Raw genomic sequence first — 562,327 nt, forward strand, 5'->3', positions numbered from 1 at the left:
CGCACAGGGCGCCCCGGCATCCGCGGGGTCGGGTGCTCCGCGCCGCCTCCGGGGGGGGTGGGGGGTCCGGGGCCGCGCTCCCCCCGCCCGCCCGCCCGCGCGCGCCCGTTGCCCGCACCTCCCTCCCCGGGCCGCGGCTCGCAGGCAGCCCCGAGCGGGGGTGCGGGGCGCGGGAGGGGCCCGGAGGGGCGGGGCGGGGCGCGGTCTGCGGGGCGGGCTCGTCCGGGGCGGGGCGGGGCGGGGCGGGGGCGCGCGGCGGCGGCGGCGGCGGCGGCGGCGGCGGCGGCGGCGGCGGCGGCGGCGGTGGCGGCCGCGTGCCCGGAGCTGCGGGCGGACGCCGGGAGCTGAGCGCCGCCGCGGGGAGGCCGGGCCCGGAGCCGCCGCGAGCTCGGCCGCGGACGCGCAGGGGAAGATGGCGACGGCCGGCGCGAGCTGCGAGCCCGGCGTGTCCCGCGGCCCGGAGGACGCGGCGGGCGGCGCGGCGGAGGCGGCGGTACGCGGGGCGCGGGCGGGGGCGCGGGCGGGGGCGGGCGGGGGCGGGGGCCGGGGGCGCCCTGCGGCGGGTCGGGCGGTGCCGGCGGCGCAGGGTGGGCGGCCGCGGGGTGACGCCGCCTCGGGGCATCCGTGCGGCCCGGGCAGGTGGGCCATTGTGTGCGCCCCGAGCCGAGCCCGCCCGACCCCGACCCCGACCCCGACCCCGAGCCCGAGCCGCACGGCGGGGAGGCCTGCGCCGGAGTCCGGGGGCGGCGGGGGCGCGGGGGGCCGGGGGGGCCGGGGGGGGGGCCGGGACCCGCGGGGCCGCTCTTCCCCCGCGTCGGGGCGCGCAGCTTCCAGCGGGAGGCGGACCCCGGGGGAGCCCGCAGCCGGGGAGGGGAGGGGAGGGGAGGGGAGGGGGCGCGACCGGCCAGCGCCCCGGGGAGCGGGGCTGCCGGGTGCCGCTTGCAAAACTTGCAAGTCTTCATCGGAAACTTTCGGGAAAAATCGACTTTTCGTTCTTTGCACGGAAAACGTGAGCTGCAGGGTTCAGAGGAATCCGGCTCCCTTCGGTGACATACCCCGCGGAACAGGCTGTGTAGACGCCGCAGACCTCTGGGGGGTGGGAGCGAGCGGCGCCTTCCTCCCCGGGGCTGCGGGGGGCGACCTGGGGGCTGCAAAGTGGCTGCGGGGGGCGACCTGGGGGCTGCGGGGTGCTGCCTAGGGGCTACGGGGGACAACCTGGGAGCTGCAGGGGGCGACCTGGGGGCGACCTGGGGACTGCAGGGGGCGACCTGGGGGCTGCAAGGTGGCTGCGGGGGGCGACCTGGGGGCTGCGGGGGGCGACCTGGGAGCTGCAGAGGGCGACCTGGGGGCGACCTGGGGGCTGCGGGGGCGACCTGGGGGCTGCAGGGGACGACCTGGGGGCTGCAAGGTGGCTTCGAGGTGCGACCTGGGGCTGCGGGGTGCGACCTGGGGGCTGCGGGGTGCGACCTGGGGGCTGCGGGGGCGACCTGGGGGGGCTGGTCCCCGCGCCGGGACGGGTCTGAGCGGCGCCCCCAGCGGCCGGCCGCCGACCGCCGAGCACCTGCCCGCGGGGTGGGCCCGACCCGACCCGACCCGACCCGACCCGACCCGCCCAGCGCGGCGGCCGAGCTCGTTGGCGGCTCCACCGTCAGAGCCCTGGACTCCAGGCAGGTTTTTGTTAACAAGGTCAGTGCTCGCTTCCCGCTGCTGAAAACCTTCAGGAGTCTGACTTTTCGCTGCGGAGAGGCGGGGATTTTACCAATTGCCCTGGGTGACGATCATGGCCAAGGGGGGGGGGGGGGGATGTGACAGTGACACTTTTTATTTCTGTTCTGTAGAATCCTTGGAGGATGCAATAGGATGCTTGGTCTAATACCTTTTTTTTTTTTTTTAAGAAATGAATTTTTAGTAAAATTCTGATGATGGCTTATTATGCAGTAACCTGGGCCATTTTACTTTTCACTTAACAGAGGGTCCTCCCACCCATATCACTTTCCGTGATTTATAGACTGATTTTAAAATTGAAGCCAGGTTGGAGAATAGTTGTCTTCATAACTGCTGCTTATCTAATGATTAAAAATCAAAGACATTTTTATGCATTTTTGGATTCATGGCAACTGAGGACTTAGTTTTTTTCATTTTTAGTGAAAAATTTTTTTTGGGGGGGGCTTTTAGAGATTTATTTCCTTTCGAATTAGTTTACATCTTAGGCACTTTTATATGTACATTTGGCAGTCGCGAGCCAATGGAGACTCCAAAGCAGTAGGCTATTTTTGAAAGTGAGTGTTTTCACTAAGTTTTGACTATTTAGATTGTTGCTTAGAGACAAGTTTAATTTATAGTTTTCAGCTTAATGTGATTTTCAGTGGAGTGTTTTAAATTTAGTTTGTGATCCTTGTTCTTAGCTGTTTAAATCCTGAAAGCATCCCAAGTGTAAAGCTGGGTAACAGCTACATTATTCAATAGGATCATATTAATAGTCTTCGCTGTGAACCATGCTGAGGAGACCTGGGTTATTTTCAGTGCCTTAGCCAAATGTGATGACTTTTATAGGCTATATTGCTATTTCTACTCTGAAAATAACTCCTAATGGATAAGGCAGTATGGAAAACAGAAATCTTCCTGCTTTTTTATTGTCACCAAAGAATTTAAGAGTGAGAGGAAAATGGAGATCCCTTTAAGAGCCGTGGTTGGCAAGCTGACGGACATTCTTGTCATTCTGGACTTTTCTGGAGCAACTAATATGCAAAAAAGTAGACATAAAATTTTTGTTGTCATGGTGATAATACTAGAGAAACTTGGACAGTGCTTTCATCAAGCGCACAAAAGGAATATTAAACAAATTAGCAGCTGGTACCTTGGAAATTTTTGTTTCCAGGTGACAGTACTGAATGTAAATGTAAAGAAAAGCACTTTCTTGGCCAATTGTGCTAAGCTTTCTTGAAAATATAAACAAAAACCATAGTTATATGGCAGCTACAGAATACTGAAAGTTTCACAGCAGAATTAAGTAGGGAATAATTTAGATTTAACACATTATCCCCCACTTACCATAGATGATGGTGTTTCGAGTAACATCGTTGCTGCCATAAGAAGTAACACATTGCTTTCCAGCTGTAGAAACATAAATACCAAGGAATCTAACCAGACATGATGGTGCCATGAAAGGCACAAATACTTTGTATTAGGAATCTGGGGAGGAAGAGTCATGGAGGGGATCCCTAGTGGAAGGACCTGGAAACATTCCACAGACAGATGGCATCTGAGTTGGGCCTAGAGATGGAAGGAGGACCTGCAGTGGAGACTGCAGGAAGCTGTGTACGACGTGGCTGGTACTTTGGGTTTCTTGAAAGGTGGCCTGGGGCACATGTGAGTGGCTTTCCAAGATAAGCATAGAGGTTTCAGCTTCAATCTCAACTGTGTACGTTAGAAAAATAGGTTAGAAATTGAGGAAATAGACTGAAATGTTCCCCCACGATTAGAATATAACTGATGCTTTTCACTCTTTTTTTCTTCTTAAATGTATACTTCTTGCCGGTTTTTTTTTTTTTTTTGACTTTATTATTGTTGGTATGTTGCTATTCCATTTCTCATAGGAGCAATTTTGGGTAGAGAAAGGCATTTGTCTTCTCAGTGATTGAATCCATGCCTAGGCTAGATTGCCAGTTGGTTCTGTCCTCTTGTGTTTCATGTAACTTTATGAGATGAGAAAATGTTTCACAGTCTGAGCACTTATTCAGCCGTTTACAAATATCTGCTGCTGATCTCATGGACAGCAGGGCTGTAGCTGGAAGAGGCAGCCTCCTTCAAGAAACGCAGTGTGGGTTTTGTCTCTCAAAGAAAGCGAAGGTTAAGCCCTGTGCCTGGCAAATACATGGTAGGTGTTTCACATATATCGAATGAAGAAAACAAACACTCAGCAAGAAGCTGTATCATAATACTTAATGTTGTTTGGCTGATTGGGAAATTTACTTTGTGTGTTACTAGATTGTAATGAAATTAGTGGCTTATGATTTATAGTAATCAACATTATAGATGTTATAGAGTTTTTTCTTGTTTCTGGAAGATAACCCTGATTTTTCTGATTTTCTGGGTTCTTGTTTTTATTTGTATATTGTCTTTTTCCAAGCTGCTTTTCTCAGTGACCTTTCAGATTCACAGGTTTTAACAAAATATTAGTAATAATTTCTAACACTGTTAGTTTTCCCTGTAGATGATCTGTCTTCAGAATAATGACTGAGGCTGGGAATGTGTTGGTGGAACGGTAACTGCATCCTTTCCATCCTGAATTGTTCCTCTAATAGAGTCAAGGTCAGGTCACCCACTGAGGTATGAAGGGAGGGGATGATTGAGGGGAGGTCAAGGCAGAAATGGAAGGAAGCTTGGAAACAGGAAAAGGGAGTAAAAGGAAAGATTGGGCAGGAAGACAGACAAGGCTTCGGAATAATCTGCAAATGCCCAGCAATCTGGGGGCTAGAATTCAACTTTAAACGTGCCTAGGAAAAGAGAGCAGTTTGTCTCCCTTCTGCCCCCATAAACTTTGCCACCTAAGCAGATCTGAGTGTTGCTTTAGAAAAGATGATCTCAATGCGCTCAGTTGTATTCTTCTCTACTGGGGCTTCTTTGAAAGACTTGTATAAATAACATGGAAAAGGAAACTTGTCTTTTAGACATTAGGTTAAAAAATGGAGAACAGGTACAAGAAAGATGATGATGACATTGAAGTCAAAGGATTTTTAAAAATGTGTTACTCTTTTATAAATACCTTGTACAAAAATAATGAGATCATGTTATTAATGCTGCACACAGTATGATGCCATGCCCATAGAAATCTTGATTTTTTTTTTTAAGGGGAAAAAAAACTGCTCTTGAGATAAATTGTTAGTAAATAGCCAAGCAGATAAAGGATGGAGTTACAAGGTTGTTATAGTAAATGCAGTATAACCAAGTTAACAGCACTCTGCATGCTTGTTCGCAAATGATTGGCTTCTGACACGTTTATATTTCATTGAAAAGGCAAAAAGACGATTCCAAAGACCCGAGTGCTTCCACAGAAGGGCTCTGTAACTGTAAGAATATCACCTGGCACTCTCTGTCTCAGCTTCTTCATTTGAAAATCAGCATGCTGCCATTCGCCACCTACAGATTGTCAAGCTGACATTCTTCAATGCATGATAAGCTTCTTAAAGGGCAATTATTGGATCTGGATGCGAGTTTGCATGTGGAGCTGTCCCATGTAGGGCTGTTGGAACATGGGGAAAGCTGGATTAGAATGGAAATAGGCATTTGTTTTGTCCTGAGATGTGGTCTTTTTCTTTTCCCAAAGAGGTCATGCAGACAGACAGGAGCTCTGAAAGGAGAAGAAGGGATGTAGCCGCGCTTAATTATCAGAGCTTGTCATCCCTGCCCCAGCTACTTCTCTGCTTTTCATTCCGGTTTGCTTATACTCAAAATTAGTTCTCTCCATACCAGGTTTCCTTCCCGGCATTCTGTTTACTTGTGAGCTCTATCTCCCTTCCGTATCTTAGGTTGCTTGTCTTGCATGAAAGCCCTCAGGCGGTGGGGTTGATTTGAGGTGCGAAGCCATGAAGAGGTGACCCCCGTTCTCAGTATGGTCCTTCAAAGCCCCACACCAAGTGGCCCTAGATTAGATTACTCTAATTGATTTTTGAAACAACGAATGATGAATGAAGATGGAAGATGATTGACCAGTTACTTGGTTGGCCTTAGAGTGGGCCACAACCTTGTGTCTTAGTAAGACAGGGATATATATACACACACACACACACACACACACATACGCTAATTTTTTTATTTACTAATATAGAGTGGGCATGAGTGGGGAGAAGGGGCAGAGGGAGAGGGACAAGCAGACTCATCACTGAGCAGGAACACCGCTGCTCCCCACCCCCCCTGCAACGTGGGGCTCTATCCCAGGACCTGGAGATGATGACCTCAGCCCAAAGCAGACACTTAACAGACTAAGCCACCCAGGCGCCCCAGATGTGTCCTTTACATGATTTATATGCTTTTTGTGTTCCGACTGCATGAAATAGGCATTTTATACCAAAAGTGGGTGGGCATGCATGTTACGTAAAAAATCACATGAGGATGCAATACTCTGGCCTCACATTTCTAGTGTGGGTGGAAAATATAGAAATACACGAGGCGGGGATGTGATTAATTGCTGAACGAAGCAGTAGAGCAGTCTGTAGGGCTGAGCGTAGACGAGGAGAGATTTCTGGAGTCCATCAAGACCTCTGAGAGTGGGATTTGAGCTAGGATAGGATAGCTAGAAAGATAGGATTCCCACGGATTAGAGGAGAAAGCATTAGGAAGAATAAAATCGAAGGTATGCAAACCCTGTCAGTAACTCTCTTTCCTCCCAGTCGAGGAAATGGGGGGGAATAATCTCAAAGCAGGAGTTAATGTGAGAGATTTGAAATCATTTTAGAGCATGAAAATATGCTTTTCTTCATGAAAATCCACAGAAGTGTCTGAATTCATATGTTAATATTGTAAATATTCTGTGTACCTGGAAAGGTGGATTTTTTTTCCATGCTGATGATACAGTCTTCAGATTTTTATTTTCTCCTTGAAATTTTAAGGTGAATTTCATTGCCTTCCCCCTTCTTCACCGCCTCTTATTCATCCCCAAGCCATACATTTCGCTTACGTAGGAAGTTCTGAATGCATCTTATTAATTATTAGCATGCACTGTTAGACTGGAAAGAAAACACAGGTCTGTAACTTCAGAGCAAAGAGGCAAAAACCAATTTATCTCAACTATTTTTCAAAGGCTTCATAAAAGGACCTAAATTTCCTCAGCGCAGTAACCTAGGAACCCCGACAGCCCGTGAAATCCGGACATTTGGAGCTGGGGGAGATCTTAGAGATCACTTAGGACAACATTCTTATTTTACCGCCGAGAAACTTGAAGGCCCGAACAGATGAAATAATGTCCTCCTAGCCCATTGGCTTTTCTCACCTCGCCTCTTTGCCGTGTGGGAAACTCATTGATCCCACGCGGGGTAGCCCACGAGACTTGAAACCAGAGGACACGTTCTCGGGGTCTGCGGGAAGTGCCAGAGAACGAATCTGGCTCTCTGGTCACTAGATCTTTTACCATAAGTTCGGGCAAAGATCTGAGAGGTGCTCCTGCCACTGTGGGCCGTAGGCTCTCTTAAATGCTTTCTGGCAGCCACCAATGCTCTGACTCCTTAAATTCTTAAAGGATATGGTGAGGATCCTCTGGCCCTATTTGGCTGTGACTGTTGAAATTCCCTACATAAACTCCAATATTTTTAGATCCCCCCCCCCGCCCCAGGTGAGGGTGTGGAGTGGTGGTGGAGGGAACTGGTATTGGCCTACGTACATTGAGTTCTGGCAATTGAAGAAGACTTAACTCAGCCAGGTTCTATTTCGTCTTCTCCCTCCCTCTCTCTCTGAGCCTGTATAAGAAAATCTGGAAGAATACCCTCCCCACCCCCACCACCACCCGCACCCCCAAGTAATTTAGAGCTTGTTGAAGACTGCTGTGTTGAACACTAAGAGTTTGGGGTTGTGTCTCCTCCTTTGTATATGCGTTTATATCCCAAAGGAGGCTCGAGCTCTCTCTCTCCATTTGATGACCAGACTCTGGATTAGGTTAAGCTGCCTGTGTCAGATTTTTAAAACTAGGTGTTAAGCACTTTTCCTGGAGTACTTTTCCTGGCAAACATCAAACATGACAGGCAGGGGTGTGGCTTGTAGAGTTGAAATGTAGCTCCCCCTCCCCCTTCTTTTTTGACTGCCTTGCTGTCACTTAAAAATGAGATCTGGATTTTTCTTTATTTAAGAAAACAAGGACAGTAATAATAAAGCTTAGGGCGTGAACATGTCTGCTGTGATTTTGTTGTCATTGTTGGGGGTGTGGACGTGTCACGTTTCCATGGATGTCCTGTCGGAGATCCTAATTTTTATGGGAGTGGTGGCGTTTGCATCTATCCTATCTTCTTTTTTTGAAAATTAGGTTATCAAGTTAGTTTGCCATTTAAAATCTAAGATTTATGCCCTCCCCCCCCCCAAAAAAAAAAAAACGGGTAGGAGGAAACTTGGAAGTGATGGATTTATTCATGGCATGGATTCTGGTGATGGTTTCCTATATCTGCATATGCATCAAGTTGTATATATTAAACCTGTATGGTATTTTGTATGTCAGTCATACCTCAACATGGTTTAAAAATTAAGAAATTTAGAACCATTATTTTGTTCTTAGAGGAAAAACATTAATAATGTTTCTATACCTGAGTACCTCTGTACTATACATCTGCCAAGTCAGATAAATACCACTTCATATGAAACATACTTTTTTTTTTTAAAAAAAAAGATTTTACTTATTTATTCATGAGAGATAGAGAGAGGCAGAGACACAGGCAGAGGGAGAAGCAGGTTCCCTGCAGGGAGCCCGACGTGGGACTTGATCCCAGGACTTTAGGATCACGCCTTGGACTGAAGGCAGATGCTAAACCGCTGAGCCACCCAGGGATCCCCAAAACAAAGATACTTTTTTATTGGGATTTTTGCATTTGGGCTTTTTTATATTTTCAATACTAAAGCACTTCAAATTTATTTGTAAAATAAATGATATTTAGCATGGTTTCATATACTTACTGTTTGCCAGGATAGTGGACAGAAACATCAAGCATTGCAGAATGACAATTTGAAACTAGTATTATAATTATCTTATTCTTGAAGGCCAGGAAGTGGTAGTGTTTTTTAGTGAGGACCCAGGGATGAGAAGCCTAGGGGAAGGAGCGGCAGGCAGGCAAACCCTATATTTAAAATAGTGTTGGGGGATCCCTGGGTGGCTCAGCGGTTTAGCGCCTGCCTTCAGTCCAGGGTGTGATCTGGAGACCTGGGATCAAGTCCCACGTTAGGCTCCCTGCATGGAGCCTGCTTCTCCCTCTGCCTGTGTCTCAGTCTCTCTCTCTCTGTCTCTCATTAATAAATAAATAAATAAAATCCTTAAAAATAAAAAATAAATAAAAATAAATAGAATAGTGCATCACTTAATACACTGTTATGGGAAACATTTTTTTTTTTTTTTTTACCTTTCTGTGTGACCTAATCAGTGGTTTAGCAAGAACCTTTATAACTTTTTTATTTTAATGAATTTCCCTTTTTATTGATGGCGGTATATTAAAAAACAGAAGTGTTGGTTGCAGTTCACATGTAATGTTGATGATGATGGAACCAGAGCAAGCACTCTTGACTCTAATATGAATCAGAATCTTGGCAATGTCTTTCATAATTTATTAGTATTTAAAATAGAGTGCCTTGCTTATGAAGCTTCGGGGAAACAAGGACAATAAAATATACAATTAATTAAAATCTTTAGAACAACCAGCAGCAGCATTAATAAAACATTACCCTCCAAAGCACATAAGAATTGCAGCTTACTCTCCCATCTCAGTGGGAAGAAGCAGGATAAAAGAGTCTGTCTTTCATCATTGTCAATAAACTGAGTTTTTATTGGACTGAGGCTGGTAGATTTTCAAAGAAATAGGCTTATAGCCAATAGCTCACTCCTCCCTACATAAAACACCTGGGTGCTCTCGTGCAAATAACAACAATCACCACTTTTATTTAGCACTTACTTCCTTCATGTGTAAGAACTTTGCGGGTGAAACGTTAGGTTCAGATCAGATAAGATCCAGGAAATGCCTCTCCCAGGGTAATCCTGGACCAGCAGCAGCAACAGGAGCTCTTTACAAAGGCAGATTCAAGGCTCCACCCCAAACCTGTATCAGGAACCCCAGAGGTGCCCCCTCGCCTCCCCCAGTCTGTTAACAAGGTCTCCCCATGGTGCTTCTGCCCGCCCACCTTTGAGAACGATTGGGGTCATAAGACCCTGTGTGACAGCATTATGTAGTGGGAGCAGAATTTGAGCCCTAGTATATTAGATTTTGCAATTCACAAGGAATCTCTTTTTTTTTTTCTTAAAGATTTATTTATTTATTCCGGGGGGGAGGGGCAGAGGGAGAGAATCCTCAAGCAGACTCCACGCTGAGCGTGCAGCCCAACGTTGGGCTCAGTCTCATGACCCTGAGATCATGACCTGAACTGAAACCAAGAGCTCGCACTCAACCAGCTGAGCCACGTGGGCGCCCCAACAGGGAAGATCTCTTAACTTTCTGAGCAAGGGCATCCTAGAAATGACCCATCCTTTAGGTTTGGCTGTAGGTTTTTCTTTTCTCTTTCTCCATCCTGAGCCCCTGCCTTTCCAAATAACTGCTCTAATGTGTGTGGAAAATGCAACAATTTTAAGAGGAGGGCCCTTTTAAAATCTGTGGAGAACCTGCCAGCTCTGGTCTCTTTCCCCTTTGTGCTGTTATCTCCTCCTAGAAGGTTTCTTTGAAACTGAGAAATAGCCAGTTCTGGTTATGCCTGTTTGAAAGGCCCTGGAATCATTTATGGGTTTGCCAGTGTTTGCTTACGTGTCATCACGAGGATAATATACAGTCAGGTATCTGGGTGCTAAACGAGTTCTTATTGGCTGATTGATAGAATGGCACCATTTTCCATCTCTAGAATGCAGTCCCTGTGCTTGTAAAGTGTGCAGACAAGTCATAGCACTTGGTTGTCGTTTTGTCGTTTCCTGGTGGAACGACGTGGCTGTGTCATCCAACTTCTCTGGGTTGCGGCTCTCTTAACCGAAGATGGGCGATAATACCTTACATATTAGATTTGGTTCTTTGAGAATACTTTGGAAACCCTTGGGTGCCATGCAAATGTGAAATGATGTTCCAGAATGGCCCGAGGAATGGCTTCTGAGGGTTGGGCGTTCTGAGGCATTTGGGGGTGAACGTGTCCCTCTCCCTCCGATGGGAGTGGGTTTATCCAAGGAGTCTCTGCCCAGAAGGGCTCTCTGGATGGTGCGTGTAAAGGGAGCCCGGGCTGTGGATTCACCCCAAGCTGAGCTGTGAGGGCTCTAGTTGATCTTCTCTAATTTGGCTGCCAAAAGACCTGCTCATAAAGCTTGTCAGGAAAGAAGGGGGCAAAGTTGGAGACAATAGTTTTGGGCATCCGTGGTATATCTGGGATTTGAAGAGGTGAAACTGGAAGCAGTTACCAGAGCAGGAGTGGAGAGGAGACAGCAGGGCTGGAAGAGTGATGGATGAGGATTGCGATCCCTGGGCCACGGTGCTAATACCTCGAGGTGTAATTGAGTCTCTGGAAGTCTCGCTTGCTCTACTTGGCCTCCCTTTGGAACGGGAAGGAGCTACAGAGGCATTGCCCAAGCAAGCGTTTGATCACCACATGGCAGGTTCCAGACTCGCCTGAGCACGGACCCAGTTGACTAAATGCGAGTGGGGGGCCAGACCTCTTGAAAGTACACATGCCTGCGTGTGTGTGTGTGTGTGTGTGTGTGTGTGTGGTGGGGAGGGCAGGGCAGCCAAGTGAAGAGCATGCTCCTTCTAAAGGGACTGCCCCTACCTGCTTCTGCAGATTATTACTCTGTGGGAATGTGAATCCGGGGCTAACTGGTCACCTGAATTTTGAAGAGAAACCAGAGATCTGGATTTTTTGGTGACATCTTCAGGGTTTACAAAATTTTGTTTTTTTAAATGCTGGCTGAGTGAAAAAACAAAACACTTTGTTGCCCAAGTTACACACATCTGTAGGCCAGATTTGGCTGAAGGCTGCCAGCTGGTTACCTCTGCTGCAGAGCCTTCTATAAACATGACCTGTTATTATTGGATGTCCTGGAATTTATAATAACCTCCCAGGAGCCTCTATGTTGGTTGGGGCCCTTCTAGGAATACATTCTCGTGCTTTCTTTGCTACCCCTGCAACTTTTCCTGAACTTACACTAGGCCTGTTTTGATAGAAACTCCAGAGACTTTAAAATTTCTGCTCCAATTTGAACAGATTCTGAATCCAGGTGGGCAGGCAGGCTGGAGAAAATAGATCTCCTTAGTGAAGAGATTTGGGATTTAGGCCTTCTGGTTTCTACCCCCTCCTAGAAGGTCTGGGCATAGATTGTCTGCTGCTGAATAGGGCCCCTGCGCTGCTGGGATTTGCTGAGCCACTGAGATAAAAATGATCCATTGCATACCTGAAGATGTGTGTATTGTCTTATGAAGAGCTTTGTGATTGCTTCTTCAATATTTGTGTTACAGAAAAAAGAGTTTGATGTGGACACCCTCAGTAAATCAGAGCTCCGGATGCTCCTCAGCGTGATGGAAGGGGAGCTGGAGGCCAGAGACCTGGTCATCGAGGCCCTGCGGGTAAGAAGCTTCTGGGGCCAAGCCCCGTTGCTGTATCATTTTCTTTCTTCGGGGCCAATGGCAAAGCTGCTTTTCTTAATTTTTGAACCGTGTATATTTAAGATGTTACATCTGATTAAAATGTACCCCTCACCCCAAATGCCAACCCATAATCTTTATAAACCCCAAACACTGAAGTCAGATGGTCAGTCTAATGATGGGGATTGAGACTAAAGTATATAGCATGAGAAACTTGAGACTTAAGCTGTTTTGTTTCATGTGGTTATTTGGTTATAAGTTTTTAGAAAATTGGAAGTTTGGTATATGTGCCTGTGAGGTCAGGGAGGAAAAATTAAGAGAGTCATTTATAAAAGATGTTGCTGATAATGGAGCTTTTCCTTCCTGTGTAAATTATAAATGACTTCTTATTTTCTGAAACTCTGAAGAGTTAAAAACTAACATGTCTATCTTTTAAAAACTACATATACCTTCCCATTGTTGTATTATGTTTTCATCCGATCTTCTAGAAATTTTGAAATTTTCACAGCTTGTGAAGTATTCTATACATTATTTAAATATCTAAGCTTTTTATTGCTTTAAAAATAACATTAAGTTTTCTTAATGCACAGTTTTATCATTGGTGGTTGTTAGTCTTGTACTTGTTTTGGTATATTAGCCAAACCTAAGTGTTTCTGTTTTTTTTCTTTTATAGTAAATACTTTGTATGTAATCTTGGTCATTTGGCCAGGATGGCTATATTTATTATCTATGAAGTACGGGCTTGTTTCCTGAACACCCCCTCTCTCCCCCCAAGGTGGGGGGTCCTCAAACTTTGTCTTAGGAGGTCATCTAATATATGAACATCTATAGATGCTGAATTTTTGCCTCATATGGGAGCTAATAGAGTGGGGGAAAGAGGTATAATAACAACGGTGGATGGTCAGACATAATGAAGAAGGTGGGTGTGCTGAGAATCCAGTTGTGTAGGGAAGGGGTGGCTACAGTTAATTTTCACAGGCTGGAAATTGGTACCGTGGGGATAATTACTCCTCAGTCTGATGACAGAGAGTGATTGCCTCAGAAAAATAGGAGTAGAGTTATACCAGCTGCCAATAATGAGTTGAAGGTGGTGCTTTCTGAATGACAAGCTTTGCCAAGTAGACTTGTGCAGGAGGTTTGGTTGTGAGAGGTATTCACCTCATTCCACACTTGAAGCATTTGCATTGCTTGCCAGCGTATATTTTCTTGACAAATGAACTTTGTGGGAGAATTGCTAAGACAGTATATCACAGACAAAATTGCACTCAGCCCAAAGGAGGGACAGGGTCACCTGTGAGCCCAATAGTGTAGACTTTTGAGACCAAATGGATGTGGAGGCTCCAGTTCTACCTCTGGTATTTTTCTGTCTCTCTCTATTAACCTGAAAAAGGCATCAGCTACTGTGACATCTCCCACCACTTGTGCAAATGTTTGAAAGTTTAGCAGAGTCTGTGTTTTTACGTATCACCTGAGCAACCGTATTATTTCTCTCTCGCTCTCTTTTTTTAAAGATTTTATTTATTTATTCATGGGAGACCCAGAGAGAGAGAGGCAGAGGGAGAAGCAGGCTCCATGCAGGGAGCCCAATGCGGGACTTGATCCTGGGACCCCAGGATCACGCCCTGGGTCAAAGGCAGATGCTCAACCGCTGAGCTACCTAGGCGTCCCTATTTCTCTTTTTAACTTAATCGTTATGCTTTCAAATATAAGAGTAGAGTTAAAGGTTTGGTAATGATCAGGGCTTGCCAAAATGAAAGTTTTTCCGTAGAATCAAGAAATGTTGGAGTTGCAAGGAGCCTTACTACATAATCTAGGTCAGTGGTTTGCATCCCTCCAAATTTAGTGGGGGTTTTGGGGAGGGGGTTGGTTTCTTTTATAAAATGTTTTGCATTACTATTTAATTAATCCGCAATGAAGTGTATAGATAACTGTATATGTAAGTAGGTTATGTTAAAAATATCCAGTACATTGCCCTGATTGTGATAACAGGAAATAATTTATAACAAAATACGCATTTCAGTGTACAAATGCTCACACATGTCTAGTGGAAGACATGATAAAGAAGTAAGTGGCGGTTTGCACCTATTGGTAGCATTGCCATGAGTGCAGTCATTGCAAAAGATTCCTGATCCAGGCGTGCTTATCGGGAGTCCGATACAGTTGAGCGAATTTGCCATGCATGAGGTGATTTTTTTTTTTTTTCCCCTGAGATGGTGAATGAATCTTGGTAAAGTTCCAAACAAAAGTGCACATTTACATGGAAGTTGAGGCCCTGGAAAATTAATGTTTGTTAAAACTAAATTAAAACAACTTGTTTATGTGTAAAAGGAGTTGCTCTTTAGCTCAAGGGGTCATACCGAGAAGGTTCTATGAAAGGAATGAATAGAGGGACATTTGAAAGTTCAGGGATACTTGAGACAGTTCCTGGATGTTGGCACACCCCTCGCCCTGCCCTACGTGCCAGTCACCATGAAAACAAAGTGCTCTGCCTATTTCCAAATCACCTTCTAGGGGACTGGCCTGTGGAGAAGCACTGGCTGACACCAGCCTACTTTGTTTATAGATTAAAATCTAGACAAACAAAAAGGAAGCCCAGGGAGATGGTGACTTCATCTCCGGTAGAAAATGTAGCATCCATGAACTTGGTATGTTTGGAGATTCTTAAAGCTTTTTGTCATTTTTAAAATTTTGAGAATTGTGATTGATTTGTTTAGATAATTTTAAGAGTAGATGATACCATTTTCCTATATTTGTCATAGCCATCGTAGACTCACTGTGGTCACTCACTGTTCCCTTGAGTGCATTCACTGGAACTACTGAAACTAGGGTATTATTTACTTGGGTTCAGATGTGTCGTTTAATTGCCTTTTGCTTTACTAATGGGATATAAATTAGTGGCTGGCTAAAAAAAAATGGGAAGGAGAGAGAATGTGAAACTTTTATTTTTATTTCATATAATGCGATAAAGATATTCCTGAATTAAAATTCAAAATCTGCTCAATCAGCAATCAGTATATTGCTATTCAATTGGGAGAGAAATACATCTTGTTTTAAAAAAAATGTCAAAAGTAATATTTCTCTGAATGTAGGAAATATTTTTAAAATTAATATATAAATTGTGACTCCTTTAAAAATATAGCTAATTTATACCATGAACTATATGAAAATTTAGAAATGATTGTGTTATGAGGTATTCAAATCCTTTAGAATTTTAGAATCTTTAAAAAGATATTTTAGACCAAGCTTTACTTTTAAATCATGCTACCCTGATGTGTTTTTTTTTTTTTTTTTTTTTTAAGAGTGTGAGTGGCAGCAGGGGGTGGCGTATTGGGCAGAAGGGAGGGCGAAAATCCAAAGCAGGCTCGACACTCAGTGTGGAACCCAGTGCGGGGATTGATCTCATGACACTGACATCGTGACCTGAGCCAGAATCAAGAGCCAGATGCTTAACTGACTAAGCCACCCAGGTGGCCCTTGGGTTTTTTTGATTTTCAAGTTATCACAAACAATTACGTAGATTATTGGATTAATGGCAATAAACTTATCAGAACAATTCATAAATATGATTTGGAGGGGAAGATGTTATGAAATTATAATAGGTATCTTGGTACTTTTATTACTTTCGTGTTTAAGGTAAAAATATTTCCCAGTAGAAGTCCTTGACTTTATAACATATAATATTCAGGAGATTAATTTTTGTTGGGGAGATTATATTTTAATAAGTGTAGCATTATTGTAAAATATGAACTGCTTAACTGAAATATATTTTAATTGCATAAGAGATATTTTATCAGTGATTGCCCCTCATCCACAAAAATTAGGAATAAATCTTTGACTAAACAGATATGCCAAATGAAGTTTGGAAGAAAAAACTGAAGTTTAATTGAGAATGTGCTCTAGGAGAAGCAGCTACATTTTCTGAAAACCATGAGAGATACAGAGCCGTTTGAATTAAATTTAATTGCATATTCAGAATTTGAATATATAACCTGTTAAGAGATCATCTATTTGATACTGTTTAGTTTGTGGAATCTTCTGGCTTTCACTTCTTTTCCTTCTTGCTTCTAGAATTTTTATCAGTGCCTTAATCAAAGGGAAACAAGGACAAGAAGATGAAAATGCTATAATTACGGAATTTTAGGGTCAAAATTGTGTTTCAGCCTACATTTTACAGGGTCCAGCTGGCTGTCATTAGTGTGAGTTTACATAAATATTACATCACTGAAACTATGAATTCCTTGGGCAATCAGATCCAGATTTCTTGTATGCCTTCTTTTTCCTTTTAGATTGATAAATGAGAATTAACAGTATTATTGACATGGCATTTCTTCCTCATAACCTATAGTTACTGTAAAACACAGATTTTCAAGTATTATTTGCACTGAAACTTCTTTAAATTACCAGTTTAACAATTTTTCAGACAGAATGCATTTATAGTATTTGTGTCATAGGGGATATCAAATTATAGAATTGCCTTGTATAAGTGACTGAAACAAAGAGGCGCAAAGTATGATAGGTTAAATACGAAGTTTATTTCTCATGTACCCTTCTGGAAGTGAGCAATCTGTGCTGGAGAAGTAGTTCTAAGCCAAGTAGGTCATTCAGTAGCCCAAATTATATCTATCTTATGGCTCTCCTTAGGGTATTAGACTCTTTGGCATGGTTGAAACTGTGTCAGTGCCATGTCTGCATCCTAAACCTATGGTAAAGGGAGCAAGAGAGGGAATGAAGAAAAGCAACATCATGTGTGTCAGGGAGAACTTTTGTGGACACACCCAGTAGAGTTGGAGACTGGGTAATTATTCTGGCTGGCTGGCTTCCTTTCAGTAATATGGAGGAAGGGAGGACTTTGGAGGACACCTAATAACATAATGTAGTCCATTAATTTGGTTTAATGTTATAAAATATCCTGGGGTATGGTACAAGAAGATAGATCTTTCCTTTCCTCTTTGCCTCAAATATTTGGTGAATACCTACTGTGTACTAGGTCTAAAAATGAAAGTTCAAAATGAATATAAGTGGAGACAATTATGCCAAAATTCTGTCCACTTACAACGTTGTATATACCTTTTATTTTATTTTTTTTGTATATACCTTTTATATATATATATATTTTAAGATTTTACTTATTTATTCTTGAGAGACACAGAGAGAGGCAGAGACATAGGCAGAGGGAGAAGCAGGCTCCATACAGGGAGCCCAATGTGGGACTCAATTCTGGGACTCTGGGATCATGCTGTGAGTGACAGGCAGATGCTCAACCGCTGAGCCACCCAGGCGTCCCCCTTTTATATGTTTAAAATTGTTCCAAGTCATGTCATTTGGGGCCATGCTTTAGTTTTCTCAGATTGTGACTACTTCTGTTCAGATTTTGTCTAGAATGATCTTCCTTTTTAAAAAACATAAACAGTTCATTGGGTTCAAAACTCAATTTAAAACAATGCTTTGAATGGTTTTTGCTTTGAAGCAGGTTATCTCACTTCAGCACTATTGATACTTGGGACTGGTATTTGTTGTGGTTATTGTGAGAAGAGGGCTATGTTGTACATTGTGATATGCTTTGCCGAAGCCCTGGTCTATCTGTTTATTAGATGCTAGTAGTACCTCTGCAGGTATGACAGCCAAACGGGTCTTCCCTTGGGGTCCACAGTTGCCCCCATTTGGGAACCACTTCTATAAAGTGACATTGGTCAAGAAAATGCTGCTCAAATACATTTCATTATAAGTACAACATCCATTCATGATAAAAAAAATTTCAACAAAGTAGGTTTACAGGGAACATACCTCAACATACTCTATATGAAAAACTGACAGCTAACATCATACCCAATGGTAAAAAAAAATTAAGAGCTTTTCCCCTAAGATCATGAATAAGACAAAGATGTCTACTCTTATCACTTTTACTCAACAGAGAAGTCCTAGCCATAGCAATCAGACAAGAAAAATAAATAAAAGTATCCAAATTGATAAGAAGTAAAACTGTCCCTATTTGCAGATGGTATGTTACTATATGTAGAAAACCCTAAAGACTCTACTGAGAAACTATTAGAAGTAATAAATGAATTCAGTTAAGGTCAGAATACAAGATCAATATACAGAAATCTGTTGCATTTCTATACACTAATAATGAGTTGGCAGAGAAATTAAGAAAACTATCCTATTTACAATTGCACTAAAAATAATAAAATACCTAAGAATAAATTTAACCCAGGAGATGAAAGATTTGTAGTGTGAAAACTGTAAAATCTTGATGAAAGAAATTAAAGACAACACAAAGAAATGGAAAGAACTTTCATGCTCATGAATTGGAAGAACAAATATTGTTAAAATGTCCTTACTACCTAAAACAATATACATATTCAGTGCAGTCCCTATCAAAATACTAATAGCATTTGTCACAGAACTAGAAGAAATAATAACTAAAATTTCTGTGAAACCACAGAAGACCCTGAATAGCCAAAGCATTCTACTTTTTTTTTTTTTTTTTTTGCCAAAGCATTCTTAAAAAAAGAACTAAACTTGGTGGTATCACAATCCCAGATTTCAGTATATACTATAAAGCTGTAGTAATAAAACCAGTGTTATGGTACCGGGGGACCTGGCTGGCTCAGTTGGAAGAGCAGGTGACTCTTGAGCTCGGGGTTGTGAGTTTAAGCTCACATTGGGTGTAGAGACTACTAAAAAAATAAAGTTAAACCCAAAATAGTAATAGTGGCACAAAAATAGACACATAGATCAATGGAACAGAATAGAAAACCTAGAAATAAGCCTACAATTCTGTGGTCAATTAATCTTCAACAAAGGAGGCAATAATATGCAATGAGAAAAAAGTTTCTTCAATGAATGGTGTTGGGAAAGCTGGACAGCTGTATACAAAAGAATGAAACCAGACAACTCCCTCATACCATACACAGAAATAAACTCAAAGTGGACTAAAGATCTAAATGTGAGGCCTGAAATCATGAAAATCCCAGAACAGAGTATAGGCAGTAATTAATTTCTCTGACATTGGCCATAGCAACATCTTTCTAGATAGGTCTCCTGAGGCAAGGGTAACAAAAGCAAAAATAAACTATTAGGACTACATCAAAATACAAAGCTTCTGCACAGCAAAGGAAACAATGAACAAAACTGAAAGACAATCAATAGAGTGGGAGAAGATATTTTAAATGACTTATCCAACAAAGAGTATCCAAAATACATAAGGAACTTATACAACTCAACACCAAAAAAAAAAAAAAAAAAAAAACCTAATTAAAAATTGACAGAAGACAGGAACAGACATTTCTACAATGAAGACACCCAGATGGTAAACAAACTTATGAAAAAATGCTCAACATCACTAATCATCAGGGAAATACAATTCAAAACCACAGTTAGCTATCACCTACACTTGTAAGAATGGCTAAACTCAAAGACACAAGAAACAACAAGTGTTGAAGATGTGGAGAAAAAGGAACCCTCATCCAGTATTGGGGGAATGCAAACTGGTGCAGCCACTGTGGAAAACAGTATGGAAGTTCCTTAAAAAGTTAAAAATAGAGCTACCCTTTGATCCAGTAATTCCATTATTGGGTATTTACCCAAAGAATACACAAACACTAGTTTGAAAAGATATATGCAACCTGTATGTTTATTGCAGCATAATTTATAATAGCCAAGTTATGGAAGCAGCCCAAATGCCCATTGTTAGATGAATGGATAAAGAAGTGATGTGTGCATATATTTATGTACATATGTGTATGTATACACACACACGATGGAATATTAGAAAAAAGAATGAAATCCTGCCATTTGCAACAATGAATGAATCTAGAAGATATACTGCTAAGTGAAATAAGTCAATCAGAGAAAAACAAATATGTGATTTCAGTCATATGTGGAATTAAAAGATACATGAACAAAGAAAAAAGACAAAGAACAAACTTTTAAATAGAGACCAAACTGATGGTTACTAGAGGAGAGGTTGGTGGAGGGATGAGTGAAATAGGTTGTGTGATAAATGAGTGATAAATTCATTTATCATAATATTGTGTAATGTGTAGGATTGTTGAATCACCATATTGGAGACCTGAAACTAATACACACTATGTATTAACTATACTGGAATTAAAAATACATTTTATTATGGTAGTGATTTTTTAAATTTTATTTATATTTTATTTTTTTATTTTCCCTCAAAAATAAACATTTGAAAATGCCCATTAAACACATTTCAAAACATACCACATTTATTTAAAATTTATTATAGTTTTATACATAGAAATTAAATGCTTTATATATTAAAAAAACCTGTATAGTTCTATGGCTCAGGGTTGAGTCTTCAAAAGAACAAAGGCAATCTCTTCAAATAAATTAAAGTCACTAAACAGAATAATGCTTCCACTCTGGTTTTGAAAGCAGCCACTGCTATGCTACAGAGTATTGTGAGGTTTTCCTCCTATGACATGTCTGCTAAATCATGATAAAAGAGGAGCATTCTGATTTCAGCTAAGTAAAACATGGAGTCTTTTGTATTTCAGAATTCTCCTATGATTTCGGGCAATTGATTGACCAAAATATACCCTTTTTTTGTTCATTTTAATTAATGAATGAATTAATTTGCTGAGCAGAGCTGAATTCATGAAAACATAAATTGTTTCCTTTTCTGTCCGCTGAGATAACGCCTTTGTTCCATGTCTGGAGAAGCAGGAAGAGGAGTTGACCAGACGCTGTGTGTTGTTTCTGAATGCAAATCACTCTTCATAAAATACAAATAGCTGATGATTTGTAAATAGCGTTATATTTTGCCCAGTAAGACAGACATAGGAAACCTCAATTTTCATTCTTCTGAGAAATTTTATTTTCCCTCATGAACATTTAACTGTTAGTGAAAGGAAAGAAAAAATGGAACACCAGGCGAAATAGTGCTTTTTTATATATTAAGAAATGGAGGTTGATAGTGCTATGAAAGCAAAATGTTTATCACTATTATTTAGCAACAGAACTCACTCAAGCAGCATCTTCTTGCTGATGATTATTTGTGAATCATTAGGACATTTGTGAGGAAAATTAAAGCTTGTTTGTTTTACACTGGGCTCGGGATAGATTCAGAGTTACAAATGGCATGAAAACAGGAATACGTTTTGTGCAGTTTGAAGATTATCATAATTTGGGGGACTGTTCACTTAACAGTTCCTTTTAAGAATGACTTCCTTTGATCTGAGAATACCGAGTGCACCTTTGAGGCATCCTGATAACCTTTTAACCACCTCATTGTAACACTCAGTGGCTAAGCTACAGGCCACGTGTTCTCATGGGAATTTCATTTGCCATGTTCGTGACTAACTCTGTCTTGATTAGAAGAAGAAACAAGGATCCGAGGCGGTACTCAAAACTCTGCCTTCTCTTTGGTTGTGATTCTTTTGGAGAGAAATGTAAGAGATTTTAGCTTCTACCTTTCAGTTTTTGGAGTCAAAATGTAAATGGGTCTTGAACAAATAAGAAAGGAAAAGTCTGTATTGCATATTTGAAATGACATTTGAGCCTGGTGAGGATCTTCGAGAAGGCAGTCCATGTGTGCGTTCATTCAAAAGGACGTCCCGGGTTTCAGGAGTGGGAAACAGGGAGCGTGAGTTTTCTCTTCCGAGTCCAGTGGGAGAGTGACATTAAAACAATAAACCAAAACATCTAAGTTCAAATTATGATTGCCAAAGGAAAGAATGCCATGAGAAGGGAGATTACTTTAGATTGGGTCGGGAAAGTTCTCTTCGGAGAAAGTGACACACACACTCCCCCGCCCCGCCCACCCCTCGCCCGCCCCCAGCCCTGAGATGTGGAGGGGTAGCGTGAATCTAGTTGGAAGAAGAGTGTTCTTACAAAGGGAGCGGCACATTCAAAGGCCCTAAGAGAGGAAGGAGCTTGACAATTTATAGGACCTGCAGGAAATCAGAGACTGACTGAGCAAATGGCACAGGATCAGATGCAGAGCCAGGCAGAGGCCCGACCATGCTGGAGGGTGAAGGCCATGAGAAGGTTGGATTTCGTCTTCTATCAGGGCAGCCGTTGAAGTGTTTAAGCTTGAGAATGCCAGTGATGTGATACGATTTTCTAAAAGATCATCCTAAGAGCCCAGTTATATTGCGTTTAGGGTTTTTTTTTTTTTTTCTGCTTTAAAATTTTAATTTATTAAATGTAAATATTTAATGTCCATCTTTAAAATTGATCATCATTGTCAGGGGAAAAAAATTGCAAAGGTCACCCTAGCTACAAGGCAGACGGAAGTGTTTGCAGGAGAGCCAGAGTGAAGGCAGGATGTCACCGTGGTTGTCTAAGAAATGTGAGTATCTCAGATGCTTATAATTATTGCCCTTTAAGAAGGCATGGAAAACGTGCTTGTTCATCACTCTTGTCACTTAGCAGGTGAACAGTATCTTTCTTCAGACAGTTAAGACAAGCCGATGATGGTTTTTAGTTAAGGTGCTGTGCACCTAAAATAAGATTGATAAGGTAAGTTCTCCACGTGAAATTTTGTGAAAGGCAAGATCCTATCTTCAGTTTCACTTTTTCCCATCCAGTCTGTCCCAGTTTGGTTTAGAATTTCACGTTAAATGAATTTTATAGTCAAAAGCCCTCTTCTTTCAGACTTTAAGATTTATTATATATTTCTTTTTTTTTTTAAGATTTATTATATATTTCTAAAGGTGTATCTGTTCTAAAATAAAATTCCTTTTTAACTTTTTCACATAGGATTGGATAGAGGAGCGGGGGATTGCTTCATGTAGTACTGAAAGTGACCTAGGAACGATAAAAAAAAAATTGTTTCAACAGGGTCTGGATGTGTTCTGCTTGAATGTGTGCATGTTGACCTGCCTTTAGTGGACCATTGGGGTCCACATGCTTGCCCTCCGCTAAAATAAACTGCTAGAGGTGACAAGCCCTTAACACTTCTCTTGAAACTCCTCCATGGAAAGCAAACCATGGATCGAGTTCACTCTTGGTATCAAGCACCAACTAGGCACTCAGCCGTGCAGGTGAGGGGAGGGGGAGCTCCTACAGGTGTTAGGTTCTAATGGTTAGAATATTGCACAGACTAAACCCTGGGGAAGCTCTGAAATAATTCATAAGACGTGATTTTGTATATTCAAGCCTGAGCGGTAACTTTTATGCGTAGAGAAGTTGAGACTCCCCAGGTTAGGGGGAAAGGACTGTCTGTGTGCTGATGTCTGGGTATGACAGCCGTTTGGCCTTTAAATCAGCTTTTAAATTTCCAGGTAAATGGGGCTGGGTGGGTGCTTTGATATCACATCTCTCTGGTCTCGGCGTGTGGTCATGGACTTGGCTCCAAATTGGAAGAATTAAATGGGATGACAGGCTACAGCACCTAGCCGGGGGCCGGCACATAGAGGGTTCTTGAAAAAATTGTTTCCAGTCGAACCTCAATCTTAGTAGAAAGATCTTCCCCTTAAACCTTCCCCTTCTCTTCATGCTTTGAGGGTTACAGGCCATCCTCTGTGTCCTAAGATCAGTGGTGGCGGTCTTCCTACCTCAGAGAGTGCTGGTGCCTCTTCCTGCCCAGGGCCGAGCTCTCCCCAGGCTGGGGGCGGCCTGTTGGAAGCCAAGGCCCATCTGTTACGTCCTCGCCGGCTCGGCTGCAGGAGGGTGCGGGGGGTGCGGGGCTGCCGCGGTCCTGAGTGCTTGCCTGTGAGGGCACCTTGGACGGGGAGCGGTGGTGTGTCAGGTGCTGCCCTAAAGCAGAACCGCTCCACCCCCAGCAGGGCTTCACAATTCGGGAAGCTTCGAGGGTGTGCTGGGGGTCAGATCATATGTGTCCGTTGTGAAAGTGGCTTCCTAGGCGCGTGGCCCCGCCGGTGCAGCACAGGCCTGGGCGCCGCCAGCCCGAGCTCCAGCCTGCGGCCTGCGCCTTCTCCTCGCTGACGTCGTGTTCTGGGCCGTGTACAGGCTCCGGCTCGGCAGCACGGCCACCTGCTCGCAGTCGCGGGGGGCTGGAAGGAGGTGGCTCCGTCCTCCGGGACCCAGACGGGCGTCTTGGCCAACCTCCTGGCTCCCTGGGGGCCGCAGGGCCGCTTCTGGGGGGACGCTCAGGACTGCAGGCCCCTGTGGGAGCAGGACGCGACCAGGGCCTGGCACCGCAAGCTGTGTCCCCGCGGGTCCCCGCGCTGCCCTGACCCCGGGCGTGGCCGCCTCCCGCGGGGCCCCTGCCCTTGACAGTGGAAGCTCGAGGCGTCGGTGGGGGCTCTGCCTTAGACGCGGTGGGTGCCCAGGGCCTTCCCCACGCACCTGTCACCTGCTGGGCCGCCGAAGCCGCGCACGAGTCATTGGGCGGTCGCCGCCCTTCACCCCTCCATCTGCGCTTCGCTCCTGGTCCGTCGGCTCCAGGTGACGACAAACAAGTGCATCCTGCAGGACTCGGAGGGCCTGAATGGCAGCTAGGATGACGCCCAAGAGCATCCATGGGGTTCTTAAACGGTTCCTCTAATTATCATACCAAGTGCAAAAAAGTTGGCGTTTTTCTGTAATGAGGATCCTCTCATCTTCTGCATGAGAACACGTTGGGACATTTGCGTGCTGAACGATCCGAATTTACTGCAGGAAGGTAAAGACTCATAAAATGGACAAGGATCCAATCAATAGTCAAGGAACTGCCGTTTCCTTATCCTTCCCTTTGTAGTCATCATTAACTCTGTCTTTTGTACTCACATTTTTATTTAATTTCTTAATCATTTTTGATCCTGGATCATCTTTTCTCTTTTCATTTGCATCTTAAAAAATGGCAGGTGGTAAGTTGAGTCATTAAATAGAAATGGAGTGGTTTTCTTGAAAGGCTGTTTGTTGTATTGATTTCCTTGAATTATGTAATCCTTCAATTCTTTTTTTTTTTTTTTTCCAGTTAGAGTTACAGGGAATTTGTGAGGGTGGGTTATATAGTCAGGATAATAATGGATTCGCTGCCAGTAAGGAGTTCGATATTCTCAGTAATCAGCATGCTAAAATGCAGATGGATCATTGACTTTGTGAGAGAGTTCAGGTTCCCTCTCACAAAGGCTACATCAACAGAATCAAATAGTTTTTAAAGAGATCATTTTAGACAAGCGTCTAAGTAATCCCTAGAAATTAATTTGGAGTTGACAGTGATTTTCCCTCGATGAGCGACTGGAGAGAAGTCCTTCATGCACACTCTGGAAAGTCGTTGGACTTCCTCTCGTAGCGTCCTGACACAATAACGAGCCCTCACTGGTGTCTGGAGAAGAAACCTTCCATCCTCTCTGCTTGGCTGCATCAGGGCTTCCGTGCGTTTCTGTGCCCCTGTGAGGGATAATGATAAGATGGGAGTTTGGTCTGGAGGGATGATGGGTAGCACAATTAACGGGAGGACCTCAGAATCCTTTAATGGGAATCGTTAATATGTTAAATTCTTAATGATTTTAAATTTCAAACAGTGGAGGATTGAAATTCACCGTGGGCTCGGGTAGGAAAGGATATGACAAAAACAGTGTTTAAGGGAGATTATGTTAACCGCTTTTGAAAGCAGATTGACAGAAACAGGGAGAGAAGGGATCTGAGGAGGCAATTACAGTTGACATTTATTAAAGTACAGGTTCCGTGGAGCTCTGAATCCTGCGCGAGGGCTCTAGGCGCGAGGTGGTACCCTCCTGGGGGGTATTACGAGGCCTGAGTAGACGGGAGAGGAGGTTGTGAATAAAAATAACTCCTCCGGGAGAAGAGCACAGTATTTTTCTAACTCGTGACAGCAACCAGTAATTTCTAAAGCAATTTCAGTGCCAGGGAATAAACCCTTGTTATTTTTAAAGGATATTGTGTTTGTGCCCCCTGAGAATTCACACGAGTAATTGAGCATCGGCCGCGGTTCTCCCGGTGGCCTTCTCCGCGCTAGTCCTCCAGCATCTCACCGGCAGGTATTTATTGAGCACGTTCTGTCCTGGCAGGTGCTGGGCGCTCGGGAGACAGCAGGATCTAGACCATCCCTGCGCTCGTGGGACCTCCTGCCTCGGAAAGGAGGCTAAATCAGGACTAACACGTCCCATTTGTGATAAATGCAGCAGAGCACAAGTACTGGGCACTAAGCGCGGGTCCCGTGACTGGTGTGCTTCCCAGACTCACCGTGGAAGACCGTGTAAAAAAAAAAAAAATTGGAGTCAACGTAAGAATACTAATAACTAAACAAAATATTAACATTTTAATGTATTTAGGAAAGGAAAGTAACCACGCTTCTCTAGTTTGCTCCTTACCTACTGTGTGTCCTTAGGTTGTGCGCAGCTCTCACCCAAAGTTGCTTCTTTTTGGGTGTTTCCTGCTGTGCTTTGTCTCTAGCTCCTTCCTTAGATGCGTGCAGACGGTGGCCTCCTGTATGTCTTGCTTTTTCAAAGTGGGGGTTAGTTTCTCCTGTGTAGCATTATTGGGCTATTTGAGATTAAAAAGCAGTACAGCTATTTGTACTACTGACTTTAAAGAGCTTTTTTTTTTTTTTTAAAGCCCCATTTATTACTTACATATATCCTATTTATTGTCGATTCTGCAGGGTTCTGCCAAGGTTAGGCACAATGAAAACTGAGGTTGTGTTTTGCTTTAAAATGAATTCTTTCCCAGGAAGTTCTGTGTTTCCTCACAAAAAGGGATCCCCTGGGAGTTTATTCCTTGTAGAAAAGTTTGAGTCTTGTGATGATGCTTACCTACAATCCTCTCCTCTAGAGAGGAGAAAGGACGCAAAGGTAATAATAGGCGCCTGCTTTGTCACCTGTTGCTATGCTACAAACCCACTCTAAGACTTAAGGCTTTAAACGATGTCATTTATTTCGCTCACAAATCTGTAGTTTAGGCTTGGTGGGGACAGCTGACGATCTGCACCGCATGTGGCAGTGGTGGGTAGTGAGGGTGCTGGAGGACCGGCTTCCAAGAGGGCTCCCTGCGGCCCGGGGCTTGGGCTCCTCTTCTCCCGCTTGGGCTCCCCTGTCACAAAGTGGCTGGGGTCCATCAGCGAACATCCTAAGAGACAGGACACAGAATCTGCAATGGAATCTGGGTCACTAAGTTACTTTGCATTTTGTTGGATCCATGGAGCCGTCGCAGTGCTGAGATTCAAGAGGAAGAGACGCAGACCTGACCACCTGGAAGGAGGGTCAAAGAAATGTGGTAATGTTCTTATAAACCCAGAAAACTGCTTGTCATCTCCTGAGCCTTATCTGCCGGGACTGCTCTTTAGCACTTGGCACGGATGATCTCATTTAATCCCCACCAGTCTCCCTTGAAGGAGATGCTGTTGTTATCTCACAGTCAGACTCATGGTTAAGTAGCGTCGTCTCTCACACAGCTGACAAGTGGGGACAGAACTTGGACCCAGGCCTTGCTGACCCCAAGTGCATCTTCTTAACCACCGCCTCTTATAATCTAGTGGCAGAGAGCTGTGTCCTTGCTATGAACTCTAATGCAAGGCAGGCTTGTGTGTAAGAAGATCGCAGACGAAAACATTCTAGTGAAGTTGAGTTATGGATGCCTTCTGGGCAGAGGGGGCATTCTGGGAGCCTTCTGAAGAGTGAGGACATCAGTAACTAGACGGCGAGGCGCGGGGGGGAGTCAGGAACACAGAATCGGTGTACACTCTGGCCACAGGAGGTAGGTTGGGCTGGAGCACAGGCGTAGGGTGATGGAGCAGGAGGTAGGCCAGGCTTCACCTGGGAGGTCTTGAATGCCGAGCTGATACATTTGTGTACCTAACACGATGGGCAGGGCACAGCCCCTCAAGATTTTTAAGCAGAAGAATGGACTGAAGCCTTGGTTCTTTTTTTTTTTTTAAAGATTTTATTTATTTATTTATTCATGAGAGACAGAGACAGAGAGAGAGAGAGGCAGAGACACAGGCAGAGGGAGAAGCAGGCTCCATGCAGGGAGCCCGATGTGGGACTCAATCCCAGGACCCCAGGATCATGCCCCGGGCTGAAGGCAGGTACTAAACCACTGAGCCACCCAGGCGTCCCTGAGGCCTTGGTTCTTAAAGTGGTTTCCAGACCACCTGCATTAGCATCACAAAGGAACTTGCTAGAAGTGTTCATTCTCAGACTCCCCCACCCCCCAAACCCACCCAAGATGAACTGACTCAGAAACCCCGGGGGGAAGAGCAGAGTGTTCTGTGGTTTCACATACCCACCAAGTGATTCTAATCTTTGTTTGAGAACCACTGGTATGAGGGATGGTCACTTGTACAGCAGGTGTGTTCACGTAGCAGGACATCAGGGTGCACCGAGGATCCCTGGTGCTGATTACAGTCCCTGAGAGCTGGAAGGACTCTCTGCTCAGTAAGCAGGATGGCCAGCCAAATGGGTGGCTGATGCTGGTTGTAGATATAAAGGGACTCTGATGAGGAAGAAGGCCGCCAGCGGCCAGTCTCAGGACAGCTTCTCCAAAAGCCAACATCAGGAGGCTCAGAGCCACTCAGTCCAGCCCTGTTCTTAGAGGAGTCTGTGGCAATGGGGCTAAAGGAGCTTTCACGAAGTGTTGGATTCAAATAAAACCTCCATCATGAAGACACTAAGAACTGGGTGTAATAACCATGTTCTGTTACCGTTGTTGTAGTTTTCGTTGATGTCTTACACTCCTGTTTGCTCCGTGGGGGATTTGACACGCCCAACTGCCTGTGTCTCTGCCTCTCTCTGTGTCTCTCATGAATAAATAAAATCTCTCTCTCTAAAAAAGAAAAGACATTTCTGTAAGAATACAGCAGGGGAGGAGGGGCACAGGAAGAGGGAGAGAGAGAATCTCAAGCAGGCTCCACACCGAGCATGGGGCCACACGTGGCTCGATCTCAACCCTGAGATCATGACCTGAGCTGAAATCAAGAAATCAAGAGTCGGACGCTTAACCAACTAAGCCACCCAGGTGCCCCTAGGCCACCTGCTTTCGTGATACATTGTGAACATATTGCTAGATATTCTTCCACATTGTGGTTTTTTAAATCACTGCATACGTGGATTTAAGCTGAGACCTCAGTGGTCCAAAATTCGCCCACCCTGGTAGGTTACATGAGTTACTGCTGCAGTTCCTCCTTCAGACCCTCCGAATCCCTGTGGTCCTCTCACTTTGCCCAGTTCACTTGGCAAACACCTGATGCTTGCTGACTTCAACGCTCTGCCCCCTTCATGCCTGCGCGGGTTATACAGGCTGGAGAAAAGCCACCCAGTCTTGCCGAACGGCCTCCCTTTGAATTCACAACTGGATCCTCTTCCGGGCGCTTCATGCTGCTTGGCAGTTGCACCACGTATCTTAGCACTTGACTCACCTGTTCCCTTGGATTCTTTCGTGCTCTCCTCGGTCTTCTGAGACCTTCCTCCAGCACCTCCACCCTTTGCTTCATTCTCAGCTGCTTTGAAACTCTCTGAGAGCCAGAAGCAACCCGAACTCCCATATCCTGTCCCCGTCACCTCACTCCGGTCCCTGGCATCTGTACCACACACTCCCATCTCTGCTCACTGAGAACAGACCCTCTGTTCTGGGCTCTGCTTCGGCTGGCCATTGTGCACCGGCTTCTGCGCCTTCTCACATAGTGACTTCTTCAGCAGTTATGCCAGCCCTCTGTGTCAGCGAATTTCGTCCTTCATCTGACCTGCCTGCCTTCCCTCTGCTGCTGCGTGCTCCCTCCGGTTAGAGCAAAGCTCCTTGAGGTGGCTGTCTGTTAGTTGATGCCATTCCTCATCGCCCGTTCTCTCTTGGTCCTGTTCTAATCAGGCTTTTTCCAACATTAGCCCAACCAAAAGTCAACCCGTTCTTGTAGTTGCCAGGAGAAGACAAAATCAAAAACAATCTTGGAGGAAGACCTGGTTCCTCCCCTCCCCCCGCCCCCATCTAGCCTCTATAAATCCTCTGGGCTCTAACTGTAAGCCACAGCCTGACTGCTTCTCCCACCTCCGTGGACACCTCTCTCTGTGAGCTCCTGTTGTCTAGGTCCACTTGGGCAGCTCTAACAGAAGTGTCCTAGATTTGGGTGACTTTGACAACGAACATTTCTCACAGTAGTGAGGCTGGGAAGTCCACGACCGAGATTCAGTGTGTGGAGAGCCCGCCTCCTGGTTCATGTCCGCACAGGGTAGAAGGTGCAAGGGAACCCCCTTCCATTCATGCAGAACCTACCCTCTTGACCCAGTCACCTCCCAAAGGTTCCGGCTCCCAATGCCAATCATCTCGGGGATTAGGTTGCAACGTGTGAATTTGGGGGCGGGGGGAGGGCACGAACATTTAGTTTTTAGCACTGTGCAACAAATATCACAAACTTACTGATAATTAACTTAAAAACAACACAGATGATTAACTTATATTTCCAGAGGTCAGAAGTATACAGTGGGTGGTCGGGGGCTTGGTTCCTTCTGGAGGGTCTGTTGGAGAGTATTTCCTTGTCCTTCCCAGCTTCTAGAAGCCGCTCGCATTCCTTAGCTTCTGGTCCCTTCTCCCATCTTCAGAGCCAGCTGTGTAGTAAGTGATTTCTCCTCCCTCCTCTCCTTCCATAGTCACGTCTCCTTCAGACCCTTCTGCGTCTCTCTTTCAAGGACCCCTGTGACTGGAATCAGCTCACGCACATAATCTTGGATCAGCGTCTCATCTCAATATCCTTAATTTAATCCCATCTGCACAATCCCTTTTGCCAGGTGAGGTAATATAGTCACAGGTTCCAGAGGTTAGGACATCTTTCGGGGTAATTATCTTGCCCACTGACACCCTGGATTGTTTCAGTAGCCTCCTCAGTGGTCCCCCTGTCGTGCAGCCGCCCAGGCAGTCCATCTTCTCCAGAGAAGCCAGAGGGGTCCTCTTAAATCAGGAGGCTGAGCCTGTCGTCCTTCAGCTCACAGCCTTTCAGTGGTCACCATGCTGGGGCCACGGCCTTTCAGTGGCCTTGGGGCTCCAAGGTGTCCCTGACTTCTGTCTGCAGTGTCCCCCTCCTCGTTCCCCTGCAGCCCTGCTGGCTGCCTCGCCTGTTCCAGTCATGGGGCTCTTGCATCTATTTTCTCTGGCCAGGAAGCGCTTCGGAACAGACCCGTGGCTCTTTCCCCCACCTTTGTGGGTCTTTGCTCAACTGTCATCACCTTAGTGAAGCTTTCTCCGACCCTTCTCTTTTAAAATCTCACCCCTGTCCATATCACGTGCAGTTCCCATCCTCCTTTTTTGCTTTCTTTAGCTCCATTGCATTTATTGCCATTTAATATACTATATATGTTTATACGTTTAACATACTTACATTTGTCTTTATTTTCCCACTAGAATATAAGCTCTGTGAAGGCAGGGATTTTGTTTTGTTCACCACTCTAGTGCATCTGGCTCAATAAATATTTATTGAATGGATGGATTTAGGTGGACTCCAAATTTCCACTGTGAAATACAGATGCGCCTTTGTATCAAGGAGGTTAGATTGAGGACTATGGCATAGCCATAGACATATTGCACTCTGTTTCTATCTTTGTTCTGTTACACAGAAATACACATTTTCTGATTTTTTTTTTTCTGTGAATATCTTTTTCCCCCCTGCCTCTGTTTTCTTTTTCTGTAGAGGACAGTTTTTATGTACTACTTTGTGGTGTTGAGTCTACATTTCTAGAGTGCTCCAACTTTTCTATACTTCACTGTGGCTTTTTGTTTGTTCGCCTTATGACATATAGAGATTAGTTAGTGGTTAGAGTGGTGCCATGAAGCCTGGAAGAGCTTTTGGAGAATTGTGGCCCAACCAGGTGTCCCTTTTCCCCCCATGTTCTCCCTAAAGCCAGGGGAACTGTGGCTGCTGTGGTTTCCTCCCTGCATCTGCTGTTCTGGTTGTGGATTCTAATGGCGACTATTTGTAATTGTTACTGTTCTGTTTTTCCTCTTTTGTGCTTTGACTTTCTGTTTTCTTTCATACCCCATCATTTTTTAACCATCATGGGAAAAGAAAGTGGCTTTTTCAATCTGACTGCACCGGTTGATGTCTCTGACTTTCTGCATGTGGCACACAGCCATGTATTCATCATCCTCCCCTACCTTCTTTTGCATTTTATGCACATGACTTTTGGTGAGAAGAAGAAATTCTACCAAAAGGCCCTGGCTTTTTATTTGAGATTTACTTTACCCTTGGAGAGGTGTAGACCTTTTTAGGATCCTGAGGCTACCACCACTTTGATAGGTGAGGGTTGCTGTTCTCCTATTAACTTTCTGGCACAAGTGGGTATAGAGGGCTCTTCTTCGTTCTCTGTAGCAAAACCGATATGAGACAGAAATGTTCCAGAAGACTTAATGAAAGGGTGGAGATGAAAGTAAAATGAAAACGGTTGTAGAATCTAGACCAGCACCCCCCCCCCCCAATGTGTGGTTCAGTGTCCTCAGAATCCCCTTTAAGTCCGGGAGACCAAGACAATTTTTATTACAAGTGTAGACAGTATTTTCTTTTCCCACTTTAATCCTGTCATGAGTGTAGATGGAAGTATTCCAGAGGTTATGTGATGTATGATTAGGCAACAGATCAAATGGAGAAGCTGATACGATAATCTCGATATTTTCTATTATGCCAGACATTAGAGCAATTTGCAGAAATATAAAATAATGCCATTTTTTCCTCACTTTTGTTTGGAAACCGTAGTGATTTTTTTTTCCCATAAAACATGTTTATGTTAACATGCGATGGGTTTGTTGTTTTAAAATAAATTAATGAATAGATTTAAATTTTCTCAATTTTAATTTCCAGTAAGATAGATGACAACAGTTGTAGTCCACATAAACGAGTTATTTGGGTCTTTAATATTTTTAAAGAATCATCCTGAGATCAGAAAGTTACAGAAGCACTGGTCAGATAATTTGGCTTTTGAAATATAACTTGCTCATGTTCACCTGTGTCCCACCTACAGCCGTTGTTCCTTCGGATCCCACACTGAGCAGTCTCTCTTGATTAATTGGTTTTGCCCTCATCATTCCTGTTTCCTGCTGGAAAACATAGCTTTCCCCAATGACAATGGACATAAATACCCACAGGAAAAACCCAGACTGCTTTCAAAGAGCTAGAGCCATGTTCTGCTGAAGTGAGCTATAACCATAAAGATGACTGCAGGATCCTAGGCATGTGCTTGCAGGTTACGTACCTGGGTGATGATAATTTACCTGTGTGGGGAGGACGTTACTAGGGGGGAGGGAAAGGATTCATTTTTAACCTTGTGATGCGCCTGACCCCAACTTGATGCTGGGAGAAGCTGATAAGAATCAGAAATAATCCCTTCTCCCTTGATTCTTGGACAGAGGAGTTGGTGGTGACTGAGTATCCTAGTCTTCATAAAAAGCAGTTTTTTCCCCATCTAAGCTATTTCCGAAGCTAGAAATGTTTTGGAAGTCTATGGGTTTAAGCAACTTGTGCTACTTAGTTATAGTTTTGTACTTTTCAGTCCTTCAGAACCTTTAAAACATGCCTTAAGTGTTTATGGAATATGTGAACAGGTGTTTCTTGTATAGATACTCATATACATATATGAGCATGTGTATGTGTTTTTATACTCCACGTAAGTTAGGGAGAGTGAAACTTTCTGAGATGTAATGTTCGGAGTTCAGATTAATCAGATTTGGTTATTTGGTAATTATAATGTGTTATTATTAGAGTAGTTCATGGTCATAAATAAAATATGTGATAGGTAAAGCCTGTTTTTAAAACCATCTTAGGGTGATTTTGTAGAAGTAAAGATGCGTTACTATGTGGGACCTGAGCTGTTGGGCTGTCAGTGATAAACTGAAGGTAGTGGGGTGGGGCTGCGTGGCTCGACCCCGAAAGCTGGCAGGACTGGCGTGGGAGGTCGAACCAGAGCTGGGCCTCAGGTTCCTGCCTCTTTGCTGTGTGACTCCTGAAATCAGAGATTTGACCTAATTTCTTCTTTAGTTAGAAGTAGCATTTTTCTTTTCTTTTTTTTTTCTTTCTTTTTTTTTTTTTTATTAAATAACTGTGTGGCTAGAATGCTCATAAGAGAACATTGACGGGAGTAAAGTGTTTGGATCCCATTACAATGAATAGTGTGCTAGCATATTAAAAATAACGATTTGTCACATTTATAAGTGTGCTGAAGTTTTTCATTTATCGTGATCCCTTTAGCAGTTACTAGAGGATTTTTACTAACCAACAGATGCACTCTAAGGGCAGTTCTGTGATATTAATACAGGGCTTTGGGACTAAGTCCAGACTCTGCCTTTATTAGCTGTGAGACTTGAGGAAATGTATTCCCGTAACTTAAATCTCATTTACCACTTTGACAATAGAGTATAAATAGCTATCTTAATGTGGCAGGTTTTAATGAGGCTACAAATGTAAATTCTTATAGTAATATCTAACAGTTACCTTGCCTTCGTGATGTGGATAGGGAGAGGGGAAGGGGAACAAACTGCGTGAAAAAATTGCTAATGTGATGAGACTTTGTACTAAGAGTGTAATAGGTAGGTTCCTACTTAAGGTGGTTGGAGAAGGCCTTAAAATAAATTTTAACGTTTCTCTGGGATGTGACTATGAAACTATGGAAATTGCATTTTAGAGGATTTTTTTTTTAAGTTCCCATTTGGAACATTTCTATACATGATTAAACAAAAATGTGGAAAACTCTTCAAAGTAGTGAAAAAATTCTAAATAATAAAATGGTACAGTGCCTACCAGCTGCTGCATAAATGGTTATTATTGAAAAGATTTATAAGAAAAAGCCTAGAGAAATTGTAGTTAAGTCCTGAAATCTTCATCCTAGCGCAGGTTTCTTTCAGTATTTTATATGCTACTGTTTTCGTTAACATTTTTGTCAAGACAGAGTGAAAGGTGATATATAGTAGTCCAACCCCTGAAATGAAATAGTACATTTTTGGAGAATTTCTGCCTCAGATCCTTCAAGTTAGATCACTTGTTAAACAGCTTATCATTTGTTTGGGGGAAAAAAAAAAAAAAACCCACAACCCGGAATTCAGATCTATAAATGCTTTCAACAGCTTAGGAGGGTTTTCAAAGATTGCACCTGTGATTAATGCAGAGTTAATATATGTTAATGAATTTCTTAAATTCTTGTTTCTGTTCCTTCTGTAATGATTAAATAGCGTATGGAGAGAATTGCCTGTAGTCTAAGTTACGCCCTCCAACACGGCATCAGGTACCGTGTGAGGCTCGGTAATAATACTGTTAGCATCGCAGACCACGCTCTGTTGTGTGCTATGCATTCTTTAGAACATGCTCCATTTTACTAAATGGGAATCGAGCTCAGTGGGTTAACTCTCCAGTGGTCTTAGTGGCAAAACTCTGATCTTTGACTTCAGAGTCTGATTTTTTTCCCCCATTTCACTGTGATTGTTGCTAACCCCAACGGTGGGCTCTGAGGCTCTGAGGCTCGGAGGGTTTATAGAAAGCTTTAAATGGTTCAATGCTACTGAGCATCCTGTAAATGTAGCCCTTACTTCTAGGTGGAGTCTACATACCGCCCCTCAGGAGAGTGTAACGCTTGGGCAGATATTTCAGTTCTCTATTGCCACATCACAAACTACACCTGAATTTTCTGGCTTTAAGTAAGGATTTGTTTCTATCATGGTCTTTGTAGGGTGGTTGGCTTCAGTTGGGCTAGCGGTAGGATAGGGATAGGGCGGTAGGGTGAGGCTGAGAGGGCAAAGGTCAGATGCCAGAGGACCTTGTTGGCACTGGGGGGATGCCACTTTTCTGGGGCCTCTAGACCATCCTTTATATACAAGTGTTTGGTATTTCCTTAACCGGGAGAGATTGGTTAGGGCAAATGACGGGAAGAGTAGCGAGCAAAGAAGGTTGCCAGGATGTACCAGGAGAGGGGGAAGCAGAAATCGGAAAGAATCTAGAAGGGATACTGTCAGTGAGGGTTAGCGGTGGTGATAAATTCCATTAGGCTCACAGACGTTAACAAGTGACTGTTGTGTTGTGATTGGTGGTATTGTCCTTACAAAAGCGTGGAATTGAATGCCTTGTTATTGAGAAATTTTTTCGTTGCAAGTCACAGAAACCAAATATCTCCCAAGAAATATAACGGCTCATGTGTAAGTCCAGCTTTTAGGAATGGCTAGCTGGACCCAAGGACTCAAACGAGGCCAGTGTTCAGAGCTCAGTTTCCCACTCCCTGTTTCTCAACTCTGATTTCTTCAGGTTAACCCTCCTCAGGCACAGGACTGGGCCTGGTTGCTCTGAACAGTACAGTGCTGATAGAACTGGAAGGTTAAGGTATCTTTTATAAGAATTACATTTATTGACCCTCCCAATATCCTTAAAGAGCTCTCTCTTCAGTCTTATAAAGAGAAATATGTGAAGAAAAAAAAAAAACCCATGAAATGAAAAAAAATTAGCACTTTTTTTTTTTTTTTTTTTTTTTTGCAGGGTCTACAAATAATTTTATTGAAACTAAACAAATAACACAACAGCCTTCTTAGATTGGGGACCACCCTTCCCAAGCCATTTCCCATACTCTTAAAAGCACAGAGCTTGCGCAGTAAGGAATTAAAAAAAGTCATTTTGATGTAGAAATCAGACTCTGCCCCAACATCATGGACTAGACTATTTACAAACTTTCACATTTTAAGTATTCCTTTATGGTTGATCTCTCCTTTATGTCTCTATCCAGGGGCTCTAGTACCTTCCGTTGACTGATCCCGAGGGCTGGGTATACTGTAGGAAAAAGGGTGGTGGGCTCCTTACCGCTACTGCCACCAGCCCTAGCGTGCTGTCCCTCACCAAAGGGTGGCAGATGATCTCCTCCCAATAGCGGGTGTGTGTGTGTGTGTGTGTTGGGGGGGGGCTGGCACAGGGACCAGACCTATTCAAATGACCGAAGTCCAAACAATGACAACACACAGTGCGGGTGAAGACGTGGAGCGGTGGGAGCTCTCCACTGCTGCTGGGAATGCAAATGGTGCAGCCACTTGGGAAGGCAGCGTGGAGGTTTCTTATGAGACTGAAGACACTCTTACCATGCAGTCCCGCAGTCACATTTCTCGGCAGTGAGCCAAAGGAGCAGAAGACTTATGTCCACCCAGAAACTTGCACAGGGATTTATAGCAGCTTTCTGCATAACTGCCAACGCTCGGCAACCGAGGCGCCCCTCAGTAGGGGAGGGGCAAACTGTGGTACCTGCCACACCATGGCATATCACTCAGTGCTAAAAAGAAATGAGCTACCAAGCCACGAAAACACATGGAGAAACCTTAAATGCATGTAACTAAGTGAACAAAGCTAATCTGAAAGGGCTGCCTACTGCATGGTTCTAATTATATGACATTATAAAAAGAAGGAAAAACCAAGTCAGAAGGTCTGTGGTGTGGCAGGAGCGGGGTGGGGAGAGGATGATTCCGTGGAGCACAGGGTTTTTGAAGCAGCAGGACTACTCCGTATGATACTACACCGATGGACGTATATTCGACGTTTGTTCAAACCCAGAGGATGTCCGAGACCAAGAGAAACCCTAAGGTAAACTCGGACTCGCGGTGACGACGCGTCAGTGCAGCTCCATCGGTTGTGACAAATGCACCACTTGGGGGGGGGGTGTTGGCCATGTGGGAGGTGGTGGTGTGTAGGGGCGGAGGTGGACGGGAAATCTCTGTACCTGCCTCTCAATTTTGCTGTGAATCTGAACATACTTTTAAAAATAAGGTCTTTAAAAAAACTTTTTAGCAGCCGTTTGTAGCTTACTAATCCAAGGATGTGACTTGTGCGTGAAACTTGTAACAAGAGGGAGTAGGAACAGCAGTCTTGGTAATGAAGCCTCCTTTACCCACTGCTCCAGCCCAGACTTGGCCCAGGTAGCCTAGAAGAGGGGCGTCACCTCTCTTCTCCTGGGAGTGACAGGGCTGAACACTGGTCCTGGTGTCCCGTGACCTGCTGTGCACAGTGCGTCATCGCCTTAAGCAGTTCAGCACACCTGGGACCTCCGCATCATAGCCTCAGTGGTTAGCGACTTTGCAGAGGCCGCAGAACTAGGGGATTTTAGAGACCAAATTCGAATCCGGGCAGTTGGAAGCCAGAGTGTCCGTTCAGGACCGAATTATGTGGCTTTACGTCTCTAGCGTCTCGGGTCTCTTTCCAGATGCTTAACCAGACCCTTTAGCTTTGAGCAAGATGAGCCCGTGTGAGTTAGCGTGCCCGTCTCTCATGTGGACAGGACACATTGATGACCCGTCGTGCTGTCCCTGAGGCTCAGCTTGCTCCTGCAAACACTCCTCCGAGCACCTTCAGCCGCCTTCTGTGGGGAGCTTGGTGGGCCTGAGCACCCATCCGGGCCTGGCCGCCGGCCTGCTCAGGCTCAGGCTCCACCAGGGAAGTGAGCCCCGCCAGCGCTTGCCCCCTACTGCTGCTGCGGGTCATCTCCGAGAGTAGGACATTGGAAGGCGGTTGCCTGACGTGGAGCCGTGGAGCCGTGGCTAAGAGGCACCTCTGCAGAAACAAAGCCTGAACCTTTCTGCTTGTGTAGCTTTTGAAGGGCTAGAATTATTTTGTTTTGAGCTCATGAGTAAACCCAACCAAGCACCTTCCCTGTGGCCCGAGGAACTAGTCTGTGTATTCCTGTTCCCGTATTCCGAACTACAGAGAAGCTCGTCACTTCTTCAAAGCAATAGACTTGAATGGTCTAAATGAGATTTCTCCAAATGTTAAGATGGAAAAATTTATGCTTAACACTTGAAAAGGCAATGTTTGTTCATTTCTAAATGTTAATTTTATTATAGTTCTTTAATACTCTTTTCCTCAGACTATGCACTTACCTTGAATTCTAACCAAGCTAGCATTGAAATTTTAAATTGCCTTTCATGAGGAAGAAAAGAAAGATGGGTTTGTTTAGATCTGTGCTTTATATCATTTCCTAACTGGAGTGAATTATAAAAGAATCTTAAGTAGGGAGATAAAAAGGAAATTAGCATAGATTCCCAATTCAGAATCAGATTGGCTTTCTTGTTTTTTTTTGTTTTTTGAAAGGACTGTGTGGTTGATCCTAAGGTTATATCACAGACCCTAGCCAGACATATTTATGAAAATACATTCCAAAGTCAGCACATTTCATTGGGCCACCATTAAGATGTTATCTGTATTTGTTTTGGGGAGGGTATAGTTGAAATGACTAAGAATAAATTAAGTCTGGAGCTATTTATTACTGATTAACTTCTTTTCCTTCTAGCTGGAAAGTCTTAAATGGAAAGCTCTATTGCAAAGCAGCAAAGCTGGTCATTAGCACTATTTGATACGAGCACTATGAATGTACATTTATTTATTAATTTTTTAAAATTTTTATTTATTTATTCACGAGAGGCAGAGACACAGGCAAAGGGAAAAGCAGGCTGCCTGCAGGGAACCGATGTGGGACTCGATCCCAGGACCCTGGGGTCACAACCTGAGCTGAAGGCAGACGGTCAACCACTGAGTCACCCAGGCGTCCCATGAATGTACATTTAAATTCATAAAGAATTGGTTGTTTATTGCATACTAGGCTCAGTGCTCATAATAAACATGAGTATGGGCCAGTCTCATTATAGTTCATGTCCTGGCTTTGGATGGGGGAAGGGAGAGACTGAAGCAGTTAACTTGGTTGAGATGGAACCGAAGTGTTTGGGCACGAGCCACATACAGTGGAGGCACAAAGAGAAGGGCTTCAGCCCTGGGGTGGTCAGAAAAGGCTTTGCACAGAAAGACAAACTAGACATCGACTCCCTTAGGAAGAATACGACTTACCAGCGAGCTGAGTGCTCGGAGACCTAAGACAGCATGGTGAGCTCAGGGCCTTGTAAATAGTTTCGTAGATGAAACTGGTTTTAAGATTAACCCAGGATTTGTTTTAATCACATATGGTAAGACACACAATTGTGGAAATGACAGTCACGAAGGAAGAAGGTTTGTGTCGGAGAGGTTTTTGTACTCAGGTCCCTGGAAGTAGGCCCAGCATTGCCACCAGGACCACATGGGGAAGCCCTAGGGTCAGTCTGGAGGCGGAAAGAGTGAGGGAGAGCGTGTGGTTTACATGGGAAGGAATGGATAAGGCTACGTAAGCAGACTTAGAATTGGCCAGTTTGAATAATTTCCAGAGGCCCCAGGATGGAGAGACTGCCCCTTGCTGTTGGGTGCCTCGCCCTGGGGGAGATCAGGGTGCGGAATAGTGGGTGCAGGTGTGAGCGTCTGACAGGAGGTAGCAGAGGGGCCATGGACTCTGCACTGGTTGGCACATTCGCAGGGGAGTCGCTGGCTGTCTTTAAGGACAGGCTAATCTTGGGAGGGATCTCTCTCTCTCTCTCTCTTTTTCTCTCATCACTGAGACCTCAGATGCCAGACTGTGAAGAATGCAGAAAATAAGAAAATGCAGTTAATACAAAGCTTAGGGGGTAAAGAGAAGGAGGGGCAGGTGCTGGTATGTAAAAAAAAAATTAGAGTAGAGATAGAATAAGGGTTTAGATCATAGAAGACCTCGATGAAAGTTTGGGCTTTATTGTTAAGAAAGAGAGCCCTTGACAGACTTTGAGCAATGCCTTGATACCTTAGACCTGCATTTCAGCCTAATTCTTTTTAGCAGCAAAGAGTGAGATTGACTGGCGAGGGGGAGGTGTGGAGACCGAGCAGGAGACAGTTGCAAGTGGTAGTGTGAGGGGGACAAGGAGCTGGAGGAAGACAGCGGTGGCTGGGATAGAGAGGAGGGGAAACATCCGAGTAATTCCTACGAGGTCGCAATGATGAGCCTTGACTGGTTGGCTGTGGGTGCGAGACGGTGAAAGTGTCTCTCTGTTGACTGTCAGGTGAGTTGTAGGCTGGTGGTACCACAGCCCCAGACAGGGAATGAGTTCAGGTAAAGGTGTCCGGTGGAGAAGATGAAGAGTTCAGTTTGGTACTTGATGGATTTCTGGCCTTATTGGACACTTGGAGTAAGTTATTTAGCAGCAGTTGAATTCAACGTTCTGGAAGAGGTAGGTTTGGTTGTAGAGGGCCATTTTTAGCAGCTTAGGGATGAAAGGAAGGAGAGAGGGAAGACAAGGCATGGATGGGATTAACAACCCTAGGGAGAGAGGCAAAGAAACTTTCCTTTGAGAAAAGTGGTAGTGGGTAGTTTTGAGAGTACTGGGGGGAAAGATCACCCGCAGGAAGGAGAAAGCAAGGAGGCCACGAGGAGGAGGAGGAGGAGGAGGAGCCTAGAGGAGGAGGTTTGGACCATCCACCGTGGAACCAGGGGCACATTGGGAGGATAGGCCTCCTTCTCCCCAGTGTGATTCACTGAACCTGCGGTGTTCTCGGCTCCCTGAGACCAGGTGAGCGTGGAGACTAGGAATGTGTACTGGCTTCAGAGTAGGGTGTTAGTGTCCTTGAGCCCCACTGAGCATCCTGGGGGAGCACAGGTGGCAGATGCTGGATGGACCCACGCTTACCGCCGTGAGAAATAACTGAAGGAACAGAAGCATCTGGAGAAAGATGAGCTCCACACTGGATGGAGAAAAACAGTGTTTGGGGAGTGGGAGATGAACTAGGGGAAAAGGAGATCCACGTGTGGTGATGGAAGTCCGGGGATGTGAGGACGTTGACGGGGAGCTCAGATGATGGCTGGTGGAACCAAGGACGTTAAGAAATTGCGGGTCTGATCCCTTTGCTTACCCATATGATCCGCGTGCTCTGGGGTACGGGCAAAGCTCTGCGTGAATACAGGGGACTAGAGGCTGAAGGCACTTTTATGGTTTCTCTTTTTCTAAGTGTTTAAATTTAAAATGAAAATGTAATAAACAATAAATATTCCATTCACAGAATCATACCTTACAGTTTATTATTATTATTATTATTATTTTTAGAAGCTTATATGTGGAAACACCATTCGCCTCCTTCTAACCAGTAACATTCTTTGACCATTTGGTAATCTAGACCCTTCATCCCCAGGGGTGGTTCCAGTGTAAATCCCTGTTAATACCTGTGAAACAAAAACAATATTTCTTTTTCTCTTTTTTTTTTTTTGGAGTTGACTCAGCCTGGGGGATGTTGCTTCCTGTGAGGGCAGGCACTCGTGGGGCCGTGGGGCCATGGGGCCGTGGGCCTGGTGTTCAGCCCGAGAGGCGCCCGGCGCAGGAGGAGCAGGCCCTCGCTCGCCACCCTCCGGCCCTCCGGGGTCCCTTCTCCCTCCAGATGGGCCCATTCCGAGGGCAACGTTCCTGCCAGCGGAACGGGCTCCCAGCTCTCGGCGCTCGTTTCCAACCCAAGTTCTGGACCAAGCAGGGGAGGAGAGACCCTGGGCCTGGGCCTCGGTCGGGGAGGGGGGGGGCGAGGGCGCGGAGCCGGGCGCTGGGGAGGCCTCGCCGAGCGCTTGCTGTGGCCCCGCGGGATCCCGGCACGAGGGCTGTAGCCTCGGTCACCCCACAGGGGCACTTGTCCCATCGTCCTCCCTGGAAGAGACTCGGGCAGCGCGTGGTGTGCCCCGTGTATGTCGGGTGTGCGGGAGCTCTGGGAAAGTCCCTTCAGTGCTGGGGCCCGGTGACAGGGTCGGGGCGTTGCTACCACTGAGCCCGCCTCACGGAGGGACCTCGCCTCGCAGCGCGGCTCCGCTCCGGGACCCCGGGGCGCCTGTCGGCCTGTGCCCGTGACCTTGGGGTGCCTGTGACCTCGGGGTGCCCGTGACCTTGGGGCGCTTGTCGAAGGTGCCCATGACCTCGGGGCGCCTGTCGGCTGGTGCCCGTGACCTCAGGGCTGTCTGCCGGTCCGTGCCCGTGACCTTGGGGTGCCTGTTGGCCCATGCCCGTGACCTTGGGGCACCCGTCGACTGGTGCCCATGACCTTGGGGTGCCTGTCAGCCAGTGCCCATGATCTCGGGGTGCCCGTCGGCAGGTACCCGTGACCTCGGGACACCTGCTGGCCGGTGCCCATGACCTTGGGGCACCCGTGACCTCGGGGCCGCCTGTGGGCCTGTGCCTGTGACCTCGGGGTGCCCGTGACCTCGGGGCTCCTGTGACCTCGGGGTGCCCGTGACCTCGGGGCTCCTGTTGGCCCATGCCTGTGACCTCGGGGTGCCTGTGACCCTGGGGCGCCTGTTGGCCCATGCCCGTGACCTCGGGGTGCCCGTGACCCTGGGTCGCCTGTGACCTTGGGGTGGGGTGCCCATGGCCTCGGGGCACCTGTGACCTTAGGGCCCTTGTCGAAGGTGCTCATGACCTCGGGGTGCCTGTCGGCTGGTGCCTGTGACCTCAGGGCTGTCTGCCGGTCCATGCCCGTGACCTTGGGGTGCCCATCGATTGGTGCCGGCCCGTGCCCATGACCTTGCGGTGCCTGTCAGCCTGTGCCCATGACCTCGGGGTGCCCATCGGCTGGTACCCATGACCTCGGGGCACCTGCTGGCCGGTGCCCATGACCTCGGGGCCACCTGTGGGCCCGTGCCTGTGACCTCGGGGCGCCCGTGACCTCGGGGCGCCTGTGGGCCCGTGCCCGCCCGACGCAGCAGGCCCTCCTCCGTGAGCAAGGACGGCGTGTTTGCCCCCAAACGCTGCGGCAACGGCCCAGGCACCACATACCGATATTTAGAAACCGACACCCGGCCGAGGCGCCTGTGCGTCCAGGGCAGGTGTGCGATGCCCTCGGCTCATGGTGCCCGCCGGCGTGGGACGGTGGCCAGGGCTGCAGCTGTGACCCCCGGGCGGGGCGCCTCCCTGGTCCCCAAGGCCCGGCCTCAGGCCTGTCAGGTGGGCAGGCGGGTGGGGGCGCTGGCAGGGGTGCCCCACTCCTGGCCCCGTGCTCCTATGCGGGTGTGTGTCCCCTTGTATATAAAGCCACAGCATGCAGGTGACAAGGACACGATCACCTCTAACCGGGACGGCAGGTTGTCTACTGTGGCCGAGGGGCTGTGCCCACAGGCGTTGGGTCCGTCTAATCAGCGTTTCAGCCTGACTGGCCCCAGGGTTTCACGAACCGCGATGTTTGGGTGGAGGGTGAGCACCTCGGTTCCCATCCTGACGCTGTTTTTACCACCCGTGTTCTCCGGGAACCTTAACGGGAGACTGAGGATACGGAAGGACAGAAACGGCTGCCTTGGGGAGCTGGTCCAGGTGGAGGGGGTGGGAATGGCAGGGCCCCTGGCTCCCTCCTGCAGCAAATGCCAGTGAGCGCTGTAATGGGCCACCTACACAGATGGGTGCTGTCATCTGCTCCGAGGCCACGGAGGCTTGCAGACTCGTGCGTGGGCGGCGTAGCTGGAGAAGAGAAAATGGGTTCTTACAAGAATAGACCTTCACCCCGCCGCTCGGGTCTCCTCCTCTCAGCGATTGATCACGGCCCGTCATAAACTGTTGGGGACTCAGGAAATGTTGGCCATTCATCTCGGTCTCAACTCTTTCGGAGGAGATGCCACAGGTCACTGTTTCATAATGCAGAGCCTAAGTCTCCAGCGCCCTATAATTTATTCTCTACTGCAGACCATCAAGATACACCCCCCCCCGCCCCCCCCCCCCTGCTGTGGAGGAAGACCAGGGAAGCTGCTTGGAGAGAAGCGGCCCATGCCCAGACGCAGGCTTGAGCTCTCACTGAGTAAATGACGCGAACGGGAAAGTGTAGCAGAAACATAGAGGCGAGCATTCCCACCGGTGTGACCCGAGGCGGGTGGGCTTGTGAGGAGTGTGACCTGTTTGATTTTATGTTAATACCAATCCACATACGCACCACGGCTGATGGTTGCTAAAGCATCCTCCCCCTGTTCCTGCAAGTGACGCTGGGCCTGCTGAGATCCGCTGTTCCTTGAACAAGACCAGGTCTTCCCCTCACCTTTGCCTCGGTCCCCGCACCTCTGACTTGACGGTGGCTGGGAGTATCGGGCCTGCGGTTGGCGTCGGCCACCTGCCTGACAGGCCCCCATCTCGACGGCAGGCATGTGATGACGTTACCCTCCAGGGGTTCCGCTTCCTGCGGGGTTGCCCCGGGATCTGCGTGCTGATCCCTTGCTGGTGGCAGCAGGGGTTTCTGGTTTGCCGTGGGGACCGCGTAGCAGTAGGCATGCACTCTTGCAAGGACTGGGGAGTGTCTAATGGTGCTAAAATTATTAGCAGGGTTTGAGTGACGACTGCTTTCAAACCCTTGACATTCCTTTCCCTTGCTCGTTGTTTGTACGGAATGAGTCATCTTCAGCTGGTGGAAGGTGAGGATGTGAAGCGCCTTCTGTTTCAGTTTTCCAGATGCTCAGCAGGTTCTTGCTTTTGGTGAGTTATTCCTCAGTGTCCACGGCTAGTTCCGTCGGAGGGGGCGTGACAGTAAGAGTAAAGCCATCGCCACCAGCCCCTCGCTGGCCTGGGGAACTCTTTAACCAGGCCAACTTATGTTTCCTTAAGTTATGAAAAGGACTGTGTTTAAAATTTTTAATCACAACCTCAGCCCACAGACATTCTGTTATATTAGCCCCAGCAGACCAGACACGGCCTTTATTTCTTTGTTTTTCGCTGTAAAGTTTTGCGGCTGGGGATGCTTTGTTGACAGCGTTCCCACAGCCACCCACTGCTGCTTCCACATTTCTTTTCCCTTGTTGCAAATAAATAGGCACTTCCGGAGCTATACTGTTGGCGAACCGCATTATTTTCCCACAATACTGAAACATTTCAGGGAGGCTACCTTCGATCCTCTTGAGATGGGTCGGTTTGTTTGGGTAATTGTCTGTGTTCATTTTAGGCAAGATGTTTAATGCCAGTTTTTTGTTTTTTTGTTTGTTTATGAGTCAAAAGCCCTAGATGATTAAAGCCTACTAAGAAAATGCTTCTGTGCAGTCATGACAATGTGAATAATACAAAAGTCGGGGGAGGGAGAGAAAATCTGTTGGGAAATTTTCAGAAACAGGAATGTGATCCAGCAAGTGTGAAGCGGGGTGGACAGTACCTGCGGAGTTCCTGCCCGTGCCCTTGGCACAGGAATATTCCGTCTCCGCAGGTGGTTATTTGCTTCTCTGGACCATGCCAGGCTACTCTGCGGAAGCCTTATTTTTCAAACACTTATTCTAAGATCGCTGGTCAAATGCAGTTTTACTCTTTGTAATCATTGGAAACATTTCCTTACAGATGTTCTCAGTCGACTCTTTACCAGATGACCATTTTGTCAAAAACGTGGCAAAATTTTTTGATGCAGTTATTTATTGTTGGAAGACTCTGCTGGTTTACTCCGTACCTACAAGCTTTAGAGAACGTACCATAAAGAATATGATTTAGAGCATCAGCAAATGAATGGTTCGTGTAGATTGGTCGTTTTAGGGCTGCATGTTGATATCTAAATGTCCTCTGAAACCTGAAAAACACTTCCATGAATGAGGGCAGAGCTTATAACGATAATGACATAACCACATCTCCATTCTCTAAATGTGGTGCTCGAGGACACATCATCTGACTTACATTAAACCTGATTTTACGTTAAAGAGTGTTATTGAAATAGGATTCCACTGTATTTTGTTTTGAGCCTTTGCTTTTTGCTCTGTAATCCTTTAAAACAAATCTCTTAAAAGAATTTATTATTAATATTTTTCTCTGCCGGTGGAGTATTGTGTTCGTGTGTGTTTTTGAACGTGTTGGGCGATGATGAGTTCATTTCCATCCAGGAGCATGTTGGCCCCGTTTTACCTCATGTGCCTTTATCTCATGAGTTGTGCCCTCAGTCGTTGGCCTTCCACATGCATGACGGGGGCTCAAGAATCACGGACAATTAGGAGCCCAGGGCTTTTTCCTTGAGAGTGTGATGCAGTAGAGGAGATGGAATAGTTGTGAATGTGTAGACGCACACGTGAAAGCAACTGCCCAGCTGCTGGGAGCTCTAGAATGGAAACTTTAGCACTTTGGCATCTGACTTAGAACTTCCCCTTTCTCTAATGAGATAGCCTAAATGATGTAAAAACAGGCAAAAACAAGAAAGAAATAATGTCATCATTATTAAAATGATACCTGATAATGATGACGTGTTTTACTGTTGTTCAGCTAAGCGCCTTCCATGCATTATTTCATTAATCCTTCAAAACGACAACTACAAACCCTGGATTGGGTACTTGGTTATCCTCCCATTGCTGGTAAAGACCCGGAGGGGTGGAGGGTGGGTAAAGTAACTAGCCCAAGTGTATATAACTACCAAGTAGCAGAGAATGTCAGACCCATTTTGTATGATCTCTGAGGCCACCCTCTCCACTGCTGTTCTACCCGTGGCCTATGAAGGAAGGAACACCTGCTAGATGCAACATCCGAATGGCCAGACCGAGGCATAAATGGGCCTGGACTCCTTTCCTGAGACCCCTGTGATGCTCTCTCAGGAGGCGGAACTGTAACTTGGAGAGAGCCAGTCATCTCCTACCTTCCTGCTTTGGGAAAGGCAAGGGCAGACTGGGCGGAGTAGGGAGTTGCTCTGCTTAACACACCTTTTGTGAGTGTGAAGGAGAAGCACCAGAAGGCAGCATTGTTGCCACCACCGGAAAAGTATCTGGGCACCAGGGCCACGGGATGGCACAGACATGCTCTCGTCCCTAGGGGCAAGGTGCAAGGGAGAGATTCCTTGTCCTCCACAGGCAGGGCAGCAGGGAAAATCCCACCAGAGGAGCCTGTTTCTCTCATGGGGCTTGGCTCTGACTTGGCCTTCTCCCCCCTGAGCTGAACGGAGCTCTGCTGTAAACTAGCATCGGTCTGCTCAGGTCTGCTCACTGGCTCCCCGTATCAGAGAAGCACTTTAATGGCAACCAGCGGGAGGCTGAGGGTACTTGGTCTTCCTGCCCTGCTTGTGGATGAACGCCATACTGGGTTGACTCCTCCTGGTCCAAAGATGGAGTAAACAGAAAAAAGAAAGAACATAAGGCTTATGAAAGATTTTGTAGCAAATAAAAGGGAAGATAACCTAACACTTAAAATGCAGAGGAACGACCTACATCTGACAACATTGTTATGAGAAACAAGTAAATTTTAGAAAGTAATTTTTAGGCACCATCTGCTTTGTGTCTTAAAATTCAAAGAAACATAGACTTTGAAGTGAGACTGAATGGTGGATGAGCCAGACTATGATGAAGAGTGAACTGGCTGCAGAGCTGGGGAGCCGAAAGCACAGATGTTGGGGACAGATTGCTGGAGTGAGTCCTGGCTCCACTGCTTCTAGCCCTACGACCTGGAGCAAGCCCTTTTGGGTTTTTCGTCTGTAAAGTGAGGATAATGATACCAACCTGATTCACTCGTGATAATTTAAAGTGCACCAGGAGAATTGAAGCATATATTAGAAGCAATCCTGAAAAGTCAACATTGGATCCATATTGAACATTGAATGTTCAGTGTTCAATCAACATTGAATCCAATTCCAAAATTGAATCCATAACGAATTTAACAAGAGGTTTTCCCAGAACCCAGAGGAAAAAATTAAAGTGATAATGTAGAGACAAAGACACATGTATGTGGAGGACAGGGAGTGCAGACCCACCAGGAGAAAATTGATGTTCCTGAAAAAGACCAGGACAAGCAGAATGGATGCTACCAATGAGATGTAGCAGAATCCTTAGGTTAAAAAGGCTGTGGGGCAGGAAAATACCAGCCTATGCTAGGAATGATCTTAAGTGTTAGAAAAGGAACTGATTTAATTAGGCAGAAGAAAAGTAGAAGGTTTCCCTTAAAGGGAGAAAACCTACCTAGCCTCAGACTTGCTCCTGTGCCCAAGTAAATGCAGGAGGTGATGGGATAGTATCTAGTGTTGAGGGAGACGACCCAAGAACATTGTCACCCGAACAAGGTGGTATTCGTGTAAGAAGCAAATGGAAGTCCTAGATTGGCAGAGAAATAAAACGTTCTCATCCAGAAGCTGCTTTGAAAAATTAATGCCCTAAAGACTTACCTAGTTGGAAATAAGCATAAAGATATTAAGTGTGGAAATGATGGTATTAAAGTGTAAAGAAAAACAAGAAATTGGTTCTTATGCTTGGCTAGGGCATTAAAGTACTTATGGGAATCTTCATAGACTCATCATTGAACATTGGGCTGAAGCTGAGTGTTTGCAGAGTTACACGTGATTCTGATGAGCGGCCTGGATTGAGAACTGCTCTAGCCATTTAATCAAGATAAAGTATGTACAGAGATAATTAGCAAAGTGGGGATATTGCCCAAAACAATGGAAAAGAATGTCCTTATTCTCAAATTAATGCTAATTGATTTAAAAATAGACAACTTTTGTAAGATACAACAGCAAATTTTAATAAAGGGGATTATTTTCTAGCAGCAAGACTTGATTTTATGAGAAAATCTGTCTTCAAATGTATATCTAACTTATACATGATAGCAATAAAATTATAGCTGCTTTTCTTTGAGATTTATTTTATCAATTTCTGAATTTCATTTAGAAGAATAAGCTGGGAGCATAACAAAGAAAGTTTTAGAAATTGTTATTGTGAAGGAGGCTTGTCTTACTGCTTGATAGGATTTAATAATACAAATTAAAATATTTGTACTGGCAAATTCTGAATGGAAAGATAAAGGAAACAATAGAAGTTTCAAAACAGACCCAGTATTGTAGAGATGATACTGTTCGATAATCATAAAGGGGATAATTCCTCACAAAGACATAAATGTTTATGTGACTAGTAACGGAGCCTCAGAATATGAGAAACAAAAGTCAACAGATTCAAAGGGAAAAACAGTTTTGTAATTACAGGTTTCAATACGTCTTTCAATAATTGATAGAACAGCTAGTAGTTGTTAGGGGAGAAAAAAACAGTAAAAACAGCAAATATGAATAACACTATCAACCATCTTAATCAGTTAGCATTTGTAGATTGTATTCAGTAACCTCACAGCACTAAATGAGAAACCAATAAGGATAAGCTATTTAGGAAAACTCCAAATATCTGGAAACTTGTGAAAAAAAATCTATAATTTACATGTCAAAGACCAAACAATGAAATTAGACAATAATTTGATCTGAATGACAGCAAAAAATACATCAAAATACTTGAGATATAGCCCAAACTGTACTCAGAGGAAAGTTTAGTGCTTTAAATGCTTTTATTTAGAAGGTGAAAGATCTAAAAATGACCTAAGATTCTACTTTAAGAATAAGGAAGGGAGATTAAAATAAACACAAAGTAAGTAGAAGGAAGAAAAGTTTTTCTTAAAGGGCAGCAATCCGTGAAATACAAAATAGACAACATAGAATATTAATGAAGCCAAAATCTGGCTCATGAAAAAAATCATCAAAAATGACATATTCCTGAAGTGCCCAGCTGGTTCAGACAGTAAAGCATGGGATCCTTGATCTCAAGGTTGTGAGCTCAAGGTGCATGTTGGGCCTAGAGTTTAAAGAAAAAGAAAAGGAAAGAAAATTGACATATCCTTAGCTAAAATGAGTAAGAACACAAAAGAAGACAAATCACCATATTGGGAATGAGAAAAAAGGGATCATCACTACAGATCCTATCGACATCACAGAGATACTAAGTGAATACTATGAACAACTTGAACATCCTGGATGAAGTGGGCAAATATCCTGAAAAATACAACGTATAAAATTGCTATGAGGAAGGGAAAATCCAAAGAGCTTCATAGCTATTTTAAAAATTCATTGGAAAAACCTTCCCCAAAGGAATGTTCCAGACCCAGATGATTTCACTGGTAAATGCAATCAAACACTAAAAAAAAAAAAAAAAAAAAAAAAAAGAAAAAAAAATTGCTAATAAACACAAACCTTTCCAAAAATACATGAGGAGGCATCGTGGCCCATTTCATTTTATGAGGTTAACGGACTCCAATCCCCAAACTGACAAAGATATTTAAAAAGTAAAGAAGGAAATTCTGGACCGATGCCTGTCATAACAACAGATTAAAAAAAAAAAAAAACTAGGTGGGACTATAAATTGGCACACTCTCTCTGAAGAGGAATTTGATAGTTTCAGAAGTCTTTAAAATATTTATGGATTTACTCTAATAAATGTTCCTACAGGTTTACCTCCAGGTAGGTTAGAACAATCAAATGCAAACCCAGAAACCATGAGATTGTCATTTATGCAGTACTATTCCAAATATTGATTTGCCGCCTGGGTTCCTCATTCGGTTAGGCTCCCATGCTTGGTTTTGGCTCAGATCACCATCTCAGGATCATGGAGATCATGCATCGGTTTCTAGGCTCAACCCAGAGTCTGCTTGAGACTCTTTCTTTCTGCCTCACCCCACCCCACCCCACCCCCACTCATGGGCTCAAGCATGCTCTTTCAAATAAATAAAATCTTAAAAAATATATTGCTGTAGATCATTGAAATGGGAAATAGCAAATTAAGTGGGAAAGGATACTTAAATATATTCCCTTAAGTCCTTGGATAACTATTTTTTGGTACATGTTTGGAGGGGCGCCTGGGGGATTTAGTCTGTTAAGCATCTGCTTCGGCATGGGTCATGACCCCAGGGTCCTGGGATCGAGTCCCTCATCAGGCTCCCTCCTCGGAGGGGAGCCTGCTTCTTCCTCTCCCTCTGATGCTCCCCCTGCTTGTGTGCACACCCGTGATCTCTGTCTCTCTCTCAAATAAATAAAGTAAAAAAAAATGCATGTTTGGAAAAAATACAAGGCAAATTTAATGGTTCCTTCTATTAAGTGATTGAATTATGTATGTATGGTAGTTTTTCTCCCCCTTCTAACAGTATTTTCCTGTGTTGTTTAGTGAACATGTATTATTTTAAAGAAAAATATGAAATAGTAAAAATATGCTTATAGATTTCGATAAATACACTTAGTTTTTTTACTAATGTTGAAAAAAAACAGTGCCTCTCATGAAATTTAAAAGTCTTGTGTTTTTTTTTTAATATTTTTATTTTATTTATTCATGAGATACACAGAGAGAGAGAGAGAGGCAGAGACAAAGGCAGAGGGAGAAGCAGGCTCCATGCAGGGAGCCTGACGTGGGACTCGATCCCAGAACTCCGGAATCACGCCCTGAGCCAAAGATGCTCAACTGCTCAACTGCTGAGCTACTCAGGAGTCCCAAGTCTTTTTTTTTTTTTTTTTGATATGAAAAGTTCACTTATAATTAACTGTCCTAGGAATGACTAATCCCAGTAACAGAAACCATTACTTCTCTTAACCTTAAATAACTAACTGGTATGAGTGGGGTACATTGCTAGTTGTTCTTTAAATCACACAGAGATGTGAAAAGGCATGGTTTTAGCTGTCGAGTATAGGTAAAGAAAGATAGAGCTAATCGTAGCAATTAATGTCTAGGGCAGCATTGGCAGGCAGGTTCATCTGTGTCCCAGTTCTGATTGATGGGCGGTGGCTGCCTGGAGAGATGAATTAGGACAAATTGAGAGGCCTTTCCCGGATTCTGCTTCAAGTGTGCCGATAACTTAATAACGTGTACTCTGAGCAAGAGCACAGAACGCTGCAGCCCTGTGTGCCATTCTTGACCTAGTTAGGGAATAAAGGTAATCTTATCTTTACAGATGTGCATGGGCCGCACGTCTGGCTGAGATGGATGTGTGCAAGGTGGTAAGTGGTGTCCGAGTTCCAAATAAAGGTTGGAAGATTACTTCCCGCTCCGATTTCCGTGGAACCAGACCATTTCATGGCTTTTGTTATGATGGTCTGTGTTTTTGAGAGAATGTTAGTGGTTTATTGAAGTGCGACCTCTAGATATTTGCCTTAGGAACCAAATAAACCCAAGTCTATCTTGATACACGATTCATAATATGTGTTATGGATATTCCTGCTGTGACAGTTTCCACATATGCAGGTTATCAGGTCTATGAGCAGCTGTGACACTGAAGGTGGCAGGAGGCTGGGGAATGAGGGAGGAGAGAGAGAGCAGGGAAAATGGGCCTCTTCTCTGGCTTACTGTTCCAGTATGGCTTGGCAGGGCCTGTATCGCCGTGACCCCCTTCATTTCTGTGGGCCTTGTGGCTCCTGCCACACATAAACAGCCTCTGAAATGTATTCGCTGAAATGGACTTTTCAAACTTTTTGGGATTTAATTTATAATCCAAGAAGTGATATTCCGTTCCTGGCTAGTGAATTTCTAAGACTTAACAATCGTTGAACATCAGTGACTGTGCCCCCAAAAGACTGTAATTTTTATATTGTGGTTTTACCCTCCGTCGTCTGTTTACCCCCTCCTGACATGTGTCTGTGTCTGCAGGCATGTGTGTGTGTGTGTATAGGAATATGTAAACACGTTCTTCTACATTATTCCACCCGTCTTAGGGTGAGAATGAGCTCTGAGGACCATGGCTTGTCTCTAGTTTCCCATTCCCAAGTAGACCCTTCTTTCTCCTACATTATTCTACTCGTCTTAGAGTAAGAATGAGCTCTAAGGACCATGGCTTATCTCTAGTTCCCAAGTAGAATTTTCACAAGTAGAATTTCCTCCCCCTTTCTTCTCAAAAGAGCTCTTAATTATAGTTTTGGGGGGTTTTTTATTGGGGAGGAGGTTGTTATTTGGATCTTGGTCTATTTGAACTCTTCCACTAAGACAAAATTTAAGGTGAGATAAGTACATTTTTATGTTGACTGTTGGGGAAAAAAAAAAAATCTCTACCTATTTTCCATCCCTCTTGATTTTGAATAATAGTATTTCAGGGTTTGAGAGGGGTGTAACAGTTTAGAAGCCACTGACCTTCCTGATTTCTGAGATTCCTGTACCCGTTTCTACCACATGTTTTTTCAGCCTATATTTGCAGCAGAGCCCGAGACACAGATTTCACTTCAGGCCAGGGCAACTTATTGTATCTCTAGAATAGCTTTGGCCCTCAAATTTTTATTGTCATGGCTACAATTCAGTTGTTTGGGAGTCATGTAAAAAGTCCAATACCTCTTTAAACCCAAGATGCCTTCAAATACTGAAGAAAAAAAAAAAAAAGAATATGTGGACTTAAGTGACTCTGTAAGTGTTTCTGTTTCCTTCTACTCTTAAAATTCAGTTCTGTTCTCAGGCCCTTTCTCTGTTGATCATTATCTAAATATTTTACCCAGAAGTGAGCCCAGTAGTCCGGGAATTGTCTAGTTCTGATGTCTTCTTCTGTTAATTAATGAACCTTGGAATTGAGTTGCTGGTTTGAGGTGTGGGGGAGGGACAGTTTCCATTTCATTGTTGGCTCCTTGAATATGGTGTTGATTGCAACCCCTAGGTTTTTCATGGTTTGCTTCTGTACTTGTGCTCAAGAACTGACTTATATTTATTCCTGAGAAAATCTGTCTTGTCAGATTGGGCTCATCATTTCAACCATCCCTTGTGGTTTTATGTCATTGGCATCCGAGACAGTGGAAGCTGTGTTGAGGAGGCCAGAGCCGAGGACAGAATTTTTTAGTCTTGCAGTTAGATCTGTATCAATGCTTCCCATATTTTTTAAGTTCATCAGTGCTTTTCGATAGTATGCTTTTTGAAGGAGCACATTTAGAAACCATTTTTTTCTGTTAAATTGTTTGTTACATTTAATGACATTCTCTGAAGAATCTCAGAAAAAGAAAAAAGACTCTTAACTTTGACTAAATTTTATTAGCCATATGGTCAGTAACAAGTACATGTAGAACATTGAGAATATGCTTAACTTCTTGAGATATGAAGTCATATTTGCGTCTTTGGTTTGGATAGTGTTGTAAACATTACTTATTTTTGAACCTTTTTTAGTATTTCAAAATAATCATAATAATTCAAAGTGTGGACTTTGGAGTAAGACTGCCTGGGTTGAACACCAGCTCTATCTGAAGTAACCTTGGGAGAGTAAAGTTCATCTTTCTGAGCCTCAGTCTGCTTGTCTGTAAAATGTGAATTAAAATAATGACCATCTGTTGGATTTATTTTTAGGAGAAAATGAATATAAGACACCTAGCAATAAATAATAAGTTCTCAATAAAAGTTATCTTTCATTAGTCTTATTTTTTTAAATACTACAAAGTCATTTTTGGCCTTTCATAAAATAATTTAGCTATAAGCTTTAAATGTGTCTAAAAATTAATTGGTGATATGTTTTAATTGTGACCCACAATGCAAGTTTTAGATTTTTTTTTTAGACCATTACATGCTCTAGGAAAAGTTGAATATTTAAGTATTTTTTCTTTTATTATTACTAATCAGGTCCAACCTACTTCAGTTGATCTGGTTGTACAATTAAAGCCCAAAGCAGAAACTCTATGTTGTCAAATCCTCTCCTAATAATGGCCATGTTTTTCTTTCTTTCTCAACAAGATCTCATAAAACTTCAGATTCTGATTGAAATTATGTTTCTAGCTAGCTTTAAGGGTTCCTTTAAAAGTCTGTTTTCATAATTATAGTCTATGTCTTTATAATGACTCATTTCCCTGCAATGCATTTCATTCTCAAGTAATTCTGATGCATAAACCAAGAAGTTATCTGCACATTCAGCTCTTCCTTTTTTTAGGGAAAGGCCTCTTCAAACCCAGTATGATAAACGTCAGTCTTTTTCTTTTTTTCTTGTTACATGATCTCCTTCAGTATTAAAACTTGTCTGTATTGTTGATCTGCCCTTACCAAAAGTGACATAGCATGTAAAGAATCAAATACTCTGTTACAAAATAAGATGTCCTGAGAAAGGTAAACATTCTTTCAAGAATGTTGAAAGGAATAAACATTAATAGTTGAAAAGTGGGTAAAATTAAGGGGTTTCCGTTGGCTTGGGCATGTGCTCATGCTTGCTTAACTCCAAATTAGGTTAAACTCTGAATCTTTTGAGATGAGCAGAAGAGGAGGAGATGGCAGTGAGGGTTAGTGGTCAGTGGGAAGTTACCCAGGCGAAGGCCGGGAGGGTGTCCGTGGGAGGGTGTCCGTGGACGGAGGCCTGGGGCGGGGGAGGGTGCTTGATGAATATGGAAGCCTTGAAGGGCGTTAAGCAGAAAAGTGAGGTTTCCTTGGAAAGATACTCTGACAACTCTGGCAAGCAGGGTGCCTCTGTTACACACACTCTAGGTTTGGGGTGTAAGTAGTACAAAGAATCATGAACCATGGAAAACCAACTGCTACCCCCTGTGCTTTTCCTGAAAATGCTCTAGCCTTGTTTTAGATTGGTGAGTTAATCCAGTCCTTCCCGGGACCCCCTAGTTCTGCCTCAGGTAGTGCGTCAACTAATGCTTGGTCGTCATTTTCTCAGGAATTAGTTCGGCAAGTAGGAGGCGTCTGACAGGGGTCTGACTTCCTCTGCAGGTTCCTGGTGAGATTGTCCGTTTGTGAGAAAATTTGAGGTCCTCTAATGGGGGAGAATGGCCTGAGCTCTTGCCTTAGGGGGCTCTGGGTTACACATTATGTCTCCCTAGGTCTGTTAGAGGCTACATTTATCTGTGCAGCAAGAATACAAGACATACTCATACTCATTGTGCGTTCTTTGGTGGGTTGGCGTGATGTCAGCTGAGAAAAGTGCCCCTCCTTGAAAGGAGCTCAAAGCAGATGTTAAGAAGACAGCCCCGCCAGGCCCACAGTGACTGGACTCTTCCTGTAATAGAGGTTATAAACTGGGTGCCCCGTCATCTTGTACTCCCAGATTTTGTTTAGATGAAGTCTCATGAGCGTTTCCCATAGACTAGGTTGGGCCATGAGCACCAAAGAGTGGGAATGAGATTGATTCAGGTCCTGTTCAATAGAGAAGTCTGGAGCACTTGACAAAAACTAGATTCTAGATGCTGCATAAGGAATGTATGCAATGCTAGCTTCATGGGTGTGCAACCTGGGCAGATGCAAAGGGCCACGCACTTAGGAAGGTCCCTTGCTTGGTTAAGTGGTATGCTGGCACCATCTTGGAATTCTTAATTTTTGAGTTAAGAGCTCTATGTTTTCATTTTTTACTGGGCCTTACAGATTATGTAGTCTGTCCTAAATTTATGAGCTACATTAAGGGAAACTATAGATGAAGAGACCCCAGCAGTGGGACGATGGGGTGGTGGCCCTCTAAAGTCACCAGGCACTTCATAGGGAAGCAGTAGGCTTTAAATATTTACTGCACTAAGTTGGTAAGGATAGCGATCGAACTGAACCAGTCGGATAGAGTCATCTGCTCCTCTCACCTCCATCTTCATCATCTACCTCCAGGCCCTTCTCACCTAGAGAGAACTAACACCACCTAGAAAGGGAGACTAGTGTCCCCCCCTTAGACACTTGCCTAAAGGGAGAAAGGTTTTCATAGACCCTCTTTTCCCAGGTGGTACACATTACCCTGCAGCCAGTCCTTGCTGCGGAAAGGAAGTTGTCCTACCACTCAAGTTGGATGTTTTAATAAAATCGAAATGGGTTTATGCCCTACAATGACTGTAGGACTTGTATTGGAGAAAAGTAAGAGGAAAAAAAAAAAAGTAAGAGAAAAACCATCGGAGTATCTCAAGTTTTTATCCAGGGTAGGGGACGAACTAGTACATTGAATAAAAAGTAAGAGAAAAGTGAAGGAAGGCAAAGTGGAATCGCTTTTGAAATCGCATCTTGGAAGTGATACTTCATGTACTGATCACTTCATTGAATTTGAAGAATCGAGAAATAGCAAATGCTTTTTGACTCGTAAGTCGGATTGACTTGTAAGTTTAAAACAATCCTCTGAAAGCTAGCTGAAATTTAACGGTGGAACTGGGCTTTCTGCAAACTGTATTTCTTAATCTAGTTTGGTAATAGGAAAAGAAATGTTAGATTTTCCCATTTGTCATTTGCCCTTGTGTTTATCTAGTTGTTGGCTTGCCCACAGTGGTCTAAAAATGGAAAAATCTAGTTGTTTAATGCAGCTACTTTTAAAGTGAGGAAGTTTATGTAATATTTCATTAGAAAACACATTTAACATTTTGGACAATTAGCTTGATTTATTGTAAAGTCATTTAGTTTTTCCGCTGGCAGTGACACAGAATAATTTTTTTCTGGTGGCTATTCCACATGACCTGAGTTTGGAAAATGTTGCTCGTTTCAGTATGTTTCTAGTATTTTCCATCTTATGCAAAGACTGTTGTAGGCTAATTATAGAAAATTGCATTTAGTGCCATGTGGATGTGAAATTAACTTTGACGCTGAAGGACTGACACTGAGAGTGAAATGAGGTTACATTCTTTTCTGGGACTCTGGGAACTCGATTGTAATGCCCTTCAACAATGAGGAGATATTTGCATCTTAAATCTTCTAGAGGTTTTTGTTGTTGTTGTTGCTTTGTCAGACTTCACAAAATATGAATGTTGTGACTCTTTGACGTAAAAATCTCATGAAGTATTTTCTTCTTTAGCAAAGATCCTTATAAATTCTGACTACACAAAACTTGTAGATTTATATTTGGTGACTTAGCTTGATAAGTATTAGGAGAAATAGAAGTTCTATCAGGATATAGAGATAATTTCACTTTTGAACTTTTGCTAAAAGTTATTTTAATTGTTGGTACTTCTGACTTGACCTTAAATGAAAAAAGACTGTACCTAAAACACAGATCCTTGAAGAAATGTGCGTCGTGGGAAAAAAACTGTATTTGCATCATTCGTAACTTAAAAGACATTCTTAAAGGAAGGAAATTCGAATGTCCACTGAGTGGCACGCCAGGCTAGTCAGGGATTGGGGTCACATTCCCTCACTTCTCGCTCAACTGCCCGAAATCCTATGTAAGCCGTTACTCAAAACAGTTGTGAATACCATTTGGAAAAGTAATCATGAAACCTTCTTATAAATATCTTTCTGTATATTTTTATTTCTTTCTTCAATACATTCCTCTGATTTCGTTCTAGGCTCGCAGGAAGGAGGTATTTATCCAGGAACGGTATGGGAGATTTAATCTGAATGACCCATTCTTGGCACTGCAGAGAGACTATGAGGCAGGTGCCGGCGAGAAAGAGAAGAAGCCAGTTTGTACCAACCCCCTCTCCATCCTTGAAGCGGTCATGGCCCACTGCAGAAAGATGCAGGAGAGGATGTCCACGCAGCTGGCTGCTGCTGAAAGCCGACAAAAGAAGGTATTGAGTCTCTCACACAGTCATTTTTTTCCTCCAGCACCGCGTCGAATGAAGAAACCATCTCCAGGCTTGTTGCCTGTTCTTTAATCTGGTCATTTTCAAGAAGGGTGAGGATAAATGCCTCAAAATGCAAAATGCGGAGAGATTCTGGTGGCCTCTTTCAAATATAATTCAGGAATAACACTGAGCTATAAAATAAATATTACAAAGAAATTATGTTTCCTATAAAGGTTACTTTGGTGCTGTCTTTAAAATATGCAGGTGGTCTTTTTTTTTTTTTTTTTTTTTTTGATTTCCCTTTTCTAGTGCCATAAGATGTGCTCAGCGGCTGGGTGGGGGATCCAGTTATTTGAACCAAGATTCTTTTTTTTTTTTTTAGTAGTTTTTTTGGCTTTTTTTTTTTTAAAGATTTTATTTATTCATTCATGAGAGACACAGAGAGAGTGAGAGAGAGAGAGAGAGAGAGAGGCAGAGTCATAGGCAGAGAGAGAAGCAGGCCCCATGCAGGGAGCCCCATGCAAGACCCGATCCTGGGACCCCAGGATCATGCCCTGAGCTGAAGGCAGACGCTTAACTGCTGAGCCACCCAGGACTCCCCTAGAACCAAGATTCTGATCAGATAGTGGCACCCCCAACTTCTTTATCCAGCTTCTGTCTCAACTATTTCTTTGCAACTAGAAATTACTTTTTTTTTTTTTCAGTGATGTCTTTGGAAAATGAAATTAGCATGAGGAGAATAGAATGAAATTTGTGTGGTATATGCAGTCTCACAACGTGTCATTTGAAGTCCTGGTTAGTCTCAGACTCGCCTCTGGGGGCTGGTGGCGGTGTCTGCTGCAGACCTCCAGGCTCCTGCTCACATGTGTTTCATTTAAACCAACCTCCTCGCCCCTTCTCACCTCCCCCACCAACACACACACACGTATTTACTGTACTTGAGTACACGCTTCAGAGTCCTAAGTGATAAAAAACTTATTGACTTACTGCCATCAGCCGTAAGGAAATGGAGGTTTAAATGTTGTCCTTCTGATAGGCTGCCAAGACTACTGATTGCGTTTATTAGAAGAGGATAAGGAAGTCAGAGAGGCTAATATCATCCAGAGTGATGAGAATTTAAAGTGATCTGTTCTTCCATCCATCGTTAAAGCATAGGTTTAAATGTTTCCTCTATTTGTCCTTTTCAGAGAACTAGTTATAGTTCACACGTAACACCTGGTGTATGATTAACCTGAGTGCAGTATACTGTAAATATTTATGATGCTGTCATTTCATGTGTGTGTTTGTCCCTATAATCATAGCCTTGCATTGACATATGTGTGCCCGTGCTCCGGGATAGGTGTGGACGGAAAGCAAACTTCATCTTCAGTATGTCAGGAGGTAGAAAGCTAAAGCACTGGGTAATTAGTACAGAGGGATAGAAGGCCTTCCCCGGACGTGCGGCAAAACCAAACAGTTTTACTCTGGACTTTGCAAACCCTTTGCGAAGCCCTGCAGACGACCACTGAGGTGACTGGAGATTTTCGGAAATCCCCAGGAACCGCACAAGCAAGAACCAGTATATTTCAGCTGATGTCACTGAAGCTCGTTTGTGTTTCTTGGATGAGGCACGTTTCAATTATATTCTTAACGTGTCAAATGAGCTATTTCATAATAAAGTGTGCCTTCTGGGTTTTATGCTGCGTGATCAAAAATCAAGAAAATATTTTGTTTTCATTGTAATTTGCGTTCCATGTATGAAAATGCATGCTTTTCCTAAATTTTACTTCAGTTTTGCATTCATATCTACCATTTCTCTTGTCGGAGAAAAAGGAAGGAACTCATTTCAAGTCGAATCAAAGATTTTATTATCTGGCTGATTTTTTTTTTTTTTAATCAACTTACATCCTGTTTGTTTCTGAATGACTGGGTCATTTCCAACCTGGCTGGGAGTGAAAGGAAATTGTTTCTGTCCTATGGGTCCTGAGAGGCTAATACGAAATGAGCCAGTGATCTGTCTCCCATGTATAAGGGGGAGACAGGAGTCCTTTATGGTCAAATTCATTGGCCTGCATAGTCTCAGTGAAAGGTTGCTCTGATAGGCAGTGCTGCTCTTTATCCATAAAGAATATTCTCTCCTGGTAGATCATAGCATGTGAGAAGTTACACTTTGTACTGTTATCCTGACTCTTTACTTATAAAGAAAACATCACATCAGCTGATAAGAGCAGAAACACCAAAGTTATCTTTTTAACACCAAAACTACCTGTCACGCTGTTCATCTTGAAAGTAAATATTTTATCCAAACATCTTCACTTCTCTTGCATATAGAATAAATTGAAGCTTTAGGAATCTAAAAGCGGCAAGACAAAAAAAATCCATTATTTTAAATGAGTCCAGTTCTTTAAATTACTGCCAGAACAGAAGTTGGGGAAAGCAAAGGTCCCATTATCTACAATTCAAGTATTTATTATCTGACACTGGCCATAGCTCTTTGGTAATTCTAAGACATTTGGCCTGAACACTGCTCTGGTTGGCCTTTCAAGGCGGGAGAAGAGGCTCCATGCTCATTCATGCATTGATTCCTGCTGAGACTACTAATAGGAGGGTTAACTGTTTGGTAATTTGTGTGCCAGGAAAATTTGGGCAAGAGTCAATTTGGCAAATGCACTAAAGCCTGTAAAGCCACTTTGAATAAGCTAATGAGTAATCATCGTGGGGAACTTTGCCTCCAGTAATCTACTTTCTGTTTAGAGCCAATAACCTAGGGTGAAATGATATTTGGGTTTTTATTATTTATCATGTGCATCATATGCTAATGGAATTTCCATGCTAATTTATTTTCAATCATTTATTCATACTTATAAAGTACAATTTCTAGCCCTGGAATAGGAAAGACCTTTTAATTTGAACAGAGCCTTTCAAAGTCAGAAGCCAAAATAATAACTAGGAAATTCAAAAGGGAGCATTTTTTTTTTTTTTAACCAGTGAAAAAAACGTAACAGACGCTCTGTGTAGTAGCTATGGCTTCTAGGTAGCAGCTTAGTATAATGAGGTACGCTGAAAGGCACTAGATGTGCCAGGTAGGATTTTTAGTTGTGAGCTAGTGAAGCTGGTGTTCATGGGGTTAAGCAGGAAAGCGTTTTGGTTGGTTTAATGGTAGAGCATGTCTGGAAAAGCTAGGGGACCAGGTCTTAATGAGCTAGCATCACTGACAGGTGACCACTGTCAAGCGAGTCTGCAGTGGGTAAGGCTTCTGCTGATGAGAGGTGAGGACTGTAGCTTGCTGACACCAGACAGCATGACTACATCATGCTCTCGGTCTTGAGTGGGGCCTCCCCCAGCCCTGCTCTTTGCATCACTCACTTCCAAGTTGAAGCCTAAGAGCAGATGCATTTGGTTTTCCAAGCTTAGGCCCGACACCCTCTCCCTGGCTACAGGGAAGTCCAGGAAAGCAGCTATTGGGCATGTTTAGCTTCTAACAGGGGAGAATCATAAGGTAGAGAATTCTTCTAAACATAGGAAGGAGTTACAGGTGCTAGACAACCACAGAAATGACAAATGGGCCAGAAAAGAACAGTCGAATTGTTTTTAGTTTATTTCATATGCCTTTTTCTTCCTGTGATGAATAATTGTACTTGGTTCTGCCTTTTGTTATTCAGCACTCTCTACTTCATTATAGCGGTTGCCTCGTAACATAGAAATACAATTTAACTTTAAGTTGCTTTTTAGACTTTCAAGAATAAAATGATAGAGAATCATCTAAAATAATATTTTTTAGAAAGAGTATTTAGGATACCTTGTACAAGAATAGTTTTTTTTTTTTTTTTTAGCTCATTCATGAATATTTTTTATAAACAGTAATTCACTATGACTTCCCAGGAGCGTCGCGGAGTGATTAGTAAAGGGGGAGCTGGAGACTAAGGTCTGTGGCTCTGAGCAGAGATTTCGAAGAGAGGGTAGTTGGCTGGATCCATGTCTTGTCCTCCCTCTCTTGAAACTCTAGATCAAGAGGAAGAGCTAGAGGAGAACTGCAGAGCCTGGATGATAGCTATAACCCCTGTAAAGAAAAAAAATCTTTCCAGGTATCTTATTGTTATATATTTGTTGACTAAGATTAGGCAGATAGGTGGGGGTGACCAGGTGGAGAAGGGAACAAGGATGCAATGAGTACTGAATGATTTGGGGGAGCAATGCGGGATGTGGTTTAATGTCATAGGAGTACTTTGTGGTTCGGACGCGTGCGCTCTGCTTTCTCGCTTTACGATTGACCGTAATTGCTTTCCTCTCTTTTCCGCTTTGAATTAGAACTAATTGCCTTTACATTGCTGCTCTGCTCCCACCTACATAGTTTTCCCTTTCATTCTGTAAAAAACAGTTGTTTGGTGTTTCTTCATTCATGGCTTCCAGTCTGGGTGCTATTCTTGGAGCAACCGCCCACTTTCTCACCACCAATGAAGCTGTCTTAGTTCTTCTAAGCTCTTCCACACAATCCACTGCTTTTTTTGCAAAAGGGTTTGGCGATACTGCTCATGCAAAAATTCCCCTTCAGGGAATTGGGCCACTACTTGAAAATGGTTATAAGTAGATACAAATTGGACAGTAATATAACAAAGTCAACTGGGACTCCATAACCTATGTATATAGGAGGTGAGGACTCCTATATAATTATAATAATATGTATTTGAGTTGGGGGCTATCTCTACCCGCCTCATTAGGGTCCACAGCCCCTGGATCACTGCTCAGAACCATCCCAGATTGAGCCACTGAGAGCTCCTTTAAGCTGGCTCCTTTTGATGCGTTTTCATCATTCTTTGAGTACTTCCTTATTTTCTTGAAGCAAGATATTCCAGGCTCATATTTTTCCTATCCCATTTTTCTGGAATTAGCTATTAGTCCCAGGACCACTAGTTTCCTTTTTAATGGAAAATAGTATTTAGAAACAAGCCTAGAGTTAGGAAATTAGGTATCCTTATCATAATCCTATCTATTTTTATAAACCCACATATTTATATTTATATGTCTCTTTATTATCAAACCATGAATTCACACTAATATTGACGCCCCTGATTCTAAACCAAAGCCACAGAGTATGTTCTTGTCCTTTCTCTATTTCAAACTAACTTCTCCAAGAGCGAGAAACCTGGCTTCCATTATACTTCAATTCATTTTCTCATTTATGCAAGCTGTGAACACGGAGTCGTTTCAGAATTAGTGGGCTAATCCGTAGCCCACTAAAGAGCAAATACACAAGCCTGGAATTCACCGTTGTTTACAGATCTCTAAGGAAACATTCACACAGAGTGGAATTTAGAGGAGTATACAAATTGATGAGTTTCAAAAATGCATACACTGGTGGAATCTGTACCCCTTATAAGATAGAACATATTTACATCACCAGAGAAAGTTTCCTGGGATACTTAACTCATAAATTGCTTCCCCAATCCAAGCAACCACTGAACCATCTTCTAAATTTTTCATCATGAATTGATCTTAGCTTTATACTAGAAATTCAGGTAAATGATGACCGTAGTTAAATATTAAGCTTTAGATGCAGGAACAGTCTCTCAATTTTATTTCTCTTTTAAAAATTTTTAGTATTGAAGTATAGTTGACTACAATGTTAGTTTCAGATGGACAATGTAGTGATGAGACAGTTCTGTCCATTATGCAGCGTTCACCACAATAAATGTAAGCAGCATCTGTCACCATGCAGTATAATGACAGTTTTATTGACTGCATTCCCTCTGCTGTACGTTTCATTTCTGTGACGTGTTTGACTGGAAGTTTGTCCCCCTTAATCCCCTTCACCCATTTCACTCGTCCCTTCACCATCCCCACCTCGGGCAACCATCAGTTTTTTCTTTGTATTTAAGCATTTGTTTCTTTTGTTTGTTTGTTTGTTCATTTATTTTTTGTTTTTGTTTGTTTTAGATAACCATGTAAGTGAAATCACATGGTAGGATCTAGAGGGTATTAGTCTAAGTGAAATAAATAAGGTAGAGAAAGATCAACTTTTTCTTCATCAAAATTGTTTTGCCTATTTTCATACAAATTTGAGGGACGCCTGGGTGGCTCAGCGATTGAGCATCTTCCTTCAGCCCAGGTGTGACCCCGGGGTCCTGGGATCGAGTCCCACATCAGGATCCCCACAGGGAGCCTGCTTCTCCCTCTGACTCTCTGTGTGTCTCATGAATAAATAAATAAAATCTTAAAAAAAAAAAAGACTAAACAAAAACCAAATCTGAAATCAGCTTGTTGGTTTTGCCAAAAGTTTGCAGGGATTGAAATTTTATTGACTCCATAGACTAATTTCTTAAGAATGGACATGAATGAGATTGAGTCTTCCAACTCGTTATCATAGCATATTTGTCCCTTTTTTTTTTTTTTTAGTTTTTTATAATTTCTTTGGACAAATTTTGTTGTCTTCAGTGTAGTGGTCTTAAATGCCTTCTCCTGGGTTTATTCATAAGTATTTCATGATTTTGTTGCTATTGTAAATCACACAGCTTGAAAACTTTTCTCCAGATATTTATTGCTCGTATACAGGTATTGAAGTTATTTTTGTAGGTTGACATGGTATCCAGTGATCTTGCTAAACTTGATTTTAGTTTTAGCAGTTGTTTTGTATATTGTGTATAATTTTGTAGGCAAATAAGCATATCATCTATGAATAGAGCCCGTTTTACCACTTCTTTCTAATCGCCTATCTGCCTGCCTGCCTTGTTTTCCCCACAGCCCCTCATCATTGCACTGATTAGAACCTATTGTTGAACAGAAGTAGTGACAGAAGGACTTCAGGGCCTTCTCCTTTTCCCAGGGAGGAAAGAGTGTTTCACCATTAAGTATGATGTTAGCTGTGCTTCTTTATAGATGCTCGTAATGTCACTGAGGTTTTATTCTATGAGAGGTTTTTATCATGAGTAGGTTTTGCGTTTTGTGAAATGGTTTATCTGCATCTATTGATGTGGTCATGGTTTTTCTCTCTAGTCTTTTAAGGTGATGAATTACACTTACTTTCAAATACTGAAACAACTTGCATTCCTGAAGTTAACTTCAGAGGGTCACCTTTTATTAACCTTTTTGTGTGTTGCTGGATTTAGTTTGCCTATATTTTTCTAGGGAGTTCGTGTCTATATTCGTGAGTGATCATTTTTCTGTAAATTAAAAAAAATACTTGACTGGTTTTGATTTGAACGTAATTCTGGGATCGTAAAGTGAGTTGGAACATTTCCTTCACTATTTTCTGGAAGGGTATGTATACGTTTGGCACGATTTCTTTCTTAAATGTGTGGTGGATGTCATTAGTAAAGCCATATGAGCTAGAAATTTTCTTTGGGGGAAAGTTTTTATTTGTGGATTCAATTTCCTTAAAAGATATGAAGCCATTCCAATTTATGTCAATCTTAAAAGTTGTGTGTTTAAGAGGAATTTGATTTGTTGAATTTATTGACACAAAGTTAATCCTTATTCTTTAAAATTCCTTCTGTACTTATATTCCCTTATAAAAGCCTAATTTTTATGATTTGTGTTTTCTATGTTGCTCAGTCTTCTTATGCTAACTGCTTAATAATATTATTTTTTAGATGAAAAATGTTTGGCTTTGTTAATTTCTCTAGTATTTTGTCTCCTATTTCATTGATTTATCACCTATGTTATTGTTTCCTTTTACTTTATATTTAATTTGCTTTTTTTGAGCTTCCTAAGGTGAAACTTAGATTGATTTGAGACAACTCCTCTAATATATGCAGTTAGAGATAGAAATTTCTCTCTATTCTCTGCTTTAGATGCTTTAAATTATCTTCCTTCACTGCATCCCACAGATTTTCATGTTGTGTTTTTATTTTCATTCAGCACAAAATATATTCTAATTTTCATTCAGCACAAAATATATTCTATATTCCTTTGTGATTCCTCATTAGAAATATGTTGTTTTGTTTTTGAAGTTTGGCCTGTTCCTGATATCTTACTGTGATTTATTTACAATTTGATTCTGTTGTCAGAGAACATAATCTGTAAGACTTTAGTCTTCTGTAAATTGTTGGTGGTTTTTAATAGCTCAGCAAGTGCATCTGGAAAGACTGTAGCTTCTCGAGTCTTGGAGTATTCTGTTCCAAATAGAGATAATAATTTATATTATTATCATTTATATTATAGTTTCTGTGTTTATAATGTGTCTTTTTTTCTTTGGCTGCTTTCAAGATCATTTCTTATCCCTGTTATCAGTGTTTATACTATGATGTGCTTAGGTATGATTTTATATATATATATATAATATATAAATATATATAATACATATATATGAGTTCAGGACTACTGAGCTTTCTAGATTTGTTTTTTTTTTTTTTACCAAATTTGTGAATTTTTTGGCCATTTTTTCTTTCATTTTTCTTCCCCATTCTCTCTTCATTTTGGACCCCAGTTATGTAGAATTTAAAACACTTTGTATTGTCCCTGTAACCCTTTATATTACAGGTCCCTGAGGTGCTGTTCACTTTTTCAATCATTTTTTTTTATATTCCTTAAATAGGATACTTTCTTTTGTTCTATTTTCAAACTCGTTGTCTCTCAAATCTACTCTCTCAAATCTATTAAGCCTATCCAGTTAGGTTTTTTTTTTTTTTTCATTTTATATTAATACCTTTAAATAGCACAAATAATTATTATATTATGAATTGAAAACATAACATTTTTCAATGCCAGGCACAATGATACATGCTTTACATGCATTGCCTCATTTGATCTTATAAAGTAATAAGTATTGCTCTATGGTGCAGATAAGGGAACCAAATAGAACCGATCTTTAGAGAGAATTTACCAAGGTCACACAGCTAAGAAGTTTGGGACAGACCTTGGTACTACATCTCTTACCTCTTGCAAGCACAAAAACTTTGTCCCTGGGCCAGAATGGCCATGGAATTTTTTTTAATATAAAAAATATTTTTAAGTATGGAATATATTTATAAACCAGTTGGAAGCAGCTGGTACAGAGGGGGATGTTTATTATTTATAAAGAGCCGTGTAATAACTGATGGAGCAAGTCTCAGGTGACAGATTAATTGTCGAAACATCTGACCTTGAACAGATGGAAATTTTTCTCCCTTAGAGTAAAGGGAGGGAAATAGAACTTGGTGTGGGTATTTAAAAAAAATACCCTTCAGGGAGAGAGAGGATGTACAGGGAGTGAATTTTCTTGGTAAAAGACTATTACGGTAGACTGAGAGTTAGTTGAGTGGTCGTCGAGTGATGTTCTACGGAGAATGGCAGAAGCCTAAGTATTCCCCAAAGTGAAAACGGTAGAGGAGGCTAAACCAGGGTAGAGCGATTGATGACGGGCTCGGAACTCCATTGAGGCTGGAGCCCTGTGTGTGTAGGTGGATTGACTGTGTGGCTTCCTCTGTGCTCCACTATCTATGGTAAGATTTTAGAAGACTTGTGTTCATCTGAGATAAGACTTGTAAGATCTGAGTGATGCGAGAACATAGATACAAAAGAATTATGAGTGCTTTTATAGGAGTATAATTTTTTGTATGAATATGTGAGATTTGTTGAGTCGATCTCCTGTTAGAAGTCTCTCTTAAATTTGATTCTCAAGTGTGAAGTGTAAGTCTTCAAAATAAATTTTTCAAAAAACTTATGACCCCTAGTGAAGAAATAATGTGAGCAAGATCTATGATGTGGTGAGAGAAGCTGGAGAGAAGTGGAAATCTGAGTTCCAGGAGTCTGACACTGGTTAACTCGATGACATCAGAGAGAGCACTAATTTGCCTTCTAGTTAGTTGTTGTGTAAAATGAAGGTAGCCCTTAAAGTTCTGCAAAGCATCTTTCTTTTTTCCAGCTTCCAAGGTAAATTATGGAACTCCTCTTTTTTTAAAAAAGCTGAAAATTGACCTAGTTTGGCTTTTTTCCCAACATTGCTGTAAAAAAATTGGGGCAGTGGTTAATACAAAATTTAAAATTTTCTTCACAGTTCTGACTCTGTGTATGCCATGCCTTCATCAGAAACTATTTGCTGCAGTTAGAAGAGTTGAATGTGTTTCTGACTATTGAAAGTCAAATTTTCTGTGAGGCACCTACATAATAAAATATGCATATAAACATATGACAGCGCCCTTGTTCCCCACATCTTACCTAATGTATTTATGAAGATACCCCTAAAATCACGTATAGGAGTCGAGTGTATGTGTATAAACAGTTGTCACTGATTATTCTCGGGGAATTACCTGTATTCCTGACCACCTGTTAACGGGACCCATGCAATGCCATTCATCTTTTTCAAGGCAGGAAGCATCCTAAAGTCAATGAATAATATCGCTGACTCTAATGAGCCATTCTCTCCTTTTGGTTCCATGACTGATTGGGAAAGTAATGGATTTTCTCAACAGGGTGAGGAACAGGAGCACGTTCTCACAACCAGTGGGTCGGTCATGTGAGCTTCTCCTTCCTCTGTTACTGATGACTAAAAACTGACTAAAATAATTACTGGATCTCCGAGAGCATGTTTATATGTAACATCTGGGGTGGTGGTCCGTGGGATGGAGGGAGTCCCTTCTGCGTCCTTATCAGGTAGATCTACTTTAACCTTTGTGAGTCAGAAATCCCTTTCCTGGATTACCAAAGGGATGCTTTTGTAGTTGGGAAGGTGAGGCCTCCTAACCTTCCTGACTGCTGCCACCCAGCTCAGGGATTTGTCCTTGTGAGCCCCTCATGGCAGCAGGCAGTCCCCTGGAAAGAAGTGAGACACCTGTGCAAACCTGTTACAGTCGTGCATCTCTGAGGCTGTGAGGCCCGTGCTCCCAGAAGGGCCATCAGTGTGCAGAAGTTTGTGGTTTCTCTGAACTAGATTGATTTCATTCCTGCACTCACCGATGTGCTGACCGCCACCGCGTGCCTGATACTGTTCTGGGTCTTGGGAGCGCAGCACAAAGGAGACAGAGTCCCTGCCCTTGTGGAGCCACGTGCGGGGGGGGGGGGGGGGGGGGTGCAGGTAGGCGCTAAAAACAAAGGGCGATGAGGGACAGGGATGGGAGGGACCACTGTTTTCAGCTGGGCACTGAGAAGGAGCCCTCGCAGCGAAGCGGACAGGTGCTGCACAGAGGCCTGGAGGAATCAGGACGTCAGACTTCTGTGTGTTGGGTGCTTTTATGCATATTGGACCCCCACCCCCACCCCGGAAATACAGAGGTTTTTTGAAAGCTCCTCCCTTACGCTGATCTACTAGAAAAGTGTTCCTTTGGAAAGCGTGGATCCTAGTGGCCTGTGGCGTGGTGAGCAGACAGGGTCTCTTCGTGAAGGGAAAGGTGCCCTCCTCTCCAGGCAGGTGCCATCCCGCGCCCGGGCAGACGATGGGGGAGTGGACAGGGCTGGAGTTTGGCTCCCACTCACCTCGCCAGCTGGCCGTCCCTGTGCGGGCCAGAAACTGCTTAGCCCGGGAGCCCAGAATGACCGTGCGTGGTGGGATTCTGGGCCTAGAGACAGGAAAGTGGAAGACCCCGAGGCCGGGCGAGAACCAGGGAGGCGGGTGGAGCGGGAGCTAAGCAAACAGATAGGATTGGAGGACATGGAGCTGGACTCAGGGTTTCCTGACGTTGATTATAGTCCTAGTAAAATATTCCTTTAGTTCTTACAGTTTTCAAAGAATGTTCATGTGTGATGTTGTAGGATTTGCACGGCAACCTATCATAAGCTTGAAGCTAAAAAATCAGCTACGCCATACAAGAAGCAAATATAGAAGCTTAGAATTTAACTCAAGTCATCCGTTTTCAGTACTTTTCTTTATATTGTGCCTCCAGGATTTGTTAATAATCCTAAGACATTCAACCTTAAAATAAATAAATAAAAAAAAAGAACAGTTCCCTTGCAGAGTTGTATTTTTACCAAAACAGAACTTTCCGAACTCTGTGTTGTGATTGGAAGTATCAGATTACGGTTCTTTTTCTACAGTTAGTAGATGTTTAAAAACCCTCTGCAGCCGTGACTTAGGCGGTGGTCCTTAGCCACTGAGCCCCGTTTGCTCGCTGCAGGAGTGCCCGCCTCCGCCTCGCAGGGTGGCCCCTTCCCCCCCCACCGTGGTCACAGGGTTCATAAGAATAGTGCCCGAGAGGCGCCCCTCCGGCCGGGAGAGTTGGTTGTGCGCGTGCTAACCCGGGCTGCCCTGTGCCCTCTTCCAGCTGGAGATGGAGAAGCTGCAGCTGCAGGCGCTGGAGCAGGAGCACAAGAAGCTGGCGGCCCGCCTGGAGGAGGAGCGCGGCAAGAACAAGCACGTGGTGCTGATGCTGGTCAAGGAGTGCAAGCAGCTGTCGGGCAAGGTCATCGAGGAGGCGCGCAAGCTGGACGCCGCCGTGTCCCAGCTGGAGGAGGAGCGGGCGCGCGGCCGGGCCCTGCAGGAGGAGCTGGGCGCCGAGCGGCGGAGGGGCGCAGACCTGGAGGCGCACCTGGAGAAGCAGCTGTCGGACTCGGACACGGAGCGCGAGCAGCTGCGCGCCCGGCTGCACCGCGAGGAGGCGCTGGCCGCGGGGCTGCGGGACGAGCTGGAGCGGCTGCGCCGGGCGCTGGAGCAGCTGCGCAGGCCGGGCCTCGCGCCCCCGCGGAAGGCCAGGGACCAGGCCAGGGACCAGGCCAGGGACCAGGCCAAGGACCAGACCAAGGACCCGGCCAAGGACCGCCGCTCGCCCCCGCCCGCCCCCGCCCCCGCCCCCTGCCACGCCGCCTGCCAGACCGACGCGCCGCCCGACGACCCCGCCCGCCGCCCGCCGCTGCCCCTGCCCGCCCGCCCGTGCCCCGGGGGCGCCAGGGGGGCCGCGGGCCCGGGTGCCCCTCCCGGCCGGCCGCCCCCCGAGCGCCAGGCGGCCCCCCCCGGGGACCTGGCGGCCGCGCCCCCGCCGCCCCCCGCCGCCCGCAGGCCCGAGGAGAACGGGCCCCCGCCCCCCGCAGGCGCCGCCGGCCCCCAGGGCCCCGTGACCCCCGCCGCCGCCGCTCCCCCCGCAGGTGCCATCGGCCCCCAGGGCCCTGCGCCCCCGCCCCCCGCAGGTGCCATCAGCCCCCAGGGTCCCGTGACCCCCGCAGGTGCCGTCGGCCCCCAGGGCTCTGCGCCCCCCGCAGGTGCCACCGCCCCCCAGAGCCCCGCGCCCCCTGCAGGTGCCGCCGCCCCCCAGGGCCCTGCGCTCCCGCCCCCCGCAGGTGCCATCAGCCCCCAGGGCCCTGCGCCCCCGCCCCCCGCAGGTGCCATCAGCCCCCAGGGCCCTGCGCCCCCGCCCCCCGCAGGTGCCATCGCCCCCCAGGGCCCCGCGCCCCCCGCGCCCCCCGCAGGTGCCGCCGCCCCCCAGGGCCCCGCGCCGCCGCCGCCCGCGCCCGCCTCCCACCCGCCGGGCACCAGCGCCGCCTTCCCCCCGGGGCCCAACCCGCGCGTCCAGGCCGCCAGATTCCGATTCCAGGCCAGCGCCAACGACCCGGACCAGAACGGGAACACCACGCAGAGCCCCCCGTCCAGGGACGTGTCTCCCACGAGTCGTGACAACCTCGTGGCCAAACAGCTGGCCCGGAACACGGTGACCCAGGCGCTGTCGAGGTTCACGGGCCCCCAGGCAGGGCCGCCCCCCAGGCCCGCGGGGGGCCCCGGCGGCGACGTGGGCATCGGCACCGGCACCGGCACCTGCCCTCCCGTCGGTCGGACCAGCCTAAAGACTCCCGGGGTAGCCCGAGTCGACAGAGGAAACCCTCCTCCCATCCCTCCAAAAAAGCCAGGGCTCTCCCAGACTCCTTCTCCGCCACACCCCCAGCTCAAGGTCCTCCTGGATAGCAGGGCCCCCAGCGCAGGGGCCAAAGTTGATAACAAAACTCTGGCTTCGCCTCCTTCCAGTGGGCCACAAGGGAACAGGGTAATAAGTGAGGAGACTCTCCCTAAGTCATCTTCCCCTCAGCTGCCACCAAAACCGTCCATAGATTTAACTGTGGCACCGGCAGGCTGTGCCGTTGCGGCCCTGGCCACGTCTCAGGTGGGTGCCCGGCCTGCTGAAACCCCTGGACCGAACCAACCTGCATGTTCAGAGCGTTCCCTTGTCATTCCCACCACCATTGCCTCTTGCTCTTCCATAAACCCTGTTAGTGCCTCATCCTGTAGAGCAGGTGCCTCAGACAGCCTCCTGGTAACAGCATCAGGTAAAGGGATTGAAATGTTATACCCTTCCTTAAAAATGCGGCCTGTCTTTTCACTTGCCTTCATTTCCTTCACATTGCCTTGAAACTTGTTTTTTTAGCTTGACACTTTTTTTTATTTTCCTATTTCTTTCCCCTCTCTTTTTTTTCTTTTTCTTTTCCTTTTTCTTTCTTTCTTTCTTTCTTTTTTTTTTTTTGTATTTTTCTTTAAAGGCTCCGGGGTATAGTGATTCATCTTGCTTTATGAATTGTGGTTTCTTTATGCTAAGTACTTTCTTAAAATAACCTGAAAGTAGCAGTTTGGGAGCCCATGGAGACCATTGATGTAGAGACACTGAAGCATTTCCATGGGAAGAAAGACTTTTTAAATATTTATCTCACAGGCCTTCAGTATTAGGGGGTCATCACCAGACAATCTGCGTTCAATTCTGTCCCTTCTGAGAGAAAGTTAAAAAAATCTTTTCAAGTGGCCATTGACACGACAGTCTGCCTGGGATTATCAGGTTGATTCTATTTGCTCTGTCATTGGTATGTTCCAAGTTTTAATATTGTTATGGCATTCTTTTTGACCTCAAAAACAGAGTATTTTAAGTCTCTGTTCTTAGTTTGTTTCAAAAGCCGTTTATTCTGTTCCAGGCTGTTGTCTTCCAACACTTGAGCACAGATGGATAACCTGGCATGTGGGCTCCATTAGAAGAGGTCCTCATGGCAGATGTGGTTTATGAAGTCCCCGAATGGGGGACTCTTAAACAAGGGAGTTGATAAAAAAAAAATAGACTTTTCTCCTTTTTGTTACACAGTGTAGAGGAAGCAATGCTTGACATGACTGGATCAGTTCTTCACTGAGTAAAGGTGGCTCTAAAATAATGCTAGAGTGTCGAAGTTCTGTTGAAACTTGACGGAAGTCTCTCTATCGTGGGATCTTAGTGGCTACCAGAGACCGCTGGTCCTAATGAGAGAGAACTTTAAGAATTAAAGGAAAGTTTGAGTGGTGTTATATTTAAAACTCAGGGTGTGGGGAATGGAAATGAGAAACATAGGTAGCACTGTTCTTGCTGACTGTCAGGGAATGAGAGCAATATTCCAGGCCTTACTTATCTAATTACAAGCAGTCTCCATGAAATTATGCTCCCTGAGAGGCTGCTGTTCCTGTGTTGGTGCGTAATTGGGAACTGGAGACGGCACGGGCTTTGATGGCAGTCAGAGCTGCACTGGAATCTAGGATCCGCAATTTATGGCTGTGCATTTTGGTGATGTTCTTGGACTGAGCAAGTTTTCTCATCCTTAATATGGAGCTTAATGCTACTCATATGGGGCAGGGTGGCTATTAGGATTAACTCTCCTCACGTGCAAAGAGCTTGGTATTGCACTTAGAGCAGCATGAGTGATGAATAAATAGAGGTGATGTTATTGCTTCATCGATATTGTTGCTTAAAAAATCTTGGAGAATTTGCTTTAAAGTTGACCTATGCTATTATTACTTTGTACTAGCTTCACAGGCATTCGGCATTCCATATTTTTTATTCAAAATGGTATTACTGAGCTGGACAGCCCTTCCCATGGCCTAAAAGGATGTTAGGTATTGTCCAGAGCTAAATCCATGCTCAAAGGAGGAATTTTTGCTATCATTCAGGAGAATCCAAGAATGTACCATAAGCTCTTAAGGCAGCCTCAAAGCACAAGTTCCAAAAATGTTTGGGGGCAGTGGCATTGCTGTTGATGTAAATGCACAAACTAAAACAGAAAACACTTCCTGTAGTTTTTAAAAGCTACAAAACCATCTTTGCTTTGTACCTTGATGCTTTACCAGTTATTGCCTCGGTCCTTACTGTGTCCCAGGTTCAGCTTCAGTGTCTGGTTTCAGTGGAAAAGCTTTAAAATCAGCATCTATTACCGAGGAACATTTCAGCAGGATCTGAAATTTTTAAGACCAGAGAATTCCTAGTCTATAATGTACTCACCAGAATGACCTGTCTGGGATAGAGTGGAATTTCGGATACAGGAGCAATAATCCCTGGGGATAAAGCCCTTGGCTTGTGTCCAGAGAGCAAAGGAGAATGAATAATGGAACCGAAGAAGTAGCAGCCACTAAAGATAGGTGAAACCGGTTCCTCGTTTTCTGTTTTCTGATTTTGCAGTTTGGCCAAAATAATCCAGAATTCCAGGATTACCTTGGTGGGATGATAAATCTCCACACTGCTTGATTATAAGGAGGAGTAGTCATGCAGCAAGCTTTTCCTGACCATCTTGTCTGGGGAATAAAAAAGTTGTTATAGTTACACAGGAAGGGTGATTAAATCAACCATGGGTGTAGGTAGGTCAGCCTCAATTTTCCAAATGAGATACAGGATTTCAACTGGTTTTCATTCACAGTGTCCCTATTTTTGCTGCCATGCTCCTTGCAACCAGGAAGCACCAGAGCTCTTTCCATCCTATTTTTTTTTGAAGATTTTATTTATTTATTCATGAGAGACACAGAGAGAGGGGCAGAGACACAGGCAGAGGGAGAAGCAGGCTCCCTATGGGTAGCCCGTTGTGGAACTCGATCCCAGGACCCCGGGGTCACCCCCTGAGCCAAAGGTGGACGCTCAACCACTGAGCCACCCAGGTGCCCCTCCATCCTACTTCTGAATCTCTCTGTGCCTGGGTGAGCTTGTGCCTCCCTAGATCATAAGCTCATTGGAGGTTATCAATCTTCTAAATAGCCGCTCCTGCCATGTGGTTGGTACGAGCCGGGCATGAGGACAGAGCACGTCTGCCAAATCCTTGGTAGATAGATGTCTGTTCCAAATTCAGTGAGGAAAAGAGCTCTGGAGAGTCTGAGAAGGCAGGGTTAGGTCATTTCTGCCTCTTTCTCAGATCACCCTAAAGAGCACATTTGCTCTGAGCCATTAGTTTTTTTCATCCAAAAATGAAATCATCGAACCAAAAAAATAATAATAATAGTTCCAGACCAGAAAGATTTCTTAAACTTGCCTGTTGAATTTTTCAAACAGCAGTACGTTACCTCTCCCTTCTCGGAGAACCACTGGATCCCACATATTTTTAAAAACTCTAAAACTCTGAGTTTCCGTATCAGCTTGGATCTGCGACAATGTGTAAGCTAAAGCACCCCTGAGGAGATCTGCAATGGTAGAAGAGCCCGTTCTCATGAATTAGGTTGTAAATTACTCTATTAGCAGTTGGGATGGCCAAATGTTACATTTTAAATAGCATCTTAAATTCTAAATGAATTAGAATTTTTTTTGTTTTTTTTGTTCCCCCGAACTTGTCCAGTGAACACATTTTAACTGTTAGATGAACAGAAGCCTAAACCAGAAATCACCCCAGGCAACTGAGTTTTCATACCCTTGGAAATTTGTTTCTGGTTTGTTTCATTTGGGGAATTTTTTTGGGGGGAGGTGCAACGGGTGGGTTCGTACATCTTATTTAATTTGATTCAGACATTTTTTGCCTTAAAACATATTTTTTAAAAAATTATCCTCCATGTATGATTGGCTTAAAGTTGAAATCTGAAAATGAGATTGACCTGAGCTATGACATTAACCTTCTCCACACTCTGAAGCTGATGCCAGAAGCTGTTCTCAACTTTTCTTCCCTCTTGCATTGCATGTCCTGCCTGTTTCCTTACTCGCCCAGCGCATGTTCTGCAAGATGCTCACCTTTACTAATGTTTGCACATGACACCACAAAGCCGAGTGACCTTTTTCTAACATCATTAAAGTAGCTGTATGACGCAGGCCTGTTCTAGCATCACCTAACCCGTCAATAAATATCACCATTTTCATCATTGTTGGGAATTTTCAAATGAACCATAAAGTCTTTATTTTATTAAAATAGCTCAAGCAATTGGAAACGATATGGGGATAAAAAAATGTATTTAAACTTTAAGAATATGGGTATTTATAAAGCATTGTTCTTTTGTCAAAGATTTCAAAAATCTGTTGCCCGTCTCTTAGAAAGTTTTTTTAAAAAAATTAATCTATATTCCTCTGTTGTTTTGTATGACAGGAAACAGAGTCTTGAGTGGTGGAAAGATTGAGAAAATTTTTGAATGAATATTTTCTCTTTCAGATAGCTTAGCATTAAAAAGAGGGTTTCCCAGGATGCTGTATCCCAAGTTTCCATAGAAGGCAGTTAAAAATGTATCTGTATTTAAATTGTCCCCCAAAGCCTAGAAGCGCATTGAAAAAGGAAGAATGAAAACAAAGCCCAAAAGAAGAGCAAACCATTTGATTTATTTATACCTGTTGATGTTCTTTAGAGGCTGTCAATAACCAGGACTCTTTGGATGAGCTAGAGGAGGTGGGGGTAGAGGGAAGGACAGTGAGAGGACAGAGAGAGAGAGAGGAAGGGGGGGAGGAGGGAGGGGAGGAGGGAGGGGTGGGGAGAGACCGCCTCTGGAGCTCAAGGAGAGGACTCACTGCGTTGTGAGCCACACTCCCTTCTGTTCCACGGAGGACCACCGTGCAATGCCTTCATGTTACCTTTGTGTTTGCTTTGCAGTCAAGCTCTCATACCTTGGTGTTTATAATTTCTCTGTTTATCATCCATTTCTAATAAGTACTGATTTAATTTTTGTGGGCTTGTTTTTTTGTTTGTTTTTAAGAAAATACAAAAGGTAAAATGTACCAGAGAGGAGCCTTCTTGTAAGTATGAAGTAAAAATACTACTTTTGTAAGAAGAGCTAGTGAATATCGATGGGAAAGATATCATAAAGTTTAGATGAATATTTAATGAGCATTTGAATTTTATATGTCACTGCAGTCTAACAGGGTTAAAAACAATAAATTATTCATGGACCCAAATAATTAATTATGAAGATGTAATATCCAGCTTCTAATGGAGAGTCGAGTTTTATTTGTATAAACTTTTTTCGCAAAGAATTTTTAAAATACCAGGAAATCCTTTGATTTCAATATTGATTAAAATAACTTAAATCTCAGTTATGCAAATTTATTACTTATTAATGTAATACCCATATACCTAAAATATTATCCTAATACCAAGGTGGAGGAAACCTAATAAAAGATCTATCTATTGTGCCCTCCTCACAGAGAATGTTACTGGATTTATGTAGAGCGTTTTCCCTGAGGAGTGGCTGTGTGCACATGGGCCCCTCTATATAGGCTGACATTACCCTGAGGTATTTGGGGCTTCATAAGGAAGAAAGTAAAACGACTTCTTTTGAAAGTTAATTGTATCTAAAACACATAAAATACCTATATGACACATTAAATAAACATTTTTTTACTTTACTGTTTTTACAGCCTTTTGACCAAGGAAGAATTCAGAAAATTTTCCATGCTATATGCAGCCGACTTCACACACTTAACAGATTCTCTTCTAAAGCTGCTAAATACTGATGAGAGAAATATCTAACTATGATAACTCTTATGATTCTTGTTAAAACTATATGGTAGAGTGTCCTGTTTCGTTGGCTGGTTAAAAGTTTCTGGTACACAAGTTATAAAGATGGCCAGATGATAAAGTCTGCAGAATCGCATATTGCATATTTGGGCTGGAATACAGTATTCTAGACTCAATTATATACGTTGTGCTTCTGTTAGCTCTTGATACTGAATAGCACTTGGCCCCCTCCGTTATTTTTATCCCCAACTAAGGGAATTCAAGGAATATAAATAGATTTCTTGGCAATATTTGGCCCATCCTAATTGTCTGTGTAAAATTTTTAGTTACATGCCTTTGGAAACATTGTTGAAAAAGGAGAAAATCTCCATTTCTTACAATTCTTTCCATCCTATACCTAGAGATGTCAGTTCACTTTTTTCAGATTGATACTGAAATTGAGGGAATCCGTATATAATTTTAAAATTCAAATTGTTTTGAAATCCTACAATGAAATTTGAACTCTTAAAATGAGACAGCCACCTTAGTTTCCTAAAACCAACCACCACTTTAACATTTATCAGTGTAAGACTGACAACTAAAAATCATGTCACTGTGTATGTTAATTTAATTAGCAGGTATGAGACTGGAATAACAGTACAGATTTGTGCTAAGTAAATATTAACAGATTGATAATGTTAGAAACTGCATAATCCTCTAAGGATATGTATTCATACATCTCTGTGTGTGTGTGTGTGTGTATAATTCAGAATTAAGTGGGTAATATCTGTCTCTTGTCCTTGCTCCTACTCTAACTAGGGTCACTTTAACCCACAGGCTGGTCACCCTCCCTAACCCCTTTGCTAATGAGTGGTGGTCCTGCCCCCCTGGCTGGCAGGCCCACCCTTCTTCAGCAAGCTGCTGCCCAGGGAAATGTCACTTTATTATCAATGCTGCTTAATGAAGAAGGACTGGACATTAATTACTCCTGTGAAGATGGCCATTCTGCCTTGTATTCTGCTGCTAAGAATGGACATACAGGTAAAGATGGCATGATCTTACCTCACTGTACCACCCTCTTGCAAAAGGATGGAGAGCCAAAAGCACTGGTAACCATTGTTAGGAGCAAAAGGTTCTTCTGGCTTTGATTTTCTTCTACAGGTAGTAGTGGACACATTTTTTCTTACGTGATTTAAAGATTTTGCAAATATTGAAAAAATTTGGAAATTGTAGTTCCATAAAAATGTGAGATTTTAGGGACGCCCGGGGGGCTCAGTCATTTGAGCAACCGACTCTTGATTTCGGCTCAGGTCATGATCTCAGGGTAGAGAGATCGAGCTGTGTTGGGCTCTGCACTCAGTGGGGAGTCTGCTCCAGGTTCTCTCTTTCCTCCTTCCTCTATTCCTCTTCCACCATGCATGCTCTCTCTCTTAAATAAATAAATAAATAAATAAATAAATAAACAAACAAACAAACAAACTTTTTTTAAGTTAGATTTTATTGCAGCTAGCAAAAAGTATTTTTAGTCTTATGCACGATGAAATAGATTGTGTATGTTAAAATTGGAGGTCTAGCACTAAGCACATTTTAGAATAAAGCCTTCTGTCTGTGATCACTTGAGTTAGGACAAAATAGCTCTAATTTGTCTATTAGCAATATCTGTGTATGAAAGTCGAAGTGACGGGTTCAACACATGCTACGGTGAGGGCAAGATCTAGCAGTTAGAGGTCACGGGTCTGAAACGGTTCTATCGTCAGAACAATTTATAGTTATTTGGATTTTTTTTAAGAGAACTGAGAAGTTGTACAGCTATAAGCGACATATTGATGAAGTCAGAATTATTCTATCTTAAAATGCGAATCTTGTGGTCAGATTTACTAAAACATGGTAGTGCAGAAAAAGATGATTTGACTGCAAATCCGAAATCAGATAGCATGGTGCACATAAGCTGCATGATTGTAGAGTAATTCAGAGAAGCTTCAGAGCTTCACTGTGTTCAAGTGGACTAAATGGAAGGATCTAGTGAGCTAAGAAGATAAGATAGCTCGTGATTTTAAAAATACTTTGGGATTCTTCTTTACTTCAAAAGTCCTGTGGGAATTTTCCTTCATGTGGAGAAATTAAAGCTAGTGAATACCATGCGGAACACAAGGCCTAGATGATATTTATGCCAGAGTCAGGTGACTTTGTATGGTTTCACCTCACCCATGGAATCAAGTGTGTGATGACCATTACATGGAAGTGTTTTAAGTGTTTTAAATCTCAAAATGAGAATTAAACTCTTTAAATACAAAGAATGGTACTTCAATTTGATAAGTAGATTTAGTTCTCTATCCAATAACATTATTTTCCTGGGATAGAGTGATGGGAAAATCTGGTGAAATGTTTTCTGACACCTAATAATCCTTTCACTCATTAGCAACTCTTCCCGAAGCATTTACATATTCAGGAAAAGAGTCTCCTTTCTCTGTAAAATAGTCTGTGGAGTCTCCTATCGACCATACTAAAATTGTCAGGTGGACTGTGCACGGGAGAGGTCCTTTGGGTTTAACATTTACATAGAGCTTGTTTAGAACTTGGCTCACCGTAACTCTAAATGGGGAATTTAAATGGCTTTCTATTAAAATCCGTAGACTGTGTGAGATTGCTGCTGAATGCAGAAGCCCAAGTCAATGCTGCTGATAAAAATGGCTTCACACCCTTGTGTGCTGCAGCTGCTCAGGGACATTTCAAGTAAGTGATGCTCTGAATTCTTCTTTCTCCCCCCACTATAAAAAGAGTCTCTCTATAATTTGCACACATATTTCAGTTCTGGCTGAATGTGTAAACGCTAGTGCTTAAAATCCATTGGCAAATAAATTCACTAAATATATTTGAAGATTCAGATGCAAAGTAGGATACTAAATTCTCTCTTCTTCTTTAAGGGTGAATAGTTGTATATGAGGGAAATAAAGAAGAGAAACGTGTGTCAACCTCACATGAATGAATTTGCTTCTGATGAAGATAATCAATTTATAGTCAACAGCTATGTGGTGACACATCCACTGTTAGAGACTGTCATTCACTGTTTTCTGCCCTGCCCCCACGCACACAAAAGCTTTTTTACTTATGATGGCATTAAAAATAAATCCTAGAATTTTTTTAATATAATTGTTTTTATTTTTTTTAATTTTTTTAAATTTTTATTTATTTATGATAGGCACACAGTGAGAGAGAGAGAGAGGCAGAGACACAGGCAGAGGGAGAAGCAGGCTCCGTGCACCGGGAGCCCAACGTGGGATTTGATCCTGGGTCTCCAGGATCGCGCCCTGGGCCAAAGGCAGGCGCTAAACCACTGCGCCACCCAGGGATCCCAAATCCTAGAATTATATTAATTACAAGAATTTTAACTTCCTAGTGGCACTTTATTCAATATTAAATCCCAATATATTCACCTTGTCATACCATTTTTAAAAAATTAAAGCAGAAACATCTCATACTGAAAGTGCTTAGAGCACAAACCCAAAAGAACCTACCAACTGAAACATATGTCAGTTTAGCAGTGATTTCTTCAGGAGCCTACCAAGTCTGTTGAACATAGACATGGGTTTTTAAAATTAAGAGTTACAATTTAATAAAATAGAAAGTCACTAAGCTGCTTCCTCTGCCTGTTCTGAAAGATCCTGTAGGGAACGCGGACTGTTTCACTTGATCTTAGCCAAAAGGCCGAGAAGCAATAAATGTGGACTGTTTCAAACTGATAGAAATACCCTTTAACGTATTTCGTAATTCCTATAATATGGGTTCTAAGTTTCACATTAAGGTTATTAATCATAAATGTAAGTTTTAAATATTCAGAATGTATCTTTAGAATATACATTCTTTTTTCTGCATGTCTGATGTATACCTCATGAGCTTATTGTTGAGAACCGCAGATATTGGTTTTGCTGTTACTTGGTGCATGTATCCTGAGTCCTCCAGAAGGGATTTCTTCTTCAGCTGTGCTTTTACATTTACTGTCACCCCATAGTCTGTAGTGCCACTTACTTGGAAGATATAAGAGTCCTAGGAATCCATGCATGAGTAGCTTTGCCAAAAAGAAGAACCCTGGGGTTGATCAGTTTAAATGTGTATGAGATATAAACACATGTCAGTACGTAACTTATTTTTAAAAATATATATAAACCAATTGTTTTCAAGAAAAGCCCCAGGGTGGGGGTGGGGGGAGAAAGCATATATCTGAAAAAAAGGAGGTGATGTAAATTTCTTCTTCATTTGATTATGATTTTAGTCCACTTTTCTCCATTTATTCTTATCTAATTTCATAAAGACTTGGCACAAATGTCACAACGTCTCAAATTTACCTCATTTCTTTCCTCCCTGATTCTCAGAGCAATGAGTTTCTGCTTAGCTGTCTTTTTCCTTGTAACTAGCCCCCCTTCAGGAGACAGGCTAGCCTCTGCTGTTCTCCCCAAGGCAGCCCCTAGCTCTGCCTCCCTGCTGCCTTTTATAGTGGAGGCACATGGTGCCCTGCTGTCTGAGCTATTTATAATTATTTTCTCAAGTGAAAGTCTCAAAATGACTCAGCAGTATGACTTTTCTCAAGGTTTAAACTATTTTGAACCACAAATAATGTATATATGTCAACCACAGTTCAGCCATTCATCCCAATTAAACATGTTACAAGGACTCCACTTTCACAAGTTGGCTACAGAAAAGTGTCAAAACCAAGTTTTAGCACCAGATCAGTGCCGCCATTTTAAATTTTCATGGGAGTAATTAAATTTGTGATTGAAAATATATCTTCCATCCTTGCTACAAAATGGTATCCATATTTTAAGACCTACTGTAATTGATATATGTAAAAACAATTGATGTAGAAAGATACAGACCTCCTCTAGCATTATAGTATCTGGGTCAGGTGCTTCAGAACGCAAACCGGTTTTATTGTGATTAATCATGATCTTATGTTTAGGTGTGTAGAATTATTAATTGCATATGATGCCAACATTAATCATGCTGCTGATGAAGGACAGACACCTCTATACCTGGCCTGTAAAAATGGAAATAAGGAGTGTATTAAATACCTACTGGAAGCCGGAACTGACCGAAGTGTGGAAACCAGAGTGAGTACCAATTTTGGGCGGGGGCTTGTCTTAAAATTTACCCTATCTGCCAACTCTATAGCCAGAAAATCAAAATATATTAAGATAGAGGTTGCTTTGTTTTGCTTTGCTTTTTGGATATAAAACATGGACAGTGTCTGACCTTTGACTTGTGTTTGGGTGTCTGCTAATGAGAAGCCTTGTCTATTCGTCTAACCAGTCCTTTATCCTCTGAACCTCAAATTATTCATCTGCAAAATGGGAAAATGAATACCTGTGTCCTGGCTGTTTTCAGGATCAGGGGAGATCATGGAAGTCTAAGTTTTTAATCATTCGACAATGATTTCCTGAGTACCCGCTGTCCTAGGGACAGAAGGGACAGCAGCAAATAAACTAGTCCTGCCCTCCTATGCCTTGTATCCTCGTGGGACAGAAGGGGTGATAATCAACAAGTGAGTAGATAGATAGGTGCTGGGTGTTTAGAAGATCAGAGTGCCTGGGGTGGTGGGTGACTTCAGAGGAGTGGGAGAAGTCCTTACTGAAAGTGTGACAGTTGAGCCAAGACCTGAAAGAAGCAAGAATGTGGGCCATGGAGAGACCTGGAGAGCAGTGTGCCAGGCTGGAGGTGGGACAGTGGGGGTACCCGCAGGGCACTTCGGTTAGGCCAGGTGGCCAGTGGCTCGCCACAAAAGGCCTTGCGGGCCATGGTGAGCATTTGGAATAAGGCCTCTGGATGGACAGTTTTGAAGGGAACAAGGGCATGAACTGACTCCCTTTGATAAAGAGTCACTTTGGCTGAAGGTTTGAGAATCACCTTAGGTGGGGCAGAGAAGCTGCAAGGGAGGCGTGTAGGAACCTGTGGTTTTAAGTCAGGGAAGAAGTAATGGTGGTTTGTATCAAGGTTGAGGTGTAGAAATGGTGGGAAACGGTCCGATTCTGGATATGTTTTCAAAATGTACATTTTACAAAGAGCTGCAGAAGTATCACCTGCTGCCATAGTGGCAGTAATGATGATACAAAATTATTGCATAATGGCTGCGAGATCAGGCTCTGATATATCAAGCCTTTGGGGCTCAAGCCATGCCTTCACAAAGCTGTGTGAGCTTAGGCAAGTGGTCTTACTTCTCTGTGCCCTGGTTGACCCTTCTATGGAATGAGTCTAATAACAGTAGCCATTGTTAGGGGAATTAAAGTGAAATGAGGTTATCTACGTAAGGTAGTTTGGTATAGTAAGCCTGGGAATTGTAAGCAATGAACAGATGTTAGCTGTCACCATGGTCACCACCATCCCCGGTTAACACGGGACTCTGTTGTAACACATGTAAACACGTACACAAAAGGGAGTTTTGTGACAAGATAGTGCCCGTTGCCAGCCCTGAGAGAGGAGGGTTGTTTGTGCTCGCCCTCACTCCTGTGACTGATGGTCTGTTATTGCTGAGATGTGTAGCGCCTCACAGAGGTCAGGGTCATTCAGGAAGCGCTATCTGCAGAAATCCGCTATGCGCCCCGGGTCGCTCTTGACTCCATCCCACACAGGTCTGATGTCTCCCATGCAAGGTGCACAGATGGTCAGCAGTTTAGAAACTGAAGACATTGAGAGTTGGATGCGTGGGAAGAGTCCTTGGATAACACTTCTGGCTCAGCCACACAGAAGTGCATTTGAAACCTCCCAAATCTCCATCAGCCCGCCGAGACTGAGGAATCAGCCCTGTGTTTACCGACAGGCATTTTTCTGGTGGCACCCTCTCTGCGCTGGAGGAGTTGAGGAGCTTCCATCGTGATCTGCTCTTCATTGTGCTCAGGAATCACTTTATTTTGGTCTTTGCAGCTTCCCAGAATGTGGACTGTGTAACAGTCACCACCCCTATCATATATTCCTAATGGAAGACGAGGGTAGATACTTAATTTCCAAAGGTTATCTGAATTTTGGATTTCTTCTGATAGAAAATTGGCTGTGCTGTGCATTCCTGTCATAGGAAACATCCTTAAGATTTCCCAGGATAAGAAGGAACAGTATCTACGTTACAGGTCACCCTTAGATCCTAGGTGATTAGTTGTTTTTATGTTTTCTTTTGTTTGTTTTTCGTGACAAGTGCATTCCCTAATCACCATTAACTATTTAACCCATCTCCCCCTCATTCCCCTACTTCCCCGCTGGTAACCAGCAGTTTGTTCTCTTTTATTAAGATCCTTTCTTGATTTGTCTGTCTTTCTCTCTTTTTTTCACCCTTTGCTTATTTGTTCTGTTTCTTCAATTCCACATATGAGTGAAATCATATGGAATTTCTCTCTCTCTGACTCACTAAGCATTATACTCTCAAGCTCTATCTGTGTTGTTGCAAATGGCAAGATTTCATTCTTTTTTATGGCTGAATAATATTCCATAAGATATATATATTAATATATATTATTTCTGACACACACATGCATCTACATAATATATATCTCACCTATTCTTTATCCATTCATCAATCAGTGGATACTTGGGCAGCTTCCATATCTTGGCTATTGTGAATAATGCTGCTACAAACATAGGGGTACATGTATCCCTTTGAATTAGTGTTTTTGTATTCTTTGGGCAAATATCCAGTAATGTAACTGCTGGGTCATAAGTTAGTTCTATTTTTAACTTTTTGAGGAACCTCCATGCTTTTTACCGTAGTGGCTGCACCAGATCCTGAGTTTTCCTAAATAATTTACCAAAAGAGAACCAACAATTAATGTTATAACCAGGGGTATAAGCCAGGATAAATATTTTCCATTGAGTTCTATTGCTAGAGCTTTTTTTTTAAATAAAAAAACAAAAAAAGTAAAAGCTTTTTCTCATTTTTTGAAAACCTGAGAAAATAGCCCAGTGGTACATTTATTCATATTATTTTATATAGTTGATCTAAGAAATCTGTGGTATTACACATATTTAATATAAAATTCTACCTTATATGTGAAAAATGAGTAAATTTTACATAACCAAACTGAATAAAAAAAATAAGTAGTGCAGCATAAAAATAAAAATTTAAGTCACATCCTGTAAGTTAGAGAACACAGAAGTCCATGCTCTCAAGCTACCTGTTGATGGACTGAACAAAATCATGAGGAGTAGAGAGTCTCCCAAGTACAGAGATAAACAGTATAATTGATAGAGAAACTTAAGGGAATAATTATTTCTTAAGTCTTTTAATAAGAAATCAAAGGGGGAATGGGAAATTGAAAGTTTTTCAGAAATGATTAGATCGTCTTTGTAACATAAGAATTAGGAAACAAGTTAAGAGATTTGACTAGAGAAGGCCAGGAGCGCTTACACTCTGTGCCAAATTAAGGCTTGCCCAAGTAAGGGCATCCACAGCCCAACGAAGAGTAAGCCATGAAATGCTTTACTAGCTGGAGTACGCCCAAGGACTATAAGGTATTCCATTTACCGCGCAGCCACAGCCTTGTCTTAGCCAAGTTGACTTCATTGGAATGAAGTATAGAACCAGAGAAAAATCCTCCTCAAGAGATGGCTTTAGCAAATAATCAGATAACTCACTAAGTGTACATTGTTACCACTTACTGTCTTTCTCCTTTATCCTCTACCCTATTGTTAAAAAAAAAAAAAAGTGTTCTCTAGCTCACTGAGAGATATTTAATAGAGCAATATGAAATACCACATGAAAAAAATAGGCCAAAAAGAAAATAAAGGTAAGGGCAACAAGTCAAAATCACAAATCACCAAAATAATTCTGTTCTTTTATGAAAGTCTTAAAAATGTAGCAAAGACTGGTGCCTGCGTGGAAGGAAGACCCTTGAAAGATGGAAATGGGACCAAGATTTTCCCTGGAAAAGTGCTTGTCAGACTTCGGTTGTGTCCGAATCACCCAGAAGGCTGGTTAAAGCACAGATTGCTGGGTCTCCCTCCAGAGTTTCTCATTCAGTAGGTCTGGGTGGAGGCTCAACGACCTTCGTTTCTAACGAGTTCCCAGGTGACGCTGCGGCTGCTGGCCTGGTGACCACACCTGAGAACCACTGAGTTTACTCTAGCAGCCAGCAAAGTGAATGAGGAAGGCCTCACAGGAATATATTCTAGAGAATGGGCCTAATAATTTTAGTTGGGACATTTTCTGAGCTTACACAGAACCCTCAATAGAGGCCCACAGACATCTCACGAAGTTATTTGGCCTTGCTTTTCCTGTATGTCTACCTTTTCCCTATTATTTAAATTTTTTCCTTTGGGAATCACTGGCACAAAATTTTAAGATCACCAGTTAAGACTCTGCCCTATAACCAAAACTAGCTTATAGTAGCATTCATGTAGTACATTACTAGTAATACTGTAATTGGATGTAAATTTTGAAAAATCTGTATGCTAACGTTCATTCTCTTTTGTATTGTTAAATTAAACTCCAAGTGGTTGACTGTTGAGTGGAAATTCCTACAAAACAGCAAACATGAGTCATAGCAATGGGAAATATGGTAATTGGCAGAGGTCAGAGAACTTGACTCAGCTCATCAGTGATATTCAGGATTGGAATGCCTGCTTTTCCGAGCTCAGTGGTTCATGCCCAAGAACGTTTAGAGGTGAACTTTAAATAACACTGTTCTCAACATTAATGTTGTAATCAACCCTTTCCTCCTGGTCATTTTATCTTCAGGATGGCTGGACACCGGTTCATGCAGCTGTGGACACTGGTAATGTGGACAGCCTCAAGCTTCTCATGTACCATAGAACACCAGCTAGCGGGAACTCTTTGCATGAGGAAGAACCCGAGTCCGGTGTCTTTGGCTTGGATGAAGGAGAAGAGAGTCCTGAAGGCACACCCAAGCCTGTGGTTCCTGCAGACCTCGTTAACCACGCTGACAGAGAAGGCTGGACCGCTGCCCATATTGCTGCTTCGAAAGGTTTTAAGGTGTGTCTGGTAGCAGCTAGGGCCACTACACAGCTGTAATTTGATGGTGACAAAATTGTGTGCTATTGGCTGAGTAGATTTCAACAGAATGGCTCGAGACTGAGGGATACCATTGCAGGAGACGATCAGCTACCAATATGAACTGACTTTTTTCCTGTCCGGTAGTGTTTACAGTTAACCATATATGAGACTTCCTTGTTGATGTTGTTGTTGTTATTGTTGTTTAAGATTTATTTGAGAGAGAAAGAGGGTAAGAGAATGTGCACAAGCCAGGGGAGGGAAACGTGGACTTTCCGTGCAATTCCGTCCCAGGCCCCCCGAGATCATGACCCCAGCTGAAGTCAGATGCTTAACTGACTGAGCCACCCAGGCGCCCTGAGACTTCTTATAACAATCATACTTGGAGTTTGTTAACAAATGTGGGTGTAATTTCAGACATTTTTTTAAAATCCCATGTAAAATCAGGAGAAAGAGTTTGGTTTTGACTTAGTCTACTGGATTGTTTGATTCAAGGACCAAGGCCATGCTACTGGTTAGAGGGAGAGCCAGGATTCTTCAAAAGCTCTCACCTCTGAACTGCCTCACTTACACCCTTCCTGTGTATTTTACTGGTAGGTAAGAGGGAGCTCAAGATTTCACTCACCAGTTAGAGTAGAAAATGATTCTGATTATTAGAGAAACAGTAGGCCATTCACTCACACTTTTTTTTTCTGTTTTGATTGGTTTAGCAATAAAAAGCTATTAGGATGCTTCTGAGCACAAGACACTAAAAGCTCACATTCTCAGGAATCGTTTATGCCATCAGCTAACTCCTAGTTTCGTGGCAAGAGTACAAGATACAAGACAAGAGTAGGATAAGAGAACCCAACAAATTAAAACAAGGGTAACAGATTTGTGGTTGGAACAGTATAAAAATGCAAATTTTAAGATTTTTTTTTTTTAATGCATGTATTTCAGGGAGCAGAGTCATAGGGATATTAGGCTTAGAAGTGGCTATTTCTGGAGTCAGTGGAAGTGATCTTGGCCTTGCAAGGTGGATTAAATTTGCTGCTCATCACTGGGATTGGAAAGTAGTTCAGATTGGAGAGCAGCAGAAACAGAGACTGGAAATAGGGAGGTGGCCTTCAGCATCGGCTGCGCTGATGAGGGGTGGTGAGAAATAAGAAGAGTCTGGGGGTCTCAGAATATGACATGAGCTTTAGTGACATTTTAAAGAGTTGGGACTTTATTTTCTGGTCAGAGTAAAGCCACCAAAAGGTTTTGTACAAGGGAACAAAATAATCAGCCCTATAGTTTGAATGATTAATTTAGAAGTAGCAAACAGAAGGTTGGGGGTTATGAAAAAAATATTGGCCGGGAGAGAGACTAGGTGAAAGATGAAGAGAGTGGGAGAAATAATGAGAAACGTTACAGACCAGAAGTATCCATAGGTTGAAGACAGATTAGATGCAGGAAAAGAGGGAGCTGACAGGAAGGGGAACAGGGATGTTTCCAGAAAGAGAATAGAAGAGGCGTCATTGTGATCAAGAAGATAGAACGTGGGTTTAGACCTGCTGGATTTAAGTGCTGAGATGTTCATCCAGATGGAGATATCTGGGAATAGCTAGAAATTGCATTTGGAGCTCCTGCTTGGGTAACTTCTTGTTATTATGATCTAGAACAAAAGCTGCTCATTTTGAACTTTTTTTTTTAAAATTTTTTATTCATTTATGATAGTCACAGAGAGAGAGAGAGAGAGAGAGAGAGAGAGAGGCAGAGACACAGGCAGAGGGAGAAGCAGGCTCCATGCACCGGGAGCCTGACGTGGGATTCGATCCCGGGTCTCCAGGATCGCGCCCTGGGCCAAAGGCAGGCGCCAAACCACTGTGCCACCCAGGGATCCCTTTTTTTTTTTTTTTTTTAATGAGACCAAGGCATGATTTAGTTCAGTGTGGAGCTATTACTTGTTAGTAGTTTGCTCCCGTTTTACCCTTTAACAAAAAGGTACAAAAATCTTGGGAACCTGATACACACGTCTTGATTTGAATGGGATGCAACACGTGTGACATACAGGTTTTTAGGAGACAGAGATGTGAACTGTGAAAAGTTTGCGTTTAAAAATGCACAGTTAATCTAAGACTGTGAATTTTAATTTGATGGTAGAAAGGTGCATTGAAGGGGTTGTTTTCAACCTACTTCTCCCCCGTCAAGAAAAATCTCTGAGTATAGTGCAAGATGTTACTGATGGGAGTGGGTTGTATACATACTCAACCTGGAGCCAAACGATAGTAACAACAACAAAAGAAAACCTGAGCATCACTGATCTAGAATGTTCAGCTGCCGAATCTCTTCTGCAAAGCAGAGCGAGAAACCACTCCCCGGGTGAGTCACCCTACAGTGTGGGGCACTTGTGTTGTTGCTTGGCTCCTTAATTATGAGCTCCTTATTAGTCCTGGAGCTCTTTGTAATCAAGGATGCCGTCTTCATGGATCCTCAGGCCCCGGGAACAAGTAGATGCTCTGTCATTGCTGAATAAAGGGAAGTATGACCACTTTCCCTCATAGAATGTGACTCTCCCTGTATTGTTTTTTTAAGGGCATAAGATACATCTTGAACGAGAAAAGAGAGATTTTTAAAAAGTGATCATGACTGACAACATTGGCACCCTGCTGAGTAAAATCATAGATTAAAATAATAGATTTTTTTTTTTTAAGCCCCGGAATGGATACTTCATCTTCCAGTCTAGCTTCTTCATTTTATGATTAGGACATTTAAACCCTGGAGGGAGTAATAGAGAGAAGTTGGGAATGAAGCCCAGATTGCCTGATTTCGTTATCTTCACACTGTACCACGCCGCCTTCCTTCCTAGTCAGAGGCATTGGAAGGTTCTTCTGCACCATTTGCCTAATGCAGCGTTCGTATCCTGGTTGAGATACTTCTCCAGAGAGGCGATCCATTTTACAACTGAGGCCCGAAGACCAATTTCCTGAAAAAACTAATTGCAATTCTGAATTAATCATTGTGAAAGATTCTATTCTACTCTGACCACAAGCTGAGCTTAAGAAATGAATGTTTCCTCTCTGCCCAGCAGCATGTATGTGTCCAGTCTATGTAAGGTAGCAGGTACATCATTACTCCAGTGTCCCCATATTTTTCAATAAAGAATTGTGGGATTTCAGGGCTCGAGGGGATATATAGCTCATCCGGACCAACCTCCTCATTAGTAGATGCAAAAAAATCGAGTCTCAGAAAATAGTGTAATTAATTCCCCAAGGTCCGTTCACGGAAGATCAGGTTCCCAAACCAGTGCTTTTCCCACTTCAGGCCCTGGTCTTTCTCCCAGTGGTTAAGCCATTTACGCAGGTGACCACTGCGTGTTTGGTGATGGAGTGCGTCTCTAAAGCAGGCCTGTGACTAATCATTGAGCATAAACCTTTGTTTTCATCGCAGTGTCAATAGAAGAGTTCCTTCATGAAACCCTGTTGTGTCACGAGACCTTTGACATGTCGGGTTTGTGCGGCAGAAACACTAGGGCGATTATCTGAATTTGATATCTCTGTTGTTGAAGCTCTCGTACAAAGGGACTCTTTATTTTGGAGGAGTGTGTGTGTGTCTGGCTGCAGGGCTCGCTTATGGTTCTAGCTTATGCGTGTGACCGAAGCTGGTGGCCCGTCGCTCAGGCTCTGGGTTAACGGGTGGGCTACTTCACGCAGACGCCTTCCTCCGCTTTCAGACCCCTGCCTCACCCTCACTTCCCCTCCAAATATAATGACCAGGCTTTCTCTTGGTTTTACTGGTTTTTTCTCTTTTGTTTAACCACGAGCAACTCCCATGCTCCACTTACAGTTGGCCGGTCCTGTTTTTTAAGAGCTTATCCGGTCTTTCAGCTTTACCTGTGGTTTCTGCAGTAATCCGTCCCAAACCCAGATCTGCACAGCTGGCTTTTTACCTGTCTCCCAGACATTTATTTCCAGCATCCTAGAGGTCATCCTCCCTGGGCAGGCCCCCTGCCCTCTGATGAGGCATGGCCCTCTCCGCACCATCTTTAGGCCATTCTGCATTGTGCTAGGACCAGGGTATGCCCATACGTTTTGTCTTTTATCCAGGGGGTATCAGGCACTTCCCCTCACGCAGCAGCATCCACCCTGACTGGATGGTCCGGAGAAGGGAGTGTGTCTAAGTATGGAGGCCCACGCGGGGCCCCGAGATTTAGATTTCCTTTCCCTGGGTCATGGCTGCAAAGAATAAGGTGATTGGGAGTCACTAAATTTCTTCCTTGTCACGCGGAGTTGGGTAACTGGCTGGGAGAGGACAAAGATAAGATACCTAGCAGTCGGCCCAACTCTTTGGAACTGGATGTTAATCATGATAAATAGAAATCTGCTCTTTGGAATCTGTTTTTGTGCTGTGGGTTCTCCACAATTATTCCCTTTCTTTCCCCCCTTAACGTTTATTTATAAAATTATCTTTGAAAAGGCCAGACTGACGTCAGCTGTTAGCAAACAAAGGGAAGGCTATTTTTTTTTAACACTTATTCCAGAATATTCAGTGAAGAGTATTATTGCATCCTTGCCTAATTTGAGCAGCAGTGATTAACAGGATTCTGAAGGATTCTAATCTAGACTTAGCCAACCAGAGTCCCGCTCCACTCCTCACCCAAGACACGGACTCTCCTTGTTTCCCACTAACAGCTTTCATGGATCTGGGTTTTGATCCTTTCCCTCCTTGCACTCTGTACTTTTTCCCTTGAGTGACCATACTGATCCCCAGTTTATAATCTATAGAGGTTCCAGTATGTTACCTCTAGCCCTACCTAACCATCTCCTGAGTCTGTCCAGGAAGGTGCTACTCGGGAGGGCCACCGTTTACACGGCGTCTCCTTGAAGACCCTGGCAGCAGAGTTCCTCTGCCCACTACGGTCATCCTCGATGCCTGTCATCCCAGTGGAATTACTAAGAGCCCCCCCTTGTCACCCTTCAAAGTGTACCAGTTTGGGCCGTTCTCTGGTAAGCCCACTGGTGGTCAGACAGCTCCACGCGGCTGTACCCTCGGCCTCCTGTGTTGGTGCTCCTCAGCCAGCCTGCTGCAATCCCTCGGCCTCTCTTCATCCAGTACCAGCACCTGGCAGTTGCGTTTATTTGCTCCTCTTCCCCACTTACCAAATTCAGATGACTGGCCCAACTCTAGATTTTATTCCTTTGCGTGTGAATTATGAATATGTTGCCCCCTCCATGTCTCGTGGGCACTGCCCTTGGGGGGTCGTCCTCGTCTGCTGCCCGGATCTGTGCGGGGTCAGCAAGTCTCCTCATCTGCAGACCCTCTGCTCGCGTAGCCCACTCCGAGAGGGGCCTTTCAGGCGGGGGAACTTGGTCATGTAATTTCCCTGCTTAGCATTTTTTCCAGGGGCCTGTCACTTCGAGGATAAGTGCCAGACCTGTATGGTGACAGACAAGTCCCTTCTTGATCTGGACTCAGTTTACCTCCACAAGCACACTTCCTGTCTCCGCCCCCAATGCGCTCTGTGCTGTAAGCAGGCACTGCTGGCTGCTGTGCGAACATCCTTTGCTCTCCCTTCTCTCCCTGTCATTGCGTCTGTGTTCCCGTTACCTCAGACGGTCTCTCCTCCCGTCCTGACCCTTCTTCCTTGCCTGGAAAACATCTCAACTTAAGTCTTGGCTTCCAGAAGTAAGATGTTCCCAGGGCCCTCTCCACACTTCACTTAGAGCGCCTGTGCTTTCACTGTTTGCATGCCTGTCTCTCTTTCCATCTCCTCCAAAAAAAATCACTTTTCCATCTTCGTATGTCCTGTGTCCAGCAGAGTCTCTGGCCGGCGCGTACTGTTGGCTGAACTGACGAGTGAATGGACGGCTGCGGCTCCTTCCTATCACCCTCCTTTCCAGCATACCTTCCGAACGCACCGGTTGGTCCTCAGAATCAGGCACTTTGCTACCTGAACATATCCTCACGCCTGCACAAAACATACCTTCGTGCCAACCCTAGAGCTCAGCCCTTCACAGCTAACTCCAGCTCTCTCTGTCTTCGGCCCCTCACCCCTAAATCTACCTTGTTGCTTATGCCATTATTTCTCACCTTAACAGCCTCCCTCTGTCTGGCCTGCAAAACAGCAGGCCACCCCCCCAGCCCCCGCGGCGTGCCCTGCACCGGTGCTGGCCCGTCCTGCATGTTTGCAGACTGCTTTCACCCTACCCCCCTCCTCCCAGTGTTGGACTCTCTGCTCCCTGCTCCCTGTCCTGACTTTGCCCTTGTATGTAGCTCTCTGGACTCGGGGTTTCTCCTTCGTCTTCCTGGCACTTCTACCTTGCTTCTCTGCTCTCCTTAAAGGACCATGGCGGAGGTGGGTCACTGACCCTCCACATCGCTCCTCCCCTTTCTCTGTAATAATGGATTCTGCTGAGTTCTGTGAAGACCACATTCTCCAGCCTCTTTGCAGGTGGTGAGATCACCTACCTAAGCTCTGGTGAGTGGGATGGGAACGGAAGTGAAAGCTTAAACCACTGTCTGTTGCAGTCTCTGTTACAATAGAGGTGTGTCTATCATAATTAATAGGACTGGTTTAAACCCAGTCGTCCAGGTCTCTTGCTCTACATCACTTGGGTAGGACACTCTGCCTGGTTCAGGACCCCTGGGAACCAGTTCCAGAAGCTGTGACAGGCATCACAGCATTTATCCTCTTCACAAACCCCTCCCATTGAGGAGAGAGCTTTGATTGCTCTCTCTACCTTTCCCTCCTCTTCCAACCTCGCACAACCTTGGACCTCACTTCAGCTCCATTTTGCCCATGTCTCTACTACACTTTGTGTTCCTCCCTAAGAAGTAACAACTGTTACCTTACTCATCATCACAACCCTCAGTTCTAACAGAGGACCTGGCAGACGGCTTAGTCCTTCTTTCTTAAAGTTGTGGGGATTGATGGGCACTAAATGCTTGCAAAGTGTCAGAACTATAGCCTGGCACTCAGTATGCGCTCCAGTAGCTGTGCTTGTTGAGTGTCAGTTGGGTGGAGGTTTTGAACTTCACCATGTTCCGCAGAGAGTCCAGCATGGCGTAGAATTCACACCTGTAGTGGGTTTGGATTTGTGTTGTCATGCTAGCCTCTGGGGGACCGACATTGCTTGCTTCCTTATAGAGAAAGTCACTGCTTATATTAGTCCCCGCTGACCTAGCTGAGTATAATAAAGATTATTATCAACCCACTTTGAAGGTCAAAGGTAAAAGAATCTTGCAGATTTGGGTTTCATCTTTTATCATTTCTGTTGGTAACTTTGAAGTAACATCACCTAGAATTACGTTGAGATCTCTGACATTTGTTGACGTGCTGTAATTCCTCACCACTTAATTGAATATCTGGGCTATTTTCCAGTTGGCGATTTTGTTGATTTTAATGATAACAACTAATTCTCGGTATATGCTGAGAATATGAACGTTTTTATGCATCTTTTCATTTAACAACTCTATAAATACAGATATTTAAACAAAGATAAGGAAACCGAAACAAAAACGTTAAAGGATTTACCAAAAGTCATCAATAAAATCATTTATATTGGCATTGGCAGAATGAGGATCCAGGTCTGCTTTGGCTCTTACCTGCTTTTGCTGCAAGTACTAACTTGCATAAAAATGTATTATTTTTATCTCTTCTCTGGGAATTCACAAAGTTTACTGCTCCAATTGCATTCTATTCGATTTCCCATTAAAGTTCATTTCTAAATCAGCATTTCTGAATTTCTCATTTACTACCTAATGCATTTATTGGTATTATACAAATTCGTCATAACAATTTGATAAGGACTGTCCTTTATATTTTGGCTTTGTTTTCAGTTCACTTTTGGCTTTGGGCATTTTTAAATTTGAACCCCTATAGACTGTGATTACACGTGTTAGAGACATCCCTCCAACCTGAGAAGGCACAGCGAGAAACCAAAGTTCTAATCAGTTCCCTCTAAACCTCTGGTCCAGCTGCTCCATTTTGGGGTCTCCAAAGACCTAGCCTCCCATCCCCCCAGCATCTGAAAAGATTCCCTACATCAGCTTTGCCCTCACACCAGTGCTGGCTTCCTGTTCGGATTTCACTTAACGGGAGGTTTTAGCTTTCTTTCTTTCTTTTTGACCATTAGAGATTTCCTTCACTTCCTTATGAACTCATGTATAAAGTCTGTTTTGGGGGCAATAGGAAGCAACTGGAACTCACATATACTCCTGGTGGGGGTGGAAATTGGTACAACTACTTCTGAAAGCTCTTTGCAGTATATACTGACCTGAAACATACTCATAGCTCGTGACCCAGCAGGCCAGCCAGCTCTGTACATAACACCCAATAGAAATGTGCACACGTGTCCATCAAAGGACGCATACTAGAATGTCCGTAGTAGAACCCAATGTGCATTAACAAGAGAACGGATAAGGAAATTACGATGTATTCATATATACCACACATGGAATACCACACAGTGCCTTTTATTTTTTGAAGATTTTATTTTTTTATTTATTCATGAGAGACACAGAGAGGCAGAGAGAGAGAGAGAAGCTGGTTCCATGCAGGGAGCCCAACGCAGGACTCGATCCCCGGTCTTCAGGATCACTCCCTGGGCCAAAGGCAGGCGCCAAACCACTGAGCCACCCAGGCGTCCCACAGTGCCTTTTTTTTTTTTTAAAGAAGATAAATCATGATTAGTCCTAACATATAGATGAATTTTATAGACATTCTGTTGAATGAAAAGCCAAATATAAACATGAAACTGCAATATGATTGCATTTATACTAAGGCAATAAACGGGTTAAACCAAACTGGTCTTAGAAATCATCACAGTAATTATCTGTGGGGGGAAAGGAAGGGGCTAGTGACGGGGACAAAATGTACAGGAGGCTTCCAGAGGGTTCCTTACATGGTTGTGTTCACTTTGTGAGACTTTTTCAAGCTTATTTGTGAGCTTTTCTATGAGGATAGTGTATGACGATAAAAATATCTACATAAAAAAGGGGGAAAAGTACGTTTCTGTGTTTTACAAAACAGAAAAAGAGGATGTTTTCTGGCAAGATTAGAGGAAGATTTTCAGACTACCTGGTTTACTGTTATTAGAAGTGAAGTCAACCCAAAGCCTGTGTGTCTGTGTGTGTGTGTGTAGGGCAGAGATGGGAAGGACGTTGCTTGTCTGCTTGTTAGTTCCTTTAATGGTTTCTGGTCTCTTCAGTTTTGTGCTTATTCTGGTGAGAAGTCGGGACATAAATCATGAAGTAGTAAAAGTTGATCTAGCGCAGGTCCTTGGCGAATATCCTGATGTTCTATCCTGCCATGCAGTTACTTGAAAATGTTTATACATATGTTGTCTTCTACTAATTTTTTATGAAAAAATTTGGAGAACTTAGAGTTTTCAGTTCATAGGTTACTGATAACTTTTTTGATGGGGATTTCCTGAAGCAACATAGAAGAAGAAAAGGCTTAAAAAAAAAGAGAGAGGACATAGAACTTCAATATCAACTGGGAATATTTTTCTAAAAACTCAGTCAACATGGCGTTCATATTGTTCAAATAAAAAAAAAAATAGGACAGTAGATGATCCCAAAGATCCCAAATATAAATGTGATCGTGGGGACTCTGAGACAGAATTGTTAAAACTGGAGCCCTGCGCTTACGTGAGCAGGAAAACAGTTCATCGTCCAGAGGACAGCAAGGAGCAGCGGGTGTAGCAGAAGTCCTTTTGCTTTATATTGCCAGGTTGCCGTAAAAGGATACTCTGCTGAAGTCAGTTTCTTTCTTACTTTCACTCTGTAACATATTGATTAGTGATTAGTGATCGATTAGTTGCTAATTAATGATTAGTAAGCTGGGGTTTTTTGGTGGTTGTTTTTTGTTTTTTTTTCTCTCTGGAAACCTAAGAAGCTGTTCCATGGAGCCATGTGATGCTGCGATTCACATTCGAATGAAGCACTCTTTGCTCCCCATTTTGAGCCAATGTTTAGATTGATGTGTGTATTTGGGTTGCTGGAATTGAAATACGATTTCCAGCTGAGAATTTCTGATTTGCTTGTTAGAGGCAAATGACTTTCCCCTTGGATTTTTCATTTGAGTTTATAGATTTTCCAGGTTGTTTGAGTTGATTTTTCATTTGAGTTTTCATTTGGACGTGAGGTAATAGAGCCCTTGCCTTTGCAGAACTGCCTGGAAATCTTGTGTAAGCACGGAGGGCTTGAGCCAGAAAGGAGAGATAAGTGCAATAGGACCGCGCATGATGTCGCCACCGATGACTGCAAGCATCTGCTGGAGAACCTGAGTGAGTGCCGTTCACAGCTTTGCTCATCCTTCCTCCGCGCTGCTGGGGCCTCTGCCACAATGGGGAGATACTCATGCAGCTCCAGTTTTCTCCTTCTCCTCTTAGCCTTCTTTGAACCCTCGAACTCCAAAACATTTTATTGATTATAAATGTGGTAATTATTTTTTTTCCGTGTAGAATTGGCTTTTTACAGAATGAGTTGCTAGTCAAATAATGCTTGATCTCCTTTGTATTTTAACGACCTTAGACAATATTTAAATAATTATTGCTCTTCTGACTTAGATGGTCTCCCTAAGACATGAGACTCCTAGGGTATGAAGAATCATGCCGGGATACTTTGCCATCAGCTGATCATATGAATGTGGGAAATTTAGTTCTCTCTCGATGCCTAGTTGCCTACCTGCCTGTGAAAATAATTGATCTTTTGGGTCTCTTCCGGCTCCCACAATATACACTCCTCAACGCATGTTCTAAAAGGTCCACATGTTCTAAAGGTTGTGGGTTTATGGAATATGGAGTTTCAGATCCTACAAAATATTAAACTTCTGATATCAAGATTCTCAGCCCCATCCAGTCATCCAGCTATATTATTAGTATTTCGACTTTAACTTCTACTCTAACATTGAGACAGAAAATGAACAATAAACATAAAATATAATTTATTACATGGTATGTGAGGTGGTAATACATGCGGTGGAAACGACTTGGGAGGATTGGGAGTGTGAGGATGGGCTTCAGTTTTTAAAATGGTGGTCAGGGTAGCCTCCCTGGTGAGACAGGAAGCAACCACTTGAGGGAGGTGAGCAGCGCGGCTCTGTGGACACCTCGGCCCAGAGCTTCCCAGGCCAACCGTCATCAAGTGGGCAGAGACCCTCAAGTAGGAGCATGCTGCTGTGTCCGAGAAGCCCTAGAGGGGGCCGAGTGTTAAGTTAGAATGAGCAAGGGGAGAGCGGTTATAAGATGGATGGGATGGCAGCCTAATCCGGTAGGAATTCATGGATAACCATTTCAGTGTTCAAGCTCCAGAGTAACAGGATCCACTGTACATTTTCATGGTAGCTGTGGCTGCTTCGTTGAGAATGATTGTAGGAAGTCACAGGAGAAGTCAGGGAAACTTGTTAGGCCCTTGATGTCTTCTAGTGAGAGACAACAGCTCAATCTAGGATTGTCAGAGGGGAGGTGGTGAGAAGTGATGGGGTTCTTGACACAACTGAAGGTATAGCCAGCAGAACTTGCTGATGGATTGAATCTGATGAATGGGGGGGGCGGGGAGGGGGCAGAATTCGTTCATCCGCCCCAGGTAGTAGACTCAATGATTGGCAGGATGGAGTGGCCATCACCTGTCAAGGTGAAGCAGATTTTGCTAATGAGGATCAGGAGCTCCGTTTTTGAAGTATGAATTTGAGATGTCTGTTAGGGTATCTGTGTGGAGATGCCAAGTCAGCAGGAATCCCGGAGATGAGTATGAGCTGGTTGCATAAACCTGAGAGTCAGCAGTTTATAGACGATATTTAAAGTCATGGGACTGGATGAGATCACTAAGGAAGCAAACACAGAAAAAGTAAGAGAAAGGAGCCTTGCAACACTCCACCGTTAAGAAATCTGGAAAGTGTGGAGGGACCAGCAAAGAACCATTGAAGAGTGACCAGTGAGGCATGAGGGAATCCTGTAGGGGTGTATCAGAGAACAGAGAGAGATCAGTTGTATCAAATGCTATTGACAAGATGAGAGCTGAGAATGAATGATAATTGGAAAATAAACTAACCTAGGGCCACCTGGGTGGCTCAGTCAGTTAAGCGTCTGCCTTCAGCTCAGGTCGTGATCCCGAGGTCCTGGGGTCAAGGCCCACATTGGGCTCCCTGCTTGGTGGGGAGTCTACTCCCTCCCTTCTCTTCCTCTGCTCCTCCCCCCTGCTCAGCCTCACTCTCTCTCAAATAAATAAAACGTTTAAATTTAAAAAAAAAAAAAAAAAAAAGGAAAAGAAACTAATCTAGTAGTTGGTTCATAGAAAAAGCCAGTTTAAAAAGGGAATCGTTTTTAACATTTTATTTTAATTTTAATCATACAAATATTTGTTTCATCAACTTTCAAGTGAAGGTCTTTATTTTAGTATGGTTTGGCTGAGTGAAATTCCATATATTCTTATTTGAAAACCATGCCTCTTATGCTTCATCTATGATTTCTGGTGTTTGAGGACTTACAGATATTGATAAAGCGAACTAAAGGCAGCATCTGTCCAAAGTTTTTTTTTTTTTCCAATTTTATGTAATTGTCTCATCTATACCTCATTAGATGATTTCTTTAATACCGCCTTTGTTCAGAGTTTCTAAAATGTTCAACTTCATTTTTATAGGAATAGTACATTTCATCAGTATATGGAATATTTAATATGCTGATTATAGTCATGAGTTCAGTAGATATAAAAGATTCAAGAATAAGCACAAGTGACTCTTGGGGAGCACATAATTCAGTTCATGAGAATGGAAGTGCATGGTGCACCGCCCACCTTGGGGAGCTTCAGTCAGCTGGTGTCACAAGAGAGATTGGAAAGATTATTTTAAAAGCCTCCACTGCACCATTTGCTATTTATTGAACACTCACTCGTATTTACCATGTAACCAATAGTGTGTTAAATTCATTTCCAATATGAGTTCCTTTAGTCTTCATAACAATTTACTATTACTAGCACATCCCTAACATTTTGTAGAAGGAACTGGGGTCTACAGAGATCAAGACAATTTACCAAGTATGCGTAGCTGCTGGGAGGCTGGCCCTGAGGCTCAGACCAACGTGTGTAGGAGTCTGAAGCCACTATCCTCTACAGCTGTAACCTGCCTTTTTTCATGATGTTGCCGTTGAAGGTGAAGAGAAAGGGATGCTTAGAGAATCGGGGATCAAGAGAGCGCTCTCGTTTTCCCCAATTTTTTATTTTTTATTTTTTTTAAAGAACTTGAGAGTCTGGCTGAAGGGAAGTGCCAGTGAACAACAGCAGGCCAAAGATACAAGGGAAGATAAACAGTTCGAGCAACGGTTCCAAAGAAACTGTGAAGAGTTTGAGAGACCAAGGTTTACGTGGTAGAAGAGCATTCAGTGAATTGCAGCTAAAGAAATTTGATAGCTACCCTTTGTTTTTAAAATGTTTGTATCTGCCTATTGTATATAAGAGCTTTGCTGATTTTTCCTATCAAGGTTCTTTTTCCTAATTCTTTCATTCTTCCCACAGACGCTCTTAAAATACCTTTAAGGATTTCAGTGGGTGAGATACCCCCAGGCACCTATGGTTCAGATGACTTTGAATGTGAAAACACAATATGCGCTTTAAATATCCGCAAACAGACATCATGGGATGATTTTTCAAAAGCAGTGAGTCAAGCTCTGACAAATCATTTCCAAGCAATCTCATCTGATGGATGGCGGAGTCTGGAGGATGTGACGTTTAATAACACGACCGACTCCAGCATTGGCCTCAGTACAAGCAGCGTGCGATCCGTCATGCTAGGTATCAATAATCCTGTGATAAGGAGAAAGTTAAATTTCTGGGTTTATTTATGTTTATGGGCTCCATAACCTGGCACTTAGTTCATTGATTAAATACATTCAGAGCTCACTTGTGACAGCTGCTAGCGCTGAAAAACTTGAGTATTCACAATGCATAATTTTTCCTGTTAGTATAAAAAATGCTTTTATGTGTCAGATAATACTTGGTAGAGAACAAGAAAGCCCTTGATGAGGCTTTGTGATTGCACTTGCTCTTCTGATAAATGCAAGAAACTAACCACGTTGCAGCTGCTTACTGAGGCACAAGTTCCGAACATAGCTCCAGACTTGTACTGGGGCTGTGCCAGGGATGCTTGTAGTACATTAACACCTTCTCTCCAGGACAGGAATCCTAATGAAGTCTAGAGTTGGAAGAAGCACTCTTCATTGAAGATAAAAATCAGAGCTCCCACGTGGGATGAGTCAGGGTGGTTCTTTCTGTTTGATAGGCACATGAAACAGACTCCAAAGAACTTATAAGATTTGTTGGGGCATCTGGGTAGCTCAGTCAGTTAAGTGACCGACTCTTGGTTTTGGCTCAGTTCATGATCTCAGGGTGGTGAGATCGAGCCACACCTCAGGCTCTGTGCTCGGCTCAGCGTGGAGTCTGCTTGGGATTCTTTCTCGCTCCCTATTCCCTCCCCTTCTGCTCCTCCCCCTGCGTACTTGCTCACTCCCTCTCTTGCTCACTCCCTCTCGCACGTGCTCACTCTTTCAAATAAAATCTTAAAAAGAAAAAAAATAAGATTTGTTTCTTGTAAGCATAGCTAGGTGCTCTCTAAATGTCCCTGGTTAGTTTCCTCTTATACCAGGAGAACTAGCATCTCCTGGGAAGCTGCTGTTATTTCAGAACTGTGTTGGGAGCTTTATACGCAGCACTTCAACAAATCCTTAAAACAGGTTCATTTTACAAATAACTAGTTACAAGATGACTTGCCTGAGATCACAGAGCTAAGAAGTAAAACAGGATTCAAATCCCAGTCCGTCAACAGCACTATGTTGCAAAAGAATAGTCAAGGTTGAGGAGAGAGGGTGAGTTTCACCATGCTTTTAATAGGTCAGCTTATTCTATCAGAAAGTGTTCTATTCTATTAACTAATATATGCTAAGTCACTTACAAAACGTATATTTTATTAGTTTTTAAGGCAGATTAATCCTGACAACTTAATTTTATGAATCTTCAGCAAGAACATTGAAATACTTACAATTACTAAAGAGGAATTATTATATGGTTAAACCATTGCATTAAGACAGTGTCATAAATTATTCTCAGGAACACATTCTGCCCACACAATGGACTATTACTCAAGGTGTGGTTGTGACCAAGGGGTCTAATAAATGCAATCAGCACAGACTTGTTTCGAAGAAAATGGCCCTTCATCACCAGCCCTCACCCAGCTAAACTGGAAGCAGGCGTAAGCAAGTAGATATCTACCACCATCAGAGAGATCTACCTGTGTGAGCCACGGATGCTGAGGCCCGATGCTTCCAGTGTTCATGCTTATCACCGAGGTGTGGGGCTCCGTAGCAGCATTTCAGACACAGACATCACTGAGTTTTGTGGTTAAAAGGCTTAGCTTAGTGTCTGTCTGTAGCTGCTTGACAATGAGCAACTATGACGTTAGTTACTAATACATGTATGTAAGTGACTATACTACGTTGATAACCTATCTAGATTAAAGGGGCCCAAGCCAACAGATAACCGATGAGTTATAGGTAGGGCAGGCATGCGTGGTCAGAGTATTTATGGATTTAAGATCTGTGGAAGAGGAGGAATGTGACAAGGGCTTACTATGAATCCCTCCCTGGAGTAGACACCTGTGGAGTGGGACCTTTTCTGAGCAAGAGTGAGTGGAGGGCCCAGACTCTGAGAAGGCTTGGCTTTATTCTGAGCTCCTGAAGTTACCTGGGCTTTTTTTTTTTTTTTTTTTTTCTGGAATCTAAAAATTTGTTGAAAAGGGAACAGACCTGTTACCTCATCTAAAGTACTTGGACTTTGCAAAGCAGGCACAGCAAGAACCATGTAAAGTGATTACCCGGGGCCGCTGGTGGCTCAGTGGGTTGAGCATCTCAGCTCAGGTCATGATTGCCGGGTCCTGGGATCCAGCCTGCATTGGGCTCCCTGCTCAGCGAGGAGTCTGCTTTGCACTCTCCCTCTGCCGCTCCCCCACTTGTGTGTACTCTCGCTCTCTCTCGCGCTCTCTCTCCTTTTCTCCCCCCTTCCCTGTCAAATAAATAAAAATCTTAAAAAAAAAAAAAAAGCTATCAGCTTTGTTCCTAAAAACTTAACCCTAGAAATATTGAGTAGTGGTTTTGCTCTCCAGATTTCTATCTTACTCCTTAAAAGCTGCTCTGGAGAAGCCTGAAGTTGGAGGGCCTTCCTTCTGACCTTCGATAGACAGTGTGTTGGGGAGTTAACATAGCTTTTCACATACTCTGCGTGTGCCCTTGGCAGTTTAAGCTCTGGATTCCTTACAGTTCGCACGTAGGAGATTGCACGTTGCCCCTTATAAGAAAAAAATTACTTTTAAGCTTCTTTGACATCTTATTTTCTTTCTTTCTTTCTTTCTTTCTTTCTTTCTTTCTTTCTTTCTTTCTTTCTTTCTTTCTTTTTCTTTCTTTCTTTTTTTTAACTAGGAAATGTGCCATGGTCAGCAGGTCAGAGCTTTTCCCAGTCCCCGTGGGACTTTATGAAGAAGAATAAAGCCGAGCAAGTCACTGTGCTTTTATCAGGTAAGGATGGTCCAGACTGAGGTGATCTGAACAGTGTTGGCTTCGTGATTGGCTCGCAGTGCCCGTTCTTAAATCTGCGTCTCTGTCCTGCGTTCTCTAGCACTGCGCGTACGACTCCCTCGACTAAGTAATCAGATGGTGGGTTTTTTCTTTTTTTCCAACATTTGATTAAGGAGAAAAAAACTCAAAGGCCGTATTTCTGAACCTGTGGTATCCATCCTGATTATTGATTGCTGTGACTGTGTTTTTTCCTTCTTAAGATTTTTATTTGTTTGTTTGTTTGTGGGGGTGGGGGGAGCTGAAGAAGAAGGAGGAGCAGGTGGTGACAGGGGAGCCTTCTGCGGGGCTCAGTCTCACAGCTCTGAGATCATGACCGGAGCTGAAATCGGGAGTTGGATGCTTAACCAGCTGAGCTACCTAGGCCACTACCGCTGAGCTTCTGATCGCCTCTCTTCTTAGGAGCGAACCAGAGGCTAAACTTGACATGCTGAGAGAGTGACAAGAGACCGTGTTATTTTATTTTTTAAAGATTTTATTTATTTACTCATGAGAGACACACAGAGAGAGAGGCAGAGACACAGGCAGAGGGAGAAGCAGGCTCCATGCAGGGAGCCCGACGTGGGACTTGATCCCAGGTCTCCAGGATCACGCCTTGGGCTGAAGGCGGCGCTAAACCGCTGAGCCACCCGGGCTGCCCGAGACCGCCTTCTGTTGCTGTCGAGTCTAGTGTATGGTTATCATAACGGTACAAGGTGATGTTTCGTGAGCACCTGCTTTGTGCCAGGCCCTGTCATTTATAGCACGAGTATAAAAATTCACTGACTCCTCGTAACAACCCAGTGAGATACGTATTTGTTTACCCTCCCTTTACATACGAAGAAACAAAGGCTCAGGTTAATTTTCTGTTCTCTGTCTCTATAGCTGGTAAGCGTTACAGGCGTACGCAGTTTCTCAGCCCTTCGCCCTGAAAGGGATTTCCTCATGTATTTCTCACATCTGGGAATGGAGTCTTGAAAAGTTCAACTAAGAAAGTTATATTCTATTGTTTGAACCACTTAATGAAGTCATAAAAAGGGGGAGGAGACTATCCCAGGAAATTCCTGCAGGCTTGAGCACTGTATTGAGAGAGTAGCAGAACTTGGAAGGGGAGTGAGGGGGATAGAGTTTGGGAAAGGACGTAAAGGGTAACCCCCAGAGCCGCAGTAATGCTCCCCAGGCCAGAACTTCCGAAGGGCTGGGATTGCCTCTGAGACCGCTTGCTTATGAACAGTAAAGCAGTGACTCCAGGGATTGGAGCAGACACTAGCTACAGTACTTGAGCGAGGATCTGGAGGCCCTGGCTATGATAGACAGGAGGTGGATGGGCTTCCGGGGGGAAGGAAGGGCAGCTGGGGAGCCCCGGGGAGGCCAGGAGCAGTGGCCGTGGACCAGCCAGTGCAAAGCGGTGAAGACACCAAGGTACCTCTTGGCCAGATGTCCGCTCTGCAGATGTAAGTCAACAGACATTGCTGTATCTGTTATGACAGGTTTTGTTGTATTTTGATCATTTGTATTTAATAAGGAAGAACCAGGGCGCCAGGCTGGCTCTGTTGGTTGAACGTCTGGCTCTTGATTTTGACTCTGGTCATGATCTCAGGGTGGTGATGTTGAGCAGCATGTCAGGGGCTGCACGGGCTTGGAACCTGCTTGAGATTCTCTCTCTCTCTCTCTGTCTCTCCTCCCTCTCTCTCTCTCTCTCTCAAAAAAAAAAAGTACATATATATGGAAGAACCAATTTCCTTCTGTGTATTGCTTTCTCATAGGTCCTCAAGAAGGCTGCCTCAGTAGTGTGACTTACGCGTCAATGATCCCTCTTCAGATGCTACAGAACTACCTCAGGCTGGTAGGTGGTGGCTGCCAAGAGTCTCTGATGCTGGAATACACTGGGTGGCCCGTTTTCGTGTTTGAGTGTGAGCTCCACTCCCCCTGTGACCTTTCCCAGCAGCCCCTTCCCGGGAAGGTGGCTGGTCACTTAGTTCTGGATTCTGGATTGCTGTCACAGCCATCTGGGTGTTCACCTGTGACCTGTGAAGTGTTACGATTGGAGCAGGAGGAGATGGTCTTTCTCAGCACAGACTTGACATCAAGGAACTGATCGTCAATATGGAGGAGAAAGGCTATAAATCTCAAGATGCTTTCCTTTAAACTTTTATACTTTAAAACTAAGTTAAACAGGCTAATATTAGTTAAAGTATTGATTTGGCCACTTCAACAGAAACCAAACAGTTAGAGCTTCAACAGTCTAGACGTTTGTCTTTCTCAAACAGGAATCCCAATGGGCGAGAGAGCCAGCCAGGGGATGTGAGGCAGGGTGATCCCTGCAGGGTGTCAGCACCTTCTCTCCCAGTGGGCCACTGTGACCCTGGGGAATTGCTTATGTGGGTTTGGTGGAAGAGAGTCACCAGGTTCTGCCCGGAGGGAGGAGAGCCTGGAGGGGAGGCCCTTCCTTTCTGGGGAGCTGCACACCGTTCCTACCCCCAACCCACTGACCAGAATTGAGACGTGTTCACGCCTGCCTGGGACATGTGATCTTTTGCTGGGCAACCACGCACCCAGCAAAAACTAGTTCTGTTGTTAAGGGAAGAAGCATATGATTATGGAGAGAAAGATAGCAAATCCTAGACAGTGAGTGAATGTAACGCTTTGCATTTGTCCAGTACTTTCTACATGCCAGACAGTGTGCCCGATGCTCCTACGTGTCTCAATTTATTTCTCAAAACATCCCTACGAGGTAGATAGCATCATCCATCTTATAGATAAGGAAATCGAGGCCAAGGTGACGTCATAATGTACCCAAGGCCACGAGGCCAGTGAGCGATTCAGCTAGGACTGTGCAGTCCCTGCGACATGCAAGGGGCTCTCTGCGAGATCTGTCCAACTAAAACTACTATTGAAGGTATGACACTTGAAAGCAAACATTCATTTTGCTCGCTGCCTTAATTTGGAAAGGGAGCAAGCATTTTCTTTATAAAAAAAAAATGAATGGGTTTACCTGTGGCCCTTTACAAAAATTGTTTCTATTAACTCTAAATGGATATCTTTGTTCCCCATGAAAAGACGTGTTCAAATCATTTTATTGATGTTCTTGCTACACTCAGTGTTTGGAGGGGGTGACCTTCGTAAGAGTAGCTACAGTAGCAGGGGAACCTGCAGAGGCTTTACAATTTCGAAGAGATGATGTCTTGTCAGTGGGAGACTTTCACTAGTTTTCTTTGTTATGTATTCCTCTTCAGAGTAAGCCTGAGGGTTGCATACAAGTGGGGGGTGGGGGCTGCCTTCCACCTGGGCCTTAGTGACACTTGAAGCTGCCTGACCAGTTGGTTTTCAGGAATGAGAGCCTAGGCTCCCTGTACAATGAGCTGGTCTTCTCCCCCTTGTCCCAGCTTCTCTGTACCAGGCAAGGTTCTGGCTCAGGGCTTCTCGTTTACTCGGATGATAAAATGCACGGAACAGTGATCCAGAAGCTTACACCTGCACATTAGGCTTGAGTGAGCACATCTGCTAAATGCAATGCCAGTAGTACATTATACCCCGAATATTCCAAGTGCATTTATATGTGTGCCTCGTCATGCATAAGGCATGGTTAACTACCAGTGACCAACAAACCAGAGACTAACTAGTCGTCAGTCCTATTCTCAGTGAGTGTACACGAACGGCTTTTTAAAATTCAACAATTAACCCCTGGATGAAGATAGCAAAAATTCATCATGCATTTTAGCAATCACTTCAAGATTCAAAGTGACTCGGGCAATAATACAAGTATCATGGTTGTGAATGTTTCATCTTCCATAGGAGATGATAACCGCCCCCTCCCCCCGACGATGCGTTGACACATTTCTGTATCCTGCTGAATTCAGTTGTTTGATGACTGTTTATCGCGAGCCTTCTAAATGCAGACAGTGTTTTGGAAATGGAGGATATACCTGTATGTAAGGTGCATTCCCTGACCTCAGGGAGCTTACATTCTAGTGGGGGGGAGACAAATAAGAAGCAAATGAGTAAATGCGTCTGTAATGACATGACCGGTCAAGTATACAAGTATATGGAAAAGTGCGCAAGTATAAAGAAGAATAAAGCAGGTAGGGAGATAAAGATCTAGTGGAGGCGGTGGCAGAAAGAATTTTTGGGTGGAGACCTTTCTGTGGTGACCTGTGGACAAAGCTAAATGAAGTGAAGGTGGTAGCCTTGTGAAGTGTATTTGGAGCACCTGGAACCACAGGTACAGAAGGGTCTGTCCCGGGAATGAGGTCTGAGACATGACCAGAAGCTAGATCACATGGGATCAGGGCAAGGACTTTGAATTTTATTCCGAGTGTGAGAAGCCGCCACCAGTAGGGCTTGAGCTGGAGAGTGACCTGTCCACCCAGTGCCGTAATCACCGTAGGCCCATTGAGAGCTCTTTGAATTGTTGAAAATGTGTATCACGTGCAAACCTAGTAATATCTGGCTTCATTGAGGATGACACGTCAAGTTCTGTGGTCAGATACGTAGATTGTTTCATTTAATCACTCCATTGGGGTAGGTATTTATAGCCGTTGCTCCCATTTTACAGGTCAGTAAGCCAAGATTCAAAGTAATTTGTCCAAGGTTCTCCGCAAACGAGTGGTTGAACCTAAGGAGTTGAACCTCGTCTGTCTTCCAGCCTCATTCATGTAATAATAGTTTATCCTGGTTATTAACCTTCCGGTTAAGAAGGAATTATAGTAAACAGTTTTAACTGTGTGTGTAATTGTATTACCTAAAATGCACGTATTAAAGCCTTTATGCAGAAAACCACATGGAGTGTGGTTTTTAAATCAGATTTTTTTTAAATGGTATTATTTTTTTAAAAGGCTTTCATTATATAACTACAATAATACAGATCTTAAATCTCCATTCTGACACCTAATAAAGAAACCTCTCTAACTCGAGTTTTGAATCGCTGATAACTTATTATAATAGTTGAACTTTGCATATTAACTCAGACTTTTCCTAGCCAGTTGCACTGTTTATTGGCTTATTTGCAACCTTTTTCTTAATACTTCAGTAACTATGAATAATTGTTATATTAGAAAAATATTTGAATAGATCATCATAATCCAAGCAGTACTTTAAAATGTAGGCCTCTGAACCCCCTGGGACGTAATTGTTGAGATTCCACGGCCTGTTAGCCATCCACCCCAATACGTGCCATGCCAACCGTCCAGAATCACAACTAGGAATTTCTACCTTGATAGATTCTCAGAACAAATCTGCGATGTTCCCGCAAAGACCATGTTGTAAATGATGATGGTTAGGTATCTAAGGCTACAAATCTCCATCAGCTCTGTTAGCAGGTGGCAGGCCAGTTCAGGGCATGGAGGAGTAAATGTGGGTAAGGTCTTAACAGAAGGAGGAAGCCAGTTTCCTGGTGTGAGGAAGGGTGGCCCCGACCCCAGGGAATCTTTTGGCCCCTGTGACAACTGCAGAAGAAGATCCTGAGCAGCAAGGCAAGCATCCGGCCAGAGGAGGTCTGCCCCAGGAAGAGTTTATGAGTGCGAGAGGCTGGGTGATAAGGGAGCAGTTCGATCCAAAGGTACATCTTAGGGCTGTTTGGGTTTTTGTGGGGTTTTTGGATTTTTTTTTTTAATAACTACAATACCTAAACTATGATGTCTGTGTGTTACTAAATGAGGGCCTATCTTTATTTGTAGTTAGTAACCAAGTTCGATCTCGGCTCTTAAAGTTTCAGGAAGCTAATTTTTAAAAACCTATGTTGTGTCTCTCTCCGTAAATCGTAATTTCTCTTGAATTCCCATTATTCTTGTATGCCTGTTCTAGAACGAGGGACCTCAGCATGTGGCTACAACCCTCCCTCTCTACCCTGAAGGACTCCAGCTTTTCTGTAGACCAGATGCTGGATGTGCCAGTATTGTTTGGGAGGATTGTATATGAATACATTAACAGTAACCATGTTGTTTGTGGCTCTAAAGTCATATATAAATTCGTTAAAATCAGTGTCAGAAGAGGTAAGAATGTAAGTCCTGACTCTAAAGCCATGACACTTTAAGCTAAAGCCATCTCAGCTTTATTGGCTCAGTAAAACCTTTTATTTTTTATTCTTTCCTGACTTCATCTTTTCACAACCAGGCCTGAAACCATCTCTCAACAGTAGAAAGTTTCCCTTGGACTCTACAAGTGCTTTAAAATAGTGCCGCCATCAGAAAACACATCACAGGTGCCCCCTTGACCATAGAGGAGAGGGCACCTCCTCTGGGACACTCCATCCCACAGAGAAACGCTGTGGAGGGGAAAAACAATCAAGGGATGGATGGGCTGTTGTTGAGCTCACTGTTTCCATTTAATCCAGAATCATTTGCGTCACAAAGCGCTAATTGAGATGTGATAAGAGCTTCCTGAATAAGCTGTGGAGACCCAAGAATAAAAGGGCTTGGTACTGATTGTGATAAAAAGGCCAGTGTCCCTTTACTAATAAGCAAAAATACGCCACTGCAAACACGCACTTAGGAGTCGTGGTGGTGACTCTAATTCACCTTCGGGAAGTGGAGTCTGATTTCCTCAAACAGCAGGCCTCCCTTCAAAACAATTAAAATATTTACCTTCCGCCTCCCAAAATCTCGTCTGTCTGCCTGTCTTCCTATCTATCTTTAGAGCCCTCTGCTGGAAGCATGAAGCCTGTGTATTTATAATACCTCAGATCTTGCTGTTTGGAGAAATGTAATTTTTAGCTAGAGCAGCTAAATGTGTTTTCTTTGCGTAGCTTCGCATGTTTGCATCAGTCTCAGTAGAGCCGTAGGCTCTTGGTGATTATTTTGGTGCGGTGGTTTAGATCTTAAATGGTAACCAGCACAACTACATCCTTTGATGAGTTAGAACAAAATACCAACAACAAAAAATTGATAATATCCGAAATGAGGAAAAACCTAGTGGAATGCATGCATTAGAATGTATGCAGGGCCTGGGAGTCTGTCTGTACGCCTGTTTTTTCCCTTTATTTCCTGATTTCGATTTTACCTTATTACAGGAAGGGTATTAGACTATGTGAGGACCAAATGCTTACTGCTAGTGAATGGCCTTTTCAATGCAATTTTAAATAGAATGTTTCCTGTCTGTGTTTTGTAAGAATCTACAATCTGAGAACAAATGAGGTGTTGAAATTGAAGACAGCTTATCTATGAAATCGGGTCTCTTGCCTGTTACGGGATTTCAAAATCAATCTTAAGACAGTGAAGGCAGTTTGACAGGATGGCTGTAATGAATAGAGCGCTCTTGTTTTCAGAAGTGAGACAAGATTAAATAGCAATCCTGGTTGAAAATCTCAGGGGTAGCATATTCAGTAAATCTTGAAAATCTGTATCCTGTTTCACTGGTATGAAACAATCCATTCCTTGTGAGAGAATTTCTACCCAATAAGTCATGGCAGTTTGGGATTAATTTGGAGAGTGGAAGACTTCTGGTTTAAAATTGCGCTTGGCTTGCAATACCCAACACAATTTCCCACTAAAGTGCTTTTGAAAAGTGACAAAACTTCACAATAGCAGAGGAGAATAGAACTGCGGTCTCCTTTTGGCAAGAATCTGGAAAAAAGAAATCATTTTTTTTCCAGCCCCCTTCAGGAGCAAGAGAGTATTTAAACCCACTTATTTGAGGCCTACCTGAAATGAGGCAGGAAAACACTTTTATTATTTTTCTATTACCATCTTACGAATGATTCAGAAAAGCAAGGTTGATACCAGTTAGAAAAATCGGATGTGTGTCCTTACTGCATAGTCTGTGCTTTGGGGGGCAGGATGACATTCTCCTCCATCTACATTCATTCAGAGATTAAAGCTAGAAATACCTGAGCAGGAAGTTGGTGGGTGGGTGTTGGCAAGGGTGCTCATCTGGGGAGTGTATTATTTAAGCATCTTGAGCAGGATGGGTGCTGGAGCACCCCGCTTCCCGGGGCTGCAGTCTACCTCGGGCATCGTCCCCCACGGTGGACAGCCCAGGTTCGGCCCGCGGCACCCAGGGCCCTGTCCTGGAGTGTGACCGGCAGGTGTAGACAGCCGCCCACCGTCCAGCTGATGACCCAAGGCCAGAACCAGCTTAAAAATTAGTGGAAAGTGAGTGAAGCCTACGACGGCCCATCCATCCTGCTTTACTGCAGGTTCTCCCTGCAGTAAAGGTTTCACAATGTAAACACCGGTAACAACCTCCTACCCACGGAGGAACACCGCAGAACAGAATGGAGCCGTCATTCGGAAAACAGCATGTGTTATAAAACACGTTATCTTATAAAAGATCTTCTAAAAGATCTCCTCCTTATAAAAGCAGGAGATAAAATGGAGAAGAATTTGGAAAATCATATTCTTTCCCTAGACAATGCCAGATCAACCGCAGAAGCAAGGCGAGAAAGCCATGGAAGAGAGCAGGCTAAGATGAAAGCAAAAGTGTTGCCAGGGAGGTGGCTGGGGTAAGGCAGTCTAAGAACTAAACATGCAGTGACGTCGCGAAACGTGTACTTGAGACGACGGTAAAGAGCGTCAGTGCTGGGAAAGACCCACGGAAGGAGCTCTCCCCAAAGTAGAAGCAGAGGACCAGAGAGTTATGATGGTGGTGGTGGTGGTGGTGGTGAGGGGACGGATACACTCTCCGAGGACAGAGAGGGAACTTCAGCATTATTGGTCTTCCTTCAACATAAAGAGAATTAGAAGAGAAATTACCAAAAACAGAAGAAAAATTTTCTAAGCCAAAAAAAAAAGGGGTGTGTGTGTGTGTGTGACTGTGGATTGAAAGAATTGAGCATGTTACGTTTGAGATTGGGAGAAAGAGGTCACAACCAGACAACTGGGTGACTTTTTAAAATATAAGTACAATGTGTCCATCCTCTCAGCCTCCCCGTCTCTTAGGTACCAATGAGAACAGATTATTCTTTAATGATAATTCCTTAAGAATCATCCATACCCTCACTGCCTGGAAACAGAACCTTGTCTGAACCTTCTAGGATATTCCCTTTCTCATGTCTAGGGTAATCCCTGTGCCAGTCTTGGTCCTTGCTGGCACTACTGCCATTGCTTGTCTCATCCCAAACCATAGAAGACAGCCCAGGCCAGCCACTGTGGGGCTCATCCCGTGGCTTCAGGGCACTGATGTTCCTTGGGCAGCTGTAGCCACTGTCCTCTTTCTTTCAGGTACATCATTCTCCTTGATGCTGCCCTAGCCTGAGCATAGTGGAATAATGCTTGTATTCAGGGAAGATCTCTGGTGGCTACCAGGCATGTTGTCTTTCAGAGCCTAAGATTCGGTCCCAAGTCCCACATTTGTGGTCCCCTCAAAGAACCATTTGCCTTATTAGCTCATGGTCTGACACCCAGCAGTCAAGCCTGGTTTTCCTCCATGTTCCAGGAGTTGCTCGAAGCCTCTTTCCTGTAATGATGGGCCAGTGGCATGTTCTTCACCAAATCTACCCCAGCCACCCTCAAGGATGTGGCCTTCCCCGGGACCTCAAAGAGGCCCATCATTACAGGAAAGAGGCTTAGAGCAATGTGAAAAGGGTCTGTTCACGTTTGACATCTATATTGCTCTTTTGTGCTTGTGTGCTTGTCTGGACACATGAGCAGAATCACCTCTACTGGTTAGGTTGTTACTTCACCCTACAGATCTTTCGTGTAAGATCTTTCCAGGAAGAAAGCTGCTCCCAGGCATGTAGGCTGGGAGTGGGAGCTCAGCCCTGGCAGACAGTGATTCCCCTCCACATCTCACTCCAGACATCACCCTTTGCCCCCTGTAGATGGCCACTGGCTTTCTGTTCCAGGGCATCCTGTATCTCTATATGTTCTCAGGCAAGGCCTCCCTACATGTGAGGGGAAAAAGGCTTAAAAAAAAATTCCTGTAAGCATCCAGGCAGATTTTCTTTTCTACGGTGTAAAAGTGATCACTCTCTACACAGATTTCTTTGAAATACTGAATTCCAGAGTGGAACAATATAGAGAGTTGATCCAGTAATCTCAGTCATGAAGACGTCTTTTATGAAAGAAGCCAAAGATAATTCTCTGATATGCAACAGCTGTAAAAAGATCACACTCCTATATCCCTCTTTAAAAATACACAAATATACATACACATACACATATCTGCTATACAAAGGAAAAAGCTAAAAGAAGCATAAAAATATACTTTTTTCCTCCCAAGATTTTTTTTTTCCTCCCAAGATTTTATTTAAATTCCAGATACTTAACATATAGTATAGTGTTGGTTTCAGGAGTAGAATTTAGTGATTCATCACTTACCTATAACACCCAGTGCTCATCCTAATACTACTCTCCTTAATGCCCCTTGCCCATTTCATCCATCCCCCCTGCCCCCTCCCCTCCAGCAACCCCCAGTTTGTTCCCTATAGTTACGAGTCTCTTATGGTTTGCCTCCCTCTCTGTTTCTATCTTATTTTTCTTTCCCTTCCCCTACGTTCATCTCTTTTGTTTCTTCAGTTCCACATAGGAGTGAAATCATATGGTATTTGTCTTTTCTTGCAACTTATTTTGCTTAGCATAAGCAAAATGGAACCCTCTAGTTCCATCCATGTTGTTGCAAATGGCAAGATTTCATTCTTTTTAATGGCTGGGTAATATTCCAGTGTGTGTGTGTGTGTGTGTGTGTGTGTGTGTGTGTGTGTGTAAGCTGCTGTACGTATGGGGTGGACCTAGTTTCCCCTTCTCCATGTGCTGGGGTCTGCACAATAATTAACACTTGAAATCCCACTTACGGAAAGTAAGTATATGTATGTACTTATACGCGTGTGTGTGTGCGTGTGTGTGTGTGTATGTGTGTATATATAAATCTCCCACATATTCTTTATCTATTCATCCGTTGATGGACATTTGGGCTCTTTCCATAATTTGACAATTCTAGATAATGCTGCTATAAACATCGAGGTGAATGTGCCCCTTCCAATCAGTATTCTTGTATCCTTTGGTCAAACACCCAGTAGTGCAATTGCTGGGTCACAGGGTAGTTTTGTTTTTAACTCTGAGGAACCTCCGTACCGTTTTCCAGAGTGGCTGCCCCAGTTTGCGTTCCCACCAGCAGTGCACGAGGGCTCCCCTTCTCCACATCCTCGCCAACATCTTTTGTTTCCTGAGTTGTTCATTCTAACCATTCTGATAGGTGTGAGGTGGTATCTCATCATGGTTTTGATTTGTATTTCCCTACTGATGAGTGATGTTGGGCATTTTTTCATGCGTCTGTTAGCCATGTGGATGTCTTCTTTGGAGAAAGGTCTGTTCTTCTGCCCATTTCTTAACTGGATTATTTATTTCGGGGGTGATGAGTTTGATAGATTGTTTATAGATTTTGGATACTAGCCCTTTGTCCCATATGCAATTTGCAAATATCTCCTCCCATTCCGTAGGTTGCTTTTTAGTTTTATTGATTGTGTCCTTTGCTGTGCAGAAGCTTATTATCCTAGAGAAGTCCCAGTAGTTCATTTTTGCTTTTGTTTCCCTTGCTTCCAGCAACATGTCTAGTAAGAAGATGCTATGGGCCGGGTCAGAGAGGTTGCTGCCTGTGTTCTTCTCAAGGATTTTGATGCTTTCTTGCCTCACATTTCGGTCTTTCATCCATTTGAATCTATTTTTGTGTCTGGTGTAAGAAGGTAGACTGGTTTCATTGTTCTGCGTGTGGCCATGCAGTTTTTCCAGCACCATTTATTAAAGAAACTGTCTATTTTCTATTGGAAATTCTTTCCTGCTTTGTCAAAGATTAGTCGACCATGTAGTTGAGGGACCATTTCTGGGTTCTCTATTCCGTTCCATTGATCTGTGTGTCTGTTTTTGTGCCAGTACCGTGACCACAGCTTGATGTTCACAGCTCTGTAATAGAGCTTGAAATCTGGCATTATGATGCCCCCAGCATTGGTTTTCTTTTTCAAAATTACTTTGGCTATTCAGGGTCTTTTCGGGTTCCACACAGATTTTAGAATTGTTTGTTCTGGCTCTGTGATAAATATCGGTGTTCTTTGATAAAGATAAAGATTGCATCGAATGTGTAGATTCCTTTGGGTAGTATAGACATTTTAACAATATTTGTTCTTCCAATCCATGAGCATGGAATGTTTTCCATTTCTTTGGGTCATCTTCAATTTCCTTCAAAAGTATTTTCTAGTTTTCAGAGTACAGATTTTTTGCCTTTCTGGTTAGGTTTATTCTTAGGTATCTCACGGTTTAGGGGGCAATTGAAATGAGATTGATTCCTTGATTTTTCTTTCTGCTGCTTTGTTATTGGCATAGAGAAATGCCGAAGATTTTTGTATGTTGATTTTATATCCTGTGACTTGGCCAAGTTCATGTTCTAGCAATTTTTTGGTGGAGTCTTTCAGGTTTTCTATATAGAGTATCATGTCATCTGTGAAGAGTGAAATGTTGACTTCTTGCTTGCTGATTTGAATACCTTTTATTTATTTTTATCGTCTAATTGCTGAGGCTGGGAAGGGAAGCATAGAGATATTTACAGTGGTTGCTTCTCGGTGCTGACACTATCCGTGGTTTGTATTCTACTTTATTTTTCCTTGTATTTTCCAGAATTTCCTTAATGAAATTCATTGCTATTTTAAATATCACTCAAAAGCAAAATAAACATTGGGAAAATTCAAACTACAGAGCATCTACAAGAGGTAATAAAAACATTTGCAAGGGACGAAATACACTTAAGAACCATGTTCCCAGCCTGTGTGCCGAACCTCGCTATGGAAGATACAGGGAAGAAAGAGTATGCTTCTTAATACAGTGTCAGCTCTTCCTATAAGTAAATACTGCATAAAATACTATATAAATATATAAATACTATATTTGCCAGTATTTCACATTAAATTGAAAGACTTCAAGTACCCAATGAACAAAATGAATCCTGAAATTATTATTTTTAATATTTTCAAAGGACAATCAGAAAGGAAATTTCCTGCTTGGGTACTGCTTTTTTTTTTTTTTTTTTTTTCCCTCTCCTTCACATTTTCACCTAAGATTTCCTCTTGGTTTATTAATAGGTCGAGCAATACCATAATGTCATTTTCCATGGTCCAGAAGGAAGCTTGCAAGACTACATAGCACATCAGCTTGCACTCTGCATGAAGGTACCCATTGCTTGAGTATCCTCTCCTTTTCTCTGAGAATGTGAAAGCATTTAGAGAACTAATCACTGATTCTTATCACAGCACAGACAAATGGCTGCGGGATTCACCTGTGAAATAGTGAGAGCCAAAGTGGATGCTGGTTTCTCCAAGGAACAGCTCGTAGACCTGTTCATCAGTAGTGGTAAGACCATTCCAGCAAACTGAATTGTCGTAACTGAAAGGGCATGATCTTCAGTGATACTGTTGAAAGGAAATAAACTTTCTCTCTTGGCGGGGGTGGGGTGGGTAGATTTAGGATGACTTTTCAATTATTCAACAGTGTTGGGATGAAAATGGGGAATCCAGATGAACACACAAAAAAATTATTTTCATGTATCTGTCATTGCATTTGTTGCTCATCCTACGTTCTCTTCTTTTTTTTCCCCATCTTTTGTGTACAAATCATCATCTGTTGTGAACATACTATTTAACGGGCACCAGAGGTATACTAAGGGAGGAGGGGGTGTTGGGAGCCACCCACCCTTGCAGGACTAAGTATTCTATCAATGACGCTGTTCAGAATTGCATGGTGATAATAAGAAGTAGATAGGTTTTTAGTAAATGATATTATTCATAGATTTTCTACCATCAAAGCACCCCTCATTGAAGCACCTGAATTAAACTTTCTCCAGCTAACCATTGGCATGTCGCTGACTGGCGCTTTGCTAAACACACTGCGTGCATTCATTAACTCGTTTAATCTCCACAGCAGCCCAGTGCACGTAGGTGTCATTTCTGTCTCAAACATGAGGAAAGTGGCACAGAGGGGTTCGGTATCTCGCCACAGCTACGGGGGGGCAGAACCAGGATTAAATACGCTTATTAATACGACTTTTTCATGCATTTTCTATCTTTCTTAGGCTCCAGAGTCCACCAAGTTTCACCCCAGGTGGAATTAGCATACCCTGCATAGCACAGCAGGACTAGCAGCTCTGACACAAAACTCACATGGACTGGACTCCAGTCTCCAAGAGCTCAAAGCTGCAGGGACCCCTGGGGAGGGGGTGCAGTTGCAAGATCAGTGATAGAAGAACTGAAATGCACATTTAAATCTTTTAGGTGTTTCTCATCTTTGGAGCCACTGATCAAGGGAGATAACCTCGTGGCTAGGTCAGCGTTGGGAAGGAGGAAGTGCCAGCAGCTAGTAAGTCAAGAAATAGAGTTAAGAGGCAGGCTTGGGGAGGGACTGAGGGTTCCAGAGACCTAGGCCCACATTTTAAGGACAGGAAAATCCCACCAGAATCGGCATAGGATGATGGTGCTTGAGTTAGTCTTTGTTCAGAAAGTAGTGAAAGCTGCAGAAGGCTGTTTTCCCTGCTGCTGTTACTAATAATCACTAACATTTATTAAGCTCTGACTCTGGTAGGCCCCGTTCTAAACACCCTGATTTATAAACATGAAAAAATCTGAACCAGGAGGTTAGAGTACCCTGACCAAAGAACCCTCTGCAAGGACACAGCCAAGCAGGACTCAGACTGCTGCTGAGCCTGTCCTCCATCACTGCCAGCCACTACTCCGCAGGAACTCACCTGTGCCGAAATTTCTATCCGCCCCCCACACCTTGGTCTTCCAACAAAAGCCCACTACATTTTTTTCCCCAACGTTCAGTATTGTTTTACCTCAAAGTAAGAAGCTGACATATTTTGTTCTCACCCTGTCGCAGCAGATAGCAGTTACAGATTGAATTCTTCTCTCTGCTCTGAGCTTAGAGAGCTAAGAAAATTAGCAGTGAATGAGGTCGTAAAGGATGGAGACAGCACAGCACTGCTAAACCTGGGGGAGTGTCTGAAGCATTCCTCCTCCTCCTCCTCAGCCTCTCCCACTTGAAACTCGGGCTTGTCAGCAGACTCGACAACCTGAATGTCCACAGGGGCCAAGCGACCTCACCGAAGGGGAAAGGCGGTGGGCGGCGGGCGCCTTGTCTCCACGTGCAGGAGGGCAGCAGCTCTGAGCTGCAGCAGCTGGTTGCAGTCGGACCCTTAGGTAAAAGCTGTCTGTGATTCCAGCCCTGCACACGCTTCTGTCGCCCACTGAACTAAGCGGTTCATTGGGGCCATTCAAGACCTTCCATTCAAGGACACTGATCCACCTCATTGGCTTATCTGACCCTTTATTATATTTTTTTAATTAAGATATTATCGAGACATGCCATCGTGTGAGCTAAAGGTGTACAGCATGTTGATTTGATACACGTCCATAATAGAGTAATTACTATACCATTAGCTTGTACCTCTCCTACCTCACACAATTACAATTTTCTTTTTGTGGTGAGAACATTGAAGGTCTGATTTCTTCGTGACTTTCAAGTATGTAATACAAGACTGCTAACTGTGGTCGCCATGCAGTACATGAGCGCCCCAGAACTTACTCATCTTATGTAACTGGAATGTTGTGTCTTTTGATACCTCCCCCTTCCCCTCGCCCTGGCCCCAAGCCCCTGCTCTGTTTGCATAGGTTTGGCTTTTTTTAGATTCCACATAGACCTGACATCATGCAGTGTATTTCTTTCTCTGTCTGACTTAACTCTTAATGCCCTCAAGGTCCACCACGTTGTTCAAGATGGCAAGATTTTCCTCCTTCTCCTCGAGTAAAAAATATCCCGTTCTATGTATAGACCACATTTTCTTTATCCATTTATCTGTTGACACTTAGGTTCCTTCCATATCTTGAGTATTTGTGAATAATGATGCCGTGACAGTGCGGGTGCAGATTACCCTTTGAGATCCTGATTTTGTTTCCTCTGGCTGTATACCCAGAAGTGAGATTGCTGGACAATGTGGTATTTTGAATTTTTTGAGGAACCTCCATACTCTTTCCCATAGCATGGAAATGCACCGACTTACATTCCCACCATCCCTGCTCAAGGGTTCCCTTTGCTCCACGCTCTTGCCAGAACGTGTCATCTCTTGCCTTTCCGATGATATCCATTCTGACTGGTGTGACGTGATATCTCGTTGTGGTTTTGCTTTGCAGTTCCCTGATCATTAGTGATGTAATGTATCTTTTTTTTTTTTTTTTTGTAATGTATCTTTTCACGGACACGTTGGCTATTTGTATGCCGTCTTCAGAATCGGACCCTTTTAAAATAGATTTCTCCACTCCAATAGAATATGATGTTTCTTCTTTACATGTCCTCTGTTTTTCTACTGTCCAGTCTCTGTTCACGCTGCAGCTGTCATCTAATGATAAACAAGCATACCCCACACGCATTGTGCCTACCAACATGGCAGGTGCCATGCAAAATGTTAGTCCAGTACTGATCAAAACAGACATGGTTTCTGCCGTTTTGGATCTACAGAAAAAGCCCCTGTTAAAATTCTCTAAGAACCCCTCAAATGCAGGCTTCTCTCATCCCTCCAGATACGATTTGTCCCTCTAATGGGCATCAGTAGACTGCTTATGTGTCCACCTGACTATAGGTCAAGGCGGTGCGGGGAGTATTTGAGCTTTGGCCGAGGCCCACGCACACAGGGTGAGCTCCTTGTTGGCTAGTGCTGTACCTTATTCTTCTAGTTTGCCTTGTACACTGATAGCTAATAAGTATTGGCTGACGTGTGGGTGAATCTCCTGTTAGAGGAAATCGCGCAGGCAAAGGCAGAGGGAATGCCCGTCATGTGTCCTCTTCGGGTGTCCACAAGTAGAAGAAGCTCTTAGAGTGAATGTAGAAGGAGGTAAGATGAGAGAGTGCAAAAGTTGATGGTGGAGAAGGTGACGATAGGGCATACAGATAGAGTGGTTCAGAGTTTTAAAAAATGAAGGTTTTGGACAGACTGAGCCTAAAAAAAGAAAATCCCCATTGTAACTATCCTCTTGTGTAGGAAGTGGTATATCCACCTTGAGTGGGAACAGAATTTTATTCTCTATTCAGCTCAGTAATTTATAATTATCAAATACCTTTTTTCTTTTTAATAATAAAAGTAAGACGCAAATGCAGATTCATCTGCTAAGATCTTTTTTTAAGATCTTATTTACTTATTTAGAGAGAGAGAGCACACGAACGAGGGGGAGGGGTCTGGGGAGGGGGGAATCAGGTTCCCCGCTGAGCAAGGAGGTCCATCCCAGGACCCTAGGATCATAACCTGAGCCGGACGCAGATGCATAACGGACTGAGCCCCCAGGCGCCCCCCATCTCTAAGACCTTAAATGCAGCAGCCCCAGGAGGGCACCTGAGCATTGCTGCGCGTTCCTCAGTGTGCCTAGTTCTCCGTGCCCAGTCAGCCCTGAGTTCTGCTGAATCTGGTCCCTGTCTCTCATCTCCACCTCCCCTGCTCTTCCCCCTCCACCTGTCATTTCTTGCTCAAGGGACTATGCAGACCTCATCCCTAACCATTCTGATCTCCTCCAGTCCCTCCCTTACTAGGGTCTGCAGCTCCCACTGGGTTCCTTGTGCAATGCAGAGCTGCTCCTGTCATTTCCCTGCCGTTACACACAGGTGGCTGCAGGACAAACAGTACAGTTCTCTGCGCGGATGTCATGAAGCTTGTAATCTGGCCCCGGAGCTTCCCTTGCAGCTGTCTGTCCTCATCTCCTCGAACTCTGTCCATCATGCCCATCGTGTTCTCCCTAGGACCTGCTGCTATTAACTGGTGACTGGTGGAGAGCTCGTGGAGAGAACGCCCTGCCTGTTGAGTAGAGCAGATGGGGCCACGCGGCTTCCGGGTAGGGCAGGATAATCTCACGGGAGCCAAAGGGAAGAGTCGTCGATGGCTGTCGGGTCACTTCTGCAGGAAGCACATAACAGGGAATGTTCTTTTGGCCAAGAAGTGATGAGAAAGGGCAGGGAGTAGAGGAGTCAGAGGTCGAGATGAGGCAAAAGGTGTTCTGAGGCTCTTCTGCTGCAGTTTTTAGAATACTGAGGAAATAGGAATCATCTTGCATTTTTATCAAGTAATCAAGTTGATCAAATCCTATTACTATAAGTGAAGGATATACCAATTTGTAAGGAATACATTTATTCCTGGCTTTTAACCTACATTCTCTACAAAAAGAGATGAAACTACTTGAATGAGGCTGGGCAAGGATGCTGAACTTTGACCTTCACTATGCACAGAACACATATTTGCTCGTCTGTGTGACGGCAGAAGAAAGCAAGCGGAGAGAGTCATGAGAATGAATAAAAGAAATACACGAGCAAAATATATAAAAAGGAAGAGTAATAGATGTGTTTTAAATAATTAGCTTTAAGGGGAGGCCTGGGTGGTGCATTCAGTTAAGCATCTGCCTCTTGATTTGGCTCAGGTCACGACCTCAAGGTTGTGAGCTGGAGCCCCGCATCGGGGGCTCCGTGCTGGCCATGGAAACTGCTGAAGATTCTTTCTCCCCCTCGTTCTGCTCCTCCCCCTGTGCTTTCACTCTCTATTGCTCACTCTCTCAAAAAAGAAGAAGAAAAAAAAGAACCTAAAACTTATATAGAGATTAAAATGGTTCCCACGAAGAAAGGAATATGGAACAGAAAAGCACATTTAAAATAAAACACCTAGCACTGACGTAACCACCGGTTATTTTGTGCTTATTTTAAAATAACATCGTCCTAAAAAAAAAAAAAAAAAAAAAAAAAAAAAAAAAAAAAAAATAACATCGTCCTAAAAAAAAAAAATTAAGAAAAATAACATCTTCCTTTTCGTCTTGCCTTTTGTGAGAGGTCGTCACAGCCCATGGGCCCTGTTGTTTGCTAAAGAGGGTGTGAATGTGTATTAGAATTGGGTCGAATTTTTGCCTCCGTGTAAAGTACGGAGTTCGGTCAGCAAGACGGATACTTTTAAAAATTACATGTGACAGTAAGTAGTAAAAAAAAAAAAAAAAGTGATTTTGAGCACGAGATTGGTATGTTAAGGTAACACTTTGAATTCTTGAGAGGACTTTCCTTTTGGGAAGTAATAGAGGTAGAATGACCGAAATAACAGTAGGGGAGTGTGGTCATTAGAGTGCACATAACTGAGTTAGCCCCTTGGGCCCTGCATGTCCTGAAGCTCTTCGAAGGCTTGCCCCCTCCTCATCTGGGCTCGGAACCTCCGCCTCGGAGAGCCTCGGGGTAAGTGGACTGTGGGAGACAGGCAGGCTGCTTTCCACCCAAGGCGGGAGGCGGTGGACTTGTGGGCACTTTAGACACAGGCAAGTTTGGATTTAGCTGTGAATGTGATAGCTTAATTATTTTTAAACCAACGAATGTTGCCCTGGAACGGACTCCCCAGAATCTTTAAGACCAGGGTGTCCAGCACTGGGCTGTGGCCCCGAGCCTAGCCCAGGAAGTGTGTGATCACGATCACCAGTGTGCAGCAGAGGAGCCAAGCTGATAAAGCCGGTGAAACTGGAAGGAAAAAAAAAAGACAAAAAGAGTAGCTTCATTTCCAAAATAGAGCTGTGAAGTAGCTTAAGGTAAGCGAATGGCGCTGGCCGGCTTTCTGGCAACAGGTTAAAAGAAATCTCCGGCCACAGCTGGGGCGTGGGTCCCGCCGGGCTGTCCCTGGGCCCAGAAGGCCTTCCCCTTCCCCTTCCCCTTCCCCCTCCCCTTCCCCTTCCCCTTCCCCTTCCCCGCCGGCGAGGAGGCTGCGCCCGGGAGGCAGGTGCATGTCACAGGCGCCGGGGCATGGCCTGGGGGGCCGCACCTGCTCCCTGCCCGCTCCCCAGCAGGTAGAAGGGGTCGGTGGGTTCATCGGGTCGTTCAGGGAACTCTCGACCTCCCCTCCTTCCGCCACGAGTGTTTCTGAAGGGACGCCGCGGGCCGCGGGGCTGCGTGGAAGGGGCGGCGCCCGCAGGTGCTGCAGGCCGAGGGGATGCAGGAGGTGCCCACACGGGCGAGGGACCCTCGGAAAGCGCGGCTGCATCGCGTGCAGCCAACCAGGCGCCCGAGTGGAGTCTGTTACTTACCCTGAGTATCTGTGGGAAGCGGAATACTTGGCAAAATGACTCTCGCGTATTCTAAATTGATCTCTTTTTCTCAAGGTTGATCTGGCTGGGACTGAGGGATCTTGGAACCTTAAAAATCAGGAGCGATTTTAACTTGTGATCGATTTACTGGTGTGTAGGCCGTAGTATAAGCGTCGTAACTGCAGTCCGGACGTGTGAGTGCTTAGTGGGTGCTCGGCACTGTTTCAAGTACATTCTGTCCACAGACTTCACGGTCTCCTATGTATACCCGTAATCTTCCATTTTCTTTCCATCTCTCATTTTGGGTCAATATGCAATTTAGTGCCGCCTTCTTCAGGAGGAGGTCCACTAAGGCAAGATTAGAAGTCCCGGGGCACCTGGGTGGCTCGGTCTGTTAAGTATCTGAGTCCTGATTTCAGCCCAGGTCCTGATCTCAGGGTCCCAGCGCGGAGGCCTGTCTCTCACCCACTCACACGGGCACGCACATACCCACCCTGTCTCTTTCAAGTAAATAAATAAATCTTAAAAAAAAGAAAGGAAGGAAGGAAGGAAGGAAGGAAGGAAGGAAGGAAGGAAGGAAGGAAGGAAGGATGGATCAAGTTCTAGTCCTTCCTGACAACTGCTGTGAAACCCTAGCCCAACCACCTTAACCTTTCTGAGGTCTGTAAAATGAAAGGCTGGATCTGCTTATCTCTCTGAGGTCCTACAATTTTATTAATTATTTCACATAGGTGTCATTTAAAGATCATTTAAGGGAATTCCTGGGTGGCTCAGTGGTTTAGCACCTGCCTTCAGCCCAGGGTGCGATCCTGGAGTCCCAGGATCGAGTCCCACGTCGGGCTCCCAGCATGGAGCCTGCTTCTCCCTCCTGTGTCTCAGCCTCTCTCTCTCTCTATGTCTATCATAAATAAATAAATCTTAAAAAAAAAAAATAAAGGTCATTTAAGGGTTTTTGACCTTTTGTATGAGGAAGTATACATCCGTAAAATACATACTACCTATATTTATAGGTCAATGAATTTTATTTGTAGGTCGTATGTATTTGAGACAGAGGGCACACGGAAGAGCACAAGGGGGGGAGAGGGAGAAGCAGACTCCCCGCTGAGCAGGGAGCCCAAGGCGGAGGCTTGATCGAGGACCCCAGGACCGTGATGACCTGAGCTGAAGGCAGACGCTTAACCCAATGAGCCACCCAGGCGCCCCCTCCCCACCCCCCAGAGGGAATAATTTTAAATAACCACTTAGGCACCAGCCAGGCCAAGAGAGGGCTTGTTCCTGGCTTCCAGGATGTGGCGATGTGCCCCGTTCCAGTTCACAAACCCTTCTAGAGGTAAACCATTAGTCCATCTTTGGTGAGAATCATTATTTTGCTTCTCTCTATCATTTTACTACCGTTCAATCCCTTTCCTCCCTTGTGGATCTCTATATACTTCGTAGTGCCCGTATTTGAACTTCACGTGGCGAGATCCTGGACGCTTCTGTGATTTGCTTCTTACTCTGTTGTTTGGGACAGCCTTCCGTGTGGTCACTGTCCTGCCCATCCTATGAATATGCTCCTGTTTATTCTGTTGATGGGAATCGGGGTTGGTCCTAATTGGGATCTGCTGTGCCACCAGCATTGGATCACTGTATGTGTGTACTTTCGACTGTATCAAACAACGCCAGACTCTTTTCCGGAGTCCTCACACTCTGCCAGCAAGTTAAGAGCATTCTGATCATGTCACAACTTTGCCAACACATTGTATCTTCGGACTTCGATTTTTAACCAGCTCATAAAGGCTTTTTTTTTTTTCCCCGTAAAAACTGTGATCCCTAAATTTTGTTTCTGACCACAGCTTGTCTGATCCCAGTGAAACAGTCCCCTGTTAACAAGAAAGTCATCGTCATCTTAGAGAATTTGGAAAAATCTTCGTTGTCGGAGTTACTGGGAGACTTCCTGGCACCTCTGGAAAATCGCAGCACTGAAAGCCCCTGGACCTTTCAAAAAGGTAAAGATAGTGCCAAGACCGTGTCCCCGAAGCCAGCTTCTGTGGGATTATCCTAATCCTCCTGTTGCCCAGAGGAGGAGTTGTGCTTCGTATTCTTCTTTCTTAGGCTTCTTTTACTTTGTGTTTGTGTCTTCACATGGCTGGCTGAGGTCGGGCCGTGGCTTTTGGTTTGTTTTAGGAAATGGAACGTCTGAATGCTACTACTTTCATGAAAACTGCTTTCTCATGGGAACCATTGCCAAGGCCTGTCTCCAGGGCTCTGACTTGCCGGTGCAGCAGCATTTCCGCTGGGTTCAGCTGCGGTGGGACGGCGAGCCCATGCAGGGACTGCTACAGAGGTTCCTACGAAGGAAAGTAGTGAATAAGGTAACAAACTGCAGCCGCAGCCTCTGCCAGGAGAAAGGGGCATCAGTGTCAGGGGGCCGGGCTGGGGTTCTGCTACTTAGTGACCGCATGGCCTTGGGCAGGGAATATTCTTAGATAGCCAAGGGTTAAGTAAGATAATACATATAAAACCCAGAACAGTTTCTGGACTATGTTAACTATAAAGGAGAAAAAGAGAAAAGCAAATAGGTTTTACTAGTGTCGTTATTAGCCGTCCTCAAGGAGTCTCTCCAAGTTCTGAATGCTATAGGAGGCTCTCTTAGAAAACGAACCACTTGTTTTAAGAATAGCTGCTGCTTCCTTGGAGCCTTCGAAACATTCTCCATCCACTCAAGCCAGTTTCAATGTAGGACTCTTACACTGTGCTAGAGCAAGTATTTAAAGGGCACGTGGAAGATTAAAATGCTCTCGTTTTTGACACGCTTTGAAGAGTAATTATGACTTCTGGCGATTTTTCTGGAATAAAGTATTCTGTAGTCTCCCCCCAAAAAATACCAGAATTAATGTCGACCAAATCTCGTGCATTGCTATTTAATTTTCTTGAGTCGAGCTAGTATCTGAGTGTCAAGATGGATTGGAAACACTAGAGCTTGAGTTAGTAAGACTTTGTCCCTTTATCCAGCACAACCGGCCACAGTTGGAGGGCGGCATCTATCACGATATTTTAAGCTATAAATAATAACACAACACCCACGGTGCTGCCTACTTCACAAAGAGAGGCGTTTTTTCCCCCCTCACATACCGATGTCTTGTGGTAGGTGTTGCTGACATCTGTTCACTGCCATGATGTCAGGTCCCAGTTCTGGGGGAGTCTCTGGAGCTCCCCTCAGGATGGCAGGATGTGTGCAGGGCTTCAGGCGCCACACCCTGACTCAAGCATGTTCAAAGGCGGGAACCTGGATGCTATTACAGGGGGAAAGAGGGCTGTGGCCGTCTCTGTCTGAGAGTCCATTGGTCATAAATACACGCTTTAGGCCAAAGCTAGGCCATCGTATGACACCAACCAGTGGGAAGAAAGGTGAGGTAATGACAGTCACGGGTGTGTAGCTTTGCAAATTACTGATGTCTCCATTAATTTTATCATTAATATTTAAATCTCTTTGCCAAAAAAATTCACATAAATATCACAAAAGAACTTTATTTTTTTTTAAAGAGCAGTTTTAGGTTACATTAAAATCAAGAGGAAGGTACCCAGATTTTCCCAACACCTCTTGCTTCCATACATGCATAGTCTCCCATGTTATCAACATCACACACCAGAATGGTCCTTTTATTTTGTTTTATATTTAAATATATTTTATATTTTATTTTATATTTATTTTATATTTTACCAAGGATGAACCTACATTGATAAATCGTAATCAGCCAAAGTCCATAGTTTAAGGGAAAAATATGGACTGCCTCATGAATTTGCATGTCATCCTTGCACAGGGGCCGTGCTGATCTCTGCAAAGTCCCAGTTTTATTCTGTAGATGTGGCACTATTGCAGGTAAAATGCACCTCCCCCCACACACACCCCGCTCACTGGCACACGTACACGTACTTTATAATGGATTTATTTTACTTTTTTTTAAAAAAAGGAGCTCCAAGCTTCAAATTGTGCTCTTTTCTCCACTGTGTTTGAGAATGGGAATGTGGGGTGTGCTGTGAAGAATAGGACGGGGGGAGGGATGGTGCCTTTCACTTACCAAGAGCCCCTTCAACTAGGTTAATAAAACAGATTCCTTGGGCACGTGTGCAATGGAATGAATGACTCCTGCAAAACCTCCAACGTCTTACAGCTGCAGAGCAGGCCCAGATCTTAGGGGGCACTTAGACCTGTGCTGGCACTTGATCACAATTTCTTCCTCCAGTTCCTGAAAGGAGTGCAAGTCAAGAGGCCTTTCAGGACAACACCAGGCCTCCTACTAGTATTTAAAAAAACAGTGATTATAATTGTATGAATAAGCAAATATTCAACTATCGTTAATTATAGTACATGATCTCATTCTTACCGGGAGAGTATCAGAGAGAGAAATACAGTCCGTCCTCTTTCGAACGGCAGGGAACTTGTAAGAGATCCCAGAGCCTCACATAACCCAGGAATATTGTTTCAGCAGAGCTGCTGGGATCGCTGAACCACTCTTTTATTTTGATTTGGCCAAATTATATCCATTCAAGTAGGACATACCCATAGAAACGATCTATGGGTAGCACCCATAGTGCTAATCTCATAATTACTTGGTAAAACAAAGACTTCTATGAATCCCTTTCTTGTAAGACACTGAGTTAGCTGCTGTGTCTGTCTTCTGAATAATTGAAGGATGTTTGTCCTGATACTAAAGAAATCTTTGTCCTTTTGTGAACCCTCTGTACTAGAAAAAAAAAAGACTTGATTTTGTAGAGTATAATTCTAAAAGGAATTGCTGCCATCAAACCATGTACGTTACGTACTATCTTGAAAATTTTCAATTTCTTTATGCCATCGGAGCTCTGTACATTTCGATAGAGTTAGGGTGTTAGCTGAGACCTTCCTTCTAGGGCAATTAAAATTAATACAAGGTGAACCTGCCACAGAGGCAGGCCCCGTGAGGTACTCTGTGTGCACGTGGATCATAATTTCTTCCAGAACTGATACTTAATAATTTGTGTAAGGTTTCTTAGTCTTCTTACTGCTCTTAATATTTCATTTTGCATAGTAGCCTGCAGATCTGTAGCTCACGGAACGCACATAATAGTGTATATTAGCTTTCCCTCCCTGAGCCACAAGTAGATCAGATCCAGCTTCCATTTTTGTTGTACCGTTTCCAATGTCTATATTTTTTTATTTTCGAACTATTAAAAACAAAGGGAAAAAGCAGCAGCACTGTTCTAAGCCAAACCCCACGTTGGGCCTCTCTGTCTCTGTAGTTCAGGGGTCAGGTGCCCTCGGCCTGTGATCCCGTGTGCAAGACCGTCGACTGGGCCCTGGCCGTCTGGCGCCAGCTGAACTCCTGCCTGGCCCGCCTGGGCACACCTGAAGCACTTCTTGGACCAAAGTATTTCCTGTCTTGTCCTGTAGTCCCAGGACATGCCCAAGCAACAGTGAAGTAAGTGTCATCTCTCCTTATTTACCTATTTAAAATAGAGCCAATTTGGAATGTGTGAGAGCAAGGGGCGCCTCATGTCCTATCAGGGGACGACCATGACTTGTCTGTTGTGTAGCTCCTAAGGAAGCTTTTTTTAACTGAGAAATAGTAAGTAGCAGTTTCCTTCTGGTACGAAAGTCTCTTCGGGGCACCTGGGTGGCTCAGTGGTTGAGCGTCTGCCTTGGGCTCAGGTCGTGATCCTTGGGTCCTGGGATCGAGTCCTGCATCGGGCCCCCTGCATGGAGCCTGCTTCTCCCTCTATATCTCTGCCCCTCTCTGTGTGTCTTTCATGAATAAATATAAAAATATTTTATAAAAGTATTTTTATAAAATATAAAATTGTTAAGAAAGTCCCCTCGGGGTCCTGTTGAACATGCAGTGCAGTGTCTCCTGGGAGAGGCCTACATGAGCCATTCATCAAGGATCCCGTAACCGAAAATAAAAGCTTCCTCCTTGGGACCCCTGGGTGGCTCAGTCGGTTAAGCACCCGACTCTTGATTTCAGCTCAGGTCATGATCTCAGGGTCTTGGGATTGAGCCCCACATGCTGGGCATGGAGCCTACTTAAGATTCTCTCCCTGTGCCCTTTCCCCCTGTGCTTGCTCTCCCCCTAACTCTCAAAAAAAAAAAAAATTCTTCCTTTATTAACGAGACTCAAATACTCACTGTTTTCCTTTGTTACAGCTTATGAGAATAGACATATTAACAATAAAGTTAACGCAATAGAAAATCGAGAGGAAAAATTGTGTCGCAACCCAGCTTAGTAAGGTTCTGTGATTAGCTGTTCGCGTGGATCCTGTACTTTGTGGCATCCGGGGCAGAAATGAATTTTGGAAAGCAGGGGATGCAAATAACCTGTCTTCGCTATTGTCACTGTCCATTTCATAACCGCTGATTGCGGAAAAAGAGGAATTCTGGTCTAACACATTTATTCATACGATCACCTCTTTCTTCATCGGTATTATAACTAAACGTAAGCCTTTTTCGCAGCTGGAGTCTCGAGATTCTTAGGAGCTAATTTGGGCCTTTCCTAACTGGAGCAGAGCCCCGGGCAACAGCTGGCGAGGCTCTGCCCCGAGCCGTTTACCCTCCTTGCAAGCTAAGCAGTTGGGCTGCAGAGGGGCGCAACCCTGGGTGAGAGGCCCAGGGCTTCATCACTCCGTGTGCAGCCCCGGCCTGTGCCCCACCTGTGCACAGGTTGGCCTGGCGTCCCCGTCCCAGGTCCCTGGGGGTGATGCACAGTGGCCCCTGGATGCCAAGCTCCTGGAGGAGGCTGCCAGCAAGTGTGCCCACCCTTTGCCCTGGAAGGTAACAACACTTTTATTATCCCAGTAAGGAAACAGATCTGCCTCCTGCTCCAGAAGGAGACGCTGGCTCTCATTCTCTTCCAAGGCTGTTTGCCATACGCACGCTCACCTTGAAAAGACAATCTGGAACGGAAGTGGACGCTAGATGTGTGCAAGCGCCGAGGGAGATTATCTCCCAACAGCCACGTTAAGGAAGCACCGTTTTGTTTTGTTTTTAAACCAAAGCTTATCATCTTCACCCCTTTAGCACCTTTAGGAGGACCTGTGCAAGTCCGACTCCTGGTACAGAACACCAGGTTGTTGTCTGTAATCTCCTATGATAGAGTTTTTTTCTCTTGAATTATGTATCATTAGACATTAACAGAGAAGCTTACGAAAGACCCATGCCTGATACCTGGGTAAAAGCTTTAAGAGTCTCGAAAGGCTCATGCCGACATCTAAGAACTTTGGAAACTGTCATACCCACAGATGGGGTTTAGGTTTCTACAGCCTTGAATCAAGTGGTGGTTTTTTTTGTTTTTTGGGGGTTTGTTTTTTTTTTTTTAATGTCTCAACAAAGTGTAATCTTTTTTGAAAGAGGTTTAATTGCTATCGGATGCCCCAAACTTGGGTAGTCTCAGTGCCACAGCTGTCACTGCAAAGGGGCACATGAGGAGACGGCTGGTGACCGGTCCCCGCTCTGCAGAGCTGAGCCCACCCACGTGCAGACACCGAGCCTTAGCCGTGGGGTGGATGGACAGGTCAAGTTTGCCAGCGATTATAAGATCCATCCCAATCTCAGAAATATTCAAATATGTGTATCTTATTAAGGTCCTATGGCAGATAAGTTTAAGCTATTTAGATATAGATCCCCAGGAAATCATTTTTCTGGACTTTTGCCTGTAACTTCACTTTCCTTTCCATGTATTTCATGTATGGCGTTGATACATAAAAAAGCATTGATTAAGCATTGATTAAGTGTTTAAAAAAAAAAAAAGCATTAAGTGTTGATTCCTGCTCCCGATGATCTTACAAGGTGAAAGAGCTACAGAAATCGTTTTCATTTGCAAAACATTGTATTTTTGAGGCAAAGCCAAACATCTTTGACATGGGATGATTCCATGTGTCTCAAAACGACCTAGGAGTGTAGAGACACGAACGCTTTCTCCACGATCTCCAGATCCACCCGGTGTGGTGTGTGTGGTGTGGTGTGATTTGTGTCCTAACCGCGAACCGCCCTTCTCTTTGCAAGGTGGATGGCTAAGCTGTGGAACGCCATCATCGCGCCCAGGGTTCAAGAAGCAATATTGTCAAGAGCCTCTGTGAAAAGACCTCCCGGCCTGGGGGTGACAGCTGCTAAGAGCCACCCCAGCCAAGGACAGCAGGCCGTGGTCAAAGCTGCGCTCAGCATCTTGCTCAATAAAGCCGTGCTGCACGGCTGTCCCCTGCAGACCCCAGGTAGGCGGGCTGCTGCCGGGCCGCGTGGGGCTCCGCATCCGAAGGGGGCGCCTCTTTGTCTCTTCGTGAGCAAAGAAATAGTCTCCGCCCTAACGTACAGGTCACACCGTTGCCCCGGAGCACCCTCGTATTAGCCATCGGCTCGGTAATCCCGGATCTCCACGTACAGCTCGCTGGGTCACAGCACCCCTGCTGGGGAACTCGGCGCAGCCGTGACTTTCGGAGAGTGTTTCTTGGAGAATTGCAATGCTTGCATTTTGTTTGACGATGAAACTGCACGATCGCTGCCCCCCCCCCTTATTTTTTTTTTTTTTTGGCAAACCACGATTTGTGTTGTTTCAGAGCTGGACCAGCATACAGCTGATTTCAAAGGAGGAGGTTTCCCTTTATCTATAGTCTCAAGTTACAACAGTTGTAGCAGAAAGAAAGAGAGTGGTGCCTGGAGAAGAGTGAGCACCAGTCCTCGCAAGAAGTCCGGCCGCTACTCTCCACCCTCCTGGAATAGGCCGGGCCTGAGCGAAGGAGGTAAGTGAGGCCGCCGTGCCGGCTGGAGGACCGCGGGCGCTCCTCGTCTGCTTGCCGAAGGCAAATGTGTTTTGTTTTTTTCCACTGTGCATTCGACAAAATTGAGTCTTTCAATTCATATTTTAATGGAATGACAGGGTGTAGTAGGTACATTTCCAAAAATATTTGGGAGCGCCCCGTACGTGGGAAATCACTTATTTGTGGCAGCCACAATTAAGTCTATGTAATGCAACAGTTGTGCTTTGGCATAGTTTCCTCCTTTTAATTTTTTTGAAGTATGTATAGAGATCTATTTGATACCCAGTTTAAGGCCTTTGTGAGTCAATCGTTTTTACACATTTTTTTCATATGTTGTACCATGTGTCAGGTTCTATTTCACACCTTGCCAACTAGAGCAGAAAAGAAAAATCCCTGCCCTCTTAGGGTTTACATTCTCATAAATTATTAAACAGATTCGTGGACCATCCTCTATAAAAAAAAAATATGTAAGTTTTCATTCTAACAAGAATAAACACATTTATCTCTGGTGTTAGACATACACCGTTTGGCTTTGATAATAGGGTAATCAGTAATTATGCAAATTGTCTTACCTAAAGGAAATCCATGTTTGAGTAATTTTGAAAAGATGTTCCAACCTCATAGGCGCATTGTGGTTTTCTCATACATGTAATTAATTTTGGGTCTTCAGGAGCCCCTCCCACCCCCAACAAATTCTGTTATGTAGAATTTCAGGCCAACTTTATAGCAGTAGAGTTGCTATAGAAAGAGACTGTGCCTAAAATCTTGAAAATTTTTTGTTCATTAGTGTGATCTCCTATGTAAAAATCAACAAAATACAGGCTTAATATTAATACATGCTAGAGTTTTATAATTACCCCAAGTGTGTGTCCATAAACTGTGATTTTTTTTTTAATGATTGAATGGAAAGTCACTGAAAAAAAAAATGAGTTTTTACACCGTTTTAAGGTGATTGCTATGTATTTATAATATGACATTTCCTAAGAGCTTGCCATTACTTCCCAGAGGTAGAGTGTTTGATTCAGGGAGTAAAGTTATTAGACGTCAGCCCCCTACTGTGGTGTAGAGACTCCCGAAGTGACCTCAGCAGCGAGGGTTATACCTTCCACCTGTTTATCCCTATATGTAATGCCAGGGAACTCTAAGAGGAAGATTATCCTCTCCATTTCCAGGGAACAAAACAGGGTCAGAAACTCTTGGCTGGCTGTCCCTGTCACCTCTCTTAGAAACATGGGGAGCTGCAGTCCATCGTTTTGTCCCTTGCGAGGCCAGCGGTGTCTTCCTCTCTCCGTGCTATTCTAATCCCATGGGCAGGGAGTAATACCTAAGCCCTCAGATAGCAAGCACCCACCCAGGCTCCCCACTATCATTTCCAAGTTTATTACAATTTCTGTAGGGTTTAAGACGAGCCTCTTGCTTGAGCCAAGTAATTAACGTCAACAATAAGCATCGTCAGTGCCTACTTGAGAGTTGACGAACAAAAATCAATCAAATGAATGTGACTTTAAAGCAACATTAAGTCAAACCCAGAATATTATGTAAAATGGTAAAAGAATCAAATATAAAGTCATTTATAATTTTATAGTTTTAGAACTACTTGGTATATCAGATACACCCTTTGAAACATGAAGTCCTGTTTGAAAGATTAATAAAATTTTGTGCAACCCAAGATATTTCATTTTTTATAGGTAAGTTTTTTTTCCCCAAAAAAATTCGATTTGATATTACAATGTTTGCATAGATGTTGGGGTTTTTGTTTTGTTTTGTTTTGACACCACTGTTTATCAAAATAGAAACCACTTTGCATTCTACACAGAGAATCACAGGGTGATCATAAATTTTGGTAAAGACACAGCCTCTTTTTCTCCCAACCTGAAACAGAAAAGCCATGATGTCAAGTCAGGCTTCAGGAGTCAGGGACCAAGCCCAGGCACCCGTATTGTAATTAGGGAAATCCGCTAGTCACCCTTTCTGATAATGACGACAGAAATATGGGCAAAGAAACTATATAGAGATTGTCTATGAGGATGTATGAAATTCAATTTACTTGTCATTTTTTATTCTATTTTTATTTTCAACTTTTCAAAGTCATTTTTTAGAGGTAATCTGTGCTAGCGATGTTCATTGATAAAAGCAGCGCCTGTGCAGGAAGCTACATCCACAGCCGCTGTCCTGAGGAGAAACACTCCTCAAGAGATGGATTCGGTCCAAAAACAAGATCAAAGTACAGAGTTCAGGATGCACAGGGACCATGATTCATTCTATTGAAAGTGATTACGCTTTTCTTTACACAGGTATCAAAATTAAAGCTCTGTCTCAGCTGAATTATAACAGGAATGCTTCTCTGTCGAAACAAAAGTAAGTTTCCCTTAAGGCTATCAATATATAGATTTTAAAAATAAAGGTCATTCACATGCTGGCTTTAAACTGAAATCCAGTGAATGTGTAAGGGTAGGACAATTTCCTCTTGTACATTCTTTGGTTGGTCTAATGATCAAATTGACATAAGACAGATGACCAGGGGGACGCCTGGGTGGCTCAGGTCGGGGTCCCGGGATCGAGTCCCGCATCCGGCTCCCCTCAGAGAGCCTGCTTCTCCCTCTGCCTGTGTCTCTGCCTCTCTCATGAATAAATAAAATATTTAAGAAAAAAAATTACAAGAAAAATGAATGTCAGTTCATAGGTCTGGGAGCCCCAAAGATAGGAGACTCGAGGGCAAGTCGGGCAGTCGAGGCGTATAGTGCCCTCCTGAGCGAAGGACCTGGTGCTCCAAGGGGGAGGGGGCGAGTCACAGGACGGTAGCTCTTTCATAAATTCTAAATTCTTTTAGGTACTTAAGGGAGAGGTAAAGGTTTTCCTTGAGTCGGCTGGGGCTTGGTCTTGATGGACGTCAGATCAAAATAATGCATGTGCCAAAGTGACACGTTGGGGAGGCATATTCTCTCCTTCATGTGAAATCTAAAGCTTAATCTAACTTCACATCAAGCCTTTTTTTGCTTTTAGTTTTTGAAAAGGTTAGAAATACTAGCTTCGTTTTTTTGTATACAAACTTGATCATTAATGCATTCGACATAAAGAGATAAAATTCTATATCCGTGGACTTTTAAACGGGCTTTGGATGCCTGGTGTTTTACACTGAAACTTGCTTTTAGGTGCTGTTTTAAATGCTCATTTTGTCATGTTGCTTCTAAGGGAATTGTGTCCACTTACGGATTTTGAGGCACAAGGAGGATTTGGTTAATCGTGGAATAGAAACGTTTGGGCCGTGTATATAAATAACAGCTCCCCACTGTATCCCGATAAATCGTGGGCCCTGTCACTTGACAAGCAGCATTTAGAACCAGGTTCGCCGAGTTGTAAAGAGAGCAGATCCATGAAGGAAGCCTAACGCAGGCTGCTTTCCGCCAGGCGCACCTCTAAACCCATTATATACGCCAGCCTGTGTCATTCCCCCAGGAACGCTGTAAATGCAGATAACCCAGAAAATAAAATATGACCCATGGCCACGTTGCTAGTGAGGAGAAGAGCCCACTTTAAAGTTCCTGTTTGTTCCAGGGTAGCAAGCACACGGCCCCACTCCCCCACAGTGTTTCGTGGCGTGGTTTCATCTAGGCTTGGAGAAGGGGGAAGAGACGGGGACAGCAAGGGGCCTGGATGGTGTAAGGCAGGTAGATTTCTCCATAGGATAAAATCCTGAGTGGGAAGTTAACCAAAATCCTGGAAGAGTGAGCTGTGCCGTGAAATGACATTTCAAACTCTTTTAAAGGGTATTTTTTTTTTTAAGATTTTATTTATTCATGAGAGACACACAGGCAGAGACACGGGCAGAGGGAGGAGAAGCAGGCTCCCTGCGGGGACCCGATGTGGGACTCGATCCCAGGACCCCGGGGTCACGCCCTGAGCCGAAGGCAGACGCTCCACCACTGAGCCACCCAGGCATCCCTTAAAGGGTATTTAAAAGCCCTTTTCCTTCCCCACACCAAATCCCCCTGCAAAACTAGAGTCTCGCTCCCACCTTAAAAAAAAAAAAAAAAACCCTTTTCTGAACTTTGCATTAGGTCTCTCGAGAATGATCTGTCATTGACCTTGAATTTGGAACAAAGGCTCTCTCTGGGTTCGGACGACGAAGCCGACCTCGTCCAGGAGCTTCAGAGTATGTGCTCCAGCAAATCTGAATCTGACATAAGCAAGGTAAGCGGGACGAAGGGGGAGGTCGTGGATGGGCAGCCCCAACCGAGGAGAGATTTCTTCGGGCCACATCATGACACACCTTCCCTGGGAGAAAACTTCCTGATTGAAGAGGGTGGGTGATGCTCCAACTCACCCCCTCCTTACTGGCCTAGGAGCGCTCTGTTCCACAGCATCTTTCATATACTGAAGGAGTCCTAGTAAGTACGGCCTTTGCTGACTCCTCAGGGACCTCAGGTTAGAATCGCGTGTTGATGGCATTCGCACCAATCACACCAGCACTGTGTCTCCCTTTTTGTTTTCCTAACGTTGCCGGACAAGCGCCCTATCAGTGAGTGCGCTTCACGGCAGGCCTGGGGTACAGACAGAGGGACGGCCACAGCTGTCCTCCGAGGGAGTGTGGCCTACGCAATGCATATAGTTAAGCTGTGAAAATAAACGGAGACCCACGTCCAGAAATCAGTGACCCACAAGCTCAGTGGCAGGGTCCGTAGGCTCGAGCTCAGCCTCTTTGGGCTCTGCTAGCTGCAGCGAATTTGCCCCGACTTCCTTGATAAGTGCCCTTTACTTGAAAGGGAAGATAAGACGGTAGTTATAACGTGCGGTTTCCACCGAAAGACTCAGCTCTGACATCTGAACAGTCCTAATCTCTGGGACAAGAGCGAATCGACAGTCTTATCTAATCTCGCTGGAAATGAGCTGAAAGACTTACTGGAAAAATAAGGTAATACTTAAAATCTTACAATTTTGCCAGGATGGATTTTTTTTTTCCTCCCTTAGGGCTCATCTGATCATCTTTGGAGTGTTTTCAATAGATCCTCCCCCCTTAGAGATTATTTCTCATGCATTTTTCTGGTAGTTTCACGTAAAGGCTTCGAGTCTTTGTTGGGAACAGTACAGGGCTCGAGGGTGTGCTCGTAGAGCTCCCGAGGGTCAGAGGAGACGAGCAACACTTCTGCCGATTTTCTCTAGTGACCTTAAATTGTGTCTTCCAGATCGCTGACTCCAGGGATGATTTAAGGAGGTTTGATAGTTCAGGAAACAGCCCTGCCTTTTCAGCAACTGTTAACCCAAGAATGCCAGTGTCACCAAAGGTAAGCGCCCATTTTCCCTGCAAAAATGAGACCAAAAAAAAAAAAAAAAAAAAAAAAAAAAAGATCGCTGTGGAATTCACTTTCCAGATCTTTCGGTATGAATCACAAAATTATTTTTCAACCACAGCTGTAAGAAGAGGAGTGTGTTCAGTAGTTAACGAGGGTTAGAAAGATCACCGTTTAGATAACAGCTTGGAAGAGTGACTTAGAAACGCGCGTTGTGTGCCAAAACTAGATCAGATGTAACTTCCGTCTCGGTTGTTCTATTTTAAAAAGTATTCACTTGAGAACCTTTAAGATTTCCTGCATTTTAGAATTCCAACAGGCTGAATAATGTAAAGATGTATCATGGCAGGGGAAAAAAAAAAAAAAAAAGTCCTTTTTAGTCGTTTCTTAACTTGCCCCAACACGCAGTGGTTTCCGGGAGATGCTTTCCTTCTAAAACAAGTGAAAATGGCAAGTACAGGAGCCAGGATTCCAATAGACTCCGTTAACCTCTCAAAATAACTTCTATGATCGGTTAATAAATGCCGAGAGATGGCCCCGCGTGGTACCCCTGGCTGAGCAGAAACAGTAAAGCTCTTCCCCACCCCGTGGCTGTGCTGTGAGGAGGCAGGTTTTTATGGTGAGAGGGGGCTTGCTCACCAAGTCCCGCGGAGTGTGGTGCACGGCCGGTTCTCACCCACTCCCGTGGTGGCTGATGAGGACCCGGCGATGGGGGCGGCTTTGCAGAGGGGAGGATCCTAAAGTGAGCACCGTGAGGCTATTAAATATTCGTCATCCGCTCCCCGCAGCCTCTGCTCTCCCACCGCTTCCGCACGTCTCCGTCCTGGTTCGTGTTACGTGAGCTCTTGGTCTCGGGGGGAGGCGGTGGGACGCATCGGCCGGGCTGAGGTCCCAAATAAAGGTCTGCACCCAGGACGATCCGGGAAGAAGAGCGTGAGCCTTCTGGCTCCTGCTCATGCTGATGTCTGCCTCCCGACCCCTTCCGCAGGCGGGAACTGTGTAGACCTAGGGAGGTAACCGGCGAATTCTGCCTGGAATATATTTTCTGGTTGGGCGCTGTCCCTTCCTCCCGAGCTGATTTCTGGAGCCTCCAGGACCGCTCTTTAGGGTTCCTCGTGGAACGGGCAGGCCCCGAAGTGCGGGAAGAACCACGAGCCACTGTTTCTCCACGGGGCCGAGTCTCTCTCCTACATAAAAAAAGTTGACTGGTTGGTAGTGACCAGCTGCCGTTGTTGAGGTGTCAAGGTTGCGCACCCGTTCCTGGGTCACGAGACCTTCCTGGTTGCCACACCAAGGCTCTGCCCAGAGCCACCGAGGACACTTGGTTGTGGGAGACCTTTCAGCACGTGCATCCTCTTACACCCCCTGGGCTCTTACAGAGACTCATGGGCTTGTCTGAATGTGCACTTGGAGGGGCATCAGGACAGCTGCCTCCGCAGGCTCTCGCAGCCCTGAACCCCCCCCCCCCCCCCCCCCCCCCCCGCAGCAAGGGCTAGCAGGAGCTGATCTCAGAACCTACCAGCAGAGGGCAAAGCAGCACACCTGACGGCCTTCTGGAAGCTTGGCAGGGTCGCTTGTTTTCGATCCTGATAACGTCGGCTAGCATTTCTTGGTTAGATGCCCAGGGTCCTCCGATATCAGGAAGTAATTCTTTTTAAAGTAAGAGCTCTCTGGGTTCGTGGACATCGCTTTTGGACAACGCTTTGTCCCGACGGCACCCCTTAGCGCTGCAGCAGTAAGGGAAGGGAGTGGCGGGTTGGCCTTCTAAATTAAAAGCAAGTACCCCTCTTTAAATCTGATGGGTTTGCCCAGTGGCTCCCCCGAAAGCAAAAAGTCTCATCTTTGCATCATGAAATCCACTGGAGGATTGTGTTGTTCAGCGCCAGTGCCCACATCGTGCTCCCCCTCTGCCTCCCCCACCCCCGAGGTGCTGATATAATTGCTCTGGGGTGCAGCCTGGACCTCCTGGTGACCGGGTGTGCAGCCCATGCTGAGACCCGGTGCTCCGGGGCGGCGTTGGTCCGCAGTGCCCTCCCCCGCCCGCCTCTATTTCTAAACATACCTTAGGAGCGGCTGATACACCTTCTGTAACTTATTTGTACATGTGACCCACTGTCCTCCCCTGTGCTCCCCTCTAGTGTCTTCCTTTGCACCCCCCCCGCCCCCCGGGTTCCCCAGCTGGACAGCAGGGGCTGCTGTACCCTCCTAGCAGTGAGGCCCATACTGAATGAATGAATCGCCCTCACGTAACAGCATCACCTTAAGAACTTAAAACTCGCTTTTGACGTGCGCCACCCTTCTGCACCAACTAGTGGTTTCCTCTGAGCTTAATACGCGCAGCATCCGTGAGTCGCCCTATTATGTCTAATAGAAGCCCTGGGGTGTAGCCCCGAAAGCACTGAGCACCCTGATTAAACACCCGCGGGCCCGCTGCCTCGGCCCATCCGTGCTGCGCAGGTGGCAGGAACGTCCCTCCGCGGCCCCTGCACCCCAAGCTGCTTGTCCCCTCGTCTCCGCCCCTGGGGATGCACCCCTGCCCTCGCCTCGGGAGGCCGCCACATGCCCCCTTTCCTCCCTCTGGGCCCCGACACTAACCAAGGCAAACCCTGTGTCTGGATCCCCGCCCCCGGCTCATGGGTGCCGGGCACCACGCAGCTGTCGCCTTCGTGGCAGCAGGCGGTTTCCTGTGAAGGTGATGCGTGTGGGTTTCCCGATGTTTTAGACCAAAGTACAAGTCGGGACTGGTCTTACCGGGCGTCCCATTTTGATTCCCCCAGAAAATTCCATGGCCAGCCGAGTCCACACTGTTCCTTGCCTGTTAAATCGTTTTTTCGAGCTGTTTCCTTGGTTACGGGCCTGCTTGGCTGCACTCAGCGAGAGGAGGAGCGAACAGCACCTGCTTGGCAGGGAGGCGGGTGGCGCACCCCTGCTGTTGGGGCTACGGACAGCGCGAGCGAACCGCGTGGGGGGCCCTGTGGTCCCCGCTCAGCTCTTCCACGGTTCCTGCGCGGGTTTGGAGCATTCAGTGTTCAGTTTCTAGGAAAGCAGAAAAGTTAGGGGACACCCAGGCAGAAAAGTTAGGACACCCTAACCCAAGTTAGGGGACAGTGGATTTGGGGAGGAGCTGCCTACAGAGACGGCAGCTTTGCCTAATCCAACGTGGGGGTTTCTCCGGGGCTCGAACCCCAAGAAGGTCCCAGACTCTCGCCCTTGAGTCACGGAGTCTCGTGACACCACGCGGGGCCCCAGTGAAAGTCAGGCGGCAGGTCTGCCGACCGTCACCCGTCACCCGTCCTCTCCGCCGCCTGCTGTTTGCTCTTGCGGGAGAAGCCGGCGCTGCCTGGGTTCCTGGGTTGGGGCTGCCGCCGCGGCCCAGACCCACTTGTCGCCCCTTCTCTTGCAGGAGCCCAGTCCTCTCAGCAGCCACCAAGCGGCCGAATGCAGCAACAGGCAATCCAAGACGGAGTTGGGTGTTTCGAGAGTTAAATCTTTTCTTCCTGTTCCTAGAAGTAAAGCCACCCAGTGTTCCCCGAACACCAAAAGAAGCAGCAGCAGCAGTAATACAAGGCAAACCGAAATCAACAACAACTCAAAAGAAGAGATTTGAAACTTCCACCAAAAAAACGAACAAGTCGCAAAACCAAACCAACAGGCCTGCCTACAACAGTCTCACGCTTACCTTGTGTAGATTCCACACAGAAACCAAGGACAACAAGCTGTAAATACCTTTAAACGAAGAAACTGTTCTCACTGTAACATAAAGTATGAGTGCGGGACCACTATTCAACTTTTTTTGTAAAGAATGTATTTATAACCGACATTTTGTTGCCTTTTTTTTTTTTTCCTTTCTTTCCGATTCTGTAGGATTGAACTTCAACAGCCAAGAAGTGATGCCAACTTTTCAAGTAGTTTTATAATAGAAATACTGTAATAGTTTTAATCCACACGTTCAGGGGTATTAGAACGTCGGCGTACTGTACATCTGTACATGTGTATATATGTATATTTAAGAAAGCCCACGAACCATATCCCCGTACACGTTGTCAAATGTACAACATTGGCTTTTAAATAGAGACCATGACTTCATGTTCACTTGAATGACTAGAATGGGGCAATAACCAATCATTTCTAAACAGTTACTTTCCATTAAAAGCCATATTAAGTATTTTGCCTGTTAAATTCTAGTTTTACATCTTAAATCTCTTACTGGTTACATTGCTGATTGGTTGCATCATGTATATTTATGCTTATGAGTTTGCATTATGACTCCTGCAAAATATGAGATTATATAATGCAATAAAAGTGTTATCTTTCTTACAAAAAGTTTTGTACCTAAGTGGATATAACTGCAAATGCTTCAATAAATTAATTTAGAGCTAACTCCCTCTTCTATTTAATTCTAGCAGCACAACTGATAAAAGTGGATAATATTTTCTGGAAGTGTTTCTTCGAAAATGACTAATGAAATTACATATGCAAATTCAAAGTTAAAATGCTTTGACGCCAATAAAATATTGAATTAGTGAAATAATTTGCTGTAGTTTCTCTCTGTAGCTCTTGATACTCTATCCCCGCAACACATTTGTGTTTGATTATAGAAGGTGTTCGCCTCCTGTTCACAGAAGGGCCCACCCTGTCGGCAAGTGTTAAACGTCTCATTTTTATTTAAGTGGAGCTTGAAGAATTAGGTGTTCAGCAAACAAAGCATCTTTTTCTGTCATAAATACCCCCAAAAAGGTAGGATTTTTATACCAGGAATTATCGACGCCTCTGAGAACATCAGAAGCCCTCCCTTGGCCGGAACGCTCTTTTACATGGACGTGCACACATGCGCGCGAATACTATAGTAAACTTTGCTGCTTGTACAGTGCGGTTAAGGTCGTGCCACCAAGGATGAATCAGAGACGTTTCTAGCAGGGAAGAGCTCGACTCCCACACGCATCCGCCTCCTGCCTGGGCTTCATCTTGGCGCGTCCTGGGGGTGTCCAGCTCTGAGCTCTGCACAGGTAGGTGTGCGGGGGGGGGGGTGCGCAGATCTACAGCAAGGGACAGAGCTGGGGGGAAGAGGCCAGGGGAACTAGTCTTAGGCCGCAACACAGGACTCCTTAGTGCCCTGGTGGCAATGGGTTCTACTCTCAAGTGTTTCCACAAAGACACTGAAGAATGCTCTCAAAAACTCAGACCAGCACACCCAGATTTAGGTGGATGTGATGGGTCTCCTCCGGCTTACGTACACCTGCTTGGATTATATCCATTTGGAACTCGTAGGCGTTGGGTTTTCTATTAGCTGCTTTTCTGAAGCTCAAGATCCCGTTAGCCTGTCAAGCATTAGAGAAATCCAGATTCAAACCACATCATCCAGATGGCTCATGGGTCTTATCCGTGCAGCTTCGATTCATCACTGACGTTCAGCGTGTTCACTCTTTATAACAGGACGGCAGACGGCAAGGTGTCTAGAGGGCATTTTTTTCTATCAGCAGCTTTCAAGATACAGACAGATCTGATGGCTCATTCTATCAACTTAGTCACAACTAACAATTTTTTTAAAAGTGGAATGGGAAGGGTCACAGTACGTCATGGTGTCAGTCAACGAAAGTAAAAACACTTTGCGGGCTTGTGGACCGGGCTGGGCTGTGAGGCACGGCTTTCTGAGGGTCGTGGCCAAAAATCTTCCAAAGTCAATACAATATAAGGGAGCCCAGGGGGGTGGCTTGGGGTAAAGAGGTCTTTTTTTTTTTTTTTTTAAGATTTTATTTATTCATGAGAAACAGGCAGAGGGAGAACAAGACTCCCTGCGGGGAGCCCAACACGGGACTCGATCCCAGGACCCTGGGGTCACAGCCTGAGCCCAAGACCAAGGCTCAACCACTGAGCCCCCAGGCGCCCCGGGGTACAAAGGTCTGCCGGGAAGCCGCCCTGGGGCTGACCAGCCCCGCTGCCAGCACATGTTCGAGGTAGTGGGAGGCCTGTGGGGCCTGCAGCCTACCTGCTCACCTTCACCTCAAAGGGACTCCCCTCAGAAGACCTCTGTGAAGGTTAATGAGCTTCCACTCTCCTCGGTTCCTGAGGCTCACTCTAAACGCAGGACGAGCCAAGGACCCAGCTTGGAGAAAGATCTCGCACCCCCGACGTCGCTGCGAGCCACACAAGTGGGTGCAGGGAAGTACCCACAAACGAGCCCCAGGTGCACGGCTCGCTTGGGTGGGGCTTAGACGGCGAGGACTCTCCAAAACGCACCCCCTGGAGTCTCTCCAAGACTTGCTGCCCCCCTGGTGCGGGCATTGTTGGGCTTCCTTTGGCTGGAGGTTCAGAGCTAAAGAAGCTGATGCATCCTCCTGGGTTCCCGGGCCTCGCTGCCTCTCTATTATGCACAACAAGCCATCGTATTTGTCCAGTCAGTGGGGAGAAAGCAGAGGACTGGGGTTTACGAGGGTCCATAGTCATAGAAGATTTGTGGAAGGAGAACTTCCAAAAGCCAGGCAATGTGAAGAAGTCACCTGGAAGGAAATAGAATGCTCCGCGCTCTGCCCCTTTTAATCAGTTGTAGGTAAACAGTGGAAACTCCATGCAAATGGCACAGAAGTCTGTACTGAATGCAGGAAATCGGCTTTCTTCTTCAGGAAAAACTATACTAGGCTTCTTTGTTATCCTGCGTGACGGCACACTACAAGGGGACTAATCGGAAACCCTTCACCTACAGGTAACGTCCAGCATTAGAACTCCTCCTTCTCCTGTCGCTGTTTATGTACTTAATTAAAATTCCAAATTAAAAAAAAAAAAACTGCCCTGGGGCTGAATTAAGCACTGCTATTTATTACCTGTCTGGTCTAAGACAAGTTACTTAATTTCTTTAATGCAGTTTTCTCAGCAGTAAAGTAGGGTCATGACAACCCTGGCAAGTAGTTCATGAGCATTAAATAAGGTAACACAATCAGGTGTTCCTAGTTACCTCTTCCCTAAAATAAGTCCTGAATCTTACAACCCTTGTGGCATTCCGACATCTTTTCAAAGTATAGTTAATTCACAAATAAATACCGGCAGCTCTATTACGAGCATCAGATTTTTAACTAAGTGTATGAAATGAGCGATAGACACGTAATTGGAAGTTTATAAACTACATTAGCAATTTGCATTTTCCTTCTATGTTAACTTGAAGGTGAGGGCCTCCAAAATAGACTATTTGCAGCTGCTTATGTAAAAGAAAACAAATAGGAACTCCACAAAATCTGATTAACTAGGAAAAGTAGCCAGTTTTGAGAGACAAGGTTGAATTTTCAAAAACACCATATTTCTTTGTGCAGCTAATACTTAACTGAAAATCAAGTTCAGTTGGCTAGCCCTCGCCATCCCGAGTTAGCCACCGCTTACGAACAGTCATGGCCCACGGTCGGAAAGCCGATCTCTGAAGTCACGAGATACTTCCTGAATTCTATGCCACCCCTTTTGCAAGATCATTTTTCTCGAGAACATCCCACAAGTATTAAAGGAGCAAATTAAATGAACAAATATCCTCTGTTAGTTTGGTTTTTACTATAAAGAAATATGTTTAGTTGCAGAGTAGGAGGTCTGGTGAGTGTTAGGACCATGGAAATACATTGGGAAGAGAGATGCAGTTACCCATTGTTCTGTCTTAAATAGTGAAGATAACACTTGAATGTCACGAGCCATGACCTCAAATTCTGGCCACAAAGTTAAGAGGACCTTTTATTTTCTCTAGGCTATAGTATCCTTAAAAAAAAAAAAAAAAAAAAAGCTTTTTCTTATTCTCAAGAAGAAAGCACAACAGAAAATCAGAAATCCTGCTAGTCGTTCCCATGTATTGTGATACCTTGGTATTAGCTAACCATACCATAAAAATCATTTGGCTTATATTTTAAGAAAATCAAGAGTACATTTCTCCTTAGTGAACTGAAAAGTTTACATTTGTTCAGAGCAGCCTCAGACTTTATTCATCGGTTAAAGTAATATTACGTGCTAGGGACACAGTGTTAGGATGTGCGAGATGCTTCTCAGCCTGGAGCCTCCAGCCTATTGGGGTGAGACTGTGAGTAAATAAACAAAACAAAACAACTTTGTATTCTGAATGTTTTGTAAAGGAAATCAGTGGAATGGTGGGATAGAGCACAGCTGGGCAAGGTCCTGTAGGAAGGGTAACGTTAGGGCAGACTCGTGCGAGGCAAGGTCTTCAAGGACCTAATATTGACTCTGACACCTGAAGGATGAAAGGGGTGAAGGGACGTGGAGCCAGGGGTTACAGAATTGGCGACTGTCCTAAGGAGGTAACAGGAAGGAGCCCGAGGCTTGAAACACATTGAGCCAAGAGAAGAACTAACAGAGATGAAGGTGGAGGCTGCCTGTGGCACAGGCTGGATTCCGCTGTAGCCTCTGGAATGAGAAGCCTCTGAGACAATGAGAAGTCACTGGAGTTTTTAGCAACTGTCAGGCATTTATATTTTTAAAAGACTGTTTATAGAGAGATCAGTGCTGTCCAAGAAAAAAATGTATTATTAGCCAAAAACGTGAGCCACAAACATATTTTCAAGCTTTCCAATAGCTACACTTTAAAGGTGAGAATATAACAATGCCTATGTAACCCCTACATCCCAAACATGATTTCAAAAAGTACTCAATATCGAAAGCATTGAGATGGCTCACATTTTTTCATTCTAAGTCTCTGGCCTACGCTAAATTTTATAGCAAAAAAAAAAAAAAGAAAACGAAGTATTTTTAGATGAAAAAAAAAAAAATCTTGCTGTCATCAGCTCTCTAAGAAATAACCAAAGTAGTTCTTCAAATGAGCAATTGATTCCTGATCAAAATGTGTACCTTACTCCCCAAAATGAGCAATACTAGAAATGACATATATGATATGTAGGAAATAAGACTTTTTATTTTTAAATTCTCTGAAAGATAATTGTTTAATGGGAATAAAAGCAATCAACGAATGGAACTTATGACATAAAAAGAAGTAAATGTTTGACAAAAGTACAAGGAATGGGACAGTATGAGAGAAATGGAAGTAACTGTGGTAAGGTTCTTACATTGTACCTGAAGTAGTACAATATTATTTGAAGGTACAAGGTAATAAGTTAAATATGCACATTGCCAACTAGAAAAACTAAATTAAAAAATTAAAACTAAAATGTATAACTAGTCAAAAGTGGAGATAAAATTGGAATAAAAAATAACTAATCAAAAACAGGAACCAAACACATTCTAAGAAAACAAACAAGAAAAGCCCCCTAGGGTCACCTGAGTGACTCAGCAGTTGAGCACCTGCCTTTGGCTCAGGGTGTGAACATGGAGTTCTAGGATCGAGTCCCACATCAGGCTCCCTGCAGGGATCCTGCTTCTCCCTCTGCCTGTGTCTCTGCCCCCCCACCCCCGTGTGTGTGTGTGTGTGTGTGTGTGTGTGTCTCATGAATAAATAAATAAAATCTTTAAAAAAAATTTTAAAGCCCCCTTTAGACCAATAATCCTTATGCACAGAGATGCAAAAATCTTTAACAAACTAATAGCAAATAGAATCCAGCAATATATGAAAAAGATACATTATATCCAAGGGAGATTTGTACTAGAAACACAAAGTTTGGTAAACTTTGAAGAACATCAATCACATTAAAAGAATCATATACCATGATCACGTGGGATTCATTCCTGGAATGCAAGGATGGTACAACATATGAAATCAATATATGTGATACCTCACGTTAGTAGAAGATAAAAATTATATGATCCTTTCAATAGATGCAGAAAAAGCATCTGACAAAATTTAGTATCTATTCATGATAAAAACTCAAACTGACTGTAAAAGCAATGTATCTCAACATAATAAAAGCCAATGGTGGGAGGCTAAAAGCTTTTCCTTTAAGATCAGGAACAAGACAAGGTTGCCAACTCTCACTACTCCCACTCAACACACTACTGTACATCCTCACCAGAGCAATCAGGCAAAAAATGGTAAAGAAGGCATCAAAATCAAGAAAGAAGTAAAATTGTCTCTGTTTGCAGATGACATAATCTAACATATAGGAAACCCTAATGACTCCACCAAAAAATCTAATCAGTGACTTCAGTAAAGTTATAGAATACAAAAATCAACATGCACAAATCAATAGCATTTCTAGACGCTAACAACAAATTAACTGAAAAAGACATGAAATAATCCTATTAACAATAGCATCAAAAACAGTGATGCACTTAGGAATAGATTTAACCAAAAAGGTAAAAGATCTGTACGGTGATAACTATTAGACACTGATGAAAGAAACTGAAGAAATTACAAATAAATGGAAAGCTATCCTGTGGTTCATGGATTGGAAGAACTATTGTTGCAATGTCTATATTATTAAAAAGCCATCCACAGATTCAGTACAATCCATAGCGAGGTTCCAATGGCATCTTCTACAGAAATATTTTTTAAATCCTAGAATTTGCATGGTACCGCAAAAGACCCTGAAAAGCCAAAGCAATCTGGAGGAAGAAAAAAACTGGGGCATCATACTGATTTCAGACTCCATTCCAAAGCTATAATGATCAAAACAGTACGGTAGTCTGGTTCAAGATGGTGATAGAGGGAGACCCTGAACTCACTTCCGAATTACGTGGACACAGAATCTACAACTATATATGGAACAATTTCTCCTTAAAAACAAAACAAAACAAAACAAAACAAAAAAAAAACTGGTGGCGCAGTCCCTTCACATCGAGCAAACCCTTTCACATTGAGCAAACATCAGAGAAGGTAGGAAAGTCTGAGGCACAATCTCACCATAAACTCTACCCCTGGCATCATGAACCAAAATGAAAAGGGAACTCAAAACCCCAGCGCGTCTCCCTGAGGAGTGAAGGGAACAGAAGAGGCTGGTTGATGCTGGCTCTGTGCTCTCCTCTGCCTAGCTCCAGCTTGCTGGTGTCGTACAGAAAGGAGCTTATACCTTTTTTGCTTCCCTGATTTTTATAGCTGCTGCCAAGGAACACCTTTACATTGGCTGGCCCTGTGGGCCCAGTGGAGCTTATGCTCATGGTTCAACAGGACTGGAACTAATAGAGAAAGGGCCCTTAAACAGCAACCACCCCAGGCACAGCAAGAGGAAATGGACCTAGGAAATTTTTCCAGAAAGAGGCCTATTACTTTAACATCACAGCTACAGCCTTATGGGCAGGCTTCCACCTGAAAACACATCCAAGAGCTGACGGTAAACCTTTCCTGATACCTTGGAGGGTAGGTGCTATATCTCTCCACGCTCTCCCTCCACTGCACTCCAGAACACCATCACCACACAACTGGCATCTGGTGCACTCATGTTTGTGGCTGCAGGAAAGGAGACACTCCTTGATCACCAGGATCTGGTGGCCAGGGGTCTGGTATTCCTGGGCTCCCCAGGACTGTAACAAGTGGAGAGAGCATTCGGGGCAGGTTACTATGCCCAAGGCGCAGCATGGAGAGCAGAGTGAAACACATCCCCAGCCTTTCTGAGAAGTCTACTTGCTAGACTAGAGCTTTGGCCTTAGAGGAAGGTTTCAAGTTTGACACACATCTAGAGACCATATAGGTGCTCTCGGGGAGTGCAGGTTAGGACACTGTCTTTGTGTTCTTCTTCTGTCACTCTCCAGCTTGCTGGTTCCTCACAGAAAGAAGCTTGCACACTTATCTGAAGCCCAACTTTCAGCAACTGCTTCCCAGGGACTCTTCTGGATCATCTGGCTCTGAGAACCGGCAGGGCTTATGTTTGTGGTCCCACGGGACTGCATACATTTGCATATTTTTAACAGCTGTTGCCAAAGGTCTGGCCTCCAGTCAGCCTAAATATAGGTGCTGACTGAAATCCCCCTCCTTTGGGACACTGACTGGTCTTATTATATTTAGTATAATTTCAACTACTGGGAGCTATTAAAAATTAAATAGGCTACTTGTATAACTACAAAGGTTTGAGAGTCAACCAAGAGCTAGGGCAGAGGGTTGAACAATAAGGTTTGTCTTCTACATAAGACCAACCCCTCAAGACTGGAAGATGTGGCTATTTCATCTAACACGTACAAAACCAGTACAGATAGTAAAGCACAATAAAGAAAGAGAGGAATATGTTTTAAACAAAAGAATAAGACAACACCTCAGAAAGGTGGACTCCAGCACCATCATACCAGACTTACAAGAAACGTTGAAGGGTCTTCTTTAAGCTGAAACAAGGATACTAATTAATAACAGGAAAACACATAAAAATATAAATATCACTGGCAAAGGAAAATATATGATAAAGGTGGTGCATTAATCACTTATAAAATTAATATGAGGATAAAAGTAATAAAAATAACTGTAGATATAATAACTAAGATACACAAGATAAAAAAGGTGTAAAATGTAACATCAGAAACAAAGTGTGAGTGAAAGAGTAAAAATATAGAGTATAGAATATGTTCAAACTTAAGTTTTTATCAACTTAAAATAGACGGTCACAAAAATAACCCATATAAGTTTCATGGTAATTACCAAGCAAAAAAAAAAAAAAAAAACTATAGTAGGTGTGCAAAAGATAATAAGAAATGAATTTAAGCATATCACTAAACAAAGTCATTACATAACAGAGGAAAAGAACAGAGGAAGAAAAAAAAGAAGGACGCTGGAAAAGAATCAACAAAATGGCCATTGGTACATCTATCAATAATTAAATATAGATGGACTAAATTCCCAACTCAAAAGACACAGAATGAATGGATTAAAAAAAAGAGAGAGAGAGACCCATCTATAAGCTGCCCACAAGAAACTCAATTTAGACATAAGGCCACACAGAGACTGAAAGTGAAGGAATAGAAAAAGATATTCCATGAAAATGGAAGCCAAAAGAAAGCTGAGGTAGCTATATTTATATCAGGTAAAATACTTTAAAATAAAGACCAATAATAAAATAAAAACCAATAAAGACCAATAATAAAGGCATCATGTATCAATAAAGGGATCAACCCAACAAGAGGATACAACATTTGCAAGTAATTATGTACCCAACATAGGAGCCCCTAAATATATAAAGGAAATATTATTATACCTAGAGGGAGAAATAGAAGAGCGATGCAATAATAGTAGAGGACTTTAATATACTACTTACATTCGTAGATAAATCATCCAGACAGAAAATCAATAAAGAAACATCGGTTTTAAACAACACTTTAAACTACGTGAACTTAACGAGTACATAAAATTCTACCCAAAAGCACCAGAACACATATTCTTCTCTAAAGTGCACATGAACAATCTCCAGGGTAGATCGTATATTATTAGTCCACCAAATAAATCTTAACAAATTTAAGAAGACTGAAATCATATCAAACATCTTTTCCAACACAATAATATGAAACTAGAAATCAATCACTAGAAGAAAACTGGAGAAATTCACAAATATGTGGAGACTAAACAACATGCTACTGAACAACCAGTGGGTCAATGAAGACCTCAAAAGCAAAACAAAAAAGTACCTTGAGGCAAACAAGAAGAGGAATAGAGTACACCAAAATGTACGGGATGCAGCAAAAGCAGTTCTAAGGGGGAGATCCAGAGCAATAAATGCCTACCTCTAGAAAATGAAAAAGAACAAAGCCCAAAGCTAGTAGGAGGAAGAGAATAACAAAGAGAAGAGCAGAAATAAATGCAAAAGAGACTAAAAAGACAACAGTAAAGATTAAGCCAAGAGTTTTTGAAAAGATAAAACTGACAAAACTTCAGCTAGATTCACTAAGAAAAAAAAGGGGAGGAGGCTTAAATAAAATTAGAAATGCAAGAGGAGACATTGCAGCTAATACCACAGAAATATAAAGAATCAGAAGAAATTACTATGAATAATTATATGCCGACAAGTTGAATAACAAAGAAGAAATCGTTAAATTCCTGGAACCATACCTTCCAAGACTGAATCATTAAGAAAATAGAAAATCTAAACAGGTCAATTACTGCTAAGGAGATTGAATCAATAATTTTAAAACTCCCTACTTATAAAACTCTAGGACCAGACGGCTTCACTGGTGAATTCTACCAAAAAAAAAGAATTAATACCAATCCTTCTCAAACTTTTCCAAAAAAAACAGAATAGTGAACACTTCCAAACTCATTTCACATAGTCAGCATTACCCTGATACCAAAACCACACAAGGATACCACAAGGAAAGAAAATACAGGCCAATATCTGATAGATATAAATGCAAAAATCCTTAACAAAAAGCAGCAAACCAAATTCAACAATACATTAAAAACATCATATACCGTGATGGTGTGGAATTTATTCCCGAGATGCAAGGATGTTTCAACATCTGCAAATCAATAAATGTGATACACCACATTGACAAAATCCAGGACCAAAATCATATAATCTCAATAGACACAGAAGAGCATTTGACAAGATTCAACATCCATTTAGGATAAAAACTCTCAATAATCTGAGTATAGAGGGAACATACCTCAACATAACAAAGGCCATCACCGACAAGTCCAGAGCTGATGTCCTACTCAATGGTTAAAAGCTTTTCCTCTAAGATCAGAAGCAAAACAAAGATGCCCACTTTCTCCACTTTTATTCAACACACTATCAGAAGTCCTAGTCAGAGCAATTAGGCAAGGAAAAAAAATTAAAAGTACGCAAGTTGGCAAGGAAATAAAACTCACTATTTAGATGACATGGTACCATATAAAAACCCCTGAAGACTCCACCGAAAACCATTAGGACCAATCAGCAAATTCAGTAAAGTTGAAGTGTACAAAATAAATCTATAAAAATCAGTTGTGTCTCTATATACAAATAGCAAACTATTTGAAAAAGCAATTATGAAACAAGGATAATTTATAATTGCATCAAAAAAGAACAAAACACCTAGGAATAAATTTAACCAAGGAGACAAAAAACCTGCACATGGAGGCACAGTTATGTACAGTTGTATGTACTTGTAAGACTTTGATGAAAGAAATTAAAGATGACACAAATGAATGAGAAGACATTCTATGCTCATGGACTGGAGGAACTAGTATTGTTAAAATGTCCATACTACCCAAAGCAGTCCAGGTTCAGTGTAATTCCTTTCAAAATTCCTGTGGCAGTTTTTACAGAAATAGAACAAACAACTCTAAAGGTTTTATATGGAGTCACAGAAGGTAGCCAGAGCAATCTTGAGGAAGAAGAACAAAGCTGGAGGCATCATGTTCATTCATTTCAAACTAGATTAAAAGCTATAGTAATCAAAATAGTATGATTTTGTCATAGAAACAGACACACAGAACAATGGAACAGAGGCTAGAAATAAACTGACACTAGCCAATTTATGACAAGGGCACCAGGAATATACAATGGGAAAAAGATAGACTTCAATAGATGGGGTGGGAAAACTGGGCAGCCACATGCAAAAGAATGAAACTGGACAGCGATCTTATACCATATACAAAAAAATTAACCCAAATGGATTAAGCCCTTAAAAGTAAGACTTGAAACCATAAAACTCCTAGGAAAAAAAAACAGGTGGTAAATTCCTTGGCATTGGTCTTGATGATTTTTTGGATTTGACACCAAAAGCAACAAAGGCAAAAATAAACAGGTGGAGGCCACCTGGGTGGCTCAATCAGTTGGGCGTCCAACTCTTGATTTCAGCTGAGGTCATGATCTCAGGGTCATGGAGCCCTGCATTGGTCTCTATGCTCAGCAGGGAGTTTGCTTCCCTGCCCCTGCATGGGAGCATGTGGCCTCTCTTTCTAAAATAAATCTCTAAATAAAATAAAACGAACAAGTAGGCCTGCATCAAACTAAAAAGCTTCTGCACAGCAAAGGTAACCATCAACAAATGAAAAGGCAACCTGTGGAGTGGGAAAAAAATATTTACAAAGTCTGTATCTAAGGGCATTCATATCCAAAATATATAAAGGATTCATAATGTTTTTTAAAACAATCCGATTCAAAAATACATCAGAAAATCTGAATAGACGTTTTTCTAAAGAAGACCTATGGACGGCCGACAGGTACGTGAACAGGTAGGTACTCGACATCACTGATCAACAAGGAAATCCAAACTGAGACCACGGTGAAGTACGTCCTCACACTGGTTAGAATGACTATCATCAAAAAGACAAGAAATAAAAAGCACTGGCAAAGATGTAGAGAAAAGATATCCCTTGTGTTGTATTGGTAAAAATGTGAACTGGTCCGGCCACTAGAAAAAACAGTATGGAGGTTCTTTAAAAAAAAAAAAAAATTCCAAATAAAATAACCGTACACCCTAGCAGTCTCACTTCCAGTGACCTAGCCAAAGAAAATAAAAACATAAGCTCTAAAAGATATCTGCACCTCCTTGGTCATTGCAGCATTGTTTACAATACATGGATGCGTCACCTCCATCTTATGGGCACCGGGATCCCACATTCCATCGTTGGGAGGCTCCTGTGGTGCAGGAGGCCATGACGTCAGGCTCCAGTGGGGACTCAGGCATGCCAGGGGGAGACAGCCCGTGAAGGTGAGAACGTCAGCTTCAGGGAAGCAGAATACGCTGCCATCAACTCCATGTTGGGCCAAATCAACTCCTGTCTAGACCATCTGGAGGAGAAGAATGGCCACATCCACACCCGCCTCCGGGAGCTACTTGAGTACAACCAGTAGACACATGTTGAGTTCTAGCAGTGGCTCGGGGAGGCCCCTAGTGATGCCAGTCCCTAGACTCTGAGAGCTCTCAACCAGCCCCACCCCTGCCTTCTGGGCTGGGCTCTGGCCTGGGTACTCACCCCTTGGCTTAGATACCTTCTCCAGGGCTGGCCTCCAGGCCCCCTGGTGGGTCTGCCTGCCTGGGCCACCCTTCTGGTCCTACCCTTGGGCATGCCTGGGCCAGCTTCAACTACCTGACATCCCTTCCCGGGGTCAAGTGTGGGCCTATGACCCACCTACTTTGCCTGCCTGACCAATCCTGGGACACCCCCAACTGCCCAGGCCTGGAGCGTCCATCCACATTAAATGGGTCTCCAACAATAACCAACAACAACTAAGATCTGGAAATGACTTAAGTGTTCATCAGTGGATGAATGGATAAGGAGAGCGTGGTATACATGTACAATGGACTCTTATTAAGTCCTAACAAAGAAGGAAATACTGCTATCCGTGACAAGGAGGAAGAAACTTGAGGGCATTAGGCTAAGTGAAGTAAGTCAGACGGGGAAAGACAACTACTATGTGATCTCCCGTATATGTGGAATCTAAAAACAACAAAAAAATAAACAGCAAACTCATGTAAACAGAACAGATTTTGGGTTGCCAGAGGCAGGAGTTAGGGGCCGGGGGAAATGGGTGAAGGTAGTTAAAAGGTACAAACTGCCAGTAAGATAAATAAGTTCTGGGGATGTAAGCACAGCATGGTGACCAGTTAACAATACTTACTGTATACTTCAAAGTTGCTGAGAGTAGATATTACAAGTTCTTACCACACACACGAAAATTGTAATGACATGAGGTGATGGATGTGTTCGTTAATCTGATTCTCATAATCATTTTGCAATACGCGGGTGCTGAGTCATCGTGCTGCATACCTTAAAGTTTCACAATGTTATAGGTCAATTACATCTCAATAAAGCCGGGGGGAGGGGGGGGTCAATCAATACAATTCAGCATATTTACCTCATACAGGGTCAACTCACGATGCAGAAAGGGCATTGACAAAATACAACACTCATTCATGACAAATACTCTCAGCAAACTAGGAGTAGAGGGGAACTACCTCAGCCTGATAAAGGACATCTAGGAAAAAACCTATAAGCAACATCATAGTATTAATGGGGAAAGACGTATGCATTCCCCTAAAATCAAGAAAAGGCAAGGACACATACTCTCACCACTTTTTTATTAAAAACAGGCCTATGCAAGAAAATAAAGGTCTGCATACGGGGATAAAGTTAAACTGTCATTATTTTCAGATCACATACACAGAGAATCCCCAGGAATCTACAAATGAGTTACTAGAACTAAGTGAATTTAGTAAGGTCCAGGATAGGAGATCGGTGTACAAAAATCCATTGTATTTTTATATTCTAAGCAATTAGAAAACAATTCATTTGCCATAGTATCAAGTACATGAAATATTTAGGAATATACATAACACATGTAATACCTGAATAATATGGATATTGTTGACAGATTAAGCAAGACCTAAGTAGAGATACAGCCTGTTAGTGGTGGTAAGATTTAATATTGATGAGAGTCAATTTTTGCTAAATCTACAGATTTAAAGCAACCCTAACAAAAATTCCAGTAGGAATTTTATTTTATTTTTTTATTTTTTATTTTTTTTAGGAATTTTATTTTTAAAGAAACTGACATACTCTTTTAACCACATAGCTTCCCTTTCAATCCAGAAAGTTCTGGTGTATCTACTTGGCTCAGAACTGGAAATGGTCCATAGATACTAAAGTAACTCTCGCTTACAGCTGAATTCTTTCTACGATGAATACCCAGTGATTTGGAACATTTTTTTCTCTTTAGGAGGAGAAAACAAACTGATCAAATTCATTTGATATCTGGGCCTCTGTGTCTTCAAGGGGCCTAAACAATCAATGTTCTGTTTTCTTCCAGACAATCCTTCAAAGGATATTTGGGTCCAAATATACTAATATTGTCACTAAAACATTTTTTTATAGCAAAAGCAGCACAAGTTGGTTTGGTCAAACCAGTTTGTGGTTCACACATTTCTGACAATTTACCTTGGAATTTTTAAGACTGTCCTTGTTAGTAATGAAATAGGAACTAGTGAACTATGCGGCACCTGTGGGGTAATTTGAGAGGCGAAGCAGGATGTTCCTGCCCCTTTCTTCCTTGTTTCTGAACAGTCTTATTAAATGTGATATATTGTGCTACAGTAAATAGAGCACAGAAACTGAAATAAAACTCCCTGTTCTGCCCTTGAGTGACCTGTGTCACTTTTCTGGGCCTAGGGTGTTTGTGTTTTTAAAACTTAAAATGGAAGTACCTCCTAACTTCAGAAATCTTTCCTTCTATAATCATCAAGTACCTCAAAATTGTCTCAGAATAGCTTTTATGTTCCTTTTGGCTGAACACTGAGGGATGGAATCAGAATCCCTGCAGTTAGTTAGAAGGAAGTCATCAGATTCGATAAAGGCAATGGGGTCCTTCACATCAAGTGATGCCCTGGGTGCGTGGAGTGAGGTAGGGAGCAGTGGAAAACACCACGCTGGAGCAGAAAGTGAATACGGTGCAACAAAGCTGAGGAAAAGAGACCAAAAGCTACAAAACTGGGCAAGACAACTAAGTAACACAAGCTGAAGAGATGTTTCATCCTAGCTGAGTCCAGAACTTTGAGAAGAAAAAAAAAAGTGTTGTTCCAAATATTTAACATCAAAGAAACAGAAGCTACTGTTAGCTACTTGAGGGCAAGGGCCATTCATACTTTACTAATTTCTTTTTACCTCTACTACCTAATACTACTACGTAGTCGTTGCTAAAATCAAGGACAGAGACCAGTCTTGACAGAGACCAGTCCTTGAGCAGATAAAACTAGTTTAGTCATGTAGGCAAATCTTAATTTAGCTTATTTTGCAAGTCTAACTTGACCTGGATCACCTCTTGCTTATGCCTCTGGAAATGCTAAGTAAAACTTGAACTGTTCCCAAGGATGATATGAGGTAACAACTGAACACTTTCATATTGTGAGCAATCACTGTGAAGAATAAACAGTCACTGCTTTCTCCCTATATAAGCTGATTTATAACAAAATACCACAAAGCCTCAACCCATGTTCTGGTTTGAGCACTTGTGGCTTGCAAATTGTCTTTTTGGTGTGTGCATAATAAATTTCTACTAATTCTTACTTCAGTGATTCATTGGTTTTTACTTTGGTTATTTTGGACCTTTGACAGCACTATAACAGGTATAAAGATGTTTGGCGAGAATTTGATAAAAATATGACGAGGAGGTCCTTGTTTAACCAGAAACCTCAGTTCAAGTTTCTCTCACCTAGAGCGGTAAAAGGTTCCCATGTTCACGACCACCACCACTACAATAGGTATCTAGATTTTTTTTTTCATTTAGGATTTTAGAATTCCTGGAGTCAATGAATGGAATGAATTAATAATATCAGTACAAAAAAAAAAAAAAAACAAAGAAACAGAATGGCGCTATGGAAGTGTAGACAATCAGCTTGTACATTCACTGTCCATTCAGGTTCCTGAACACCCAAATGGCAGGAATGTCTTGCAATGGCCTTTCCCTCTGGTTACTGGCTAGCACCCACATATTTTCTCTCTTGAACCATGTTTCCCAATGATCTTCTAGTTTTTTGGATTTTGGAGTTCCTCAAGCCCTTTCTTGTCTTTCTTTCCTACTTTTATCATTTCCTGCCCACCAAAGTCTTTTTCCCTTGTAGAAGAGAAGTTTCTAGTTTATTTCACAGGAGCTTCTTGGCCAATTAGTTAAGACTTCAAAAATTTAAAGTATCTATCAAACCAGAGGAAAAAAAGGAGAAAAAATTGGTTGTCTACTAAATTAGATAATGTTTATCAATTCAAAATATTTTCATGCTAGATCCTGTACTATTTCTTGAATTATCCCACTCAATATATTGATTAAACATATCATACAGCATTAAGAGTTTGGGCTCTGTAACCAGACTTGGGTTTGAGTAATGGCCACTCCATTTACTAGCTGACAACGACCTTGGGGAAATTCCTTAAGTCTCTGACTCCAGGTCTCTTATCTGTGATATCTGTGATAATATTAGAATCTACTTCATTGGGTTGTTACAAAGATCAAATAGATTAATGAAACATAAGTACCACTGAGAACCTATTATATGGTCAACACATGAGAAAGTGTAATCTCTAAAATCTAGAGAAATGTAGATGAGCCAACAAAATCTGGTAGTCAAACAGATAACATTTTAGTTAAATGAATAAAATTTTAAGTTCTTAAACTTTAAAGCTCAATAGAGAGAATAAGGGATTCATGAGAACCTGAGAGAGTTTCCATGGAGGACCTTGATTAATCCTTTGAACAATTAATTGAGTCTTTAGGAAAGGTACTGAAAAATTAAAAGCCTATACTAGATGATTTTTTAAAATTTTATTTATTTATTCATGAGAGACCCAGAGAGAGAGGCAGAGACACAGGCAGAGGGAGAAGCAGGCTCCATGCAGGGAGCCTGACATGGGACTCAATCCCGGGACTCCAGGATCACTCCCTGGGCTGAAGGCAGGAACTAAACTGCTGAGCCACCCAGGGATCCCTATACTAGACGATTTTGAAGTTTTTTCCCATTTGGATCTACTTGGTTCTGTGGCTCAAGGTTGTGATTTAAGTTTTTGGTGTACTTGAGGATGGATATTGGAGGACAGAAAAAAAAAAAAAAAACTCCTGTGGTGACTTCATAATTTTTAATCTTCTTTTCTATTTACATATCCAGTACATTTTAATAGACATTTTTATAAGGACCTTTAAACTAATTTAGGGCCTATTATAAATCAGTCATGCATAACTCTTAGGTTCTTTTTGGTAAATAATGAGAGCCATCAATGATTAGAATGGGTGAGGGATAACTGTTTTCCCTCAATCTCACTACTGGGCTATTATAAAAGATGACTCATAGGTCAAATTTTATCTCACATTCAAATTTGTTTTAAAAAGCATTCATTAGAAAGCAGACACCAAGTAGTTCATATCACTGTTTTAGGAATTTGATGAAGTCTCAGCTTCCTATTAGATGATATAACATCTTGCATGAAAAGTTCACTTAAGCCTGACTTAAGGTAGATCATTTACTTTATCATCAGAAATTAGTCAACCCAAAATCTTTCTAACCAAGACTGGATTAGAGGCCACTTAGGAGATCAAGCACCATCCTTGAGGTGCTTGGGTTCTCAAGATGTTTACACTTTATTCTCCATCAAAAATGTCTCCAAAGGGTGTTTGGGAGGCTCAGCCAGTTAAGCATCCAACTCTTGATTTTGGCTTAGGTCATGATCTTACAGAACTGGGATCAAGCCCCACATCAGGCTCCACACTCAGTGGGGAGCGTGCTTGAGGATTCTCTCTTCCTCTCCCTCTGCGCCTCCCCCCACTTATGTGCTCGCACATGCTCTCTCTCTCAAATGAATCTTTTTAAAAATTGTCTCCAAAACAGTTTAGCCAGATGATAAAAAGATATTTCTAACATTCATTAAGCCAACTAACAAGTCACTAATTTCACCCAAGAAAATTCATTTCTGACATTACTAATCAAGGCTCTATTGATGATCAATAATAAAATTAGACAAATGCTTATAGCAGATGCCTCTATTGCCTAATCTACCTCTTTAGAATTCAAGCTGAGTACCTCTAAGGCATGGATTTTAGAGTATGTTAACTGCCTGGACTACAGAGTACTAAGTGATTAAAAAAAAAAAAAAAGAATCTTAAAAGCAGCCAGAGCAAAAGACACATTGCAAAGATAAGGACTTCACATAATTTACCAGAAAGGATACATGCCAGAGAAAAATCAAAGTAGATTTCTAAAGTGGTAAAAGGAAAAACATGGCCAACCTAAGATTTCTGTATCTGGTGAAAAATATATTCTAAAAATAGAAAAAAAGAAAAAGAAAAAACAGAATCATTTAATACAGACAGAAAAATCTTAGGCAAAATTCAACATTAACTCATGCTAAAAACTTTGAGTTGATTGGGAAGACACTTAAGAAAGGACATCTACAAAAACAAAACAAAAAACCCACAAAACCACAAAGGAAGTCTTCAAAGATGGCGATACAAGAGACTACTGAATTTCCCTCCTCCCATGACACATGGTATGAAGAGCTCTACAAGGATCAGGTTCCCTTGAAAGAAAACCAGAAACTAACTGAGCAACTTCTACACATCCAGTGACTAAGGAAAACACAAACAAACAAGTCCACACTGAAACAGACAGCAAAGGCTGAGACACTCTTGTCATAAACCCTACTCCAACACAGTGCCAGACAATCAGAGGAGAACTCCTAAATCCCAGCTTCTCCCTGAGAAGCAAAGGGTTTGGACCCAACATCTAGCACCTCAACTTTTAAGATTCTCCCTGAGGAATGGGCTATGAAAACACCTCTGTCTGAAGCCCAACAGGGCTTGTGTCCATGAGACCCACAACAAAGGAGCAGTGTATAGCCAACAAAGGAGCAGTTATTAACGGGCCTGAGCATGGACACTCACTACAGCTATCATCCCAGGTTTCAGCTCGGAGGACGCAAGCAACACATGTCCAGCTCTCAGATTTTCCCTAAAAGGAGTCTATTTGCATACTTAAAAAGCTGTTGTCTGAGGGTCAAGCTTCTAATTTAGCACACATGTAAGGGGTCACTTCAGTGTGGACACCTCCTTGCCATCTCCTTCCCGCCTGCCCCAAATGACCAGTATCTCCCTGGAAAGAGCTCGTACATGTGTCTGCACTTCAGCTTCTATGGATGCTGCCCAAAGGATAAATCTGACTCTGACAGCCAATGGAGCCTTCATTCAGGAGTCCCACGGGACTATAGAAATCAAAGAATAAGTTCTTACTGGTTCAGGAGCATCCCATCTCCAAGTACCGGCTACACATCCAGGCCCACTACGGAGAAAGTAGGCAAAAACACTCGCCTCTCAGTTTCTCCCTGGAAGCAGCCTAATTATATACTTTCTGAAACACTGCCTGAGAGTCTGGTTTCCAACTAACCTGCAGGGACTGACTACAATTTTTCCTTTTGGGACTCTGGTCTTGACACACCTTCAACTATGAGGAGCCACTAAAGAACAAAGGGGTCAACCTGAACAATCACAAAGATTTGAGAAACAACCAGGAGCACAGGCCAGGATGGTTGATAAGTTTTATCTCCCATAAGACCACTCTATCAAGACTAAAGAGAAAGGACTGTAAGCATACCACTACAGAAAATTCATCAGATTACAAAGGAAAGCAGCAAAAGAAGAAAATAAAGGATTTACACAAAAGAAATGGCAGGAAGTCCATACCTATCAATAATTACTTTCAATGTAAATGAACTAAATTCTCTAATCAAAAGACAGAGTGACTGGATGGATAAAAATAAAAAAGAAAGAAAGAAAGAAAGAAAAAAAAAAAAGACCTAACTATATGCTGCCAGTAAGACTCACTTTAGCTTTAAGAACACACACAGAAAGTGAAACAATGGAAAAAGATATTCCGTACAAATGGAAATTAAAAGAAAGTAGTAGCTATATTTATATCAAACAAAATAGACACTAAGGCAAAGACTGTAATAAGAAACAAAGGTCATTATATAACGATAAAGGGGTCAATCCAACAAGAGGATATACCATTTGTAAATAATTATTTCCCCAATATAGGAGCATCTAAACATACAAAGCAAATACTAACAGATCCAGAAGAAAAAACGGCAAAATAAAAATAGTAGACTTTAATACCCCACTATCATCAACAGATAGATAATCCAGATAGAAAATCAACAAGGAAACATTGGACTTCAGTGACCCATTAGACCAGATGAACTTAAACATTTATAGCACATTTTATCCAAACACAGGAGAATACATAATCTTCTCAATCACACATGGAACATTCTCCAAGATAGATCATATATCTCTGATCTACAAAGTCTGAATTAAAGTCTTAAAAAATTAAAGACTTAACAAAAAAACAAGTCTTAATAAATTTGAAAAGACTTAAATCATATCAAGCATCTTTTTTGACCAAAATGGTATGAAACTGAAATCAAAATCAAGAAAATTAGAAAATCCACAAATATTTGGATTAATAGATTAAACATAGTACTGAAAAACAGTGGGTTAAAGAAAATAACAAAAGAGAAACTAAAAAGATCCTGAGACAAATTAAAATGGAAATACAACATACCAAACTGTATGGGATGCAGCAAAAGCAGTGCTAAGAGGGAAGTTCATCACGATAAGTGCCTACACTAAGAAACAAGAAAGATCACAAATAAAGCATCTGCTTTTATAATTCAAGGAACTAGAAAAAGAACAAAGAAAGAAAGAAGGAAAATAGCAAAGATCAGAGAGGAAATTAATGAAGTAGAGACTAAAAAGATAATAGAAAAGATCTAAAAAATGAAGAGCTGTTTTTTTTTAAAGATAAATGAAACAAACTCTTAGCTAGACTCACCAAAATCAAAAGAGGACTCCAACAAATATAATCAGATATTAAAAAAGAGAGAGAGAGAGAGAGAGAGGCGGGGGGGGAATCCCTGGGTGGCTCAGCAGTTTAGTGCCTGCCTTTGGCCCAGGGCGTGATCCTGGAGACCCGGGATCGAGTCCCACATCGGGCTCTCTGCATGGAGCCTGCTTCTCCCTCTGCCTGTGTCTCCGCCTCTCTCTCTCTTTCTCTTTCTTATGAATAAATAAATAAAATCTTTTAAAAAATAAATATACTTTCTCTTAAAAAAAGAGACATAATTGATACCACAAATATACAAAAAAATCATGATACTCTTATGAATAATTACGCACCAATAAATAAGAAAATATAGAAGAAAAGAATAAATTTTTAGAAACATAAGCCTGCTGAGATTGAATCATTCAGGAAGAGACTCTAAACAGATACTAGTAAGGAGATTGAATCAGTGACTACAAACCTCTCAACACAAAGTCCATGACCAGACAGCTTCATTGGCAAATTCTATCACAAGTTAAGGAATACCAATCCTTCCCAAAGCCTTCCAAAAAACAGAAAAGGAAGGCACACTTCCAAACTTTTTTTTAACAAGGCCAGCATGACTCTGATACCAAAAACAGATGGATACTACAAGAAAAGAAAAATATAGGCCAATATTGCTCATAAACACAGATGCAAAATCCTCAAAAAAACATCAACAAATCAAATCCAACAATATATTAAAAAGATTACATACCATGATCAAGTTAGATTTATTCCAAGGATTCCAGGATGGCTCAAAATGTGATAAATCAATGTCATACACCACACTAACAAAGTAAGGGAAAAAAGGTATAATCTTCCAGTTATAAAATAAATAAAGAGTAGTGACATAATGTAAGACATGTTGAGTAGAGCAGGCCTTGCTGTATGATATATAAGAAAGGTTTCAAGAGGATAAGTCTGGAGAGTTCTCATCATAAAAATGTTTCCCTGTTTTCTTTCTTTTCTGTTAACTGTATCTATATAAGATATTAACTGCACCTATGGTAATCATTTCATAATACATATAAATCAAACCATGTTGTATGCTTTAAACTTGTACAGTGATGTATGTCAATTATTTCTCAATAAAACTAGAAAAAATCATGATGATCTCCGTACATGTAGAAAAAGCATTTGATAAAATTTAACATTCATTCATGAAAAAACCTCACAACAATCTGTGTATAGAGGGAAAATACCTCCACATTAATAAAGGCCACAAACAACAAGTCCAAAGCCAGCATCTCAAGGTGAAAAGCTGAAAGATTTCATCTAAGGCCAGAAACAAGAAAAAGATGCCCATTTTCTCCACTTTATTTAACATAGTATCAGAAGTCCTAGCCAGGGCAATTAGGCAAGAAAAAGAAATAAAAAGCATCTAAATTGGAAAGGAAAAAAGTAAAACTGTCACTACTTAGATGACATGACGACATGACACTATTTAGTCCCAATAATGGGTTAATATCTAAAATATATGAAGAATTCACACAAAAAAATCAATCTGACTTTAAAAATGAGCAGAGGGCTGTGTGAATGCATCTTTCTCAAAGACAACCTACAGGTACATGAAAAGGATATTCAACATCACTAATCATCAGGGAAACGTAAATAAATGACCAATAGAATGGCTATTATCAAAAAGATGAATAATGAGTATTAGCAAGGATATGGGGGAAAGGAACCCTTGAGGACTGTTGGTGGGAATATAAATTAGCCCAGACACTATGGAAAAACATACGGAGTTCCCTCAAAAAAATTCAAAATAGAATTATATGATCCAGCAATCCCACTTCTGGGTATTTATCCAAAGAAGAGAAATCACCACCTCAAAAAGATATCTGCACCCCTATTTTCACTGCAGCATTATTCACAATAATCAAGACATTGAAACAGCCTGAGTTCACTAATCGATGAATGGATGAAGAAAATGTGGTGGACACATCCAATGGAATATGACACGAAGAATTAGTATTTTTCTCTCCAAAAGGACCCATAGATCCAGGGCAATAGTCACCCAAATATCTGTAGGGTTTTGGTTTTTTGTTTTTAGAAGTTGAGAACCCGATTCTAAAATTATCTGGAAATATAAAGAACATGAAATAGCCAAATTCATTTGAAAAGAATAATAAAGTTGTAAGATTTCCAATAACAGAATCCGAGCCTTACTAAAGCTACAGTAATTGAGAATAAATAGTAGTGGTATGGGGTTGGTATAAGTACTACAGCATATAGATCCTGGAAACAGCGAGTCCAGAATTGACCTGCCCACCACAGGGAAACGGGGAAAGGTTAATCTTTACAACAAATGGCACGGAAACAATTACATACTCAGAAGTAAAAGTACAGAAAAGAAAAATCTCAACCTTTACATGATATATAAAAATCAACTCTAATTAAAGACCTAAATATAAGAGCTAAAAGTATACAGTTTCTAAAAGAAATCATGGAGGGCGGGATTTACTTTAGATTAGGCGCAGGTTTCTTAGGATATAAAAAGCATTAACCGTTGAATTTGACTACTGGAAGCTTCCAACCCGCGTAACTTCCCTGTCCCCTTACTCACATCTGGACAAGCTGTTAAGAAACCTTCTATGCTCTTTTTTTCACTGGTGAGAAGTTCCAGTCACCCAAGCCACACTCACACAAAGGAACCCTCACCCCAGCCCTACTACCTAGCCATCATGAAATCCCAAATCTCCCCTACTTCCAACCCGCTTTTAGACTTGCTTTCCCCAGAAAAACTTCTGTATGAGTAATCAACTTTTTCATACCTTCTTGGGGGGGGGGGGCAGTGTCAGATCATCAGTTTTGAGATCTGAACCAAATTTTGAGTGAAGGTTACAATTTCTTCTGTGGAGTCATGACAGCACCATCTTTCGCTTCTTCTGAGGTGCTAACTACGAACCTACACCTCACTTAATTCTGTAAACACTTATACATGAAATACCTTTGCCTCTACACCTAATACCTACCCCACGTACTTAGAGAGGAACACACTACCAACTAACCTTTCGTACAGTGTCCACAACTGGGCAGTCATGTCAATCATGGTGGTCTCGTAGTAGGTACGTATGTGCGTCTGTATTTCAGTTTAAGGGTTTAAGCCTATACCCTGTTGAGCAAACATCTGCCTTATCCATTAGAGCATTGCATGGCCAAGACAGATTATTATTATGTTCTTTCTCATGCCTTCTAAACCACTTTCAGACTTTGCAAAGATGAGGTCCAGATTCACGGAAGCATATAGTACTTTCGGGTAGGTCTGAGACCAAGTGCTTGCTTTTTTATTTCAAATCAAGCCATGGTCTCCCCTGCGAGTAGGCCGGCAACCTGTATAGTGTAGGGTCTAACCATGGGAGTGTCTTTAAGGAGATACAGACTCCTGCTTCAGAGGACACTGCTTATATTGAGTTTTACGTGAACGGTACCTCCTTTGGATTCTGAAAAATGTCCACCTTCCACAGAACCTGCCATTCTTGCCTAACCTGATAAAGAATCTACTGTAAATTAAAGAGGCACTGTTTTGAAACTCCAGATGAGTGATTCATCCGTACCAAAGTCAGAAGCCAACATATACACTGCCAATATCACTACCAAGCAGATGAAGCATACAAGTTTTTTCATGGAACTTCTAAAAACAGTCATAATTTATTTTTTTCAGTCCTGATTTTTAATTTACATTTTAAGTCTCAACAATCTGTGGGGCACTCACATATTTGCATTTGGATCGAAAACTCATAAAAATAAAAGGCTTTCAACACCCAAAGCAAGAATCTCTAGTTGAGATTCATGTGCCATACTCAAAAAATTTCTCTCTTCCCCTCCAAGGGCTTCCCCAGCTTCTCTTAATCATTCCATGAGCTAGGCCAGCTGGCTCTAGACTGAATACCAGTCATGGTGTCAATCAAATATCTTAAGACTTTTCTTTTGGGTTCACTCTTTTCTCCAGCTCCATTCTATAATCCTTGACTTATGATGATAACCCCTTTCCCTCTCTTTTAAGGAGCATATTAGAAGGGTCAGTTATGCTAGCAACCTGATTCTCTCATATTTTTTCTAATTGATTCCTAGTACTTCCAAGACTTCATTGGTTCTCTAAGTAAAACCCCAAGAGTAGATATAAAAATAAAAAAAATACTGGAAGCAACTTAATATCCATCAAGGCTGCTTCTAAAAAATAAGGGTATGAATATCTCTAGACAGACTGGAGAGTTCAGTAATGAGTTTGAAACCTTGCACACTTCCAGCCAACGCTCATTTTCAAAGACAGCATACAACCTCATGACTCCAGACAGAACTGCATTTGCTGTAAGATATATTGCTATCCCAGGAAAGTCATTGTATTGATTTTAATCAAAGAAAATCAGATTGAGTCGTGCTTTTTTGCTACCGAACTATCAAGCAAATTCATCACTGAGTTAGAACTTCAGCTTCACAGAGAACTGTGAGGACTTTTTATGCAAGTCTGTAATTTTACAGAACTGGGAACCCAGGCCTGCAAAGATTAAATGATTGTTTAAGGTAATAAAACTACTTAGTAGCCAATTAGACTATGGCCCAGATTTTATGACTCATGCTGCAGCACCATTTAATCACGATCCTTTGTTTTTACCTGCCCCCAAACCATCACCGTAACCACGTCTTCTGGCAATGCAGCCTGGTTTTCCTTGGGAAGCAACTCCTTTTCTTCTCAGACAAGTGGACCAGGTACAGCTGACACCCTCCCGAGCTTCAAGAGCTGGCCTGTGATTGAGTTCAGGCCAAGCAGAACCAAGCACACTCGATTCTAGGACTATGTTTCAGATTCAAGTGGTCATTCGTGCCACTACCAAGGTTGTTGAGAGAGAAGATTATAAGCCTGGAGCTGCTGGCAGCTCCTTGCTACCTCAAGGAGCAAGCTTGCCTTAGAATGGAGCCAATCCAAGGAACAGCATAGAGAGAGGACAAGACTAAGACTTAATGATAGGGTTTGAGCACTTAGATTTGGCAGTACCTAAGGAAGCCTGACCTCAAAATAAATTCTCTTTTGGGCTTCAGCTGCGGGGAGCAAAATTTCTGTCTCTTGTGATTGGAAATCCCAACTAATAGATGCCATGCATGATCAAATTTTGTAAAAAGGGAAGAAATCCTATATAAAACCTGTCAAAGACATACTCTAATTTAATACAGTTATCTTTTCTTCTCCAGGGTGTGCTTTGATATATTTATATAAAGTCTTAGAAAATTGTACTTTGTTCTGCCTTAATTTTGAAGGAAATAATGTGATTAGTTATGGGTGCTAGGCCAATTGGAGCACAGAGAACAGGACCCAGTGTGTGTTTAATCCACACCAAGGAATTGAAACGGGGAAATCCAAGCCAGAGAATATTTTAAGAAAACTTGACAAATCTTCCCACAGAACATTCTAAGTTTCTAAGAAAGCTAAGAAAAAGGTACAATCTAAGGATTGCACAGTCTTTCATAGATTACACAGGTTTCCTTTTTATATGGCATGATATTGTGAAATTTTTTATAGAAAAAATGGACAATCTAGTCTTTATTCTAGCAGAGCCATTCAAAATTTCTTCTAATTATTGACAGTATAGATGAAAATTTTTAGCTCTATCAGTAATGCTATGGTACTATTTCCGGCTATGGGTAGGATGAGCCAAATGGCTACATAGACTAAGTCATCATGGTCTGGATTGGAGAGCAAAGCAGTGACTCATTCAGGTTCTTCTCCTTGGAGCAAAAGATAGGATTCGATACTGGTTGAGGTCTACCAGGGTCAAGTTTTAGAGGCATAAGGGTAGGACTGGTCTGGGACCATCAAGCTTTCAAGTAAAGTGTCCTGTGTTTCTACCATGCTTGGCTACTATATTATCCTGCAACTTCCCAGAATATTTGGAGGCTTAGAAAGGGTCAGTACAAATGAAGGTCCACACACTGAAGCTTCATTAACTTTACATGATTTCCTTTGGGAGATTCCTAAGCCCAGGCCTGAGAACTGGTCATTTATCTAAATTATGAGGGTCTCTACGAGTAAGTCAGAGAAGAAAGGGAGAGGAAGATCCAGCGATTGAGACTTGTACTGTGAGGAAGTTAAAGGCTGAACATGGACATGAAGCAGCCAATATATTTTGGTGGCCTATAGACAAGTCCTTTTACCTAGGATTACCTGTTCAGACACTGACATTTTATAGGTGAAAACAAGGAAGCCTAAAGGTAGGCTGCCAGCCCAATGTCACAGGTGACCTAGCAGTCACAAGCAAGCTTGAGAGATGGCTGAAAATTATGCAAACTTATAGCCACCATGGGTCAATGAATTATCCATGTCTTACATGTTTCCTTGCCAAGGAAGCATGGAAAGTGTTTGGCCATGTTTGTCCACCTGGCACTTACCTAATGAAAATGATGTGTAAGCACTGTGTGGAAAGCAGATTTTGAGGATTGCCAAATTCTGGTTCTAGAGGATTAATGGATCAAGGATGCAATCGCTTCTTGAAATGGAGCTCTGAATGGCCTCTGTGTACAGACCCAGTGAGTTGTACATGAAAAATGTGAGAACTTTAAATCAAAGGAGAGGCAGCTTGCCTCCCCAGCCCCCAGAGAATAAAATAAAATGCAAAGAAAAAGCTTCAAATTAAATATATGGAGAATTTAAAGAAAGGTTTTCATACGGGCTAAAGAATGATCTCACATGGAAGTTTCCACTGTATCTGGGAGAGAAGAGTAAACTTCCCTCAGAGCTCATTCATTATCTGCCCTAAGGTACTTACATCTTCCCTTCCTGTAGGATATTACATTTCCAGCCTCTTCTCTAACACCAACACAACCACCCCACAACCCTCTCCCCTTATTTTTCCCAAAGAGCAACAACCCAGCTTGCTTTCTGGGAGGAAAAATATTTCTCAATAATCCTGAAAGTAAATACTGTTGATACAAAAGGATTATAAAATAAAATTCATTCTTTGTTACGTTGACCTTGACAAAGTTTCCTAAGAGAGAGCTTTTCCTCTGAAGAAAAGGAGCCTTGATAGGCCAATGGTAGCAACATAACAGGCAGGAATTGGAGCTGAAATCTTTGTTCTCAGTGCTTACCCCCTAAATGGAAAATAAAATATTAACCTTCAGAAAGTATGTAAAATCCCTAATTAGGAAACATCAAAACACTGGTTATGTGAGTAAACATCTGAAAAGCCTCTTGGAGGGGTTATGTTGGACCAAGCTTCCGTGATTTTTATTTCATCCACAACTATTTATTGAATGACACTGTGGAGTCTGGAGTGAAACAGTCAAGTGTGAAGAGTCTTAAAGGAGTTCTCTTGACCAGAGTCCAACGTGTAGCTCCCACAATGAAGATAATGAGTCTAGGCATGGCTAGTTGATGGAGCGCGTTGTCATCCGAAGAACTTAGCAATAACATGGAATAACCTCCACACCGTACGGTAAGTACATTTCCCAGAAAGAGTGGGAAATGTTTAAATGTTTATGTCTGTTTCATATGATGGAGGCCCTCACTATACAATGTTATTACACTTCTTGTATTTTCTAGTAATTTTTATCCCAAGGTGTTCAAAAGGCAAAAGAGAAATTCATAATAGGTGTATCACAGAGAGGTGAAAAATTCCTTCAGATCTATCATGAAGAGTAGGAGTCTCAACCTACCGGAAACCATGAAAAGGATCCAAGTGAAGAAATATAGAATGAAAGTTTGTGTCTCCCTAAAATTCACATGTTGAGACGGAATCCCCACTGTGATGATATTAGGAGGTAGGGCCTTTGGGAGATGAGGGAGATGATTAGATCAGGAGGGTAGAGCTCTCATGAATGGGGGTGGGATCCCAATAAGAGACCCCAGAGTACTCCTTTGCCCCTCCTGCCACGGAAGAACACAGGAAAAGACAGTTGCCAATGAACCAGGAAGCAGCCACTCACCAGACACCAATCCTGCTGGTGCCTTGACCTTGAACTTCCCAGCCTCCAGAACCATAAGAAATACATTTCTATCGTTTCGGAACCACCCAGCCTATGGTATTTTTGATAGAGCATCCTGAACAAACGGAGACAAGAACGAGCATTGAGGATTAGCCCATTTACTAGTTAAGGTAGATGAGATAACACAGCGGGACTGCCGCCCTCCCTCTCCAAAGCCAGACCTGGACTATAATTCGCAGCCTCACTGGCGGATGAGCAGGCTGAGACCTTGTACCAACACTACTACGTACCAAGCATGTGTGACTTCCTGCCCACAGGTAGGCTGTCACAGTCTTGCAGAGGGATGAACTCTAGCCCAGTAAGACTGCAAATGTGCAAACCCAGCAAATGTACAAAGAGTGCCAAATGCAGTCACATCAGTTACACTTGAAAAAAGGGGGAGAAAAAATTTAAAAAAAAAAAGAAAAATAGGGGAGAGGTCCCCCCCAAACTTCTGGAGTATATGAACAACATAATTTATCCAGGTGTGTTTGAAATGGAGTCTATGAGACCGTAGATTTAAGGAGGGACTCCGCGGCTGATTAGCAAGCTAGGCACGGGGCGGTCACCACCCAGCCCAGATCAAGGCCCAGAACAGGAAGGTTAAGAAGAAGGGAGAAAAAAGGTCGGTGCCCAGTATTACTTTAGACACTGAAGATGACAAACCTGTCACAGTTACACCCACTCCATGAGTCCCAACCTACAGCCACTTCTACGAAGCCACCTCCACCCCCACCCCATCACCCACTCAGGTGCTCCATACCTGTTCCGAAGTCCCACAGACACTATCTGGCCTCTCTCACACTGCCTACCATAGTCTGCGTGTGTCCCATATTGTTGATATTAAGTTACACATTCCTTGAGGGCAGAAACCCATATTTATATCTCCCTCTGTGCTTTATACATAGTAAGTGATCAATAAATCCACATATATTTTTATTTAATTAAGTGAAGAATAACTAATAACTTAATTACAAAACTGGGATGCCTGGGGGGCTTAGCCATTGGGCGTGACCCTAGGGTCCTGGGATCAACGTCCACATTGGGCTCCCTGCAGGGAGCCTGCTTCTCCCTCTGCCTGGGTCTCTGTCTCTCTCTCTTTCTCTCACGAATAAATAAAATCTTAAAAAAAAAGAATTATAAAACTTGGAAGCAGGGGTGCCTGTAAGAGTAAAGGGGGCAGTTGTACAATCTACTGTCTTTATTCTTATTACATCTCTCTGGAGAAAAAAACGAATAACTCTGCTTGTTAGTGTCACTGCAGCTCACAGTCCAGTCCAGTGTCTCATCTCCATGAGACCTCAAGGGGCACAAAATCTTTTTATTTCCTCGCATTTTCTGTTCTTCAAAACTTCACCCTGCAAGTACCTTCCCCATTACTGTTCTCTCCTCTTTTCTCATTCTAGCCAGACTAATTATGCTTTAAAAAAAAAAAAAAGATTTGTTTATTCATGAGAGACCCACAGAGAGAGGCAGAGACACAGGCAGAGGGAGAAGCAGGCTCCCTGTGGGGACCCTGACGTGGGACTCGATCCCAGGATCCCGGGGTCACACCCTGGGCCGAAGGCAGATGCTCAACCACTGAGCCACCAAGATGCCCCAACTATTATCTTCTTACTCCAAAGATAATGAGGCCACCAGGTGGGAATTCCTTATCCTATTCTCATCTCGTGACATCCACATACAGCCACCACGATAGCCATGCTTTCCCGTGAAAACGCACCACCCGATCTCCTGAAGTACAAGCATAAGTGCAGATGACTCCAGCTGCTGCGCCTCCAGGTCTACCCCTGCATTTGCTTTGAGACCAGGCTGCCCTCAAGCTACCCCCAGCAAGGGACTGAGCATGGGAGGGATGCTGACAGGCCTAGTCCTTGAGACATGGGACTGCTTCAGCTGTAGACCTTGGCCTTCCAGGGGCCTAGCTAGAACTTCCTTGGAACGGACTCATACCTGAGACGCTTCCTGCCTAAGCCCCCCTTTGTCCCTTTCCTTCGTGCTGTAGACATCCACTGAGGTCTGGAGGGTCTCCCCACTTTCTCTCGCTCTGTCTTCCTCATCTTACACATCTGACCACACCTTAGTATCTGTTCCTGGAGAACCCAAACTAAGATACTTCTATCACAGATGAGGCTTTGTCCTTCACCTGCCCAACTATCCCAGGACGTAGCTCCTCCAGAGACCTACTAGGTACCCTTTATCTTCCCTCACTGTAGTTCTTTCCCTGAAGTCTACATGTGAGCTCAAAAGGCCCCCATTAAAAAAACAAAAAAGATCACCTTCTAACAAATGACATCTCTTTCCGTGTCTTCTCATCCAGCCTTCTCTTCCCTCCCTTATTCTTAAATCAACTAAAGTGTGCTTGACTCATGAAACTTATTCCTAAAGTCATCAGTGACTGTCTAATTCCCAGAACAATAGACAGTTTTTAAGCTTGGAATTAATACATTTCTACTCTGTATTTGGAACCATCGATCTTACCTCCTCCACCCCTCCTTCGCTATGAAGACTTTCTTCTTCCATGGCCCTCATGACATCAAGTTTAGTCTTCTTTCCACTCTCTGGTGGACACTTCTCAGCCTCCTTCCCCGGACCCTCTATCTGTTCACCTCCAAAGTCCCAGCACAATCGGCCTCTGCACTTGCTCTTCTGCTCAATGCATTTTCTCCTCAGAGATTCTCCTTCACTTCTAAGATTCTAACAACGTATATGCTGATGTTGCCAAAAATACGTAACTGCATGGCAGGCTGTAGATACCTAGACCTAGCCAACTGTGAAATGGAGGTCAGATAATTGCCTCAAATTTGACATGTCCACATCACAAGCTATTTCTTCTTTCCCTTCATGAGCTCTTTTCTTTAGTTCCTTATATCAGTTGTCAGAAGCATAAAGACAAAACTTGCCAACCATCCTTATTTCTTCTCTCCAGGTAGAACTGCATGGATGGTGGTTTCTACCTTAAAATGTTGAGCTTAGGTCTCTACATCTCCATTTTGGGTGATAGTCTAGAGTGTCTCGGGTAGGAAAACCCGAAAGAAGAGGACAAAAGACAAGCAGAAAAATAAAGTAGGGCATAATAAGACTTAAAAATAAGAAGGACCATCTGTTCACTTCTCTGCCTTTAGACAGATATGGAAATAGCATTCCCATCCGCAATATACAGATGGATAGCTTTGACCCAGAGTGATTAACTCAAGATCAGCTAGAAAGTCTGCGGCAAAAGGGAAACTAAGACCCAGGATTCTGGCTTTCTAGTGCAGTGCGTCTCGTGCTGCATGATGATGGCTCAACCGTGACAGAGAGTAAACATAAGGGAGTCCAGGTCTTTCAGCCAAGGCTACCCCCACCACACTGGGACACAGAGACATCTTTCACAGAAAGCTTCCTCTCCTCACTCCTGTGTCTCTGAGCACATGGCTTAATCTCAAACCCCATCTGGCAGATAGTGAAGCATCTGTATAAAGAGGTCAAAGGGCAACTTACTCTCCTCCACTTGCCACCTGAAAGAAATAAGTGTTATCTCCCTGAATGAATGACAACCCCCCCCTACTACCACCAAGTCTGAGTAGTCATTTGGGGCAGTCACTCTCCTAAAATCCGTGAACATCTGTGGATATCATTTCACCAGAGCAATATCACTGGCTGCAAGAAATCCTAGTCCTGGGAGGGAGCTCTGGGTGCCCTAAACCTGACACAACAAATCTCACAGAATTACATGCTATCTGACCAAACATTATAATGATTTCACTGAGGCATCAGAGAGCATGCTGAAGTTATTACAGATTTAGTTTTTAAAAGTCTACCAAATCACAATATTGAAGTGTGAGCTTTTAGCAGAGTCCAGAATTAGGACTCTTTAAAGAATAACATTTTGGTCAGCCATACAGTAAAGCAGACTAAATTCACCGATCCTTAGCAAAAGAACTTTCCAGCCTTTTCTAAAAATAAATAAATAATAGTAATAATAAATTTTAAAAATATGTTTGATTGATTTTTGAGAGACTGTGAGAGGGCAAGAGGGGGGAGGCTTGATCTCAGGACCCTGGGATCATGACCTGAGCCAAAGGTAGATGTTCAACCAACAGAGCCACCCAACCTTTTCTTTACAGTGGACAAGATCATGTTCTGACATTCTACAACACAGAAGGCCCTGTGAACATTTCATCTGACTTAGTCATCACCATAACCCTAGGGGGTACTGCTTTCTTGCATTTGAGAAAAATGAAGACCACGTAAATTAGTGCTCAGTTTAACAGCAGTTGACATGAACAAGGATACATTGCTACTACTTGTACTGACAGAAAGCCAAGAACATAGGGTTAGTTGATTCATATGAATACATCCTGAGACAGCCTCTCGGAAAGCCAAAATTTATGTATGCATACCATGTAACCAGCCTAGACAGGAAAAACACTCTTTAGAGCACAGCATCATGTGAGGAATGATGCTTCCTTGGCCTACACTTTTTGGGGAACACAATCCTAACTGAAATGATCAGTTGAGGTTGTAGGTATATATTACTAACAATACCTAAAGGAGATCCTTAACCCAAGAAATTTGACAATGACAAGAACTGAGAATTAAACCTACCCCAAGGAAAAATGATTTTATACACGTAGAGAAAAACACTCCTTCCCCCTGCCCACATCCTCCCTCTGATCCTCCCCTCTCCCCCAACGTGTGAGGCTGGATTAATTGGAATGAAGGAGGCTGGGTCTCAGGAAAAAGCAGGAATAATGTTGAGGTCTCACAGGATACTCCAATATATTTTGTGATACTGCAGAAGGAGGAGAGGAAAAAAAAAAAAAACACAACTATTCCTTGTGTATTCTAGGGGCAGAGCGAATGTTATGCCTTCCTGGGGATTTCTACTCAAGCATGGGAGGGTGGACAAAGTGGAAAAGGCCAAGACAGCCTACCTTATGGAAGGAGGTGCTGATTCTCTTGTACTGCATGACATGAAATTACTCTTTTGTTGGGCAAAGGTGGTCAGTATCAGCAATTTCATAGGATTCAACTTCATGCAGTCTGCCTAGACTTTGTAGGGAGAGGACTTTCTTCTCTGCTTCTTTTGGTTAGAGGAGTAACTTTCACACTGAGTCCAAAGTGAGGATTTTCCCAGGGTCTATAACACTAGTAAATAAGTCCCCTGATGCAGAGTGGCAGAGGTTTCACTTTGTACCTTTCCATGCCAAATTAGCAAAGCTCAATGATCCTTAATTTTAGAAATGAAAATGTTTAAATCAAATCTAACTTACAATTGTACCAAAGAGAATAAAACATCTCGGTGTAAACTTAACTAAGGAGGTGAAAGACCCAAACACTGAAAACTGTAAAACATTGATGAAAGAAACTGAAAATGACACAAATACATGGAAAGTTATTCCATGCACACAGGTTGGAAGAAAATTGTTAAAATTCCCATACTACCCAAAACTATCTACAGGTTCAATACCATGCCTATCAAAATACCAACAGCATTTTTCACAGAACTAGAATAATACTAAAATTTCTATGGAACCACAAGACCCTGAATAGCCAAAGTAATCTTCAGAAAAAAGGACAAAGCTGGTGGTATCATAATCCCAGATTTCAAGATATACTATAAAGCTGTAATAATCCAAACAGTATGGTTCTGGCACAAAAACAGACACACTGAGGGATGGAAGTGAGCCCAGAAATGAACCTATGCTTATTTGGTCTATTAGATTATTTTAGTCAATTAACCTACAACAAAGGAGGCAAGAATATACAATGAGGAAAAGACAGTCTCTTCGTAAACAGTGCTGGAAAAACTGGACAGGTACATGCAAAAGGAACGAAGCTGGACTACTTTCTTACAACATACACAAAAAATAAACTCAAAATAAAGACCTAAATGTGAGACTCAAAACCACAAAACTCCAGAAGAAAACATAGGCAGTAATTCCTTTGACATTAGCCTTCACAACGCATTTCTAGATATGTCTCCTTGACCAAGGGAAATGAGCAAAATTAAACTACTGGGACTACACCAAAATGAAAACCTTTTGTACAGTGAAGGGAATCATCCATAAAACAAAAAGGCAATTCACTAAATGGGAAAAGATAATTGAAAATGATAGGTCTGAGAAGCAGTTAAAATTTATACAGCACAACACCAACAATCCAATTTAAAATAGGCAGAGGATCTGAATACACATTTCTCTAAATAAGACACAGAAATGAACCAAGGGACATTTGGAGTGATGCTTATCGCTAGTGATCAGGGAAATGCAAATCGAAACGACAATGAGATATCACCTCACACCGGTCAGAATGGCTAGGATCCAAAAGACAAAAAATAACAAGTGTTGGTAAAGAAGTGGAGAAAAAAGAACCTTCGTGCACCGTTGGTGGGAATGTAAACTGCTACAGCCAATGTGGGAAACAGGATGGAGTTTCCACAAAAAATTAAAAATAGAACTACCATAGGATCTGGTAATCCCACCACCGGGTATTTACCCAAAGGAAACAAAAACACTAATTTCAAAAGCTATGCATCCCGGTGTTTAATGCAGCATTGTTCACAATACGCAGGATACAGAGATAAGAGGCAACCCAAGGGTCCACTGAAAGATGAATGGAGATAAAAACATGTATAGACATATACACGCACACACACATGGTAGACTATATGCATGTATATATACTCACACTTACATGAATAACCACATATATATATTTATATGTATACATATATGTATATAATCTCCAACACCTAAGCCTGATGTATGCCATTGACCCTCTGGCGGGATCACACTGCTCACAGACAAGACCCCACACACTCCTGGGCCCAAACGCTAACCCTAGATTTGTTTCTGGTACTACTAAGCCCTAAGCCCTGGTCTGAAAACCGAGGGACTTGGGACACGACCAACCCTAGAAGACTCAGCAAAACAGAAGGAAACTGTGCCATCTGGAAGACTGGGATGGGGCGAGTGCAGGAGGAATCTGAATGGAAACCTATGCCAACCCACATATTCAACCCAAAGCCTAAGCCTGACCTTCACCCTCCCCATCCCCCTCAACTCAGCCCTACATGGAGATGACTATATTGTCGGCAGATAGGGCACCCCAGGCTCCTGGGCACTACCCCAGCTGGAGAATTGGTTCTGGCATCCCCATGGCCCAAACATCACTCTAAAAACCAAGGAACAGGGGACCCCTGACCCACACCAGAAGACTGAGCCAGGAAAAAAGAAGGACATTGTGCCATTTTGAAGACGTGAATGCGTCTAACTGTAGGCAGTTAGGAACCTCGATGCTCCTGGGCCCTAACCCTACACTAGTTGTGGCTCTACCACAGTTCTGGCTCTAGGTCTGAAAAATAAGGGATTTGGGACACCTGACCAACACTAGAAGAGGCAGCCAGCCACACAGATGGAAATCGTGCTGTTTGGAAGATAGAAATGTGGTTAGCGCGGGAGGAATTTGAATGAAAGTTTAATCCAACCCACCCATTTGCCCCCGCCCCACTGCCAACACAAAACCTAAACCTGAGGCTTGCCCTCAACCGGGCCCTTAGGGGATGTCTCCACACTGCAGGCAGATAGGACCCTCCATGCTCCTGAGCCCTAACCCTAACCCCCACCTACACTCCGCTCTAGCTCTACCAATCCCAAAGCCTAGGTTTGGAAAAAAAAAAAAAAAAATTTGGGACACCTGAAGGTGAATATTTTTCAACCATAAAAGAGAATGAGATGTTATCATTTGAGGGCATTAAGCTAATACCCTAGAGGGTATCATGTCAAGTGAAAGGAGTCAGACAGAGAAAAGCAAATACCATCTGATTTCACTTCTATGTGGAATCTAAGAAACAAAACCAACAAAGTAACTGAAAGTAGAAACAGACCCATAGATACAGAGAACTGATGGTTGCTAGAGGGGAGGGAATGAGCACAGTGGGTGAAGGGGAGCGGGACACACGGGTGTCAAGTCGTGGAACGAGAAAGTCACAGCCATGAAAGGTACGACCGAGGGAATATAGTCAATGGTATTGTGATCGTGCTGCGAAGTGACAGGTGGCAGCTACCCTCATGGTAAGAATAGCATAACGTCCGGAGTCGTTGAGACGCTATGTTGTACCCCTGAAACTAATGGAACAATGTATTAATTGTGGTACATTTTTTATTAATTATGGTACAATTATATAATAGTAATATAAGTAAATCAAGTATAATTCAATTAAAAATAAAAATAAATCAAACCTATAAGATGATCCGTCTTTATATCTTTAAAATCTAACTTGTATATCATTTTGTTTTAAATTATCTGTTTACTGTATTATTTTTACTTATTTAAATTCAATTAGTTGACAGATGGTATATCATTAGCTTCACATGGAGAGTTCAGCAATTCACCAGCTACATAATTCCCAGTGCTCATTACATCACCTCCTTAACGCCCGCCACCCAGTTACCCCATCCCCCCCACCAGCCCTCAGTTTGTTCCTATATTTAAGAGTCTCTCATGGTTTGTCTCCCTCCCATTTCATCTTATTTTTCCCCTCCCTTGCCCTATGATCCTCTCTTTGGTTTCTATGACCCTTTGGTTTTAAAAGCACAAGAAAATATAGATTATTTTATCTCTTTTCCAACCTAAAGTAAGCCGGAAGAGGTGTCACTGCCTACCAATGCCTACCGCATTCCAAAGACAGCAGCCTGCCTGGGGACAGCTGATTATCTCCTTGGTGCTCTTGGCCAGGCCAACCTAATGCAGTCACACTGACCATACCTGTTCATTAGGGGAAATAAAACTGGTCACTGAAGTAAAATATGGCTGGCGTAGCTGTTTTTATTATCTTTGTCTCATAGCAAAAATCTTGAAAGTAATAACTCATATTTGAGGGAGAAAGGAGGCAACTTTCTGGATTCTAGGAGAATGTACTCAACAGCAGTAGATGGAAATCATCCAAGAAATACCTACAGGAGAGCTGTTTATTTCACATTTATTAGTAACATCCGACCAACCCTTCAGCTCGGTATCAGTCTGTGCCTGAGGCACCACGACTTCATACAGCTGCTCTTAACAAAAATCCCTTCCTTTAGGAGAGATTTAACCAGGCCAACCTACCTTCTCCTCGCTACCGTCCCAGAGGCAAAGATCTCACAGGATCCCAAGCAATAACGTTTCCAGAAGATCCAACACACATTCCTTTGGGGCCTCTTGTGTTTGCCATGGGTTTTTATAACCTAGACAGCAGAAGTAATGAAAAGAAAGTTTGGTGGGAGCTGACAAGATAATTTAATGGAACTTCTTCCAACAAAACAGGATGTCTGTTCAGATGAAAAGAACCAAGCCCTCTGAAAACAAAATGAACAATAGTGTAAAAGGCAAGGTTAGAAGACAGCCAAAAACATTTAAAAAAAAAATCCTGAGAAGATAAACATAATGCCAGCCAGTTGTGTGGACCTGTCTTCTTTCATAAGGGCACTGTCTCTACTTGTTCCAATTTAAATATTGTTCCAGCCCCTTCCAACCCTAAAGAGCAAAGTAAAATGTAATCAGCATGCTTTATATGCCTTTCCTGGAGGCTATTGCATATTTATATGGGAACTGTATTCAAGATTTGTATAGAGCATGTTGATGAAATAATAGCCTTTTTCTTTTTTTTTCCACCCTACAGGATATTGTAATAAAAGACTTGGTATTTATAAACAATCCTCCAAAACAAATGCAGAAAACACAAAGGAAAGTCCTTAAAGGCCCTTTTAACTGCAATGAGTTCTCATTCCCTTTTTAAAAAGAGTTTAGCTTTCCCAAAGGATAAATGTATTTCTTATAAATCACATCGATCTTCACATGAGAAAGGTTCCAAAAGAATGAGAAATAGCCCTTGATGCTGATGGAATTTAATAGAAGAGTAACCATGCCTGTTCTCCACAGATTTGTCTTTAAAAATTTTTAAGATGCTTATGATATATTCACATTATCAAGTCTCTAAGCCATTTTGCTGTCAGTGAACTGAAAACTCTTGAAATAAATTTTATTTCCTAGCTTTGGTAGGTGCTACCGATTAATTCATTTACAGAGCTAATGACATCAGGTTGAATTTCAACCACGTGTTGCATCGCTCCAAAGTCAAAGAACATTCAAATCTTTCCATGTTCTCGAACTCATCAGTCTGAAGCTCAGCCAGACCATGAAAGTGATTGATTACATGGAGAGCGAGGTGGATTGGACTTAGAATAACTGACTAAAAAGAACAACACACGTTCATGTCACCCTTCCACCTGTGTGACTGAAGAACACCATTTAGACTGGCTTCTTAGACTTGCTGGTTTTGGGTTTTTGTTTTTTTTTTAATACTGTTGTCAACTAGGTCTGAGTCAACACTGGAAATACTGAAAACCCTGTTGGAGGTAGTTAAAAATTTACCTCTGCACAAAGGAGTGAGCCAGAAAAACCTTTGGGGTTGCCTGGATTTCTTTTGTATACCCAGATGTAGAATCCTTGCTACTAAAGGGTGGGAGGCTGATATTTAAATGGTCTACATCCTAAGAAGCAAAAATCCTGGAATACCTTTCACTTACTCACCTTCCATCAGGAGAAAAACAGAACCAAGGGGAGCTACGGATCCCAGTGTTAAGGTCGTAAAGCAGAGTCTATTTGAACAGCCTGAAAGGAGTTTATTGGGCCCGAGAGGCACATGGCAAACACTTTGTGCATTCTGTTACTAAGTCAGGGGTAGTCTATGAGCACTTGTAGACAGATGGCGAAATCTCTGGGACCAATGGAAGGACCAGAAGGAGGTATCAGAAATCAGTTTAACGAATTGAGAAAGTTGCCTCACATACTATTTTAATATGTGACCAGTTATGCAGGCGTCTCTGAAGCCTCCGGTTGCTGCCAGGACAGGGACCAGCCCCCCACCCCCTGAGGGTAGTGATTTGAACAAACTCATTCCTGCCTACTCTGTCGTGGGCCATGAGTAAAATCCAAATCTGTTATACTAGTCATAGTTAATTGAAGGACTAAGGCCCCTTTGAAAATGGAATCCATATACTATCATATCCTCTAAGAAAATAGACATATGGACAGATCCACATGCAGGCATAGAATTCCAGGGGGTAGGGAGATGCATGGATCCCTAAAGCCAGAGATTAAAAAAAAAATCCCTGATGCTAGAGAAGCTGACCATCAAAGAGGTGAAATGTTGGGACCCATTTCTGGTTGGGTAGCCCCACAGTCAGAACCTAAAAGTGGACTCAATCACTCTGTTTTGTGGGGGTGAGAAACAGAGAGAAAACCCATTACCTCTTGCCCCTCGATGGTAGGTAAGAACCATGTTGTGTATCATCATCATCATCCCAGTCCTGAGACCAAGAGAAATTGTAAAGCTGATGAGAAACTTCCCATCCTACCTCATGTTCTCACGTACACTGACAAGAAAACCCCATCACTAAGGTGATGTGTACGGAACTTCTTGTGACCTTGAAGAGCCAAACTAACACAACTGCCAAGATAGGAGATGGGATGTCCCAGTGGGGTGTCTCAGCTGCCTGCCGGAGGGCGGGCTTCTCTCCTCCCCTCTTCCCTGGAAGTTCACAAACAAAGACGGGATCACCCCCCGCCTTGCCAGCTCTTATCCTGGATACTGATTGGCTTTATTGCAGACATCTGTTGTTGCCTCTTATTGTGGCCATGGAAGCACGTAGTTTCTGGGTACTTGAACTCTGAAGTGAGTAATCTGGTAACTTGGAAAACAAGTGCTCATAAATGTTGCCTAATAAAAGGCTGTGAGGGTGGGGAATTGAATCTCAATTAGGACTTGGACAGACTCCTAGAATTTTCTAGCTGTCCTGTAGTACACAGTGTTTTTGAAAAGAGTATTAGCCAAGATGAGTCACAAAGCTCCAGAGGTCACAGGAAACAGAAACACCACGGAGATTCATAAAGATCAGGTCTACAGAGCACCGGATGCTACCATTTCCACGCCGACGCCACACATATGTATTCACACACGCCCTCGAGTCCATAGCAAAGGCTCGTGTCTGGATATGTAAGATTAAGATGGAACCAGGTTTATTTGAGGTTTAGATCAATGTTCAAATAAAAAAGGAGACTCAAAGAGTCTTTTTTTTTTTAAGATTTTATTTATTCATGACACACAGACACACACACACACACACACAGAAAGAGAGACACAGGCAGAGGGAGAAGCAGGCTCCATGCAGGGAGCCTGATGTGGGACTCGATGCCAGGACCCCGGGGTCACGCCCTGAGCTGAAGGCAGGCGCTAAACCACTGAGCCACCCGGGGATCCCCTCAAAGAGTCTTTAAAGAGAAAGTCTTGGAGAAAATGGATAATCACTTCTCTAGAATGAATTATTTGAAGGCAAGAGATTAGACAAGATTCTCTCATTTCTCATTTCTGGAATTGATCATTTTGGAGAAAATTTCAAGAAAGAGTTAAGAAAAGGCCAATCCGTTTTCTTAGCTAGACTACGAAAAATATTTTCTATTCTTTTTTAAAATAGGTTCTCTGAAAAGTGATGTTAGATCGTGTATAGCTGCACAGCTAGGAACTCTCTGGGGTTGTTGCTCACCAGTAACCACAAAAGCAGCAGGAACAGGAACAGGCGCACCCCTTCGTCATCTGAGCTCTCATCCCCTGGACTCCACACACCACCACCCCCGCCCCCAATGTGATCCCACATCTCAGATCTCCCAAACTCCCTCAAATACTCCCATTGTTACCCTTTGGGATCTCAGCCCTCTCATTTTGGCCAACTGTTCTTTTCATCACATTGTTTTAATGAAAACCTGGCTCCTTCTGACCACACTGTTTTTATCTGGGGCCCCTTCGAGTGGAATGTTTTCTTTTCCACGCATCTTGTACCCCAGACCTGGAAGTAGAGGATGCTGTCCTCTTTGACACTCACTGTCCCGTCCACACATTGTACCCCCCTCCACCGAAGTTCCGACACCCGACTCTACCACCGCGCTACACCAGCTCTTTCCCTGGTATATGTTTCTTTAGGGTTACTCTCCCTCATTTGTTGAAGAGTTTATCTCCAGGTTTACTGTTACCCTCATCTGGTATCATTTTTGGTGATTTTAATACTAAGGTCGATACCTGATACCCTGACGTCTCCGCTTGGCAACCTCCTTTCCTCCACCTTCCCTCAGCTACATGCCCACGCAGTACCTTCGCTTCATCATTACCGATCTCTGCATCCCACTCCTAACCTCAATTTCAAGCATTCTATTCTCCAATCATCCCCTCCTCTGTGGTATCCCAACTCCAAAAACATTGAGATCCCACAAAATTCACGGTCCTTTGAACCACTCACTTTTCCAATATACCTTGCCTGTTCAGTGTCTCAATTTCTCTCCTCACTTAGTTTAGAATACCTGATCCCAAAATATAATTTTCCCTTCAACTCGCTCACCTTTTCTCTCTTCCCATTGTAATTGCTTGGCACAACCCCAAACCTAGTTAAATCGAGTTCTCTACCTCTTGCATGATTATATATGTGTAGCTGAAGATAATTAAAAAACAATCATCTTCACTAGTCTCAAAATTCGTGACCTCCGTTGCAAATGGGTCCTTTTATCCATTACCTGGTTATCTTTTTTCTTTTCTCCAGTCCATTCATTCCCACATCTTACTCCGAAGCCAGGACAGAACCAGGATATTAGAAGGTGCTACTTTCTTTAGCATCTAGGCAGGACCTACAGCAATCAGAACCTCTGAGCCAGTGGCCTCCCACACCAAAAACCTTGTCCAGGGCTCCAAATACCTTTCTAATCATCCAAGTGTGCCACTCAAATATTCTTTTTATTTTATTATTTTATTTTTTAAAATATATTATTTATTTATTCATGAGAGACACACAGAGAGAGAGAGAGACAGACAGACAGACACAGGCAGGCTCCATGCAGGGAGCCCGATGTAGGACTCGATCCCGGGTCTCCAGGATTACATTCTGGGCTGAAAGTGGTGCTAAACTGCTGAGCCACCCGGGCTGCCCTGTTCTCTTTTTTTAAATGCATACCATGAAAAAATAATAATAATAAAAAATAAAATAATAAAATTAAATTAAATTAAAAAATAAATATATACATGTGTACCATGACTTTAAAAGATTGGGAAAACTGTCTTAGACAAATTATTCATACTTCCTTCTCCTTACATCCCCAATATTTGATTTCCTATCCTTATGCTCAACTTCTATCTTTTCTTCTATTTAATTGATACAAATTGAGTCCATCAAAAGAAAACTTTCATAATTTCTCACCCCCACATCTATCAACCTACTTTTTTCTCCTGTTCACTTGGATGTCTCAGACTTAACATGTTTAAAGAATGTCCTGGATCCTGCCCTCCCCCTCAACCAGTCTCTCCTTCAGTCTTCCTAATCTCAGTAAAGAACAATTTCACCCCTAAAGTTTCTTGGACCAAAAACCTTAGCACCATCCTTGAGTCTTCTTCTCATCCTACATCCAGTTTATTATCAAGTTTTGTTGCTTCTACCGCAAGATACATATGTGCAGAGTCCAACCACCTCTCAGCTACACTGTAGTTTCCAGTTTGGTCTGAGTGGTTGGTCTCTCACTAGGACTTTTTTTTTTTTTAATTTAAATTCAATTCGCCAACATACAGTACATCATTAGTTTCAGGTGTAGCGTTCAATAATTCATCAGTTGCGTATAACACCCAGTGCACACCATCACCCAATTTCCCCATCCTCCCACCCACCTCCCCTCCAGCAACCCTCAGTTTGTTTGCTATTAAGAGTCTCCCATAGCTGTTCTCCCTCTCTGATGACTTCCCATTCGGTTTTCCCTCCCTTCTCCTATGATCCTCTACGCTGTTCCTTATATTCCAGGCATAGGTGAAACCATAACTGTCCTTCTCTCATTGACTTCTTTTTTTTTTTTTCATTGACTTCTTTCATTCAGCATAATACTCTCCAGTTCTATCTAAATGGTAAGTGTCCATCCTTTCCGATGGCCGTCCTACTAGGACTGTTGCAGGAGATTCCTAACTGGTCTCTACATTTACACTCAAAGTATTTCGGCCTCGTCTCAACGCAGCAGCAATGACCCTGAAGAATATAAGGCCAATCGCTTCATTTCACACTCAAAACACTCCAGTGGTTTATGTTCCCTCTTACCACCGGGAGTTAAAGCCAGTGTTCCTATAGAAGCCCCTATCATCCTCCCCCAACCCTCTACCTTTCTTTGTCCTTAGGACTGTTTTCCTCTCCAGTCTGGACACGGCGCCTCTATCTTATACCTAATGACTGACTGTGATTCTTGGCTTTTGTTCTTCCGTCTGCCTCCAATATTCTTCTTCAGCACACCAGGTGACTTCTTCATTCAGGTCTCTGCTGAACTATCACCTTACTGACGAGGGCTTTTCTGACTATGTGATGTAAAATTCTCTCTAAATCTCTGCCTTATTTTTCTCCTTCATTATCATCTGTCATATTACAAAGTTTAACCCTGTATTTTCGGTCCCTGCCCACTGGAATGCAAGACCCATGAGACAGAGGTCTTTCCCTTTTTGTTTGCTGCTGTATCCCTATCACCTTGAACACATAGATGGTGCTCAATCTGTGGAGTTTCTGGTTAACAATTCTCACTTGATGTCACTACCAATGTTTTACTAAGTACCTTTAAAGTACCCTCAGGTGGGATACCTCGGTGGGTCAGTCAGTTAAGCACCTGACTTTTGATTTTGGCTCAGGTCATGATCTCAGGGTCATGAGATCGAGCCCCACATTGGGCTCCATGCTGGACATGGAGCTTAAGACTCTCACTCTGCCCTCCTCCCCTCCTACCTCTTCATTCATTCATTCATTCATTCATTCATTCATTCATTCATAAATAAGTAAATAAATACCCTCAGGTGCCAGGCACTGCTCTACTGTTCCTATCCTTGGTCGAAGCTTTAGTCTCTGGAGTCAATTTACTGCTGTGCTCCATTGGTTTCCTGAGCATCACAGCTCTTGTAGCCCACTTCAAAGCCCAATCTACATGGTCAATGGTTCTCAGCTGGCAGCACGTTAGAATTACCTGGAAAGCATTTTAAGCTATCAATAGCCTAACCTCATTCTCCTAAGATTCATCTTTAATTGGTTTGAGCTGGGGCCTTGTCTCTGCTTCCTCAAGTTCTCAAGGTTTTCACAAGGACTGCTCTCAGGGTTACCACCACCTTAGTTCAGGCTGTGTAACAAAAGACCAACTAAACAACAGAATTCTCTCTTACATTTCTGGAGGTTGGAAGTCTAAGGTCAAGGTTCTAGAGAACTGGCTTCCTGCTTCACACCAACCTTCTTCTCAATGCATCCTCATGGAAAAAGGGCCAGGGAGCATTCTGGGATCTCTTATAAAGTCCCCAATTTCATGGTGAAAGCTCTACCCTCATGACCTAATTTCCTCCTAAAGGTTCCACCTCTTGATAGCATCACCTTGGTATTAGGGCTTTAACATATGAATTTGGGGTGGGAGGAAAACACAAATGTTCAGTCCATAGGAATCACTTTCACTTCAAAAGGATACTCTAGGTCAGTGTTTTTTTTTTTTTAAACTTGAATGTGAATAGTAACCACTTGGAGGGTTTGTTAAAACAGTTTCCTGGCCAAATCCGAATGATTTTAATTCAGTAGGTTGAAGCGGGAGAGGGGGAGCATGAGTTTCTAAGCTCGTGGGGAATGTAACAGGCTGCAGGCCTCAGAACCACGCTCTCAGAACTACTAGTCTAGTTCTTTCAGGTTGATTAAGATCTCTGTGGAGTCATTTCAGTATCTTTCCAGGGACTGAGTTTAGGAGTTCTTTTTGGGACAGCATTTCCTGCAATCCTGGCCATACTCTCCATGCACCTCCTCCTAGAGATCCCACAGCTGAGGCTCTTTCACTCTCCCTTTCCTCAAAATAAGTCCCTCCCCCAGTAATGAGGATGCAGCTAGTTTTCCTTTTTTGAAAAGCCTGACTCTGAATCATGTGTTGATTTAGTATTTATTTAAAGTATTTTTACAAATATTTTATTAAACTCCTATGATGCCCCAGGCACCATGCTGGGCACTGGAGAATACAAGTTCTTGCCATAGCAAAATTAACCACCTGCTCAAAGTGTTTTTCTGAATTCCTTCCAAGGATCAACAGCCCATGGGATTGTTCCAGAGTTCTCCAGGTGGGAATGCAGATTAGGCTTCAGTGGGAAGCTGGGTGTGTCCTCACAGACCCTAGCAGCTAATAGCAATTTGTCCAAGAGCTCTACCTTAAAGAGACAAAAAGTGGGTATATCCTCCCTCAGCAGACCCTAAAGGATAGCAGATGGAAACGCTGCTGATATGCAAATATTTTCCAGCCAGTGGGAAGGATTTCCCATGTCCTTTCCTTGCTGAATAAATGTTCTAAGCCAACCTTCCCCCAAAACAGAGAGTGTAAGGGGCACATGGAAATAGGGTTGCATGCCCAAATACACTGGGAAATGTTGCAGATGTTGTTCCACTCTTACAGAGTAAAAAAACGCATCCATGCATATTATAGGCTCTGAGGTTACTACAAGTAGTAACCTATAACAGGCCACTAAACAGACTGAGAAACTACTGATACAGATGAATCCAAACCCTTTGTCATTACACCTTTATAGACTTTGGAATATGTTCAAAGGAAGCACTCAGACATTAGCAAAGACTATTAAAAATCAATGACAGAGACACAATCCCGAATCTTGGTAGTGCTGGAAAGCATGAGTTTGATTGTATGTGAGCTTTCTGTTTTTCAGAGATTTCTGCAGTTGAAGACCGTGGGAGTGTAGAGAAGAGCTGGTAGGCTCTCTAAAGATGAACACATAACCAGGAAGTAATGTGGCTTTTGTGGCTAACTCAGATCTTTTGTGGCTAATTCAGATCACTTTCCTCTGATTAGAAATGAGTCTAAATTTTCCAGTGGCTCAATATCCAGGAGTGAGATGTGATTTCTGGAAAGACCTGCAACCTCTCTAAGCCTCACAGTTCTTAGAACCTCCTTACATGGTGTGAGAAACAAAAGGAGAATTATATATATAATGCAACTGGCACATAGTTTAAAAAAAATAAAGAGCTGATTCAAAGAGTCACTCAGGAGGTGAAAGACAGAAAAAAATGGGAAACCACAGGGATTAGTACTAAGCTGGAGACAATTTCCAGAACACCAAAGCAAGGAGCTTTGTAGACCTGCTTCCCAGGGAGAGGTGGGGGGAGGAATTACTGGTAAAAATTATCAAACAACCATTTAAACTCCCTAGAAATTGTCCTAATGGCACACAGCAAAGAAAGAAACATTTATTCAAGTATATATATAAATCTTAGTAGAACAACAGAAGTCTATGGCACATAAGGCTAGGGAAGAAGGATTGTTCCTTCCCCTAGCTGTGACACAGTTCTGCTCCAGCTGTTGTGGCCAAGAAGATGGGGTTCCCTCTCCCCAGAGGTCACAGTCTAGGACCACAGCATCTCCCTCGGGCTTCAGGCCAGAACATTTCTCATTGTCCCATCCCACAGTCCTGTGTTGCATAAGACTAACTACAGATGAGTGCACCGGGGAGCTCAGGGGCTTCCTTCGTCCATGCGGTCCCCATGTAGGGCAGAGATCACCCCAGGTATGGCAGGCCAAGAATACTGCCCTCACTCCAGCTCATTCATAGCATAGAAATTCTATGCCAGGAGACGCAAGCTTAGAAGACCAGAGTCTACCCCCCTGCTACCCAACCCTTTGCTATACAGCTAGGGTGTAGCTCCAAGAGAAATGGAAACTATATTTGCCCCCAGTTCTGGAGCAGGGCTTCCATATTTTGCCAAGGTGAAAGCCACACCATAAGGACAGAGAACTTTTCCTCCTAAAACTGACTTTATCTGGGACAGACTAGGGGAGGCTCAAGCCTAAACACACTCAGAAACAATGGAGATTTAGATGGTAAACAGTTGGGAATAAGCTGGTAACTACATCAGAACAACAAGCACAAGAAGCCAAACCCCTGGGCCAGTTAATTTATCAGAGAGCATCAGGGGGAAAGAGCTAAGAAAAAATAAAATAAAACTAATAAATCTGCATATATCTCCAGTTGGTAGCATAATCACACAGAGAGGGATTCTTCCAAATGATTTTAAAGCATAGTAATTTTCCTGCATCTCTCTGGTGGAGTATACTCTAAAGATGAAAATAACTTGAGGGAAAATAAGAAAAAGGAAATTAAATATTCTTCAGTAATCATAGTGTCGGTGTTGTGTTGTACTGTTATTTTGAAACTGGAATGGGATAGGACAAGTGAAAAATTATATAAGATCCCAATTCTTATCATTGTGGGTATTGTTGAGAGCTGAGACTCTTGTCATGTAAGAAAGAAAATGCAGATATAAGATAGAAGAGAGTAAGCAAAACCACTGAAGTACAGGATTTGAATTGGAAGTAACAGTAAAAACTTATGACATATTTTCAGGATAGTAAATATAAAACTAAGTAAAGGCATAAATGTGAAAGTGGACACATACAGAGATGTATTTCTTTGCTCAGTTCAAATCTGTTATATTTGGTCAATCCAAATATTAATTCATGTCTTAGGTAAATCCATTGGAAAGACTAATCTAAAGACAAATTGAATAGAATAGTAATGAGCAACTCTAGTGAGCACATTTTGGTTTTTATTTTATATATATATATATATATTTAAGATTTTTATTTATTTATTAATGAGAGACACAGAGAAAGAGAGAGAGAGAGAGAGAGCGGCAGAGACACAGGCAGAGGGATAAGCAGACTCCATGCAGGGAGCCTGATGCGGGACTCGATCCCGAGTCTCCAGGATCAGGCCCTGGGCTGAAGGCAGCACTAAACCACTGAGCCACCCAGGCTGCCCCACATTTTGGGTTTTAAACACCATTTCCCACAGAAAGGAACAAGGGCTCCTTGAAGGAATCGTTAATTCCATGTATGCAAGTAAGCCTAGAATAGATGAGTCAGCTTGGAATATCTTCTCATACCAAAACTCAATGAAACTACCAAAACCTATTAGGGTGAATCAAAAAGACTCAGGAGACAAGAAGTCCTTGGATCTAACTGCCAGTTTATAGGAAACATGAAGGATAGCAACTTGTTACACAAGTCTACAGAGAAGAAAATAGCAAAATCCAGACTGTGGAAAACTGCAAAGGATAATCCCATTCTTCAACGAGTAAGTTGTAAGAAAAAAAAATGTAGGGACACGCTATAAAAGGACTTAGGAGATATATATGAACCAATCACAATATGTAAACCTAAACTGGATCTTGATTCAAACAAACCACAGGCAGTCTATGTTTTGTACTGTCAGTTCAAATTTCAGTTACCACAGTATTATCAGTATTATCACAGTGAATTACTGCATAAACTACAAACGTCACTACTAGCTTTTCAGGCCACAAATCACTATATAAATAACAGATTTGCACCATGCTCAGTGGCCAATCATATTTTTTCACAGTCTGTGGGTAATTGGTCACTGTGCAATTGTTACTCAGTACACTCAAAAAACAACAGTGTGTGGAGTGTGTGGTTATGTTGCCTCCTTGTCTCTCAGTGATAAACCTACACGGTACTTCACAAAAATGGAGAATCCAAAGAGACAATTGGCCAACAAAGCTGAAAATGCAACAGAGATAAAAAGTGATCATGCCGGGAATGAGATTCAATCGAGTTATAGAAGAGCCGGCCGAGCACATGTTGACAGTGCAGCCATTCAAGAGACTCCAGATACGCGGCCAGAAGAGCCTGGCGAAGGCAGACATAGGGACATGAGGAAAGTGGTTGTGACAAAAAGACAAAGATGTCCCAGAAAAAAGTGACACCAGCAAACAGCCTTACATTAAGCAAATCTTGGAGATACTTCATAAGGCTGGAGGCCCAAAGGATAAGATGTTGGAAGCTGATCCAAACTGAGGAAGGAGTTGCCAAGATGCAGAAGAGATGATGTCTTCATACTGCCAAGAAGGTTCTCGACCAGAAGAAGACAAGCACTGCTCAAACTCTTCTTGATAAGTATTTTACCAGAAACTAAAACACTTTAATTCTCAATGTGTCTAATGTTTTAAATTACAGTGCACTAAGTAAATAGTAGTTTTACTAGATTTTTCATTTTCTTACATATGTATAACCAAAAGTAACCAAAAGTATAAACTTTTAATGTTTAATTGTTTAATATATTTAAAGGTCATGGAACAATTTTAATTTTTCCCCTTAATTATTTATATTATCTTTGCATGGTCACTTTTATAGTTCCATATTACTGTGCAAAATAAGGACCATCTATGTTTAAAAAGAAATGAGACAATGACATGTGGATATTGAGTGGATATTTGAGGATATTAAGGACTTTTTTTAGTTGTGGCAGTGGCACTGTGGATATGTCACCAAAAAGTGAGGGAAAGAATAAGAGAGAAAATCCTTGTCTTTTAAAGATATATACAGCTAAAGTTATATAATGTCTGGGATTATATACCAGGCCCTAGTAACCACCATTTTACTCAATGTATTGATCTTTCTTTTTTAAAAAGAAAACAGAAGAAGCTTATTTCTATATATTAAAATTTTCAGTAAATTACAACTTTCATTTCATAGGAGTTAATTGAAAGGTAAATTTCTGTATTTTTTGAAGTATTTGTGCCAATACTTGCCAATCAAAATACAATTCAGTTTTAGTTCCATTTAGCAGCATATCTGTCATTCCTGATAATTAAAGATCATTGCTATTATTCCATCAATGTCCAGGTGAATGGAAGAGACTATCGCTAAAGAATTGTTTATACACCAAAACTTTTCACTTAATTTCCAATATTCACAATGGTTTAAGGAGAAAATGCCATAGAAGTTCATTTATGTTGCTGTGTGACTTCCTGTGCTCAGTATAGTAGTTGGCATATGTGTTTTTTGGGGGAAATCAGTTATCCTAAAAATAGAATGGAATATCCACAAGGGGGCAGTTCTTAAAGGTCAGTGTGTACCTTGACTTTGGAAGTTTGGATGATTCCAAATATTTGGAAGATTCTGTACTTTGATGAATGAAAGCTGTAAATTGTGTCTTAGCTTTTTATCCAAGTTACCATTCAGCATTATTGTTGCATTAATCCATTTTGCTACATGAAATTAAAGGCCAGTATTAGCATATTCATTTAACAAAAAATTTTTACCACCTTTACCAATGCACTATCTCATTTTCAGCTAGAGAAATTGAGTTATTAAAAAACAAGCGAGTGTTCTTACCATAATGGATTAAGAATAAACTTTAAAATTCTGCCAAGAATCTCCCTTCTCTGAGATATATAGATACTAATTCCCCTAATTCCCTCTCAACTGACAAATAATGACGTGGGTCTCTTTGGGTCTGCACACTAGAGATAGCTTATAGTTTCTAACCTATTGATTTGGAGTTCTCATGCCCTAATGTATTTGTCTTGCATTTACAAGGGTTTTTTTCATCGTATCTTTTAATAAGGAATTGATTGTCCACACCTGTTTTAACAGGTCAGACAGGTTTTTATATTGAGCCTTTTAAACCTCATTCTAAACTGTCTTCCACATAGTATTTGAGGTTCTTTATTTAGCAAACTACTAAAATATTTACATTGGGGGTTTTATTAGCCTTTCACTCTAATATGTAACAATTTCCCAGCCCTGGAAGGGCCCTGGTTACTGGAAGGAAATATATTTGTTTTAAGCTTTAGTGTTTTTTTTTTTTTCTCATAAAGAGGAAGAACAAAGTAAAAGGGCTAAGAAATAAATGAAAACAAATTGTGTGTCAAATGGGAGTGGGAATAGACTGGGACATGTAAAACCCAACTCACAACTTGAATATAGAAACAATTAGGTAAAAGTAAAAAGTCTGTGGCCAAAATAGTCTATCTTTTTAAATGTTAAAGAGAAAGGGAAAGAATCAGACATAAAGAGGAGCCAACAGCCAAGCTAAGCAATGTAGCTTGAGTGACCAAACATTGACTTTCCATCTTGTTTCAGTATTTTTCTTCTTCAAGTGGTCTTTCAAAACTAGGGATCCTTTTGTCACATTTTATTTGCATTTGACTCCTTATAACCTGAAAAGCTCTATTTTTTTAACTCATAATAAGCTACAAAGACTCCAGGCTTCAAATCTGGCATGTAAGAAGTTTAGAAGTCATGACTCCAACCAACCTAACAATAAGTAAAAAGTTGAGCAAATTGAAAAAACAATAACTCTTCTTAGATATGTCAGAAAGTAGGCGACAGGGCAAACTGCTGACCTCACAGTTGGAGAAACAGACAGGTGGATACAGAGAAACACAACTTACCTGGGTAGAAACCCCCAAGCAGAAACCTCTGGAACCTGTACTGGATTAGGAAAACTTGACCTATCACTAATGAATTGCTAGAGGCTCAGGATGGACAAGCCTGAGAGAGGAAGATTTAAGGAGAACCAGTCTTCAGAGGAGAGGGACACACTTCCATGAATTTTACCTCCAAGAACTTGAACAGGTACAGTAAAAATGGGTAAAAGTCCCCTTTTGCTTCCAGCAGAGTGAGGGGAAAACTTACTATTAAAAAACAAACAAACAAACAAAAAAAACCCCAGAGCATTCTGTTTTTCTTATTAAGGCCCACCTTCAGGAGAAAACTATTTTATCAGAGCCTAACCTACCTGGGGAAAAGAAATATCTTATTCCAGTCTATGTGAACCATCCTCCTCCACTTACCAGGAGAAAAAGCTAAGAAGCACTAGGGAAGTTCATAGCCCACAGACACAGGCTTAGCAAAAGACTGAGGCCTAATTATAAGACTGCAGAATGCTTACCTCCCGCCACACATTATTACTACATAACTAAAGATGCTTTTACCAAAGTCCCTTTTTCCTGCCACATCAGGTCTGACTTTGAACAAATGTTAGAAGGCATACTAAAAGGCAAAAAACCAGTCCTGAATAAGCATCAGGATGAGTCAGATATGACAGATATGTTGGAATTATCAGACCAGGCATGCAGAAAAACTATGATATTCTAAGCACTCTAATATGAAAGTAGACCAGATATAAAGACAGGTAGATAATATAAGCAGAGAGATGGAAATTCTAATAATAAAAAAGATGCCAAAGATCGGGGATCCCTGGGTGGCTCAGCAGTTTAGTGCCTGCCTTTGGCCCAGGGCGCGATCCTGGAGTCCCGGGATCAAGTCCCACATCGGGCTCTCGGCATAGAGCCTGCTTCTCCCTCCTCCTGTGTCTCTGCCTCTCTCTCTCTCTCTATCTATCTATCATGAATAAATAAATAAATATTTAAAAAAAAAAGATGCCAAAGATCAAAAACACTGTAACAGAAATGAAGAAGGCCTTCGATGGGCTCATGAGTACGTGGAACACGGCTGAAGCTCTGAGCTTGAGGCTATGACGATAGAAAGCTCCAAGCTGAAGAGCATAGAAAAAGTAGACTGGAAAAATATAACCCTGAATATCCAAGAACTGTGAACAATTACAAAAAGTATAATACATCTGTAACTGGAATGCCAGAAGAAGAAAGAGGGAGAGGAGACAAAAATATTTGGGGCAAAAATGACTGAGAACTTCCCCAACTTAATGTCAAAACCTAAACCACAGGTCCAGGAAGCTCAGTGAACAACACACAGGATAAATACCAAAAAAACCCCACCCCAAACATAGGCAGATTCAAAGTACAGAAAATCAATTTTAAAAAGGTTAAAAGAAGTCAGAGGAAAAAGCACTTTACATACAAGGGGGAAAAAAAATAAGAATTACATCTGACTACTCCTCCAAAACCATGCAGGTAAGAAAAGTGGAGTGAAATAGTTAAAGTATTTAGAGGGAAAAAAACCCTACCAACCTAGAATTCAGTAGTCTGCAAAATTATCCTACACAAATAAAGGAGAAATAAAGACAGTCACAAGCAAAAACTGGGGGAATTTGTAGCCAACAGACCTAACTTGAAAGAAATGTTAAAAGTTCTTTAGAGGGAAAGAAAATTATTTAGGCCAGAAACTCAGATCTACATTAAAAAAAGGAAGAACGTCAGAGAATGAATAAGTGAAGGTAAAATAAAAACGTTTACCTGTCTCATTCGTTTTTTCCAAATATAAGGTCTCACATATTTATTACTGAGTCAACATAACTGGTGCAGAAACAAACAGAAAAAATCATTTTCCTGATAAAACATGTCTATTGTTCAAGTATAGTGATATTTACAGAGTGATATGTTACAAACAAGTGACCTTCATGCAGCATCAATACTTATACACCTCATGTGCAATTCCTTATAAACCCAGGTTCTTGGTTCTTCTCCAATGTCTCTTATTGGAGTTGTACCTGATTTTGTTACTAGTTTTCATCAAGATCCACTAGGGATTGGAACAATTCTGCATTTTTTTCTTGGCCAGGAATCACTTGTTCCTGAAAATCCTGGGATTAGACATGGCAAGGAACAATCAACTGCACACACCACAGTGGTAGAGAAAAGAAGGGCTTATTTTCCTTGTTCTTAATTTTTTTTAAAGATTTTATTTATTTATGACAGACACAGAGAAAGAGGCAGAGACACAGGCAGGGGGAGAAGCAGGCTCTACACAAGGGTCCTGATGCAGGACTGGATCCTGGGACCCTGGGATCATGACCTGAGCTGAAGGCAGAGGCTCAACTGCTGAGCCACCCAGGGGTCCCTCTTGTTCTTAATTGATCAAAAAATTATAGGCTGAGGGTGCCTGGGTGGCTCTGGAAGTTAAGCATCCAACGTGATTTCAGTTCAGGTCATGACCTCAGGGTCCTGAGATTGAACCTCATGCCAGGCTCTGTGCTAGGCATGGAGCCTCCTTGGGATTCTTTCTCTTCCTCTTCCTCTGACTCTCCACCCTATTTGAGCTCTCTCTCTCTCTCTCTCTCTCTGTCTCTCTCTCTCTCTCCCCCTCCCTCCCTCTCTCTCAAAAAAAAAAAACTTGTATGCTGTTCAATAAGTAGTAACAACAATGTATTTGATTACCTATACTATGTATATAAATATGCTTATGTATAAATGAAATAATTAATGACAGCAATGATATAGGGAAAAGAGAGAGGAATTAGGAATATTTTGTTATTATGAGGTGCTTATACTCCCAATGCAGTGGTATAGTGTGATTAAAGGGGACTTGGATTAGATGTAAACATATATTGCAAATTTCAGGGTGACCACTAAAAAAAAAGAAGAAGAAGGAGAAGGAGAAAGAGAAGGAGAAGGAGAAGAAGGAGAAGGAGAAGGAGAAGGAGAAGGAGAAGGAAGGAGAAGAAGGAGAATTGATATGCTAAGAAAGGAGAGAAAATGAAATCATATAAAATCCTCAAAGCCACAAAAGGGAAAAACAGTGAGAAAATAAAAAATAGCCAATAGAAAATAGTAAGAAAAAAAAGAAAATAGTAAAAAGTATAGCAAATATTAATTGAACTATACCAATAATCATTGTACATTTCAATGGTCTAGAAACACCAGTTAAAAGAGGTTGTCAGAGGGAATGAAAAACTAAGACCCAATTATATGTTACCTACAAGAAACCTACTTTTAATATAAAGAAACATAGATTAAAAATAAAAGCATGAATAAAGTTATAGCACGGTAACATGATACTCATTAATGCATATGTGCTTAACAACAGCTGCACATAAAAGTAAATGAAGCAAAAACTGATGAACTTAAGGGAGAAAATGAAATAAATGAATCTACTATTACAGTTGGAGACTTTATTATCCTTCCAAAATAAATAACAGATTCAGCATAAGAAAACCAGCAGGGAAATAGAACTTAACAGTACCATTAACTGGGTTGACAGCCACAGCAACCAAAAAACAGCAAAATACACACTCTTTTCAACCTCATATGAAATATTCAGTGAGCTAGACCACATCCTGGGCCATAAAACACTAACAAATTTAAAAGAATAGAAAGTACATGTTGTCAGACCACAATGGAATTAAACTAGCAATCAACAAAAAAAAATTAGCTGGAAAAATCCCAGAATAGTTAGAGATTAAACATTACATTTCTAAATAACACATGAGTTAAAGAAGAAATCACAACATAGATGAAAAATATCTTGAACTATATAAACATAAAAAACAACTTATCAACTTGTGGCATGAAGCAAAAAGTAGTGCTTAGGTGGAAGTTTATAGCATTGAATGAATATATTAGAAAAGAAGAAAGATCTAAACTTAGTTATCTAAGCTTCCATCTTATAAAACTAAAAAAGAAGATCATATTAAACCTAAATTAGGCGGAAGAATGGAAATAATTAAAATTAAAACAGAAATTAATGAAACTGAAAATAGATCAATAAAGTAAATCAACAAAACAAAGAACTGGTTCTTTGTAAAGATCAATAAACTGGATAAGCCTCTAGCTAGGCTAAGAAAGTAACAGAGAGGACATAAATTACTAGTATCAGAAAGGAAAGAGGGGAACTCACTACTGATTCCACACACAGTAAAAGGATAATAAAATAATATTAGGGAAAACTTTATGCCCATACATTTGATAACCTAGATGAAATGGACCAATTCCTTGAAAGATACAATCTGCTAAAACGTAGAAAGAATAGTCAATCTGAATAGGCTTATTAAAGAAATTAAAATAATAACTTTCCTTTATTATGATTGAGAGAGAATCTGAGATTCTCTCTTTCCCTCTCCCTCTGCCCCTCCCCACTCCATGCTGGCTCACACACTCTCTCGTTCTTTCTCTCAAATAAATAAATCTAAGAAAATAAAAATTAAAGGAAGATATGCAGATCAAAAACGAAGAAATAAAACTGTCTTTTCTCACAGATGATATGATCATATACGTAGAAAATTCAAAAGAACTGAAAAAAAACTCTCTTGAAACTATTAAGTGAGGATAGCAAGGATTGCGGGATACAAAGTTAATATACAGAACTCAATCAATCACTCTCCTATTTCTAGCAATAAACAAGTGGAATTAGAAATTAAAAACACATTGCCTGTTACATTAGCAGCCCTCCAAAAATGAAATAGTTACAAATTTACCAAAATATACCTAAGATCCATATATGAGGAAAACCATAATGAACTTTGATGAAAAACTTGATGAATGAAATCTAAAAAGAACTCAGTGGGAAGAGATCTATGTTCATGGGTCAGAAGACTCCATATTGTCAAGATACTGTTCTTCCCAACTTGATTTATAGTTTTAACATAATCCCAGCAAGTTATCTTCTGGTTATCAACAAACTAATTCTAAAGTTTACACAGAGAAAATAAAGGCCTAGACTACCTGACTCAATAAAGAAGAGAATAAAGTCCAAGAACTTGGCACTACCCAACTTCAAGGTACTATAAAGCTATAGTAATCAAGAGTATAGTGTTGGCAAAAGAATACATAAGTAGTTCTACGGGACAGAGTAGAGAGCCCAGCACTAGACCCACATCAATATAATCAACTTACCTGTGATCATGAGGAAAGGCAATAATAGAGAAAAGATAGATTTTTTTCCCAACAAATGGTGTTGGAAGTCCTGGGCATTTTCATGCAAAAAAAGTGAATCTAGACCCAGATCTTATACTCTTCACAAAAATTAACTCAAAATGGATCACAGACCTAAATGTAAAATGCAGAACCACAACCTTGTAGAAGATAACATAGTAAAAAACCTAGATGACCCTGGAGATGATGATGACTTTTTAGATACAACACCAGAGGTACAATCAGTGAAAGAAAAATTGATAAGCTGGGCTTCATTTAAATTTAAAACTTGTGCTCTGCAAGAGACAACGTCAAGAGAATAAAAAGACAAGCCTGAGACTAGGAGAAAATATTTGCAAAAGACGTATCTGGAAAGGAACCGTTATCCAAAATACACAAAGGACTCTTCAAATTCACCAATAAGAAAACAAATAGCCTAATGAAAAGATTCCCAGAAGACCTGAAAAGACACCCCACCAAAGAAGATATAAAAAATGGAAAGTTACCATGTGAAAACACATTCAAAAGCATGTGTCGTGGGGAAATGCAAAATAAAGCAACAAAGAGATAGCACCACACAACTCCACTAGAATGGTCAAATTCCCAAACACTGAGGATGCAGAATGCCTGGGAGGTTGCAGAGCTCCTTCCCTGCTGGTGGAAATGCAAAACAGGACAGTCACTCTGGAAGACAGTGTGACAGTTTCTTCCAAAACTTAAATATACTCTTACCATAAGATCCCTGGTATTTACCCAAAGGAGTTGAAAATTAATGTCCACACGAAACCTGCACAAGGATGTTTACAGCAGCTTCACTCATAATTGCCAAAACCTAGAGGCAACCAAGATGTCCTTCAGTAGCTACACCCAGGTAATGGAATATTATTCTGCACTAAAGTGAGAGGAGATACCAGGCCACGAAAAGACATGGCTTCCATGTCCTAAAGAGGAAATTTAAATGCATATTACTACGTAGGAGCAGCCAATCTGAAGAGACGACAGACTGTATGATTCCAACTGTGTGCATTCTAGATAAAGCAAAACCATGGAAGCAGTGGAAAGATCGGTTGTTGCCTCGGAGTAGGGGAAGGAGCAGATGAATAAGGGCTTGCCCAAAGTAAAACTTAGTGTCAACCATGGAGTTTGGGTGATAATGATATGCTGATTGTAAGAAATGTACCACTCTGGTGTGGAATGTTGACAGTGGGGGAGGCTGGATGTGCGGGGTGCAAGGAGTTCATTGGACTCTGTACCTTCTGCTCAGTTTTGCTGTGAACTAAAAACTGCCCTAAAATATAACACATATTAATTTTTTAGAAAAAATTAGAATGATTAGAGTAGAGCATGCTCTGAGACTGCCCTCTTGGGGTCATGTGTGAAAACGAACCTCCTCAAATAAGGAAAGACCAGATTGGAGGGTTTAGTAGGGGTCTACTTTCTACCTACCACACCCTGGCACCTGCATCTTATATGAAGAAACTCTGCAAGGAACAACAGGTACCAAAGAAGCTTTGTCAACTAAAAACATGGATTGAAACAAAGAAAAACCACTCAGCTTTCAGAAATACTATTTTCCTTGATGAGATTTGCTTATCAAGAGCTATCAGATAACTGCCACGATTTGAAAAGGCTTTCAAATAAATAAATGGGCCCTTGCAGAAGATACTTTTTTTTTTTTATTCTATTAGCCTCGATTTTAAAACAAAAACAACCTCTGGGGCAGCCCAGGTGGCTCAGAGGTTTAGCGCTGCCTTCGGCCCTGGGCGTGATCCTGGAGACCCAGGATCGAGTCCCACGTCGGGCTCCCTGCATGGAGCCTGCTTCTCCCTCTGCCTGTGTCTCTGCCTCTCTCTCTGTGTGTGTCTCTTATGAATAAATAAATAAAATCTTTAAAAAACAAAAACAAAAAAAACCTCAAAAGTGTCCTAAGCCATAAAAGTGGGGACACAAAAAGACATTCGTATACTCCTGTTCAAAAAACCATTATTCAACCTAGTCAAAAGGTAGAAACAACCTAAGTTGACAAATGGAAGAGATGTATTTGCTTATCTGGAACAAATTTATTTGAAATAATTTATTTGGAATACTCAGCTCAAAAAACAGAGGACTCGGACATACGCTGTAAGATGACATACTACGAAGACGTGATACGTGAACTAAGCCCGTCACAAAAGAACAAATACTGCAGGTCACACGAGGAAATGTGTGAGGGAAATCCTGCATCGTAGTTGACTTAGAGTCTTCGCATTCATGGAGTCAAAAGGTGGAGACAAATGGTGATTGCCTGGGCCTGGGAGGGGGGAAGAATAGGACATTTTTGTCGAACGGCTACGGAGTTTCAGTTTTGCAAAATGAAAAAGTCGTGTGGAGGGGTGGTGATGACGACTGCAGCACACCGGGAAGGCACTGAAGGCCCCTGAATTGTACACTCACAAATGGTACATTGTAGGTTATGTATATTTTACCAAAATTTTTTAAGAAGAAATCATTTTTTTTTTTTTTTAGGAGCATTTCAACTCATGTGGGATTCTCAAGAAGCTTTATTTAAAGAAATGGTTCGTGTTTTGGGTTCCATGATCCTTAGAGACTGAAGAGATGAATGAGGCATGATTAATGAACACGTCTGAAAACAGCTAAGTTTCACACAAATATATGGATTTTATTGGCACATGATATTTTCTTACAGTAATAAATAGAATGCAATCTTAATAGTTTAGTCTGGAGTTGGGAAGGCATGTGTCCTTGAGAGAAGCAGTCGGATTTCGTGGTACCATTTGCTAAGAGGGAACCTGTGTGCTGGCAGGGAATCAAAGGAGCAAATCTTTGTGAACCCTAAGGCTTCTCTCTATGCCATCAAGGTAATTTGTAACCCCTGGTCGATATCCTCCCCCCCACCCCCCACCCCCATTTTTTCCCTTCATTTTTAACACATCATAAAAGTAGCTAGTGCCATAAAAAGCCAACATTTCAAATATAAAATTGTTTCAATACAAATATAATTCCTAATACAATCATCTTAAAATACAGCCATTTGTGAGTTCGAAGTAGTATTAAAATAAATATTTCCTAGAGAAAATTTTATTTGTATCACAAAAACTATAAAAACAGAAGCATATAAAGTGAACCGACGGTCCCCCGGGCGTCCCGTAATCCCTCCCAGCCAGGCTCCACAGTAGGACAGGCCTGGAGCTGGGCGGAAACTGCACGACATAACCCTACATGCACCTGCGTCCTCGGAGCTCCGTATTTCCACCCGCCTGCTTCCATGCCCTCCTCCCAGAGCTCCCGGGGGAGGAGGGTCTCCTGTGCCACTTCCCACTAAAGCATGTTTGTCTCCACGTCTTTCTGTCCCAAGCTCTTAAGAGCCTGTTACTTTCTGGAGGCTGGGGAACGTCAGGTCAACCTCTTCACCAAGGGAGTCACCCTGCCCCCTACCTGGGTGCCAGCTCCCTCTTCCCCGGGAAGGGGCGCATTCTCATGGGCTGGATTGCTTGCTTTGGGTGGAGCGGTGAGTGGTACAAACAGGGGGTTCCCTCGGACTCCTGACCGGTACCCCGTGTTGCACGTGGCCTCAGGCCAGCTGACTCGGGGCCTCTAGCACGTGCCCCGCAGTGGAACAGCCGGGATGCCTCCCAGGGGATGGAGTCATGTTGTGGGCCATGTCGGGGAGGGCAGGGGAAAGGGGCAGGAAGGTCTCCGCACCAGCCAGGCTCCCAGGGGCCTTCCTTTAATCGAGGCTCCCGGTAGTGGGCCGCGTCCCCCTCTGGGCCACAGGGCGCGTGTGTCCCCAAGCAGCAGGCCCAGCAGCTCAGCGGACTGACCCCCACAGCAGCCCTCCCATCACTTCCCAGAGGAAAGGCTTTCCTGGGAGCTCGGCCTCGTGCGCCCACACGGCAAATCTTCAAGGGTCTGAAGTCCCTGTCACACAATTTGACCACTGCCCAGAAGTCACTTATCCAGATCCAGCCGAGTGTCCTTAATTCCCCTTATCAAGATTTTTTTTTTCCTTTTAAAAATACACATGACTCGTCCTTGGTTTCCGAAGTCGAACCCACATCCTCCTCCACCTTGATGAGCGAAGCCCCCCGCAAAGATCTGGGGCGCCCTAAAGCCTTGTGTCCTGCACCTCGTCTTCCGTCTCCTCCTTCAGGGCCGCGATCCTGGAAGGGGACCTCTGCCGGCTGGAGAGCCGGTGCGGGAGGAGGCCGGGCCGCTCGGGGGGCCCGATGGCCTGCCGGAAGGCGCTCCTCTCGCTCAGCAGCCTCTGGATGGACTCGAACTGCCGCAGCCTGCTGTCCTCGATGACCTAGGGGGGGCAGCCGTTAGCGCGTCCCAGGGCCCAGGGTGCCCTCAGCCCGGTCCCCGGGGCCTCTGGCCTCCTGGGGCTCCTCTGTGTGTGAAAGGGGCTCTAGCCTTCTTTTTCTATTTTTTAAGATTTACTTATTTATTCATGAGAGACACACAGAGAGAGGCAGAGACCCAGGCAGAGGGAGAAGCAGGCTCCCTATGGGGACCCCGACGTGGGACTCAATCCCGGGCCCCCAGGATCATACCCGGGCCCAAGCCGGGCTTCAAACCACTGGGCCACCCAGGGGTCCTGGGCTCTAACTTTCTACTTGGCCTCTGGAAGACGGGAATTCCTTTCTTAATGGTAGAGGCGTGAGCCCTGTGGCTCCTCTGAGAGCCTTAAAGGAACCCCTGGGCCTGGCAGGTCAGCAGGGCCTCACCCACTGCCTCAAACCCGGTGTGAACACCGAGCGTGACACAAAGTCGAGCCTGTTCACAGCTCCCAACCGTTCCAAGCGAGGTGGCGGTCGGGAGGTGCCCGGGTGACGCCTCCTGGGAGGACCAGAGGGCCCCTCGGGAGCCCCAAGGCCTGGCCCCGGCAGGGCAAGAGATTGCGGGCCACCCCCCACCCCCACCCCATTTGTCACGTAAAGCTTCTAGGTAACAACAAGTCCTCAGTAAGAAAAGCGTGTCCCTCCAGGAGCCTTGAAGGCCTTAACAGGAATGACGTGACATGTCCTCCTCGGAACTTCCTTGTGACTAAACCCCAGGGAATTTGTAAACATGGCTCGAAAGGCTCTGTGACAGCTTTGCAAGCACAATGAGGAGGTGGACGGGAGAGGCGCTCACCCGAGCTCTAAGCTCTAATGAGCAGAAGAATGAAGTGAGTCTTTCAACCACCATTAAAACCACACGTCGATTGCACGGCGATCCAGGCCTGCCCTGGAGCCCATCCAAGGAGACTTAGCTGTTAAAAGCATCGGGACTTAGACTCTCTTATGACTTGATCCCCAAATAAAGGGTTCAAATGTACAGATGTGTCTGTTGATTAATGTAACTCAATAGCTGGCTGCTACGTTAGATTTCCTGGATCCCCGCCTCACCTCGGAGCCCAAAGGAGCGCGGCTACCCTGAGTAGAGCTGGACGGCTGCGGGGCGCCTATATGAAGGAAGCACTTGTACACTGTTGTGTTGTGATTTGCAGGAACCCCCATCTCAGCTATTGTTAACGAGAATTAAAGGAGAAGTAAGATCTTAAGCAAATTATAAGCTCACCAAGAATCGTTGACATTCCAACATTGCTTCTATCCTGTGTTCAGAGAGGATCACTGTGCAATCTGCAAACGCTTGCTTTAGGGTTCTTCGAATGATTTGGTATGTTCTAGAAAAGGAAAAAACTGGCACATGTAACATCACAGAGTGTCAATAATCTGCCTTTACCCTTGATGACACACCTCCTGTCCTGTCAGTTTAGTTCTTTAAATGACTTATCTTTCTTCAAATACTTTTGTTAACCCAGTGCTGATGCAGAGTCCGCCATCATCAGCTCTCCCACCACGGGGCAGATTCTAGGTTTCCATGAACGAATAGGACAGATGTTTTGAAGGAAGTTTTGCAAGTGAGTACATTTCATTATCATGTGGAATCATGAGTGTTTCTCTTGTGCTATGAAGATTTCTTCAGAGAGGCAGAGCATGAGTATAAGCAGGGGGGAGGAGGCAGAGGGAGAGGGAGACACAGATCCCCCACCCCCACTCCCACCGCCAAGTAGGGCGCCCGACACAGGGCTCGATCCCAGGATCCTGAGATCATGACATGAGCCGAGGGGAGACAGTCGATCGAGCCATCCAGGCGCCCCTAAAAAAATTTCTTACCATATAAATGGCATAGAAAGAAAAGTCATAAGAATCAGATTATGCCTAGGTAACTAAATATTTCATCATGTGTTGGCAAGGGGGAGAGTCTCTACAAAATTCCAAAATCACACTCAGAAGAGAACGTGGGACTCTTATCCCAGGAAATAAGCACTCGTGCTCACGTCAAACAGTGACTTTTCCACTGGGCAATCGTTTCACATCTGGGGGCTGGGGAGGCCTCCACTTGCGGACATGGCAGCCTACTGGGAATCGCTGTCAACATGAAGGAGGCGTCACAGATTCGCTCCCGTTGTGTCAATAAAGAGCAGGAACTCTGAAACTCACATCGGATCCAAATGAGCACTGGGTTCATCGAGCAGCAGGATTTTCGCCTTCCTGAGGACAGATCTGGCCAAGCACATCAACTGCTTGTGGCCATGGCTTAGGACGTAACCCCCATCCACCAGGACGAAATCGAGCTTCCCAGGAAACTGCTCTATCACAGATCTGAGTCCAACCTGCAGAAAAGAAGGAGGGAAATCACCGTGCTTGGAAGGGTAGTGTAGATCCCACAAGGTGAAAGACACTCGAGAAGTGACAATCTAAAAGCCTGAAAGTCCAGATTTCACATCAACAACCCACCACTCCCGCTATCTGGGTTTGATTGAACAAGAGTCTACATAGGCTCCTGGCAGCTCTAAAGGATGAGCCCACGACGTGGTTCAGCTCTGTACTTAATTCAGGACATTTTCGACGAGTGCTTATTCTGCGCCAAGGGCTCCGCGTGGGGATTGAAAAAATGATAAATGGCACATGGCCCCTGCAAGGCTCAGGATCTATAAAGATATACATAGATAATTGCAACACGATTGAACACATGCTGGAAAAGACAATATGTATAAAATGCAGGTCTTTGCCATATCTCAACAGCTTCTTTTATTCTACTTTCCATTCCCTTCTCTGTCCTAACAGCATGGACAGTAACAGGAAAGAATCAATTGGGGAGCTTCTTCACTTCATAAAAACTGATGATAAGAAATTGATGCCACAAAAAAAAAAAAGAATGGTGGTGTACAACTAGAAGATTTAAAGGTGCTTAGATATTGAGGTGGAATATGAGAGTTGTGTTAGGGCCAATGGCTTACGTTTTTAAGTTAGATGGAAAATAATCAGGTGAGGATGTGAACAAGATATAGAAACAAACTCTTCCAAAATAAGACACCAGTGATTGCAGTCTCGGCTCTTATCGCTTTTTTGGATGAGCGTGTGTTAACGTTTCTTGTTTGCCAAACGTTGCTGAGTGTTTGAGAGCCAAAGAGCTAGATGGATGATTGTCCCTACTCTTGGGAAGTCTGGGATTTAGTCCTGGGAAGGAGGATATAATACTCATTGTAATACAGGCAGAATGGGATGGATAATGGCTTTAGGAAACACTCCTGGGTTCAGTGATGAATTCACAGATGGCCCATATCACCATATTTGATCAGCAAATACTGATTGCCAATGATGCTCTTTTTCCTTGACTGGCTTCTTATTAAAGCAATCTCGCTTTGTGAGAATCCATTAATTTTGAAAAGAGTCTCTGAGATGGTAGGGAATGTAAACATATTAATTGGACGAGGGGGACTAGTCTGATGTGCCCTGGAAGACTCAAATGTAAAACTACTTTCAGATCCAAGGTTCTGAGATGTGAATAAAGATACCAGGTAGGAGCCAGAAGACCTGTGTTCTTTCTTTGCTTCTTCATCCTTTTGCTTTTCCTTGGCTTCAGCCTGTGAATCTGCTACGGTCTCTCCTATCACTTACCTCCGAGTTCTCCTTTAGCTCATATTCCATATCCACCTCCTTTGCACAAATCTCAAAAAAATTAGCATGCGTTTCTTGTCTCCACTGTCTCACAACACAGAACATTTTTTTTCCTTCTTTGAACACCTATTCCTTGGCTTATGAGAAGCCACAAACTCTATGGCCACTTATTATCACGTGTGGGCAGCTCTTCCTCTTCCTGTCCCTTGAATATGTCTTCCTCACCCCTAACTCTTCGAACTCTCCTTCTGAGAGCTCCTTTGTTCTTAGGGTGTCAACTACCACGGATAAGTGAAGGATTTTTTGAATCTTTATCTCTAACCCTGGCCATATTCCAAATACTTCTTAAATCCTCCTCCTTGCTCACCCCATTGTGGTGGCCATCATTATTCCTTAAGCTTCCCACTGCAAATCCCAAGTGATCAGTCTGTCACGTGACCATACAAACACCCCAGGGACGCTTCTCAAATTACAGGTTTGACCATCTCATTTCTCTCTTTGAAACTTCTTCCTTACAGAATAAAACTGAGCCTTCTCACATGACATAAAAGGCATCCAGGATGGCATCCCTGCCACCCTTGCTTCCAGCAGCACCAAACAGCTTGTAGTTCCCTATACACCTTGACGCACCCTTCTGAATGTCCCTGGTTATCCTTTAGGGCAGTTAGGCAGCTAGCCATGGTAGTATTTGTGGAAATTTAGCCATGGTAGTATTTGTGGAAGTTTCCCCTGTTAGACTGATTTTTGAGGGTAAAAACACACACCCGAGTGCCAATATTGGGTGCGCCGTCAGCTTTGACACATTCGTCCATTTGTTCAACAAATAAGTACTGAGACCCTAGAATGCTGGCCAGAAAAAACCCAAACATGGTTTTGAAGAATTCAAAAATAAACCAAACTTAAGAGTGACAAATGAGAAGTTAACAAGTGCTGACTCTGTCCTGCCGATATAGAGCGCAATCTAAGACAAGCATCTTTCCTATCTGGGTGTTTTTCTCATCTTTAAGACTCTATAAAATGCCTTAAACATAGAAGTATAAAATTAGAAGTTCTTTAACACCAATAAGGACTTTAAAAAAAATTTAAGTCAAATTAACCATCAGGAAAAGTACAGATTAGATGGATGTTAACAAAGCTTATTGCGGTGATCATTTCACATTGTATACAGTTATCCAATCATTACGTTGCACACTTGAAACTAATACAGCCAAATGTCAATTATACTTTAATTAAAAGTAAAAGTGCTGATTAAAGGTTGGAGTTCTGAAGTCAAACAAAAGGGGCTTCACCTCTGCACTTCTCCTCTCCTGGGCTCACGATATCAGATGTGTCACTGTAAGTCTCACTTACCTCACTTGAAAAAAATGGGGAAAATAATAGTATGGACTTCAAAGGACTATACTTGGGGATTAAGTGAGTTAATTTCTGGAAAGATGTTGCCACACAGAGAGGTGCATGGTAAGCACCTAATCCATCCTAACTACTAGTAGAACTTGGGAAATCCCAAGGACATGGGCCTGGTCACTGAGACACTACCCTGGTATGACAAGATTTGTAAGATTTTTGCCTTCACAAGTTGCCTTGCGGAGGACATTAGGAGGAAGTACTGCAACACTATTAATTTATATCACACCTCTAATAACGAGGTTGAGATATTGGTAAAATGTAATGGCACATACAGTGTTCTCCCTCTAGATCCACACCGATCACATGATTATTTCCCTAGCCACCATACTATATTATATTTTTTGTGTGTTTTTTCCCAGATGAAAACTATTTCTTAAGAAAATAATTAAGTACCTAAATATTTATCACTGTCCATATTTGGAGAACAAAATTATAAGAAATAAATGACAGTGAGAACAACCTAGGGTCTATTTTGCAACATTCCTATCTTACTGTTTTACTCACTATCTAGTAAAAAAAAAAAAATCACATTCACTAGAGAAAGATCAACATGAGTTAGCAAAGCTTTAAGTTTTGAAGTAAGTAAATATTTGACAAATTGATCAATTGCCTATTTTCTGCCAGATGTTGTGATAGGTTTTGGAGAGACAGTGGGAGGCCAGACAGACTAATGAATGTTTTTGGAAAGTTACAAAGTTATTACCATAACTCTATGTGTAACGAACTTTATATGCCGGTAAGAACGGCTTAAATTAACCTAATGATTATTTGAATGTAAATGACTGCTCAGTGCTCAGTCACACAGTCTTTAATAGATTCTTAATGAGGGTTTATTAAATTCTAGGTACTATGGCAGACTTGGGGATTCAAAGATGAATAACACTAGGCCCTGTCTTGAAGAAACTCATGGTCCAGGTGGGGAGAAAAATAATAAGTCAGAAATTACTGTTCATAGGGCTGTGAGAAAAGAAAAAAAAAAAAACAGATTGAAAAGGTAATTGCCACAGAGATAATCTAATTTAGTAGCTTAATAGCAGAATTCTTTATATATTAACATATACACATTTATATATATATGTGTGTATATATATATATATATATTCCTGATATAATGTTAGTTACATATATCACAAATTATTTTTCAGTAGTTTAAAATAAATATAAATTTTAGCTTACCTCTGTCCAAATTAAGGTAAATTAAAATCTACTAGAATCCAAACACTTATCATTTTTATTCCAACTTAGCATGAAAAACACATAAAAGTATCATCACCAGTTTGTGGATATAAACAACTTTACAGCAGAAGACTTTGCCAGCTTTATGCGGTTGAGCTGAAAAATGTATTTACAAGGAAAAAATTTTGTCTTGTGACATATCAGGTTAAACAAAATGTATTATGGTCTGTAAAGGACCAGATATTTTCTTCAAAATGTTGACTCTTGCTATTGCCACACTCTGGAATGTTATTATGGGGCAAGAGTTTGCTCTTGTGAGAAGAAAACATGGGGGGAAAAAACCAGAAAAGTGAATTGCGGTTGGACTGAATAGTCCATTAGCAGGTAGTTATAAAAATAGACACTCTCAACTCCTTTAAGCACTGCTTCTGCTACTCTGCAGGTTTTCCAGGGCAGATTTTCCACTTAAAAGGCCACTGTCTCCTATGTAGCTTGCTCTTTAAAATATCTAGCTATCAATGTGTTAGGAAGGGAACTATTTTATAAGTTATCTAAAAAGCAAACAGTTACCAAAAAGCCTTTGTTCTAAAACCAACAGATAGGCTGCTTCAGCCACAGACAACTAAGAAAGCTCATGGAGGTAAGAGCCAGTGAACCCGAAGTCTAAGGATGCGGCCGTGCAGCATCCACCAAGACCCTCAGACTTCTCAAGGCTCAGCGTGCTCGTTGCTAATGGCAACACCTGTTGTGTACCAATCACAAGGTTATCTTCGAGATGGATCACAGGCAAATCATCTGTTTATTCATCTAAACAAATGAATCTAATCCTTCATTTAAAAAACCCAATGAAGCCATTTATTTGTTCATTTGATCAACCAATATTTACTGACCACCATCCACATCCCGACACTACCGTAAACCCTGGAAATACTGCAGTGAATGAGACATCCCCCCTGCCCTCAAGGGATTTACAGTCTGGTGGGGAACGTGAACAAGGTCAGAGGTGAGTCTATCCAGGGAGAAGAATGCTATGAAAGGGCTGAGGGTATAGGACACACCTAGGAGGGGTTCCTCCCTCAGGATTGGAGCCTCAGGGAAGGTTGCTAGAAGTGATATGGGAAGAAAAGACCTGAATAATGAGCAGGGGCTGGTGGGATTTCCCAGGTACAGAGAACAGCATGATAAAAAAAAAAACCTCTGGACATCAGAGAGCACATGCTTTAGAAGCTGCTTTAGAGGCTGGACCGTGGTAAGCAAGGGGAGACTGGGGCATGAGTTTAGAAAAGCAAGCAAAGATCAAATCATGAAGGACCTTGGAAACCACCTTAACCAGGGTGGACTTTGTCTAAAGGATGACAAAGAAGCAGAAGGGGAGAAACAAGTGATCAGATACAGGGTTAAGAAAGATCACCAGAGCCACAAAGAGCAGAATGAACTGTAGGAAGCCAATGGGAGGGAAATCAGTAAGGAGTCTGTTTCAAATTCCCCCATGAGAGTTAAGAGTGGTGTCAGATGGGAATGGGAACATTCTAGATATTTGCAGGAAGTGGCATTAATAGGACTTGATAGGTGGGGAGAGGTGAAGAAGTCGGGAATCAAGAGTTAAGTCCCAGGTCTTGGCTTTGGGCACCTAGAAGGTGCTGGTGCCATTTGCTGAATTAGGAACACAGGACAGCTGTGCACACTGGGGCAGAAAAAGTCACTATGGAGACAAGGGGCTCGTCCGCGCAGAGGTGTCAGGCAGGGAGCCGACTGGCAGATTTGGGAGTCTCAGCATAGTGGCATTAGTTCGAGCTGAGAGGTAAATTTCCCAGGAAGAATAAGTAAAATAAGACTATTATAAAGGATTCTGTGAAACATCAACATTTGAAAGATGGCCAGGTGAAGATCAGATGGAAACAGGATCATACTAGTGAAGAGTCACTTAATACCTATTATTTGCCAGGCCCTGGGCTTGTCCGTAACGTGTATGCCTCAAAAGTCACAACAACCTTAGCAATCTATTGAGCCACAATGTTAGGGGTCTATTATTTTTTTTTCCAGTCTCTTGAAATTCTCTTGGTCTACACAACTGATAGAGTCAGTGCTCCCGGGGAAAAGCTATCCGGCTTGGAGTCATCTGGGGATGGGAAAATGAGACCATCTCAGTCCAAGATCTTAGATAGACACCCTCTTTCCCTACTTTGGGATGCACACGTGCTTTAACTTCACCCATAGAATGATGAGGCTCAGTGTGCGGAGATGAACGTGGGCTATTTACGCTCGCTCGGCTTCTAAGCCTTAGAACCAGTAACGAGGCACGATCCTCATGGCCTCACGAAACCTAGTCCACATCAACAAGAACAAAGTTTTGTGCTGGAGTGTGGGGACAATTGCGAGGTAGGAATGAAGTGTTTCTTGGCCTGGTGGCGTCATCGTGCGTACTTCTGATTTTCACTTGGGGGAAGGCGGAATTATGAAGGAGGCGCTGTTGAGATAAGAGTCAGGTGTTTGGCTAATCTGCTGTTACTCAGCTCATGTCTCTCTATTGACACAAGTCATACCGAGGTCACAGAGAGGACTGGATGAGATGCCATACGTCCCGGTTTGCCCTGGACAGTACCGGTTTATGCCCTTGGTCCCAGTATCCTGTCCAGTTTAGAAACTGACACACCCCAAAATGTTCCTGTTTGGATAAATTGTATGACCAACCACGTGGACAAAAGCCCAGGACTTGTAACTCTTTAAACCAATGATTTTCTGCCTCTCTGCTCCTCTGGACTGTTGCTTATGTGTGTGCTACCTTTGGGCCTCCTCAACAGAAAGTTATCATCACTACTCAAAGCACATGATGTGAACGTAAGGACAGCATCATCATCTTGGTTTATGAATGACAAAGCATTTCTTAAAGTAGGTAAAAAAAAAAAAAAGAGCCAAATATGAGTTTATCAAATGCATATCTAGACAGGTAATATGTATGCACTGTACTGGTGTTTAAAATTTTAACCGTGTCTTCTAAAATTTTAGGTTTTTATGATCTTGACTTCCTGTAAATTTGATTGTGACTTGGCAACAGTTGCTGATTTTATAAAGTCTAATGTCTTCCTCCCCAGGTCCTGCCCCACCACACCGTGTTCCTATAGCTCATTCTCTGAAGTCACATCAAAGATCTCCAAATGTGCCACTTGCAATTTAGTTAATGTTTTCTTTAAAACTTCTGTTTGTTGGGTAATAAGGAAACTTTGATAATAAAAATAGCTAATCTAAGTGTATTTTATGAGGGGCATATTAAGGTTGGGCACTCAGGGGGTAAGTGTTTCACCCTCACAAGCATGTCAAAGCTCCTGGCAAGATCCAGTCCACAGGGTGGGAAGAACGTTCGGGAAAAACAGAATTGGGCCAAACTATGGGAAATAGTGGAATAAAGTTGTTCTCTAAGAAGACCTTTGAATCTCAATGTTCTTAGGTCCCATAATTATAGTCTGCCCCTAACTAGGGCTTTGGATGTAAGCCTCAAATGTAATGAAATAGAACAGTTTATGTTCTCCTTTTCTTCCATATAATGCCTCCATGTCCAAGAACGATCACCTTACAGCTGGGGTATTCTGTTAAGGAAATCAAGAATTTTGCTCCCAGCACTCTAAATTCTTCCACTTGATGCCTTCAACTATAATGAACAACCCTAATGGCTAAATACAAGGTATTATTCGGTAATTTTGATTCCATTTTAATCCACATATTTCCTATATGGTCCTACCGACCTCAAGGAAGGGAGCATGCCATGGGACTCTCTGCCTAGAAAGGCTCACAGCCACATCCCCTGAAAGCAGCTGACTTCTGGTGACTTCCAGAGACAACTGCGGCCTTTTGCAGATGCTCTAAAGGGATCGTCATTTCTCTGAGCTAAACCCATGCTTCCTAGAGAAGTGTTCCATGTTATGCCAAAGCTTCTCCTAGGGCTGAGAATGCTTCAGGACCCAGACAGAGAGGGTGGGCGAGAAGGTGCGGAGAGATGGTCCTTGGAATCACAAACAATCCTGGAGCCCTGTAAAGTTCCTGGGTCTGCCCCTGACGGACACTGAGGAAGAAGGCTGACGCAGTGCTGCCTCTGGGGTCTAAGAGCTGAAGACTCAACACACAGAAAGGGTAGGTCTAGTCCAAAGTAGTGGGGGCTCCAAGTGTGTTAGTATTCTCCACTTCAAGGTTGTACACACACATATGTGCACAAAGGTAAGTGTGTAAGTGATCTCGGTTATGACAACCACTTGTGTGTGTGTGGTTGAGCTATCTTTTTCAAAATTACTTCAGTTGGCAACCTTACCTCATCCGCAACTTTCCATATTTCTTGATCATTCCACTGTCCATAGGGATCCAAGTTTTTTCTAAATGTTCCAGAGAATATAAATACTTTCTATAGCAATAAAGAAAAAGAGGAAAGTATGAATAACCTAAACACCTTCGTATGTTTCCATTATTGTATTACAAAATACTTGAAGCAGAAAAAAATACTTTAAAACAACAACAAATAGCCATGTACTTACCATCTAGTTTTCTTAAATTTTATTTTATTTTTTAGATTTATTTATTTTTTTTTACTTGCAAGAGAGAAAGAGAAAGAGAACATGCACAGGGGGCAAGGGGGAGGGACAGAGGGAGAGCAAGAGTCTTCAGGAGACTGCAGAGCCCAACGTGGGGCTCGATCTTAAGACCCTGGGATCATGACGTAAGCCGAAATGAAAAGTTGGATGCTTAACCCACTGTGCCACCCAGGAACCCCTGGTTTTCTTAAATTTTAAAAATTTACCATAGTTGTTTTGTGTCTTCTTTAAAGAAATAAAACATCCCAGCTACATTGGAAGCCCCCTGTGAACACTTATCTAGTCCCAATATCCTTAGGAGAAGGACACTAAGATCATTGTAAGTTGTGGGAAATTAAAATTTTGTTTTATTCCTAGCACTTTTCCTTACTTAGAGTAAATACAGCATAAAATCAAACAGTTAAACAGTGTATGCTTATGAGTTATAATTTACTTGTTAGAACAAATTCCTATTTTATTCATATATTTTCCTTGGATTCCTTTGATAAATCTAGCTTCCTAGAGGATTTTGCAATTGTTTGAATTTACGGACTCTTTATTTAAACATACATGTTCATCTGGTCTATAAACCAAGGCACATCTCTACTTGTACAACCAGGAGAAAGCCACAACTTAGAAATCAGTGAAAAAAAAATGGAAATCAAGTATTTGTTTAGGTGAGTGCACGTAACAGAGGAGGTGGATCCCACTGAGATGATGGGATGACCAGGTGATGCCCTGCAAGGAGCACTGCACAGCTGTCACCCTGAGACACCCTCCTTGCCATATCGCGGTTACTGAGGTCTGCTCGTGTGGCTATAAATATTTTTTAAAAGAAAACCACTCTCACTGCGAAGTGCTGATGACACAATAATACTAATTTTGCGTCCTCTCCTTGTACATATGAGCGAACTGCAAAGTACTTTTGATGTTAACATTCAGGATAATATTTTCTTTGCCTTTTTTCTTTTGCCTTTGATTATATCCACCGAAGAGAATTAAGCACTACATTTTTTGAAGTTCTTAGTTTCCACAAATTGCCTTAGCCAGAGAGAAAGCTCAACATCCATCTGATCCGTAAGGAACTGCACAAGACAGGAGGGCCCCAGATTAACCGTCTCTGTGGCTCTTGGGCAGAACCAGGGTATCCTCACTGTGGCGGCAAGATCCAAAAAGGGTCACATTAAAGACCTCAATCCCTAGGGAGTGTCTTACGGCTTAAATAATAAAGTTGCACCAAAAATCTCAGGAACACTCTAGAGAGGGCAACAGGAAGACTTATACTGGTATTTCTTAACCTGCATCAACATCATCTTCCTAGGGGCGCCTGGGTGGCTCAGTGGGTTAAGTGTCCGACTCTTGATTTCTGCTCAGGTCATGATCTCAGGGTCGTGAGGATCGAGCCCCACCTCAGCTCTGTGCTGGGCATGGAGCCTGCTTGGGATTCTCTCTCTCTGCCCCTCCCTGCTTCCCCCACTTTCTTGTGCTCCTGTGCTCCCTCTCACACTCTTAAAAAGAAAAAAACCATCTTCCTTAGGGGGAACTTATATTGCTTTACGGAGGCGGATATAAGGGATGAATATATGACTCCTAAGATAATGGATATATTTGTGCATCTTCCTCCAAGCTTCCCAGGAAATGAAAGTAATGTCCAAAGAAGCTAAAGAGAGCAGACAAAGAGAATTATCGGGGAATTCTGATAAACTAAGAATCAAATAAGAAGCGGCTCTGAAAACCTGAATCAATTCATTATTTAGCAATTGGGCTTATCTAGTACCTAAAGTTCAAAGGCTTACCAAAGCAATTTTGCTATTTGCTGTCTTTTACATTTTTTTTCCTTTAATATTGTGGTTCTTTGTATAAAAGGTTTCTTGCATTATAGAGAAAGACAGAAAATAACAACTGTGAGGGTTTATGAAATACCAGACAATACATTACATGCTTTGGAGACGTTGTCTCCACTGGGCATCAAGATCTGGAACACAGAGCTTCACTTTATGGCACGTTTACCATAGTCCAGGTACGGCCCTTTACACGCATTATCTCTTTTCAACTTCCAATCAGCCTAATGGAATAAATCCTATTATGGGATACAAGGATCTCACAGCTGATCCTGTGAGAGGTTAAGTGACTTTTCTAACAGCACTCAGCTGGCGGATAGCAGAGCTGGAATTCAAGCCCAGGGGTGTCTGTTCCAAGTACGTGCACTACGTCTCCAGTCCTGCGCAAGCTAGTTTTCACCTCTGATCTGGAGCTCAGGAATGAGTAAGGTTGTGTAGAAGCAGCTCAGTAGGCCTAGAAAGGGGCCGATCAGTGCTCAGAGTCACAGTCTTGGCGCGAGCATCGCTAGCCATACCCTGGCTACAGGCTCAGCTCCTACACCATGAAGGGAGCGGTTGGCTTCCTACCCCCAGGCAGCACCTGAGTGGAAGGGTTTTTATATGGGCTACAGTGTCTTTGTAACCTTCAAGGACATTTACCCAACCCCTGGAACGGAACAACAGGGAATTTTAATTTGACCCAATAGAATAATGTCATTATTCTGGAGGACGCTGGGGGGAAGCCAAAGGTATCAAAACAACAAAGCAGCCACAGAAGGGATTAAAGGTAATGGAGCTCACTGAGATGCTGTGACCATGCAGCTCTGGCCAGGAGGTCGACCTGCAAACAGGAGCCCAAGCTCCGGAGCCTCAGTGTTCTCATGGTAAAATGGGGAAATGGCGCCTTTCCTCTCAAACCTGCTCTACCTATAGGCCTTCCCATTTTGATAAGTGCATGGCAACTTCACTTCCTCAATCCAGAGGTCTTCTTTCTCCTCGATCCTCCCAGATGGAATCAATCATCAGTCCTGTGGATTTTGCCCTCAGATGTATCTCAAATCCAGTTATTTCTCCATCCCTACCACCACCACATAGTTCAAAACGCCAATGTGGCTCTCTGGAACAGTTAAGAACCTTTAATTGACATCCGTCTTCTCACTCTTGCCTCCCTTCCAGTCTATTTTTAGTTAGCAACCAACGCAACTGCTACACATATAAGTCGGATTGTCCTCAATCTTTAAAAACCTTTGGCTTTCCATAACACTCAAGGCAAAATGTAAAATCCTGAAGATGGCCTGCAGACCCTACGTGATTTAGCACCTTGTATCTCTTCTGGCTCATTTAGCACCTTGCTCTATTCCTTCCCCTTTTCCACCACAGCCACGTGGCTTTATTTCACTTCAGTTTTTTATACATTCTAAGAATTTCAGCCTGGACATTCTTCCCATGGCCAGTCTTTAAGGAAATAATACTAACTATCCATTAAAACTTTGATCTTAAAAAAATAAAACTTTGATCCTTTTACATCATCTTTGGGAAATGGTATGCCTCATTTTATCTCATTATAGTTTAATAATTTACATATAATACTTGTCAAGTGTATGGCAATATGTTATATGTTCATTTTATTTGAAATAGAAACATATTCAAAATTGTGAAGGAAGGAAGCCGTGGAAATTAGACATCCTGTAGCCTCAGATGTAGTGGATTTGATCCCACTCAGAAACTCTGTAGGCCTATTGTTTATACTTTATTTCTAGCATTAAAGTAATGCTTTAATTTTAATTATAGAAAATTGACTGAATGGACTGGTTCAGCTCGAATTAAATTTCACACAATTAACTAAACATTTCATTCCTGTCTTATAAATAGTATCTCTTCCTTTCAGAAATGCCAGCAGGTGTCTCGGTTCTGTTTTCTAAACTGAAGTTTCCACAAAGGCATCTCTAAAGCTGAAAGGTCCCTGCAGGTCACCTTCTCCCAGGTTTACAAATGAAACAGCCAAGGCCCCAAGAAGTTATGTGGCTTGGCCAAGGTGACACAGTCAGATGGATTATACAGCAAAAAATACACCTGAAACTAAAAATCACAATGATCCCCTAAGAAACTGGTCACCAATAGGAAAACGAGGATGTGCAAATATTTGATATTTATTTAATGTCATGGATGTATGGCATAAAGAGCAATTCTTGGGACTCCAGGAAGAATAAAGAGAGCACCATTGTTCACCAGCTGACTAATCTCTTTCCTGAAGCTGATTCCTCAACTTCTAAACTCAGTGAAGGTGGCCGAGCCTCTGTGGGGTGCTCAGAGCTGGTCACATACCACTGCAGCAGGCAGCGTGTGTTAGCCTTGGGTGTCAAACGAAACAAAAAAGCAATCTGGCTTCCATGGTGATTGAATATAGAATAAATTAAATAAGCGGGAGGAATGACTCCTTTCCTTATGCTTATAATGCTGTTTTGTTTTACAAGTTCACACACAGTTATGTTAAAATGTGGCCCCACTGCTTAGAAGCATCACAGTGGCTCTGATCCTACCTTCTGACAATGTCTGCAAAATTTTATTATAAATTGAATGTGTACAATAAAAATTTATCCAATTCCCACAAATCAAGATTCTAAGGTTGCATTATAGAATGTCTAAAAAATAAGTGTTGTTTGGCTCTGAAGAATATCCATTAAATGAGAGCAAGGTAAACAAAGTATTAGTCAAAAATGTTTAAGATTTAGAATAGAGGATAATCTTACCATGTTACATATAATTTACTTATGTGTAAATGAGTGCACGTAAGATATTCAGATATTTGTTTCCTGGAAAGTCATCTAATGTTTCTCAACCTTTTATACTACAACTTTCCAGTATACACTTGTTGAGAGAGAGCATATTTATTTATTTATTTATTTATTGAGAGAGAGCATTTTTAAAAATGATTTTCAGATCAGACAAAATTGTTAAAATTTTCAGCTCAGAAATAGTGGTTGTGTCATACTAATATCCACACTGGTTATTCTGCTCTTCTCCCTTTTTTTTCTCTTTTTTCCAAGCAAACTTTACACCCCGCCCTCCCCTCCCCCCCCTGCAATGTGGGGCTCAAACTCAGGAGCCTGAGGTCAAGAGCCACAGGATCTACCCAGTGAGCCAGGCAGGCATCCCTTCTCTTTTCCCTTGAGTTTGGCACCCTGCCCTCACTGTGGTCTTCATTATTGTCCTGGACTTTACCACGTGACATCTGGAGAGTTTCTCAGCCCTACTTCCTGCCTCTCCAGAGCCTTCTGGAAGTCCTCCACACACAGCAGGCGCTTCCAGTACCCTTTCACCATCCTCTTCCTGGCCCAGCAAGAGTGAACTCATTCCCCACTGGGGTGTATCAGTACTTACCAGGTCTTTTCCCCTTTCCCCTAATACTCCCTAACATGTGGCCTCCCCTGTCCTTTGCGCCCCAACTCTTTCTAATCCCCTTCTCTGTACTTGTTCATAATATCCCTTTCTGTCTGGGATCCTGGAATATGCTTTCCACAACACCCTGCCCCCAACCTTTCCAAAATCTACAAATGCTATGGCCCATTATGACCCACCTTAATTCCCACCTGCTCTGTGAAAGGGCCCGTACTCATCTGTTCATAGCGGTGGGAGGAGAAAAGAGGGAGGATACAGTGACAGTGACCTGCTAGAGCAGCTACAGCAGGGCTGACGGCTGTACTCACCCTCGTAATTACCCACAATGACCCCTGAGCAGACCCATGCCTCGACTCATGACTAGGTATAATTAACTATCCTTGGTAACCAAAACGGTAATTTTGGTTTCTTCTTCTACTCTCTGACATCAGTTTTGAACTTCTCATTGGAAGCTCATAGGTGGGATGGAGACCTCAATGCCTTTTACATAACTATAGAATCTAAAGCATATAGAATGATAGTATGCTCTAATTTTAAGCATATAGGAGTTTCATAACTAATTATGAAATCATTAATTATTATTACACTGAATGAGAACTGAGGCACTCCCAATACCATTGCTTGAATCTACAGACCAGTGTCTTGGCCCTATTGATGCCCTTCACAGCAAAAGTCATTCCAACCCTGTGGTGGAATCATATGCGGGCATGGGTTATTTCCAGGTCATAAGGTCTCATTCCAAGTATAGACCTAATCATTTACTTAAAACAGCTTGCAGCCTTTCAAAGTCATAATTGAAGTTCTACAAATATGCTTAAAAATTGTTTTTCTGGGGGCACCTGGGTGGCTCACTGCTTGAGCACCTGACTTTGGCTCAGGTCATGATCCCAGGGTCTTGGGATCGAATCCCACATTGGGCCCCCTGCAGGGAGCCTGTCTCTGCCTCTCTGTGTGTCTTTCATGAATAAATAAAATCCTAAAAAAAAAAATTGCTTTTTTGTCCTTCAATAATAAAGTGCTTAACAAAGTTCAAGGCTAATAAACAATGTCTAGTCTTAATGTCCGAATTGCCTAAGGCAATGGGAGTCTGACTATAGGCTGTCCTGCCTCCTCTCCCTGCCCCCAGACCGAGCTCACAGGTAAAGTGGGACAAGTTAAAGAAGGCTCCACCTTGAAATGTACATCGTACCCTTTTCTCCAGGCTGGTGCATTCTCCAAGATTGCTTTCCAGCTGTAGGAGAGAATGCATGCACGCACACGTGTGCGCACACACACAAACACAAACACGCGGAGCAAGAACTTGCCTAAACTAATGACATCTTGTGATGCCACAACTGATGCCTCAGGATCACTATGAGGGAGAGAAAAAGTGTTTTGATCAAAGTTCTGTTTGGTCTGTTCCTGTTTCGTGTGTCTAAAAACAAGGGACTAACTGACCCAGAGCTATCTCATGTTTCCATGTCAGAGATGCCCTTGCAAGGTCAGAAGGATGGAAGGAAGAGAGATGGAAAAGCAAACAAAATACAGTTCTTGGATTTTTAACCCTCTCTTCCTTCTTTCTTTCTTTCTTTCTTTCTTTCTTCTTTCTTTCTTTCTTTCTTTCTTTCTTTCTTTCTTTCTTTCTTTCTTTCTTTCTTTCTTTCTTCTTTCTTCTTTTTTTTTTTAGATCAAACTCCAGGCAAAGAAGAAAAAATTACTTAATTTGAACTTCTCAAGGAAAATTAGGAAAATAAAAGCATCTCCTACTTAGGATATTAAAAAGGCACAAGGAGTTTGCCCTCTCTTCCTCGGGCATTCACTTAATGTTCTTAAGATGTCACTGGAGAAAAAACCTTATATCCTATCTACAGATGTCCCTGTGATACGAGGAGACAGTCCCAGAAACCAGCGTCATAAAAACATATAATGAGATGTATCTATATTAGCATGATCACGCATTTTTGAAGGCACATATCAAAGTACATCTTGTTTAGTTTGTATAATTTTATGATGTTTGAAGCCACAGAAGAGGGAAAATGAAATAAAGGCAGGTTTGGAAGATTTACTTCAGCAAAAAGGCAAGACACAGAATTTCCATAACTGGTTCATTTGGTTTTTCTCCGGGTCTTGCATTTAGGTTCCTTAAATAGAACATCTAATTTCTAAAAAATCTATCACAGGCAGATAAACTCAAGGATTCCCAGTGAAATTATTTTTTAAAGCTGTACTTGTGATCATGCATAGATTGGTGTGAATAATACTAACAAAAAAACCCAAAAGCTTCACTACTTGCAGTTAAAAATGGGGCCGGGAGACTTAGAGTCAAATGAACAGCAACGCTTCTTGGACAACCAGACACCCAGATTCTATTCTGTGTTCGTCAACATTGTTATCTTGCCTAAGGCTATCACCTCGGGATACTTGTATTCTCAGTGTTTCTTTATCTTTAGACCATCTGACAATCTTTTTTTTTTTCTTTCTGAAAAACAAAACTGTTTTTCAAAAGTTCAACCAGGATTAAGCTTCTGGCAATATGGCAAAGTCTAGACTAGACAAAAAAAATTAAAAGCATCAATCTAGCAGTTACAATATTTAGTGCCTGTTTAGGTGAAAAAAAAAGCAAATGTTCCACTACGGTAATCTATCAAGAAATACAAGCTTTTTTTTTCAGGCTAGATTTATGGTCAATCTGGAGATGCTCCTGGCATTTTAATTTTGCGTTAAATGTAGAGAATTGTTAGAATGTGCTGGTGGAAATGGATTCAGCTCATTAGTACAAAGGGAGCAATGTGGTAGCTAAAGCAAGCCGTGAATGCGCCCACAGAGAAGAAAGCAAATGCCAGTAGAAATGCTACATGTGCCTTTCAGATTTGGCTCCAGTAAAGACATTCCTTGGTTTCCATTGAGATCATTTTAAACTGGATCTGCTATTTCTCTCATATATAAGAAATCTTCTTCTACAATGACACAGATAGAATGCTACTAAGCCAGTGAAGTAGAGACCCTTTGTGACCCAAATCGAAGAGTGACGACATTAAAAAAAAGAGGCTACAGATTAATCTGACATGATTCGTTTCATCCAAAGAACAAAAAACAGTCATTATACTTTCTATTTTCAATTCTACTACTTCATGCTTCCAAGTGTTTCTTATTTCAGCAGCATCATTTATATCTTGCAAAGCATTTCTCAACCTGCTGGGATTGCTAACTTGGAGCTCAGACCACTGAAGGGGGGGGTGAAAAAAAAACACTGATTAAAAATGAAAGTCCCATCCTCCCATGTGGATTGTGTCTTCTGGGAGAGATGATCATAACTATTAATAGTTCAATCACTGGATGGAGAGAGTTCCAAACTTTTATAGATAGTTTTCTTTTTCCCTGTGGAAATACTGCATTGCAGGAAAAAAGAAAGCAATAAATAATAAATATATTTTACAGGGAAATGTGATTTTCTGGAATTTAAGTGTCAAATAATGTAAAAAAATAGTTATTAATTTTTCTTTCTTTTTATTATTATTTTTTTTTACTAAGTCTTTCTGCCTTACCTGTGGGATCACCCCAAAGGCTCTCCTCCATTCTTGCAAAGGGATTGAGTCCCAAGACACGCCATCTATTTGGATTTCTCCCTCAGTGTTCACCAGTCTCAAAAGAGCAGATAACAAAGTACTTTTCCCTGATCCAGTTCTTCCCAAGAGGCCCACCTAGAAAACAAGAGAGACAGAATTACTCCAGTGACATACAGACACCATACCACAAATGTAATCTGGCGTTATACTTCACTAAAAAACACTGGAACTGTCTTGTTTTTTTATCGCCAGGGGGGAATTTCAACTTATTCTTTCAAACCTTTCTGTAATGCTCCCAACTCTGACCAATAGTGATCTGAAGCAAAACAATCCTGGAAAAAGAATATAGAAATTGGCCAGAGGGATCTGGACTCTTAATTCTAACCCTTCATTTATCACTGACCTTTACTAATGGCATATAGATGAAAGATCCCATTTTGCACCAAGGACAACAAAGATACAATGTCTTCATGTGTACCATTTCTAAGGGTGGCCTCAAGCCAAAAGCTGGGCTCTATAGAGCTTGATCTAGTTCCTAATGCGAAGATGAGATTGAAAATTAATGAATCTGAAACAGTTGTAACATTCAGATACCGTCCATAATAAATTAGGCACCAGTTTAGGCCTGGCAATAAACAAGAAAGAGTTCAGTGAGCTCTGTGTTCCCAGAGAAGCAGGCCAAGCCTTGCCACTCAGTGGATAAGCACCTGGATAGTTGTCAAATCAAGTTCTTACATCTACCCTGGCTGGCAGGAAGAGAACCTGGAGAAGCAAAACGGATATTAAGGAAAGAAAGAAAAAACAAAACCTATTCTTGTTACCAAAGAGCACAGAATGGAAGTGCCAATGCCATGTGTCACAAGGGGAGAGCGGGTGCTCAGGCAGCCCATGGGGGTCCCACCTCTGTGCTCCAGGGGGGCTGCCGAGCACCTGGAGGAAGATGCTCTGAGTGGGCAGACATTCCTGCAACCATAAGCTGATCACTGAAATATGGCCCAACACTTAGTAGCACTGAATAAATGTTTACTTCCTTCCCCTTACGTGACTCCTGTTTCTCTTTTATATTTAGCTTTTTTTTATAGGAGAGCTGAGCTACTGGTCTTTTAGAGCAATGCTTTTTACACCACCTGTGGCAAAGAATAGTTTTGTGTTGCCCTGTTTTGCTGTTGTTGTTGTTGTTTCGGCTTTTTTAGTTTCCGATCCACTGCAAATCAGTACTTCAAAAGAAAAGATAATAAAAACGAATTTCTACATACTTACTCTCAATTCTTATACTTATCAAAGACCACTAACTGCTCATAAGCCAGAACCAATTCATGGACCACAAAGAATGCTTTAGATAATAACTTATTTAGATAATAACTTATGCTTTATTCGGAATCTGGTAATAAACTAGGCCTTTGGGATAAGTTGGTAAGCAATAATGACACCATGTCTTTTGTTCATAAGAGCTCCGTAATGAGGCTTTCACAGATGCTTAGTTTCTGAGACAACTGATAAAATCAGATAAACCAAAAGTTATACACAACATGTTTTTGACATTCCTCATACTACTGATCAGAAGCAGTAAATATTGTATTTATTTTTTCTTGATTATTCCTGTGTTAACCCAAGAATTTAAGTTCAGGAAGAACAGGGTGGTCTATATTCTTTTCCACTGAATTCTCACCACCTGCCACAGGGGTGGGTATACATAAAGTGCTCAATAAATGGTTGTTCGGATTGACTGAGGGTCAGGCAGATGGAAGAATGAACGAATGGAAAAATGACATACAGATCAGATAGATGGAAGGATGGATGGATGGATGGTTGGATGGATGGATGGATGGATAGAAAGAAGGAAGGAAGGAAAAGAGGGAAAGGGAGGGGGAGTGGGAGAGAAGGAAGATGAATGAACAAACTTATTTAGTTGACCTAACAAACAAATGAATTTAGTTAATTTTGGTCAAATATCATATCAAGTTTCATTTAAAAATCTTGTGAAATGTAATACACACACCTCCATTTCTGACTCAGCCCATGCTGTACAAACATATTCATCATATGTCATGATTTTTCAACCACAACAATAAAGCTTTTATAAGCAATCTGAATATGCCTTGTGTAGGTGAGGTATGGGGGAAGGAAAGTTCAACAAGAGGAAGTGATTTACTTTAAAGTCATATCACAAATTTAATCAGACAACAAAAAGAAATAAAAGGCAACCAGATTGGTAGGAAGCAGGAAAACTTTCACTATTTGCAGATGACATAATACTCTATATAGAAAACCTAAGTGATCCCACCAAAAAAACTGCTAAAACTGATAAATTCAGTAAAGTCACAGGGTACAAAAGCATGTGCAGAAATTTGTTGCATTTCTATATACCAATAATGAAACAACAGAAAGAGAAATTCAGAAAACAATCTCATTTACAACTGTACCAAAAATAGTAAGATTTTGGTTAGGAAAAAACCTAACCAAAGAGGTGAAAGACTTGTACTCTGAAAACTAAAAAACACTGATGAAAGAAATAGAAGATGACACAAAGAAATCAAAAGACATTCCATGCTCATGGATTGGAAAAACAAATGTTGCTAAAATGTCTACTACCCAGAGCAATCTGCACTTTTAATGCAATCCCTATCAAAATACCAAGATTATTTTTCACAGAGCTGGAAGAAACAATCCTAAAATTTCTATGGAACCACAAAAGACCCCAAATAGCAAAAGCAACCTTGAAAACCAAAGCTGGAGGAATCACAATTCCAGATCTCAAGTTATATTACAAAGCTGTAGTGATCAAGACATTATTGTACTGGCACATAAACAGACACGTAGATCAATGGAACACAATAGAAAACTCAGAATTGGACCCACAGCTTAGTGGTTAGTAAACCTTTGACAAAGTAGGAAAGAGTATTCTCTTGGGAAAAAAAAAAAAAAAACCTGTCTCTTCAACAATTCGTGCTGAGAAAACAGACAGCCACATGCAGAAGAATGAAACTAGACCACTTTCTAACACCAGACACAAAAATAAATTCAAAATGGATTAAAGACCTAAATGTGAGACCTGAAACCATAAGAATCCTAGAAGAGAGCACAGGTAATCAACTCTTTGACATCAGCCATAGCAACTTCTTTCCAGATATGTCTCCTGAGGCAAGGGAAACAAAAGCAAAAATAAACTCTTGGGATTATATCAAAATGAAGGAAACAATCGATAAAACTAAAAGGCAACCTACAGAATGGGGGAAGGTATTTGCAAATGACAAATCTGATAAGGGGTTAATATCAAAAATCTGTAAAGAACTTATAAAACTCAACACTCAAAAGTGAATAATCCAATTTAAAAATGGACAGAAGAATAGACATTTCTCCAAAGAAGACACCCAGGTAGTCAACAGACATTTGAAAAGATGCTGATGCATCATCAGTCATCAGGGAAATACAAATCAAAACTACAAAGAGGTATCACCTCATACCTGTCAGAACGGCTGAAAGCAACAACAAAAGAAACAACAGGTGTTTGCAAGGATGCAGAGAAAACGAACCCTCATGCACTATCGGTGGGAATGTAAACTGGTGCAGCCACTGTGGAAACAGTCTGGAGGTTCCTCGAAAAGTTAAAAATAGAGCTACCCTACGATCCAGCAATTGCACTACTAGGTATTTGCCCAAAGAATACAAATATACTGTCTCAAAGGGATACATGCACCCTGATGTTTATAGCAGCACTATCTACAATAGTCAAATTATGGAAACAACCTAAGTGTCCAACAACTGATGGATAAAAATGTGATATATATATATAGAAATATTACTTAGCCATAAAAAAGAATGGAATCTTGCTATTTTCATCAACACGGATGGAGCTAGCAAGTATTTAATTCTATTTATTTATTTATTTGTTTGTTTGTTTGTTTTTTAGAGAGAAAGAGCGTGAGCAGGCAAGGAGCAGAGGGAAAGATGAAGAGAGAGAGTCTTAAGCAGGCTCCATAGTGTGGAGCCTGATGCAGGGTCAGTCTCACAACCCTGAGATCATGACCTGAACCAAAATCAAGAGTCAGATGCTTACTTGACTAAGCTACTCAGGTGCCCCTGGAGCTAGAGTATTATGCTAAGTGAACTAAGTCAGTCAGAGAAAGGGAAATACCACATGATTTCACTCATATGTGGAATTTAAGAAACAAAACAAATAAGCAAAGGGGGAAAAAAAGAAGAGGGAGGGGCAAACCAAGAAACAGACTCTCAACTACGGAGAACCAACTGCTGGTTACCAGAGGGGAGGTGGGTGGGGGATGGATGAAATAGGTGATGGGGATTAAGGAGCACACTTGCGATGAGCACCAGGTGTTGTATGGAAGTCTTGAATCACTATATGTGCAACTGAAACTAATATCACACTGTATGTTAAGTAACTGGAATTTAAATAAAAACTTTAAAAAATAGATAAAAAATAACAAAGCCGTATTAAAAATTTTTTATCAAAAGCATCTTGAGGACCAGACCTCTATATCATTAGCCAAGGTTCTAATAACTACGATAAATGACCATGTTCCCTTTCAAGAAGCAAATACTGAAAGTTCTAGAGAATTCAGTTTTTATGTTGATATAAGGCTTAATTGAGAGGCAAATTGTAAATCTTTTGTTTAGCTTTCCAGTTTTGTAGCTGTTCTCTGATCCTTCTGTATTATTGAACTGAGGATACTGCATCATGTCTGACATGTTTCTAGCTGCAAGGAATCTTATTGGTCCATATCTAACAAAGTTTTCTTGTTTATATAATTGGCACATAATAATTCTTTTCCGGGATTTGTTTTTCCAGGCTTCTCAGTGATCTATTGAATAAGGCCAGGATACTTCCCGCAAGTAAGCTTTTAAGGTATATCCTAATTGCAAGTCAGTGATTTCTAGTAACTTCAGTGAACTTCCTTTCTGAGAATTTTGGATCAAGATAAATCAAAATACTATGTGGACAGCTACACAATGTTGAATTCGGTGCTAGCTGTAATTGCTCCGTACCATGAATAGAACAGTCTCAGTACATTCTTTTCAAAGTGCTTGAGCCACTATTTTAGTATTGCAACAGATGGAAACCTACTATACTTATTTTTCATCTTCTGTGGTTTCCAGAAATCAAGATACCAAGTAAGATGAAATCTAGATCTCTAAAGTGGTAATTACTGTACCTTTTATATATTTACCATTAATGAACTATAATTCTTAACATAAGTTCTTGAGAATATGTTCCTCATAACTCTAAGGTTAATTACTGAATGATTCAGCTACTAAATACCAATTTCTATCACGACAGGATGCCATATGTGTTTCACAAATCAAACAGACATCATCTGAACCCTTGGCACTGTTTGTTTGTTCGTTTGTTTTACCCTTGACACTGTTTAAATTGCTTCTGGCATCTCAGGATTTTGAAGAGTCTACAAATAAAGAAATCAGGGAAGCTCACCCAAAAGAATAGACCTTGAAGTACTATTAAATACCTATTTAACTAGAAGACCATCCAGTACTGTGTTAGACACAATTTACCACCTAAGGCATTTTGATAAGTCTACGTTTATCATGAAGGACCTGGCTCCAAATTAGAATCCCAGTCTGCATTTTGAGAGGAAAAGAAAAGGGAAAAAGGAAGAGATATTCTATTGGGGAGAAGGTAATCTGGATATTAAAATTCCAGCAAAAAATCAAAAGCTTTTAAGAAAACAACTACTTGAAAGTAAAGTAAAAGTTGTAAAAATCTTGCTCTATTTCTCATGCATTGAAAATAAAATTTAAAGTACAGATTCTGTGAAGTAAAGGTCGAAATTAGGAGCAAAGAAGATAATAAGACACCTCTTCCCTAAGATAATTGTTACGGACAAAATGTTTTAACATAAAGACTGAATAACTTTTTTACATAAAATACTGATTTTAAAAATCTTTTGGGGATCCCTGGGTGGCGCAGTGGTTTGGCGCCTGCCTTTGGCCCAGGGCCCAATCCTGGAGACCCGGGATCGAATCCCACGTCAGGCTCCCGGTGCATGGAGCCTGCTTCTCCCTCTGCCTGTGTCTCTGCCTCTCTCTCTCTCTCTCTCTCTCTATCATAAATAAATAAAAATAAATTTTAAAAAAATCTTTCACCATGCTATGAGCTGAATATTTGTGTCTCCCCCAAATTCATATGTCAGCCTTTGGGAAGCGATTAGGTCATAAGGGTGGAACCTTCATGAATGAGATTAATGCCCTTATAAAGAAATCCCAGAAAGCTCTCTCACCTCTTTCACTGTATCAGGTTACAATGACAAGACAAACATCTATGAGGAAGTAGGTTCTTACCAGACAATGAATCTGCTGGCACCATGATCCTGGACTTCCCAGACAGAATTATGAGAAATAAATTTCTGTTGTTTATAAGCCACCTAGCCTATGATATCTTGTTACAGCAGCTCAAATGGACTCAGGCACACCATCCCAGCAAAAATGCTGAAATCCATTAAAAATTAAACAAGAGATGCCTATTTAAGTCCTTTTCAAATCTTTTCTTCTTTTTCTTTTTTCAAGAAGATGAATTAGACCACAGCTGATCTTGTAGGATTCTTGAATAATCAAGATAATATACTGAATTTTAGTATATTCTTGAGTCAGCATGCAAAAAGTATGTTTGGGACATCTTGTTATAGACGGCAAGATGCTCTTATATGTTCTAAGGGCAAGGCAGTAGAAATAACAATCTTAACAGACCTGCTCAAAATAATATTTTAACAATCAGTTCATACTCTAATCAATCATATCACGAGAAGTAGGTATAAGCTATTCATTCATGCATGCATTTAACATATAGTAAGCTAGGCAACGTGCTAGGCAAAGGGATTGAAAGATGGCAAATAGGACTTCTGATTTCTGGACCAAAATATAAGGAACTTGAATGTCATCACTTTGTCCTAACAAGTAAAAAGCTGAGCAAACTGAAAAATCAAAATTCTTCCATCTGTTAGAGAGTGAAGACACGGAACAAACCATAACCACCATAAATGGAAAGACACACAGATATAGAGAATCACAATTTATGAGAGAAGAAACCATGATCAGAAAGTTCACCATGACCAAGTAGGATTTATCCCCGGGACACAAGGCTGGTTCAACACCCGTAAAACAATCAATGTGATTCATCATATCAGCAAGAGAAAAACCAAGAACCATATGATCCTCTCATTAGATGCAGAGAAAGCATTTGACAAAATACAGCATCCATTTCTGATCAAAACTCTTCAGAGTGTAGGGATAGAGGGAACATTCCTCAACATCTTAAAAGCCATCTATGAAAAGCCCACAGCAAATATATTCTCAATGGGGAAGCACTGGGAGCCTTTCCCCTAAGATCAGGAACAAGACAGGGATGTCCACTCTCACCACTGCTGTTCAACATAGTACTGGAAGTCCTAGCCTCAGCAATCAGACAACAAAAAGACATTAAAGGCATTCAAATTGGCAAAGAAGAAGTCAAACTCTCCCTCTTTGCCGATGACATGATACTCTACATAGAAAACCCAAAAGCCTCCACCCCAAGATTGCTAGAGCTCATACAGCAATTTGGTAGCGTGGCAGGATACAGAATCAATGCCCAGAAATCAGTGGCATTTCTATACACTAACAATGAGACTGAAGAAAGAGAAATTAAGGAGTCAATCCCATTTACAATAGCACCCAAAAGCATAAGATACCTAGGAATAAACCCAACCAAAGAAGTAAAGGATCTATACCCTCAAAACTATAGAACACTTCTGAAAGAAATTGAGGAAGACACAAAGAGATGGAAAAATATTCCATGCTCATGGATTGGCAGAATTAATATTGTGAAAATGTCAATGTTACCCAGGGCAATTTACACGTTTAATGCAATCCCTATCAAAATACCATGGACTTTCTTCAGAGAGTTAGAACAAATTATTTTAAGATTTGTGTGGAATCAGAAAAGACCCTGAATAGCCAGGGGAATTTTAAAAAAGAAAACCATATCTGTGGGCATCACAATGCCAGATTTCAGGTTGTACTACAAAGCTGTGGTCATCAAGACAGTGTGGTACTGGCACAAAAACAGACACATAGATCAATGGAACAGAATAGAGAACCCAGAAGTGGACCCTCAACTTTATGGTCAACTAATATTTGATAAAGGAGGAAAGACTATCCATTGGAAGAAAGACAGTCTCTTCAATAAATGGTGCTGGGAAAATTGGACATCCACATGCAGAAGAATGAAACTAGACCACTCTCTTTCACCATACACAAAGATAAACTCAAAATGGATGAAAGATCTAAATGTGAGACAAGATTCCATCAAAATCCTAGAGGAAAACATGGGCAACACCCTTTTTGAACTTGGCCACAGTAACTTCTTGCAAGATACATCCACGAAGGCAAAAGAAACAAAAGCAAAAATGAACTATTGGGACTTCATCAAGATAAGAAGCTTTTGCACAGCAAAGGATACAGTCAACAAAACTAAAAGACAACCTACAGAATGGGAGAAGATATTTGCAAATGACATATCAGATAAAGGGCTAGTTTCCAAGATCTATAAAGAACTTATTAAACTCAACACCAAAGAAACAAACAATCCCATCATGAAATGGGCAAAAGACATGAAGAGAAATCTCACAGAGGAAGACATAGACATGGCCAACATGCACATGAGAAAATGCTCTGCATCACTTGCCATCAGGGAAATACAAATCAAAACCACAATGAGATACCACCTCACACCAGTGAGAATGGGGAACATTAACAAGGCAGGAAACCACAAATGTTGGAGAGGATGCGGAGAAAAGGGAACCCTCTTACACTGTTGGTGGGAATGTGAACTGGTGCAGCCACTCTGGAAAACTGTGTGGAGGTTCCTCAAACAGTTAAAAATATACCTGCCCTACGACCCAGCAATTGCACTGTTGGGGATTTACCCCAAAGATACAAATGCAATGAAACGCCGGGACACCTGCACCCCGATGTTTATAGCAGCAATGGCCACAATAGCCAAACTGTGGAAGGAGCCTCGGTGTCCATCGAAAGATGATGGATAAAGAAGCTTTGGTTTATGTATACAATGGAATATTCCTCAGCCATTAGAAATGACAAATACCCACCATTTGCTTCAGCGTGGATGGAACTGGAGGGTATTATGCTGAGTGAAGTAAGTCAATCGGAGAAGGACAAACATTATATGTTCTCATTCATTAGGGGAATATAAATAATAGTGAAAGGGAATATAAGGGAAGGGAGAAGAAATGTGTGGGAAATATCAGAAAGGGAGACAGAACATAAAGACTCCTAACTCTGGGAAACAAACTAGGGGTGGTAGAAGGGGAGGAGGGCGGGGGGGTGGGAGTGAATGGGTGACGGGCACTGGGGGTTATTCTGTATGTTGGTAAATTGAACACGAATAAAAAAAATAAATAAAAAAAAGAGAAAGTTCACAGAAACTAGAATCAGGGTAAAAATCTCTAAACTGTAACTGAAAAATTACTGGAGGATCAATGTGGACAAGTCTGAGGGCAAAAAAGTCAGGGGGAGGCCATTTGTAGAAGGGCCATTTTGTGAATATTACCTCCAGGAGCCCAATGATGTTTACCATTTCACAGTGAAAAACACAGAAAAATCCCTGATGCATCCAGTAGGAGGAGGGAGAAAGCAACAATTTTGTAATACTCCAGAGCATTAGAGAATTCAGTTCTTCATAAGACTGCCTTCAAGAGAAACTATTTTATGAGAGCTTAACCTATTGGGGTTTTTATTAGAACCCAATTGATCTAGGGAAGGAAAATACCCAACTCCAACTCACAGTTCATCCTGTGGCTGCAGTGAAAGCAGTACAGAGGGAAATTTATATCATTAAAGGCATATATTAGAAAAGAAGACAAATCTAAAATAGTCTAAGTTTCTATATAGTTTAAGTTTCTACTATGGGAAACTAGAAAAAGAAGAGTAAGTTACATTGAAAGAAAGCAGAAGAGAAATCGTAAAAATTAGTGCAGAATCATCTAGTTGAAAATAGGAAATAAGTAGAGAAAATCAGTGAAAGCTGGTTCTTAGAAAAAGATCAATAAAATTAATAAGCTTCTAGCCAGACTTAACTAAGAAAACAAGGGAATTAGTAATTAAACAAATTACTAATATTAGAATTGCAAGAGAGGACATCACTGCATATCCCATCATATGAGAATAATAAAGTAATACTATAAGCAACTATATGTCCAGCAATTTGAAAATCTACATGAAATGTACCAATTCCTCAAAAGATACAATCTTCCAACACTCACACAAGAATTAGACAATCTAAATAGGCATATATATCTTTTAAAGAAATGTTATCAATACTTAACAACCTTCCAATTCAGAAATCTCCAGGTCCAGATACATTCACTGGTGAATTCTATCAAATATTTAAAGTAGAAATTCTATCAATCCTCTACAAATTCTTCCAGGAGATGGAAGCAGAGGGAATACTTCCTAACTATTCTATGAGGCCTACATTAACAACCACCACCAACAACCAAAAGCAGGCAAAGACATTAGAGACCACTTCTCATGAACATAGTACCAAAAATCTTCAACAAAATATTAGCAAATCCAATCCAACAACGTACAAAGAGATTATATACCATGACCAAGTGTAATTTATTCCAGATACACAAGGTTGGTTCAAAATTCAAAATGAATATAATCTACTCTATCAATGGCCTAAACTAAGAAAAATCACAATTTGTATCAATAGATGCAGAATTCATTTGACAAGATCCAATGTTAATTCCTGAGAAAAACTCTGCAGAGTAGGAATAAAGGGGAACTTCCTTAACTTGAAAAAGACATCTATAATGACCCTCTAGTTAACATTGCACGTAAGGGTGAGAAACTCAAAAGACTTCCTGCTAAGATCAGGAACAAGGCAAGGATATCCTTTCTCATAACTCCTTTTCCACATTATACCATTATACTGGAAAGTCCAGCTAAGGCATTAAGACCAGAAAAGGAAATTAAAAGCATGCAGATTGGGGAGAAAGAAACAAAACTGTCTTTGTTCACAAATGACATCATATACATAGAAAATCTAGAAGATCAGCAATAAAATTCCTGGAACTAATAAGTGTTAACAGCAAAGTTGTAGGATACAAGGTTAATATGCAAAAATCAATTCCTTTGCTAAATACCAGCAACGAACAAGTGGAATTTGAAATTAAAGACATATTACCATTTACATTAGCACTCCCAAAACAAAATACTTAAGATATAAATATAAGAAAATATAATATACAAAATCTAGATGAGAAAAACCACAAAATTCTGATGAATGAACTCAAAGAAAAAGTAGGTAAATAGAGAAATGGTCCATGTTCGTGAAAAGAAAGATTCAGTATTGTCAAGATATCGATTCTTCCCAACTTGATCTATAGATTCAATGTGATCCCAGTCAAAATCTCAGCAAGTGGGATCCCTGGGTGGCACAGCGGTTTGGCGCCTGCCTTTGGCCCAGAGCGTGATCCTGGAGATCCGGGATCGAATCCCACGTCGGGCTCCCGGTGCATGGAGCCTGCTTCTCTCTCTGCCTGTGTCTCTGCCTCTCTCTGTGTGTGTGTGTGTGACTATCATAAATAAATAAAAAAGAAATTTAAAAAAATCTCAGCAAGTTATTTTGTGGAGCTGACAAGTTGATTCTAAAGTTTATATGGAGATGCAAAAGATCTTGAGTAACCAACACAATACTGAAGAAGAAAAAGAAAGTTACAGGACTGACATTACTCATTTCCCACGACTTTGCCTTATCATGGACTTAAAAGATCAAGGCTGTATAACATGAACACCTGCAGTTTCCCAACTCTTTTTTTTTTTTTTAAAGATCTTAATTGCCCAACTCTTTACTCATCTTTCTCTTTAACCCCAGTTATCTGCTTTCCTTCTGTCTCAAAAAACAAAACAAAACAACCAAAATCTCTATAGTGCAAAGGCAAAAGAGCCTCCCTATAGCCATCCTCTTAGGCAGGTGGTCTTGCTACCCCTTTCCCACACCAATGTCAGTGCTCTACAGAACTCTCCATTTCAGTACTCCCCCATTCCCTAACACTTTGCAGTTGGACTTCTACCTTCATTTCTCTGCACCCAATGACTGTCTTAAACTGGGCTCTCATTCTTGGAAGGGAATGTATCAGTGATACCGACTACTGTCCCTACACACCCAGAGTTCTTACTCAGTAGGGTTGAGTGAGGCCAAAGAATATGCATTTCTCACAAGTTCCTGAGTGATATAGATGATCCTGGTCCAGGGAACCACACTTTGAGAATCACTGCTCTCTTGAAGATGACCAAAGACTACTCAGGAGCAAAACTGAGTAAGATTTTCTGAGTCTTCAACTTCCTTTGTTACTTCAGCTCCCAAGATCAATAATTCTCATTATTTTGCTCTAGGTATGTCTTCCACTTTATCCTTTATGCATCCTCCAATCTGACCAAACTAGTCATTGTTTCCTGTACATGCCCCATGCCTTCGATTATTCCCTCTGCTTACCCTTTTTCACTCACCTTTGCTTGTTCAAATATACAGCTCAAGTCTCAAAGTCTCCTTCTAAATGCCACTTCCTGTGGAAAACTTTCCCTGAATAGCACAACTCCCAGCCAACTGATACTAACTGCTTCCTCCTTGCCTCTGCATTATACCTATGCATCTTTTATTCAAGGGTATAACAAGGGTTTTTGGAACCTGAGGCTTATACAACATGGAGGAGGAGTTATTTCCAAGAATAAAGATTTCATACTTAGAAATATAAAATTAAGTACATGGCCTTGGAAGGGGTTCAGGCAAGTAAACTCTGAAATTTAAGCTTTGTTAACTTCACAGTGATCTGCTTCAGTTCTTACTGGATCTTGCATTTCCCCTTAGAGGGGCATCTTCTGGGACAGATATCTCTTTTTTTCTCTTCCTTTCTCTCTCTCTCCTTTGGCTCCTTCTTTTTCTACTTTTAAGGGAAGCAAGTGAAAAAGAACTTTAAAGTCAGACAGATCTGAGTTTAAGATCCCTGCTAACTCACTCACTTAATTGAACTTCAGTTTCTTCCACTGCACAAAACGGGTAATAGTATCTACCTTTGGGATTATAATAAGATCAAATGTGATAGCAAATAAATGTCTTTAGACAGTGCTTAGAACATGATAAGCACTTGATAAACATTAGCTTCTCTCTTTGGATGGCAAGATCCATAGCCTTACGTAAGTAATTTTCAATTCCCTCAGAGCACCTACCGTTCCTTGCAAAGAATATTTAGTGAACACATATGGCCTATTTTCTATATAAAGTTTCTGAGAACATTAAATGCCTAAGCATACTGCTTCTTCCTCATTTTACAGCAGCTCTTATTATTACTCTCACATCAAGGAAACTACCTACAGAAATGAGGACTCTGCAAATTGTCACACTCGTAGGACTCGGTTGGATTTAATTTAGCAAGCAAGTTAGCATCAGTGAAGCAAAGGGTTGGGAAGATGTCAGGAGGAGAGAAAGGAAATAATTTACCAAGGCTTCTCACTCTGGTTTATGTCAACTTATTTGCTGCTATTGTTTGTAACTTGACATCACTTTTGGAATCTGTCCTGATGGTCCCAAGGACGTTTTCAGCTACTTGTGGCACTCACTGATGTGCAAAGCAAAAGAGAAAACTTAATTGTGTGTTTTCTCAACACAAGGGAGGGACAAAGGCAAATAATTTTACATAGTTCTAATGTACACAACCTCATTCTAATAGAAGGGACAAATTCAATCTAAAACCTACTCTTTCCATTTGTGCTGATTTAAAACTGTTTTCACTCTAAAATTACAAATGAAAGAGGAGAAATAACAACCAACACCACAGGAATACAAACAATCATAAGAGAATATCATCAAAAAGTATATGCCCCAAATTGGACAACCTAGAAGAAATAAGCAATTCCTACAAACATATAAATACCAAAACTGAAACAGGAAGAAATAGAAAATTTGAACAGAATTATAACCAGCAAAGAAATTGAATCAGTAATCAAAAAACTCCCAAAAAACAAAAGTCCAGGACCAACCATATGGCTTCACAGGTGAATTCTACCAACATTTAAAGAAGAGTTAATACATCTTCTCAAGAAGAGAAAATAGAAAAGGAAAAGCAAACAACAAAAAAACAAACCCATCCAAATTCATTCTATGAGGCCACCATTACCCTAATACCAAAACTAGATATGGACACCACAAAAAAAAAGAACTACAAGTCAATATCACTGATGAACATAAATGCAAAAATCTTCAACAAACTACTAGCAAACAAAATTCAACAATACATTCAAAAAAATTATTCACCATGACCAAGTGGGATTTATTCCTCGGTTGCAAGGATGGTTCAATATTCACATATCAGTCAACATTAATCAACGATGATACATCATGTCAATAAGAGAGAAGAACCATATGAACATTTCAATAGACACAGAAAAAGCATTTGATGAAGTACAACATCCATTCATGATACAAACCCTCTACAAAGTAGGTTTAGAGGTAACATACCAACATTATAAAGGCCATCTATGAAAAACCGATAGCCAATATCATACTTAATGGGGAAAAACAGGAGTATTTCCCTAAGGTCAGGAACGAGACAATGATGTCCACTCTCCCACTCTCACTACTTTTATTAAACACAGTACTGGAAGTCCTAGCTACAGCAATCAGACAACAAAAAGAAATAAAAGGCATCCGTTGGTAAAAAGCAGTAAAACTTTCGCTATTTGCAGATGACATAATACTCTATATAGAAAATCCACGTGATCCTATCCAAAAAAACTGCTAAAAAAATTCAGTAAAGTCGCAGGGTACAAAAGCTTGTACAGAAATCTGTTGCATTTCTATACACCAATAACGAAACAGCAGAAAGAGAAATTCAGAAAACAATCCCATTTACAACTGTACCAAAAATAGTAAAATACCTAGGAATAAATCTAACCAAAGAGGTGAAAGACTTGTACTCTGAAAACTAGAAAACACTGATGAAAGAAACAGAAGATGACACAACAAATCAAAAGACATTCCACGCTCATGGATTGGAAAAACAAATATTGCTAAAATGTCTCTACTACCCAGAGCAATCTGCACTTTTAATGCAATCCCTTATCAAAATACCAACAGCATTTTTCACAGAGCTAGAACAATCCTAAAATTTCTATGGAACCACAAAAGACCCTGAAGAGCCAACGCAACCTTGAAAAAGAAAGCAAAGCTGGAGGAATCACAATTCCAGATCTCAAGTTATATTACAATACAAAGCTGTAGTGATCAAGACATTATTTTACTGGCATAAAAATAGACATATAGATCAATGGAACACAATAGAAAACTCCGAATTGGACCCACAGCTATGTAGTCAGTTAATCTTTGACAAAGCAGGAAAGAATATCCAATGAAAAGAAATACCGTCTCTTCAACAAAGGATGCTGAGAAAACAGACAGCCACATGCAGAAGAATGAAACTGGACCACTTTCTTACAATAGACACAAAAATAAATTCAAAATGGATCAAAGACCTAAATGTGAGACCTGAAACCATAAGAATCCTAGAAGAGAGCACAGGCAGTCAACTCTTTGACATCGGCTATAGCAACTTCTTTCCAGATGTGTCTACATGAAAAAATAATGGCTTCATATTTAATAACTTGAAATATGTGTATTCAATATTGGCCTGGTCTGTAATAATAATAATGCTACCAATGGACTTTACCAAGACATTGCTTGAGGCTACCGAGATTTACTTACTAAACACAGGTCAAACAAAGCAAAGAATATTTAAATCTCACCCTCTGGCCAGGACTTATTGAGAAGGAAATGTTCTCTAATATGGCATTCCCACCATCTATATACTTTGCTGTGAGGTCTTTGACAGTCATTTGGCCCCCTGAGGGCCAGATATCATCTTCCCTCACATGCCGATTCTCAGTAATCGTAACTTTTGAGAGTTGGGCATCCTTGGATGGTTTGAATGACTTGGTAGGTGGTTTACTTTCTTCTGTAGGCATGTCAATAAACTTGAAGACTCGGCTCACCGATCGCATCTGAAATGAAATAACAATATTTTATTTTTGTTTGCTTAATACCTGCAGGCAATGTCATAATTAGTGTGATGTTTCCTTACAAAATAACATGTAAGATGTGACGCTGCTCGTCGTCACCTGGTTATTTGTCAGGAGGTTTTTCAATGAACTAAGAGGAAATAATTGGATATAATTAAAAGCTTAACCAAAGAGAATTAACTAGGATTTATATAAATGGGCTCTGTATAGACCTGTTTATTTTTGTGATCATTTAATTCTCAGTTATGCAAGCCACACATCAATAGACAAACTATACTCAAAGGAATAGATGATGTCAAGGGGAAATTTTTTTTTCAACTATGAGCAACACTGCACACTGTTGTACAACTGGTATATTATAATAAAACATTCCACACCTCAAAACCATTACTGAAGATTCTCACCTTTCAAACTGCCTTAAAAACTGTCTACAATTCTCTGGGTCAGTTGGGTGGCAAGTGGACCCTTGATGCTCAGTAAATTTTGAATGACCTCACAATAATCTTCAAACAAATTTAAGTCACTCTTCTATATCTGTGGTAAATAGTTACATTTTTAATACAAATTACTTACAGATCAATTTCCATTGTTGAGGAAAATGTCACTGTATATAAAAATTGTATATGAAATTAAATACACAATTGCTCTATAAATCTATTCATGTAACATTTAATAAAGTACACCTTTAATGTACACAGAAATAAAAGAGCTCATGTATTTCTTAAAGGTGCTTAAATTCTTCGAAAAGAACATATACCTCTGGATAGTTATGATTTATTGCAATTTGGAATTTAATTTTTAAAATAGCCTTGCAAATAATAGGCACTTAATAAATATTTGAAAAATTCATAAAGGAATGAATATGTGAATGATTACATATATGAATAAATAAATTAATAACAAGAGAGTTGAAGACTTTGAATTCACTCAATTTCTATTTTTAATAGATGTCCTTGATGACTTAGCCCTTCCCAGGAATTACTAGCTTCCTGCAAGGAAATTGATTGCTTTTTTTTTTTTTTGTCTGAAAAGTAATTACTGATTCTGGCTTTCCTCAGTCAAAATTCAACCCTCGCCTTTACAATGTTAAATGTTTATAGCCTTAGTTATAGTTAAGGCTTAGATTATTAAAAATGATATCTTTTGCAAAATAAAGGAAGGTGGAAAGAAATGTATTCAGGGCATTTGCTTCTATTATTACTATTTTTCATTATCAAAACATGGGACAGGAAATTGTTTTCATCTTTAATGTGGAATTATTGGTAAATAAATCAGAAGAATTTAAATATTGATCCTTGATTGAACATTAAAAATTCCATCTTATTGGGATCCCTGGGTGGCGCAGCGGTTTAGCGCCTGCCTTTGGCCCAGGGCACGATCCTGGAGACCCGGGATCGAATCCCACGTCAGGCTCCCGGTACATGGAGCCTGCTTCTCCCTCTGCCTGTGTCTCTGCCTCTCTCTCTCTCTATATATATCATAAAAAAAAAAAAAAAAAAAAAAAAATTTTAAATTAAAAAAAAAATTCCATCTTATTAGCAATGTAATTGTATTGCTGGTTTCACATGCTATTGATCAAGTTTGCTGTTTGTGAAGTTCTTCCATCTAGTAATTTTCTTGCTTTACTTTTTTTCATCTTGAAAAATCTTCATATCATCTTCAATAATTTTTCAAGATTCAAGAGGAGAATTTTTTTTAAATCAAACCCATTGTTAATGGAAAAGTATCCAAAGCCCACATCCATTATAAATAACTCTAGAGTGGCTCTCACACATAATGTTTTCAATTCCAAATTACAGGTGACTTTCAGAGGTTGTTAAATCCTGATTCAGTTTTTTTTTTTAATTAAAGCATACTTTTGCATTACATTGTCATTAATTTTCCTAGAAATTTGCTAGCCTATACAAGGTCTGAAAGATCAGTTAGAATTGTAACTACCATTCAGATGGAACTGCCAGAAAAAGAGCTCAAATGCATTTAAAATATTTTATTGTACTTATCCTGCAAAAGAATAATATTATGTACTTGAAATGATTGAAAGAAATGCAGAAATGAAACTTAATTTCATAAAATAAAGACATTTTTTGCATGTCGATGCTGTGAAGAATTCTAGACTAGTCTTTGTTAAATATATCAAGAAAGACACAATCTAACAAAAATCCTTCATATTTTAATACTTCCATATGGTAAGCAAAACACTTAAATATTGTTACCTAAATGACTCAAAATTATATGTAGTATTATTAGAAAATGACATTTAAATGTAGTAAATAGAATGTAAAACTAACTTTTCAGCTCAATCATCTTTCATATAGTCTAGTTTGCTTAAAGTGACCCTGAGACAGGCTATTATAGCTACTCACAGCATAGCCAAATGTCCCTGACCAAGAACAAGTTCACCTCAACCATGGGCACTCATCACAGCATCTGAGCAGAAACTCATTCAATTCAGCGGGTTAGAACATTTTCTGATGAAGAGAAAATGTGGCTAGTGCAGACACCTGAACTGTGGCCACTTTTGCAACCACTGAAATGCTATTACTGAAAAGATGATGCAGCCAGACAATATTATAAATTACTAACTTCTTGTACCTCACAGGCTCTCCAACTGGCACATTCTACTTCCACTGCTTTTTAACGGAGAAGCCACAACAGAACCAGAGTAGAGAAAATCAATTCTGGTCTTTCAAGTGTCAAAAATTAACTTTTGGAGCCAGAGATGGATAGTTTGAAAATTCTGAGCCACATGAATAGTATTACTTGAACCTGAACTTACTTACACTCTATCTGGTATTATTTTTTAAAAGCACATTACAGGCCATCACAGGAGCCTGACGTGGGATTCGATCCCGGGTCTCCAGGATCGCCCCCTGGGCCAAAGGCAGGAGCTAAACCACTGTGCCACCCAGGGATCCCCTCCATCAATTCCAAAGTAAATTCTATTCCATAGACCAGAGATCAGCAAAACTATGGCTCAATGGCCAAAACCAGTCACACCCAATTGTTTACATTAGCTTTGCCCTACAAAGGCTGAGTAGTTGCCATAGAGACCATAGAGCTCAAAAAGCTGAAAACAGTAAGTATCTGACCCTTTATAGAAAATATCTGCTGACCCCCTGCTACAATACACCAAAAAATCAGATGTAAAATGAATATTGGAGATCATCTAATCCAGTGATTCACAAGTCTAGGTGCACATTAGATTACCTGAAACACTTTTCAAAATATAGATAGACATCATGTCCGTCACCCTGCCCCTGATCAAAAGGACTGATATAATGGATCTTATAGGACCCTGAGGAATCTGTATTTTTCTAAAGGTTCCTCGTGTGCCATTGAGGTTGAGAACCTCTGATCTGATCTATTCATTCTTGGTACAAGTGAAAAAATCTAAACCCAGGAAGTTAAAGTCACATGCACAAAGCCAACAAAATTTCCAAACTTTCTAACACTCTAGCAATCCTTTATGGCTCTCATCAGCCTCTCCTACTAGTTCAAGACTCTAGAACATCTCAAGGGCACTTTCTCTCCCTTTGTTGGCTCTAGTAACACATGGGTTCAGTTCTTTGATCCGCTCTGACAAGTGCAGTGGTAGATGACTTAATCACTGGAGTTTAGCTGTCAGGGAGGGTGACAGGTCTGATTCCTGGGGGCATCAGGCCTACATGCATGCATGCCAATCAAGACTTGAAATCTTTCATATGAAAAGGATTCAGAAAAGAATGTCAGAGCTGACATGGACCTTAGAAAACTTCTACCCAAACTGTTACCTTTCACAAAGAGAAAAGTGAAGCCCTCAGGGGGCTCATGACTTGCCTAAGGCCAGCGTGGAATGCAGAGTAGAAAAGCCACTCTGCGGGACAGAAAGAACATCTTTGGATGAAAAGAAGTCTTGGGACAGATGTCATGAAGGTGAAGCATGTCGCAAAGCCTCGTGAGAACAGAAAAACAAAGAGAAATATCAAGAGACTATCGAAAGAAGGGGGAGAGAGAGGAGAACTGAATCCTCCCCTCAAATTCTTAGAGCAAAAACTGCTTTCAATACAAGAGAATTAGGCACCAAAAGCAACCAACGAAGAGAAGCCAGATTTCTTGGTGGCCACTGTACCATCAGTCACTTGATCTTTCCTGGAATCCAAAATAAACACAGGCAATAAAAGGATAAAGGAGAAACAGGGAGTTTCTATTGACAGAAAACTCTTTTCAGATTGCATCACTCTGGCAAGAACTTTCTGGAGCCTCCTTAACTGGAATCTAAATGTGAGCCCTGCAGATACACAGCCTCCCCAGCTCATCTTGGTGGCTTCCTTCTTCTTGTGCTATTAGGAACACACAGTGCCACAGGCCTGTCTTATCAGCTGCTGTAGTTAGAGAATTAGGGAAGCAGGACACTATTCCTATGCTCAGATGTCTAAGTTGTGCTCCCTAAGTGATAGTCCTGAAAATACATGAATTGTCAACTGCCTCATTCAAACAGACTTGGAGCATGGGTAATCTATTAGTCACCAGATGGCTTGGTATTGTTAAAGTTGAAACATCACCTCTGCACCCATTCTAACTCTGATTTATTTTATTTTCATTCTTTCACTGAGGCAGAAATATAGTTACACATTCCTGTTTAAGATACACAATGCTTGTGTAGTTAACAACAGGACAGAGAAAAGCTTTAGGGTTCTAAAAATGGCAGGTATCTCATGAATCCAAAGAATATAAATCAGTACACAGATTTGTTAAGAATACAAAAAAGTTAAAATAATAGCTTTAGCAATAACAACTGTAATTCATATAGTACTTGAGGTATGCAGTTAAAATGAATTAACACTTCTTTTTTCACCCCATCTATGAAATAGAATAAAATACACAAGTGAAATAGACAGACATATACACGATTCATGTTGAAATGAAGAGTGAATTTGAAATAACACGGTTTAAAACATCATGCTATCAACCGAAATAACTGGAAATTCCCTAAAATGGGGGTTTCCAGTGGGCATTATTAAATTTGACTCTCTGATAATTTTACTATTTTTAAAAAATTTCTGGGGTGATTCACAACCTATTAAACTATGTCATTCATAAGGTGACAATGTTCAGATGATTTTTTTTCACTACTATATAAAGCCAGACAAGTTAGTAGGTAGAATAGAAGATTTGTTCCCTTTTAATGGCCTCCTGATACCCCAGTGTGGTATTTTGAGGAGATTCCAAACAAGAACTTAGGCCCCCAAATGTCAAGCTTACTGGAAGACATTCTTATCACTGTGCTTTCTAACCATACAGAGGCATCAAGTTGGTCGTGTATCTTCAGAGAGGAGGGGGATGGTCTCAACCAGAGTTACAAATGAGTGATTGAGAGACGGTCGCTTACCTTTTTTTTTTTTTTTTAAATATTTTATTTATTCATCCATGAGAGACACAGAGAGGCAGAGGAAGAAGCAGGCTCCCTGTGGGGAGGCCAATGCGGGACTCAATCCTAGGACCCCAGGATCACGCCCTGGGCCCAAGGCAGATGCTCAACCACGGAGCCAACTGGGCGTCCTGAGAGATGGTTTCTAAAGCATGGAGTTGGATGGTAGCAGCTAGAGAACAGAGACAGAAGACGGCTGGAATACAGCTAATGTCCAGAGATCTGTAAGAGGAGGGCCCAGCAAGGAGAGCTAAGGAGGAACCAGAGAGGTAGCAGAGACAGGCCAGAGGAGCATGATGGTAGTGAGAGAAGAGGGATTTGTCCGTGGCATAAGGACTGCTGAGACGGTAAGCGAAACGAAGACATCAGCTCTGGCAAGACGTTGATCATGAGTCATGGGGCTGATGCAAACCAAGTGAAGTGGCTGTGGCAAGAATGGGAAGGAGGAAATGGAGCCGGGCCCTCTTACAAGCAGTTGAGCTATAAATAGATCAAAGAAAAGAGGTGTTAGTTAGACATCAAGGGGAGGTAGTTTTATGATGGGGAGAGAGGCCCCACAAAGAGCAGGTAATTGCATATTATTGGCCTTGAAATAGGAACAAGGACACAGAGGCAGAGCATACGAGTAGAGAGGTGCAGCAGGCTGGTACAATTGGTGGAGAGAAACAAGGAAATCCTTTCTGGTTGCATCTGGTTCTTTCTATGAAGTATGTAGCAAGGTCAAGGGCTGAGAGCACAGGGAGTGGAATTACTGGAGCTCCCGAGAAAAGATAAGGAGGTGGGAAAGAGCTATCTTAGGGACTATAATAAAGAATTTATTAGGAAAATGCAGTCGAAGGGCTTTTGGTCAGCTTGGAGAGCCGATAACCGAGATGAGTAGGCAGTTACAAATACAGAGGGACATGAAGTAACCGTGAGGAAGGGCTATCACCCAACTACTGCCCTTACTGGCCCAAGGCTAATAACAGCTGGGCACCTGGTGTAAGCACCTGATGGGCAGTGAAAGAAAAGTCATCCTGCTGTTTCTATTACTTCATAGTTCCGCTAATGTTTGATTCCGTGCCTCTGTCTAAACTAGGACAGATACGTAAATGAAATATTCTAAGTCTAAAGATACTTTTTCTTTTCCTAAGTAGCTCCATACTGGAAAACTGGAAGTGGAAATCAAATGAAACACCCTGTTTACTGCATTTAAACTCAGATCTAAATTCAGTTAAGACACTCTAATGTAACGTGAGAACACATCAGATTTCTCCCTCAGAGGTCACAAGAACCTTCAGGGTTAACATCACATAGAGGTGAAATCTGAGGGCACGGCTGTCTCCTCTCCTACCCTCAACACATGTCAGGTGAAAATGAAAAGATCACTATACCACTCTGGTAGGTGTGTCGGTAAAAGCAGTATGATGGGAATCAATAATTAGAAGAATGCCTACAAGGGAAGACTGCTTGTACCATTTGGCAGGGAAATGAAAATGAACATGATCACTTTGATACTCAAACAAAAGAACACGACTTTTTAAAATGAAATCAAATATAAATATTGATCCTTTCCATAGACTTTGTCATAATAAATAGTTCTTTGCAAAGATTCTTTTATGCCAAAAGATGAAAGACACAATGTCAAAACACAGGTTACAAAGCTCAGGATGCCCATGCACAAAACCAGAGAAGTAAAAATACCTTAAAGAAACTTTAGTGGGGAAAAAAAAAAGTGAAAGAAACTTTAGTGGAGATTGGATATGCAGAATAGAAATGGGCCAAAGGCTTCAACATCAAATGTATAGAGGCTCGATAAACCAAGAAAATTAATTCAGTAAAAGAACTGGGAATATACAAGGTGTAGAGATAGTTTTAGATAACGAAGTGAAGTATATGAGAATTTTAATTGTAAAGTCAACATAGTAGAAAGTTTGAACAAAAAAATAAATAAATGCAGGCACAATACTGATCCACTCTTCTCCTGCTATTTTCCAACAGAAACATTTCTAAGTACATCTATGAGATCCAAACCCAAAAGCGTTAAGAGTTAAGTGAAGAGAGATAAATGGAGTCACTGAAAAAACTGGCCAAATCCCCAAAAATAATGTTCCAGGAAAAGAGAGAGACCCTATTATGAATCATGTTAGGGTTGAATTACATGTCAATGAATTTTTAAAATGCTTTGCTTACATAAAATATTAAGACACATGGGGAGAAAGAGGGCATGAAGAGTTTTGTTTTTTCCCCTAGAGATATTTTTAAAGATGATATTTGTTCTTTTTTTTTTTTAAGATTTATTTACTTATTTATTTTAGAGAGAGAGAGCATGTGAACAGGGGGAAGGGGGAGGGGACAGAAGCAGACTCTTCCCTGAGGGTGGAACCCAACACAGGGCTCAATCTCAGGACCCCATGATCATGACCTGAGCCAAAGTCAAGGGTGTCCCTCCAACCACCTGAGCCACCCGGACGCCCTATGAGGATACTCATTCTGATAGGAATGGGTTAGAAAATTGTCACAGCTGAATGAACGAATGCATCCTGGGACCATGGGATCTACCTCAGAGAATGGAGAAGGAACTTAGGAGAAAGTGTGATGGCAGCGTTTTAGATACGGTCATTAACCTCTAGGCTCTCTGCAAACGCAGTAATGGATGATTGATTTTAAATACACTATTCCAGGCGGACTAATAAAAGTTAATGATAATGCGATTCATGAAAACCATGTATCTTTTTAACTCAAAGTGGGAAATCTGCCTTTCTTCCTTTTATCTCCCACTCTTGCTGCCATGGGGTGTGTGCCCCTGATGGTGTTCACTCAGTTATATGCTACTGCAGGCTGCGCATTCCAAGAAACCAAGACAAGAGACAGAACAAAACCAAAACACAGTCTTTGTACACTCTAACAGAGTACGTAAAGTGAGGGGGAGTATTAAACAAAAAGAGAGAAAGCAAAAAGAAACACTCTAGGAATGAGAAAGGAGCTATCGCTAAAGACTGGAAATTTAAAACATTAAAAAAAAAAAAAAACCCAAGAATACTATGAAAAATGCAATGCTGAGCAACTGGAAAACCCAAGACAGAAAAGGGTTTCTTAGACAAGACATCAAAACATAAAGGGAACGATTCATGAAATTAACTTCACTCAACTTAAAAGCTTCCTTTCGTCAAGACACTGGAAGCTGAGCCATTGACCAGAGGACTGTGTTTAAAAAAAGACAGGACTGACCGTTACCCCAGAATTCATAAACTCTTGTGAACCAATTAAGAAAAACACTCAGCAGTTGACAGAAATAAGCTAACGGAAGAGAAAGCCAATAGTGATCCTTAGTGATCACTTCCCATCTGCCAAAATTAAGAGGTCCAGCGACCTCAAGTGTTGCAGAAGCTACAGACCAATGAGAATCCTTACACGCTCTTGATGGGAGTAGGACCTGACACCAGATATCTGAGAACAATTCGGCCCCATGTGGTGAAGCTGAATGCGGGTGAATTCTGGGACCCAGTCATGCCACACCTGTCTATCTGTCCCAGAAAAATCGTTGCCCGGGATTTTTCACCGCAGCACAGGATCTTGAGAGTGGCTGTCTATGTGGAGGAAGGAAAGGATACGGGTCTAATGTGAGAGACACAGTAGCCTTCGATTTATCGGTGATGTTCTGTTCCTTAACTGGGGGTTGGGTAAGTAGTCGTCCCTTATGTCATTACCGATACTTTTTGGTTTGTCCAAACTTTTTCACAAAAGTTAAAAAATAATAATTACTTACCAAGCTGTCCACCTCTATGCTGGAGTTTACAGCCCACTGCAACGTACCCATGATATTCATGGCTAATGTTAGAATAATACCAACTGTTCCTTCTCCTTCACCTATAGGTGGGGAAAAACATATAAACAGGCTTTATAGTTATTTCTCTCTTCGGTGAGCCACTTTGTGCTGCTCCCAGGGCGTATGTCCTATTCAAGTTACATTCCAGTTTTGTGCTCATCTCAACCATCTTTCGTCTCAGTTCACCACAGCATGTACCACCGGTAATAAGGTTCTGCATGCAGTTAAGTATTCAACTAATGTTTCAAATTAAAGAGTGACAATTAGGGAAGAGTTGCCCTTTTTTGAAGAGGTTTCAGTTGTTGAGGGGATGCTGGTGTCGGGTCAATACCACGGTCATCTCTTCTACTACTCTGTAAGTAACCATACCTTCAACAACTATGATGGACGATGCAAAAAAACTTCTATATCCAGATGAGCTCCTCCACAAAGAAGTCAAAAGCAGAAGAAAGGTGTGTTTGAGCCGCACCCAGAAGATGTTTAGATACGTCTCCTGCCTTTGTGAGGAGGACTTTCTCTGCTAATCAGATGCTTTGGTGGCAGGGGGTGGGAGGAGCGGACTTCAGGTTTCATGGGGAAGTGAAAACTCATGGGTCTGCCATTGAGAAAGGGAGAAAGCTGACTTTTATGGGGTTTTTTTTTTGGTTTTTTTTGTTTGTTTTTTTGACTTTTATGTTTAAACAAAGAAACAAAAAAGTGACTAGTTCACCCAGGAAGAACAATACTTGAGTGTTTAATTAGAATAAATGGTTTTCAGGGCTGGAGGGGACCACTAATTCATGGTCCTAAAAATTTTCTAACAGGAAACGTCTTAAAACTTTAGGTTATCAAGTCTCGGTTGAGAGTCAGTCCTGGCAACTGGAATACAGGAGAAGATTATTGTCACTGGGTTCTAAAATTGGGAGAAGTAATTTGTCCTATTATTATCAATTGAGATTTTTTCTTCCACGTTTCCTCTGACAGAAGACAAACCACAGATAGAAGGCATGTGCTTTTAACACTAAATCACTTGTTCTAAGTAGGTAAGATTTATCAGGGCCCCAGTGTATTACTCATTCTGAAAGTTAAGATGGGAGTAAGATAAAATGTTAATAATAATAACAATAATAAATACTATAAGCTTTATGGGTGTCTACTAGGGACCAGGAACTCTACTAAGTGTTTTGCACAAACGATCACATTTAACACTAGAGACCACAAACCATAGGAGAGGTGCTCTTATTATGTGTGTTTACATATGAAGAAAATGAAGGCCTTAGCGAAGCTGATTAATGTGTACAAGTTACCGGAGCTGAAGGCCAGTAGAGGCAGGACTGGTATTAGACGTGTGGCTAACGTTGACCCTGGCTAAGAATCAGCTCTGACGGACAGGGCCTGAACTAAAGTCATCTTGCAACACTCTGTCTACGCCTACTCCGTTTCCCCTGCAGGCTCCTGGGCCTCCTGCCCTGGGCCTCGTGGGGCATCTCTGTGACCCCAGCACATGCGGCACTCCGCTGGAGCAGGATTCTACTCGGACAACCAAACTGTCCCTTAGATGTGGCAGGTGCTCTGAATCTGGGTCCGCTGTCACATACATAGCCTACTTCAACATGTCTAACTCAGTAATTCAACTTTTTTTTTTTTTTTTTAGTAATTCAACTTCTTTTTTTTTTTTTTTTTTTTTTTTTTTCAACTTCTTAAATTAGAGCTTATTTGTCCATATAGATTTTCATTTTACTCATGGTGAAAGGTATTGTGTTTGTTACCCAAAGACCCTAAAATTTAAGACTTTTTTTTTAAAAAAGATATTTTCCGTGTATTCATGAGAGACACACAGAGAGAGGCAGACACAGGCAGAGGGAGAAGCAGGCTCCACAGAGGGAGCCCGACGTGGGACTCGATCCCAAGTCTCCAGGATAAGGCCCTGGACTGAAGGCAGTGCTAAACCGCTGAGCCACCCTGGCTGCCCTAGGGTAGTTTTTCATTGTGTAAAATTCACATTAGGGTAATGAATTGCACCAAATGGTGGTTAAAAGAAACCAATTTACCAGGGAGGGGGATTTTTGTGTGTTTATGTGTATAAATGGGGATGTTTCTTTTCCCCTATTCAGCAAGCTCTTGAATAAAATGAGATCTATAATTTTTGAAGCCAGGATTCTTTACTAATATGAGTCAAAAGATGATTTTTTTTTCTCTCAATCACAGATTTGTTACTGTACACTCTGAGTCTACTTTTTGAACTATAATGCTGAAATCACACAGCTCTAATTCAAAGAAATCATTTGTCCCACCATAGATGAATTTTAAGATTAATAAACTCCTCTCCCCCCCAAAAAAAAATCTATTCAAAGATACCTAAAATGTTTAACCAGTAAGACTGTAGCAGTTTGGGGTTGACAAAGTTTGCAATTGAATGGTCAGTCACATAGTTAAAAAGTTCATGTCACCTGTTGTTAAAATGGAGATGAAGGTAACAGCAATGAAGAATATGACAAAAATAATTTCCATTCTCATTTGGAACCAGCGCAGCGTTGACAGGTACAAGAACCAGTTGGCAGTATGTAAGTTCAGAGCTTTGTGAAACAAAGTCTCAAAGTAAGGCTGGCGTCCAAAGGCCCGAAGTGTCCACAGTCCTTTTAAACTTGTAAGAAGATGAGTGAAAATTGGACTCCTGCCTGCAAAATATTCCCATAGAAAACAACACAAATCATGTAAGGATGTGATGCAAATTCTTACTACCAGGGACCTGAAAAAGATTAGCTTCAAAAAGGGTAATCGTACACTAAATGTCATTCGTTAGAGGGTTTTCGTACTGGGGCCATACATTGAATAGATGCAATTTGGTTTGTTGCTGTTGTTTTTAATGAATTAGCCTCCTTTTTTACTAGGCCATCATGGACGAGAACTTTTTATAGAATCAATGCCATATTTTATTCATATTTCTTGGCTTTCACTGCGTGCTTCCCCCTGCCCCCAGCAATCCTATATTAATCATTGCTGAGAGACCATGTTTTTCTTTTGGGACCATTTATTTAAGTTTATGTGACTTCATTTAGACAATAACCTTCAATAAAAACACATTGGAGATTTAACCCTGAAGGTGCACTGGCGCCAAAGCCATTACTGAGAGATGTGCTTCCCCAACAGCTCAGGCCGTGCTTGGGGAGCGGCGGGGGTCGGGGTAGGGGGGTGCACACAGAAAGAGAGACCCCAGGAGAGCAGGAAGGGTATGTGAAACATTGTGCCTGGTATTGTTTGAGAGCCCAGACAAAGCTTTAGTAGTAATAGTAGCCCTATCGTTTTAAAGTTGAATTTACGCAAGTTCATGATGAATGAGCATCGTACACTACAACCCTGATAACTTGCTTTAAAGCCAGAATGAAGTCTCACGGTCATTAGCAGAAACCATCTATGTGTGCTTTGGAATTGACTGTACGCTTTTGCATATACATGTGTTTTTAAAAGTCATTGTCACATTATGTAGGAGTTTAACAGCCGTTGGAGGTGGGGGTTGGGGGGAATGGGAAAAGTAGGCAGAGGGAAGCAGGTAGAGAATACAAACAGCCTTGTGGGTATCTCCCAGGGCAAGGGCTGCCCTTGCAGGGCCCTACCTTCAGATTCCAGTTGCTTGAGTTGCTGTGAGGTGTGGAGGAAGTAGGCCCGCAGGATAATAAAGGCCGCTATCACTGGCACTGTCGCTAGGAAGATGTAGGGCTGTAAAACTGACACCACCGCCACAGCTCCGATCACAATTAATAACAACTGCAAGATCAAAGACAACACTTTGGTGAGTGAATGTTTTCACGTTGGTAACGCGCAAGGTACGCCAGAGGTGTAGCTCCAAAGAAGCTCTTCGCGCTCTGCTCCGTTCTCAACGAGGGGCGGGCATCTTCCTGGCAAAGTAGCATTTTGCATAAATTCCATCAAAATTCAAGAAATTACTCAGGTTGCTTGGCACAACATCTTGAAGTTTTGAAAACATGGTGCCCTTGGGTCTCAGGATGGTCTCACTTCCCACATGCCTTAAAAGGGCTGTACGATAAACAATTGTAGATGAATATGATTTTTTTTCCCTAGCGTGGCCTTCTTTTAAAATAATTTTATTTAATTTTGAAATGATTTTGGTATAAACGTGAAATTTTAGCCTTTATTTTGTTTACATGATTCCTGAAAATCAGGCATTCATCTTGGAGCTTTTTGAGTCAGAAAGATCTGGTTTAAGTGAAGACTCGGTCATTTAGGCATGAAACAATTTTTTCAAGCATAGTTGACTCGTGTTTGAGATTTTTAAAAATTATATTTAATAAATGTAACTCCCCTCCCCAATTCTTCTGTTCCTATTCCTTAAAATAATTGGAGATGACCTTAAAGGCTCAAAAAAAAAAAAAAAGATTTTGGGATATGGCTAATTGATTTAATTTTATTTCCATCTCCTACGTTGTCAAAATGCACTTCGTGCTTCAGTCAAGCCCATCAGTTAGAGATATCTCTTCACATTATCCATCAAAACATCAAAGAAACAAGCTAACCATGCTGGTTTTTCTTCAGAATCAAGTTAAAAGCTTATATTCTATTATTCCCACATGATATCAAATCTATACATTTTAAAAAGAAAAAGAGTCTGCTAGCATTTGCTCCACCGTAATCCATTTGAATAAGTATAAATAATGTCACAACAAGGGTTAAAAAATAAACTTATTAGAACATCCAAATGATAATCAGTGAGCCAATTCTCTACCAATTTCCAGGGGTGACACATGCATTTTTGCAGCTGAATATGCAGTGAAATGCAGAATATTTTGGTAGATGGCAGTGGGGGTGGGGGTGTAGCTAAGAGCTGAATAAATCTTCTTCGAGTGTGTTGTTATTTCCATCTAAAACATTAGAGGATAATCTCTCAGTGACCTCTCTAGGGGAAATGCCTCCATGTCTCTAATTAATTCTGCCTTAAGAGCCCTCACTCATCAAGAAATACTCGGATAAATCTTTACTGGGCCAGGCACTGGACCAAGGACACATGATGCCTCAAAAATCTAAGGAAAGTCTTCCCTAGTCCATCTTTGTCCTACAAGAGCCACCAATACAATGAGAAAGCCCCAAAGGCCCTACTTACTCCCTGACAAGACTTCAATAGCAAACTAGTTTTTTAACTAAAGACATTTATTTCCTAGAAATAGGATCTTTGCCAGGGGTGGGGGAGTAGGGGGAGATAAGTTCCAAGCATGATTAGGGAATATGATTTAATCAAGCAGACTATCGTATTAAATACCAGGATGTCTGAAAGACAAATGTTGTTGCACTGGCATCGTGAAAACATTCAGCTACTCCATTAGGATCAGGGTCTTGTATTTGCTGCAGACAGTTGTAAAGAGCACTGTGTTCATTTGACTAGTGCTATTTTTACCATATAATTCCAATCTGGTGTGGCTGGATTATAACACTCGTTGCAGAAAGTGACCATTTTGTTTCCATGACTGCTGATATGCTAGAGATTCTTAGGAATGAAAATGCAACTTACAATAAAATGGGTATAATTGGACAGTTGGACTACCCAAGATATCACAGGAGGTTAGTGAAGAATGAGGAAGGTGGCTACAACTGGAAATTATGAAACACTCACAAGATAAATTTCCAGGAATTATAATCATCCAGAACATAGCTCAGACTGAAAAGGAGGTGAAAAAGGAGTCTAAGCATTGAGAAAAATAATTCCATTTGCTACATAAGAGGCCATCCTTTGGCACTGAGGTCAGAAGCTAATAATTTAGCTCTGTGTGCCAAACTAAAGGCACTAGTTTAATATATATGATATTCTCAGCACGAAAGAAACCTTAAATTCTGTCCTAGATTTTTTTGATTCACAGTGAGTACGAAACAAGTCACTTCAATCAGGTGTATTAGTGAGAGGACAACAAAATAAATAGAAGGAATTCAGGACAGGATGGAAACAGGAGCACAGATGTCTAATTGCCAATGACCTTTACCCAAATTCTAAACTTCCTCATTAAAAAAGAAAAAAAAATCAACAGGCCATAAAGCCTGCGAGGCACAACCCATTCATGGTCCTAGGAGGTAAGCAGCACATTTTCACCCACTGACAGCAGCTCAAAAGCATTCCTGCTGCTAAAGGGCACATAGCACTGCCTGTGAAACTAGAGCAGATGAGAAGAATGAAGGATCACTCTGAAATCGGGGATAAGTTAATGAATAGATAGATAGATAGATAGATAGATAGATAGATAGATACCTATTTAAAACTATGATATGAAGAGCAGATTTGGAATTTAAGTCACAAATGAATTTTTAAGTAAGGGATTAAGGGGATTAATAGAATGAATGTGGGGGGAGATGTGAAAGATACAGAAGAAATCGTAGTAGGACTCTGGGTATAATTAAATATTCAGATAAGAGAGAAGAAATAAAAGAGACTTAAGGGTTTTGTGGCTGAAAAGAGAAGATTTTGGTATTTTAAAATACACAGGCTTCTACTTAATAAAAAAAAAATCATTCACCCAAATATGGAGATAAACAGGATGCTAAGACAGTTTTTCTCTGTCTCACAAATATATCTGGTCTAAAATGACTTGTTTTTGTTTTTGTTTTAGATCATTCATTCATTCATTCATTCATTCATTCATAAGAGACAGAGAGAGAGGCAGAGACACAGGCAAAGGGAGAAGCAGGCTCCATGCAGGGAGCCCAACGTGGGACTCAATCCTGGGTCTCCAGGATCACTCCCTGGACTGAAGGCGGCGCTAAACTGCTGAGCCACCCGGGCTGCCCATAAAATGACGTGTTTCGTATCCCCTCTGAATTAAAAACTAGGACAGAATTTAAGGTTTCTATGTGTAATGAGAATTTCAAGTATATTAAACCGGTGCCTTAAGTTTGGCAGCCGGTGTTAAATTATTAGCTTCTGACCTCAGCAAATGTGTCATGGGTGGGCCACTGCTAGTATGCTGGTCTGAAGCACAGAACTTGAGTACCGAAAGACACCATCATCAGATTTATCTACTTCATTTTACAGGTTAGAAATAGAATCCAGATCTTCCATTTCCATTAGACAGTGTTCCAATCCAGAAAGCAAATTCTGCTAGAACGTTATTAAATGTTAGGACAAAGAGTAAATAGAAATTTATTTTTAAAGGAAATTTACAGGTATGCCTTATTTTGTGCAAAAATCTGTTCCTGTAATGTTGTAACTCGAAAACATTTCTTTAATGTGAACATAATTAAGTATAGCTAGAGAAGCTCACAATCTAGAGGATTTTTTTTTATAATAAAACTAGGATGAATGACTGATTTTTATTTTTTTTTAAGAATTTATTTATTTGAGAGAGAGAGAGCAAGAAAGACAGAACACAAGCTGAGGTGGGGAGGGGACAAAGGGAGAAGGAGAAACAGACTCCTCACTGAGCAGGGAACCTGAGGTGGGACTCGAACCCAGGACCCCAGGATCATGACCTGAGACAAAGGCAGATGCTCAACTACTGAGCCACCCAGGTGCCCCAATGACTGATTATTAAATAAAATCAAAACTAATCAGATTTTTACTGCCATTTGATTGTCAGATACTATGCTTCCTTAATATGAGGCCCTCTTATAAATAAAATAGGGAAATTAAATAAATAAAAGAGCCCTGCCTAATTACTTGTGAAAGCACAACTAATGAACTGCAACATTAGAAATTGAGCAGAAACTATTTGCATTGCCATAACAGAAAGGATTTCAGAGCCATCGCATGTGTCTAAAAAGTGTTAACTTATAAAATAAATACTTAAAAATATTTCTCCCACAGGATTTCTGAAGCGAGATTCACACTGAATCAGAAAATAGTAAACTACAAAAAAAATTTATATATATATATAATTATATATACAATTTTTATATATATGTACATCATCAAGGACCAACATTTGAGTCGTCGTTTTGCAATCATGTCAAAATATCCATGTTCCAGTTTTTACCTAATTTAATAATATTATATTTGATATCGGTCATTTACACTCCTGGAACAAGGAACAAATAAACCACATTTAAAGAAAGATACAGGACATGTCCCTTCAAATGTTTGAGCTCAAAACATCAGTGAAAGAATTCCAGCAGCTATTGCTGAGTTACAGCCCTAAACACAGCAATGGAAGGAAATCCAAAATGCTAAAGTTCACAAGGAACAGTTAATGCATTTTAATCGCTCCAGTCATTTCAGATGAGGCAAACTGACAATCTGGTTTTTCCGCACCTGCCAATGTCGGTTGCATGTACACACAAATGTGGTAACCTTTATTTTGTTTTAGAGGTCCTCTCAAATAAAGTATTATTATAGGGGATTGGGAAGGGGGGGGAGAATGACTCATGCTAAGATGGGCTGCAATGTTCCAGCTGTCTCTCCAAGGAGATCACTGAAACTGTGGCATTTGCTTGACCTAAGCCAGACAGGAGTTGTCTTCAAACTAGGTCCAACAGCAAGGTCATTAACTCACAGCCCTCCTTAAGTCCTGCCACTTGCAGAGTCCTAAGGTGCATCCCCTAGGTCACCTTCATCTCCATCTCCTCCTTTTCTTTTCATTCTAACTTCCACTAAATCACCACACTCCAGGGAGACATGCTCGGAGCCAGGCTGTCCTGGTGGCCCCTTCAGATGTGTCACCCAAGGACAGTCCTCACGAGTCCTGGATTTTTCTTTCCCTTCTCATCTGCTTGAAAATGTATCTGTACTACAGTCCCTGTATTATGGTCCCTACCCTGAGGCTGCTGGCTAGCTAACCTGGGCCAGTGTGTTCCTGGGTGGGATGGGTTGAAACTGTAGCCCATCAAGGATTAACAGGTCTTCATTTCTAACACGCGCCCTTTGGAGGTAGGTGACTTCCATCAAACAGTAATGCCAATGTCAAAAATGTCATACTTTGTGGACAGTTAGGGAAAGGCGGTCTACTATGTCTTTCAAAGCATTTCCAGGTACACAGCTATCACGTCTAAATGTGGAATTGCCCTAGGTTCGGGTCAGGTAAACTGCTCTGACTCACCACTGAATTTACTAAATTTATGCCGATTTTGAAGACTTTTGATATTGACAAAATTCCCACAATAGACAGGCCTTCAACTCCCAAAATGAAAAATAAGCATAACTTAATCTACTTCTTTTTCTAACTATTTTTAAAAGTATGACAAATGTAAAGACACTTAATAGTTCTTATTTTTACAAACCTGGATGAAGTCAAATATGGTAAGGGGCAGAAGATCATCCAAAATCGCTATATCTTTGGAGAATCTATTAAGAATCCCACCTATAATATAAAGAAAGAGAAATTCCTCAGAAAACAGTAATCTTAAAAAGACATATCAATATTTGTTCCATCTGGATCACAGCAGAAATATTCAAAACTCAAATAAGAATCAGCACGTAACATGATAAATAAAGACTTAGAAAACGCTCGTGTTGTACAGAGATTCTAAGCCCTGTGGTTGAGTCATGGTCTCCCACGTTTAAACCTTTATAAAATACGGATTGTGGTAAGATTCATCCTATTGCTACCACCTCACACGTGCGAGCTTGAACGTAATGATGATTTCCCGGATGTGCGATCATCATCGCTTTACATCTGTATTCCACGACGTGTGGCTCTACCTCTCCTCCGACTTCCAGGCCTTTCTGACATCTCTGCAGAACCCCTGGCTACTCTTAATTTCTGCCCCTTGTTGTATGGCCCCCCCTTTTCCATGTTCCCTCTTTCCACCCTCTCTACTAGCGACTTGAGCGTCAGCCTGTCTTCTGAATTCCAGACTTATGTTTATAAATCTGATGATGTTTTCCTTCAACGAAGAAAAGTTATAGATGGAATGTTGACGATGTGCCAGACGTAACGCTAGGCACTGAGATAACAGAGGTGAATAAGCCGGGCTCCTTGCCCTTAAGGAATTCATTGTCTAGGGATAAAGACACAATTAGATAAAACATACCATGGTACAAAAAAAGTGATATTGAATCTTATCATTCAACCCCCCCCATTAGCTACATAATGAAGTCCAAAATTCTTTTTTTTTTTTTTTGAAGTCCAAAATTCTTAATTTAATACTTAATGCAACACAAAGTTAAGATCTCCATAATCTCTCATATTTACCTTTTTTGGGGGGAGGGGGAACATTTAAGTTTTACTCTCTTAGTAAATTTCAATTACATAATATAGTGTTTTCAATTATGGTCACCAAGTCATACATTAGTTCCTCAGACCTTCTTTATCTTAAAGGGATGAATTTTTGCCCTTTTACCAACCTCTATAGTTGGGTCAAAAATACTTTAAAAATACATTTGGAATTTATTCCTCCTCTTCCACCAAAAAAAAAAAAAAAAATCCAAAAAGCAAAAAAACAAAACCTTAAAACGAATTTATTTGATCACCTTTGAGTAGTTACATGAAACTAAATTATTCTATACCATCCTATTCTACAGCCTTCATAGGTAAAAGAATTTTAGGTTTTCTTTGGTCATTTCAAATCTTCTCTTTTAAATGAGACTGTATATTGGCAACAAGATGCCTGAAAGGGGGCTAGACCAAATATTTGAACCGAGAAGGATGGCTAACCCAATGGCTTGTTTCTGTTGCTACACTCCCATCAGCAACACAGGATAACAAATTGGCTAATTAGCCAAGACAGAAACATGAGGAGCAGCCTCAAGGTCTGATAGCCTACAATATCTAAGAAATGTGCATGCCAGTCATTACGAATCTTCAACGGGGCAGATGCCTCCGTCAAAAGCCAACACTACTGCTAGAAAACCAACAAAATCCTAGGACCTTTTGACTATGGATCAGCAGCACCATTTTGTATACTTAGTCAAATACCTGCTTTCAGTGTGTTGAGGGTTGACATAGGTGCTTGAAGAACAGAATGTAACATTTTGTGGTGTAAAATTTTCGACACTGTGATTAGAGTATGCACCAGTGGTAAACCTCTGAAGAGTCCCAGAGCAAGCAAAGTATCAGCTACTCCCACATAAATGTAGAAAATATAATATGCGCTGGTACTGGTGAAGATCACTGCATAACTGCTGTTTACGCTCTGAGTGCTATTCCCTTTGTCTTGAGAAGACAAGCTGCAAAGCAAAAAGAAATCATTATTTGTCAACTAAACTTCCCTGCTGAATTTCCGATACATGTAGACAAAACTGAACTTGAGTCTGAGGAAACACAACATATTTCACTAGCAGAAGTAAGACCTTTGATCTCAAGGACCTAATATTGCAATGAAGTAGACTACATTTTTTCACCATTGAAACAGATGAAGTTGACCATCATTAAACAATCAGAGAAAGGACTAAATGTAAAATGCTGTTTCCAATATTTTTATTGTATTTTTTGGAAACAAAATACAGCTAAATTCTGTAGGAACTGGATAACAGTTGCAGAAACTGCACATGCTCACAATTTTAAACAAAGAATTTTCCATCTCTATAACAGTATGGGGAAATGAAGCATCCTGGATATTATAATATTTAATAAGACCCAAATAATCAATAGAAACAAAATATAATCTACAATAGGACAAGGAATACTCACTTTCTAAGTATCCACAATACAACCAATGAAACAGCCACCTGAAATAAAACAATACACACTTGATTTTCTTTTCCAACATCTCTACCTATTCCTCCATCAAAACACACACAATTTCATTTTCCTTTGCCTCACTTTCCTGGGTCCAGCAGCTGCAATGATTGTTCTCAAAACCATTATATTGTGGTTATAATATGTTAATAGAATTAAAATTCTACTATATTAAATACTTTGCCATTTTTCTCCCTCATTCAATAGAAACTATTCATGGAACCTCACAGAAGAGCTAGGATTGCAGTTAAATGTTTTAAAGAATAAATCTTGCTTCTTATAAAGAGACGAATAGCCTATTGGCAGATAATTCACTTAGCTGTTATAAATAATTTCATTTAGTATGCAGCACATGAGGGATTAATTCCTATGAAACCACTTAATTATTGGAAAAGATGTTCATATTTATGAAAATTAGATAAAAGTCTCAACAGTGCACCTGAAATATTTAAATAAGTTATAAAAACTCAACACCCCCAAAGCAAATAATCCAATATAACAATGGGCAGAAGACATGAACAGACATACAGATGGCCAACAGACACATGAAAAGGTGCTCATTATAACTTACCATAGGGAAATGTAAATCAAAACCACAATGAAGTATCACCTCACACCTGTCAGAATGGCTCAAATCAACAATACAAGAAACAACAGGTGTTGGCAAGGATGCAGAGAAAAAGGAACCCTCTTACACTGTTGGGTAGAATGCAAACTGGTGCAGCCACTGTGGGAAACCGTATGGAGGTTCCCGAAAAAGTTAAAAATAAAACTACCCTACTATTAGATCCAGCAATTGCACTAATTTACCCAAAGAATAAAATTTACTAATCCAAGGGGTACATGCACCCTGATGTTTATTGCAGCATTATATGTAATAGCCAAGATATGGAAGCAGCCCAATGTCTACTGATTGATGAATGTAGATGATAGATAGATGATAGATAGATAGATAGATAGATAGATAGATAGATAGATAGATAGTAGATAGATAGCCAGATAGATAGAGATAGAGATATCTACATAATGGAATATTATTTATCCATAAAGAAGACTGAAATCTTGCCATTTGCAATGACATGGATGGAGCTTAGAAAGTATAATGCTAAGTGAAGTAAGAGAAAGACAAATACCATATGATTTCACTCATTTGTGGAATTTAAGAAACAAAACAAATGAGCAAAGGGGGGGAAAAGGAGAGAAACAAACCAAGAAACAGACTCTTAACTATAGAGAACAAACTGTTGGTTGAGAGGGGAGGTCGGCGGGAGGGTGGGTGAAATAGGTGATAAGGATTAAGGAGTGCACTTTTGATGAGCACTGAGTGATTAAAATAAAAACTTAAAAATAAATTAATTAAAACTAGAAAAAGATTATTCATCCAAAAAACAATTCTCAAAGGTACAAAAATTTAGCTTGTTATAAATTCACTTTGTTATAAAGACAAAACACATACTTTAGGTTGAAACACACACTACTAGTACTATTCAGGCTTTCTCAAGGTAGAAGCTCTTGTCTGAGGGATAAGTATTATATATCATAACTGAAAAAATAAAAAATTTTAACCACTATGGTATTTTTAGTTCCTTCAATATTTAAGAGCCATGCACCCAGTTCCACTTCAATCTGGTATTCTATTCTCCTAAACCCTGTGGAGAGACAATCTGGTGTTTGTATATGTGCTGTCGAAGCGAGCACAACAATCCTGTGTTTGCCATCACAACTCTAATACTAGAAATGACTGTAATTATATGACTCTCCCAAAACTAACTTTATCAGAGAATCTAATAGGAAAAAAAAAACTGTGAATAAAATAATTTGAAAATTAATACAGCATAAAAATAGAGAAGAAATTTCTAGGTGTTCTTTCATATTCAATTTAAGTATCTAATAGTACTATATAAAAAATTTATAGGGACGCCTGCGTGGCTCAGCAGTTGAGCGTCTGCCTTCGGCTCAGGTCATGATCGAGTCCCACGTCGGGCTCCCTGCATGGAGCCTGCTTCCCCCTCTGCCTGTGTCCCTGCCTCTCTCTCTGTGTCTCTCATGAATAAATAAATAAAACCTTTAAAAAATGTTTTATAAAGAACAATTGGCATTAACTAAGAAATGACATGATGAAGTTCTATATTTTAAAGAGGTGTATAAGTTTTAGTTAAATTCACATATTAGGAATATAATAATGAAAAATCTAATGTCATCATTCTTTCTTTCCTACTTTTTTTTCATTGCACACATAGCGTCCATGCACTATATCAGTAAAAGTAAAGAAAAAAAGTTCCTGTTTCCTTGAAATTTAAGGAAATTCAAATTGACACAAAACAAGGCAACAATCTGGGGGAATCCCTGGGTGGCTCAGCAGTTTGGCACCTGCCTTCAGCCCAGGCATGATCCTGGAGTCCCGGGATTGAGTCCCACATCAGGCTCCCTGCGTGGCGCCTGCTTCTCCCTCTGCCTGTATCACTGCCTCCTCCCCTCCCCCCGTGTGTCTATCATGAATAAATAAAATCTTAAAAAAAAAACAAACAAACAAGGCAATAATCTGACTTTTTCAAAAGGCTTTGTCCCAGGACGAATGCTTTCCTATTTCCTGAGACTAATCAAATCATTCAAGAATCAAGATAAGGGTATCTTTCTGAGTCACTCTTTGGTTATTATAGTCCCCCTTTGTTCCAATCAAAGGAGTGTCAATATTGCTGGCATTGCCAACATTCTTGGTATAAGAATAAATCCCAGAAACAAATATTTTATAATATTTACTAATGAACAATAACCCAAGTAGTTTTCAAAGAACTGGTCTAGTCAGTGTAATATAAAGTTATTTCCTGGCTTTTGTGAAGAGACCACTAGTGGATGGAGACACAGAACTGCCAATCCAAACTATTTTTGTTGACTAGAACAAAAACAGTTCCAAAGACTTGATATAATGATATAAGTACAAATATTTGGGGGCATACAGAAACAATTGGTTAAGCAAATTCTATCATTTCATTCCAAAACGTTTTAAGTTGTAAAGTTTATGCAGTTTATGATAGAGTGAGAGTTCTGGGTCATTAAAAGGGAAAAGCAAAAGGTCTTTATTTTATTTTATTTTTCTGGGGCTTTAAACTTCAATCCATATCACATAAAAAACAGTACAGTCTAAGTCAGCACTGTCCAAGGGAAATATCTACGATAATAAAAATGTTCTATACCTGCCTTGTTCAATATTGTTGCCGCTTATCACATGGGACACTTGTCACAGGAAATGTGTGACTGAGGGACCGAATTTTAAATTTTATTTTATTTAATTTCATTTAATTTATATGTTCATATATTGCTGTCAGCTACTGCATTAGAGAGTGCATGCATAGGTTATAATAACTATTAGTGGGGATCCCTGGGTGGCGCAGCGGTTTAGCGCCTGCCTTTGGCCCAGGGCGCGATCCTGGAGACCCGGGATCGAATCCCACGTCGGGCTCCTGGTGCATGGAGCCTGCTTCTCCCTCTGCCTGTGTCTCTGCCTCTCTCTCTCTCTCTGTGACTATCATAAATAAATAAAAATTTAAAAAAATTAAAAAAAAAAACTATTAGTTCTATAGGGGTGTAGACAGAGTATTTATTACATATTCATGTTAAGTATCCAAAATCTGATGATGGCATTCTCTACAAACAACTCCATGAATGACCAGGATGATGATTCATGAACTGTGCAAATGTCCCCAAGATGAAACAGAAGTAGCCAGTATTGGGGTCCCCGGGTGGCTCAGCTGGTTGAGCATCGGGCTCTTGATTTGAGCATCTGGCTCTTGATTTCGGCTCAGGTCATGATCTCAGGGTCATCGGGTTAAGCCCTGTGTTGGGCTCTGGGATCAGCGGGAATCTGCCCCTCCCTGACACACTCTCTCTCTCTCTTTCTGAAATAAATTAATAAATCTTAAAACACACACAATTGAAAAAGCAGATAACCTGTCATGTAACATAGGGTAAAGTTAAAGAAGCCAAACCAATTTATTCTACAAGTTTTTTATATACAAAGAATTCAGAGCTACCTCCTGAGTCACACAACGGGATGTTTGTAAAGCAATACCTATTAAAAACACAATGGGTATTTTGAGTTTTTAACCAAAGGAACACAGTATCCTAAATGTTCTGTGAACAGTATAAACATAAGTGCGGTAGCGTATTCCACCCATTAGCTCTGTTTTGTTCACTACACACGCAACCACACTATACGCACAGAATTGTGCCTGACACATTGAAAGGACTTAAAAAATCTGTGTTGAATGTGTAAATGGCTGCATGAGCGAGCGGCAGGCCGTAATAGTAAAGTGCCACCTTGTCATGACTTCGTACACAGAATTCAATGCTTCACAAAATCATGCCCTGAAACGTAGACCCATGCTAAGTAGAACTGCCTTCAAAGGATTATTATTAATCAGTTACAGCAGAATATTAAGGGAATATATCACATGTCCATTTTACTAAAAATAAAAAGTTACCCAGAGCTTCCTTCTTAACAAAGAGAATAGGATAGAGCAGTACTCTTGACACATTCCTTAAAAATTACAGAATGAAAACACTAAAGGATCTTGACATACTCCAGTGAACAATACCCACCAGTTGTTGTAAGAAGCAGGAAACTGTCTCCTAGTCTTATTTGCATTTCTTCTCAGTGATGTACCATCAAGCAGAAGCACTAGAAAGCCCAACGTGATAGAAATTGTATAGCCTTGGGGCACCTGGGTGGCTCAGCCAGTTAAGCATCCACTTTCCTCTCAGGTCACGATCCCAGAGTCCTGGGATCAAGCCCCGAGTCGGGCTCCCTGTTCATCTCCCTCTGCCCCTTCCCATCCCCCTACTCATGCTCTCTCTCTCTCTCTCTAAAAAAAAAAAAAAATTTATAGCCTTTATCCTTGGCGCCAATATCGAAGAACTTACAGAAAATACTTCTCTGCATAGAAAAAAATGGTCCAGAGATATAAAGGCAGACTGACTCCCTAATTAAAATAACACATTAATGATATGTCGTAACAAACTGCATAAATCAAACTAATTTTTTTCAGTTTCACACTTTGAAGAAATAAGAAAGGGAAGCATATGGAACCTACTCTATAAAACCACAAAATCTAAATTGGAGTATGGTATCCATGAAAAACTAAAAATGGATAAATTACGTCATCAAGGGAGACACGTATCTTAACCTTTCTTCAAGTTTTCTGATCATGATGAGTATGAGGCTCTAGCAAAGGTTTAAAAGAACTAAACTATCTTCCCGGATTAGCACCTGCACCATGATACATGCTGATGAGATATGTCGATGTTACTGAGAAAGGGGCACACTGGTATTAAGAAAGAAGCTTGATCTAAAAGAAAAGCTGTGTAAATTTTGATTTGAAGAGGGTGACAGAACTGTGAAATCAGTGTTTAGCTATATAACCGTGCACATAATTAAAACAATTGCTATTCGTCTACTATCACCAAGTTTTTATTACCTAAAGTTTTGACAGCCAGCTCATCGGTGATGCCCCCAGGACATTGGCCAAAGTGCCACATCCTAGTATATAATGTCTTGTCTAGCAAATGGCATTATCAATGTGTTTTGCCCATTAAAAAGACATTTTTTTTGCAATAACTGTGAGGGCTCCACTAATAATTTACATCCTCTCTTGTAATTTAGTTTTAAGCTTAAAGACAAAGGACCACTGTCTTCTTGATTAAATGAGCCGGTAATACTGTACACACGCACAGCAGCTCAGTGCTCAATCACTAATTAGTTAATTAATTATACACCATTTTGAGAGGTACAGAAGTTCAGCTCTATGGAGCTGGATAGGACAAAGATCCTGTAAATTAACATAAATCATCACTACATTCAGATAAGACCTTTTTTTTTTTTCTTACGCAACTCTACAAATTGAAGACAATCAAGATATGTGACCTTTCAGTGCAGAGATTTAAATCATTAACAGTTATGAAAGGCTGGCTTGAGATTAAATGTGGCATGAAACTAGGTCTCATTCCCATTAATGTTAGTCATTTGGCATGACTAGCAGAGATTAATGAGGTAAATTTAAGATACATTTCAAAGCAATTTTTATTACTTATGTCAGAGTGTCAAATTACCCAACTGCATATTTTTGTTAAAGTATAAAAGGGATTATTGAAACTTTCATTATATTTCGGTTATGGACTTGCTCACCTCAAACTATCTTGAGCTTTATAATGGTATGACATTAAGGGTATCAATGAGAACAGCAACTAGCATTGTTCAGTATGTGCCAAACCCTACATTAAGGGCTTTATAACCTTGATGTGGTTTCACTCACAAACATGACCTGGGAAGTTGGTATTATAAACTCTCCATTTTGTAGATGAGGATATTGAGGCTCAGCATGATTAACTTACCTTGCTCAGCTTCATTGTGTTAACAAGATGGACCGAGGTCACAGCCAAGTCAGTGTGATGCCACCGTGGGGACTGTACTACACTGCAATTCCCATCAAACTTCCAGTTGGTGTATGAATTTACAATAATAGGGCAAAAGAAGGGATATCACCAGGACTCAAGAGCAAATGGAAACTGATGGTTTAGAGGTGAAACAGTATGTACGACTCTTTGGTATATACCTTTAGATATTGAACACTATCTTAGTTGGTCAGGGAAAAGGGATGCTATTTCATGTAGACCTCATCACTGAGGTTAGAAACAGCCCAACAACAGGAAACAACATGTAGCTCTAAGCCTGGGTTTCAGTTACGTATGCATTTGCACTTCTCAGGAGAGGCAGCTCTTCACCAGGGGAGAAACCCTGAAGGCAGTGGGGCCTTCATGTCAGATTTAGCTCATACCTTAGGGCCCATCCAGCGGTTGATGTCCCCTGGAATAAATATCTAGGGTAACCAGTCATCCCAGGCGGAACCCGATCCACCTGTGTGTTTTGTTGAACCCATCTAGTGTTCATTTGTTTGTTTTTATTTAATCAACTATCTACATTTCAAAAATGGGGAAGACTTTACAGAAAATATCTGGACTTCTATCTTATCTCAGTAGACAAAAAGATTTAGCAAAATTGATCCTAAATTCCCTCACGGCAAGTGTTTGGCTGGTGCCGCATCTCCGTTGGCCCCATTAGACAACTGGAGGACAAATACTCTCCAGCCTCAGAGCCACCTCACCCACAGGCATTCTGGCCAAGCCCCTTTTGGCAGTTAGGTGGCTGCTCCTCATCCAGAGAGAAGCCTCATCCATCATGCCACTTCGAGAACTTCTAACATCGTTGTGCCCTGCCCTTGTAGCCTAGCACGCTGCTTGCACTCCCCTCCCTTGTTGTTTTATCCTGGTGACATGAAGGACAGCAGAAGCATGACAAAGAGACCATGATGGTGGCACCAAAGACAGACAAAATCTGTAAGCAAGCGGGTGATGGGGATCTCTAAAAGGATTGTTTAAAAGGGTTATTAAGCCACTAATACATATTTATTTCATTTTGTGAAGACACAGTCATTTAAAGGTGGTGATTCATCACTTGCATATTCAATAATGCAATATCTATAATCAAATGAACCTAAAACTGAGTACAGAATAATTTTCACTGCTTAATTTCAATCCATATAAAAGTATTCTACTTACAAGTTTTGAACAACTCCACTAAAAGCTCTTCATATCTATTTTGTATGCTATATATGAAATATAGGAATATGAATATGGAAGTATACATATCATTATATAATATAAGGTTATAAATACACATATATTTGTATTTATATAATGGGAACACCTGGGTGGCTCAGCGGTTGTGATGATCCCAGGTCCCGGGATCGAGTCCCATATCGGGCTCCCTGCAGGGAGTCTGCTTCTCCCTCTGCCTCTCTCTCTGTGTCTCTCATGAATAAATAGATAACAATCTTTAAAAAAAAACACTATTCTTAATGTAACTTTAAACCATAGTAATATTTTACAACAGAAAGTTCTTACCTCAGCCAGAAAAATAACTAAGCACCAAATTAGCACAAAAATTAAGTTCTTGTGGACAGTAATATATCGAAGGTATGTGTTCCATGTAGTCACTGGTGGTATGCTCTCGACATCATCAAAAAAGCACTCCTAAAAAAAAAAGAATCATGGTTACTACGAGGAGACAGCACAGTTTCACACCACCATTGTGGTTTTATGTTGAATGTGGGAAATTAAAGGAATACTAGTATTTGAAGCTAAATGAATTTCAACAAATATAAACCATTGTGAATGACATAGATGATGTCGCACAATAGCCAGTATAATGTCCACTGGAGCAACACAGGTTTTCAAAAATGGGAAACACTGTAATTTTTCAAAATTCTGAAAGTAAAATCACTGATGATACGAGTGTATTGATTTTGGACAGTTTTATCATTTTAATGCTTAACAGAGTCACACCTTTTATCAAATAGTACCATTAAACTGAAGTTTCCTAGAACTCCCCTTGATTTAATTCATTTCTTCAGGGGTCTGTGGACAGATACAGTTTGGAGTTTTGCTGGCTATTTCACTCAGTTTGGAGTTTGCTGGCTAGAGGTCTGCCCAATAACGTGAAGGCCCGCTGATGTGTGTATGCTCCTCAGTAGTGAAGATCCTCTCTCTTTCCAGATATGACTTAAGTTATAAAATTCTAATCTTCTGTGTATTTCCCTAGAAGTCTATTTGTCCTTTGGTAGATGCATTTCAAAAATTTGAAAAAGAGCAAGTCCAGATATTCCTAAGGGAAAAGATATTTTTGTTTCTTACAAAGTCAACAAAATTCATAAAAGGGGCCCCAGAAACTCAAAGAAGGGGTTCTATGAAATGGGAATATAGCACACTGATTAGATAGAAAGATTTTTGGAAGCAAATGAACCTTTATTTGAATTGGAACTCCACCATTGACTTCCTAGAAGCTGCCTGAATTTAGGCAGCTGGACTTCTCTAAATTTCTGATTTTTTATCTGTAAATGAAGATATGGATATGCACCTTCTAGAATAGTGGTGGGCACTAATTATACACTGCCTGGCACTCAAAGTTATCAGTAAGTAATAACAATTATCAGTTAAAGAGATTATTCTTTTTTTTTTCTTTTTTTTTAAAGAGATCATTCTTTACAACTACATTTATCAGTTTGGGTTTGAGAAATTCATTCATATTGATATTAAAACCATACAGATAAACTGTTCCTTAGGAAACCTTTGCAAAATTATAGAAATACTGGAAGTGTACATTTTAGAGATCACCTGTTTTGTTTTCTCATTTTACAAGAGGAGGAAATTTGGGTCCAAAGACCTCACATGACTTGTGCCTTGCCAAAGGCCACACTACTCTTAAGTGATCTACGCTATCAAACATGTCAGTTCATTACATTGCTGCCTGATTCATCCAAGGCACATCGGGAATTTTCCTAGTGAAAAAAAAGCAAAACACAATAAACAAAAACGCTCCTCTTTTTATGTTGCTTCCTACTTGAAGAACAAAAGCATTTTATTCTTTAAAACTTAATGTAAAAAACTTTCTATCTGAAGGTTGGCACCAGCACACGTTGAGTTTCATATACCTTCTTTAAGAGAAACCTATCCTGATGGCCAACTTACAAAGCAAATTTAAAAGATAAAAAGAAGCCCACACAAATTCGGGTAAGACTGAGGTACCAACCGGAATACCGAGGTAGTTCTGTCAAGGGACTAGCAGCTTTTGTACCTCACAGGGGCTACCTCTATACAAAACCCTTCTTGGGCCTCTGACTGAAGCTGTTATTTGTTTGTATCTTTATTTATACCCCACTTCCTTCCACAGAGATTGGAAGGTGGTCACAAAGCAGATTTGTAATGATTCACAATTCCTCTCATTCATAATAACGATTATCACTGGCCTACTCAAGGACCCAACACTAGGCCTCACTATATCTTTCACGGGAAGAGGTATGTCCATCGCCAAAGGAAATAGGTTATTCTTGTACATTTTGAAGTTGCTTATGTAATTTATGGACTCTGGACCTTCCGAATCCTAAAATAATACTTACAAGTTTTATATCATGCTACGTATTGCCTTTCAGTTGCATTCTGTGACAACTAAAATTAAAAACAACACCACTGATGGTTTATACATACCTTTAAATCCTCTTCATTAATTTCTTCACTTATTTCCAAGCCACTGTCTTGAGATAACCGTCTGGAATATATATCCATTTCAGTTAGATTTGCCTGAGGGGCCAGTGACATTTTTCGCGTGGATGCTGTTGTCCTTCGGTGAATGCTCTGACCTTGGTTCACGGAGGAGCGTGTCATCAGGTTCAGAACAGACTGTCTTCGTTGTCTCCGGAGCGTGGGGCCAGTGTTGATCATGTTGCTCCGAGGCAGGATGGCCTCTCCTTGCTCACAGTCGGGAAATAAGGACAGCCTTCGCTCTACTGGCACCTCAGACTCTCCTTCGATGCCATTCATGGGTAACGGGGTCTTTTGTACAATTGAAAATTTTCTTATGGAGTTGATTTGATTAAGAATAGAGTTCTTCCTTTTTTCACCAAACTCTCCAGTCTGTTTAAAAGATTGCTTTTTTGTTTCATTCCAGGGCACGGCCGCATCTCCTTCTAAGGAGAAACGCCGTAAAGTCTCAGTGATGATGGAGTTTCTTCTTTCTGGACTGAACTGGTCAAAAGAATCATAGCCCATGAGCTTCGAGCTGAAGTCGGGCCGGAGACTTTGTAATTCAGAAAATGTCCCATAAAAATAACAGCTACCTTCATGTAAAATTAAGACTTTGTCAGCTTTCTTTAAATGTTCCATTTTAGAAGTGACCAAGATCCTAGTTTTGTTAGCCATCAATTTACAGACACAGCTTTAAGAATATTAAAAAAAAAGAATATAAAAACATATAAATAAGACATCAATATATAATCTCTTTTACAGTCTATGTATTGCATTTTAACATTTTATTAATGTATTCTTAGGTAAAATGTCTATCATCCAATGTCATTATTATACTTAAGTAATTCTAGAAGTAAATAAAAGCAGTTAATTTGGTGTCTTCTTGAATTAATATTGCATGAAATATATTACTGAATTATTAGAGTATGCTATATCATAAAGTTGAATGTTAACAAACCTAGAGCAAAATTAAGTATCTGATGTTAAATAAATGTTGGACGTTGAGCAAATTGGTTACCCTATGGGTCTTGGTTTGTTCATCTAAAAAATTAAAGAATTGCCAGATAACTTTTCAAGATCCCTGAGAATCTATATTTCTGTGTCCTCTAAAATATCAGAGCTTTCTTGTTCTTCACATTTTCTATCAATTTCCTTTTACATTTCGAGTTGGCCATGAATTTAGTTCTCAAGAGCTTATATATAAAACTAATCTGATCTTTAAAGCTGAGAATTGAATAATAAATTTGACTCTCCTCTAATAAAATTTCCTTTTAATTTAAAAATAAATCCTGACTAGCACCATCTAAGGAGATCAAATTCTTTTAGACATTAAGACATTATAAATTGTATGGAGAGAGGAGGCATCAATCTCAGGGCACCTGGGTGGCCCAGTCAGTTAAATGTCTGCCTTCGGCTCGGGTCATGACTTCGGGGTCCTGGGACTTCGGGGTCCTGGGATTGAGCCCCTGTTGGGATCCTTGCTCAGTGGGGAGCCTGCTTCTCCCTCTCCCTCTGCTCCTCCCCACATGTTCATGCTTGCTCTCTTTCTCAAATAAATAAAGTCTTAAGAAAGAGGCATCATTCTAGATTATACCTTAACATACTAACAGAGCTAACAAAGTTTATATTAGTAAGAAGTTACTTATCATACTTGTAGGATTGTAAAAATCTTAGGTATTAAATTTAAATCTAGGGGTAATGCAGCCATTTTATACACACACACACACACACACATACACACACACACATCCTTATTGCTTAAAATCCTTATTTTAGAAGAGTGTTGTCATAACTCTCCTGATAAACTACTTTATAGTTCAGGAAATCATTTTGAAACTGAAATCAAGTCATATAACAAACTGCTCCTCTTAGGAACTTTCCACACATTGAGCCCTAGTGAGAGCTCCCATGAAATGTATATCCCTAGTTTTGTGTGATGAAGAAAGACGTTCTATAGGAGGTATCAAGGTAGACCAATGGTCTGAGTAGTTGTCTGCATTAACACATTCACCTTATTTAGTTTCTTAAGAAAATCCAATTTAAGGAGAAGAAAGAATAAAATACTAACATACAAAAAAGTAAAAACATTAAGTGTAATAACCAATCAAAATAATATATGCCACAGGTAATAATAATGCAAAAGCTACATTGATAGTGATCGTTACAACAATCAAGGGAAGAAATTGGGCTCCTGTGAGGTGGTCAGAAAAGCTTTTAATGGACATGATCTTGAATCTTGACTGTGAAAGGAAGATCAGATTTGAGTGATGCTATGTCACATGCTGCCACCATGAGTCACAATGGTGGCCATAATTCTCACAGGTAAAATGCAGCCTATGAGGGGATAATTGTTCTTTCTCATCTTTTAGCATGAGCATTATAAACTATTCAAAGAACATACCTTTCAAATATTTCTTTTTCTGTTAAAACATCCAGGTATCCAAAAGGAGAGTCTAAGAGATATAAATCAGCATCTTTATATACTGCTCTGAAAAGAAAACAAATATGAAATCAGATTTTTAAAATATTCCCTGTCGGGGATCCCTGGGTGGCTCAGTGGTTTAGCACCTGCCTTTGGCCCAGGGCATGATCCTGGAATCCCAGGATCGAGTCCCGCATCAGGCTCCCGGCATGGAGCCTGCTTCTCCCTCTGCCTGTGTCTCTACCTCTCTCTCTCTCTCTCTCTCTCTCTCTCTATGTCTATCATGAATAAATAAATAAAATCTTAATAAAATAAAATAAAATAAGTAAAATAAAATAAAATAAAATAAAATAAAATAAAATAAAATAAAATAAAATAAAATATTTCCTGTCATTTAGTGTAGGCAATTCTAAAGGTGAATCAAAAAGGTAAGCCGTAAATGATTTAATGGTTTTCACAATATCCCAAGAACGACTGAAGCGGCTTTGCTAAATGTAAGTGGCATAAATAGCAGAAGTCAACAAACTGAATCACACCACACCACACCATTTAAAGTATCACCTTAAAAAAGAAAATTTTGAATAATAGTATCTGTTGAGAGCCAAGCACCATGCTAGGTGCTGGGAATACAATGGTAAAAATTACATAGTCCCTGATTCAAAGATCTTGCATGTTGGTGGGAAAGCAAAGAGGAAAATAGACTTTTTCAAAACTGTAAAATGTCCGAGACCACAACTAAATAGCAGCAATACATAAGAAAAACATTTCAGCAGTGTTGACCGCCACCAACAAATTGTGGCTGTAATAATACTTTGCATTTTGCTCCACAGAGTTTCAGTCTCTGAAGCATATTTCTAAGAATTTCAAACAAATGAAGGTTAAATAATTCACAACAAACATGTACACCCATCTGAGCTTTGCTTTTTCAGTTAAAAAACAAAAATTCTATAAGCAAGTAAAATCTTCATCAATTTGATCTTAGAAGGACACCTGGGTGGCTCAGCGGTGGAGGGTCTGCCTTTGGCTCAGGGTGTGATCCCGGGGTCTGGGATTGAGTCCCACAAGGAGCCTCTTCTCCCTCTGCCTGTGTCTCTGCCTCTCTCTCTCTCTGTCTCTCATGAATAAAGAAATAATATCTTTTTAAAACATTGGATCTTAGAACAGTAATACGATGAAGATATAGTCTCATATTAATAGAAATGAATAAATCTTCAAACATTTCGATTTTTCAGGTGCAGTGGTTAGTGACACTATCCTCTCCCACACATAAGATTCGGCCTTCATGTATAATTAATTCTTGGTAGTTTCTATTAAACTTTTATTCAATTAGTTTGTAACTAAAAGAAGTGGTTTTTAAAAACCAGAAATAGCAAAAAGGCAAAGGTGGAATCTAAAAGAACTTTTGCAGCGTAAATTATTCTTGAAGATACCATGCAAGAGCTAGATAAAAGACCCCTGTCATTGGGGCGCCTGGGTGGCTCAGTGGTTGGGCACCTGCTTTCAGCTCCGGGCTGGATCCTGGGATTCGGGATCCAGTGCCACATTGGGCTCCTTGCGAGGAGCCTGCTTCTCCCTCTGCCTGTGTCTCTGCCTCTCTCTCTCTCTCTCTCTCTCTCTCTCTCTCTCTGTGTGTGTGTGTGTTTCTCATGAATAAATAAATAAAATATTTAAAAAAAAGACCCCTGCCAAAATGGACCTTCAACATCTTTCCTCCCCCCACTCAGTTCTCACTTTTCCCTCTCCCTCACTTCTAGGACCAGTTTCTCAAGAATTGGAAATTCTCACCATCCCAAACCGGGCAACATATGACACATTCCAATCAGAATAAGAATAAATAATCACTTTCAGTAGTACTTCAAATTGTGTACACCTCACAATAAAACCAAATGTTAAACTTTCGTAAAGACAAACCCAATTCTGTGTTAAATGCCCAGAAGCCATGGAGCATACCATAAGTTCGAAACGGAATGCTTAAGTTACGTCTTACTGTGGCTCACAGATTAATCAATCAATTTCCAACTATTTAGAAGCCATGATTTTGTCTGTGAATTATCCATATCTAGTGATGTATTACATCACGAGTAATCCCAAAACCAAATCATGGTCTAATGTCAAAAGAGTCAAGAGGACCCGGCTGACTCAACAATTTCCTGGTATAGTTTTTGGCCAGTGAAGCTTGAACAGCCTTGATTATCTAATGATCTCTTCCATAAAGTGGGGAGAACAATTCTTTGTTTGCAGAGGGATATAAGGATTAAGTAAAATTACACTCGCACACACATACATACACACACACAGTCCACCTAGAATAATACCAGGCAATTGCAGGTGCTCAGTATGTTATTTATCATTCCAGCCTTTGAAAGTAGAAGAAAGTAAGGAAGGGAACCAAAATACCGATAAGTCCATGTGACTTCTTGTTAACAACCTTGGCGACACAGCGAGAAGAATTCTATTCAAATAAAACTAGAAGAGCGTTTTACGTCTCATATCACCAATATTTTTTAAAACTGAAAGTTACAGGTTAACCACAAACTTTTATTCTTGACACGAATTAACTTTATGTACTTCCCTTTGACAGCTCCAAATGCTTAGACTAAGAATGTCTCTACCAAGGGACATCCCCGTCCCCCACAATGTTAGACGCTGCTTATCCTGTTTATTTTTCCTTAAAGATTGCAGACTTGAAGCCAAGTGGCATCATTTGCCTCACTAGTTTTGTCATGAAAATTACTAATTATGTTGAAAATTTGAAAATGTATGTTTATCTAAACCAAGAGGTATCAATAGGTGAGTGAATTGTGGAATGGGAGTAAGCGAGGGGCCCTATGATAGATTTCACAAAAATACTTTTGTTTTTCCTTGTGCTGTGCAGCATCCCAGAGTTTTCCACTTTGTATTAAATCATACCGTAAGGCAAACTAATATACAGATAGCAAAATGAGAGCGTGCAATTTGAAAAATCCATTGCCTTCGTCAAATACGAATACAAAATCGTTATCTATAGTTCTTAAAGGTGATTCTCAACCCTCTGATCATAAAACCCCAGGCATTTTTCAATTCCAGAAGCAGAATATAAAAGAATAGAGAAATGTCTATAATTTTTACATGCATGATATCCACAACCAATGCTCGCCGAACCAATCATCGGATATTCACCTTGCTAGGGAAATTCTTGCTCTTTGCCCTCCGCTCAGCGTGACGCCACCTTCTCCAAGAACGATGTTGTCCTTCTCTGCAAACTTGGAAATGTCCTATTATCAAAAAGAGGAAGTGAGAGAGGAATTGTTAGTATGTGGCTGAACTGGAAAGGCACATTTTCCTTCAAATGTAATCGTAGGTCACACCGTTGCTCTAACCACAGCCGAACTTTAAAACCCCACATCTCAATGATTTCAAACCCACTTCGAATGGGCAAAACATGACTGAAGTTTCAGAAATAAATTTTTCTTTGACTTTTTAGACATCCTTCATGATCCGAAATAAGAAACAGAAAACTCAAAAGGTAAACTATAGGTACATGCATGGGGATGTACACATGTGTGTATTATCCAAAGGCCCAGCACACAAACCCAAGTCCATGCTACTGACATGCTAAAGTGCCATTCCCTTTCAATGTAAACTCACTCGTTTAAAAGGAAATCTCCAACAGGAATATACCTCCTAGCAAGAAAAACTAAAAGAATCCTATTCACATGTCCTATAGTACCGAAGCATATTCAGTAGGTGGCCAAGGATACAAGGCAATTCTTTTCCATATGTCTCTCACCCACCCATCACCGTCTTCCTCCCCATTCATCCTCAGCACCTCATGCCCCTGTCGTGCACGCTGCCTCTCCTGTCACCACTGTCCACAGGGGTCATAACGTCCTTATTCCCAGTTAGTGAACTTCTCCTTACAGCAACCATGCCGGGCATTGTAAAAGAAAATTAGAATTTATAAGAAGGAGTCCTTGACTCACAATTGTTAAGTCTCATTTGGAAGATAAGCCATCATCCTGGAGCATGCTAAAAAACATCCCAATGACTTAATTCTTTTAAGATAAGTTACCAAACAGTACACAATTAATTGGCAAATTAATTGTACAGACAACAGAAGTAGCCTATAATAGACAGAAAATGCCAGAAGGCCTTCTGGAAGAGATGACATTCACCTGACACATGAAGAATGAGTTAGACAGGTAGTGCTTTCCCTTTAATTTAAAAAAAGTTGCTCTCCCTCTGCTCTTCACATCCCCAAACATCTGCTCTTCTCTGCTGTTACCACCTTCTTCTCCTTCCCTCTACCAAAACAAACAAAAAACCCACTTCCATACTATTTCCCCTTTTTCTTTCACAATCCAGAAGCAATCCACCATCTGTCCTTGACCTACCACCACCATCATCAAAATTTAAGCTGTCAGAATGGTTACCTGTTATTCACTTGTGTCTGTTGTCTACCTTATGAAAGTTAACTAGAACTCAATATACAAAACTCTAAGCCCAGGTAAATTGCAGGTAAATTAAATGCAGGTAAATTAACAAATATTCATTTATATTAAAAACTATTTGGCAGCTCCTAGAACCATATGGGCCCCTGCCCCCAAAGAACTCTTAATGTCAGTACTCCTGACAAAGGGGGACCAAAGGCCTGAGATTTAAAAAAAAATAAAAAGCTGACATGTTGGAGGAGATGAGTAGGACTCAGCGGAGTCGGTCATGTGGAGAGGTCGCCGACAGCCAGCAGCCCTGCCCATGAGGAAGACCTTTGTCGTTGAGGCAGATGGAACCAAGTGCTTCATTTGCTTCTACTGAACTAAATGATGTTTTTCAACTCATGGGCCAAGCCACGTATCTAGGATTCTAACCAAATGCAAGGCCTACGGCTGAATTCCACACTCCAGAGTCCAAAATCTCTATCCTCACTGAAGAAGCACCTCCAGGAACACCTCAGTCCTTAGGCTTTGACTGAGCCTTTCGATGAAGCACATCCTCTGTCCTCACCTTAGGGCAACTAACGAGAACGCTTGCGGGTGTATTTCTCTCCTGCACATTTACTCCCCCCAAATCCTTTTCTCTTTTAAAAAAAAAATGAATCTTTTAGAGTAAAAAAAAAAAAAAAGTTTTCCTTATGTGAATGTATTGAGTACAAGCTTCTATAAAGGAGGAAAATTTTCTAACATGCTATGAAAAAGCCTGAGGTTGCTGGAATTATTAGAGTTTTCATTTCCCTAGATTTGAACTCAATACCATACTGGTTAAATCAGTGAAAAGCTTTTTGAATATTTTTAAAATTTAGGAATACCAGGATTCATGCTGATAGCATGTTATGACATAGTTACACTTAGAAAATAGGTTATGAATTTAGAGGATACAAAATCCTAGCCCAGCACTGATGTTTAATGAAGATTGGTGGAGTGAAGGAAGAGAGAGAGAGAGAGAATGGAGGGAGGGTGGGTAACCAAACACTAAGCAACAAAGAAAGGGGCGCATATAAGAAAAGCAAATGAAGAGAAGCGTACAGAGTCGAGGAAGAAAATGGGAAAGGAACAGTGTCAGATGTAGCTGTCTTTAGAAAAAGGCGAGAAGATATTGGCACAATAAAAGAGAAAAGAAAAGTGAAGGGGAAAAGAAGAAACCATAGAAGATCTTAAATGAACATTTCCACTTTCCCTAATGAATTTACGCGTCCAAAGAGCTCAATAATAATAATTTTGTTACGTTAACTTTCTGAAGACAATAAATAAGAGGCTCTTCCAGCCAAATTTCTCTCACTCATCTTTGTATGTTACAGGTATTAACAATATTTCCTGCTGGTTGTTTTCACTGTGTTCACACCACGTGATAGGCAAAGTTTTCATCTTCATGAAGTCAATATATCTATCCAGAATCCCTATATTGGTTAAAAAGCACCACTCCATTTTCAGGTTGTTCATGTAATATCCCAAATTATCTCTGAAAATGTTCATTATTCTTATAAAATTTAAAAAATACATTCAAGGTTCAATTTTTGTTTGTACAATGGTGTAAGAATCTAAACTTCTTTCCTCTTAGTTGGCTAGCAGACACGATTCATTGAATGATTTTCCTCTGAATGTGTATACCATCTACTACTATATATCAAATTCTTGGGGTGGCTCAGCGGTTGAGCATCTGCTTTTGGCTCAGAAGTCTGGGGTCCCGGAATGGAGTCCCACATCGGGCTCCCCTGCATTGAGCCTGCTTCTCCCTCTGCCTGTGTCTCTGCCTCTCTCTGTGTGTCTCTCATGAATAAATAAATAAATCTTTTAAAATAAATTCTCATATTTTTAAAGATCTATTTCCGGGCTCTCTGTCTGGTTCCTCTGATCCATTTTCTATTCCTATACTAATACTCTGCTGGGTTTTCTGGTTTTGGTCTTTTAATGGCATTAAGTACGATTTAATATCTGAAAAAGCACAATTATTATTCATAAATCATTTGGCTCTTTTTGTCCATTTAGTTTTCTATATAATAACAATACCACCAACAACAAAGTAATAATAATAATAATAGCTAATACATACCGAGCACTTAGTGCTCAGATACCATTTAAGCACTTTACATGTATATAGACTTTTAAAATATTCATCTCAGCCCTATCCTCATTTTAAACATGAAGAAATTGAAATTTAGAAAAGGTAAATATCATTGCAAAATAGCACAGCTTGTTTGGAGTCAGGATTCAAACCAAGGCAGATCTTGTTTTTAGCTCCTTCAGTAAGAGTTTATAATGTTCTTCATATATGTCCCATAAATTTCCTATTAGATTTATCCCTAATATATGTGTGTGTATATGTATGTATTTAATTTTTTTTAAGAGAGACAAAGAGCATGCACATGTGTGCACAGCAGGGAGGGGCAAAGGGAGAGCAAAAGAGAGAATCTTAAGCAGGCTCCACACCCAGCATGGAGCCAGATACAGGGTTCGATCTCACGACCCCGAGATCATGACCTGAACTGACACCAAGAGTCAAACCCTTAACCGATGGAGCCCCCCAGGTACCCCGTCCCTAATATTTTTAAATTGAGATATAATTGGTGTATAACATTGTTTTAGCTTCATGTGTACAACAAGATTTGATACATGTATATGTTGCAAAGTGATTCTCACAATGAGTTTACTTAACATCCATAACCACACACAATTACAAATTTATCTTTCTTGTGAAAGGAACTCACAAGATTTACTCTCTTCGTAATCTTCCAGTACATGCTATGGTACCATTAACTATGGTCACCTTGCTCTACACTACATCCCCAGGACGTATTTACCTTAAAACTGGGAGTCTCCACTTTTTGACCACCTTCATCCATTTCGTCCTCTCCCCCCCTTCCTGCCCCTGTTTCTGGCAACCACCAATCTGTTTGCCGTATCTAGGAGTCCAGGTTTTTTAAGATTCCATGTGTAATTGAGATGATATGGTACTTTTTTTTCTGTGTGATTTATTTCCCTTAGCATAATATCTTCTAGGTCCACTCATGTCACAAATCGAAAGATTTCATGTTTTTTTATGAATAAATAATATTGTTATATATATGTGTAGGTAGGTGGGTAGATTAGATAGATAGATAGATGATAGATAGATAGATGATAGATAAAACGTCTTCTTTATCCATTCATCTGTCGGTGAACACTTATGTTGCTTCCACATGTTGGCTATTCTAAGTAATACAGGAATGGACATGGGGGTACACAGATACCTTTTCAGGATAGTGCCTCTGCTTCTTTTGGTTGAATACCGAGGTGCAATGGTGAAGTCATATGGTAGTGTAATTTTTAATTTTTTTGAGGCCTCCACACCGTTTCCCACAGGCGCTGTATCAATTTGCATTCCCACCAGCACCCCTCAATATTTGCTTTTCTACTATTATGAATTGAATAGCTTTCCATTTTTATTTCTTGATGCTTGTTCCTAGCAAAAACAAAAACTAGCGACCAGCCTTCGCTCCCCCTTCCCTGTTTCCTTATACACCAGTATTTCCCTCAATAAAATCATTAAATGTTTAATTCTGTCTTAGCTTAAGAGAAGAGATCTTCAAATTTAAAGGGGAGGGAAGGCTGGGATATAGGTCAGATACGCAAGTCCAACCCCCAACTGAAAGGACAGAGAGACAAGAGGTTGGATGGAATGACCCTAGACCACTGTCTAAATCTAACCAACTTCTGGAAAGCCATCTGGGAGTCTCTGAACCGAAATCAGTTCATAAGTAAGTCCCACGTCCTCTAAACCCAAATCTGCTTTAGTATCCTGCCACACTCAAAGCTCCACAGGAAGCTGCCTGGATGAGGAGATGACTCAAGACAAACTCAATGAGTAAAGGATTTCAATGGATGGCAACTGGGGCCATTGTTCAGTTCTACTTCCCACAATGGTGGTCCCTAAGGCACATCTCACAACCACCACAATCCTGCACCCCCCAAACCTGTCAAACAAACATGAAAATGTATATACTCTCATCAGCAATCAGGAAACTACAAATGAGGAAAAAGAGAGAGAGAGAGAGAGAGAGGAGTTTTTACATATTGGAATGGCAAAAATGAAAGTCTCTGTCAATAACGAGGGCTTTTAAAGATGTGAATCAGTGGGAACACTCATAAATCACTAGTGGCAGTGTAAACCGGTCCAGCTACTGTAAAGAGCGGTGTCTTGTAAAACGAGAAATGCGCACAGGTACCTGAAAATATCACAATTCAATTGCTAGATTTATTCTCCAGAGAAATTCTTGCAGATGTACAAAAAGAAATACTCGGAGGTTCCCACTGCGGTAACGTGTAGAACCTTGGAACATTCTAAATGTTCATCAGTAGCAGAAGGAGAAAACAAATGTGACACAGGAGCAGAAGACTGACATAATCTGGGGATCCCTGGGTGGCTCAGTGGTTGGGCGCCTGCCTTTGGCCCAGGGCGTGATCCTGGAGACCCAGGATCGAGTTCCGCATCGGGCTCCCAGCGTGGAGCCCGCTTCTCCCTCCTCCTGTGTCTCTGCCTCTCTGAATCTCTGTGTCTATCATGAATGAATGAATGAATGAATGAATGAATGAATGAATAAATAAATCTATCTTTTAAAAAAATTAAAAAAAAAAAAAGACTGACATAATCTGGACGTGTAACTAGCATGGCTAGACCTCGACGAGATCATGGGGAGCATGGGGTTGAAGGATGATGTCTGGGAAGTCTACCACTTAGCTAGTCTCTAAAGCCACACAAACAAAACTGTTGAATATTGTTTGTTGATAAGTACGTGTATAAATAGGTGTAAGTTCAACTAAGTGGATCACAAAAGTACCTGTCGCGTTCATCATAGTGACTGCCTGAAGCTTGGGGTCTTGTGGGAAAGTAATGGTGGAAAGATCTGGTATATGGTTCTACTTAAAATTTGTCCAGGACTCTCGCCAGGAAGGTAGAAAACGGCCTTGTCTCCCATCCCGAGACACATAAGGTTGTCACGTGATGGTCTCCCATCTAGAATGGACACTAGTGATACAGACCACCTTTCAAAAGGCATGAGAATAAAAGATTCCCATATCTGACAAGATTTGAGCTACTGAGCCAGTATATTTGGCCTCCTTTTCTGGACAGAAGCCACTGATGAAGAGAAGTGTGTAAATGTGGAGACTCTAATAAGTTTCCCGGAGAGCGAAATTCATAGGAAACAGCTGAGATTGGCACCAAACAAAGCAGCGAGGCTACATTGAAGAGAATTGTGAATAGGCTCATTATTTTAAGATCAAATAAGTCAGTGATACCAATATCCTGTTGCTGATGTGAGGACTTGCTCTGATTGCCTAGTTTATTGTTCATTTGTAGATTTCTTTATTAGTGTTTGGCTATTTCTGTTTGATTAAACATAAAACACTTTGTTTTGTATACATTGTTAAATATTGATCTTTGCTGATTACGAAGGGCACCCAAATCTGGTAATATATTTATCTTAAGGGTGTTAGTTTTCAGCCTCCACAGCAGATTTTCCTTTATGTGAAAATTATAAACTAAAAAAAATAAAAAATAAGTGTCCCGCTTGGAACCATCATGAGTTTGACAAGCAGTGTAAGGACATGTGTTGCTGAGAGGAGGCTTGCACAGCGACAAATTCTCTTTCTCTTTACTGGCACACAACTTGAATTCCTCTGGAGCTATCCATAGGACTTGTTGGAGGAGGTCATTCAGTGCCATTACGATGCTGGGCACGACGTGATTTCTTAAATAAACTGACTCCTGGGCGCCTGGTGGCTCAGTGGGTTAAGCATCTGCCTTCTGCTCAGGTCATGCTCCCAGGGTCCTGGGAGTCAGCCCGTGTGGGGTTCCCTGCTCAGCAGGGAGCCTGCTTCTCCCTTCCCACTCCCCCTGCTTGTATTCTCTCTCCTGTCTCTCCAATAAACAAATAAAATCTTTAAAAAAAAAAAAAAACCTGACTACTAAATTTTTAAATAAAAAAACCTAAGTCTTAACATAAATCAAACATAAACTTCTAAACATTATGCTGCATTCTCTTGTTGAAGGCTACCAGCTACCCTAAAATATCTTTTTATGAAGGTTTTTCACCTCCTACACCACCATCTTTTTTTATTTTTTTTAATATTTTATTTATTTATTCATGAGAGACACACAGAGAGAGGCAGAGACACAGGCAGAGGGAGAAGCAGGTTCCCTGCAGGGAGCCCGATGCGGGACTCGATCCCGGGTCTCCAGGATCACACCCTGGGCCGATGGCAGGTGCTCAACTGCTCAGCCACCCAGACATCCCTCATTTTTTTTTTTTATAATTTTCCCAGCACAGTTTATCTACAGATAAAATCAAATACGTGGAGCACTGGTTCTCAAAGTGAAGTATGTGGACCAACTATTTCAGAATCACCTGGGGAGCTCATTCAAAATGCTGTACCCACTCATACTCAGAGGAATTAGAGACGAGCCCGGGAATTTGCATCTTGTAGTTATTACACTTGCTCAAACAGATCCTTACTACTCTCCAGGCTGACGTAAAGGCTAGCTTCCCTTACAACATAATAGTCAGAAAGATAAATGCCAACCTCAAAGGAGTCTGTGCGTATAGTAGGTCTGTTTGAGATCGTAAAGTACCTGAAAATACTTAGATAAAGAGTATGAGAGAAGGTCAAAGTAATGCTATAAGCGTGCAATAAAGATTAACTTATTATTAAGACATGTATAATATACCCAATCTGCTGTATTCCCTTTTCACACAGATGTTTGTCATTTTATCTTTTAAAAATGCAGCTAATCACAAGCCTAATATTATTCACCTGAGCCAGACAAAGCAGAAATTTTTAAAGAGGAATTGCTAACCTAAAGATCACTACCCGACGTGAACATCCAACAGAGGACTGATATAGGGTGTCCTTACGTTAAAGGGAGGGAGAGCTTTAAGGGTGGAGTGTTACATTTAATGTTCATTGCAATTTTGCAATATTTGCTGAGTACATTTGAGCTTCCTGTGGCTTTGTAGATAGGAAAATATCATAAACCTTGTTTTACAGCTATCTTATCACTCTTTAGAACAACCTTGACAATATAGCTGCTTGTGGTAAGGGAGAAGGGTGTGAAGCTTGGTTTGAGGGAACATGAACTTTAGAGGTAATAACATGCAATAAAGCAGGTTTGTAAGAGTAAATCATTGGACGCTTGGTGCCAGTGTTATTAATGTTTAATAATTACTAAGCACTTGTGCTGTATGCACAAGCAACATGAGCAAGGAAGGAGAAGAAGTGTTGGGGGAACAGAGAGAAGGGGTAGGGAGGACACAGGAAGGGAAGGAGAAAACGTTAAGAAAGTCAAGCTAATTCTAGAAAAAGACCCAAAGAATGAATTAACCATTTTTGCACGTAGCTTTTGTAAACACGGATGAATTATCTTGAGAGCACTGGGTAGCTCTGTGTGACACAGCAACAGAAGGTGACTTCTACAGCATTGAATACACATGAATGAATTCATAAACTAAAACCTGGTGTTCTGGGGATGCCTGGGTGGCTCAGCAGTTGAGCATCTGCCTTGGGCTCAGGGTGTGATCCCAAGGTCCTGGGATCGAGTCCCGCATCGGGCTCCCCACAGGAAGCCTGCTTCTCCCTCTGCCTGTGTCTCTGCCTCTCTCTCTCTCTCTCTCTCTCTGTGTGTGTCTCATGAATAAATAAATAAAATCTTTAAAAATAAATAAATAAAACCTGGAGTTCTGCTTATTAGGAAAGATAATTTGTTGACCCAAGTCAAACTTGATTACAAATAGCTGTCCATAGAAATACCAGCTAAAGATTAATCCTTGCCAGAAAGCACAGGAGGTGAGAACTGTTTATCAATGTGAAAAATAAATAAATAAATAAATAAATAAATAAATAAATAAATAAATAAATAAATAAAACCACTTCTTTCATTGAGGTTTGGTGCTGACCAAATTTATAGCAGAAAACTCCAATTCCAATAGAATTTTACTGCCAGCAACAAAAGTACAAAAGCTAGTTCTTTTATGTAATGGATGCTACAGTCTCGTCACCAATATTCAACGCCTATTTAACATTCAGATATGTACATCAATACATATGGTTTTATGTATGAGCTTGTGAGTGTATATGTAATTCTGCTAATATCTCTATGCCTCCTTAGTGTTAATTTCTGTATGTATGTAGGTCTAGACTTGTATTGGAAAATAACATAAGCCTTTTTAAAGGAAGAACTATAAAATGCAATGATTTAAGGTGTCCCTGGGTAAATGCTCCCAAGAAAGTAAAGTTAGAAAAGATACTCAAAACAAACAAAAAGAATCTTGTTTCTCTTATTCTCGCTCTACATTAGATTTATTCAACTTCTGGACTCCAGATTTCAGATTCTCTGAAATGAGATTTAAAAACCTGGATTTTAAGAGCTCCCTAAATGATTTTGATTCAGCTGGTCTAAGAATTGGCACTTAGGAAGCTTGTTAATTCCTTTACTATCTCCTCTACGTCTACCCACCCAAGATTCTGGGACAAATCCAATGCCTGATAAAGCACTTCTTTCCCAGTACTTAGCCGGCACATTACTCTGCTACCCTGCCATTGACCCTGCTCTGGACTTCCTAACTTGGCTCCCAGGTCCCTGGTACCTAGTGACTCAATTTCTTAGGAGATGGACTTTAATACTCACTCACCCATCCTCTGAAGTAACCCCACCATGATCCTTATTCTCTCAAGACCTGGCTTTGGAGCACCAGCTGCTCAATGTGGCCTGAGCAGGCTTCCTCTCCACCTCCTTGGACTTCCATAGGAGGCAAGAAGAAGAGATGCTGTCCCAAGAGGAAAGGAAAAGGAGAAGATAATTTGGAAGAGAACCTGGAAAGAAATTTCCTGACGTAGTTAAATATCAAGTGGGTAGTATATAGGCCATTCCCCCAAGATATGCTAATTTAGGACCAGGTAGCTTGACATATCATTTCTATGAAAACAAATAGTCTGCAAATAGTCTTCACAACTGTGTCATGGAATTCTATTAGGTCACAAGTCTTTGTTATCATAATCTTTCCCTTCACAAATGGCAGATTTACAATTTTAATGGTTTAATAATGCTGCTAACATCATAGTGAGATTAAGTGGCCTGAAGTTCTGACTTAAAGTCAGCAATGTTCAGTGGGTAAGTCATTAGAGCCTAAGAGTTTCTTTTCTAATGAGGAATAACCCTAATAAAGTAGAGGACAAAGATAAGGAATCAGAAGACTTGGATTCCCTTGCTGGTCCCATCCGTTATGGATCTTCAACAAGTCTCTTAAAACTTTTACTTCCTTTTTTCTTTAAAATTGGAAAAACAGTATTTCATAAACTTCTAACCACAACATCTCCACTCACCCCCTCCAATTTGCATATTATATTAGATGAATCTTCCTAAAATATTCTTTCTATTATGACACTTCCCCCAGTAGAGGAAAGCAACCACAGAGGATGCTGCAGACCTGTAGAGCCATTTGCTCCCCTCCCAGGGTACTCTCCTGGGCTCCCACTAATTACATTCCGCTGACTTCTCTGCAGCTAGAATGCCATATGAGAAGTGGATTCCACTGACTGGATTTACAAGAAACACAGAAGTGAAATGGATGACTTTGTCGTTCAGCCTTTTTTTTTTTTTTTTTTTTTTTTGTAATTGCTGGCAAATGGAAGGACAGAAATTCCTGAGAAACCGTGAGCTGACAATCCTCTCCCAATTCAGCCATCACCCCATACCCCTGTCATCCCAGACCCCAGTCTTGCTGCACTACCTGGAGCTCCTGCTCCAGGCCCATTTCATCATGCACTCTAGCCACAGAGGACCGACCATACCTCCTCAAATATACAGGGCTCCCTCTGGGCTGCAGGCCTTGTACATCCTGTCCTCTTTCTGGAATGTTCTCCCAGTTTTTCTTCACTCAAATGATTCCTGTATATCCATCATCTCTCACCTGCAATGTCACGTTCTCCAGGGACACCTTCCCTGAATATCTAACATCAGACTAATTGCTACTTCTCTGTGCTCATCTAAAGACCCTATACTAACCGATATCATAGAATTCATTAAACTACTCTTGTTTTTACTTGGTTATCTCCACGAGACTCAAAGCCCCTTAAGGAAGTCCAGTCCCTGGACTGTGTCTGATTCATTAATAATTCCCAGAGTTTGGCAGAGTGCTTAGTTCAATGTTTGCACTTACAAATATTTACTAAATGAGTGAATATCTTTACTAAAAGATGGATAGATAGATAGATAGATAGATAGATAGATAGATAGATCTCTCCCCTCAAATATCTGTAGGTCAGAAATTAATTGCAGACAGGACCCTTGTTATACTTGCAGGCAGCATCCAGAGTGCCTAACATACTACTGTGCCCACAGAAGGAACTAAAATATTTGTGGAAATCAACTTTTTAATCTGGTTAATCTGAATCAAGGCTAGCTAAATCTTCTGAATAAAGATTAGGTATTACTGACTTCTTTCTGAAAGACATTAATGGTAATACAATTGCCATTTCAAGAACACTTGTATTCAAAATTTTCAGAAAAACCAAGCCTCCCTTCCTACAAAGACCTTTATGAACATTACTGAGTTCTAAGGTTCTATGAAAATATAAGTGTAAAATCTTCTGTTGATCTTGTTTCATTAGCTGCTGCTGCAAAGAGGAAGGGGGAGTTTTCCAAGAGTGCAGGGCTTAGAATCCCAGTTCTTCAGGAGGGATGAAACCTTAGGCATAGACACATGATACATCATGGTTCTTACCTTTGGAAAACTTCATGGGTTCTTTGTTTTGTATTAATATGAAAACCTAGCTTAAATATCTTGATTTCATTATTTATTCATGAGAGAGCCTGATCCCAGACAATTATAATGACATTTTTTATAATACTGTTCCGTTGAGGCCCCTGGGTAGTTCAGTCGGTTAAGCATCTGCCTTTGGCTCAGGTCATGATCCCAGGGTCCTGGGATCGAGCCCCACATGGGGTTCCTTGCTCAGCAGGGAGCCTGCTTCTCCCTCTCCCTCTGCCTGTTGCTTCCCCTGCATGTGCTCTCTTTCTCTGTCAAATAAATAAATGAAAATTAAAAAAAAAAATACCGTTCTGTTGACTTGCCCAAATCTTACTGAGACAAGCAGTCCTAGTGCTATTTTGGTTTTATTAGAGATGTGAAACTCCCTTTTGTTAAGCTAACAATTAATTCCCGAATTTGCAATTTCAATTCCTAAAATCTAGTTCACGCTTTTAGGATTCAGCACAGTTTCTCTTTGACTGCAAACTCTAAGCAATGTTGTCACTAGATAACTAGAAAGTGAGAATTCAATGGACCAAAGAGCTTTAGCACAGCGGTCTGACATGATTAGCTCTCTCGACAGATGTTAGCTAGTGTTTATTTTTAAGTTCCAGGGCTCAAATGAAGTGAAATAACAATCCAGTTCAGGAAACCCTGTGGCATTCCTGTTGGTTCTGGTTCAATAGTTCTATAAAATAAATGTACTTGCTTCATATTACAGTAAATAAATGGCAATGCTCTCCAACTCAATTACCTATTAGGAGAAAATTACAGGTGGTTCAAGGTACAGTCATTAAGTGTGTTTTTTTTTCTGGTTTAGGGGACATAGTTCAATGTGTTTCAGGTATTGGTTTTATGTGTCCATTATGTCTTGGCTATTATTGAACGCAAATGTGAATTCCAATGGCCCCATTTTATTTACATTACAGATCTCCCGAATGAACATTCCTGAATTCTCCTGTAGTGATGGACTGACTATCCAAAGGTTAGGCCTCTGTTCATACAGGTTCGTTTTGGCCAGATCTGGAGATTCAGAGGTCAAAATCAAATTTAATTAGATTTGTGGTATCTGCATGATGGAATTTATTTTCCAGAACAGTCATTAACTCATTTCTTTGCTTACTTCCCTCCCAAGTTCTTCATACTTCTTGCCAATTTCCCTCCCAAGTTTTTTTTTTTCCCTTTAACAACTTCTTGCCAATTTTCCTCCTAATTTGTCTTCTTCTAGTGACTTAAAGATGAAACCTGCCAAGTAGTGGTAGAGGAAACACAAACCAAACTTTACTTCTGCAACTTACCTAGTAAATATTTTTATTGCAATGCATATGTAATGGCTGCCAAGACAGATACTTCATGAAGACCATTTTGCGGTTACAAAAGGATCTCAACAACTTTGTGGAAACCGATTATATATCCTAAGTCCCTAACCTCTTCTCATATCCCACACCCTACCTTCCACCATGCACTATCATAAAAGCCAAACCCAGGTGCTTTTACAAGAGAGTGAGTCACTGAAAATTGTCAGTCCAACTACTCATTACCAAAACACCGACCTGCCTAGAATTCTCTTGCTGTCAGCTGCGGGGCTCAATGGGAGGTGAAGTGCTTAAAAATAAATAAATAAATAAAATAAGAGAACAGCGAAGTCTATCCCTCTTTCAATAATGAAACAGGGTTACAATTTCCTTAAGGAATAAATAAGTCAACAAGGGCCTAGTTATACTGAGTCCTCTTTTGAGGCTAGCAAAATCTCCAGTGCCGGTTAGGGAAGCATACAAATATTTAGAAGGACCCTCAGGGTAGTCTGGTGACATGGAAAGAAAAGAATGCATTAATGGGCACAGGGATATAAAACAGCATTTAAAACAAAACAAAAAACAAAAACACCCTCTACGCTGGTCTAGGAATCCATTGTACTCTCATCTAGATCCTGAGTAGGAAATGTTGACACAGCAGGACACGGAGATGATCCTAAAGGAGAAGAAAGGAAGGCGAAGGATGCACCTGACTCGCTCCCCACCGGCCGTTCTCCGGCGCAGGGTGTCTCCACGCCCTACCCTGCGATAAAGGCTCCAAGCTACCCGCCGGCGGAGAGTTTTCAACAAACTGAAATCTGAAAACTATGTGAACTATGCTGTGCGTGCGCCACCCCCCCCCCCCAGCTTGCACCTGTCCGCCTGCCCCTGTGACAGTGAGCATCGCTGTGCACGCAAGCGCTCCGTCCACAGGAGAGCCAAACAAAAACACAAAAATGAGGAAGAAACTATTCCATTCTCATCTCCAGTTCCAAGTCGGCCCGGAGCACGTTGAGAAACAGATGGAGGCTGGCAGGCAAAGCGAAAACAGACCGACTCCCACTGTTTGCACTGGGGGCGAGGCCACCGGGAAGGGCTGGAGGCCCCTGGGCCGCCCCCCGGGGGGCTGCGCGTCCCTAAGGCTCCAAACCCTCCTTCCTGCCTGGGAAATAAGCACCCCCCCTTCGGAAGGCCCCCACTGGCTCTTCTTCAAAGGTGAGAGACGCTTGTTTAACAAGAACAACAAAAGATACCCAAATCGGAAAGCCCCGAGGGCTGAAAACAGAGGCACCCTTGGCCTTTGGCTGAAGTAGTCTAGCATCCCAGCCCCGCTGTTAGGGCCGCAGCCTGGGGCCCACTGAGCAGAATCGTCCTGCCCGGCGGGCTCACCGCAGCTGCGTGTGCAATAGTCACCTGCTAAGAACCTCCCCCCCACCCAAACGCATACACACACGGCCTCTGCACCTGCCCGGTGGACCCACGGTTCTCCAGCAGTTCGCCGGCGCTGGGTAAATGACAACAGGCAGGGGACATTCAACAGCCAGAGGACAAGCACGAGCCTGCATGCCCAGCGTGCGGACAGCAGGTGCCCGCGACAAGCACAGAGAGGCCAGGAGCTGGATGCTTTGGCCTATTACCGGGCGGCGGGAAAGCCCGGTGGCTAAAGGGGAAGGAGAGCCAAGTGTACCTCAGGCAAAGGGGAAGGAGAGCCAAGTGTACCACACAAAAGCAAAATGCACGCGATCACTGTCAGTAGCAGCTGCTTGCTCAAGCCACCCGCGGTGTCCTCCCCCGGGAAGTCTGTCCCGGACACGCAGAGCCTCCATCAGATATCTCCTTCTCTGTGCGTCCTTCCTAAACCCATCGCATCCTACCTGTCCCCCTTTCCAGTTCCTGTTGTTCTGGGAATCCTTAATCCTAAAGCAATCTCTCTCTCCTTCTAATTTCTTTAGGGAAAAAAAAAATCCCTCAGCCTTCCCCTGAAGGCCCCTTTTCCCTAAGGCCCTTCCCTATGGATGGAATAGGACAGAGATGCGGCCCTCCTGAGCTCCGCACAGCCCCTCCCCTTAACTCCTGTTTCTTCTTGTCCCTCACAACCCTTGTTCCTGGATCGCTGACCCTGCTCCTGTTCGCCTCCTGTCTGCTAGTCCGAGAGCAAATACTGCTGCTGCTACTGTCACTACCATTGCGGGCTGTTTCGCTCATCAAGTACTTTCTGTGCGCCAGAAAAATCTACAAAACTCTACAAAATAAGTCTATAATCTCCATATTAGAGAGGATAACACTCGGTGTATAATAGGACTATGCAACTTTCTTTAGTAGCCCAACTCTGTCAGATTTCAAAATATATGCTCCTTCTGCGAGCCCACAGACTTCCAAAATGCACCCGCCTTAATTCCGTTCCTCGTATCATAGCCAAAGTGATAGACCCACAGTGCAAAACTGACTGCATCCCTCCCCCGATTAAAGGTCTCCAAGGAGCAATTCCTGAGCCTGGGGTACAAAGTCCCGAGGACATGGTCCTCCAGGTCCATTCCTCCCTCTGCACTCAGTGTCCCCCTTGGTCCGATCAAGAGCTTGTGGTTCCCTGCACGAACCGAGTGGTTTCATGTCCTGTGTTTCTGCTCAGTTTCTTTGGTCCAGAATACCTTTCCCATTTTTACTCATTCTTCAAGCTGTCCACTTTTAGAGAAAGTCTTTCCTGAACCACTGAGGCAAGTCAAAAACCCTCAAGTGGGCTTCCGCAGTGCCCTCAGAACACCTTTATCCCGACACTTGCTATTATTTATTGAAAAGGTCTCTTTACAGATGTTTTCCCCCAACCAGCCTGAAAGTTATTTGAGGGAAGGGGGAATAACTTTTTCATTTTGTGCCCACCCTGACCCCACCACTGGGAACAGTGTCTGGTACAGGGTAATCACATAAGTCATGTTTTGGGGTCTGAAAGGCACATAGAAACTGGAATCATCACCCAAGCCCACTGCCGTTTCTGGAACATGGAACCAATGTGCCTGAACTCCAAACTGTCTGATGCCATCTGTTTTCTTCCACAGAATACTCCAACTTTTGTTGATTGGGTCATGAACAACAGCTACCATATTTCCAGATAACCACTTTTCTAATTTTTTCTTATAGCTACTTTTGTCATCATCAAAGTTCACATTGATGACTCTTCATGGTTCTCCATCGTGGTTCTCCCATCTTAATTACACCAAGTTCCACCTCATTTCCATTGTAGTCACTCACTAACAAGAACTGACTCTCAGAACATATTCATCTTATATCACGCTCTCTAGCAGTATTCTCCACCTCAAAAGGACGCAGAGGGGCACGTGGGTGGCTCAGCGGTTGAGCATCTGCCTGTGGCTCAGGTCGTGATCCTGAGGTCCTGGGATTGACCCGCAAGGGGCTTCCTGCATGGTGCCTGCTTCTCCTTCTGCCTATGTCTCTGTCTCTCTCTCTGTGTCTCTCATGAATAAATAAATAAAATCTTTTTTTAAAAAAGGAAGTAGAAATGAGCTAATATTTACTGAATGGCTAATTTACACCAGGTGCTATGTTATACACCTTATATTTGTCCCCTTTAATTTTCTCAATAATCCAGTAACCATTTATTCATCAATCTCCCAATTCTTCACACCAACCTAAACTTCTCTCTACTTTATTGTCAGCTCTAATGTTCTTAGTCAAAAAAATTACTCCAAGCCCATAAATTTCACTCCTGTCACCATTAGAATCCTTCAGTGAATCATTCCACTGTGGGAGGACATTAGCCCTGTACCTATTCCTTACATTGGGCAAACTCAGATCAATTCTTATGCTCCTACAGAACTGGCTCTTTCATTTTCTATTAGAACACCAACTACATTCTTTATTGATATGTTTCTTTCCCCCACTGGTCCATTAACCTCCCAAGTATAAGGATCTTATTCTATTCATATTTTTATAAAATACAGCAAGGCTCCAGTGTTTTCAAACTGAAGACTTTTTGGGCAGCCCAGGTGGCTCAGCCCTCTCTCTCTCTATGTGTGTGTGTGTGTGTGTCTCTCATGAATAAATTTTTAAAAAATCTAAAAAACAAAATGAAGACTTCTTAACTTTTTTTCTAGTTTAATCATTTATTTGGGCACAAAAGGCCATATATTGAATGTTTGCACTTGTGTAAAATATCCAGAACAGGAAAACTTTAGAGACAGAAGGTAGATTAGTGGTTGTTTACAGTCAGGTGTGTGTGTCAGGGGTGGGGGGGGGGGAGGTATGAAGAAATGGAAACTGATTGCTAATAGCACCTCTTTTAGAGGAGTTGAAGATGTGATGGGCATATGGCCCTGTAACTATACTAAAAAACACTGACTTATACACTTAAAAATAATTTTGAGGTTGGTCATAGAATCACAAAAAAGAAAAAAAGAATAAGCTCTTCTTCCTCTTAACCTCTTTTCTTTCATTATTTTTAGCAGCTTTATCGAGATATGATTCACTTACCATACAATAGTTCACTAAAACACAGATCCCTATGATGAGTACCATTTAGAAAATGGGGGCAGTCCGGGTGGCTCAGCGGTTTAGCACCGCCTTCACCCCAGGGCGTGATCCTGGAGACCCGGGATCGAGTCCCACGTCGGGCTCCCTGCATGGAACCTGCTTCTCCCTCTGCCTGTGTCTCTGCCTCTCTCTCCCTGTGTGTCTCAGGAATAAATAAATAAAATCTTAAAAAAATAAATAAATAAAGCCCTAACCTGACATGTCTCTCCCTGCTTAAAAAAAAGAAAAAAGAAAAGAAAATGGATTGTGTATTTTTCAGCTTGGTTTTCCCACACTTAGCACAGTATTCATGTTAATAAATGCTCATTTCATGAATGAGGGACCCACAGCTCTGAATTTATCATAAGTAATTTAACTATGCTCTATTTGGTTTAAATATACTTTTATTTGGTGGAATCAAATCACCATTTACAAAATCATTTCTATGAGAAAAGGTATATTCAAAGCAAAAAAATAAAGCCTACCAGAAACCTTCCACCACCTTTCAACTAATAAATAAACTCTATGATTTATCTTGCAAGACACTACCACTCCTACATCCCAGTCCCCACCTAGATAAGTATCTCTGGTCTCTAAAAACACTCAGATTTTTTTAAAATAACAAATCCCCTGAGAGTTTCACCCGCCAGGTTGTGAAATATTATTCTTGGAAGAAGGGCTTTTGAGGAATGAAGAGTATCTTCTTCAAGATAAATCCAATACTTTTTCAGGGTAGTTTTTATTATGTTTTCGTGTACACAAAATAAGAGAATGGAGCTCTAAAAAACTCCTTTGAATGGGTCAGTATCTACAGGAAGAGCCACTTGTACAAGCATGTATCCCTCTTTTGTAAGAACTGCAGCTACTTGACAATTAGACTTTTTCTATTTTTTATGTATACTGTATTTAAGTTTCATTTTATTCCCACGGCAATTTTTTTTTCATAAAAGATAACTTAAAGGAATTCACTAGAGTCAAATCCCACTTATCAAAGATAATGACTTTGTGTTTTGTTTGTTTGTTTTTTAGAGAGAGAGCATGAGCAGGGGTAAAGAGGGAGACGGAGAGGAAGAGAGGGGCTCAATCTTACAACCCTGAGACCATGATTACAGCCAAAATCAGGAGTAGGACACTTAACCAACTAAGCCACCCAGATGGCTAAATATAGTGACTTTGAATCAATTACTATTCAGGCAATACTGTTGATAAACCTCATAAGGATATATTCCCTGCCTTAACATTTACATCAATAATTATTGAAACCTCCACCATACAATTTATGTATTAAATAGCACAAGAATCCATATACTGGCTTCCCTTAGAATACTTCACATATTTTCAGATAATTAGCCCATTCCCCAATATTATTATAAAAAGAGTCAACAGTATCATCTTCTTTTTGGCTCTGTTTCAGAAAATGACAGTCACTAGAGGTCATGAGGTTATATGTTTAAGGCCAAAGGATAAAATATAATCACAATTTTACCTCTGATTCTCTACTAACAGGTCAATGCTCACACATTTAGGCTATGGTAATTATTAAAATTATTAAAATCCTCTCATGTAATTTTGAAGTATCTTTTTAAAAACGCATGCCATATAAATGTCCATTGAGGACATGTGTCACACTGATGAGTAAATAAAATTATCTCCATTTCATAGAGTTTTTATCGTAACCTTTCATTTTAAAAATAAATTGTACTTTCTCTATGTTTTGGTAAATGTCTTAAAGCAGGGGTCATATATTTTATTAGTTGATTTACTCAGGGTAGTTTGTCCATATTGGAAATTTGATTAATATATGTACGCTGACTGTTGAATAGGAGGCTAATTATATACCTTAAGTAGTTTGAAGATTTCATACACATCATCAGAAGTATGTCACATAGTCACTTACCTCCTCTAGTTGGCATGCTTTGATGACACTCCTATATCTATACTCATCATAGGAAACACCAAAGATGATGTTTTCTTTAATGGTGCCAGGCATAATCCAAGAAAACTGAGAGCAGAATGAAATTCTTCCACTGTGCTTAATTTTACCCTCTGAAGGCTCCAGTTCTCCCATAATCATCATTAGGAGTGAAGTCTGGAAATAAAGCCATGGTTATTAAGTTAAATCATTTGATCAAATCACTCTCAGAGTATACCCGCCTCCAACTATCATCCTAAGCAGAGGTATCTATTCTGATTTTAAAGGATTCTATATTAGGGATCCCTGGGTGGCGCAGAGGTTTGGCGCCTGCCTTTGGCCCAGGGCGTGATCCTGGAGACCCCGGATCGAATCCCACATCGGGCTCCCCGCATGGAGCCTGCTTCTCCCTCTGCCTATGTCTCTTCCTCTCTCTCTCTCTCTATAATAAATAAATAAAAAAAAAATTTTAAAAAAATAAATAAAGGATTCTATATTAATTTGATTCAAAATGTATTAAGCACTTCCTGTTCTGGATATGCTGCTAAGCACAAAAGACACAAAAAGGAATAAAAGAGACAATTACAGTGGATGTGATAAGTGCTATGGTAGAGGTTCACAGGGATGGAGCACCTGATTCAGATCAATGGGATGAGTTTGGAGGATGTCAGGGAAAGATTAGTCCCAGCTAACATCCACCGAGTACTTCGTCTATACTGGGTGCTGTTCTATGTGATTTAACTGCATTCATTTATTTAATCCTCACAGTAACCCAACAAGGCAGATTCAATATGATCTTCATCTAACAAGATATCAGTTAAAAAGAGAGATAATCAGATAATATTGTTCCCAGGAGCCCTTCTTGAAGAAATAAGGATAAAATCATCCAAGAGATGGAGCGCCTGGATGGCTCAGTGATTCAGCGTCTGCCTTCAGCTGAGGGGGGTGATCCTGGGGTCCTGGGATCGGACTCCCGACATGGAGCCTGCTTCTCCCTCTGCCTGTGTCTCTGCCTCTGTGTCTCTCATGAATAAATAAACAAAATCTTTTTTAAAAATCATCCAAGAGATGACTGAAGAAGCTTCACCAAAAAGACTATCAGTGAGCAAAGATTTTATATAAAGGACTGTGAACTAAAATTTAAACTAATGTGGCAATTAGAGTTGAAGAAAAGAATTTCAATACGTTATATGCCCGACAATAAGTAAAATACAAACAAAACAGAGGAAATGGGGTATAAAGGAAATATGCTGATTGCTTTATCAAGAAAAACTGGAAGTCAAAGGATATCATTTCAATGTAACACACTGGGTAATAGATGTGTAAACATATTTAACACTACAAAGATAAATCATTAAGAAAGATAATACTATTGACTAACATTAAGTAGAAGGAAAGGAGGCAGCAGAGAAAGAAAAAAAAGCATTGATTTTATCAGAGCTTACATTAGGGAAATATTAAAAATAAAGTTATTATAAATATAACCACTATAATAAAACACTTCCACAACCTCTAAAAAGTTGGAATGCCCTTAGGCTCACACCTTGGCCCCTTTCCTTTCCCTTCTTATCCATACTCCGTCCTTTGGAATCTCATCTAGCCTCAAGTTTTTCCACTGCCAGCCCCTACTTCCTTGAAATCAGAGCTGTGTATCCAACTAACATCTCAGCTTGGATGTCGAATATGCATTACAAACTTAATGTTTTACAATCTAGCTCTGCCCAAACCGGTTTCTCCCATAATCTTCTCAGGTAATGGTACCTTCATGCTTCCAATTACTCAGTCCTTGGACTCATCCTTGACTCCTCCATTTTTTTCATAGGCCACCTATGAAAAAATCTAATTCTGAGATATCTTTCTTAGAAACATGTTCTGAATCTGACTGCTACTTCCATCATCACTATCTGGATTAAACCAACATCATCTCCTGCCCAGTTAGCACAATAGCCTCCTAACTCCTCTCCTTGCTTCTATGCTTGTCTCTCTACAACCTATTTTCAAAGTGGCCCCATCAAAAAGTAAGTCGAGTCATGTTACTTTTATGCTTAAAACCCTCTAATGGCCTCCCATTTCCTAAAATAATACAAATATTAATATTATATAAAAATATTATATAAAATAATTCATTACATATTTTGGCATTTTGAGGGAGAGGACATTAAGTGGAACCATCACTGAATATATATGTTGATGAAACCTCACAGACATTTGTGTTTTATTCCAAAATTTTATTTGAAATGTAAACAAAAGCAGGAGCTAATAGTTTATTCTATATATCTGCTGCCAACTATTATAAGACCAAACTAAAATTTAGTACCAGGGTAAGGCCAGGATGGATGATAGAAACTATGTGGTGTCAGGGGTTGACAACACAAGGCCACAGAACTGCTTCAGCTGTGGTGGAACAACAGAAAAATGAAAGTCCCTCCACCCTGGGGGAGATGTCACAAAGCCAGCCTTCAGTCCAGAATACCCAGTGGTGCAGACCCTTAAACCTATTTTCTTTTTTTTTTTTTTTAAGATTTTATTTATCTATTCATGAAAAACACACACACAGACAGAGAGAGAGAGAGAGAGAGAGAGAGGCAGAGACAAGCAGTGGGAGAAGCAGGCTCCATGCAGGGAGCCCGACATGGGACTCGATCCTGGGATTCCAGGATCACACCCTGGGCTGAAGGCAGCACTAAACCGCTAGGCCACCAGGGCTGCCCTTAAACCAATTTTCTTTAATTAAAATGATTCACAGAAGTTTCATAAATGAAAGGCACTTAATGTAGATTAGAACAAAAAATGTATTTTTCCAAAGATGTTCAATTAAATAAATTTATGTCAAGCACTTATTACATGCTGGACACTAGGATAGTCCCTGGAATACAGTTTAAAGAAGATATGGCTCCCTTACCATCTAGACAATTATAACAGGAGTGATAAAATTAAACCTGCCTTAGTGTTTTAAGAAAATAATTGATATTAATACATATATAAATTGTTGTAGGGATCCCTGGGTGGCGCAGCGGTTTGGCGCCTGCCTTTGGCCCAGGGCGCGATCCTGGAGGCCCGGGATCGAATCCCACGTCGGGCTCCCGGTGCATGGAGCCTGCTTCTCCCTCTGCCTGTGTCTCTGCCTCTCTCTCTCTCTCTCTCTGTGACTATCATGAATAAATAAATAAATAAAATCTTAAAAAAAAAAATTGTTGTAACTTTGGAAAACCTAGAGATACAAAATATACCCAAAATCTCAGAGATAGCAACTTGATCCACAAATGTCCTTCCAGACACATGTATGCATATATGCGTGTTTTTATAAAACACAAATCATTATGTATGTAACATTCTATAACTTGTCCTTTCTTTACTTAACAGTGTATCATACATATCCTTCACAGTCATTTTCAACATCCTTTTTACTGACTGAAGAACATGCCATTCTATAGCTACACCAAACTTTATCTACTCAATCCCCTAGTAGTAGACATTTAGGGGTCACTCCAATCTTGGGTTATTGAAACAATGCTGTGATGAATGTCTTTACGTTATAAAATCTCTGCAAGCACACTAGGTTAAGTCATACACGTAGAAGAATTATTTAATTATCCTTAAGGCTTTCGATATACCAAATCAAGTGAGATGGGATTTGGATTAAAATGTTAATACTTTCAACTATTCAATCTTATATGTTAGCTAGATCTCTTGTCCAGATTATAAAATACTCCAATCCTAATACTATGAAAGGGCTCCCTCCTGGATTGACTTGCCAAACCCTCAGAAGAGTTTAATTATTCCTAAGGAATCACTGCCTTCATCTGACTCCATCTTCAGAGCTACTTCCCAGAAAATGCAATTGCAACTCCAGCCAGCAATTATCTGCTCATCAATTCTTAATAGAATTTCCTGAGATTTAATTGCTGGTAACTTGTTTAATTGCTTGTAATTTGTAATTCCAAAGCTATTTTTGTGCACCTTTCAAAGAAGTAATTCAAACATACAAACAGAATTTTAAGAATTATATGAAACATAATTACCTCTCACCAGCAAACATTCTTGTTTAGATCACCTATTAATTTGTTTATGAACACCTCCTCCTATGGTATCTTTCCCTTTCAATAATGAAAATTGCTACTAATATTAAATAATAGAAGGAAAAATAATACTTAAAGGAGGAACAAGTTTTCCTAAGAAGAAAATATACAACTACAGCTACTTTATTTAAAAGGCCGGTTTCACATGTAGAAAAACATAATTGGAGAGAGAAATGAGCAAATTGTATTACCACCATTGTGGACACCAACTCAATGACTAGACATTTTCTGCAGCATTTTATTTCCCAAGTTTCAAACTAAATCCAAAAATATGGTTCTTCCTATATTAGATATTAATGAATGTCTTTCAGGAATGTTTAATACCTACTTTTATTTACATTTTTTTCTTATTAACAGCAGTGCTTCTCCCTCTGTATCTTTCTTCCTTCCTTCCTTCCTCCCTCCCTTCCTCCTTTCCTTTCATCCTTGAGTTCGACCCTTTACCTGTCTTTGTTTTTTAATCTGTTAATTTTTTCAGGTGTATCTCTAAATATTCCTGGCTTATAATAAGTTGGGGGTAGGGAGTAGGAAGCTGACCAGCATTGAATAAATTAACATCATTACGTGTTTCTTTCAAAAACCTATCCCACTCAATAATTTTTCCTCATAATAAATCCTAAGCAAGCCTGAATCCATTCTCTAAAATTCCACAACAAAACAAAATTTAAATAAATAAATAAATACATACATACATAAATACATAAATACATAAATAAATAAATAAAATTCCAAATCAACAAAATAGGGACCTTTTGCCTATGTGGTTACTGAAGTAAAATCTAAGCCATGGTTTTCCTGGAGCAGCTCTGAAAAATGTCTGTGCCAAAGATTGTTAAAAATGAATGATTAACTTACTCAATAAAGTTTCTGAATTTCTACCATGTATAAAACACTGTCGGGCAGCCCAGGTGGCTCAGAGGTTTAGCGCCGCCTTCAGCCCAGGGCGTGATCCTGGAGACCTGGGATCGAGTCCCACATCAGGCTCCCTGCATGGAGCCTGCTTCTCCCTCTGCCTGTGTCTCTGCCTCTCTCTCTCTCTCTCTCTCTGTGTGCCTTTCGTGAATAAATAAATAAAAATCTTAAAGAAAAAAAAAGAAGAAAACACTGTGTTGACTTATATGTAAAACTTAAAAAACAAAAGGAAAGAATAAATAAATTAAAAAAGGCAAAAACAGACCCAAAAATACCTGCCAGAACTGATGCTTGCCAGAGGGAGAGGTTGTGGGGGGATGGACAAAATGGATAAAAGGGAGTTGGAGATGTAGACTTCCAGGTATGGAATGAACCATCAATGAAAGGTACAGCGCAGGGAATATAATCAATGGTCTTATAATAGAGTTGTATCATGACAGATGGTGGCTACATTTGTGAGCATAGCAGAAGTACAGAGGTGTTCAATTGTTATGTTGAACACCTGAAATTAACATAACATTGGGTGTCAACTATGCCCCAATTGAAGAAAAGAAAAAAAGAGAAAAAATTTTAATAAATGTAAAGATCAGCACATGGGGAAAGAAAGACACTGTGTTCTGTGCCATGTAACATATAAAGACGCAGAAGAAAAAGTCACTGGAAGTAATATGAAGAAAAAAAAGACTAGAAAATATTATCAATAGAACAATTTATATTCTAAGAGACACTATATCCAAGCGTTCTCCTACTACCAACATTGAAAATTTCTCCAACATACCTTCTTACACTACAGACAAACTAGCAAAAGAAAGAAATGCCTGCCAAATTAAGTTGTCAATGGTGAAGAACAGAAGAGATTACCTTGCCTGCTCCAGTAGATCCAGCAACCGCCAACAACTGTCCTCTTTCTATCTTGAAATTGATGTCTTTTAAGACAGGAGTACCAAGAAGTGAGAAGTTGCTGAAGAAGAGGCTGTTGTCCCCATTGGAAATTTTTCTGTCATTACTGTTTTCTTTTGCTTTCTCAAGTAATTCCCCAAATCCCTGAAAAAATAGATACAGAGAAAATAAAAAGGTAGGCTTTTCAGGTATTTTCAGTAACTATTTGTTATATATTATGAAAAGCACATGGCACATGATCTACAGCCTATGGTATTTAATTATATAGCATGTGGGTTCTAGAGTACATGATGTAAAACACGAAAATTTTAATAAAGCATTTAATGAAAACATAATTTCAATATCCTAGATCGTTGCTCACCATCAAATTTTTTACCTGAAGTAAAAAGCCAGGAATACTGAAGGAGGTAACATCTCATTTCCTCCAATTTCACACTAAAGGAAATCTATGTGTCTTGCCTCCCTTAGAATAAGATTGCAGAAATGAGTGGCAGTATAAGGCATTTTTATTGACTAATTACTTCATTATTTACTCAATTCTTAATAATTTAATAAATCTAGTTGATATACATTAATTATCTACATTTTAAGGTTGTTATACTTTTTCTGGCACAAAGCAAGTTGAATGGCTTGATAATGAGAACTGACAGAGTGAATTCACTTATCTTCCATAAACTGAATGCACTCCCATAACGCCAAGGTTCTGACAAAAACTCATTTAGCACACTAAGACAATATACAAAAAACAGGGATTAATCATCTTTTGCCACCACTTAAAACTACACAATTTATGTCAACTTAACGATGTGTCAGAGGTATGTGTCATAGTTTTTCAAAATTCTTTTAGGTCATACATAAGCAATTGTTTGAAGACCACTGCTTTGGGTTTTCATGATATGTATGGCTAACATCCCCCTCAGTCATCAAACAACTAAAAGCAAAGCTTTTAGACGATAAAAGGTCTTTATAAAATGGGACAAAAGCATTTGCTATTCTCTTATTCATTTTTTTAAAAGATTTATTTATTTATTTTAGATAGAGAGCACATGAGCAGGGGGCAGCATAAAGGGAAAAGAGGGGGACAGAATATTAAGCAGATTCCCCACTGAGCACAGAGCCTGACCAGGGTTCAAGCTCAGGACCCTGAGATCATGACCTGAGCCAAAACAAGAGTTGGATGTTCAACCTTCAACTGACTGAGCTACCCAGGTGCCCCTCTCTTACTCATTTATTTATCTCACAGATATTTACTGAGCATCACCTCTGTACTAAAGACCACTTCAAGAATCCCACATGGGACGCCTGGGTGGCTCAGTGGTTGAGCTTCTGCCTTCAGTTCAGGTCATGATCCTGAGGTCCTGGGATCGAGTCTCGCATTGGGTTCCCCAAGCAGAGCCTGCTTCTCCCTCTCCCTGTGCCTCTGCCTCTCTCTGTGTGTCTCTCATGAATGAATAAATAAAATCTTTTTTAAAAATCCCACATAGGAGAATAATGAATGAATAGATATTAATACTGAAACTGCTAGTGATAGAACTGAAAATCACACCAAATCTTATAGGAGGACATTACAAAGAATAAGCACAAGTAAATGACCAAGTAAATGAGCTTGGCCAAGTAAATGACCTGCAAGCTGAGCTATGAGGGCCAGAAGGGGGATTGCACAAGACCAGGAAATGGTATAGGTGATCCAGGAAGACAGATATGTATATACAATGACTTAGTCTTAAAAAACAAAATACATCTCAGAAACGGTAAACAGCCAATCAGATATATACGGCAAAATGACAAAAGGAGTCCTTGGTAAAGATGGGCAGTGTATGGGTAGCCTGGGTGGCTCAGCGGTTTAGCTCTGCCTTCGACCCAGGGCATGACCCTGGGGTCCCAGGATCGAGTCCCACACCGGGCTCCCTGCATGGAGCCTGCTTCTCCCTCTGCTTGTGTCTCTGCCTCTCTCTCTCTCTCTCTCTCTCTCTCTGTGTCTCATGAATAAATAAATAAAATCTTTAAAAAGAAAAAAAAAAGGGCAATGCAGGCTGTTGAAGAACTTGTACCATGCTTAGAAGCAGGACTTTGACCCATAAGCACTTGGACCAATGGAAGGCTGTTGTTGCTAATAATCTTCATTTCTGATTACAGAAGTAAGACACGTATTTCAAGAAATTTGGAAAATCCAGAAAAGCAGAACAAACAAATCACTTGTACTACCACTGAGAAGAAACCATACTCAACATTTCAACTGAAATCCCTCCACTTTCTCAGGGTGCTTGGGTGGCTCAGTCAGTTAAACACCTGCCTTCAGCTCAGGTCATGATCCTAGAATCCTGAGATCCAGCTGGAGTCCCCCCTCCTCCCAGCTCAGCAGGGAGCCTACTTTTCCCTCTCCCTCTCCTTCTGCCCCACTCATGCTCTCACTCGCTCTTTCTCTTTCAAATGAATAAATAAAAAGAACTTTTTAAAAAAATCCCTTCACTTTCTTACATATAAGTATAAACAAATATGATTTTTTATAAATATATACATATTACCAGGGATGAAGAGTACAGCAGCATAGGAAATAGAGTCAACATTATTGTAATAACTTTGTATGGTGACAGATGGTTACCACCCTCATCATGGTGAGCATTTGTAATGTATATACTTGTTGAATTGCTATGTTGTGCACTTGAAACTATATTTCAATAAAATATATATCATTTTTTTACAAAATTAAGAAAAAATAAAGTTGTGACCCACTTTTTTCTGACTTATAATAAAGCATCAATATTTTTAGATACCATTAGACATTATTTTTAATATAATTTCTAGTTGTAAGATAGTACCCGAGTATGAATAAACTGTATGCACATACTTTGCTATAAATTGGGCAGCACATTTTTTTTTGTTTAAATTCCCACAAATGGAGTTTCCAGAGCAAAAATTATGTGAAATTTCAAGTATTTTCAATAGTAATTCTAAATTTTCTTCCAACAAATATATGAGAATGCTGGTTTTCAAGAATCCTTATCAACACTGTTTTTTTGGTTTTGGATTTAACTTTGTTTTTATAATTTTACAGGTGAAAATGGAATCTCACTATTGATCTTATTTTTATTTATTTGCCCCCTAATAAGATTGAACATTTTCCATGTTTACGTGTCCCGTGTATTCATGCATGAAATGGTTATGATATGTTTTCTCTTTACCCCATTCTTAGGGCATCTTCTCAACTAGGTGGTTAATGGTTGACAAGTTGTTATAACATTCTGAGCTTCAGTCTCCTATATTGTTGAGGGTATTAAATGAGGTAATATATGTGAAAGCAATATATGGGAAAGCAGCAATCACTCTTTTTTGTTTTGTTTTGTTTAAATAAGGAGCAGTACGGTGAGTGGTAACGCATTTTGGAGTCAGAGAAACTTAGGTTGACCTTTTAGCTCTGTCCTAATTAGTTGTCTAACCTTGTTCTAATTGTTTAAACTCTCTAAGTTTCCTCTTCCTAATAAGTCAGTAGTAATTTGACCCACTTCCAGGTTTGGATGGAGGGCAGAGTCCTATATAATTCACCAGGGACTTGCCCCTTGGGTAACTGGGTGGATGATGATGCCAACAAAGGAAATAGCAAATTCACTGGAAGGAACGGGTTTGTGAAGCCTGATGAGTGATGAATGTGAAGTAATGTGAAGTCCTTGAGGACCATGGAAGATATTTTGAAATACATGTAAGAAGTTCAGGAAAGAAACGGGGGCCAGAAATTTGCATTTGAGACTCAGCAGCACATTGATGTCAGCTGGCCCTGAGCTTGAGGTCACCCACAGAGGGCATGAAATGATAGAAGAAGGCCTAAGTGGGGACCCGGTATCCATCACCATGGAAGTAGCAGGCAGGAAAGAGGTAGAAGTCATGGTCTGAGGATAAAATAATATGAAAAGAGTGGTTACCTTAAGGCTAAGTGATGGATTCAAGAAGAATGGAAGAGTTTTGGTGTGTTGGCAAAGGCAGACTCCAGACTACAGCAGGCAGGAGCCCATGAGAGATGAGAAAATGACAAAGGTGTGACAACAAAGGAGAGGACAGGGTTAGGTTGGGAGGACAAAGCTGGGTGGGCAAAAGCAAGAGAAGAATTTTTTTAACTTGAAAATATACACATGTGAAAAGGCGTCAGTTGAAAGGAAATGTTGAAGCTTCTAGAGAGAAGACTGCTGGCCGCCTGTTCCAAGATGATGAAGCAAGGTAGTAATAGCTCAGTCAAGGGCAGGAGGAAACATACATCTTTCTCTGAGACATAAAGGAAGGAATAAAGCATAATTCCAAGGGTGAACAGGGAAACCAGAAGCATTCGTAACTGATAATGGCTTCTCTTTTCTTTATGTTTTGTAGGAGGCAAGGCCATGAAGATCCTTAGAGAAGGAGGGGCTTTGGGGAAAGTGGTAAAAATCTGGCACAGCTCCTGGGGAAATGGTAAAGAACATTAACTAAAGACAAATGAAAAGATTTCCCAAGAAGGTTTACGGATCCCACTGAGGTTGAAACAAGAGCAGCGTAAAGCTTACAAATGACCTAAGTTTGTGATTTTCCCCAGATAGCACCTACTTCACCAAAGGCCACAAAGTAATGTTTTGCAGCAAAGAATTCAGTAGAAGGAAACAGGAATTGAGAGAGTTGTAGGAGAACTGAAACGACTGGTCTTGAGGTAAGCAGAGGTTGAACCAGGTAGAGTCCAAGGGAAGAGACCAGAAATCTTGAACCTGAAGGACTACAGTAAAGGTGGGATTTAGAGACAGATGGGGCTGGATGGTTAGGAAATTCTGGGCCAGGAAAGAGATTTCAGAGTGTAACATTTCCAAAGTGGAGGAAGCATACGTGCTCCCAAAGCTCAGGATGTGCTCGGACAGGAAGCTTCTGAAGAAGTCACCGTAGAGTACAGGTTCTTAGGACAGTACTGGAGGTACTGCTCGTGGATGTTGAAATTTCAGACATCACAGCAAAGGTTTAAGAAGCGCCACTATCCCGAGCAAATGTGATCAAGAAGAGTCCAGAGTTCGGCAGGTGATGGTCAAAGACTGGATGATGAGGATATAGCCAGATGGGAGGCAAGAGTTGGGTGAAGAGATTGTAGAAGATTTTTGCAGCAGAGCAGGGAAACAATTTTGTCTGAAATTAGGAAGGAAAATGTTAAACTTATTTTTGCCTAGAAGGGCCTTTGAAACTCCTCAAAACAAAGAAGTAAAATCGATCTGATCCCTTTCTGACCTGACACTTTCCCAAAAAACAATGTTGCTAGGCAGATAAAGAATTATTCTCAAAAAAAAAAAAAAAAAAAAAAAAGAATTATTCTCTAACCGGTACCTTCAAAAATGAAGTAAAGTGAAGCTCTGGCTGTCAAGTTGCTTATATAAATAAGAACCAGTTTCAGGTATTTTGAAAAATGTCAAAATAACTCTTCTCTTTACCCAGCAGATATAAGTGATAAGGTAATAGGGACTCAATAGGTGTTCCCAATAATCAAATATTGCTTCTTGAGAGGCTGAATATCATTGCTAATATTTTTCTGGCTTTGAGATATGACAATCTTTAAGAGTGAATGGAAATAAATAAAAATAGAAAATAACACACTGATGTAGCTCTCATATATCTTTTAGATATATCATATATCTCATATATCTTTAGGATGACCCATGTATGATAACACATTGGACTGGGACTTGAGGTCAGAGAAAGGAGGATCTATTGAAGAACTAGTCTGCGCTTGGTACTCTGCTGAGCACTTCATACTTCACAACAAATTTGCATGAAGCCAGGCACCGGTTGCAAGGTAAATATCAGTATTTTGCTTTATAGATGGAGAACCAAAAGTTCCACAAGTAATTCGATCTAGATTAACACAGAGAATAAATGGCAGAGTCAGAAGTCACACCCTGCCCTATCAGGCACCAAAACCTATGAGATTTGTATCCCTTCCTAATCTGTTGTGTCAAGCAAATCACATGACTTGGAAGAAAATGAAGAGGCTTCTGTGTATTTAACATTCCTGGGCCTTGAGTTCTTAATGTATAGATTAAGTGCAGTGGTTGGTTCCCCTTCCAGTACAACCAGTTCAATTATCATTCTTTCTTGTCTAGTAAGATGAAAACCAGATTCAACAAGGAGAAAATGCCATAGTATTTACAGCAAACAATTTAAAAAAAAAAATTCTGACCTCCTCCCAGAAGGCTGTTACATTCTCCATCATTACTTCCGTAGTTGTTAAGTTATATTCCAACGTCTTATACTCTTGCTTTTGTAAGAAATCCTGTTTATAAAAGAAGGGAAAAAAATTGTACTCGAAGAGCATCATGGCATTATTACATCTATTTTACACTCTAACAGTATTTGGATTTTATGAATATTTATGAATATATTTATGTACAGATTAGAAATCCCTTCTTAATAAAATAATCGTTCACAGTTTTGTAAAGTCAATTTGCCAAGCACTAGGATTTATCACATTTGAAATGCACTCTTAAAACATGTGCTATTTTATAAAACTCTCTTCCTACGTTAGATTTTTAACACACAATTGATTCTTCCCTCCACGCTCACATGCTAACCTGGGTGATGAACTTACGAGGCCTCCCTGGTTACCCTCCAGTGTGCCTGCCTCAATTCAACATTAGGACAGAGAGAAGGCTTCTGTCTTCACGTCTAGAGCACCCTCCTTATTAGAGGCATCGATAGCATCACTTCTCTGGTGTACGTACAGGTTTGAAGATCTGATATAACTGATTTTAAAGCATCAAACCCTGACTCTAAAGGAGGGCTCTACTCGACATTATTAGAGCTCTAGAGGGAAAGGTGGGAGCATTGGGAAGAATTAAGTACCTATATCCTGAAGTCCTCAGCACAGCAGGTATTGAGGACAGCCTGCTCCTTGCCTTGCTTTTGCTTTTCCTCCTCTACTCTTCTCTCACCCTCTATCTCTATTTTGGTTTCTCTCTTTTTCTCCCAGTTTAGTTTCTCTGTCTGTGTTCCTGTTTGGTGACTCTCCTGGTCTTTGTGACGTTCTCTCTTTGAGTCTGTATGTGTGTTCATTCTCTCTCTCTCTCTCTCTCTCAGTTGAGAAGGGTTAACAGAAGAAATAGGATTAGTCCCAGAGCTGCTATGGTTCTGAGTTACATTCCCCAGTTCGTCTACCTCACAGATCTCAAACTCACACATCTTCAAGATGATAAACTTAAGGAGGGTGGCTGAGGAAAGTGCACAGAACTGGAGAGGCCAGGCCCTCTTTGGGGGGGGGGGGGGGCTGCCGCAGCTCACAGGAGAAGAGGACCCAGTTACTACATATTCCGACTCTTCAAAAGAGGCTGAAGACATGATTTATTGTATATGTAACATCTCCCAACTTTTAAACGCTGAGAACTAATGCAAATGGTTTGTTTATTTGTTTGTTTTAAAATTTAAAGGTCAAGTGAAACAGGTCCAAGGCCAAACTTCGGTCCGTGGGTCACCACTGGCAAAGTCTGGCCAAGACCACATAAGGGCAGAACCACCTAAAAGTGGCTCACCCTTCAGCCTCATTGTTTATTTCTACCACAGTGATTTATTTTCTGGTTAAATATTTAAATGGACATCAAAAAAGTACAAGACAGTTTGATCTACATATGAATTATAAAAATTATAACCACACATAAATTCATGATGGTGATTCAATTAGCTAAATAAACACTGGGCATAATCACCCAAGGACTTTAGAACCTCTCTTCTAAGCTACAGCTACATCAGCTTTGCTAGGATGTGGCATAAAATGCCATTCTCATCTATCTTACTTTCTGGAAAGTATGTTGTAAAGTTTTGAAAAATTTAAGGTGAACATATTTAGTTTTCGCTGGAATGTTTTCTAACTTCCTGGTGAATCTGTTACCATCTTTTGCACATTTGCCAAGCTCATGAGAACCAATCTATTAGTTGATTTCTTAAATAAAATTCTCCAGAATACAGAAACAATATTTCCGTCAACTCCTTTGACTTAAGAGAATCTCAGGCCTTCGTTTTTATTTCACTAGGTTTTCATCACAAGGGCTTGTTAGACCACATGTAGACACCAAGAGAGGAAATCCTGAGCATCAAACGGGCCCAAGACCAACACTTCATCTCCAGAGAGGTTGCTCACTAGAAAAGTTCAAAACTGTTCTAAAATCATTGCATATGATGCCCTGTTGGGTACATTACCTGTATTTTGTTTATTGCTCCAAGAGAGTCATACCATGTTTGTACAGCCCAGGGAAATTGCCGAGTGACTGCCATGCGCAAAACGATGCAGAATGAGATGGTTGTGAATATTTTGCGAAGGATGATTGTTTTGATCAGTGCATAGGGAAGCACAGATAAAGACACCACAAAGAACCCTGAGAAGAAGAAGGCTGAGCTATTGAAGTATCTCACATGGGCTGCCTTCCGGGTCAGTTTCAGCTCTGTTCTATAAAAAAAAAATATATAAAATTTGGGATGCTTATCAACTTTTCAAATACCAGGCATCTTGGAATGTAAAACCTGAACAGAAGCTCTCAAGGCTTTCTGCCTGTGTTCTGATCCTAGCTCCATCCTATGTGAGCTGTGTGATCTCGGGCAAGACATGTAATCTCTCTGGGCCTCAGTTACCCTCTCTGAAAGGGGGGCAGTAATGAATATACCAGTGTCTTGGACATCTTACCTGTAAATATTATTTTTAAGTTATAATTTATAATCTTAATTATAATTACTATTGCTATTATGAGAGTATTTTAATATCTTGAGTCACTTCATCATTAACTTGGAAGATTAGTGAGACTTTGATTCAAATGCTTTGTTTGTTGGGTGGTGTTTTAAGTAATTAAGCGTGGAAATGAGGACAGCATTGCCAAATTTATGAAGGAAAAATACACTTTTGTGATTCCCTAGTGGATTCTTAACATTTTAGAAATGCTAGCTCGGCTTTGAAGAACACTAAAAATAACATAGAAGCCACAAAAGAATAGTTTCCCAAATCTTAGCATAGGAGAAAATCACCTGAGAAACTTATTAAAATGCAGTCTCAGGCCCACCCCTCAGAGATACTGAATAAGTCCGTAGGCTTCCAGCATCCATGCTTTAAACAAGAACCCAAGTGATTCTGTTGCAGGTAGTTCTTGAAAAATTACAAAAGAACAGCTACTATATCCTTTCTGTCTCTCACTTTATATAATTCTTTGCAAAAAAAAAAAAAAAATCATTTTTTAAAAGATTTTATTTCTAAGTAATCTCTACAACCAAAATGGGGCTCGAACCCACAATCTCAACATCAAGAGTCACACACTCCACAGACTGAGCCAGCCAAGTGCCCCTGCAACAATCATTTTTACTTCTGATCTTCTGGTCTGAACTGTAAATGTGAACTTTTTTTTTTTTTTTTTTTTTTTTTTAACACATGTAGAAGAAGTTTCAATGCTCCAGCAGGTAGAAAACGGGGAATGCAGATGCTGCTAATGAAAGAGAACAATGCTGCCTTCAACCTCCAGCCCACTCTTCCAGGACTAGAAAACTTAGAGTCAATTGAGATCCTCCTATTCAGCTCTTGCAAGAAAAAAAGCAGCAATGAACAGATGAGCAGAGGGTTCTGGAGGGAGAGAGCAACAGCAATAGCTGTGCCTGGCATTTAGGGTGCTAGTTCACACATTTGTAGAATTCAGAGAAGTTTTCATTCTCAAGTAGTAGAATTCAGGGGAAAAAAAAAATCTTTTATTTTTTTTTTAGTCTGAAAAAAAGTATAATCCTGAGCACTCTGATACAGAAAACAAAATTCAATGTGTCCATCCCAGACTGTGATTCACAATCTAATGTGGTCTAATGCTTACTTATTTCAATCACTTGGAGCTGAAGGCAGATTGTGATTTTAGAATCTCACTGGGGTTTGACCCCTGGCTCTGCCAGTTACAGCCAACCCATCTTTGGTAAACTGCTCTTCCCTTTGGTTCCTACAGAATCCGCCTGTGCGGAATGGAAACAATACCATCTCCCTGGAAGAGTCACTGCCAAGGTTAATGAGAGCTCAGCGGATGGCCTAGCACTTAGAATCCTTAATCTTCAACAGAAAAAAACAAAAGGAGAAACATTGGCTAGGTTGATGTTAATAAAATGCTAGAAAGAGTGTTTACAAAAATGTTCACAGGTTTGTGATAATTGTTGAAATGTATTAGAAACAGTTGAGGAAAATGGAAGAAGTGGTATGACAAGAAAAAAATAATGGACTCACGAACATTTATAAGGATCACGCAGAAAGCAGTACTCTCCATAATAAAATCACTTGTACTTTATGAGTCATAAAAATATTTTATTAGTTTCTTATAAAAAAAAAAACTTGAAAGTGACTTTATTACAGGAGAGCAATAAAGAAATATATTGGCAAGGAGTTTCACACAGTCTCTGCCCAGGACCATCTGGGCCCAGGCTGAGGTAATCACCCCTCGAAGCGCATCCTGCCAATCTCTTCCAAGACATTATATTTGCTCTTTTGAGTATCAGAAGCAATTCTTGCTTTCCCATATTTATGTCAGCACTTCCAAGCCTTTTCAGGTAACAATTTCATGCCAGGTTAAGGAACCAGATTATACAAGTTACAACCAACCGTTGGCTATTAGAATTGGTCAGACAGAAATACAAAATACAAAGGGCGAATTTCATCTTTTGAGGAAGAGGAAAAATAAAAATCAAAGTCAGGAAAAGTCAGCACCTAGAGTGTCCTGAACAGGAGTTTATCTTGACGCCCTAGACAAGCAGATGCTCTGATGAACATTTCATCCCATTCTTGGGATGCCTGTGCTCATAGGCATAGAAGTGACCAAGGGGACAAGTATGATGGAGAACTCACTTGTTAATAAGAAAAACAACTTCAACCAACTAAACAATTCCCCAAGATCTTTAAGGATGTTTCTGGAAAGAAAATACAATTCCTTTCCTGGATTTGCTTTGAAAAGCATAATAAAAACAGGTGACCAATAATGTTTGGGAAATATTTACTCTTTCACTCTTTCTATTTACATGGCAAAAGGACTTGATATTTCAGCATTTCTTTTGTTGTTCCAATCACACACCTGCAGCTCAGTTACCACCCTCTACCAGAATCAGCAACCCCAATTCCTCATAGCCATATTCACACTATCTAAAAGGGTACTCTGCTCTTTAGTATATTTTTCCCTGTGAAACTCTCGTGTGCCATAGGAGCTGAAATGATCTGGTCTTCAACAGTAGTATGTCTATTACTGAGTCTCCTAGAACGCTTTTTTTTTTTTTTTCTAGAACCCTTTTTGATTGCAGTTTGTAAAACATGGACCTTGACTAAAGAAAAATGGTCTCGTGGCTGCAGAAATACCCTAATTTATATTGTGCCCCAAATATGTCACAGTTACCATACCTCAGTCTGGGCTGTACTTTTTGGCTGGATATAATCTTTACCAATCAGCGAAAGAGAGGTTATCTGACCTGAAACAGGCTAGAGACAGGTGCCAAGCACTGATTCTATCTCAGGTGATGGCTTTTGTTGCTTGAGCTGACCTCTTAAATGCAGGGTTTCTAGAAACACAATTTATGGATATTACCCTGCATTATTATTAAGTTAAGGAAAAACAATGATATCTAAGCCAAAGAGAAGAATTTCTTTCTTTTTTTTATGAGCCATAACATAAGTGAAGTGGAATAACAAAAAATCACTTCATTGGTTCAGAATTATGACTCTGGTAGTTTCATTTAAGGTTTCAATCAGCTTCCAGCATTGTGATCATTATTTTTGTCAAATAAAGCATAATAAGCAGCTATAAACTCAGACAGGAAATTCTTTTATGAGGCATAAATATCCTTGGAATTAAAAATAACATATTGAACCAACTATATACAACTACAGCCCATGAAAAGGACTTTATGTCACTTGATATTGATGCATGAATATTGATATAACTTAAAACAATTGATTGTCAGAAACTTCAAATATGACCTGGGAGTAAGTCTGTTGTGACATACTTATTTTTAAAATATTAAACAGGGACACCCGGATAGCTCAGAGGTTGAGTGCCTGCCTTCGGCTCAGATCGTGACCCTGGGGTCCTGGGATCGAGTCCCACGTCGGGCTCCCTGCATGGGGCCTGCTTCTCCCTCTGCCTGTGTCTCTAACCTCTCTCTCTGTGTCTCTCATGAATAAATAAATAAAATCTTAAAAAATAAAATATTAAACATTAACAGGCTAATTATATTGAAATTATCAGAAAGACTTACTGTCTTATGTTTTCAATTATTTTTTCCATTGCTTCCTCCCAGCAGTATGCCTTAACAGATTGGATATTTTCAATCACTTCTGAGGTGATCACGAGTCTTTCATTGATCTTTCCAGCTCTCTGATCTCTGTAAATCAATCAATCAATCAAATACTTAGTAAAACCAAGTTAAACTGTCAGCAAGAACTATAAAAGCTTTAAAAAAAAAGAAAAAGCCACACTTCTTATTAAACAGATGGACATTTATGTTATTATCTGACAGATGACAACAAAAATAATACCTATCTTTTAGTAAATGCCCTCTATGTGCTATTTACTACTAGACACATTCCATAGACTGTCCAGTGTAGGACACTTCACGGTGGTGAAGTCCAAGAGAAATGGTTATCTCCACTTTAAAGATGAAAAATCAGAGATTCTGTGAGGCAAAGTAGCCTGAGTCAGGTCACATAACTAGTAAGAGTACAATCTGGGATTCAAGCCAAGTGCTAACAAAGACACTCCAAATTTTGTATATGTTTTATCATCTTCTAGCTGACAAATTCTAGAAGGCCTCTATCACAAGCTGGGACTGGTATCACTGATTCATTCTGCAATAAAAAAATAACTAAGGCCCCGGTATGATGATCTATGAACCAGAGTATGAAAAACCTAGAAGACTCTACCTAAAATATATGCATTCCCTCCAATGTACGTATATGCTTTATCCATTCTACCTGAACCTTATGATCTATAAAACTGAACTCAATCTTCACCTATTTAAAAAGAAATTCTATAGACTGATAAGCCAAAAAATGTCCTGTTGATATAGGGAGTATTATTCACACCTTAAAAACAATTCCTTTTTCAGTGACACCCAGTACGTAGATCCCGGTTCAGTAAATAGAGCAGGCCTGATTCTACTAGAGTTGACTCTTTGGAAATCTGATTTAAGACCCTTCCAAGCTATCAAGCTCCGTAACAAGAGTGCTACCTGTACTTCATTATCATTCTTCCCAAACCAGCTTGGACAAGGGCGAGGACTATGAGGAAAGCAAGACCACAGAAGGCAGAGGCTTGTAACAAATCCCAGAGCAGCCCCATCAGGAGCGTCACTTGTAGAGGAGCAATCCACACGAAATGCGCCAGTGCAAGTCCCTGGAAAATAAAATAACAGTGAAAACCAGTGACAAACAAATGAGCCTGAATGAGAAAAAGTGAGCACAGCAAGGTCATAAAATCAAACACATCATGGTTCCCAGCATGCTAAAATCAGAGTGTTTGCTATGTGCAGCACATAGCAATGTGCTTAAACATTCTGCAAATAGACTAGGATTTCCCAAGGAACAAATTTCAAGTCATTGCACTTTTAAGTATTTTTATTCAGTGGAATTAAGATTAAATAGCATAAGTATCATGTCAGGGGTTTATTTTAAATAACTTACTTCTATCTGGATAAAGCAAGAGCCATGGTGTAAACATGAAAGAGCAAAAGAGTCTCCAAAGGCTCAGTATAACAACTCTATCTCCTGACAAAATATTAAGAATAAATACATGCTTAATTCAATAGTAATTTGTTGAGCACCTGCTGTGGGTTTAACACTATGTTAAATACTAAGAATGCTAAAATAAATAAAACACACTGTCTGACCTCAAAGACCTTGTATTTATTTGTGTCATAAGACAGCACTGAACATGAAGTGCTCAGCATATCATATTCAGCCAAAGTAAATAACTGATTTAAAGTACTAAAAGGAGGGGCACCTGGGTGGCTTAGTCAGTTAAGTGTCTACCTTTGGCTCAGGTCACCATCCCAAGGTCCTGGGATCAAGTCCCATGTTGGGCTTCCGGCCTAGCAGGGAGTCTGCCTGTCCCTCTCCCTCTGTAGCTCCCCCTGCTTGTGCTCCCTATCTCTCTCTCTCTTTCTCTCTGTGTCAAATAAATAAAATCTTTAAAAAAAAAAGAATAAAGTATTAAAAGGACAGAGTAAAGTATTAAAAGGGATCTGATAAAAATTAAATTTCAAAAAACTTCATGAAATATTCAGCAAGCCGAGATGCCTTTGCATTGGGTGGTTCCATGAGACCCCAGAATGACACTCTGCTATACAACCATAGCTTGTAGAAATAGGGAAGGTAGGGATATATATTATAATATACATATATTATTATATATACTGTTAACTGACCCAGGAAAACCCTTGGGGTTGTAGGAGTTATAATAATAATGCATAAAACATTAAATCAGTAGGTACATACTTCATCGAATTTGTTCAGGTTGTTGGAAAGGAGACTAACAAGTTGTCCAATACTTATTTTATCCAGAACACGGCTTGACAGCTTTAAAGTCTAAAAGGAAAATGGGAAGTTAGGTGATGTGGACAAAGAGAAGACAAATATAGGAATAAGTAACATAGTACCACAGCTAAAGAATTAGGTATTTTTAAGTAAAGGTAATGAAAATTATTATTATTATTTTTTTTTTTTAGGTAATGAAAATTATTACTTTATGTTCATCTACCTTGGTATTTTCTCAGATTTATAAATACTTCTCTTCACAAAAAATACTATACTAGCATGCCTGTGATTATTTCGTTTTTCAGCATCTAGACAGCAATGACATGTTTTCTACTCCAAAACAGGAATGATACAGCCCATTTATATAGTATAGAGGTTTTGGTAGGGTTTTTTGTTTTGTTTTGTTTTTATAGGAAGCAAAGTTTGAGATTAAAACCTATAACTTTGGAACACTTGGGTGGCCCAGTGGGTTAAGGGCCTGCCTTCAGCTCAGGTCATAATCCAGGAGTCAGGAAATCAAGCCCTGACTCCCTGGTCAGCGGGAAGTGTGCTTCAGCCTCTCTCTCTGCCTCTTCCCCCTGCTTGTGTTCACACACTCTCTCTCCCTCACAAATAAATAAAATCTTTTAAAATAAAAAACTTAAAAACCATAACCTTAGAGTAACCCTACTGACCTATAACAGAGTTCTATAATAATTCTATTGAATGAAGTTACAGTTGAAGTCGACAAAAGTATATTATGAATCATTAAGGATTTTTTGTGAAAGACCGTATTAACGATACAAAATCCTTAAATAGTACAAAGAAAAATATACCCCTATACACAAATATAATTGTTAAGTAGATAAATCAAACACAATTATGAAAGATCACAGTTTTACTTAGGCTGTAAAATTCAGTAAGAATTGATTAGCCATTAGATGCCTTTGATTGGAGAGTACCCATCCAGCATTGTTTCAACTGAATGTATCTATATTGAGCACTTAAGTGATGCAAATCACTGGAGTCAAGGCTCAGGGATTATTATTAGGATTTACTAATGCATTGTTCTTTTTTTAAAGATTTTATTTATTTATTCATGAGAGACACAGAAAGAGGCAGAGACACAGGCAGAGGGAAAAGCAGGCTCCCTGAGGGGAGCCCGATGTGGGACTGGATCCCAGGACCCTGGGTTCACGCCCTGAGCTGAAGGCAGACGCTCCACTGCTGAGCCACCCAGGCGTCCCCACTAATACATAATTCTTGCCTCAGGGTGGAGCATACACAACCACATATGGTATGGTAAATGAGCTAAAGGGTGCAGAACATAATAGGGTAGGTAAGAGAAGGTTCACACATCTGGTTATAAAAATCTGCACTTTATTGAGGAGATAGAATTTAAGATGGGTGGAGAATAATGAACAGCAGTTAGATTAGCACAGATGAAGAAGGAATCAAAGCACTTCATTTCAAATCACTATTAGAACAGAAGGACAGGGAAAATTCTATCGAGCTGGTTAACACATGACTCAGTAAGAAACTGTCCGTCTCAGGGGATTTGAGTCCTCTCCAGAGGCCTTCACAGGAAGCTATGCACACAGGGAGCACTCAGTGAATATTTGTTCATTTTAATTACCTCCATCTTCTAGGAATTCAAAGGATAAATTTAATTTGTATTCATTATTTTCTTTCATTTTTAAAGTTTAATCGACATATAATTGACATACAATCCTGTCTTAATTTCAGGTGTACAACATAATGATTTGACATTTATAAATGTATTTAGATTTATCATCTAAAATATAATTTGGGGGTGCCTGGGTGGTTCAGGGGATGAGCATCTGCCTTTGCCTGGGGTCCTTGGATTGAATCGCCACATTGGGCTCCCCGCAGGGAGCCTGCTTCTCCCTCTGCCTGTGTCTGCCTATCTCTCTCTCTCTCTGTCTTCATGAATGAATGAATAAAATCTTTTAGAAAATAAATACAATATAATGTGAATGCATAATAGTCACAGATCTTAAAACAATGCAGAACAGCACTGTAGTACAAACATTGGGATATTGTAGGAAAGAGTTCGTGGCTGCCTGCCATGTGGATGGAGCTGGTCAGATATGGGACCAGTTAACTTTAGGCTCACTTTAGGGACCAAACCAAAGCCACGGTGAAGATACAATTGCATTCTCTGGTGATGATGCCAACGCAGGCCAATAAGTGTGCCTAGAGGGGTAAACCAACTGGGTAATAACACAGCTATTCAAAAATGAGAGGAGGAAGGAGAGATACAATAGCCTCTAACTTTTCCTGAATGTGTTCTGGATCTGTAAGTACATAGATTGCTGTATTTGTGCTAAATGTTATATAGGGACTTATTTACAAACTAACCCTCTCCTTCTTTGATCCCCCCTTCCCTTGAGCCCAGAGTACTTCATACCTCTCTCCTCCTGTATAACACAATTTGCCTTGCTCTATCACCCCAGTACTTCCCCGCTCTGATATCTAGATAATCCCCCATGTCAAGGACTATGATTTACCCATTTCAGAAATTTCGAAGTTTTTGCACAGTTCTCCATACTTTTTAGGTCTTAGTTTCTTAAAACATTTTAGGCATAAAACAGGGATAATAGTTCTTACCATAGAGAGTTTTGGAGAAGATCAAATGAAATAATATATCCAGTTCACCTAGAAGCTTGTCATGGACGTCCTTAGCTATTATCCATCATTATGATAATATGCACTTTTCATAAATATTTTTTAAATTGAATTGAACTTCCTTTGGTGTGCATGCTGTGCCACTCTATCTCCTAAGTGATATCTAATAATTTGTTCACTTACATAAAATTTCTGGATCAAAATAAAATTCTGTTGATTTATTGCCCATCTTTTCCTGGTACTTGTGAACTGATGAGATTGTAACTGAGGTGATCCGACTAAACTGTGGACTCCATTTTTTTTCTTATGCCTCCATAAAAGGCTGTTTTGAACAATAAAGTATGACTATCAAGGTTTTACAACACAACTGACCTTGCCTCTATGTTATGGAGTGTTATGGGTTATTTGCTTGAGGTGATTTCAGATCCATGTCCCTTGTAAGCCAAGTATATAAAGTTTTTACATTGGGGGAAGAAAAAGAGAAGAAAGGTAAAGCAATATCCCAATGATTCAGCCAAAAAGAGCTTTCTAAAATGAGATGGTAGATCCAAGCAGTCACACGTTGTCTAGAAAGCCATGCATGGAAATGACCTTACATTGTGTTTCTAAGGTAGGTAAGTCTTAATCTGCATTCCCCTAAATCATGCTTCAGAAACTTGGGCTCTTGTCTGGACAACGCACACAGAAAAGCAGAGGAGGTTCTGATGGCTCCCGTGCATGTGCTGTTGCAAAAATTCTTAATTTACAGGACTCACAGAATGACAAAAATCTAACTCAAAGCAGTGGATGAGCAGATGCCACCACTGTGTCTTAACTAATTAAAGCAGAAACTGTTAATGCTCGGATTAGCACTAACAATTACATACTATACTCTTGTTATTGAGACCTAAAGATAACCTGGCATTTTACCACAGGACGATATTATGCCAATGACTTTTATGTAGATAATAAGCATTGTTTTAATGGAAGCCATAGATTCTAAAAAATTATGACATGACTAGTTTTTTTAAAAATCCATAATACAGGCAGTTTATAGAAGATGTTCAATAATTATTAGCTGACATGAACTGTATTGATTACCAAGGAAAATTAGAAACATTAATTATTGTTGCCATTTACTTCGCAGGCATATAAAATTGATTTCAGCATTTACCCCTTATGTGTATCAACATGACATTTAAAACATGCTGCAAGAAAGCATTACCTTCTTATAAATCAAACTAAACATAGCTATTCTGATCTGCATTCCAATGTGATGAAGGCCAAAAATGGCTGGGTGCAGGAGCAGCGGCCTCATGATAAAGAGAAGGCATAAGCCAATGGCTAGGTAGATTGCAATGGAGCGTTCCTGCTTGTTATCTGGATCATAGGAAGCTATGATTCTTCCAAGTAAGAGAGGCTGGACCGCTTTGGTGACTTCCTAAAAAGAGGAAAAACAAAGAAATTAGATTTCATTTCCTTGTCATAAAATGGCCCCACAATTTCCACACAAAAATTTCCATCTTTAGAGAAGGATTTAAGATGGGCTCACATTGAGAGCCACGCCATATTGACATTATTATCAATATTTTTATACTTTGAAATAAGATTTGATTTGGGTTATAGCAAAAGTCATTTGGAGACAAGTTTATATATAAGGAAGGTATCTCTGAAAAGGGAAGAGTGACCATAAAGTAAAGGTATGGTTTCTGGAATAGTGTGTTCATTGGTAACATTGACATAGCACTGAACAGTTTATGAAATACTTTCATTTGATTTTCATGACAACTTTAGGAGTCAGAGTAGGCATTATTATTTTCACTTTGCAGAAGAAGAAACTAAGGCAGAAGACACCAAGTGACCTGATAAAGAACTAGAAGCATTCTGAGTAGTGGCATTTCTATAATAAAATAGCTTCTCAAGGCAACCACAAAAAGGGGAGCTGCATGCAGGCACCGGTGGCATTTAAATTTAGCCACTTCCACGTCCAGTGTCATGTCCTTCCTGGTCTGGAATAGGTATGGACTTCAGGGAAGGAGCATTATAACCAATTCCAACCTCACGCCCGTTTCCAGTGGTTTATCAACTCTTCAAAGACCTGTGAGTTAACACAGGAGGACTAAAGTTGTGTTTCCAAATGCATCTAATCAGGATCTTCAATTAACTACTAAATCAAAATAACCAATTCCAACCTCAGGCCCGTTTCCAGTGGTTTATCAACTCTTCAAAGACCTGTGAGTTAACACAGGAGGACGAAAGTTGTGTTTCCAAATGCATCTAATCAGGATCTTCAATTAACTACTAAATCAAACTGTCCATCAAATTCATTACCACCACTCCTGAATATATGGGAATAGATTTGAATTCAAATGGTGTCTCGGCCATCTTACTAAATTGCTTTCAAAAGGGAAAGACACATAATCTCCCCACCTTGTTCTAGGATGGCCCAGTGAAATGGGGATCTGAGGCTAAACCCTGCAGGGACGGGATGCAATGCTAACTGATTCCATTTCAAAGATATATTTTCCAGCCAGACTGGTAAGCCAGCATTGTTCAGTTTACTCTCCCCGACCCTTAATTTGCTTTGATTCGCCCATTTTCTACAACCTCTTTTCTAAACCTCAAGTGCCCAATACAACAAGCTTTCTTATTCCCAATAAATAAAAATGCTTTTCTCTACCAACAATCATCCCCATTAGGAATCCTAGCCTATACAGAGCCGTTATTGATTGACCACTAGCTATTCATACTATACCTTACATTCAATGTTTCATTTCAAATTAACTGTGTAGACCAAGGCTCTGAATATAAGGAAAGAGTCAAACCTTTTTTAAAAAGTTTCCAAACTGGGACAGCCCAGGTGACTCAGCGGTTTAGTGCCGCCTTCAGCCCAGGTGTGATCCTGGAGACCCGGGATCAAGTCCCACATCAGCCTCCCTGCATGGAGCCTGCTTCTCCCTCTGCCTGTGTCTCTGCCTCTCTCTCTCTCTCTCTCTCTCTCTCTCTCTCTCTCTGTGTCTCTCATGAATAAATAAAATCTTAAAAAAAAAAAAAAGAACTTATTGGGGGATCCCTGGGTGGCTCAGTGTGGTTTAGCACCTGCCTTTGGCCCAGGGCATGATCCTGGAATCCTGGGATCGAGTCCCACGTCGGGCTCCCTGCATGGAGCCTGCTTCTCCCTCTGCCTGTGTCTCTGCCTCTCTCTCTATGTCTATCATAAATAAATAAAATCTTTAAAAAAAAAAAAAGTTTCCAGACTAATCACAAGATGGGCTATAGTTTTCTCATCTCACATAGCCATATTCTCAAAATGTTTGAATTATAACTAAAAAATTAAAAATTAAAATTAAAAAACTTTGAATTATAGCAAACAGAAAAGTACTAAAAAGAAAAATCACTTACCTACCTGGATATACCATGTTTATAGTTGCCATATCTGCTAAAAAGCATTTATTTTTTAAAAAATTAAATAAGAAAAAAATTAAAAATAAAAAGTAAATAAGTGCAGAAATTATTGCTTGTTGGTGCATATCATTTTGTGTATGGTTTATGCTTTTATGGCTCATGTATCCATCTTTAGAATATACAGAAAAGAATTAGTTCTTAGGTTTTATATTTATATAAATGGTATCATAGTATGCTTTTTGCAACTACTCTGTATTTAACGGTTTTTAGCATTTATTTCCATTGATACTTGTATATCTACCACATTTACTCTAAGTGCTGCTCAATAGGGTATCCTCGAATAAATCAAGATTTGTCCAATTGCCTTACATTGGGGCAGATGGGTTGTTTCCATTCTTAAACTACTACAATCTGTGCAAGTGATGCCCTGGCTATTTCTTTTTAAGTTTCAGAGACCCATGCCAGACTTGTCTAAAATAGATAACTTTATTTCAAAATACCTCCTTAGACTAGGAAAATGAACTGTCAAAACAAATCTTAGATTTGAAAATATAGGTATAAATTTATCTGTACTATAAATATAATTTTCATGGTGTGTTTGGTAATATTTCATCCTCAAAATAACTTTTAGATCAATATTTCATTCTAGAGTTTTTCTGTATTATGTTATTCTTTGTAGACAAATGCCAATACCACATTTACTTTAATTTCCTTATCCTCAAATATTGGGTTTGCACTTGGCTAAAACGCTTTCTGGAGTTGAAGTTAAGAACACTGGATTCGTATGCACTACCCTTGTTAGAAGTACTGTGTCATCAACCAGTGGAGAGTAAGGATCCTTGGTGTTTACCACGTATACCAGATAAAACATCATTCCTTACTCATTTTAAGACAATCACTGGGGGGGACGCCTGGGTGGCTCAGTGGCTGAGTGTCTGCCTTTGGCTCAGGGTGTGATCCCGGGGTCCTGGGATCGAGTCCTACATCGGGCTTCCTGCAGGGAGCCTGCTTCTCCCTCTGCCTGTGTCTCTGCCTCTCTCTCTCTCTCTCTCTCTCTCTCTCTCTGTGTCTCTCATGAATAAATAAGTAAAATCTTTAAAAAAAAAAAAAAGGGCAACAATAACTGGGAAAGTAAGGATTCTGATTGCTACTCAGGAATCCATGCTTATATCATAATCTCCACAAATATCTTTCACCCTTTCCCAGGCCCATATGCCTACATAGGTATTCTCCTGATAATACATCAGAGAATACAGAACCACTGATCAACACCGCAGTATGTATTCCTAAGGAACAACATCTACCCATGGAATGTTAAAATGAGCATTCTGAGGAAAAAAGAAAAATACTTTGGCAGTTGAGCTATACACAGAATTTTTAGAATTGGAAATGTACAGGTAGAAATTTTTTTCCTACTGAGTAATTTGAACTACAGTCCCTACCACTGTCTAGCCAGTATATTTTTGCCATAACCGGCCATCTCTATCACAACAGACTTACTTGCTAAGGAGTTATTCAGTTGCAATTTTTTAACAAAATGAGTAAAATGTGTCTTAGTCTGATTCAGGGATCTATTTTACACATATTCATTGCTGAATTGGTCCTCATCTTGCCTGTATCGACAGATGACATGCTCATCCTTTGAACAATAATGGCAATTCCACAGACACCAGTAGTAGTACTCTGGGAGGGCACATGTTCATACAAAAAAAAATGCAATTTCTTTTTGGTAGAGAAAAATTCCAATAATAGCATCATCATCTGCAAACAGCAAACTGACATAAACCTCACCACAATATGGAACCGTCAACATTCAAGGACAAAATCACCACTCCAACCCCTCCCCAGCCCCCCCACCCCTGTTTTTCCCTAATCTGTTTGAAGCAGCGTGTTCTCTAATATTTATAATGGAACCACTTACAGATAGCACCTGATTTTTTTTTTTTTTTTTTTTTTTAGAAGGGAAAACAATGGTAACCAGCTTAGTCTATGAAGTAGAGTCCTTTACAGAAATCATCCCTGAAAATGACTGGGAAAAACAAAGTCCTCTCTTCTTAATATGTGAAAGTTTTGTATACCCATGGCTTGCACTATTCTGAAATACAAGAAATTTCCCAATTTGCCATCATATAAAATAATGTAAGCAGACTGACACTCGAATGTCACAAGGAGTAACATAAATTTATTTGAAAATTTGATTACATTTCATTACTTGATTATTACATGTTTATTATGTTTTATGAACAAATAAAGATGCAATTTACCTAATGTTTCATTTAGATAATATAAGAAGCCTGATATCTATTTTTAAGCTAGCGTGACAGTGAAATTCAGAAGTCATGAAACCCAAGGTCCTATCCACATTACCTATGCTATCTGTGTCACCTTAGTCTCTTCCTTTCTCTGATGTGTTCTTCATTGATAATCCAAGTGGGGGCAAGCTGATCTTGAAGGTCCCCTCCAGTGCTAACATCTCTGTTTATATGATCTGAGTCTGAGGAGTCTCTTGACAGAGACTGGGGATTCCTTTGGCAATTGTCCTGGCCCACATCCTGCCACGACTACTGGCATTTTCTACTCAAGGAGATACAGATCAGAACAGTGTGGGTTCAGAAGACAATCTGGGTAGAGAGTCAGGTTAGAGAACCACATTCCTGGTGGGAATAATCTTCAGTCCCAGTTTAGATCAGTCTCCCAGAGAAAACTTAAGTAGGCTGAAAAGACCTCCTGGGAGACATATCTTTCATAGGACCCTCCACAGCAAAACTCAACATCAGCTGTGGCTGAATGTAAATCCTTTCACCATTTCTGTCCTACCTGCATAACTAGGACGGGCCAGAAGCTTCTAGAGAAAGAGAAGTCTGTCTGATATTCAGACTACAAAATTGCAAGTTCAGGTGAAAACAAGAAACTTGGTTTAGGTTTGCAATTACACAATTGCCTTAAAAATTACACTTCTAAACCCAAAGTATAGTTGATTATTCTGATACAAGTACATGATTAGTTGAAGAACTTCTAAGATTACATGACTTTCTATGGTGTGTAGCCAGAAAAATCATCACCATCATTATGTCAACTTGTCTTGAACATATTTTATGTCTTTATTACCATGAATACTAGGACATTATTTGAGAAATATTGAGAAGTTAAGGTTTCAATTAAAATTAATGGAATACCAATATTGTTATCTCAATAACAACTATCAAGAAATCTGATGAAACTTCAATACCGGTTTCTGATACATGTTCTAAATATACTTGGATATAAAGATGTTTCGTTAACCTGAGAAAGAAATTCTCCCTCAAGACCACAATCAGCACCAAATTAATTAATACCAATAAACTAAGTAATAAAATTCTAGAAGTGTTACTTTTAGGGTTAGGCAAACGCAAGCAATAGGAATACTGGCTATTAGAACAATTTAACATTTTTCCAGAAATTTAAGTGAATCAAGAGTTTAATAGGTAGAGGTTTAAAAACTAACTATACTAAGAAAATAGATTCCTATATGCCAAGCATAATAATCAATTAATTAATTATCTCGATAATATAACAATTTAATACATGAAACATTATAAATACAAGTAATTAATATATGTACCTTAAATACATTTTACAAATGTTAGTAACACATAAAGTTTTAAATAAAAGTCTTAAGGTTTGAAAAATTCCCAATAAAGAAAAAAAACAGATATTGTGAAGATTACATTCCCCTCCAAGTTATTTTGTAAGACTAACACAATCCTCATCAGAATTTCAAGTAGATTCTTTGGAACTGAACTTTCAGCACCAAAGTAGTAGGGACCCTTCGCTTTAATTTCTAAAACAGGGATCCCTGGGTGGTGCAGCGGTTTGGCGCCTGCCTTTGGCCCAGGGCACGATCCTGGAGACCCGGGATCGAATCCCACGTCAGGCTCCCGGTGCATGGAGCCTGCTTCTCCCTCTGCCTGTGTCTCTGCCTCTCTCTCTCTCTCTCTGTGACTATCATAAATTAAAAAAAAAAAATTTCTAAAACAACCTCAACGTGATATATAATACCTACCACAGAAGATCCACCCAGCAAATATTTGTTGAGTCAATAAATGATTCTAAATTCCATATGAAAAAAATGAGAAACTAGTCAAAAACATTTGAGGAATAAGAAAAATGTCAGAGGGTTTACATTACTGGATATTAGGTCATATTATATAGCTATTATAATATGTGGCATGACAAAGAAATAGAGTGATTTATCTGTGAACAGAGAGTACCCATAATAATTTTATATATAATATGGCATTTTAATTCAGTGGAGAAAGGCTAAATAATGTAATAAATGATGAAGAAACTGAATATTCATTTTTAAAATTAGATTTCTATCCCAAACATCCACTAAAACAAATTCCAAATAGATTAGATATTTTCATGTAAAAACATAAATATTTGGGGTGGGGGGAAGGACTTTTAAAAATGTCTGATGACAAAAAGCAGAGAACACAGGAAAAGGTATATAGATTTGGCAACAAGTTTTTAAAAATTAAAACGGGTAAAAACTCACTAGAAACAAATTACACGCTGGGGAAAACATTCTCTCATATATCCACAAGAAAAAGACAAATGCTAAAAAGAAAAATGCAAAAAAGGCAGAAAGATATGTAAATGCTTAATTAATATATAAAAACTGTTTAAACTCACTGGAAACCAAAGGTAATGCAAGTAAAAGTAATAGAATACTTTTTCTCACTGAACAATTTGAAAATATGTTTTAAATGATAATACCTGTGATTGGTGAGGATTGAATTTACACAGTAGAGTAGCAAGAAAGGCAGTTAATACAATTGCTTTTTGAAAGCAATTTGAAAATCTGCTAAAATTAGCTTTTAAAGGGATGTGCATTGAAGGATTGTTTGTAATTACGAAAAATCAGAGGCAATATAAGTAAATATTTAACAATGGGGAACTGGTAAATTATGACACAGCCACGTGATTCATTAAACATTAAGGTGATTCAGTAGGCAAGTATATAATGATATGAAAAGGCATTCACAACACATTAAGAAGGGAAGTGGATTTATAACGTATTATATAAAGCAAGGATTCCTCTCCCTTTATTAAGTATATATTCCCATGGGGGGGCGGGCGGTGGGAAAGTGGATAGACCTAAATCTACCAGAAATTATCTGATTACTTTCATAATCTAAAAAAAATACTTAAAAGAATAAAATTTTGGATAGGAAGTTGCATATCACTTAGGATAATTAATAGATGGTAAAAAGAAAACGCGCGTACAAAAAAAAAATAAACACAGGTATGCTAGATAAGACAAAAAGAGTACTGTGCTTATATTACCAAAGCAAAGTCTTATGATTTGGCTTTTGACAGAGTGAACAAGGGTGTCAAATTTTTGTTTATCTTGATATACCAGAGTCTGGTGGTAATTCCTGGCTTTATACGAGTGCTAAAGGAAGAATTTTTCCATATTAAGCATAGAAAATAAGACCTATCCACCACCACAGTTGTTTAGTTTTTATTAAAATGTCTATACCTCATCAAGAATAGAATCTCAAAAAATACTATCATAACATCTGTCTACCTCCGAATCATGCTTTTAGATTCAAAGCCTAACTCAAAATGTTTTGCTTCGCTATTTTTCTTTTAGTGTTTATTGATACATTAACTTACCAGCGATGCTCTCACTAGAAATCTAACCTATAGTCTTCATGGTTTATAAGAAAAAGTTCTTGGATTTGTTGATATAGTGGAATAGTAGGATCAATCCAGAAAATGAAATAAGGGAAGGGAAGACGTGTTAAAATATCGCTTTTAATTTCTGAAGTAATGCTTAGAATCTTTTTTTTTCTTTTTTTTAGAATCTATCATTTTTAAACACTGGTGTAACATAGTCCTGTGCCCTATATATATTTTTTTTAATTCATTTATGATAGTCACAGAGAGAGAGAGAGAGAGGCAGAGACACAGGCAGAGGGAGAAGCAGGCTCCATGCACCGGGAGCCTGATGTGGGATTCGATCCCGGATCTCCAGGATCACGCCCTGGGCCAAAGGCAGGCGCCAAACCACTGCGCCACCCAGGGATCCCAGTCCTGTGCCCTATAAAAATCAAAAGGGCACTTTAAGATTACTTATAGCATTTAGAGGAAAATGCAAATAATTTGTGCAGGTAGGCCTATTTTCTATTTAAAGACAGAGGAATAGCTATCATTTATGAAGCACTTGCTACGTACCCAGATCTATTCAAGTTTAAATAACTTACCCAGTGTTCCAAGGCTATTAGGTGGCAAAGCTAGGCTTTGAACCAAACGTTTGGCTCTAAAGCCGTCATCTTATTCATAACCATAAATTGAAATGGAAAAGTTATTAACAGGCCAGTTTCTCTCTCAGTTAAACATAAGTGCAAGGATTATGATTAGTTCAACATCGACCTGGAAGATCAAGTTATAAGTTTAGATCATCATGATTTAGATAAATGCCACCTCTCTGGGACCTGTAGCATGGACATATAATTTAAAAGGCTGAAGAGGGACGCCTGGGTGGCTTAGCGGTTGAGCACCTGCCCCTGGCTCAGGGCATGATCCGCGGTCTCAGGATCGAGTCCCACGTTGGGCTCCCTGCCTGGAGCCTGCTTCTCCCTCTGCCTACATCTCTGCCTTTCTCTCTCTGTGTCTTTCATGAATAAATAAATAAAATATTTTTTTAAAAAAAGGCTGAAGAGATCATAGAGATGATACACTTTACTACAACCCCTTTTTATAATATACTCAAGGAAATGGAGATCCAGGCAAGTTCTTTGATTTGCCCCAAGATCATAAAACAAGCTTGTGGCAACAGGGTATGAGCATGCCCCATGGGAGTTAAGGAAAAACAACAACAAAAATGTTCTACCTTTGAAAAAAGATACATGCTTGAGTGCACCACATATATTTTACTTTATTTCACCATTTTTTTCATTAGTCACTACTGGATGCTGGTTAACTACAAGAGCTAAAAATGCACCATATTCTTACCAGGAATGGGAGGCCTGGATGTCCTCATATCCAGTTTAAGTTTAAAAACAAAACAAAACAAAACAAAAACAAACATGATTACAAACTTCCTAATTTACAAGTCAATTTTGTTCCAAAATTCCACATGAAAGAACAGGAGATGCATTTTGTCTTACATACAGGATTCTCCTGGACATGGTGTTGGATTCCTAGGTTAGCTTTCAAGGGGGAAGCGGGGCGGGGGGGGGGGGGGGGGGGTGGCTGGGTGGCACAGTTGGGTAAGCCTCAGACTCTATTGTGCGATCAATCCCCGTGTTGGCTCCGGGCTCAGTCTAGAGTCGGCTTGAAATTCTCTCTCCCTCTCCCTCTGCCCCTCCCACTCATGCTTGCTTGCTCTCGCTCTCTCTCTCATATATAAATAAACCTTAAAAAAAAAAAAAAGCACATATACAGCTAGGGACACCTGGGTGGCTCAGTAGGTTAAACGTTGGCTTGCCTTTGGCTCAGGTCACGGTCTCAAGGTTGTGGGATTGAGCCCTGAGACGGGCATTCTGCTCAGTGGCGACTCTGCTTGAGATTCTGAGAGTCTGTCTCTCCTTCTCCCTCTGCCTCTGCCCCTTCCCCACTTCCCCACTGCCCACACTTGTTCTCTCTCTCTGTCTCAAATAAATATTTTTTTAAAAGTACATATACTGCCGAATGTTCTTGGAGCATCACTCTGTCCAAAGAGTATTCAAATAATTTGGTACATAAAACCCAACGAGCTGTATAACAAAGTTTCTACAGAAAAAGATGTAACGTCTCCCCCTACTGCAATCTTGGAAGAGAAACAGAGTCCCTCTTAGCCATGTATCTTTGCCTTCTCCGTGCGCCCTGTCATCTGCTTCTCTCCAGTGCAGTCTGGGGGGGGGGGGGGGGGGGGCGGCGGCGCAGGAAGACACAGGAAGTTAACACTAGTCACTTTGGGACTTTCCAGTATACCTCCAGCTGCATTTTAGTGTCAGTGGATCCCCCCATCACTTTTATTCAGGGGCTCCTTGGTCCCAGTGAATCTATTTACTTCTCTTTCCATGACTATTTTTCTCCCACAGTCCTCCAAAGCCTTCACCTGAGAGCTTTTAGAATGTCAGGGTCTCTCCAGAATCCTCCCGAATCAGAATCTGCATCTTGGCTCCATCCCGAGTCACTGGTATGCATCTTAAAGTTTCAGAAACATAGCTCTTCTGTCATTAAAGAGTTAATATTCGTTTTTAAACTTTTCTATATTATCATTAAGAAAAAAAACCAAACTAGAAAGTTGCCTCAGTGCCACCCAACCGCTCCCCTGAGATTCTAGCAAAAGTCAGACGCATTCAGTGATAATGTTGGTGCTTATCTACCTGAATCAGAATCACGTGGGGACCTTAATGAGGCTACTATTATCCTAGGGTCCATCCCAAACCAATTAAATCACATTATCTGGGGTGGGGCTACTGGATACTTTAAAGAGTGATATAAAAATTCCTTATATTTCAAAGAACTCTAAACCCAGAACTTCAAACTCTTCTTGTCACCAGAACCGAAGAAAGGTGTAGATGGCTTATTCTGGTGGGTAGCACAAGGAAGTGTGTTTAGAGATGGGGGTTCTAGTAGGGAGTAGAGATAGTATATAGGGGGGAGTTTAGGAGATATAGCATGCAAGTCACTGGGAGGGCTAGAGAGGCTGCTACATATGGGGAGAGGTAGAGATGGGAAGGAAGATGAGAAAGAGGTCCTAGACTACAGGCATCTAGAAGGAGGAGATCTGCTGGAGATGGCTGTCTTTAGGTAGCTAATTATGTGAAAGGGACATACACAAGTCGAAGCCTAAACCAGGGACCGTGTGCAGAATTCCCCCAAAACACTCTCCTTAGCCGTGGGCTTGTGTTCGAGTCCCCACTCAACGTCTTTGTCAAAACATAAGGGACAAAGACCTTCTGCAGTACAGACCATGCATGGGACTTGAGGACTCTAGCAACATTAGTACTTGGACTCCTTTGTGTCCTTAACCTTCTTGGGGTTTAATGAATAAAAGGAGTTTGACCGAAGTTGCACTGATGCTCATCCCATGTTGATGATGGAAATACGCCCAGGGCTACCTAGGACCCAAGAAAGGACAGCCATGTGCTCGCCATAATCTGCTTACAGAACTCTCTCCACTTGGCTTGCCTCTCACTATCCTTAATTGACTCTAATAATCAGTTTTTCAACAGCCAGTGTCTCTTTGGTGCTAAGAGTCCTAAATGTGACGATCATGTTGTATCTGGCTGCTGAGTCAGATGGAGAAAAAACAAGTACATGAAGAGAGGCCATAGCTAATATGATTTAAAGTTACATCAACTGTTGCAGAGAGACAAGCTCCTTTATGATGGCATTTCCTTTTTTCCTTAACCTTTCACAGTCAAAAGCAAATTTCATAGTACTTTTTCTATCAGCCCTGAAACCAACCAAAACCTCTTTAACATCACAATTACCCTGATTCAGGGAGACCAAGAACGTACAGGATATTTTGAAAGCATGTCCACCTTTTACCAAGAGCAGTGGTATAGCAATCTCAAAGATCCTCACTCATTGAGGAAGACAAACCATGAGAGACTCCTAACTCTGGGAAACACACAGAGGGTTGTGGAGGGGAGGTGGGTGGGGGGGATGGGGTAACTGGGTGACAGGCACTGAGGAGCGCACTTGACAGGATGAGCACTGGGTGTGATACTATATGTTGGCAAATTGAATCTAAATAAAATGTTTAAAAAAAAAAAGGATCCTCACTTTAACAATTACCAAAGATTTTGACAATTTCATGGACCTTTTTTTTTTTTTAATTTCATGGACTTTAACAATTACCAAGCTGATACATGCAGAGGAAAAAAGGGATGCCCAAAAAGAATACCATCAATACTAAGGCATTGGTATAAAAGACAGCAGTCTTATAATGATGGCTACATTTTCTCCCCCTCTTTTCTTCTGGAAGTAACAAGAAGCATGGGGTCCCGAGACGAGGCACCCTGAAAAGCTGCACTTATTTTAATGACCACACAGTTATTAAGACTTAAGTATTCAACATTTTCACGACTTGGAACTTCACAACCTCAGGGAGGTTTTTTCTCCGTGACAAAGGTGAGAAAACTCCAGCCTCACAACACCTGTTCCACGACCAATGTAAATTTTCCTCTCCCACCACACGTATTTCAGCTGCTTTTCCCATCCCTCCTACTCTTCACCAATATCCCCTTGGTTACCAGTAGCAGGTGAGCTGGCAGGAATGAGCTCTGCCCTTCACACTTGGTGATGGCTCCAGACCTGCAGCTCAGGGCTCAGCCTAGCTGGAGAGCACCTCATCCCTCACTACCACCCATCCCTTTTGCTGGGACACGTTTAAGACTTGAGAAGTTTAAGAATAAGTCCTTCTCCACACCCACTCCATTTGTCTACCCCCTAATTTTGTTTGTAAGTTTGACCCTAGCACTACTGGCCCTTGGGTGGATTTCACACAGTTCCTTCTGGAGCATAATAAGTAAAGGACAAGATTCTCTTTGCTTTCTATCCTGCTTTCTACTGGGATCTTTCTTCATCTTTGCCCCAGAAGTGACCCTGGAAGAAGCCTCAATCTTTCAGCTTCTGTGAAACCTGTATCTCCTGGGATGATGCAAAGAAACTCAGCAGACTCAAGACTGGTTACTACAGACTCCATTCTGTGGATTGGTAAATACAATCATTACACATGTAATTATACGGCAATTATGATCTGATTTTGCAGAAGGGTCATAGGCTTTGGAGCTAAAAAGACCTCTCACTCAAATTTACCATATGTGTGACTCTGGGAACTTTCATAATTTCCCTGAGTTTCCATATCCTTTTCTGAATATTAGAGATAATAACATCTGCTCCGTGGAATTACTAGAAGAATTAAATAAAACAATCTGCAGAAAGGGCTTACTGCTGAATCTGGAATAGATTAGGTACAATAAACATTAAACTCAATAAGTATTAAACTATATTATGCTACTTTTTTGTTTTGTATACACGACCAAAAAAAATAGGTAAATATGTTCATTTATCATCTCAACTTTCACATTTAGGTGAGTGCTTTTGTTTGCATGAAACTTCAATGCTGCTGGATAAATTATTTCAGAAACCAGGGCACAAAAAGTGCTTGATCGTGAGGCCTCTCTTTCCAGTTCTACACAGTAGCACTTATGTTAATCAATGGAAGCAGCATGTGATGGAGACCATGACCAAGGAGAACTGTCAGTCCCCACCCTAGAGTCTTGGTCATGACATAGTTGTTTGAAGTGTCACTCGTTTCAATCCAACAATAACTTACTGAGAATGTCACATTCTTATAAATGACCAGAGTGAATTGTACTTCGGCACATTGACTCAAATGTATACAGTATAATCATTAAAACAACCAACAAAAGATTTTGATTAAGTCAAATAGAGCCAGATGCTATAGACGAAATTGTTTTCCAAAGTTCTGAGTGCTCTCACTGAGAAAAACCACCTCAAAGGCATCTTAATCTTGAGCTGCCTTACTCATAGTTATGAACAAAATATCGCCCTCCCCCCAAACCATTGCAGATTTCTATAGGAATAGACAGGTAGAAAGACAGGTGGGTTGGCGGGTAGGTAGGTAGATGTGGGTGGATGGATGGATGGATGGATGACAGATAATTTCCAAAGACAGAAGAATTTTTCCAGGTGACTATCAACAGCATTACAAAACATTCGGGATCTAAATGTGATCATCTTTGTCAAGATAAATTTCTAAATGCATTTTTCTTGGTATGTACAAACTACAAATGCTTAAAAACATGCAACTTGAAATGGCATCTTTTGGGGAGACATTATGGCACTAATTCTCCAATGCAAGACCAATATGAATACATGTGAATCTAGATGGTACTTATACCGAAGAAAATATCATGCACGGTTTTTACTTTGACTAAGTTTGCAACTCATCTTTGCCTTTTATAGGTTACAACCGAGAATTTGAGATGATGTAAAAAATAATAGATCTGAGTCACACTTAACAGCAGCTGGGAAACATCCCAGACTATACTTAAACACCGGAAAGCCTGAAGCTTTCAGACATGGAGCTCTCTTCTCACTGATGAAGTCATAGGAGGCTGAGAAAATCTACTGCAAGAGTACCTCACTGCCAAATTTAAAACTTTTGCTATTTTTCCCTGAAACTCAGTCTGCAGATAGGATTCCAAAATATTGGAGATGTTCAAATAGGTAATTGGTTAAACGACTTAATTCTCCTCTGACATTGTGTCATATGACATACTGTCAAATACAGAAAAATAAAAGTGCCAGCAATCTTATATACTAGTAAGAGAATGTGATTTGGGATCATAACAAAAAATAAATCTTTTCAAAGAAATTTATTTTACTGAACCTATTTATTTTTCTATTTATTTCAAACCCATTTCAATTTATAGACTGCCACCTGGATTCCAGGGCACCTTAGTGTATTTTTACTTGTCTTTATTATAGTGGTTTCTTTGTATTTGGAGTTGAATTAGTCCTTTTATCTGAACATGAGACTACCCTAGTCATAAGAATGAATATAATTACTTTAGATTAAGAAAATTGTAATAATGAATACACTTATTATCCATAATGAATTTACAAATCAGATCCTTACCCCTAAATATAATAAGATTCCATAGAACGCAAATCTCCAGAAAAAGCATCGCCGAAGGGCATTAATAAGTTTGGGGTTCTTCTTTGATGCCAGCTCTCTGTCCCATTCTCTGCAAAAGAATAAAAAGTAGGACCAATAAGTTGCATGTGCAAATATTTGAGCTATTCTATTTCCCTTCATATAGTTTTACTCTCCCAAAGACATCCAAGGAGATTAACCCAAGTGACTGAAGAGACAAACCTTGTGGAGATCTTCCAACACCAACACTCAGATATTTGGCAGAATTTGATGCTTTACCATAGATCAATTTTCAGGGAGTTGACTTGGTGACAAGGCCAGATTTATGTATTAAAGGAAGGTACTGGGCTTCTTAAAAGCAATGCAAGAGGTGGACAAATAGAGTATGACTCTTATGAACATATGTTAATGTGCTTGAGACAGTGAAAAATAAACAAAAATTCAACTCTCACCCCGCCCCTTCACCTTTTGATCTTTACTTGTTTAGATCTGTAGTGAATTTTACAAAATTTAACTGCCAAAAAAACCCAACATAAAAGTCAGGTGGATTTTTCTTTTATTTAACATTAGAAGAACTCGTCTAAATGACTGCTTTTGAATGTAGGGGTATAAAACAAATACTGCCAAACTTCATTTTCAGCTATTAAAGTCAGTTATTAGAGTAATAGTCTTTGGAAAACTAGAAGAGAATTAAATTCTATATTTTGGGGAAAAGAAGCCACATAGTCTGAAGGAATGGTGGTATCAAATAAGCTTTCTTTTAAAAACTGGAAATTCATCAGTGGATTATATTTACATTATAGGCACTTCTGTCTGTTAATGAAAGTCCTTTCTCTTCCCAGTGGTTAAAATACATCTCTAAATGTCACCCTGATCTGCATTACTAAACTGTACAGAGATGAAAAGTTTCACGGGCAAGAACTAGATAAGTATTTTGCATTTCATTAAGAGCTAGGTCCATTACTATTCATCTGTGATAATTAGAGGTGGTTTTAAGTTACCCCAAAGGAAGAACACACAACTGGCAGTCTCAGTGCAAAGGAAAACGGCTGCCCCAAGAAGCTCACTATCTACAACACCTAATTACCTATCCCGTCTACCCACCTCTCCACTCTTTCACACCTACACAGGGCTTGCTCCCGTCCATATCATCCAGTGGCTCACAACAGGTTAAGAAGCTAAAGATGGAGGCAGATTCAGCCTCTCTTTCAAAGGAAGAATGAGTCAGATGAGAAAGTCAGGAAAAAGAAGTGGTACATAGACCAAAGAAATGATTTCAAGGTGGGAGGAAGTGGTCAACCTGAAATCATGTAGGAAGAGGCCATTTTATTTGACATTAAGAGACCTCTGGTGACCCTGGTCAATGTTGTTTTGGCAACATGGTAGACACGGAAACTATATTTCAGGGAGCTGAGATGTAAAAGAAAGGTGAAGAAGTGGAGGGACCAGCAGAACAAAGGAATAATAGCTATAGAAGAAGAAGGAAAAGGAGAAGGAGGAGGAGGAGAAGGAGAAGGAAAGGAGGAGAAGAAGGAGAAGTAGAGGAAGAAGAGGAGGAGGTGGAGGAGGAGAAGCAGGAGGAGGAGGAGAAAGAATGGGAGAATAGAGCAGCAACCTGAGGGAAAGGCAAGGTGGGTGAAATTTATTTTAATGATCAGGATTTGAACCATTTATAGCCTGAGAGAAGGAGTTTGCAGGGAGAGGAGGTGGTAGCACCATAACAGACCCTGTAAGAATCCCAAACACTGAGAGTTAAATCACAAGGGAAGAAGCTCTATATTTACCAATTCTGTAGCTTTTCGTAAAAATGGATGTGCAGTCTGCACAGTCTGTACAGAGGGTTCAATGTTACAAACTGAACCAGATGGGCCAGTGTGCCTCAGCTACGTGGTTACCACCTACCGACCTTTGTCATCAGGCAATTATGAAATGTGGGGCCAGGGTCACTTTCCAAGAGCGCAGAGGTACTAAGTGCTATAAATGGCGTGTTACTCTTCCAAAATGTTTCAATAAATTCTAAATAACAATTTTATTTTTTACAAAAAGAAATGCATAGAGTGAAAAGAGATACAAAATAAAGACAAGGGTAAGAAAGACAGAATTTATGGACTTATACTGGCACAGAGTTGTTGAATTTACAAAATTTGGTATACTTTGAATTGATATGGGAGATGCAATAAAAACAGGAAAAAAAATCTTAGGCCAGATAATACCACCAATTCCAATGTCCTCTATTTGGCAATAAATAAAAATTTATCTGTAGTACACAGATTCTTATTAACCTAGTCCTACACTGATTAATCTTTCCCTTGGTATCCATTCAGAACTTAGGTATTCAACATATATTGTTTTATTGAGAACTTGCTGATATACCTACAATGTATTAAATTGATATATTTTTATCTTTGCAACAATATTAAAGGTTTTCACACAATGCTAGTCATTTCACATTCAATTATCATTCACTTAGCAAATTTTTATTGAGCATCTACTGTATGCCAGACCCTATTCTAAGCACTGAGGAATACATCATAAATAACCCAAACCAAACAGACCAAAATATCCTTGCTTTCTCGGCACTTGCACCTACTTAGGGCCTAATAATAGGAATTGGTCCTTGACATTGCAAAGAAGAATCTCTTATTCCCACTAGCCTAATTATTTGAATAAAATCAAGAAAAATAAGGCTGAACATCTTACTTTGCCTTGAAAATATTTTTTAAAGGGAAATGAGTTTAATGAAAATAAGGTAAACAAGTTACAAGTCCCAACATTTTTTTATTTGGGGGCAATAATTTAGTAGCTACTTTTTCTTTACCTTTTTCTTCTCTTTTCTTTTCTATTTTTTTTTCCTTTGGTATAAGGAGTGAGCATGTGACCCTAGAGTCTCTGGGATTTTTCACATTTGGCCAAGGAGAAAGGGCTCTTATCTTTGTGATTTGTAAGGAAATGAGCAGAGTTCTAAGGACCCACTGCATGGGGTAATCTGGTCTGAGAGAATAAAACCAGCACAAGCAAATACCAAATGGCACCAGAGTCTCTGGTTCCACTCAGTCGCTAAGGCCAGTCCTCTGCATAGACCCCTTCACACAGGTAGGCTACAGAAGCCAACAAATTCCCTTTTTCTATTAAGCTGGTTAATTGGGTTTCTGTCACTGGTAATCAAAAGGGTTCTAACCATTACTCGTAGAAAAGGGAACTCTGAGAACTAGTCTACAACGGGAAGCACTGATCCTGAGGAGGTGGCAAGTACAGATCTGCCCTAGAATCGTGGCTCTGTTGGTCATCAGCTGGAAAACTGCATCATCTCTCTGAGCTTCCTTTACTCTCTACAAGATGGAAGTGATGATGTGCTCCTCCAAGAGCTGAGAGGAGAAACTATACCCAGCATTCAATACGTACTCAAAGAAATTTTTACATTTCTTTGCTATCTAATGGCCATTACCTTAGGATGTCCAAGTAAGTACATTCATATTCACATATTAAGATTTTGAGGGCAAATATAAACAATTTGCTTCATAAAGATGTTACTTCAGTCTTCACAAAATCCACTTAATGTCCTTTTTTTTTTTTTTTTTTTTTTAATGTCCTTTAAAGACAGGTAACTTCTCACAATTATTTTTCAGAAAAAAAAAATAAAGTCATTTATCAGGAAAATAGCTAATCTTTCAAACTTTAATTGTTTAATTTTTAGTTGGTCAAGACTGCAACGAGAAAATAAGATGTTCCTATCTTAAATATGTCATTTTAGGAATTAAGCCATTAATAAGCTAGTTCTCTATCCTTTAAATAATTAGAGTATTATTAATAATAATTAATAGTATTAATTCCTCCCTCCAATAATGAATAATGTCCATGAACGTACCTTTCCAATTTTTCAGACAGATGATCAGCAGAATCAGTAGAAGGGACTTGGTATATGTCTGATAATTCCAGGCGTTGTCTATAGCCTTTTATCAAAATTGGTCTGGTCCAGCTGAAACAAAGAGAAGGGACAGATGTCAATATTCACTTGATTTGGTCTCCAGTATAGACTTGGAATCCGATACTATTTTAAATCTTCTGGCAGGTGAGAAGTGGTGGGTGCATAAATACTAGAATAAAATAAGTCAACTTATAGAAATAACAGTGCTTCATATTTTATAGGACACATCTGTATAAAACACCAATACCTCTGAACTAACATGCCTAAGAGAAAGGATCAGGAATGATAGTAGAATCCTTCCCAGCAGAAAAAAATAAGCCACTACACATTCTATATATAAGTATTCTTGATGGTTGAGTGTCTAGATGCCTCAGCTCAGGATCCGGGATTGAGCCCCATGTCGGGCTCCTTACGAGAGGCCTGCTTCTCCCTCTGCCTATGTCTGTGCCTCTCTCTCTCTCTGTGTCTCTCATAAATAAATAAATAAAATCTTTTAAAGAAATAAAATAAAGTATTCTTAAAATAACAAACTATTCCAGGGCACCTGAGTGGCTCAGGCAGTTAAACTTCTGACTCTTGGTTTTGGCTCAGGTCTGATCTCCTGGTCATGAGATTGAGCCCCACACTGGGCTCCACACTCAGCATGGAGTCTGCTTGAGTTTCCCTCTCCCTCTCCCTGTGCTCCTACTCTCCACCCTGCACTCTGTCTCTCTCAAATAAATAAATCTTAAACAAACAAACCAAAAAAGCTGCCCCCAAATAACAAGATACTAGGAGTTTAGAATCACTGAAGCCCCATCTCTACCACTTTAAATATAAAATTATCTATGAATGATAAAGAAGATGGACCCTCAACCAATATCCCCATACAATGTTGTTCTTATACATGGCTCTCAGCAACAAACTATTGTTGAATGAGTTGACTATAGCTAAAGGATTAATGAATACTTTGCATTAATTTATTGGCCTAATTATCACTTCTGAATCATTACTTGAGGGTGGGGATCATAACTTTACATTTTGTCTCCTTGCCCCACAGCATCCACCCCCTACACATCTAATAAAGAACAAGTTATGATGAAAACTAGTGAAGCTAGTATGGTCAATAATTAGGATATGCCAGTTCTTTCCTTTTCCTTTTCTTTTCTTTTCCTTCAGTTATTTTCAAGGATATTGTTTCTAACTAGTACAGATAAAACAAAATAATCTTCATAGAGATAAGCATCTAGATGCAGGAAGGCTAAAAGCTGGCAAACTGCAGGCCATAGGATGGTACCCTGGCAAATCTTTAACCACCCCTTCTCCAAGAAGAAAAAAGTGACTTCAGTCATTTGCCCATTTCTGTGGTGTAAATACTCCCACTATGACCAGTTTCAAGCTAGTAAATGTGAAGTCATTGAACACAGAGTTGGGAAGAGATACAGAGGTGCATGTTATAACATAGTATGTTTATCTTCCAGCTACAATGACAGTAAATAACCTAAACAGCAAAGATAATAGTGAAATGTCAAATTAGGTAGTGACAACTGTTGCATTTTTATTACCTTTAATATAATTTATCTAATTATAAGTGTATATCACTTAATTTTTAGTACTAGTGTACTTAACAACCAGCTCACAAATTTCCTGATAATTTAACAATCTGCTCAGCCAGAAAGGGCCATCCGCAGTAGGTCACTGAATGCCAAATGGTGGAAAGACTTGGAACAAGGGCAATGGCATTGAAGACAAAAAGGAAGGAGTCTAAAGAAGGTTTAGTAAAAAGGAAAATAGATTCCATCCATTAATAAACTATGTTCAGTATGTTTGAAATTATTAAAATATGATACCAAATTGACAAATAAACAGGATTTTACTTTCTGTAAATTCCAAATACCATAAGACATTTTACAGGAAATTAAAAAATAAATCTTTTTATCTTTTAAAAAATATATATGAACAAACATCCTTTGGTCCATATCTAAGATCTGATGATCATTCCCATGAATGAGTCTCACGCTCATTTTAAAGTAACACAATTTGTGGGCTGCCTGTATTAAAAGCTTTTGGTGCCTGTTTTCATATGTATATTGTACCTTGAAATCAAGGTTTGATTATCAAGAGTTCCAAAGCTCAGCATCATCAAACCAAAGTATTCGGTAGGATTAAAACTCAAGTTAGCTATTTTTAATTAGCAATAAAATTTAGTGTTTCCTGACAGGTTGTCACAATAAACCCATATTTGTATCCCGAAATAGAAACTTGGCTTAAAGTGAATTATGAGAACTAAAATTAGTTCGCCTTAGGCTGCCTAGAAATCACCAGAATCACCCTAGGGAAAAAAACGTATCCTGTTAGATTAAACTGATAACATTGAATGAAATTTCTGCTCCAATGAGTTCTCCATGCCTGCCTCAAGCCAATCTTAGAAATACAAAAACAAAGACAAAACAAAAAACTCCCCAGATACCTACACTTTATGAAATATCACTTATTGAAAGACTCCAGCCACCACTCCATTTGCATAATCCTGAGTAGGTTAAATGTACTCAGATAGAATTTAGGAAAGCCCAGTGAGGATTTCTACTTCCACATTTCCTCCATTGGAAATCAATAAGCATTAGGTGGTTCATGAAGCAAAGCAGATTATGACTGGAATAACTACAAGCAGTAAACCCTGTTCTTTCTCCTCTTCGAATTTGCTCCCACCATCTCTTCCTCTCATCTCTAATTAATTTTCTCCTTCATTCATAACCAGTCACTATATAGTGACAATGGCTTTTAAAAAAAGGTCTTAGAAATTGTGACCCTTTCCAAAGTTCTGGCCATTTCCAACAAACTAGCTAATTATTACTTATGGGGGTTAACAGAGGTCCCTAAGTTATACACTTCTTTAGAACTTAAAAGTTCCAGAGTGATTTTGAAAGAAAAGGTCTGGTACCCCAGATACACTGTTTTATTCACTTAACTGTAAGAGGCTTCAGATTTTATTGAGGAAAGATGCTATCACTTCACTGTTTAAAAATACACACACACAAGAAATTGTTTTTAATTAATTTCATTTCTTAGGACAACATTTCTAATTTTTTTACAGAACGACTTGTAATTTCTTATAATGAAAATAATTTTTCAATTATAGCCACTATGAAAGCCTTGATTTTCATAAACTCTATCCCTCTAAAACCACATAATTAAAGTTTATAATCATTTTTTCCATTTGACCTTTGGCTTTTATTAATCCAACAGAAACATCTGACATTTTCACGTGCTAAAATCTAAGATGAAAGTCAGGTGTTAGACCTTTTCAGTTCAAAATGATTTAGTCTGTATAAAACAATCACGTTTCCACAGTATTTAACTTTACATTTTCTTTAACAGGCCAAATGAAGTAAAAGAAAAAATTTGACAAGCACTTGTTGTATGACACTTCTCCCAAAGACTGACAAATTGATACACTCAAAGACTAGTAGCCTTTTTCCTTTTTGCACGAAACAATTAATACTCAAGGAACTAAGTGGAAATTGAACTATTTTGTGTAGACATATTTAAATACACCAGAGGTTTTCTCATCATTCAACTTATTTACCATGAGTTTGAACTAGCCCAACTAATCTGGATAGTCCCAACTGAAGGAAATGTTGAACTTTAACGCAAAGCAAAGATGGAGACTCACTTGAACATGTTGTGATAATAAATCTCAAATTTCTGCAGCAAAGCACTATCATTTTGCTTTAGATTCTTTTTTTGTGGGGGAGGATGTTGGGGTTTTTGCTTTTTGATCCACAAGTATGACAGGAAGGATTGATTTGAGACCAGAAGTCTCTCATCTTTATAAGGATGTAAAGAAAAAAGTCATAAAAATAATACTTCAAACATCACAGCTTTATCAACTTAGATTCAATGTTATCTCGTAGTCAGATGTATTTTTCTCAGTGAATTTTGGTGAAAATAATGCTTGAGACAGTAGTGGTATCTGGCTCTCAAAAAGTCTTGTGTAAAACTGGCATGCTTCAAGACTGCACCCCAATGTCATAGCTCTGGGGTAAGGGTCAGGCCAGGGAGTCCTTGCCCTCTGATTCCAGAAGTGTTTAAACAATGTTTGCTTCTTATTCATAAACTGGTGAATTTATAAGTAATAGCGACTTGAGTCAGCTCAAAAATCTTTAGGAAGAACATGCTTTGCTAAAGATCAGTCGTGTTTATGTTTAAGAGCTCACGAGGATCTAATTTTACCAGGAGAACTATAGAAGTTCTTTTTCTTCCTCTAGATGAGTGAACAGTAAAGTAAATGTAGTCAATGAATTTCAGATAATCTGGGAAGATAATTAATTGCTGCTTAACAAAAGACACCAAGCCAATTCTGAAAAATCTTCTGGATGTCCAGAATTTATAGCCATACAGGCATCCTAATATAAATTAGTTTAACTTCATGCCTAAAGAATCCAAACATTGAATAGAAAAATCAATCTGCCCATTTTATAAGATGCTTCTAAATATAAGTGTATTAGGAATGCATGCATATTAAGGAAATGTCTGAAAACATAGTTTCTTTTTTGCTTGTCTATCTTCTCCAATGTTTATGAGCATATATGTCTTTGGAAATAAGGAGGACTTTTTTTTTTTTTAATTTAAGAAGGAACATACAGTTATAATGCATTACTCATTATAGCTATCCACCATAAAATTTCTAGTCAATCTTTTTTAAAGATTTTTTATTTAATTTGAGAGAGAGAGAGAGAGCAAGCAAAAGCAAAGGGAGAGGCAGAGGGAGAAGCAGACTCCCCACTGAACCAGAAGCCCAACTCATGGCTCAATACCTATGACCCCTAGGATCATAACCTGAGCCCAAGGCAGACGCTTCATGGACTGAGCCATCCAGATGCCCCTCTGGTCAATTGTGTTCTAACTCCATGATTCACACAATGTTCACTATCAGTACTAATTTCCCATGAAATTACTTTTTCCTCTTTATATGGATGTCTGAGGCACTACTTCATCATAAAGACTACAAAACCAGTCACCTGACTCTTACTACAAATCTGTCACTGAAAAAACTGAAGGAGTGATTTTAAAAAGAAAAGACAACTCTAGGTGTCACCCTGTCTCTATCATTTCCCAGTCATGTGACCTTGGAAAAGGCTCTGGCTCTCTCAGCTGCAGCTCCTGATAGAACAATTACCATGACAACTTTACCTGGTTTTCATGGGAGCCAAATTCAATACAGTCTATAAAGTAGTACAAATGTCCCTTATTACATGCTTCCTCATCTAAGAAATTGCTTGGCTTCAGTTTAATTTTCAGAGCACTGGAGTTTATTATTACTGGGATTATAACAATAGTAACAGCTAACATCAATAGGGTTTTAGTGCAGCCCTGCAAAACGCTAGGGATTTCATATACATTATGTCATCTGAACCCCCACAACAATTCATAAGTCTTAGTATTATCTCCCACCTACAGATGAGTAACTGAGTCTGAGGAAGCTAAAAATAATTTTCCCACAGAAGATTGAATTAAAAAATAAGATATGACACCAAACCTACCCTCGTATCAAATGTGCCATATTAGCACCAACTGCATACACTTATATAGAACACCAAAAGAACAAGTAACAGTAGATAAAAGTTAACTGGACTTCATAAAAGTCCAACACTTTTTATGTCTCAAAGGACACTGTCAAGAAAGCAAAAAAATAGTCCAAAGAATTGGAGAAAATTTTTACAAATCATATATCTGATAAAAAGAGTTTTACCTGGAGTATTTAGGGACTCTCATAATTCAAAAAAAGACAACTCAATTTAGCCAGAAGCAAAGTATCTGAATAGATATTTCTCCAAAAAAAAAAAATATACAAAAGCAAATGAAAGGATTCTCAAGCTCATTAGCCATTGGGGAAATGTAAATCAAAGCCACAATGAGAATCCATGTCACACCTCCTAGAATGGTTATAATAAAAAAAAAGACAGGTAATAATAAGTGTTGAAAAAGATGTGGAAAAACTAGAACCTTCATTTTACATCCTATGGTGGGGATGTAAAATGAGGCAGGCACTTTGAAAAAGCCCTAAAGATCCTCAAAATATGAAATCTAAAGTCACCCTATGATCCAGCAATTCCACTTGCTGGTACATGCCCAAGAGAAATGAAAACATAGGTCTGTGCCAAAACTTGTACACAAATGTTCATGGCGGCATTTTTTACAACAGGCAAAAAAAAGAAATAATAATAATCCAAATATCAACTGCTGAACAGACAAATGGGTATTCCTCAACTAGAATATTACTCAGTGATAAAAAAAAATGATTTACTGGACACATGGATGAAGCCTGAGAACATCACATTAAGTGAACAAAGTCACAAAAACTACATTGTTCCACTTACAGAAATGCCCAGGCCAGGCAAATCTACAGACACACAAAGGAGATGAGCAGCTGTCTAGGGCGGGGAAGGACGGCTCACGGGTATGGAGTTTCTTTTCAGAGTGATGAAAGTATTCTCAAATTGATAGTGAGAGTTCCCCAACCTGCCCAAACCAGGGAATTGAATATTTTAAATGGGTAAATGGTTTGATATGTGAATTATAGCTACTAAAGCTGGTTTTAAGACAAATGACACACAGAAATTGACTGTCAGTGTCGATTTTGGAAAGTTCTCCCACATTTTATTTTATTTTATTCCTCGAACCGTGAAATGTAAGTTCTTATTACGGTGACTTTGACACTTTAAGCTCTTTCAAATGGGTTTGTGCTTGGGCGGCCCCTGCAAGTGATTAGCACCCCCTTCCCATGAGAGGATCATGCATGTGGATCGCTTATTTCCTGAACCCCCCTCCTCCAAGCAAGGCACTCAGAGCTGTAACCACCATAAATACAGATAAGAGTGATCATGGCATTAACAGTGTAAAGAAACTGAGGAATGGGTACCATGGGCGAAAAACCATTTGTACCATTTCTACCTAATTCGTCCATGTGACTTGGATTTCAGGGACTCGAGCAGTTGGGAGACAACAAGCAATGGATGGAGAATTCCCACCCATCTTGAAAGATAACAAAGAAGAAACAAAGCACTGTGATTTAGAGCCCATGCCCACGTACTTTTGAAAAAGCAGCCTCAGAGTGGTATTCCATGGTTTTTGTTTGCTTTTTATTCTATCTGGGCACGAAGCCACCAATAAAAGCCACAAATTTTATTGCAGCTGGAACAACCGGCTAGAAAGATAGGATGATTTAACTGCGCTATAAAATTGCTGTATCCTCTGTAAGTTCACTTTTAGGAGCTCTTTACTAAGAAAGACAAATGACACCATCACTCTCTAATTTCTGGGTTTTATTTCCATTGGCAGTAAGAAATAGATTTGGAACCAAGAAAATAAGGAAGCGGGGAAATGGATTGGCCTTAAGATTTTATGGTAGAAATGCCACTGGGTTACTGGCTGGCATTTGTAAAAGCTCACAGAGAGAAACTTGTGTGACTGTCAGAACCTCACAACTATTACTGTTATTTTAGACAACTGCACTCTGGAGAACAGAGCAGAGAAGCGGTTCCAAGGATGCCCAGTGGGAGCTGAGAGGCAAAGAAGGAAAACGAGTTCTGTGTCCTTCTCGCTAAGGTAGGAGCAACACATACTTCACAGGAATGACAGACGGGGGACATCACACACATGGTATAATGATTTAACTTTGCTGGTATTTGTTTTATAGTTATCGCATTTATCTAGTATGATTCCCCCTCTTTTTCTAGAACCCTGCATCCTTCAACATTGAAGCTCTTTGTTTGGACATCATGACTAGGACCCAAAGTAAACAGTCTCCAGAATGCTTCAAATATCCACATCCTTTCCGGGTCCTGGTTTTCATTCTAGAGTTAACTCAACATCTGGAATCAAAGGTACTTGACTTTTCCCATTCAAGAGTTTCTCATAATATGCAGATGACATGCCTCTCCTGGGGCCAGTAGTCCTCTGAGAAGCTCTGGGCTGTGGAGTCGGGGATCTATTTGGTCTAGGCCACCATAGGCAGAGCAGAAGCTAACTCTCATGACCTTCAACCTCCAAATCACTTGCTGGTCCCTCACTATGTGTCCACAAACATCACTACTTATTAAATCCTCTCTGAAATCCGCTCACTACTTACTGCCTTGATGAAACTTCTCCCAAAATTAAAAAAATAAAATACAGGGTGATTCCACCCAGTTGTTTATCCAAAGACGTTTATTTATTTGTTTATTTTGCTTGATAGATCGAATGGTAAAATGGAGGTTGGAGGCCGCCTTGGAAACGTTCTAAGATAAAGCCTATTAACAGCTAATACTCCCAGGGCCACACTGAAACACACGGCATAGGGAAACAAAGTTGATGATTTTTTTTAAAAAATTCAGTCATGATAAAAAATTTAAAAAAAAATTCAGTCATGATAAAGTTGGTCTCAAGGATCCGCTTGAAGTCATCTAACCAGATACATGGTCGGTAAAATTTTAGAATTTTTCTCATTTATCTTAACCCTCTCTTCACTTTATTTATGCTGTTTGCTTTCTTACAGTGCTACCCTACTGTTACTCATGATTACTTCTCAGGATGATGCACAGAGTAGCATAGCATTGGATTCAGACCTCCCAGCTTCAGATGATTTTTCCCATCTTCAAACTGTATGTGGAATTTGGTTCTTGGTGGCATTTTGACCCATTTTATTCTTCTATTGCCATTATTTCACCCTTAGAAAGCAAATTGCAAATTATAGCATTGAAAGGTAAATTCAGTATCCTATTTCTTCTCCCTTTGGTGACACATAGCATGACTCAAGATCGTAAGTTTCAGATCCTGTTTTGAAGGTTGTGGAGCAATGCTAATTCTATTTCTTATGTTCTTGGAGACTTGATGTTACTGGGAGGGACACTGACCATAAAACTCCTAGAGGTGCAGGGAGGAGGAGATAGAGGTGGCTGTATCCTCACCCTTTGCCACTGTGAATTCCAGAAAAAAAGAAGCATGACAGAGGCAGGTCATGGAGACAGCCAGCAGCTCAAGGTTGACCAAGGAAATAAAACTCTACTCTAAGCGCCTTACTTTAAATCCCCTTCACTTAATATTTACATCTTTAATCATATAAGTGACACCATGGGTAAATGAAAATCCATAAACACCCTAAGTAGCTTCTTTCCCCCCAACAGTAAAACACAACAATAATAGATGACTGAGTTATTAACTCATCCTAATAAGCAACTGAAGAGTTCCAAATGGTCACCTTTCCAATCGGGTCATTGAAAACAGAAATCCTAACACAAATCATGATATTTAGTGAAAGTCATTTTATAGGCATCTAAGAATTACTGCGATCTGAAAATGTCATGATCTCTTGGTTCCACAAACACTTTAGGAAAATGAACTTTAAAGGAAATATCAAGCCAGAGTCTCTTCCTTTTGAACTCTGCAGGAGTTCCCACTGGATGAAACCACTGGTAATAAGGGGGATCTTAATTTTTTAAAAAGATTCTCCTAGTCCCATCATCTAGCAGGGTATTCTTTGGTTTTGTACCAATACCAACTAGGTGCCAGGTTACCCTAGAGAAATATAGATGCCTTGAAATAAAATCTGACCTCTATTTCCAAGAAATCTCAAATGCACTGAAATAATTGCATATAAATTATGTATACGTGAGCCTCTCTTCAATCCGGGTATAATTTTCTTCCTGTGTGCTTCATTCTCATCTGTACTTCCTCCACCTGAGCCATAGCCACAAAGTGTCTATTTACTTGTCCAAAATCCCCCATGTTCTCCAAACATAGTGGACTGTAAGCTCCATTAGGGCAAATGCCTTATAGCTCTTTTATTTTACTGCTGTCTCCCCTGCACATATCACCCAGCATGGCACATCACTGTCACTCAATTATTTTCAAAATTGTTAAATTAATATCAGCACATTACAATCAGTTTGCTAGTTTACTTGTCTTATAAGATTATCTTCTTGAACAATGTAATATAAATATACATCTCCATTGTCTTCTCCAGTGCTCGGGACAACAGACAGAATAAGTTAATATGTTGACTACTCAAAGATGGCATGTTCATGGCTCATCTGAGGACACTGATATGATTGCAAATATGTGTTGTTCAGCCAGTACTCTTGTTCAAATGGATTAAAAGGCAAAAACGAAGTCAAAACATTTTTCAAGTCTATCGAGGTGTCTATACCCTCGTATGATAAACCCACAAGTGTTAGGGCTTACTCAGCGATCATCCTTGAATAACATTTCTGAGTCAAGAACTTCAATAATCTTGAAGTTTCTAGCCACGATTGTTTAATTCCCCCTCAACACAATATTTTTATATTTAACACCCTGCTTTCCCAAAACATTCTTCCAAATGTCTGACCTTCATTCTACTTATTCTTAATGGAGATGCACCAAAATTTTATAAATGAAAAGTAATTCTTCATTCTCCTCAAGAGCAAATGGTCTCATTTATTCTACACTCCTTGCCAATCCCCATATCATGGCGCCTGACATCTTCTGCATTGTATCCATGTCACTTCTGTACCGTAGAGACGTGATACGCATAGCTTTTTAAAAGGTTCATGAACATGCATAACTCCTTATATGTATTCTACTTTACAGTTTGAAATTGCTTCTATATTTCATTCTACTTCTGAACACTATTACTATTAGGAATTAAACTGTAAAAAAAAAAAAAAAAAAAAGGAATTAAATTGTACTCCCCCCACAAAAAGAGATGTTGGTATCCTAACTCTCAGCACCTCTGGACATGACCTTATTTGGTGATAGGATCTTTACAGAGGTGATTATGTTAAAAGGAGCTCATTTAGAGTAGGCTCTAACCCAATATGACCAGTACCCTTATTTAGAAAAGGGGATTTGGACACAGATGGAGACACCAAGAGAACACCATGTGAAGATGAGGGCACATATCAAAGTGAGGCCTCTACAAGTCAAAGAGTGCTGGCAAATCACCAGGAGAGAGGCATGGAACAGATTCTCCTTCCCGGCCTCAGAAGAAACCAAACTTGCAGACACCCTGATCTTGGACTTTGTGAATTCAGAACTGTAAGACAGTAAACATCTGCGGTTTAAGCCACTCAGTTTTTGGTGCTTTGTTACAGCAGCTCTAGCAAACTAATATGCTGAGCCCCCGCAACAGGAAAACTCTATATTAGGACAATGCATGCAGAGGGACAACTGAACAATGGTGATAACTCTAAATGATTTAAAATAAGGTTAAAAGTTGGAGATAAAAGCCAATGGCAAAGCACAGGCTGCAGATGTAAAATCAGACAGGGGCATTTGGGGGAATGTGATCTCCATAATTCAGAGAATTCACTGGGCTTAGTTCACAAAAGAGAAGGGTTAAATTTAGAGAAGAGAAGTGTTTTTTAAGAGCTTGGTAGTAAAGATGAAAAAGGATGAATTATAATAATCATGCTGATGATGGTATTTACCACTTATTACAGAACTGCTCTGTATCTGGCATTACTTGCTGTCATTTAATACATGGACAGTACTTAATTTAATGCGTTAACTTAGAGGATATTTTTGGATATGATCTATATATAAACCATGAACTTCTTCGGATAAAGCAGATTGCCCTTCATAACACTGGTGGGCCTCATACAGTCAGTTATCGGCCTGAATAGAACAAAAGGCTGACCTCCCGAAGCAAGAGAGAATCCTTCAGTGTACTGCCTTCGGAATAAAATGGGAACATGAGCTTTCCTGGGTCCCCAGCCTGCTGGCCCACTCTGCAGACCTTGTACTTACCAGCCTTTCTAATCATGTGAGCCAATTCGTAGAATAAATCATATGTATATAGATCCTATTGGTCTATTTCTCTGAGGACTTGCCTAATACACATAGTAAACGCTCAATGACTGTTGGATATCATTATAATGCTGAGCTGTGTTAAATGAGGATAACTGACTGTACTGAGGAGCATAATGCCATCACTGGAAGATAAGTAAATTGTCCCAGATCATACTGTTAATAAGTCACAAAGTAAGGATTCCAGCCAGGTTTGTCTAATTCCAAAGTACATCTTCCACTACAATATTGCCACCTAGGAGTTGACAATGAGGATTAGACACAAAGTGGAATGTGAGACTATTTTCTCAGAGTACAGAGTGGATGAACTAAGGAATTCAAGGAAAGGTCAAGAACAACCAATCTGGAGGGAAAACCAGCTCATGGTTCTCAAACTGTGGGCCCTACCACCTACTGTTCCCCAGAGGTACTTTAAGGAGCTTAGCAACTTTGGATCTGAGATGTCAATATTTTTAAGCATGTTTTACTGTTTTAAAAATAGGAATTGGGCAGCCCGGGTGGCTCAGCAGTTTAGCACCACTTTCAGCGCAGGACGTGAGCCTAGAGACCCGGGATCGAGTCCCACATCGGGCTCCCTGCATGGAGCCTGCTTCTCCCTCTGCCTGTGTCTCTACCTCTCTCTCTCTCTCTCCTCTCTGTGTTTCTCATGAATAAATAAATAAAATCTTTAAAAAAAATAGGAATTAAAAACATCACACCTTTTTACATGTATTGTATGAACATTTTAGCATACTGGATTCATCCAAACATTTTCCTGGACAGTCAGGCTAACTCATTGAGTGTCCACTGCATAGGAAAGGTTCCCCTGACATTTCTTCACACAGATTTATTTATTTTTCTATTTCTTCACACAGATTTAAAAACATTACAATGTGTCATTGGTTATTTCCACACTTTATGAGAGAGTGTGTCACTGCAGATACACATGGACCAAGCTCAGTTAACAACCCACCATATCTCTGGCATTCCTGCTCACACAAGATCTCATCCCTGCATAAAAGAATTGTGCAATCTCCAGAGAATGCTAACAAGCCACATCAGATATCATCATGGTTTTACAATACTTTATCATGTTTACACAACAGTACAGTGACACTGATTATAAAAGTCAGCATCAATTTAGTTCCAGCCTTTTCAAAAAAGAAACACTACCTTAAAAATGGAGGTATTTTTTTTAAAGAAATCTCCAATAACTACACACTTATTCACACCATTACCTACCACTTTCTCATTAGCATCATAATTAAAGTTTTCTTCTAAGCTTTCTTCATATTCAGATCAAAAATATTCTTGTGACTCACTCTTGGCTCTTCACAGCTATGAACAGGGTGACAGTAACAAGCTGCATCCATAACACATTCACTTACGGAACAGGCAGTATGAATTCAAGGCCCAGTGAAGTGCTGAGCTTGAGCAACTTCTACTTTTATTACAGAGTCTGGGCTGACAAACTTCAAACTAAATATTAACTGTTTCCTTCTTTCAAAACTAGATCACCGAGTAATCTTTCTCAAGAAATTTCAAGCAAGAAACTAAATTTAAGTTAAAAGTCAATCTTGGGAGGTGCACCTGGGTGCAAATAATTCAACTGAGGTCACAGGAATTGTACCTTCCTTGTACCTTCAATACATTGCCAAGTTTCCAGACTACAATTCATTCCTGGGCCTGGTGGCTGACAAGTTTCCTTTGACATCAGTTATAAGAGGCATCTCGATTTCAGAAACGTAACACTGTGGAAAAGGCAAACATATAGGACCAAGAAAACAGTGCATAAATGTTCGATAATCATTTCAGCCCTTACTTGGGAGCAAGACGTTACCTATATCTCTGTATTTATGGAAGACCTATTGTCTTACATCGTCATTTTTATTTGCATATATTGCAGTTCCATGGAAGATGTCATTTGAAAAAAAAAAAAGGAAGATGTCATTTGGAAATTGGGATTCACTGATGAAACTATTGTTATCAAAAAAAAAAAAAAAAAAGTTGTGAAAACCACTGCAACTAGGAAAACCTGAGATACATATACAAAATGTCAAATGTCACCATCCGACAGGTGACTCTGCCTCTTGCTTCAGTCCCAAGAAATAGAGTAAGAGTAAACATAAGAAACAGAAGACAAAAATGATGACCATCTAGGAATTGGTGATCACAGCAGTACCCCCACGAGGGCAAATGGGGGTGAGGGGTACACTGCAGTGACTGAATCTGGAACTCAGCTGAGGGCTGAAGTCGGTAATGGAAGGAGTGAATGCCAAACCTCCAACAAAAAGCCTAAGGCAGTAGCTTTGATGAAGTGGAAAATAACAGGAAGGTAGATTTGGGGGGAAAAATGAGGGGTGATGGCTAGTACCTAGATAGAACGAATCAGGATAAGATAAAAAGTGCCTGCTGGTTTGGTACAACCGAGCTATTCCCGTGTGACAATAGTTGGCTATTGGAGTGAGTTTCGGCTGACTGCATCTTTCATTCTTCAACAGGAAGACCTCATTAACCTAAGATAAGACAGTGCCCTTTCCCCCTCCCCCCTCCTCTCTTCCTCATCCCCCTACCCCCAACAACAAGCAGCTTGTCACATGGACCTAAGTGGGAGGGCTTGCTTCTGGCACTTCCAAGAACAGAGTCTGACCCCTTATTTAAATGATACTGTTTAAAATAAATAAATAAATAAATAAATAAATAAATAAATAAATAAATAAATAAATAAAAATAAATGATACTGTTTCTAATGCTTGTATCAAAAACAATACATTTCAGAGACAAGAATGTTAAGAAAATCTATATAAGAATCGAGTGAAATCATAAAATTCACCAACTCCATTCTAGGTTTTTGGATAGTGTGATATACTAGTTAAGAGCAGAGCTCTGGATTTAGACCAATATAAATACATATCTTGACTTCACAGAAACTAGCTGGGTGACTCTTCATAATCTTTCTAAACCACATAATTCTTAGATGTAGAATCTGTTTGGAATTGAAGAATTCACTGAGGTGATATAGACAATCCCTGGTACGTGGCAAACGTTAGGAGGTAGTGGGAGACCAAAGTACAGATTTCAAGAAGTACATAAGAGAAAATTTTGAATTCGGTGGCATATTAAACTATATCTATGTTTCTATTGTTAATTTACTGAAAAAAAAATGGTAAACTTTCAAAATCCTCTTCCCTGGACACACTAAGAAAGAAAAAGGAAATGAGGAATGTTGGGAGAGAGAAGGTTCCTGGAACTGGGAGATGGAATCACTTCCATCTCCCCCATTTTATGATTATGTGTTGGAATCCTGTCATTTGTCCTCAAATCTGTAGTTTTTCAATCTTTTACTACAGTTGAGAAGCAGTAGTTGGGCCCTTTTAACCCATTCTCCCAGATTTTAGTAGGCAAAAAGAATCACTTGGAATGTTGAAAAAAAAAAAATGTGGTTGTCCTCTCCCAGAGATTTTGACCTAGTAAGGATGGAGCAGGATCTAAGAATCTGCATTTTGATGTGATATATATATCGAATGCATATGATATATATATATAGCTTAAGTTTACTTAATAATTAATTCATAATTCATTAATAATTAATATATCAATATTTTTTAAAGCAGGTAGTTGGCAGACCAGTTTGAGAAGTGCTTCTCTAAAGCTATACAAATATTGTTAATTATGAAGAGGCTCCTAATTTTCAGAGCATATGTATTTACCTAAAGAATTTCTTTATCCTGTTTCTAGCTAGATTTCCCTTTAAACAGAATAACTAAATTTTAATCAAATTTCCAGAAGAGCAGATTTGGTGGCTCATTGTTTTTTTCACAGTAACTTACACAAATCCAGAATTTGACTCTATTCTGCAATAATAGCAGCCAGAGTAACAGAGTGTGTCTTGGGGAAGACGCAAGTTGTGTCGCTACCCTAACAGCAGCAAAAACAATTGAATCAGGGGCACCTAGGTGGCTCAGTCAGTTAAGCATCTTCTGACTCTTGGTTTCCACTCAGGTCATGATCTCGGGGTTCTGAGACTGAGCTCCAGAGCCTGCTTGGGATCCTCTCCCTCTCCCTCTCTCACCCCCTCTGCTCCTCCCACCCCTGCACATGCAGGTACGTGTGTGCTCACCCTCTCAAATAAATAAATAAAATCTTTTTAAAAAGCAACTGAATCAGCAAGTTTTTAATGAGTTCAAAAAGGCGGCGAAATTACCAAATTAGTATCTCAAGGGATCCAAAGACTGTTCAAGGATTAAATCTAATATACCCAGGGACACCTGGGTGGCTCAGTCGGTTAAGTATCTGCTTTGGGCTCAGGTGGTGATCCCAGGGTCCCTTTTAAGACAGAGAGCCCAAATGCTTCTCCCTCTCCCTCTGCCACTCCCCCTGCTTGTGCTCTCTTGCTCTGTCAAATAAATAAAATCTTTAAAGAAAATCTGATACATATTTCTAAATATAATCACCTTACATTTATATTTCATAGGAAAAATTTTTATTTTAAAAAATGCATCAAAAAATTTTTATTGTCAAGGAATTGTTGACTTCAAGTTAATTTTATTATATTAGATGATCTTCAGTCTATTTTATAAATCAATAAAAATAAGTGCCCTTCATTAAAATGGGCAAGGGAAAAATCTATAGGCATATAATGGCCTCTGTGCCCCAAAGGAAGAAAAAAAATTGCATCTTTAAAAATATTAACATAAAAATTCTAGTAAAAGAAGAATAATTAGAATGTATAATAAGTTTTGATATGTGGTCTAAGTTTTCAAAGTACTATATTCCTGGAACATACCAGACACTCAATATTTATGTTAAATAAATGCAAGTATGTGTTCATGAATGAATGACTGAAAATCACATATACATTTTAAAGTCATTACTTTTACATTAATGAGTTCATTTTGTAGTGATTCTAATAAAATTCCATTACATAGAACTTAGTTCTCTTGTTATTGGGATGGCTATTTTTGAGCTTTAATTTCATCAGTTCATAAACTCTTTAGTACATGAATAAAATTCTGCATCTCATCATAGATATATGTATATGTATATATTAAGTTTTTATTTAAATTCCAGTTAGTTAATACACTATGTCATATTCATTTCCACTGTACAATATAGTGATTCAACAATTCCATACATCACCCTGTGCTCATGCAAGTGCTCTTCTTAATCTCCATCACCTTTTTAAACCATCCCTCCACCCACCTCCTTTCTGGTAACCATCACTTTGTTCTCTATAGTAATGAGTCTGTTTCTTGGTTTGCACCTCTCTCTCTCTCTTTCTATATTTTATCCTCTGAATTACCTGATTTATGTAAATATCCTATGTCTGTTTAATGATGTTGGTCCCAATTGACTCCATAGTCAAATTAACCCATGGGGGATTTATCTGCATTGTGTACTTTCATTCATTCACAGTGCATATATACAAGTGATATGCTGACATTTCTGGAAAAAAAGAGAGTAACCCTATTATATTAGAAATGGGAAAAGATGCTAATGTGAGTTTATAGAAGTCAATTCTTTCAGTTGAAGAGAAGTATTTTTGATACTAAATATTTCATCAGCCTACTTATTATTTTATCGAAAAATGTACTCAGAGGTCCAAGACTAAAATGAAATTAAAGGTCCTCTTTTTTTAAAAGATGAAATATGGTACATACGTTTAGGAAACAATTTTGGAAATAATCATTTTGACAATCTGGTTTAAAATCAAACTATCAGGCATCCTGAATACTCACATGAGATCTGAAGAGAAAAATATTTCGGGGTGGAAAGTCTATCTATGGCAAAGTTGTTTATCATCGATCTTCCAAAGGAAAATGATAGCATGCTAAGCTGGAATTTCCCTATGACGTCCTGTACATTACACAAGAAAGCAAAAGAAACTTATTTTCCTATTTTATGTTATACTTTAGAACACATGGATTTGGTAAAACTGATTTTTTATTCAGAATTAAACATTTCCATCAAAAAATAAATTTTAGGAGTCCCTGGGTGGCGCAGCGGTTTAGTGCCTGCCTTTGGCCCAGGGCGTGATCCTGGAGTCCCAGAATCAAGTCCCACATCGGGCTCCCGGCATGGAGCCTGCTTCTCCCCCTGCCTGTGTCTCTGCTCCTCTCTCTCTCTTTCTCTCTCTCTCATGAATAAATAAATAAAGTCTTTAAAATATAAATAAATTTTAGAAGCATATCCATAAACCGAATTAGTCCAGTTTTATTCAATTCAACAAGTATATTTTATGGGCCTCCTCAGCCAAGGAGTCAGAGAGATGCTTGGTACAAAAAAAAAAAAAAAAAAAAGAATAAGAGCCTCTGCCTTGAAGGACACGTCAAAAGGTGCATATGCAAACAGGATGTCAAGAAGTCCCTATAGTCAATAGGTCCCTATGAGACAAAACTCTTCTGAGAAATTAACTAGCAGCTTTCAAGCTACTATTTTTCTCTTCGGAAAAGTCCATTTTGCACGTTTGTTTCACTTCCTTTTAAAATTACCCAAATACTGAATAACAATAGTGTGAATTACACATGAGCCTTGAAAATTTATCCTAGGTCTTTTTTTGTTTATTTTTTTCTTCTATAGGTCTTTAAGCAATTTTAAAGCTGCATATTTTGAAGCTTATTGCAATAGACTTTTTAAAAAAGAATATTTGTGGCTGATTTATGTAAACGCCTAATGTCTCACTGGTGAAAGCTGTATGTGAAAACTATCTGAAATTCCCATACAGTGCCCATAACTGCAGTTTTATTGGAACACAGCCATGCCCATTTGTTTGCATATTGTCTCTGGCTGCTTTCCCACAATGGCAGAAACCACATGGCCCACAGCGTTGAAAATATTTACTATCTGGCCCTTTACAGAAAAAGTTTGCGAAACTGATCTAAAGTATAGCAATGAACTTGGGGCACCTGGATGGCTCAGTTGGTTAGGTTTCAGACTCTTGATTTTGGCCCAGGTCTTGATCTCAGGGTTGTGAGTTCAAGCTCCCCAATGGGCCCTGCACTGGGCTCTGTGTTAGACATAGAGCCTACTTAAAAGGAAAAAATAATAAATGAAAACAATAGGGCATAGCAATGAACCTTTCTTAGTAGCTTTATTTTCCAAAGTTCACAGAGATGTTTAAAATAAACGTACAACGAGAACTTCTGAATAGTTTCTCCCATATGCTGCCTCTAGAAGTAGGACTGGCAACCCTCACTAGCAAGAGACTCGGTCTCTTGTTGCTCCCACAACCAACTGGGCTCCAGACTGGGCTTTGCATTCCTCTAAACACAGCTGTCAGACCTCCGGGCTTCTACCTTTTCAGCTTAATTTCCACCTACTGATCTGACTGGTACCAGATGAAATTTGTGGGTCTCTTTCAAATTAAGAACTTAAAGTTAAGGGGCACCCGGGTGGCTCAGCGGTTCAGCATCTGCCTTCGGCTCAGGTCATGATCCCAGGGTCCTGGGATCGAGTCCCACATTGGGCTCCTTGCAAGGAGCCTGCTTCTCCCTCTCCCTGTGTCTCTGCCTCTCTCTCTCTCTGTGTCCCTCATGAATAAATAAATAAAATCTTTAAAAAAAAAAAACCTTAAAGTTAAGAACATCACTAGGCATTTGCGGGGCGGGTGTGATGTCGGGTAGAAGCTCAGTAGGTAGTGCTAAGAAAAAGAACTCTTGTGTGTTTTAACTGACTCAAAGTTTTAACATGAAACAATGATACCTAATCTCTTCCAGAATGAGAATCTTTTGTTAGCGCGCGCGCACACACACACACACACACACACACACACACACACACAAAATATTTCAGGCTAGTAGGTGTGCTTTTATTTACTCAGTCACCGCAGACAGTACCTGCAGCCCCGAGATTTTCATGCCTCCTTGAATGTCTCTATCCTAGAACTCCGAGGTGTAAAACCCGCTGTGAGAGAAGTGAAGTTCTGAGGAGGTGGGGGCACTGCAGACCCCACCTGAGTTGGTGGGTTTGGAGGGCTGGGAGGTAGTCGGAGGGTGTCAAGTAGAATTTCAAAGTAGATCTTAACTTGTGCCATCCTTAGAATAGCAGCTGCTTATTCCTGACACTCTCAAGGTGACTCCATAGCACAATAAAGCCAAACAAGTAGCCACTTTAAATCCTTCCCTGAACACCACCCTGGACTTCACTGAACGGGGGAAGGCAGTATTTAGAATCCTGTCACTCAGACACCTTCATTTCACCTCTCACTTTAATATATTTTCAAACAACCGCATTACCTGGCCCTTGGGCCGTAAGCATCATTTCCTCTTTTACTTAAAGAGAAGTGCCAGGCCCCCACTCCCACCCCCAAGTCTCCTCCCAAACTCCTCACACAGCCAACGTCATCGTCACCCACCCTGTCACCCAAGTCAGCACATCTAGACCTTATCCTCGATGCTTCTCTCTCCTTCACCTTCCACATCTAATCAGCTGCCAATCCCACTCCCACTCCCAAATGTCTGTTTAAGATTTTTTTTTACTTTAAAGTAATCTCTACACACCCAACATGGGGCTAGAACTCATTACCTCGAAATCAAGAGTCACACAGTCTACTGCCTGAGCCAGCCAGGGGCCCCCCCAAACTGTCTTTCAAATCCATTTTTCTACCCCTACAGCTCACCGTTCCCTCGGCAAAACTACAACAGCTTTGAACTGGTCGTGTCACTCCTCGGCTCAAAATCCATGGCTTTTCACTTCCAATATGACAAAGTACAAATGAAGCTCACCGAGCTCCTTATAATTGGGCCCTGGCTAGAGTTTCAGACCCATCTCCCACAAATCTGTCATACACTACATGCTCCGGTCACAGGGAACATTTCTGAATTCTTTGAAGGTGTCATGCTCCCTCTTGCTGCCAGTCCTACACAAAATCTGCTGCTCCCATGTTTACATTTTTCCTAACCCATCCCAGGCCTCTATGGACAATCTCCTTTAGGTGTCCACTCAAGAGGCACTTCTCCGGCAGGCCTTCCTTAGCCAGCCTTTGACTAGATTCGATGGCCCATGGAGTGTTTCTAAAAGCCCCTGAGACTCTGGGTTTCAGAGAATTCATTCCACGAAGGCAGCACCAATTTCTTTCTTGCCCATCTCGGCTTTATTAATTGCCCTGCGTAGAATATAGAAGGTGGCAACTAAATGAATTAGGGAATTCCAAGCTGCCCTGAGTCATCACCTATGGAGGAAGTACCGCTCTGATTCAGCTCCTTGCAGCAACCTATGGGAGACTTCTCTGATTTTATCATAGTAAAGCCCCGTTCCAGGACTGAGAATTCTAAGAACTTAGCAGAAACCTTTAAATCATTTCTTTAGATCCCATGAGCAAGGAATTAGCAAATAAGCTTCCTCAGGAAGGATAAGACCTGGCCATAAGGGGACACAAGAAAAATTTGACAAAATAATTATTCTGAGAATTAAGTCTTATCAGAGGGCAGCCCCGGGTGGCTCAGCGGTTTAGCGCCGCCTTCAGCCCAGGGTGTGATCCTGGGGACCTGGGATCGAGTGCCGTGTCAGGCTCCCTGCCTGCTTCTCCCTCTAATTGTGTCTCTGCCTCTCTCTCTCTCTCTCTCCCCCTGTGTCTCTCATGAATGAATAAATAAATAAAAATCTAAAAAATAAAAAAATAAAAGTCTTATCAGAATGATGGCACACTGCAAAACAGCTGAATGTCATCGTTCTACAATACCTATAAGCCTCTTAGGTTGATCACCACAGAATAATGATCATCACAAAGAAATATTTATTAAACCAGCACATGCAGGAGTCTTGCTATGGTCTGAATACTGTATTAAACGAGCCCGAGAAGGCCCTGACATCCAGGGCTTTACAATTTGGGGAGTCACTGATGTCAAAAGACAGGAATAGGCCCATGGAGCTGCGACCTGGACAAGCCTTGCACCTGGGAAACAGCTGCCAAAGCCAGCTTGCTCAGAGCCCATAAGAAATCTATTCCTTCTCTACACCATGGCTCCTGATTGAATTTTTACAGGTTTCTTGCTGAAAGAAGCCTAAGCTCCTTGCCAACACAAAGCTCAATAGTTAAGCCACTTTGCAATGCTAATTTGCCTCTCAAACAACTAGCAGGTCAATTCTGGGGGAGCTGGTGAGGTGAGGAGCACCTGAGATGGCAATGTTGTGCTTTGCCATGAGGCACTGAACGTGGGTGATGCGTTAACCTTCAGTCAGGCCCCGCAGCCAGACCTCGTCATACTGTTTTCCCCTCTTGACCTCATGGCATCCCAGGGATTTTGTTCCAGGGATGTGCTCTACACGGATGCGTCAGGAATCAGTGGAATCAAAATTGCCAAAATTGCTGCTGAGTCAGAGGTGTTTTTAAAAGTTTGACAAACAACATATAGCTGCCTGCTAAACGGTTAACACCCTTCCCTGGTGGTTCTGCAATCCTATACTTACATGGCAGCTCTATGCCACCGAAATTACAGGTTCCTGTGAAACGACACGAACAATAATGATACATCTTATAGGGGTGCTCGTTGAAGGGCCTTTTAAACAAGTTTGAGCATTTATGCGTTGACAATTACCATACTAAGTCCTACTTCCTCCCACAAAACAGAACCGGAAAACTGGAAAACCATGATTTCCCTAGTGTACCAGTTGGCTCCACAGGGTATTTTGATTGTTGCATCAAACATAAAATATTGATGAAATGTCTAAGAAACATAGATTCCACTTCCTGTTTAACAAAGAATTGAGCATTAAAGCTAACCCATCTGTGCCATGTGTTTTTAAGTATATTAAGAATACCTCTGGACTGTCAAGTAAGTAGTAATTTGAACTATTGAAATAGTTCAAAACCAAGGAGGAAATTTTTTAAACTAGCCAAATTGACTAAAAAAATTAATTATATATACATATATTATATATATATCTACTAAAAGAAATTTAATTATATATACATATACTTTATATATTAAAATATACATAAATTCGATTTCAGCCATATCATGCCAAAGAGATCATCTTAGAACGGTGAAAGTAAAAGCCAATCAAGACTGACATGTTTCCAGGTTGGAAAATCTGAACTGTATTATTAAAACACGATCAGCAAAAAGTGGATGGATAGAAGGGAATAGCAAGGGACCGCGGTAGGAGTTAACATCTGTCAGTGCTCAGGCCATGCTGTCCAAGAGAAAGGGGTGTGTGTTCCACAGGTGGTCTCCTTCGGTTCTACAGGAGACAAAGCCATGGGAGAGGAGGAAAGCCTGCGCTGTCCTCACTGGATGACATCTGTTCACTGACTAAACGGACTCCTGGTACTCCGACCCCTTTGGCAGCGGGACATCTCAAGAGGAGTTGTGCATCTCCTACTGGCCTTTTGTTTCATGCATCTCTAGTTCTTTTGGTTTGGATAGGCCCAGCCTCGTCCGAGAGACACACCTGACACAGCGCCTGCTTACTGACCAGGACAGGACTAGACCCTTGTTTGAGTGGCCGAGTGGTCTTTCTCGGCAGCAATTCTATGAATGCCTGCCAACAAACTGCAGAGATATTTATGACTCTGCCATGATTTTAGATTTCCTCATGCCTTACAAACGAGTAGCACAATGTAAATACAAAATCACCGCCATGGATTTTTTTACAATGTGCCATAACTTGTATGATCAAACAAGGGTGGTCCTCTTCAAAACTGTGATCTTTATGGTTCTTTCATTATAAGCTTATTGTAATTATGCTTCTGTTGCTCAAAGCACTTAATGTTTAAAAAAAAAAAAGCACTTAATGTTTCTCTTCATTAGGAAATGTTTTTTAAGCTTGCAATACATGTTTTTGAATGATAATACCTAAACTTAAGTAGCACTAGGCTGTTAACAAAGCAAATTATGATGAAGAATCTACTCTACAGGGCAGATTTGATTTCAAGATACAGTCAAAAGTCATTTAGAAGTTCAAGTGATCAATCTGGGTAATAGGACTAATAACCTAATGCAAGTTCTGACTACAAGCAATGAAGCCACTAGCTCCCCATGAGAAGAAACTTCCATACCGTGTTTAAAGGTAATTTCAGAAAAAGAATCCAAAAATATTTTGATCAGAGGCAGGATTTTTAGAAGGAGTTTGGTTTTCATTGATAGCTATTTTGATTCACCACACCCATTCTAATACATAAATCTAGTTTGTGTAAAAACCTCTCATCACTTTGTGTTTAGTAGTTATAAAAATATCTTAAATGGTCTTATTAAGCAGAGATTTATGCAATTCTTGGCCTTAGATCCTAATAGTATTGTAGTGACTCTCTGATCTTATTTGAGACTTCTCTGCGGAGCTTATCAGGAACCCCATCCAGTTTTGTAAGAATCTGTGGCACTTAGATTCCGTGGGGTTCTGACAATTCTTGAAGCATTGATCTAGACTCCTGGTATGGATGCCATGACTAAAATCCAAGGTATTCAAGACTTCAGATGCCTTTCAAATTTTGAACTTGATGTGAAGCCCATGCAAAATTAGGAAAGTACTTAAAATTATCCCAAACTTTATTAGCTTTTCCAAGAGATTTAATATAACCTATAACCCAGGCCATAATAGTTTTACTTCGAAACTAAAGGGGTTATATCCAGAAAGTTAAATTCTAAAGTATTTAACAATTTGTGATATAAACATATGACTTTTCCCCCCTCATATATCTAGTAAGGCCATGATAGATGAGATTTTACCTGAATTAAATTCTCATCCAGGCCCATAATCTTACAGACTGATAGTCATAAAATTTTATTCAATAAAGATGAATTGAGGATCTTATGTAAACAGAGTACTTGGTATGGTAATGAATGTAAAAATATAATAATAATAATAGCTAAAATTTACTGGGCTAACCGCTTCACAAGCATTTTCTCAACAGATTAACTCCAATGACATAGGTCCTATTAGTCTCTAGTTATAAAGGTCAAGCCACGCAAACACAGATATGTTAAGGGACTTGCCTCAGGTCACACAGCTCAATCTAAACACTCTGAATCACAACAGTCTGAATCCAAAGCCTAACACCCTTGACCACGAAGCAGTAGTGGTCAATGCAGAAAATAAATTTCTTACCCCTTTAGAATTAAAACCAAGAAGAAAGTTTATAATCACTTCTATTTTAGGTGATTGTCATTCTCATAAATAGTAGAAACTTAACTTTTTAAAATACACCTCTTCTTAGAGCGATTATGAAATAGTTTGGAGAAGAGGAATGAGTATGTTCTTAACAAATGTAGTAGCCATTATAATACATTTTTTAAAGATTTATTTATTTATGAGAGAGAGAGAGAGAGAGAGAGAGAGAAAGGCAGAGACACAGGCAGAGGAAGAAGCAGGCTCCACGCTGGGATCCCGACGTGGGACTCGATCCCAGGACTCCAGGATTGCACCCTGGGCCAAAGGCAGGCATTAAACCACTGATCCACCCAGGGATCCCTATAATACATTTTTTTTTAAAACAAATCAACCTCAAAGCATTTTTTAAGCTATACTAAAACTTATAAGATGATCTATTGAAAAATAGATCAATAGTGATCTAATTTAAATCAACAATGTGCTAATTAAAAGTTCTTTAGCAATTAGAAGTAGGCCTAGGATATTCATTTTTCTGAAAACTGCATTTTTAGACTGATTGGCACTTATGTTCCTCAATACGCTCTACTAAAAAAGTCTACAATTTATGCCAATTAGCATTCTTTGTTACTAGGAAAATAAATGGACAGATCATCCAATTTTTATAGACAGAGTAACAAAAGGTGCTGAAAACGTAAGTACAAAAGGTAATTCCAAGGAGTGAAGCCCTTCTGTCTTATCCACAGGGACGAACTTTCCTTCAATGGCCAACGGCCATTCCTTACCACCTGAGTTCCACACTTACTGCACATGCAGAGAAGACATGGAAAAATATGAAAGTACCTTCCCCTCCTCACACACACACACACACACACACACACGTGGGCATTTTTATATTTGACTTTTCTGATACCTAAGTATGCTGATTCACTGGATAATTATGAGCCTAGTAACATTCCATGACAGAGCTGCACCTATTCATTCATCCACATAAGTATAACAGGAACAAAGTAGATACAGTATGCAAAGAACACTTCAAATTTAAAATGCTACATCTAATTACACTTTGCCTAAGACTCTGAACTTAGATTCCATTTTTAAAAACATCCTTAGATGAAGTTTGCAAGCTTTTATGGCTCATTACATGCAAAGTAGGATAAGAGTATAATGTATTACATGTCAGTTGTGTATAACTTCAGGATCTAGTCCTATGACTTCACATTTTCATGATAATTCTGATCCTCCTCTGCCCTTTAAAAATGTATGACTTGTAGGGGCGCCTCAGTGGCTCAGTTAGTTGAGCACTGGACTCTTGATTTTGGCTCAGGTCATGATCTCTGGGTCTGGGATCCAGCTCCAAGTTAGGTAGGTGCTGACTGGTGTTTCCCGTTTAAGATTTTTCTCTCCTTCACCCTCTGCCCCTCCCCTCCTTCTTAAAAAAAAAAAAAAAAAAAAAAAGCATAACTTGTAGAATTGGCTTTTTTTTTAAGACAGATATTTCAAAGGATTTGTTTTCATCCTTAAAAGAAAAATGGAATACTGGCAAATAAGTGTTAGATTTACTCAGTATCATAACAAGAAAAACTTTAAGCTCATATTACCCACTTCACCCGTCTCCCTTAAAGAAAAAGTGCAATATTCAATCAACAAATGTTTTCTGAGCACCTACTACATGCAAGCATGGCACTTGGAATAGGCAGGCCACAAGATATCCAAGTTTCAAGGCACGAAGTGGGCGAAACAAGGGACCAAACTTAAGTATTTGTTATCAACAGGTTGTTTTGTTTTGTTTTTGAGATTTATTTGTTCATGAGACACAGAGAGAGAGGCAGAGACACAGGCAGAGGGAGAGGCAGGCTCCCGCGACCCCGGGGTCACGCCCTGGGCCGAAGGCAGATGCTCAACCCTCAAACCACCCAGGTGCCCCTATCAACAAGTTTGTAATTCATTAATTTCTTAGAAAAACCTAAGAAAACACTTGCACAGTAGTACATCTGGGCCCTGAGAGTACAGTTTCCAGTTGCGAGTAGTTCAGCCTTCAAAGTGAAGGTGAAGCTCTCTATCCAAACGACTGGCTCCGGTGTGTCTTTAATCTCCTCCTCCCAACGCCTTCTATTTTGTTCCCAACATCCCCAGCCTCCTTCACAACAATGAATGACAGCGCATCTTACAAAAAAAATAAATAAATAAAAATAAAAAAAATAAAAAAAAGCTATTCCTCTTTCCCCAAAACCCAGCAACTACACACACACCCTCTTCTTTCGCGGGCACGTGTCCTTCCAAAACTCAGCAGGACGCCCCCTCACCTGAAGAAAAGTTTGGAGAGGACGCTGGCCTTTTCCAGGGGCGACCTCTGCATGGTCTCCGCGGGCGTCGGGCGCCGCCGGGCAGGCCGGGCGCGAGCTCCTGCTGCCAAGCGCCCTGCTCCCGCCCCGCCGCCGCGGGCTGCTCGCCCCTTTTTCTCTGACCTGCCGTGATGTCATTTGCCGCCAGCCTCCCCCCACCCCTGCCCCGCACACCTCCCCTTTGCTTTCGCTGCTTCCCCCGCCTCCAACGCCCAGGTTAAAAGCTGGGCGCCGCCCGGCCCGGCCCCCAACTTGCCCGAGCCGCTTCCTCCACCTGCGCGCGCGGCCGCTCCGGGTCGCTCCCTCCCGCCCCCCGCCCGCCTCCCTACCGTGCGCCCCCGCCGCTCCAGGTGTCTCCCGCCCCGCGTCCCTACCGCGCGCCCCGCTCCGGGTCTCTCCCTCCCGCCCCCCCGCCCGCGTCCCTACCGTGGCAGCCACTGTCCGGGGTCGGGTCCCCGTCGCTCCGCGGGAGCCCGTGCAGCTGGGGGCCGCCCCCCGCATCCCGGCAGCTTCGGGTCTCTCCCTCCCGACTCCCCCCCCAACCCCCACCCCTGTCCCGCGTCCCTACCCTGCGCCCCGGCCGCTCCAGGTGTCTCCCTCCCAACCCCACCCCCAGCCCCCACCCCTGTCCCGCGTCCCTACCGTGCGCCCCGGCCGCTCCGGGTCTCTCCCTCCCCACCCCCACCCCCCCGCATCCCTACCGCGGCGGCCGCAGTCCCCGGTCGGGTCCCCGTCGTTCCGCGGGAGCCCGTCCGGCCCGGGGCCGCCCCCCTGCGCCACGCGGCCGCCCACTCCCGAGCCCCCTCGCTCACCCTTCTTCCGAGAGCCTCGCCGGGTCCGTGCGACGCTAGCAAGGTGCATGCGGCAGCGGGGACAAAGTGCAGCGGTGGGGCCCGGGGGCTTCCGCGGCCGCCGGAGGGGACCGCGTCCCCAGGTGCGCGCCCAGGCCCCGGGCGCACGCGCTCCCGGGGGGACCCAGGAGGAGGGACGTCCCCGCTCGGTCCCGGCGCGCTCAGGACTTGCTTCATGGTCTCCTTTGCAGTCCCGCGTGCGTCCCGAAGGCAGGCTCCAGGTGCGCGTTAGGGACCGCGCGTACGAGCCCAGGTGTGTGAACTAGCCCGCGCCCCCGCCCCCCCCCCCCGCCCCGGGACTTCCTAGTCTCGGGCAGCAAGACGTCGTGCCTGAGACACCCGAGGGAACCCAGGCTTTGAGGGGAGGTTCACCCCCGACCCGGGCCGGAGACACCGGCTTGCACTCTGGGCCTGGGGGCAGCTAAGCCTCTGCAGGTGTGGGTGTGTGGACTGTGCACCTGCAGGATGATGGTTTTTAAAGAGCCCAGGCTTATTGAGTCCTGAATCCTGCTGTGTAGAAGCAAGGACACAGTGAATTTAAGTATCCAAAATGAGGGTAAAAATGTGGGTCTCTTGACTGCCTCCACAACTAAGGAAAGGGTGTCTACTTGTAAGTTACAAGACGGTTGATTTGTGGTCACCGAGTACAGTGCAAATAAAAGGTGCCTTTCACCCTAGTAGCAAGGTACACGCATTTAAATTAATGAATGCATTCAGCACGTTTTCATAGCTCCGCTTGAATTTCAATGTCACCTTTTTTCTATATTAATGTGAGTTGTACAAACATCTAAATTCTATTATCCTAAATTTTAACAGTATGAGAAAATAGGAGCAAAGATACAACCAAAATGCATGGAGTTAGATACCAGGAAAGAACTTCAGCATTTCTAACTCGTGATCCCTGCTTCAAATCCTGTACCCGTGTTTTCCTCTCTCCAGTATGACATACAAATTACGGCTCTGTCTGTCTTCATTATTGACTTTTCCCAGGTATGTGAATGAACTCACTGCATCCATTTCCCCACTCCCACTCTATTGTTTGCTAGTATGACCCATCAAATATAATACACACATTCTGAAATGAATTGGCAATCAGTTCCTCTTTGTTACCAAAGAGCAAGTGATAATAAAGGGATTAACAAGTCTCAAAGAACGCAGAAACTGACCAGGTGATATATGGTTTGAAAAGACCCCAAGTATTTGTCAATCCATCTCCTTCCTCTGGAAAGAATAAATGAAATTATTACTATTTCTTGAGTTCTTACTATTTGCCAGGCATCACCTCATGTAAACCTTATAACAATAAGGGTATTGTTAATAATTATAACAATTATAATTAATAATTGTTAATACCCAATTATTTAAATAATTGGGTATTATTTTCCCCAATTTTCAGGGAAGGAAATAGATAAAAAAAATTAGGTAAATGTCTGTAATGGTAGAGCTAAGATTCAAACTCAGATCTAATTCCAAACCATGACTCCTACCAGTGAGCAGTAACACTTCAAATCATCCCTCCTGGGGGATCCCTGGGTTGCGCAGCAGTTTGGCGCCTGCCTTTGGCCCAGGGCGCGATCCTGGAGACCTGGGATCAAGTCCCACATCGGGCTCCCGGTGCATGGAGCCTGCTTCTCCCTCTGCCTGTGTCTCTGCCTCTTTCTCTCTCTCTCTCTGTGACTATCATGAATAAATAAAAATTTAAAAAAATTTTTTTTAAAAATCATCCCTCCTGTATTGATATACTGTACTTACACATCAACCCAGTTTTTCTCTTCACATTGGCTTCGGGAAATCTTAACTGCTAGACCTCTTCAGGACTGAGATAAGAAAGCAAAAATCTACAAACCCAGTGGCTACTGGAGTTTTTTTTTTTTTTTTAGATTTTTATTTATGTATTCATGAGAGACAGACAGACACACACACACACACACACACACACACAGAGGCAGAGACACCGGCAGAGGGAGAAGCAGGCTCCATGCAGGGAGCCCCACGTGGGACTCGATCCCGGGTCTCCAGGATCACGCCCTGGGCTGAAGGTGGCGCTAAACCACTGAGCCACCCTGGCTGCCCAGAGTTTTTTATTTTTAATAAATGACATTTAATCATAATATCCCATTCGAAACATGTATACATGCACGTATATAGGAAGATCCCAGATTTTTATCATAAAAGATTATATTCCAAATTTGTTCTGGGCATAAGTAAGACTTCACTATTACTCAGAACATTAACATTTAGCAGATACAAACAAATGAAATGGGACAGGATACTCTAAATTTGCATCTAGGTACATACCTAATGAGGGAATGTAGACTTAGGCTCCAAGAAAGTGTTCAAATGTGGCTGAAGGTCATGCCTGAAACCTAAATGTGGCTTTGAGATGTCATGAATAGGAAAGAAATCAATGACCAGGATGAGAATGGAAAGAGGTAATCAGAAACCATGAAGCTCTTCTTGCCAAGCTGCTTAAATATCAACCCGGAAAATTATAACAGCTTGTATTTCTTGACCACTTACTTTGCCAAGCGCCGTGCCAAATACATGGCATGCTATGCCTTTTTTAATCCTTATAATGCTTTCATGGGACAGGTGTCTTCTTCATTATTTATACCTTATAGGTGAAGAAACTAAGGTACAAAAAGATTAGCAATTTTCCCAAGCAAGTTGCACGGCAAATAATAACAGAGAACACAGATTTGAACCTACACATTCTGTTGCCAGAGCCCAAGTGTTTTACCACTCCACATACTTCCCCTACAGAATTTCCTATTGTTTTAAGAAGAATTGACATTCAGTTTAGAAGATTAGGTGACCGGGTACGCCTGACTGGCTCAGTCAGTGGAGCATGCAACTCTTGATCTTGGGGGTTCTAAGTTCAAGCCTTATGTTGGGTATAGAGATTACCTACAAATACAAAATCTTAAAAAAATATATTAGGTGGCCATTTGATATGGCATTTGTTTATTGTGGTAAAATGCACATACACAATATCAAATTTATCATCCCAAGCCATTTTTAAAATGTACGGTTAGTTCAGTGGAAATACATTTACGTTGTTGTGCAATCATCACTACCATCCATCCCTACAACCCTTTTTATCTTGTAAAACTGAAACACTATACTCATTAGACGATAACTCCCCATTCTCTCCTCCTCCCAGCCCCTGGCAACCACATTATACTTTCTTATCTTTATGATTTTAACTCTTCTAAGTACCTGCATATAGGTAGGATCATACAGTAATTGGTCTTTTTGGTGACTGGCTTTTTTCACTTAGCATAATGTCCTCAAGATTTATCCAGGTTATAGCATACTGTAGAATTTCTTCCCTTGTTAGGGCGAAACAGTATTCCCTTGTATGTATGTATCACATCTTGTTTACTGATTCATCCATTGGTAGACACTTGGGTTTTAGCTATTGTGACTAATACTGCTGTACAAATATTGGTGTACAAATTGTGAGGCATCATTTTTTAAAAAACGATTTTATTTATTTATTCCTAAGAGACAGAGAGAGGAGCAGGCTCTCCTGCTTGATGTGGAGAGCCTGATGTGGGGCTCCATCCCAGTATCCCAGGATCCCAACCTGAGCTGAAGGCAGATGCTCAACACTGAGGCACCCGCGTGTCCCTGTGTGGCAACATTTTAAAGGTACGTTAAAAAGAAATAAGAAGAGGGGCGCCTGGCTGGCTCAGTTGGAAGAGCGTGTGACTCTTGATCTCAGGGTTGTGAGTTCAAGCCCCATGTTGGGAGTGGAAATTACCTTTTTTTTTTTTTTTTAATTAATTACTTTAAAAAAAAGATGAAGAGAAAAAATGGAAGCCAACATTTATTTAGCACCTACTATGTGTTCAGCATTGTGTCACATGCTTCCTACAAATGATCTCAATATATGAAAGCTTATAAGATAACCTTCCTGTCATATGTTAATTCACTCTGCCAGATGGTGGCCGAAGTCCCATCATTAGATATCAGCAGAGAGAAATTTCACTTTCACTATACTTTACTTAGCCATTATGTTCAGTTTCATTTGAGGGTGTTCCTCAGATTCTTTCCTGAGAATGGGCTTTAATAGCGATAGGTGGGTAGTGGCCCTGAGTGCACTAAAAAATGGCCAAGTAAAAGGAGGATGGAAAAAGTCGCCCCCCTCAGGAAGGAAAGCTCATCAAAACAGAGAAGGGCAGCCCGGGTGGCTCAGTGGTTTAGCGCCGCCTTCAGCCCAGGGCCTGATCCTGGAGACGTGGGATCGAGTCCCAGGTCCGGCTCCCTCCATGAAGCCTGCTTCTCCCTCCGCCTGGGTCTCTGCCTCTCTCTGTCTCCTATGAATAAATAAAAATCTTTAAAAAAGAAGAGAAAGGAAAGCCAAGCCAGGCCTTATTAGCCTCGCATGCACAGGCTGGTTCTGCTTGTAAACTTACCCCAGCTGGAAGGGCAAGAGCAGCCGAGGCCCTTCCACCATATGCTGGCGTGGTGAGCAAGCCTGTAAACACACATTACAGTCTCACAAAGGCTTTTCAGACCCAGCCGGAGGTGCCCTGGTCCCCGAGTAGGCCAGGCTACCCTTTACCATCTTCAACACTGCGTTTGACCTGCCAATGCCGTTTACACACACAACACATACTTTTTCTTTTTTTTTTTCTTTTTTTTTTTTTTTTTCCTTCATTAGCAGGCTCCATGCAGGGAGCCCGATGTGGGACTCGATCCTGGGTCTCCAGAATCACTTCCTGGGCTGAAGGCAGTGCTAAACCACTGAGCCACCCAGGCTGCCCCACAACACATACTTTTAACTACACACACATAACCCGTTTCTCGCCGCCACCCCCCCCTACCTCCTCAGGGACAGGAATTGTGTCTTCTGTTTTCCTTTTACTCATCTTTTGTTCAGTCATACAGGATATGCAATCAAGTAACAACTGTCTCTTGGACTTCCTAGCCTGATAGTTGGGATGTTGTCCTCTGTTAATCTTGCAGCGGCAAGAAGAGCTCCTGGCTGAGGCCAGTGCCCAGAATGAGGCGGGATCTGTGCTCTGCCCCAAAACTCAGACCCTACCGGTGATCATCAACATTCTCTGGAGACAGTAATGGAGAGCTAAATTTTCACTCCTGGCACCACGACTTACTCGGCTGTGGGATCACTTCTCTGTGACAGTTCTCTTTTCTGGAAATGAGGTTAATGATACCTACCTCTCGTACAGCACAGTGAATCTAGACAACGAGAGTGTACTGTAATCATCAGACTTGCTAAGAGACTGGAATTTAATCATTCCATGATTAGAAAGAATAATTAGGTGAGGTGATGAAGGTGCTAATTGTTGATCCAGTGGCAATCGTATTACAATGTGAGTGTGTCAAATTGACATTTTGTACTATTTAAATATATGCAATGTTACAGGCCAAATATATTGTAATGACAAAAAGTAATAAAAATACCCACCTCACAGGGTTGCTGAATGGATTAAGTCAAGTTCTTTCTACCTCAGTACTTTTGACATTTGGGGCTAAGGTGATCTCTGATGCAGGGGCCTGTCCCAGAATGTTTAGCAGCACCTCTAGCTTCTACCCACTGCATGCCGCTAGAGCTAGCCACCCCGCCACCACCCAAGTTGTGACAACCAAAACCGTCTCCAGAGATTGCCAAAACCCCTGGAGAGTGGGGAGGGCAAAACTGCCCCTGGTTGAGAAGCCCTGCTGAAATTACTTAAATATGATGTATGTAGCATACTTATATACAATGCATAAAGGATTTCAAACTGAGTAAGCCCTCAATGAACTTTAGAAATTATTGTTACATGTCACTGGTGATGCATCAGAAATCAGTATAGCATTGCAATAGAAAATACTGCAGAAAACTGAACTCCCTGAGATTATCTGAATTCTCAGGAACATTGCATTGCCTCATTCCCTCTCCTTTGCTGGTATTTAGATGAAATGAAAAGTGGGGTGGGGGAGGATTCAGGTACCCTCCCAACTATAAGATAATTTTGATCTTGAGCAGAACTAGAAATGACATTTAAAAGCTCTGTTTTTCAGTTCCTCCAATTTTCAGCTCATCACCCATGTTATATTCTTAACAACTGTGTCCAGATGGAAGTTGGCACCCTGATGGGTCTTCTGTAAATTGAAGGGACTTCCTCATAAAGGAAATCTTGAAGATCCTCAATCTGTATAAAATGAGCACTTATTAATGTTATTAATAAACTGGAACGATTATGAACAGTATTTTGAACAATTTTTCACGGATATAAAAGCGAATAAATTCTGGGGTTTTCTAAGACTGCTGTTCATGAAAAGTTTCATTATTTATAATATGAATAAATTATATTCACTTTTCATTTTCCCGCCGAAGCTTTTTTAGAAACAAGAGAATGTATCACATCAGATATCATGCTGAAAGCTAGATGCTATCTATAGAATTAAAACTATGGTCTTACATATATGGACTGTAAGAAGACAAGTGATGGCTTTTTTCTGCAGATGAATTCTACACTAACTTACATGTTACATGGAAGGGTTGCATTTGAAAAAGCAGTAGAGTACAGTAAGTAGTTACTTAAAGCTATTTTTTCCCAAACAGATAATTTATAATAACAACGTGTAAATAAAGAAGACTTGTGAAATGAAGAATAAGAGAGACTCAGTGGGAGACTGTCATTGCATCTATGGACTAAAAGAAACCGTGAATGTCTCAGCCCTCAGAGTCCAATAGGTTGCACTATTCCCACTGTCTGATATTGTTTTTAAAGATTTTATTTATTTATTCATAGAGACACAGAGAGAGAGAGAGAGGCAGAGACACAGGCAGAGGGAGAAGCAGGCTCCATGCAGGGAGCCCGATGTGGGACTCGATCCAGGGTCTCCAGGATCACGCCCCGGGCTGCAGGCGGCGCTAAACCGCTGCACCATCAGGGCTGCCCCCACTGTCTGATATTTGATAGAAGTTGATACATAGGTTCATCTGGAAATAAAAGCCACCCTCCCTTCACCCCAATCTTGGAAGAGTTTGCCATTGAAAGGCTTGTAGAATTGCCATTGACTGACAACCCAGGCAGTATTTTTAGATCTAATTTTTTTCAGAAATGTTTATTTTATGGTCATTTCTTATACTGATTCATGATTAACACTAAGGACACAACATGACGTCAATTATTCAAGGGAAGTTCTGTTCAGCCCGGGAAGCTAGGACTTGAAAATTCCCAAGTTCCGATTTGCTTTAACCAATCCTGCATAGACAGAGTCTATGAGATCTTATTCTCTTAGGACACTGTGCTGGTCATTTATTGATCTTCAAGCTCCATACGATGGGTGAAACTACAGTGATTGAACACCAATTCCTGGTTCAGTGACGATGGCAAACTAGCAAATGGCCAGCACAGCACCAGTTTCAAAAATAGAGCCAGAATTTGAATGAAGCTTTAGAGCTGAGCACTTCATCACCACATTGAGTGTGTAAACCGGACCATATAGGATTATTTTAAGAGGAGCTGCCTTTTACAGTTTGTCCATTTGCTTCTCTGTTTAGGTGAAAACAAGTACTTATCACAAAGGAGTTTTCGGTTTTGCTTTTTTTTCCTTTTTTTTTTCTTCATTTATTCAGAATTCATTGAAAGGACCATTCATGATAGGAATGTAAAGTTGGTGGGATGCCTGGGTGGCTCAGTCCGTTAAGCAGCTGTCTTCAGCTCAGGTCCTGATCTGGGGGTCCTGGGATCAGGGGCTTCCTGTTCAGCGGGGAGTCTACTCCTCCCTCTGCCCCTCCCCACACTCATGCACTGGCCCACACTCTTTCTCTCTCTCTCTAGTGAATAAATAAAATCTTTAAAAAAAATAAAAATTTTACAAAGGAATATAAAGTAGGTAGGTATCCATGGGGAGGGAAGGACCAAGGAAAATCTTTTCTTCTCCTTTTCTTTTGAGATCCAACAGAAACTTTCATGAATTGGGATGACCCTGACTGAAATGCTCAAATATGCATGCCAAGGAGCGTGCCCGAGGAGAACGTGACACACCATGAGAGAAAAAGGTTAATGCCAGCCAGGGCTTACTGCTTGGCGGGAGATGAGCCACTTTGCAGATGAAACTGGAAGGCTGACTTTATGCACCCAGTGTGGAATGCTGGGTAGGCTCTCAAAACTGAAGAAGGAACTTCAAAAGTCCAACTTATGAAAAAGCTCCTGGACTTCTTGTTAACTTCAACATTAAAAGTTAAAAAAGACATGTGACCTTATTTGCATCTCAAGAAGTAGGTGAAAAGAGACAGACAAGTTGCATATGTGTGTTTGCATGAGCATTGAATAAAAGCTTGGAGGGATATGTGTCATCATCAGTTTATGCCACAAATTTCTAAACATTTAAAGTATTTTTGCAGAACAAACAAAAGTAAAGTGAAGTAAAGTGGCTTTCTGACTCCATTCCACAAATGTTTTTGGAAAGCCTATAGTGTTCCAGCTCTTTGCCAGGAAAAGTGAACAAGACAGAATTCTGTTAGAACTTTCTAAGGGCTTCTTGGATCTTAAATTGCTACTCAGACTGACAAAGCAAAGCATTAGTTGCCTGAGCCCAGAGGAAATGACCAGCATCAATGTTTCTGTCATTTATTCTGGATTCTCTTTGGTCCTGAAAAATCTACAATAACTCCCTAAATCTCTTTCACCTCTCTTTCTTTTGCCCTCACCACAGGCCTGCATTCTTTCCCCATTCCTGGTTTTAAGACTGAAAAACAACATCTTCTCAGAGATCATTATGTCTAGTCACAAAGACACCCTGTGAGGAATAGAAAAAAAATACTTCCATCAAGTAATTTTAAGCGTTTGACTCACAATTGGCTCAGGCCACCAGTAGTTCATTAGAAGATACTATCCTGATAAATCTTTTTATCATCTTTTACACATCTCTTTACATCTCTTTTACACATCTCTTTACATGTCTAATGTAAGTGCCACAAGCACACTGCATTCTATTTTTTGCATGTTAAGAGCATTAATTTCCTTTTTTTTTTAAGAGCATTAATTTCTAAAACACAAACATATAAAATAAAACACAAATTTTAGGGCAACCCAGGTGGCTCAGGGGTTTAGCACCACCTTCAGCCCAGGGCGTGTTCCTGGAGACCCGGTTCGAGTCCCACATCAGGCTCCCTGAACAGAGCCTGCTTCTCCCTCTGCCTGTGTCTCTGCCTCTCTCTGTCTCTCATGAATAAATAAATAAACTCTTTTAAAAAACACACAATTTTTAAAACTCTTTCTTGGCAATTTTTTCCTTAAAAAAAAAATCAAATACTAAAAGCCTCCAAAATGGGAGTGTCCCAGTCCTCTATTTCTCCAGAAGACTGTGCAAATTCCTCACTCCTCTCAGAGTCCAGGGAGAGGCCCTGTGAGAAGCAGCAGGTTCTCAGATCTCTGTCAATGCAAATGTCAATCCCCCAAAGCAAAGCTCGAGCTCCACTCTTCATTCCCTCTGGGCCCACAGGGTACTCATCAGGTTTACTGTCAGACAACCTGCATGCTCTCCACACTACTGGGGAACAGAAACCTTGAACCTTGCTGCACCTGCTAGTGCTTGGCACTGTGAGAACCCAGTAACTGACAGCTCCCTGGAGGCCAGCCAGGCAGGGTGGAACACCCAGTCCCACACAGCAGGCTCATCGCCCGGCTCACAGCCAGCCACCGGCTGCAACCGTGCAGCTCTATTTTTCAAGACCCACTTTGGTCAGGATTCTACTTGTCTGTAGGAATTCCTTTTGTTAGACACCTATTAAATAATAAAGCTAATGAGTCTTGAAAATTATCTGTCTGGCCTAAAACAGGGCAGGGGAAAAACAGCCTATTTGATTATTAACATTTTATCTTGCTGGCTTTCAAAAAGTGAAGATTTTTTTTTTTTTAAGTTGCAAAATAGATTTAGATTTAAAGATCGGAGAAAAAGTGTAGACCTCACTTCAAGGGTAGATCTGAATGTATTCTCACACAAACCCAAACGAATTTGAGGCTTGTAACAATCTGTAATAATCTCAATCTGAAGAAAAATGGGCTATTTTCTGGAATCTATTTCTGTTCGCTCAGAGTTAATTTTAAGATAGTTTCATTTGGCTGTGTAAGAAAACAAACCCTAGATCATCTCATTTTCAAATTTATCTTCTATCAGATAGTATGGCACAGGGGGTTAGAACTCTTCCACTGGGAGGTGAGATTTCTTCATTTGTAAAATGGGGGAAACAAGAATTTCCATTACATAGGACTATTATGAAAATTAAATGAGTTCATATAAGGAATAAAATTAATGCATTGCCTGACAAAGAATAAATGCTCAATAAATATGTGTGTGCTTCAAATTTCACATCCTCACATTAGTGATTTACTGAAGGCTAAACTGGTCCTTCCATGTTGTTGTTGTTTACAAGAAAGAATGCAATGTGTATGGGATGATTTTTTATGACTTTTTAAATGCGCATCTCCTCAACCAGTTTTCATTTTTGTTTATGTAGTTCTTTCAAAAGAAGGGGAAACTAAAACTCAACAATAAGAAAACAAACAGCCCAATTTAAAAAATAAGCCAAACATCTGAACAGATACTACACCAAAGAAGATATACAGATGGCCAATAAGCATATGAAAAGATGCTCATCATCATTTGCCATTAGGGAATTGCAAATGAAAACAAGCGTTTAGATACCACTAATCACCCTTTGGAATGGCTAAAATCCAAAAAACTGACAATCCCAATCACTGGTGAGGATTGCTGGTAGGAATGCAAAATGGTATAGTTCCTGGGGAATGAAGTTGGCAGTGTCTTACAAAGCTATCTATATATAGTCTTACTATATAATCTAGCAATCATACTTTGAGGTATTTACCAAACTGATTGGAAAACTTCAGTCCACACAAAAATCTCCATGTGAATGTTTACGGTGATTTCATTCACAATTGCCAAAACCTGGAAGTAAACAAGGTATACTTCAATCAGTGAACGGATAAACAAATTGTGGTACATCTACAAAGTGGAATACTACTCAGTAAGGAATTAACTTTTTTTTTAAGGATTTATTTATTTCTTTTAGAGAGAGAGCATGCAGGAGCAGGGGGAGGGGCAGAGGGAGAGGTAAAGAATCTCCAGCAGACACCAGTGGGCACAGAGCCCCAGGTGGACCCAATCTCAGTGAGACCATGACCAGAGCCACACTCAAGAGTCAGATGCTCAACCTACTGAGTCACTCAGGACCCCCCAAAAGGAATGAACTGTTAAGCCATGAAAAGACATGAATGAATGTAAATGTGTATTGCTAGTGAAAGAAGCCAATGTGAAAAGCCTACATACTGTACGATTTCAATTACACATATTTTAGAAAAAAATACAACTACAGGGAGAGGTTAACAGATCAGTGATTGCCAGGAGTTTGGGATGAGGAGGGGGTTAAATCGTGTGAAAATTAATAAAATCACCTGGAACAGGGAGGTCAGAAGAGGGAGCTCTCATGCCCCTAACACTCCTCTTCAATTACAGACCCAAACAGGAAGAGGCTTACCTGGCATTCCTCACAGGAAGAAGTCGATACTTTACTACCCTATCCAGAAGAAGAAAGATTTTCTCCTTGTTCAGCAACAGCCCAGCCAATGAGAGACTATCAAAACATAGCCAATGAAAAGCCACTAAACTTGGAACTCCCAGTTTAGTCTAATGGACATTTTGTTTATTATAGGCCCTCCCAACTCCCCCGTCAACCTCTCTCACACCCCACCCCTGCCTTTCCTCTATAAAAGTGGACTCCAGGCTTGCCTATGGTTTTGCCATAGGCCAGAATGTTCTGAATTGCCATTCTTAATTATGCCCCCATAAACTATTTTACCGGTAAAATAACTGACAGTTTTATTTTTAAGGTTGACAATAGGTAAAGCACAAGGAATATTTTTAGGGGAGTAAAGCTATTCCAAACGTGAATTTTTTAAAAAATCATTTAGGAGATGGGGGATGCAGAGGAACTCCAGGATGGAATGCAGAATGTGACAAGAGAATCTAAATATATTACAAATATATGAAACAACCTCACTGGAAGGAGTGGGAGGAAAAGGCTCTGGACTAAGTAACTCTGGAAATGTGTGGAGTACATAAAACTGACAGTAGAAGAGCCAACATGAAGTGCACCTCTGGCTGATAAAATATCCCCTGGGTACCGATTAACAATTTTGAAAACACTATGCACGTATCATGGAAATGAAAAATTAAGCAAACAGACAGTGGAGGGTGGAAGTCAGGTTTCTTACTGTTGGAGTGGGAAGTTACAGATAAGCAAGGGGAAGAGGTTAGAATGATCCCTGTGGTCATGAATTAGAATTAGAGACAGCAGTACAAACTCACGCTCAGCTTAATAAAGATACAGATGCTTACGTGTGGAAATATTTATAGATGTGTGTAAACACAAAGTCAGTACACATGCATATATTTTCTTGCTCTGTCAGCTGAGACAGCCTAGAAGCAAGGACATCTCAGTGGCAAGCAATATACACCCTAGCACCCAGATTTTGGTTTGTAATACTATTCTCCTTAATAGTAGAAACCAGAATTACTTTTAGGACTGAGGCAGGAAAAGTACAAGATGAGCATGGAGCATCTTGTAGTGCCAGAAAGGAAGTGCTTAAAACAACAACAACAAAATACAATGATGGGGGGGTGTATTTCAAAAGGACATAAGAGTCATATATAAAAACCCCAATGGTCAAAGCCGGAACAATTTGTCAATAAAATAATTATAAATCAATTGGTATCATAAAATAATATCCACAAGTCCATGCTGACATTAACAAATAATTGAATAAACTAACAGGGGAAAACAAACAAATTTCTTACACAGAATTCAAATAATTTATGAAGATACTTCACTCTCAAGGAGGTGGAGCTCAACTCTTTACTCCTCTTAAGTGTGGACTATACATGATGACTTCCTTCCAGGGAGCACAGTACTGAGGGGAGAAAAGAGTAACTTTACTAAGAAGTAACCTGACCAATATAATCTCAGTCGAAAAAAACAAACAAATCCCAAACTCTCAGTCTTCCAAAATAAGGAAAAACTGAGAAGCTGTAACAGCCAAGCAGACATGAAAACTAAATATAGTGTGTTATCCTTGATGAGAACCTGGAGTGGAAAAGGATCATTAGGTAAAAACTTGGGAAATTTTAATAAAGTATAGACTTCAGTTAATCATAATTTATTAATATTTGTTCATGAATTGTGACAAATGTACCATACTAATGCAGGCTGCTCATAATAGTGGAAACTGAGTATGGGGTATACAGGACCTCTCTGTTGTATCTTCACAATTTTTCTGCAAATTTAAAACTGCTTTAATATAAAAATTTTAATTTGTATTTAAAAATTAAAGAAATATTTTTACTGATCTGTGGCACAGTTTCCATGTTACAACAAATTATTAACAACTTGAATAATATTTAATAAGGACACGTGGGTGGCTCAGTTCGTTAAGTATCCAACTTGGTTTCTGCTCAGGTCATGATCTCATAGGTCCTGAGCTTCACCAGCCCCCAAACTCAGTTGGGAGTCTGGAGTCTGTTTGAAGAGTCTCTCTCTCTCTCTCTCTCTCTCTCTCTCTTCCCCCGTCACACTCCCTTGCTCTCTCTCTAGATATTAAATAAATAAATAAATCTTTAAAAAATAACATTTAATAATAATGTCTCAAGCCAAGTCAGATCCCTTTATCTCATATTTAGCATTTTCAAAGTTAATACCCTTTACATTTATTATTCTCAATTAATTATTTCTTTTGCAAGGGTGACCATAGGATCCAGGTCTCAGAACACAAAACTTCACAAGTCTGGAAAAGTGGCTTCAAATTGGGTTACTCCATGACCTTAAAAAAAACTTCCTACCACCAGTGGGAGATAAATCATGTAAAAACCAAGGGCCAATGAATATTCCTTTAAAATAAATCAAAGCTAAAACAAACAACAAAAAAAAAAACCTCTACTAAATTTCTTCGATCTCACAAAAGTTCACAAGAAAAAAAAAAATCTTCATGTTCCTGTGTCAACTCAGGACCATCAAAATGGTCTGCAATTATTCAATAATCCTGTAGCTATACTAAGAAGATGGAATTCTTCAATCACCCCAAAGTTTCAAGATAATACTAGCTACTCACTATAAAAGTTGTAGGACTTAAAAATAAAAGTGAATTTGCCCACAGGGTAGTAACACACTTTTGCTCCCATTGTATTGTGTAAAAACCATTTGGATTTTTAAAAAAATTATTAGATTAAAACATGCAATTTTAAGGATCTATTCTCTCTCTCTTTTCTCTGGGAAAATATTTTAAATAATTCTATTCAATCCATGAAATTCCCTTCCCACTCTCTTATTCCTATACTGTGGTTACTGTTACTGATTTTCAGCTTTAAATGTTTCCATGGATTGCAGTGAACTGACAAAGAGCTGTCACATTTCACTCAAAAAAAGTATTCTGGAAATAGCTGCTCAGCCATAGCTTTTACAACCCTGTTGGAAAATGTATAGTAACACGTTTCAAAAATAATATTTTTCTTTGTGGATCCACTAATATTAGAAGACATTGAAGCACATGCATCTTTGTTCCTCACTTGGTTGTACCTGGCTTGTTTTCCAATCTGAATCAAATCCACCTGTATATCCAGGACAAACTAAATGCAAGGAATTAGTGTGGAGTCCCTAAAGTGCTTAAGCCTTTTATGTGTTTTTCTCTCGTTTAACTCTCTCAGTATACTTACGAGATCATTATTATTATGCCATTCTACTCTTAAGGAAAATCAGTTTCAAAAGAATCTTTAACATACTTATCTATAGCTTTACATCTAGTACAGGTAGTCCTGGATTAGATCGAGCCGATCTCAAGACCATGTCCCTTCACTACATTGTCATGGGATAAAATGTTATTCAGTGAACCAAAATCATTGAGAATAGGAAATTGTAGAATTAATTTCCTTTATATTTTTAACAAGAGATCCTAATGAAGAAGAGAAATTTTTTTAAGTTTTTACTGTGTGATACCTGTGAAATCATTTAAACTAGAAAATTCAACTGGGCTCTTAGCATCACAGATTTCTGGCATTTAGCAAAAAAGGATTCTGTGTGGTTGTTCCCTTGAGTCCCAAGAAGTCCATGCTATAGAACAAAGGGTAAGTAAAGAGAGGATTAAGGAAAAATATCCTCTTGTCACCTTTTCCGGTTGATGGGGCACCTCTCATCCAGAAATTCAGGCCAGAGCTCAAACCAATGTTGCAGGGCCTGTGAATGGCAGAAAGGGTAAAGGCTGAATGATGAGTATGGAGAGTAATGGAAGTTTCTTGCACTTGAGCATGGAATTCCATGTCTTCTGTATATAAGGACATGGACAGGGTTTTGTTTTGTAACACTGCACAGAAATATGTAAGTTTACAGCTTTTAAAAAAAAAGACAAAATTTAAATTCTTTTTATAATCCTTGCTAGGGTTGGGACTGCATTGCTTGTTTCACAGCTATATAATTTTTTTTTAATATTTTTTCCTTAATTTATGATAGTCACAGAGAGAGAGAGAGGCGCAGAGACACAGGCAGAGGGAGAAGCAGGCTCCATGCACCGGGAGCCCAACGTGGGATTTGATCCCGGGTCTCCAGGATCGCGCCCTGGGCCAAAGGCAGGCGCCAAACCGCTACGCCACCCAGGGATCCCCACAGCTATATAATTAACAGAGTTTTGCACACAAATACATATGTATTTTCAAATGCCTATTAGCCAAGTATATGTACTTCCTACTTAACTAGAAAGTGCTGGTCATTAAGTCATTCATTATGAGAACCACTCTTCAGGCATATTTATGCATATGCAAACTATTGTTTATATATATTTTTTAAGATTTTATTTATTTATTCACAAGAGACACACAGAGAGATGCAGAGACACAAGCAGAGGGAGAAGCAAGTTCCTCGGATGGAGCCCAGTGTAGGAATCAATCCCCAGTCCAGAATCACACCCTGAGCCAAAGGCAGACTCTCAACCACTGAGCACCCAGCACCCAGCCCTGTTGTTTGTCTTTAGGTTTTTTATAAAACCATCTTCATTTTTTTCTGTAAAATTCTATACTGATAACATTTGCATATTAATAGTTCAGTTATACTGGATCTTAAACATTTTCATGTGCTACAGTTAAATTGTAGGATGACAAAATGCTTTTAACTCTTGATACATTTAAAATTTTATAGGTGAAAAATGAGAATATGAAACATATATGGGTATGAGGTTATTCATTTAGCAATTTCCTTCCAGTTACTAAAAAAACTTTAGTGCTATTACAGATTTTTAAATGTTTTTAATGTATAGTAAAGTTTAGATAACTGTAAATAAATAATATACTTCAGATTATTGATAAATCTGACAAATAATCTAATGTTTTAAGTTTTCACGCATTTAATTATCTCTTAGGAATGATTTTTGTGAAGGGCATTTCAGAATCACCTATATCTTGTATAAATTAATTAATTCTACTTTACCACTCCTTGGTTCCTGACCCATCTCTATTCCTGCTTCTTGAACCACTGATATTGTGGGAATATGTCAAATCCCTCAGGTTTATGGGAATAGAAGAAAAGCTTGATATCTGATGTTTAAATAACCAAATTTTCTTTCTTTTTTTTTTTTTTAATTTTTATTTATTTATGATAGAGAGAGAGAGAGAGGCAGAGACCTAGGCAGAGGGAGAAGCAGGCTCCATGCACCGGGAACCCGACGTGGGATTCGATCCTGGGTCTCCAGGATCGCGCCCTGGGCCAAAGGCAGGCGCTAAACCACTGCGCCACCCAGGGATCCCCCAAATTTTCTTTCTTACTACTGAGTTGTCACAAGTAACTGAGTTCTCTTTATTTCTTCTTCTCCTTTTCATTATAAAATAGTTTTATAGAAAAGAATAGGTTTATATTAATATAGCAAGGAAGGGCCTGAAACACACCATTCTACTAACTAGTCTAAGAAAATGAGATTATATCAGAAACAAATACATACATACATTTCAAAAAGTAAACAGTAGTAATTCCAATAATGAGTCCACGCTTTTAGGCATGCCTGATTTCTATGCGCTGTATTAGGAGGAGGATCACAGAAATACCAATTCATGTATTTATGTAGCTCAGTGGGAGTACCTCTAAACCAGGCAAATTTAAGCTCTACTAATAGCAGAGAATTATTTAGTGTTGATACCAACTTTAAACCCTGCAGCCATGAATTCCAAATATTTTTGGAATCTTCATTATTTTTTAGCCCTAGCCTAGTTTCTAGAAATAAGTTATTCTGATTCTCATCAAGTGTTCATCCTTGTTACTCAATCAGAAGAGTCACAGAAAACACAGTTCTCATTATGCATCTCATACACAGTACAGGGAAATGGGCAGTCAGTCAGTGAGAATGAGTACTTCTTCTCCCCAGTGTCTAGTTCTTTGATCTGACAAGTGTAAAACAAGTAAAAGTTAAATTATAGACATTAAATTAGAAGTTAATATTAACTTTCAATTTTATTTTCTAATAATATTCTGACCACATTAAAATATTGGAATAAAGGCATTATATTTATATACAGTACCTTTGGGGCATATAATTAAATTTAACTCACTTCGGTAAATACATTTATCAGGTGTCGACCATCTGTGAGGGCCTCTCACATAGAAAGTCAGAGGGTCCTTGGGCCCAGGCCTTAAATGAGGCACAGTTCCACAGATATGCTGATAAGACAGAAAGAAGATAGTCACTGGTCAACGTTAAACCTGTGTCCTGTTACCAGACTACATCAACCTAAGTATACTATGAGTTCAGTTTTTTAGAAATCTTATGATCAACTTACTAACAACACAGTTCCTTTGGTGACTGTCGTGGGAATGTGTGTGTTTTAATTGATCTGCTTGCCTAATGCAACATTTAAAATACAACCATAATTTTGTCACCCTGCCATTTCTTCAGTTTTTAATATACTGAAGTCCTCAAAAAAAAATGCAAATGGCCTTGGCTTTTCTGAATATCTGACAAACTCTGCAGGGCATCAAACTAATCTCTGAGGACAAAACACAGTCTCTGCTTTCAAAGAGCTTATTGTCAGCAGAAAAAAAAAAGAAATAAAAATGAAAATACCTAGTATAGATGATAGGATAAGATAAGAGTCATTCTACAAATATAAATAGCCATGAGACTCAATGGCACCAAAGGTCATTTCCAGGTTAGAATTAGAATGTCTTCCAGAGGACATGTCATTGAAGACGGATCTTGAAAGACAAGGAGCCACTGACAGTAAGAAATGAGAAAGACATAAGCAAAGAGATGCTTATTTAGGAACGGCACTGTTGGGGTGGTGTGTGGAAAGTAGAGAAGGAAGTGAACATGGGAAATCAGATTGGAACCATGTAGTTTAGGGTCACAAATGGCAGTAGGTGACTCGTACTATCATCACTGGCAAAAAGGAGTCAGTATGGGGTTTTGACAATGGAAGAACATCAGTGCATTGTATTTTGAGAGGATTAAACTGGAATAAATATACACTGTGGCTCGACAGAGCAGGAAGAGATGATATGGGGACTGGTAAGGAGGAAGCCACAGCAACCCTCAGCCTGAGGGTTCTTCACTGTGCCAACCAGAAGAATTTCCTTTTTCCTGAGTCCTGAAGACCCTTTCCTTATATTCTCCCTCCACCTGCTTCCCAAGCTATAAGCTACCTCGGGGGGATAATCAAAAGCAACACTTTATTGTTCACCGTTTTAAAAAAACTCCTTATTGAGACCAGGGGGATCCTTCCTTCATCAAAGGTAAGATTTTTCTTCCTCATCCAGCTTAGTCCTTCTAGAACAACCAGATCTTATCCCATAACATATTCATCACACACCGTCAGGAAATTCAACACCAATTCACAATACCAGGAAGCATTTAGTCTGAGACAACTAAGTGACAAACATTATTGCTTCCATTTGCTCAATAGAGTTAGATGTGAAGAGTCACTCAAGTCAAGGTTTTTTTCCCCATTGAATGAATGAGGAACAGAATTAGGACTTCTGAGAAATGAGATTATTTTTCTAGTTCCTAGTTTTTCCTTTTACAGTTTTTTTCAACTTTTTTTCAATTTTCTACATGATCCCCTGGCTGATTCAGTAACTGGATTAAAGTTAAGATGAGTTGATACCTGTGTGATAACAGCTAAAGCTTATAAAGCACTCACTGTGTGCCAGCAGTGTTCCAAGCACTATGCAGAATTTTGTTTGACAGGTTAAAAATAAAAAAAGATTCTTACCAATGAGGTTCACAATGAGGAGAAGTAAGAAAGAATTCCCAGGACATGGAATAAGCAGTATGAAGATTTATCCTCCCCATGAGAGAACCTATTCATTTTCTCATCTGCTCCTACACCTTCAGAACAAAGGCGTTATTCAAGGAGGGAAGGCAAAATTCCAAGCTGCCGCTTGACTTCTGATTTAACAAAGGTTACATGCAAGCTGTCGTGAGCTGTTGAATTACATCGTTTATGATACCATCTAATGTTTTGAAAAGGATGTTTTACTATTGATTAAACAAATTTAAAGTTGCAAGAGAAAACATCTTAATATACCTACTAAAATTATATTTAGACATTGCTGGGGTGTACAGTTCTGCACTGGGATTTCCTTCAATTATATAGACTCATTATTTGATTAATACACTGTAAACTATGCTTAACAACTGTGCATATTGAAGTAATGTCCAAATGGCTGTATTAAGATACATATGCAAAATAAACACATAAACATATCCATAACTGAATTAGAAGACCAATATAAAATGAGTCTAATTAATCAGTATTACCCAAACTAAGAGAGGGCACTTTGGTCATATGGCCTCAAAATATAAAGAACATTCATATTTTCAATACAATCATTGATTCAAAAATGATTAAAAATTCAAATAATTTCACTTGAAAGTCATTTATTAGGCCAAATGTATCTATTAAAAATTATAACTTCTACTTAGATAAATTGCTTCAAAATAGAATAATTAAAGAAACAAAATAACCTGCTTTGTAAATATTTCAAAGAAGTGTTTAGTTTGAATCAACGTGAAGAAGAGATGCTTTCATTTTCTTCTCTCTTACTCACCTGCCCTCTGGTGGCAAAAGAGAAAAGTGAAAAGTAAGGAAGCTTCCCCTGTAGTGAAAAAAAGCACATTTTACGATGAGAAATGTGTATTGTTATAAAATTTTTCATAAAGCCACATTAATTTGCCATATTATCCTGCCACTCACATAGGAGTTAAAAAGCATAAAAAATAATGTTTTTAACTTGGGAAATATTTCACTATTTAACATAGTCCTGATGAACTGCATTAAAGTAAGTATACAAATATCTGAAAATGTCAGAATAGGGCGGGGTGGGGGGGGTGAATTGTGTCATGGACTGGCAGTTCCACCGGTGGTATTTATAACTGACTGAATGACCACATCCAAAAGGGTCTGATCACTAGTCACCATATAGAGGCCAGGATAATGGTGAATAAGGGTGGTCTGCTGGGTTTTAGCTCTAGTCCTTTCTAAGTAACAAGACCATTGATGCTGAGAATGAAGCTCAGTGAATTCCAGTTCATAAAGATCTCAATAGTCTGGAAGTTGAAATTTTTACCAAGACAAAATAAAACAGGAATTACTATGTAGGTCTGAAAGTTTGCAAGAGCCTCCTGAACACAGTAGTTCAGGTTCGAGGAAGAGACCTTGACATTTCCATCATTAGGAAACCCAAAGGAAGTTTACCATGTGATGCGGTGCCAAAAGGTTAACAATAAGTGCCTTCCCTGAGTGCTGAGTGTGGACCAGATCTCCCCTGAACACTTCACATATATTACAAAATCCCAAAATAATGCAAATTTACATTTGTGAACGGCTCATTTATTGCCCAGCTCTCTCGTTCTTTAAAAGGGATGAGCTACAATTCATTTTCTGGAAAAGGAGTTTTAAGGATTAAGAAATGACAGTCTCTCTGTACAACTTTATACAAACTTAAATTTTGTATAAGCGTTAAGTTTTGATGTCTTTACTATTGTGCTTACTATGAAAATATGGACTCTTTAATCACACAGTTAGCCCTGCATTTTGGGTAACTGGAATGTTTAGACCCATTTATTGTCCTTTTAAAAAGATTTAGTATACATATAGAAACATATGCAATTCAGCGTAATGACTTTTTACAAAGGGAATTCAAGTTCTACCACCAGATCAAGAAATAGGGTGTCCTGGCAAATCAGAAGCTTCCTTCCTGGCTCCTCTCAATCTTCATCTCCTCTCCAAAGAAACTGCTACTTTGATTCCTACCACCATAGGTTTATGTGGCCTGAATATCACATAAATGGAGCTCTACAGTGTGATCTCTTAGACGTGTGGCTTCTTTCACTCAAATTATGTTTGTGGGGTTCATCCATGTTGTTGTATGTAAAAGTAGTCTCTTCGTTTTCATTGCTTCATAGTATCCCACTGTATGTGTATATTAATAAAATCATCCATTCTATTCCCAACAAACATTGGGATTGTTTGCAGTTTTTGCATATCTTTTTAGAGTATCTGGGAGGACAAGTAGAAAATCTGGGTCATGGGTTTTGCATATGTTCAGCTTTAGGAGAAATTGGAATAGTTTTCCAAAGTGTTAGTACCAATTCACAATCTACATTCTACCAACAGCATATGGCAGCTCTAGTTGCTCCACATTCAACATAATACTTAGCATTACCAGGTTTGTTTGTTTGTTTTTTCTTTTTTAACATTAGTCATTTTGGTGAGTAAGTAGTAGTATTTAATTGTGGTGTTAAGTTGCATTTTCTGATGGTTAATGACTTTGAACACATTTTTATATTTACTGGCCAATTCAATATGGTCATTCATGAAATACTCAGTTCATCTGCTCAGTTTTCCACTAGATTATGTGTTCCCTCTCTCTGATTTTATTTATTTATTTTTTAAAAGATTTATTTATTCATGAGAGACAGAGGCAGAGATACAGGCAGAGGGAGAAGCAGGCTCCCTGCAGGGGGAACCCAATATGGGACTCGATCCCAGGACCCCAGGATCATGCTCTGAGCCAAAGGCAGACACTCAACCACTGAGCCACCCAGGTGCCTCTCTCTGACGGATTTTTAGGAGTTCTTTATATATTCTGGTAGAAGTCCTTCATCAGATATAATATATTGCAAATATCCTCTTCCCCTCAATAGGTTGACTTTTAACTCTCTTAATGGTATCATTTGGTGAAAGAAGTACTTAATGAAGTCCAACTTATTAATATTTTACTTTGTAGTTAAGAGCTTTTGTAACCTGTTAGATACATATAAGGATCTTAAGAGCAAAATCCAGGCTTATTTATTTAGCATCTTGGCTTCTCAAGTCCTGGCTGCTAATCATCTCAAGCTGGGGAAGATGTGTATAGGAGAGACATGATGCAGTCTTCAAATAGTTGAAAGGCTATCATAGGATGAAAACATTAGGCTGCTTCTGCAAAGTCTCATGGAAAAAAAAAAAAAAAAAGACCTCAGGCTGGAAAACCAAAGAAGGAAGATCTACTATCAACATAAAGTATGTCTGACCAGCCTAGTAATGAAATGAGATTATACTTTCTCCCTGTCACTGGAAGTGTTAAAATACAGATTGAGGGACAGTTTGCTACAAGTGGATGTTGTAATAGATAACCTTTAAGTCAATACATCTGGCTTTAAGAGTGTGGCTACAGCATGCAATATAGAATAGTATAGCTGCCCTCTGTACCACCAGCTTAAAGAAGTTAGAGAACTCCCATAGCATCTTTATTTTTCTCTTAATAGGTTACATAAACCCATGTAAATTCTTATTTATATTTTCAGTCTCTGTGACCTCCACTTTTTAAAATGGTACAGTTATTTTCTTTACCTTAAATTTTCACTTTGAAAGTTTTTAAGGGAAAATCTCTATTTCTAATATTCCACAATTTGTCAAATAAGATTCTTCTATTTGTCCTAAGGATAGCCTTCAGGGTTTTTTTTTTTTTTTTAATTTTTTTATTCATGAGAGACACAGAGAGAGAGAGAGAGAGGCAGAAACACAGGCAGAGGGAGAATCAGGGTCCATGCAGGGAGCCCGACATGGGACTCAATCCCGGGTCTCCAGGATCACACCCTGGGCTAAAGGCAGCACTAAACCGCTGAGCCACCCAGGCTGCCGGCCTTCAGGTTTTAACTCCAGTTCTTTCCCTTTCCACCTTCATCTACTCAGAAGAAAAATTCTCTATTTGTAAATTGCTGGGAGGGGCGACAGCAAATATTCTTCAATTCTTTGTTTATTCTAAAATGTCATTCTGTACATGTTCCTAAGCTCTACGTATTTCCTGAAATTCACTGATCAAATCCATGAGTGTTTCAAGAGAGAACATAACAAACAGTAAGAGAATAGTGTACTGTACTGCTAAATCAACTGAACCTGGAGACAGATGAGCCTAGCTCAAATTCCATCTTACCACTAACTAGAACATATCACTTAAACTTGCTAGGCCCCAGTGCTCTCATCTATAACTGGAGATAATAATACTACCTGTCTGCCAATTGTTGTGAGGATGATGTGAGATACTGTCCATCAAATATCTAACACAGTGCATGGCTGATAGCATACACTTTCTTTAAAAAAAAAAAAAAAAGCCAAATACAATGGAATACTATCCAGCCATTAAAAAGAATGAAGTTCTGATACACACTACACATCATGAAACGAACCTTGAAAACATTATGTTACATGAAAGAAGCCAGTCACAAAAGAAAAACTATTGTATGATTCCACTTACATGAGTTATCTAAAATAGGAAATTTGTAGACGCAGAAAGCAGAATAGAAGTTACCAGGCACCAAGGGGAGAGGGAAATAGGGATTTATTGTTTAATAGATGTAGACTTTCTGTTTGGGATGATGAAAGTTAGGGAAATGGAAAAAATTATGTGATGTTTACACAAACATGACGAAGTACTTAGCACTATTTAATTACACCATTAAGATGTTAAAGTGGTAAATATTGTGTTATATGTATTTTACAATAAAATAACTAAATAAAATTTCTAAATTTCTTAAATGAGCCATCATTATTACCTTCCCAAAATCTCTAAGGAAGGTCTATGCTGACTCTTATAAGATCATGTCCCTACAATGATAATTCGGATTATTTCTAAACATACACCTCATCTTAGCCATACAAGAGTTTAACTATCTTTTTTCTATCTTCTCTCCTAGCATTTCAGGCTTTAAAAAACATCTTTGTTAATTTCTATCACATCCATAAAGCATTTGATATGTGATTATGAACTTGGTGGTTTAATATAAATGCCTGATTTATAGATTTTTAACATTAACCTCAGTATCTCTTACTGAGAAAGCCAGCTACCAAACTTCATCATTATTTTTCTTTATTTTTTATTTAAATAATCTCTGTGCCCAATGTGGGGTTCATACTTACAACCTCAAGATCAACCGTTGCATGCTCTAGCAACTGAGCCAGCCAAGCGCCCCCAAACTTTTTTTTTTTTTTACAATTTTATTTATTTATTTGACGAGAGAGAGAGACAGTGTGTGCACAAGCAGGGGGAGCAGCAGAGGGAGAGGGAGAAGCAGGGTCCCTGCTGAGCAGGGAGCCCAATGTGGGGCTCCATCCCAGGACCCTGGGATCATAACCTGGGCCGAAGGCAGATGCTTAACTGACTGAGCCACCCCGGGGCCCCCCAAGCTTTCTTTTTAAACAAGTAACTGTACCAAATCTTTGTTACTGCCTTCTAAGTCAGTTCCTAAATAAAACAAAGCTTTTCCTCCAACCCTATAGTCTATTTTAAGAGTTAGTTCCAGGTATGGATGAGTAGTGTATGTGTTTTCGCATATGTGTGGGGAATGGTGGGACACACTAGGGAGGAGGAAGACTTTGTCAAAGGCATTTTTTTCTAATGTTAATAAGTTACATCTACTTGTTCCTCTTTTTTTCAGGTAACTATTTATCATTTCATTGAACTCACCGTGATTGGGTGGCATGATTTCCCCTTACGTAAATCATTGTGTTCATCCCCTGATAGATTATGTTTGCTTAAATGTTCAACAATTATACCATTCATAACAAATTCTACCAGCTTCCCTGACCTTGAAGTAAAAGCAAGCAACCTGTAATCAAAAAGGGCCTCCAATGGAATGCTTTGTGTGGATTGATTACACAGAAGTTATTTGTAATGATAAGATACACAGTTTAGTCAGCCATGGTAGTTACATTACTGTGTTCTTGAAAAAACAAAGTTCTTCATGAGCACCACTTGGCTAAACTTTTTCTTCATCTTCAATATTTCCAATTCTTAGACATTTTATAAAATATCCTTATCATTATATATACATTTTAAAATCCTGGATCTACATGCAACTTGTTTCTCAACAACTATTTATTACATCCAATACTTAAGAGGCACCTGAAGATCTAGATGCAAAAACCCACAACTCTTTGAATACAGAAAATACATTTTCTTCCACAGAACCTAGTTTTCTATTATCAGAAAGTATTCCAATTTTGTTTTTAGTGATTTAATTTCATCAACAGAAAAAATGCAAAATATTAAACCCAATTCTACCCAGAGGAATACATTCTGAAATTGCCACTGGACATCCTTGGGCCAGCAGTTCACATGCTTGATTACAAAAATGTATCAATATTGGGCTTTAAAGTACTCTCAGTATAAAGAACAGAATATAAGAGCAACTGAGCTTGATCACAAGATGTATTCACCACAGGCTTTCAATCTATTGTCTTACCATTTACATGAGTGCTCCAGGAAACTTCTGAGAGAGAATTTATTCTAAGGAAAGAGAGAACTGAGTAAATCCTCTTGGTCCAACAGGAAAAAAAAAAAAAGGCAGTGTATTATAGTGGTTAGAAAATGGGATTAGAAGGGGTGCCTGGGTGGCGCAGTCAGTTATGCATCTGGCTCTTCGTTTCTGCTCAGGTCTTGATCTCAGGGTCCTGCCATCAAGCCCTGTGCAGGGCTCTGAGCTCAGTATGAGTCTGCTTGTCCCTCCCCCTCCCCTTTTAGCTCCCAACCCCACTCACTCTTCTGTCTCTCTCTCTTTCAAATAAATAAATCTAAGAAAGAAGGGAAAAAAGAAAGAAAGAAAAGAAAAAGAAGAAAGAAAGAAAGAAAGAAAGAAAGAAAGAAAGAAAGAAAGAACGAACGAACGAAAGAAAGAACGAACGAACGAACAGGATTAGGAGTCTATCCTAGGTCAGGTTCCTTAGAGATAAGTTTCACCGGGGTGTCCTCTCAAAAGTGAAAGATGTGTCTGGGATAGAGACTAATTTCTGTTTGTTCTCACAGGAAGCTCTGGAGTGTAAATTGCACCACAGAATTAGCTTCCCTTTGAAACAAGGGGTTAGCCCTTTGTAACCCCATATGTAATTCAGTCATTGGTCAAGAGCTACTTGTAGGAAGAGGAATAATCATAGTCTCCGGGGAGACAGCAATTCACTGAGTCATATCTACTGGAGGATGGGATGGTCAGCAAAGTAGCTCCGGTGGCAGGATCAATTATCTACTCTAGGATCCAATTGATCCTGGCTTTGAATCCTACCGCAGAGCTACTAGCTACACAACATTTGGAAAGTATTTAGCTCTTTGACCTTGGGTTATTTATCTATAAAATTGGAAAATAACACTTGTCTCTCAAGGTTGTTTTGAGAATTAAAAAAAAATGCATACCTAGCACTTGGTCTAGTGCTAATCAAACATGTTTTTAAAAATGCTAAGGAACTAGAAAGCAGAAGTGATTGAAAGAATAGTATGGTTTCTTTCAATAGGACATGCTGCTTAGCAAAGTTCTACAAGTAAGGAAATATTCTGGAGTCCCCCTCCTGCAAAGCATTACACACATAAAGGTATCTTGCCTGTTTTTATAGACATCTGTGTAATCACCATGTCTCCAGTAAGCCAGTAGTAGTGCTCAATGAAAGAGTCGAGGTGGTGGGGTGAGTGCTGTGATTCTACTGGGAGCAATAATAGCATTAGCCAGAAGAGATGGAATAACCAGCAGACGTTGTAACACCCAGCAAAAGGGAACTAAAATGGGAAGAAAAGAGAAAATAGTTGAACCCATGCCAAACTGACCAAACTTACCTGTGAAGACATGTGAGACACATGCTGGGGGAGGAGGCTGCACCCAACACAAGACTCGGGTCCTACCATAGCAAGGGGATGGTGATGGAGATGGATAAAGAAAAATAGTCATAGATCCCTAGGGACTACTTCTCTCTCATTTTTATCAGTGTTTGGATATGTTTGCCTAACTTACATGTATAGTGTATAGGCTGACCGGTGACATTTGTGATTGCCATCAAGTTCGGTTGGCTTGCCTGGAGCAGTATTCTAGGGTCATAAGACACATTAGGAATAAAACACAAATGCCTGCTATAGCATATACCCTAGCAGGGGGTAAACATAAAAAATAAACATTAATACACTGCAGTATGTGAGAAGGTGGCAAATGCTATGGAATTTAAAACAGAGAGAGCAGAGTAAGGCACTACAGAGGATGAAGGAGCAGGTTGGAGTATTAATAAAGTGGGTAGGCAATGTACAGCATGATGACTATAGTTAACAATACTATATTATAAATTTGAAAGTTGGTAAAAGAGTAGACCTTTAAAGTTCTCATCAAAGAAAAAAATCTATAACTGTGTTGTGATGGATATTAACTAAGCTTATTGTGGTTATCATTTCTTAATAGAAACATATGTCAAGTCATTACCTAAAACTAATACAATGTTAATATGTCACACCCCCCCCCCACTTATATATAATATACATACAGGGTAAGATTTGAGCAAAGACATAAAGGAGGTGAAATGATTCATTTAGTGGTTTACTGGATGTCCTGTGGGGACCATTTTAGGTAGAAGGAACAGCCAGAGCAGAGCAAAGTCAGCAGGGAATCTAGTATATCTAAGGAAAAGCAGAGAGGAATATGCAATGGGAAGAGTGCTACAAAATGAGGTCACAAGAGTGACAAGAAGAAGCGACACGTGTAGCAGGGGACTGAAAGTGGAGGGGCACTGCAGGGTTGACTGCTCATCTTCTCTCTTCCGCAGTCTGGCTCCTGCTCTTCATTAGAAGACTAGAAGCCACAGCTGTTCCGTTATGTTGTTGAGTATTATCTTTTGCCTACAGTTGTCTTCTGTTGCGTTTTGCCTACCGGATTAAACTCAAAACTCTCTCCCCCATCCCCTGTGCTAACTCCTGCTCAGGTTCTTGACATTCCTGGGATTTTCCTACAACTAGCATATTTTTCTCCTTAGCCTTTCCACCTCCATGCTCCCCTTGTCTGAGTGCACTCCTCTATTGCATTCTTCACCATGATAGGTAGTGGTGCTACAGTCTGACTTTTCAGGCTACTCCCATAAAAACATAAATGCATTAAACAGTGTTTTTATGTGTACCTTTGCCCAGAAAATAATTGTTCACCTTTGCATCGTAAAAATCGAGAATTTGATGAACTCACTGTATTCTGGAAGATGATATATTATAGTAAATACATTTACAGTATAATACGAACTACCCCTTCTTTGTGTCTCTCAAAGTTTTTTTTTTTTTTAAGCTGTACACCCAACGTGGGGCTTGGACTGACAACCCCAAGATCCAGAGCCACATGCTCATTCCACTGAATCAGCCAGGTGCCCCTCTCAAAGCCTATCTTGGTGGTAGGCAATATTTGCACAATTGTGGAACAAATGAGACCCAGGTTCAAATCCAAGCCTCAGATGTAATGACTCTGGTCAAGGTAATTAAACTTTCTAAGCCTCAGTTTTCTCAAGCAAAATGGGGCTGACACATCATTCTCAGGGTGATTTCCTGACTTAAACAGAAAAGCATAAAAAAGGCCCCACACATTGGAGGTGCTTAGTAATAATTCCATTTCCACCTTAAATATGTTTTTTCCTCTTTATATTGTTGCTTTCCATATATCTTACTGATAACACTCAGCATAAAACCATGGACTTTCAGAAGATCTATTCTTTAGCTCATTACGTATTAATAAGTCTTCAGGCCCAGTCAACCTGGATACTCTAAAAACATAAGAAAAACAGTCATAAAGCCAGGTCAAAGCAAGGAGACAGCTGCTTCTCACTCCCAAAATATAATAAATGCCATTCAAATAGCCCCATTTGGAGATCTGTATCTATTCTCCAAATAACAAATTGTGAGAGGTACATTTCTGAAATTTTTCTTGGAGGCCAAAGAAATTCTATCTACACTACTGGTCTATGTTAATGTAACAATTCTGAACATAGCTTTAAGCCAAATACATGTAAGTTACAGTTTGTTTTAATTACTGTACACATATAAATACAAATTTTTAAAATAATGATATTGCCAGACGTCATTTTCTACAAGTTCATAGCAACTGTTTTATGTGCATTCTATGGCAGCCATGACGCATAAATCCATTTTCTAGAGTTAAATTGACATCTTCCACAAACTCTCAATACTGAAAGAGGAAAACTATTTGGCATGGTAGTACACAAACGAGAAGTCTAGTAAAGAGAAATAACAAATTTTGTTTATTTACAAAACTTTGTAGAAATGTAAAAAATCAATGTTGCCTATTAGAACAGGAAAAAATTAGTAAGGAAGAAAACTCATTTGATTTTAAGAAACAAAATAGGGGCACCTGCGTGGCTCAGTGGTTGAGCGTCTGCCTTTGGTCAGGTCTTGATGCTGGGGTCCTAGATCAAGTCCCACATCAGGCTCCCTGCAAGGAGCCTACTTTTCCTTCTGCCTGTGTCTCTGCCTCTCTCTTTCTGTGTCTTCGTGAATAAATAAAATCTTTTTTAAAAAAAAAGAAAAATAAAAGGTTAACTCCAACAGAAAAAATACTTAACATAAATGATATCAATGAGTTTTTAATTTCTTTCAAGCAATAACAACGAAGTGTATAATTCATTTCCTGCAGAGAATTTACAATTACTTGGGGGTATTAGATTATATAAAATAGAGCCATAAAAATGTGTCAAAATTTCAAGCAACCAATGGAACTAGCTCTTATAAAATATAGTACCTCAGAGACCATTTTTAAGAAAGAAATTAAGATATATTTAAGTGCTCAATTTTAAAGTTTTAAGCCTTTGCCTAGGTGGGACATTTTTTAATGTAACACTGGTTCCAATTTTTCTGTAAATTTAATTAAAATCTGTCCTAAAGTAAAAACATCTATACTTGCAGGTGTCTAATGAAAAATGGCCTGGCTCTATGTAGATCTGAATTTAAGTCTCTGATTTCTTTGACGAAACTTTGATCTAGTTTTCCCAATTATCAAATGCAAATGGCCATACCTACCTCTGTCTCTTCCTTACAGGATTTATGAAGAAATCACAGGTATGAAGATACGCATGAAAATGCCTAGAATTCGTTCAAAGAGAATCTTTACAAATTTAAGTTACCTGTGGTGTTTATTATTATTGGTCAGATAAGAAAATACAACAGCAATAGCAAACGTTTATTTAATTTTTAGGTAATACTTTGAGTATTATAAAACACAACATGCCATTCATGAGCAGATTAGGACATTATGAGAGATCATTCACACAAGAAGGCACAATGTAGTATCACGTGAGACTTTATTTCTTTTTCTTTTTTTTAAAGATTTATTTATTTATTTATGATAGACATAGAAAGAGAGAGAGAGAGGCAGAGACACAGGAGGAGAGAGAAGCAGGCTCCATGTCGGCAGCCCGACGTGGGACCCGATCCCGGGACTCCAGGATCGCACCCTGGGCCAAAGGCAGGCGCTAAACCACTGAGCCACCCAGGGATCCCCGAGGCTTTATTTCTATAATGTAGAAGAGTGGCTGAGAAAAGGATGAACTCTGGAGGCAGACCCTCTGTGTTGATTCTTGGTTCTATCATTTCTTAGTTATTTGACCTTGGCCAAGTTTCACAACTTCTCTACAGCTTGGTTCCCCATTTGTAAAATGGCAATAAGTAACAGTACCAATTTGATACGATTTTTATAAGGATGACACGGATTTGTGAGTCACCATTGGCTCCTTAAACCAACACCCTTCCTGAATCTTCTTTTCCCTTCTCCTGCTCCACTGCAAAGCCTGAAAAAAGTGCAATACTTGATTTCTCAGTCTCCTTTACAACTTGGGATGCTAGGTGACAGTGTCAGCAGAGGAAAAGCAGAAATCTGTTGGAGCCTCTGGAAGGCTTTGTCTTCCCTGATAAAAGAGGATGGATATGACTGGGACCATCTTTTTCTTGCATTCTCTGGCTTTTAACACAAATACACTGCTTGGAGCTGAGAGACATCTTACAGCAATGAGGATAAGGCCAAAAGAATGGGATAAATTCTACCAGAAATCACGGTAACTGAACCAACACCAGTTGCCAGACTCCTTTTAACATGAGAAAAGTGAACCGTGTGTTTTTAAGTAACTGCTATTGAATATTATCACTTGTAGCTAAAAGTATTCCCAACTGGAAAAAAACAAACAAACAGTATTCCCAACTGACATAGAGTTAATGCATGTAAAATGCTTGGCATAGTTCTTAGCTATGGTAAATATTCAATATTTTAGTTATAACTTTTATTTTGTAGTTAATCACATATTGTATGTCACCCACTGGATATTCATTAATCTATGATATGTATTTGTCTGGCCTGTGTATCTTGTCTCACAGTTTCAATATAGAACTGCAATATGATTTAAAATTTGTTGTATTTTAAGTACGTGATAAATTTGTTTCTTGTAGCAATTCATCTAAAAGCCTACTTTCTGCTGTCTATTTTAATTTAAGAGCCCATTATATTTGTTGAGCTCCTCTCACTATTAATATGTCATGAACTTAAAGGTCCTCTTGAGTTATGTTAGGTTTGGAGAAGATGCTCCAGAATTTCATAATTAGCTAGCTACCTTTTAATCACCTCTTAAAAAATAGTTTTTTTGCAGTGTTTCAAGGCAAAAAACATTCACGCATTTGTGACCTTCTACTATTTCCCAGAAGTCTACAACCATGTTCTGTTGGAAGTAAGGCTTACCATACTCATAAGATACTCTTTAAATGATGCCTATCTGCAGTGCAGTAGCTTTATGGGTATTCAATAAAAGTCCAGCAAGAAAAAGTAAAATAAATAAAATTGCCTGGAAAATTTTTTTAATGTACAAAGGCTGCCTTTATAAGTGAAGTAAATAATAGAGTAAATTTCCTAGTTAATAAAAATAATAGGTACAAAATTGAAGACAATTATTCTTGGAAACTGATAATTCAGTTGTGAACCTGCATCTAACTCTCTACATAACACTCCACTATACAGTTGATTAGCACTCTCTACATTATGAAGTTCAAATCAATATTCTTGATTTGAATAGCCACCCACACCTACAGACACACACACACACACACACACACACACAGTACTGCTCTTCCACCCATTTTCTCCCATTACAGTAAATTCAGTCACCACTCACTTTTTCAGGGCTAAATTTGGAGGGGATCCCTGACCCCATCTTTCCTTTTAATGTCACTTTACATCTCCCTGCGGTCTCCACAAAACATATACACCTTGAATCTGACACCTTACCACCTACAAAGACAAGTGCTCTAGATCTAGCTTCCCATATCCTTCTATAACCATTTTCAAACCTGGGATAACTGTCAGAATATTTGAGGAAATAAACATGACACAAACAAACATTTTCATTAACCATTACTTCTTGGTATCATATTGGTTAATGCTTGTTAAGCAATATCCATTTTCATCATTTGCTGATAATTATTTTCCTCTTTAAGGATGTATTTAGTTCCTTGATCTAACCATATTCCTTAAGGAAGAAAATAGTTCTAGATAAAGATCCATTCCTGTTTTAATAGCTTCAGTTAAACATTCTGGGTTTTTATATTTTCCTGCTGGATATAGATAACCGCTCTAGACCCAGCCCCTGACATCTTTTTTCCACAATGCTTTCCAACCCTGGCTGCATATTAAAATCACCAGAGGAGCCCTGAGAAGTATCAATTTCTGAACCCTATTCCCAGAGATTCTTACATAATTGGTTTAGATTGGGTCTAGTTAGAATCCTTTCCAGAGGATTCTAATAGGTAGGGTTGAGGACTTAGAATATTGTAACAGACTCCTAACTGGTATTCCTAATTCTATTTTTGTCCTCCTACTTACTTTTCTTCTTGTAGCCAGAATGACCTTTTAAAATGGAAAATTGGGGCACCTGGGTGGCTCAGTGGTTGAGTGTCTGCCTTTGGCTCAGGTTGTGATCCTGGAGTCCTGGGATGGAGTTCCACATCAGGCTCCCTCCAAGGAGCCTGCTTCTCCCTCTGCCTATGTCTCTGCCTCTCTGTCTCTCATGAATAAATAAATAAAATCTTTTAAAAAATAAAATAAAATGGAAAACCAAGAGGTGCCTGGGTGACTCAGTTAAGTGTCTGACTCTTGGTTTTGGCTCAGGTTATGATCTCATGGGTCATGGGATCAAGCCCCAAGTCAGTGCCAAGTTTGCTTGAAAGATTCTCTCCCTCCGCCCCTCCCCCTGCTTTCTCTCTCTCACTCTTTTTCAAAAATGAAAAATCAAATCCTTGTAACTTCCTATCCCACTGAGAATACTTCTTCAGAGAGGTCTTCCCTGAAATCCTGATTTTAAATTCCCACCTGCCTCCATTACTCTCCATCCCCTTCACCTGGTTAATTTTTCTTCAAAGAACTTATCACTACCTAATATTTACTTGGATATCTGTCTGTTTCTCTTACCACTCCAAACATTTGGAGATCAAGGATCTGGCCTGTCTTCCTTGCAATTTCATCCTCCATGCTTAGAAAATGTAATAGCACAGTAAGTATTTGTGGAATCGATTAATACTATGTAATAATTTTTAAATATTGCCTATCTCTCCCCCCTTGACTGTCTTGTGAATTTTAATAATGCAACATGAATTTTTATAATGCAAAAAAAATGTATTTACCATTTTTATGCCTCCAAAATTATCCCTAAAAGAAGCAGTTAACCCAAGTGGATCACAGACAGGATTAAGAGTTAAGGATCCCCAGAGAATATTTTCAAATAATTGAAAACGATACCACACACATCACCACAGAAAATAAACCAGTCATAAAAAAATGTGATAACATTAAATTTAAAACAAGTTCCTTACAAAATATAGCATCATCCTGTGTAATGGGAAAATGAGTCGTATTAGCTAATCATCCCTAATGTCTGAGTCAAAGCTTCACAGTTAAACAACAAACAAAAAAAGTGCCAGAACTAAGGAGAACCTAAATTTGAGGAACATTTATTTCTCAGATCCAGCTGGTTTTTGCCCTCTTTGTTTTCCCAGTCTCCTGTCATCAGTGAACCAAGCAGAACACTGTAGTCATTAACAATGTGGGTAGGTGGCTTTCTGACCCACTCCAGGAAGTCACCCTGGGGGAATTCCCAAATCACTTCAGACAAAACTCAATCACCGATTTCTTATCTGTCCAGGAATGAAGCCTGTGATTAACCTGTAAATGAATCAACATTTATTCCGAGTCTGATTTATTAGTCAGATGAAATCAGCTTGGGAAAGAAGCACCACAGTGTGAAAGTGAAAACCCACAGGCGAAATGTGTATCCCCCACTCCCCCAGGGAGATACCGCTTTTGTGGGCATCGCCTTCCCACTCTGGAGCCTAAGACCCTGCTGTGAATTCTGACCACCCCACTTAGCAGCTGCTTCTGTACTTCAGTTTCCTCATCTATAAAACAGACATATTATTGGATGTCTTTAAAACAGCACAACCTCAAAGTTACAGGGAGGATTATGGGAATTACTGGATATAGAATGCCTAGATGAGTGTCCGGGCACAGGAAAGTGCTACATCAGCGTTAGATAGTAATTAATCACTAAAAGCATGGACTACAGAGCTGCTTGCTGAGTTAGAATCCCAGCCCTGCCAGGTAGACGACCTTGAGAAGATGACTTTGCCTCCCTGTGCCTCCATTTCCCCTTCCGAAAAATTGAGATAGTATGAACCTCAATAGGCTGAGAGTATTAACTGATTTTGTATAGGCAAAGCCCTTAGAATGGTGACTGGCACATAGGAAGTACAATGAAATGAATTTATTATCATTATTGCTATTATTGTTATATCTTCAGGCTACAATTCAATGCAAGATTTTTCAGACACTGATTTCTTCCTAGTTTTCTGCTTTTAAGATGATCGTTTCTCATCGTTTCTCGTTCCCTTTGTTGCTTCCTTTTCTTTGGTGGCTTCCTAAAAGAATAGTCATTCCCAAAGCATGTATTCCTGGCCCTTTGGTCATTTCATCCTATCCCTTCTGTAACAATATCATTGCTCTAACATGTCCATTATTACCTCTCAGGAGATAATTTCTAGGCTGAATTGATATCTCAGGCCTCTCTGGGGAGCTGCCGACCTTATCTGGACATGGATATTCGTCAAGCATTTTAGACTGGCTTTGAGCAGAACAAAATTTATCTGTTTCCTCAAAACATTTTCTTCCTGTGTTCTTACTGGATCAGCTTTGACTCCTCTCTCCCCTTCACATATGGTCACTGAATTCTATTGATTTTAATTCGTGAACGCATTCTCTCCTCTCCATTTTTCCTGTCCTTCTCCAGTTCACTCACAATAACTTTTTTTTTTTTAAGATTTATTCACTTATTATTCACTTATTTTGAGAGAAAGCACATGGCTCTTTTTTAAAGATTTATTCACTTATTATTCACACATGGCTCTGGGCGGGGCGGGGGGGGGGGGGAGTAAAGGGTGGAGTATCTCATGCAGACTCTGCACTGAGCGCAGAACCTGAAACAGGACTCAATCTCACAACCCTGAGATCATGACCTGAGCCAAAGCCAGGAGTCAGATGCTTAACTGACTGAGCCGCCCAGGCGCCCCCACAATTACAGTAACCTTCTCATGGATCCTGCCACCTCCTGAAATCACCTTTGGCAAACAATATCACACATGATTAAACATAAAAAGGAAATGAAGTATAGAACATGCTACTGTGTAGATCTGAAAAACATTATGCTAAGTGACATGTATAGTGACTGGATTAAATAATGTCCCCCCCCCCCCCAATTTATGGCCACTTAGAACCTGTGCCTGTGATCTTATTGTAGTAATTATTATAGTTTTAGGAAACTAATATATATCATATGGATATCACATTTTCTCTACTCATCAGTTGATGGGGATTTGAGTTGTTTCCACTTTTCGGCTAGTAGGAATAATGCTGCTATGAACATTTATGTTTATGACCCATTTTGAGTTAATTTTTATAGAAGACATGAGGGTTAAGTAGATTCTTTTTTTTAACCTACGGATATTCAGTTGATTCAGCATCATTTGTTGAAGATGTTGAGGAAGTTCCACTCAATTGTTCTTGCACCTTTGTCAAAAAATTACTTGGCTTTACTTGTGTGGGTCTATTTCTAGCTTGCCTGTCCTGATAAGACTTAAAATACCGTATTCCTCTGGGAACTGTTTTAACTATCTAGCTCCTTTACCTTTCCATATAAATTCTAGAATAATCTTATCTATTGTCATAGTCTGTTTGAACTGTTGTAACAGAGTACCACAGATTGGATAACTTATAAATAGAAATTTATTTCTCACAGTTCTGGAGGCTGGGAAGTCCAAAATCGAGGTGCTGACAGATTCAGTGCCTGGTGACAGCTCACTTCCCAGTTCATAGAGCATCTGGTCGTGTCCTCGCATGGTGGGAGGGGCAAGGGAGCTCCTGGGTTCTCCTTTATAAGGGCACTAATCCTATTCATGAAATCACCTCCCAAAGGCCCCACCTCCAAATACCATCATTTTGGGGATTAAGTCTCAATATATGAACTTTAGGGGAAAGGAAACACAAACATTCAAACTATAGAATCTGAATTTACAAACAAACAAAAAACCTCGTTGTGTAAATCCCCAACTTTTAATAATCAATTATATGTGTAATGTGTGTATAACTCCCAAATTTATATTTCCAAGACCAGCCTTCCTCCTGAACTCCATACTCAAACATCCAACTACCCACCTGACAGCTACACTTCAGTGTTTCCTTTTGAATATGTTAATTTTGAGATGCTCATTTCATCTTTAGGTTTATCCTTTGTCTTGCCCCATCTTAGTAAATGGTACCACCAATCAGCCAAATGCTCAGACCAAAAAACCTTCTTTACAGAAGAGTTCGTCTTCAAATAAGACACACACCAGAATGTTTTTCATTAGTTGAAAAATATTTAATGTTCAATTTTTCTTACGGTAAAATCCAAACTACTTACGTAAGTCCCATAAGGTCTTCTCGTTATACACCCCTTCCTTCATGATAGTCCAGCCTCAGGCCTCCTTTTGGTCCAAGCAGGGCAGGGATGAAGATGGAATGAGGTGTCCAGGTACAAAATAAAAGAATTACAAGTGCTTCCTTAAATTTTGCTTGTGATGCAAAACAGGATGCCACCAGCTTAAAGTCTCACTTGCCTGCCTTAGTCTCAGGCCTAAGTGCAAGCTTTTTCCTGGCTTCAGGCTTTGGTACTAGCCATTTCCTCTGCCAGGAAAGCTCTGCTTCGACTTTTTTTATGGCTGGCTCCTCGTCATTCAGAATTCTCTACTCAGGTCTACCTACCTTATCTAAAATAACCATAATAGTAGTAGCTGAAATTTATTTACCTCTTACATTGAGACTAAGTCAACGCCAAGCTCATTACTTTATTTACTTTACTCAAAGAATGCTGCGTGTTGGGTACTATCACTATCTCCATTTCACAGATTAGGAGAGTGAAGCAGAAGAAAGAGGCTAAATTGCTGGAGGGCACACAGCTAAAGGCAATAAGTGGTGTGGCTGGGAAACCTAAATGGTTTGATTCCAGAAACCCAGGGCACTTACCTCCTTTGTGGTGACTCTAATTTGCAATAGCCTTAATTTGTTTACTTGCTTCTGGTCTTTCCCGGCTGAGAGGCTTGTGTTATCTCTGATGTCTCCCCAAAACCTAGTTGTGCCTGGTTGGATTCAAGAACCCGTAATACTTATCGAAGGAATGCATTTAGGAAACACAGGTGGGGACCCAAATAACCAAACTACTTAAAAATACTTACCTGTGAGAGTCTCTGAAGGAAATAATTTCAAAATCTCATATTGGAGATTTTTTTTTTTTTAAGATTTATTTATTCATGAGAGACACACAAAGAGAGAGAGAGAGGCAGAGACACAGGCAGAGGGAGAAGCAGGCCCCATGCAGGGAGCCCGATGCGGGCTCCATCCCGGGTCTCCGGGGTCACACCCTGGGCTGAAGGCAGATACTGAACCACTGAACCACCCAGGGGTCCCTTGGGAGATTTTTTTAAGGAAAAAAAAATGTATTACACAAACTTTTAAAGGGTGGTATATGGGGACGCCTGGGTGGCTCAGTGGTTGAGCATCTGCCTTTGACCCAGGGCGTATCTTGGGTCTCGGGATCGAGTCCCACCTCAGGCTCCCTGCATGGAGCTGCTTCTCTTTGTGTGTCTCTCATGAATAAATAAATAAAATCTTTAAAAAAAAAAAAAAAACGGTCTATGGCTATTTTCCTTTCAAATCGTCTCGAGGGACACAGACGGGCGTCATCCCTCGACGGATCTCCTCGGCGGCAGCGACAATCAACGTGTTGCCGTTTCCAGACTCCAGCGGCGGCGACCTGAGGTCACGTCAAACTCAGAGGAGGCCTCTTCCTTCGGGGACCGCGTTCTCTCCGTGTCGGGGGCTTTCTGAAGGGAAGGACCGTCTCCGCGGGCCCCGCGTGGCGGCGGCTTTGGCAGGGAGGGAGGAAGCCCCGTCCTACTTGCCGTCACAGTCCCCGTCACGGTCCGCCACGACCCGGCGCTCCTCAGAAGGCGGGAACTTCATCAAACGACTACTCTACACCTACCCCGAACGAAGAGCGAGTCCGTGCCTGAAAGGGAGCGTCAGCACGGAGCAGAAGCGCGACCGCCGGAGGCCGGGGCCGCCACCTCAAGCCCCCCGGGTCCTCAAGCCACCTCCGCCCACCACAGGTGCGACGACCGGGTCGAGCGAGGGCAAGTGAGCGCGACTGCGCATGCCCGCGCGACTGCGCATGCCCACGCGCCTGCGCAGGAGGGCCCAAGGCTTCCGCATGCGCGCCTTCCCTCTCACTGCCCTGCGTGCTCCCGCAGTGCGCAGGCGCGGAGGGGGACGTCTGCGGGCACGGCGGGCACGGCGGGCATGGCGGCCGGCGCGCTTCGCAGCCAGGCGGTGGCCGGTGGAGGCGAGAGTAGCGAGAGCGAGGATGACGGCTGGGAGATTGGGTATCTCGACCGGGCGGTTCAGGTAGCTCACGAGGCCTCGTTTTGGCCGCCCCTGGGTCAGCCCCCCACCCCGGGCCCTCGAGGGCTCCCTGGTGACGCTTCTTGCTTGCGTGTGTTTCCCGGTGGAAACGGGCTCGTAGACGCCCCGCGAGCCCTCGGGATTTCCCGGCCTCTGCTGCGTTGTCTTTCCATCGAATGTGCTTCTCTGGGTGGTCCACGGAGCTCTTTTGCCCCCCTGCCCTCCCCCCTCTCCCCCTCCCCCCTCTCCCCCCTCCCCCCTCCCCCTCCCCGTCCTGCCTCCCACCTCTCCCCTTTCCCACCTCGTCTCCCCTCCCCTCCTCCTCCCTCCCACCTCTCCTCCTCACCCTTTCCCATCCCCCGTCCCTCCTCTCCCCTCCCCTCCCCCCCCATTACCCATCCCTTCCAAGGTCATTCCGGACATGAATTCCTAACAAGCCTTGTATGCCGACCTGCCCTCCACTCCCCCCCCCCTCCGCCCCCAACGCCAATCCTGGCTTTCTGATGTACGAAAACACGGATAATTTAAAAAAAAATTTTTTTTTTACTTTCTCCTTTTTTGTTGTTGTGTTTTTTTGTTTTTAGAAATTAAAAGGGCCGTTACTCCCCGAAGAAAAGAATGAGACGTTTAAAAAAGCACTGACCTCAGGAGATACTTCATTGGTCAAGGAGCTCCTGGATTCCGGTGAGACGCCAGGGATGGTCTCGACCTCGTACACCTTGCACACGCTCGTCCGCAGCTGCAAACGCTCGTCTCCCTCCCCTTCTTGGAAAAGATTCGGAGTTGCTTTGTCTAGCGGAAGCCCGAGGAGCGTTCAGCGTATCGAGGGTTGTGTATAATCCTGCGTGACTGGGACGTCATTCTGCCTTCTTTTCTTCCTTGAATCTGAAGCGCCACCCTGTCGCTTCCATCAGTTCTACTTCCTTCAAGAAGCCTGTTCTACCCCCACTCCAGTAATCTTTTTTTTTTTTTTTTTAAGATTTTATTTATTTATTCATGAGAGACACAGAGAGAGGCAGAGACACAGGCAGGAGAAGGAGAAGTAGGCTCCATGCAGAAGTAGGATCGACGTGGGACTCGATCCCGGGACTCCGGGGTCACGCCCTGGGCCAAAGGTGCCGCTGAACCGCTGAGTCACCCGGGTGCCCTCACACCAGGGATTCTTACACGTTTTTCTCAGCGTTTCCTGTCTGTAATATTATACGTCTCCAGAATTGTTTCTAGTTAATATATATTTTAGTTCTGTTCTCTCTTCGTGCTAGTTGTGTATGTGTGTAATGGGGCCTGAGGCAGGAATCACAGGCTGTGGATATCTATTCCAGCTTTATTGCCTATTCATTGTGGTTCCTGGGAAAGTCATTTAAACTTTCAGAGCATCAGTTTCTTTATGCAAAGTATCATAATTCTGTCCAGGTTCCTGTAACATTTTTCTGTGATCAGATTAAATGTTCTGTTTTTAGTTACCTGTTGTTGGGGCCGCCTGGGTGGCTCAGTGGTTGAGCATCCATCTGCCTTTGGCCCAGGGCATGATCCTTGGCTCCCTGCATGGAGCCTACTTCTCCCTCTGCCTGTGTCTCTGCCTCTCTCTGTGTCTCTCATGAATAAATAAATAAAGATCTTTAAAAGAAAAAAAAAATACCCAAAATAGGAATATATGAGTTGTTGATAATCATGATTGAAATTATCCAAAGGAGTAACAGACATTTACTACGTACCTGTAAATCCAAAAGATTCACACAGGCCATAGGTAAATGATGTATATAGCAATATGATTTCCTTTTATGTTAGAGATGTTGCGTGGCTTAGTGAAAGAGCAATCATTTAGGAAACAGTACAGCTCCAGGTTTGATTACTAACCCTGCCACTGATGGCTCTATTATCTTGACCAAGTTACCAAACCTTAAGCTTTAATTTTCCCCTTTTTAAATTGGGGATGCATTATATTGAAGGGTTTTGGGGTGTATTAGAATGAAAGAATACATAAAACATACAGACGTTAAGTAAATATTAGCTGCTCTAACAAAAAAGAAGGATCTGTGTGACTTTGTGGATAATGGAGCTTGAGTTTGTAATTGAAGAATGAAACAATTAAATTTGAATAATTGAAACAGGCCTAATACCTAATATGAACACATGCGAGAGCGTGCATAGTGCTGGTTGGGATGGAATAGGCAGAAATTTGCTTTAGAAAAGAGAATTTACCATGGGGCTTGAGTTTGCAGTAAAACTAGGTGCAGTGAAATGATGGAGACTCTTGAAAGATTAGATTTTGAAAAGACTTACTGGTAAAGTAGATACTTAGTCAACCTTTAAAGATTTTTTTTAATTACAAAAAATTTTTAAATTAATTTTCAAAAGCCACTAATAAATATATAGGTATACATAGAAAGATACCTTTGTGCCCACTTTCTCCCTCAGTACCCTGAAGTCGTAACTTCCACAGGTAACTCTTAATTTAGCATTTCCTACCAGGTGTCATTATTTTACACTTCAAAAAATATTTTTAGGTTTTTGCCTTCCAAAGTCATTCTTGGTTTTGATACCTATTTCTGTACCAGTTGAGAAACTTAATAAAAAAAAAAATGAAGGTTCCCTTTGAGTCAGCTGCTTCTAATAGTTGGAAGATGGCTCTAGTTTTGTTATTCTGCTAATATCTTCGGTTCTCTTTAAATTACTAAATATTTCAGATATACTAAATGGTATAGCAGTTTGTCTCCTGACCCTGGAGATATCACTGTACTATAGTTGGTATTTATCATTTCTATGCATGTCTGTATATTTTTATTAAATATATGTGTATCCCCAACCATATAGTGTTATTTTGAATGTTTTTGAGCTACAGTCATTTACTGTGTGGATCCTTTTACACTTAAGCCATTATTACAAAGAAATTCCTTTCTGTTGTAAAGTACATGGTATATGTTACTGTGCACAGTACCTTTTTTATGAAGGTGGCTGTGATTTTTATTTTGGTGGGGAAGGCTGTTAAAGGGTTGCTTTTTATGTTGACAGGCATTAGTGTCGATTCCACCTTTCGGTATGGATGGACTCCGCTTATGTATGCTGCTAGTGTTTCCAATGTAGAACTGGTTCGGGTCCTTTTGGACAAAGGTGCTAATGCAAGCTTTGATAAGGGTAAGATGTTTTAAACATTTAAAATATGTATTTACTTTGTATCTCTGTTTAGAAGCCTAATTATAGTCTGTTTAGGGGTGGTGATACACACTTTCCACGCTCAGTTTTTATATGTTTACTTTAAAACAAACCTTTGCACCTGAAAAAAAAAAGGTAAGATGTTGAGATAACTCAACTGATTATGTTGTTTTCTGTGATTTTCTGGATTCCCAAGCAGCTGTTAGGCAAAGTGAAAAAAAGCAAAGCAATTTAAAAAACTTTCCAATCATATTCTGTGATTAAGATACAAAATCAAGTTAAAAACCATAGATTCTTTTTTTGGAGGGGGTGAGGGGAGCCTCTCTTTCCAAATGAGTTTCCATAGAACCTTTAACTTCTCTGCTGGAGGGCTTGGGTTATTTTTCAAAGGAAAAATGCATTGAAAGAAAACAAAAGCTGATAATTTTGTCAAAAATTACTTGAAAATCGCTCTTTAGAATTTAAAACTCAACTCTGAATTATGTTACCTAAGGTTGTTTCAAAGATAGCTTATTAAATCCACATGTTTTTCTGTTACTAGATAATTTCTACTCTGTATTGCTTTGAATGCTTTTGAAAAATAAGTATATGTGCACATCCAGTTTATTATATTGAATTATTGCTTATTTTTAACATGTTTCTAATAGGTATGTAAATTATTGAATTCATTCCATAATTTAAATATAGATTTCACTTTAGAATTAATTTTCACATTTACTTTGTATCTACATTAGATATTTGTAAAACCATTTCTACTCTGTTTTCTTCTCTATTTTATGTAATTTCGCATCTTATCAATAGTTTTGTATTTAACCTGCTGCTGTGATTGGTTTTTCTTTTTATTTTGTCATTTTAAAATATCACCCAATGAAAACTGGGCTTAGGAATGAGATTTCTGAACGTGTATAAAATATTCTGCTTTAAAAAAAAATAATAGTTTTCTTAACCATAGAGAACAAATTGATGGTTACCAGAGGAGAGATGGATGGGGGATGGGTTAACAGATGATGGGGAGTGCACTTGTGATGAGCACCAAGTGTTGTATGTAAGTGTTGAATCTGATTACACTGTATGTTAACTGGAATTTAAATAAAAACTAAAAAATAAACTAAAAAAATAATAGTTTTCTTTCTTTAGTTCTTGTAATCAGAGGAATATTTACAGTTATAAAACAGTTTATATTTTTCTTAGCATGTTCACATAAATTCTTTTATGTATTCAGCAGTAACCCCATCAGGTAAAGAGGGCAGCTTCCTATCTATAAACTAGGTCTACTGAGATATTAAGTAATCGCTATAGTCACAGTTTATCAGTGGCAGAACTGGGATTAGAATTTTTATACTTATCAGGATTATATCACTGATATAAACTGTAGCTGCCATGACCTATTTGAATTCCCCAACTCTTAGCTGAAAAGTGTTTTTATTTTTTTGGTCTGTGATCTCTGTGTGCCATAGGGGTCAAGAGAAGTTTTTAGGAAACAGGGAATTCAGAGAGATCCCAGTAGAAAAGGACCAAAAAGAAACCAATGGATATGGCAGTTAGGTCATTTGCAGTAGGATGGTTTGGATAAAAGCCAGATTTCATTGAGCTGTAAAATGAATGAGAAATAAAGAAGTGAAATCAGAGAATATCGGGTGTTGACTTTCAACTACAAGTTCAGCAATGCAAATTTTAATCAACCAAAAACTGTTCGATTCCAAGCAGTATCTTTATATAGCATCCATGTTCTTACCACTCTCCTGTTTTCTTAAAAGGAAAAAAGGAATAAGGAAGGGAAATTAAGAAATGTAGCTATATTTTGGAGATTAAGGCAGTTTATTCCTAAACTCATTTTTTGGTGAAAGAAAACAGTTATCTACTGAGAGTAAGAGCTTTGGGAATAGGTTATAAAATTTTAAAGAGTACAGTAAATATTTAGAATCTTTTGAATGATAAAAGAAGTCAGAGACATTTCTTGATGTGTGGGGGCATTTCCTCACTTTTCTTTTCACTACAGATAAGCAAACTATTTTGATAACTGCGTGTTCTGCATGTGGCTCAGAGGAACAGATCTTAAAGTGTGTAGAGCTACTACTTTCAAGAAATGCTGATCCAAATGTTCCTTGTAGGTAAGAGCCTTATCTATTAAAAACTATGGATATTTTTCGTTATCAGCCTGCTAAACATTTGATAGCATCATTTTTTAAAAATCATACACAGTGTGTGTTTACTTGGCCATAAAGTTGAGGAATGGTAATAAGTCACAAGGTCATGGTTCCAGTTTTATAAGATTATCAAAAGAAAGGGCATATCATGAAAGTAGTCTTTCAACTTTTAATTTTTAGGGAAATGTTTTAAGAATTTGAAATGAGGGGGAAAGGAAGGTAATAAACTATCATTTTTCATGAATCATACACTTAAAACCATGATTAAGCTATAATAGTAAAACCTCTTAGTGTTCTTTTTGTATAACACTTACCTGCTAAATAGTTCTATGCAAATATTAAGAATTCCAAAATGATATATTGAAATATTTTCATTTTCCTAAGACTTTTCCACTTATGTTATATCATGTAGGTGATAGCATCTAGATGTGTTGAAAACATGCAGTAACTGTATCTTGGATCTGTTGAAATGTCAGTAATTTAAAAAATGAATCAGCTTAAATTTTCTGAAGTCTTTCCTCATCTCCCTCTGTCTTCTGTTTTATTTAACCTCTGTTTCATTTGATTTTCAAAATGAATAGAGTAGGAAATAGACTATCCAACAGAAATATGTCTAGCATGAATAGAATTATTACGCATAATTCATTAAAATAATAATGATCTAGTGCCTGATATATAGAAATAACTATACTTGACTTTAGAAGGGTTTTTTTTTCTCCTAATTGAGTTTAATTTCTATGACACCTAGACAGCAGGTGTCTATCTTGTCTCCCAGTGGACACGTTGTAATGTCTGGAAATATTTTTGATTGTCACGTCCAGGAGATTCCCCTGGCTTAGAGTATGCTACTGGCATAATGGATGCTGCTAAACATCCACAGTAGGTAGGATAGCCTCTCAAAACAAAGAAGTACCCATCCCAAAATATCATAGTGCTCTGGTTGAGAAACTAGTGTGAGAAAAGGCAAGGCTTATAGAGTGGTTAATCAGTATTTAACAACCAGGTTTTTTTTTTAAAGATCTGGAAAACTACCTTCAGATTTTTAACAAATCAATTCACAGGAACTTTTATTCTGTCATATATGGTATAATCCCTAGTTAGGCTTTACTTTGGATTTGACTGTACTTAGGAATTGGGAACTCCAAGACACCTAGCTGAAGTAAGCCTTGATGAGTCCTACAATTTTAATTTTTACCCTCAGAAGTGGCTTATGAAATAATTTGCCATTCTGGGTTCAACGGGAACTTCTTTTTGCTGGTACTCTTCATTTTTTTTCTACTGCTTCTGCACTGTATCATAGAGAGCAAAATCTTTACCCTTCCAATGACTTATTATCTTGTAAACACACAAAGGAGAAGTCAAGCAAGTCATTGTCATGGGTTCTAGATTATTCTACTTCCATAAGAACTAGAAAGTACCTTTTGTATATACAAGGTATATTTGAGGGGAAAAAAAATCCATTTGCACTAAAATAACAATAGCTTAGCACCTCAAGCTAAAACTATGAGGCAGCCACAGTTTCAAAACTGAAAATCCCAGAAAAGCTGATGAATCTGAAAGAACATGAAATTTGAATTGAAATGCTCTCAACTAAAATAGAGAATTTTACAGCATGGTTGAAGAAAAGAACAATTTGCATCTAATTAACAAATGTGAGAAATACCTGAAAAATTATTCATTTTTAGATGTGATTTAATTTTTTTACTTTATTTTATTTTAAGCTCATAGCATAAAGTAGTGCAATAATTGAACTCTTTTCTTGCAGAAAATGAGGATCTTGATAGAGCTGAAAAGAATAAGTCATGGGAAATACTGCTTTTCAGCTGCAGATTTTATAAGAAGGAATAGCATTAGTGGACAGATGGGGATAGTGTGGTGGCAATGAAAAAAAATCTCAGGACACAGGAGAGTGCAGTTAAGACTTGGTGGGAATTTTATGGATAATTCATTAGTGATAAAAATCAAAACCTATTAAAATATTAGGAATTTAGTTTCAATCCTTATTCCCTCCCTTTTTTCCTTTTCGTTTTTGAAAAATTTTTTATGGTAGAAAAATGTAGTAAAGTATACATAACATAAAACTTGTCATTTTAACCATTTTCAGTGTATAATTTAGTATGTTTTTCTAATGTAAAGTTCTGCCCCAAGCATCTGAAGTTTCAGTCTTTTTGAGCATTGCTCACTTTACTAGCCTGAGATCCCAGGTAAGCTAGAGACCAGCAGCTTACATCTGTTCCTCAGTTACCTGTGGACTATCTGCTGCTTTGTTTTACCTACTGAATTGTTTTTTGAGAAATCACATTTGGTGTTTGTTGCTGTTTGTTTTGATAAAGCAAGCTGTTTGCATATGTGTGTTGAAGACCAATATCACTAAATGCTCTATATTATTTTTAATTTTTCTTCTACTTTAGCCATTTTAGTTCATTATTATGGTGAACATATATTAATATTCAAATGTATTAGATAAAGATTACTTGAAAGAGCAACTCTCATCTGCTTTGAAATTTTATGTTGCTTTCAAATAATGTATGTAAGTAGACTTTAAAATCTGCAAATACCATTTGATTCCTAGGTGTCTCTGAGAAATTTTCTTAGCTTCTTCCAACATTTCTGACATTTCTTATGCTTCATCTTGAAATTGGTTAATGAAAAAAAAATCCATCACTTTAACATGGAATCATTAAGGTGTCTTTATGTCCCACACCAAGCCCCAGTATGACCAGCATTTTTTAAAGTTTAGATTAATACCTCAGTTCTGGAAAAGTCTCATTCATTTTCAAATATTATCTCTACCCTGTTCTTTCCTCTTTCCTCTCTAATTGTATATCTGTTAGACCTCAGTTCTCTCTTTTTTCCCTCTTGTCTTTGTTTCACTGAGTCACATTCTGAATAAGAATTTTCAGTTCACCTTCTCCATCACTGAATCTCACTTCTAATTTATTGCTTCTAATTTATTGTTAAGCTCAACAGTTCAGATAATAATTTCAGTTACTTTCTTTCTAGAAATTCTGTTTGATTTTTTTTTTAACTGTCAGTGTCACTTTTTTTTTTTAAGATTTATTTATTTATTTGAGAGAGCAAACACTGTGTGGGCATGCAGGGGGAGGGGCAGAGAGAATCCCAAGCACACTCCACACTGGGTGTGGTGCTGGACATGGGGCTTGATCCCAGGACTCTGACATCTGTACCTGAACCAAAACCAAGAATAGAACAGTCAACTGACTGTGCCACCCAGGCACCCTGACAGTGTCACTTTTTTTACAGCTCTTTGTTCCCTGAAAACACTTTCAAGCTCTAAATTAGAACTTCTTTAATATGACAAATGTATGCAATTGACCCTTGAACAAATGCAGGGATTGGGAACACCAACCCCCTGTAAGGTGAAAATCTGCATGTAACTTTTGATTCCCCCAAAACTTTACTGCTAGCCTTCTGTTGAGCAGAAACCTTACCAATAACATGAACAGTCAACTAACTTGTGTGTTATATGTATTATATACTGTATTCTTACAATGATGTAAGCTAGAGAAAAGTTGAGAAAATCATAAGAGAAAATATATTTATAATACTGTACTGTATTTTTTTAAAAAATTTTGTTGACTTATATATTGAGAGAGAGAGAGTGAGGGGGGAACACAGAGAGAGGGAGAGAAAGAATCTCCAGCAGACTTCACACTGAGTGTTGAGCCCTATGTCCAGAGCTCAGTCCCACAACCTGACATCATGATGACCTGAGCCGAAATCAAGAGTTGGATGTTTAACCAACTGAGCCACCCAGACACCCCTGTATTTATTGAAAAAAAAATCTGTGCCTAAGTGGACCCATGCAATTCAAGTCCATGTTGTTGAAGGGTCAACTGTAGTCTACATGAAATAATTACAATATTTGAAGTCTTGGTATCCACCAAGACCCTTGATCCTTTCTGTTAGCAGTAGCTTTTCATGCTTCTGATTCATGACTAGGTGCTAGTCATTATATTCTAAAACTTGTAGGAACAATATGAGGCCACCAGGTAGGAATTTATGTGTTTCAAAAGGTGCCCTGGGCACCATCAGTCCAGGACTCATGTAACCTAACTAAAGTTCAGGGTTTGAAGTCCCCTGGATCATTTGGTGATGTATACTAAGGATACTAGTTTATTTCTGGCTCATCCTTACCTTGAAGGTGTAGCCCTTAGAGCCTCAGCTTAATGTGTGTCGGGTGTGGTTTAGTAAACTTTCTACTTCGTGTAGGCCCAGAACTTTGATTTTCTTCCTCTTCATGTTCACTACCTCCAACGCCACAGCTCATTTTCCGATTGGGTTCTTCTGGACTGGCAAATGCCCTGCAGACAAAAGCAACCACAAATGCTAAATTGATTTACCTCTGGGTTTTTGCCATCTAGATTTTGGCTTAGTAGTTCTTCAATATATTATTAGTCCTTCAGTTTTTAAGAAATTAAAATTTCATTTAGCTGTTTTGATGCCTTCACAGTTCTGGTACACATTAGCTTGGCATTAATTGGAAGTAGAAATCTGCATCTTCTAAATGTTTTGTTTTTTTACTTACAGGTTTTCTGTTAGCTCTTTAATTCCTTGTATTCCATGCAGACGCTTATCATGTTTAAAATAGAACTAATTTAATATTTAATGATCAACTTTCTATATTACTACGTATAGACCTATCTTGATTTTTTAAAATTACTTTTTCTTAATTTTTAAAATTCTTTAATTCCTTGTATTCCATGCAGACGCTTATCATGTTTAAAATAGAACTAATTTAATATTTAATGATCAACTTTCTATATTACTACGTATAGACCTATCTTGATTTTTTAAAATTACTTTTTCTTAATTTTTAAAATTCTATTTTTCCTCCTATGAGACAAATGGTCAAAAAAATGACAACTTGAAAGCCATTTCAAAGTTAATAACAAATCACATCTTATGTTTCTTTTGGACCTTGCTACTGACAAGTCTTAGCACAGTGTACTGTGTCTAGCAAAATATGGAAATTTAATACTGATTTGGGTTTTGTTTTTGGCTTTTTTTTTTTTTTTTTTTTGGCTTTAGAATTTGTTTTGGGTGTTAGTTCTTTAGCTTGTTTTTAAATGAAACTGTACCAGGCAGTGTGTTGATTGCTCTTAAATATATTCTCTAATATAATCCTTACAACTCTTTGGTAGATAATAGTTTTTACAGAACAGAAAAGTGGCTCCCAAGTATGTATGTTTGTATGTATGTATTTATTTTTTTATTTTTATTTTTTAAAGATTTTATTTGCTCATGAGAGACACACAGAGAGAGGCAGAGACACAGGCAGAGGGAGAAGCAGGCTCTCTACAAGGAGCCTGATGTGGGACTCGATCCCCAGACTCCGGGATCATGCCCTGAGCAGAAGGCAGATGCTCAACTGCTAAGCCACCCAGGCGTCCCCCAAGTATTTAAAACTTTGACTGTAGCACAGGTTTGATAAAGGAATTTACAACAGTTAATCCAAACAGAACCCACCATTGGAATGTATTTATGTTTCCCATCTTGTCTATCTATATTTAGAATTTTTCAACATGACCAGTTTAAACAACATGGTCTTTTCTAATTGTTGCAAAACATGTCTGTGTTAACTGCCTTATATCTTGGGATTTCTTTTTTCCTAAATTATTGTAGATAGTTGAATGTTTTGATTTTAAAAGTCTATAGATGTCAAAAGAGAGTATGTGAACACAAAAATATTATCACTTTAGTGTAGCTTAGTCATATTTAGCCCTGAAAAAAAAGGTGGCCTGCTGTCTAATTACTTGCAGCTTGGCAGTTGTGCCATGGTATAGACTTACCGTTCCTTACTTTTCTTTTTATATTGATAATGTAGTAACCAATGACATTATAAATTATTAAAGTCTAAAAGGTCTGTAATAGATGATTGGATATATAATAAAATTTGAAAACTTCTTCAATCTAGCCTTAAATTTGGAGTTGAGATTTTTATTGTTAGAGTAATAATAAGTTTCCAGAAAGTATATATAATTATAATTTCTGTTTTCGGGAATGGTATGGGTTCATCAAATTTTCTGAAACCATTTTTTGAAACATTTCTTATATTAAAAAATATATATATTTTTTTACATTTAGAAGGCAATTTTCCTGGCAGAGAAATTTATTGTATTCGGATTGCTCAGACATGAGATAAAGGTTTTATAAAATGATGTGGCATTTTAGTTTCAATAGATGTTTTTATTACTGTTGATAAGATAGCACATAGTAACTGATATCTAAGGTTTTGACGTAATCATTGTGTGACTGTTAACTTGTTGAATGTTATTGCCTGTTTTAATAGACAGAAAATACTCTGGGAAAAATGTTACTTACTTTCCCTGAGTATAAATTTAGTTGTAAATGTCACTGGAGCATTTGGTAAATTGAGGTGTAATTTTGGATTACAAGATTAACTTGTTTTCTAGTTGTAAGTAAATATGTGACATATCTTTGCTCTGAAAACAGACTGAAGTCACAATATTTTCAGAAATAATTTTAAAAACAGCTTATTTAGAAAACTAGAAATTGTTATTTTGTTGGGGGCTTTTTCCTATATATCTTTATAAATTGCCTATCGATATTCTTTGCCCATCTTTTTATTTACCTGTTCTTTCTTTATCTGAATACAGGAGCTGAAATTACCGTTGTTAGCAGTTTTACATGTATGTGAACATTGACAAATACCTTAGTGTTACCTTGCATACATAGGGCATGGCATTAATATTACTATTCATAAACCTGGAAATCTCTTTGGTCCTTTTGAAAGCATGAAATGGAGAGGGTAGAGGTGAAAAAAGCTACTTGATGAAAGCCCTTGACACTGATCTCTGAAAACACATGTACAGAAACCAAGACTTTAAAACAAATATATAAAAATAACTTCCAAATTCTGACTTGACTTTGTTTTATTGGGGTCTAAGACCAGTGGTAAGTTGTGTGTTAGTTACTACAGCTTCCACTTCGAAGAGACCTGTGCCATTTCTTTTATTTAATTGTGGTCACATGGTCATATCTAGCTTCAGAGGAGGGAGGAAGTATAATCTACTGTGGCACAGGAGAATCAGCAACATTGGGTGGACAGTCTGATGATTTACCATGTCACCTGAAATGTAAATGTATTTTCTTCAGGGCCACAATTGTATTTCCTTTTAACTGTATGCTTAAAGCAATTATTAATTTTGAATTTTGAGCATAAATTTGTAGCAAGAAAAATTGATACTTAGCTCAGACTTTTCATGCACTTTTATATATAATTTGTCCCTAATTTGTTCTTTATATTGTCTCTTAAATTCATTGCAGTTTTTTTTTTCTTTTTTTTAATTTTTTTTATTTATTTATGATAGTCACAGAGAGAGAGAGAGAGGCAGAGACACAGGCAGAGGGAGAAGCAGGCTCCATGCACCGGGAGCCTGATGTGGGATTCGATCCCGGGTCTCCAGGATCGCGCCCTGAGCCAAAGGCAGGCACCAAACCGCTGCGCCACCCAGGGATCCCTTCATTGCAGTTTTGATCTCTAATCCTACCTTAAGGGCTACTTTAATTGCCTCCTAATTGATATTTTTGACTACACTAAGTCTGTTCTTTATTCAGTCTTGTGTGCTGTTACTGTAGAACACACTTCCTTTTTGTCTATTAGATAAAGGCCAAACCCTCTGTAATTTGATCCCACCTTAATTACTTTTCACTACTCCTGAAAGTCTAACTTCTTTTTCATTTCATTTCAGCAGTGTTCCTCAGATACATAATCATTCCTGCCTCTATGTTTTTTGCTTTTGTTACTCTTCAATGTGGAATATCATCATCTTACCTCACTGCATTCAAATTGTGTCTTCAAGTGCCAGGTTAATAGTGTATGATGCTTTCTTTTGTTATTAAGCCCACAAGGGTACTTCTGTTCATAAGCTATGATTTTGGATGGGTGACTATCTTGTTCGCATTTTATACATCTCATATGTTGTCCTTTCATGTTCTCTTGATTTCCCTGTGAACCCTAACTACCCTAGGGCTACATATTTTTTTATTCCTTCACAGTTCTTTCATTTGGTATTAAGTTCTTACTGACTTTGATAGAATGATCATTTGTATTATTTGCAAAACTTAACTGAAACATTATTTGTGAAGTAATAATATGTCAATCCACTTATGCCATAGAAGACATGAAACATGACTTAGAGGCTGAAGGTCTAAGTCCGGATACTGTCTCACCAATTTGTCCAAGCTAATATAGTCATCAAGTATTTTTGAAATATTTAAGGCTAATTTTATTCAGTGATTTATAGATGTGATACCTAACTAGCTAGCAGGGTAGCTGTGAGAATTAAAACAAGATAATGAATATGAAAGTGTTTAACATGCTGCCATTTCGTAGTAAATGCTTACCAAATGTCACATTTACTTAAATTGATAATATTTCCTGTGCTTTATTATAAGAGCACAATTTCTGAAATGCGTATTTTTGACTGATCTATAAAGTTAAACTAATAAGTATATATACAATTTTTACTTAAACATTTTTATCACTTTAATAAAATGTACATAAATGTATAAGGATATTCTTTTAACTGAACTTTAAAAATTAGTTAAATATTTCAGTATGGCAAATATCTGGATTATTATTTTGGTGGATTCGGAGTAAATGAGAGTTGGGGACATGGAAAGAATGGATGTGAATCACCCTTTCTAGTAGCTTAGCAAAGAAAGCAATGATACAGGATGTTGGCTAAATGGAAAGTTAGATACACTCTGACTTCAGCGATTAGTCTTTAAACTGTTCTAACTGCTGAAGGAATGATTTTCTTTTTAAGTGAAGCTGTAGTTTGTCTAACACTCCTCAAAAGGATTACCCAATTTTTGAGTATAATTGTTCCAAATTTTTTGTAATTAGAAATTATAATCCCATCTTCTTAAGTCTCTTTCTGAGTTTTGATTAAGCTTAGGTCACCATATGCATTTTCACACACAAAAAAAAAAACTAATTTGAAATAAAAACCAATCATATTTCATGTATTCTGATACTTTTTTTCACATATCTCTGAAATTGGTGTGCCTCTTAAAATTGATGGTGTCATATATCAAATGAAATATGGTTTGTTACTTATTTCATAGTTGTCTTGGTTTATATGTTTTGTATTCAGGGTTGTCCGCCAATATTAGAAGTCCTGGAAGAAGTGAACAGTGTAAAAATAGCATTTTAAGCTTTCTCTCATGATTTCATAGCTTTCAAAAATGAAAGGGTTTTTTTTGTTACTTAAATACACTATTTTAGTGATTCCCACCAGAATAGGTTACTTCCTACATATTAATGGTCTGTGCTGAAGAAAAAGGATGAATTGATATAATGAAGCATAAGACTAAAAGAATTGATTTATTTCTCCATTATGCTTATCTTGTACACATACAGATGGTATTTTAGTCAATAAGAAGCATACTGCTACAATTATATTTCCTTTTGAAAATTTTTCTCACTTTCCAGTGTTATGGCAACTTCATGAATACCTATATACAAGTGGATCTATTTTTGTTGGGAAAGTTTAATATCTCCTGTTAGTATGTCTTTGTAGAACTGTACACTAATTAGGACCTTTACTTGGTCAAGAATTTACTGGATCTAGTCAAGATACTGATTTTTAATATTCATTGGCCCTTATTAAAGCCATTACGACTTACTAAAAATTAAGAAAAACATAAAACTTCTACATAACAAAGCTGTGATTCATATAGTCTTTGGAAAGCCATGTTTTGCCTCATGATTCTAATTTTGCTTTAAACATGTTTAAAATAATAAGCTATGATTAAAGGCTGCTGTGCATCCTCCCCAATCATATTCATTTCACTTCTTTCTTCCCCAGAGGTAACAAGTCTTATAATTTCTATGTATTTTTGTCCTGCCCAAGTTGGATTGATTGATTATCATCCACATGTACTTAGATATAGTAATCCATCCATATATCTATAAAACTCACATCATTTGGTCTATTTTTTATTCTACTTTTTCATTGAAATCTGATTTACAAAGTGAAATGTACAGATCTTAAGTGTACAATTTGGAGAATGACAAATAAATATACCCACACAGCTCACATCCCTTTCAAAATACAGAACATTTTTCCATTATTCTGGGGTGTTCCTTAGGTCCCTTCCAAGACAATCCTCTGAACCGTAGAGGCAACCACTGTTATTTTTTTTCTTCCCTGATTAGTGTTCTGTTTAGTGCATCATACAGTATATACTCTTAGTATCTGAATTCTTCACTCAGCATAAGATTTTTGAGGTATATCTATGTTTTATATATCAGTAGTTTACTTTTTATTGCTGATAAATAGTCCAGTGTTTGAATATATCACAGGTTTTTTTTAATCTCTTAGTTTTATTTTTGTTAATGATCTGTCTTAATTTCACTGTGGTCAGAGAACACAATTTTGTGTGATTTCATATCTTTACAGTTTGTTGATATTTTCTTTATGGCCCAGAGTGTGGTCAGTTTTTGATGTTCATGTTCACTTCTAATAATTTGGCAATATGTGGGTATAATGGTGCATGTATATTAATTAGGCAACATTTATTTGTTCTGTTACTCAAACCTACTCAATGACTACAGGTTTTTTGCTCACTTGTTCTGTCAGTTACTATGATTTCTATCTTGATCAGCTTTTGCTTATGTTTTAAGGTCACCGTATTCCTGATACATTAACCTTTTATGAAGTATATTCCTCTGCATGTTTAGTAATGCTCCTTTATTATAATATACTTTAGGTAAGATTATTAGTAGAGTGGTTTCAGCTTTCTTTTAGTGTTTGTATAGTATCTTTTTCCGTCATTTTACTTTCAGCCTTTGTGTGTGCTTTTATTTACAGTTAGCAACAGACAATTCTTTTTTTTAAATCCAGATTGAGGGATCCCTGGGTGGCGCAGCGGTTTGGCGCCTGCCTTTGGCCCAGGGCGCGGTCCTGGATATCCGGGATCGAATCCCACGTCAGGCTCTGAGCCTGCTTCTCCTTCTGCCTGTGTCTCTGCCTCTCTCTCTCTCTCTCTGTGACTATCATAAATAAATAAATCTTTTAATGTTTTAAAATAAATAAAAATCCAGATTGATTAACAATAGTTTCCTTTTAATAGGAATATTTAGTTCACTGGCATTTAGGGTACTTACTGATGTATGTTTCATTTCGTTGGTGTTCTTTTTCCTCAAGATTGCTTTTAGATTTTTATCTTTTCTTATTCAGTTTCCTATCTTGCTAGTTATTCATTCTTCTGTTGTTCTTTGAGTGGCTACTCCACAGACATTGTTAGCATGTACTTTTTACTTATGAGTCCATTATATACGAATACTTTTACCAATTCCTGGACAATGTCAGGAATCAGAATATTTTAACTCCATTTGCTCATCCCACTCCTACCTTTGTGGTGGTGGTGTCATATATTTTAAATCTCTATGTGTTTTAAGCCTCACAGCATATAATTATCATCATTTTATTATTGCCGTCAATTATGTTGTTATGAATTCTTATTTAGATCTAACGTATTATCTCTGGTATTCTAGATAGATAGATAGATTAGATAGATAGATAGATAGATAGATAGATAGATAGATAGATAGATAGATTTTACTTATCTATTCATAAGAGACACAGAGAGAGGCAGAGACATAGACAGAGGGAGAAGCAGGCTCCCTGTAGGGAGCCCGATGCAGGACTCGATCCCAAACCCCAGAATCACGCCCTGATGCCCAACCGCTGAGCCATCCCAGGTCAGGTGTCCCTCTCTCTGGTATTCTTTTTTTTTTTTTTTTACTCTCTCTGGTATTCTTAATTCCGTCCTATAGTTTCATGTTTCAATCAGGGATCATTTGTCTTCTGAAACCTTTCTTCACTGTATTTGCTGGTGACAAAGTCTGTTTTTGTTTGGAAACCTTTTTATTTTACTTTAATTTTGAAAGTCATTTTAATTGAGCACAGGCTTCTAGGTTAGATGTTATTTACTTTTGGTATTTTAAAGCTACATTTTGCTGTCTCCTGCTTCCTTCTATAGAAAAGCTGTTAGTCTTCTTGTTGAAGATACTGTATTTTATCCTTTGGTGGGTTTTATGATTTTCTGAGGTCTTTTTGTATTTTTTAAAGGATTTTATTTATTTGTTCATTCATGAGAGACAGAGAGAGAGGCAGAGACACAGGCAGAGGGAGAAGCAGGCTCCATGCAGGGAGCCTGACGTGGGACTCTATCCCGGGACTCCAAGATCACGCCCCGAGCCAATGTCAGGTGCTCAACCGCTAAGAACCGCTAAGCCACCCAGAGATCCCTGTTTGTTTTTTATTTTGAGCAACGTTGCTGTAATATTCCTAAGTATATCTTTCTTTGAATTTGTCCAGCTTGGGGTTTATAGAACTTTTCGATTCTGTTGTTTGATATATTTTGTGAGTCTGGGAAGTTTTTCAGCCAATATATCTTCAGATAATTGCTTTTGCCTCATTCATTCATGTTCTCTCTCTCCCCTCCCCGCCCCGCACCTGAGATTTAGACCTTTATATCCATATCACATATGTCTCTTAACCATCTTTTTTTATTTTCCATTGTTTTTCCTCTCCATATTTCACTCTGGGTATTTTCTCCTGGCCTCCTCCTAACCTTCAGGTTACTAAACTGCTGCTGCAGTTAATGTGCTATTAAAATAATCTATTAACTTAATTTCAGTAATCCTATTTTTCAGTTTTAGAATTTCTGCTTAACTCTTTTTTATTCCCTAAAATTCAGGTTTGTAATTAAATTTTTTCTTTGTCTTCTATTTTCTGAAGCGTATTAGTCACTTATTTTAAAGTATGTTTCTAGTAACATCTATAAGTCTTTTTTAAATTGTCTCTTTCTCTTATGGTCACTTGGTTTGTCTTCTAGAATGCCTAGTAATTTTTGATTGAATGTTAGATAGTATGTATAAACATTTATATAGGTCTGTTTGCTTCCAGTAAATATTTTCTTCGGACTGGAAGTTAAACCTTGATCTAATCAGTGATTATGATGGCTCAAGGTTGGGTTTCAGGATTCATCTGTATTTCCCTTATAGCCCTTCAGCGATCTCAACTCAAAGTTGGGATTTTACCTAAGCCACTTACCTTTTAAGGATCATGAATGATAAATTTTGTCTCCTCAGTTTTATGGGAATGCTAAAAGCTCTTCTTTTCAGTCTCTTAGCAGCTGTTTTATGGTCTTCCTTTTACCTCTCCATACATATTTTATGTATCTTAGGAATCTGTATATGCCCTGAAAATAAAAGACCAGATCACTTCTCTGCATGGTCCCTTTTACTTTCTGCTCCTCACTTTTTTCTGGACTCTTAATCCTTAAAGTGTTTGGTTGGTTCCCTTGAACTCCAATTTTTGTCTTTATCCTCCACAAGAAGGTCTAGAGGTACAACTTTCTGCTTATGCTACCCAGGAATTGGTAAATGCCTCAAGAGAAAAAGTGATAGGGCATTTAGTACTCAGTTCAACAAATGCCTTTCTCCCCAAGATACTGGCTTCTCATATTCTGGCAGCATTAGTTTTCTACAAGGCCTTCAAAAATATTTTGTATTGTGTTAGCTTTTACAGCCTTTGTTAGTGGGAAGGTTAATATAATAAAACTATTCTGATAGCTGGAAATGGATGTCCAATTCATAGAATTGTATCATTGTCAGAGTCTTCTTTTTCATAATTATTTCATTAATCTCACCAGCTAAAATTTGATTGTTTTTTAAAGCAGAGTAAAAACAGTAGATAATACTGAACTATATGATAAAAGTGTGACATGCAGACTCACCAGCCATTTTGCCCTTGGTCAGAGAAGTAATAAATTTATCATTATGAGGGTACATTTTTTTCCTCAGTCAGATTGAAAGTTTTGTTTCTACTTTTCCTTGTATGCCCTCTAGTGGAAGTTTTATTGAAATGAAATAATTAAAAGATAAAAGGCTTTGTACCATCCAGAAAAATAATTGTAATTATGGGGGATATAATAAAGGTAAATTTAATTTTTTGAGGAACTTTGGTAGATGAAGGAAAAAATAATCTAGTATATTCAACTGGGTTTAGTTAAACAGTATATGCTAAGCACTAGGAGATATAAGGTAACAGATTCGTTTCCTGCCTCAAGAATTTGACAAAATAGTAGAAGACATTATAAGACTATAGACATTTACAAGGTATTAGGGCCAGAGGTAGTAGAGGGTCTCTCTAGAAATAGAAATTAGGGGAGAATTTAACAGAGATGAAGGAAGATGTCAAGTGAAACATTCCTATAGTTTTATCTTTAGAATTGAGACTTGAAAAATAAGTAGTAATTAGTAAAATGAAGATGATAGAAGAGAATATTCAATATAGAGGGAGGTGCCTCTGCAGACAGAGGAGAGTAAGTGAGCATATTTTATTCAGGCAATGGTAAGTTATATAACCAGATCATATAGTATTAGAGTAGAAAATGAGTCATTTGTCCGTGGCTAGATAATAATCTGTATAATTCATGCTAGAAAATATGAATTTTATCTGAAAGCTATGAAACAATTTTAGGAACAAGGACTGTGTTAGTATTTTATGAAAGTTATTTTGATATTAGGTTGAGGATTGGTTGGAGTTAGGAAATCCAGTTAAAAGGCAGTTGCTTTTGCCAGAGCCATGGAGTATGTCCAGGATTGAAAATAGCAAGTAATTTTGCCTGAATTTGAAGAACATTAGTTCCATTGTACCTCAGGATAGTTACCAAAATGTATTTTTATTTAAAATTCTGATCATGGGGATCCCTGGGTGGCTCAGCGGTTTAGCGCCTGCATTTGGCCCAGGGCACGATCTAGAGTCCCGGGGTTGAGTCCCCGCGTCGGGCTCCCGGCATGGAGCCTGCTTCTCCCTCTGCCTGTGTCTCTGCCCCCCACCCCTCCCTCCCTCCCTCTCTCTCTCTCTCTCTCTCTCATAAATAAATCTTTACAAATAAAATAATAAAATAAAATTCTGATCATAGGGCAGCCCAGCTGGCTTAGTAGTTTAGTGCCACCTTTGGCCTAGGGCCTGATCCTGGAGACCTGGGATCAAGTCCCAAGTCAGGCTCCCTGCATGGAGCCTGCTACTCCCTCTGCCTGTGTCTCTGCCTCTCTCTGTGTGTCTCTCATGAATAAATAAATAAAATCTTTAAAAAAATAAAATTCTGATCACAGAAGGTTCCTGTTTTATTTTTTAATAGGTAATTTAGAAAGTGAAAAGTCTTTTTTTTCCTAATCCATAACAGGTTGTTATATATGCTATATATGTTATATATTCATGTTATATATGAATTTCTTCCATGTGTTAGCATTTTTCTTGTTTTCCTTTGTTTTTAAATGGGGTTAAATGCTATATACTGTATTGCAATTGCTTTTTTAACTGATCCGTGTTTTTCAGACACTACACTGCCAGTATGTATTATTATAGTTCTCTTTATAATGGATGCATAGTATTCCACTGTAATGGATGTGTTATCATTGCTTAACCTAATATTTTATTGAAAAACAGCTAGACTGTTTTCAGTTTTTTAGTATTACAAAAATGCTATGGTGAACATCTTTGGAAACATGAGTAGGTTTTCCATGGAACATATTCCTAAAGTAGAGTTGCTGACTCAGATATGTTTATTTAGAATTGAGATAGGTACTGCTAAACTGTCTTCTGAAAAATTTTGTTTTACCTGTTACTACCTCCCTCACTATTTGAGAAGACCTATGCTGTGATATCACTGGCTTTTTTTGATGTTCTAAATTCTCCAATCTGACGTGTAAACAGTGATACTTCATTTTAGTTTGCATGGTTTTTAATACTTAATTGATTAGCCTTCCACATTTTTGTTAGGTGTTTATATTTCTTTGTCTATTAATTGCCTGTGACCTTTGCCATTATTTTTACTTGGTGGCCCACATGTTTCTTAATGATTTATAAGACCTTTTTGTATATTGGACCTTTTAGCTTTTTATTGTTCTATGTGTTGAAGATGCTATTTCTAGTATGTTTTCCTTTGTGCTATTTTTTGTTATTTTTAATTTTTATGTTGTGATTTCTGTTTTAAGAAAAATTGTCAGAAAACTAATATCCAAAAAAAAAGTCCTAGGCTCAGAGAGTTGAACAGGTTACTACTTTTAAATTTCTAGGAAATAAATTACACTAATACAATTTAAATAGTTCAGAGTATATCAAAAAATGAGAAACCTTTCAGTTCTTCTTTATAAAGCAAACATAACTGATTCTGAAACCCAGTTAAAAGAAATTATCTAACAAACTTTATAAATCAATCTCAATTAGAAATATAAATTTAAAAAATCCCAGATCCTTAATGAAGTATCAGGGAAATGAATGTTATCAGCAAATTAAATAATATGTGGAGATTATATGGTATTCATGTCAACTACAAAAAACATGGTCAATATTAGGGAAGTGTATTTTATTTATTTATTTATTTATTTATTTATTTATTTATTTATTTATTTTAGGGAAGTGCATTTTATAAACAGATCAAGGAATTTTTTTAAAGGGGGTTTGCCATTATAATAGATGCCAAAATGGTGTTTTTGTAAAAGTTCAAATCAAATTCCAATTTTTATAGCCTTAGTATAATTTGATTAGATGAATAGTTCCTTAATTTCATAAACATATAACTGAAACCAAAACAAATCATGTATGCTTAACAGAGCAACAATAGAGGCATTTGCATTGATGCCAAGAAGATGGCAAAAGTGCTTATTATAAGCTCTCTTTTTGTCTTAACATTGTTTTAGGAAGGTAATTCAGTTATGCAAAAGGAGAAAACAAGAGATACAAATAATAATAAAAGTAGCTAATAATGACAGATCATTTATTTCATGCTTAGTACTATTTTGGTTATTGAAGATTATTATGTCATTACCACAGATTATGGTAGTATCACAAATAGGTGCCACAAATGTAGAAACTATTATCATGCCTCTACAAAGTTGTAGACATGCCTAAACTGAGGCAGCAAGAGTTTAAGAAACTTCCTGAGGTTAGACAACCAATAAATGCTGAACATTAGATTTGAACTTAGGCAGAATGACTACATTTATACTTATAAGTATACAACTTCGGCTCTAAACCAAGAGTTTGCAAACCTTTAAAATTGACTGGAGCAGGGCCATGCTCATTCACTTATGTATTGTCTGTGTCTGTTTTCATGCTACAACCGTGGATTTGAGTAGTTGTGACACAGATTTGTATGCCCTATAAACCTAAAATATTTACTCTTTGCTTGTGACAGAAAAATTTTGGCAAATCACGTTTTAAACCATTGAACTATACTACCTTTGATTAGGCCTTTTTTTTTTTTTTTCAATTCTTTTTTTTTTTTAGTAGAAACTTTTATTTTTTTTTAACTTTTATTTATTTATGATAGGCACACAGTGAGAGAGAGAGAGGCAAAGACACAGGCAGAAGGAGAAGCAGGCTCAGAGCCTGACGTGGGATTCGATCCCGGATATCCAGGACCGCGCCCTGGGCCAAAGGCAGGCGCCAAACCGCTGCGCCACCCAGGGATCCCTGATTAGGCCTTTTTTATTAGGAAAGAGGGGATAAAGTTCTAGTATTTTAGATTATATGAATATATGCTTGGTAAACCCCAAGATTATCAATCCAGAAACTGTTAGAAATAATGATCAGGGGGTCCCTGGGTGGCTCAGCAGTTTAGCGCCTGCCTTTGGCCCAGGACATGATGCTGGAGTCCTGGGATCGAGTCCCGCGTCGGGCTCCCAACATGGAGCCTGCTTCTCCCTCTGCCTGTCTCTGCCTCTCTCTCTCTCTCTCTCTCTGTGTGTGTGTGTGTCTCTCATGAATAAATAAATAAGATCTTTAAAAAAGAAATAGTAATCATAAAATGATGTATTTTTTTAAATACTAATAGGCAAATAAAATTGATTTCCAACTTACAAATAACAACCAGCTTGGGAATACAATGAGATAATAGATACCAGTGTCAAAAGCAAAGAACATAAATGTCTAAAAGTGAATGTACAAGAAATATGAAAGACCCAAATGAATAAAAGTTTAAAACTCTGCTGAGTGATACAAAAGGATATTGAATTAAATAGATGTGTCATGTTCTTGGCTGGGATGACTCAGCATTTAAAAACATTCATTTATTATCTGAATTAGTCTGTAAAATTAAACATCTCATTCAGATTGCCAAGGGGCTTGTTTTAACTTGATGAAACGATTCTACAAATTCTGAAAGAAAAACATGGCCAAAGAAAAGACCAGGAATTTTCTGAAAAATAGATTTATGACTTCAAGATGTTAAAGTAAACAAATGCTAAAGTCTTGCCTCTCCACAACAAATTTTAGATATCCATGAAGTTTTAGCAAAGTTCTTTTTGACACAGGAAAGGGAATTACCTCTGGAATGGGAAAGGAGTAACTTTTTTTTTTTTTTATGATTCTATTTATTAATGAGAGACAGAGGGGGAGAGAGGCAGAGACACAGGCAGAGGGAGAAGCAGGCCCCATGCAGGGAGCCCAACGCAGGACTCGATCCTGGGTCTCCAGGATCAGGTCCTGGCTGAAGGCAGCACTAAACTGCTAGCCACCCGGGCTGCCCAAAGGAGTAACTTTTTAAATAAAGAAACAGATGGGAACCCTCTCTGGCAATCCCTAAGAACTTTAGCACTGATAGGCAAGGCCAAGGTTGTTGGCTTGAGTCTTCATGCTTGAGAGGCGTTTTCAGGCCAGAAGATGGTGCACAATCACAAATCATCAAAATCTGGAGAATGTAAACATCATAAAACAGGGACAACAAATTCAACAAAAGAGTAACTTAGACTAGAGAAAGTGGAAAAAAATAGAAGAATTTAAAAAAGACTTTATTCTTTTGAGCAATAAAAGAAGGATTTGCCTCCACTAAAAAATTATCAAATACAATGAATTATAAAAAAGAAAACTTGTTGAATATTAAACTAAGTATATGTGAATAACAGCAGATGGGATTCAGCTGAATTGCTGATTAATGAACTGGAAGATGGATTTAAGGAAATGTCGTAGAATATGACACCATGGGTTATAAAGGAAAAAAGAAATGAGACATAGAGAACCTTGACGAAGCTCTAACATCTATCTAATAAGACTTCCAGAGGGAGAAAATTAAAGAGACTATATTTGAAGTGCTAGTAGCCAGAATAGAATGTTCTCAAACTGAAAACACAAAACCTTGGGATTGAAAGATCTTTGAAAGCAAGATTTATACATCTACACAAATAAATATTTATAACATTTTTAATTAAAAACTAAAATATATGGACACATCACAATGAACTTAAGAATATCAAGAATAGAGGCAAAAATCCTAAAATTTACCTGTAGAAAAGGCAATGATCATTCAGTATTAGGTTTCTTAATAACAACTATACGCAGAAGAAGATAAATGATCTGAGGAATAAACTTTGAACCTGTAATTCTTTTTTTTTAAGATATTTATTTATTTATTTATTTATTTATTTATTTATTTATTTATGAGAGACAGAGAGGGAGGGGGGCAGAGGGAGACACAGAGACACAGGCAGAAGTAGAAGCAGGCTCCATGCGGGGAGTCCAACATGGGACTCGATCCCGGGACTCTAGGATCACGCCCCTGGCCGAAGGCAGGCACTAAACCGCTGCTCCCCCCCAGGGATCCCCTGAACCTGTAATTCTAGATTTAGCTATTCTATCTTTCAAGAGTGAAAGAAAAATAAAGGCATTTTCATGCATATGAAAACTTAGTTATTTCAATACAGGCATAGTTGACATTTTGAGTGAGGTTTTACTGATTACTACAGAATATTTAGCATCCCTGGCCCTTGCCCATTGAATACCAATAACTCCCTCCAGTTATTTTGGTAAACTAAAATGCCTCCACATATATCATAGAAAACTGTTCCTGGCCAAGAACCACTATTCTTCTGACTCTTAAAAATAGCATCTAAAAAGTTATCACAATTACAAATATATCACAATTAACTAAGTATGGGGAAAAAAGAAAAGCCAGAAGAAATAATGCGATGCAAGAAATAATGTTGGACAAATAAATTAATAAACATGGTAAATCTAAATAACTACGAGCTATTTATTTTTTTTAAGATTTATTTATTTATTTATGAGAGAGAGAGAGAGAGAGGCAGAGACACAGAAGGAGGGAGAAGCAGGCTCCACGCCAGGAGCCTGGCATGGGACTCGATCCCGGGACTCTGGGATCATGCCCTGGGCCAAAGGCAGGCGCTGAACCGCTGAGGCAGCCAGGGTTCCCCTAAATAACTATGAGCTGTTTAAAAGAAAAGAGTATTTAGGGGATCCCTGGGTGGCTTAGCGATTTAGCGCCTGCCTTTGGTCCAGGGAGCGATCCCGGAGTCCCAGGATCAAATCCCACGTCGGGCTCCCGGTGTGGAGCCTGCTTTTCCCTCTGCCTGTGTCTCTGCCTCTCTCTCCTCTCTGTGACTATCATGAATAAATAAATATATAATCTTAAAAAAAAGAGCATTTATAATAAAATGACAGGTTACACTAAATTTCCATGCCAACAGTTTTGGAATTTGGGTGGCTGAGGGGAAAATGAAACAGAATAAAAGAAAACTTCTCTCTTCAGATGAGACCACAGTTATTGATTCACTTTTGTCTTTGTTAAATGGTAAGATGAAGAGTGTTGGGAAGAAGGTGAGAAGGAATTAAAAGTAAGTACTAAAGTAAGGATATTGTAAGCTTTCAGATCAAGGGGTGAGAGGTGGATAGAACAAATAGAATTTGATCAGTCCAATAAGACTGGAGAGGAGACATGGTAAATAAAAAGCATAATGTCAGAAATAAGTCTAACCTTATTGACAGAAAAAGAATATAATAGGTAAAACTCAGTGACTAAAATACAGTAACTCTCACATTGGCTGAAACCAAAATCCAGTGAGAATGACAAAATAATACCTAATGGTTGAAAATAAAATGGTCAAAAATACTCATTTAGCAAATATTTATACCTGGTAGATACCAAGACGAAAAAGACCTCTGGGGTAAAAAGCAAAAATTTAACAAGATAGTTTCAATGTGTGGCTTTAAAATTTGTAAAATGAAACTACTAGAATTTTTTAAAATAACAAAATCTGTAATCATATTTGAAGTTTTTAATAAACAGATTAGACAAAAAATAAAGATATAAGCAAAAAAGTTAGATATAGGAAATATAAAAAAACATGTTAGCATATATCTAATCGATACTTACCTAGAATTCTAACATAATTTATACATATGGATTCTTTCTAAATATATGTGGATTGCTTTTAAAATATGGTGATTTTCTAGGCCATAAAGGAAGCCTTAATAAATTCCTTTTAACAGAGTGATCTCTTGGGACGTCTGGGTGGCTCAGCTGTTGAGCATCTACCTTTGGCTCAGGACATGATCCCAGGGTCCTGGGATCAAGTCCTGTGTCAGTCTCCTGCGAGGAGTCTGCTTCTCCCTCTGCCTGTGTCTGTCTTTAATGAATAAACAAATAAAACCTTTTAGAAAAAAGGGTGATCTCTTGTAGAATACTTTCACTAACCACAGTGTAATGAATTTAGAATTTTACAACCAAAAGCCTCTTCAGTGCATAAAATTGGGTACTTAAAATTATACATTGTAATAATTCGTAGATTAAAAAAGAAATCAAAATAGATTTTCATTTTCAAAATCAGGTCTGAACAGTTGAAGCCTTGATATCAAAACTTGTATGATTGAGACAAAGCAATACTCAGGGGGAAAGTAAGAATCTTAAATTCATTTATTGGGAATTTAAAGCATTACATGAACTGCATGATATTTATGTTTAAAAATGCCATTTTTCTGCATATGTTCATACATGTAAAATTTATAATTTTTCTTTGCTAAGATCTGGGAAGATAGCCAACTCATATCAGTGATTATCTTAGTATTCTCAGGAAAAAGTGAATATGTATAAATTAAGTAAATTTTTTTTTTTTTTTTTGAGAAAGAGAGTAGGGAGAGGAACAGAGAGTGAGGGAAAGAGAATCTTAAGCAGGCTCCATCTCAACCCTGAAATCATGGCCTGAGCCAAAATCAAGAGTCAGGCACTTAACCAACTGAGCACCCCTGAATTCAGTAATTTTTGAAAATTTATACATCTTGTTAAAGAGTAATGGCATAGAATTAGCCTTATATTAAAAATAAGTCACAATTAACTAAGTGTGGAATTAATGGAAAGCTGTCTGTTGCCGATCCCTAGATGTAAAACAGAAAAGAAAATCTAAGTGAATTCAAGAGTATATGAAATTACCATATATGATTAATATGGCATTCCAAACTAGAGGAAGAAACTAGATCATCATTTTGGTGCTGGGGATTTGCATAGCTATTTGAAGGAATAAAAAGTACTGGGTTTGAACCTCACCAAAATCATTTCATATGCCTCAAGATATTTAGATATTAAAAAAATATAAAGCGACACCAATACTGAATAAAACATAACAAATGAAAATGTGGATGAGTATATTTTGGATTGGCAAAAGTCCTTATATACATGACACAAGGATATTTAGGAAATTGCCACAGAACATTCTCTTCCTCTTTGTTCTCAACTCTAAGCTACTTGCCTTTCTTTGAATTTCCGACTACTGAGACCTTAAGGCAGCTTGGTGCTGATGAGGTTTCAGGTTCTTGTTCCTATTGCTATAAAATGGTGGGAAAATCAGGGATAAGTCCAGATGGAGAACAGCTAATAGCATAAAAGCTTAACATTAGGAGATTTATGGACCTGAGATGAAGCTAATTCTGCACAAATATCTTAGGTTTCCAAACTCCTAAAGACTTGGAGCTAAACAAGTGAGCTGAATTGGCTCTGTTGGAGAGGTTGGGACAATTTGGGAAGATAAGAAAGCAGGAAGAATGCTCCAGGTACTTCTGGAAGGAGCCGATAGCCTGCTCTTAAAATATGGACCCACTGCACAAAAAAATTTTTCATTTTCAAAATCTGTAAGGATTTCTGCCATTAAGAATAGTCCCAATTGGTAAGGAAGAAATAAAACTCTTAACTATTTGCAGATTATATGGTATATATAAAAAACCCTAAAGACTCCACCAAAAAAACTATTAGAACTGATAAATTAGGGCAGCCCGGGTGGCTTAGTGGTTTAGCACCCACCTTTGGCCCAGGGCGTGATCTTGGAGACCTGGGATAGAGTCCCAGATGGAGCCTGCTTTTCCCTCTGCCTGTGTCTCTGCCTCTCTCTCTCTCTCTGTCTCTCTCTCTCTCATGAATAAATAAATAAAATCTTTTAAAAAAACTGATAAATGAATTCAGTAAAGCTGCAGAATACAAAATCAGAGTACAGAAATCCTGTATACACTAATAAGCAGCAGAAAGCAAAATTTTAAAAATCCCATTTACAGTTGCACAAAAGCAATAAAATATTTAGGAACAGACTTAAAAGAGGTGGCTCTAAAAAGTATAAAGCACTGATGAAATTCAAGACAATGCAAAGATATGGAAAGACATTCCATGCTCGTCTATTGCAAGAACAAATATTGTTAAAATGTCTATACTACCCAAAATAATCTACATATTTAATGCAATCCCTGTCAAAATACCAATAGCATTTTTCACAGAACTAGAACAAACAGTCCTAAAATTAGTATGGAACCACAAAAGATCCTAAATAGCCAAAGCAATCTTGAGAAAGAAAAACAAAACTCATAGCATCACAATTCTGTATTTCAGCTCTATTACAAAGCTGTAATTATCAAGATAGTATGATGCTGGCACAAAAGACTATAAGATCAATGGAACAGAATTGACAACCCAGAAATGGACCCCGATCTCTATGGTCAGCTAAACTTCAACAAAGCAGGAAAGAATAGTCCATGGAAAAAAGTCTCTTCGACAAATGGTACTGGGAGAATTGGACAGCCATGCAGAAGAATGAAACTGGACCATTTCCTTATACACAAAAATAGACTCAAAACGAATGAATGTCTCAAAATGTGAGATAAGAATCGATCAAAATCCTGGAAGAGAACACAGGCAGCAACTTCTACGACCTTGGTTGCAGCAACTTCTTGCTAGACGTGTCTCCAAAGGCAATGGAAACAAAGGCAAAAATTAATTACTGAGGCTTCATCAAGATAAAAAGCTTTTGCACAGCTAAAGAAACAGTTGACAAAACCAAAACACAACCAACAGGATAGGAGAAGATATTTGCAAATGACATATGAAATAAAGGGCTAGGATCCAAAATCTATAAAGACCTTATCAAACTCAACACCCAAAGAACAAATAATCCAATCAAGAAGTGGGCAAAAGACATGAACAGACATTTCTCCAAAGAAGATGTACAAATGGCCAACAGAAACATGAAAAAGTGTTTCACATCACTCGGCATCAGGGAACTAGAAATTAAAACACCTCACACCAGTCAGAATGGTGAAAATTAACAAGACAGGAAATGACTGATTTTGGCAAGGATGCAGAGAAAGGGGAACCTTCCTACATTGTTGGTGAGAATGCAAGCTAGTGCAGTCGGTCTGGAAAACAGCATATAGGTTCCTCATAAAATTGAAAATAGAGCTACCCTATAAGTTAGCAATTGTACTACTGAGTATTTACCCCAAAGATACAAATGTAGTGATCTGATGGGGCACCTGCACCCCAGTGTTTATAGCAGCAATGTCTACAATAGCCAAACTATGGAAAGAGCCCAGATGTCCATCAACAGATGAATGAATAAAGAAGTGGTATATATACACAATGGAACACTACTCAACCATCAAAAAAAAAAAAATCTTGCCATTTGCAACAACGTGGATGGAACTAGAAAGTATTATGCTAAGCGAAATAATCAGAAAAAGGGTAATTATCATATCTCATTTGTGGAATTTAAGAAACAGAACCCAGGATCATAGGGGAAGAGAGGAAAAAATAAACAAGATGAAATCAGAGAGGGAGACAAACCATAAGAGACCAAGTGCCCATGAGAATGTAAAAATAAATAATTTGTAAGAAAAGCAAGTGAATTCAGCGTGATGGTTAACTGGTGGGAGTGAAGAATGGCATTGAAAGAGGGCTAGTAAAGGAGTAGATAAGGAGCTTCTAGTGGCCATATGGGTTTATACATTTTACTATTTTAAAATTATACATGTGCATTTTCATTTACTTGTATAAATTATATATTTAAAAAATTATCCATCCCTAACAAATAAGGGAGTGGTAAGCAAGGGAATATAAGAATTAATTTTTTTTTTGGTTCTGTTTTGGGGTTTTTCTTGTTTGTTTGTTTTACAAAAAAGTGTTCCAAATTCGCTTTTTCTAGAATTGTAACTGGCCAACATTTATATGTCATCAAAGACACATATGGAGTGGGACTGGGGAACACATTTTATGTGACCTTCAAGATAATATTTATAAAGACATTAGAATTTTTAAAATTCATTTTAGAAAATGTTTTGTCACTTCAATTTTGTGGTAAAATATAATGTGTATTACCTATAAAAATTATAGAAGTACATATAAAAACTTGTGAAAAGTATTCTCTATTTTTAAAACATTCCAAATGAAGACTATCAGTAGTCTTTAAAAAAAAAAATCACTTAAACAGTGTGTTAAAACTGTTAAGGTAGTTCCTTTGTCAACTCCAAAATAATTTTCAAGATAAACCTATTGACAGCAAGGAAGATGGAAATTTAATAGTTAAGTTACAGGAAGAATTCTGAATCTATATACCATTGTGAGTTATCTTTGGAAGCTGAGAGCTTCAAAGCCAAGCTTGAAAAAAAAACCCTTGAAATCAAGAATGACCTTCAAATTGCTGTATCACATATTATTAAACACAGATTCTAAGAATGACAAAACAGTTCTTTTTTTTTTTTTAATTTTTATTTATTTATGATAGTCACAGAGAGAGAGAGAGAGAGAAAGAGAGAGAGGCAGAGACACAGGCAGAGGGAGAAGCAGGCTCCATGCACCGGGAGCCCGACGTGGGATTCGATCCTGGGTCTCCAGGATCGCACCCTGGGCCAAAGGCAGGCGCTAAACCACTGCACCACCCAGGGATCCCCTGACAAAACAGTTCTAATCACATGCTCACTGCAATAGTATTATTGAATAAAATAGTTTCTACCATTACTAGATAAAATAAGTTAAAAATGTATTATAATGTTATTTACTTCAAATGTACTTATTCCAGATTTATCAGTATATCAAAATCTTATCAATTGACCTCAGTTATCTTATTTTTAAGTGTATATTTTGCATGTTGATAATGTTTTTTCTCTAGTATTTCAGTGGTTTATATGTATCACTTACATAAATAAATATATATTGAAAAAAAAAAAAACAAAAAACTGGAGGTATCACAATTCCAGACTCCCAAGTTATAGAGTAGTAGTAATTAAACAACATGGTACTGGCATAAAAATAGACACAGAGACCAATAGAACAGGAAACTCAGAAATAAACCTCCAATTATATGGTCAATTAATCTTTGACAAAGAAGGTATGACTATCCATTGGGAAAAGGACAATCTCTTCAACAAATGGCGTTGGGAAAACTGGACCACTTTCTTTCACCATACACAAAAATAAACTCAAAATGTATTAAAAACTTAAATGTGAGACTCGAAACCATAAAAGGCCAAAAAATCAAAAAAATTTTTAAATTAAAAAAAAAAAAAAAGAAACCATAAAAATCCTAGAAGAGAGCCCAGACAGTAATTTCTCTGGCATTGGCCATAGCAACATTTTTCTATATACATCTTTTGAGACAAGACAAGGAAAATAAAACCAAAAATAAACTGTTGGGACTACATCAAAATAAAAAGGTTTTGCACAGTTAAGGAAACAACAAAACTAAAAGGCACCTAGAGAATGGGAGGAAATATGTGCAAATGACATATCTGATAAAGGATTATTATCCAGAATCAATAAAGAACTTACACAACTCAACACCCAAAACACAAATTTAAAAAATGGTAGAAGACATGAACAGACATTTCTTCAAAGAAGAATCCAGATGGCCAATAGACATTAAAAGATGCTCAACATTATTCATCAATGCAAATAAACTACAGTAACATATCACTTCACGCCTGCCAGAATTGCTAAAATAAAAAATCCAAGAAACAACAAATGTTGACGAGGATATGGAGAAAAAGGAACCCTCTTGCCCTGTTGGTGGGAATATAAACTGGTGCAGCCTCTGTGGAAAACAGTATGGAAGCTTCCTCAAAAAAGATCGTAGAACTACCTTACAATCCAGAAATCACAGTACTGCGTCTTTGCCCCCCAAAATACAAAATCACTAATTCAAAGGGATACATGCATCCCTATGTTTTTTTTAAATTTTTATCCCTATGTTTATTGAAGCATTATTTATAATAGCCAACCGTGGAAGCAGCCCAAGGGTCCATTGATAGATGAATGGATAAAGGAAGAGGTGGTGTATACACACACACACACAATGGAATGCTATTCACCCATAAAAAGGATGAAATCTTGCCATTTGCAGCAATATGGATGGAGCTAGAGAGTATAATGCTAAGCAAAATAAGAGAAAGAAAAAATAGCATATGATTTCACTCACATGGAATTTGGGAAACAAATGAGCCAAGGGGAAAAAACAAGAAAGAGACAAACCAACAGACTCTTAACTATAGAGAACGAACTAATGGTTACAAGAAGGGAGGTGGGGGAAGATGTGGTGAAAGGGACTAAAGAATATACTTATCATGATGAAAAAAATAAATAAAAAGAATATTCTAACAACTAAGATCTGAGTTTTGAAGAGGCAATGGAAAAAACTTCCCAGAAACTACAGAAAGGATTGGCAATTAAAATACTTGCCTAAGTACAGTAAAATTGCTGACAGAATAGTGAATACCCGAATTAAAAATTAAGAGCATATAAGGAGTTCTAAGTGCAGCATGAAAAAAGATCTCTTGGAACTTAAAAAAAATGGGATATTTGAATTCAAAATTCAGGGAAGAAAAGGGAACAAATGGAAGATTGATAATAAACACATTCTTAAAAAAAAAAAAAACACACACACATTCTAGAAAAAAAGAAATGGTTCCTGAGCTGACAACTCTGAAGACTGCATATTGAAAGAAAGACTACATATTGGAAAAGTTCCTGAGTTTTAGTTTGGATTGATAAGAAAAGGTACACTGAGACATACATTCTGGCTAAAATCTGTAAACTCTAAAAAACCAAGAGGAAATTTTTACAAGAATCCAGGCAGAAAGAATTAAGTTTTTAACAAGAGGAAGAAAAAAGGTCAGAGTAGCATCAGACTTCTCATGGGCACAGCTCAAGATAGAAAAAAATGGAAACACATATTCTCTTAGATAAAGGCCTGCAGCCTGAAAATCTTATTCTTAGCCAAGCTATCATATGCCTGATAGGGTGAAAGATGTTCAAGGATATGCAGGAACTCAGAAAGTACATTACCTGAGTGCCCCATCAGAGGGAGAATACTTGAGAAAAGACTAATCTCAAACAACCAGAACAGAGACCTCATGAAGGCAGAGGATGAAAACAAGGAGGAGGAGTAAAGAGAAATGAACTTGGATATATGTGCATTTAATGGATAATATTAGACTGTCTGGGAATGTGAAGTATGAGTGCTAAATAAAGATTCTGGAAACAGACAAGAGAAACTTTAAGTAAAAGTCTAATACGTACTAAATTATGCCAACAAAATCTAAGAGCTATGGTTCATAAAGAGTTGGGAACAACCTAAGAGTATTCAAAAGATCTTACCCCTTTGAGTAGAAGATGTGAGAATTATGGCATGGTGGAGGAAACCATAGTCTTATTAGGAGAAATAGATCTTATCTTGCTTACATATGAGAGTTCATATGTGTTTTAGTAAGAGCAGAAAAAGATGATAATATTTAATGACATTTTTTTAAAAAAGGAAAAGCAGAGTCCTCAGATTTTCAAGGAGAAAAATAAAGTGAATAGCAATTTTATTGAACCAACAAAAGAAATATTGTCAATGAAATTATCAGTCATATACTAAATGAGAATGGACTGAATTTATCAACTGAGATGTTGGCTTATAAAAACAAAAGATTGCTAACGGCTATTTGCAAGAAAAAGTTGAAGAGAAAGGAGTATGAAAGACCCTTTACAAGTGAAGGCAAACTCCTAGAAATCAGGATTGTCAGCATCACATATTCCTAATATTAAATACAGTACATAGAATAAGGAACTGTGTATGACAATAAAGGCAAAATCAATGAAAATACAAGCATAAACCTGTACACACTAGCCACTAAATCCATAAATTGAAACGTATTAAATTCAAGGAGATGTAGATCAAAATATAATTACAGCAGGAAATTTCAACAGATAATCTCTCATTAGGCAGATGTATCTAAAATGAGTAAGGACATAGATACATTAAAAAATATAGTCAATATACATGTAATGATGGACTAGATAAGGAGAAACTCCTGCCTGTATTAAATGTAAGCATGACACAAAACACATGATTATACCAGTTTCTGGGTGAATAGGGAGTGGATACAGAGACAGGTCAAGGTCATTATCCTCTTCTTACAGTTTAGTTGAAAAAAATAGATGAACAAATACATTTTGGCCTGATTGCTGAACTAATAAACTAAGCACAAAATGCTAAGAGAACAAAGAGGCGCAGACACAACAAAATGCAATGATTTAAAGAGAGAATTGGAAGTAAAGAATTCTTTACAGTAAATCTTAGGAAATAGATGGAAATTAATACTGAAAGTAAAGTTATCAGTAGCACAAATTGCTACCATGTCACCTGGGTAGACCAGTAATTATAAAGTTTATAATTTCCCTGAAGAGTTCTTAAGGTTGCTCATCAGAGTTTGTAAGATTGAATAATTCATGTAAATTTTGTTAATCAGTAGCAGGCAGGAAACTACAGATGTTACAAATTTCTGTAGATGTAAAACCACTGAAAGAATTGTTCCCTCCCCTCTCAAAATTGTCATGCAACATTATTGGTGGTATCAATAACTTTAATAAACTCTTTAGAAGCCGAATAATAAACCTTCTGGGTGTAATGTAGACTCTTTTACAGGAATTTGCCATTCCATTCGGTAAATTCACCTTTTCTTACAAGAAACCAGTGCAACATTTTTGTAACACATTTTTCATTAGTAATCTGAAGCTTCATAAGCAAACTATGCTGGTCCAGTACTTTTCTTATCTAGGAGGAAGTAAACATCTCTAAGAAGAAATTTATGTCCATGTGAACTGACCAAAAATTACAATCTCTGGTTTCCAAGATTCTAAGAGAAATTAATATTTCAGATGACTGCAGTTTTTTGTACAATTTCAGAACAAATTTCAATACAAAATCAGAAATTTCACTTAAGAGTTTTCAGTAATACAGTTCAAACAAACAGGACCTTCTCAGATACTCTGCCACAGAGTGTCACTTCCTTCAAATTTTTTAGGTTTCCAGTTTTGCCATTTGTGGATTGAGTTTATGAAATTTATCGCATATTTTATAAATACATAAAAATTTAGAGAAAGAGAACTTTAGATTTCTCTTTATCAGGATAGATTATAAAAAGTAACTTTCAGGAGATTTTAGAGGGGGAATAATATACAAATCGTACTTCAATAACACACCAACAGTGATCTTTCAGCAAAATTACTTATTTCCAAACCTATGTTTTCTCATATTTAAAGTGAAAATAATTTCTACTTCATAAGGTTGTCTTGAGCAGGAAATGAGGTAACTGCCTAGCCCTGCATAATGATTTCGTTTATCCAAATTAATGGTCAATGCTGAGGTTACAAAATTTTGAGGACTCTGTGTTTTAAAATTGGTGTTTACATATGAGTTGTTTTTTATAGGGGTTGAACTATATTAACTAGACTTTTAGAAATGAGAAAAAACTGACTCTGCCCTGTTGATTTTAATTCATACAGGGGTGGCTTATCATGAGTTCAGCAAGTTGAAATAATTATTGTAACTAATGTGTGCATTCCATTAGATCTTGTATCCTGCAACCTTGCTAATTCATTTATTAGTTCTAGTACCTTTTTTTGTAGATCCCATTGGGTTTTTCTACATAGACAGTGTTGTCTGTTAATAAAGACAATTTTACTTGTTTTTCTACCTAGATGTCTGTTTTTACTTGTTTTATTGCACTGGCTAGAACTTGAAATACAATGTTGAATAGAAGCAATGAGAGCAGACATCTTTGTCTTGTTTCTGATCTTAGGAGGAAAGTATTCACTGTTTCACCATTAAGTATGATGTTAGCTATAAAGTTTTCCAGTTGAGGGAGTTCTTTTCTACTTTTACATTGCTAAGAATTTTATTAGATGTTGGGTTTTGTAAAATATTCATTCTGTACTTATTGAGATAATCTTGTGCTTTTTCTTTTTTTTTTTATTCAAATGTCAAATGTCAAACTCATCTTGCATTCCCAGGATAATTGTACTTCGTTATGATGTATTATCCTTTTTATGTATTTTTAGATTCTGTTTGTCAAAATTTGTTGAGAATTTTTGCATCTATGTTCAGTGAAGATTATTGGTCTATTGTTTTCTTTCCCTACAGTGTTTCTCTCTTGTTTTTGTTACTAGAGTAATTCTTGCTAATAGAACAAATTGGGAAGGATGCTGTTTCAGTTTACTGAAAGTTTGAGTAGAAATTGGTATAGTTTTTTTTTTCATTAACTGTTTGGTGGAATTCACCAGTGAAGTCATCTGGGCCTACTGTTTTCTTTGTGGGAAGTTTTTATTTACTGATTTAATTTTTTATAAATATAGGACTATACAGGTTCTTTTTTTTGAGTATGCGTTGGTAGTTTGAATCTTTTGAGAAATTTGTCCATTTCATCTAAGTTGTCTATTGGCAGGAATGTTCATAATACTCTCTTATGCTTTTAAATTGGAGAATCTGTATTGATGTCACCTCTCTTATTCATGATACTGGTAATTTGTGTCTTTTTTTTTTTATCTTACTCAGTTTGGTTATATGCTTGTTAGTTTTATTGATTTTTCTCTTCTTAATGAAGATCTGAGTAAGGTGAAGGAGTATGCAATATGAAAGTCTAGGAAAGCGTAGAGGAAACAGCCCTTGCATAGTATCTGTAAGCGGAAGAACTTGGCATTTTCAAAGAGAATAAACTCTGAGTGGGCAAGAGGAGGAGCATGGAGAGCAGTTATGAGGCTATTGTAATACTAAAGGTCAGAGAAGGATGATGACTACTTACAGTGGCTAACAAGATGGTGTGAAGTGGTTAGATTCAGAACATATTGTGAAGAAAGAGCAAGTGGGCCCAGCTGATGACTTGTGTGTATGGCTCTATATACCAAGAGTCATAAATGGAGTCATGGAGAAGAGTCATAAATGATGCTTAGTCTTAGCCTGAGTTATGTGGTCAGTGGTATCTTTGTAAAATAGGGGAGGTTGAAAGGAGCAGATTTGGGCTTTTACAGGGAAGGTGGGATGAAGAAAAGGCATCAAGAGGTTTAATTTTGACTTAGTGGAGAATTTGAATAAGTAGTTGACCCAAATGATGTTCTATTGTATGTATTTTCCATGTTTGCTTAAGTTATCCAGGCAGTTCACTGTTTACTTTGTAAAGATTGTCTTTCTAAAGAAGCCACTATATAGGAGATATTCAAGATTAAAGAGGCAACTCTTGACAGCTACTTAGTGTATAATTTTCAGTAAAACATTGAAATTGTAATATACTAGGAAATAAAGAAGTGTGTGAATCTTTTTCTGCTAAAGACATTAGTGTGACGTGATTGGATTCAGTATATACCTGATGTTAACAAACCTTATAGAGAAATATTCTGTTTGCAGGTCATGTATGTGAGTAACCAAGGTGAACTTCCTTATTGAGATTAAAACAGAATTCAGAAGTTACTTAATTTGTACTTTTGTGAAGTTCTTTGCATATAAATCAGATATTTCAGGCAACTCAGGAAGATTGAGCCCAGAATCCCAGACCTCCTTTAAAACAGAACATGATACTAAGTTCAGCCAAAGGAGAACTGATAGAATCATTCTGATATCCTTTGTAATAGAACCAGAAGCTAACTTCCAGGAGGAGAGGGGTTGAGACTCTATTTCGAGAAATGATACATGGGAGGGAAGCCACAGTGGTCTCCCAGAAAATAGTCTCAGAGAGTGGCTAAACTATTAAAATAATTTTTCTTAATTAGACTAAGCCTTCATTCAGGCTAGTCAGGGTAAAATTCTTTCAGCCTTAAACTAAAGTAGAATCATAATAGACTACACTAAGAAATAATAGAAAGTGTTAAACTTTTATTTTTATTAAATGTAATAAACAAAATGTAACATGGACTTATTAAGTATCAGCAATGCTGAGCGGACAGGGACTTTGTGTTATTCATCACTGTATTCCCAGAATAAGCATAGTGGGCATTCTGCTGTTTTTCTACTTGAATATGTAAATTAATGAAACCTCATATTAGAAAGTATGGCTTATTATTTAGTGAATTTTTTTAAACACATGTCTTCACTAGGGGGTGCTGTGTAAGCATCCAATACTTTGAAAGTGTCATCTTCACATTTATTTGCTGAGAAATTGGATTTCTAAATCACCTGATTAAAAGCTTTCATTTGCTTTGCTTTCAAAACAATATTTTGGTATTGGGTATAGTAAAATTCATGAAATTGAGTAGCTGTTAATGACAGCATTAACACAGATGTCTTTTCTTCTTCCTCTTCAGGAGACTTATGACTCCAATCATGTATGCTGCACGAGATGGTCACCCTCAGGTTGTTGCTCTCCTTGTTGCTCATGGAGCAGAAGTTAATACCCAGGATGAGAATGGTTATACTGTAAGAATTGATTATACAGTGTTTATTTTTATTTCTAAGACATTGGTATCTTGTCATTATCAGTAGTCCACAAGAAAGTTTTTAAGAAGTAAAAATTATAGAGGGACTAGGACATAATTGCTGTTTGGTGAAGAAAACAGCTGAAGCAGGGGAAAAAAGGAATCATCTGACTCTTTCTGTCCTCACCCTTGACACAAGCTATAACATACAGTAAACCCTGGGTTCTAGAATACACATAGAATTCGTTTTTACATAAAATAGTTCAGTGATTGGCAGATAAATTATTTCATTCTATAACATCATTTGACTATGTAAAACATTATTTGGCTTTATAAATCAGTGAGCACTGGCAGTCTGCTTTGTAATTCCAACTGGGAAATATGTTTACATTATATTATAAAATGAAGAGATTGCATCATTCTGTTAATTAACCATGTTCACTTTTTTATTGTGCCATAAATACTGCTGAAAGGTTTTCCTTTCTGTCCCATATACACTCCCTCTCTTAAAACAATCTTCTTTTCCCCCCACTTACAGGCTTTAACATGGGCAGCACGGCAGGGTCATAAAAATGTAGTTTTGAAGTTGCTTGAACTTGGAGCTAATAAAATGCTACAGACCAAAGATGGAAAGACACCAAGTGAGATTGCAAAAAGAAATAAACATCTAGAGGTATCCTATATATTCTATGGCATGTTACATTATCATTTCAAAACTTTTATATTATTTTGTTAGAACTTACAACTGTCATAATAGTGTATCTGGCTATTATTAAATGTTTCAATACGTAATTTTCCTTTGGCCAGGTAATGAAAACTTTATTTTACTAGAGTATTCACTTTTACTAAATAAGAGGCATTTATAATGTGGTAATTTAAAAGTTATATAAAGAAATAATAAAGTCTTATTCTGGCTCTAGAAATAAAATTGTAATGGACCATTTAACAATTCAAACTGGTCCAGACTTTTAAAAATTAATTAGTGTTTTAAGAAAGCTAGTAAAATGTTCAAAATTTGAACATGTAATTAAAATGTTGCTTTTTAATTTTAATTAATACATATTAGACATTTTAAAAATTAAATCCTTTCAGCCACATTTACTTCTATACATGTGACAAGGTACATAATAAAGTGATAACATACTTGGGTAGATGGTCTACTGTTAGTCACATATTAAAGTCAATAATAAATATTTGCCATACATTAAATCACTTTATTGATATACACTTTTGGTCTGAATATTAAAGCTTTTGCCAAAGGCCTATAATTTTTAAGAAGGATCAAATACAGCACAACTGTAAAACTAACATCTATATAGTTCAAGAGCTTCTACATCTGAGTTTCTGAATTTGAAAGCATGTAACATTCCAGAAGTTCCATCATAATAATCAGGCCATGCCACTTTTATTGCATGGAAAATAACTTTCTCTGTTTTTTTAAGCAATCTAATAAACATGGCTCTGATTTTCTGACTCAAATCTGCATTTCCACAATTATTCTAGTAATTACTAGTTTCTGATGCCCTGTGACACTTCAAAAAGAAATCTACCATTTTTCTTCTAAGCTTTGAAAATTTAAAAACTTCTAATCAGTTTACTGCATTATTAAATTAAGATAGATGACACTGAACTTGACATATTAAGAAATATATGAACATCGAAGATTATTTTGTGTCAAAAATTGTTTTTTAAAGAAATTTGATTTTGTGTTCTGAGTGACATAACCTTGAATAACTACAAAGTTAGATTCTAAGTGTAAGTGATAGTATATAATAATGTTAAATATATTTGAATGGCTTGTTAACTTTTTGCAGATCTTCAGTTTTCTTTCTTTAACTTTAAATCCATTGGAGGGAAAGCTTCAACATCTAACTAAAGAAGAGACTATTTGTAAACTCTTGACAATGGATTCTGATAAAGAAAAAGATCACATATTTAGGTAACATAATATGTTTTTGCTCAACAAAATAACCTATAAATAAGTAAAAAATATGCATGCTTTTATAAGTTTTAGTAAATGTGATGATGTTTAAAATATATTTTTTACTTTAACAAGCATTTTTAAATATCACTGAGGAAGGTCTGGATTTTAAATCCTTTTTTTTTTCAGAATTTTAGGAAAATTTTATATATGAACTAACAGTAATGAAAATAATTTCTGGCTTTAAATAAAATATAATGAAATTTATTTCTAAAAGAGTCTAAAATTATATTTTTGTTAGTGTTCAAACTAGACTGCATCTTACTTTCTAATTCTTTTTAGATTTCTGATTTTATAAGCTAAAACTAAAAATACATTTTTTTTTTCTGAATGGAGTTCAGTACATGGCCACAAAATTATTCACCTACCCACATTTAAAATTATTAAATCTTTACATCCTACAACTGAAGTGATTTTCATATATACAGACCTCACAAGAAATATACCTAATAGCAACTAATTAATTTCATTCTTAGGAAGGACAAGCTAGATTTTACTGTCATCATTTTCTCTGTTAACTTAGATCTTCACTGGAGAAACTTTCCTTTTTTCTTTGAAAAAGAAATGTAGTGTGTGAATTTGCAACCATGTTTCCTATAGATCCATTCTTATTCATTCTTATTCTCATTTTCTCTTTCTGTATTATAAATATATGTTGATTGTGCATTTATAGTCTGTTCTGAAATTGACATTGCTATAAATATATATAGTTCATATACAGCATTTGGAGATCTGGAAATATTTTTACATGGTCTTGGACTTGAACATATGATGGATTTATTAAAGGTAAGATTTTATGTAAGCAAGCTATAGTGAGTTACATACATATGTTTATTTGTTAACTAAATATTAATTCATAAGTATGTTTATATAAAAGTACCAAGTTCACATTTCTCCATAACTTGTAGTAGATCTCATTTTAAACTTAAAAAACATTTGAAAATTTCTTATTCTAGAAACTTACATAAATTTGAATCTGGCTGGAATAAACAGCTTTTATTCACTGCCTAAAACTTCATAGAACTCCTTGTACATTTAAGCCCTTAGTTTGTTTTTACAGTTGCTGATCTTCCCATATTAGAAGCATGATTTTCAGTCAAACAAATCAGGTATCAGATTCTAACTCTAATGATTATTAACTGAAATATGTTACTTAAATCTCTTTTTTTCAGAAGTATAATACATGGTTTAGAATTATCATAGAGATTAAATTAAATCATATGCCTAGCACAGTTATAGATACTTTAGGTATGTATTATGGAGTTTGAATAGATGACCATTACCAGCCATTTAGCTGATATGAAGCAGTAAAGCACTATGTCAGATAGTCTCTCTTTAGAAATATGCCTATTCTGTTTAGGTAGTTCAGAATTGGGCTTCACTGTACAATCTTGAAACTTCTTCCTATTTGAGAAATATTGAGTAAAACTAAATGTTGATTGTTTAATATGCAGTTAGAAATTTAAAATATTCTGAAAACGTAATTTCTGTCAAATTTTATAAAGCTCTCTTTCTCTATGTGAGTGAATTAAGTTATAATGATTTTCTTTGAATCTGGGAAACTGGCTATGTATGTACTTTTTAAGATAATAATATATATTAAGACACTCATTACTGTCTACCCAGTAGTATAGTTCTATACCTATATATCCTATCCCCTTTTAGAATTGAAAATTGTTTAGGAGGGTAGCGTATAGCTGACTAATTTATGACACTTGCTTACTTCCCTTACTGATATTTTATTTATATTGAAAGGTGGCATTTTTTCTTTCCTACAGGAAAGAGATATAACCTTAAGACACCTTTTGACCATGCAGAAAGATGAATTTACAAAGGTTAGTATCAGTTTCAAAAACTCCAAACATTCTTTCATATTTTAAGAATTCTGGATGCTTTTTCTACTTTAAAATCCTAGGGGTACATACTATAAATGATCTTTTGCTAGGTTTTTATTAGATATGGTTATGGATACCCATATCTAAAATCTTCTGTAATAGTATTAAGTTGCTTTAAGAACATTTAAAGACTTAGAGTTGGTTTTTTTCCTTCAGATTAATCATGACATCTCAACTAAAACTGGAGCTTCAGTTCTAAATCTGAAATAGTTTTGTAAGAGGTGGCTTTTTGTGTACATAGATATGGATATGTGTCATCCAGATACTGCCTTTTGCTGGGTTCTCCAAAAGATCAAGACCTATTATTTTGCTATCTAGTATTATTAAGTAACAATTTGAAAATAGCTTGGGAAATATTAGAGATACTTTAATAGGCTACCTAAAAGGTAATAATCTTCCTCCATGAACACATTGGAAACTTGAAGTCTTCAGTATTACTAAAAGTCAAAAAACAAAAACAAAATAAAAGTCAAAATAAACATACTACTTAGCTAAGTCCAGGAGAGAAAATTTAGTTAACACTAAAGGTAAAGACAAATGGAAGACAATCCTTATATAACCACTGATAATATTTTAAGTAATACTTTGAAGGAAATAATTGTTTTACTGTGGTGGTTTTAGAAATATTATATTTTAATATCTAGTATTGCTTTGAGAATCCAGTTTTGCAGAAAAAAATGACTATAGTATATATCTAAATATTTGAATGATGTAACCTTATCAATCACAGTTAAAAGCAAGCCATCTATTTTTCAGTGTGTTTATTTTTCTAATATGTATTTGTTTTTTCAAGGTGTGAATTAATCAAGTAGAAAATTTATCTAGTAATATTACATATTAAATTACTCAAGTATTACTGTCTTGTTGCATCTTAAAATTATTTCTACTTAAAAAAAAATTATTTCTACTTAGAATGGAATTACCAGTAGAGATCAGCAGAAAATTCTCGCCGCTCTTAAAGAACTAGAGGTAGAAGAGATAAAATTTGGAGAATTACCTGAAGTGGCAAAGTTGGAAATCAGGTAAAGTTAATATTAGTATTTAGAATCAGCTGTTCTTAAAAAAGAACTAAACTGTTTAATTTTCATAGTTTCTGAGTCTTTTTACTTGATACTATAATTTTCTCAAGGAAATAGTTCATTTTACAATATATTATGTTCTGAGGTGGGAGGTACTTTATAATATCAATTTTTGTAAAGTTGTTTTACCAAAAAGCAAAACAGTGCATCTCACTTAGAAACATTCTTTTATTTTTTCATTGCATTTTGTTAAATGAACTATATGAGAGCCCCTGCTTTTGATAGTATAGCTCTTATTCTCTTTAAATCATTTTAAGTGTCAACGTTGAAAATTCAGAGTAGTAATTTTTTCACTTAGGGCAATAAGAAAGTATCTCTAATGTAGCTCAGCTCTATTTTCAGCCTATTCTTTAAGAAATTATGTTGCCAATATATAAAGTTTGGTTTCTGTCTTAGGAACTTGTCAACCACTGATTTGTAATAATATTAGTAATCTAAAACCTATCTTAAAAATAATTGTATTTGATTTTATTAATATTTTGTGGGACAATAAATTGCTTAACTTTTTTATTTGAAATAATTAGAGAATCACAGGAAATTGCAAAGATGTACAGGGAGGTCCCAAGCATCCTTTGCCCAGTCTTGCCCCATACTAACATCTTGTATAACTAAGACAATATTGAAACCAAAAAACCCACATATGTGAAATAATCCACATCGTTTATTTGTAGTTCACCAGTTAAACGTGTGTTCATTTGTATGTATATGTGTAGCTGTATTCAGTTTTATAGCGTGTTTTTTAATGTAACCATTGCCAGTCAGTATACTTAACATACCATTACCATAAAGTTCCCTCACACTACTCCCTTATAGCCACACCCATCCCCCAATCCTTAACAACCAATATTTTGTTATCCCATCTTGATATTATTCACATATGTTATCTAAATGGAATCATACAGTATGTATCCTTTTTTGATTGCCTTTTTTTCACGCATCCTAATTCCCTTGAGTTTCATCCAAGTTATATCTTATAAAATATACTTAAAATGCAGTACTATCTATCATCACTAATGTATCCTATCTAAAAGTAACATTGCAACTATAATAAACATGAATTAAACAAACAAATGATAGATTTCCACACCAGTTTAGAATTTAGAGAAGTTTTCCATAGGATAATTTAAATGATCCAGATTTCTTTAAAAAGCTTATTGCAAAATTAAATTATTTCTCTATCATCTTGTAACAAGATGAACTATTCAAAATAGTGCCTCATTATTCAAAATAACATTATAACTCTTAAATATTTAAATGCTTTTAAATATTTAAAAAGATTTCAGTTGCGAGTACTTAAAATCAGCAAACCTTGAATCTCTGTTAATTTTCTTAATCTTTTTAACTTATTGTCTCTGTGAAGGAATATTCTAAGGTCTACATGACTAAATTGGAAGTTTTTTTAATGTAACTTCTTTATGTGATGGCAGAGTTACCTGTAAGAATTTACTTTGTGGAATTTAATAGACTTAAAGAATGTGTAGAATCCTGAATGTTCACTTATTAAAACTGCTGAATTTTTTAAAAAATATAACTGGGAGACATATATTCCAGGAATTTGACCTTGTTATTAAATCATAGACTCTGTTTACATGCTGTTATGAAAAAGGTTTTACTTCTCATTTGTTCAAAGTCATTCTTTAAAGAAGAAATTAGTCATTAAGTCATAAGAAAACTAACAGCAAGAAAAGTTGAACTGATTGATTATAATCTTCTGGTAATGTGACTTCAGCAATCTAGCTACTGATTTATTTTATGATACTTTTCTTTGTGTTAAATTTTCTAAAATAGTCTGTTACAAGAACACATATTCACAGTACATTTACTTTTTCCTACACTTAGCCTTTCAATGTTTGCAGAATTAGAGAATGCAATTTGAAAATAATAACTATTGTGTTAGGACCTTGAGATATTTTGAACCAAAAAAGTAAGCTTTCATCCATATCTTGACATTTCAGCAGTTTCTGTCCAGACCTTTTCCTGAGCCTACCTGACATCTACTCAAATGTATCAAAGGCATCTCAAGACTGTGTCCATTAAGGAAACTATTTCTCCTCCAAAAACAAAAGATACAGAATTTTACATAAAAATATTTTGTTCACATCAATTATTTATAAAGATTCTAAAATTGTAAACTCTAAATATTTAGCATCAGGAGAATGGTTGAATTACATTGCACTAATCTGTTCTGTCCTCCAAATTATTTTAAGACTTAAGGTCATGAAAAAATACTCATAATAAGTATAAAGAGAAAAAATAAAATGGAACGTGAGGTATAATGCCAGTTGTATATGTGCATATTAAAAATATTGAAAGAAAAAAAAAATATTGAAAGAAAATATTTGGTATAAGAAAATACTCTAGAAGAAAATAGTACCAGTCATTATTTTTAGGTGGTAAGAGTAGTGGTAATTTTAATTTTTCCAGATATTTTTATCTTTTATTTGAAGTACCTTTATTGCAAATTGAACACCAATAAAAAAATAAATTAATTATTAAAAAAAACGAAGTACCTTTATTGAAGGTATAAATTTTATCCTAAAACTTGACATCTCATTTTTAAAACATGGCCTGTTGTTTCAGTTTATGTCATGCTGCAGTAAGAAGTAACTTCTAAACCTAAATGATTTGTAATAACAAAATTTATTTCTTTTGAAATAAATTTAAAATTTTATTTCTTTTTTGAGTACTTGTATCATGGCTGCACCTGTAGTGGATCTCCTTCTTGTTATTTTCTGAGACCAGGCTGGAGAAACAGCCCCACCCAGGACACGTTGCTCTTATGGCACAGGGAAAAGAGAGACCTGTTTGTGACAGGAGGTATATTGTACAGCTCTGGGGTGGGGAGTGGGCCGCCATTCACATAGTATGTGATGAATGCATACTATAGAGTTTACAATTTTTACAACATGCCTTTCAATATTCAGTGGCCCTGAAAATTATGCATCACCAGACAGGTATGTATCTTCCTTTTATTCACTAACACTGTGTACATCAATATTCACGTACCATCTCTGTGAAGCGTTACAAATTCTCAATTCCCATTATACAAAGTTCATTATCTCTGAGTTTTAGGATGTCTCGACTATAAGCTGATGTTAACATCTACCTTATAGGAGTTGTTGTGAGGAATTAAAAGTATAAGTGTAAAATAACCAGTGCAATACCTTCATGTAACAGATACTCGGATGTTGGTCCTTTATTAGTCCTTCTTTACATGTCCCTTTGAATTATGGTATTCTAATTGTATGCCTCTCATGCTGAAGCTTGAGATCCTCAATATTGGAGACTTGTTTTCTTTGTATACTCACTGTCTATTTCATAGCTAATACATATTAGCTATTCTATAAATATTTTTTAAAGAATCAGGTAAATATTTTGACTAGACATTGAGTAACCCAGTAGAATGAAGTAAATTGCTCATAGTAGTGATTCCTATTTGTTTGTTTCCTCTCTTTAGTGGTGATGAGTTCCTCAACTTTCTTCTGAAATTAAACAAACAATGTGGTCATTTAATAACAGCTGTACAGAATATCATTACTGAATTGCCTGTAAATTCTCACAAGGTATTCTATAAAAGTTTTTAAGAAAAGTATGAGTGCCAAAGAACATTCCAGATAAGTTAATGATAATTCAATAAACACTGATCTGGTAAAAAATAGTATCTTTCATCTACAAAATCACAGAAAATCTAAAGAAGCCAGTTTAATTATTACTCCTCTATATACTAATTAATTGAAAAACTCTGTGTTCTAGCTCTCAGGAAAAGGAAAGTGAGTCAGACCAAAAATTAAACTGATCTGTGTATTGAACTTAATTAACATTTGTTCTTAAAGGGAATTTAGTTGTTTAAAATATAAAGTGACAGGAGACCCAAGTGAAAGTTGAAACAAAACAATGTGTTGAGTGTTCTTAAAAAACCATATCAATATAAAGTTTTTAATGAAAGAAAATTTAAATAGAGAAAGTGCAAGTGACCTGTAAAAGCAAACTTTTTTTTGTAGAGTTTTTTCATGTGATTTGGTTTAAGCTATTTGTTTATAGCGAAAAATTTCTAATGCACTTGTTTTCCTCTGACTTTTGTATAACACTAATATAGGAGTCATATTCTTAAAACCTTCCCGAATGTATTTGTTCACCATAAATTTTATTATTATTAAATATTAGTTTCCACAAAGTCATATATACATATATTTAGTAAATGTATTCAGGAAACTAATAGGAGTATAAAAAAATCACTAAGTTCTTTTTGGTGTCAGAATTTATCCTGGAAAAAAAAAAAAAAAAAAAGAATTTATCCTGAACAACAACAAAAAAATGCTCTTTAGTTATTATAATTTAGTGGGTGAGAATACTATATAATTCTTGTAGATACAAAGTTGTAAGAAGTCATTGCCCATTCTTTAAAATGTAACTTTTGAAAATATTCACAGATAGTACTAGAATGGGCTTCTCCCCGGAATTTTACTTCAGTTTGTGAAGAGCTGGTTAGTAATGTTGAAGATTTGAGTGAAGAGGTCTGCAAACTAAAAGACTTAATTCAAAAGGTATTTAACATTTAAAAATATTAAAATGATGTACAAATAATATGTTAGATGATGAAGCAGTTTGGACAAGAGCAAGTTAAGCTCCCTCTAGACAATTGGAAGAAGGAAGGGAGGAAGGTAGGAAGGGAGGGAGGGAGGGAGGGAGAGAGAAATATAAGAAACAAACTTTGTGGGTCATTCATTCTTATGAATGCAGACTAAAAGAACAAGATCTATTATTTTCACCTTCTAAATTAGCAAGAGAGAATCCATCACCCTACCCATTATTGGTTCTTCACCGATCTGCTATTTTCATGTGAGACTGGTATCACAACCCCTTTCAGAAACAGTTTGGCAAGATGTGCCAAGGACCATAAAAATATTTGTATCCTTCAATAGTTTAATGATTTCAAATTTGTATATATCATAATGGCCTATGCCAGGAGAATGATTTAATGAATTATGGTACACCAGTTTGTTATAATGATATGCAGCCAGTCAAAAAAAAATAATGCAAATCAAGTATCAACTTGTTAAAGATAGGAAGTTATATTTGTAAAATTTATTTGCATATAAATATGCAGATGAAAAATTATGAAAATGACATTTATCAGTTCTATTGATAAGATAGATTTTTAGATGAAATAGTCTATTTTCTAGACTTAAAGAGTATGGGCTTTTTTTTGTTTCTGTACACATAAGAACTGTGTATTTGGATTTAAGGATAGATGATTTCCCCCCCTTAAAAAATTGGCTATAAAAAAATTGGCTATAACAAGATCCAAGTTGCTGAAATGGGGAACTCTGTTAAAGACAGATAATAAAGGAAAACACTTTCATGTGGCAAAAGAGCTTGCTTTTGATTTCCCCAAGTCTGTTTTAATAAGTATCTTTGGTATCTATAAGCTGAAATGAATGTTAGATTAGGCATTCAATTTGTGCATCTTCAACCATAAGTCATTTGATATTTTCATTAGTATTTTATCAAAGTTCTTCTCAAAATCAATTTTATACGTGTTCCGGGTAATTTGTCATTCTGCCTATTAACATATGCTCGATTAAAAGGAGTCTTTTTAAAAAGTGAACAGAAAATTGTGAAGCAAATTTTACAAAATAATAGGGGAATAAATACATTTTAAATGGGGAAATGAGCAATATATCTCAGGACTCTTGTAGAAGATGCCTTCTTTCTAGAGAAAGAGGCATCTTAGAAGTTGTATTATCCCTGACATTTATTCATTCACAGGCATAAAAGTGCCTGCTGTATGTCAGGCAACGGTGCTACACATTAGTCTCCTAACTATTCTCCTTCCACTTTTGTGTTCCTTTAATCCACACCACTCCTCAAACAAACTTTCTCATACAAAAATCTAATTTTCTACTTTCTGAACTTGTTGACAACCTGAGAATTACAGCACCACTCATCTCTACTACCTTCATCATCTCAAAGAAGGTGAAGGAAAATGGTATTGATTTTACTTAGCATGATATTTTTCATGAGGATCCAGGGGAGATTTGGAAGGACTTACATAGAGATACTTCCTGCAGAGCATCATCCTTTAATGTTTAGTGTAGGAAATTCCCCAAGACATCTTTGCCTCAGGATTGGTAATTATTTGATTTCTTCAAGATGAACTAAAAACATTTGGGGAGTAGGGAAGAAAGACTGAGATGAAATTAGAGAGAGAGAAAAGGTTTTTCCTAAAGGCATGAAATTAAGAAACACTTCTCTAGGGGTGACTTTGATTCTAAAACAAACAATTCAATCAGGTACCATAATATTTATTTTAAAAATGTATACCTATAAGGAGAAATTTTAGCTTTATGTAGCTAAATGCAAAGTCTTCTTTCTTTGGCATTCTCTACCTTGAATTTATACATTTCTATATAGGAACCAGCCTTGAAAACACATTTATTGGTTTATGATAATAGCAGATACAGTTCTTTGGTCAGGAAAGTCTTCATTTTGGAACAAGCTATTACATTGGTTTTTCTGGATTAGTCTTAAATAGTAATCACCATAATGAGATTTGATTTAGAGAACTATGACGGCTTCCAGATTTGGGAGTATGCTATTATGCCTGTTAAACTTAGGCTATTTCAGTTTACCAATAATAATTGAAGCAAATTTAAAAATATATGAGATACCATAGATGTAGGTAACAAAGAGAGAGGGTAGGAGAGGTCAAGGCTAGACTTTAACACCACATCACTCTCTTTCAAAGCAACACACTGACAGGCTCCTGTCAGAAAGGGTCATGCTAAGTAATTGGTTAATAAAAGGAATGGCTGTCTCAGGATTCAGTAAATGGAGCATCAGTGTCAAAAAGGAATCTGTTACTGAATGAAGCCATTTGGAAGTTAGGCCAAGAATACAGTATTAATGAGATTGGCATTGAAGTCTGTTTTCTGCTGTAAATTTAAAATTAATTTTGCAGGCTTTTTAAATTAAATATTTACACTGTAGATTTTAGGAGTAGTTATTCTTGCTAATGTTGAAAATATTTATGTCACCACTCCAGCCCAGGATGTTTCTAGTATATATCACTCTATAAATGTGCTTGATTCTTTTTATCTTTTGAGGATCTTTTGGCTTCTCCTCATTCTCCCTCTTATGCCCCTCCCCCATGAACTATCTATCTTCCCCTTTTCTTTTCCTCATACATACACATACACACAACGTACACACACGAGTTGGGGGGCCTTCTCTTTAGCAACAGAGTTCTATGTGTGAGTATTTAGAAACTGACTGGGCCATGTACTTTCATTGCTGAGAAGTCCTAAAAGAACCACTTAAGTTTTGTTAGTATTTGTTCCTGCAATTATGTTTAAATAAAGGGTTAAACTTCTAGCAGTAGCATCAAATCTTCTAGTTTCTGTTAAATTTCATGTATTGTAGGTATGCTACAAGAATGGTTCACTTTTTTAAAGAAATCATTTGATATTAATATAGAAGGGAAAATAACAGTTGTCATTGCTTGTAGGTAAAAATAGAAACTTTCACATTCAAGGAACTTTATCTCCTGATACAAAAACAGGATTTTAAAATGTAATAATCTATGAAAGCATTTATTCTTAATGTGAAACTAATAATTTACTATAATGGGATCCTAGGGGGAAAAGACTGTCTTTTAAGATATGTGTTCACTTTAAATCTTCCATGGGAATCTTGCATTGGCTGCCTCTACATCAACTAAATTAACATGGATATTATATTTTTTAAAATCAAAAATATTTTGTGTACTTTACATTAACTCTTTTCATTCTCTTGTACTAAATATTAGTTGCAAAATGAGCGAGAAAATGATCCAACTCATATCCCATTAATGGAAGAAGTATCTACATGGAATAGTAGAATTTTGAAGAGGACGGCTATTACAATATGTGGATTTGGGTTTCTTCTTTTTGTTTGTAAGCTAACTTTCCAGAGAAAATAACCTTAATGTTTGTTTTGAGTGATGTATGTGTATATCTTACTCAAATTATCTACAAATGTTGCTTTTAACTATTTGTGGCACAGTGTAACTACATTATTTGCTGATACTCCATAGGAGAAATTATGATAGCATAGAGCAGAAAGTTTCTTTAGAAAGTAGTTTGTCAGTTTGAGTTAAAAATATAATTTGTTACATTTTATGTTAATTTTGATTAAGCAGTAAATTATAAGTGATTCTGAAGTTTGATTCTGTGATTTTAAATCACATTCAAAATAAAAGTTTTATCCAATATTCTTTGACATTTAAAAACATTGTGATCCTGACTCTTAACTATGTAGAACTGGTGGCTACCAGGGGGAGGTGGTTGGGAGGTGGGGCAAATATAGGGATGGGGCTTAAAGAGGGCACTTATCAGGATGAAAAAAATAAAGTAAAATAATTTCAAAAAAGAACTTTTCCTTTGTCACAGTGAATACTACAGAATTTATAAAGTGTTCATAAGCCAGTACTGTTCATTTAGTCCTCATTTCCCCTTCCATTATTACAAGCAATTTATTTATTTTTTTTAGTTATATTACACTAGGAAATTAATAATTCTTAAACTATTTCAGAGAATGCAAAGGATAAATATTGTAAAACATAAAGCTTTTGCATTATGAATTAAAAGCCTAAGGAAAATACTTAAAATGTAAATTTAAAAAGAAAATTTTGACAATAGTATAGAAAGCACAGAGTACCTTAAATTTTTTTATGTAATACACTTATGGGAACTATGACATGTCCCTATGTGTAACATTTTTAAAGATGTTATGAAAGTAAGTAAGTGGCATGTGGCAAATAATTTCTCATATCAATCTAAAGAAGTAATACAAGATTTTGCTTTTTTTCAGAATCAAAATGATATTCAGATTTTAAAAGTGAAGGTACAAAAGGGCAGGCCCACTTTCACAGGGAATATAGTTAAATCTTGCTTGACTTACTACCATACTTAGATGCAGTTGATCTCTAAACATTGAAAAGTAAACCTCAAGCAAAGGGAAAAAAACATGTAGAAAAGAAGAAAAGCATAAGGAACTATAATTAGTGATAATTTCTGCTCTTGGTTATACCAAAGCAGTAAGACTTGCATCATTTCTTTTCTGAGAATATACTCAACCATGTATCACTGGAAGGAATTGGAAGGAATTGGTGTCTGACATTTTATCCTAAGTGCCATACCAAGACATTTCTTTTTCTGATATCCTTCAATTTATTTATTTATTTTATTAATATCAAGACATTTCTTTTTCTGATATCCTTCAATTTACTTATTTATTTTAAATATTTTATTAATTTATGAGAGACACAGAGTAATATATATAGAGAGAGGCAGAGACACAGGCAGAGGGAGAAGCAGGCTCCATGCAGGGAGCCCGACGCAGGACTCAATCCCGGGTCTCCAGGATCACACCATGGGCTGAAGGCAGCGCTAAACCGCTGAGCCACCTGAGCTGCCCTGATATCCTTCAATATAAATGGGCTTAAGAGTTAGAACTAAACTAGAATAGGCTAGGAGAAGAGGTGCTTCTTTTTACACAGATCGTGTTTCACTGCTAGCATACTTAGGCAAACAGAAGGTGTTTAATAAATGTTAGTTTCAAAAAAAAAAACCCACTACTACCTGTTTTTTTTTTAATTTTTTATTTTATTTATTTATGATAGGCACACAGTGAGAGAGAGAGAGAGAGGCAGAGACATAGACAGAGGGAGAAGCAGGCTCCATGCACCGGGAGCCCGACGTGGGATTCGATCCCGGGTCTCCAGGATCGCGCCCTGGGCCAAAGGCAGGTGCTAAACCGCTGCGCCACCCAGGGATCCCCTACCTGTTTATTTAACTAGCCTTTTACCTCAGTTCGTCTTAAAGATGATCACGTTTCTTTACTGGCTGAATAGGTCACTATTTTTTTTTTTCCTCTAATCAAACTAATTTGTATGCATTTCTCAAATACTAGGATGAACTATGAAAATTGTGCAAACTGATAATAAAATACTTGCTTTCCAAAGAGATTATTGAATTCCTCAAAATAGTGATCTGCCCCAAAGTACTTTGAGCACTTCAAGGGAAAGAAATACTACAGAGTCCATTTTTATCTGCATATTCTGAGTATATTTTTACTTCCATGACAAATACAGTATAATTTTCAGATTATAGATTGAAAATAAATAGAGCAGCATTTGTTGTGATTAAGTTTTCCTTCTTGCACGTAGTATCAACAGAATAAGTAGGATTTTCCTTATCATTTAAAAATTGGTAATTCTATCTAGAGTTTAAGTCTCTTCCTGCTCTGTTTGACTTGATTACAATGCTTTACCACAAGAAGGGTGTGTCTTCTGGAATACTCATTCTAAGATAGCACAAATCATTTTTCTTCTCTCTTAAAAAGTTCCACGTTGACCCCTCTAAAACCACACAGATAAAAATGTAAACCAGGTGTCAATTTTACGCAGTTGAAAGTAGAAAAACTTAAGTTTCAAATTAACATTTAATTTTTAGTTAGTTGGGATCAAAAATGTTCCTGTATCTTTGGAACCAATTTTGAAACCCAAGTAATCCATTTTAAGCACCTCTTGGGATGCAGGACTCTTTCAAAGAAAGATAAACATGCACACTTGCCACTCTCCTTAAGTGGGGTGCTTAGTGCCATCTGACAACTCTATTCGATTACCCTGGTACATTTACTACCTTTTTCACTGGTTATCTATTTTATGATTCTCTGTCCTCAAACTTCTAAGACTTCCTCGTTTCACTCTTAAATGATGGCCTTACTTCTTACTCTCCTGGGGAATAGAATCAGTTGAAGAAGAATTTCTACACTGGGTTTCCTTTACATAAGAAGTCAGCAGACTGGAACACCTGGGTGACTCAGTGGTTGAGCATCTGCCTTCTGCTCAGGTCATGATCCCGGGGTCCTGGGATTGAGTTCCACATTGGGCTCCCTGCAAGGAGCCTGCTTCTCCCTCTGCCTGTCTCTCTCTCTCTCTGTCTCTCTGTCTCTCATGAATAAATAAGTAAACCTTAAAAGAAAAAAAGTCAGCAAACTTTATTGTAAAGTGTCAGATAGTAAGTATTTTAGGCTTTATAAGCCATAAGGTCTGTGTCACAGCTTCTTAACACAGCTATTGTAATGCAGAAGCACCTGTAGACAATACATAAATAGGTGTGAGTGTGGTACAATAAAATTTTGTTTATGAAAACAGGTAGTTGCCCAGATTTAACCCCCCCCACCACCACCACCACCTATAGAGTTTGCCAACCTAGTCGAAGGTCACAGAGTTACAACTAGGAGTTATATTTGTTTTTATGCAGTCTGACAGCCTCTGCTTTTTGATTATTTAATCCACTCATATTCACTGTTGGTAGATTAGTGGTGTATTGGACAGAAGTATCCACCGTTTTACTTTTGTTTCACATAGGAAAAAAACCACTTTAATGATTTTTCACCATATTTTTGAGTTATTTTCTTCATGGTTGCTCTGGGGCTTACCATATATACATCTTATAAGAATCTCTTTAGACTTAAAACTAAATTGCAGTGAGATATGGAAATGTTACCTCCTATATAGCTTTATTATATTCCATTTTTATACTATTATTGTTATGTGTATTTCATCTTATATGCATTACAGTATATAATTATTCTATGTAATCGTATGTCTGTTGAAGAAAAACGATCAAGTTTATACTTACAGAGGATGCTCTGTTTACATTTTTATTTATCATTTCTGGTTCTCTTCATTTGTTCCTCTGGGTTCAAGTTACCATCTGGCATTACCTCTAACTCCAGTACAACTCTGCTCCCACTCACCACCTTCGTGTTATTATTGTCAAATATGGTGCATTTCTGTCACTTATAAGCCCAACAATTATATACATATTTCTTTACATCAACGCTTTTTAAATCATGAGTAGAAAGGTACATTTATATTTTTAATAATTTATATATAATATTTATTTACATATATAATATTAAATATATATTTATAATTACATAGTTACCTTTACCACTGCTTTTTGGTTTTTTTGTGTATGGATTTAGATTTCCATGTGGGTTTACTTGCTTGCAATCTGAAGAAATGTATTCAGTACCTCTTATGAGGTGGGTTGCCTTAGCAGTTAATCCTCTAAGCTTTTGTCTATTTGGAAATGTCTTTGTTTTGCCTTCACCTCTGAAATAAAGTCTTGCTAGATATAGGATTCTAGGTTGACAGGGATTTTTGTTTGTTTCATTTTATTTTGTTTTGTTTGAGCGCTGAATAAGCCATCCCACTACTTTCTAATCTCCCTGTTTTTTAATAAGAAGTCAGCTGTTCACTTTTCAGGGTTCCTTGTACATGACAAGTCCTGTTGCTCCTTTCAAGACTTCCTCTCTTGTCTTTGGCGTTCAGCATTCTTCCGAGGATATGTTAAGGTGTGGATCTCTGCATTTTTCCTACTTGGAATACATTAGGCTCCCTAGATGTGTTGATTAATGTTTTTCATCAAACGGAAGTTTTCAGCCATTATTCTCTGGAAGGTCTTTTCTCTTTCCTTCTTTTTCTCCTCAGTTTCTGGTATTTTCATTATATTGGTGGACCCAAAAGTATCCCACATTTTTTCTGTTTATTTTTCTTCATTTTTTTCTCTGTGGATTGCATAACCTCTGTCCACATAATTATCTTTAAGGACTCCTCTGCCCATTCAAATTGACTGTTGAGCCACTATAATGAATTTATTTCAGTTACTGTACTTTTCAACTTCAGAATTTGAATCCTCTTTTTGATAGTCTCCTTGATATTTTCTTCAGAGCTTCATTTACCTCTCTTTTAAATTTAATATTTTACTTAAATTCAGTTAATTAACATAGTATATTATTAGTTTCAGAGGTTAGAGTTCAGTGATTCATCAGTTGTGTATAACACCCAGTGCTCATTACATCACTGAATGGAAAATGGGAGATGTCTATAGAAAGAGCCCAGATGTCCATCAATTAAATGAATGAATAAAGATGTGAGATAGAGATACACACACACACACACACACACATATACGTACAGTGGAATATTACTCAGCCATCGAAAAATGAAATCTTGCCATTTGCAGAGGCATGGATGGAACCTCGAGGGTATTGTGCTAAGTGAAACAAGTCAATCAGAGAAAGGTAACTTCCTTTACTTCTTTAAGCATGGTTTCCTTTAGTTCTTTGAACATATTTATAATGGCTTCTTTAAAGACTTAAATATAACTTCCGGTCCCTCTCACAATTTCTATTGCCTGCTCTTTTTCTTGTGTATGGGTTACACTTCACCTGTTTCTTTGGAGTTGTCACAATTTTTTGTTAAAAACTGGGTATTTTAGGGGATCCCTGGGTGGCTCAGCGGTTTAGCGCCTGCCTTTGGCCCAGGGCGCGATCCTGGAGTCCCGGGATCAAGTCCCGCATCGGGCTCCCAGCATGAAGCCTGCTTCTCCCTCTGCCTGTGACACACTCTGCATCTCTCTCTCTCTCTCTCTCTCTCTCTCACTCTATGTCTATCATAAATAAATAAATAAATAAATAAATAAATAAATAAATAAATAAATAAATAAATTTTTTTAAAAAAACTGGGTATTTTAGACAATACAGCAGCTTTGGAAAGTGATTCCTCTCTCTCTTTCTCCCCGCATGGAATTTTTGTTAATGTTGTTTGCTTTTTTTCATTTGTTTAGTGACATGGCAAGACTATTTTCGTGAAGTTTGTTTCCCCCAGAGTGTGAAACCCTGATGCTGCTCCTCCAAGAGTATAGTCGTGGGCATATATACAGTCCTCTGGAGATGACAGTGGTTTTAGCAGGCCCCGTTTTAGCAGCCTCCTTTCCTGATTAGTCTGATGGGCTATCTCCTGCGTTTGGTACTACACCCAATGCTCGGGTTCCACTGCCTACTGCTCGATGGCTCTACTGTTCATGACATGCCCCAAGGCATGAATTGCCCAGCAATCTGACAATTAAATTTGGACAGGGGCAGCTTTGAAGCCAGATTTTGAGGTGTATTCTGACCAGGAGAGGGCCCTTCTTAGCCCTTTCCCTGTTTCTCTCCCTTGTAGTTTAGCTTGTTGCTAATTAAAAAGAGCTATTGTCTTTGAGGATAAACTTTGGCTTGATTTTCTCCACATTCTCTTTCAAATAAAGTCCACTCCTTTAGGGAGAAGTCGCAAGCTCTCCTTTCTTAGGGAGTGATTCTCCCCTTGAGCAACATCTGAGCCGCTCTTCTGAGTGCTGCATAGGGCAGTAGCCCCTGGGCTTCCGGGCTGATTGTCACAACACTGCCCTGTAAGTGAGCTGGCTTGCGGGAGATCAGGGCCCCAATATTCCAGTCTGCAGTTTCCAGGATACAGTCGTTATCCTGTGGGGCTCAATGGAAGGAGAAAACCCTCGACTATCTCAGCTTCACACCAGAATGTAGCCACTTACGCTCAGAGGTGGGGGCATGAGAAACGCCTGTGGCTTGTCCTTCAGATGAGATATGGTGACCCTTATCTGGTAGCTGAGGGGAGAGGCAGCCCATCTTCTCGGCCATTTTCGCCCAGAGTGTCTGCCAAGCTGAGCTAACTTGGGGCTGCAAGGGGCAGGTGGTAAGGGAGAGAATGGGTCATGATTTAATATTCTTACTGAGTTTTAGTAGATTTCCTTGAGTAAATGTTTCTTCATTGGTTCTGAGCCCTTAGGACTCTTTCCAGAGACTTTAAATAAAGGTTGTATTTTTATAGCTTTCTTTAGCTTTGCTTGTTTCTCTGGGGAGTAATACCATACTGCTCCTCACACTTTCATCCTAACAGAGAAATTCCTTAACCAATATTTCTAGGGTACTAACCAACCAATAGCTATGTATAGCTTAGTATAGTGCTTGGTCCAGAAGAGTGTACAAGATTTTTTTTGAAGTCAGAAACTTTAGCTAAATTCTTTTCATGTAAACTTTACCTGGTTCTAGGGTAATATCATCGGATGCTGAAAATTCTCAGAACACCTTAAGTCTACTGGAAACAGAAGGGAAAGACACCCCCCACCCCCAGGTTTGACTAGGATACATAATGGTTGGATAAATGATGAGTGAAGAAGGCTACACTCTCAACTTTGAAAGCCTTCCTGTGGGAGATATTTCAGCTTAATACCTAACTTCATTGTATTTAGTAAATACGGGAAACAGGATATTTAATAGTCTAAAAGGGTATCACTTAGAAATTAAGCCAGTTACAATTGCAAGCACCAGAAGCAAAACTGAGTTTTTGGTTTCTTAGTGCCCAACCTTTTTTTGATTTCAACGCTATGTGAAAGTTAATCTTTAGGAACACAGATAACCATGATGACTTCTGTTTTGCACTCCAAGTCACTCTGTCACTGCTTAATAAATAATCATTTGTAGCTCTGTGGGGGTGGAAGTAGGGTGGGGATTTTCTTTCTGGCACATCCACTAGTGAGTAATACATTTATTTCAAGTGCCAATAAAAATGTTATACTGGACTTATGTGACACATTTGTTAGTTATTAGAGAAACTAATTCTAAACCATTTGAGCAATGCTCTGTTATATTTCTGTACCTGTAAGTTCAGACTATCTTATCAATATTCTAAAAAAAATAACAAATTTTTAATACTGCATTACAGTATTTAATTTACCGTGAAATAAAATGAGGACATTTTCAGGAGTGGCATCATCTCCGGTTTTCTCTCAATAGAATAGTGTTATCACCTTTTTCTTTTCAACTGCTATTTCATAATTGTTTCCATGAATTTTATTCCTGGAATCTTTCAGACACTTTAATCTCCTTTATTTTTTTTTCCCTTTTGAAATCCATGTCACTGTTTTATGCTATCTCCTCCCTCTCGCCCCCTAACATGTCCCTCACATCTCCAATGACCATGAGTAGAAAGTAGCCTAGGTTCCAGCTCTGTTGTCATTAGTGTGTGCATTTTCCAGGTCTTGATTTCCTCATCTGTAAAATAGATTTTTTTTTTAAGATTTTATTTATTTGTTCATGAGAGACACACACAGAGAGAGGCAGAGACACAGGCAGAGGGAGAAGCAGGCTCCATGCAGGGAGCCCGACATGGGACTCGATCCTGGGACCCCGGGGTCACGTCCTGAGCCAAGGGCAGACGCTCCACTCTGAGCCACCAGGTGCCCCAAAACAGATTGTTCCTAAGACGGACTCAGAATAATGCCATCTTCAGAGATAGATCCAATTTGGAATTCTGAAAAAAGAACAAAACCTTAGGGCCTTTACAAGAATCAGTGTTTACTAAACAATTTGAAAATTGAACCCCTCGAATGGTTTTGCTTTTGATTTCACATTCAGAGATCTGATTGTGAGAATTGATTTTAACATTTGGTTGCTGCCAATTTTATATTTTTGGCAAAACTATGAATAATGACACCAACTAATTTAATGGTTACTGAGTGCTTAGTATGTGTCAGACATTATACATACCCATACATTATGTATTTTATATGAGATTGGAAAACTTACTTTATTATTAAGAGAGACAATAGGATTACTATTATTTAAGGATGTAAATGTTAGAAAAAATAAAACTTTGTGAGACTGCATCATAAGAAAGAGTGTGGTGAAGTGGTTTGTTTATTTAAATTTCCACACTTGAGAATGGTGAAAGATTGACTTATCTTTCCTTGTGGGGGTTAGGTCTCAACCTCAACTATGCCTTCCTACAAAACACAGTTACAAGAGGAAAATCTGCAAAATTCCCAGCATGTGAAATCTTTTAGAAGAGATTTAGACTGAATTGAAAGTAAATTTCTACTCATCACGGATTCAGGTCTCATTAGCATTAAGCCAATTTTGGGAGTTGCAGATGTACAATTTTCCCTGCCCCCCCCCCCCCCCCCCCCCGTGTAAGGAATTAAAATGGGACACCAAGATCTTCAGTAGTAATACTGTAACTATCCAGTCAGGGGTAATATCATTACCTTTCATATCAGTGGCAGGATTATAACATATTCGTGGTTAGCTGTGGCCAACCAAAACTGGACTTAAATTGGGGAAATAAAAAAGTAAAGTTAATATGCAAAGTCCCTAAATCAGTTTCTAGATAAATAGGAATAGCATCATAGCACGGAAGGAAAAAATGCAAATTTTGTTCTTATTAAAGTTTTGTTTCCAGAAGTGGTCTCTGTGGTGAGGCTCCTTTGAGACCTCCTTTTAAGGAGTAAAGGACTTCCTGCCCCAGCGGCCGTGAGTGCAGGGAGCAAACGGGCCTCCTTGAGGGTTCTCTCCATTAAAGCAAGCTGCCTTCCCCCAGCTGCTTGCAGGGACGGCGAATCAGCCGAGGAGTTTAAAGGTCCCAGCTTCAGGGAACCTCGTCCCAACTCCAGAGAAGCCTAAAGGGCCATCCTGCTGGCAGAGGCCTTCACCGAGACTGCGCCACAGCCCTTCTCCTCCCTTGGCCCACTCCTGCTTCCTTCCTTCCCTTGCACAGGTGTCGCTGCCCAGAGCACTCCCTAAGAAATGCCCAGTGTGCTCATCTCCGCCTCAGTGTCTGCTTTCTGAGGAACCCAGCCGTCCGCAGCAGTGTCTTTCCTAAATCCTGAAATACAGGATTATTATTTATAACTATTTTCTCTGAAACTTAGTTTCCTATTTTGAAAAAAGATGTTGTAAAGTTTTATAATTAATTGAGCTTTGTGGCCAGGCAGACCTGAATTCCAGTTCCAGCTCTGCTCCTTACTTGCTGTGCAGCTTTTAGAAAACCTTCCAGGTCTCTGCCTCTATGACGTGAACATAACAATAATGATCATACTAAAAAAATCATCTTTAATTGGGCATTTATTGTATGCCAGTCATTTAGCTAATTTAACAAAACCTATTTCTTAATAAACCTATTGAACTAAACCTATAAGGTTGTTACAAGGTTTAGCGAACTAAGGCATAGTTTCTACAATGTCTAGTGTGTGCCATACTTAAATGGTAGCCAATATAATGTTTACTATTTATCTAAAGCGTTTATTATGGTGCCTTACATATACAAAAATGGTAGTCTACATGAGGGGGAAAAAATCAGATTTTTCTAATTGCCAGGACCATGTTTTTGAGAGAAATATTTTCTATCATGTAGTGACACATAACTAAAAATACTTAAATTGTCTAAACTGATACGGAAGTATTCACAATCCACAAGACAACAGTTAATAGGTCTTGCAGATAATAAGAATAAATACTTATTATTAATAAATTATCTGGTAAGACTGCCTCTATTTCCCCTTTCCCTTTTTAACAGATTGTACCACACTCAAATACAGAGAGATGCAAGCAGCCACAAGTCAGAGGTAGAAACCATTTGTCTATAAAGCCACACTTACTAAAACCCTCTTGTGATAGTAGAAGGAGCTAGAGTTTGCACTCTTATGAGGACTGGATGGCGTAAGGAGGTGCGTGGCTCAGTCGTGGTCAGACTGTGGGCTTAGTACCTACGCTAATATGCCTTCACCTTCCCAAGTCACAGAGGATCTCACCTCCCTGAAACATTATACACCAAAGGGGTGCCATAGTTCATCCATGTGAAAGGTACACATTTTCTCAGGTTCTTACTCATTAAATTCACCTGACCTGAAAAATATTTACTCATTTCACATCTACTTGAAAACTAATACTAAAGAGATGGAAAAATCTTAAGTTCGCTGAATTTCTAAGTAATCTGCATTGATGTCACGTTAAACACAGACATGGGGATGCTACCAAATACCTAGAAGTGTCACCATACACTAAGAGCAGCAAAAGAACTGTCCTTGTACACATCCTGGAGCAGCTGCACCAGCTCTGGGTAGTCTGACTCTTGGATGTGAGGAAAATAATATCCTCTTTGATTAAACCACTGTGGCTGGGTTTTCTAATAATGGTGCCAAAAGTATTCCCAGTTAATACAGGGCTATACTTATGTTGCCTCGTTCTTCAATTTGCTTCTTCCCTCAACATCATTTTCCAACACATCCATGTAAAAAAGCAAAGATGTGGATTAATTCCTTTGAAATGCTGTACAATATTTCATCATATGTCCATCTCACATTTCACCACCCATTCCCCTACTGATAAAATTTTGAGTTATTTTGGATTATTCTCAATAGTGTTACTGTCCATGCTTGTGTATGTGACCTCGTATACATGTGACAAAGTTTCCTTAGCTGTATTTAGCAGTGGAATAGCTAGTTGGGGGGCACAAATATTTTCAACATCATTAACTACTGATGTTGCCAGGTATTTCCATTTACCGCTCCAAATCTCCTCTCACCCTAGACCCACACTGAAAAGCTAAATCTATGAACCACATCAAAGGCCTTTTAAGCTCTTGACTGGGTTTATCCAGCAGAGAACCCCAGCAGAATACTTAAGGTAGAGCAAGGTTCATGTATTTATTCACCTCTTTCTCCTCCCCTCAAGATTTCTGTGTCCCTCAACTGAAGGGGATTGCACCCCTGCCAGAGTCACTCCTTCTAGGTTCCAGGAACCGTCACTTCCTGTTCCTTCCAGTCTGAGGGTGGTAACAGCTCCTTTGCCTACACCTTCAAAAAATAGTCTCTTTGTAAATCAAACATTCTTGAATTATCCTACCATGTGTTTACAGAGTCTTACTGCATCACTCCTATACTGCTCCTCAAGGAGCCTCTATTAATTTACAGACATATAAGCAGCATATGAGTGTCCATTACCTACCCCACAGCCATACCAACACTTACTGACTTAACTTCTTCCTATGTGATGGATGCAAAGGTTGATTATTTCTGTTCTATTCTTGTAGTTTTCTGATTACTAGTGATAGACTTAAACATTTACAGGATATTTTATCCAAATGCAGCAGAATGCACATTCTTCTTCATGCACATGGAACATTCTCCAGGATAGACCATATGTTAATCCGCAAAGCAAGTCTTCATAAATTTAAGAAGATTAAAATCATAGTAAGCATTTTTTTCCAACCACAAATGGTAGAAATCAGTTACTATAAGAAAACTGGAAAATCCACAAATACGTGGATATTAAACATCATCCTCCTGAATAAATGATAGGTCAGAAAAGAAATCAAAAGAGAAATCAGAAAATAGAAAATATCTTGTGACAGGTAACAATGGAAATACAACATACCAAAACTTACAGGATGCAGCAAAAGCAGTTCTAAGAGAAGTTCATTGTGATAATGCCTACATTAAGCAACAGGAAATTTTACACCTCAAGGAACTAGAAAAAGAAGGATAAAGCCCAAAGTTAGTAAAAGGAAGGAAATAACAAAGATCAGGAAATAAATAGAGACTAAAAAGATAGTAGAAAAGATCAATGAAACTAAAAGCTGATTTCTTGAAAAGATAAAATTGGCCAACCTTTAGGCTCACCAAGAAAAAAAGAGAGAGGACTCAAAATTAGAAATGAAAAAGATGTTATAACTGATCCCAGAGATACAAAGGATCATTAGAGTCCTATGAATAGTTATGCACCAACAAATTGGAAAACCTGGAAGAAATGGATAAATTCCTAGAAACATGCAACATACTAAAATTGAATAATGAAGAAAGAGAAAATCTGGTTAGACCTATTACTAGATAGAAGATTGTACTGAAACATTAATCAAAAACTTCCCAAACAATAAAAGACAGGACCACATGGCTTCACCAGTGAATTCTACCAAACATTTAAAGATTAATTGATACCAATCCTACTCAGACTCTTTCAAAAATTAGGAGGGAATACTTCGAAACTTATAAGGCCAGTACTATCCTGATACCAAAACTAGCCAAGGTCACTACAAGAAAAGAAATTACAGCCCAATATCTCTGATGAACAAAGGTGTAAAATCCTCAACGAAGTATTAGCTAACCAAATATAATAACCCATTAAAATGATCTTACACGATGATCAATTAGGATTCATTCCAGGATGCAAGGATGTTTCAACATGCACAAATCAATGTGATATACCACATTAACAAATAAAGGATAAAAAAAATCATATAATCATCTCAATAGATGCAGAAAAAGCATTTGACAAAATTCAACATCCATTCCTGAAAAAATTTTTCAACAAAGTGAGGGAATGTACCTCAACACAATGAAGACCATATAATGACAAGCCCAAGCTAGCATTGTACTCAGCAGTGAAAAAATTAAAGGTTTTCTTCTAAGACCAAGAATAAGATGAAGATGCCCACTCTTGCCACTTTTATTCAACATAGTACTGGAAGTTCTAGCCAGAGCAATTAGGCAAGGTGAAAAAAAGTCATCCAAATCAGAAAGAAAGAAGTCTATCTCATTTTGCGGATGACTTCATATTATACATAGAAAAGCCTACAGACTCCACCAAAAAACGGTTAGGATAAATTAATTCAGTAAAATTTCAGGATGCAAAATCAATATACAAAAGTCAGTTACATTTCCATACACTAGTAATGAACTACCAAGAAGAGGATTATGAAAACATATTTACAATTGTGTCAATACCTGAGAATAAATTTAACCAAGGAGGTTAAAGACATGTACACTAAATGCTAAGACAATGATGAAAGAAATCGAGGAAGGCACAGTAAATGGCAACATATTTCATGTTCATGGATTAGAAGAATTAACATTATTAAAATGTCCATACAAACCTAAAACAATCTATAGATTCAGTGCAATCCCTATCAAAATTCTAATGGCATTTTCACAAAAATAGAACAATCCTAAAATTTGAGTGGAACCACGAAGACCCTAAGTAGCCAAAATAATCTTGAGAAAGAACAAAGCTGAAGGCATCACACTTACTAATTTCAAACTGTATTACAAAGCTATGGTAACCAAAACAATGATTCTGGCATAAAAACAGGCACATAGACCAATGGAACAAATATAGGGCCCAGAAATAAACTCACACATATTTACTCAATTAATTTATAACAAAGGAGCCAGGGACATACAAAAGGGATAGTCTCTTCAATAAATGGTACTGGAAAAACTGGACAGCCACATACAAAAAGAATGAAATTGAACCACTATCTTATACTTTTTACAAAAATCAACTCAAAATGGATTAAAGACATGAATGTAATACCTAAAACCACAAAACTCCTAGAAGAAAACATAGATGGTAAGTTCTTGGACATCAGTCTTGATGATAATTTTCTGGATTTGACAACAAAAGCAAAAATTAAGTAGGACTACATCATACTAAAAAGGTTTTGTACAGCAAAGAAAACTGTCAGCAAAGAAAGTTGCCTTTGAAAAGACAACTTACAGAATGAGAGAAAATCTTTGCACATCACTTATCTGATAAGGGATTAATATCCAAAATATATAAAGAACTTAACCCAATAGGAAAAAAAAATCCAATTAATAAATGAGAAAAGTACCTTGATAGACGCTATTCCAAAGAAGACCTACAGATGGCCAACAGGTACAGGAAAAGGTGCTCAACATCACTAATCAGGGAAATGCAAATCGAAACCACAGTGGGATATTACTTTACACTGTTACAGTAGCTATTATTAAAAAAAGACAAAAAATAAGTGTTGATGAGGATGTGAAGAAAAGGGACCCCTTTGCACTGTTTGTGGGAATGCAAACTGGTACAGCACTATGGGAAACAGTATTGATGTTCCTCAAAAAAATAAAATTAGAACTACCATATGACCCAAGAATTTCACTTCTGGCCATTTATCCGAAGGAAATTAAATCACTATCTCAAAAAGATATCTGCACTCCCATGTTCACTGCAGCATTACTCACAATTCCCAAGACATGGAAACAACCTAAATGTCCATTAGGAGATAAAATGTGAGTGTGTGTATCATGGAGTTATTATTCAGCCGTTAAAAATGAGGAAATCTTGTCTTTCGCAACAACATGGATGGACCTTGAGATCATTATGCTAAGTGAAATAAGTCAAAGAAAATACTGTATCATTACATATACGTGGAATCTAAATTTTTTTTTTTTTTAGTGACTCATAGATACAACAAACAGACGGTGGTTGTCATTGATGGGATAAGGCACAGATAAAATGGGTAAAGGTGATCTAAAAGTACAAACTTCTAGTTATAAAATAAATTAATCCTGGGGCTGTAGCATACAGCCTGGAGACTATAGTGAACCATATTGCATTGCATATTTGAAAGATGTTATACAGTAAAGCTTAAAAGTTCTCATAATGAGAAAAAAAATTTTACGCGTGGTGATGGACGTGAACTAAAGTTATTGTAGTCATTTCATTATATATACGCATATCAAATCATTAAGTTGTACCCTTAAAATTAATCATATGTTAATTCTATCTCAATTTTTAAAACCAGGAACTTAAATGGAAAATACAGTCATTAAAAAAGAACGAAATCCTGCCATTTGAAACCACATGGATGGACCTAGAGGGTATTATGCTATGTGAAATAAGTCAGAGGAAGACAAATGCCATATGATTTCATTCATCCACGAAATTTAAGAAAAAAGCAAAATATAAAAGACAAAAGGGGATCCCTGGGTGGCTCAGCGGTTTAGCGCCTGCCTTTGGCTCAGGGCAGGATCCTGGAGTCACGGGATTAAGTCCCCCATCTGGCTCCCTGCAGGGAGCCTGCTTCTCTCTCTCTGCCTGTGTCTCTGCCTCTCTGTGTGTGTGTCTCATGAATAAATAAATAAGATATTTTTAAAAAAAGACAAATATAGAGAACAAACTGGTAGTTGCCAGAAGGGAGATGGGTGGGGGATGGATGGAGTAGGTGAAGGAGATTAAGGAGCACACTTACCTTGATGAGCACTGAGTAACGTGTAGAATTGTTGAATCACTATGTTGAACACCTGGAACTAATAAAACACTGGATGTTAATTATACTTGAATTTTAAAAAAATAGATAACAATTTTTAAAAAGCAGTAATTTGGAAGGCGGGCTGTTATGTAGCAATAGGTAACTGAAAAAGTGATTTGTTGTGTTATTTCTGTATTGGTTAACCTAGAGATTACAATATCTGTTCTTGACTTAGAATGTGTATTAAACATGGCTTCATATTAATGCCTTTTTACTCAGTTCAAAGTATTTCCTGATATCCTTTGAGACTTTTTTGACCTATAGGTTACTTAGGTGTATATTGCTTAATTTCCAGAAGTTTGGAGGTTTTCTTGATTTCTTTCCCTCATCGATTTTCCATTTCATTCCATTTCACTCAGAGAACATATTTGGTATGATTTTGCTTCTTTTCATTTGTTACTGTTTACTACCTAGCATAGCCTCTATCTTAGTGAGTGCTCCATTTCACTTGAGAAGAATGTATATTCTGCTGTTGTAGAGTGACATTCTATAAATAACTAAATCCAGTCGGTTGATGGTATTGTTGAGTTCTGTATCTTAATTCTCTGCTCGTTCTGCCGACCACTGAGAGTGAAATGTTGATAACAACTGTGATTGTTAATCTGTCTGCTTTTTCTTTCAGTTTGGTCAAATTTTACTTCATATGTTTTGCAAGCCTGTTGTTTGGTGCATACACATTTAGCACTGTCTGTCTTCTCGGTAAATTGGCCCTTTTATAGTTAGGTCACACCCTCTTCATCTCAGGTAAGTGTTTTTGCTCAGATACCTACTCTGATATTGACATATCCACTTCATCTTTTCTTTAATTAGTGTTTGCGTGATGTATCTTCTCCTCTCCTTCTCCTTTTAATCTACCTGTATTATTATATTTGAAGTGAGTTTCTTATAGATAGCATATTGTTGGGTCTTGTGTTTTTATTTTTTCAATCTTTACTTTTAAATTTTTGCGTTGGGACCATATATGTATATTTTATATAATTATTGATAATATCTTGATTTGTGTCTATCATTTAGTTATTTGCCTCCTAGTTTTCTTTTTCATTGCTCTGGTCCCCTTTCTTACCTTCTTTTGGATTATTTGAACATCTTAATTTTTTACATTCTTTCCTCTCTGTATAGTCATTGTTAGTGGGGTTGTATTATATATGCATAACTTTGTGCAGTTGATTCTAACATAAACAGTTTACAAATTCAGGTGGGATGTAGAAAGTTACCACCATGTAAGTCCTTTTACCCTCCCCACCTGATACTGTAGTTTCTTATGTACTATATCTATACACAATGAAAACACTTTCAGACTGTTCCCTTTTTTGCCTTCAATCATCATTTTTTTTTTTCAAACATGTTTTAAATAGCTGGAGAGAAGTAGTTTGTAATATTTACCCAGCTTCCTTGCCTTTCTTTCACTCCAGGTTTTTCAGGTCTCCTTATATAATTTTCTTTTTGTCTTCAAAAATTCTCTTAGCATTTATTTTAAAAAGGTCTCCTGATGGTAAATTCTTCATCTTCCTTCGTCTGAGAGTGTCCTTATTTCACTTTCATTAATGAAGGATATTCAACCCAGGCTGAATTTTCTTTTCATTCAGAGCTTTAAAAAAATATTGTCTAGGGCACCTGGATGGCTCAGTCAGTTAAGCATCCAACTCTTGATTTCGTGGACTGGAGGCTCCTAGCTCAGCTTGGAGTCAGCTTAGGATTCTCTCTCTCTCCCTGCTCCTCCCCCCATTTGCATGCACACTTGCGTACTCTCCTAATAAGATATTTAAAATAATAAAAACATTGTTTAACTTCCTTCTGCTTTCATAATTTCTGATGAGAAATCTCTAGTCATTAAAATCATCATTCTCCTTTGTTCTTCATAAATAATGCATCATCTGTTTCTGTCAGGTTATAAGATTTTATCTTTGCTCTTAGCTTTCAGCGGTTTTATTGTGATGTGTCTTGGCATGGATCTCTTTGGATCTTTCCTGTTTGGGGTTTTCTGAGCTTTTAGAATCTCTAGGTTTATACCTTTGATAAAATTTAGCAAGTTTTTAGGTATTATTTTTGTGAATATTTTTTGTTTCAATGGGATGTTTTTCATCTCCTTCTAGGATTTCATGACATATTTCACCTTGTAGAATTGTTTCACAGATTCCTGAGGCTTTGTTCATTTCCTTTCAATCTCTTTTCCTTCTCTTTTTAGGGCTGGATAATTTCTACTGATCTGTCTTCACGTTCACTCACACTTTCATCTCCATTTTGCTCTTGGTCTGGGCTAGTGAGATACTTCTATATCGGTGTAAGGAAGACAGTGTGTATATTTTTAGTTATAAAACTTCTGTGTTGTTACTCTTTCTGTTTTCTGTTTCTTTGCTGGTATTTTCTATCATCCATTTGTTTCAAAAGTTTCATCGTTACCTCTTGGAGTCGTTTCATAATAACAACTTTAAAAGTCTTTGATAATTTCAACACCTGTGTCATCTACGAATTAGTGTCTGTAGATTATCTTTTTCCATATGACTTGGAATTTTCTTGGTTCTTTGTATGCCATATAATTTTCGTTGTATCTTGGACATTTTGAATAGATCGTAAGAAGATTCTGGGTCTAGATTAAGTCCTTTAGAGATTGTTGATAGTCTTGTTTTGGCATACAATCAACCCAATTGGTTTCAGGCTAAAAATTCTGACTAGCTTTCCATGTTCTGATGTTCAGGCTAAAAATTCTGACTAGCTTTCCATGTTCTGATGTTCTGATGTTACTTCAATTTTCAAAGCCTTTGCAATGCTCTTCATGCCGACCTCATACATGTAAGACACAGTGGTTTGTCTAGATCCTGGGAGGTGGTCTATCTCACAGTTCTGTTCTCAGAAGTCTTTGGTATGATATTTAGAGTCACATCCACATGTGTACAGCTTGGGAGTAGGCACAGGAGTTTAAATACAATGATATGGAGCCTCTCTTCCAGGTTTCTCATTCTCTCTGACTTCCCAGGTATTTTCTGGTTCTCAAGGACTTACCTTCTTGGGGATCCCTGGGTGGCGCAGTGGTTTGGCGCCTGCCTTTGGCCCAGGGTGCGATCCTGGAGACCCGGTCCCACGTCGGGCTCCCAGTGCATGGAGCCTGCTTCTCCCTCTGCCTGTGTCTCTGCCTCTCTCTCTCTCTCTCTCTGACTATCATAAATAAATAAAAAATTTTAAAAAAAAGGACTTACCTTCTTGGTCCTATGACCAGAAACTGGCTTTAGTTATCTCATTCTGCCATTTGCTTTCTGTGACTATAACTATTTCTGGAGCCACACAACAGAAAAGAAAGAAAAGGAGGGAAAAAGAGGCAATGGAATTTTGTCCTGGTTTCTTGAGACCACAGCTCCCCTTTTTGGAGAGGAATTTTCTCCTCTGTCCGAGTTTTAGGCACATGTGGGCTCTCACTGATGCTACTGTCCCTACTGACAACACCAATATAGGACTTTTCAGGAGACCCAGAAATAAGAGAGATGGGGTGGGGTGAGAGCACTGAGGGGACTTCTCCCACACTCTCTGGTATGTTAGAAGTCCCTTTCATGTTCCTTGAATCAAAACCAGAGAGCTTCTCTGGAGACTTCTGTGGGTCTCTCTATTCATACAAGGTACCCACTTCAAGGGTTTAGCTACCTTGGGGCCAGGCTACAGGAAATACAAAATAAGAAACTTACCATTACTTATTAGTACCTAAAATTCCCATTTTCTTCAGTCCACTCACTACCATTTACTTTTCATAGTCTTCCAATAGCTTCTCTATGCATCCTTTCCAAGTTTATCTCTGTATTCGGTGGGAGATACAAGGTATACCTACTCCATCTAACTTGGAATCAGAGCACCCTCCTGCTTTTTATGCTAGTGATGTCATGCATTTTCCTTCTACATGTCTTAAACCTCACAAGATATTATAATCACTTAATAACCATTTTGACAGTTAATACTATTTTATATCTTCCCACAATTTACCCTTCACAGAGTTCATTCTTTCCTGCAGTTCCATAATACCATCTATAGTATACTTTTCCTTCAGCCTAAAGAACTAGCTTAATACTTACTTTCTTAGCTTTTGTTTGAAAGTATCTTTTTTTGGTCTCCATTTTTGAAGGATCTTTAAAAAGAAACAATTCCTGTTTAGCAGTCCCACCCACCACCCCTTCTTATTTATTTATTTTTTATTTCGTTTTAAGATTTACTTATTTGACAAATGGGGGAGGAGTGGAATAGGAGGAGCATAGAGGGAGAGGGAGAAGCAGGCTCCCCATTCAGCAGGGAGCCCAACCTGGGGCTCAATCCCAGACCCCTGGGATCATGACCTGATCCCAAAGCAGATGCTCAACCCATCGAGCCACCCAGGTTTCCCCCTTTTTTGTTTTTTAAAGATGTCATTCTACTGTCCCCTGATTTCAACAGTTTGCATTGAAAAGCCAGCCCTAGCTTATGGTTTGTCCCACAATGCTACTATGTCTGTCTTTTCATGCACCTTTAATATATTTTCTCCTTGTCTTTGTCACCAGTTTAAGTGTGATATACCTAAGAATGGTTTTCCCTGTATTTGTTCTGCTTCACGTTCACAGATTTCTTAAGTATGTGGATTTCCTTCTTTCATCATTTTGGAAAATTTTCTTTTTTTTTTTTTTTTTGGAAAATTTTCAAAAATATTTCTTTAGTCCCATTCTCTCTCTCCTCTAGACATTTTCACTCTGTCTCTTATTTTCCTTTCTATATTTTATATCCTTTTAATCCTCTCTGTGCATTACCTGGAGACTCTTTATTGACCTCTCTCCTTGTTTACTAGTCCACTCTTCTGCTGATAGTTCCTCAAACCGTCTATCTATTCTTAATTCTGGTCACAGCTTCCTTTCCCCTCCCTCGGTTCTAGGATTCTTATGTAAGTCTTCTGTATGAGTTCCAGTTCTCTGTTAAAATTATCTGTTATTTTGTGAACTTTTAAAAGTTATTTTGGTAACTCGAATCAAAACTCTAAATTACTTCTGGGTCTCTTTTCTGTTGATTTGCTTCTGGGGTTTTGTTTTGTTTTAATTTTTAGGTTTGATGCTGGATATAATGGATAAGAATTTATAGGGACCCTAAATGATATTATGTTCTTTACAGGGAGAGTTGAATTTTCTTATGGCTCACTTTGGTCCTGTCAAGAGTTGGTTTTAGACTTTATTGGGGTTGCTCTGTTTCAGTTTTGCCCATACTCATGAACTATAGTCCTTATTCCCAAGGTAAGGGGAAGAAGAGGAAACAAAGAACAGCTCTTCTTTCAATTTTGAAGGACATTTTTCACTTATAGAATTCTGTGGGAACCACTGTTTTTTAAGCATTTTTAAAAAGTTGCTTTGTTGTCTCTTGACTTCCATTATTGCTAATAAAAAATTACCTGTAATTCATATTCTTGTTCACCTGTATTTAATGTATCTCTTCCCTTTGGTCGCTTTAGAGATTTTTCTCATCTTTGCTTTTAAACAGTTTGACCATAATGTATGTAGGTATGCTATGCTCCGTATTTATTCCACTTGAGGCTTTCTGACCCTCTGGGGTCTATAAATGGATGTGTTCTATCATATTGGACAAATAGGGTGCAGTATTTTTTCGTATACATATATGTAATCTCACATATCACATTTTCTCTCTTTTTGGAATTCCACTCGCACATATATTAGACTACTTGGCATTGTACCACAGATATCTGAGGTTACATTTCTTTAATTTTCAGTATCTTTTCTCTCAGTTCTTCAGATTAGATAACGTCTGTCTTTAGGCTTATCATCCTTTTCTCTTTCCTACTCCATTCCATTGTTATACCCATTCAGTGAATTTTTCATTTCAGACATTAGACTTTTTGGTCCTAGATTTTGTTTCTTAGGGCTTTCATTTCTCTACTGAAATTTCCACCTATTTGTTCATTGTGATCATATTTTCCCTTAAATACTTGAACATAATTATAAATTATTCAAAAACATTTTCCCACCGGTGCCTGCAACTGGGCCATCTCAGAGTCAGTCTCTTTTGATTGCTTTTTCTTGAGTCTGAGTCACATTTTTCTGGCTTTTCACTTGCCTATTAATTTTTGTTATTGTATGTTCTACACTGAAAATTATATAGTCTGGTCTTCCTTAAATGGGTGTTGGATTATGTCATCTTCTTTCATTTTAAAAGATTTTATTCATTCATGAGAGACAGAGAGAGAGAGGCAGAGACATAGGCAGAGGGGAGGCGGATGTGGGACTTGATCCTAGGACCCCGGGACCACACCCTGAGCCAAAGGCAGACAATCAACCACTGAGCCACCCAGGCATTGCTGTTGTCTTCTTTTAATGAGTTTGGTTTAATTCTTGTAAATTTCCTTTGGCCTATCTGCTTTGTTTTTATTGAGTATGTAATATGGGACCTAAAATATGCTTTTTACACTAAGGTGTGCCCCTTACTTTAAAGGGATGGCCTTTCTAAAATCTAAAATGAATGCTTGGAGTGCCTCATGAGGTCTCTCCACCCCCACTGAGATGGAACTCTAATGTCTCTCAACACTGCATGATATGCAGCAGGCAATCTCTACTAGGCTGTGGAGTCTTATCATGTCCTTATTCATCTCAGCATTCAGCCAAGGAACCATGGTGAATCCCCGTGTAAACTTCTAGGGCCCCCCTTTTCACAGCTACCTACTTTCAGATATGCTATCCTGCCAATTTCAGCTGCTTCAACGGCCCAAAAGTCCAGTTTCTCCTTAAATGAGACTACTCTGCATGGGTTCCACTTTCTTGCACCCCAGGGAAAAAGGTGCCTTTCAGCAGAAAAATCAGGACAGTTATGGGATAGTTATGGAACATACCTCATATATTTCCTCTCTCGCAAAGATCACAGCTGTGGGCTGCCTGTTACCCAATGCCTGAAAAGCTTTGTCACCTGTAGTTTTAGAGTTTTTTTTCCCAGTAGGAGAACAAGCCAGGTGCCTATTACTCTCTTGTGGCTAGAAGCAAATCTTTGATGCACACTTAAATGCACACTGAGATTTAAATCACTGATACTTTTAACTATTCCTAAGAGGAACTTTTGACCAAGAGTAGGTAAGAGTGCACTTAATAACATGTTAGGAATGACTAAAGAGGGAAAGGGGCAATGCTCTTAAGGGCATTAAAAACAAAATTTGAAAGCTAACCTATGTTATATGCATGATACTCTTACTTGTATAGACTTAGCAAGTAAAAAAAAAAGTAATTATATATATTCTGTGTTGTTATTTTATATATAACCTATGTTGTAATGTATATGATACTCATAGATTTAGAAGATAAAAAGATATATTTTTTCTTCCCTATTTTGACCCATCCTGTTAATTCAAAATGTTCTCACTTAAGGTCACTGAACCTAAGTTTGAGATACTAGACCTTTGAATCACTGGTTAGTGAGTAGCTAAATTAGGAGTCATGGCCTTAGGAAGAAGCCAGTTCAGACTGAAACACAAGTGACTATTTGGTTGAAGAAGTAACTCTCCATTTTTAAAGGGTGGAGATGGTTTGGTAGTAAATTAGTTCTCTCTCTGCCCTGGGAGATTAGACAAACAATGGATCTAACTAAGAAAATAGACTGACTCATTTGGCTACGATGCTATACTGAAGTTATAAGCAAACTAACATTAATCTTCAGAAAGAGAATCGGGCTCGGTATACTGTAAATGAGTTTTACAGTCAGTTCTGAGATTTCTCACTGAATAATAATTTTTTAAAAATCAGACATCTATAGATCTAATGGCACTCTGAACCCTGCCTTTCCTTACCTCATCCTCTGCTATAGCATAGCTGAAGTCATATGCAATTTACTTCATTATTTATTAACTCTGCTTTAGGGTGGTAGTTTTTATTGCGAGAGAAGTGAGGATGGTAATAACTGCCCTGAGTTTCTTGAGCATTTCCAAACTTCCTCAGGGACCACCCTGAGGACCCTTCCTTCAGGGTCCACCTGAAGAATAGGTACAGTATGAGAAGGGAGGAGAGGCAGACCTGTTAGCAGGAAGAAGTTGCACAGGGCTCATAACGGGTCATAAGTGCACAGGGGTGGAGAATGAAGGGAAATGTAATCACACATCTGGAAGAGACCAGTCATCTGCTCCAGACTGCCTCTGGACAGGTCAGGAAGGGGTGTTTGGGTGGACCTTTTTTTTTTTTTTTTTTTTTTTTTCACATCTGGATTTAGCTTCTCTTGAACTTTCGAGCTTTTTGCCTTTTACCAAGCCTGTTTCTTCTCTGCAAATCATGTGGTACTTCTGCCCCAGGACGAAGTCCTTGGAGTGGATTTAATTAGCATTGGGGATGGTCCGTTCTTTTTCCAGAAGGTCTGTTTCAGGTTTAGGTCATTCCATTGGCCTCACCAACAACTGAAGGGCAGATGTCCTGGCCACTCAATAGTCCCCTGGGCGGAGAGGAAGGACCTCTAGGCTGCTGGTCACACTCCTTGTGTTTCTAACTCGCCTTAGCTGTGAGGACAGGAGGTGCTGAGGTGGGTGGAACTCGGAGTTGAGGAGTTTTTAGGTGATTTCGGGTCTCACAGTCCGTAAGAGCAGCATGCAGCTGCCTACCTTTCCCCGCATACGCGTACACACCCACCCCTACATTACGTGCTGGTAGGAGGGCAATTTTTGGCACCTTGGGGCTCCTCTGGGGCCGCTCATTTCTTCCACGAGTCCCGGGTGTCTGCATTTACCGCAAGAGACTGGGCAGAGCGGAGTGGCAGTCAGTGGTGGCCGCCGCTGTCATGAGCATCAGAGAGAGGTAAGGTAAGCAGGGCTCTTTCTTGCCGCTCGGTGGCCACCCCGGGCCCCCGCCCGCCTCGCCCGCCTCGCCCGCCGCCACCCGCGCGTGCACCCGCGGAGCAGACGCGCAGCCCCGCGCCCCCGCGCCCCTCCCTGCGGCCGGCACAGGCCGACCCGAACTTCCCTTGGGTCGCGGCCCAGCGATACGGAGCGGCCCTGGCGCGGGGCCCTGCTCTTCCCGAGTCGTGGGTGGCGCGGTGCTTGTTTGCCTCCCCTCCCTTTCCGGACCCGACCAGGGATGTATCTGGGTCAGCCTGGGAGGGGCTGGACCTGCCGGGGGCCGGCGGGGCGGAGGGGGGCGATGACAGCATCTGTCAGGTTCCTGGCGTTTCCGGGCTTGGCCCCGTCCAGCCTCGCCCCGCACTCGCGCCCGGCGGGCCCCGGCCCCTGCCCCGGCCCCGGCCCCTGCCCCTGCCCCGGCGGCGCGGGCGCGGCCGCCCCTGCTCGCCCTCCGCCGCGCGCACGGCCGGGCCCCCGGGGAGGCAGGGGGCGACGCAACGGCTCGCGGCCGCCACCGGCCCCCGGGCTTCCTTCCTGCCCGGTGACAGACGGCGGGGCCGCAGGCCAGTCGCCGCGGGAGAGGCTCCCCCCCCCCCCCGGGCCCGAGCCGCCGTCGGCCGCGCCAAGCGGGGACCCAGCGCAGGCCCCAGGGGCCTCTCCCCAGGGCCCGCGCCCCGCACCCCCCACCCCCCACCCCCCCGGCGCCCGCGGCCCCCGCGGCTCCCCGAGCGAGGCGCGAGGTGCGTCCGGCCCGCGCCCGCCGACGCCTTGGCCGCGGGGTCACGGGCTCGCGGCTCCCCGCTCCGACGGCTGCAGGCCCGGCCCCTCCCCGCGAGCCGCCCCGCGCCTGCCCTCGCTCTTCCTCGGCGCGTCGCGGAGCAGCGACCCGAGCGCTCCCGGGGCTCCCGCCCTCGCCCTCCCCGCACCTCCCCGCCCTGCCGCCGCCGCCGCCGCCGCCGCACGCTCGGGCCTCGTGTGCGCGCGGGAGCCCCGATGCCCCCGGGCCAGCAGCCCCGCAGCCCCGCAGCCCCGCAGCCCCGCACGGCGCCCCCCGCCGCCCCCGAGGCCGCGCGCCAGCCCCCCGCGCCGAGCCCAGCCGAGCCGCGCGCCCGCCCCCCGCCCCCTGCAGCTCCACGCGCCCGCGGCCCGCCCGCCCCGCCCCGCCCCGCCCCCGCCCCCCTGCAGCTCCACGCGCCCGCGGCCCGCGCCCCCCGCCCCCGCCCCCGCCCCCGCCCCCGGCTCCCCGCGCCCGCGGCCCGCCCCCGCCGCACCCCCTCCCCCGGCCGCTCCCGGCCGGCGGGGAGCCGAGCGGACTGGGGCGCGCAGGGGGCGCGCAGAGCTCTCGGGCCGCCCGCGCTCGCCGCGCCTCGGGGACCGCGCTGGGGCGAGCGGCCCGGGCCGGCCCCCCTCGCTCGCCCCGCCGCGGGTCTGAAACTTTCTCGGCGGGTCCGCGGCTCGTCGCCGACGCGAGCAGGGGGCGGGGGCGGGGGCGCGGCGCGGCGGCCGTGACGAGGCGCTCCCGGCGCTGAGCGCTTCTGCTCGGGGCTCGCATGGCGCCCGCGCACGGAGTCTGACCTGATGCGGACGCAGCGGGGTTACTATGAACGCCCCTGTCGGTGGAACCTGGCTCTGGCTCCCTCTGCTCCTGGCCTGGCTCGCCCCCGGGGTCGGCGCCTCGTGGTGGTAAGTCCCCGCGCGCGGGCGCAGGGGGGAGGCGGGGAGCGGGGCGCGGGGCGCGGGGCGCGGGGCGCGGGGCGCGCACCGGCCCCGGGGACCTGCCGCCGCCGCCGCCCCCGCCCGCCCGCCCGCTCGCCCGCCCCGGCCGCTGCGCCCCCGCCGCCCCCGCCGCCGCCCTGCCTCTCCCCCAAGACCAGTCCAGTTTTGACAACTACAAAAAAAAAAAAAAAAAAAAAAAATTCCAACCCCACAACGTCCCTCAAACGAGAGAGCTCGGGTGTTTGGTTGATTCGGATCCAGATGAGCGACAGCAAAACCAGCCAATTTCTCATCCCGGTGACACAGACGCGCCAGCCGGGGCCCTAGCTCTGTAGCCCGGGCGTGTGTGTGCGTGAGTGTGCAAATGCAGCGTGAAAACTGCAACCGTCTCCCCCGCCCGGGCCCCCCACCCCGGCCCCCCGGGCGGTGCGGGGCCGCGCAGCCCTCAGGTGAGGACTTGCAGTGTCCCCCCCCCCAGGTCCCCCAGGTACCCCGGGCGGTGCAGAGCGGCGCAGCCCGCAGGTGGGCACTTGCAGTGTCCTCCCAGGTCCCCCCAGGCCCCCCCAGGGGCGGTGCGGGGCCGCGCAGCCCTCAGGTGAGGACTTGCAGTGACCCCTCAGGCCCCCCCGGGGCGGTCCGGGGCCGCGCAGCCCGCAGGTGGGCACTTGCAGTGTCCCCCGCCGGGATCCCCCGGGGAGGTGCGGGGCCGCGCATCCCACAGGACTTGCAGTGTCCCCCTCCCAGGTCCCCCCAGGTCTCCCTGGGCGGTGCGGGGCCGCGCAGCCCGCAGGTGAGGACTTGCAGTGACCCTCCAGGTCCCCCCAGGTCCCCCGGGCGGCGCAGCCCACAGGTGGGCACTTGCAGTGACCCCCCAGGTCCCCCCAGGTCCCCCAGGCGGTGCGAGGCCGCGCAGCTCTCAGGTTAGGACTTGCAGTGACCCCCCAGGTCCCCCCAGGTCCCCCAGGCGGTGCGGGGCCGCGCAGCCCGCAGGTGAGGACTTGCAGTGACCCCCCAGGTCCCCCCAGGCCCCCCAGGCGGTGCAGCGCGGCGCAGCCCGCAGGTGAGGACTTGCAGTGACCCCCCAGGTCCCCCAGGCGGTGCGGGGCCGCGCAGCCCGCAGGTGAGGACTTGCAGTGCCCCCTCCGGGCTCCCCCCAGCCCCCGGCCGCCGCCCGCCGCCCGCCGGGGCTCCCGCTGCCGCCCGTTGGGAAGCGCGGTCGCGGCGAGGGTAACTGCAGGGGCGCTCGCTCGGCGGCTCCGGGGCAGGGCGCGCGGGGAGGGGCGGCGGGCGCGAGACGGAGCAGGTCCCGGCGGCGCTCCGAGGCGAGACCCTCCCGCTCCGTCCCGCTCCTGGCGTCCCGGAGAGGTGGAGTTGCAGCTGGGGGACGCCCTTGAACCTGCAAGTTTCGGAGCAGATCCTAAAATACGGACTCAGGAATGCCAGGGACGGTGGGCTGGTGTTGCTGGAGGGGGGGTGGGGGGTATTTTGTTTTCAAGAATCTGGCAAAAGTGAGGAGCATCGGCCAAATTAAAGACCATAGAGGAGGGAACTTGAGGAAGACCTTGGAGCTCTTCAAAGGAGCAAGGCAAAGCGTTGATGGGAAGAAGGGTTCAATTCCTCCCTAAGCCGCTTTGAACAGGAAGGCGTTTAGCCTTGACACTGCTGACACAGGATCAAAGATTGATTTATCAGAGTGACCATTTTTCAATAAAATGACTATTTCTGTTTCCATGGGTGTATAAACATTATTTATTGCCCGGGCTTTTTGTCACATTGTCTCTCAGCTGTCACTTAAATATATTTTTTGGAAGTCGCAGCTGTAACGATTTTATGATCATATAAAATAATGAAAATACAAGAAAAAGACATTCTCCTTGTTTGATCGCTTCAAAAGACACCTATGGCAGCTTGGGTTATATAAAAGGTACCTTTCTAAACATTTCACGACTAATAGAGAACATCTGGGTAGAGATGATGATGTAATTTTTTGTTAAAGTTTCTTTTCAAAAGTACTTTATGGAGCTATAACACTGTTTGATTCTTCCAAACATTTAGTGTCCTTAATAACAATAGAAAGAATTTTTTTTTTTCTTCCAAAGGCTTTTCTCTATAAAAGCCAGAGAGAGCTGGGGGGAAAAAATGGGAATATTTAAAGGATTCTTTGGTAAGGAAAGAAGGGCATGTCTGCGAGGAGAGATGTAACATCAGATACCACCAGCAGGTGTTGGTTGGACAGATACAGTTTCTAAAGACACTTAAACATTGGGTCAAAGAAGTGGGAGCAAGCTGCTTCTAAAGGAGGACGCCCCCAAAGCGAAGCCCAGACATACTGTGTCACAGAGATCGGAGCCCTCTTGGGAAAAGCCTTTGAAGCACTCTTCCCCACACACACTGCCCCCTCCCTCACTCTTGACCTTGACTCTCCTTCCCTGGCCAGAGCATCATCAGGTGGCCCTGGCCTCACGTCCGAGACACACAATCCTCGCTCCATGTTGGGGTGGCATCGACTCCCATGCGTGCTGCGCCCCTTCTTGCTTCCCAGTATCCCCCAGAAGGATAAGGATTCATACGTGAACTGTGCTTTGAGCTCTTCAGTCTCCCGGGAAACAGGGCCCCAGCCCTGACGTTCATGGTGTTTCCACCTCCGTGTTGCTCCTTTGCAGGTACATGAGAGCTACAGGCGGCTCCTCCAGGGTGATGTGTGACAATGTGCCAGGCCTGGTGAGCCGCCAGCGCCAGCTGTGCCACCGACACCCGGACGTGATGCGTGCCATTGGGCTGGGCGTGGCCGAGTGGACAGCAGAGTGCCAGCACCAGTTCCGCCAGCACCGCTGGAACTGCAACACGCTGGACAGGGATCACAGCCTCTTTGGCAGGGTCCTGCTCCGAAGTAAGTCTCCCGCCTTTGCAGAGCTCCACGGGCTGTCCCCTCACACACAAGTCCCCTGACTTGGTCTTCCGAGACCCCGCTCATCTCTTCTTGCATTTAGTTAGTCAGAAGCTTGTCCTGTTGGGTGGCGTTGTCCCTATCTTGCAGATGACGACTAAAGAAATTAAGGAACTTGCCTCAAGTGTCGAAGGAGGCCAGTCGTAATTTAGGATGAAGGGTCTTTTCGCTCTTTGCTCTGTCCTTCCGTGTCCTGTCACCACCGTGCCTGTCCCTCCAGGATCAGATTCTGTCTTCAGGAGAAAGGAGGAAGCAGTCACTCTTCCTTCCAAGAAAGGGCTCTCTTGACTTTCTGATTCTTTCTGGGATTTGAACTTTCCAGAGGATTTGAGCAGATCAGGATAGAGTACTCAGAACTTTCACTGACCAAAAAGTATTAAAAAAAAATAAGCCAAATGTTTATTAAGAAGCAGAGACAAATCCCCAACCACCCCCTTTCACCTCCCATTCAGCTACTCAGTCTTGGGTCACTCTGTGTCTAAATTCAACATTTTTCTTTTCCAGTAGGTTGTAAAATCTGTAAATCCCCGCCCTTGCTCGGTGTCTTGTGTGGCAGGCATCATTCACTCATTGAGTGGTGAATGAATGGATGAACTCAGAGTGAACAGCTGTTGTTTTCCAGGCATATTTTAGGCAGAATAATATTTATGGAGAATAGGGGTGAAAACCGTGAGCACGTAGTTTTCAAACATATATGTTTCATTTCTGTTTCACTTAGAGGGAGAAGTAAACACTATCTGATTACGTAATAAATTTCTTAAAAGTTCTGAACATAAGAAGTGGCTGGTATACAATCAAAGCAAATGAACTGAAAATTAGATTTCATCGTCAAAAATACTCATCCCTTAACCTGGCATTGTTAGCATCCTTCAAGAGGTAGCATGGTCCATTTGCTTTCGGGAAATCCCACTGAAAACACAGGAGTTTACGTGTGAACCCCAGAAACAGGAAAATACACTTGTTTTTGCCCACCACCACCACCCCATTCCTAAGAAAATCGTCCAGGCTGTACACTTGGTAATGCTTAACAGAGGGTGTTTCTATCATGTAATCATCACAGCCCTAGGGTTTTATGAGGCCAAATGCATAACTGAATGTCTCTAAAATCCCCCAAGGGCGTAGTACTCTCACTCAGTGTATCCCTAAACTTAATTTACTGCGATATTCGGCAATTTTATTCTCTAGTTTAAGAACTATATTCTTGTGCATTCCTTTTGGAGTTTCAATATGACATCGCAAATTTTTGAAAGGTCAATAGTGAATTTCAGCTACATGGAATTTTAAGACTTCACCTAGATTAGCTCACCAGTGAATCAATTAAAGTGCTGGACCTAAAAAAATAAAATAAAAAAGTGCTGGACCTCGTCAAAGAGAGTTTACAAATAGCTAACACAAGTGATCTTTGGGCATATTGTGTACAGGCTCTCAGTGTGGAAGCCGTATCAGGACTCTCCAAAGTACTCGCAGTCATTTGCCCATCGTTACAAATCAGATATCCTTCTCGTTGACAAAATGCTCACCTCCGAACCCTGACTGCAAAAATCCATTCAGGTGACTCCATATTGAATAGGGAAAACAAAACAAAAAAACACAACAACTTTCGATCACCAATCAAAGGAAGCAATGTTGCCCATGGAGCCTAAAGAGAGCATGTCTAGCAAAGCCGGGAGTTCATTTGTAAAATCTTTTTCATCTTGGCTGTAGGGTTGCTGAGAGGGAAGAGGCTAGAATGCGAGGAAGCAGCGCTAGTTGGCCTTAGTGTCAAGCCTCAGGTAAATAAGGGAGTCTAAGCTGAACTTCCTTGAGAGTTCTTTCGGAGGAAGCTGAACGCTTTTCCAAAGTACTCGAGACTTAAGGCACTCATGCTACACAGCTTCTTTCCAATCTTCACAGAAGGCCAGATTTCTTCCTGCACATTTATATAAAACTCCTGTGACTGTCTGTGATGATTTTTTTGTGTTGGTTATGGGAGGGCTGAATTTGGCCTAACGTAGTTTATCCTGGAAATAATCAAGAAATTCCAATGAAGCTATCCAAAGATTTTTACAATTAATCGCTTGGAGGGAAATTCACATCTTAGGTTGTGAAGGACTCTCTTTTGGAAACCTCAGTGTCCTTATAGATGCATAGGAAAGGCAAAGTCCAACATCACTGATGGGCGAGAGCGTAAGTCACTAAACATATTCCCTGGTCATAGAGAAAAGGGGAACATCTGTCTGCCTCTTCTGCTCCAGAGAGCTAGAGGAAGACAGGACAATTTCTGGAAACATTTATAATTCACTCATTCCACAGACTGTCACCAGCCACAGGCAGAGAAACTTAAAGACCAAACTAGTAAACCCAGAAATATTCCTGCAAGAATATACCTCCAGAATTCTAGCATAAGCCTTAAAAAACAAAAATGCAAGTAGGTCTCAGGTCTCATCCTTGCAAATGTACTTAAAAAAAAAAAAAAAAAAAAAAACAACCAAGCATTTCAAGAGAGCCAGATGACCCATAACCTTCCAGAAAGGGTAGCTTCTAAGTGTTTTGCCCTCCCAGGTGACCAGACCCCGCCTCGGACAAAAATGATGCCTACACGCTTGATAGACATTTCTTGACTTCTCTCCATCTCCAAATTAGTGAAACTTCAACCGCATTAGGAAGTTAAATTACCACCACCCTTTAGATTTGGATTTCGTTTCGTATTGTGATGGCTTTAAAAAGAATCCGTTTTTCTAAGAGGCCTCAAGATCAAACTTTGTCTTGTTCCAAAGCCAACTCTCGAAATGTGCTACTATTTCACACATAGCATTTTAGTGATTCATCTAAGACACTTAACTGAAAACATCTTAAGGCCGAATCTACGTGATACCAAAACATCTGGAGGTAAAATGAAAAGCCAGTCAATGTGCTAAGTTTTGTATTTAAATCTAGAGACGTCTAGTTACTTAGTGATGTGTTCGGAGACTAAACGACAGATATCCAGAAAGGTGATGTTTCCGCTTTGGAAATTACTTCGGAATCCTAGCAGCCTTCCTGTGATTCTTTTCTTCCTTGGGCCAACAGGTCAATGTCATTGTTTGCGAGTTATGCCCGGATGAATTCTGCACCGAGGCAATGGCTTTCCTCTCCTGCTTTCACGGTAGTGTCTGGTCACGGACATTCTATCATCCACATCTTCCTTTCCCTTCCTCTAAAAGACCACCTCATAAAATTGCTCTTCTTTCTCCTTGAAAAGTAAGACCAGCGCTAAAGACGTTAAGCGTTTACGAGTTCCCCCCTCCGTGGCATCTCTAAACGTAGGCAGCTCACTCCAAATACAAAACCAGGCATTAGCAGGTCAAGGGGGTGATAACGGACAAGGCGTTTTCCTCACCTCTAGGATGGGTGTCACCATAATTTTATTTACCTGAAAGCCGCTACCTGAGGTTAAGCCACATTAGTATCTATTCATCACCTTCTTTGGTAAAACATCTCCATTCACGTAGACAACCTGGGATCCTTGTAATATAACCTGGGACTCTTTAAAAACAGTTCTCTGACCATCACATTTCTCTCTGGAGAGTGCTACCTGCTACCTATGGCAAATATTCGTATAATTGATTTTACCTAAAGTACAGGGTATGATTGATTCCTTTTTTGATGGTTAGAGGTTTCAGGGGAGATTTTTTTTTTTTTTTCTTTTTGAAGGCTGAGGTAAGTGCCATTTAATATGGTGTAGATATGTTTTCCTGATTTTTAATAATGAGACTAGCAGAGCAAATATTGCAGGGGACATATAATAAATTTTAGCACCGAATGACAGGCGGAAACAAGCAGGGCTTCAAGGCGAAAAGGTGGTTTGTTCTCCCAGCTGTGTGGTTCAAAAAGTCACACTCGTCTTGACATACCGAGTCGCTGAATGGCTCTCCGTTCTCTGCCTTGCGTTGGCAGCAGGTTGTTGAGCTTCTATTTTGATTGTTGATATATTTGCCGCCGCACCCATTAATAAAGAGGCACGCTAATAACAATGAAATACAGCCCCACTTGAAAAATGAGGTGCGCTCGGACCCTAAAGAGCCTTATATCTGTCACTATCCCGCAACACCGTGTTATGAGTTACTACAGATTATTAAAATAATTTAATGTAGTTATTGCCCTGAAATATGTACCTTTCAGCCTGTAAGGGAAAGTAGCCTGGGCTCTAATAAAGAACAATTCTAAGAAAGCACCCCAAAGGGTCCTTGCCCAAGTCTAATTATAGGCGGTAAATTTGTTTCCTTCCAGAAAAACCAAAGAAAAGCTTTTCGCTGTCTTTTACCCAATACCGGTGATTAGTGCAGGTGTTCCAGAAGAAAGTAAATTCACCGTAATAGTCAGACGCAGTATGTAACTCAAGGATATTGCATGTTGCCTTCAACAGTCTCTCAATGACTCGTGAAAGCCGATGCCGAGCCCGAGCTCCCCAGCGCCAAGGCACGGGGCGGGTACTGCCGGCTTCTCCTCGCGCCTCGGCCCCTGCGGGGGTCCCTGAGCCGGTCTTCCAGTCTCCACTATGTGACAGGAGTGTCCTCACTGAGGCCTGCACGTTCGGAAGGGGTGTTTTTTCGAGGAGAGCTGCCGTAGCGCGAACACCAGACCAATTTGAGGCATGACACAGACCCTGTTACAGATGGAAGGAAGGTCCCAGAAGCCTGGCTCCTCTCCTCCGGGGCAGGAGGCGAGCGCAAAGCCAGGGGTGAGCCAGCGAGACAGGCAGCCTGGCTGCATTTCCCTTTAGACGCTTTACACACTTAACTGGAAGGACGGTTGTCACACAGACGCCTAATCTGACAAAAAGCTTTTATGGCCTAATTCCTATTAGAAAGCGAGCCCTGGCTCTAGAAGAGAATCCTTCAAGAACACCAGAACCTTCCTGCCCTGTGGCGACGTGTGCCACAGGTGGAGCGAGCCGTCAACAGCCCTAGTGTGAAAGCTCTTTCAGAACCAGCAATTCCAGACCGCGTTTAAGAAAAGCATTTCTGTTGCAGGTAGTCGGGAATCTGCCTTTGTTTACGCCGTCTCCTCAGCTGGAGTTGTGTTTGCCATCACCAGGGCCTGTAGCCAAGGAGAGTTAAAATCCTGTTCCTGTGATCCAAAGAAGAAGGGAACCGCCAAGGACAGCAAGGGCAGTTTCGACTGGGGTGGCTGCAGCGATAACATTGACTATGGGATCAAATTTGCCCGAGCCTTCGTGGATGCCAAGGAAAGGAAGGGAAAGGATGCCAGAGCCCTGATGAACCTTCACAACAACAGAGCCGGCCGGAAGGTATGGACGCCAGTGGCGCACATTTTATAGGCTGCATGGCTTTATAAATCACTTAGACCAAGCTTATCTTAAGCTTTCCTAGAGTTGATAAAGCGCTATACGGTCACAACTTCCCACTGCCCCCCACCCCCACCCCCACCCCCACCCCCAGCCGTAGATTCTAAAGAATACCATGGGCCCGGGTTGACGTGTCTCCACCCGCACTCCACCTTCCTTCCCACAGCTGAGCTGGAGTCCACCCATTGCTTTTGGCATTGTGCAGAGTGAAGTGTTTTATGGTCCCTCTGGACACCGTATCATCTAGACAGGAGATATAATCTGCGGGTGAGGATAGGGCTTCATCCCACATACCAACGGGACACTGAAAATGCTTGTATCTGGGGGGGTTCAAGACCCAGAGTGTCTTCTCTCCAACTCGTCAGGAAAGCAACCCACCAGGCATGGCTTGTTGACGTCTAGATTTAAAGATGCTCTTTTTAGAACCAGACCCAAGTCTCGTGCTTTAAAGCCCCACCTTGTAGTTGCAGTAACTGGATGAGTAAGTGGACCAGGGGAAGACCTGCCCCAAAGGGGTGCTCTGGTCCCTTTATGCACTAGTCCTGACTAACTTCCTGGGCTGTGGGTACCCAGTCATTATTCACCTCCTAGCCCCCATTTGTTGGGTGAGGCAACAGGCCCTAAGGTGCTCAAGGTCACATGGAGAGTCAGTAGAAAAGTCAGTACTAGCACTCAGGTTCAACTCCTGGCCTAGGGGTGCGTTGGCCCAAGATTAAACCATCTCAGAGCTAGTGCTCAGGTCCGTAGCTGTGCCATTTCTTTCTAGGTGGCAACAGGACCAGAAGAACCAGAGAATCTGAATGCCACTCATTCTCTCTTTGTGTAGAAAACAAAAGCTGGCTAGGCTAATCAAATATTTGGTCAGAACCATTCTAGAACAATCGAATTGCCAATGGGAAGAGATAATGGTAATTTGTCTTTTATCAACACAAAATAAAAATGTGCTTGACATTAATATATAAAGAAAGATCAGCATAAAATTGAAAGGTCCCCAGGAGGGCTCTAATAGGAAAAAAAAAAAAAAAAGAATCGAAAAGAATGCAGATCTGTTTGGATGAAAACCCTTTTACTAGGCTCATGGAAAGAACAAATCTCATTTAAAGGAAGTTGGAAGGAAAGTCTTGCTTAACACATGGAATAAAATGAGTGTGACCTGAACTGTTTACAAATAGTACCTTTCTTGAACTTTAAAAATCAACATTTCTTATTTTCATGAATTTATGAACCTATCGTGACTGCTGCCAAGAATATAGCCTATGGTTGTGTAATCCTCCAACTATTGGTAATTGCTGTTTGTGCAATGGTTTATTTCAAAAAAAATTTTTACATTGACCTTTGTTTTGACACCGATACCACACGTATAAGTTATAAAGTGTGGTGTTTTTGATAGGAGTGTGCTGCTTCATTATTCAAGCAGGGTGCGTAGTTAGATCTCAGAGTATTTGTGAAGGTCAAGGCCTATGGCGGTAGGTACACTGTAACCAGAGGAATGCCGACTTATCAAAAGACAGGTTGATCTTGCTTCAGACGCTATTAGGTTTTGAATGTTTCGCCTCCTCAAGACAATAGACCGTAGCTATTATATTGTAGGCCCTGATTTAACGTGACTTTTAATATAAATCACATGATTCTTCACTGCGTGGAGGTGAACAGCTGTCAGGCCTCAGATATACTCCTGCCTAGCCTGCAAAACTTAGGAGGCTACTTTTGATTGGAATAAAAGTGCACACACTGACTTTTTAAAATGTGGCTTTAATTAATGGTGGGTGGGCAGACTTTTTCAAGGAGATGCATGATGTCAGTGAATATGAACTTTAATGAGAGTAAATGTATTGAGATAAACATGCGTCTCTAATTCTCTTCTTGCGGTCATTAGACCCCCGGTCTCTGCTCCCCCTTCCTACCAGCAGAAGGTCTGTGGAATCAAAATGAGAACAGGCTGGGCTCGTGTTTGAAGACAGGCCTCCTGAGCTAAGCCTCCAACTGGCCTGGCTAGAAAGGCCCAGCCTCCCAGACTGGAAAGCACCATCCGTTTCCTTCTTCTTTCTCATTGGTGCTTCTCAGCATTGCCCCAATTGTCCACTATAAACATCTTCTACTTTTTAGAAGATGGGTCGGGAGACCTGTACATTTTATTTAAAAGAAGAAACATCGATTCCAAGATCATGTTTAGCTGACACTACAGAGCAAATTCAACACTGCTATTCACAATGGACCCTGATTTCCCCCTAATATTTGAACGGTTTAATCATCGATTATAGCAGCTGGTTAGAGCACCCTCATGTGTCTCTGTACTGTAATATCATTTCCGATCCTTTGTGCTGTGATTTCATTTTATTTTGATCACAAGCCTCCGAATTTGTGATAATAGTGTTTTCCTTTCACGTTTACTTGAAAATTCTTCCTCAACTAAGTTTCCACCTCTAAATAAGATTATTATTAAATTCTAAAAAGATAAACCACCTTGTTCAAAACCAACCTTCTATCAAGAAGGAAATTCCAGTTTCTCTCAATGGTTCTTTTTAAGTCTAAAGATGCCATGCCATGAAAACTTCTAAATAATAGTTTAAGATGTACAAATTACAAGGAAAGATTACTTGGTAGATATCCACTATTTGCTCCCTTTCATAAGTTTGAAAATAGCTTTTACATTAGTCTACTCTTTAGAAATAGTCACAAGTAATCACAACTAGGCGAAATAATCACAGCTTCGTTGATCTTTTCTTTTTTTTTTTTTCGTTGATCTTTTCTAAGAGATTCTATATCAAATAATCTATGTATTCGATCAAATACTGCCCTCCGATCACTGGAAATTTGCATGATAAGAATTCCATTATCCTCTCCCCAAGCTCTCTTACTGTAGCAAAAATACAAAGAATATGAGATTTAAAATCGGACCCACCTTAGTTTTAATCTTGCAATACCAGTGGCTTTGCTCACTGAAATTCCGTTTTTCTCATACATAAAGACCATTCCCTGGTCCTGTGGGAAGACAATAAAGCAAATAGCTCAGAACCTGACATGCAGTGGTGCTCAATTAAAGTTCATTCCTTTCTCCTCCTCTCATCCGTAACTTTAGTAACAGAGCTAGGTACGAATCCTGTAGGAACTGTCACTTGGGCTCCAGTCTGATTGCTCCACGTATCCATAGACTCATCCTCAGTACAGTTAAACATACGAGTTAACAGGCATGTAATATCTTCTAGTTTACAAAATACCATCAAACATCCTGTAATTTGATCTTCCAAAAAAACGCTGTACGAATATCAACCAGCATTAAGTATTCCTACTTTCCAGACGACAGGCTGGGGACCCGGCCGGATGCAGCGACAAATGAACCACACGGGCCTGACACACAGGGCGTGGGGTTCACGCCCGGTTGTGCTCTCCCTTACGTCCTGGTGGACCTTCTGTGTGGTCTCTGTCGAGCATTTCTGAGAAAAACAGAGCATTTCCATATTTTAAAAAAGAGCAGCAGCTGCCCTTGGAAGGCAGCTTAATGATGATGTTGTGTGGGTCCGATTTTAAATCTCATATTCTTTGTATTTTTGCTACAAATAGAGATTGTATTGTGTGGGTCTTTCTCCCACTAGCACCCTCTGATGAATCAGTATTACTTTCTGACAATGGGGGAGGCTGTTTTCAACCCCAGAAACGTAACTGCTAGTCACCCGTGAGCGCGCTGAAGCGACCTCGCCTTACTCCATGGATTCAGAACCTTCCAGCTGATGGTGCTGTTGCCGGTCTCCGAGTCGTGCATGCTGTTGGACTAAACTTAAGTCAACAGATCATTAAAGAGTTACTCTGGGTAAGCCACAGTTTGGAACGCAAAGTCCTATGGGGAGAAGAATGAAGACAGAGAAGCTCCTGGCCCCGAGAACGACGTTTCGAGCAGGGCCGAGTGAGACCCGACGGGGCGGCCAGCTCCGGGCGGCGGCGGCGAGGGAAGAATCAGCCAGCGGGCCGCCAGCCCAGGGGACAAGGGCTGTGTCACAGCGGAACGGGCGTTTGCGCCGGAGATCAGGATTTCCCAGGACTGAGATGACAGGGGAGATGCTTTCCAGGACGAAAGGGCTACAGGGCCAAGCAAGATCCTGGAACAGAAAGAAAGTCAAAGCTGAGGAATGACGAGGGCTCCAGGGTGGAGTTCATAACTGGGACTTAATCGGGGCTGAGGCTGCAAGTTGGAGTCGGCCAGAGCTCAGCCTTGAGCGCCATGCAGAGAGATTTGGATGTCGCTGGGCAGCCACAGCAAGGCACTGAACACCGGGGCACAGAGGAAATGTCCAAGCTCCACCCTTACGCATTCCTAATTCCTCTGGAGTCCCCTTCTTGAGACTTAGATATCAAAGTTCAGATGTTCTATGATGTGGTCGAATTAATGCCTTAACTAGAACAGGAAATACAAGAAATGTTTGCTTCCCTGAACTTTATTTTCAGCCTTAAATATACATATTAAGGGCTGATACTTAGTAGTAAATACTACGCTTTCTGATGTAGCCTAAGAAAAAATTAGCATATGGCAACTGTGTTGAAGTTTATTTTTTATTTTTTAGATATTATTTATTTATTCATGAGAGACACAGAAAGAGAGGCAGAGGCAGGCAGAGAGAGAAGCACGCTCCATGTAGGGAGCTGGATGCAGGACTCGATCCTGGACCTCGAGAGCATGCCCTGAGCTGAAGGCAGATGTTCAACCGCTGGGCCACCCAGGCGTCCCAAAGTTTATATTTTTAACATAATGTTTATATTACTATTGGCTACCTTATTCATTAGGGGTTCTTAGCTGTTGACGGCATCCTGACCCGAGGCAGCATGGAAGCTGGGACTCTAGAATCAAAAGATTGGCTCTAATACTTAAGTATGACCTTAGATGGGTTACCCAAACAGGATTTCCATATCAAATAAAATGTATACACCAGGTTTTAAGCAGGCCTAAAAGGCAGGCAACACTACTCTTCACCTTTTGCATATGAAGAGACTGAGGTCTAATAGGGTGGCTGGAATTAGCAAAGAAATTGAATTTACTTGCCCGCTGAAATCATCTCAAATCCAGACTTACCTTGGCATCCTGTACTTTATATGGGAGAAGTTTGGAGGGTCAAGGGATGCAGAGTTTCTAGTTCCACGGCCTGCCCAAACCAGGGCCACTCCAGGTCAGCACCTTGGAGCACTCCAGCCTGCCCCTGAGCTTGGCCCACTGGGGCACTGGGACAAAGCAGATAGCTCTGTCCATAGGAAACACGTCCAAAGTCCAACAGAAAAGGATATTGCCCAAGACATAAGCACAGACTTATTTTAGGCAAGTAATTTTTGGCCTAATAAAAACTTCCAAGATAGCACTTCCGTGATGCCCCTTAGGATAAATAATTAATAATGGTTCTGAACCAAGAGAACTGGGCATGATTAAAAAGAAATCACATTCTCAGAAAATAAGGAATATTGATAGAAAATGGTAAATCAAACTGAACTACAGAGCCAGGTTGCTTTAACCTCCTATTCATCTAAACCCTCCTTTATTTTTATTTATTCATTTTTTTTTTAATTTTCAGAAGATTTACTTGAGAGAGGCTGCAGTGGGGAGGGGTGGAGGGAGAGGGGGATAAACCCTCCTTTAAATAACGTTGAGCATCCTTATGAGGCACAAATCTTACTTCATAGGTGTTTGTTTTCTCATGGGTCTCCTTAGTTCATAGAATTAAATGCATTTTGCAAATGAGTTCTGTACCCTCACCCCATCCTGTACCTAAAAATAGTATGTGTTTGATAGTGTAGATCTTTAGGTGGCATGTGAATCAAAAACTAACCAGAATCAAAGTCCCAAAGCAGAGAATAACTTTTAACGAAATTATTATGTTCGATGTAAAGTTCTATTACTGAGAATTTTTTTTAAGACTGGCCTCATTATTAGTCAATAAGAATTATTATATATGTGGTTAGCCAATGGTAATGTTCTTGAATTGCACAAATAAAAATTCCACACCATATATTTCCTACCTAAGCCCACCCGCAGTCACTGTTTTTGAAGGATGGCAGTGCTCAAGAAATCCCAATGTCTCGTTTAAGTCACTAAATGATTGCATACGCAAATCAACCGCACAGGTTGCTAATAAATGTCCCTTGTTTTCCTAGTTCCAGAGCTTGCGTGTTTGGAAGGTAGATTTTCGGTCACTCTTATCTTAGAGATGTGGACCTGTCAAAAGGATTTAAGAGTTAATAGATGTACTTGGCTTTAAGTCAGCATCTGAAAATAAAATGCTTTTAATGTGTGTTTCCCTCAGGAAAATGGATATAAGACCAGAAATACATTAGTCGCTTTGTGGTAATACACCCAGCTAAAAAAGTGAAAGCACTGACACTTCATTGAATGCCCATGTTTAACTAAATAATTCAGTTGAAACAGAGCATCTAAGGACCTAAAATAAATTCTAAGCTGAATTTCTAAGGCAAGGTCAATAGTTAAACCAGCGTACATTTCACACACAGGGTAAGGTGGATTGCCCTTGTTCAGATCAGAAGAGATGTCCTGTAAAGAAGTCTTACAAAGACACCCTGGGGGTGTTTGGGCTCCATTTTCAGCAAAGCTGACTTTAGAAACCAAAATTTCATTCTCCTTGGGAGAAGTCTTTCTAACTGGCAAATAATTATTTGTAGACGATAATTAGATATACAAACACTACATGTAAAAACTTTTATAAAACTCACTGAACCGGGATCCCAGGGTGGCACAGTGGTTTGGCACCTGCCTTTGGCCCAGGGCGCAATCCTGGAGACCCGGGATCGAATCCCACGTCAGGCTCCCGGTGCATGGAGCCTGCTTCTCCCTCTGCCTGTGTCTCTGCCTCTCTCTCTCTGTGTGACTATCATAAATAAATAAATAAATAAATAAATAAATAAATAAATAAATAAATAAAATATTAAAAAAAAAACTCACTGAACTCCGAGAACATGAACCCCTGGAGGGTGGAGTGGTAAACTCTAGTATGACAGATGCTGGTAGAGTGATTTGAGGTGTGGACTTGGTGCCAGACAGGTTCGGGTTACATCCTGCCTCAGCCATACCGCCTGTGAGACCTAGGGCACGATCCTCAGCTGCCAGGTATCTCAATATCCTCATCTGTGAAATGGGGATTAAAATAGTGTATTCTTTCTATGTTTGTGTGGATTAAATAAGACAGTGAATGTGAGTGCTTGGGTGGGTTAAGTAAGTAGTGAGTATAAAGTGCTTAATATAGTTCGACATGTGGTAAGGTCCTAATGAGTGTTATGCTTCATTATTATGCTCTGACAGTAAATTGGATGGATAAATATAAAATAGAGTAATTCTAGCCTGCTGAATGCATGTATTACCTTCTTCTATAGCTTTTTTTTTAAAAGGTTATATTTATTTATTCATGAGACACAGAAAGAGGCAGAGACATAGGCAGAGAAGCAGGCTCCCTGTGGGGAGCCCAATGTGGGACTTGATCCCAGAACCCCAGGATCACGACCTGAGCCAAAGGCAGACGCTCAACCACTGCACAACCCAGGCATCCCTAGCTTTGTTTTTAAACATTCAGACTTTTGTCTCTTTGGTATAGAATGCTAACATGTAGAAGTTTCCTAAATTCTAAGAAATTCTAAGTCTAGAAAATAGCTCCTGCAGACCAAAGGCTTAAAGTGTTCAAAAGTAGAGATCTAAGGGCCACATAAAGAATCTGCTAAGTACGATTTTAGCACTGAAGCAATTATGAGCCTATTAAAGATTTTTTTTTTTTTGAGAAAAGTTATCTGGCAAGCTAAAAATGGTTTCCATGAGGCTAAACACCAAAAGAGCACTGTTGTCCTTAGGAATCATATTTATTTTTTTAAAAGTAGTCATGTCAAATGAGCAAGTAGTTATTCACTGGATGACACAAAATAAAAACAAGAGGGGATTAAGCAAATGGTGAGGGGCAAAGGGTTGATGCCGAGCGTGCTGGCCGGTTTGGTGATATGAAAAGCCACCGGGACCGTGAGAACGTGAGAGAGGATCTAGGGAAGGCTGGAAATGGACTCTTCACAGCAACCTTGAAGCAGTAGCCATTAACAATCAGAGAAAGAAGCAGAAGAGACCCTTTTGGAAAGATTTGAGAAAAAGAGAACGTAAAACCATACTTGCCCAAACAAAAGTAGATTGAGCAGTGCAGAAGGTCTATCTATGGAAGATGGAGAAGTTCCCCACCCCCTGGCCCTGCCTCACGGTCCTTGTCCCCTTACAGACATTTCAGTGCAAATAGACTCAAGGCTGTGGACAAGACATATGGTGTTTCCCGTCTTCCTCCCAAAACCTCATTAAAACTATAGCAATGGGATAAAATGGTTTAAATCAACAACAGTAAAGAGAATTGTCAAAGAAATGAGAGAGCCCAACAAATTTTTAGGAAGTGGGAACCAAGTAAAGAAATTGTTAACTGATATAGAAGGATGTAGAAGTCACGGTCTAGAAGGATACAAACAGATGGGGAAAGGAAAAAGCAGATGGAACAATAGCTAACGTGAGAAGCAAGATGCTCAAGTACTAATGAGCATTGGAGAGAAGCGTAGGCCTGAAAACTGGGACTAACTGAAAAACCCGTAGATGGAATAATGAACCCCATCCACTCTCCTCCCCGCTGAGTGGAACTCCTGGTACTGGCTTCGCCTCCCAGGCTTTCTGGAGTTAGTCTCCAGTATAACGCCAGTGTACTACCTGTGCACGAGAAAGCAAATCTCTCTGACCCACAAGCCCCACTCATATAACCAGTGTTCCTAAATACCATTTCATGACTTCATTCTTAAATATGAAGAGAGTGTCTAAGGATTACCATATATTTGATTAAATTCAGCAGAGGAAAAAAAAAATTGCAGGAAAAAATGAACCAAGAAAAAAAAAACCCAGTAATTCAGTAATGAGAAGAGGACTTTTTCTTTTTTAAGATTTTATTTATTTATTCGTAAGAGACACAGAGAGAGAGGCAGAGACACAAGCAGGCTCCATGCAGGGGGCCCGATGTGGGACTCGATCCCGGGTCTCCAGGATCACGCCCTGGGCCGAAGGTGGCGCTAAACCACTGAGCCATCCAGGCTTCCCGGAGAAGATGTTTTTTTAGAAGCCTGATTAGTCTCCTCACAGATATTTCAGAAGATGTTAACATTCATCAACTACAAGAATGGATGCTTTGAAAAAGTGACAACTAGAGAGTAGGAAAGAACTTGGAAGAGAAAGTCAAAGAAACCTCCCAAAAAGCACAGCAAGAAGCCCAGGAAAGCAGTGTGGAGATTCCTTAGGAAACTAAGACTAGATCTATCCACCATAGGACCCAGCTATTTCATGTCTCTGTGTTTATCTGAAGAATATTAAAAGACTAATTTGAAAAGTTTCTGCAGCATTATTTATGACAGCCAGGATATAGAAGCAGCCGACGTGTGACCATCAGTGGATGGATGGATAAGTAGTAAGTGGTAGCGATGCACCATGGAATACTACTCAGCCATAAAGAATGAAATATTTCCATGTGTGACAACACGGATAGATCTTAAGGGTATCATGTAAAATGAAATGAGTCAGACTGAGAAAGACAAATACCATATGATTTCATTCATATGTGGAATCTAAAATAACAAAGTGAACAAGCAAAGCAATACAAAAACAAACTCACAGATAGAGAATAGGTTGATGGTTACCACAGGGGAAGCAGGGTGGGGCAGTGGGGGTCAATTATAGAATGGATGGTAACTAGACTTTTGATGGTGATCACTTTGTAACGTATACAGATGTCAAATTATAATGTACATCTGGAACTTGTATAATGTTATATATCAATTTTGCTTCAAACTAAATAAATAAAGGAAAGAAGAAGAAGCCCAAAAGACAAGTGGAGTTTAAGGAGATCCATAAACAATACCCATCTTTCCCACGTGAATTTGAAACCAACTGGAAAAATGGATAAAGGAGATGGATGGATAGAATAAAAATGTCTGTTGCTCTACTTAAAAAAAAAAAAAAAAAAAAAAAAAAAAGCTGCACTGGAGGATGTAGCTTCAAAGCTTCAAAGCTTCAAAGCACTGCCTAGCACTCCACCCCTGAACCGGACAGACTTACTCACTCTGTTACAGGCTGCACATTGGAGCCCCTGCAGGGAGCCCCTTGCTGGAGGGTAGGAACTGATCATAACTCATCTTCTCCACAGGTTGGCAGATGCCCAACAAGAAGGAACCCAGGCACACAAGCCCTGTCCTTCCTCTAAGCTCACTAGCTGGGCAAGTCACTTCTCCCTGGAGAGAAATGAGTAAGGGAATGAATGGTGAGAGCCAGGAGTGTTACTTTAATGGAATTTCTTCCTCAAGAAGCCAGAAAGAATTAAAAATATAAGCGAGAAAATATAAAAGACATAAAGGACCAATTGAGAAGGCTCAGCAACTAACTAGAATGCCGTTAGGAAAGTTTTTTAAAATGGAGGGGAGACGAAAATATCAAGAGACTCTCTCTGTGCTGAAGGACAGGAGTTTCCAGATTGAAAGGGCCCACTAAGAGCTGAGCAGGATTGATTTTTTTTTTCTTAAAATCCTAAATATCTTGGTGATATTTCAGAACACCTAGGATAAAGGAAAGTTTTAGAGACGTCCATGTAGGAAAAAAAAAAAAAAGACAAAGTGAAATGAAAACAAACGTCACTTGCCCAAGAATCAGCCAGACATCAGACTCCCCATCTGCACCACTAGAAGCCAAAGCCTATGGGGCAACACCTTCCGGTTTTGAGGGAAATTTTTGGGTGCATGTAGAATTTCCAAAATTCTATACCCAGCCAAGCTATTAATCAAGTATGAAGGTTGAATGAAGACATTTTAGACACATAAAATTCAGACAACGTATCCCACATGCACCTTGGAAGGAGGTAAGAAGTTGCCCTAAAGAGAAGGAATATACCACAAAAGAGCCAGCCTGGCATCTAGCAGAGTAGTGTGTCCCAACTGGGAGGGCATGATGTGGGTCTCAGCTGCGTAGCCAGTCCAGGTCGGAAGAACGTGGAGGGTCATGGAGGCCCCAGGAAACGGGAGAAGTGTTGGGACGGATGGAAGGATTGTGAGGGCGCAAAACATCAGGTCACAGTAAGTGCAATTGGTAGCAAGGAACATGGGAAAACCCCAAACTTCACCCCAGTAGCATTCTTCTTTGGCACAGAGGCTGTGATCCTGGATCAGGGATTAGGACCTGCAGTCCTGGCATGGTCCTTGGTTGTGCAGTTAACACTCTTTCCTCCATGTCCATCGTGTTCAGTTTTGAGCATCGATGTCTAGACACATGTGGGAGGCACCTGGAGTCACGGGATAGGACTTGAATGCTCTCATCTTTGTCCCTGTAGAAGGACAGGTGCCGCTGACGAAGACTGGGAAGTAGAAGGGGAGAAGGGGAGGAGGGACGAGGGACTGTAAAATCTTCACCGGACACAGTACCTAGGACTTTTGGAACAAGAACAGGTGGGGCTGTTCAGCTTCGTGCCTTTTAGTTGCCTAACCCTTTTAGTTGATCTAACCCTATTGAGAGGCGGGGTGGGGGAAGTGAGGACTCGGTCAAATTCTCAACCACTGTAGGAAGCCTCTTAGGCGATACCCTGTGTGGAGTAGTAGGGACACACGAGGCCGCCACATTCGGTTGTGCCAGTCTGGCACGGCACCCTCCAGGGGGCTCTCCGCACCTCGTGGTTACTTCGGGTTTGTTCAGTTATTATGACAGTTGTCCCTCTGGTGCCTTGGGATGCCGTTTTCTGTTCCTCCCCAAGCGCAGAGCTGTCCTACAAGCATTTAGGTAACTGCCAGACAGGGTGAAAGCAGAATTCATTCTGAGTGACCAACCCTGGGGTTGTGCTGTGCAGTTGGGAGCAGGGGGAGGGGGGGGAAGGGTACAACAGAAAGTTCCTGCCTTCCGCCCTGATCTTTCCTGGACTAGCTGATATTTTTAAACCGTGCGCACATATCTCTTTAATTAAAAATTCTGAAAATCATGATTAAAACCCAACAAACACAAAAAGCCCCGAGTGTGGGCCAACCCCTGGGTGACCCCATGCCCTGCGCCCTGCTCACTCCTCCTTCTACCCGCAGGTAAGTCTGTGGCTGTGCCCCTCCTGCCGCCTGCCTGTGCAGACTCCCCGGAGCTCGTCCCCTGGGTCAGGCCCCCCACTGAAGCCCGGTCCCCTAAAGGCACTTGGGTTTTGCTCCAACCCCCATCTTTGATTCTCTCCAAAGCAGCATGAGCACTGTTGCTTGTAGCCATTTCTTCCTGGACACTAGGACACTTCAGAGACACAGGGTAGGCACTTCAATTCCGTAACCAGCCATCCCTGTTCCTAGAAACGTAATGCTGCTCCCTGCAGTAGGAGCGGCTCCCCTGCTCCGCCCCGGCCCCCGATGGGATGGGACTCAGGCTGTGCAGCCGCTTCCTTCCCCCTGTGGGGCCTGCCTGGCTCAGGGTGCAGGACCCTCCACCCTGCTGCCTGTTAGAAGCACCTGAGACCCCTGGTAGCCGCACGGCCCGCCCCGCTCCCAGCCTGTAGGTTCCGATTTCTTTCTGCCCAGGGAGAGGCGGGTCTGGGTCCTGGCACCCATCCCCAGGGGATTTAAATGTGTGGCCGGAATAAGAATCACTGGTCTGCTCTCCGCAGATGCCAGGGAACAATCCCCAGATTCCTGTTGTTTTAGTCTATTCCATTCAGAGCTTGACCCTTCTTTTTTTTTCTAGTATAATTCCTCCCCATTATGCAGGCAATCTTGCCTTGTTCATTTTTGACTCATTCAAAAGAATGGAGGGAAACAGTACGCACGATTTAAAATTTCAGAAAAGCACAATGCAATTTCTATAGGATTTTAAATGTTTTTGGAAAGAACGCAGACCTGGGAGGGAGACGTGGACTCACACCCTCGTTCTGTCCCGACCCACTGACTATCTGCGTAACTCTGGGGGTTTTACTTCCTCCCAGAGCCCCGGTTTTCATAAGTATAGGATGGGAATCATAACCTATTTTGCCTAATTGTGGTAATTCGATAACACGTGTAAGCCACTTGTGACAGATAAGTGGCGGTGGCAGCGGTTGTGACAACGGTATTGTAACACTTGATCATGGGAATTCTTCTAAACTAGGAAGCTCCTAAACTCACCATGAGTTTCTCAGTCCCATTCCTTATTCTTGTGTTAGCTACTCTCTAAATCAGGCCACCTAGGCTTAGGTCCCCTTCCCTGTGCCTCTCTGATTGAGCAGGGTGTTGTCCCCCTCTCAGTTTCGAGTTTGAATTTCAAGTCTGCAAACCCAGAGGCGGAGGTGGCCCCGAGCTGTGATGGAGCCCCCGTCTCCCCCACCCCCCCACCCCAGAACCGGCTGTGTGTTAAGAGCAGGGCCTGGAGCTGTGAGCAAACCCAGCATCAAGAGAAGGTCTCACTTTCCCCCAAGGTTAACTGTCAGACGGAGCCTGTGATTAATCCACAATCAAAAACTGACCATGGTTCCAGTCGAAATACTTGTAGTTATAAGTAATAGACCCTGGGGGCACAAACTTAATATCTTGGATCTCAAGAAGTACAGAGGCGGGGCCGGGCCAAGGTGGATTCACTCAAGCAGCTCAGCAACGTCCTCCAGAACCCAGTCCTTCCCATCTTTCGATACCACCATCAGCAGCTTATTGCTGGCCTTGAGTTGGCTGCCTCGTGTCCCAAGGGGGCTGCTGCGGCGAGCTGCATCCAGAGACAGAGAAGCTTCTCCTCCCACGTCTCTTTTAAAGAGTAAAGAAGTCTTTAGCCCAAGTCCCGCTGTACATTGCGCCTAACGACATATCGGCCTCAGCTGAATCAGGAGCAGGACCGTGGAATTACTATTACTGATTTGGGCCTCTCTGGGTCAGAGAGAGGCTCAGCCGGTTCTGAAGCACTTGGCTGCCCAACACCTGAACAGAACTTAGGAAGGAAGAAGGGAATGGTGGTTGCCAGTGATGGTGGTGGTCAGCAGTGTGTGCCACTGCCGGGTGCATGTGTAAGACGTATTTTTAAGATCCAATTTTAAATTAATACGCAGATGTTTCAGTTAGTCCTCTAAAATACCAGCTTTGAGCTTTACAGCCTGGAAACTTAGCATTACAAAGGGAGAGCAGTAATATTTCCTGTCATTTTTAAAGCTAAGAGTGTTGTGGGTTTTTTTTTTTTAAGATTTTATTTATTTATTCATTAGACACACAGAGAGAGAGGCAGAGATACAGGCAGAGGGAGAAGCAGACTCCCCTTGCAGCAAAGAAAAAAAAAAAAAAAGAAGAAGAAGCAGACTTCCGATGTGGGACTCAATCCTGGGACAACAGGATCACAACCTGAGCCAAAGGCTGACGCTCAACCACTGAGCCACCCAGGCATCCCTAAGAGTGTTGTTTATGAGTAAATAACATGGCTTTAAAAGGAACAAGCCTTGAAGAATGGATATTCAGTTCCCAAGCACTTGGCATGGAGTGAGTTCTGTGTGGCTCTATTGAGATCTTAGGATAGAAAACTCCCGAACAGGTGGGACCCAAATGGGGCAGTCAGGGATCCAAGATGGCCCTCCTGGGGCTGCGTCTGTGGCTGTGTCCTGCTGTCCAGGTCACCCAGGGAACCTCATACCAAATACCCAGAATATAAAGATACGGGAAGGGGAAGGAGGCACCCGGGGGAGCGTCGTGCCAGAAAAGGAATTCATTCTAAGACTTCCTTTTAGTATCCCCAGATCCCTGTGACCCAGAAGACCAAACTAGGGACATTCCTCTTGCTCACTTCTCTGTCCTTGCCCTTCGAGGCAGGCTCATGCTGCAGAGGACAGATTTCAAATGTTAACAGGGCACAGTTCACCACGAGGTGCAACTCGGGAAACACAGGATGCTAAGGCCCAACCTGGGAGGAGCGTGAGTGAATTCACAACTGTAGAGCCACCGTGACGTGTCTTGGCTCTAGAATAACTTCATTGAGACTGACCTTCTGGAATGAAGAACCTTTCTGCACACTTGGGTAGAAAAGCAACTGAATCTGTAGAAAAGGCAAAACCAGGTCTGGGCAAAGTAAGAACCCTGGTGAGGCAGCCTGGAAGGCTGGTCTCCTGGAATGACCTTGGATAATGCATCAAGGGAGTTCACTGTCCCCCCTGCCTAGGCCTTCCACCCCTCATAGGTGCAGTCTTGGGGATACAAAAATAGAGAGGGTGGGAGCCCTCGGCAGGCAGGTTTCTCCTCCTCTGCTGCATGACTGAGCCAAGGACCAAAGGCTTGGTTTTGGTGAGACCTCCAAGGCTGGTCGCCCCCACGGCCCTTCTGTGTGTCGCCTTGCTCTGGGTATTTGATGGAGGGGGAGCCCCTAATCATCAGTCGTGATCAACAATGGGCAACAAAAAGCTCTTTCAATATTATAATAATTTGAAAAACTGGTTGAACAAGAAGTTAGTTCTGTTGGGGAAGGAGGATGACAATTGTTAAAGTAGTGAATCGTATGAAAACGGGAACACAGAAAGGTTTGTAGTCAGAAAACATGCCGTTAGAAAATATTTAGAGGAAATCCATGTATTTGTCCGTATTATGAGCTGGAAGGACTCCAGAGTCTGGGTTTGCATCCGCCGTTCCACATCCTGGCCTCGGAGTCTGGGCCAGTCATCGTCTTTCCCCGATCCCTAGTTTCCTCGCTTGTGAAATGGGAAGAACAGTAGCTCCGGGTGTCTCTGGGGACCATGGGTGCTGATGACTCTCTTCACTTAGCCGAGCCAAGGAGAAATGGGTCAGGCCCTCGTAACACATAAAATTGCGCTGGGGCTGCACAGGTGTGCTGGCTAATCCCAGGACCCACGCGGAAGTGTCCCTGGGCAGGTCCAGGCCCGCGGGGCCCTGTCCGCAGCCTACAGCCTCACGAAGAGGGAGCCCGTGCTGCGAACCAGCTGAGACGGGCTTGTCCCCTCTGCCTTTGCTTCACCTCCATTAAAGGACCGAGCGAGCTCAGCCCTGTTATCTACGTGGAATAATTTGGCCACAGTTGGGCGATAATCTCCCAAATGTATTGGCATCAGCTGACTTCCGGTGCACCCAGGCTCTGCCCTAAACCAGCCGTGTCACTTTGGGCAAATGCTGTGACCTCCCTCAGACTTGCCCCTCCGTCATCTGCAAAATAAATATGGTGGCACAGGATTGTCGCGAAGATTGCGGTCGTTGAGCTAGAGCGTGGAGAGCATTAGCCCAGCGCCTGGAACACGGACGGCAGCCTCTGAATAGTTCCGATCTTTATTACCAGCTTAGCGAAAGCAACAGGCTTAGCCATTACTGAGCCGTACTGGACACGCTCAATATAATAAAGCCACGTGTGTTTAGGGAGGACTCGGATTCATTCTCTCATCTTCAAACTGGCCCTCGGCCCTCTTCAATTCCAATGAGTGAGGTTCCCGTTATCCCTTTAGCCAAACAGCGCTCATGGTCAAGGCTCTGCCCCCACCGCGACTCCCCCCAGGACCCCACCTACTGTGGTCAGTGTGGGGTGGCCAGAGGGACCTCCACCATCTCCCAGTCCTAAGCCCCGGGCCCCTCTGCCATCAGAGTCCCTTCCTGAGTGCTCAGATGTAAGGAAAAGTGTAGCCCAGGTCAGGGCCTTGAGTCCGCCTGCTCTGAACTTGCCCGTCTCTCCCGGCAGGCGGTGAAGCGGTTCTTGAAGCAGGAATGCAAGTGTCACGGCGTGAGTGGCTCGTGTACGCTGAGGACATGCTGGCTGGCCATGGCGGACTTCAGAAAAACGGGCGATTATCTCTGGAGGAAGTACAACGGGGCCATCCAGGTCGTCATGAACCAGGATGGCACGGGGTTCACAGTGGCTAACAAGAGGTTCAAGAAGCCAACCAAAAATGACCTCGTGTATTTTGAGAATTCTCCAGACTATTGTATCAGGGACCGAGACGCAGGTGAGTTCGAAACGCGTGATTCACAGCACCTGATTCCTTCACTGATGGGTGCTCCACAGCCCAAACGCGGTTCTTCTGTGTTTTCAGCCGGACGGCTCTGTAAGGGCAGCCAGCTGCTACCAGGTTCAAAGTTCTGTGCTATGATTCGTGAAGCACGCAGAGAGCTTTCCTAAGCAGCTGCTGAAATGGGTTGACAATGTGCAGATTCTGGAGAAAGGTGAACCCAAGAAAGTACGTGGCAAAGAGTCCAAATGCGCAGGGTAGCCAAACCCCTCAGCCTGGACAGAACTCTACCTGGTGGACGCACGTATGCTGGACGCCCACCCCCCCATCTTTCTTGTGATCCTTCAGCCCCGAGCAGTACAGCTACGCGCTGTACCTTCTCCGTCACAAATCCCACCTTTGTGACCACGGAAGGGGGGGCCCAGGGCTGTAAAGTTAGCCTGTTTTGAGAGCTGCCATACATCCCGCTCTCTCGTTCTTTCGATTATGCTGAGAAGTTGCCAAATACTAGAAAGCAAAAATTCATCCCCACTGGCTTGGCCGTTGGTGGGCAGTGGATGAGAGCTGTGTTTGAGGCATTTTGTTCATTAAAGCCACACCCTTCCCTTGCAGACAGCACTTCATCTGTCTTGAACTCACTCAAAGAGCAGCTCCATCAGCCTCAACGTAGCCGTCCCCACCAGTGTGGTTTTTACGCACCTGCCGCTCTCACCTCTCACCTCTCTGGGCAGCGCTGAGCTCCAGGCTTAGCACGGTCTTTGCGAAAGAGTCCTACAAAATAAGAACGAGTGCAAGTCTCAGTGGATAGGAGGAGATGGAGAGCACACAGCCAACTCCTGGCTCGAGCCAACTCCTCAGCCTTAGTAGAAAGCAAGGGAATTCATTACCAGGAAAAACATCCTTGCATTTAAATTCTAAATTTGTTTTTGGTTCTAAAGTAATTGGAAAGAAACCAGTAAAACAGTGCAGATGACAGCCAGCTCCTAACACTAGACTGACCACCGGGGACAATTACCAGGGAACGTCACAAGAAGTCCAGAGCCTCTCCTTTGTCCCCGAGTGGTTGAATTTCCTTCCTGGTTTGATGAGAGCATTCTTTACAGCATTTGGGCGGGTTTGTACCTGCAGCCTACGGATTAACAAGTACCGAGCCCAAGGACCAGATGCTGTGCCCTGCCGCATTCCTGACATGCTTTGGGACCTCTAACGAGTCCTCCTACCGTCAGGCCAAAATTTCAGCCAAATCACCATGAAACCTGTACTTTGCTACAGGAATGTCCCAGAAGTCTGGCTTCCCTTTGCCATTAACTAGCCGTTTAGTGTCTGGCTCCTCAGACAGGACACGGGGATGATGACATCTTGATCACTTTAGGAATTACAACGGATTGACTCCTGTGTGCCAGGTACTGGGCTCAGATCATTGCACACATGGTCTTATTTAATCCGTAGAGCCACCCAATGATCTCAGCGCATTGGAACCAGTTCCTGGGGAAAAAAAGGGGAGGGGGGAGAAAAAGAGTGGCTCTTGGCTGATCAACAAGGAACCAAATTCACATCTTAGCTTTTGAGATCAGATAAGCAGCCCTGGATATCATCATCTCAATTGTGTGGCTGAGAAAAGGGAATGACTGGCTCAAGCTCTCACTGGTCTTGGAGGGGATGGGTGTCTGGCTGTCTGACCCCTTGGCCTGTACACCTGACCCTGACACCACAACTTGTCACTAGCTAGCTCTGAAAAGACACGGTGAAGCCAGCCCCCCATTCCAAATCTTAGAGGACCCGCTTCCCCAGGACATCTTTTCTGGGCTTTTGGATTGAAGCAGTTTTCACAGGGACGTGAACAGTTATTATGCTTGATGACCTCTTAACTGCCTCATGGAGAGTCAGTGGCACAGAGACCTTGCTTGTCTTCCCCACAGAGGAGACTCTGAATCTTATTCCCTGTCGCCTCTTCGGGACACTGAAGTTACTCTTCCACACTTTGCTTTTTCTCCTCCTGGTATTAGGACAGAACAGTTCTGTTTCTTGATCCTAAAATAGCAAACGCATCTGCAGTACCTGCTATTCAGTAACACGTGATCTGCCTTCTGTCGAGGATTCTCACAAAGAATCTATAAATGGGTATGTTATTGTCCCATTTTATGGGAGGAAAAGATGAGGTTCTGACAAAAAGGTTATAGAATTTGTTCAAAAACTCTAAGTTGGTTAGGAGGCTGAACAGGGACTTGAACTGGAGCCTGTCCATCCTTTTAACCATTTTATTCTGTCTCCAGATGCACCTGCTACGAGGCATCTTATGGCAGGTGCTGACTTTCTTTCTTTCTTTTTTTAAGATTTTATTTATTTATTCACAAGAGACACAGAGAGAGAGAGAGAAAGGCAGAGGGAGAAGCAGGCTCCATGTAGGGAGCCCGATGTGGGTCTCGATCCCAGGACCTCGGGATCACGAGCTGAGCCAAAGGCAGATGTTCAACTGCTGAGGCACCCAGGTGTCCACGTGCTGACTTTCTGAGAGAAGTTTTACAGTTTATTCACTCCTAATTTATTTCTGTTCTATTTCGGCTCATTTTAGCTTTAAAAAGTTGTGAATTGGATCTTGTTGGTGTTGATTAACCAGGAGCCACCCTGTTGTTATTTTTTTTTTTAAGGAGCCACTTCCGAGGTATTAAATCAGATTTCCATTATTTAATCCGTAGATTAAATAAGATTATTTAAGATTCCTAGATTATGCACAACTTGTTTGAGCTATACTCCATATCCTTTTATAGCTGGGCCTAAGAAAATGCCAAAGTCACCCATATAAAGCTTTTCCTTTTAATTCTATGGACCATCAGGTGACTGTCGTAGGGAAAATATGATTCAGTGGTATTTGCTATCGTGTAGGCGGAAGTTCCAGCTATTGAAAGAGTAGAGTTTTCATCCTTCATACTTGAATCCACGTATACACAGCCCCATGTACGAGATGCAGATTTCCCCGGAGAAAGCCTGCTTCACTCACACAGCCGCCGAGGGCCTTGCACTGGCCTGTGTAACCTACGGCCTCCTAAAGATGAAGATCTATCCTGGCCACTTTCTACTAGAAACTCCTGTAGTGTGCATTCTAGAAAGTGGGTCAAAACAGACCTGGGTGGTTCAGAACCATCCTGGAGCAGCCTCTAACCTCCGTTTGCAGAGCCAGGGGGATGTGAGAAGGGGGGAGCCTCCTGCCTATAACTCACGGTGTTGCTCGTCTCTGAGCCCTGCACCCCTGTCCCGGAGGGAAGGTGGTGGTGGTTACAGGGCTGGCGTCCTGTCGGTCTGTAGTAAAGAAGCTCCCGGCACGTGCTTGCTCCTGAGTGGGCCCATCACTAAGCGACTCGCTTCCCTTCGCTAGAATCCCACCGCCTTGGGAAGGGCCTGCTTTCTGCTAAGCGGAACTCCCACATGTCTGAACCGGGTTACCTTCAAAGGTGTCAAGGCCCTAAAATGGATCAGAATGTTGCAGTAAAACTTACAGCAAATTATCTTTTTTTTTCCCCGTTTTCTCTATTAAAATTCGCACTCAGCTTTCCCTAGATCACATCTCATACCACCCAATCTGCTTTATTGTGGCCGTACTGTTTTATTTCACTTCGTAAGCTATCGCACACACTTCCTATTTAACTGATTGGGTACCTTCCCCCTGTTGGCGCTAGACCAGCAGTGGTGGCGAGCGGATTGAATGTGGCCAGGTAACAGATGCCTGTCATTTCGCTCTCAGTAGGCGGCACCTGCTTCCTGCTCAGGTGAACTCCTTATGTGACTGAAGGGATCCCGCTTGTTTTGTCCGTTTCGGTTTGTGGAACGGATGAAGGCTACAGGTCTAGTCCGCTATCATCCAAAGCGAGGGCCTCTTCTGAAAACTATCGAATCACAATCTCAGGGGACTGTTGCGGAGGTTCTGTGCGCATCCCAAACTGCAGCCAGCACAGCGGGAGCATCAATGTGTAGGCCGGTCCCTGGGTCCTTATTTATTTATTTATTTATTTTCAGAAATATTAGGTAAGAAGAAATCCCGGGAGACTGCACATTCTTTGGAATACCTAATCTCTTACAAAGGAAAAAATAAATCTTTACTGAAGGTGTTCTAGACAAGTAGCACCCCAAAATATCCCCCACGCTGGCCTGCCCAGTGCAAGTGGGTGTCGTTCTGCATGGAGGCCCTGCATTTTCGGGAACCCTCTTGCACTGTCTGTGAGTCCACACACTCAAATGATTTCAGCCATCCGGGCTTTCACTGGAATTAGCTTGACAGAGATGATCAGGCCCTTCAGTGACGTCCTGCGAGAGTGATAGCAGGCGGAGGAGGGAATTCTGACGAGAAGGGTGGAAGGGGGAGTCAAGAGCCTGGGGTGTTCCTAGGTGAGGACAGACCCAGACCCCATGGGGAGAAGGGTGGTGGGAACATAGGGGAGTTCCTCTGAGAGCCCGGACCCCGCTACACACCTTCTGGGCATCTTCTCTGGACCTGCCCCGCAGGCCCCTCCGTTTATAGAGCAGGGAACGGAGGCTCCGAAAAGCTGCTGAACTTGCCCGAGGCTGTGTGGTCTGTAACTGGTAAATAAAATGAAGAGAGATCAAAACAAAAGTTTTGATACTTTTCTCACTATATCACTTTACTGTCTGCAATCTGAGCGGAAGGGGACAGAGCAGGGCCCCCAGGGGCGGGAGGTGAAGGTGCTCGGCCCCACGCCTGCCTCACGCTGGCTCAGGTTCCCGCAGGTTCCCTGCAGGCACCGTGCGATTGCAGGCTGCTCGGGTCTTGCAGAGCAGCGACGGCCTTAACTGTTCCTTAAAAAAAAAAATGATGAGCTCAAAAACGATAAGGGAAGATATTCTTATGGCAACAGCGGCGAAAGACACTTTCCACTGGCCTTCAGTGGAGGGCGGCGAGCGCTCCGATACCCATCGCTAAAGACTCCCCCCGGATTCCTAACGGGCGGCCTCGGGGACGCTGTGCAGGTGACACTGTGCAGGCCGCGCTGCAGCCTAGATCCGGGCCGCGGGCTTTCCCGGCTTCTCCTGGCCCTGTGGTTATCTACTGCGGCTGTTGCCCCAGGCGTCTGTAAGTCAGAGAGGCCCTCAAGTTAGAGATAGTCCATCTCCAAGGAATGCCGCTGCCCTCTCCAGAGAAGCGAATGCGCCTCATCACAGGCCACTTTCACCCGTTACGATGTACAAACGCTGCCCCGGGCCAGGGGTCACCCCGAGGTCTCCTCTCCAGCTGTAGGAAACAGGCCGCCCTCCGCCTCTTCTCCAGTCAAGTTCAAAAGATCAGCCTCAGCCTTCGTTTAACCTGTTGTTTGCTGTAAGCCGAGGCGGCCGCGGCCGTGAGCGGCCAGGCCAGGCGCTAGGGTGGCGCTGCTTCCTCCACGCAGCCTACCTGGCCGACCGCGTGCAGCCCCGGGCCGCACTTCCCAGGTTTAGGGGATTCGCCAGCGTAGCCGGCCCGTGGCGCCGCCCGGTTTGCCGAAGCTCTGCGCCCGGTGACCTGATGGAAAACGCGGGGAGGGCGCGTCAGCCGTCGGACTGGGTGGGCCTCATGTCCGTAGTAGATGCACCATGCCCACGTACATCCCAGCCCCTCGCTGCTTCATGGGGCAAGTATTTCTTGAGCCCCCCCTGTGTCAGACTGTTTGGTAAGCCTCCGGAACACACAGCTGGGGAAGCGGACTCGGTCCTTGCCCTCGGCCTTCACCAGGCCTCCCGGTCTCTGCAGATGAGTCGGGTGGTTGGCGGCCGCGGGCCGTGGGCCAGGTGCGGGGGGGGGGGGTGTCCTCACGCCCAGACAGGGAGACAGGGAGGGGGCGCCATCTGGGTTTCGGCCTTCGCGCCACGGCTCTGTTAGGAGGTCTTACCACACACTTGTCATTTGGAAAGTTCAAGAATAGGTTATTTATTCATCCCTTTCTGCATGGAGATTTATTTTAGAAATTCGTGAACTGATATCTGAAAAGCGCCAAGGGAGCTAGACCAGGAGAGAATGAAATGAAAGATGTGTTGGTGAGGCCTGTAGGCCAGCATTTCCGTGGGCCGTTGTCGGTTGCGCTGCATAAGTAATATTTCTTACTATCCAGAGGACCCTCTTCTCAGAGCCTTCGCGGCATGTAATACGGTCGGCCTGCCCCTCCGTTCCGAAACCTCCTGCCCTGCTAGCTCGTCTTCCCCACTTTCAGTTGCTAGTTTCTCCTCTTCTCCTTGTAGATCTTGAAGATCTGCAGGGTTCAGTTGGGCCCTCTTCCCCTCCTGCTTCTGCACTTTCTCCTTGAGTGGCCTCCTCCTTCATGATGGTTTTAAGTGCTTCTCGGGCCTCAGCTGGGTCCTACCCGCCGCCTAGCAGCTCCTCTCGGTGGCTCACGTCACTGTCCACCTGATTCTGTTAAAACTGGACTCTTGATTTGTCCCACTCCCAAAACTTGTTTTCCTCAAGCTTCCTCTTCTCAGAAAGCAGAGCCATCCACGCCACTGGTCAGGCCATAAACCTGCAGGTCACTTGTGTATCGGCCCATCGCCAGGTCCTCCTAAAATGCATGGGCGGGGGGATGTAGCTCAGAAAGCCTTCCTTGTTCCTTGACTCTTACCATGAGTTTTAGTTAATTTAAAATTTGTTAGCTGTCTGTCCCACTGGACTCTGATCCCGTGATGGCAGGCACACTATATCTGTTCACCACTGGATCCCCAGCACCTAACATATAGACATGAGTTGAGTTGAGTTGAGTGGCAAGTTACAAACAACATGAAGTATGTTCCTCGTCTGAATTCTTAGTCATGTTGGTGCAGTGTCCTAAGTTAGAGATGACTCGGTTTCTTTGACAGGTGATTATTAAGCATGTTTTTTCATCACTGGTGATAACACACGGCCTATGAAAATCCCCATTTAAGCGGAAATGTAAAATGGAATTTTTCCTCATGTTCACGTGCGTTAGGGGACCATTTAAAGAGTTTAAGACGTTGCTCGTTGGCCACTGTCCTGGAAGAGATGAGGGTTCCTACGCAGCAGGAGACTATATCGATTGCTTTTAGTTGCCACCAAATTCTCAGTTCTTTTACTCCGGGCAGGGCCTTTTTCATTTACTACTATTGTGGGACTACTTGTTACTTCATCTGATTTTGTTGCTAATGCAAGCAAAATACTTCTTACATCCAGTACTTCAGTATGCTATAGGTCTGATCTGTAAGTCGGCCTTACCTTTCAGAATGTAGATGTACTAGAATTATTGAACTTTTAGCGTACGCTGAAAAGGGCCCTAATTTGAATCAACAGTGGCAATCAGATTGAATTTGCAAAAATTGAAAAAAAAAAAAACACAACTTTTTTTTTTCTGGAAAAAGGAAACAAAATTTTCATGTTCCTATTTTCCAAGTCTTTGACATAACACCAACAAAAAACTTTCAAATTGTCCTTTTTTGTAATAGAAAAAAATAATATGTTACAAACAAAAGAATGATGTTAACATATCATCAAATAACGTATTTGCTTACTTCATATAGCTTCTCCCCATGAAACCTATCTTGTGCTAGTGTGGTAAATCTCTCTTTTTTTTTTTTTTAAAGCTATGCAAATCTCAGATTCCTAAGGAAAAAGCCTGGCATTATGGATCAGCAGACTTTGGTGCTACTTGGTGCTACCCGTTGCTTCCTCTTAATTTTCTAATGACTATCGAGTAGCCATGGATAAATTAACTTCTCTGGGTCTCTTTAGTGTTTTACCTAGAAATTTCCCAAGGTTACTATGATTCCATAAATGAATGAGTGAATCGTTAATTCATTTCACTCTAAGTTTGCGATCACAGATCCTGACCTTGATGGCACAGACTCCCTTAACTTGTTTTTCTCAAGCTCTGCATGTGTTCTCTATGTATCGAGTGAGATCATTCGAGTCGAAACCAGGCCCTTAGTTAGTTTACTCTTCACCACAGGGCCTGAGGACTCGGTGACCACTCCCCGGGAAGTATGTCCTCCTTTGGCAAGGAAACGCTTGCCAAACTCTTCATTTTTTAGGAAATTGTTTTTAATTTAATATTTAATGAATCAGGAATTTCTGTGTTGACGGCTGAGCACTCTGCAGTGCCCCTGAAGAAATACAAGCTCTAACCTCTGTCCCTGGGGAGACAAGATGCACGAGGAATCCTCAAACACGTCAAAAGAGCGTAGGAGCTCTCCTGCGTGGTAGGCATTATAGGACTTGAGAAGGGGGGCAGGGGGGCCTGGAGCAGGAACAAGGAGAGCTCTATGGAAGAAGGTGCAGAGGTGGGCCTGAGTCTCGAAGAATGGGAAGACCTCCCATCCAGTGGAGGGAGGAAAGGCGAGGACAGCAGGTGAGAGTAGCTCCTGTGAGGAATCGGCCCACCCAGCTGGGACGTCAGAGTCCCTTCAGCGGGCCCGCGAGGAGTTGGCCTTGTCAGGTTTAACGGGATCCGTAGTGAAGTGGAATAGAGAGGCCGGGCAGAAGCTGGGCGAAACAGGCTTGTAATGGGACGTGCTCTCGGGGAGGTTCCGCGGCCGCAGAGGGTGCAGGTGGGGGCAGCGGGCACTGAGCTGGGTAGACTAGACGTGACAGACATGGAAAGCCTGGAAGAGGCCGATCGTAGCGTTTTAGTTCCACGATAGGATTCGCTCATTTACCGGCCCCGCTTGCCCGTGCCCGGAGGCTTCTCCTGCCTGTCACAGAGTCGTCGGCTGAACTCTTCCGACGGAGGCAGAGATGCCGCGTCTCCTAGTTTGGGGTTTGCAGCCCTTGCTGTGCGATGGCCAAGCCGTGCGAGGAGGTGAATGTGCGGGCTCTCCAGCGCTGGCTCGAACATTCTTTTCTCCCCTCGATAAATCTGTGTCGTTACTGACAACACGTAAGTCAAGCGGAGGAGAAACAGCCAATTGGATGACGGGCTGAAGTGAATCTTGCTTTCCGTCCTAATGGTCAACATATGGGCTCGTGTCAGCCTGGAGTGGCAGGAATTTCCAAAGACACGGGCCCATCCACAGAGAAGGCGCTCGAGAGCGCGCCCTTCCTCCACGGTCCCAGAGGCGTGGGTCTGGGAACTATTAGCCAGAGCTCTCCGTCCTCCTCTGCTGTCAGGAAGATGCATGTCGGTGGAGACAGAAATGTTTTTGCACTGGGAGCCCTGACTCCATTATTAATTTTATAGCTCCAGGGAAGGGACGCTCCACTCCAAAGTTCCCGCAGCGCTGCCCCGCCGAGAGTGGGCTCGATGGCCCCAACTGAGGTGATTTAGGAACCCCGATGCTTCTTCCTCCTTGCTCCACCCCCCCCCCCCCCCCCGCCCTGTGCCTATTTGAACTCTGAAGGGTGAGGACAACCCTTGCGGGGAAGAGAAAGGAAGACCTGGCTGGAGCTCACACCTTCCCACACCACAGACCTTGCAGACTGCCTGGGTCTCCTGGGCGCGGAGTCTCGGCAGATGAGCTCCTAACGCTGTGGTGTGAAGGTGACAGAGGAAGGTGGGGTCCACCGAGCCCGAGTCTGCCACCCTCTGTCCGGGGACGGGATCCGTACCACATCAGGGCGCATGTCGGGGAAAAGAGCCTCTGACCTGCCGCTCATCCTAACCGAGTAAGTCAAAGTGCAGTAAGAGATACTGTACATCACCATGAACGATGCTTAAAATACATAAATGGGAAGCATCTCATTATGCGTCTATCCTCTTAACACGTCAATTTGGGAAACTAATGATAGGGGCATTCCTCAAAATATTTTTTTCAAGATTTTATTTATTTAGTTATGAGAGACAGAGAGAGAGAGAGGCAGAGACCCAGGCAGAGGGAGAAGCAGGCTCCATGCAGGGAGCCCGACGTGGGACTCGATCCCGGGACCCCGGGGTCACGCCCTGGGCCGAAGGCAGGCACTAAACTGCTGAGCCACCCAGGCAGGGATCCCCCTTAAAATATTTTTAACATTTCCTCTGACGTGTTCGTAAAGACAGCCACGCATGCTTTTGTAGATACCGTATGATGCGAACAGTCGACCTCTAAAGATCGATTTGGTTTTTTTTTTTTTTTTAGATTTTATTTATTTATTCATGAGCAACACAAAGAGAGAGAGAGAGAGAGGCAGAGACACAGGCAGAGGGAGAAGCAGGCTCCATGCAGGGAGCACGACATGGGACTCGATCCCGGGTCTCCAGGATCAGGGCCCGGGCTGAAGGCAGCGCTAAACCGCTGAGCCACCCGGGCTGCCCCTCGATTTGGTTTTTGGAAATGTCTCGGCGAATCTTAGAGTCTGGGGTGGGGGGGGTGGTGCTGGGGGAGTGCACGGGCTCAGGCGCGCCATCCTGGGGAAATGCAAATGGGCACCACTGGCTTTTCTGGACCAGAAAGCTCTGCTTAGCGGGAGTTCTTCCCAGTTTTCAGCCACGGCCCCATCCGTGGCATAAATCAAAACCTCCTCGAGGACACGTACCTGCTTTGGAGATGTGCGTCTCGGTGTTGCGAGGTCATTAGAGAAAGTGATAGGATTCCCACGGGGACGCCAGTGGGGGAAGAGCGCAGCGCAGGCTGCTAACGCCACGTGAACTAGCCTTTCTCATTCTCACGTCACGGTGGGTGTCCTCGTTGTCTGTGGCCAAGCATACGCTGGGGGAAAAGTCCCTTCCCAAAAGGTTACACGTCAGGCCGCCGCCAGTTCTTCATTTGATAAAATAACGGAGGGAAAGAGCAGGAAGGGATGTGCTTCCTGGGGTCAGGCGGGGCTGTGGGAGGGAGCTCCCTGCCGGATGTCGCGACGGTCAAGGGCCTGGCCCCCGACTCACGCAAGCCCGGCTTCGGATCCTGACCTGCCGCCTGCTAGCGGTGTGACGTGTGTGATCGTGAGCAAGTTACTCCCCGTCGCCCGTCCCCTCATTTCCAAACCTGGGACAACAGTACCTACTTTCTAAGCTTATAGGAGTGGAATGAGACAGGAGGGGCAAAAGGCTTTTCCCAGGGCTACCCCATGTCGGTTCCCCAGAAACACTGGCTCCAATTACGAACGAAAGGACGAGAGAGAGTTCAGAAAAGAAGGATGGAAAGGGGATGGGGAAGAAGAGAGGGGAAGGAAGCACGAAGAACGAGGGGAAGAGAGGAAAGAGGCAAGGCCGCACGGGCCTCGGGCTGACAGGTGGCACCGGCCTTGTGAACACGGGGCTTCCTGCTGCGGCCCAGACAGGGAGGGTGGCTCATTAATGAATTGGTGTAGTATTTGGGGAAAAAAAAAAGATTTAAAAACGTATGTCTCAAATATTTAGAACAAGCAGGAAGATCCTAAAACTCAGAGGGTCCCTTTCACAGAGCTTGCTCACACACACACACACATTTACAGTCTTGATTCTTAGCTCATAATTATTTTAAGAATGACGGTGACGCCTTCTGTTCTGCAAAGGACGGTGGGTGGAGGGGGGAGACAGTAGTAGAGCCCTTCTGCTATCGTTAACATCGTTAATAATAATAATTGTGATAAAGGAAAGCAATGAAAAAAAAAAAGGAAAGCGAAGCCAGGGAGTTTTGTATAGATTCTGCAGCCTAGAAAGGTTCTTTCCAGGGCTTCGATGAAATGGCTCTATATTCTGTTCAAATGGCAGCAAGTGTCCTCCTCCTGCCCTACGGTCTGTCATTAGATCTGATGAGCTCCGAACCCCAGAGGAAGGGCTGATTCGCAGCCCACCGTCCTGTAGCCCGGTCCCCTCCCCAGACGACGGAGCCTGCCCTGCACCTGTCAGCTGGCACGGTCCTGGGGGCCCTGGGCCCTCGGAGGGGCCACTCATCCTCCAGGCTGTCGCCCCAGCGCTGCTCTCACATCAGGGGCTCCCAGCCCTCAAAAACCCCTGCCGTCTTCCTTCTCCTGGGCCCTATTCCGCCCCGTCGGGGCGGCCGGTGGACAGCGCTGTGTTCAGATCAGCGGTGTTCTCCAGCATCCTGCGGCCGAACGCTGAGCTGCTGCCATCTCCACACAGGGAGAGATCTCAACGCTTCGCTTCCTTGACTGAACCACTTCTAGGTTAGGCTCTTGCCCGTGGCCGTCACCCTGACCGCTTTTCTCTGAGTTTTGACAGTGTTGAGGTCACTTCCCTGAGCACCCCTCCTGTTCAGACAGAGTCTGGTTCAGTTTTTCCGCATCTGAGAGACGGAAACCGCCCCCAAGCATCCCTGCAGCTGGGTCACACCACCCACCACCGGCTCAGGACCTCCGTAGGCGTCAGGCCCCTGTGGGGACGTCCCCGGGTGCGATGTCGGTAAGACGCCCGCAGCCTGATCTGGGAATGAGACTCTTCACCCCCGTCCCCGGGCACCCCCCACGCCCACCTCACAGCCCCAGCGGGGAGAGAGGATTCTCGTCGCATGTATTCGTATTTTGACGAATGCGTATTGATGGAAGCGAAGAGCGCTCGTGGGTGTGCAGGGCTTATGGACAAAGCACAAAAAGGTGACGATTCGGAGCAGCCTCTAAGGTGGCAGGTGACAGCGCTTTTGCACATCCGCTGGGGGTCTGTCTCGGTGGCACCACGGCTTCCCTGGCCACCTCTGGGGTAGATTTCCTACTCTGCGTCTCCATGCTGACCCCTCTCCGGAGTCCCAGACAGCATTTTCGGTGCACTCAGTTTCTACCTGGACGACCCACTGTCACCACAAAGTCGACATATTGAAAACAAAACTCAGTATCTCAGCTCAAAGCCAGCCCGTCCCCAGGGCTCCCACCCCGAGGAAGGTCACCAGCATAAACCCAGTCGCTAGAGCCAGACGCCTGGGAGCACTTCCTGACGCTCAGCCTCCGCGTCCTGCCCATCCTGCCTCCTCCACACCCTCCCCGAGCCCTTTAACCTGTCCGGCCCCCACGCCCACCGCCACTGTCCTTGTCCCAGGGTCACCCTGGGCCCTGCCCAGGGCACTTCACTGCTCCCTAACTTGGCCCCTTGCCTTTACCCCGGCTCGGGTCAATCCATCCGACGCCAGCACCCGCAGCAGGCCCTTGTGAATGTAAATCCATCCTGCACCCCCTTGTGTAAAAACCTTCAGGAGCACCCCGTGGTCCTTGGGTTAAAGTTTCGGTGCCTTCCCCTATTACGCAGGGCCTTCCGCGTCTCGGCTTCTGCCCACGTCTCCAGCCTCACCTCTCGTACTCATCCCTGGGAAGGCTGCGTCCCAGCCGCGTTAAAACCTTCCCGCTCCTCCCGTGTCACAGTTTTGCTGGTTTTGCGTATGTGGCCTCCTCCCTCTTCTCGTTCCTGGAACATAAAACACATGCAGGAAAGCGCACGTGTCTCACGGACAGCTCAGGTGACCAGACCCCTCTCATCTCTCCCCAGACCAAGACCCGACAAGGACCAGCCTTCCAGAGGCCTCCTTCATGCCCCTTGTCACTATTCCCCGAGGGAAGTCGGTGACCTGGGATGGCACAGGCTGCTTTTTCCCACTCTTGTACTTTATGTAATTAAAACCCACCGGCCTGTGCCCCATGTCTGCTGCTGCGTAGCAAACCGCCAGGAAACCTCGCAGCCTAAAATAGCCTTCAAGTCCTACCTCGGGCCTCATGGCTCCCTGCAGCCACCTTCTTTCCTCTGCTTTGTCACCAAGCTGCTTGAACACCGGCCACACTCTGGGACCCTAACGGCGTCTCTCTGCCCTGGCGTCCCCCTCGCTCCACGACCCCCCGGCTCTCATCAGAGGCACCCGTGACCTCCTTACTGTTGGGCCAAGTCAACACTCTCCAGTCTTTTCCTCCTCGACCCCGTCCCTGCAATTCAGCAAGTCCCCGAGCCCTAGTGATTTTCCCCTCTAACCCCATGCGTGTTCATCCCATGCTCATTATCTCTCCCGCCTGGACCAATCCAGCCCTCAGGGATACCCCCCTCTACCCCCGGCCCCAGGGAGCTGTTTCGGGCTTCTCGTTCCCACGGGGTTTCTGCTGAGCAAAAGCCTGAACAGGCTCCCCACTCACTGTGGAATGAAAACCCAATTGCAGCAAGGCAGGAGGGCCCGACACCTGCGCTCCGACTCCCCTTCCGAGCCCCTGTCTCCTACGCGGACTCTGCGGCCTCGCCAGTGGGCTCGGGACGCCTGCCGGGATGCCTTTCGCCCCATTTTCCCTCCACGTCTTCTGCTTACCCCCTATGCCCGATCTCTGATGCCACCTCCATGAAACTGTGCTGGCAACAGCGGCTTGTCTGACCCCGCTTGCGGCTATAGCCTTATCGAGAGCAAAGTTATCATTACTTTCACGGGCTTGGCTCACTCCCTCTAGAACACGAGCTCCAAAGGCCAGGATCTTGACTTTGCTCTGATACATCCCGAGCCCCCCCGCCCCCCAGCGTGCTTAGCACGTAGTAGGCACCTCCGCAACACTGCCTAACGGAATGGAAGGGCCGCGTCCCCTGAGGCCTTCTCAGGCCAGCTGCTTTTCCTGCATTATCTCACCCCCTCCTCACCCCTGCCCTGTGAGGAAGGGACTGGTTTTGTCCCCATTTCGCCAGGTAAGGAACTGATGCCTAATGAGATTAAATAGCGTGCCCGAGGTCACCCAGGGGCTAGACCCCGAAGCTAGGACTTGACCCCTGACCTGTCCAAGCTCTAGGAAACCTCATCCCACCATCGTTGAGCTTTGTCTGCAGCGGCGCTTTGTACAAAGCTCTCCTAGAGGTTCCGGAAGGCCTTCCCCCCACTGGCACGGCTCAAGGAATGGAGATGCCTCCTTACATGTTAATCCCTTCGTTATATCACGAGTTCTCCGAGAATAGGAAGTGAATTCTAATTACTTCATTTTTCCTCCGCCACCGCATCTTGCAAAACTCTAGACCCAACTGTCTAAGCCACCGAACAGCAGCATCTCTGTCCGCGTTGATTGCGTGTCTGCAGGATGAGCTAAGGGGTGTGCTGTGAAGAGGCGCCGTTGGGAGTGGGGAGTCCTCCTTGTACAGACGGTAGTTTCGAGCTCCCAGGCGCCCCGACGCAGCCGCTCAGGCTCCGTGCCGCTGTAGCACGCGGGAGGCTCCTGGCCTCCCCTGGCTGACCCACCCTCCACCCCGACCCCAGCCCTTCACCATCCTTCCTGTCATCGTGAAATCCCTGCCGCTCTTCCTGCCCTCGGTGGCCTGGTCACGCAGAACGAGCTTGGGCCGCCCCCCTCTTCTCCTCGACCCTGCGCCCTGCTGCAGCCCGGCTGCTTCCCGGGTCATTCCTGCCCCGCAGGGCAACGTGACATTTAGGCAGATAATTGAAACACGGTTCGGGTTGTGATAAACAGAGGGACAGTCACGAGGCAGGAGTGAGGAAGCAGGAGAAATTCCTCAGTAAATGATAGAGGGACTGAAAATGAATGAAGTCACTGTCTTTTCCATCCTGACAGACTATCATTATTATTATTATTATTATTATTATTATTATTATTATTTTAAATAATGAGTTTAGCTACTCTTGGTTTGTCAAGTATTTAGGATTGTCGATTGCAAGTAATAGAAACTGGAGCGATGTCAGCTCAAAGGGGGGATTTGTCCTAAGGATACAGGCTCTCCAGGACCCCAAAGGTTGCAGTGCAGCCGGGCCTTGGGGAGCAATGGAAGCAGCTCGAGGAAGATGGCCCCAGATCAGAGCAGCATCCTCTTGCCCTGTCATCCTGGCTGTCTCTGCCCACCTGCCCCATTCTTACCTGTCCGGAGGCCTCCCCTCGCCCGCACACTTCATCACGGTGTGCGGCTGCCAGCGGCTACCACGTGTGTATTTGGTGACACTCCCCGGCCCCATCAAGCCCGCAAATCCCCAGGGAAGTCTCTCTGCCCGGCCCAGCATGGGCCAGGTGCCCCCACGCCCGGGCTGTCACCTGCCAGTGGCACAGCAGTGTGATGATGCTCACCGTGGCTGCCAGGGGCCCGTTTCCGCGCCAGAGGAAGAAGCAGGAAGGATCCTTGCAAGCTGAGCAAACTCCACGAAGGCCCCGCTCCCCGTGGTTCTGGGTGCGATAAAGCTCCCGCAACGGAGTTCTGGGCGCTTCCCCAGGACTAGACCAAGTGGAGAGGCATCCTACCTCGGAGAGTCTTTTTCAGGGACAAACACATAAAAATGAACTGCCACGCAGGCGCTCCCGGTCGTCCCCAGGAGGTTTCTGTGCCAGTCCCGCTGGCTGAAGGCCTGGCGTCTGGCCTCCCCAGGGGCCTCTCCCACCTCTGGGTGGTCCCCGGCGGCAGCTCGGAGGGCGGCAATGCCCCCCCCCCCCCCCAGCAGCCAGGTCCTCTCTTGCTAAGAAGGCAGCAGAGTCAGGCCTGGAAGAGAGAACCCTCCCCTTGCGGGTTCCGCGCCACGACAATGTTGGAGCGCTCACCCGCGTCCCTGCGTCCTGGACGTGGTTTGGCGGCAGGTGAGAGGGAGCCAGGGCACGTCCTTCTTTCTTTTGGACCCGGCCTTGCCCATTCGGCACCGCACCAGCCCCACTGGTAGGGATCGGCCCACACATTTATCCAGCTCAGGAGCGGCACCTCTCCTGGACTCGGCCTCTGGGGACTGCCACCCAGGCCATGGTGGGCACCTGGGACCACAGACCCTGGGGAGGCCAAGGCCTGGGGATGGCCACCCAGGCCACGGTGGGCACCTGGGGACCACAGACCCCGGGGGGCCGCAGCCTGAGGACAGCCACCCGGGCCATGGTGGGCACCTGGGGACCGCAGACCCCGGGACGGGGGGGCCACAGCCTGGGGACGGCCACCTGGGCCACGGTGGGCACCTGGGGACTGCAGACCCCGTGGGGGCCAAGGCCTGGAGACGGCCACCTGGGCCACGGTGGGCACCTGGGGACCGCAGACCCGGGGGGGGGGCGCAGCCTGGGGATGACCACCCGGGCCATGGTGGGCGCCTGGGGACCACAGACCCCATGGGGGCCAGGGCCTGGGGATGGCCACCTGGGCCACGGTGGGCACCTGGGGACTGCAGACCCCGGGGCGAGGGGGCCACAGCCTGGGGACAACCACCCGGGCCACGGTGGGCACCTGAGGATTGCAGACCCCATGGGGGCCAAGGCCTGGGGATGACCATCCAGGCCATGGTGGGCACCTGGGGACCGCAGACCCGGGGCGGGGTACAGCCTGGGGACGACCACCTGGGCCATGGTGGGCGCCTAGGGACCACAGACCCCATGGAGGCCAAGGCCTGGGGATGGCCACCTGGGCCACGGTGGGCACCTGGGGACCGCAGACCCCGGGGGGCCGTGGCCTGGGGCTGTGCTGTGGGGGGCCTGGCCCAAGGACTGCCCTCCTGCCGAGGCAGACCCAGTACCCCACGCCCACCGGCTCAGTGACCCCTCCCTGGCTTGTCTTCCAGGCTCCCCGGGGACGGCGGGCCGTGTGTGCAACCTGACTTCCCGCGGCATGGACAGCTGCGAGGTCATGTGCTGCGGGAGAGGCTACGACACGTCCCGCGTCACGCGGATGACCAAGTGCGAGTGTAAGTTCCACTGGTGCTGCGCCGTGCGCTGTCAGGACTGCCTGGAGGCCCTAGACGTGCACACGTGCAAGGCCCCCACGAGCGCCGACTGGGCAGCTCCCACATGACCCGGGCGGAGGCCCCACCGCCGCCCTCCCTCCCTCCCTCCCACAAGGACTCCTCTGGATCTGCAAGGACACGGCGCCTCTGGGTTTTCTGGGGGAGACTTGTCCTAAGGCACGTGACCTTTGTCTCGACAGAAGCCCCCCACCCCCGGGGGCCCCGGGCCTGGGGCCACGTGCTGCCCATAAAGATGCCTTCCCCTCCCCGGCTTCTGGCCCCCGGTGCACCCCTCCTCCTGGTCAGCACTGCCACGCGGGGCAGGGGCACGGAGGGGCCTGAACCCCATCGCCACCCGCCTGGACGTTCCCTCCTCTAGAGCAGTCGACCAGAGGGGGAAGAGCGTCCCGAAGGAGCTTTTCCTGGGTCTCACAATAAATGCTCGCAGTTCAGAAATTCTGCACTTCTCTCTGGAGGGTGAAGACAGCAGGACCAGCTGCCACCGAATTAACTTTAAATCTCAAGAAGACCAAGCAAGGCTCTTGCCTGATCAAGTGATTTTTTTTTTCACAGCCCTCCCTCCCCACCCCAACCCCCCACCCCCAGGGGCAGCTGGTAACGCCTGGAGAAGGATGGCTTTCAATGAACTTGAGGTTTAACACACATATTTTTCAAGGCATTTATTGTCGTATTAAAATCTGATGTGACAGGATGGGACTGTTGTCCTTTGGTACAGTTTGGAGTCCCTACGATAGCAAGAGCCTCAGAAAGTGATTGCTTTGCCTTACTGTGCCCCCTTGATATCAAGCTTTAGGGAGTGAGACTTCCTTCTTACTTAGGACCTGAAGGGAATTTAAAAGAAGATTGATCGTCTGGCAGGATAAGGTACCTATTGGGGCAAGGAGGGGGCAATGGAGGAAAATAAGTTAGTGGAATATCAGAAGACGTGCCTGTACAGATGAGGTACAAAGGGGGGCAACACAATTCATATCTGGTATGACGCACGCGGCCCATGGAGTTTTGCAGTTGAAGTGGCTTTGAGAAAGCAAACGTTTCGGATGACACGACCGGGGACCCAGCAGCCTGGGCGGCCTCCACCGTAAGCAGGCGCCCAGCACGCGTTGGCCGCATGTGCCGAGGAGCCCCCGCTCGTACCCATCGCCCTTCGAGCACGTTTCAAAGAGCTGTCACGTTGAACTGTGCTCATCCGGGGCTGACGAGGTGACAGGATGCCCTAGCCCTTGCAAATGACACACAGCCTTGCTTGGAGAGTTGGCAACCCGAGTGTATCATGTTATAAACAAATCGTCATTTGGAGGCTGTATTTAAGGGGCCCGGCGGTGATTACGGTGATTACGGGCCCAGAGGTGACGTCCAGGGGAGGTGGAGAGGCTGCCGTAAGCGAAAGAAGGACAAAATAACCGAAGATACTTCTCACCCCGTCCCCCGGTTCAATTAGGCTCTGCTTCTCCATGTGGCCTCTTCCCATTTATTCATGGGATGCTTCCTTCTGTGCCTCTGGTGACCAGTGGCTGACGCTCGTTCGGGGACAGCCTGCCTCAGTTCCTCTGTCCTTGCTCTGCGGCAGGGCGGCTACGCCGACCTTCTCTGACAGCTGCCCGCTGGAGTTCTTGGTCATCACTGATGCTCACCTCCTCGCCCTCATAAAAATGGCAGATTTCATCCCCTTCCCTTCACTCCCAAATCCTCCAATTTTTAATCTGATTTTTCCAAAGTAGCTCTTTCCTCTTTTTGAGTCTATAGATTCAGAGGGCGGGAACAGTGGAGCGGGACACAGTGGCCCTGAGCTCCGCGTGGGCCTTCGGGGGCGAGGGGGCGGCCAGCAGGTGAGCCGTCCTGGTTACGTGGAAGCTGCCTGTGGACGCCTCTGGGGGATGCAGGAGCTCGCACGGTGGTCCCCAAGCCACCTGCTTGCCCTCCTACCTGCTGGATGTGCTATGACATCATAAATCTGCGGGTGTCTCTAGAAATGGAAAGGATCGAAGAGGGCATCTTGGCTCCCTTCCGTGTGCATCTGGGGAAAGCGGAGGCCAAGAGGGGCAGAGGTCCCTGCAGTTATCTGGCATCGCCCCCAAGTTCCATCGTCAGCAGAGGAGTCGGGAAAGCCAAGCACTTTATCTGGTTTGTCTCAGAGTTAACCCAAGCGGATTCTAAGTAGCTTTAGCTTCCAAAGGAGATGGTCATTATTTCTTTTAATTCCTGGGATGTTTTGATCTGACTTTCATGCTGAGAGGCATAAGGGGCAAGGGCACGAGGCATATCCCTGCAGAAACCCACGAAGGAGACTGTGGGAGACCATGACAGCCTGCTCAAGTGCCAGTGGCTGTGGCCATTAGGGAGGGTGTAATCACAGAGTGAAGTATTTTTATCTGCTTTTACTTCTGAAAGAGGAAATCTCCACTATTTGAAAAAATTAAAAATTAAAAAACAGGTGAAGACCACTTCAAACTTATTTTCTTTAGGGTTTGGTTGAGGATCAGCGTTCCATAATTCTAAGATCCACGAGACTCTGGATACCTGAAGTCCGTAAGGGAATGTTACGGCACAATCTACGCCAAACAAAATGAAAGAATCCATTCGGTTCAGATCCCCTACAAATTCCCTCTCAATGAAAATCTTATGATAAAACCAAGCTTTCTAGGCCCACAAGGATGCCCATTAAGGTTCTGCAATAGCTGAAAGAGTTCGGACACAATATGAGATCTTGACTTAGTAGAGCTTTCTACGATAACGACATAATCTGCACGTGACTCTGAGTCTCAGCCAGTGAGTTGTCTTCTCGGTCAGTTGGCCTGCCTGGCTTGGGCCGCGCTTGGCAAGGCTGGACTGGACTGACCTTGGTATCCTGTGAGCATGCTTGGCAAGGGGCATCCCGGCTGCATCTTGGGCAGCCTCTCACACGTAAGCTCCAGCCCGAAACCCCGAGTGCCGTGAGCACGGCCAGCTGGGCTCTCGGCACCCCCAGGACGGGGGCCCTGGCCTAATACAGATTTCTCCAGAGTGGAAGGAGCGGCCCCGAAGGATGTGTCAAACGGCCGTGCATTCAGAGCCGGGCTGGAGGACGGGAGAGGACTGACCGGGAAGGGCCAGGTGGCTGTTGGCGACGCCGGGCTGGGCTTGGCCGTGGTGAAGAGTGGCTTCCCCCGCTCTTGCAGGGTCACTGCCCTGCTTCCTCCTGCTGTGGCTTCCCCGGCCCCTCCCAGGACCTCGGGGGCCCAGAGGTGCGGGCCCCGCTCACGTCCCCATACCCAGCTGCCACGCTTCGTTTCAAGAGGCCTCTGGATCGTCGAAACCATGTTCCTTTCTATTGGGTTTATCACGAAGCCTGACCACATCAGGCATCACGTTTTTTTTTTTTTCAGAGGGAGTAGCTTTAAAGTCAGAAAAATCTAGCCTCCCATTGACATTTCTCCGCCTGATTAATTTATTAAGGAATCCTACATCAAGTCTACAAAACCTAAAGCAGGGCCCCCACCCCCACCCCGGCGACAGGCGACATGACCGCGTGTGCTTGTCCTCGCCAGCGTTTCCAGGCCCAGATCTTATTATTACTTCTCATTTATTAAAGGCTGGCCTGGGGCTGCTGTGGTCTCAGCTGAAGAACATCCGTGTCCCCTCTTGCCTGCTCTCCAGATACAGGCCCGGAGAGCTGCCCAGTGGACCAGAACCATTCTCTTGTGTCTATTTACTGTGCTTCAACCTGGGTTTCCTTATCTGAAGAGCGAGAAGTGTACTCTTCGCAAATAAACCACGCCAGTTCCGAAGCTGGTAAATCGCTTTTGTCAGGTCTGTGCTGACCTTCTGGAAAAACAATCCGCTGGTATAAGCTCACAGAGGCGGGCTCACCTTGACCTTCCCTTTACCTACGCAGAGAAAACTTTCACTCATCCATGAGAATGTTCTTTACATTTTTCAGGGGATCAGCAAGGTGACAGGTGGTTTGCAAAGCCCAACATGATTATTATTTTTCTAAATCATCGTTGTTCCAACTCTATAGCTTTTTTTCCCTGATACTCACATGATTCCTGTTTAACCAAGCCTCCCACTTCCATGAGCTAATAAAAGTGTCACGCAGATTGTTACAAAGAACTATTGTTATTTACAAGTCTGCATTTTCTGTGAAATCAAAACATAATAAAGTGAATTTTCAGTGTTGACTTTGTTATTTTAAACCTGTCACAGTCTTGCCAAACCCTCTGGTGAAAAGAAATCCCTGCGGGTTATGGGAACTCTGTCCTTGTCCTCTCTCAGGACTGCTGATCAAGAAGTGTCCCTCAAGTCTGCAAAGATTTTCAGGGAAGACAGTTGGCTCACCTTACTGATAAGTACTCTGGTGAGTCTATGGGGAAGACTCCTATTCCTGATGGAGAAATTATTTTCCACACACACTTTCACCCTGTGTTCTCCCCTGGGTGCCAGCTTACCCCCTCTAGGTGCCAGCACGCTTTGGCCGTGTTTATAAATCCAGTGTCACTCCACAGCAGCTAGGCCCAGCCCCGTTGACCTCTCCAAATTCTTACTTTCCATGTAAGTGCTTGCTTTTGGCTGAAATGGTAATTTTTCAGCTTGATTAGAAACAGACAAGACCCCTTGCTCCTTTCTTGAGATCTCTGTGTCCTGATTGTGGGTGCTACTTCTACACTAGTAGAGAAAGCTCAGAACATGGAAATAAACTCTCCTCCCGCAAAGAAAATCCATCCAACATCGGCTCCTCCCTGATGAATTGTTTTAGGTGACCTGACTGAGCAAGGTGCTGACTCTGCACTCCAGTACCCCCCGGGTGGCCCGATAGCCAGGTTGCTTGCTGCCCCTCTAGGATTCCTTTGACCCCTTTAGAAACTCCCATGCTTGGAGGATCTTCAGAAGAGGAGGTGACACATGTGTCTGTGTGTATTTTTCAAAGAACATTTTCCCCCCAAATTTTTGCCCAAACATTATCAATGAGATTCCCCTATTCTCTCACCTTTTGAGTGAGAGGACTGTCTACACATTGTGAGGTCTTTAAAAGCAACCCTGGTCTTTACACACTAGATGCCAGAGGCACTCTCCTGCTTCCCAGGTGTGACCACCGAAAGTGTCCCAGGACACTGCCAGGTGTTCCTGGTGAGGGAAGGAAGAAGCAAGGTATAAGAGAAAACCTTTCCAGTTGAGCACCACTGACGTAACATTTTGGGTCAAGTCCTCTATTGAAATGCAAGCCATAAACACGTCTGCCATTTTCAATCTGGAACACTTCACTGGGAGTGATAATTGAATGGGATTAAGTCTTGGTATTAGTGCATCAGACTGACTGGGAAGGGATCTGTTGGAATGGGTGAATCTAGGAACCCCTCGGCAGCATGGGGCAGAACAAGACAGGCCGACCTGAAGCTCACTGTGTGTCCTGGGAGGTAGGAAAGCACGAGGCTACTGTGTTTTTGCAGATAAGCCTTACCTGTAGGGAGTCAAAGGAAGGATGGAAGCTTAGCAAGGAGAAACAATAGTGTGGTTTCAAAAGCTAGAGGCAAAAATCTTAGAAACTCAATTTCATGATGCTCACTGGGGAAAAAAAAAAAAAAAAAGCCCCAAGATAAGGCCCAGAAGGTGGAAGAGTGAGAAAGTTACAGCTCTGCATAGATTAGTTGAGTAGTTTTGAGTTTCTCAGGACAGAGAGGAGGGTACTGATAGAGAGGGAGCACCAAAAAATAGAGAAAAGACTGAGTTTCAGGCAAAAAAAAAAAAAGAATCTCCAGTTTCAGGCCAGGGTGGGTATCATTTGCAGGTTGATCACTGAACCTCCCCCCACAACACACACAGACACACACACGCTGCCAATTGTCCCTGTTGCAGGTGAACCCTAGCCTTGTATGGGCGGTATTTGAGGAGAGTGAAGCAATCTAAGTGCTCTCCAACGTGTGCCAGCGAAGAGTGGGAAAAGGAGAGCCCATGCTGGATGAGACATGGGGCAGAGTGGAGAACGAAGTAAGCCTGGATGACAGACAAAATAAAGGATAACCCTGGCTGGATAAAGGACCGGGGGCCGGTGACAACTGGCTGAAAGAAGGAAATGGAAAGTCAATCTTCTTCTTGACAATCTTTCATGGGCCCAACTGAATTTATGTTTTAGGCTGCCTGTGGAAATAAAGAATGGACTAAACCATTTGGATGAACAAATAACTTCATCTGTTCCCTCGTGCTATTATCTAGTTCTAGATAATACAGCATGATTAAAATCTGATCAACATGATCAATTTACCATTTACACTATTTTTGGACTCTTAACTTGATTTTGTAATTTCTGTGTAGTGACTGACCCTGCAAAAGCCCCTGTAATTGAATCACAGGCTCTGGATTTCCCCAGGCAGTCCACCCAATCCTATTTTAATAGCACTGCAGGCCTTCCTAAATTCCACAGAAGAGAGGAATCATATTACTGCCCGTAAACCCAATTCAAATGATTAAATGATGAAGATGCATCCAGTGTCCAGTCAGCCAGCTTGCTCACACTGGTTATTTCAGCAGAGGCTTGGGGAGCTCGGCGAACCCATCTGTGAGTGTTTCAGAGCCTCATGTTACAGGTGGAGGTCACACACCAGCCGAACAAATAGCAGGAAATACAGAAAACGAAATCTGAATTGGAGTCTCCAAAAGTCTACCCGCCCAAATAAACTTTGGCATCTGCCCCTTGATCATTATTCTCCAATAGTAATGAAGACTTCATGAAAGGCCTTGAACTCTGAGTTGTCATTGTGGAATCAGGTTTAATCAAGACAAATATCCCCAGCCTAAGAGTACAAGTAGAAGAAGGGAGTACGGGTTTAATTTTCTTATATATTGCTGTAACTATAAACAATGCCTTATCTTCTCAGTGACTCTCGGGAAATAATAAGCACCAGTGTTTTGTGGGTATTTACACCAGCCCTTGGAGAATTTATTAGAATCATGATTCACAGATGAGAAATCTCCCTCTTCTACAGGGCTTAGTAACTGGAGTAAGAATTACTCAGTATTCTGTACAGACAAATGAATTGGAATATGTCTGGCTATTAACCATTCATTTGCTGGTGATTTTCTTTCATTTTTTTTCTGAACTGACTGAATGATTGGGTTAGGATGGTCCCTCTCGTTTGTGTATTGTAGACATGCAATTAAATGGTGTCTAAGAATTATGTTGTTCTGTCTTCAACAGAGCAATGAGGTTACATGACACTTCTGAGGGTATGAGAGCAAGGAGTCATTGGAATCACGGAATGTCACATTTGGAAGGAACAATGCACACAATTTATCCTAACCTCCACATCTTATTCCTTGGAAAACAAAAGAAATTTTGTGGTTCAGACTGTGATATAAGCAAGACACTGAATCATCTTCAGGGAAGAACAGTTATTATTCACTCAATCAGTGTGTATTGAGCATCTCCTATGAGTCAACTGCTATGCTACAGTCCTGGAAATGCAGCAGTGACTAAGACAAACGTGCCCTTGCTCAGAGCCTTCTGGGAGGACTAACACAGAACACGTGTGCTTCACTTCTTACCTTATAAGCACTTAGGAGTGCGCGGTTGGACTTAGTCCTTACAACCACCCTTAGATATAGAAATGATTATCCTCTTTTTTTTTAAATGAGAGAGATTTCAGAGAGATTTGGTAATTGGAGGCAGGGCCTGGACTCAAATATTTGTCTTCTAACTCTTGATCCAGTGTCATTTCTAGTATATCAGAGCATCCTCTCATTAAAACTCATAAGTATTCTGTCCAATGAGCTATTGAAAATGACTTGGTTGGTTCAATGACCACATTTTCCAAACAAAAATTAGGATGTGTGGATTGCCAAAATATTTCTATGATTTCTGATCAAATGTATATGCAATCCGGAGAATAAATTATATGTAGATACACATCTAACAGAGCTCTACCAGAATATAAGTGACTTTTAGTTATACATTTAATAAAGCACTTTTATTTAAAATAAAATGGCTTCTAAATCCTCCTAGAGGGCAGCCCGAGTGGCTCAGCGGTTTAGCGCCGCCTGCAGCCCGGGGCCTGATCCTGGAGACCCTGGATCGAGTCCCACGTCAGGCTCTCTGCCTTCTTCTCCCTCTGCCTGTGTCTCTGCCTCTCTGTGTGTGTGTGTGTCTCTATGAATAATAAACAAAAATCTTTAAAAATAAATAAATAAATAAATCCTCCTAGAAAATCTGAGATTTCTGGTCATAAGAAATCTACTTTCCTTATCATATGGAGATTCAACCCACCATTAAAGATGGTTGAAAATATCATGGACCAACTCAAACATTGTACATATCATGATTTATTTAAGTTTTCCTCAAACCTCTACCTAATACTTGATTACTCAGGTTGAATTAACATGTCAATAATTTTAAAAAATAATTTTCATCATAGTCTTGTCCTCTTAGACTGAGGAAGAGAGACAGTTAAAATTTCCTTAGCAACAATGCCCAAGAAAAAAATTTTCAGAATTGTAATAAATGTAACAATGTATTTTAAGATATTTTTAAAGGTACAAAGTGCATATACTAATATGATATTAATTAATAATATTTTCATCTTAACATAAAGTGTAGGTGGTCTTTCTCTCCATAAAGCAAACTGAGATTTGTATAATCCTAGATTATTAGATAATGCCTCTAGAAACAAAAGGTGATCTTTCCTCAACCTTCTAATGTGGAAACAATCCAGCAGGGCTGGAGTAATACATGTTGCTGGTTCTGACTTTCAGTTGATCTTAGATCAACTCTTTACTTAATCCAAACTTGTAGTTGGGATATTTTTTTTTTTTTTTTTTTTGGTGGTGGTGGCCAAATTAGCAAAAGAGAAAAGTCTCTTCAGAATAGAGGGAACCAAAGACAAGACCTTATATGAATATCTGAGGAATATAGGAGAGTGAGAAGGAATCTTTGTCTAAAAGGAATCTTAAATGATGGGCCAGGGGAGAGGGTGGAACATTTATCACAATTATTCTAGAAGTGTATGGAATAGATTTACATGCATGTTTATTCATGGCAGGAAAAAAAGTCTCCAAATATGGGTTTTAATTTGTGAGAAGGCTGCTGAGAAATGTGAGATCATGGAGATGGTGGTCCTTAAAATAAATAAATAAAATCTAGGGAGTATAATCCCACACAGAATGTGATTCATTCTTTTGGAGCAATAAATAGAGTGAGATGATGTCCAAAAGCAATTTCCCTATTTCTTGGACATGTAAGCATTTTTCCTTATAACAATCATAGCATAATAAGATCTCTACACAGATTATATTGACAACCATGTATGATTATAAAACAACTCATCCCCAAATGTCATTTTCCTTTCATCATCCTTGACTTGGGCCTAAAATTCTCACCTTTAACCAAAGCACCTGAGGGTTAAGAATTTACCTTTCACAATTTTTCTTTTAATACATATAAATGTTTTTCAGCTCTCTTCCTAAATTCAATAATTATTTATTCAAAAATATCTGGCATAATTTACCATCAACCAGATATTTTCCCCAGTGTCAGGGAAATAGCAATGGATAAAGTAAATGAAATAAATGAGACTTCTATTTCTGGTAATATGGCAGACCAAATGTCCCCAAAAGAAGCCTTCTGATGCAAATGCTTAGAAATTTAACATAGGTAAAATAACCATCCTTTAAAACATATAAGTGAACTCTCCCCATTCCCATCTTTAAACACAGGAAAGCTTCAAAGGTCAAAAATGAAGAGAATGCTAAAAACTCAAGCCTTGGTGCCCCAGTGGAGGTTTATTAATTTGCCTCTCTAGAAGATTGGGTTTTATTTTAATTAATTAGTTAATTAGAGAGAGAGAGAGAACACATATGAACAATGGGGAAGGGGGGGAGGGACAGTCTCAAAGAGACTCCACACTGATCCCGGAGCTTGATGCAGGGCTCGATCTCATGACCTGGAGATCATGACCTGAGCCAAAACAAAGAGTTTGGCACTTAACTGACTGAGCCACTCAGGTACCCCTAGGAGACTGAGTTTTAAATTAAAGGCCAAGGCAGGGCAGGAAACAGGGTTTGGGCTTTCTTGAAGTGAGGAGTTAGAATCAGGATACAGCATCCCATCTCTTCCCACATGAATGTATTGCTATCAGAGGGCAATAAAGGAAAAAAATCTGAGCACAGGAAATCAACTGGGAACTAGTTTCCAGTTGATATTTCTCTGAAATATCATTAGGGTAGGAAAAAATTAATTAAAATAAATTTATAGCTCTGGCCATTTACAGCTACCAGCCTCTCTTTGTTTAGTTTGATGTTAGAATGAACAGAACCTAAACACTTCAGAAATTGCCCCACCAATGAATTAGCCTAAAAAAAAAAATTAGTTCAGATTGAGGTAACTAGCAGATACAAGAACAAAATGTCTTTGAGGGTCACATTTTCAACCAGGCTACAGAGGATTCTTACATATAAAACTTCACCAAATCTGAGTTGATAATTTGAAATTACAAAACACACCACAAAACAAGCCAGCAGGAAAACAAAACCATAGCAAAAAAACAAAACCATACATTTAGATTCCCAAGAATATCAGATAATAAAATCACTATACACAGACTATAAAACAAATCTGTTTAGGAATGATTTTAAAAAGCAAAATGAATGATAATTATGAATAAGATACATAGTAATTCAAGGAAAAAAGATTAAGCTAAAAAGTATTTGAAAAAGAACTAAAGACAACATCCAGTAATTAAAAATATAACCACTGATACTAAAACTGATTTTCTGCCTGTGGCCACAGCTGAGGAAGCATTGTTGAATTCTTTCCTACAGCCATCAGTGTGTATAATTCAGAGTCTCTCAAGGAGACCAAAGAACTATGGAAGCATGGGCAACCCAGGTGGCTCAGTGGTTTAGCACCACCTTTGGCCCAGCTCATGATCCTGGAGACCCAGGATCGAGTCCCACGTCGGGCTCCCTGCATGGAGCCTGCTTCTCCCACTGCCTGTGTCTCTGCCTCTCTCTCTGTGTCTCTCATGAATAAATAAATAAAATCTTTTAAAAAAAGAAAAGCTTTAAAAAAAAGAACTATGAAAGCTCCTCATTAAAGATTTGAACTTTAAAATAACAGTGGCAGGGATTCCTGGGTGGCTCAGTGGTTGAGTGTCTACCTTTGGGTCAGGGCATGGTCCTAGGGTCCTGGGATGGAGTCCTGTATCAGGCTCCCCCTGGGGAGCTTGTTTCTCCCTCTGCCTATATCTCTGCCTCTCTCTCTGTGTTTCTCCTGAATAAATAAATAAAATCTGTAAAATAAAATGAAATTACCAGTGGCAGACTGAGAATGAGTAACACTCATAGGTTGTATGGTAATGGAAAAATCTAAACACCAAGCATCTAGAAGCTTTGGGCTTCTCACATAAGCCATTGTGGTACAAGCATATGCAGTCATGAATGCAAGGCCACACAAGATGGATGGAAGAGTCATAGAACCAAAGAGGTGTCTCAAGAGATGTTTCAAGAACAGGCTCACAGTTACCTATGAAAAAGACCTTTGTTGGTGGCATTAGAGAAGACACTGAACAACATCATATAAGGGGTTATTTTGAGTAATAGGGGAAGACTGAGGTGACTGAAATCATTACTGACTAGGATAGTGACAAGAAGAGAGTTTTGCTTTTGTAAACTTTGGTGACCATAACCATGGAGAAGACTGTCATTCAGATACTGTTACTGTGAATAGCTATCACTATGAAGAAACGAGAGCCCTGCTAAAGCAAGGGACAGCCAGTGTCTCATCTAGGTCACAGGAGTTCTTTAAATGTGGGCACTTTAGAGGGAATGACAACTTCAGTCATGGAAGAAACTTCAAGGGTTGTTATTATGGGTTTTGTGGTGGTGAATATGATGGCAATAATTGATTTGGTAATAACAGAAGCAGTTTTGGAGGTGTTAGAAGCTACAATAGCTTTGGCAATTACAACAATCTTCAGACTCTGAACCCATGAAGAAAGGAAACTTCTGGTTCTTGTGGTGGTGAAGGCCAGTACTCTGCCAAACCACAAAACTAAGGTGGTTATGGGTGTCTAAGCAATGCCAGTAATCATGGCAGTGGCAGAGATTTTACATACTGCTGAGAAAAGAGTTAGCAGAAGAGGAGAGCCAGAGAAGTGACCGAAAAGCTATGGGTTCCAATAGGTTTGTGAACTCAGCCAACCATAGAGGCAGAGCCTAACTGCTACAAGAAAGAAAAAAAAATAAGGTGGTATTTGTGACTAATTATATGACAGGTGTTTTAGTTTCTAAACAGGTACTTAGTTTCACTTTTCTCTGAAAAATGAAAAGCATTCCAACAAAAAGTTTTAATGTAGTTTTTGGTTGTTGTTCACATACTGTTAATTGATAAATATAATAGTCTGATCATGATGCTGATTAAATGTGGCTTTAAAAAAATTCATTGGATGTGGTAAACAGAAAAGTAGATACAGCCAAAGAGAGATTTAGTGAAATGGAAGATAGATCTAAGGAAATTACCTAGAATTCTGCCCAAGATATTTTTTAAAGGGAAATATGAATGGAGTTGAGGGACAGGGAAAGTAGAATTAGTAGGTCCATCATATGTCTTATAACAGGAATTCCAGAAAGAAGAGAGAAATTGAGAAAGATGAGCAATTTCCAGAATGGATGAAAGATATAAATCTTCAATGTCAAGGAGCACAAGTTCTAAGTAGTTCCAAAATTAAATAAATCCACACAAAAATATATTGTTGCAAAAGCACAGAGAGTAGAATATGAAGATTTCAACAGCTACCAAAGAGAAAAGACAAATTACCTAGAAGAGAAAATCATACCAAAAGCAGACTTTTCCAGAGCAATGATGGAAACAAGAAGGCCCTGGAATCATATTTTCAAAACTCTGGAGGGAAAAAAATAAATCCATAACTTTATATCCAACTGAAATATCACCAAAGAACAAGCGTAAGATAAAGACATTTCAGACAAACAAAATCTACCAAGAACAGATTCTACCTACCGCAACTCCAAAACAAATATTTTCCAAAAGAAATGAAGAGGAAAAGTTGAGAAAATAAATTAATACACATGCAGTGAAATTTGCAATAATGAACATATAAAAATAACTAGGAATTACTCATTTCTGGTGACAGAACAAGGTAACATGAAGTGTTGGTAATGATTTCAAGATAAAAAGGAAGCGACCAAAATTAAGCATTTTAACCTTGTTTATATTGTTGGGAAGAAGGGCAGAAATATTATAAACTTTAGGCACTGTTAGGTACACATGTCACAATTTTAAGGATAACTTTTAAAACAAAAATATTTAATTTCCTTTTTAGTAAGGAGATAAAAATCATTTTAAAACTCTTCAATCAAAAAAGAGGATAGATTTGTAGGTGTGGATGCAGGAGGACTTAGACTAAAAGTAGGGAAACTGACTAGTTTCCTAGCTTAAATTATAATCAACATTATTTAAGCATATAAAGACCAAAAAAAAAAAAAGTGTAAAACTCAGAAGATCCAATTTCTTTCTCAAGTAAAAAAAAAATTTGTAGTGTTTGTCAGTTCCATCCTTTTCTCTAAAATGTAATGGAGATTGTGCCCATGTCAAAAATTCATATTCAGTGTTTTGGTTTTTTTTTTTTAAGTTCCAAAATTCATAGCTGGCACACCCTGTCTCCAGCATCCTGATTTAATTTTCCTCATTTTTGCTTGCTGCTTTATTGACTACATTGCTCATAATAGTAATGTAAATATCTGGGTATAAACAGTAATGACTGTGCAGAATTATAAGAAAAAAATCTAAAAAACTTTATTTTTTTAAAAGATTTTATTTATTTATTCATGAGAGAGAGAGAGAGAGAGGCAGAGAGAAGCAGGCTCCATGCAGGGAGCCCGACGGGGGACTCGATCCCAGGACCAGGATCATGCCCTGAGACAAAGGCAGATGCTCAACGGTTGAGTCACCCAGGCGTCCCTAAAAACTTAGTAATAAAAATAAAGGATACTTTGGAGAGATTACAGTAGAAAGACCTAATATGGTAAAATGTCAACATTCACTACAATTAATCTGTAAAGCTACAATTCTAATATAAGACCAGCCAAAGATGATTATGATTGTTTCCTTAGGCAGGCTCTCCTTCCTTCCCCCCTTTTCCCTGCACCAGCTCCCCTTTTACTTCTCACTCTTGGTTCAATTATAGAGCACCAGGCAGGTAGCAAATATTCAATAAATTAGTATTCTTTTAATATAAAAGAATGAAGATTCAACTGTTCTGTAAGCAATTTCTGGTTTACATTCTCAAAAACACTCCCATTGAGCCTGGTACACAGTACATGTCAAAATAATATCTAACTTTGAATCTCTGCCTGAGTATGCGAGCCAGCCCTTTGCCAAGGACGTTTTGTGAGTTGATTACAATTGGAAAAGTACTGTACATGTGTTCCTGAGAGTCACGAATAGATGACATTGACTTCTTAGTATCAATCTGATGAAAGTAACGCACATTAAAATATAAGGGTAGAAGACCATTACTCATTTCTTTCTAAATACTTCTTAAAGTCAACAAAACTCTGACTTTCTATAATAATTTCTGTAGCTCCCTCAATATGATGTAGCTCAAGAAGTCTTCAATTTCTCTATATATTTCTATATATAATATATATGTACATATATAGATAACATGATCCACCCATGAAAGCATCAGAAATTCACATTCTGATCAGTTTTCCTATAAATGATCAAAAAGACTTCAAATGTCTAATGATCCCTATCATTAGGTCCCTATCATTAGCTGGTTTTCTTGAAACACATAAATATTAACACATTACTAAGAATCGTTGTCCCAAAAAAAAAAAAAAAAAAGAATCGTTGTCCCGTATCTTTATCAGCTTTACATGTTCCCCCCCTTTACCGCTTAGTCATTCCTAATTAGCAGGAATCCAGGGGCTCTTTTGGGAATCCTTCCTCAACTCATCCAAGAATCCCAGGGACTCCCTGCTGGGTCGGTACTTCCACCTGCATTCCTGGAGAGTCTCTTGGGCCTATAGGCATCCTTGCTTCCGTGGCTTTTACAAGTATCGTGTCATCACTAAACACAGATCCTGTGGAGTCACAGGGACTCTGGCTCAAAAACCAGGGGACACCCTAGCTTGGCCAGATCTGTGCACAACCCAAAGTTCATGCTTGGGCTCCAAGTTTCCGGCTCTTCATTTCCACTCACAGCCATTGCCCTCGAAGAGTGACCGCACATCCTAGCGGCTGGGGCCGGAGGTTCCTCAGTCTCACCATGTGTTGTGCTGGAACTTTCCTTTTTTTGCCCATCCTTTATCACCAGCAGATACTCTCATGAGACATTCCCCTCTGGGGCTTTGGAGTCCTCTCATGCCAGCAGATGACTTGTTAGTGCCACCCTCTTAAAAACAGGATTCCCTAATTTCAACTCCGGAAGAAGAACATGAGGTCTTGAATTCATTCCCTAGAAGGCTCCAGAGCTCCTTTTGCAAACTGATAAGCCAAAAAAAATTTTTTTAATTATGACATCTTTTTCTTAGGCAAGGAGAGTCTGGTGCCTTTACATTAACATAGCTAAGCCCAGCCACACCAATGATTCCTCTCATAAGGAAAGGAGTCTGCTCCCACAAGAGGGACTTGGGTCTTCGTTCCAGAACCTTCTAGTCACGGCACCCAGATACGCCAGCCTCAACAGCTAATCTGGGCCCTCTGCACTCAGGTAAGATCTAGCAGCCTGGAGCAGGCCGACGTTCCCACCGTGACAACTCGAAAAATTTCCCTCACGTGTCCCCCTTGCTTCTAAGCCCGAGCCTCTCTTGACTTGAGCCTCTCAGCCCTCTGGGTGTGAAGTTTGTATTAAAGATACTCTTTTTAGGCACAAATGGTCCTTTTTAAACACAATCCATCTCCTACGGGCTCAGAGGAGAAGGGATCTGTTTTAATACTAGAAAAAACTGTTGAAAGGGGAGTAGAGCTCCACCCCCTTCCTATGTTTATAAGGAGATTTCAAGGGTAATTTTGATTATCCTTTGCCCTAAGTGCTGACCTTCGTACCTGCCTGTGGGTGAATGGGGACCGCTGAAATATAACGGGCGCCCTTCTAAGAATTGCAGTCCCATGCAGAGTCCGTCCCTCTCAGAGATCCCCGCAGGAGCCACATAAAATTAAAAAGAGAGCAATAGGTTCTTGCTCTTCTTTTAGCTCAGTGGTTGAGCATCTGCCTTGGGCCCAGGGCGTGACCCGGGGTCCTGGCATCGAGTCCCACATCCAGCCCCCCACAGGGAGCATGCTTCTCCCTCTGCCTGGGTCTCTGCCTCTCTCTGTCTCTCGTCAATAAATAAATTTTTTTAAATGTGTTTTTTTGGTTGAGGCCATGCAAATCTAAAATGCCTACCAGGCTGTGCCTCTACTGGTAAGCAGGGATCTTTTCTCTGGCCAGTTTATCTTACAAGATGCTCATCACCGCCCTTATGGGGGTAAGCTAGTCCTGGGTGAGTCCTCTTGCACTGACAACCCTGGGCCTGGGGTCTGCATTGGCGACACCTTGGGGTCAGTAGAGAATGTCTGTGAGAGGGCATTAGAACAGATAACCAGAGATGCTAATTTTAAAAAAGTTTTTAAATACTAGGTCCCGGCCACAACCTCTACCACGCCACCCCCCCACCCCCCAACCCCCGGCTGGCCCCACCCCACCAGGACCCCGCTCTCTGCAAAAAAAATAATAAAATTAGGTCCTGTCCCAGATGAATTGAATCAGATACTCTGAAGATGGGCCCAGATGAGCTATTATTTAAAACTTCTCCTGGTGATTATGATGAAAACAAGTTAGAGAACCATTGACATCCATTATCCCAATTAACTCGTAGCCACACTGTTAACTAATTTGGACAAAGTAAAATACACAGCGTGCTCAGCATCACGATACTAAAACTGGCACAATACAGACCAGATTGGCACTGCCTCTGCACGAGGATCAGGTGCAAATTCGTGAAGCATTCCATATTTTTTTTTTTAAAGTAAAATATATAGCAGTAACGGGTTCCTTATCTCCAAATTTTTTCCCTGACTATGCCTTAAGTAGTTACCTCTTAATTCTAAATTTTCAACTTTGCTGATGATAATCCAGGATGAGACAGCAGAGCCTGGGGGCCCTGTGCTGTCACGGTCTGTTGGGAAGTGGGGCAGTGGGCCAGGTGGCGGGAAGTCGTTCCAGAATCCCCAGACCTGCTTCAAAGGGCAGCGTCATTATTCTGCTAGTTTTCTACATCCCAAAACTTCAGAATTATCTGAGTTCTGCTTCTCAGGCAAGATCTGTGTCTATCCATTCTCATTCATTCTATCCTTCCTTTTCTTTCTCATTGTCACCACCTAGACCGAGGCCCTGCTCACCTCACTTCTAAATGACTATAATTCACACTGAGCCCCGCTGGCCCAGATGCCTCTCTCTATAAATCATCTTGCTTGCTCCAAACAACCCTCCATTTCACTGCCATATCCCAAAATTTTCACTGGTTCCCATTACCTAAAAGGCCCAGACCCCTTGCCCCTCCATAAATTAGCCCGAACCACCTTTCCAAGTCTATCTGCACCTTCCTAGTCAAGCTGCTCACGGCTGGCTGGATGCGCAAGCACATTTTCAGCAAACACTGCATCGTGGGAAGGGCAGGGCTTCGCCGTCGGACAGCCCTGTGGGCAGACCCTGTCCACCCCGCGTGCTGGGCCAGCGCGGTGGTGGTGGTGGTGGGGTACTTAGCCTAGGTGAGTCATGGAACTCACCGCCTAAGGCCACAGTAAGGACTCATGAGTGAGTGGGCAAAACGATACCAAGTGGCCCCTTGGACGTAGTAGATATTATTACCATTTGGCCTAAATTATTTTCCCGGCTCGTAGTTGACCCTGTTTCCATTCCTTCCAGGACTGGTTATTAGACTGCTGTCTCTGGGTCTCAAACCCACCCTTCTGGGCTGGGCTGGGGGCTGGACCCAGGCTGCACCCAGGCTGCACACCCCTGTTCCGTTTCGCCAGCTGCTCCTTGGCAGCTCTTCCAGAAGGAGGCACTGCAGGGACACCGCGAGGGGTAGGGCCGTCCAGCAAGAGTTCCTTCTGCAGCGGGAGCTCATCCCGTGTGCAGGCCCCCCCCCCCCCCGCCCCCATCCTCGCTGTGGCTCTAAGAGGCACCAGCACCATCTGGCAGGACCCCTGTACCAGCTCTGGGACCTCTTCTCCAAGGTTCTAACTTCTGATCCAACCTTTGCTCTCGGTTCCCCACCCCCTACGGGCTGCTGCTCTTTCCCGCACTTCCTGCCTCTGAAATACCTCCGAGGCCCCTTTATGTCTCCAGAACCTGGTCTTGAACTCTCCCCATTAAATAGTCTCTGTTAACACAGCGGTACGCTGCTTGTTTCCTAGCGGGCCCCTGGCTGATCCTCTTGCCAGCGCTTCCCGGCTCCCAGGTGAACACATACCTCGTGGCCGGAAGGCCTGCATGGCCACGCACCCCGCGAACTCTCACACACCCCCAGAGTCCCCACAGAGGACGGATGGGGTGGCCTTGGGATACATTTCTGATCTGATTCTCTCGTCTTATCATCGAAGCAGCTGAGGCCCGAGAGTCAGAGCAGGGCCTCCACCGGGCTCTCCTGCCCGCCCTCTGGCCCACAGGTACTTGGCCTTCAACCACCTGAGGCCCTGCAACGTCTCCTCAATCACCACCCAAGCAGGTCACTTAGCTGAGACCCTGTGACTTCGCTTTAGGCATCTTTAGAAAGTGACGCTCCTCTGCGAGTCGCTAGGCTCAAAGGGCACTGAGCTCTGTGCTACACGCCGGGCGCCCCAGCGGCCTCCTCGGGAGGACTCCAGATCGAGTCCGGGGAATGAATGATCTAATTAGCCCCAACCTTTGAGCATAAGTGACGTCTACATCTCTCATGTGTTCTAGATTATTGCTAGCAATAATCAACACCTGAATCCAACAGACGTCGGAGAAGAGGGTTCGGCCTTCATAGATGCTGGAAGGTCTCCTGTTGGCCTCTTATACACAGCACAACGGAAGCTCTAACTGGATTCGATAAGAACGCGCATCCTACTAATTAGACAGGAAGTTCACATAAATTCACGGCACAGTTTTATCAGGTGACGTTTCCTCATTGATAGAATCTAATACTAAAAGTCATAAATAAGTCTTAAATAGGACAAAACATTTTAAAGTACAGTTTTCAATTTTTTTCCATAAATTTGGCTCTAATAAAATAACCTTAAATTATGCAAAAAGGATAGTAATTGCAGCGTAGGGAGTGACGGACCCAGTGAGATTTTTTTTTTCCAGCAATTTCTGGAGCAGTGCGTGGCTGTGACAGCCTGCCACGGGACAACACGACGACTCAGGGAGTGTGAACTGATCGTTGCCACGGTCCACACCTTCTATACATGCTTTCCCTGCCCCGTCTCAACTTCTCTTCCAAAGAAGGGAGGCTCTGCCTTGGGGTCGGGCTGTGGAGACAAGTCATGGCAACGCGTGGCAGCTGAGTGATGACAATGAAGAAGGGCGGGAGGGTGCCCAGGAGGAGGCCGGGTCTCTCCCCAGAGCAAGGCAATTGAAGATCAATCGGTTCACACAACTTTGGCCTGTGTTAATTTCTTTATATTGATTTGGAAAGTTTCAATTGGAGATTTTAGCCAGATAATTCATTTCTTTCTCTGCTTGTTTTTGCATTTGAATTTTGGCCAACCTTAGAATTTAGGGATAAAGTGTCCAGTGGAGCAGAAAAGCATTCGGAGAAAATATTTAGGGCAAACATATATTTAAACGCACCTGTGTGCTGGATGCTGAAGGGCCTAGGGCAGCGCTTCCCAGACTTTGCTCCCTATTAGAACTACCCGGGCAGCTCGAGAAATGAAACGCGCCCCCTGACGCCTGGCTGCGCTCCATCCCGACTCAGCCACGATGTCTGGGCAAACCAAGAGTCTTGAAATCATCTCCCCAGGTGATTTCAAGGCACAGAGAAGATTGGGAACAACTGGTCTAGAGCAAAGACACTGAGCTCGGGGGTAACCCAGCCCCGGGTCCGTGCTCTCATTCTTCCACTCCCCGAGCTGTGTGACCTCGGGGAGAAGTAAAACCCCTAGAAGTAACTAGGGCCAGGAGTTACCCCCTAAGGAGAAACAGGAGAAGCAACTGCTGTCCGGGGAGGATCAAAGGAGGCTTCACGGAAAAGATGACCGTCGACCTGAATGTTGACCCGCGGGACCATTTGGGGTGGCAGAGAGTGAAGAGATATATCTTTCTGACAGAAGGAATAGCAGGTGGGGGCGTGGGATAAAGAAAAACGGGTTCGAGGAACAACGGGGAGGCCCACGCGGCCGGAGCGAGGGGCACCAACGGCGCGGTGGGCAGGGCGCCGGGGATACCACGGAGGCCTTTGTCCTCCCAAGAAGCCTGGGCCTTTCCCTGCTCACCATGAGCAACCAGCGCTATCTCTGAGGCAGGGACAGGATGATCAAGTCTCTGTTTTTAAGCGAAAAGCGAGGAGTTTAGAGGTGGGCGAACCAGGAAGATGGCGGCGGCAGTGGAGCTGGGGGAGGGAGTAGGCCCCGAATCACAGACCGGACACCAGCCGCGGCCGCCGGGAGCATGAGCTGCTGATGACCCGGGGCGTCACCCTCTAAGGTTCCTACGTACGTGGCTGGTCGGTAGGGTCATGTGCACAAGACGGGTGACTTTTAGGGTGAAGACTCCGAGTTCAGTTGGAGACAGGCCAAGTGTGAAGTGAGGTGTCCCACTCGCGGTGGGAAAGGTAGGCCACGCGCTCAGAGGAGTTGGGGGAGTCAGCGTGGGCGGGGGAGCGACCGTGTGGGTGAGGCTGAGGGGGAGAATGACAGGCCGCCGGGAGGGAAGCAAAGCAAGAAGGCCTCCCGGGACCAAGAGGAGAACCTCGGGAGAGGCCCACATTCAGAGAGCGACAAAGGAAAACGGGTCAGAGAGCCCAAGGAGAAGCCGGGGAAGGAGAGTCACGAAGGTCACAAGAGGAGGCTTCCCGGGGCCGTGTGGGCAGATTGGGATTAGGGGACGGGCAGTCGTCGTTTTCCTTTGAAAAAGTAGGACGTGTGGGGACCGCATCTGGGGGGTTGGAGAGGGAATGTGGGACCGTGTTGGGCATAAACTCTGTCAAGAAGAGGGTGGGGAGATGGTGAACGGTGGCCTCGGGGAGAGGGAAGGCTGGAGTGGCACTGGCTTCTGTGGACGTATTGCGCCACGCGTTGAAATCCACGACGAGGACACCGACAGGAGGCAGCAGAGAGAGAGGAAAAACGGGTGCGGTGGTGTCCTGGGGAGAGGGAGCAGGTGAGCGAGTGCGGCTCGACGGGGGGCTGGGCCCAAGGGGGAGACACCCGAGCCTGGGAGTTAATGCTCCGTTAATGAAACGCATTTTTAAATGGGCTGTGGGACCTGGCTGGAGGGAGAAGGGCCCAGGGAGGGCGAGGGCAGGGCGCTGGGGGCAGCCGGGGGACAGCTGGGGGCAGGCGGGGGGCAGGCGGGGGGCAGGCAGGGGGCAGCCGGGGGCAGGCAGCCGGCCCATGGGCAGGACACGAACCCGACACAGGCTGCCTGGGAGCAGGTAAGGAAGGGCCTGGAGCCCAGGCTGCCTCAGGAAGGGAGGTGAGGCCTCCAGATTTGGGGGATGAGGCTTCGGGACCGGGGTCAAAGCCAGGGCACAATGTGATTAGCACTGAGAAGTGGCCCCTAAGCTCTGGGACATGGAGCTTTTTTTTTTCACATGCTGTTTTCATTATGTTTCAGAGGGACAGGGGGTGGGACGGGGAGGCAGGGGCAGGGCCGGGCCTGTGGGTGTGAGCGGCGGTGGGCAAGGGCCCCACCCTCGTGTGCCCGGCCGAGGGGGAGCTGCTTCTAGAGAGTTCTGCAGGCGCCTCTGGGAGGCGAGAGGCGTGTGTCCTTGTCCCAGGACGCACGAGGACAGCCTCCCCTGGACAGAAGCACGGCGACGCGACCATCGAGAATGTTCGAGAGGCTCTTCTGAGGGCAACAAGTGGAAATGCACTGGAAACAGCACCAAAAGGGGCAGCGGGTTCCAGGAAGCCAGAAACCCGGCGGAATCGCCGCGCGGGCAGCAAAGGCGGCGAGGCTTTCAACGGACCGACGTCCTTCTAGATGCCGGAGGCCACCAAGCTCTCCGTCCGCTTCCCCTCCGGGCCGTGGCCTCACCTGCCTAGTCGCCTGGCCTCGCCTTCCCTCGCCCGCTCGCTCCTCACCTGCTGATCCCCGGCCCGGCCGGCGGCGCCACCCAGGGACTGACCCTGGCACCGGGCGGGTGGCGGCGGGCAGGTGTCCAGGCGGGTTGCAGCTCCCAGGGATGTCTCCCCCGCCTCGTGTCTCCCCCACCCCGTATCTCTCTCCCCGCCCCGTCTCTGCCCCCCCGGGTCTCTCTGCCCCCCCATGTCTCTCCCATCCATGTCTCTCTCCCCCCCATGTCTCTCTCCCCCCCACCCCGGTCTTCCCCCCCAGGTCTCTCCCAGTCCATGTCTCCCCCCCGTCTCTCCCCCCACCAGGTCTCTCCCCCCACCGCCAGGTCTCTCTCCCCCCCATGTCTCTCTCCCTCCGCCAGGTGTCTGCCCCTCCCGGGTCTCTGCCCCCCCGTCTCTCCGATCCACATCTCTCTCTCCCCCCGTGTCTCTTTCCCCCACCCAGGTCTCTCCCCCCAGGTCTCTCCTGGCCCGTGTCTCTCCCCTCCGTGTCTCCCCCCCCATATCTCTCTCCCCCCCCACATCCCCCCGCCCTGTGTCTCCTCCCATGTCTCCCCAGTGTCCCCCCGCGGCAGGTGGCCATCCCCAGGCCTGCCCCCCCCCAGCTAGTGTCCCCCTCCAGCAGAGGCCGGCTCCAGGGAGGCTCGGCGGCAGGGCAGCGGCGGGTGGCAGCGCGGGGGACAGGGCCGCGCCCGCCGGTCACCCCGAGTCTGCAGGATGCCCAGCACATGCACCCTCCTCCTCCAAGGCCTGCGTGATCCCCCCGAGGAGCCCGGAGCCCCCGAGGGCGCAGAGGCAAGCGTAGAAGGCCTGGCGGGTCAGGGGGCGAGGAAGGGAGCACCGAGGGACGGGGACACGTCTAAAGGACACAGCCCCGGGGCCACCCCTCGGCCGCCAGTGTAGCTAGTGGTCCTGCCGGGCTCCCTCCTCCTGGTGACACCAGGTCGTGGGTCCTTCAGATACAGATAAACCAGGAATGAATTGCAAGTCGATGGAAGGCGGCAAGTTGGTGTCAGAGTCCTGCCCTCCTACTCATTAGGGGGGCGGGGGAGGGGACAGGGTCACACCTTCGTGGCCAGCGATTGTGCACCCGGAGGGCACAGGTCGCCCGAGTGATGGGGAAGCCCACGCGTGACCGGGGAGCTGTCCTGAGCCATCGGGCCCCCGGGGAAGCCCACGAGGCCAGCCCTCAGGCTGCGGTCCATCGGGACTTTGACGCTCAGGGGAGTCTGAGCAGCTGCTTCACACGGAGGAAAACTGAGGGGGCAGCGGCGCTGCGCGACTGTGCTGCGGTGGATCGTTGGGCCAGGAACACACGCGCGAGCGCGGCCGCTGGGGAGGGCCGGGGACTGCTGGGTTCTCCGGTTTGGGGAGGACGCCGCGGTTAAGTAGAGGCACGTCCCGTCGGCAGGAGATACACACTGAGGTGTCGGAGGCGGACGGGGCCCCGGTCAGCAGCCAAGTCTCAGGAAAGGGCCTTCGGACAGACAGACGACAGGTGGCACTCCCCACTTCTCTGCACTTTTTTGTTTCACAGGCTTAAAAACCATAAACCATAGAAAGATCAGTCTCTGGGTTTAAAAAAAGGGAGCATTGCTTTAGGGTATGTAATGGGTTGAATGGGGGCCCCCAACAAAGTCTGTCCACATCGCGGAACCTGTAGGCGCTTTGCAGCTGCAGTGATGTTAAGGCTGTCGCACGAGGGCACCCCGGCCTGTCCGAGCGGCCCTAAGCCCGATGACTAGCGTCCTTGCAAGAGACACCCAGACACACAGAGGACAAGCCAGGTGGAGGCGGAGACACAGATTGGGGTGCAGCAGCCCCAGGCCAACGTACACCCAGAGCCACTTTTCCCAGGAATGATAAAAGGCATGCAAGGACTCTCCCGAGACCCCCGAGGGGGCGCACAGCCCCCCTGACACCTCGATTGCAGACTTCGGCCTCCAGAACCAGAAAAAAGATATTTCTATTGTTTTAAGCCACCCGGTTGGTGGTAATTTGTTACCAGCCCAGGGAACGAATGCAGGATGCTTTTTCCCTGTAATGTCGTTGGGGATGGAAAACTAAGTAGACTGAAAACAAGCTGTGCTTTTGGGGGGTCTTTGCCAACCGGGGCGCTGGAACACTCTCAGGGCCATGCTGCGCTCCTGAGAAAGGTGGCTTTCCGGGTCCCACCACCGCCAAGCTCCACATCTGACCCCCCCTCCCCCCCGCCCCCGTGGCCACGTTGGGTGCCAAAGCTCTAGCGTGCTGGGGCGCTTCCCGAGGCAGTCCTTCGCAATCAGGAGGGGTTTGGGCACCCGGGGGACATTTGACAATTTCTGGACACAGTTTGGGTTGTCATAACTGTGGGATGGGGGTTGCTACTGGCATCCGGTGGGTAGAGGCTGGGGATGTTGCTAAATATTTTATGATGCGCAGGACCGTCCCTCACCACAATTATCTGGCCTGCAACGTCAACAGCGACGAGGTCAAGAAGCCCAGTTCTAAGGGAACAGCTTCCTTTTTTGTTCTACGAAGGCTACTCACACTTCTCCGTCGGGGTAAGAACAGGAGAAGGAAGGAGGAGGCATTCCACAAATCCTTCGGGACGCTTTTTTTTGTTACTGTGGTAAGAAAAGATAACATGAAATTTACTCTCTTGACAAATTTTTGGGTGCGCAGGACAGTATTGCTAACTGTAAGGGCTGTGTTGTAGAGCAGATCTCTGGAGTGTCTTCATCTTGCATAACCGAAACTTTATACCCTTTTAAAAACAGCAATTTGTGGGGGGGGGGGGCACCTGGGTGGCTCAGTCAGTGGAGCATCTGCCTTCGGGGCAGGTCATGATCTCAGGGTCCTGGGATGGAGCCCGGCATGGGGCTCTCTGCTCAGCGGGGAGTCTGCTTCTCCCTCTGCCCCTCCCCTGCTCATGCTCGCTCGCTCTCTCTCTCATTTGCTCTTTCAAATAAATGAATAAAAACTAAAAACAAAACAAAACAGAAAACAGCAACTCCCCATTTCCCCCTCTCCCTATCCCCTGACAACCACCATTCTACTCTCTGCTTCTCTGAGTTAGGCTACTCTGGATCCTCATATAAAGGCATCTGCTCTGACCAGCTTACTTCGCCTGGAATAATGTCCCCAGGGCTCACCCACGTTGTCACATAAGCCAAGATTCCTTTCCTATTTCAGGCTAAATAGAAGTTCATTATATACGTAGACCACAATTTCCTTATCCGTTCGTCTGTTGATAGACGTTGAGGTTGTCTCCACCTCTAGGCCTTCGTGAAAATGCTACAGCGAACCTAGGAGTGCAGACACCTCTTCAAGATCCTGATTTTAATTCTTTTGAATAAATACCCGGCCGTGGAATTCCTGGGTATTTACTACCCAATTCCTGGGTATTTACTACCTATGGTAGTTCTATTTTTGACTTTTTGAGGAGCCTCCATGCTGTTCTCCACAGCAGCTGTTCCGGTTTGCATTCCCACTAACACTGTACGATTTTCTGATTTCTCTACACCTTACTGACACTATTTATCTTTTGGGGTTTTTTTGATAATAGCTAACCTAACAGAATATTTCTCTGGGGTTTTTATTTTATTATTTTGTTTTTGTCTCATTGATTTTGAATTGCATTTCCCTGATGATACTGAACACTTTCTCATATACTCATTGGCCATCTGTCTTCTTCAGAGAAATGTCTGTTTAAACCCTTTGCTCATTTTTATTTTTTTAAAAGATTTTATTTATTTATTCATGAGAATACACAGAGAGGAAGAGAGAGAGGCAGAGACACAGGCAGAGGGAGAAGCAGGCTCCATGCAGGGAGCCTGATGTGGGACTCGATCCCGGGTCTCCAGGATCAGGCCCTGGGCTGAAGGCGGCGCTAAACCCCTGAGCCACCCGGGCTGCCCCCTTTGCTCATTTTTTTTTTAAGATTGATTGATTGATTGATTGATTGATTGATTGATTGATTGATTTATGAGAGAGAGAGAGAAAGAGAGAGGCAGAGACACAGGAGGAAGGAGAAGCAGTCTCCATGGCAGGAGCCGGACATAGGACTCGATCCCGGGACTCCAGGATCGCGCCCTGGGCCAAAGGCAGGCGCCAAACCGCTGAGCCCCCCAGGGATCCCCCTTTTGCTCATTTTTAAATCAAGTTATTTGTTCTTTTGCTATTGACTTGCATGAGTTCTTTATAGATTTTGGATATTAAACCCTTATCGGTTATATGGTTTGCAAGAATTTTCCGTCACTCTGCAGGTTGTCTGTTCACTTTGTTGACGGTTTCCTGTGCAGACCAGAAGCTTTTCAGTTGGTATCATCCCACTTGTCTATATTTGCATCTGTTGCTTTTGGTTTTGGTGTCATATCCAAGAGGTCATTGCTAAGACCGATGTCATGAAGCTTTCCCTCCGTGTTGTCTTCTAGGAGTCCTGTAGTTTCACGTCCTACTTTTAAGTCTTTGATCCATCTTGAGTTGGTCATTGTGTACAGTCTAAGACGAGGATGCAATTTTATTCATTTGTCTGTGTATCTCCAGTTTTCTCAGTCCCACTCATTGAAGAGACTCTCCTTCTTCCCACTGTGTATTCCTGGCACCAGCGAGAGTTTCAGTTGACTGTGTATGCACGGGTTGATTCAGTTTAATTGAATATAGGTCTTTATGCTGTCTTTTTATGTTTTTTAAAAAATATTTTATTTATTTATTTCTCAGAGACAGCGTGAGTGCATACAAGCGGCAGGGAGGGGCAGAGGGAGAGGGAGAAGCAGACTCCCCGCTGAGCACGAAGCCTCATGAGGGCCTCAATCCCAGGACCCTGAGATCATGACCTGAGCCACCGGCAGACGCTTAACTGAGCCACCCAGGTGCCCCAGTACCATGCTGTCTTATTGTGACTTTGTAATATATTTTTATACCAGGAAGTGTGATGCTTCCAGCTTTATTCTTCTTTCTCAAGAGTGTATTTGGTATTTGGATTCTTTTAGGATTGCTTTTTCTATTTCTGTAAAAAAAAAAAAAAATGCCGCTGGTATTTTGATAGGGATTGCACTAAATTTATAGGTCATTTTGGGTAGTATGAACATTTTAATGTTATTAAGTCTTCCAATTTATGAACATGAGATGTCTTTCCATTTGTTTGCATCTTCTTTAATTCTTTTCGTCAACGTTTTATGTTTTGAAATACTAAGTCTTTAATCTCCTTGGTTAAGTTTATTCTTAAATATTTTATTATTTTTGGTAAATGGGGTTATTTTCTTAACTTCTTTTTTGATAGTTCATTGTTAGCCTTCTGGACTATACGTCCTCTGGTTCCAGATGTCTGTGGTCTACAGTAGGATGCGGGCTATGACACTGACTTAAGTAGGATATAGGAACAAGCAGAAGATCTGGGATTTCTCAGGAGTCCTAGCCTCACACCTTTCTTTCTTTTTTTTTTTTTAAATATTTTATTTATTTATTCATGACAGAGAGAGAGAGAGAGAAACAGGCAGAGGGAGAGGGAGAGGGAGAGAAGCAGGTGCATGCAGGGAGCCTGACATGGGACTCGATCCCGAATCTCCAGGATCACACCCCAGGCCGAAGGCAGCGCCAAACTGCTGGGCCACCAGGGCTGCCCTCCTCACACCTTTCTTGAACTTGACCTCTCACATATGCAGAGAGTTTTCAGGCGACTACCGTAAATGGGCTCTGAACACACTCAAAAACAAAGTTCGATTCTGACCACCAAACTACATTGTACCCAGAGGGCCAGTATCCAAGCCATGAGCTCTGAGAGCCTAAGTTCTCACATGATATAGCCTGAGAGGAAAACACTCCGAGGACCATAGTCACCTCTCTCTCTACCCAGTCCTTCCTCCTTCCTTTGCTCAGCATTTGCTGCCCACAACCAATGCAAACAATACACTAAACATTGGGAACACAAAGATAAATAAGTTAATCATTTGATAGAGAAGTTATGAGCGCCGTCAATGGCATCAACAGTGGGAGAGTTTTTGTTTGTTTGTTTGTTTTTTAAAGCTTCCTATACATGACGGGGAAAATCAAATCAGGATTCAGATATGTCACAGGAGAGATGAAGAAACCTCCTGGAGGCATAAAATAGAAACAAATATCTCAAAGCTTGTTCCAGTCCTTCCTGCAGCAGAAAATTGGGATCCGTAGAGCTCCTAATTTCTGAAAGTCCAAGGTGCTTTTTAAGTATCTGCTGAGACCTTCCCAAACTAAAAGAATCTAGAGATATTTTCTAAGGCAAGTATACATTTAAGTCCTGAAAAATCTACACGTGGAGAACATTTCTTGCTGAAATTCAAATATAACTTATGAGTCCTGCTGTGGATGCTATCCGGCCCCTTGAGTCTCAGGCTGTCAGTAGAAATAACTGCAGTGGAGCAAGACAGAGAAATTAGGGCCTGGGGCAGCTGTCATGACTCACATTCACTGTTCTTACTTGGATCATGTAGGAAAAGCAGGTGGATTACCTGAATGATCCTTTTAAGACATGTCTTTGGCTAAAGTGACCCGCGATTGTTGGGCAATCTCATTTGACACTTTGATTTAAGTAGATGATTAAAATACCAACTTGCCTATACTTTGGCTATTTTTAGATTCTAACATTGTCCAGAAACCAAGACAAATGTGCAAATATGGGCAAAGATACCCGAAGGAGAGGAGTACAGAGGAGGGGGGGCTCTGCCGTCCTTGCATAGGAAATGGCAATCCCGGTGCCAAACGCCGATACCCTTTCCGGTGACAGCTGTGGGCCCATCAGGGCTGAGCCACCACCGCTCGGCTAATCGAAGAGCCTCGTAGGTTCTCTTCACCCTCAAGAACCTTTCTGATAACTAGCTCTCGACCGGCTCCTTTTATGGCCTCGGGCAGCCCCAAGAGGCTGAGATGTATTTTGGACACAATCTGATCCTCATTTCGGAAGCGTCTCGGGCCCTCCTCTTCGCAGCTGGGGGAGACGGCGGCGGCTCCAGAGGCTCTCGGCCCGGCCCCCTGGCATCACGTTTCCTCTGAAGAGCCCCGTTATCTTGAAGAAGAGAGGTGCCTGGCGCTCGTCACCGTGCTGGCAGTGACGGGGACGGCGGAGGGAAGGCGTGCGGGGCATCGGCACTGGCGAGCTGGGTGGGAGAAGTGGCTCTGGACCTGCTCACCTTTGGAGAGCCTTTGGGTCCCGCAGGGACAATCTCACGAGCCTGGCAGGACAGTGTGGCCGTCCAGCTGGGTCTGTTTGCCACTTGGGAAAGCCCCACGGGAGGAGAGAGCTGCAGTGTTACCTGGCACCAGGTGCGCGCGAGCCTGTCCCCCCGAGGACTGTGGCCCTTGCCGGCCACCGGGACGCACGCGCTGCGGAACTCGGTGCAGGCCTCGGACTGCAAGAACGAATGAAGCAAAGGAGGGAGATGGAGGCTCATCAGGCCCCCGGGCCTGGGCCCTGAACTGGAACAAACGGTCGCGGTGAAGGGACTAAAAGGACTCTGTCCTGGGCCACCTCTCCAGCTGTGTGCCATGACGTCACAGGGGCCGCCTAAGAGCGCCTGGCCGCAGGAGGCAGGACCCCGGGCCGAGGGGTGGAAGCTCCTTCGGATCCGCTGGCCGCGGGAGGAAAGCTGTTGCGGCTTTTGGTCAACGGTCTGGACGGATTCGGACACCCTCGTCTCCTACCTCCCGTAGCCAGTGTGGCCACTCATGTTCCAAACTGTCCAGAAAACTCTAAAGAAAAATGCTCTGCGCCTCTCCAGGCTGACCCTGCTCACCGCGGGCACAGCTCCCGGAGGACAGGGACGGCCGGGAAGAGGCCTTGGGGACGCAGGAGCCCCACCGCCCTGACCCGGCCCGGCCGGCGACTGGGAGCCCCAGCGGTGGCCGCCACCTGCAGCGGCCTGTGAGCCACTCGGGGGCACCACGGGAGGTGCCTGACCTGACCCTGCAACCGGGAAACTGCTTTTTAAAAGTAAAAGCAGGAGGGCGAGCAAATCTCATCCCTACAGAGTGTGCGGCGGGACCACGGGAGCAGGGCTTCTCTGGCTCCCACGTCCCATCCTAGCCGCAGACGGACCGTCCTAGTTGTCACCAGCTGGGGAAGAAAAGCAAAATATACTTTGTTAGTTACAAGGCCCAGAGGCCTTAGGGCTGGTGACACCCCCCACCCGGTGGCCCCGGGGGTGCTAGTTCCCGAGGGTCACCGCTGGGCTGTTCTTGGGTGGCCGGGCCACGGGGCCGTGGGGGGGCGGGGCAGGCGGCTCGGAGGCCCCGCGCGGCAGCAGGTGCCACAGGCCGGTGCCCTCGAGCGCGGACACCGCTCACCTGCGCACCGCGGGATCGCCAGGGACCAGGTGCCCCGTGACGTGCAAAGCGGCACCGGTCCCCGGAAGCTCCCATCAAGCTGCGGTCCTGACCACGGAATGAACACGTTGTATTTCATTTTACTCCTTTTCTCCCTGGACTTCAGGGAAGTGACGCCCGCGTGCGCTCCAGCACCGCCTTCTCCTGCACAGGGTCGGGTCCCCTCGCCCGTCCTGGCGACCTTCGCAGCCCGTGGGTTCTAGAGCGTTGGTGGCTCCAGGCAGCGCTAGGTAACAGGCCAGGAGGCGAGGGCCGCAGTGCGGAAGCGTCTTCCTCCTGGCGCGGCGGGCAGGACAGACCACCAGTGGGACCCACGCTGCAGTTCCAGTGCAATTCCGGGGGTGCAGTCCAGGGGTGCAATTCCAGGTGCAGTTCCAGGGGTACAATCCAGGGGTGCAATTCTAGGTGCAATTCCAGGGGTACAATTCTGGGGTGCAATTCCAGGGGTGCTTGGGCAAATGTGGCCACACACCTGGCACACAGCAGGTCTTCGGGAAACATCAGCCATGGGAGGAATGAGCACGGGGCCAGAGGTGGGGGAGGTCATCCTTGATCTGAGGGGCTGGGTATCACTGCAGTGGTAACTCCCATCTTCTCCCCACATTCTCCCTTTTTATTGTTTCAAGCAGGAGTGCAGATTTCCGGTTCCTTGCCCCGAAAGCAACCAGAGAAGCCACCTGCGGGAGCTGCTGGGTGACGCCGCCTGGTGACCAGGGGGCCCAGAGCCGAAGGGAGCAGCAGGGAGACACAGGCGGGCCGGCGGGGCTGGGGCTCAGGCCCTGCAGCTCAGGGGCCCCCAGACTTCGGGGCCGGCAGCCTTAGCTGATGCCACCGCTGGAGGCACCAGGACACAGCCGGGGAATGAAGTTTTTGGGCCGTGGGGGCTCCGAGCAGAAGGAAGGTGGTTGCAAACATTGGGTGGGGTTTCTTTTTCCGTTAATTATGCTCACTGCACATGCTCTCCGCTTGTCACCTGTGCCCGTCCCTGGAAAAGCACGCACCACCTGAGGTCGGCTGGCCTTCACATGAGGGCCAGTTGGGGTTTTCCCATCTGAAGGTTTTCTTCCAAAGGCTGGTCCCACGCAAGCTCCAAGGCTGAGGACCCGAGGGGTTGTCCCATGGCCCTGGGCTGGATAGAGGCTGCAGAAAGGGGGGGAGCCTGCTTCGTGTCTGCCCTCTCTGCACCTGCCAGAGATCAGAGATACACTCGGGGGGCGGGGGAGAGACACGGGCGCTCGCTGAGGTGTGTCCCCGATGCTCTGCAGCGCTCCAGAGCATTCCTGCTGGGCCCTGTCGTCAGGGCCAGCTCCTCTCTGGCCAGCCTAAGCATCCCTGACCCTCGCAAGCCAGAGCAGCGTGACTAACTCGCTCCAGCCCCCTCCCCTTCGACAGTCCAAGGTGTCAGGGACTCAGCACACAGATCCGTGGCCGCCTGGTGAAGTGTGTGGTCACAGGGCAAGCAGCAGAGCAGTACCAAAGAGCGCAAGGAGCAGAGACGTGTCTTAAGCATGCTGATGGAGCCCCTGGAGTGTCATATTGAAGATGGATGTGATTTAAAAAAATAATAATAATGGAAAGAAAGATCAAAAGTTTACTCAGTAGCCCATGGGTGTAAGGTGTTAGGGTTTACTGGATTCGGGGGCACACGGTGGACTACCTTTGCTGTGTCCGTTAGATATTGCAGAATGACCTTAAAAATAAATTCATGGAAGGCCATGAAGGAAACCCAATTATTAGGGAATATCCAACTGTGATCATTCCTGGACAAGCAGGAACCAAAGCAGAAATTTCTAGGAAAGAACAAAGAATACGTCACAGCAAAATGTAAGGGACAAGAAAGCTACACTTAGAGGGAAATTTATAGATTTAAATACCTCTTTCTTAAAATAATAAGCCAAATGTTTGTCGAAAGAAATTAGAAAAACTATAATTCTTCTAAACAAGGGAAATCCAGAAGAGCAAATAAAGATAAAAAGCTTAAAATATGAAAATACAAGGTGAGAAGTATGGTTGAATGTATCAGCAAGTCTAAAACTTGGTTCTTTGAAAGAGTAAATTACCTAAATTTTGTGAGGCTGATTCAAGCGGGGGAAAGGAGAGGAAAATACACGAAATGAGAAATAAAGAGCACCACGGATACAAAGGGTAGTAAATAGATGATATATAATTAATTTAGATATATATGCGTGTGTGTGTGTGTATTACCCTGTGGTAACACACTTGAGTGCCTAGAGAAAATGGTAATTTCCTAGAAAAATTATCAACTAAACATAAGAAGTGGAATATCTGCACAGAGCAATCACCACTGCAGATAGTAAAAAGTTGATCAAAGCTCTACCGTCATTAACAAAGATCTATCGTTAACAAAACTCAGATGTTGCACATCTGAGTTTTATCTAATTTTTGAAAAGCAAGTAATGTCAACGCTTAGTTATTCTGGGCCATATAAAAATATGGGAAGCTCCCCAATTCTTTTTATAAAGGCAGAATGACATTGATACTGAGCACTGATAAGTTAAAAAACAAAACCACCCTCCAGACCAGTCCCGTTTGGTCACGTTCTATTTCTTCCTATGTACCTTGCGGGATTCAGTTTGCTAGTATTTAACTTGGAAGCTTTGCATTTGTAATCCCAGGAGACACAAGTTGACGCTAAAGGACTTCTTCCTTCTTCTTGTTCTGCTGGGAGGAACGATCTTCACCGAGGAAAGCCCATCGGAATGGGTTTTGATGTCCCCTCACCTAGAAATAAGAGCAGAAAGCAGGAACGCAACTTGGATTCCAGTCACCATCGCAACAAGAAGGCAGGAACCGTGGACCTTGAGCCAAAATGTGTAAGAACCACATAAAAAAACTATCATCTTAACTCGCTGTCCCCGAGGGGCTGCTCCGGCTCCGCCTCTCCGTACACTTGCGTGGAAGCCCTAACAAGGGCCGGAGGCTTGTCTTCAGGGGCAGCAGCACAAGGCGGGAGCTGAAAGGACAGCAGGTCCCCCCCTCCCCAGTGTCCAGGCCCAGGGAGACCAGAAGGGCAAGAGTGAGTCACGCCTTTGCTCCCACGAGTTGAGCAGAGGAATTGAGCAGAGATGTGGAGGAAAGAGCAACTGGGGTCACAGCCTGTTTGAGGAGCGACCCTGGGTTGTAAGGGAAAAGGTCTATTA

The 562,327-nt window shown here is 41.4% G+C and overlaps 5 protein-coding genes, 6 long non-coding RNA genes, 1 other non-coding gene and 2 pseudogenes across 20 annotated transcripts; 9 read left to right on the forward strand and 5 right to left on the reverse strand.

Annotated features, from left to right (window-relative positions):
- The first annotated feature begins 333 nt into the window (after positions 1-333).
- Positions 334-78,653, forward strand: LOC144288462 (cortactin-binding protein 2-like). The gene is made up of 6 exons (XM_077855945.1): positions 334-493; positions 12,165-12,272; positions 58,912-59,136; positions 71,283-72,249; positions 72,376-73,269; positions 78,537-78,653. The coding sequence occupies exons 1-6, from the start codon at positions 413-415 to the stop codon at positions 78,542-78,544; spliced, it is 2,283 nt and encodes a 760-aa protein (XP_077712071.1). The 5' UTR covers positions 334-412; the 3' UTR covers positions 78,545-78,653.
- Positions 72,968-143,734, forward strand: CTTNBP2 (cortactin binding protein 2). 3 transcript variants are annotated; one of them, XM_077856008.1, is made up of 21 exons: positions 72,974-73,106; positions 77,876-77,915; positions 79,453-79,656; positions 81,249-81,348; positions 83,570-83,720; positions 88,328-88,582; positions 98,733-98,850; positions 102,074-102,349; positions 105,025-105,120; positions 106,923-107,002; positions 118,157-118,243; positions 118,325-118,424; positions 126,985-127,137; positions 127,316-127,503; positions 130,412-130,590; positions 133,167-133,372; positions 133,715-133,897; positions 136,210-136,273; positions 137,974-138,106; positions 139,099-139,197; positions 142,607-143,734. In XM_077856008.1, exons 3-21 carry the CDS (start codon positions 79,482-79,484, stop codon positions 142,808-142,810), a joined length of 2,847 nt encoding a protein of 948 aa, XP_077712134.1. In that variant the 5' UTR covers positions 72,974-73,106; positions 77,876-77,915; positions 79,453-79,481; the 3' UTR covers positions 142,811-143,734. The 3 variants fall into 3 exon arrangements, with proteins under 3 accessions (XP_077712135.1, XP_077712134.1, XP_077712136.1); XM_077856009.1 differs by lacking the exon at positions 77,876-77,915 and having other exon boundaries at positions 72,968-73,106; XM_077856010.1 differs by lacking the exons at positions 72,974-73,106; positions 77,876-77,915 and adding an exon at positions 78,549-78,685.
- Positions 128,908-129,007, reverse strand: LOC144289280 (U6 spliceosomal RNA; annotated as a pseudogene).
- An 11,892-nt stretch (positions 143,735-155,626) lies between the features above and the next one.
- LOC144288464 (bublin coiled-coil protein pseudogene) lies at positions 155,627-155,882 on the forward strand (annotated as a pseudogene).
- Positions 155,883-203,426: 47,544 nt separating this feature from the next.
- Positions 203,427-367,374, reverse strand: CFTR (CF transmembrane conductance regulator). Its single transcript, XM_077856012.1, has 27 exons — positions 367,236-367,374; positions 340,042-340,152; positions 336,159-336,267; positions 321,327-321,542; positions 317,456-317,545; positions 316,192-316,355; positions 315,220-315,345; positions 311,170-311,416; positions 309,161-309,253; positions 302,947-303,129; positions 297,080-297,271; positions 277,267-277,361; positions 274,087-274,173; positions 271,650-272,376; positions 269,511-269,639; positions 261,507-261,544; positions 260,793-261,043; positions 259,156-259,235; positions 253,560-253,710; positions 252,396-252,623; positions 249,907-250,007; positions 240,479-240,733; positions 224,624-224,779; positions 215,625-215,714; positions 207,281-207,453; positions 206,355-206,460; positions 203,427-205,098 (listed from the first exon to the last, which is right to left on the reverse strand). The coding sequence occupies exons 1-27, from the start codon at positions 367,286-367,288 to the stop codon at positions 204,898-204,900; spliced, it is 4,452 nt and encodes a 1,483-aa protein (XP_077712138.1). The 5' UTR covers positions 367,289-367,374; the 3' UTR covers positions 203,427-204,897.
- On the forward strand, positions 307,549-315,183 carry LOC144288508 (uncharacterized). Of its 3 annotated transcripts, none has more exons than XR_013356373.1 (3): positions 307,549-307,654; positions 308,632-308,776; positions 314,990-315,183. It is a non-coding gene; the product is annotated as an uncharacterized LOC144288508 (long non-coding RNA). The 3 variants fall into 3 exon arrangements; XR_013356375.1 differs by lacking the exon at positions 314,990-315,183 and adding an exon at positions 311,004-313,953; XR_013356374.1 differs by lacking the exon at positions 314,990-315,183 and adding an exon at positions 312,936-313,953.
- Positions 367,375-368,111: 737 nt separating the features above from the next.
- LOC144288511 (uncharacterized) lies at positions 368,112-373,583 on the forward strand. The gene is made up of 4 exons (XR_013356378.1): positions 368,112-368,378; positions 368,942-369,115; positions 371,634-371,779; positions 373,100-373,583. It is a non-coding gene; the product is annotated as an uncharacterized LOC144288511 (long non-coding RNA).
- On the reverse strand, positions 372,904-393,985 carry LOC144288509 (uncharacterized). 2 transcript variants are annotated; one of them, XR_013356376.1, is made up of 7 exons: positions 393,919-393,985; positions 388,242-388,289; positions 387,404-387,519; positions 385,745-385,853; positions 383,323-383,390; positions 378,978-379,057; positions 372,904-374,289 (listed from the first exon to the last, which is right to left on the reverse strand). It is a non-coding gene; the product is annotated as an uncharacterized LOC144288509 (long non-coding RNA). The 2 variants fall into 2 exon arrangements; XR_013356377.1 differs by lacking the exons at positions 372,904-374,289; positions 378,978-379,057; positions 383,323-383,390 and adding an exon at positions 384,553-385,576.
- Positions 393,986-395,050: 1,065 nt separating this feature from the next.
- LOC144288513 (uncharacterized) lies at positions 395,051-407,220 on the reverse strand. Its single transcript, XR_013356379.1, has 4 exons — positions 405,455-407,220; positions 398,490-398,552; positions 397,825-397,979; positions 395,051-395,216 (listed from the first exon to the last, which is right to left on the reverse strand). It is a non-coding gene; the product is annotated as an uncharacterized LOC144288513 (long non-coding RNA).
- A 126-nt stretch (positions 407,221-407,346) lies between these two features.
- Positions 407,347-459,994, forward strand: ASZ1 (ankyrin repeat, SAM and basic leucine zipper domain containing 1). The gene is made up of 13 exons (XM_077856013.1): positions 407,347-407,493; positions 408,075-408,174; positions 410,503-410,625; positions 412,643-412,754; positions 446,517-446,628; positions 447,166-447,300; positions 448,442-448,566; positions 449,319-449,394; positions 450,387-450,443; positions 451,416-451,525; positions 455,040-455,145; positions 456,013-456,126; positions 459,390-459,994. Exons 1-13 carry the CDS (start codon positions 407,389-407,391, stop codon positions 459,540-459,542), a joined length of 1,428 nt encoding a protein of 475 aa, XP_077712139.1. The 5' UTR covers positions 407,347-407,388; the 3' UTR covers positions 459,543-459,994.
- Positions 459,995-467,545: 7,551 nt separating this feature from the next.
- LOC144288516 (uncharacterized) lies at positions 467,546-485,915 on the reverse strand. Of its 2 annotated transcripts, XR_013356380.1 has the most exons (4): positions 485,752-485,915; positions 484,010-484,113; positions 475,305-475,362; positions 467,546-467,786 (listed from the first exon to the last, which is right to left on the reverse strand). It is a non-coding gene; the product is annotated as an uncharacterized LOC144288516 (long non-coding RNA). The 2 variants fall into 2 exon arrangements; XR_013356381.1 differs by lacking the exon at positions 484,010-484,113.
- WNT2 (Wnt family member 2) lies at positions 483,795-532,752 on the forward strand. Of its 2 annotated transcripts, none has more exons than XM_077856015.1 (5): positions 483,795-484,135; positions 488,556-488,782; positions 493,831-494,108; positions 510,835-511,099; positions 528,413-532,752. In XM_077856015.1, exons 1-5 carry the CDS (start codon positions 484,119-484,121, stop codon positions 528,640-528,642), a joined length of 1,017 nt encoding a protein of 338 aa, XP_077712141.1. In that variant the 5' UTR covers positions 483,795-484,118; the 3' UTR covers positions 528,643-532,752. The 2 variants fall into 2 exon arrangements, with proteins under 2 accessions (XP_077712141.1, XP_077712140.1); XM_077856014.1 differs by lacking the exon at positions 483,795-484,135 and adding an exon at positions 485,630-485,859.
- Positions 532,753-545,475: 12,723 nt separating this feature from the next.
- On the forward strand, positions 545,476-545,578 carry LOC144289283 (U6 spliceosomal RNA). The gene has a single exon (XR_013357256.1). It is a non-coding gene; the product is annotated as a U6 spliceosomal RNA (small nuclear RNA).
- Positions 545,579-548,518: 2,940 nt separating this feature from the next.
- LOC144288517 (uncharacterized) lies at positions 548,519-555,872 on the forward strand. Of its 2 annotated transcripts, none has more exons than XR_013356382.1 (3): positions 548,519-549,364; positions 553,251-553,440; positions 555,531-555,872. It is a non-coding gene; the product is annotated as an uncharacterized LOC144288517 (long non-coding RNA). The 2 variants fall into 2 exon arrangements; XR_013356383.1 differs by lacking the exon at positions 548,519-549,364 and adding an exon at positions 551,937-552,327.
- Positions 555,873-562,327: the final 6,455 nt, after the last annotated feature.

This window comes from Canis aureus, chromosome 18 (genome assembly GCF_053574225.1).
Source record: "Canis aureus isolate CA01 chromosome 18, VMU_Caureus_v.1.0, whole genome shotgun sequence".
Classification (NCBI taxonomy): Eukaryota; Metazoa; Chordata; class Mammalia; order Carnivora; family Canidae; genus Canis; species Canis aureus.

What these genes read in the sequence shown, in the direction of transcription:
- LOC144288462 (XM_077855945.1), top strand. Translation starts at nt 413, where the DNA reads ATGGCGACGGCCGGCGCGAGCTGCGAGCCCGGCGTGTCCCGCGGCCCG. An exon ending in GCGGCGCGGCGGAGGCGGCG is followed by an intron (nt 494 to 12,164) that starts GTACGCGGGGCG and finishes TTTGTGTTACAG; the next exon opens with AAAAAAGAGTTTGATGTGGA. An exon ending in GAGCCCCGCGCCCCCTGCAG is followed by an intron (nt 72,250 to 72,375) that starts GTGCCGCCGCCC and finishes CGCCCCCCGCAG; the next exon opens with GTGCCATCGCCCCCCAGGGC.
- CTTNBP2 (XM_077856009.1), top strand. Translation starts at nt 79,482, where the DNA reads ATGAGTGGTGGTCCTGCCCCCCTGGCTGGCAGGCCCACCCTTCTTCAG. An exon ending in GCATCTGCTGGAGAACCTGA is followed by an intron (nt 98,851 to 102,073) that starts GTGAGTGCCGTT and finishes TTCTTCCCACAG; the next exon opens with ACGCTCTTAAAATACCTTTA. An exon ending in CTGAATCTGACATAAGCAAG is followed by an intron (nt 138,107 to 139,098) that starts GTAAGCGGGACG and finishes TGTGTCTTCCAG; the next exon opens with ATCGCTGACTCCAGGGATGA.
- CFTR (XM_077856012.1), bottom strand. Translation starts at nt 367,288, where the DNA reads ATGCAGAGGTCGCCCCTGGAAAAGGCCAGCGTCCTCTCCAAACTTTTC. An exon ending in ACCTGAACAAATTCGATGAA is followed by an intron (nt 316,356 to 317,455) that starts GTATGTACCTAC and finishes TTTATTTTCCAG; the next exon opens with GGACTTGCACTGGCGCATTT. An exon ending in AGAATGATAATGAAGTACAG is followed by an intron (nt 315,346 to 316,191) that starts GTAGCACTCTTG and finishes ATTGATTTACAG; the next exon opens with AGATCAGAGAGCTGGAAAGA.
- ASZ1 (XM_077856013.1), top strand. Translation starts at nt 407,389, where the DNA reads ATGGCGGCCGGCGCGCTTCGCAGCCAGGCGGTGGCCGGTGGAGGCGAG. An exon ending in GATCCAAATGTTCCTTGTAG is followed by an intron (nt 412,755 to 446,516) that starts GTAAGAGCCTTA and finishes CTTCCTCTTCAG; the next exon opens with GAGACTTATGACTCCAATCA. An exon ending in ATATGATGGATTTATTAAAG is followed by an intron (nt 449,395 to 450,386) that starts GTAAGATTTTAT and finishes TCTTTCCTACAG; the next exon opens with GAAAGAGATATAACCTTAAG.
- WNT2 (XM_077856014.1), top strand. Translation starts at nt 485,777, where the DNA reads ATGAACGCCCCTGTCGGTGGAACCTGGCTCTGGCTCCCTCTGCTCCTG. An exon ending in GGGGTCGGCGCCTCGTGGTG is followed by an intron (nt 485,860 to 488,555) that starts GTAAGTCCCCGC and finishes GCTCCTTTGCAG; the next exon opens with GTACATGAGAGCTACAGGCG. An exon ending in ACAACAGAGCCGGCCGGAAG is followed by an intron (nt 494,109 to 510,834) that starts GTATGGACGCCA and finishes CTCTCCCGGCAG; the next exon opens with GCGGTGAAGCGGTTCTTGAA.